The sequence below is a fragment of the Aspergillus nidulans genome, chromosome VI (genome assembly GCF_000011425.1).
Source record: "Aspergillus nidulans FGSC A4 chromosome VI".
NCBI classification, from domain to species: domain Eukaryota; kingdom Fungi; phylum Ascomycota; class Eurotiomycetes; order Eurotiales; family Aspergillaceae; genus Aspergillus; species Aspergillus nidulans.
In genome coordinates this window covers 55,753-573,245 of record NC_066262.1, presented here as the reverse complement: position 1 = coordinate 573,245, position 517,493 = coordinate 55,753, and the positions used below count along the sequence as shown (strand labels likewise).

At 50.4% G+C, this 517,493-nt stretch overlaps 189 protein-coding genes across 189 annotated transcripts, besides 3 other annotated features; 84 read left to right on the top strand and 105 right to left on the bottom strand.

Annotated features, from left to right (window-relative positions):
• Positions 1 to 351,151: a sequence feature (contig 1.169 1..351151(-1)).
• On the bottom strand, positions 3,019 to 3,692 carry ANIA_11640 (uncharacterized protein; the record flags this gene model as incomplete). The annotated part of the gene is made up of 5 exons (XM_050612436.1): positions 3,019 to 3,021; positions 3,187 to 3,197; positions 3,334 to 3,397; positions 3,495 to 3,502; positions 3,683 to 3,692. 5 exons carry the CDS (start codon positions 3,690 to 3,692, stop codon positions 3,019 to 3,021), a joined length of 96 nt encoding a protein of 31 aa, XP_050468360.1.
• Positions 4,252 to 6,022, top strand: ANIA_09057 (Clr5 domain-containing protein; the record flags this gene model as incomplete). The annotated part of the gene is made up of 2 exons (XM_677234.1): positions 4,252 to 4,367; positions 4,414 to 6,022. 2 exons carry the CDS (start codon positions 4,252 to 4,254, stop codon positions 6,020 to 6,022), a joined length of 1,725 nt encoding a protein of 574 aa, XP_682326.1.
• ANIA_11183 (DNA-directed RNA polymerase core subunit RPB10) lies at positions 6,288 to 6,896 on the bottom strand. Its single transcript, XM_050612435.1, has 4 exons — positions 6,832 to 6,896; positions 6,718 to 6,776; positions 6,578 to 6,664; positions 6,288 to 6,526 (listed from the first exon to the last, which is right to left on the bottom strand). Exons 1-4 carry the CDS (start codon positions 6,865 to 6,867, stop codon positions 6,484 to 6,486), a joined length of 225 nt encoding a protein of 74 aa, XP_050468359.1. The 5' UTR covers positions 6,868 to 6,896; the 3' UTR covers positions 6,288 to 6,483.
• Positions 7,214 to 9,881, top strand: ANIA_11162 (WD repeat protein; the record flags this gene model as incomplete). Its single annotated transcript, XM_677235.2, has 3 exons — positions 7,214 to 7,497; positions 7,549 to 8,219; positions 8,272 to 9,881. The coding sequence occupies 3 exons, from the start codon at positions 7,214 to 7,216 to the stop codon at positions 9,852 to 9,854; spliced, it is 2,538 nt and encodes an 845-aa protein (XP_682327.2). The 3' UTR covers positions 9,855 to 9,881.
• Positions 10,849 to 12,506, top strand: ANIA_11173 (uncharacterized protein; the record flags this gene model as incomplete). The annotated part of the gene is made up of 2 exons (XM_050612434.1): positions 10,849 to 10,874; positions 11,270 to 12,506. The coding sequence occupies 2 exons, from the start codon at positions 10,849 to 10,851 to the stop codon at positions 12,504 to 12,506; spliced, it is 1,263 nt and encodes a 420-aa protein (XP_050468358.1).
• On the bottom strand, positions 12,937 to 14,513 carry ANIA_09059 (uncharacterized protein; the record flags this gene model as incomplete). The annotated part of the gene is made up of 4 exons (XM_677236.1): positions 12,937 to 13,111; positions 13,159 to 14,141; positions 14,189 to 14,342; positions 14,392 to 14,513. 4 exons carry the CDS (start codon positions 14,511 to 14,513, stop codon positions 12,937 to 12,939), a joined length of 1,434 nt encoding a protein of 477 aa, XP_682328.1.
• On the top strand, positions 14,985 to 16,572 carry ANIA_09060 (putative C2H2 finger domain protein; the record flags this gene model as incomplete). Its single annotated transcript, XM_677237.1, has 2 exons — positions 14,985 to 15,100; positions 15,213 to 16,572. 2 exons carry the CDS (start codon positions 14,985 to 14,987, stop codon positions 16,570 to 16,572), a joined length of 1,476 nt encoding a protein of 491 aa, XP_682329.1.
• Positions 16,695 to 18,317, bottom strand: ANIA_09061 (putative R3H and G-patch domain protein; the record flags this gene model as incomplete). Its single annotated transcript, XM_050612433.1, has 2 exons — positions 16,695 to 17,157; positions 17,209 to 18,317. The coding sequence occupies 2 exons, from the start codon at positions 18,315 to 18,317 to the stop codon at positions 16,695 to 16,697; spliced, it is 1,572 nt and encodes a 523-aa protein (XP_050468357.1).
• ANIA_09062 (ATP synthase complex assembly protein ATP12) lies at positions 19,446 to 20,667 on the top strand. The gene is made up of 2 exons (XM_677239.2): positions 19,446 to 19,791; positions 19,843 to 20,667. The coding sequence occupies exons 1-2, from the start codon at positions 19,488 to 19,490 to the stop codon at positions 20,646 to 20,648; spliced, it is 1,110 nt and encodes a 369-aa protein (XP_682331.2). The 5' UTR covers positions 19,446 to 19,487; the 3' UTR covers positions 20,649 to 20,667.
• On the top strand, positions 21,099 to 25,251 carry ANIA_09063 (uncharacterized protein; the record flags this gene model as incomplete). Its single annotated transcript, XM_677240.1, has 5 exons — positions 21,099 to 21,118; positions 21,353 to 22,593; positions 22,663 to 24,017; positions 24,079 to 24,432; positions 24,490 to 25,251. 5 exons carry the CDS (start codon positions 21,099 to 21,101, stop codon positions 25,249 to 25,251), a joined length of 3,732 nt encoding a protein of 1,243 aa, XP_682332.1.
• Positions 25,651 to 26,891, top strand: ANIA_09064 (L-iditol 2-dehydrogenase xdhA). Its single transcript, XM_677241.2, has 3 exons — positions 25,651 to 25,681; positions 25,730 to 25,852; positions 25,901 to 26,891. Exons 1-3 carry the CDS (start codon positions 25,655 to 25,657, stop codon positions 26,828 to 26,830), a joined length of 1,080 nt encoding a protein of 359 aa, XP_682333.1. The 5' UTR covers positions 25,651 to 25,654; the 3' UTR covers positions 26,831 to 26,891.
• On the bottom strand, positions 26,907 to 28,545 carry ANIA_09065 (putative mRNA processing protein (Mss51); the record flags this gene model as incomplete). Its single annotated transcript, XM_677242.2, has 3 exons — positions 27,684 to 28,545; positions 26,981 to 27,638; positions 26,907 to 26,931 (listed from the first exon to the last, which is right to left on the bottom strand). The coding sequence occupies exons 1-3, from the start codon at positions 28,513 to 28,515 to the stop codon at positions 26,907 to 26,909; spliced, it is 1,515 nt and encodes a 504-aa protein (XP_682334.1). The 5' UTR covers positions 28,516 to 28,545.
• On the top strand, positions 28,689 to 31,263 carry ANIA_09066 (FAD-binding oxidoreductase). The gene is made up of 4 exons (XM_050612432.1): positions 28,689 to 29,029; positions 29,073 to 30,347; positions 30,391 to 30,566; positions 30,618 to 31,263. Exons 1-4 carry the CDS (start codon positions 28,768 to 28,770, stop codon positions 30,708 to 30,710), a joined length of 1,806 nt encoding a protein of 601 aa, XP_050468356.1. The 5' UTR covers positions 28,689 to 28,767; the 3' UTR covers positions 30,711 to 31,263.
• ANIA_09067 (protein tinC) lies at positions 30,795 to 33,922 on the bottom strand (the record flags this gene model as incomplete). Its single annotated transcript, XM_677244.2, has 4 exons — positions 33,551 to 33,922; positions 33,334 to 33,506; positions 31,412 to 33,287; positions 30,795 to 31,350 (listed from the first exon to the last, which is right to left on the bottom strand). Exons 1-4 carry the CDS (start codon positions 33,880 to 33,882, stop codon positions 30,795 to 30,797), a joined length of 2,937 nt encoding a protein of 978 aa, XP_682336.1. The 5' UTR covers positions 33,883 to 33,922.
• Positions 34,996 to 36,480, top strand: ANIA_09068 (uncharacterized protein; the record flags this gene model as incomplete). The annotated part of the gene is made up of 2 exons (XM_677245.2): positions 34,996 to 36,313; positions 36,463 to 36,480. The coding sequence occupies exons 1-2, from the start codon at positions 35,393 to 35,395 to the stop codon at positions 36,478 to 36,480; spliced, it is 939 nt and encodes a 312-aa protein (XP_682337.1). The 5' UTR covers positions 34,996 to 35,392.
• ANIA_09069 (glycosyltransferase family 2 protein) lies at positions 38,305 to 40,218 on the bottom strand (the record flags this gene model as incomplete). The annotated part of the gene is made up of 5 exons (XM_677246.2): positions 39,934 to 40,218; positions 39,016 to 39,885; positions 38,801 to 38,964; positions 38,673 to 38,758; positions 38,305 to 38,472 (listed from the first exon to the last, which is right to left on the bottom strand). Exons 1-5 carry the CDS (start codon positions 39,969 to 39,971, stop codon positions 38,305 to 38,307), a joined length of 1,326 nt encoding a protein of 441 aa, XP_682338.1. The 5' UTR covers positions 39,972 to 40,218.
• On the bottom strand, positions 45,798 to 47,010 carry ANIA_09070 (SSH4 family protein). Its single transcript, XM_677247.2, has one exon. It carries the CDS (start codon positions 46,928 to 46,930, stop codon positions 46,028 to 46,030), a length of 903 nt encoding a protein of 300 aa, XP_682339.1. The 5' UTR covers positions 46,931 to 47,010; the 3' UTR covers positions 45,798 to 46,027.
• ANIA_09071 (uncharacterized protein) lies at positions 47,605 to 50,009 on the top strand (the record flags this gene model as incomplete). Its single annotated transcript, XM_677248.2, has 2 exons — positions 47,605 to 47,846; positions 47,895 to 50,009. Exons 1-2 carry the CDS (start codon positions 47,745 to 47,747, stop codon positions 50,007 to 50,009), a joined length of 2,217 nt encoding a protein of 738 aa, XP_682340.1. The 5' UTR covers positions 47,605 to 47,744.
• Positions 50,512 to 51,803, top strand: ANIA_09072 (Rab family GTPase rabF; the record flags this gene model as incomplete). The annotated part of the gene is made up of 4 exons (XM_677249.1): positions 50,512 to 50,574; positions 50,641 to 50,705; positions 50,824 to 51,673; positions 51,705 to 51,803. 4 exons carry the CDS (start codon positions 50,512 to 50,514, stop codon positions 51,801 to 51,803), a joined length of 1,077 nt encoding a protein of 358 aa, XP_682341.1.
• On the bottom strand, positions 52,291 to 52,975 carry ANIA_09073 (putative extracellular serine-rich protein). Its single transcript, XM_677250.2, has one exon. It carries the CDS (start codon positions 52,797 to 52,799, stop codon positions 52,347 to 52,349), a length of 453 nt encoding a protein of 150 aa, XP_682342.1. The 5' UTR covers positions 52,800 to 52,975; the 3' UTR covers positions 52,291 to 52,346.
• ANIA_09074 (uncharacterized protein) lies at positions 53,680 to 54,718 on the bottom strand (the record flags this gene model as incomplete). Its single annotated transcript, XM_677251.1, has 2 exons — positions 53,680 to 53,685; positions 53,951 to 54,718. The coding sequence occupies 2 exons, from the start codon at positions 54,716 to 54,718 to the stop codon at positions 53,680 to 53,682; spliced, it is 774 nt and encodes a 257-aa protein (XP_682343.1).
• On the bottom strand, positions 56,036 to 57,129 carry ANIA_09075 (NADPH:quinone oxidoreductase family protein; the record flags this gene model as incomplete). The annotated part of the gene is made up of 2 exons (XM_677252.2): positions 56,036 to 57,031; positions 57,097 to 57,129. 2 exons carry the CDS (start codon positions 57,127 to 57,129, stop codon positions 56,036 to 56,038), a joined length of 1,029 nt encoding a protein of 342 aa, XP_682344.2.
• On the bottom strand, positions 57,895 to 59,003 carry ANIA_09076 (Clr5 domain-containing protein; the record flags this gene model as incomplete). Its single annotated transcript, XM_677253.1, has 2 exons — positions 57,895 to 58,819; positions 58,870 to 59,003. The coding sequence occupies 2 exons, from the start codon at positions 59,001 to 59,003 to the stop codon at positions 57,895 to 57,897; spliced, it is 1,059 nt and encodes a 352-aa protein (XP_682345.1).
• swr1 lies at positions 65,644 to 70,892 on the bottom strand (the record flags this gene model as incomplete). Its single annotated transcript, XM_050612431.1, has 1 exon — positions 65,644 to 70,892. The coding sequence occupies exon 1, from the start codon at positions 70,738 to 70,740 to the stop codon at positions 65,644 to 65,646; it is 5,097 nt and encodes a 1,698-aa protein (XP_050468355.1). The 5' UTR covers positions 70,741 to 70,892.
• ANIA_09078 (uncharacterized protein) lies at positions 71,193 to 71,724 on the top strand (the record flags this gene model as incomplete). The annotated part of the gene is made up of 2 exons (XM_677255.2): positions 71,193 to 71,332; positions 71,389 to 71,724. The coding sequence occupies exons 1-2, from the start codon at positions 71,210 to 71,212 to the stop codon at positions 71,722 to 71,724; spliced, it is 459 nt and encodes a 152-aa protein (XP_682347.1). The 5' UTR covers positions 71,193 to 71,209.
• ANIA_09079 (C2 domain protein) lies at positions 72,480 to 76,706 on the top strand (the record flags this gene model as incomplete). The annotated part of the gene is made up of 5 exons (XM_677256.1): positions 72,480 to 74,395; positions 74,446 to 74,631; positions 74,680 to 75,139; positions 75,189 to 75,773; positions 75,822 to 76,706. The coding sequence occupies 5 exons, from the start codon at positions 72,480 to 72,482 to the stop codon at positions 76,704 to 76,706; spliced, it is 4,032 nt and encodes a 1,343-aa protein (XP_682348.1).
• On the bottom strand, positions 76,941 to 77,864 carry ANIA_09080 (uncharacterized protein). Its single transcript, XM_677257.2, has 4 exons — positions 77,563 to 77,864; positions 77,464 to 77,477; positions 77,166 to 77,339; positions 76,941 to 77,099 (listed from the first exon to the last, which is right to left on the bottom strand). The coding sequence occupies exons 1-4, from the start codon at positions 77,711 to 77,713 to the stop codon at positions 76,953 to 76,955; spliced, it is 486 nt and encodes a 161-aa protein (XP_682349.2). The 5' UTR covers positions 77,714 to 77,864; the 3' UTR covers positions 76,941 to 76,952.
• On the bottom strand, positions 77,905 to 79,698 carry ANIA_09081 (uncharacterized protein; the record flags this gene model as incomplete). Its single annotated transcript, XM_677258.1, has 4 exons — positions 77,905 to 78,237; positions 78,293 to 78,525; positions 78,556 to 79,575; positions 79,632 to 79,698. The coding sequence occupies 4 exons, from the start codon at positions 79,696 to 79,698 to the stop codon at positions 77,905 to 77,907; spliced, it is 1,653 nt and encodes a 550-aa protein (XP_682350.1).
• Positions 80,096 to 81,876, bottom strand: ANIA_09082 (uncharacterized protein; the record flags this gene model as incomplete). Its single annotated transcript, XM_677259.2, has 2 exons — positions 80,096 to 81,546; positions 81,727 to 81,876. 2 exons carry the CDS (start codon positions 81,874 to 81,876, stop codon positions 80,284 to 80,286), a joined length of 1,413 nt encoding a protein of 470 aa, XP_682351.1. The 3' UTR covers positions 80,096 to 80,283.
• ANIA_09083 (adenine phosphoribosyltransferase APT1) lies at positions 84,210 to 84,907 on the top strand (the record flags this gene model as incomplete). The annotated part of the gene is made up of 2 exons (XM_677260.1): positions 84,210 to 84,699; positions 84,753 to 84,907. The coding sequence occupies 2 exons, from the start codon at positions 84,210 to 84,212 to the stop codon at positions 84,905 to 84,907; spliced, it is 645 nt and encodes a 214-aa protein (XP_682352.1).
• ANIA_11163 (uncharacterized protein) lies at positions 85,305 to 89,609 on the bottom strand (the record flags this gene model as incomplete). Its single annotated transcript, XM_050612430.1, has 5 exons — positions 85,305 to 86,048; positions 86,080 to 86,278; positions 86,413 to 88,523; positions 88,580 to 89,139; positions 89,204 to 89,609. The coding sequence occupies 5 exons, from the start codon at positions 89,607 to 89,609 to the stop codon at positions 85,305 to 85,307; spliced, it is 4,020 nt and encodes a 1,339-aa protein (XP_050468354.1).
• Positions 89,967 to 91,129, bottom strand: ANIA_11182 (uncharacterized protein; the record flags this gene model as incomplete). The annotated part of the gene is made up of 5 exons (XM_050612429.1): positions 89,967 to 90,036; positions 90,155 to 90,185; positions 90,308 to 90,470; positions 90,507 to 90,826; positions 90,877 to 91,129. 5 exons carry the CDS (start codon positions 91,127 to 91,129, stop codon positions 89,967 to 89,969), a joined length of 837 nt encoding a protein of 278 aa, XP_050468353.1.
• On the bottom strand, positions 92,112 to 93,485 carry ANIA_09085 (WD40 repeat domain-containing protein; the record flags this gene model as incomplete). Its single annotated transcript, XM_050612428.1, has 5 exons — positions 93,270 to 93,485; positions 93,162 to 93,207; positions 93,029 to 93,109; positions 92,219 to 92,974; positions 92,112 to 92,164 (listed from the first exon to the last, which is right to left on the bottom strand). Exons 1-5 carry the CDS (start codon positions 93,411 to 93,413, stop codon positions 92,112 to 92,114), a joined length of 1,080 nt encoding a protein of 359 aa, XP_050468352.1. The 5' UTR covers positions 93,414 to 93,485.
• On the top strand, positions 93,746 to 94,775 carry ANIA_09086 (TRAPP complex core subunit BET3; the record flags this gene model as incomplete). The annotated part of the gene is made up of 4 exons (XM_677263.2): positions 93,746 to 93,780; positions 93,927 to 94,146; positions 94,213 to 94,404; positions 94,469 to 94,775. 4 exons carry the CDS (start codon positions 93,746 to 93,748, stop codon positions 94,586 to 94,588), a joined length of 567 nt encoding a protein of 188 aa, XP_682355.1. The 3' UTR covers positions 94,589 to 94,775.
• On the top strand, positions 96,855 to 99,467 carry somA (protein oefA; the record flags this gene model as incomplete). The annotated part of the gene is made up of 5 exons (XM_677264.1): positions 96,855 to 97,319; positions 97,382 to 97,539; positions 97,635 to 98,922; positions 98,983 to 99,249; positions 99,300 to 99,467. 5 exons carry the CDS (start codon positions 96,855 to 96,857, stop codon positions 99,465 to 99,467), a joined length of 2,346 nt encoding a protein of 781 aa, XP_682356.1.
• Positions 100,770 to 102,035, bottom strand: ANIA_09088 (uncharacterized protein; the record flags this gene model as incomplete). The annotated part of the gene is made up of 4 exons (XM_677265.1): positions 100,770 to 100,914; positions 101,297 to 101,506; positions 101,550 to 101,830; positions 101,886 to 102,035. The coding sequence occupies 4 exons, from the start codon at positions 102,033 to 102,035 to the stop codon at positions 100,770 to 100,772; spliced, it is 786 nt and encodes a 261-aa protein (XP_682357.1).
• ANIA_09089 (uncharacterized protein) lies at positions 103,343 to 105,336 on the bottom strand (the record flags this gene model as incomplete). The annotated part of the gene is made up of 6 exons (XM_677266.1): positions 103,343 to 104,496; positions 104,548 to 104,751; positions 104,825 to 104,836; positions 104,904 to 104,964; positions 105,011 to 105,037; positions 105,097 to 105,336. 6 exons carry the CDS (start codon positions 105,334 to 105,336, stop codon positions 103,343 to 103,345), a joined length of 1,698 nt encoding a protein of 565 aa, XP_682358.1.
• ANIA_09090 (RNA-binding protein rrmA) lies at positions 106,041 to 109,569 on the bottom strand. The gene is made up of 6 exons (XM_677267.2): positions 109,260 to 109,569; positions 108,310 to 108,439; positions 107,988 to 108,237; positions 107,795 to 107,899; positions 106,869 to 107,739; positions 106,041 to 106,801 (listed from the first exon to the last, which is right to left on the bottom strand). The coding sequence occupies exons 3-6, from the start codon at positions 108,188 to 108,190 to the stop codon at positions 106,799 to 106,801; spliced, it is 1,182 nt and encodes a 393-aa protein (XP_682359.1). The 5' UTR covers positions 108,191 to 108,237; positions 108,310 to 108,439; positions 109,260 to 109,569; the 3' UTR covers positions 106,041 to 106,798.
• ANIA_09091 (general transcription factor IIH subunit TFB6 family) lies at positions 112,365 to 113,565 on the bottom strand. Its single transcript, XM_677268.2, has 2 exons — positions 113,036 to 113,565; positions 112,365 to 112,900 (listed from the first exon to the last, which is right to left on the bottom strand). Exons 1-2 carry the CDS (start codon positions 113,421 to 113,423, stop codon positions 112,449 to 112,451), a joined length of 840 nt encoding a protein of 279 aa, XP_682360.1. The 5' UTR covers positions 113,424 to 113,565; the 3' UTR covers positions 112,365 to 112,448.
• ANIA_09092 (uncharacterized protein) lies at positions 113,920 to 117,000 on the bottom strand (the record flags this gene model as incomplete). The annotated part of the gene is made up of 13 exons (XM_677269.2): positions 113,920 to 113,967; positions 114,175 to 114,309; positions 114,367 to 115,306; positions 115,462 to 115,481; positions 115,554 to 115,615; positions 115,669 to 115,831; positions 115,880 to 115,902; positions 115,952 to 116,379; positions 116,427 to 116,530; positions 116,581 to 116,676; positions 116,731 to 116,786; positions 116,833 to 116,869; positions 116,962 to 117,000. The coding sequence occupies 12 exons, from the start codon at positions 116,998 to 117,000 to the stop codon at positions 114,301 to 114,303; spliced, it is 1,977 nt and encodes a 658-aa protein (XP_682361.1). The 3' UTR covers positions 113,920 to 113,967; positions 114,175 to 114,300.
• On the bottom strand, positions 117,369 to 119,403 carry gisB (putative zinc knuckle nucleic acid binding protein). The gene is made up of 8 exons (XM_050612427.1): positions 119,309 to 119,403; positions 118,910 to 118,984; positions 118,814 to 118,849; positions 118,733 to 118,744; positions 118,635 to 118,676; positions 118,460 to 118,575; positions 118,210 to 118,401; positions 117,369 to 118,156 (listed from the first exon to the last, which is right to left on the bottom strand). The coding sequence occupies exons 2-8, from the start codon at positions 118,962 to 118,964 to the stop codon at positions 117,908 to 117,910; spliced, it is 702 nt and encodes a 233-aa protein (XP_050468351.1). The 5' UTR covers positions 118,965 to 118,984; positions 119,309 to 119,403; the 3' UTR covers positions 117,369 to 117,907.
• On the bottom strand, positions 119,790 to 121,671 carry ANIA_09094 (UDP-N-acetylglucosamine diphosphorylase). The gene is made up of 3 exons (XM_677271.2): positions 120,809 to 121,671; positions 120,010 to 120,744; positions 119,790 to 119,950 (listed from the first exon to the last, which is right to left on the bottom strand). Exons 1-3 carry the CDS (start codon positions 121,517 to 121,519, stop codon positions 119,879 to 119,881), a joined length of 1,518 nt encoding a protein of 505 aa, XP_682363.1. The 5' UTR covers positions 121,520 to 121,671; the 3' UTR covers positions 119,790 to 119,878.
• Positions 122,130 to 123,763, bottom strand: ANIA_09095 (protein cyp8; the record flags this gene model as incomplete). Its single annotated transcript, XM_677272.2, has 4 exons — positions 122,130 to 122,565; positions 122,622 to 122,818; positions 122,874 to 123,574; positions 123,684 to 123,763. 4 exons carry the CDS (start codon positions 123,761 to 123,763, stop codon positions 122,158 to 122,160), a joined length of 1,386 nt encoding a protein of 461 aa, XP_682364.1. The 3' UTR covers positions 122,130 to 122,157.
• Positions 127,023 to 128,997, top strand: ANIA_09096 (uncharacterized protein; the record flags this gene model as incomplete). The annotated part of the gene is made up of 2 exons (XM_677273.2): positions 127,023 to 127,250; positions 127,501 to 128,997. The coding sequence occupies 2 exons, from the start codon at positions 127,023 to 127,025 to the stop codon at positions 128,626 to 128,628; spliced, it is 1,356 nt and encodes a 451-aa protein (XP_682365.1). The 3' UTR covers positions 128,629 to 128,997.
• Positions 130,661 to 131,785, bottom strand: ANIA_09097 (40S ribosomal protein eS24). Its single transcript, XM_677274.2, has 3 exons — positions 131,599 to 131,785; positions 131,185 to 131,432; positions 130,661 to 131,116 (listed from the first exon to the last, which is right to left on the bottom strand). The coding sequence occupies exons 1-3, from the start codon at positions 131,673 to 131,675 to the stop codon at positions 131,040 to 131,042; spliced, it is 402 nt and encodes a 133-aa protein (XP_682366.1). The 5' UTR covers positions 131,676 to 131,785; the 3' UTR covers positions 130,661 to 131,039.
• Positions 131,957 to 133,610, top strand: ANIA_09098 (protein-lysine N-methyltransferase; the record flags this gene model as incomplete). The annotated part of the gene is made up of 5 exons (XM_677275.2): positions 131,957 to 132,231; positions 132,320 to 132,877; positions 132,925 to 133,060; positions 133,321 to 133,372; positions 133,529 to 133,610. The coding sequence occupies exons 1-5, from the start codon at positions 132,001 to 132,003 to the stop codon at positions 133,608 to 133,610; spliced, it is 1,059 nt and encodes a 352-aa protein (XP_682367.2). The 5' UTR covers positions 131,957 to 132,000.
• Positions 133,840 to 136,503, bottom strand: ANIA_11174 (uncharacterized protein; the record flags this gene model as incomplete). Its single annotated transcript, XM_050612426.1, has 2 exons — positions 136,283 to 136,503; positions 133,840 to 135,909 (listed from the first exon to the last, which is right to left on the bottom strand). The coding sequence occupies exons 1-2, from the start codon at positions 136,460 to 136,462 to the stop codon at positions 133,840 to 133,842; spliced, it is 2,250 nt and encodes a 749-aa protein (XP_050468350.1). The 5' UTR covers positions 136,463 to 136,503.
• ANIA_11164 (putative Ran-binding protein (RanBP10)) lies at positions 137,130 to 139,572 on the bottom strand (the record flags this gene model as incomplete). The annotated part of the gene is made up of 6 exons (XM_677276.2): positions 137,130 to 137,425; positions 137,475 to 137,984; positions 138,037 to 138,283; positions 138,340 to 138,470; positions 138,522 to 138,748; positions 138,797 to 139,572. 6 exons carry the CDS (start codon positions 139,570 to 139,572, stop codon positions 137,295 to 137,297), a joined length of 2,022 nt encoding a protein of 673 aa, XP_682368.2. The 3' UTR covers positions 137,130 to 137,294.
• ANIA_09100 (uncharacterized protein) lies at positions 140,808 to 142,449 on the bottom strand. The gene is made up of 2 exons (XM_677277.2): positions 141,541 to 142,449; positions 140,808 to 141,506 (listed from the first exon to the last, which is right to left on the bottom strand). The coding sequence occupies exons 1-2, from the start codon at positions 141,978 to 141,980 to the stop codon at positions 141,098 to 141,100; spliced, it is 849 nt and encodes a 282-aa protein (XP_682369.1). The 5' UTR covers positions 141,981 to 142,449; the 3' UTR covers positions 140,808 to 141,097.
• Positions 143,547 to 144,726, bottom strand: ANIA_09101 (J domain-containing protein; the record flags this gene model as incomplete). The annotated part of the gene is made up of 3 exons (XM_677278.2): positions 143,547 to 144,047; positions 144,096 to 144,614; positions 144,685 to 144,726. The coding sequence occupies 3 exons, from the start codon at positions 144,724 to 144,726 to the stop codon at positions 143,601 to 143,603; spliced, it is 1,008 nt and encodes a 335-aa protein (XP_682370.1). The 3' UTR covers positions 143,547 to 143,600.
• ANIA_09102 (DNA-directed RNA polymerase I subunit RPA43) lies at positions 144,995 to 146,242 on the top strand (the record flags this gene model as incomplete). Its single annotated transcript, XM_677279.1, has 1 exon — positions 144,995 to 146,242. The coding sequence occupies one exon, from the start codon at positions 144,995 to 144,997 to the stop codon at positions 146,240 to 146,242; it is 1,248 nt and encodes a 415-aa protein (XP_682371.1).
• On the bottom strand, positions 146,307 to 148,282 carry nfr1 (protein aifA; the record flags this gene model as incomplete). Its single annotated transcript, XM_677280.2, has 3 exons — positions 146,307 to 147,733; positions 147,789 to 147,978; positions 148,060 to 148,282. 3 exons carry the CDS (start codon positions 148,280 to 148,282, stop codon positions 146,461 to 146,463), a joined length of 1,686 nt encoding a protein of 561 aa, XP_682372.1. The 3' UTR covers positions 146,307 to 146,460.
• ANIA_09104 (uncharacterized protein) lies at positions 149,717 to 152,771 on the bottom strand (the record flags this gene model as incomplete). Its single annotated transcript, XM_677281.1, has 2 exons — positions 149,717 to 150,029; positions 150,064 to 152,771. 2 exons carry the CDS (start codon positions 152,769 to 152,771, stop codon positions 149,717 to 149,719), a joined length of 3,021 nt encoding a protein of 1,006 aa, XP_682373.1.
• Positions 153,794 to 156,076, bottom strand: ANIA_09105 (arrestin-like protein artD; the record flags this gene model as incomplete). Its single annotated transcript, XM_677282.2, has 5 exons — positions 155,669 to 156,076; positions 155,485 to 155,601; positions 155,222 to 155,434; positions 154,572 to 155,141; positions 153,794 to 154,510 (listed from the first exon to the last, which is right to left on the bottom strand). Exons 1-5 carry the CDS (start codon positions 155,879 to 155,881, stop codon positions 153,794 to 153,796), a joined length of 1,830 nt encoding a protein of 609 aa, XP_682374.1. The 5' UTR covers positions 155,882 to 156,076.
• On the bottom strand, positions 156,242 to 158,066 carry ANIA_09106 (triglyceride lipase; the record flags this gene model as incomplete). Its single annotated transcript, XM_677283.2, has 9 exons — positions 156,242 to 156,528; positions 156,675 to 156,709; positions 156,763 to 156,990; positions 157,037 to 157,166; positions 157,219 to 157,257; positions 157,305 to 157,393; positions 157,505 to 157,521; positions 157,579 to 157,805; positions 157,868 to 158,066. 9 exons carry the CDS (start codon positions 158,064 to 158,066, stop codon positions 156,308 to 156,310), a joined length of 1,185 nt encoding a protein of 394 aa, XP_682375.1. The 3' UTR covers positions 156,242 to 156,307.
• ANIA_09107 (uncharacterized protein) lies at positions 158,482 to 159,060 on the bottom strand (the record flags this gene model as incomplete). The annotated part of the gene is made up of 4 exons (XM_050612425.1): positions 158,482 to 158,655; positions 158,746 to 158,835; positions 158,968 to 159,001; positions 159,059 to 159,060. Coding segments are annotated over 4 exons (300 nt in total).
• On the top strand, positions 159,408 to 159,956 carry ANIA_11175 (protein PET117). Its single transcript, XM_050612424.1, has 3 exons — positions 159,408 to 159,548; positions 159,608 to 159,821; positions 159,874 to 159,956. The coding sequence occupies exons 1-2, from the start codon at positions 159,453 to 159,455 to the stop codon at positions 159,782 to 159,784; spliced, it is 273 nt and encodes a 90-aa protein (XP_050468348.1). The 5' UTR covers positions 159,408 to 159,452; the 3' UTR covers positions 159,785 to 159,821; positions 159,874 to 159,956.
• ANIA_09108 (indoleamine 2,3-dioxygenase family protein) lies at positions 160,909 to 162,620 on the top strand (the record flags this gene model as incomplete). The annotated part of the gene is made up of 5 exons (XM_677285.1): positions 160,909 to 161,402; positions 161,464 to 161,666; positions 161,789 to 161,997; positions 162,044 to 162,352; positions 162,417 to 162,620. 5 exons carry the CDS (start codon positions 160,909 to 160,911, stop codon positions 162,618 to 162,620), a joined length of 1,419 nt encoding a protein of 472 aa, XP_682377.1.
• ANIA_09109 (protein nup85) lies at positions 164,947 to 168,529 on the bottom strand (the record flags this gene model as incomplete). Its single annotated transcript, XM_050612423.1, has 3 exons — positions 164,947 to 165,619; positions 165,671 to 166,172; positions 166,220 to 168,529. 3 exons carry the CDS (start codon positions 168,527 to 168,529, stop codon positions 165,159 to 165,161), a joined length of 3,273 nt encoding a protein of 1,090 aa, XP_050468347.1. The 3' UTR covers positions 164,947 to 165,158.
• ANIA_11176 (uncharacterized protein) lies at positions 169,509 to 170,468 on the top strand (the record flags this gene model as incomplete). The annotated part of the gene is made up of 1 exon (XM_050612422.1): positions 169,509 to 170,468. One exon carries the CDS (start codon positions 169,509 to 169,511, stop codon positions 170,241 to 170,243), a length of 735 nt encoding a protein of 244 aa, XP_050468346.1. The 3' UTR covers positions 170,244 to 170,468.
• On the top strand, positions 170,479 to 171,849 carry ANIA_11165 (uncharacterized protein; the record flags this gene model as incomplete). The annotated part of the gene is made up of 2 exons (XM_050612421.1): positions 170,479 to 170,606; positions 170,713 to 171,849. The coding sequence occupies exons 1-2, from the start codon at positions 170,538 to 170,540 to the stop codon at positions 171,847 to 171,849; spliced, it is 1,206 nt and encodes a 401-aa protein (XP_050468345.1). The 5' UTR covers positions 170,479 to 170,537.
• ANIA_09111 (RTA1 domain-containing protein) lies at positions 171,930 to 172,864 on the bottom strand (the record flags this gene model as incomplete). Its single annotated transcript, XM_050612420.1, has 2 exons — positions 171,930 to 172,654; positions 172,702 to 172,864. The coding sequence occupies 2 exons, from the start codon at positions 172,862 to 172,864 to the stop codon at positions 171,930 to 171,932; spliced, it is 888 nt and encodes a 295-aa protein (XP_050468344.1).
• On the bottom strand, positions 173,152 to 174,246 carry ANIA_11177 (NAD(P)-dependent alcohol dehydrogenase; the record flags this gene model as incomplete). Its single annotated transcript, XM_050612419.1, has 1 exon — positions 173,152 to 174,246. One exon carries the CDS (start codon positions 174,244 to 174,246, stop codon positions 173,152 to 173,154), a length of 1,095 nt encoding a protein of 364 aa, XP_050468343.1.
• Positions 174,460 to 176,355, bottom strand: ANIA_11166 (uncharacterized protein). The gene is made up of 4 exons (XM_050612418.1): positions 176,106 to 176,355; positions 175,978 to 176,058; positions 174,727 to 175,929; positions 174,460 to 174,673 (listed from the first exon to the last, which is right to left on the bottom strand). Exons 1-4 carry the CDS (start codon positions 176,286 to 176,288, stop codon positions 174,479 to 174,481), a joined length of 1,662 nt encoding a protein of 553 aa, XP_050468342.1. The 5' UTR covers positions 176,289 to 176,355; the 3' UTR covers positions 174,460 to 174,478.
• ANIA_09113 (Leucine Rich Repeat domain protein) lies at positions 176,576 to 178,548 on the top strand (the record flags this gene model as incomplete). Its single annotated transcript, XM_677290.1, has 6 exons — positions 176,576 to 176,588; positions 176,642 to 176,724; positions 176,814 to 176,948; positions 176,993 to 177,103; positions 177,158 to 177,282; positions 177,327 to 178,548. 6 exons carry the CDS (start codon positions 176,576 to 176,578, stop codon positions 178,546 to 178,548), a joined length of 1,689 nt encoding a protein of 562 aa, XP_682382.1.
• On the bottom strand, positions 178,778 to 180,295 carry ANIA_09114 (glutathione-independent formaldehyde dehydrogenase; the record flags this gene model as incomplete). The annotated part of the gene is made up of 7 exons (XM_677291.1): positions 178,778 to 179,017; positions 179,080 to 179,152; positions 179,210 to 179,708; positions 179,755 to 179,958; positions 180,012 to 180,055; positions 180,107 to 180,132; positions 180,179 to 180,295. 7 exons carry the CDS (start codon positions 180,293 to 180,295, stop codon positions 178,778 to 178,780), a joined length of 1,203 nt encoding a protein of 400 aa, XP_682383.1.
• On the top strand, positions 180,762 to 181,984 carry ANIA_09115 (sugar phosphate isomerase/epimerase family protein; the record flags this gene model as incomplete). Its single annotated transcript, XM_677292.1, has 7 exons — positions 180,762 to 180,876; positions 180,923 to 180,993; positions 181,034 to 181,203; positions 181,268 to 181,426; positions 181,474 to 181,576; positions 181,637 to 181,809; positions 181,879 to 181,984. 7 exons carry the CDS (start codon positions 180,762 to 180,764, stop codon positions 181,982 to 181,984), a joined length of 897 nt encoding a protein of 298 aa, XP_682384.1.
• ANIA_09116 (nicotinate phosphoribosyltransferase) lies at positions 182,621 to 184,289 on the top strand (the record flags this gene model as incomplete). The annotated part of the gene is made up of 5 exons (XM_677293.1): positions 182,621 to 182,726; positions 182,776 to 182,859; positions 182,910 to 183,529; positions 183,580 to 184,015; positions 184,072 to 184,289. 5 exons carry the CDS (start codon positions 182,621 to 182,623, stop codon positions 184,287 to 184,289), a joined length of 1,464 nt encoding a protein of 487 aa, XP_682385.1.
• On the bottom strand, positions 184,599 to 187,011 carry ANIA_09117 (transcription factor domain-containing protein; the record flags this gene model as incomplete). Its single annotated transcript, XM_677294.1, has 2 exons — positions 184,599 to 186,380; positions 186,421 to 187,011. The coding sequence occupies 2 exons, from the start codon at positions 187,009 to 187,011 to the stop codon at positions 184,599 to 184,601; spliced, it is 2,373 nt and encodes a 790-aa protein (XP_682386.1).
• ANIA_09118 (putative TOM core complex subunit Tom6) lies at positions 188,137 to 188,352 on the bottom strand (the record flags this gene model as incomplete). The annotated part of the gene is made up of 2 exons (XM_677295.2): positions 188,137 to 188,190; positions 188,251 to 188,352. 2 exons carry the CDS (start codon positions 188,350 to 188,352, stop codon positions 188,137 to 188,139), a joined length of 156 nt encoding a protein of 51 aa, XP_682387.2.
• Positions 188,574 to 190,900, top strand: ANIA_09119 (beta-catenin-like protein 1). Its single transcript, XM_050612416.1, has 10 exons — positions 188,574 to 188,710; positions 188,757 to 188,811; positions 188,863 to 189,101; positions 189,160 to 189,266; positions 189,313 to 189,547; positions 189,593 to 189,686; positions 189,735 to 190,249; positions 190,297 to 190,581; positions 190,628 to 190,745; positions 190,795 to 190,900. The coding sequence occupies exons 1-10, from the start codon at positions 188,684 to 188,686 to the stop codon at positions 190,875 to 190,877; spliced, it is 1,758 nt and encodes a 585-aa protein (XP_050468341.1). The 5' UTR covers positions 188,574 to 188,683; the 3' UTR covers positions 190,878 to 190,900.
• Positions 191,293 to 195,205, top strand: ANIA_09120 (DNA-directed RNA polymerase II core subunit RPB2; the record flags this gene model as incomplete). Its single annotated transcript, XM_677297.2, has 2 exons — positions 191,293 to 194,888; positions 194,941 to 195,205. 2 exons carry the CDS (start codon positions 191,293 to 191,295, stop codon positions 195,101 to 195,103), a joined length of 3,759 nt encoding a protein of 1,252 aa, XP_682389.2. The 3' UTR covers positions 195,104 to 195,205.
• esdC (GTP-binding protein EsdC) lies at positions 196,202 to 198,036 on the top strand. Its single transcript, XM_677298.2, has 2 exons — positions 196,202 to 196,853; positions 196,913 to 198,036. Exons 1-2 carry the CDS (start codon positions 196,662 to 196,664, stop codon positions 197,519 to 197,521), a joined length of 801 nt encoding a protein of 266 aa, XP_682390.1. The 5' UTR covers positions 196,202 to 196,661; the 3' UTR covers positions 197,522 to 198,036.
• ANIA_09122 (uncharacterized protein) lies at positions 198,228 to 199,400 on the top strand (the record flags this gene model as incomplete). The annotated part of the gene is made up of 3 exons (XM_677299.1): positions 198,228 to 198,372; positions 198,438 to 198,760; positions 198,834 to 199,400. The coding sequence occupies 3 exons, from the start codon at positions 198,228 to 198,230 to the stop codon at positions 199,398 to 199,400; spliced, it is 1,035 nt and encodes a 344-aa protein (XP_682391.1).
• On the top strand, positions 200,372 to 200,851 carry ANIA_09123 (RidA family protein; the record flags this gene model as incomplete). The annotated part of the gene is made up of 2 exons (XM_677300.2): positions 200,372 to 200,486; positions 200,535 to 200,851. 2 exons carry the CDS (start codon positions 200,372 to 200,374, stop codon positions 200,849 to 200,851), a joined length of 432 nt encoding a protein of 143 aa, XP_682392.2.
• Positions 201,386 to 203,495, bottom strand: sti1 (Hsp90 cochaperone STI1). The gene is made up of 4 exons (XM_677301.2): positions 203,333 to 203,495; positions 203,084 to 203,277; positions 201,719 to 203,034; positions 201,386 to 201,668 (listed from the first exon to the last, which is right to left on the bottom strand). The coding sequence occupies exons 1-4, from the start codon at positions 203,395 to 203,397 to the stop codon at positions 201,516 to 201,518; spliced, it is 1,728 nt and encodes a 575-aa protein (XP_682393.1). The 5' UTR covers positions 203,398 to 203,495; the 3' UTR covers positions 201,386 to 201,515.
• ANIA_09125 (DNA-directed RNA polymerase III subunit C34) lies at positions 203,646 to 204,979 on the top strand. Its single transcript, XM_677302.2, has 2 exons — positions 203,646 to 204,036; positions 204,085 to 204,979. Exons 1-2 carry the CDS (start codon positions 203,780 to 203,782, stop codon positions 204,905 to 204,907), a joined length of 1,080 nt encoding a protein of 359 aa, XP_682394.1. The 5' UTR covers positions 203,646 to 203,779; the 3' UTR covers positions 204,908 to 204,979.
• On the bottom strand, positions 205,193 to 206,401 carry ANIA_09126 (putative PHD finger domain protein; the record flags this gene model as incomplete). Its single annotated transcript, XM_677303.1, has 1 exon — positions 205,193 to 206,401. The coding sequence occupies one exon, from the start codon at positions 206,399 to 206,401 to the stop codon at positions 205,193 to 205,195; it is 1,209 nt and encodes a 402-aa protein (XP_682395.1).
• Positions 207,777 to 208,730, bottom strand: ANIA_09127 (SDR family oxidoreductase; the record flags this gene model as incomplete). Its single annotated transcript, XM_677304.1, has 2 exons — positions 207,777 to 208,165; positions 208,235 to 208,730. 2 exons carry the CDS (start codon positions 208,728 to 208,730, stop codon positions 207,777 to 207,779), a joined length of 885 nt encoding a protein of 294 aa, XP_682396.1.
• Positions 209,974 to 211,126, bottom strand: ANIA_09128 (enoyl-CoA hydratase/isomerase family protein; the record flags this gene model as incomplete). Its single annotated transcript, XM_050612415.1, has 5 exons — positions 209,974 to 210,186; positions 210,270 to 210,447; positions 210,518 to 210,634; positions 210,690 to 210,719; positions 210,776 to 211,126. 5 exons carry the CDS (start codon positions 211,124 to 211,126, stop codon positions 210,047 to 210,049), a joined length of 816 nt encoding a protein of 271 aa, XP_050468340.1. The 3' UTR covers positions 209,974 to 210,046.
• On the top strand, positions 212,269 to 215,635 carry tmpL (putative NRPS-like enzyme; the record flags this gene model as incomplete). The annotated part of the gene is made up of 7 exons (XM_677306.1): positions 212,269 to 212,817; positions 212,896 to 213,030; positions 213,222 to 213,306; positions 213,380 to 213,656; positions 213,709 to 213,805; positions 213,862 to 215,185; positions 215,250 to 215,635. The coding sequence occupies 7 exons, from the start codon at positions 212,269 to 212,271 to the stop codon at positions 215,633 to 215,635; spliced, it is 2,853 nt and encodes a 950-aa protein (XP_682398.1).
• ANIA_09130 (putative cholinesterase) lies at positions 217,124 to 219,310 on the bottom strand (the record flags this gene model as incomplete). Its single annotated transcript, XM_677307.1, has 1 exon — positions 217,124 to 219,310. The coding sequence occupies one exon, from the start codon at positions 219,308 to 219,310 to the stop codon at positions 217,124 to 217,126; it is 2,187 nt and encodes a 728-aa protein (XP_682399.1).
• On the top strand, positions 220,664 to 221,940 carry ANIA_09131 (hydroxymethylglutaryl-CoA lyase; the record flags this gene model as incomplete). The annotated part of the gene is made up of 2 exons (XM_677308.1): positions 220,664 to 221,847; positions 221,898 to 221,940. 2 exons carry the CDS (start codon positions 220,664 to 220,666, stop codon positions 221,938 to 221,940), a joined length of 1,227 nt encoding a protein of 408 aa, XP_682400.1.
• On the bottom strand, positions 222,158 to 226,849 carry ANIA_09132 (uncharacterized protein; the record flags this gene model as incomplete). Its single annotated transcript, XM_677309.1, has 1 exon — positions 222,158 to 226,849. The coding sequence occupies one exon, from the start codon at positions 226,847 to 226,849 to the stop codon at positions 222,158 to 222,160; it is 4,692 nt and encodes a 1,563-aa protein (XP_682401.1).
• On the bottom strand, positions 227,876 to 229,132 carry ANIA_09133 (TDT family transporter; the record flags this gene model as incomplete). The annotated part of the gene is made up of 4 exons (XM_677310.1): positions 227,876 to 228,025; positions 228,092 to 228,377; positions 228,437 to 228,733; positions 228,780 to 229,132. The coding sequence occupies 4 exons, from the start codon at positions 229,130 to 229,132 to the stop codon at positions 227,876 to 227,878; spliced, it is 1,086 nt and encodes a 361-aa protein (XP_682402.1).
• Positions 231,209 to 232,894, top strand: rhgB (protein rhgA; the record flags this gene model as incomplete). The annotated part of the gene is made up of 3 exons (XM_677311.1): positions 231,209 to 231,832; positions 231,931 to 232,183; positions 232,218 to 232,894. The coding sequence occupies 3 exons, from the start codon at positions 231,209 to 231,211 to the stop codon at positions 232,892 to 232,894; spliced, it is 1,554 nt and encodes a 517-aa protein (XP_682403.1).
• On the top strand, positions 233,074 to 234,689 carry ANIA_11167 (putative sugar transporter; the record flags this gene model as incomplete). The annotated part of the gene is made up of 1 exon (XM_050612414.1): positions 233,074 to 234,689. The coding sequence occupies exon 1, from the start codon at positions 233,124 to 233,126 to the stop codon at positions 234,687 to 234,689; it is 1,566 nt and encodes a 521-aa protein (XP_050468339.1). The 5' UTR covers positions 233,074 to 233,123.
• Positions 235,129 to 236,848, top strand: ANIA_11178 (uncharacterized protein; the record flags this gene model as incomplete). The annotated part of the gene is made up of 2 exons (XM_677312.2): positions 235,129 to 235,272; positions 235,334 to 236,848. 2 exons carry the CDS (start codon positions 235,129 to 235,131, stop codon positions 236,846 to 236,848), a joined length of 1,659 nt encoding a protein of 552 aa, XP_682404.2.
• ANIA_09136 (uncharacterized protein) lies at positions 236,918 to 237,271 on the bottom strand (the record flags this gene model as incomplete). The annotated part of the gene is made up of 3 exons (XM_050612413.1): positions 236,918 to 236,950; positions 237,001 to 237,070; positions 237,168 to 237,271. The coding sequence occupies 3 exons, from the start codon at positions 237,269 to 237,271 to the stop codon at positions 236,918 to 236,920; spliced, it is 207 nt and encodes a 68-aa protein (XP_050468338.1).
• ANIA_11641 (uncharacterized protein) lies at positions 238,297 to 238,614 on the bottom strand (the record flags this gene model as incomplete). Its single annotated transcript, XM_050612412.1, has 2 exons — positions 238,297 to 238,319; positions 238,377 to 238,614. The coding sequence occupies 2 exons, from the start codon at positions 238,612 to 238,614 to the stop codon at positions 238,297 to 238,299; spliced, it is 261 nt and encodes an 86-aa protein (XP_050468337.1).
• On the top strand, positions 239,794 to 240,497 carry ANIA_09137 (uncharacterized protein; the record flags this gene model as incomplete). The annotated part of the gene is made up of 3 exons (XM_677314.1): positions 239,794 to 239,891; positions 239,952 to 240,032; positions 240,359 to 240,497. 3 exons carry the CDS (start codon positions 239,794 to 239,796, stop codon positions 240,495 to 240,497), a joined length of 318 nt encoding a protein of 105 aa, XP_682406.1.
• Positions 240,782 to 242,839, top strand: ANIA_09138 (putative acetamidase; the record flags this gene model as incomplete). The annotated part of the gene is made up of 4 exons (XM_677315.2): positions 240,782 to 240,822; positions 240,890 to 241,293; positions 241,334 to 241,822; positions 241,866 to 242,839. The coding sequence occupies 4 exons, from the start codon at positions 240,782 to 240,784 to the stop codon at positions 242,687 to 242,689; spliced, it is 1,758 nt and encodes a 585-aa protein (XP_682407.1). The 3' UTR covers positions 242,690 to 242,839.
• On the top strand, positions 242,980 to 244,015 carry ANIA_09139 (uncharacterized protein; the record flags this gene model as incomplete). Its single annotated transcript, XM_050612411.1, has 3 exons — positions 242,980 to 243,142; positions 243,542 to 243,795; positions 243,862 to 244,015. 3 exons carry the CDS (start codon positions 242,980 to 242,982, stop codon positions 243,910 to 243,912), a joined length of 468 nt encoding a protein of 155 aa, XP_050468336.1. The 3' UTR covers positions 243,913 to 244,015.
• On the bottom strand, positions 244,964 to 247,116 carry ANIA_09140 (putative MFS transporter Fmp42; the record flags this gene model as incomplete). Its single annotated transcript, XM_677317.1, has 2 exons — positions 244,964 to 246,639; positions 246,696 to 247,116. 2 exons carry the CDS (start codon positions 247,114 to 247,116, stop codon positions 244,964 to 244,966), a joined length of 2,097 nt encoding a protein of 698 aa, XP_682409.1.
• On the top strand, positions 249,129 to 251,182 carry ANIA_09141 (Zn(II)2Cys6 transcription factor; the record flags this gene model as incomplete). The annotated part of the gene is made up of 9 exons (XM_677318.1): positions 249,129 to 249,139; positions 249,211 to 249,239; positions 249,299 to 249,493; positions 249,552 to 249,856; positions 249,906 to 250,173; positions 250,366 to 250,677; positions 250,719 to 250,786; positions 250,899 to 250,998; positions 251,046 to 251,182. 9 exons carry the CDS (start codon positions 249,129 to 249,131, stop codon positions 251,180 to 251,182), a joined length of 1,425 nt encoding a protein of 474 aa, XP_682410.1.
• On the bottom strand, positions 252,791 to 253,777 carry ANIA_09142 (uncharacterized protein; the record flags this gene model as incomplete). Its single annotated transcript, XM_677319.2, has 3 exons — positions 253,349 to 253,777; positions 252,931 to 253,274; positions 252,791 to 252,842 (listed from the first exon to the last, which is right to left on the bottom strand). Exons 1-3 carry the CDS (start codon positions 253,505 to 253,507, stop codon positions 252,791 to 252,793), a joined length of 555 nt encoding a protein of 184 aa, XP_682411.1. The 5' UTR covers positions 253,508 to 253,777.
• Positions 254,852 to 255,127, bottom strand: ANIA_09143 (protein cnxG; the record flags this gene model as incomplete). Its single annotated transcript, XM_677320.1, has 1 exon — positions 254,852 to 255,127. The coding sequence occupies one exon, from the start codon at positions 255,125 to 255,127 to the stop codon at positions 254,852 to 254,854; it is 276 nt and encodes a 91-aa protein (XP_682412.1).
• ANIA_11168 (cystathionine gamma-synthase) lies at positions 255,351 to 256,597 on the bottom strand (the record flags this gene model as incomplete). Its single annotated transcript, XM_050612409.1, has 2 exons — positions 255,351 to 256,405; positions 256,436 to 256,597. 2 exons carry the CDS (start codon positions 256,595 to 256,597, stop codon positions 255,362 to 255,364), a joined length of 1,206 nt encoding a protein of 401 aa, XP_050468335.1. The 3' UTR covers positions 255,351 to 255,361.
• On the bottom strand, positions 256,774 to 260,268 carry ANIA_11181 (uncharacterized protein; the record flags this gene model as incomplete). Its single annotated transcript, XM_677321.2, has 4 exons — positions 256,774 to 256,847; positions 256,900 to 257,246; positions 257,290 to 257,341; positions 257,385 to 260,268. The coding sequence occupies 4 exons, from the start codon at positions 260,266 to 260,268 to the stop codon at positions 256,774 to 256,776; spliced, it is 3,357 nt and encodes a 1,118-aa protein (XP_682413.2).
• Positions 261,657 to 262,138, bottom strand: ANIA_09145 (uncharacterized protein; the record flags this gene model as incomplete). Its single annotated transcript, XM_677322.1, has 2 exons — positions 261,657 to 261,947; positions 262,037 to 262,138. 2 exons carry the CDS (start codon positions 262,136 to 262,138, stop codon positions 261,657 to 261,659), a joined length of 393 nt encoding a protein of 130 aa, XP_682414.1.
• On the top strand, positions 264,646 to 268,148 carry ANIA_09146 (uncharacterized protein; the record flags this gene model as incomplete). Its single annotated transcript, XM_677323.1, has 3 exons — positions 264,646 to 265,244; positions 265,308 to 266,685; positions 266,721 to 268,148. The coding sequence occupies 3 exons, from the start codon at positions 264,646 to 264,648 to the stop codon at positions 268,146 to 268,148; spliced, it is 3,405 nt and encodes a 1,134-aa protein (XP_682415.1).
• On the top strand, positions 271,178 to 274,614 carry ANIA_09147 (putative C6 transcription factor (War1); the record flags this gene model as incomplete). The annotated part of the gene is made up of 6 exons (XM_050612408.1): positions 271,178 to 271,396; positions 271,520 to 271,589; positions 271,672 to 272,844; positions 272,967 to 273,278; positions 273,341 to 273,837; positions 273,892 to 274,614. Exons 2-6 carry the CDS (start codon positions 271,532 to 271,534, stop codon positions 274,612 to 274,614), a joined length of 2,763 nt encoding a protein of 920 aa, XP_050468334.1. The 5' UTR covers positions 271,178 to 271,396; positions 271,520 to 271,531.
• ugp1 (UTP glucose-1-phosphate uridylyltransferase) lies at positions 275,236 to 277,738 on the bottom strand. The gene is made up of 3 exons (XM_050612407.1): positions 277,658 to 277,738; positions 277,267 to 277,400; positions 275,236 to 276,829 (listed from the first exon to the last, which is right to left on the bottom strand). Exons 2-3 carry the CDS (start codon positions 277,345 to 277,347, stop codon positions 275,366 to 275,368), a joined length of 1,545 nt encoding a protein of 514 aa, XP_050468333.1. The 5' UTR covers positions 277,348 to 277,400; positions 277,658 to 277,738; the 3' UTR covers positions 275,236 to 275,365.
• Positions 279,056 to 284,030, bottom strand: ANIA_09149 (putative membrane bound C2 domain protein (vp115); the record flags this gene model as incomplete). The annotated part of the gene is made up of 6 exons (XM_050612406.1): positions 279,056 to 280,674; positions 280,727 to 280,867; positions 280,925 to 283,333; positions 283,383 to 283,635; positions 283,694 to 283,756; positions 283,824 to 284,030. The coding sequence occupies 6 exons, from the start codon at positions 284,028 to 284,030 to the stop codon at positions 279,227 to 279,229; spliced, it is 4,521 nt and encodes a 1,506-aa protein (XP_050468332.1). The 3' UTR covers positions 279,056 to 279,226.
• ANIA_11169 (uncharacterized protein) lies at positions 287,184 to 289,484 on the top strand (the record flags this gene model as incomplete). Its single annotated transcript, XM_050612405.1, has 5 exons — positions 287,184 to 287,354; positions 287,399 to 287,995; positions 288,041 to 288,192; positions 288,241 to 288,417; positions 288,530 to 289,484. The coding sequence occupies 5 exons, from the start codon at positions 287,184 to 287,186 to the stop codon at positions 289,482 to 289,484; spliced, it is 2,052 nt and encodes a 683-aa protein (XP_050468331.1).
• On the top strand, positions 289,973 to 292,411 carry ANIA_11185 (uncharacterized protein; the record flags this gene model as incomplete). Its single annotated transcript, XM_050612404.1, has 3 exons — positions 289,973 to 290,404; positions 290,448 to 291,136; positions 291,193 to 292,411. 3 exons carry the CDS (start codon positions 289,973 to 289,975, stop codon positions 292,409 to 292,411), a joined length of 2,340 nt encoding a protein of 779 aa, XP_050468330.1.
• On the top strand, positions 294,321 to 297,586 carry ANIA_09151 (exoribonuclease II; the record flags this gene model as incomplete). The annotated part of the gene is made up of 2 exons (XM_050612403.1): positions 294,321 to 294,542; positions 294,599 to 297,586. The coding sequence occupies exons 1-2, from the start codon at positions 294,378 to 294,380 to the stop codon at positions 297,584 to 297,586; spliced, it is 3,153 nt and encodes a 1,050-aa protein (XP_050468329.1). The 5' UTR covers positions 294,321 to 294,377.
• On the top strand, positions 298,073 to 299,342 carry ANIA_09152 (uncharacterized protein; the record flags this gene model as incomplete). The annotated part of the gene is made up of 4 exons (XM_677329.2): positions 298,073 to 298,569; positions 298,620 to 298,808; positions 298,872 to 299,155; positions 299,222 to 299,342. Exons 1-4 carry the CDS (start codon positions 298,081 to 298,083, stop codon positions 299,340 to 299,342), a joined length of 1,083 nt encoding a protein of 360 aa, XP_682421.1. The 5' UTR covers positions 298,073 to 298,080.
• On the top strand, positions 300,440 to 300,770 carry ANIA_11642 (uncharacterized protein; the record flags this gene model as incomplete). Its single annotated transcript, XM_050612402.1, has 3 exons — positions 300,440 to 300,477; positions 300,542 to 300,555; positions 300,625 to 300,770. The coding sequence occupies 3 exons, from the start codon at positions 300,440 to 300,442 to the stop codon at positions 300,768 to 300,770; spliced, it is 198 nt and encodes a 65-aa protein (XP_050468328.1).
• On the bottom strand, positions 301,799 to 303,563 carry ANIA_11180 (uncharacterized protein; the record flags this gene model as incomplete). The annotated part of the gene is made up of 3 exons (XM_677330.2): positions 301,799 to 301,912; positions 301,967 to 301,987; positions 302,019 to 303,563. 3 exons carry the CDS (start codon positions 303,561 to 303,563, stop codon positions 301,799 to 301,801), a joined length of 1,680 nt encoding a protein of 559 aa, XP_682422.2.
• ANIA_11170 (DUF3659 domain-containing protein) lies at positions 304,045 to 306,559 on the bottom strand (the record flags this gene model as incomplete). Its single annotated transcript, XM_050612401.1, has 3 exons — positions 304,045 to 304,725; positions 304,776 to 306,235; positions 306,352 to 306,559. 3 exons carry the CDS (start codon positions 306,557 to 306,559, stop codon positions 304,045 to 304,047), a joined length of 2,349 nt encoding a protein of 782 aa, XP_050468327.1.
• On the top strand, positions 306,887 to 309,042 carry ANIA_09154 (uncharacterized protein; the record flags this gene model as incomplete). Its single annotated transcript, XM_677331.1, has 4 exons — positions 306,887 to 307,500; positions 307,671 to 307,793; positions 307,896 to 307,948; positions 308,309 to 309,042. The coding sequence occupies 4 exons, from the start codon at positions 306,887 to 306,889 to the stop codon at positions 309,040 to 309,042; spliced, it is 1,524 nt and encodes a 507-aa protein (XP_682423.1).
• ANIA_11186 (uncharacterized protein) lies at positions 309,867 to 310,232 on the bottom strand (the record flags this gene model as incomplete). The annotated part of the gene is made up of 2 exons (XM_050612400.1): positions 309,867 to 309,922; positions 310,022 to 310,232. 2 exons carry the CDS (start codon positions 310,230 to 310,232, stop codon positions 309,867 to 309,869), a joined length of 267 nt encoding a protein of 88 aa, XP_050468326.1.
• ANIA_11171 (uncharacterized protein) lies at positions 310,352 to 311,189 on the bottom strand (the record flags this gene model as incomplete). The annotated part of the gene is made up of 2 exons (XM_677332.2): positions 310,352 to 310,447; positions 310,800 to 311,189. 2 exons carry the CDS (start codon positions 311,187 to 311,189, stop codon positions 310,352 to 310,354), a joined length of 486 nt encoding a protein of 161 aa, XP_682424.2.
• Positions 316,359 to 316,737, bottom strand: ANIA_11643 (uncharacterized protein; the record flags this gene model as incomplete). Its single annotated transcript, XM_050612399.1, has 4 exons — positions 316,359 to 316,414; positions 316,463 to 316,501; positions 316,579 to 316,642; positions 316,732 to 316,737. The coding sequence occupies 4 exons, from the start codon at positions 316,735 to 316,737 to the stop codon at positions 316,359 to 316,361; spliced, it is 165 nt and encodes a 54-aa protein (XP_050468325.1).
• ANIA_09156 (endonuclease/exonuclease/phosphatase family protein) lies at positions 318,345 to 320,254 on the bottom strand (the record flags this gene model as incomplete). Its single annotated transcript, XM_677333.1, has 3 exons — positions 318,345 to 318,674; positions 318,739 to 319,553; positions 319,597 to 320,254. 3 exons carry the CDS (start codon positions 320,252 to 320,254, stop codon positions 318,345 to 318,347), a joined length of 1,803 nt encoding a protein of 600 aa, XP_682425.1.
• ANIA_09157 (glutamine--tRNA ligase) lies at positions 320,549 to 322,750 on the bottom strand. Its single transcript, XM_677334.2, has 5 exons — positions 322,308 to 322,750; positions 322,184 to 322,265; positions 321,846 to 322,138; positions 321,720 to 321,800; positions 320,549 to 321,675 (listed from the first exon to the last, which is right to left on the bottom strand). The coding sequence occupies exons 1-5, from the start codon at positions 322,680 to 322,682 to the stop codon at positions 320,620 to 320,622; spliced, it is 1,887 nt and encodes a 628-aa protein (XP_682426.1). The 5' UTR covers positions 322,683 to 322,750; the 3' UTR covers positions 320,549 to 320,619.
• On the top strand, positions 323,855 to 324,610 carry ANIA_09158 (putative short chain dehydrogenase; the record flags this gene model as incomplete). Its single annotated transcript, XM_677335.1, has 1 exon — positions 323,855 to 324,610. The coding sequence occupies one exon, from the start codon at positions 323,855 to 323,857 to the stop codon at positions 324,608 to 324,610; it is 756 nt and encodes a 251-aa protein (XP_682427.1).
• Positions 325,383 to 326,676, bottom strand: ANIA_09159 (uncharacterized protein; the record flags this gene model as incomplete). The annotated part of the gene is made up of 3 exons (XM_677336.2): positions 326,001 to 326,676; positions 325,725 to 325,941; positions 325,383 to 325,494 (listed from the first exon to the last, which is right to left on the bottom strand). Exons 1-3 carry the CDS (start codon positions 326,512 to 326,514, stop codon positions 325,383 to 325,385), a joined length of 843 nt encoding a protein of 280 aa, XP_682428.1. The 5' UTR covers positions 326,515 to 326,676.
• ANIA_11187 (uncharacterized protein) lies at positions 327,628 to 330,097 on the bottom strand (the record flags this gene model as incomplete). Its single annotated transcript, XM_677337.2, has 7 exons — positions 327,628 to 327,655; positions 327,920 to 328,650; positions 328,683 to 328,864; positions 328,938 to 329,165; positions 329,227 to 329,590; positions 329,688 to 329,862; positions 329,916 to 330,097. The coding sequence occupies 7 exons, from the start codon at positions 330,095 to 330,097 to the stop codon at positions 327,628 to 327,630; spliced, it is 1,890 nt and encodes a 629-aa protein (XP_682429.2).
• ANIA_11172 (SDR family oxidoreductase) lies at positions 330,433 to 331,293 on the bottom strand (the record flags this gene model as incomplete). The annotated part of the gene is made up of 3 exons (XM_050612398.1): positions 330,433 to 331,012; positions 331,063 to 331,238; positions 331,285 to 331,293. The coding sequence occupies 3 exons, from the start codon at positions 331,291 to 331,293 to the stop codon at positions 330,433 to 330,435; spliced, it is 765 nt and encodes a 254-aa protein (XP_050468324.1).
• Positions 331,482 to 333,032, top strand: ANIA_09161 (uncharacterized protein; the record flags this gene model as incomplete). Its single annotated transcript, XM_677338.1, has 3 exons — positions 331,482 to 331,535; positions 331,591 to 332,375; positions 332,591 to 333,032. 3 exons carry the CDS (start codon positions 331,482 to 331,484, stop codon positions 333,030 to 333,032), a joined length of 1,281 nt encoding a protein of 426 aa, XP_682430.1.
• On the bottom strand, positions 333,430 to 335,100 carry ANIA_09162 (acyl-CoA dehydrogenase family protein; the record flags this gene model as incomplete). Its single annotated transcript, XM_677339.2, has 7 exons — positions 333,430 to 333,648; positions 333,717 to 334,026; positions 334,070 to 334,157; positions 334,209 to 334,439; positions 334,494 to 334,577; positions 334,627 to 335,041; positions 335,072 to 335,100. 7 exons carry the CDS (start codon positions 335,098 to 335,100, stop codon positions 333,474 to 333,476), a joined length of 1,332 nt encoding a protein of 443 aa, XP_682431.1. The 3' UTR covers positions 333,430 to 333,473.
• On the top strand, positions 336,023 to 337,001 carry ANIA_09163 (uncharacterized protein). Its single transcript, XM_677340.2, has 3 exons — positions 336,023 to 336,333; positions 336,397 to 336,501; positions 336,555 to 337,001. The coding sequence occupies exons 1-3, from the start codon at positions 336,066 to 336,068 to the stop codon at positions 336,713 to 336,715; spliced, it is 534 nt and encodes a 177-aa protein (XP_682432.1). The 5' UTR covers positions 336,023 to 336,065; the 3' UTR covers positions 336,716 to 337,001.
• Positions 337,240 to 338,233, bottom strand: ANIA_09164 (uncharacterized protein; the record flags this gene model as incomplete). Its single annotated transcript, XM_677341.1, has 4 exons — positions 337,240 to 337,335; positions 337,414 to 337,440; positions 337,550 to 337,680; positions 337,960 to 338,233. 4 exons carry the CDS (start codon positions 338,231 to 338,233, stop codon positions 337,240 to 337,242), a joined length of 528 nt encoding a protein of 175 aa, XP_682433.1.
• Positions 339,793 to 341,928, bottom strand: ANIA_09165 (uncharacterized protein; the record flags this gene model as incomplete). Its single annotated transcript, XM_677342.1, has 8 exons — positions 339,793 to 339,863; positions 339,938 to 340,043; positions 340,112 to 340,463; positions 340,514 to 340,629; positions 340,713 to 341,115; positions 341,169 to 341,444; positions 341,500 to 341,582; positions 341,629 to 341,928. 8 exons carry the CDS (start codon positions 341,926 to 341,928, stop codon positions 339,793 to 339,795), a joined length of 1,707 nt encoding a protein of 568 aa, XP_682434.1.
• ANIA_09166 (cellulase family protein) lies at positions 344,443 to 345,681 on the top strand (the record flags this gene model as incomplete). The annotated part of the gene is made up of 1 exon (XM_677343.1): positions 344,443 to 345,681. The coding sequence occupies one exon, from the start codon at positions 344,443 to 344,445 to the stop codon at positions 345,679 to 345,681; it is 1,239 nt and encodes a 412-aa protein (XP_682435.1).
• On the bottom strand, positions 346,159 to 347,235 carry ANIA_09167 (uncharacterized protein; the record flags this gene model as incomplete). Its single annotated transcript, XM_677344.1, has 1 exon — positions 346,159 to 347,235. One exon carries the CDS (start codon positions 347,233 to 347,235, stop codon positions 346,159 to 346,161), a length of 1,077 nt encoding a protein of 358 aa, XP_682436.1.
• Positions 348,805 to 350,564, bottom strand: mfsA (glucose-inactivated glycerol proton symporter STL1). The gene has a single exon (XM_677345.2). It carries the CDS (start codon positions 350,510 to 350,512, stop codon positions 348,881 to 348,883), a length of 1,632 nt encoding a protein of 543 aa, XP_682437.1. The 5' UTR covers positions 350,513 to 350,564; the 3' UTR covers positions 348,805 to 348,880.
• Positions 351,152 to 357,602: a sequence feature (contig 1.206 474..6924(-1)).
• ANIA_09493 (protein ngn12) lies at positions 354,588 to 355,597 on the bottom strand (the record flags this gene model as incomplete). The annotated part of the gene is made up of 2 exons (XM_863782.1): positions 354,588 to 354,605; positions 354,947 to 355,597. The coding sequence occupies 2 exons, from the start codon at positions 355,595 to 355,597 to the stop codon at positions 354,588 to 354,590; spliced, it is 669 nt and encodes a 222-aa protein (XP_868875.1).
• On the top strand, positions 356,860 to 357,280 carry ANIA_09494 (uncharacterized protein; the record flags this gene model as incomplete). Its single annotated transcript, XM_050612396.1, has 2 exons — positions 356,860 to 356,995; positions 357,060 to 357,280. 2 exons carry the CDS (start codon positions 356,860 to 356,862, stop codon positions 357,278 to 357,280), a joined length of 357 nt encoding a protein of 118 aa, XP_050468323.1.
• ANIA_09169 (sugar porter family MFS transporter) lies at positions 356,860 to 358,646 on the top strand (the record flags this gene model as incomplete). Its single annotated transcript, XM_677346.1, has 5 exons — positions 356,860 to 356,995; positions 357,060 to 357,263; positions 357,348 to 357,492; positions 357,549 to 358,330; positions 358,381 to 358,646. 5 exons carry the CDS (start codon positions 356,860 to 356,862, stop codon positions 358,644 to 358,646), a joined length of 1,533 nt encoding a protein of 510 aa, XP_682438.1.
• Positions 357,603 to 517,493: part of a sequence feature (contig 1.170 861..216503(-1)) that runs on past the window's edge.
• On the top strand, positions 360,733 to 362,737 carry ANIA_09170 (laccase lccB; the record flags this gene model as incomplete). The annotated part of the gene is made up of 6 exons (XM_677347.1): positions 360,733 to 360,918; positions 361,002 to 361,153; positions 361,205 to 361,257; positions 361,323 to 362,248; positions 362,296 to 362,504; positions 362,551 to 362,737. 6 exons carry the CDS (start codon positions 360,733 to 360,735, stop codon positions 362,735 to 362,737), a joined length of 1,713 nt encoding a protein of 570 aa, XP_682439.1.
• Positions 362,981 to 364,290, bottom strand: ayg1 (heptaketide hydrolyase ayg1; the record flags this gene model as incomplete). Its single annotated transcript, XM_050612395.1, has 3 exons — positions 362,981 to 364,030; positions 364,078 to 364,152; positions 364,201 to 364,290. 3 exons carry the CDS (start codon positions 364,288 to 364,290, stop codon positions 363,293 to 363,295), a joined length of 903 nt encoding a protein of 300 aa, XP_050468322.1. The 3' UTR covers positions 362,981 to 363,292.
• ugd2 (putative UDP-glucose dehydrogenase Ugd1) lies at positions 365,053 to 366,857 on the top strand (the record flags this gene model as incomplete). The annotated part of the gene is made up of 3 exons (XM_050612394.1): positions 365,053 to 365,697; positions 365,759 to 365,887; positions 365,958 to 366,857. The coding sequence occupies 3 exons, from the start codon at positions 365,053 to 365,055 to the stop codon at positions 366,855 to 366,857; spliced, it is 1,674 nt and encodes a 557-aa protein (XP_050468321.1).
• On the bottom strand, positions 367,107 to 368,876 carry ANIA_09173 (uncharacterized protein; the record flags this gene model as incomplete). The annotated part of the gene is made up of 5 exons (XM_677350.2): positions 368,843 to 368,876; positions 368,474 to 368,788; positions 368,327 to 368,422; positions 367,837 to 368,267; positions 367,107 to 367,742 (listed from the first exon to the last, which is right to left on the bottom strand). Exons 1-5 carry the CDS (start codon positions 368,865 to 368,867, stop codon positions 367,107 to 367,109), a joined length of 1,503 nt encoding a protein of 500 aa, XP_682442.1. The 5' UTR covers positions 368,868 to 368,876.
• On the top strand, positions 371,899 to 373,662 carry ANIA_09174 (putative amino acid transporter; the record flags this gene model as incomplete). Its single annotated transcript, XM_677351.1, has 3 exons — positions 371,899 to 372,318; positions 372,545 to 372,946; positions 373,075 to 373,662. The coding sequence occupies 3 exons, from the start codon at positions 371,899 to 371,901 to the stop codon at positions 373,660 to 373,662; spliced, it is 1,410 nt and encodes a 469-aa protein (XP_682443.1).
• Positions 373,941 to 375,822, bottom strand: ANIA_11196 (MFS transporter; the record flags this gene model as incomplete). Its single annotated transcript, XM_677352.2, has 5 exons — positions 373,941 to 374,188; positions 374,235 to 374,522; positions 374,597 to 375,126; positions 375,178 to 375,525; positions 375,575 to 375,822. The coding sequence occupies 5 exons, from the start codon at positions 375,820 to 375,822 to the stop codon at positions 373,941 to 373,943; spliced, it is 1,662 nt and encodes a 553-aa protein (XP_682444.2).
• Positions 376,091 to 377,307, bottom strand: encD (Fe(2+)/2-oxoglutarate-dependent oxygenase encD; the record flags this gene model as incomplete). Its single annotated transcript, XM_050612393.1, has 4 exons — positions 376,091 to 376,438; positions 376,486 to 376,806; positions 376,880 to 377,037; positions 377,085 to 377,307. The coding sequence occupies 4 exons, from the start codon at positions 377,305 to 377,307 to the stop codon at positions 376,091 to 376,093; spliced, it is 1,050 nt and encodes a 349-aa protein (XP_050468320.1).
• On the top strand, positions 377,894 to 379,745 carry ANIA_11189 (uncharacterized protein; the record flags this gene model as incomplete). Its single annotated transcript, XM_050612392.1, has 7 exons — positions 377,894 to 378,005; positions 378,073 to 378,113; positions 378,171 to 378,197; positions 378,264 to 378,429; positions 378,472 to 378,568; positions 378,625 to 379,081; positions 379,158 to 379,745. 7 exons carry the CDS (start codon positions 377,894 to 377,896, stop codon positions 379,743 to 379,745), a joined length of 1,488 nt encoding a protein of 495 aa, XP_050468319.1.
• Positions 380,033 to 382,705, top strand: ANIA_11197 (uncharacterized protein; the record flags this gene model as incomplete). The annotated part of the gene is made up of 2 exons (XM_050612391.1): positions 380,033 to 380,669; positions 380,745 to 382,705. The coding sequence occupies 2 exons, from the start codon at positions 380,033 to 380,035 to the stop codon at positions 382,703 to 382,705; spliced, it is 2,598 nt and encodes an 865-aa protein (XP_050468318.1).
• Positions 382,773 to 384,074, bottom strand: ANIA_09177 (flavin oxidoreductase hxnT; the record flags this gene model as incomplete). The annotated part of the gene is made up of 3 exons (XM_677354.1): positions 382,773 to 383,389; positions 383,456 to 383,786; positions 383,856 to 384,074. 3 exons carry the CDS (start codon positions 384,072 to 384,074, stop codon positions 382,773 to 382,775), a joined length of 1,167 nt encoding a protein of 388 aa, XP_682446.1.
• Positions 384,502 to 388,860, top strand: ANIA_09178 (protein hxnS; the record flags this gene model as incomplete). The annotated part of the gene is made up of 5 exons (XM_677355.1): positions 384,502 to 384,670; positions 384,812 to 387,026; positions 387,085 to 388,261; positions 388,309 to 388,569; positions 388,630 to 388,860. The coding sequence occupies 5 exons, from the start codon at positions 384,502 to 384,504 to the stop codon at positions 388,858 to 388,860; spliced, it is 4,053 nt and encodes a 1,350-aa protein (XP_682447.1).
• On the top strand, positions 391,116 to 392,216 carry ANIA_09179 (aldo/keto reductase family protein; the record flags this gene model as incomplete). Its single annotated transcript, XM_677356.1, has 3 exons — positions 391,116 to 391,242; positions 391,307 to 391,709; positions 391,760 to 392,216. 3 exons carry the CDS (start codon positions 391,116 to 391,118, stop codon positions 392,214 to 392,216), a joined length of 987 nt encoding a protein of 328 aa, XP_682448.1.
• On the top strand, positions 392,501 to 394,438 carry ANIA_09180 (uncharacterized protein; the record flags this gene model as incomplete). Its single annotated transcript, XM_677357.2, has 1 exon — positions 392,501 to 394,438. Exon 1 carries the CDS (start codon positions 392,516 to 392,518, stop codon positions 394,436 to 394,438), a length of 1,923 nt encoding a protein of 640 aa, XP_682449.1. The 5' UTR covers positions 392,501 to 392,515.
• ANIA_09181 (aromatic alcohol reductase) lies at positions 394,701 to 395,796 on the bottom strand (the record flags this gene model as incomplete). Its single annotated transcript, XM_677358.1, has 2 exons — positions 394,701 to 395,696; positions 395,758 to 395,796. The coding sequence occupies 2 exons, from the start codon at positions 395,794 to 395,796 to the stop codon at positions 394,701 to 394,703; spliced, it is 1,035 nt and encodes a 344-aa protein (XP_682450.1).
• ANIA_11195 (Zn(II)2Cys6 transcription factor) lies at positions 396,718 to 398,126 on the top strand (the record flags this gene model as incomplete). The annotated part of the gene is made up of 2 exons (XM_677359.2): positions 396,718 to 397,497; positions 397,545 to 398,126. The coding sequence occupies 2 exons, from the start codon at positions 396,718 to 396,720 to the stop codon at positions 398,124 to 398,126; spliced, it is 1,362 nt and encodes a 453-aa protein (XP_682451.2).
• On the top strand, positions 398,305 to 400,172 carry ANIA_11190 (uncharacterized protein). Its single transcript, XM_050612389.1, has one exon. The coding sequence runs from the start codon at positions 398,325 to 398,327 to the stop codon at positions 400,161 to 400,163; it is 1,839 nt and encodes a 612-aa protein (XP_050468317.1). The 5' UTR covers positions 398,305 to 398,324; the 3' UTR covers positions 400,164 to 400,172.
• ANIA_09183 (protein bglR) lies at positions 400,424 to 402,458 on the bottom strand (the record flags this gene model as incomplete). Its single annotated transcript, XM_677360.2, has 2 exons — positions 400,424 to 402,145; positions 402,298 to 402,458. 2 exons carry the CDS (start codon positions 402,456 to 402,458, stop codon positions 400,561 to 400,563), a joined length of 1,746 nt encoding a protein of 581 aa, XP_682452.1. The 3' UTR covers positions 400,424 to 400,560.
• Positions 402,991 to 405,010, bottom strand: ANIA_09184 (sugar porter family MFS transporter). The gene is made up of 3 exons (XM_677361.2): positions 404,799 to 405,010; positions 404,331 to 404,715; positions 402,991 to 404,280 (listed from the first exon to the last, which is right to left on the bottom strand). Exons 1-3 carry the CDS (start codon positions 404,891 to 404,893, stop codon positions 403,165 to 403,167), a joined length of 1,596 nt encoding a protein of 531 aa, XP_682453.1. The 5' UTR covers positions 404,894 to 405,010; the 3' UTR covers positions 402,991 to 403,164.
• ANIA_09185 (DUF4267 domain-containing protein) lies at positions 405,952 to 406,557 on the bottom strand (the record flags this gene model as incomplete). Its single annotated transcript, XM_677362.1, has 2 exons — positions 405,952 to 406,376; positions 406,509 to 406,557. The coding sequence occupies 2 exons, from the start codon at positions 406,555 to 406,557 to the stop codon at positions 405,952 to 405,954; spliced, it is 474 nt and encodes a 157-aa protein (XP_682454.1).
• On the bottom strand, positions 407,242 to 409,159 carry ANIA_09186 (protein aphA; the record flags this gene model as incomplete). Its single annotated transcript, XM_677363.1, has 2 exons — positions 407,242 to 408,721; positions 408,789 to 409,159. 2 exons carry the CDS (start codon positions 409,157 to 409,159, stop codon positions 407,242 to 407,244), a joined length of 1,851 nt encoding a protein of 616 aa, XP_682455.1.
• On the bottom strand, positions 409,395 to 411,638 carry ANIA_09187 (uncharacterized protein; the record flags this gene model as incomplete). Its single annotated transcript, XM_677364.1, has 1 exon — positions 409,395 to 411,638. One exon carries the CDS (start codon positions 411,636 to 411,638, stop codon positions 409,395 to 409,397), a length of 2,244 nt encoding a protein of 747 aa, XP_682456.1.
• On the top strand, positions 412,300 to 413,159 carry ANIA_09188 (uncharacterized protein; the record flags this gene model as incomplete). Its single annotated transcript, XM_677365.1, has 4 exons — positions 412,300 to 412,320; positions 412,350 to 412,436; positions 412,571 to 412,658; positions 412,774 to 413,159. 4 exons carry the CDS (start codon positions 412,300 to 412,302, stop codon positions 413,157 to 413,159), a joined length of 582 nt encoding a protein of 193 aa, XP_682457.1.
• ANIA_09189 (uncharacterized protein) lies at positions 413,403 to 414,715 on the bottom strand (the record flags this gene model as incomplete). The annotated part of the gene is made up of 2 exons (XM_677366.1): positions 413,403 to 414,230; positions 414,263 to 414,715. The coding sequence occupies 2 exons, from the start codon at positions 414,713 to 414,715 to the stop codon at positions 413,403 to 413,405; spliced, it is 1,281 nt and encodes a 426-aa protein (XP_682458.1).
• Positions 416,901 to 418,296, bottom strand: ANIA_09191 (LLM class flavin-dependent oxidoreductase; the record flags this gene model as incomplete). The annotated part of the gene is made up of 1 exon (XM_677368.2): positions 416,901 to 418,296. The coding sequence occupies one exon, from the start codon at positions 418,294 to 418,296 to the stop codon at positions 417,211 to 417,213; it is 1,086 nt and encodes a 361-aa protein (XP_682460.1). The 3' UTR covers positions 416,901 to 417,210.
• On the bottom strand, positions 418,560 to 419,941 carry ANIA_09192 (IQ calmodulin-binding motif protein; the record flags this gene model as incomplete). Its single annotated transcript, XM_677369.1, has 4 exons — positions 418,560 to 418,587; positions 418,747 to 418,892; positions 418,946 to 419,803; positions 419,861 to 419,941. 4 exons carry the CDS (start codon positions 419,939 to 419,941, stop codon positions 418,560 to 418,562), a joined length of 1,113 nt encoding a protein of 370 aa, XP_682461.1.
• ANIA_09193 (protein llmJ) lies at positions 420,934 to 421,953 on the top strand (the record flags this gene model as incomplete). Its single annotated transcript, XM_677370.2, has 4 exons — positions 420,934 to 421,010; positions 421,059 to 421,166; positions 421,227 to 421,483; positions 421,538 to 421,953. The coding sequence occupies exons 1-4, from the start codon at positions 420,949 to 420,951 to the stop codon at positions 421,951 to 421,953; spliced, it is 843 nt and encodes a 280-aa protein (XP_682462.2). The 5' UTR covers positions 420,934 to 420,948.
• ANIA_09194 (protein cetL) lies at positions 423,755 to 424,984 on the top strand (the record flags this gene model as incomplete). Its single annotated transcript, XM_677371.2, has 4 exons — positions 423,755 to 424,224; positions 424,285 to 424,396; positions 424,444 to 424,619; positions 424,678 to 424,984. The coding sequence occupies 4 exons, from the start codon at positions 423,755 to 423,757 to the stop codon at positions 424,916 to 424,918; spliced, it is 999 nt and encodes a 332-aa protein (XP_682463.1). The 3' UTR covers positions 424,919 to 424,984.
• Positions 426,329 to 427,399, top strand: ANIA_09195 (asparaginase; the record flags this gene model as incomplete). Its single annotated transcript, XM_677372.1, has 1 exon — positions 426,329 to 427,399. The coding sequence occupies one exon, from the start codon at positions 426,329 to 426,331 to the stop codon at positions 427,397 to 427,399; it is 1,071 nt and encodes a 356-aa protein (XP_682464.1).
• Positions 429,115 to 430,377, top strand: ANIA_09196 (uncharacterized protein; the record flags this gene model as incomplete). Its single annotated transcript, XM_677373.1, has 2 exons — positions 429,115 to 429,632; positions 429,687 to 430,377. The coding sequence occupies 2 exons, from the start codon at positions 429,115 to 429,117 to the stop codon at positions 430,375 to 430,377; spliced, it is 1,209 nt and encodes a 402-aa protein (XP_682465.1).
• ANIA_09197 (uncharacterized protein) lies at positions 431,523 to 433,048 on the top strand (the record flags this gene model as incomplete). The annotated part of the gene is made up of 2 exons (XM_677374.2): positions 431,523 to 431,701; positions 431,759 to 433,048. The coding sequence occupies 2 exons, from the start codon at positions 431,523 to 431,525 to the stop codon at positions 432,888 to 432,890; spliced, it is 1,311 nt and encodes a 436-aa protein (XP_682466.1). The 3' UTR covers positions 432,891 to 433,048.
• Positions 433,781 to 435,706, bottom strand: ANIA_09198 (aldehyde dehydrogenase family protein; the record flags this gene model as incomplete). The annotated part of the gene is made up of 6 exons (XM_677375.1): positions 433,781 to 434,407; positions 434,461 to 434,521; positions 434,570 to 435,024; positions 435,077 to 435,346; positions 435,569 to 435,623; positions 435,663 to 435,706. 6 exons carry the CDS (start codon positions 435,704 to 435,706, stop codon positions 433,781 to 433,783), a joined length of 1,512 nt encoding a protein of 503 aa, XP_682467.1.
• Positions 435,767 to 437,875, bottom strand: ANIA_09199 (protein gprE). The gene is made up of 2 exons (XM_677376.2): positions 437,166 to 437,875; positions 435,767 to 437,092 (listed from the first exon to the last, which is right to left on the bottom strand). The coding sequence occupies exons 1-2, from the start codon at positions 437,787 to 437,789 to the stop codon at positions 436,235 to 436,237; spliced, it is 1,482 nt and encodes a 493-aa protein (XP_682468.1). The 5' UTR covers positions 437,790 to 437,875; the 3' UTR covers positions 435,767 to 436,234.
• On the top strand, positions 440,495 to 450,025 carry ANIA_09200 (uncharacterized protein; the record flags this gene model as incomplete). Its single annotated transcript, XM_677377.1, has 3 exons — positions 440,495 to 440,789; positions 440,840 to 448,654; positions 448,710 to 450,025. The coding sequence occupies 3 exons, from the start codon at positions 440,495 to 440,497 to the stop codon at positions 450,023 to 450,025; spliced, it is 9,426 nt and encodes a 3,141-aa protein (XP_682469.1).
• Positions 451,426 to 451,826, bottom strand: ANIA_09201 (uncharacterized protein; the record flags this gene model as incomplete). The annotated part of the gene is made up of 2 exons (XM_677378.1): positions 451,426 to 451,522; positions 451,582 to 451,826. The coding sequence occupies 2 exons, from the start codon at positions 451,824 to 451,826 to the stop codon at positions 451,426 to 451,428; spliced, it is 342 nt and encodes a 113-aa protein (XP_682470.1).
• Positions 453,007 to 453,663, top strand: ANIA_09202 (RNase H1/viroplasmin domain-containing protein; the record flags this gene model as incomplete). Its single annotated transcript, XM_677379.1, has 4 exons — positions 453,007 to 453,074; positions 453,124 to 453,339; positions 453,386 to 453,591; positions 453,641 to 453,663. The coding sequence occupies 4 exons, from the start codon at positions 453,007 to 453,009 to the stop codon at positions 453,661 to 453,663; spliced, it is 513 nt and encodes a 170-aa protein (XP_682471.1).
• ANIA_11644 (uncharacterized protein) lies at positions 454,535 to 454,759 on the bottom strand (the record flags this gene model as incomplete). Its single annotated transcript, XM_050612388.1, has 2 exons — positions 454,535 to 454,567; positions 454,676 to 454,759. The coding sequence occupies 2 exons, from the start codon at positions 454,757 to 454,759 to the stop codon at positions 454,535 to 454,537; spliced, it is 117 nt and encodes a 38-aa protein (XP_050468316.1).
• ANIA_09203 (uncharacterized protein) lies at positions 456,670 to 458,451 on the top strand (the record flags this gene model as incomplete). The annotated part of the gene is made up of 1 exon (XM_677380.1): positions 456,670 to 458,451. The coding sequence occupies one exon, from the start codon at positions 456,670 to 456,672 to the stop codon at positions 458,449 to 458,451; it is 1,782 nt and encodes a 593-aa protein (XP_682472.1).
• Positions 460,981 to 461,574, top strand: ANIA_09204 (protein ngn6; the record flags this gene model as incomplete). The annotated part of the gene is made up of 1 exon (XM_677381.1): positions 460,981 to 461,574. One exon carries the CDS (start codon positions 460,981 to 460,983, stop codon positions 461,572 to 461,574), a length of 594 nt encoding a protein of 197 aa, XP_682473.1.
• Positions 462,865 to 463,746, bottom strand: ANIA_09205 (uncharacterized protein; the record flags this gene model as incomplete). The annotated part of the gene is made up of 3 exons (XM_677382.1): positions 462,865 to 463,131; positions 463,187 to 463,457; positions 463,502 to 463,746. 3 exons carry the CDS (start codon positions 463,744 to 463,746, stop codon positions 462,865 to 462,867), a joined length of 783 nt encoding a protein of 260 aa, XP_682474.1.
• ANIA_09206 (DUF3632 domain-containing protein) lies at positions 464,909 to 465,837 on the bottom strand (the record flags this gene model as incomplete). Its single annotated transcript, XM_677383.1, has 2 exons — positions 464,909 to 465,390; positions 465,441 to 465,837. 2 exons carry the CDS (start codon positions 465,835 to 465,837, stop codon positions 464,909 to 464,911), a joined length of 879 nt encoding a protein of 292 aa, XP_682475.1.
• On the top strand, positions 466,517 to 467,548 carry ANIA_09207 (putative extracellular guanyl-specific ribonuclease; the record flags this gene model as incomplete). The annotated part of the gene is made up of 3 exons (XM_677384.1): positions 466,517 to 466,820; positions 466,870 to 467,385; positions 467,436 to 467,548. The coding sequence occupies 3 exons, from the start codon at positions 466,517 to 466,519 to the stop codon at positions 467,546 to 467,548; spliced, it is 933 nt and encodes a 310-aa protein (XP_682476.1).
• Positions 469,327 to 470,268, bottom strand: ANIA_09208 (sulfotransferase family protein; the record flags this gene model as incomplete). Its single annotated transcript, XM_677385.1, has 2 exons — positions 469,327 to 470,025; positions 470,080 to 470,268. The coding sequence occupies 2 exons, from the start codon at positions 470,266 to 470,268 to the stop codon at positions 469,327 to 469,329; spliced, it is 888 nt and encodes a 295-aa protein (XP_682477.1).
• ANIA_09209 (uncharacterized protein) lies at positions 471,439 to 472,276 on the bottom strand (the record flags this gene model as incomplete). Its single annotated transcript, XM_677386.1, has 2 exons — positions 471,439 to 471,946; positions 471,990 to 472,276. 2 exons carry the CDS (start codon positions 472,274 to 472,276, stop codon positions 471,439 to 471,441), a joined length of 795 nt encoding a protein of 264 aa, XP_682478.1.
• On the top strand, positions 473,069 to 474,717 carry ANIA_09210 (protein CYP662A1; the record flags this gene model as incomplete). Its single annotated transcript, XM_677387.2, has 3 exons — positions 473,069 to 473,649; positions 473,699 to 474,083; positions 474,130 to 474,717. The coding sequence occupies 3 exons, from the start codon at positions 473,069 to 473,071 to the stop codon at positions 474,715 to 474,717; spliced, it is 1,554 nt and encodes a 517-aa protein (XP_682479.2).
• Positions 476,884 to 478,092, top strand: ANIA_09211 (uncharacterized protein; the record flags this gene model as incomplete). Its single annotated transcript, XM_677388.1, has 5 exons — positions 476,884 to 477,167; positions 477,231 to 477,618; positions 477,792 to 477,823; positions 477,866 to 477,984; positions 478,022 to 478,092. The coding sequence occupies 5 exons, from the start codon at positions 476,884 to 476,886 to the stop codon at positions 478,090 to 478,092; spliced, it is 894 nt and encodes a 297-aa protein (XP_682480.1).
• On the top strand, positions 481,774 to 481,939 carry ANIA_11645 (uncharacterized protein; the record flags this gene model as incomplete). The annotated part of the gene is made up of 2 exons (XM_050612387.1): positions 481,774 to 481,776; positions 481,844 to 481,939. The coding sequence occupies 2 exons, from the start codon at positions 481,774 to 481,776 to the stop codon at positions 481,937 to 481,939; spliced, it is 99 nt and encodes a 32-aa protein (XP_050468315.1).
• On the bottom strand, positions 483,788 to 484,090 carry ANIA_09212 (uncharacterized protein; the record flags this gene model as incomplete). The annotated part of the gene is made up of 1 exon (XM_677389.1): positions 483,788 to 484,090. One exon carries the CDS (start codon positions 484,088 to 484,090, stop codon positions 483,788 to 483,790), a length of 303 nt encoding a protein of 100 aa, XP_682481.1.
• Positions 485,345 to 488,063, top strand: ANIA_09213 (uncharacterized protein; the record flags this gene model as incomplete). Its single annotated transcript, XM_677390.1, has 4 exons — positions 485,345 to 485,670; positions 485,720 to 485,931; positions 485,983 to 486,240; positions 486,316 to 488,063. The coding sequence occupies 4 exons, from the start codon at positions 485,345 to 485,347 to the stop codon at positions 488,061 to 488,063; spliced, it is 2,544 nt and encodes an 847-aa protein (XP_682482.1).
• ANIA_09214 (protein CYP550B2) lies at positions 490,214 to 492,064 on the bottom strand (the record flags this gene model as incomplete). The annotated part of the gene is made up of 2 exons (XM_677391.2): positions 491,754 to 492,064; positions 490,214 to 491,708 (listed from the first exon to the last, which is right to left on the bottom strand). Exons 1-2 carry the CDS (start codon positions 491,972 to 491,974, stop codon positions 490,214 to 490,216), a joined length of 1,716 nt encoding a protein of 571 aa, XP_682483.2. The 5' UTR covers positions 491,975 to 492,064.
• ANIA_09215 (uncharacterized protein) lies at positions 494,634 to 495,368 on the top strand (the record flags this gene model as incomplete). The annotated part of the gene is made up of 4 exons (XM_677392.1): positions 494,634 to 494,894; positions 495,047 to 495,130; positions 495,217 to 495,250; positions 495,310 to 495,368. The coding sequence occupies 4 exons, from the start codon at positions 494,634 to 494,636 to the stop codon at positions 495,366 to 495,368; spliced, it is 438 nt and encodes a 145-aa protein (XP_682484.1).
• Positions 496,875 to 498,578, top strand: ANIA_09216 (acyl--CoA ligase; the record flags this gene model as incomplete). Its single annotated transcript, XM_677393.1, has 1 exon — positions 496,875 to 498,578. The coding sequence occupies one exon, from the start codon at positions 496,875 to 496,877 to the stop codon at positions 498,576 to 498,578; it is 1,704 nt and encodes a 567-aa protein (XP_682485.1).
• On the bottom strand, positions 499,570 to 507,269 carry ANIA_11191 (type I polyketide synthase; the record flags this gene model as incomplete). Its single annotated transcript, XM_677394.2, has 6 exons — positions 499,570 to 499,751; positions 499,836 to 500,517; positions 500,577 to 506,363; positions 506,416 to 506,684; positions 506,742 to 506,886; positions 506,958 to 507,269. The coding sequence occupies 6 exons, from the start codon at positions 507,267 to 507,269 to the stop codon at positions 499,570 to 499,572; spliced, it is 7,377 nt and encodes a 2,458-aa protein (XP_682486.2).
• Positions 507,677 to 508,580, bottom strand: ANIA_11199 (uncharacterized protein; the record flags this gene model as incomplete). The annotated part of the gene is made up of 2 exons (XM_050612386.1): positions 507,677 to 508,389; positions 508,439 to 508,580. 2 exons carry the CDS (start codon positions 508,578 to 508,580, stop codon positions 507,677 to 507,679), a joined length of 855 nt encoding a protein of 284 aa, XP_050468314.1.
• Positions 508,684 to 510,089, bottom strand: ANIA_11198 (uncharacterized protein; the record flags this gene model as incomplete). The annotated part of the gene is made up of 2 exons (XM_050612385.1): positions 508,684 to 509,957; positions 510,005 to 510,089. The coding sequence occupies 2 exons, from the start codon at positions 510,087 to 510,089 to the stop codon at positions 508,684 to 508,686; spliced, it is 1,359 nt and encodes a 452-aa protein (XP_050468313.1).
• Positions 510,276 to 512,008, top strand: ANIA_09218 (protein CYP540D1; the record flags this gene model as incomplete). The annotated part of the gene is made up of 2 exons (XM_677395.1): positions 510,276 to 511,107; positions 511,179 to 512,008. 2 exons carry the CDS (start codon positions 510,276 to 510,278, stop codon positions 512,006 to 512,008), a joined length of 1,662 nt encoding a protein of 553 aa, XP_682487.1.
• Positions 512,321 to 514,061, bottom strand: ANIA_09219 (protein alnE; the record flags this gene model as incomplete). Its single annotated transcript, XM_677396.1, has 2 exons — positions 512,321 to 512,559; positions 512,639 to 514,061. The coding sequence occupies 2 exons, from the start codon at positions 514,059 to 514,061 to the stop codon at positions 512,321 to 512,323; spliced, it is 1,662 nt and encodes a 553-aa protein (XP_682488.1).
• On the top strand, positions 514,734 to 516,263 carry ANIA_09220 (putative toxin biosynthesis protein (GliH); the record flags this gene model as incomplete). Its single annotated transcript, XM_677397.1, has 4 exons — positions 514,734 to 515,233; positions 515,292 to 515,875; positions 515,924 to 516,024; positions 516,162 to 516,263. 4 exons carry the CDS (start codon positions 514,734 to 514,736, stop codon positions 516,261 to 516,263), a joined length of 1,287 nt encoding a protein of 428 aa, XP_682489.1.

Below are 517,493 nucleotides of genomic sequence, written 5' to 3'. Positions count from 1 at the left end.
TATTAGGCAGGAGAATTTATATAATAACTATATATATTATTAACTATAACCTCTAGAAAATAGCTAGGCTTATATAAAAAAGATCTTATACTACTATCTCTATATATACTACTTATATAAGACTAGTAGAAGGCTCTGACTAGACTAGAACTCTTACTTAAATAGACTATGAAGCTATCTATACTTAAATTATAGCCTTATAAAAGGAAGTTACAGTCCTCTATATAAAAAGAACTAGGACTCTAAAAAAAGCTAGTTAGAAAAAATAGTAAAGAATATTAATTAAGAATAAATATCTATACTATAATAATCCTAACTACTTTATATAAAAATATTTAATAAAATCTACTAGATATCCTAGGTAGGTAGTTATAATCTAGAAAAAATAAGATTAAATAAATAATTATAGTAAGAATAAGTTAGAAAATAAATAATATCTATATAAAGTTATATATAGACAGGTTATATAGCTAGAGAAATACTACTTAATTAGTAAGATTTTAATAATTTATATATAAATACTCTCTTATTCCTGGTAGAAGTACTAGTTAATTATATTTATAATATTTATATAATAATAAATACAGACTGCCTGACCTATAAGGTATTTAGTAATAAATTTATTAAATATATTAAATTAAATATATTAAATATTTATAATATTTATCTAAAACCTTTTAAGGGAGTTACTAGGAATATAAAAAAAATTAATAAAAATATATAAATTTAGCTAGATATTAGGGTATATAGTAAGAAAGAAGCCTACTTTTATATAATTTCTAATAATCTAGGTTATAACTTAATCTTAGAACTCTCCTAGCTAGAGTAATATAATAAAAGATTAGAGATTAAAAAAAATAAACTATACCTCTATACTATAAAAATTTATTTATAGAATACTATAAAGAGGCTCTTATTAAAGCTAGATATAATATAAATATTAGCTATAATTATAGAAGAATTTATATAAAAAAAAATATTATAGCTAAGATATCAAAATATTTATAATTTTATTAGCAGATATATAAAAAGTACTGGCTCTAAAGAAATATACTAACCTTTATATAAAGCTACTAAGATAATGCTAGAAATATCTAAGATTCTTTAAATAAAGCTGAAGAACTATTAGTATATTAGAAAAATAAGATTAATTATAAAATTAAGCTTATATAAGAAGAGAGTAGAAAAGATCTTAAAGTCTCTTAGGATCTTCTTTATAATATAATGTTAAAAAAATTAATAGTTCTCTAAAAAATACTTTCTAACTACTATAAAAAGATTTTATTTATATAAGCTATTCTCCAGCTGGAGCCCTAGTATTTTTTATATAAAAACTAAAAAAAAGATTATAGTTCTATATTAATTATTATATTTTAAATATTATTATTAAGAAGAATTAATATCTATTACCCCTAATATATAAGATACTAAACTAAATTAGATAAGCTAGATAATTTACTAAGCTAGATATATTTATTATCTTTTATAAAATTTATATAGCTAAAGGTTAGGAATAAATAACTACTTTTTATATAAGATATAGGCTCTTTAGATAGCTAGTTACCTCTTTTAGATTAGTTAATATACTAAGTATCTTCTAAAAATATATTAATTAGACCTTCTAGGAATATCTAGATAAATTTTATTTTATATATCTTAATAATATACTTATTTATACTAATAGAGACCTTTACTAGTACTAGAAATATATATAAATAGTCTTAAACTAGAAAAAGTAGGCCTATACTTAGATATTAAGAAATATAAATTTAAATATAAGGAGATAAAATATTTAGGCTTTATAATATAAGTAGGAAAGAAAATTAAAATAGACCTAGAAAAAATAAAAGTAATTAAGAAATAAAAAATTTTTATTATTATAAAAAATATCTAAAGATTCCTAGACTTTGCTAATTTTTATTAAAGATTTATTCCTAACTTTTTAGGAATTATATACCTATTAAATAACTTAATAAAGAAAGAGATATTTTTTTTATAAACTAGAAAATACTAGAATAGCTTTAACCTACTAAAAAAAAAGTTTACTATTAGATCTATTCTAGTAATCTTTAATTTTATTTATGATATAGTAGTAAAGACTAACTTCTTAGGCTATAATATAGGGGGAGTTCTATCCTAGTATAATAAAAAAAATTATATTTATATACCTACTTCTCTAAAAAGAATTCCCCAGCTAAATATAACTATAAAATTTATAATAAAAAATAATTAGTAATTATATAATATCTTAAGGCCTAGGATACTAAACTATATTTATATAGAGAATTCTAAGTTATAATAAATTATAAGAACTTAGAATACTTCTTCTTTCTAAGAAAATTAATAAAATAAAATATATAATAATTTTTATTTCTTAGCTAGTTTAATTTTAAGCTAATATATAAAAAAAGGGTCAGCTAATTAAAGAGCTAATATATTTTTATAAAAAAACTAAGATATATCTAATAATAAAAATAATAAGATCAAGTCTTATATAATATAACTTTTTATAGGAAAATACTTAGAAAAGATAATAATTATTATTTTTTAACTAGCTAATAAGCAACTATAAGAGCTGTATAAAAAAAGTAATATATAAAAAAAAATACTTAAATAAGATATAAAATATAATAAGATAGTACTATATCTAAAGAATAGAGTAAGGAAATTTTTTTTATATTTATAATTAAAAATTAAAATCTTAAGAATACTAGCTATAGGACTATATTCTTTTCTATAAAAAAAAATAAATACCTAATAATAAATAGCTCTATATAAGTATAATTTAGATTATATATAACTCTATATTAATAGAATATCCTAGCTAAGAATAAATATATATACTAATTAGTTATAAATATTTCTAGCCTAATATATTCTAGAATATTAGAAGATTTATCCAGAACTATAATATATAAAAAAACTAAGTCTTAGAAAGATAAGAAAAGAAGATTATTAAAATTTTTTTTTATACCTAATTATTCCTAATAAGAGATTTTAATAAATTTTATTATAAATTTACTAGAAAGTAAAGATTATATAAATATTATAATTATTATAGACCAACTAAAAGTATAATATTAGAAGAATATTAGAAATTAACTCTAAAAATATAACCTAGTTATATATATTATTACTCTAATAAGCAGTAATCTATATAACTAATAAAATATTATATTTAAATACTGTATTATAAACTATTTAAATAAGAAAATATAATTTAAATATAGTAATATATTTATTTAGATATCTTGGTAATCTAGCAGATTACTCTGCCAGGCTTTAGGGCAGCCAAAAATATCCAAAACCTAATAGATAATTAGAAGGTCTAACCCAACCCATTTCTTGGCAGGTTGGGTCGGGTTGGGTCGGGTTTCGTGGGTTGGGTTGAACAAGTCTAGGTTTAATTACATATAATAAGAGATTACTATAGAATCAAGGGTTATTAGTGCCCTTAATCTATCTATAATATATTAACTTAGCCATCCTCTTACAAGATTAGCTAGTATATTATATATAATATCAGGAATTATGACATTATTACGCTCTGACATATCGATAGTATTGTCAGTAACTGCCTGGTTCCGCAACCCGCGTCCGGTCCGAACCATGTGACAGATATATACCGGGCATACAGCATCCACACCAATTACAACTAATTTAATAATGTGGGCAGACTGACCAGGGATCATGGTAGCTAAGCCGCTGAATATTTATAAGTAATCTTCCCGCATGTTCCTTAGGTAATGGAACAAAGCCTTGGGATTAACGAAAATTGTTACACATCTCTCTTTTGTATCTGAGCGCTGGACACAGGCGCCATGTGGAGGACGGCAAACGAAATAGCTTATTATGAACTAACAAAGGTTCAGGGTTAGAAAGTAAGATGATTACAGAATATGATAAAGTACATGTGATTTCTATTAAGGTGTCTTTAGCGGTCAGGTCCAGCGATGTGGCAAAGTAAGCTTCCCTAGACTTCTTATCTTTTCGGTGGCCCCCTTGAGTCACGTGCAATAGATGGGGCCACCATGGCCTTGGTCACCTGAGATCTCACTCAGCTACTACGGCGTGCAGGATTCGCACTTATAGCAACTCAGCATTGCGACTACCACTACGGTGCACAGGAGCGACAACATACGCGTTGCGGGTGCTCCACACCTGCCATATCATATAAAACTTCACCCGCGGAAAGTGATCCCTGGGCTCGCCCCAGAGCGCACCTCCATCCTGGAGGGAGCGCGTCTCATCATGGTTTATGACTGGGATGGAAAGCGCGAGATATGCTATCAGATGTACATCAAAGATAGAAAAGCCTTGGAGGAGATCATGGAGTACATGAGAAACGTGTATCAATTTTCTCCAAGGTAAAGCATTTCACTACTCTTGATATATATATTGCTGACCTACTAGTAAACGCGCATTCCAGACACAATTCAAACGATGGGGCTTTCCTTCAAAGCAGAATCCAGCACATAAAAACCTGCAGCTTGTTACCCGCGTTAAGCAACTCTGGGAGACAAATACCAGCCAGCGCGACATGCTTCGGATCCTCAACGAAGAAGGCTTCCAGATAAAAGAACGCGAATTGATGAGAGTGCGGGCCAAAAACCGTTGGCTACTCCGGGTTCCCAATGGGACGAAAGCACAACAGGTGGCGCTAAGTTCTCCTCAAACTGAAGACGACAGTCTATTAGCGTTGCAAGAGTATCAACCAGATCCTCAGGACGTCGCAGACTCGTCTGAGGCTGCGCTTAAACGCAAGGAACGCCTTGATCGTCTACAAGCGGAGAGTGCCGAACGTTGGGCTGCCAGAAAGCGGCGTCGACGCACAAGGGGATGGGCTGGTTTACCAGCCGACCCCCCAGGCCCCCCACGTTTCCCGTCTGAAACCACCATTGACGAGAGCAAGAAATACCTCAAACTTGACAACGCTGGGTACCGACAAATTAGAGACCAATTTCAGAGTATTTGCGAGAAGGCAGGCTTCATCAAGAAAACCATTGCGGGGCCTGAGAAATGGCAAGAGGCAAAGAATACCTTGATCCAGAATTCCGAACATCTGCAACGTGTTTTCTGGGACGACCCCGATCAACTCGAAGCCAAATCCCTCGCTCTTGATGTTGTATGTACCGATGTTACCAAACGAATGAGGACACTGGAAAGGCGCATGACCATTGCTGAGGCGAAGAATGTGCTTGGTATCAACCCAGAGGAGAGCCGTCAAATCCGCAATGCATTTTACAATACACTGAGAAACGATCACTTCACAAGTAAGTTGGAAGCGGGCGATGAGCATTGGAAGGAGCTCAAGGAGCAGTGGGTTCAAGGTTCTGAGCTTCTTCAACGCGTTCTTGCCCCGGGATCTGCAGATCCCAAGCATGCCACAAAGTTGAGGGCGCTGGAAGTCTTGTGTCGTGATGTTATGAAGCGCCTTCGCGATGATCAAACCAAAAGAGACCCATCCCGTAGGCGACTGGCCGCTAACCCTAACATTCGCGTCGCCGAGAGAGCGAGCACTGATCTCACTGGCCCATTTGACTGTGACATTTCAAATGGCATCAGCTCGCTTGCGTCCGAGGCTCTTGCCAGTGCACCTATCACTTCCAGCGACCTTGGCGATATGCAAATTGATCCTTCGCTCTTGCAGGCTGCAAATAACACGTCATTTACCCCGACTGTTCACCATGATCCTGGAAGTGCATTTGGTTACGTTGATTCCATTTTGGATTCGACTATCATGCCCATGACAGTTTATCTTAGCATCAGCCCCGAAAGTGAATTGCATGCGGACTCTAAGCCATGGGTTGATAAGCTGTCAACTAAATCAGCAACTGAACTACGGCAGCTGGTTTCTGCCAGGTTTCCCGATTCAATCGTCGTCAAAATCGAGGCTTTCGACGGAGATACGAACGAAAACAATGCCACATATTCCATAAATGATGACGACGAACTCTACGGATACATGGCCCATCTCCAAGGGCGAAAAGCAGTGTTCGCCTTTTGGTTGAGTCGAGGATAACCTTGTCATCCCTTTTGTCCTGGCGCGGGGAATCCAGGGCCGGATTCAGCTATGTGAAATATCACATTCAGACGCTACTTGTCAGGAATAAGTGTTTTGAGTAAAATTCTGTGCTTTTCATGTTCAATCCTTCTGCTATGTATGGTAACTGAATTAATGAAACAGTACAGTACCGTGACCATTTTTTCTTGCTTTATCAACACGATTTCCCCATGCAATAAGCATAAAATGATGCTCTATCGCTTGAAACGATATTTTGGACGTCGGGGATGCCCGAGCACAAGGCATGGAAGAGACCTTGCGCCGGCTCTAGAATTGACCGCTCTTCAAGGCAGTTATTCGTAGTGCTGATACATTTGAGGGTCGGTTAAAACCGGTGACGATAAATGTGCGACCCGCGCAGGCAGAATTTAACTGCAGAAAGCGCCGCTTTTTAGTTGCTGTGGCTGATATTGAAGCAATTATACTTGGGCTTTGGCTCGATCTCTCTCAGTGGGATTATATCTAATAGTGCATGAGTTAAATTTTAGTCACCTAATAACTCGAGATGCTTACCGCAGAAGCTTTTCAATCAAGTCAACGTGTGTCATGACCATTCGGCGACAGCAATAGCGCTTGCACCCGAGTTGATCCATAGCGTCTCTAGAAGTCCGCAAGTTTAGACAGGTAATATAAGAGCCCATGGAAATACTGACCCATCGGGGATACCATCGTCAAGAAGCTGTAGGTATCGCTCCCAGAGATCGCCAACAACCTAAACATGATGGCATGTCAGTAATAAGTCCGGCACATGATGTGAGTCACAGAACCTTGCCGCATGAGAAGCACCGAACCGGAATTATCATCGTGTTGAACAAAGGAGTACAAGAACGAGAATTATCAAGCGATTTGAGTCGATGGGGCCGTGGAAATGATGCTCAGAATGCTTCTCGAAGGCGGTGTCCTGTGTACCTTTTATGCAAGGGCCCACTTGCGGAAGGCCACTAACCTAGGTCGGATTGGCGCCTACTTGTCGCCCAGTAAGAATTGAGTGCAGCAGTTAACCTCCAGACTCTTTTGACTTAAAGAGATTTTTTCTTAATACGAAGCAAAGCTAGGGCTTGAGCATATCATCAGATTCACATACCGTGCCTGGAGTGCTGGTCAAGTTCAGCTTCTCGACTTTAGGCACAGTATTGTTCACACTTCATTATGTCGACAAAAGACAATTCAAGTCCGGTGCGGCCTACGAAAAGATCACGGGCAAGTGGTGCAGGTCTTGACAACGTAAAATCCAAAGGCGATCGGGTAAAACGACGTCGAACCTCCACAGACAACGAAACAGGGAAAACCCTGAAAGATTCGAATGCCTTGGAAATTTCACAACAATTCATTGATGCAACCGAAGCTCCCTCAGAGGCTCCAACTTGGACTTTGTCCCGGCCCATCGCCGGCCATTTCACAAACACAGATCCTGTTCTTACGCCTGACGAGCAGTATGTATTCCCTCACTTCTATGACTTTACTGTTGATTAATTCTGATATAGATATCTTTTTCTCGGTGTCGAAACCTCGGTCCACGTTTATTCAGTTGCTACTTCTCGTCTCCTCCGTGTCCTAGAAGTAGGCTCCGGCGATAGCGTGGCTGGATATAGACTTTCCTCCACAAACTATGACCGTCTTCATATCATTACATTATCTGGGTCCGTGAGCGAATGGGATTGGCCTTCCAACAAACAAGTTGCTCATTGGAACACGGCACCCCGGATTATCGCAGTTGATATTGTATACGATTCTTCCTCCGGTACATTATTTTCACTACGGAAGCGCAAGGATGGAAAGAGAGAATTAGCGGTCACGCCACTGAATAATGAGAAGCCACAGAGCACTGTCATACTCGAGACCAATGCCAAAATCGACAAGTTCAGAGTAAGCGATGACTTTCTGGTGGTGTACGGTGGTGCCAGTGTTTTTTTTGGTACTTCTTGCTCCACTCAAGGTTCTGAGTCGCACAAGTTCGTGTGGAAGGAGGTCAAACTAGCTTCCACTGTTACCTGTGTTGATATATGGGGTACTGGACCGGAGTTTGACCTTGCACTTGGGGGTGCTGACGGTTCTGTTTTGATATATCATATTCAAGGTTCCACGATTAAGAACCCACCCAGGCGACTACATTGGCATCGAGACCCTGTCACAGCCGTTCGCTGGTCAAAAGATGGTTGGTCGCCTCTTACAATTCACAGAATTAAAAAAAGCTAACTGAAATAAAGGCAATTACGTCCTATCAGGCGGTCACGAGTCAGTCATGGTACTTTGGCAACTAGATACCAGCCGAAAGCAGTTCCTCCCTCATTTGTCTTCTCCAATTTGCAGCATAGTTGTTTCCGAAAGTGGTAACTCCTACGTTGTTAGGCTGGCCGATAATCGTGTTGTGGTCTTGTCGGCAAGGGAATTGCAGCCCATTTCTACAATAACTAGTCTGCAAGTCGCTCGTTTAGCAAACACATGCAAGACAGTTGCAGCTGTGCACCCGCAGCATCCAGAGCAACTTCTGCTGACTGTACCAGCTTCTCACCAACTCACACAGGAGGGCATTACTTCAGCAAGTGCTTCTGTTCTGCAGACCTATGACATTCGCTCAGGGGTCCATATATCACGTCAGGCTCTCGCCCGTACTAACGCAACGACATTGAACATCGGTCCCGATGGGTCCCATATCCTCACTCCTGACATAAAGCATCTCAGCATTTCTGAAGATGGGAAATGGATGGCTACTATCGATAGCTGGAGTCCTAATCCCGAAGATGTTGAGGCTCTCGACATAACAACGAACCAAATGCATGAGGTTTACCTGAAATTCTGGCGCTGGGATGAGCCATCCTTACTTTGGCAATTAGTCACCCGCATTGACAGTCCACATCAACCCACAGGTGAACCCGCGACTGTTCTCAATATTGCTTCACGACCAGACAGTCACGAGTTTGCGACTACTGGATCAGATGGACTGCTGCGTCTTTGGCGTCATGTTAGTCTTCCAAAAAAGCCTGCGGAGACCTGGAAGTGTCGAAATACGCTCGATTTGAAAGGTTATCTGCCTGCTGACTGTCTCTTGAGGTCTGCCTCAGTCTGCTTCTCTGAGGATGGATCAGTCCTCGCGGTGTCTCTGCGGCCAACGTCCACAAATCCTAGCCTCACTCTCCTTGTCGATGTACGAAGTTGCAGTGTCAGATGTAGCAAGGTTGGACTTTATACTGGCGACATTTGCGCGGCTGCTTTTCTGGGCTGCCATCTGATTGTTGCTACTAGTCGTTCGCTGTTCATATGGGATACAGTCAATGATGCTGTAAGGACAATAGAGTCTCCAGACATGCAACACAGTCGCCAGCTGCTAGCTGTGAATTCCAGAACGCGGACGTTCGCTACGGCTTCACGAACGCAGAAGAAGACTACTTCAAGAAAGTCTCGCAAGTCTGGGTTTATGGTACAGATATTTGACATAGACACTGTGAGACTGCTTTCCCGCCAAAAACTCGCCAAAGAGCCCGTGGCCTTGCTTTCAAACTCGCATTCAGCCAATTATATTATTGTGGATGCTGGGGCCCATGTACAACAAATTGGTTGTACAAGCAAGGCCTTGGAGGTCAATCGCATGGACAGCTTGATTGAGATCGCCGACTTTGGATGGGAGGGTTTGTTTGGGCGCCAATTATCTGGGAAACCACAGCATTCGGAGGTTAATGCGCCAAATTCAGGAAGCATTGGGCTGGCAAGTGTTTTTGGCGATACACCTCCTTTTGTTCTACCTCCTTCACGCGTCGTCTTTTGTGACCTCGTTAAAGCTCTGTCTGTATAGAACACAATCAGAGTATATCAGCTAGATATATGTGATGACATGAAGGTAGAGTGGTATTTCGCGATGTACACCCTCTGGCCTGAATGAGTAGACACTTGTTCATAACAAAATTATATCCATTTAATCCAGTCTGACAGGGTCAGAACTGGACAGCATATGCCACAGAGGGCACGGCGACAGGGAGGCACAGCTTGCGCTTGCAGCGCCGCAAGACTGCTGCTATCTTCTAAGTTCAAACCTCAAGAAATCGATCCATTAACCGTCACAAACTACGTTGCGTTTATGCGTAGGCTCAAGACACCAAAGAAACTGACTATTCTAAGGCCTGAGCCCATACTCAAGGTGGGCAGCGGTCTGATCCTAGTCACGATCAGCCGCGCGCTTTGGTGCGGGGAATGACCGCCATTGAAAGAAAGAGAATTCAGAAATATGAACCACCTCATCACTCATCTTTGTCTGTCCATCTCTTGTGAGGCATTTTTGGGGTTGACTTGCCGATGGCAGCGTCATGAAGCCATGTGCTAGTTTTTATGCTGCTGCTGCTCAGTCGATCAGACTACCTACCGTATCATTAGACTCGTTCGTATCTGATACTGCAGTGCTGTTATTCAACGGTTCTAGCTACTTTCAGAATGTAAGAGGGAATTCAGATTCTAACAAGCATCGTCTAATAATCACAGGTCAGTTGAGCAACGTCTCACCGGACCAGCCGCTGGGCCCCTTGATAACTCGCACCCATCCTCAACATTACCAGCAACAAATGGAGACTTTTATGAGCCAAACGACACTGACGAACGATATGGACCGGAGAGTTTGCTTACACCAGCAGCGCAATCAGCACCGCAAACGCTTATTTCTCAAGAGAAACTAACAGTATGTCTGCGTCTTATATGGGCTTCGCTTAGACCTCTAACTTGTTAGGTACAAACTACAAATTCAAGCCTAAGTCATTCCAGGGAGAATTCCCATGAAGGCGAACCAAAGTCTGTAATACATGCTCCAATTGGCTTCGGTGATCTCGTATTGGAGATCCAGCAATCATCTAACTCGAGTACCTCTCGAGACGATGGCGCCGCCTCTTCAGGTTCTCCTATGAGCATCAACGTCACACCAGCAGAAGAGGAACGAGTCACTAAGGTATGATGGTCCCTCTTGACGAGCAGGATATTACTGACTTCTCTAGACGATATCGCCTCCTCCATTGACCACCAGCGTCGAGCCTGTCAAAGACTGGTCTGAAAGAGCGACACCGCGCGCACAAACACGGCATGATTTTGACGAGAACGACAGGAGACCCCTCTCAAAAAATCTTGAAGGTGAGCGTCATGCTTCTAGTCAGGCTAGCCGTCAGGTTAATCAACAGCGTGATTAGACATACCGGAGGTCGGCCACTTCCCGGAAACTCCGTCACTGAGTGAGATCGCAGCACTGCAGGCCGCCCTTGTAGAGTGCTGGTCGCTTTGCAACACTCTAGCTACCTTAAGCTCAATCCACAGAGAACGAGCTAGTTTCCTTGTCGGAAACCAGGATGACGCCTGGAAATCATGCTGGCGGTTGTGTCAACAGTTATACTGTCAACTCAATGATAATGATACATCCCAAATTAACCCAACACTTGACCTCTGCCGCGACTTCTGTCAGACTCTTTTTGAGGCTAGAACTCGCGACAATGAAATTTCGGACTCTGTTCTTCGTGTCAGTTTTGAGCTCAATAATCATCTCTATAACACACACGACCGTAATCTACCAGACGCTTTTAGGGAAAGAACCCTGGACTTCTACATCACATTATGCCACCGGCTAATGAAACAGCGAAATCGCCTACCGGAGACAGACTCGCTCCTGAGCGCCTGCTGGTCATTGGCCGAAATGCTGTTCAGTATACGCCAAAGCAAAAAAGAAGGACGATCGCTGGATGAAGAACTGCTTGGCTCTGCAGTCCAGGCCTGCTGGGAGCTTTCTGATATCTTCCGAGAAGGGTGGACGCAGAGAAGCCTACGGAAGTCTGACCGTGGAACACCTCGACCAAGCCAGGCAACCTTTGTGGCAGCAGAAGCTCAACGTTCTGATACAGTTGATATTGCAACTACGAGACGCGAACCCGAGACACCGACTACAATATTCGAAGATGTCGGTACTACCTCCCCCGAAGAAGGGCCCGTTCAAAATATATTTGTTCTCGGCCAACGCCGGAATATAGCTCCATACGCTAATTGGTCATCAATCACATCAACTACCTCAGAGAGATCTCAAGGCTCGAGAACATCAACAAATACCGTTATAACGCTCTCTAACGATTTGAAAGTCAACAGCCTTAGAGCACTGATAGCCAAGGCGGCTTTGAACAACGGCTTCCAGCGCAATGGAGCACAGGGCTTTATGTCGTTTGTCAAATCAATCTCGTCTGACGCGTTTGGGTCCGCCCCTTGGCAGATATCTCTTCTGAATCATTACAAGGCGTTGGTGGCTTACGAGCCAGTTTTTCAGACCATCGGACCTTCAACCAGGGTGAGCGCAATGGATATAGCTAGGGCGGTTAAGCTAATGGCCCAAAGTGGACAGTACCTCTGGCTGTATGACCTGTATCGCCACGTATTTGGTTTCCATGTCGAAGAGGGACTGAACCGAGATTCCATTGTGTTACACACATAATTCAATCAAATTACTCTGCACTAGTACCTGGCTGTTGCTGTGGAACCTGTGTTCACGCATTTGCATGTAACGGAATCCGCTTACCGTGCGCAGGAATATGACCGTCTTCAGACGTTGTATACCAGAACTAGTCTTTCGAATTCGTGAAAGTCCAGGAGCGGGTTTAAGATAGATTGAGAAAATAGATTGAAAGGTTTTGATTGAGTTTCTTCGTCCTGGCCAATTTCGTCGTTTTCGATGTAAAGATGCCCTGCCCGGATATCTTCCCTAGAGATAGTCATGAGTAAGTTACGACCTGGCTGATTAAGAATAGCTTCACATTGCTAATAGCCATTTCTACGTTCGAGGCGGAACAGTGTTTAATAGTCAAGTACTTGTAGAGAAAACATAAGTAATATTTCCACTTTGCAAACATAGGATGAATTTCGGTCTAATCATCAGGATACTCGTCTTTGATATTACTCACGAACTCTCGCGATGAACTATCCCACCGCTTAAAATATTTCCCTGCCACGGCAACAAGCGTCGGCGACAGTTCTGAGACTGTCGGTGATATGAGTTGAATGTTTTCCTCTGCGACGTATCGGACACTCTTGTCTTCTACACTGGGGGGCTGTTAGTACCAAATAACATCACATTAAGGACGCCTTACATTACGTGGTAGAAGCTTTGATGTCTTCCGCTCTGGAGATGATCAATACCCATTCTCCTCATCCATTGCTCGCCAGCGCCGCACTCTGCATCCCAACCTGTAATTATAGCCGTATAGTTGTAACGGCGATGTCTAAATACTTGACCAATGTGATACTTCACACTCTTGTGTTCAAAAGACCGCCGCTTCACCTGTTTCGGTATCATATCGACAGCACGTATGACATGGAGGCTCTCCAGGATATGTTCAACCTCTGGTGTACCGCGGAATAAAGAGGCAATATACCTCTCGACAAGATGAATATCACAAGGGAAGTCAGTGGCTACTAGTTCCATCAACCAAAGGAGGTGATGTTGCAGCTCGGCTGGTCGAAGGTGGTTCGAGAGTAGCAGAGAGGACCAAAGTGCGGCATACCGCGCGCATACCGCGTCAATGCTAGAGGACTGATTCCTACGCTGGATTGAGTTCAAGATATTCTTGCTGCAGCGTAGGACAATCTCGGAAGTCTCAGATTCACCCATGAAAGCAACCTGTTCTATTGGCGAGGCTCCCAGAAAGTTCAGTTGAGTTCTTAAATCTGATGCAGGAGTCTCCTGATCGGAGCGAAAAGGGTCCATGTAAATGGGTTCACCTTGGGTGGTTATTGGGTTTCCGTCAATGTCAAACCCCGACGGAGGTATAACGATAACGTGGACGTGAAAAGGAAACCCACATGGGCGGGCGTCTAGTCCGAGCATCTGCGCAACATGGCAATATATCGCTGCCGATATCAGAGGCAATGAGTTGTGCGCTGGGTCATTAAGTGCGATTCCAAGAAAGTTATGTTCCAGGCAGTGATACTCCCGGCCCGGTCCAATGCCAGTCATGTTATGAGACCTTAAGTACGCCGCGATAGCGCTCGCTTTTCGGCGAGGGCTCAAATTTTGTATATCCGGAAACTCCAGAAGACAGCCGGACAATATTTGGTTTAGCCTAGCACTAATCTGCGGATCTTTTAGACAGTGATTCGGCGCCATCTGAGTCTGCGTACCTCGTCGAAGTTCCCGAATCCACTTTCTGGTATGAACAAATCAAAAGCTCCGAGTGCATTAGCAAGCGATATCTCATTTCCATCTCTCAAACTGGCCCATGCTGGGATAGCAATGGTTCGATGAAGGCTAGTAAGAAGCGCTCTGGCGTAATATCTATGGCAAAGGTTAGCCCATTCTTTGGTGAAATTTTCCAGGCGTATACCTCCTCGCCAGGTAGTCCTCTGCAGACGAATCAATTGAGATATTGCGTAGAAGGGTGTCTTTAGCATCATAGCCGAAGCTGACAATAGATCGGAATTTCTCTATTCTCCCGGTTTGGCTCATAATGATACTGTCCAGTAGCTGACTAGTGGCGCGATCAACCAAGTGTCGAGATATGTAGAGTGATTTCCAGTCCACTACAGGGGTAACGTTCAAGAGCTTTGTTGGCATATCATGGGCTTTGGCCCAGAACCTGAAATGTGTTTGGCAGTAGTGCCTCCATAATAATGGCTCGTTGGTGACGCCACGAAATCTTCGCGCGGTGCTTCCCAGAGCGACTGAATCTGGTGCATTGCAGAATAATAGTATGTTATAGAGTATCTCTTCTGGTAATTCGCTGAGAGACAGAACCATTCCGCCAGGTGAGTGTTGGCTTCAACATTTCTTCACAGATTTGCAAGGTGGGATTATGACGCGACCCCTCCAGGCTTCGGACCCAATGTTACAGCCGCACCGTCCCCGCCTTCCATAGCCTTGCAAAGGAGGCACGGCTACTTAGTAACTTGTACTCATTGACCAGACCTCTTGAAGACCATGGGCCAAGGCCACTCGACAGCTGAAGCAGGCACTGGTGTATCCAGCGAAAGGAAAGATGCAAAGAAAGATTATTATGAACTTCTCGATGTGGAACAGAATGCGTCGCCCGAAGAGTTTGTTCCCATAAACAAGTCCCGGCTAGATAACGAGCTGACCATGCATTGGCTATTTCCACAGGATCAGGAAGGCGTATAGAAAGAAAGCTCTTGAACTACATCCTGACAGAAATTTTGGAAACGTTGAAGCGGCGACAAACCTTTTCGCGGAAATCCAAATCGCCTACGAGGTGCTTTCAGACCCCCACGAGCGGTCGTGGTATGACTCGCACCGTGATGCGTTTCTAGGTGGTGACGCTGGGGGCGAGGCGGCTGACTACTCGCATAACGCCCGCATGACGAGCTCTGCCGATATTCTGAATTTGTTTTCCAAGTTCAGTCCTCGAATGGACTTTACTGATGCGCCCTGTGGATTTTATGGTGGCCTCCGCGAGACGTTCGCACAGCTTGCGCAGGAGGAGGAGATGGCATGCCGCTGGGAAGGTGTAGACAGTATTGACTATCCATCGTTTGGGACCCGTCATGACGGGTCTCAAGTTGTGCGCGATTTTTACGCTGTATGGGGCAGCTTCTCAACTAGAAAGTCCTTTGCATGGAAGGACGTCTATCGTTACTCCGAGGCTCCAGACCGCCGAGTCCGTCGTTTGATGGAAAAAGAAAACAAACGCTTGCGAGAAGCCGCTATTCGCGAGTTTAATGAGGCCGTGAGATCCCTTGTGGCTTTCGCCAAGAAGCGAGACCCGCGCTACAAGATTTATAAGGATAGCCTGTCTCAAAAACGCGAAGCTCTCCGCCAATCTGCTGCTTCTCAGGCAGCAAAATCACGAGCAGCAAATCAGGCTACGTTACGAGAGCATGTTCTACAAGATTGGGCAAGATCCGAGGAAGGTCCTGAAGAAGAGGAGGCAGATAGTGAAGAAGTTGAGACGGAGCATATTGAGTGCATTGTGTGCCGCAAAACTTTCAAAAGTCAAAATCAGTTTCATGCTCACGAGCGTAGTAAGAAGCACATCAAAGCGGTGAAGCAGCTTCGTCGAGAGATGAGGATGGAGGATGACGAACTTTGTTTGGGAAATGCGGTCGTTGATGGCAGAGAAGCGCAAACAGCTGAAGATGCTCCTGTTGCAGTCACCGACTTCTACGAAGAGGAAAACGAGGCCGTACAGCATAGCGTGTCCCCGGCGGCAAGTCTTCCTGATCAAGCCTCCCATAACAGCATGTATGGCCTCCAAAACATGATATCCCACGAGGATGAAGCCGACTACGTGCCAAGCAATGTTCTGGAGCAGAGACTCGCCCAGGAAGATCTGCAAGCACAAATATCAGAATTGTCTGAGAAGTTATTAGCCACAGATTTGGACAAAACTAACCTTTCGCTCAAAAAAATGGGTAAGGCCAAGCAAAAGCGTGCTAAGAAGGCCAAAGTGGCAACCCAAAGCTCTCAATTGCACGAGTGCACTATCTGCAACGCTTCCTTTGCATCCCGAAATAAGCTCTTCTCCCATATAAAATCGCATTCACAGCGATAACGCCATTTTCTGGTAGATACAGGCAAGACAGTCCTGCATCTACCAGAGAACGGCGTAATGATACCGGTATTATGGTTATCTCTATACTTCCCAATCGCAAAGGATGTCTTCAAAGGCTGTCGCTACACGCGATCGCCTCCCAGGCCAGCTTTTGAGTTCTTCACCACATGTGCAACCGGCAAAAGAATGCCTTTGTTGTTGGCAGCGCCAAGTGCCGTGCCCGTACTCCACCCCATTTTCTCTAGCATTGCCCTGCCTTTGTTCTCAGCGCCTATTTCCGGTGCTGAAGCGCCAACTACATCGCCGTCCATGTAGGAAACATTGCCTTTGCCGCGCTTATTTTTGCCTGATCGACCGCTTGCTTTGTCCCATGCCTTCAATGCGCGAGAACTGAACCTCTCCTTTGAGAATACCCGGTCTAACTGTGAGATTGTCTTGTTAGTATACTTTGGTGTCCGTGATGTCTTTGACAAGACAGGGAAGCGAGAAGAGCCCTTTCCCCGCGATTGGGAGGACAGATGCAAAGCATGTGCCATGTCGTGGACAAGTATTCTGCGGTGCTTTGTCATCGGGGGAAGTGATAAGCTGTACCCTATTTAGATCCAGAATCGTCCATAAGCAGGTGAGAGTACCTACCTATTCTTCGGGGACAGCAGGAACAAACGTATCTCAGATTTTAGCTCTTCAATATTTATACCATCCGCATACTTGATTTTCAGATCCGGGTCATTCCTGCGGCGACCCAGTAGTCCTTGGACACGAAGCTCTTCTCGTTCTCTTTTCTTCATTTTTTTCTTTAGCCGGTCATTGTTCCAGGTATTTATCAACCCATCTTCCAGCTCGGAGTCCAGGCCATCAAAAACAGGATGGTCGATAAAGTTCTTGTTCTTGTTCTTGTTCTTGTTCCTTTTTAAACTCGATCGACTGAAATCCATAACATCGAGCCCGTAATATGGATCCTGTTCCAACGCATCCGCGAAAGCAGTGGCCGAGGCGAATATCGTCTTCTCTGGTTTTCTGCGAGCAGACTGCGACGGATTTGCGAGAACATATATCGTATCATCCTCTAGCTCCTCTGATGACGACTCATTAGAATCAACCTCCTCTGAGTCACACGTTGAACCCTGCGAATGATTTGCTGTTGGCTCATCCTCCTCCGTAGTGCCATCATCGTCAGAGTCGTCAGCCATGTGAGCAATATAGTCGGCCAGAATCTCATCCTCATCAGATGGTTCAGGGTGAGCTTTAGCAGCAGTGCCACCAACCCGTATCCAACTTGTAAGTTCCCGTTCCTCGTAGATAGTAGACGCACTGCTACAACGCATCGTATAAGCCTCCTCCCGCTCCCCCAGAGGGATTTTCTCGTCAAGTGTGTTGAGGGGGTTGTTACAGGAATCCAAAACTGGCTTCCTCCTCCTGCCTTTAAAAACGATTTCGTCTTCACTTGAATCTCCGGTTGTACAGGGCCGTAGCAAAATAGGGGCATTTGCACTAGTCGTTTTAATGGTTTGACTGGCTGGGTTTGAGTCCAATCTATCATCATAAACTTTGCTTGTGACAGACCCGGACACCATCTCATCCGTCGATTCTTCCTTCGCTGGAATGGCTTCGACTAACGAGTCAAGCCTGGGTTCAGAGACCGGTTCAAGACTACCTGCGCTCACAAAATGAACCATTTGATGGCGAAGTTGGACATTCGAGCGCCATAGATTTCGACCTTCCGTGTTTCGTGCTTCTTGCTGCATTGAAAGCTGGCTCTGTCCTGGAATCTCGCCCAATTAGTATACTCGGTAGTGATTATTTCTGGAATAGTGAATGCAAACCTCTCGTTTGGTTTTTACTAGCCCTTCTTGCTCTTGCTTTATTCGAGCGAGCCATTGCCGCGGTTCACTAGGCAAGTCCAGCTTGAGCCCCAAGATGTCAGAATGGCGAGATAACAGTCACGGAAGAAGCTAGTCCACGGTGATCGTCAAACTGATGAATTGCTGCACCACTTCAAGTCACGGTGCAGGGGAGAAACGCTCAGTATCAGTAGCTATAGTGTTGAGACACTTATGTTATTCCTCGGTATGCGGTTTTAAGGTTGTTTATTTGAAAGCCAATGTGCACCGTCGGTTGATGCCCGGAGGTGGCAATATCTCATACTCTGTGCAAGAGGTCTCACCGCCTTACGAACCGCTTGCTATCCAAATCATGCTCTTATGTTTTGGCTTTCTCCAGAACTGACCTAATATCAAGGCAGTCGTTCACCCATAGTCATTTGTCCCTGATGTTCACATTGCTCCACTCATAACGATCTCATATACCTTACTAGGTGATACTTAAAAAAATTATTAAGAAATCACTAATCCAATATGATCTTAGTTAAACAAGAGGTTATGGAATCATGTACACCTATTTTGCAGTCACTTTGGTTCATATATATAGGATAGTGGCCAGTCAGTTACCATCACCACATATATATAATCATAGCCATTTACTCCATAGATCTTCCATGATAGATTAGCTCTGATAACCTTACATCTTCACAAATTTTCGAAAACACAGTTCCTTGCCACCACGAGGATGGTGATCATAAAGACATTGCAGGCGGTGACCTGGCTCAACAGCTTTAGTATACTCACTTTCCATAAAGCGAGCGAAACCTTTGAATTTTTTTAATTGTGGACTTATTAACTGCTTTTCATATCGTCCGCATAGCTACCTGCATGGGCGTTGTAATGCCAATCTCAGTACTTCGCGGACATGAACTATTGAAAGTGTTGGACTGGTTGTGGCGTTTGTGGCGAGTGCTTCGGCCCAGCTATCCGATAATTAGATTGAAATCAACAGCCAGGTAACAACTGACATTACCTAGTCGCGCCATTTATACTAGCCGTATTTCACAATCAGCTGTGATTGTGCCTCTCCCAGGAATGGTTAAAATGCTGGCAACAATTTTTCGAACCTCTGCCGGCCGGCCGCAGCAACTTTCGACCGCTGTGCAATACAACTTCGCTAGCCTACGCGCTTTTCAATCTTCGACTCTAAATGCAGCCATTGCGCATCCGGTCACTGCTCATGGACCTCCCCCCAAAGCGCCTTCACCGTCCCCCAGATTCGAAAAGTGTACTACGCAGCAATCGAATACAGAAAGCGAGCCACAACACCGACCACGCAAGAGACCTACAGTGTTGAAGAAGCGGTTCTGGAAGGATGTTGATGTAAAGCAAAAAGATGGTGATTTTTTTTTCTTTGCAAATAAGATTATCGCAACTGACAGTTGTGCAGGAGGCGATTACCAGGTTCTACTTGACAAACGGCCGGTTCGGACTCCCTCAAAAAGTGTCCTGTCAATACCGTCTACAAAGCAACACCTTGCGCAAGCCATTGCGTTAGAATGGGACGTCATGAATGCAGCGCAGCAAGCCTTGAAGAATCACACGATTCCCCTGACCTCTCTCACTGCACGTGCCGCGGATATTGCGCAGGAGGATGCTGCTGGTGCTGGTGCTGGTGCTGGTGTGGAGAGAGTTATACGAACTCAAATAGTAAAGACTGCGATGCGTTATCTTGAGACGGATACATTACTTTGCTGGGTACCTGAGCAAGATGACGCTGTCAAGGACGAGGAAACACAACAACAGGAAACGCTCCGGGAAGCTCAGATGAGGGTTGCAAAGGATGTCATTGCCTTTTTAAGCACCAAGGTATGGCCAGGCATCGACATAGTGCCGGTTCTGGATGGGAACAGTATCTTCCCGGCATCCCAGTCCCAGGCGACAAAAGACATCATCAGACAGTGGGTTGAAGGGCTGGAGGCCTATGACCTTGCAGGCCTTGAAAGGGGTATTCTTGCATCTAAAAGTCTCCTGGTTGCCGTTAGACTGGTAACGGAATGGAGTGAGAACTTTTGCCAGCTGCAACAGCTAAGCCGGAAGAGATTTGGAATCGAGGAGGCGGCCGAGGCTTCCAGCCTCGAAGTCAGATGGCAAACGGATATGTGGGGCGAGGTCGAGGATACCCATGATGTCGATAAGGAGGATTTAAAGAGACAGCTTGGAAGCGTTATTGTTTTGGTGGCGGGAGTTCAATAGATCATTATTTATTCTTGGGGGGGAGTTACTTCACAGGACTCTGGCCGTTGTATTATACATAAATTTCGCGTGCGTTGTCCTGTCCACATATACTGGAGTTTAGAGCATCGTATACTTGTGATGATGGTAATAAAACTAAGCGGTACTCCGGCATAGACACAAATAGCTCTTGTAAGCCTTATTCCAACGAAACCAAGCTCCTGCTGCTTAATTCTGCTTCGCTATCAGGTGATCAATGAACGTAGGATATGGAAGGCTCAACTCGAAGCCGCCAAGGCGCCACAGGCGTTAGGGAAGATCGACACTATTTTACACGTTCGTTTCTTAATCCTCAACCATCTTCTTGTGGACGGACTAGTCATTCAAAGTTATTAGAAGATATCACATATCCACCAGGGCCATCTTCGTGTTTCATCCTACCGAGGTTATGCTCACCTATGGTACCTCGTGATGTCGGAGAAGGTTGAAGGGTAAGTACCAATATGGCTTTTTGGTTACCCGGGCTAGGGTGAGCGACTCGAGATCCATCGATGCGCGAAGTAGCAATGAGATTGACAAGACATTGAATAATTCTTGTCTGGATCAGACTACCCATATCCGAGGTCGTTTGAACCAAACCGTGGTTAGAACACCACGGCTATCATCCGTCGACAGGATAAAGGGGGAACGAGTGACGACATTGCTAACCCCGCCTGCATCTTTAGGCACAAACGCTCCAAGAGTGCTTTGGCATTGGCGATTTTGCATCGTGACAAGTCAAAGGACAGTCACGAAGAGGTCGGCAGTCGTGAGAACGGCTCTCCCGACTCTGCCCCGTCGTCTCCAGTGAAAGTGAACAACAATAGCAGCCCGTCCGTCTCCGCCATCTCGACACACCGCAGCCCCAGCTTACGAAGATCGCGCCAAGAGACAAGCCCGCCCGCCATGTCTGCAGATTCATCATCAGACCCTGCTGCTCTAGGTCGTGAAGGCGACGTCATCGAAAAGCTTCCCTCCCTGACCCCGGTGGATGTGACTCTCAACCAGTCTGTCAGGACGTTTCGACTTTTTGAGATACTGCGCAGCGGTGATACGACCGCTATCTCTAAAGCTATTAAAGAGAGCAGGGATCCGGATGGTGTAAACGGCCTGTCGGGGACAACGATCCTCCATCTAGCGGTCCAATGCGCGGAACCGCAAGTGGTGGAGTATGTATTGTCAGCTGGCAACGATATTGACATTAATGCGCGCGACCGAGAGGGCAATACACCCCTTCACCTTGCTGCCCAGCTTGGCCGTGGGCCTGTTGTTCGCGAACTACTGAATCGACCTGAGATTAATGACTCAATCGTCAATTACCGTGGACAAACGGCGCTGGAAGCTTCGCGTGCACCTGAAATTTTCCAGCAGCTGCAGCTTGCTCGATCGCTTTTCATAGACAGCAAGACGCAAGAGATTCAGTCGTTGATCGCCAAAGGCGAATATGATAAACTGGAGAAGTTATTGGAGGAACCCCGTGTCGAGGGTATCCTGGATGTCAATGCTCTAGACCTTGTCACGGACCCCACTACCCTCCACTCAGGCGGCACCCTCCTCCATGAGGGCGCTAGGAAGAAAGACACAAGACTTATACAAATCCTCTTAATGCACGGAGCTGACCCTTTCCGTCGCGACAAGAAGGGAAAGCTGCCACAGGATGTGACGAAGGATGATAGGACTCGAGCCATAGTCAAGAAATCCCCTGCTGCCGTCATAGCACAGCGGGGTATACAGGAGAAGGCTATTCTCGGGACCAGTTCTGGCCAAGGCGTGTCTGGACGACCTGGAGCCGGTGAGGCCTCCTTTGCGGGCAAAGACTCCAGGGAGATGAAAGGCTACCTGAAGAAATGGACGAACTATACTAGTGGCTATAAACTGCGTTGGTTTGTCCTCGAGGACGGTGTATTGAGTTATTATAAACATCAAGGTACGCTGTTGGACTGGACACTGCTCCAAGCAACGTTTCAATTGCATGACTCAAGACTAATTAGCATAGATGACACCGGCTCCGCTTGCCGTGGTGCGATCAACATGAAAATCGCAAGACTTAACATGGACTCGCAAGACAAAACTCGGTTTGAGATATACGGCAAATCATCAGTCAAATATCATCTTAAAGCGAATCATGTTGTGGAGGCGAAGCGCTGGTTCTGGACGCTTAATAACGCCATTCAATATGCGAAAGATGAGGCCAAGGAAGAGGAAAAGCGCCAGACAAAACATGCGGAAGCACTTCGCCAGGCGAAACTTGACCAGGCTGAGGGTAGGCCAAGCGAAAACCCATCCGAATCTCCTAGTTTCAGATCTAGAGGGCCCTTATCTCTCGGTGTCCCGAGTACCAGTAACACGAAACTGAGTACTTACACATCACGCACCACTCTCGACGGTGTGCCGGCTGACGATGACGGCTCAATGTACGGCTCTCTAGAACAGGGACCCTCCCAGAGTGACATTAATAGGGTTGCCAGCCATGTTACCACCGCTCCTGATCTCGAGGGGGACGATGATGATTATGGCGATTATGCTTCGAGCCGCGAAACACCACCAACCGACAAAGATGCTATGAATATCACGGCACAGTCTGTAAAGCTTCAACTCGATATACTTGCTAGTGTTGCATCATCTTTACAGAAGACAGACCAATCCACGGCACTTTCGGACCAAGCTGTTGCTCAAGCGCTAACTGCATACGAGGAAGCTGTGAGCAGCCTTAAAGATCTAGTGCAGAATCTTCTGAAGATTTCTCGGGACCGCGACTCATATTGGCAATATCGACTGAATCGGGAAGCACATTTACGCAAGATGTGGGAAGAGAGCATGGCACGCATCGCTCAAGAGCATGAAGAGTTGCAGTCTAAAATGGGCGAGTCGGAGGAGAAGAGGCGTCGTACAAAACGAGCTCTTAAAGAAGCACTAGAGAATACACCAAACAGTATAAGTCGAACGGCGGTCAAGGCTGCTTCAGTCGAAGCGGGACTCGACGGCGAAGAAGACTTGTCGCCACAACCTCCACAGATCGTCGAGGTTGCCTCACATATCGAGGAACAGAAATCTCGACAACCACAGCTACACCGCAAGAACTCTGCCTTGTCAAACATCAGCAGCCTTTATGACTCCGAATCCGATAACGACGATGAAGACGAATTTTTTGATGCGATCGATGCTGGAGAGATCGAGGTCGTGGATCGCACTGCTCCTGAGGTTCATGAAGACGAAGAGACGATTCCCGACGAAGACAAACTTCGTGCCGTGAGAAGGTCCGAAATTGCGCCATCGTTCAAGGGATATGAAGAACCCATCAGGGAGAGGCTCAAAATGGATTACGACAATCGGCCTAAGATTTCGCTCTGGGTAAGTGTACTTCGGGATAAATGTACTCTCTACGTGAATGTCCAAGACTAACACTTAGTAGGGCATTTTGAAATCTATGATTGGAAAAGATATGACAAAAATGACTCTCCCTGTCTCTTTCAACGAGCCGACATCACTTCTCCAGCGCGTGGCCGAAGATCTGGAGTATACGGATCTTCTCGACGTTGCTGCCGATCGGACTGACTCGATGGAGCGATTGGTGTATGTCGCCGCGTATGCAGCAAGTGAATACGCTTCTACAATCGGACGTGTCGCCAAACCATTCAACCCCCTATTAGGTGAAACTTTTGAATATGTTAGGCCAGATAAGGGCTATCGGTTCTTCGTTGAGCAAGTTAGCCACCATCCACCGATTGGGGTAGCCTTGGCTGAATCGCCAAAGTGGGACTACTGGGTATGTTCCGACTGCCATATATCAGTTTAAGGATATGTCGTTAGCTAACCGTGGTAGGGGGAATCATCTCTCAAGTCCAAATTCTACGGCAAGTCTTTCGACATCAATCTCCTGGGAACGTGGTTTTTGAAGCTTCGTCCTGTATCAGGAGGCGAAGAGCTCTACACTTGGAAGAAGGTTACGTCCTCAGTTATTGGCATCATCACTGGCAATCCTACTGTTGATAATTATGGTCTGATGGAGATTAAAAACTGGACCACTGGTGAGATATGCTATTTGGATTTCAAGCCTAGAGGCTGGAAAGCGTCCTCAGCATATCAGGTGACAGGAAAGGTTGTTGATAAGGAGGGCTCGCCTAGGTGGAGTATTGGTGGCCGATGGAATGATAAGATCTATGCCCGTCATACCCCTGGGTTCGAAGCGACAGTTTCTGGACCTGAGCAGAAGGCACAATTGGTTTGGCAGGCTCATCCCCGTCCGACTGGAATTCCGTTCAATCTGACGCCATTCGTCATAACCTTAAATGCGCTTACTGACAGCCTCCGACCGCAACTGCCACCCACTGATACCCGCCTTCGTCCCGATCAACGCGCAATGGAGGAAGGCGAATACGACTTTGCCGCTACCGAAAAACATAGGGTCGAAGAAAAGCAGCGTGCTAAGCGAAGGGAAAGGGAAGCTAATGGTGAGGAGTATAAGCCCAAATGGTTCAGCAAGGCCAAGTGTCCAATCACGGGTGAAGAATACTGGGCTCACACCGGTGATTACTGGGGTTGTAGGGCTAGGCAAGATTGGAGCAAGTGCGAAGATATCTTCTGATAGTACAAGTCAGTTATATTTTTATAATACTATCAGTATATACAAGCTTTTGACTACGTCTGTGCGAGCTGCTTCTATCAGGTGTCTCTCTACCGGATAAATACCTAGACCGTGGCTTGTCGGCAAGCCGGTTAAATTCAAGCGCCTAATGAAGATTCCCTGCGCAAACCCCGCAGCCCCGCCAGTGGACAAAGCTGTGGCAGCTCCAAGCAACCTGACTGCTCGATTGACCCATTTGTCCTGTGGGCCATAGCGGGGAGTATCTGGTCCCATGACCGCCTTCTCTGAGATTATTTCCTGATGGACTTAGATAATTAACTGACAATCCACGCCATGGTATAAATTCCGGCCACTCTCTTCGCCTAAGCATGCTTTTGTCAATTATCTATACTCAATCCACACAATGAGCTCACAGACCCCAACAGCTCAGGTATGTGCTACTCTAATTGGGTTGACTTGTATAAACTAATATAAGTAGAACCTCTCCTTCGTCCTCGAAGGCATTCATCGGGTCAAATTCGAGGATCGCCCCATCCCAAAGCTCAAAAGCCCTCATGATGTCATCGTGAACGTTAAATACACAGGCATCTGCGGCAGCGATGTATGTACATGACCACAAACGACCGGGACAATCGGGCTAACACACCAGGTTCACTACTGGGATCACGGAGCTATTGGGCAATTTGTAGTCAAGGAACCCATGGTCCTCGGCCATGAATCTTCCGGAATAGTCACACAAATTGGATCAGCCGTCACTAGTCTAAAAGTGGGCGACCACGTTGCAATGGAGCCTGGTATTCCCTGCCGACGGTGCGAGCCCTGCAAAGCGGGCAAGTACAACCTCTGTGAGAAAATGGCTTTTGCCGCAACCCCGCCGTATGACGGTACTTTGGCCAAGTACTACACGCTGCCCGAAGACTTCTGTTACAAACTGCCCGAGTCGATCAGCCTGCCCGAGGGTGCACTCATGGAGCCCCTGGGAGTCGCCGTACACATAGTGAGACAAGCGAATGTTACTCCGGGTCAAACCGTTGTAGTCTTTGGAGCTGGTCCAGTGGGTCTATTGTGCTGTGCGGTAGCCAAAGCTTTCGGTGCGATCAGAATCATAGCCGTTGATATCCAAAAGCCAAGATTGGATTTTGCAAAAAAATTCGCCGCAACAGCCACATTCGAGCCGTCGAAGGCCCCCGCGACCGAAAACGCTACCCGCATGATTGCAGAGAATGACCTTGGGAGGGGTGCTGATGTCGCGATTGATGCTTCGGGTGTTGAGCCGTCAGTTCACACGGGTATCCATGTTCTCCGCCCCGGTGGCACCTATGTACAAGGTGGCATGGGTCGGAGTGAGATGAATTTCCCCATCATGGCGGCTTGCACTAAGGAACTGAATATCAAGGGAAGCTTCCGATATGGTAGTGGTGATTATAAGCTGGCAGTACAACTCGTGGCTTCTGGGCAGATCAACGTCAAGGAACTGATTACTGGCATTGTCAAATTTGAAGACGCCGAGCAAGCTTTTAAGGACGTTAAAACCGGAAAAGGCATTAAAACGCTTATTGCTGGCCCTGGCGCCGCATAAGCGCTTGATGCCGCGTACATAGTGAATCTGATATAACCATTTTCAATTTACTAATTTACACTATATGATTTACATACTAAGCTTTAAACGTCGCCTCATATCTATGAACTCATTAGCCATCAGCAACCTTGAATAGGACAAAGATCATACCTCTTCCCTCTGAACGCCCACAAACCCCAGTTGCCACAAGAAATGTCATGTGGGTCAAGGTCATTAAGATCCCACCGCAGACTACGGAATATATTCTCACCGGGCTCGAGTAGAATGTCAAATTCGCCGGCACACTTCTCACGCACCCAGTTGATATCTCTCTCCATATCCCACTGTGTATAGCCAGTGGTGATGATTGGAACCTTGGTCTCCAGCAGCAGAGGCAATGTTTCCTCCCACTCGTGGGAGCTGGCAGGGTGTCCAAGACCGGGGTGGAAGAGCACAATGCAGTCCAGGTAGGGGTCGAAAGGCTGAAAGTATTGTGCCTTATACATCGTGTGGAAATAATCCACATATGTTGTTATTTTCATCTGACCACCTAGTCTGTCTTCAACAATTCCTCCGAAAGGGTTCTCAGGCGTGCGCTCGGGCAGGGGAAACTCCTCGTCGCGGTTCGCCATGCTCTCAGGGCCGATGAAGATGAGATGGATGAGAGACCGTGGGAAAATATGGCTGAGTTGAAGCCACACATCGCGAGGTAGAGATGATTCAGCGCGCGCTCCTAGGATAAAGATCCGCACAGGAGGTGCTTTTACTCGCAGGCCCTGGATATCGACGCCCTCCCCGGTCCTAGGCGGATGTAGGGAGTATCGAAGGGCTAACAGTGATTAGCGGTGTCAAAAATTAGTACCAGAAAGCTTACCGCTCACACTCTTAAGACCCTCGGTTGTAAGTCTCTGATTTTTTCTGATGCTATAAGGGCTCAGTTCATGCAATACACTTCCGATTGTGAGCGGGTATGTCAGCATCCGCGTCACCTGCCGCATACTCCGGTCATCATTAATCGCATCAAACTCTCTTGTGTAAAGAAAAGTATCCCAGTTCGTCATGTTTATGACGAAGTTTTCATCTTGCAGGCCGGGCATTACAAACTCCGGGAAAAAACGCCCAGAGCGCAGATCATGGTCGTCCTCGTTGATCTGCCTAAGAGTCTCGCAAACTTCTAAGTGGGCTTCGAAATCATCCATCCAGTGGCCCTCAGAGCAGTAGATCGGGATACCACAATCTGGACACTCAAAATGCGAATGAGCCGGGGGGAGGCTGGCATTCGTGAGGCTTTTGCGCGATTCTGGATCGTGCGGGGATACAGGTACTCGGGTCTGCTGGTGACTGGGATGAGGACAGAAAGCGTTCTGTTTGATGAAGGCCGCACGTTGACGAATTTCAGGCGACGGAGACTGGGTGAAGTCGTGGAATAGGTTATTCGGTTTCAAGAGAGGGCGGGAATTGGGCCCGTTTGATGTCGCAGATGTCGCTTTCTGGATTATCGGTGCTGCAGTAGGTAATGAGGCTAGTTTTGGCGCCAGCAAGTATCTTGAAGACCTGCGAGACTCCAATCCACGCGTCAAGGCTGCGGACGACCCATGTACCTGTTTCGAACTAACAGCATAAGGTGCTCGTAGAGGCGATCTGGAAGAGAGAATGCCTCTTCGTAAAGCCTGCAGGCAACGGCCACAGGTGAATTCGGCCGCCATTTCGTTGGTTAAAAGTATGGCTCTGAGTTGGGAATCGTATGATGTACTGGCTGGCACATTTATTTCGCCGAAGCGCAGGAGTTGAGCTCACGTGATTGAAGCTAGCTCCGCATACTATACCCGCATAAGCCCGCAGTATACTCTGCTGCTCGCCGCACAACTAGTCGGTCGTTGAACTCTGGGATATCTCACGGAATCACGCACAATCCTAATAGTCGGCGGAGAGTCTATAAACCGCACGAGAACCCCTCCATGGTACGACTTACCTCCATGCGGCTTTTCCGGCCGATACTGCGTGTATCGCAACAACCCAGTCGAACGCACTTGCTACTTCAGCGGAGAAATATCCAGACTTCAAGGCAATACCATTATGCGGACGAGAAGCCGCAGCCGTTCAAAAATCAATTGTACGAAAGTACGCAACAGCGGTTGCGGCGTGAGCGCGCAGAGCAGGAGCGGTATGCCCAATACCAGACTCAGTCGCAGGGTGGTCGCTATGCAGCTATGGTGTTCGGTATGTCGGCACGCATATGAGAGTCGTATGCTGACTTCACTAGCACTAATATTCTTTACGACTGGAGCATACTGGCTAGGATCAATGAGACCTGCGGAGCTCCCGAAGACTTCCACAACAAAACTATATGAACTAGAACCTCCGCGGCACGATGTTTCACCGTCAAACCTGCAAGCCGCGTGGGCGGATTTTGTTGAGATTATAGGAAAGGAGAATGTCTCTACGGAGCATGCAGATCTAACCTCGCATGCAGGCTCCGACTGGTCCTCCTATAAAACCAAGGAAGGCGAGAAACCGTTCCTTGTTCTTTACCCGTCAAGTACGGAGGAAGTTTCTCGTATCATGAAGGTATGCCATCAACGCCTCATACCCGTGACACCGTACTCGGGCGGAACAAGTCTAGAGGGGCACTTTGCTCCCACGAGAGGCGGGGTGTGCATTGATTTCGGTCGTATGAATCGCATCCTGGCATTACACAAAAGTGATCTGGATGTTGTAGTGCAACCCGCACTTGGCTGGGAGGAACTGAATGAAGAGTTGGCTGGGGAGGGCCTTTTTTTCCCTCCGGATCCTGGCCCTGGCGCCATGATAGGTGGCATGGTGGGCACCGGCTGTTCGGGAACAAATGCCTATAAGTACGGAACTATGCGAGACTGGGTTCTCTCGATGACCGTTGTTCTTGCGGACGGGACGATCATCAAGACGAAGCAGCGTCCGCGAAAATCGAGCGCCGGCTACGATCTGACGCGTTTGTTCATTGGTAGCGAGGGCACGCTAGGGCTGATCACAGAAGCCACATTGAAGCTAACAGTTAAGCCCAAGAGCCAGAGTGTTGCTGTTGCAAGCTTTCCTTCAGTCCATAGCGCAGCTCTGTGTGTCACCCGAGTCGTGGAGGAAGGAATCCCCGTTGCAGGCGTCGAGATTCTGGATGATGTGCAAATGAAATGCATCAATGCCAGCGGAACCACATCCAGGCAATGGAAGGAAGCACCCACGATCTTCTTCAAGTTCGCCGGGACACCAAACGGCGTCAAAGAGCAAATCGGATTAGTTCAAAAGCTCGCATCTTCATCCCAGGCCAAAAGCTTCGAATTTGCGCGAGGTGATGAGGAGATGCGCTCTCTCTGGAGTGCTCGCAAAGAGGCTCTCTGGAGTGTCATGGCTATGAGGCGAGGTCCAGAGGACCATGTATGGACGACAGATGTGGCAGTTCCTATGAGCAGGCTTCCTGACATTATTGAAGCTACAAAGCAAGACATGACGCAGAGTGGGCTACTAGCTGGCATTTGTGGCCATGTCGGGGATGGAAATTTCCATGGTAAGTTAACCATAAAAACTCAGGGCAGTGCTGACTTGGTTAGCAATCATTTTGTGGAATGATGCGGAAAGGCAGACCGCAGAGGGTGTTGTCCACCGCATGGTAAAGCGAGCTGTTGAGATGGAAGGCACTGTGACTGGGGAACATGGTGTTGGCCTAATAAAACGAGACTACCTTCCGCATGAACTGGGGGAGTCAACGGTGGACGCTATGCGACGGGTAAGCTGCTTTCCTCTTTCGCAACCATGGCTGCTAATGTTGTTCGTACAGCTTAAACTGGCTCTGGATCCCCTTCGCCTACTGAATTGTGACAAGGTTATCCGAGTTGAGCAGCCAAAGCCCGGGCAGGTTAAGGAATGGTAGAGTTTGATAGGTTCCTAGCAGATTATTCGCTACAGCAATCCATAAGCAGCTTTCTAAATACATAAGCAGCTTCAGACTCTGCGATTAGTACCCGTAACTCCTGTCCTCATCACCACGCTGGCCGTGTTCGCCTTGCGAATATTTGCCGTAGTTCTGTCGTCTGTAACCGTCTTGCGAATGGTATTCATTCCGAGAGCCATAGTCATCGCGAGATCCATATCCACCTTGAAGTTGAGATCCTTGGCGTTCGTATCCTTGAGGTTCGTATTCACCTTTGGAAGTGTATCCATACTCATCATGACGGACGTGGCCGACAGAACCATAATCACCGCGCGAGCCATATCCATCACTTGATGCACCATATTGACCATGAGATTCTCCATACCCGCGAGAGCCATACTCATCGCGAGCGCCATGACTGCGTCCAGAACCATAACCACCGCGCGAGCCATATCCATCACCCGATGCACCATATTGATCATGAGCTTCACCATAGCCGCGAGAGCCATACTCATCGCGAGCGCCATGGTCATCACGAGCGCCGTGACTGCTTCCAGAACCATAACCACTGCGCAAGCCATATTCACTAGCCGGGCCACCATACTCTCGTTGTGAACCCACATACCCGGAAGAAAACTCCCTTGTCGTTTGTTAGCCCATTGCAACCGTACTGTTCAGTACCCGGTGGGAAGTGGACTTACTGTCTAGGCATGCTGTCCTGGAAGTGTCCGGTCCGGGTCACAGTATTATACCCAGAACTCGATTCAGTATACTCCGCTCTGTATCCGCCACGCTCGGTATATTTCTCAGAAGTTTGATGAACATACTGGCGCTGTCCATCGTCATACTGATGTTCACGTCGTGTATACTGGTATTCGTGCTCGCTTCGCTCATTCTCAGAGTCACTGCTACGTTCATTTGAACGGGAACGTTCATGGCTTCGATGCTTGCTAGAACGTCTGCGATGGTGTTTGTGCCGCTTGTGTTCATCATCGGAATGCTTTCTGTCCTTGGGTGATCCAAACTGCTCTCGGCCATGATCCTTGCGATGTTGATGCCCATCTTTCTCGTTCGAGTCCCGGCGGCGTCTAGTCGAGTAATGATGCTCTTCATTTCGTTCTTCATCTAGAGACCCATGTTTTTGGTAACTGTGTTCTTCGCCCGATTTTCCTCCAGACTCGTTGAGCAACATCGAGCTGACGCCACTTACAAGCCCGCCCACAAGGCCACCCAGAGCCCCTCCACCAGCAGCTTCTGAAGCTATTTTCTCGATGCGACCGACTTCGGGCTTCCTTCTTTGACTGGAATTCTGCGGGCCCTTGTGCAGGCTAAGTGGTTTTCCACAGCCATGTCCAGAATCGTGCACGCTCTCTTTGTGATTCCTGCCCTCCCGTACACCTTCGCGGGAAAGCTGCTCACGGAGACTGCGAATCTCGCGTTCCGATTTCCCTTCCCACCACTTTTGCACGGTCTCAAACATAATTCGACGGATTTCTCTGGCGCCATCTCTTCCACCACGTCGCGAGGCCGGGTGATGGAAGACACCGGAAACGATTCTATCCAGGGTTGGTTCTATGTCAGCCTCTTCATCATCCCATAGCTCCATCAGCTGCGGCACTGTCCATTTGACAATTTGGGAAGCGACACGACCGGCCGGTTCATTAAGAATATTTGAAAAGTGATCTTTGGAAAGCATCGAATGAGTGGGATTGCTGCAAGAATCATCGTTAAAGACCACATGTTGCTGATCCCTGCTGCTCTGGATGACTTCGGATGATCCAGTCTGCAGCTCAGCTTTCACCTGCTGAAGGATGGGCAGGACGTAGGGTGCAAGAATTGAGAAAACAGCAATGGTTATCTGTTCCTGCACTTGTTCAATTAGCTCCGGCAAGACCGGGATCTTTTCAATAGCCTCATTTATAGACTTGAGCAATTCATCGTGCCACTCCAGAACGGGATAGATCTTTTTTTGGACGTCATCGAGGTATTTAGTCCACTCTTCTGGTTGGCGAGGAGAAACATGTCTGTTTTGCTTCTTTGCGTCCTCTGACTCGGCCTTGAGCTCATCCATCCTACTCACTTTTTCGTCGCTGTTCCCAATCAACCCTTCAGGGATTTTGTCGAGTAGATTCTGAAGGAAACTATCAGACGGTGAACCGTTCTGGGATTCATTGATAGCACCCTCCAATTCTTGGATCTCGGACTGCGTTGCCTTGTCCGATATCTCACCGAGCACAGAGTGAAAAAAATCTACCCCGCCAAAGGTGCCAGTCACAATAGGATAAACCGGATCTGACACCCCTTCGATCTCGACCTTAGTATCACGGCCGACATGCGGAAATACCTCTGATTCACCAAGTTCAATGAGACTTAGCTCGACATAATTGGAGTGGGCCGCATAATCTTCCAGGCAATGCAAACCGGTTCCAAGTAGACGGAGAGCTTCATGCAGATCTTCGTCATTCCTAGACCTCGCGTATCTCCGGCCCAATTGAACGCATCGGCCGAATAGCCGTCGTACAAGGGCAGCCGAAGTTGCAATATTTATGCGCTCATTCGCTATGTAGTTTTTGAGGCCTGCAGGGTATTAGCTGAATTCAGAGAAGTAGAAAATGCAGCTCACCTGTCTTAGGATCAACAGCCAGTTCACGCTCCTCATCAACCGGGCCCCTGAGGCGCCGGTCATAGTCTCGGGCGTCTTCGCCTTCAGCGTATCCAAGAGGATTATCAATATGTTCAGTGGGCTGATAGCACCCCAAACGCTCTGTTGTGACTTCGAACTCCTTCGTACCATATCTAAATATTCAGTAAAATCCTTGGAGACATTGTGGTATTCATACCCAAAACTCAGAAAACCGAGAACCCATAAAAGGATTCGAATAGCCTCGGCGCTAACATATTTTACAGTTCCAACGTCTACGGCCTGGCTGTAATCCCGCAGCCAATTTCCGAAATAAACTCGCTGCACATCAAGTTTGTTGAATTTCCGGCCTCCAGCAGCGCGAGCCAAAAACAAGCCTAGAAGAGCATCTTCAATGTCTCCATGACGCCAGTTCTGGCCTTCTATCTTGGAGATTGACGCGATATTCCCAGCTCCGAAGGCGTGGGCTCCTCCAGACAAGGAAACTATAACGAAAAGGAGAAGGCACAGCTTCTGAAAAGAGACACCCATAACTTCTGGCTCGCAGACGGTAAGTTTCTGGCTTTACGCGGTTGATAATGAAAAAATCAGCAAGACAGACGGAAAAGTAGTATGATGGGAGAAAGTTCAGGAAGACAAGTTGACGAAGCTGAAACATGGCGGGGGATTCAGCTGCCCCGCCATCAGGTGCACAAGGCTCCGATCATAACTACAAGAGTAATGATGAGCATCCCGGCCTCGGTACTGCTTCTTGCCACTAATGTTTGCCCGCTAGAATTCGTGAGGATTACGAAGACCGCAAAACTACGTCGCGACATACATGATCAAATGCCTAAAAGCAATCGAGGATCAGGACGAAATACTTAGGTGGTGGCTGACCAGTACCTTATCGCTGCACACCAATTTTCCACAAAAATATCTCCTACCAAAATAAATTATGAAAGAAAAAAAAAAAGAATCTCCAAAATTTTGAGCTATGTCGACAGTTAGTAGGGGATACCTTCACAAGACTATTTTCCAGATTAGTGATGCGTCGAGTATAAGAATGGTGAAGCTTCTACTCAGTGGTATTCGGAGTAGATATTATTGTTGGACTGGCCATCACTGATGTTTCCGGTTTTGAGTGTTCTAAAGATCCACAAAGTCATTGTGAGACCCAGAGAATTACATAGGTACGGTGGAGTTCAGTAGTTGGTAAGGTGACTAGACTAGTACATAGTAGTAGTACATAGTCGGGCCACCACCTGAACAGCCTCCGAAGGCCCGATTTGCAGGTACAGATGCGTAACGACGTCAGGACTCGAGGAGCGACAGGTAGGTAGACAATTCTAGAACTATGCCGACTTCTTGAGCGACTAGAAGACATCTCCAAGGCTCCATGATCTAATGCAGCCATTTCTGTTGCAGCGTGCAGCGTGCATGGGTGATGGATACTTGCCCGGCTTGATTGGACAGTCTGGTTGGTCACACCGACCAATATCTCCGCATCCGTCCAGATAGCGTTCAGGAGCCAGCCCTCCAGGTCCGCTGCTGTATCTTCACCGCCGTCTCCTCCCCCAAAGTCAGCCCACCTCTCCAGCTTCTTTTTATCTATTCATCTCTAATTTCTTACATCCTCTAAATTTCTTTTGCTCCATATTCTTACGGCGGAGCGATATACGCGTCTCGGATTATAATTTAGATCGCTCGCTCCTTATCGTCGAGTTTCTGAACGCTTCCAAATTCCTAACTCATACCGCGTAACCATGCATTTGAGGGCTCATCATTAAATCATTTCGTTCCTAGTTTTACCAGGAACGACAAAGAGGAGGTGAGGGGGCGACGGGGTCACTGCTTACCGCACTCAAGTATCATCAAGCGAGTTCAACTCAAAAAGCACATCTACATGTCATCTATCTCCTCGACTGTGTGTAGGTGTTCTGTTGGCCGAGATCGCAATAGTTAAGGCCGAGTTTATTGTCGAGAACTCACTACTCGGACGACCCTGGAATACATTTTATTCCGGACACCTGTGAGCAATTCAGGCGAAGCGCAAGAAGACATGTCTGCTCAGAGAACTGATCGCAAAAACATTTCCAAAGCACAAATCAAACCTTTGCTGAAACGAGTCTCACGGGATGGTTCATCGTCTACGTCGATTGACCTCTCGCGGCACTCGTTTGAACAGGAGGGACTAGGGATTTACACAGATGACAAGGGCACAGAGTTATACACCAACTTTCCGACCAGGAGGAAACTATCCGACTTGCACCGTCGATCTACGAGCGGAACCTCTCAGCTTTCCACAGCTAGCAGCTCGAGTATGGGCAAACCAGGCTCGCAGTATGTCCATCCGATGCGCCGCGCTCCGCGCGCGTATACTCCTCCTTTATTGACACAAAGCCAAACTTCCTATTTTGAGGGTCACCCTCATCAGGAAGATTCGGAGTATGCAAATGATTCCGTGTCTTCAGGGCCCAAGCCACGCTTGTCATTGCATTTCCCGGACACAACATTTACTCCAGGGGCGTCACAGACCAATGTAACCGGCCGCGCGTCTTTCGGATATTCACGAGAAAACGCCAGCACGTTAGATACAACATCGCCCACGTCCCGTTCGTCTCTAGATTTTGTCTTTCGCTCCAGAACAAGGACGAGCATGGACCCTGTGTCTCGAGCAGCCACAATCCAAGCAGCACGCCAGGCGTTTGAAGAAAAGGAAGCGGCCAAGAATAGGAAATTCGAAGAACAGCGTATCAAAGCAGAAGAGAGGCAAACAAAACGGAAAGAGAGGCAAAGTCACCGAACGTCAATCAAGGACGATATACGGGAGAAGAGTTGGGGTCTTGATCCTGATGATAACCATGGCCCGCGTCGGACCACAGAACAATCTACCCCGGGGAGCTGGAAATCCCAGTCAAAAAGCACTTGGATGCTTTTCCTTACTTGGCTGCGAACTAGGATATTCAAGTTCAGAAGGAAGGTGCGCAGCTTGAGCTGACTATATGAGTGGGGTATCTCGTTCTATCATGTACATAAAGCGTCTTTTTATACCAACCTTGAGAGCAACTATACCAGTTCGTATTTACACTAGCTAACCTCTTCCTGAATATGTGCTATTGGATTTCCTAGCCGCACCGGAAAATCTAGACCTAGGTAGTCTAGATGCATCAGCCGTACAGTCTAGTGAACAAGATATGACTGTAGAAGGAACGATGTCTCTACTACTCGCTACTACCGGGTCAAGCTCATTGGTCGTATAATCAACCAACAAAATTTCTCTGGAGGTAACCCTAAGAGAGTATACAGGAACTTGTGGAAAGCATGCTTCCGTTACTTTTAGTTTCGGTCAAACGGACTCTGATTTTATAATAGACTTGAATATTGATACGAAAGAACACGATCAATGCAATAATGGGACAGGTCCTAGTGCTGTGGCTAGAAGGGTACCTTGGACTTAATCGAGTTTGGAACTCTGGCTGATGGTGGTGATTATTTCTCGCCTTCAGCTTTTATGAAAGCAGCGATGCAGTAGTTTATCTCTGAATAAATGACTTCTCGAGCTTTTCGTGGCAGCGAACAAAAGATTCGCATTCAGGAAACCAACTGCGCAGCCTGGATGTTGGATGTAAGAGGATTTTGTCAGCTAGATAAAAGTAGCTGAGAAATCCATCAAACTGGTTATCGCAATATGATCGTCTTGACATTTTGCCCTCGATCGAACAGGAGCTCATCAGCCCGGTTGGAATTGTTTGCGTGCGTTGCATTTCGGATTCGCAATACCCCTCCACCAGGCACGATCTTATTGCCGCTTTCTTCTCAGGTTGGGTGCCGTGCAATACATTGAGTGTCTCCCTAATTAGGTTTTCATCAACGTTAAAACTTGGCTATGTTGATAAGCGCAGAATCTGCCCCCTTGCATATCTCTTGTATATACGCATCGGACGTAACTAGGGCAAAGAGCTCTTGGTTACATAATGACAGCGTGCGAGTGCAAAACTGATATTTCTCACGCTAATCACCATGTGTGGTTTCTTGGGTATTTATCTTTTGAAACGTGTTTCATACAGCGACGCTAGACCTCGTAGTAACGTACTGAGAATGTTAGCCAAGATCATTCTTCCACTGCTCAAGACCGTACTTACCATGATGAAAAGATAAAATGAGAAATTTCCCTTATTTCCTGTTAGCATGATGTAATGACAAATTGGCAACAGGATGCACACCGCACAACAGACAGTGGACAGTGGAAGAGTTATGGATGACAGTTGTGGAGTTGGCGTGGCTATGTAAATAAGATGCAACATGTGCTAGGTATCAACTGATTGCCTGACTACTTCATCTCATATTATTCTTGCTTAATCAAGACTCTTCACTTGCCTTCAACCCCCTTGTAGAAATGCAAGTATATGTTGAGCATGGAAACTCTTTATTGAACCTGAGTTTACGGACATTTGCTTGTGCAGGATTAACGTTAGGGACACACATATGTTAAGGCATTTCTATAAAGACGCATGATTCCAGCAATGTTATAACTCAAAGAAGCTGATTAGATATTAATATCGTGGAATTAACAAGTAAAAAAAAAAAACGAACTCTCAGAAAGCCTCCCAATATTGATCTAACAAGGAAAAACGATAAAACAGCAGTTTTTAATCAAAAGGTAGGAAAATGAAGCGACGAGAACCCGCCCACGCTTTTGTAATTTACACAGAAAACATATAAATAAATTTGCGCAACAAAGAATAGGACTGCCATATGTGCAAGTCAAGCCGAGCGTGGAAAAGCTGTTCTAGCGGTTCTCACGACAGCAAGCACGAATGATACATCGGCCGGGGCGATGTTGGCTGGAGATGAGGAGTTTGGGGGAGTTCCTCGCATTGCTCTCACAAGGATCGAGTCATAAACCGTTTCTTCGTAAAGTCCAAACAATCAGCACGCCGACATGGCACCCTGTACTGTGAATATAGAAAGTCAGGAGATATCGGCCGAGGTTACACTAGGCACTAGTCGATGATGGAAATCATTCGCATTAAGTCTGAACTTATGATAGTAGGGTTTTTTGAGAGGATCGGCATCGGGTCGCCTCTTCATGCGCTCCTCATCGAAATCATCGGCACCTTCTCGGCTACCCCAAGTTGTCTGAAATTAGAGAGGGCAGTTAGCCTAGCACAGGACGTATTGCGAATGTGACTTTCATTGACACAGCAAAGGTGAAGAGAATCCAATGGATAATTGATGAGGATGCAGATGGATGCCCGCCGGGGAAGTTGTAGGGAACCCAAAGCGTAACTGGAATACGGTGCATTGTAGCTGATTGTCAAGGGGGAAAGGGTACGTACTGCACTAAGTGTCATCACAGCGTACATCTTAATCGCACCGTGGAAATAGCCGAAAAGAATCGACACAGGAAGAAAAACCCAGTCAACTGGAAATCGTATGTAATGGCCTAGGAGTTTGATAAATTTACTGACAAACATCCAGGCGGCAAGGAACGACATTGCCAGCATATGGGCATGTTCGTCCCAGGAGGCAGTAGCCTTATGACAGAGGAAAATAAGGCCTAGATCGCCGAGAAGAGCTGGGGGCGAGAGGGTCGTCATATGAACGGCATACGCGCTCCAAGGCTGACGGCTATAAGCTGTTAGCGACTGTTCACTTAGATATAATGAAAATGTTACTTACTGCCAAATATGCCCCTCATCGAACATGCTAGTGAGATTGCTCCTCCAATTACTCCGAGACCATCTGGTGCATTGCTTCAAGAAAGTAGGATTATCTTCCAAAGTGGTTTGAACCTCCGCTTCAGGATGGTATTGCATGAAAGTTTCCCAGCCGTGTGAGACCATCCATCGAGTGATAAAGTTGTCATCGTCAGCATTCAATTGGTATTTGCCAAACCACCATCCTTCGTTAGTGAAGGCGTACGTGAACGCATCATCCTGCAGAATACTGGTTTTGTACGCGACAGTGCGTCCGGACATACAGGGGAGTCCGCCGTCAATGTGGGTAGTCGCGGCGCAATCAAAGTTTCTCCGTTCCAGGTAGAGAGCTCCAAGAAATCCCCAGACTCGCTGTGACAGGGTAGGCGAAGTAGCGCGTTTGAGCCTCTGGCATGTCACCACGCCTCCATATCGGTCGTCTTTCTCGAAGGGCGCCAGCATCCAGGTGAGGACCTTTGGTGGCCAGATTACATCGTCATCCGCGAACACTGTGATCGTCGTTGTAACCTCTGGGATAGCTCTAGTCATTTGCCGGCGTTTGTTAGGGTGGGTGACAGTAAACAGGCGGATTCTCGATTTGGCGGCGGGCATGCGGCTTAGCATTTCTTCAGCCTTCTTCTTGTTTGCTTCAATTGTAACAAGAAGCAGCTCATGGGGCTTATTCGTCAGGATGGTTTCGATCGTCCTCTCCAATTCTTCACCACAGCCATCCAGCGTAGGGATTATGACCGTCACATCACTTGACGTCAATCTTGAATCCTCGGGGGGAGGGATAGGCTTGAATGTATAGAATGAAATGAGATTCACAACAAGACGTAAATACCGGTAGACACTGAAAAAATGTTAGCAAGAGACCTCATAATGGATCCGAAGCACTTACAAAAGAGCGATGAACGCTCGCATATACGTTATGTGCATTATTCTTGCCAAACTCTAGAACGATGCCGTTTATCGACTTCACTGCAAACCTTGTCCTCAGCTGTCAATCGCGTACATTGAATGCGGTGCCCAATGTGCCAAACGATCCCTGTTCTTCCAAATTTTTGTCAACCAGGCAGACAGCTACCAACCAAGTTGAGAAAAGGAAGGAAAGGAAAAGAGAAAAGAGCGGGATATGAGTCGCGATGAAACGAATGTCTTGAAGGCTTGAGGAAATTGCCTCCCAAGTCACATAAGAAAAAATATTTAGCAAGAGGCAAAGATCGAGCCTCTCTGACAGCAGCATTGGAGACTTTTATTTGCCGGCGAAAGAGGTTGAGGGTAGCTAGGGCTGGCACGTTCAACCGGTATCCAGCGCGTCCATGAGCCAATGGTCGGAGCAGAAATAAGGGCTCCAGTTCACGATTGTCGTTTTCAGAAGGCTGCATGTGTAATTTGCCTCGTGCGTCAGACGGGACCCTGATCTAGAATCCTAGATGAGTTGATGGAGGATGCTTTGCGGGTGGAGAAAGGATTGGCGGCGCACGAGCTTCAACTACTGCAGTAGCGAGTGGGGATGGTGGATGACGATTGAGCGAGTCGCTGCCCAGCCAGGTCGACTCGTTGCCATAATGATAATAATATGGGCGGGCGCCGGGCTCAGAAAAGGTATTATTATTTTTATCGACGTTGTTGCCATCGTAGACAAGGCTTCGGCTTAGAGTCATGCTAGCAGGGAGGTATGCAGCGACTCCCCGATTCGGTTTCAATCAAAACTATCATCCCATACCGTAGAGAAGTTCGTACTTTGGTGGTACTTTGATTGGAAATTGCAGCGCGACTGGGCCGAAGATGCGAGAAGGCCAGCTCAACCCCGGTAGATAATTGACTACGCTGATTAGATCCGACGCTATCGTCTGGAGACCGTCTGGATTAAGGCGTACTGAGTATCCAGACAGTCGTCGTGTGCTTTGTTCGCGACTAGAACAGCAGCGCAGGCTGCAGAGTGAGGCGTGGGCATACTGCAGAGCCAGCCTTCGGTGCTTGCTGTCAAAATGTGGGTAGTACTCTGGAATACTTCCTGCATCGAAAGTACCTCGTATGTCTGCTTAATTATCCAAAATCCATAGAATGACGAGGTCCAAAATAGAACTCTTGCATTCAAGCTGACGCTTCGGGCTCGGGGCTACTTTTACCAATGATCGGCGTAGAACACACAATCTAAATTCCATGACCCATGGTATGACTGAAGTTAAGGGGAAACTATGGAGTAGTCAGGTGTATTTTCAAAATAAGGGCTAATATATCCGTAGACGTTGATTGACAGTCATAAAACTCTATTTCGGCGTTTGAAGGAGGCTACTTTGTACTCTGTACTCTTGAGGACTCGGCGGTTCGCCTTCCCCTGGATAGGCTCGGCCTGTTATCAGACCCCCCGCTCCCGAACCACAAGTAGCAGATATCGAAACCTTGAGTGTGGGGGAGGGGGGGATGTAGGACAGGTTATAGGTTACAATGCTTACGGATCTTGTCAGATGCTAAGGTGAGGACAGCCTGCTGCTTGAAGGATATCGCAGCCAGCCCGGCAAAATGCTTGGAGCGATAGCTGGTGATCCTAGCGGCGATCGTACCAACCCCGTGAATTAACAATGCACCAGCCAGACTGAAGCAGCACGCACAGGCTAGGTAAGGACTGTCGAACGGCAAGCGCAAGCATTGCTGTCGTAGTGGTGGGGAACTGGGGAGCCGAGTGGTACGGAACGTGACAAACCACCCGTCAGCCGCGCAGCATGGACATTAACATTTATTATTATCTACAATATTTTTCATTCGCGATCATTTATTGCCGAACGTGATTTGGGGCCTCGTCAATTATTCAGCTGTCTCGGAGCCGGTGTACCAAGATCATTCGGAGTTTCCAGGTAGGAGGTGTAGTAGTGGTATTTGGAATCATTTCTGTTGCGTGCTAACTGCCGTTCCTGTCATCTACGATTCATGGCGATCCCCGGTTGCCGCCGCCTGATGGGACCATGACACTTGCACGACTCACGATTCGCAAGTGCTGTCCGATGCTCGTCTGTTTTAGCCACAGCACACGATACAAAGACTAACCGCGTCGAACGGAGCTGCTGTGGATCCTGTTCTCATAAAGGCTTTTTCCCTAGAATAACCTTTCCGCGGACGATAAGCGAGGCCAGAAATTCTCGCGCCATCTCTCCATCCGTTGCGCTCGGACTCACTGGTCCATAACGGTAACCTGTTTCTCACTTCTAACTAAGGAATGACTGCTAACTCTTTTAGCTTCCAACCGGATAAAAGCCAGCCTGGGCGAATTATGTTTTGCATAAGCTCGCTGAGGCTTCTAGTCGAATCCTGTCGCACGGCGTTCATGCCCAGACAATCAATCCAGGTCTAGTCTTGCGAGAGATGATCAAGGGCCTGCAGGTCACTCAAACGGGGTGCAACCAAGACTTTTCGAGCATCGGTACCCCAGTCGCCATCTGCACGCCCTTGCTCCTATGATGCCGGCTTGCATTTCGGTCGTCTTGCACCTGGCTCGAGGGCGGTTCGGAAAGTACTCGAGAAGTACAAGTCCAGCCTTTTCTTCTCTAGTCGACTGCGTATAATGGTACCTAGCTCCCCATAAGTAGATCATGACCAGAATCGTTGACGTAGATGCCCAGAGCGGAAGTACAATGTCGCATCACATCGGGCGAGATGCATCTCATAGGTCACCTGTTTTGCCTCGGAACCTGAACCGAAGGGGAAGATCCAAAAACGCTGACACCACGCAGATGACAGCCACAAGATAACGCCGTATACCGCCCGTCTGCGTCGTTTTCACCAGAAATAGCGACCACAGCATCATTTTGCTGGAGAATGTCGAGTTTATTTGCTCAAACACATCCGGGAGTGAAACAGACGCGTATCTCGACTGCACGGACCAGACGCTGACTGGACTCCACAGTCCACTTGACCCTCAGGTGGAACGACCCAGCGAACCTTTTGCGATAGTCAGCTGTAGCGTCGCAACGTTGCGAGAGAGCGCGCTGGTCGAATATTGGCACTGCTACATTCCCCTCTGTCGTCGAGCATGGCGGTTTTTCAAAAAACCTATTATATTCGTTGTCGCGAGAGTTTATGTGCACCTGCCTCTTTTTTTGTTTTTTCCAATACACTTGAGTATGGAAAGACGCGGGATTTGAAATATTCAATGTTCCTTAATACCACGCTACTGCTATCCTAGCCCCGGCGCTCCACTGCCGCCCTTGTTGCCCCAGAACGTTTTCTCCGGCTAACTACTAGCTACTGTACTGCACTGACCTTGGTCGCCGTCACTTGCTCGAAGTGCCGTTTCCGATCTTCCTAGGAGAATTGGCTGCGCATGTCCACGAACCCAGTAAAAGGATCGAGGGAAGTTGAAAAAGGCGCGGCCTTCACATGCTAGGGTCAGTCTATTTACCTTCCACCGTTAATCTATTATATTACTGTGCCAATCCCAGATAAGTCTCCAAGTTCGCGAGCGGTTAGTAGATGCTACCCCGACCCTTTTAGCCAGTACTGACTCTGAGCACTTCTCTCGTCCTTTGTCAACCCTATCAAAATTTACACCACTAACAGCGCGCGTCAAAGACGAAGAGAGAGACTCGTTGTCTCTAGATCACCAGCGCAATGAAGCACAACTGCAAAGTACACATGAGGAAATCCAAACGAGCTAGCTTGAGCGAGCTGTCCTCACAACACAGGTGTATTATCCTCTACTGGTGGAGTATATACGCCGAACAGTCCCGCCACTAGACTCCATACCGACCGGTGGAGCCTTTGACGGGAATGGCCGATTGCGGAAGCTGTCTTTCAGGAGCCACTGCTATCTGGTCGAATCATGATTTTTATTCATCATAAAGAAATTATATGACATTGACCACTGAGCCGTGTTGCGCTAGCTTTGCCGCGGGATGAGAAGTTAACGGAGGACCTCCTTGTTCGTCAAGGAGTGATCTACACTGGCACAGTTCAACCATGGCTTATCATTGCGAAACGGCTGGCCTAGACAGCCTGCAGAGCTCCAGCCAGGATGCCGACTTGATTTGATACTCCATCATGATGGCGGCTAGTGACAGACGCTACTGCGGCGCTAATGCACCTAATAACCGTGCAATAAAAGCGAACCATTCATTCGCTCTTGTTTTCGCTCTTTTGTTGCGCTTCAAGTCCGGGCCCCCAGAGAAGTCCTTGACCCATGAGTCGTTGCTCTCTTAGGCTTATAACTTAGACGATTATTAATTTAGGGCCTTGTGATGCGCCAATCCAACTCGGCCGCTCTAAATTCCGTGCCATATTAATGCTGGGGTCAGCCTATCAACTGCGGCGCTCCAACAACCCCCCTCTTTTGCCTTGAGTGGAAGCCTGTCATCGAGCTTGCCTCGGGCCGTTTTGGCAACCGAGATGCAGTCCGTAAACGGTGCCTCTTGATGTGCAGTACTCCTAGGAGCCAAAATGCAGGTACCATTTGCCCACCAGTACTAAGTAGTACCTGGGCAATCGGCGCCATGTCCTTCCGGAGTCTACGCAGTAATCAAGATCCCACCTCTCAACCGGCTTGAGTCATGGTAGATGATATCTGCATCAGATTTCAAGGCAGGGCGCAAGACGATAATGAAAAGCTACTATAAGGCTCTGGTCCTGTGAACTCACCTACGGGATAAGCACAGCGATGTAGAGTCAACCGGCAGACAACCTTGTCTAGAACACCGATATTGCCCAAATTTTGACACAATGACGTCAAAGCCTCAGGTACAGGGCGTAGTGGCAGCGGCTTAGGCGCTTAACAGGATGGGCTAGATGGATTTGGATGCTCCATCCAGTCTGCACGTCAGTTCCTAAGGCAGTTCTTTAGGATGCACCCGGAGATGTACCTCGTGCTTCCCCCCGAAGCACTAATGTACAGTTATTTCTACGCGGTATAGGATCGGCAGGGAATCTCATCCTGGTTGATCGTGCAGCTCGCTCTGTTTCTGGAAGCGCGCACTGCGCTCTCGCAGCAGCCCTTTTCTTCCCTGTCCCCTTGAACTTTTCCACGTCCCTTTCGAGACCAGGACACCTTACCCCACTAGGCTATACGACGTACGGACTATAGGTTGCCTGGGCCCGAATAGACGAAATCGTAAATTATTTTGGAATACGGGGGTGGTGGGCTGCTGAGTTTGGAAGGGTGGTCAGACTCGGTTTACAGGACTAGGTCTATTAAAGTGGACTTGTTAAGTCTCAGAACTTGCGCGGCAGTTTCATTAGGAGTAGGGGATTATTTTTTTATAGGCTGTTGCGACAAGTACTACATAGACTCTCATCAGGACGCCTACTTCTCTGCACAAGAAGCAGGCACACAGAAGCCCCATGAGACTTTGAGCAGGTTACCAAGTGCTATAATATTTCGTCATCAGAGAACTGGCGAATGTGCTTAACACGAGTTAGGAGTAATCCGCAGACATTTTTTCGTTGGTTGAGACCAGAGGAAAGCCATTCCAACCTTCTCATATAGAAGCTAGATAGTCACCCACGCTATCCAAAACACCTCAAAACCATTTATACTAGTTCTACAAAGATTGCTCTGAGGATGCGCAGAGGGACTCCTGATGACAAAAGGCTCATATGGCTACTATAGCCAGTCACATTCAGAACGTCGTACGTCGCTTATGGATGACCGGTGGTTAGGGCTGATGTGCAACTTAGTAGGCAACTTTGTCTAGAAGTACGTCATAGCTCGAGCCCAGAGGATATAGTTTGCTGCTGTGATACCTTCTGTAGTGGTCAGTCAAAGGCTGAAAAGTCTACGGTAATCTTCAATATTGCAAACTGCAGTAGGTACATTGCATAACCTTCTCGCCCCAGAAGCAAAGCTAGCTTCGAGGTAGGAATTCTAATTGGAAAAGCAAGGAGCGTTCATCGTGAGTTGGTATCGGTGTTTTACATTGCGCCGGTGACGGTCTATACTTGCACCGCACCCGAGGATCAATATTTGTCTTCGTTGTCAGTAATATGGCGTTCACCCGAGCTGCTCACTGCGGACGGTAGAGCCAACCCCCTGGATGATAACATATCTCAAAATCAACTCCCCCGAATAACCCAATGGCCCCGTATAAATCGACTTCACCCCCCAGGCCCTCAACGCTACCGGCTTCTTCGTCAACCTCCTCATGCAGATCCCATCCGCCCGCGTGCTGGCCATTCCGAGTAAAAAAAATGTTGACGCTCAGTTTTTGAGTAGGCTGTGAGACTGGGGTCTCCAGCTCAAAAGTCATCCCAAGACCCACGGTTTCCCCCACTCTAAAAGGATCCGTGAAGTCCTTCCCACCAAACGAATCATTTGTGAAACGGCATCCGTCGTCCGAGAAGACAGCAAGGCTGCCTCTCTCCCAGCCCGGAGATCGCCAGGTAGGGTACGGTTGCGCCGCGAATCCGATGGATAGCCCGCTAGCATCGTTCGGTGTTGGCCCTGTACGAAGACCAAGCAGTTTGACTTCATAATAGATAGTCTTTTTTCTCTCCGTCACAAACGGCGAGTCTACCAATGCAAAATAGATCGGTAGATTCGTTAGCAGGACGCAATCACTATTTCTGTTTCTGGTAGATCCCTTCCAACGGCCGTGATGGCCAGAGATGTTCCCGCGGAACTCTGCCGGCAGGACCGGTGATATATTATAGTTTTGAACAGAGTTGTATACAACAGTAGACGGTTGGACCGGTCGATACAGTGGAGTGCTGTTGCAGAAATTGTGTGCGCGCTCTGCATCATCGGCAGAGGCATTGCCAGCATTAGAGTAGTAGTTGCCTGATATTGGCGGGGGCGGATATTCCGTTGTGTCAGGAACTGCCTCCTGCCAGTTGTGATATGGAGGCGGAGGGCCCTCTGTATAGCCGGGAGGTGGTCCCGGCGGTGGCGGGTAGATTTTATCTGCCATCAGAACGTCCCTTAAATGGGTATGCGAAGTACGTATTATTACTCCTTGATCCCTAGGACCCTCCTTGCGTCCCGACGGTTTCGAGGAAATAATGCGGAGTATGTCGGCGGGGTCCGTTCGAATGACGTCCAGTTTTATGGTTGCTGAAATTGTGGCTGTGCACCTGCACTTTCCATAGGCGCAACAACGGATGATTCAAGGTATTTGTTGACGGAGAATCAGCCAGAGCCTCTCACTGTAGATCACCACATTTCTGACTCCGTCCTGGAGCTGTTACTGAACCAAGTCAACCCTCCGATCCACCCGATCTAGTTGGTTCCTGCACCACCTATTCACTGTAGTCAGCGTGATCAACAAACAGCTTCATGTTTTGCTAATTTCTCGACTGCCGGTAGATCATTAACCATCAGCCACTCTCGGTTGCTTCGTTGTCCCTACTGAGAAGTTCGCAGGGGAGCCAGGAGAGGTATTTTTAGTAAGCGTATCGGTAGTCAGATCGATGCATGCATGGCAGCACCCTTGGGCTCCGGTTGGGCAATTCGTTCTGCGCTCACACGATAGTTTCTCGAAATGTTTCACCTTCATGTGACCTGTGCGTCTTGTCCCATTCGAGCTGTACAAATCTCTGTGTTCGCTGTCATGGCAGACTTTTCATGCCCGATTTTCTAGGGTCAGCTGTGCGACTCGACTGCTTACTTATACTGTCGCGCTGAATCTGTCCTTCATTATATTCTTGACTGAGCGCTTGTAAATATGATTATCTTCCAACATTCTTTGCCAACTCTTGCGTCATCGTTGGTCTGCCCACGTCAAGATGCCAGCGCTCATTGAATCGAATAGCGAAAACAAGAGGCCTCGGAGGCCTTCCTTTACGCAGCAATTGCAGCGAATGTTTCATATAGACAAGCCCGTCGATGTGAGTTTGGTTTTGCATTAGTGTTGTTGTGGTGTTAACTATTCCAAGGCAAGGAATGACAGTTATGAACACTCCCGCTCTTCAAACCCCTCCGTGTACGAGGGAAATGGTACCTCCTTCGCCTCTGTAAACCACGGACTATCTGAGTTTAAATCTACTAGCAACAGTCGTCACTCACATTCATCCGCGAACTCAAATGCTACAGACTTGCACACTTCGCAATCGAAACACTCTTCGCTTCGGTCTTTTCATCTGGAGCCGTATCCAGACGCTCTGAACCAAGATAATCAGAGGTTTAAGTCCACGAATCACATCGTGGTTCAGAAAAAGGATAGACGAGCTACAAAAAGACTGGAAGCAGAGAGACTAGAGCTCGAAAAGCGGTTGCTCAAACTCGAAGAAGCCGAACGGACGGGGGACACATCAATACTGAGAAGAGAATCCCGGAAACTCTCAAAGAAGCAGCCCCTCAAGAGTTCAAGTAGGTCATCAAGTGTGAGCGATGATGAGTCGCGATCAAGACCCTCCTCGCGTCTTTCTTCTATCCTCTCAAGTTCAAGACGAAGATCCAGGTCCCGGTGTAGTTCCGTTGAAGGGGTTGATAACCACCCCAATGGCCATAACGAATCGAATGCCCTCCCAGTATTGTCCCCGACGTTGCCTGAGCGCTTAAGCACAGCAATATCGAAAGAGCTGGCTACGAGAAAAAATGCCTTGCTTGTGTCGCCTGAGGAGTCATCACAGTCCCTAGAGACCACAACTGAGTCTACTTCCAGCCAGCCGACTATTCGTAATGGAGAAGAACGCGCCCTCGCAGCACCAAGTGACATACAAAGTGATCTGTCTGAGACTTCGCGTAGAAAAGATTCTCACCAGCAAGCAGATCTAGACCGGGCATTGTTCACCGCGAGTCTAACACCCAAAAATGGACGCCCATTATCAGGACACGCTGTGAGAGGCCAGATTGCATATCGCCAATTGGAGCAGCCTCAAGGCGACAATGGTCAACTGCAGATGAACTCGAGATCCCGCTCGATGTCCAGAACCCCATTATCAAGATCACCCACGGACGGAATCGTACAGAGACAGCAAAAGACATTCAAATCTTCTCCTCTTGCGGAATCACAGACAATCGACGTTGACGAAGTGCCTTCAAAAAGGGCAACCACGTTGACAAGCCATGATATCCCCGATGCAGCACGGCCACAGACACTTACCGTCGCCGAAAAAGCGACTAGTCCGGAGAACCATAAGGTTTCCACATTGCAAAGCTCGAGTGGAATCTCTGAAAACATCACAATCAACCCATCGTTGATGGAGGCGAGGAAAGCTCAAAATCCTATGAGCAGAATGCCGACTTCAAAGCCTACTAGTCAGTCAGCTCCATCAGTACTGTTAGCGAAGCCGCGCTTCTATAACTCACTAAACAAAGTGACAGGCGCCGGTGGTGGCAAGCCCAAGGCCACAGTAACGATGCCACCGCCGCCTCGGGAACGCGACTCCTTCCCAACTGTGCCTCCGAAGAGCCCAAAGCGAACTAGCCGGGCAATGTCACAATCTCCGGATATGATAACCAATAACAGGCCAACTAGCAGCCTGTCTAACGATAGGTCGCAGGAATCCGAATCGGACTACAACACCGCAGACGAGATTGGCTCCACAGTATCGAAAACCTCAGACGACTGTGACCTTCAGGCGCCTGTGGGCTCCCGCGTTCTCAAGCACAAGAGTACTGGTTCTGAGGGTGCTGTTGGCATATCGAACGGCAAGGGAGATCCGAAGAAGATGACCAAAAAAAGGAATCTGGGACAACTTGTTCCGAAACTCTTTGTCATTTGTTGTCGGTGCAAGTTTTGGCATGACATGCCATCCGAAGTGTATGCAAGCCTTACTGTTTCTGACCCTTTATCAGCTGCCCTAGACCAAGAACTCGCGGCTTGGGAGCGAAATTCTTTGGTCGATCGGCTCCTGCAGGCTCATTCATCGCATGAATCATCCACTGAGCCGCCGAGCTCTGAGGCCCAGCATAGGTCGTCGCGCATACGCGTAACGACTGAGCCTCTGCCTGGCCCGGTCAAGTGCTGTTGGTGTGAGCATCAGATTAGCAAGGGCTGCTGCCAGGGATGGAGCACTCTAGTTCAACTGCGTCAGAGACACCACTGAAATGTACAATGGGTTAGAGGTACCCGCGACACCGTGTATTCTTGTGATTCAACTATTTATTCCATACCTGGCTTTCATTGAACTGCACCAGTCATGACACTGATCAACTTTTATAGCAGTATGAAGATTCATGAATGTAATCACTCAAATATATATCTTACCGTAGCACATGTGGTTTGCATTCGGCCTCGGTTCAGCCGCGCATTCACGAAATGACTTCGAATTAGCGCCCGGAGCAGAATGAGAACCTTGTCAAGGAAAACGTATTATTAGAGGAGGACATATTGTTAATAATATATCTTTCAGAAACAAAGAGCGAAGATACCGGGGCCAAACGACGGTGGAGTAGGTGATGCACTACTATCGGACTGGGCGGGGCGTCAAGTATTGAGGGAGATTCGCCAGGATAAAAGGCGAGGAACACCTCACCTGCCACCCCCTTCGTCCACTTTCCACCACCCTCCTTCCTTTTTCTGCACCCGACCGGCTTGTGCCAGACACGATGGTGCGTCACCGGGGGCATTCAAATGCTTCATCGGCTTCTACTCTGCCAGACCGGAACCAGGTACGCTAGACATGCTCACGCCATCCGCAACGCCTCCAGGCGCATCATGTTCTGATCGGTGATTAGGAACTGGAAAGCATGTACGATTATCTAGCAAAGGTCATTCTTTTGGGACCTAGTGGTGCCGGAAAGTGAGTTCGCCTTGCCCCGCAGTTCCGAGTTTTCTACTTACGGATTTGCTTCACTTCTTTCTCAGGTCCTGCGTGCTCCACCGATATGTAAAGAACGAATGTACGGTTCCGAATCCAGGCTGTCCAGAGCTGGGATAGCCAGCTCGCTAATACACCTTGCGCCTGTAGGGAGAGTGCTATCGTCGCAAACAATCGGAGTCGAGTTCTCATCTAGAATTGTGAAGCTGGGCACCGGGCCCCGACGGACAAGAATTAAATTGCAACTATGGGATACGGCAGGGACGGAGAGGTTTCGATCGGTGTCGAGGTCGTACTATCGCGGAGCTGCAGGTGCTATTCTCATTTATGATGTTGCATCCTACGCATCGTTCAACTCCCTTCCGACCTTTCTGATGGATGCGCGGGCCCTTACATCTCCCTACCTTACTGTCATTCTCGCGGGGAACAAAACAGACCTCACGCAAGACGACTACCATGAGGATGGCATGCGCCGCCCCATCACCCCCTCCAGCACTTCAAGCCCGCAATCTTCACTCCCGTATGACTCCACGGCTGGCTCGTTTCGTTCGAGCAATTTTGGTACTGCAACCAGAATGACGGCCACGTATGCCTCGCATGGTCGCGAAGTCAGTATGGAAGAAGCTTCGCAATGGGCTGCCAGGTCTAATATACCCGCCGTTGTCGAGGTCTCAGCTCTCACGGGGGACGGTGTGGAAGAGCTCTTCCAGCGATTAGCGCGCATCATCCTCACCAAGATTGAACTCGGTGAAATCGATCCCGATGACCCACAAAGCGGTATTCAGTACGGGGACGGCAGTCCCTATGGTCACGGCACGAGCGATGCTTCAAGCATCAAAAGCCAAATGACTATCGAAGACAATGCCGTACAGCTTCATAGAAGGAATACAAGACGACGAGGCGGCAGTAACTGGAGGGCAAGCATGAACGAGTGGGAAGATGTTTTCCGTGTGAGCGGATCACATAACAGGAAAAGTTCAGGCTGTTGCTGATGCCCCTGCCTACTTCAGTCTCTACAGCGATATACTGGCTGTTACTCGCCCCGCCTCTGTTTCTCGTTTCCACACACCATACTTTTGAGCTTGCGTGATTACCGGGCGCTTATTCTAGTACTTTTCATTTCTCTACTGCACTATACCCCGATTACGTTCGTTGCTGACTCCGAACCTTATATAATGATTCTTTGGCTTGATTGAAGCGCTTATTGCTTTGCTATTTGCTTTGTGATGCCCATTTTCTGAGCCGTGTTGCTAGACTTTACTTGCAGAGTCTTCTCATGTATTTCCTTGAAAGCATACATCTACATTCGCTTCGCTGACTATGCCTTTTTGGTTTGTAGAAGACCCCGCGGAGTAAAACATGGAAAATCCGAACATATCATGCATTAAGAAAAGAACCACCGTAGGCGAAAATGGGTATACCCAATAAGAAGTGTAAAAGTAGATCCGATTTATGTACATGTTCCTTCCCACCTATGTACCCAAGCGGGACGGAACAAATTCAAGAACACAAGACCCGATAAGAAAGGTATAAAGAGGACACATTTGAGGAATCAAAACGTTTATCAAATAGCCAGCCCATGACTGCGTCTCCCGCAACTCAGCCGCCGGTCAGCAAAAATGTTTAAAGCAAAAACGCCATAGCCGCCAACCCAGCGCCAACCACACCTGCTCCCGAAAACTTGGCTCCGGGAACGGCAGCACCAGTGAAGGGGGTCTGGGAGGGCGAAGCAGACACCGTAGACGATCCAGACGCGAAACCACCAGTACTGGCAGACGAGGGCGCGTAGGACGGCGCAATGGTCGACGAGTGGATCTTGGTGATGACAAAGGAGCTGCAAGGCGAGGGTGTGGGCGTGGCAGTGGATGAAGGGGTCACGATGACGGGCGTGCTGGTGGAGGTGGGCGTGTAGGTCGGGGTGGGAGTGGCAGTAGTGGAGGTTTTGACGGTGACCGTGACAGTTGTGGTGCGGGTTGAGGTGAAGGATTCGGTTTCACCGCTGCCGCCGTTCGCGACGGCTGCGAAGGCCGGGGTGAAGGCGGCGCTGAAAAGGAGGATGGTCTTGAGGAGTTGCATGTTGTCTGTTGTGTGTATCGAGGTGGGTCGATATGAAAAGCGTAGCTGATTGTATAGAGTAGAAAAGAAGGAATAGATGACGGTTGATCGTCGCGCTGGATAGTAGGTAGATAGTTGCTAGAAAGAGCGAATGGGACTCGAAAAGAGCGGCAGTCCTTGTAGAGAATGAAAGAGCGACAACAACGAAGGTGTGGTTGTAGTAGTGTGAACGGAATAAAACGAGCGATATGGAATAGATATGGATGCAATGGGAAAAGGGGGCAGTGCCGTTGTTGGCCGTGGCTGGCGGGGCGATTGGCACGCGCAAAAGTTAGTCGCTCAGACTCCTACAATCAGGCGTTACTTCTCAGGCTCGTTCCTGTCGTTCCCGCTGTTCAAGATGAACTGGGCCATGGTTCGCTGCGTGTGGCAGTAGAAGCTTTCCGTTCGGCCAGTCAATTGGTTATTTGTGCAGAATGATAGATTTAGCGTATAGCATTACGTTGCTCAATTTCCCAGGACCCATCAAGCACGATAATTACGCCCAGGATGCCTTGGAGTGGCAGATTTCGTCTCAATAAGAGAAGAATGATATGCTTTAGTCTGCATCTCTTGCTGTCACAGTTTTCACGTAGACTCTAATAATGCCGTGGCAAAAAAATAAAGTCTGACTCCACGGTTCACGAGGTGTCCTTTTAGTCTCTTGACACGCTAGTTGTCACTTGTCCCACAGTTGGTTTGATGAAGCACGGAGATCTTCATCTCGGAAAAGTGCTGAAGGATGCCCACGGCTGCAAATTTCAATCTCATATCTGGCTGGGCATAGCGGTTGCTTTTGTTATCGTCAAAAGTGGGTTGGCATTACAAGTGGCCTTGGTGATTTAGCTGCTTGAGAAATGCCCTACCACTGTTGAAGCACAAGTGCAGGCAATATTGATAACATACTAAGCGAACCCGCGCTAACTTAGGATGGCTGGGTTCTTGGGGAAAGTCTCAGGGTTCGTCATCATCGCACACGATTATAGTAGGGCACAACTGGGTATCAAGAATTCAAAACGGCCAAACAAATACAGATTTCCTCCCATAAAGTGTCCAAACACATGCGATCACAGAGTATACGCCGCGCTGAAAGCGACGGCAGCCATGACCCAGTACCCACTGGCCTGTATTACCGTCAAGGCAGCGGCCGAATCTACCGTATCCTCGTCCGCCGTAGTCCCGTTTTGCAGGGTCCCATTGATGGCAATGGTTTGCGTACCGTTGACGTCGGTAACTCTGACAATGCTGCCGTTTTTAGGTTGTGTTCCATTGAAGAGCGATTCATAGTACGTGCTATTGTTGTTGTCGTCGCATCCGCAAGTCGAGTACTCCGCGCACAAGCAGATAACCGGCATTGATTCGTTCTTGTTCGTGGTGTCGTTGATGTAATGGTAAGGGTGGCCGTAAGGATAGATGTGTGCCCCGTAGAGCCAGGGGCCAGGGAAGAAGGCCACCAGGGCAGCGAGAGGCAAGAAGAAGGGCACAATACCTAATGGTGACCGAATGCCCGATTGATAAGGAACAGTCGCACCACCACCATAGTAACCGCCACCACGTCCATACGTCGGCCGTGTTCCAGAACCACCGCGCGATGTACCTCCAGTGTTGCTGGTGGTACTTGTTGAGCCTGGACGGGTTCCTGGATGATTGCTCGAGCTAGAGCTGGATCCTCCACCACCACCACGTCCACCACTTCCGCCTCCACTGCTCCCACCTCCACTACCGCCTCTGCCGCCTCCTCCACGACGCTTTTCCAGATCTCTGCCTTCGAGATCTACGGGTTCAGAGGCGGATCTGATGAGGTTGCCATGGCGAATGGTTATATCTGACGTCGGAACCGTGAAAGAGGTGACGGTTGTGGAGAGAAGCACTGTTATAGCTGATAGGAGTGCAATCTTCATCTTATTTGAAAGGCCAATCAAGCTGAGCGAGGGAAACACAGGAAAAGAGTGGGAGAAGACGTGTTGAGAACGGAAAGGGGCTGAAATGCTGTATATAGATTTTCGAGGTCTTCTTTGTGGCAAAAATAGAAAATGACGCTGTTATGCCGTAGTTGTCCTCGAGAGGAAGAAATATTCACTGCCAGGGCTGTAGGGGCGGGCGTCGCCTTTATGCTTCTTATGATTAACAGAAAAGCTTAAACTGAAAACTGTCCAAGATCAGCCTTAATACGAACGCTGCAGAGGAAAGCAACGAGCGGTGACGATGGCCAAGAGTGATGAACTCATCAATATTAATACACTACAGAGGCAAATAGATAAGACGTCCTCTTAGAAAGAATCGAGCAAGTGCCACAGCCGTCGAGGCTCATCATGACTTCACAGGGTCCAGTTGTCTCCATGTGGGGATGCAGGGCGCTGCATCCCGTGCGGCAGTGCATCTCACTCGAGCGACATAACTGGAAATACGCTGGGTCTTTACTTGATATACAGGGTTAAATGTATATTATCAGCCCTGTCGAAATAGTTACCGTATCGAAAACGGCCCCTATTCCGCCTTAGTTCGGATTTCCTGATCAAAGCGCGAGTATCTCTAGTGCAAAAAGAGCACTCAGCCATGCATAGACGCTGAACTGTCTCTTTCCCTATCAGCTCCGCAACTTATTCCGAGTATGGTGCCATAATATCACGTGAAATAATGACTAATCATTTAGCGCAAGATACATCCACTACTTGAAGTGAAATTTTCCTGTCAATATTTCAACTCAAACAGCACCCAGAACAATGACTTGCACGAACCTATCATGTGGTTATTACATACACTTATGTAACTTACAGTGCCTGTCCCTATTCATGATGTAGTGACAGGCTGTGTAAGCCATATTTTCTCAAGTTTCTACGAAGACCAACTACATATGTGACTGCTGACCAACTTGTCGATGGTCAAGCTGCCTTCACGCAACTGAGCTATCCAACTGTCCCTGTTAGCTTGCCATGTGTCCTTGACGCGTGGCAGCAGACGCAGAAACGGACTCTTGCAGAGGACGGTCGACATGTGCCACGTCTTGTGGCTGTGCCTGAACGGAGTTGGATTGCTGGACCTTCTGGTCCCGAACTATGTTCAAGTTGCTAGACGAATTCAGGGCCTTCATAGTTCATGTTCTTCTATTCCTACGAGAGCATGACTCCTTGCGCACCTACATAGACTTGTATCAATTGAGCTGATTCAGATAACCAGCGTTATGGACAGTGTATTTACCATGGATATCATCAACGTAGTTACAACTTACTACCCTTGTCGTCGATAATTCGAACGACGACCTTTCCCCATGTCTCCCTTCCACCGAGCGCCTGCAGTGCCCTGGGCACACTCTCCAACCCAACAAAGCTTTCGTCCCTGAAAGCCGTGCCCCTGAACTTGCCCTGCGCGATCAGATCAAAGATGCCCTTCCACACGGCGCCCACCGTCTCGGTTTCAAACTTCGCATACTGGCCCCAGTGCAGTCCGACAATGCTAACATTCTTCAACAAGACCCGGTTCAGCGCAACCTTCTCTATACTTCCTGCCGCAAATCCAATAACCAGCAGCCGCGCATTCCACGCCACACACTTCAAACTCAGATCAATCATGCCGACGGGGTCGTAAACAACATCTACGCCGGCCTTACCATTCCCGCTCCGATGCTCTGCGCACAACGCCTTCACCTTCTCTGGCCAGGCCTTGTCCCGGTAATCGATCACGTAGTCTGCCCCGAAAGCTTTCGCAACCTCCCTCTTTCTCTCGGTCCCCGCCGTCGCAATCACTGTCGCTCCGCGCGCCTTGGCAATCTGCACCGCCGCAAGCCCAACACCTCCAGCAGCCGCATGAACAAGTACCCACTCCCCAGGCTGCACATTTGCCCGATGCACCAGTCCACCATACGATGTTGGCGCCGTAACGAACAGTCCTGCCGCATCCTCAAAGCTCCAACCCTGCGGTACAGGGAGCAGAGCCGACTCGGGTGCCAGGACATGCGTGGCATACGCGCCCTGCGTGGCACCGAACACCCGGTCCCCGACTTTGTATTTCCATGGCCCGCTTGTTGTTGGGACGGCGGCAATCGTGCCTGCGAACTCAGAGCCGCTGATCCATGGGAGCGGAGGCTGGTGCTGGTATTTGCCTCGGATTTGAAGCAGGTCAAAGAAGTTTGTCCCTGCCGAGTGGATTTCAATTAGGTAGGCGGACGGGGAGGGGGACGGAGTTGGAAGGGTGGAAACTGTGAGGTCGAGTGGACCCTATTCTTGATTAGCAATGTGAATCTGCGTAAGGAATGACTGGGGATATCTAGACAAGTGCCCACCTTGACGTATTCTTTAACCTGGATAGCGCGCATTTTGAGACAGAGATGGGAGTAACTAGATTACTACCCAAGTATGAAAAATGAGCTGGTTTGTATACAAGATGAGCTGAAGAAAGTTAAGGAAGAGCTTCCGCAGATTTACGGGGTATGTCCCTACTCCACGAGTCCCCGCAAGGCGAAACCAAGATGGGAAGATACCGAGGTTGTCGGTAAGGATCAGATCTACTGCTACAACCCCAGATCTGTCGCCACCACTCACAATTTGGATATGGGGTAAATTGACTCTGCCGTAATTCATCGATAAAAAGATAAACATTCTATGGACTCCGCTATGGCCTGACCGCGAAAATAGGCGGACAAAAATGTCGCATATATACAGCTCACGCTGCGAGGCGGAATTAAATCCCGAGCAAAGCACGTCAGCGCCTATGTGGACAAAATTGACCCGTATCAAAGTTCTAGAAAAATGTTATATAATGCTCTCCCTGGAATCTATGTACAATAAACGAGCCTGAATCCCATTCAATATGTCCGTAGCCATTTAATGCACACATCGCCCAGCCTACCGCACATGCACCATCCTGTAACTCCTAGTAGCCAAAAAGAGGAAAAGAAAAGAAAAGCGGCCCATGGCAGAAACCCGTGGCCCACGACCGCAGGCTCTAAAAAGCAATTCCAGGCAACCTGGCAAGACCGTATGTCCACGGAAGAAAAGGTACCAGACATAAGAAAAGGATAAAAAGATACATAACAACAGTAATAATGTAACGATAAATAGACGCTGTGACAGTCTAGGGCTCAGAGATCAATGCTCGACCGATGCACAAGAGATTCAGAACCAGAATAGGGGTAGCCCGGTGAGCATACAGAAGGGTATTGCCCATGACAGTAAGGAGATGTTGGGGTAACCATCCCACTTGGGTACTGGCTAGTGCTTATGGTTGAAGAATGCGATACTTTTCGCTCAAGAGATTTTGGTGGTTGCTGAAGCTTTGCTGAAACAAGATCTGGGTCATAGGGAGAAGACAATGTGCGTTTCCATGATTTTATGCAATCATGAAACTCCGGCGTCTGTGGGGCCATTGGGAGCATCATGGGGTCAATTGGCGGAGTCAAAGGACCCGTTGAGTAAAAGGGCATCGATGGGGCTTGAGAGCCCGTCTCCATGGGCACCAGATACCACTGTGGCATTGCCCACTGGACTGGTGGGACCGCGGTCGTTGTTGGCACGGCTGTTTGCAAGCAGGAGTCGTTCTCCAAAGCATAAGGGGAGTTTGCAAAAGTGGGAGTCATTGCCGGGGTGCTATCGAGCAAGGCACTATCTACCAAGGATGAAGTTCGTGATGGTTCGTAACTGGAAGTGGAAATAGCCATAGAGGCAAGAGAGTCCACGCGGGACTTTCCTGGCGAACTTAGAGGTGATGAATGACTCGAAGCTGGGGCCCAGACAGTGGAAATGTCTTGTTGACCAAACGGAAGGGGCATTGTAGGTAAGCTGTGCCGCCCGTCTACTCTGTTGGGCATGGTCCACTCTGACTGGGTTGCGGGGACTTCTGCTGTCGTTGGTGGCAGCCGTGAACGCGTTTGGGCGTTTGGGGAGCCGTTATTATTGGAACAACTTGTGGTCTTAGGGCTGCGGACACTCTCTTTGGTGCGTTCTCTGGTCTGACGGGAAGGTTTGGTGACACGCCACTTCTTCAACCTGCTTCGTAACTGGGTCTCACTGTGAAAGCGTTAGAAGACCGCAACGAGCGACGGACATGAGAGGCTCACCTCGGATTGAAGTTCTCGGAGCGGATCTTCTTGATGACTTGCTTTAGCGGCCATTCTTCGTCCTTGTATAGGGCAGCAATCAAGGCTTTCTTCTCCTCCCATACATCAGATGAAATGGGAACAGAGCTCTTCATGATGTAACAACGTGTAGACTAAGATAAAAGATTGCAATAGAGTACAGAAGAGGATAACCTGGAAGAAACGATCGACGATATGCACTTGGAGACCTGGGTGAGCTTCTTTCGGGTCAACAGAAATGTAGATCAGAAGAAGACGAGCATGTCAGCTATATGTATCTTGAGTCGAGTGGAGAAGGACAGAACTATTAACAACATTTGGGAGCAGGGACCGTGCAAGATCTAGAGCGACGTGATCAAAGGAACCAAACCAATGGCCCCCGCTAATGCACTAGATGCCGCTTTGCCCGAATGGGGTCTAGAATAATAAAAAGATAAAATAAAAAGGACGAACTCGTGCAGCCAAGCAGGCGACCGGCCCCGTCGGGGAACGCAGAGAAGATGGGCCTTGGGATCTGCTGCCCAAGGAATGAACGGTGATGGGACAGAAGCATGATTGGCGAGGCAGACACAGTAGTGTCGACGGACCCTTTTTGGCTGCTGCCGCCAGTACCACACTCCATTGTCTCGGGTCCTGTCATGATCTCTATCCCTGCGCTGCGATCTCATCAGGCGATCATATATTGCTGTAAGCGAAGAAATCCCGCTCAATTCGAGCTACTGATGGTTCACGTTCAACAATGATGATGCTGATAGCTGAAGTGGCGTTGAGAACCCTCAATGCAAGCAGTATACGCTCTGTGGACTCTCCAAAGCTGGACCGACGCTTGCATGTCTTTGCATGTCTTTGCTTTTTCCTGTCCTTTGCTTTCTTTGCCGGCTCCTCTTTAACCCGTCCAGAGCGATTCCCCATTGGCTTGGACGACGCTCTCCCGTCAATAGTACGATATGACCTATACTCTCTTGCCTACCCCTGTTCATGTCAAACCGATCGACCCCTCTGACTTCGCCCACGACTGGCAAGTCGGTGACAATGCGCTGACAGGTGCTTTAGGCCGATGACCGGTGTCCCGCCTTTCTGGTTTGCCTCCGTCGCCAGTCCGTCTTTCACAGGCTATGCTCATCGCAAGTGCTACTGCTGCTTCATGAATCTGATTCGCCCGCCTTCTAGCTCTTCAGGGTCAATATATCACGTCCAGTCTCGTCATCCGTTTTGCTTGTCTCGATCCGCCCAATCAGACTCGATCCTAGCTATTTTTGACGGCGGGTATAACACCAATAAGACATTGACTCTCCGTTCAACCACTCGCAATTAAACAAGAAATCATTTGTCAAAGAGAACCGAGAGAGAAACGGTCGATCTTCGGCTGTAGGCAGCTAGAGGAGGCTAGCACTAAGCAGAGATAACGTGCTGGATAGGACAACTTTCTACGACCACCTCTACTGCTAGTTGCTGGACTAGGTGGCCAAGGGTGATCCCGAGACCCCTGGTCTCCATCGTCTGGAACGAGCTAAGCCCAGTTCAGAACTTGGCGCAGATATCGAACTGCCATCTTGGGAAGCGTGAAAGAACTGCAGGAGCCCTGACTCTCAGGCAACGAGCAGGATCAAGCGGCGACGAGATGCTCGGTAGCTGCCAAATTCGCAAGGATGCAGTAAGAAGGATATCTTGTCATGGCAAAGGGCGAGGTGTTACGTACCTTGTTGACCTGCAGACTGTCAGACATTTGCATTTGACGATAGCGTAGAGATAACTCCACACTGAGTCCGTAGCCGCAGCGTCGATTTGCGGTGAATCCATTAATTAATCTGACTGTCTAATTGTCCGACTGTCAGGTCGGTACCTCAAGTAAATATCATGTTAGCCCGCGATGTTGGTGCTTGAAGAAACTATTACTGTAGAGTACAATACTATCAGTTCTTGCGCAGTGCTCCGGTGAAAGCGAATCTCGGTAGGACTGGATGAAATGCGTCCCGACGTAACTGCCTGAGGCCATTTTGATAGGTAATTCGACTTCTTAGATCAATAATGATCGCTTCCGTTATCGATGCTTGGTCTAAGCATCATTATTCCGGGAAATTCTTCCAGCACATCTGCCGTTCGCAGGCTCTAGTGGGCTGTAGAGACTCCAGAGACCTCAGCTCAGCCTCCTCCCCACTCCCATTTCTCTTTCTGGAGGGGAAGGACCGATTCGTCACTGAAACAGACAACTGCATTTTGTCGATCTTTGTCTCGGTCTTTATTAGACTGATAGACTGATAGACTGTCGTAAAGGGTTGACAAGAGAGAGAGATTAGATTCTCCGGCACCCGTGTGATCCCTAGTACTGACATGATTCGACCGCGCTTAGACCGGAAGGCTAAAACACTGCACTGACGGGACACAAGCCTGAAGAACATCTCTTTCTACGAAAGCCAGAAGGAAAAGGAAAAAGAAGAAAAAAGAAAAGAAAAGAAAAGAATCAGTGCAGAATCCAGGCTTAATATTGTTACCAGACTATGTGGACATTGGCTATCGACCTTGCCAGTGTTTCTGTGCCTGGCCACGGACCGCCGAGACGCTTACACTTCTTACGCTTTACTCTATGCTCTGTCCAGGCTGGCAATTTGCAAGTCAAACTCCAACAATAGATAATCAACTAGGGCGTTCTAGCTTCCAGCAGAGAGTTCAGCCAGAGCACGCAATCCTCTTAAAGCGTATGCAGAGTATTTCCGCGGGTCGAACCTTCTCAGCCTCGAGGCCCGGCGACAGCGACTGGCCGCATTTACCGCGTGGCGGTGGGATCGGATATACCATCAGGATCCAGGAACGAATGCACGTGTGCGACCTTTTGGAATGCGCCATTTCGGTCTATATCTGGATCTGCAGCAGTGGCTCCCAGTAGACGGGAAACCCTCGAGCCCTCGACAGTCAGACTGCAGGATGCACCTCCCGCAATGGCTAGCAACAATGGCATAATTAATAGCCCGAACATTGCAGGAGCGTAGCCGAAGACTGCGACTTGGAGACCTGAGAATGATTCATTACGACGAGCTGTCACCGTTTGGTCCCAGATGTGGTCAACAGGAACAGGCGGACAGAACTACACAATTGTCCCAAAAGATCGAGCGCCCTGCGTCGCACGATTGTTCTTTCCACTGGTCCCTCCTTCTCGCCAAACAAAAGAAGAGGTAAGGAAAGAAGGAAAATATTCTTGCGCATCCTTTGCTGTTGAGGTTGCATTCTTGTGTTTTTGATATATCACAACTCCATACATTGATTTTTTTTTTCTGCAAAAATACTTAGCCATCGGTCTGGGACGATGATTGCCACCCCACGAGCACGGTGGACATTGGACAGGAGCACGTCTTATCCTTTTGAGAGGGCCGACCCGACAGGGCCGGAAGTTAGACCCAATCTTCTCGTACAACTTGACGCATCAGATCGGCTACATTGCGCACCTCGCGTCCGCGTTCCAAACTGCATGCGCAAGCAGCAATGTGCAGAGGTCAGAGGATCCGAGCTCTTCTGTCAAACTGTCTTGCCAGTCCTGTCAGTCCTCCGTTTGCCATCGAAGTCCTCTTGCACGTGTGTGCATATGATAGTTTACCGCAGGCCAACCAAAACACACGGATCTACTGCAGCTTCTACAATGCAAATGGTGGTGGCCGAACTTTCTCGTCAGCACTTGTTCCTGCATTGAACAATTGAGCTAGTGATTCCATACATACGGAGATATCGATGTCCTGCGCATGAAGAAGAACCTGGAGTTTTCCGCCCCTTAAGGCTGGCTGGATAATGACATACTCGGCTGAAGATTTATCGTCGATGATTGATGATGGAACTGCCAGGAACCCGAGGTTGTCTGCAAGAAATAAGCATTCAAGTGCGCCATTATGCCTCCTGGTATATGCTCAGCAGACAGAATTCGACTTCTTCAATGTCACACCAGATCTCTCTGACGTAATAGGAAGGAAATTTGAGGAGACTGGAGTATGAGCTGGCTCTCTTAAATATCCGAAACGCCACAATCTGGGATTGCAATAATATACCGGGGTCCGGTTAATCCAGACATGGTTCACGCGCTGGGAAGACTTGACCGGGGCCGCTCCCGGTTGACATATGCTTGAAAAAACTCAGCAAATTGCTCCCTTTACAGTCTTGCTGCCCCTCAAAATCGACACAACGAACGAGAGAACCCAGTCCATGTCGAAGCTATTTCAATTTCCTATGTCTTCCTAGCAGCCAACCCCATAGCTTTGATTGAGCGTTTCGAACGCGTCGTTGTCCAACAATTGATGGAAGGAGCTCGCTTACACAAGTATCCCTATGGGACGAGAATTGGAAAAAACAAAATAGGAAACGCATGATGTGGTTAAACCATGTCCGTCGCTATCTGCAGTTCGCGGAGCCCCTGTCTAACTCCCAAATGAACAGTTGTTCCCATTCTGACTGTTGATTACGGTTGAGCCGTGTTCCAGTTACCTTAATGCGCTTGCGCTGAAATTCTGCCGAAAGGACTTGAGCAGAATGCTCGTGATTGCTACTGAGGAATTTCTCATCATATTCCCTTCACTAATGAGTTGAAGAAGCCGAAACCAACAACCAACGACCGAATAGGTTCAACGAGCCAAAAAGCTATAGCAGCACACCAGCGGCCTTCTCCAGCTTTCGACCAATCGGGCGCCTGAGAGATGAAGAGTGCAGCTAAAGGAAGTTCGTGGAACAAACCACTAGCATCAGCAATAGGATCAAGCAAGGCAAATACTGTTTCGCGTTCTGGTCGACTATTTGATCTCCGCTTGTTCTGAAACAGAATTAAAAACTCACCAAATGGGACGTATCCGCCTCCGCGCTGTCCCTGGCGGTGGTCTTTCTTTCCATGGACCACTTTCCGACATCCGGCTTTGTCCCCTGAGCCAGCCTGGCGCTAATTAGTGGAAAAGTGGCACTTCCCACGAAGTATCTAACATGCGGAATTTCAGAAGGGCTCGGTGTCGCCGGTGCCACCTGCACACAGTAGGCCAATCAACGATTGAGCTGTCAAGAGAGCGCCCATCATGCTATGCCTATCGCTGGAGAACGTCCGGGGTATGCGGAAACTTTGAACACGGCATATAAGAATAAATCGAGTGAAAGAAGTGGGCGGATCACTTTCAGCGACCGAGTTGCACAATCAGCTCTGCATCTGCAGCATTTTGAGTTTGATTTCCGCCTCATGTCAGCTTCAGATTCAGCTCCCAAACTGCGATTGGCTAAAGCAAAAAAAAAAAAAGCCTCGCTCATCTTTGTTTGCTCATTCGGGCAGGAGTTTGTTCGCTCCACTAGAAAGAGAGAGGGGAAAGTACGGAGTATACCCGCCCAGCTCAACGTAGCCCGAGTCAGAGTATCTGAGCACGAGTTGGATGTCTCAAGTTTAGACTTCTTGATTGCGTCGGTGGTCTCTTTCAGTCAGAGTGCCGGGCTTAGTGGTCACGGCACTATAGAGTTGCACAAAGAGTTCTAGTCCACTTATCACATCTCGAATCGCTGAGATCGCGAAGAAGCGGAAGTCCAAGCGCGCTACAGATCCTCCAGAGATACTGCACTCCACATCTGCGCCAGAACCTCAGGCCAGGCCCCTGCCCAACCTAATCAGGTTGTCATAGTTCACAGTGGAAGGCTCTCTCTATCTTCCCAAGGTAAGATCTCTCACAGCCGGGTCAACTCCGAAGCCGTACTTTGTTAGAGGTACGGTAGAAGAATGAAAAAGATACGCCAAATTGACGTCTTGCTTAGCTGCCAAGCAGCCCGGAGTGCTGGCGGTATGATTCCTCCCTTGGTAGTTCTCTATTAAGAACGGAAGAGGCCCTGATTGAATACTGTTCGGCCTATCCCTCAAGCACTCCTCATCGTGCCGGTTTATATTCCATAAGCTCCGTTAGCCGGCAGCTGTTTCCATACAAAGTCAATGGAAATGACCGGAGCAAGGCTTGGATTTGCAATATGATTGATCCCAATCCGAGAATTCTGCACTCTGGTGCTCAACTTCAACAGAAGAAGATAAAGAACCGCCTCGCTCGAGTTCGCAGAGCCGCGAACAAAAGGTCGCAGCCCGCAGGAGGATTGCTTCCCATTGAGCTAAAAACGGTGAAAACACGTTTTTGAGTGAGCGCGTCTTGACCGGTCTATTATATTCTCAAAGCTATTTTGACTAATAGGAACATCTGTGGATCCCGAAATAAAGTGTCGATGCAGGACTTCTGGGCAGATTTACCCCAGAGTCGGATGACACTGCGAAGCTACATCCAGCTGATAAAACGTACTTTGTACCGAAGTCACGAGACAACAAGACAACTATTGGCTTCTTTAGTAGAATAAGTGGCCCCAAGCCGGATATGCGTTATATGCATCCGTCCAACCCACTTGTCTGCTTGCTTCGAGAACAAACAATCCCACAGAAAGTACGCATCCAAGGAAAGGAGTATATAAGTGGAAGAAAAATTTGACATACCATCCAACCAATGTGCGCCGGAGAGCGTAAGTTTTATGTCTGTGGCGCTTCTTGACCCCATTCACTCGTCTTCTATCTTTCCCACATGTTGATAACTGTCTTCGGCTTTGCCTCTCCATGCAATATGATAAGGAGAAAAAAATAAATAATAGAAAAATGTCCCTAACTACAGCATTCATAATCAAACATGATCAAACGTCCCAGAAAGCGGTTCAGGCAAGCAAGTACATAGGGTAGAGAGTAAAAATAGTGCAAAATGGCTAAAAATACATGAGAATATAATGTCAACGTCGTCTCTTTCGAAGACGATGCTCCTTCCCCTTCTTAGACTTCTTCATGCTCTTGTCTACAGGAAGCACGAGCGGCTCGTCTTTCATATTCCATTCCATGAACCTCAGCAGGTAGTCGTCGATATGGCCAACGGACGGATCAGAGTCCGCTGTGTCTTCGGCGACCTCGGCATTGTTTGCGTTTAGGGACTGCTGCGCCTCGTCTGGTAGGGGTGTGCCTGCTTGCGTTGGAGTCTGGCCGGCGCCGGAGGCAGAAGCCGAGGCAGCGGTGACGCCGCTGGCATTAGCATTGGCACGATCATCGAAATCGCCGTCATCAGCGTGTTCGAGTTCTTTCTGCGCGTTCTTAGCGGCGTCGATATCTTCTTTGTCCTCGGCCTGCTCGAATACGCGCGAAGTGTTGGTGACTCGGTTCTCGAGGACGCGGTCCATGGCAGCACTGGCCTCGTCTTTAAGAGCCTCGTCATTGCCAATCATATCGCGCACGTCGAGCTTCGTGAAATAATCAGTTGTGAACTCGCCTTCTTGGATGACAACGTCGTCCAGCATGCGCTTTTGGTTCGCCTTGCGGAGGATGTTGGATTCGATTGTGTACTCTGAGACGAAGCGATAGATGTGCACGTCGCGGGTTTGCCCAATACGATGGCAGCGGTCCTGGCACTGTTTGTCCATAGCTGGATTCCAGTCTAAGTCATAGAATATCACCGTGTCGGCGCCTGTCAAGTTGATACCTAGACCTCCAGAACGACTGGACAGGATGAATGCCAGGATGCGATTGTCATTATTGAACCGATCCGTGAGGATCTGCCGCTGCTCAACTTTGGTCGTACCATCCAGACGAAGATAACGGTGCCCGTGGATGTTAAGGAACTGCTCTAGCACGTCTAGCATTTTAGTCATCTGAGTAAAAATCAACGCTCGGTGACCGCCGGCTTTAAGATCGCGTAGCAGCTTGTCCAGTCTCTGTAGTTTTCCACAGTCATACTGCAGAAGCCTTTTGTCTGGGAAAGCGATAGATAGGCGCATCTGAGCCTCGTGGAAGGGATCATGTGGCGGAAATCTCTCCTTGTTCGTAAGGTGTCGCGTTGAGATGGGTGTCAAAGCGGCTTCTGTAACCCCTGCAGCAACCGCTGCCGGAGTAACGCAGGCAAAGCGTTGGATATATCCATCCATCGCTTGAGATCTTTCCTCCAGAGACATCATCATCGAGGCCAATACAGAGGATTGGCTGGATAACCAATCCGCGTACGAGCGTTTCCGTAAGGGACCATGGGCAGTCGGCCGCTGTTTGCTGTCTGCCGTAAGGAACTCAATAAGGCTGCTTCCATACACGGGACGCCGACCATGGCGCTTGGACTCAAAATACAGAGATCTTTCCAGTTCGGCCATTCTCCTCTTCCTGCAGTCGTTCTCCAATGCCTCCAATGTAGACTGTACGGTTGATCCATTAAATTTCATCTCCCAGTTTGTCCGGTGGTACTGACGCTCGCGGAGTGTGTTAAAGGGAGCATAAGCCATAATCCTGGCGCTATCATCCGCCAGCCTTCGCGATATGTCCTCCCTTGAGATGGGCACCAGGTTGAGGAAATCCAAATCGAGCTTTTCCAAGGGATGTTGGTAAAGCAGACGCCGCCGAACTAGGGCTTCGCTTGTCTCAAACTCCGTTGCGACGGAACGTGGCATCGCAAATGAGGTTGAGATCGGCCGTGTCTCGAAGAGATCGGGGTGATTACAGACTTTGCGTAGCTGCATCAAGCAGTTGATGATCGACAGATAGTTCCCGGATGCAAGCGTCTCCTTGGTCTGTGCCCTAGACATGAAGCCATCGTACAAGTATCTTTGTCGCTTTGATAGTCTGCAATACACGACATGCTCGTACTTGCCGGGCATTTGTTTCTCGACGTCAGCTTTTAGACGACGCAAAATATACGGTCGCAGGACAGTATGCAACTTTGTCACTACTTGTTTCGCCTCGTCGTCCATTGTTTCCCGGCCATGCTCCAAGATCTGCTCTACGGGACGCCGAAACCATTCTGAGAAGTTCCTCAAGTCGGCAAAGCCTTCAATACCAGCCTCGTCACCATCGGTTGGCATCAAAAAGAAGAGAAGGGACCACAGCTCGGTAAGATTATTTTGAAGGGGGGTTCCAGTAAGCAAGAGTCGCGCTCTGGTGCGAAACGTGAGCAGAGCTTGCCATCTCTGGGAGCGAAAGTTCTTGATGTTGTGCGCCTCGTCAAGAATCATGTAATGCCAACTTCTTCGCTTGAGAACCTGCTGATCTTGTAGGACTAATTGGTATGATGTGATCAGAACGTTCCAACTGTTGTCATCCATCCAACCCCTGCGTTTTTGCCGGCGTTCTTCTTGGTTGCCATAGTACGTCATGATTTTGAACCCCGGGCACCATTTTTTGAACTCCATTTCCCAGTTAAGAATGACACTGGTGGGAACCACGACAAGATGCGGACCCCAAACTCCATGTTCTACTGCCAGGTGAGCAAGCAGGGCAATGGTTTGAATAGTCTTTCCCAGACCCATCTCATCCGCGAGAATGCCGTTGATATGATTCGAATAAAGACCCGCTAGCCAGTCTAAACCAAAATGCTGATACTCTCGCAGGGTCCCTCGCAGAAGATGTGGTATCGGAGTCTTTAAGCCAGGTCCAGGCGATTCGCTGGGCTGTGCGTGCTTCTCTGCTGGCGCTTCGATTGACGAGACAGATTCTGGTTCAGAAGGTTTAGTGGCCACCGTTCCAGGAGATGCTTCGCTAGAAGCAGCTCTACTATGGTAGGGCTCATGCTGTTGCCGCTCAATTTGCTTGAGGAGGTTTGTCGCAGGTGACATAACTGGAGGAACGCTGTCATTAGTAGAAGTATCCAATACATCAACGTCAACGGGCTCTGTATCAGCGAGCGCAGCGGCATCCTCAGCGACGGTTTCAATTGGGGTCTCAGTACCGATGGCGATAGGCTCTTCGGTAGATGTCTGATCTATGGAAGGGGTCATTGCCGCAGGTTCCAGCTCCGCAGAAGCTGTGACTGTAGCCGGTGTGCTCAGGTCTTTATTCGTTGGTCCAGTAGGAACAAGCGTAACTTCGTCTGGGTCTTCGGACCCGAATTCGGACTCATCAAAGGATGAATCCTCGTTGCGGTCACCATCAGCGCCTGTTTGATGAGTATCGCCCTCACCAGAGTTAGTTTGATGCAAATTACTGAGACTTAAGTCCTTTGCGGAGAAAAATCCCAGTAATCCAGGTTCACCACCGTCTTCGTCATCCGACTCAGCCTCGCTATATCCATCGTCATCGCTGTCACCCATGTCATCGTCCATATCGGTAGATTCATCACTATCATCTATGAGCACTGGGTCAACTTCGTCGAGTTCTACTTGACCCGAAGAATCTGGCGGCGGAGATCGGTTGACACCGCCAGAAGTGTCGCCAGGGGTATTGTCAGCAGCGATGTCGTCACTGTCCTCAGAGTCCTCATCGGAATATGGAGATTGGTCTGGATGGGGGTTGGTATCTGGTAAATTTGCATATTTCAATCGCAGCTCCTCTGCAGTGAGGCCCACATCATCGTCCCTGTCATCCCCGTCTTCCTCTTCGGTTTCCGTCGACATATTACTCTCACCCTCCTCGTCATCATTCTCAGACCCATTATCAGTCTCGACTTCTTCATCATCAGTTGTAGTCTCCGGGGCATCGCTCCCTGTTTCGCCCAAAATCTCCAGCCGTCGCTTTTCAAACAACATGGTGGACTGCTTAATCGCCCGATCCAAAGCTCGTTGATCTTTCGCTTTCTGCTCCTCTTCCCACCGTGCGAGTCGTACCCGGTCGATCTCTGCTCGGGCCAGCTCGAACATTTTCTTGAGGTCCTTGGCCAGCTGCTTGCGCTTCCCGCGCATTTCTTCTTGTTGTTCCCTAAGTATATCCTCCGGATCTTTATTGCGTTTTCTCCATACCTCTGCACACGCCGCGGCAAGTGATTTAGCCGCCTGGCGATGAGCACGGTGTTCCTTATCGAGAAGTTTCTTGAAGTACAAGGCATGTGCCACGAGATGATCCTGGTGCGAGAATTGCTGTGGAAGTTCTTCTTGTGGTTCTGGCAGAAAGGCAGAGCAAACTTCAGAGCTCAAAAGACCGCCAGGCTCCATAGCTTCCGTTACTTGCCGTCTTTTCTGCGCCTCCTCCAACGCATCTGTCATAGTAAGCATGCGCCCTGGCCCAGTACCTTCATTCTCGAGCCATTCTTTGAATGAGCCGTATTTCCGTGTAGGCAAGACATGGGACGGATGTTGGATGCTGAGCGCCGGTTTCTTGACCTTGATCCGTAAACGTTGTATTCGCTGTCCATGTTCGTCTTGCCCATCATTTCCTATGTCATCCGCTGTTTCCTCTCTGAAGTCTGATGATGCAAGTTGGAAGGACCTAGTTGACCTAGTCTTAGTCGAGTTCGAGCGAGGGGTGACTCCGTTAGAAGGGTGGTATGCGTCCATATTATCAGGCCTTGTACGCGTAGACGCACGCTTGGACACGGGTGAAGGCGATTCACGTCGTCTCCGGCCTATAGAGCCCTTCGCCGTGGTACTGGGTGAGCCATTTACAGCGACGCCAGCAAGAGACCTCCTATTTATTCCTGAACGGGATGGAGACATTGGTAGCGGAGACGACACAGCTGCATTCCTTTGACTAGAGACCGCTTTGCTTACATACTGCTTCTGGCTGGACCGCGTTGGTTTTGCATCGGATGGAGGTTGCTCGACAGGGCCGACGTTACTAACTCTCGTAGATCGACGTTTACCATCCACAATTTTCGACGTCGGACCGTCAGCGCCCGCTTTTTTCCAAGGGGGGGAAGCTGCCCTAGAGTGTGAACGGCGCGAGGGCGTCGAGCCCGCAACTTTTCGTCGTTTGGATGGCGGTTCTTCATTATGATCGGCTGCGACATCTTTGATCTCGGACAGAGTAGGATCAATAGTGGGAGAATTGACGGGAGAATTGTTGGGTAAAAGATCGGATGGAACGGGCTCGGCTCTTTCAGTCACTCGTTCATTCTCGGGCGGTATACCAATAGTTGTGCCGTTTTGCATGTCTTGTAGCCACGGAGACAGGGGCCCTCTTTATAGCTGACCCCAGATTTCCCGACGAGGACGCGGTTGGAAGGGGTAAAATTCGCATCAACAGGTAGCGGGAACTGAGTTGAGGTGCCACCAGAAGTCTGGCATAGTTATCGGCAACGTGGCGTGGTTGGCAAGGGAAAACGTCGATGAAATCGATGAATTGCCAGAAGAGGTGGTTTTTTTCCAGTCGTCAACGACAAGTCAATTCTCCAGGCGGCGGACGTGTAGGTAAGCTAAGCACGCGCCGTCCTTGCGGGCACTTAGTTACATAATCCGGATTCTCCGTCATCCGCAACTTCATCCCATGGTCAATTGAGCCTTTCGCTCCTCCCTTCGCTAAGCCGCATCGTTCAATTCATAGCAGCGAAAAGGTCTGGTATATGGCGACAATCCTAATTATGAAGCTCCCTGTTCTTCCTGTGCTGATTCCGGTCCACAGATGCTCGCTCAACGTCTTTTGTCGCGGCGCCTGCCCCAGGTTGCCCTTCGATCTACCGTCCCCCGCGCTTCATTCTCACAAGTTCGTGCCCTAAAGGCTGCCGAGAACGATGACCCTTTGATGGTATGACGCCCTCCAGCCTCTGAAAATATGCAATTGACGTACTTTGGTTCGCGTAGAATGGCGGCTACCAGAACCCTCCCCGAATTAAGCGCCAGTTCAGAGACCCCAATGCCGACTGGTGGGACAAGCAGGAGAGGAGGAATTTCGGCGAGCCAGTTCACGAGGAGAATGAAATTCTAGGTGTCTTCAGTCCCGAGCAATATACTCATGTGACTGCTCGCAAAGGTCTGTTGCAGCTTGGTGCTTTCGTTGTGACATTCCTCGGGCTCTGTGGCGCCGTGAGCCTCTTCTACCCTGACAAGCCTTCCGCTCCTAGGACGTTCCCCGACGGTCTTGAGAAGGAGCTCGGAGGCCCAAATGCTCTTCCGGTGGGTTACGATCCTCGTAACTAAAAGAACACAGAGAAAGAGAAAGAAGCGAACTCTAACATTACGTGACGTATAGGCCCGCAAGACCGGCGAGGAAAGTTGGTAATAACACTTGTATCAACGTGTAAATACATACAATGCGATTTGTTCGGCGTCCTTCGAATATCTGATTTTTGCAGGGGGCTTGAAGGCAAAATTACATCTCGGGCTATGCTCTAAAATGCTCGGACCGCTAAAATGAAATTACCGTCATCCGAAGGAAGAAGAAGCATGATAGAGAAAAAAGCTTAGGAGGTAATTTATATGCCGTAGTTGTGTAAAAGGATGGCTTGTTTTATGATCCGCCGGTTGAGCAAATAGGTCATGCAAACCGTTAAAGTTTTTGAATGGCTCTATTAAATTATCGTAAAAGGATTATATCTTACTTGCCAAAGTAGTGCCTTTCAGCCTTGTAGCATCTGATATCAGAGTACGGCGCCTACATCAGTCTATTTTTAAGACGGGGGTGAAGCCTGATCGTTTTGTTTCAGGCGTACGGGAGCGACCAGCAAGACAATGATCTTCCACCGCAACAACGCGCCCCCTTCTTATTGACTTCACCTGCTCCAAGTGCTCGGTTTGTCCCAACACCATAATCCATAATTTATAATCACTTCTTGCTGGCCTAACGAGCAAGAAAAGCCACGGGCTATTACAGGTACCCTGCCCAGCTGCAGCTGGTGTCCCATGGTCCCGCACCCCGTCACCCCTCGACATACTTCAGGTAGCGAACAACCCTCATGTCTACAGCGTCCACTCAATCCCGAGGCGTGAACCGACGGGTAAACAGCATTCAAAATGAAGCTCGTCACTCGCGCAACCTCTCGCTGTCTCGCCGACGTACGGTGAGCTCCTCAACAGCCTACTCCTACGCTCTCCGCACTGCGTACCTCGCACATCTTCTTCACCCGCGTGCACGGCGTGTCCAGAATGCGCCGGCTCCTCAACCGCGGCCGAAGCGGGCTTCGACCTCGTTCCAGGATCTCATGAGCGATTTCTCACTTATCCGCGATTCCAAAAGCTCCAGATTCCCTCACGGCTTCATATCAGAGCTCGAAAAGAGGTTAACGGGGGTTCTGATGGGGAAGGAGAGAAGAAAAGAATACCAAGACCCACTGGTTGTTCGAACTTTCGCAGCATTTCTCAATGCCTTGAAAGATCACACTTTCAAGAAGCGGATGGAGAAGGACCGGCGCGCAGAGGATCTCGTCCTGATCTTCTATTCCAACGCGACTAAGGAACTTAGTAAGGGCAAAGAACCAGATGATGACAGCTGGAGGTTCATGGTGGATAGACATGTCGCACTCTTCGTTCGGCTCTTCGCACTTATCTTGAAAAGTAACGACTGGGCAAAAGAACGACCGGAGCTTGCAAGTCGATTAGCAACCTTAGAGGCCAAGCTTCTTTCTCAAGATCAAGACCTCATGCAGGCTTCAGGCCCATCTGCCGTCGAAGTAGTAGCGCCCTTGAGCTATGATGTGAAGGACATGCCGCTGGTGCAGCATGTTGCGAGGGTATTCAACGTAGGCCTCTCCCAGGTTCAGGCTGATATTGACAGTCATCGGGGGGTGTGGACTGAGCAGGCAGCGCTCCGAGACCTCAAGACCTACCAGACGCACCTGAGCCTTAAAACTGGGAAATCACTCTCTGTGGATGATTTTGAAGATGAAGAAGCATACGAAGCTTGGAAGAAAAGTGAAGGCCCAGACCTTTCGCAGATGATGCTCGCCATAATGCAGTCAAATCCTGGACTCGCCAAAAATACTTCTGGGGCCTCCCTCCCTCAGTTTAATGCAGGAGCAGTTGATCAGCATGGTGAACCAGCGAGCACTGGTCGGCCCATATCGTACGTGATCGACCAGCCTGTGGATATAAGCTCACTATCACTGAACGATGACACGGAAGAATCCGACACGTACACGTACATACCGCCGGATCCGAGATCAGTATATGGCACTATTGTAGCTCAGGCCTTGAGCTATGATTTGAAAGACCACGAGCTCGAGGCTACACAAGCCACGTCGGACGTGCCATCTATGAAACTACTCTCTAAGCAATCTACGGAAATGTTGAATGAGATCTGCCTCCGATGGAGAATTCCCGCGTGCTCGAGGATTGTCCTATTTCTGGACGTTGTACGGTCAAAGTTTGTGGATAATGAGATTGACCTAGACACACTGGACTCAGCGTTCACCTTTGTCAAGGAAATGCCATCTTCTGAAGGCAAAAAGCGCAACAGCTTTGTTGCGTCAGTGCTCTATGATAGGCACAAGTGGACTGTAAATGACAGACTGATGATGCGCCAAATACTTTCCTCCCTTCACGAGGCCATTTTACGAGAGCTGTACGATGTGATGATGGATTGCTATGAGGCCAAACCTCGTCCAATCGGACCGGTTATGTTCGTCTTAGAAAACCATATCCAGCTTGACCCTGATTATTCCGAGGATGCTGGTGACATTGAACGCTTCCAATCATATGTCCGGGAAGGCCTGGCAGAAAAGGCCACGGAGAAGTACCAAAACATTCTGGGACAAGAGGTTCCCGTTGAGCCAGAGGAATGGGAGTTGGATCATGTCATCCGGCTTTGCGACGCTATCACGAAACACTCAGAAAAAATCCGCAAACGCTATCGAAAGAACCCAGAGATCATGGGGTATGTGTTTCGCTCCCAATGCAAAGGCTTCACGCTAACATACTTATCAGAGTCAATCCCTACGAGATATTACTAGCAAATACCCTTGTAATATTTGCAGAGGACATTCACCAATTGTTGGTCCGAATTATTGAATCGGAAAAGACGAGGCAGGAAGAGCTCGACATGAACGATGCTTTTCACCTTTACAAACAACTTTGTGCTGTGCGTCAGCTGTTCATGAACGCACTTCCCGAGTATGTCCCATTATAACATGACTTGAAAATCTGACTGACATTTGATAGCGCCTCATTCCCATTCCACATCGAAAATGTGCTCGAAGACTTCGTGTGGAGATGGATACGTCTTACTGACCAGAAGGTCATGGAATGGGTCGAGCAAGCACTGCGACAAGACAGCTTCACGGTTCCTGAGGGTAACTCGACATCTCCGGAGTCCAGGCATAGTGTATCTGTGATTGATATATTTCGCTCGTTCAATCAAGTCATAGAGCAGATGATACAACTCGAATGGGCCGACGAGTTCCAGTATGCGAAGTTTATGACTGCCTTATCCAAGTCCATTGGTGCAGCTGTGGCCAGATACTGTGAGGCCGTGGAAAAAATGTTTGCAAAGGAAATGGATCGGCTTTCACCAGACCAGGAGGCTGCTCTGAATCAGACAACACAGGAAAAACTGATGCAGTTTGCAAAGGAGGCGTGGAGCAACAAAGAGAAAATTGAGCCATTCCAGTTCTTTCCCGAGGTAAGCTTAGCAGGACGACCGTGTTGGCACATGGCTAATCATTCTATAGTCCTTAGTTAAGCTGAACAACATAGAATACGCCCTTACGCAACTCGACAGGCTCGAGCGCGAGGTGAACGTTGATGGCTGTGCGGAAGCAATCGCCCGACATAGCCCTCCAACACTTCAGAAAGTACGCAAGTCGACAACTTATGTCTTCACGATAAAGGTTGTGGAAGCAGAGGATCTCAAGGCTTGCGACATGAACGGAGGCAGTGACCCGTACGTCGTTTTGAACGATGAGTTTCAGAAGCGGATTGGGAAGACGCGCATCATCTACAACAACCTCAACCCCAGGTGGGATGATACAGTGGAAATTACCACCCATGGTCCTTTGAATGTCATTGCCACAATCTGGGACTGGGATGCAGTAGGCGATCATGATTATGTCGGCCGTACGTCGATCAAACTTGACCCTGTCCACTTCAGTGATTTCCTACCGAGAGAGTACTGGTTGGACTTGGATACACAAGGCAGACTCTTACTTAGGGTGAGCATGGAGGGAGAGCGTGACGATATTCAGTTCTATTTTGGTAAAGCATTCCGAACTTTAAAGCGAACGGAAAGAGATATGACGCGGAAGATCACCGAGAAGGTAAGCCGCTATCTTGACCAATTGCTGAAATTACTGACAATCATCTAGCTCACCTCATATATCAACCATTGCCTGTCTCGGCGGACTCTGAAGTCATTACTATCGCGAGGAATAGGCTCTACTGTGTCTAACTTCCTGAACCGCAGCCGCGCTCAACAATCTACTTCTGCACCGTCAAGCGCAGATGTTGAGAACGCATTAACACCTCTGTTCGATTACTTCAACGACAACTTTGCAATCATGGCTGAAACCCTTACTCCCGAGGCCATGAAAATGGTCATGGCTCGCCTATGGAAAGAGGTCCTTGCTACTATCGAGAGCTTGCTTGTGCCTCCCCTTTCAGACAAACCATCACACCAGAAACCTCTTACCATGCAAGAGGTTGAAATCGTCTCCCGTTGGCTCGTGCTTCTTCTGAATTTCTTCCACGCACCGGACGAAGAAACGGGTGAAGCGGCTGGTGTACCTATGGACATTCTCAAGTCGCCGAAATACCACGACATCCAGAGCCTGCACTTTTTCTATTTTGAACCTACGGAGAACCTCATTCGCACATCGGAGCGAATGGCCTCTGCAACGATTTCCCGGCAGCAAGCCAACAAGAATAGAGCCTCCGCCCCCCCTGGCCTGGGAAGTCATGCTAGTGTGCTTGCAGTTCCGGGTGGACGGCGTGCCAAGAGTATCATGCACTCGCGGAATCTAGGTACGATGAAAAAGGCAAAGGCGGAGAAATGGCGTGAAGCGCAGGCGGATCCAAACGACGACATGATCTTGCGAATTCTCCGGATGCGTCCTGAAGCTGCTGGATATCTTCGTGATCGCAGTCGCCAGAAAGAACGGCTTGCTGCTGCTGCGGCAGCGGATGCTATCGTCAAGCAAAGCCTCATGGCTAATGTTGGTGGGCGAATGGCTGGCACACTGGGACGTCGATGATTATCGATGATTACTTCCACAATCTGTTTTGTTCTTTCTATATTCTTGTGTGGGTATAGCATGGATATTGATGGATGATGTGCGATGTTTTTTTTATGTTGAGAATGATTTAATTTAGCGGTGGCTAATGGTGAAGTGTAGTGTGCTATCTAATGATCTCTTTACATAATACCACTTCGACCTAGATGTAGAACATTGACTTCTGTTTCTATTCTCGCATCTATATATGCCCATACTACAGCAGCTTTACGCAAGAGCGATGCACTCAATCTCAACTGGGACGCCCTTGGGCAGCTGCTTGGCAGCAATGCAAGATCGGGCGGGTTTGTGAGTGAAGAACTTCTCATACTGAGCGTTCATCTCCGCAAAGTTGGACATGTCATCGAGGAAGACCTAAAGCCATTACTACCATCAGCCAACCCAATCACACTACATGACAGTTCATACGACACGACTTACATTGACACGGATGATCTTGTCAACAGATGAGCCAGCAGCATCCAGGATAGCCTTGATGTTGTCACAGCAAGCCTGAGTCTTAGTCCTGATGTCACCTTCGACAAGGTTGCCGTTCTTGTCTGCGGGAATCTGGCCTGAGAGAAAGATCTGGCCGTTGGCCTTAACGGCTTGGGACTGTTTATTGTTTAGTGTTTGTTGCACGGGGTAGCTATGGCAGTTGCGTTTATGCGCGTGGTTGTTGCTTTCTGCGTGCGGGGTACGGACTGGAATTGGGAAAGAGGAAGTACTGGGCACGTACATAGGGGCCAACAGCTAGAGAAAGAGGTCAGCTTCTGCTATCGTAGAATGCGGTACTCAGTGCATCGTCTGAGTTCTTGAAAAAGATGAGTCAACTTACGAGGGCAAGCGTTGGGAGTAAAGATGTTAGTGAGGTCAGACATTGCGGCTGTCTGAAAAGGCAATCGAACGCGAGGTGAAATACGAGGACGGATCGAGGGCGATAGAAGAGAATGAGAGACAGTTACCAGACGAAATGAAGCTCTGAGCATGGATATATAGCTTTGAAGGGAAGACGTTGTCCGCGGGAAAGTTGTGGAGGGGGAAAGCCACTGATCCCACCCCACTTTCTTCTTCTACTCCGAGAACGGATCAAAGATTCCTCCAACATATCAAGTGGATCGAGACGGATTGGTTTTCTACAATACATCATATTTACTCTTTCTAACTAAGAACAGACACATTACAACTTGGAACCGCCAGCCTCCTTCTTCACCAGCTCACGAAGTTCGCGGCGCAAGATCTTTCCACTCGGACTCTTTGGGATGGCTGGCAGATATACCACGCCACCGCGGAGCTGCTTGTAATGTGCAAGGTGGCTTTTGACAAAGTCCTTGACCTGGTCTTCGCTGATTTTCGCTTTATCCGCAACGATATATGCGCGTGGAACTTCGTTCCCAGAGCCGTCAGGTGCTGGGACACCAATGACGGCTGCATCGTAGATGAGAGGGTGCGAGATAAGGTGGGCTTCGAGCTCGGCAGGGGCGACTTGGAGACCTTTGTATTTGATGAGTTCCTAATTGGTCAGTATAGTTTCAATGTGCAGACGTAACAAGGAAGCGCAAACGTACCTTCTTTCGATCAACGATATAGAACAGTCCGTCGCGGCGCACACCAATGTCTCCAGACTTGAACCAGCCGTCATCGGTGAAGGCTTCCTTGGTGGCTTGCGGATTCCCATAATAGCCCTTGGTAACCACGGGTCCTTTTACAAGGAATTCGCCCTCTTTACCCTCCTCGACATCCTTGCCGTCCTCGTCGACAATACGCAGACGCATGTTTGGCCATAGACGACTCACACTACCTGTAAGTTCTTCCGTGTCCCAAGGCATACCTGTGGTGCTACCTGTCGTTTCACTCAGGCCCCATGTCTGGTTTATCAGGCATCCAAGTTTCTTTTGCGCCTTGGTCTGCAGATCCGCTCCCATGGGGGCAGCGCCAGAGTACGCGCGACGCAATGACTTGAACTGGTCCGTAACGTCCGGGCTCTGAGCGATCAACAAATAGATTGGAGGCACAGAAAAAAACGATGTGATTTCCAGCTTTTTGTTGTACCCAAGGAACTTCTGAAAATCGAACTTTGGCATCCAGAAAACTGTGCCTCCAGCAACGGCAGGGTTCGCAAAGTACCCCTGGCACCCAGCAACATGGGCAGTCGGAAGGTGCGCCAGTGTGCGGTACGGGTGCTCATAGGTAGGGTCCGTCGCTCGTCTCTTCGCAATATACTCGAGGTCATAGTAGAGGGGGATCAGAGCCTCTGTGACCATGTTTGTATGCGAGATGTTAACACCCTTCGGCACACCAGTCGTGCCGGAACTGTACAGCAAACAAATAAGCGAGTCTTCCAGTTTCTTAGGGTCTGTGATGCGCTCCCAGTCAAGCACCTCGGACGGCTTCAAGCCATCTAAATAGTTTTGTCCCGTGGCAGAGTTTTCAAACACACGCTCATGGCCTGCACTTCGCAAAATAAGAACGCGGCTCTGTGGCACCCCAGCAGCCTTGGCTGCCTTTAACACCACATCCTTGCACCCTGGGCCTGTGATGAGCAAACGGCTGTTTCCCTGACGGATTTGCCTTTCCAACTCAGGAGGAGTAGCGGTTGAGGAAGCGGCACTCCACACACCACCAGCTGCTATAACTCCATAGAAGACGGACGGTAATAACACCTGGCCTTCGGAAACACCCACAATGACATCCTTCCCTGCGCCTTGGCTCCCAACACCGAAGTGGTTGCGCAAGATGTACGCAATCTGGCGGGTGAGAAGACGCGTCTGAGCTTTGGTGGTTGCGTTCGAGGGATCCGCCGCTTCAGCATGAAGTACTGTGCTCTCTGTGCTATGTGGAATGGGCGATTCTGCTGTAACGTCAGTTCAATGCGAGAGGCATGCGAGAAAATGGACCGGGTCATACCAAAAAGAAGAGTTAACAAATCGATATTAGGGAATTCATAGTCCTTCTCAGGGAGATATACCACCATGTTGTCGATGATCTGCAGAAAACTTGGACAGATAAGACTGAGCTAAAGGGCTATATCTTGCAGGTGTAGCTTGTAGAGTTTCAAACTAATGTACGAGGGATGAATGCGCGACACAGGGTTCAGCAGAATAGAGTAACAAGACAAAGCGAACAAGTAGGCAGGAACTGGAGTTATTTAAAATAAGGGACAGTCTTGCTGATTGATCAAATCCACTTTACCTGTCACTTGTTGATGCCCCCTCCTAGGCCACTATAGCGGCACCACGGCTTCCCGTTAGAATCAATCCCGAGGTTTCTCGGTTGCGGAGAACTTATGCGGGGTCATACTCGGTCCTCGACGCAGTACGGAGGCTCCTGATAAGAATCAGAGGCGAGTTAGGGCCAGAGAAGTGCAGATAAGACAGAGTGCACATATAAATGTATTATGGTGTCAACACATGTGAGACCGACTGACCTAGGACTAGTATATTTAGTACACTTGTACAATTACCCAGACTCCGCGCTGCTTTGGTACACAGATTTGGTCCTAGTAACAGCCGCGCAAGTACACAGTACACATCGATAATAACAGAAAAGGATATCAGGATCATGATTTGTTGTGGCCCCAAGTGGCCAGCTCTTGCATGAACTCCGCAGTCTGTTCTGGGGAGAACCCGAAAAATACTGGCCCATTGAACACGATGCTGGCTGTCGAAAGATTTGGAGGATTCTTAACTTCAGTCGCCTTGTCTTCGTTCGTGCTCGTGGCGTCGGGCGTCGTAATAGGCTCTTTAGGAGCCGTATCTGTTTCTATGGCTGGGTGGTTTGGAGGAGGCACGCCTCCGCCGTGACCGAACGGGCAACGACCCTTGGCGGCACTTGTTGCAACATTATCAAGCGGTTTATCCGTCGACCGTTCCATGGTTGCCGGCGCATGCGTAGTAGGTTCCATTGCTGGTGGTGGAATAGGAACGTGAATCCCCCAAGGCCTGCTCGGTGATTCTCCAACGCGGACTTCTCGTAGAGGCCGGTCGAAGTGGCCCTTTCGTTCCTCGTCGTTCTCGATGACTTCATCTCTATCAGCTGGAGGCTGCGGTTTGACCTCCTCCGCCCATTTCTCCACGCGCTCTGCTGAGGAGCTAGCGGTTTGCGAGCTGCGACGGCCAGGGAGGAAGGCTTGATGTTTCTCTGACAAACCTCGGATCATGTTGGTGAGGTCGCCATACTTTGCATCCAGCTGGCGGGAGCTATTGGAATACCGTTTGACGCATATCGCATGACTTCTGGGAATCTCATGCTTGTGCCGTTCAACATAGTCGGCAATTTCTTCCGGACTATGCTGGTCTAGGAACCTAATAGGACAGCGAGAGGCAGGGCAGCGATTCGAAGAGCGCACACTCGCAGAAGGAGCTTGACTCGACTGCCTCTCCATCTGTTCCTCTTTGATGGGATCTAACTGTTGGAAACCGCATGTATCGCCGTTCTGGGATGGCAATGCTGTTTCGATCCCGTTGACCCCATTTTCAGAGGACAAATTATGAGGTTTTGAAAAAGGGCAGCGCAGACTTCCACGCGTGCCCTTGGTGGTAAAGTCTCTTTCTAGCGAGCCAGCTCTTGTTGCAACCACGCCAGTTGATCCATCATTATCAGGGCTGAGGAACGATTTGTATATCCCCACCCCCTCTGTTATGACAGCAAGACTTGAATCTCCTACGTTTCCAGACTTTGAAAGATCTTTTACTACATCCACTGAACTTAGGCTTTGATCTGAAGGATTGTCAAGGTCAATATGGCGAGCCAGGATCTTCTCTGCGACAATCTTCGTGTGCGGATCGATTCCTTGCGGAGTTCGGCCTGCTAGCTTGAGATACTTTCCAAGAGTCAGCAGCGATCAAATAAATGATATGAAACGAAGCAGTTAATAAAGTCTCATCAGATAATACATGTTATGTCCGTCATCGTCACATGGACTCCTGATCTAGAGCTAATCAAGTTCTCTCATCACTTGAGACAGGCTGGTGGTGTGGAGAGGAAGGAAGGGAGAAAATACCTCATCATGGGCATATTCCAGCCTTTGTTGGAAGAGTTTCTGTTTGAAGCTGAGTTGTTGTGTGGTCAGCAGTAGAGCTTCGAAAGCTCGAGCCAGGATTTTCAACTGTCGGTCTGGCTGCGAATCGGCAGCGTGAGGAGCAGGAGACATTATGCAAAAGAGGCAGTAATACTACAAAGGCAGAGACTGATGCATCTGCTGAGAATAAGAGTACTTCTGCAGAAGAGCAGAAGTACAAAGAGACATGAAGCAAGCCGTCGTACGACGGTAATAGTGAGATGCGGGAGAAGCTTCAATCTTTTGGTGCCTTAAATACTCACCTTCTGTAAGCGAGGTGGTCCGTGCATTCACGTGATAGTACTCTACTTATCTCGATAATTTTTGTTTCGTCATTTCGAGAAGCTCGGCTGAACAAAAGACTACAGAATCAGATACAGGAAGTAATAGTACGGTCCTAGCACCCGCCATCTTAACCTTTTTTGGGCTTCTGCAGCAGAGTTTGTCGAACTTGTGTATCTCATGCACATACTAATGTGTACCAGGTAGGAGGTATAGAAAATGAACCTACATTGAAACGATGCGATTGAAATAGGTGGAGACTTACATAAGACATCAGTCGTTCTGTTGACGGAAGGACTAAGTTTAGTGACAGACAGGATCATAACGAAGTGACAATCCTTCAACGGCCAAGGCTCAATTTCCGTAACCTGAAAGCCGAAGTGGCTGTGCAGAGGAAGTTCTAGTTACGAAACCCTTTGGGGAAGCCTGGAAATGTAGTGGATATGCTGTTAATTGTTGTGCCTGGCTCTGTTTTTCTATAAATATTGGGCGGACAGACTCTATATCCAGGCGCCAGTCGCGGCCAACTCAGCACCTATGGCTGTCCTTATCGACGAAGTCGCCTGAGAACTTCGAGCATTTATTCATGGTAACGCATCATCTCTGTAATGGTCTAAACTGAATTTCAACTTGAATATTGAAAATGGTTAGAAAGAAAGCATGCACAAAAGGCGGTGGGCTGTAGCACGATGTGGAACATGGAAATCATGAGCTGAGCATAGGAACAGAATACATTCCATACTCCATCCATAGCAAGTGCACATGCTTGTTGTAGGTCCACGATGGTGTAAGGGAATCTTTGTACTGCAAATCTGTGTAGTAACAGTGTTTAGGTACTTGAGCTGTCTTTGGTTAAGCAAAAGAATGCCATATCATTAAGCTAGCAGATTCGTCTACCAGGTTTGAGCCTGCATACGTCGTGCATGCTTGTAGACAACGGAAGCAATGAGCCTGCATGGCTCCCGCGAGGACCCCGCAGGGCAATCGGTCAAATATTCGTTCGTGTGTCGTAAAACAGTTCCCCGGAACTTCTGTATCACAAGGAGTCAAGTCGGTGCAAACAGCACCGTAGGAACGGTCAATTTAGTGACAACATATGGAAATGCGGCGAGTCAGAATGGCAAAAGACTATCCCCGATGAGCTGGAGGCCTGGAGTGCCCTGGAAATGTTAGACTGTAACGTGACTGGTCAATACAGACGGCACAATATAGCAGCTCCCAATCCGTAGTCTTAGCACGTACTTATGTTAGCTCGGCCCGCGAGTCTCTTTCGCACGGGGAAGCGGGAGACTTTTCTAGACGAGTCGAATGCAGCTCACCGAGTGAGAAAGTGAGATGGCCTGAAACATGGCGCGAGGCTGCAGCAAAGCGTGCCTCTTAGACACTAGAACTCACTTGGACGGCAAACAACTCGAGACAAGTGGCGAGCGGCAAGAGGAGAATTATCCGCTAGTACGCTGTAGGATAAGTGATTTGCACCATTTCACCTTGCATGGACGATCAGTGGTGGTGTTAATGATCCACAGGCAGACGGTGAAGGGAGTCGTATCTGCAATCAATGTGAGCAGCTAAGGAAGTTAAATCCACCGCTACCCCTCGAGGGTTCGGCAAAGAAAGGCCAACCAGGAGGACACGACCGAGGTTGGGTTTGATTGAAATGAAGACCAAGTCTAACTACTATGGCTGGTTACTGACGGAAGCACGAGTCGGAGAGTTGACGAGGGAGAAACAGCGGCGGTGGGCTGATGATAGGATTCTAGACTCGATTGCGAAGTCTGGCGGGGCTGTATACTTCTTACAGGGACTGGTTCGTACTGCGATTCTGAAAGCAGTTGCGAGAATACCCTCATATGATGATACCAGGTTAGGAAGTGCATTCCGGAGTATTATTCTATCAAGTCAATAAGTAGATGAAACGAAGCAGAGGAAAATGAATAGTGACACCAGACGGAGATGTAATCGCGTTGTGTAATAGTCTGTAAGTATCTGTATGTATCTTGGATGCGGAATTATTCAGATCTTCTTTTCTCTTCCCCTCTGCTTATCACAAACTATTTCTACTTTCCCAATCTTCCCGCACCCTCAGCTCTATTTTCTCTCTCCTTTTCTTTTCTTCTTCTTCTTCTTCTCCCCTTCCTTTCACCATGTCCCAACATACCGCTTCCACATCCCCCGATGCCTCCTCCACCACCCAAGTCGCCGGACACCCCTCCTCCGCTACCTCCCGCGCCGCCGAACTCGCCAGTCTTAAGGTAAAGCTGCGCGGTGCGCTGCGCCAGTTTCCTGACTTCCCGTCCCCCGGCATCCTCTTCGAAGATATCCTTCCCATCTTCTCCGATCACTCCACCCACGAAGCCCTCGTTCGCTGCCTTGAGCTCCACATCCTAGAAACTCTTGCGGATGAGAAGCCCGATGTTATCGTCGGCCTAGAGGCCCGAGGATTCCTCATGGGCCCTAGCCTCGCTCTAAAACTCGGCGCCGGTTTTGTCCCTGTTCGCAAGCGGGGCAAGCTTCCGGGTCCATGCGAGACGCAGGGCTACGAGAAGGAATATGGTCAGGACTTCTTCCAGATGCAGTCCGATGCTATCAAGCCTGGCCAGAAGGTGATCGTGATTGACGATATCATCGCAACAGGTATGTCCTCTCTTATCTATCTCATCTCGACATGAACTAACCGTTACCCTCAGGCGGCTCGGCTTACGCAGCGGGAGAGCTCATTAAGAAAATGGGTGGTAATGTGCTGGGATTTGTCTTCTTGCTCGAACTGGAATTCCTTCACGGCCGGGACAAGCTGTCTGCGCCCGTTCACACCCTGCTCACTGGCCAGGAAACGAAAGCGTAAACGGTTTTTTTTTATATGATCTCTTATACGATTTGCACTTTTATATGTTTACGAAGTCCCCAGCTTCCGAAAACAAAAAGCATCGACAACGGCCCGGACTTGCTGGTTTCGCATCGCTCGCAGTTCCTGGTTGCCATACTCTAAAATCAACCGAGCGTCTGACCTGGGCGGCCAACAATTGCGAATTGGGCCGCGTCAACGGATAGACCGCATTATTTAGACAGATCACGACCCGCTGGCGGCCTGGAAGAGGACGTGATTTCAACGCTGGGGATATCAGCTTAGGGCTCCTGTTCTTAATGACGATAGACTCTGAATACCAAACATTTGTATAGCAAGTTAATAGTCTCCTTAATCAGTAATGCAATTAATGACGGCCACTCTATTAGTCTAGAATCTACTCCAACGGAATAGAAGGTCTCATAACCTCCTCCGCCCAATCCCTTGGAAACCCAAGTTGTACAGCCTCTCCAATCGCCCTATTCATTCGGGGGATATACTCCTCTTTCGGCTTTCCGACCTTCACCCGCAACTCATCAACATATACCAACACCCTGACCTTCCCGCCAACTCCCTGCAACCCTTTTCGCTCCCTATACCCCTCATCTAACCACTTCACAACTCTCGCGTCAACATACCACTTATTATAATCCCCAGCCTCCTGCTCTTTCGGCCTAATCTCCAGCGGAACCTTTTGTTCTTCCGTGGATTCCCCCGCTAAACAATGCACCCCTTCATACCTATCCAACACCGTCTCATCCTCTGCACTCATCTCGTACAAAACCCCGTAAACTCCTCCACGGGGTATAGACTTCGAGATCGACTCCGGCACGTTGTCGCCCTCAGTGATTTGTGGTCCCACGCGCAGCCCCGCGGGAGGCACAACATTCGCGTACCCCGGTTGACAAATTAGCCAGCGCCAGGAGTCTAGGGCTGCCAGGGCGACGGGGTGCCCTGAGAGCGTGGGGTTGTGAACACAGCGCATGCGCATCTGCGTGGGAGAGAGATTGGAGCCGTAGGCGAAGTAGAGGTGTTTTGGAGCGTTCTTGGGTGCTGTATCGGGAGGGGTATGCTGTGCGGATGAGGGGTTGATGGCTGTTGTTGCCGTGGTCGGGATAGTTTGGGGAATTAAACCATCCTGCTGGTTTTCTTGTTGAAGATGCATTTTCTACGTTTTTGATGTGCCAGTTGAAGCTGATCCGTGAAGAAGGGTGTGTTCCTGACGATATCGAGAGGGGAACAAATGGTCTAAAGATACTGAGGGTGGAGAACAGAGAGTGGAGTCCGACGATGGCGAACTCAAGAGTGTGATCTTTGGTTCCGATATTAATACTCCTGGGAGATGCGGAACCAGCATGGTTCGGATGAACGCTATATAGAACACATGTACAGACTGAAATTATGTAGTCTAGACGATGAATAAATTAGAAATCGGCACGCCCTGCGACCGCATCGAGTATCTTCGTCGGATGCCTACACCCCGCGCCTGACGCAGAAGCTCGTACGTCTCGTCTCCGCCTCCAACGAGCACCATGCTGAGCAGATGCCGTCGCGGGATTCCACCAGCCGTCACCTGTCTTTCGTCTAGCTGCGGGCGCACAAGGTACGGTTCTGCAAGCCTTGCTGCGTATCCCAGACCCAGGTTCTGGCCGTCAATATGTTCTTCTTCATCGTACGAGACAACGATGACGAGCTTCAGTGCATTTTTTGACGGTGGGTGCGCTGCAATATTTCGGAGTTTCTGTGAGAATGTGCACCCCCTGCGCTTGATCACGAGTACTTGATAAGTCTGCGCGACGCTTCGGAGGATGCGTTGATTGCAGAGGTCGTCGGCCATGTAGATGTCAGACCAGGGAAGTCGGACTTGCGATGTCCCACCGTTAATTGACACGAGTGGTGAGTCGTCCACATCGGGCAGAGGACCCGACCCTAACCCGGTCGACACGGCAGCGGGAATAGGAAGACGGGTCGGGCGAGGCTTTGAAACAGAGGGTGCCGGTGTGTAAATTTGGTTTACCTCATCTTGAAGCATTGACGCGACCGAGTTAACCAGCGATGATAAAACGTTCCTCATGCTCGAGGTAGATGCGTCTACCGGTGCTGCGGCTTTGTCATCGTCTACCGGTGCATTGGCATTGATGATTCGCTGGTGGGCTCCAGTTCCGGATGCAGCAGGCTCTCGACCATCATCAGAATCATTTCGGCGGCCGAGATTTTCTGGGATAATGTCAATGATCAAGTCAATCATCGCGGGATCGCGAACTCGTGTGAAGTTCGGATCCCCAGGGTCCAGGACATCAAATGTGATCTCCCACAAGAGGTATACCTTCTCATCTTTCCCTAGGGGTACGCCGTTGATCATCTGCACTCTGAATTCACTTCCTTCAGCGCTATAAGACAATGCGTCCTTGATCATACTCATCCGCAGACCGCCAATACTTTTGACAAGGATACCGTCCTGAACGCGTTCCAGCGAACCTGGCCCATGAGCCATTCCGGGTACGGCTGGAAACGATATATCTAGAGTTGGACGAATGGCCATGAGCGAGCTCGTCGCGTTGAAAGGTACCAATTCCGGCGGTAAGGTCCAAGGAAAGAACGTATAATTGGTTGGGGAAGTTAGATCTGCAATTGTAACCCCGGGACGATCCTTTGCAGGTTTTTCCAAAGGCCCTTCTGGTGGCCCCCGACTCGGCATCAAGTCGAGACGAGCCAGGTTTGCGGCGTGAAAAACGTCGGGGCGAGCAGCTGTTGACGACAACCCAAAGGCTGGAGGCAAAGGCGCGGCTTGGCAAGTAGGTGCAGCTGAATGCTTCTCTCCATGCTCCTTCTTTTTGCGCCGGCTTGAGCGCTGCGTCGAATATATACTCTTTGGGATAAGTAGTGGATGCGCTTCGGTCGTGAAAACGAACGGCTGATCCAGGTGGTTCAAGGGATGTTCCGGATAATACAGCAAAAACATGTACTTGGCTGTCTCTCCGAGAAAGAAGCTCTCCATGCGGTCACTCAATTCTCCGTTACGGACGTCCTGGAGCCCTGCCCAGCCGCATCTTGTCCAGCAGCGTCTTTTGAGGTCCCGCAACACCATTTCACCAACGTGCAGATACCAAGGGTCTTTTGTGGCTTGATAGAGGTAGTAAGTTGACTCAATGAACTCTGGCCGGCCGCCGTACCATCCAAGATTACCCTCAACGTTTCCTGTGGCCACATTCCATCTTTCAGGAAGTCCAGAGAAACGGTTCCACACAGCTGTCGTAAGCAGATGGATCCCTATAGCCTCATCCAAATCTCCTGCCAATGAAAGGAGTCCTGGGTAGAAGGCGCTCAGGCTATCAATCCAAAAGGCTCGTGTAGCGCCGGTGAAAATGTCGCCTTGAATTAAGTGCGGGTGTTGATACCCCTCCCCTCGGTAAAGATGACGCTTGATCGACGAGTGCGACTCCTCCCAAACTTGCAAAAATGCTTCCGGAGAATGCTCGTACTCGCTAAGTGGGAGGAAGTAGTCGTCCAGAGCGTGCCACGGGCTGCTGCGGTTATGCTCGGGCCGCTCCCCAGATGAAAGCAGAACATACGACTTGAACGCATATTCAAAAAAACTATCAACCCCGGCGCCAATCTGTCAAGTCACCAGTTAGCTACGGTAGCAACATCAATGGCAGGATAATGGCATACACCAGTGAAGGGTGCAACCCATTTGCCAGACTCAGCGTCGATGCCCGCGCCAATTAATCCAATATCGCTCCTCCTATACCACACAGCCCAAAAAGCTCTTTTCGCCAGTTCTTCGTACCGACCATCACCAGTGAGTCTGCTCAAGAGAGTAAATTCCAGGACAAGGCTGCCTGCGCCTGCGCTGCATGTCTCCGTGACCTCCGCTGATGACGCATCACAGACATTACCATTTTTATCATCGCAAACACGTACAGTATCCGCATTCAACGGTGAATTGGCGTAAAAAGGCTGCTGGTGCACTCCGTGACGGAGATTCACCCGCGGATAAGGTAGACCTGTATGGGTATAAAAAGCCGGTAGGATGCGATTCGCTAGGTCAACAGCAAGTCGGAGCAGTTGACCATCGTACACAAACCCATTATCCCAGGCGATTCCCCGACTATCGGCGGCAAAGGACGTCTTATCCCAGGCTTTCGCATACGCCGCCTCCTTCTCCGGGGGACTATAACGAGTAATGGGAAGATCACCGACAGCAAAGAGATGCGAACTTAGCAGCCCACCTAAAGACTAAGGTTAGACACAAGCATGGTCTCGATTCATTGAGCAGGAGGCCCAGTCGCATACCCAGTCCTCGAATGACCGTCTCAAAAACTTGGACCTTACTATCAATGTCGAAACCGCGACTACGCTCGCCTTGGCCTGTGACACTATCCGATCCATCCCCGTAGAGCCTGACAAAATCTTTTATACCGTCCTGGAAGTATTGCCATGCTTTGGGGCCATCATCAGGGCTTGATGCCAAGATTGCCAGAGTTGACAAGCTATCGATTAGGGTCAGGGAGTAATTCCCCAGGACGTCATTAAGTTCGGCGTGTCCAGGGTTCTGTCTGTCACGGACAAGAGGCTCACATGAGAGAGGCCTTAGTTCGTCTTCAGGGAAGGCATGTTCGAGGTAGTTCTCAAACCCGTGGTAAAACATCTGCTCGGTCTCGGTCCTAATTTCCAGTGAAAGGTTACCTCCACGATTCATATAATCTGGTTTAGGCGCATAAGCCTACCTTAGGTGTCTGATCTGGTCAGACCTCATGCCCTGCGCTGTAGACACCCATAGTGACAGAAGCAAGACCAAGCCCGTCATCCCCACCGAACAGACGGACATCTGCAGCCTCCAACATCCTAAGCGCATAACCGCAGAAACGAACCGGCCGCAGACGGCATGGGAGCGTGGCAGGGACTATTTCGGAAGGTAGCCGGTTGCGCCGATGGTCACAGGTGTCCTGCTCAAAAATCCTTAGGTTGCGGCTGACAATGCCAATACAATTGTTGGCTAGAGTCGAGACTGCACGTGAGCTTTCAAGGATCCAGAGACCAGATCTCCGCTCCTATCTTATCGCGACTCTCCACCACCCCAGCTTACATTATTGACATTGGCCCTATTACATCTGATTGTTGGTGCTCTACATTGTCTTGTCGTAGCGGTTTCTCAGTTTTTTAATTATGCTACTAACTGTTTAGGCTTAATAAGTACGGAAGAGCGGATGAGAGGACAGATTTTAAGTGGACGCCCAAACACACTTATTCAGCCAATGTTCTTGACCCATAGCTCCTAAAGAAAAACACCATGTAGAGGACGTGGCGGCTTCTGAATCGGTAGAGGAATTGCACCCAGGTCAGCGACCAGCTAACACCGCCGCAAATGCTCGTTGAACGATGTGGTTGGGCTTCAACCCTCGACGCTGTTGTCGGACATGTAGCTTGGGGGCCGGTGTCCTTGCGGCTCGCGATTTGGATTCTCATTCCTCCTTTCCGTGTGTTGCAGTGCAGCCGGCTGGTTCTCAAGGCACTGCCAGTGAAGTAGGCAAGGATCGAGTCTCTGGATGTAGATCAATAGCTGTGCGGTTTCAAAATACAGAGTGTCGTCACTTACCACACTGTCTCTCCATAGACCGTACGCCGGCGGTGGTGTCGTCACTTTCACAGCATGGCCAGTACTATGACTTCCGGTGGAGCGCTCCTCGTCCCCAGCTAAAGTGACACTAATAGGATGGTTTGGCCGCACATAGCTAGCAGTCTCTGTCATCTCGATAGGAAGTGTGCAATCGGCAGCATAATTCGGAAACTGATAAACTGCGGCAACTAGACGGCACAAAGCGTGACACCATACTACTCCAATCGTCAGAAGTATGAAGGTCAAGATAATGTAAATCCAGGGCCCTTGAATAGCGCGAAGAACGACGAACGTGATAACTAAGGATGTTAGTAGGACCAAAAGAGCAGACATGCAAATCAAGACATACAGATAGCAAGGTTGATAAGGAAAAGGACCGTGGAGAGAACTAAATTAAAAAGTTTCCAATGAATGGTTGGATCTCGGATTATTGAGGTACAAGCCCGCACAGAGGGTTTCCTCCCCGGTATCACACTGCGTCTACCCTCATGATGCGAGCTGCAGGCTCCAGTTGGAGCAAAAGTTTGAGAAGTTGGGAGTGTGAGGGTAGTCTGCAATGGCATCGGTGGTATCGGAATAAAGGGAAGAGACCGGATAGCCATGGATGCGTGTGGAGTCACCTCGCACACGACCCTGGTCGCATTGATCTCGGAAGACTGACATGCTGATAGAAATGAAATGGAAACTGTAATGCCAGGTGGTCGATAGTGCTCTTAGAGAAGGTGCGTCCGACTGTACGTATTAGACGCATTTCTTGCTAATCCATGGCCGGTTTATGATGTTCGGACGTTCCTCGTTCATTGAATACACAAAATGTTAAAGTAGGCACTCAAAACGCCAGTTGAAATAGCTAATTTTGCCTCAAAGCCGACCAGAATTCAAAGCCGGCCCAGGGGCTAGGTGACTTCAAGGTGCCTCTACTACCAAGTCCTTTCCATCTCCCATGTCCGAAAGTAGAGCAAATTGTAGCATAAATTCTTGAACGGGTGACATTTCCTATGAACAAACCTTCTCCCCTATACCGAATTCGAAGCTAGAAAACAGGGTACTCATTTGGGCTTTGGTCTGAGGTGATATGTTAGCCCAACTCCTCCATCATAGATGATTATGGTTAAAGTCCAGCATATGGAATATGTATGTCGAGGAATATCTGGATGCTTCATCCATGGGAAAGTACTATCAAAATCAAAGTTGCTCATGTGATGCAGTGTACATGAGGATATCCCTAGTCCAAAGCTCTGATAATAAGACATCTTCAGATGAGCGGATCCTTACCCGCTATCAAATCAATGCCCAGCTCGTGGAATAGGCCAGTTTTTAATTTCGCGATAGGATAGTCTCCCGGAAGACGTCCAGTGTAAGGCCCACCCCTTTGATTTGAAGAGGTGCGTCCAACTGTTCGTATTCCCTCTGGTAAATCCTGTGCCACAACATTGGACGACTTGATTGGCTCACAGCGCATTTATCCCACGGTAGCGGTCAGTCCGCTCAGAGTCGTGAATATCCATAGATCAATCGTCTTTTGAGAAATGGGCTTCTAGAGGCAAACCAAGGCCAAGTTGCTCTCCTTAAAATGCTCCAATTTCATTTGCCCAATTCGCCCAACATCAAATTCCGGTCAGACGATGCAGAGACAACTGGAGGTTAGAGTTAGCATAAGAAACTCGGAATTTCAGAACAGCTGGGCTTACTAATAGGCTCATTATTTGGCGTGAATCGCACATCATTGACAGTGCCCTTGTGCCCGGGAAGCTTGTACAGGATTTTCCCGGTCTTGAAGTCCCAAACAACAACACTTCTATCACCGCTTCCAGCTGCAATTTTATCGCCAGCAGGATTCCAACTGGCTCGAATGAGATTCTTTTCTAGACCGACCGGTGCACCATCATATGTCCTGATGTGACGATTCGTTGGCGCGAAAGGTCGAATATCCCATGTGCGTACTGTGGAATCAAAAGAGTTGGACAGAAGAGTTTGCGAATCTGGCGAAACCTCAAGAGATGTGATAGTATCCATGTGTCCAGCCATGGAGTAAACTATAGCCTTCTTTCGAATGTCCCATACGTGAATTGCGTTATCAATGCCTCCACTGAATACCTCATTTCCAGCTTCAGATTGTGCCACCGCGGTAATAGGAAGCTCCGTTTCCAGGTAATCGATTGCCTCTTTCTGTCGAGGGTCCCATATCCCCATCGTACCATCGTCACTAGCGCTGACCAGCATTTCTTGGCCTCTTTTGCTAATTTCGACACTGTTTATGACCTCTTCATGACCAATGTAGCGCCGGATCCTCTGGCCAGACTCTATATCCCAGCTTGCAAGAGTCATGTCAGCCGATGCGGAGAATATGGTTTTGGAGTCTCGTGACCATTGCAGGTCAAGAATAGCGCCTTTGTGACCAGATAGAATGCCGTAATTTTCGCATTGCCCATAGGTGTTCCAGAGTACTTTGTAAATGCAAGTTAGTCATTATTCGAGTTCATGTCCTAGTCTTGACTTACATATAGATCGATCCATGGAACCGGATGCGATGTGCTGAGCCGTTGGGTCAAATCGTACGGCGAAAACCTCACCAGAATGACCTGAAGTCTTGTATTAGCATAGTTATTCCAGGTAGATCGCATTCAGCCTCACCTGTGAGCTCCATGATCGGCGCGTTGAGACCACTGGTACGGGGGACCTGCAATTACCGTCAATGACGATATTTCATCGGTATTTGTGCGTCGATAGAGCTCTCCATACCGCTTGTACGAGGGTTCCATCTTGTCCTGAGCTCTTGACAACAGCTGCACTATTATCGAGTCCACCATCAGATTTCTTTCGTTTCACAACCAATTGACTTGACGAGCCAAAGGCCGCTTGAGCCGGTCGTTTCTCGCCGGACATTCTGCAAGAAAATTCGCAATTTCCAAAGACTGAAATGGGAGAGAATGTGATATGAGAAGTCTGGGGGCGGTAAACAGCCAGCCGTAGTAACTAAGCAGGTATCGCAATCAAGAAAAACGCGGCCGGTAGACCTCGGGCGGTGACCAAATCAGCGAGACGCTAGCCGCGGCAGGCGCTGGCCACGTATCTAAGCGCGTAAAGCTCCGCACTCCCCAGCCTAAGCGGGGTCTCATTCATCGGCGATTGAATCCGTGTAGTATTGCGGAGATCGATTAACTCCGTGTCCCCTCCCTGAACTTAGTCACTGAACATCCTGAACAGAGGCCGTGACCATGTCCTCAACGAAAGTGTCGAGAATTGGAGAAGAGTAAGTAATTCTGATATTGGATTAAGCAGCCTGCTAACACGTTGATCTTTCAGACTCTGGAAGTCAGTAAGCCGCCGCCATCACCTCACTCTAGCAGCCTTGGGATAGCTACCGAACAAATGCACTGATACGATCGTTGCTTGCAGAAACAAGATCGATAAAGTTAATGCGGAATTGGTGACGCTGACTTACGGGACAATTGTTGCACAACTATGTCAGGACTACGACGGAAACTACCCCGAAGTGAACAAGCAGTTGGAGAAAATGGGTTATAATATTGGAATGCGCCTCATTGAAGACTTTCTGGCAAAGTCCAATGCTCAACGATGTGCCAACTTCCGTGAGACGGCGGACATGATCTCAAAGGTACGATAGCCGTTGGTAAACTACGACGATCAGCTGGATCTACCCAGTGAAGCTAATACGGATCAGGTGGGATTTAAGATATTTCTGAATATCACCCCGACGGTGACGAATTGGGCCAGCGACAACAACCAATTTTCCTTGATCTTTGATGAGAACCCGCTAGCGGATTTTGTCGAGTTGCCAGACGATGGACGAGCGCAGGATGAATTGTGGTTCTCAAATATATTGTGCGGCATTCTTCGGGGCGCGTTAGAAATGGTAAGTCTAAAAGACTCCTCTCCAATTGACCGCATCGCTAGCGCTAACTAAGTTTTAATATAAGGTGCAAATGCAGATTGAAGCTCATTTTGTTAGCGACATTCTGCGCGGGGATGACACAACTGAGATGCGGGTTTCGCTTGTGAGATATATTGAGGACGAAGTGCCTCCAGAGTCAGATTGAATGCGGCGCGATTGTTGTGATTCATGGCGTCCGGTGTTCGGGGCTTACAACTTCGATTTAGTCATGTCACTATGTGTCTCTGGCCGTGATGAACGCGTCCAGTAATATCAACGAGCAACCCTGTAGTAGGTTGATGTGCCTATTGTTCTACCGGTAGAACAGATAAAAATGCCGTTGTGGTGCGATACATCTTGACCAGCTTGCCTTAGTGAAATACTACGTGTCGAAAGATACATCTCATAAATTTACTGATAGCTGGGTTGCACTGGGAACGGGCACAATGAGGGCACCAGTCGTCTTTTGGAGCTTGATCGGGCACCTGTATATTTCTTGGTTTTTACAATTTGGTTAGCACATACAGCTAACCCGCTAAACTTACCCCTACTATGAATCTATCCCTTGCAAAAATATATATTTCGGAGTACGAGCTGCGATCTCGGCTTATACTATTAATGATCATTCCTCACTAGTTAATACTCGATGGTGAAAACCCAGGCCTTGTTTATTAGGAGAGTCAATTTGGGACGCAGACAAGGAACTAGATGACAGCAGACTGACTCCTTAATATGGAACTAGGAGATGATCGCCTTATAGACGTCTATAACCTAACTAATATTGTTTGCGGCGCTTAGTGATCAGCCCCATTAACTCTTGGTACTCCGGGGTATGCGACTGATAATTATACTGAGCTATCTGCACGCCAATAATGGGCATCTGGCACAGAGTAATATTGTGCGGAATAATAAAGTCCTTTGGAGCATCACTCTTCCGTAAGAATGTCGTGTAATAATATGTAAATCTTCTAGCTTGTAAGGGTTGAGACGTGCCAGGAGAGCCACGTGATACGCTAAGTCTAAAAATGGACAAGATCCATTCTGTGCTGGAAATTACGCCTCTCGAGAGATCCTGGTGTAACAACTGATGCATCGACTTTGGATCAGTCCATCAATTCCGACACGGTTCTTCATCATTCTCGCGCGGCGTGATAAAAACACTGTCGGTTCTCAAAATCCATTTTTCTTTATTCTCTGGACTCATTGGATCTAGTCCTATACCTGCTTAGTGGGGGGGAGTTAACTACGCTGTCAAGCAGCTCTGCGGCGACAGAGACGGAGTCCGCCTTGCCTGATTGCGGTCTCTCCCAACCACCGTAAGCATCGAGTCCGATCTCTACTCTCTACAAACATCGCTATTTCTTGCTGTGCGCATTGCTAGCAGGTGAGTAAGCTGTTACTTCTGCTTTATTCCATATTTTGTCTTTTCCGTTCCTCCTTTTTTCGCGGTTGTATCACTTTCGCCGCTCTGGCTGCATACTCAGATCTACGCTTGGCAGCGGCATCTCCCAGCCCTCCCGCCTTGTTCCGGGCAGGTTATTCCGGCCCGAACAAGCGATTTCCGCCCAGCAGAAAGGAAGAGGGAATCAAGCAGCGCCCAAGTCTCCAAGTCCTGGAAGTCGGTCTGAGTCTCTGAGAACTTGACCTTGACTTACCACTCTTCTTCAGGCACCGCGCCTGATATCCACGCCCTCCGATTCTCCTTCTCCTCATTTGCACAACTCCTCCACTTGCCTCTCCCATTTCATTGTACTCTCGCTGCTTTTCTAAGATCCACCTATACCTGATCTTGACGGTCGCCTACTCTACCACCCACCGCCCCCCTCTTTCTCTCGCTGGCCTGATCTCCGCCAGCTGCTCCATCACTTCGCTTTCCGTACTCCATAAGAGCGCTCTAACCAGCATCGTCTTTTACTGTTGAACTATCTTTTTTTTATCATCCCCCCGCGATACAGCTGTCCACGCGCTCATCTTATTTTGACTTTTCGTGCACACTGAACGCCGATCCTTTCTGGCTGCTTCTTTCGTGTTGCTAACTGCCAGCTGCAACTCCCAGCCATCTCGCGCGGTTGATCTCTACAGCTGAGGTCCTATGACCAATGTTATAGCGACTTGCTCCTTCACCTCCAATATCTCTTTACGCCTCCTGTCAGACGAGCTTCTTATCGTGCGCTGGGAGAACACTTCCTTTCGATTTATCTACATCTGCTATTGAGCGTGCAGACGCCGAACTCTCCGGCGCACTTTGCATACTCTTTCGCCGCTCATAATATTCATCTACTCTTATCGTTTCCCACTACTACTTCTGCGTCGATTTCCGCCTTCTATAAGGCTGTTTTGCTTCCAGCCTGTGGATGTGCGTATCAGCTATCTAAATCGCTCCCGCCGAGGACAACCGAATAGGAGAAGGTGACAGTCACTGGAACGCCAAAATGAATCCTGGTGTCGGTGGTCCGGTTGGAGGTGTCCAGATGGTCAATAATGGTTCGATGGTACCCCGTAATGATGGCAGTATGAACAATTCCCCTGAAGTCATGATCGGCAACCTCAACACATATATTTATGACTACTTCCTGAAACGCGGTTACCATGACTGCGCACGAGCCCTCGTCAAGGATGAATCAATCAAGCTCAACACTGAACCTCCTATCAAGACAAGTCCGGGTCAACGCAGGGAGGGCGAAGTGAATGGTGTCGACGGCGACGCGGTGATGACAGACAGTAAAGACGGTGACAAACTGAAGATTCCCGACGACTTGCCTCGTCCCAATCTCAACAGCGAAAGTCAGTCGTCTTCGTTCCTCTTGGATTGGTTCAGCCTGTTCTGGGAGTTTTTTTGGTCCCAGCGTAAGAAAGGGAACAGCGCCGATGTGAGGCAATATCTCCAACACACTCAGGTATGAGCGCGGATCCTATTAATTTTACCCCCTTGCCGACCCTCTAACGCTCTGCGCCGCAGAATATGATGCGCATTAGAGAGCAGCAACAAAGTCAAATGTTCCGAAACCAGCAACAAATGATGCCGGGTCAGATGGGGCGGCTCAACAACATGCGTGGGAACGGAATGGTCCCTCCCAACTTACAGAAGGCCGTCCTGCAGAATAACACTGGTGGCTTGTACGTGTGCTCGCCCTCTACCCCTTTTATGCGCGGATATCTACAATTTATAGCCCTACCAGTGGTGGGCAACCGAATGCTGATATTTTTTATAGCTCCCAGCAGCAATATGCGCAACTACAACAAAAGAGTCAACAGATGCAGATGATGCAGATGCAACGCGAGCATTCTGATATGGATATGAACGGCCACCGACCGCCCTCTCCATCCTCCGCCGAGAACGCGCCATCCCCGTCGAAACGACCCCGCCTTGAAGGTGGTCCCATGAATGGGCAACAACTGGCACCCAACGGACGTGGCCAGGGTCAGGCGATGCCTGGCCAGCAGAACCCGATGTTGATCCAGAATGGACTTACGCCGCGCGCGATGAACCCTAACCAGTTTGGTGCTTTTCAGCAATCGGGTCCGGCTGCACAGCCAAAACCAATCCAGGTATATGCTCAAAACTTGGCTCTACATCACTCTCGCTCAGCAATGAATAACCAGGGCATGCCTAATGGTTTAATGAATCCCGGCGTGATGCCGAATCAGGCTGATCTGGTTCCCATGTCAGACGGCCAGGGTATGTATCAGATGAACAACGGCGAGTTTTATCCGAATGGCCAAATGGCGCAGGTTAGGCCTGGGGCTCAAACTCCTGGTGGCCAGCATGGTAACCATGCTCTCCAGGACTATCAAATGCAACTCATGCTCCTTGAGCAGCAAAACAAACGCCGACTCATGATGGCTCGCCAAGAGCAGGACAGCATGACTCGTGGCCCCGATGGTCAACCCTTGCCTGGGCAGCAGGGCCAACAGCAACCGGGTCAAATGCCTCCGGGTACTTCTCCCCAGGGCAGTAGGACTGGGGCGTCGCCAATCCCTAACGACCAAATGAAGCGCAACACTCCCAAATTGAATCAATCTGGTCTTCCGAATTCACCGAACGCTCCCGACGCAATGATGCAGGGCCGTGGTTCTCCTGCTTCAATGAACTTCACCGGGCAACTACCCCCCGAAATGGCAGGTCAATTCTACATCAAGACGATGCAGGAAGGTATGCAGGGCGCCAACGGTATGCGGCCACCGAGCTCCAACCCGGCATTTAGTGGCCCGCAAATGGGCCAACCAGTCCAGGCTGGCACGGCGAATCGAATGCCGAATGGAGGCTGGCAACAACAGCCAGGTGGTCAACCTGTTGTCCCACAACAATCTCCGATAATACAGCCCCCAACTACCGGAACACCCCAGAGTGTGAATTCAATGCCACCTCCCCAACCTCCTACAGCCAATGCCGGCCGTCAGCCTCCTCCGTCCCCCCAGACTGGAAATGCTGCTCCCCCGACTCCGCAACCCGCATCTAAGGCCGCGCCGAAGAAGAAAGAGACTAAGGATAGAGCCAAGGTTTGCTTTTCCTACCATTAATCTCAACGCGTTCTTTCAGTCAATGCTAACTGTTTAAAGCGACCAAACAAGAAGACTGCAGCTGCAGCCGCAGCGGCGGCGGCTAACAACACGACCGCTACACCATCATCAGAGGCAGAGCAGCCACCGACTCCTACACCAGCGACGCCAATCACTCCCCAGCATCATCAATCCTTTAACAAGTCTGGTGGGAATGCCACTGCGGGCGCTCCTCCTCAGCCCACATCCGCTCCCGCTCAACAGACTCTTGTGCAGCCTCCGCCGCCTGATCAAACCCAGTCATTCAACGATCTTACCATGCCCGATGTAAGTTCTACATGGGAACTAAGTGTATCATTTGCTAACATTAGAATTAGCCATCTGCATTTAGCCTCGATTTCAGCGCACTGGAGAACCCGGACATCCTCGAGAATTTTGACTTCGATACATTCCTCAACACCGATACGGATACAACAGGGTTCGGGTTCGACCCAAGCATATCATACACCGACGGTGTTGAGACTGGCACCGAGAGTGGTCTCTGAACGAAATCAATGGTTTTTAAATCAAAGCTATCTTATACCCTTGTTTTGTTTGTACATTTGTCGACCTCGTGCCAAGTTGGCTATTACCCTTTCCTCGCTTTCTTTCCATTTTCTTTTTCTCTTTTTTTTTTTTTATTTTATTTTTTTTTTCCCTGTGCCGACATGATCTTGGATATGGATATGTGCCCGTGACACTGGCGTTGGTGTAATCTTGTTCTTTGCATATCCTTCCCTTTGCGTGCGCTCCGCGGAGCGTTGCTTCTGGTTTGGAATGGTTTGCGCTTCTGCTTGTGATCAAGCTGCTCTGGTTCGAGCTTCTCTCAACTTCCCACGTCTTTTCTCCTTCTCCTTCTTTCATTCTTATATTACTACTATTACTTTCAACGTTTGGTTAATCTCAAAATTCCAAAGACCCTATCTGTTGCTCTAGCGTCACACGCTTAAGAGTACCCTATCCAAGACACTCGCCTGCCTAGAAGATTCTTTCCGTATTATTACTTATTACTATTGTCATTATCATCATTATCATCATTAAATTTCATTTCATTTTGATTTCTCGTTTTCCATTATCCTCTGCCTTCTCATCATCAATGAATCTGTCACTGCTTGTCACTGCGTATCATCTGTTATTTTGGGGGCGTTAATTTCAGTGGGCTTTTGTCAACAATTGGCTATTGTTGTCGTTGGCTTTGACCGCGTTAGGAACGATCCCATGAACCAAGTGAAAATAAACCTCATCATGCCTTGCTCTTCATTAAAGTCTACCAGCATGTTCATACCTTCCTGTTCTTGTCCTCATGCGTAAGCGCGGGAAGCTAGGTTCTCCCTTCCCTTCTAGGGTCTTACTATCTTGAAAAGTCTGATGGTCTTGTACGAGTCTGAACACGGTCTACATAAGCTTGGCAACTGCGCAAACTCACTGTCAGTTAACTATACTGACATAATCGTGTTCAGATTGTGACAACGGCTATTGGACTCTAGATTTGCTTATTTCCCGTCTACCCTGAAAACCGGCGCAAAGCCCACGGTGCTGAATGCCTCTTTAGTGATGAGATAGCTCCCCAACAAACGAGGACGCAAGCGGGAACCAATTCATATTATGCATCCAAGCGTAAATGTGTGTAATTTTTCGCAAGTTGAATCATCTTCGTTGCTCTGTCTAACCCTTTCAAATGGGGCTTGATATCCCTATAATTTTGGTTTGGCAAGCCCTAAGCGATTACATTGACAAAGCCACCGAAGATCATAGTCGGCTTCAGATCACACCGGGATCTTATGAGGTCACATATCATCAGTATAGAATCACTTCCTAGCTGTGTCACCCCACCGAGTAATTGTTTCGTGCTCTTTGGCTGCGTTGTCTTCCAGCATCATGTCCTCCTTCACCAGATCAATCAGATAATTGCAAACATTCCAAGCGCAGGCTTCATGCACTGCAGTCCTAGTACTATTGAAAGTCTAGATACGCCCAATTGCGCCGGCCCTTGTGAGGAACGGGTCACCTTTGAAATAGGCGGCCGCAGTATATTGTCCGCCGGTTTCGATCAGCCGGCCATCACTTCTCTCGATCCGTATCTCGGGATGCTCTAGCTTCAGGAGATCGCAGACTTTCTCAGACAATGAACGTCGCGACTCCCCTCGTGAGAGGAGAATCATATAGTATATGTGTTAGCCTCAGGTTCGAGGCTTGGGATATAGTGAAAGGGATCTATGTTACTTTCTAACTTTGCGACCCAAAATTTAACGTTCTGAATTTCGTGTAATATATCAGAAGGTGTGACCTTCCAACGCCGTTTTCTTGTACTATTTGAGCCTCCACTACTGCTAACCTGCAGTTTTTCAATGGCTGCAGATTAGCGTCGCCTGGGGCAGGTTTGGCCTGCGAAGAAGTTGGCGGCGACTGGTTTTTGCCGCCGTGCCCTCTCGCTCTTCCTAAATGTTTGTAGTCTTCCAATTTCCTCGCCGGAGCACGTTTGCCAATAGACGAACAAAGGTAATCCTGAGCAGATTCATCCAGGAGCGCCTCAAAAGACCTTTTCCTATTCGAAGGACACTCCGGCCCTATTCGCTCGGTAGACTTACGATGATGGTCCTGGGGAATGGCAGTCAACAGAGCCTCGTTGTGCCTCATTGGACTTTTTCAAGCTCGAGGGTCCTTCGGTATCGGCACTCCCATAATCCTCCCTCACGAGCAGGTCATAGAGAGCCACGTGTGCTGCGCTCTGCTCTGATTGCAGCTCCGCCGCATAGTATTTGAGGGGTGCAAAGTACGCACCTCCACCTACCTCAACCTCGTGGCGGTACCCTTTGTGATGAACATACTTTGTATACAATGGTTCAGGAAGACTTTGATGCACGCAGTACTATTTAATTTCTTAATTAGCATGCTGGCAGAAAATAATGAGAATGTTATCATACCCTGCAAAGTTTCACCCAATCCCAACCAGATGACACAAGTGAATCCCTAGGTCCTTCGGGCACGACCCAGTTTGGGAATTCAACTTTCAGCTTCTTCAAAGCCTCCTTGCATACGGGAACCTTCGCATTTTTTTCGAGATTAGTATACATGAGACTGGATGAATGTCATCCCGTAGATCGTTATTTTCACTCCCCAATACCTATTCTTTCGGCGTTTTGTGAATTGGAACCTAGGAAGCAGAAGCGCCTTTATTGCTAATATGCCGAAATAGTATAGTATATCAGACTCGCTGACCGAATCAACACTCAAGTAATGAAGAGTAACAGGTAATCCTCGAGAAGCATTAGCTCTCGAATTCTACCAAAATTGTCAGTTACAACAACTTCGCGAAGCTCCGAACTGAAATCATTTTAATGAATGCGGCTAACATCGCTCAGCCGTACCTGGTTCCCATTACTTTCCTCTTTAAATGCTCAGTCCGCAGCCCCAGGCCGTGGTAGCGCCTTAGAGAAGCTGTTTGCCTCCATCTGGCGTTGCTCCTCCGCTTCACACGCGGCCCAAGGGCGCGACAGCTCTGTAAGAAAGTCATTCACCTCGTGCTGGTTTTGTCCTCCCACCTTGAAGGAGATTCCGTCTCTCGGCGGCTCAACACGGTTGGTGAAGTTGAGAAGAGGATTGGGAGTTCGAAGGAACGGGCTGGACGTAGCGGGCGTGATCGTAGTTGAGAGATGCGAATCAAGAGGGTCTATGTAAGTTGACATAGTAGTAGAATAGACGGTAGCAGGCACAAGCGTAGCCGAATTGGTATACGGATAGGAGGGGTTATTGTAACTAATCCATGGGGTTATTCCTTGATATGGTGCAGGGTAAGTTGACAAATCGAGATTTTCCGTCGACTTCGATCGCAGACTATAATATGATGAAGGAGGATACGAGATAACACCGAATTCTGGCTGTTCTGTCTGCTGGCTGTTCATGATCAATTGCAGTGTTGAAACCTATGGCAGGCTTTAAAAGAGCAAGTAGATAAAAGTAGCGACACCGCTGGCAGAATGGGCAAGGGCTGGGAAGATAAAGCGATGAGCAACAGGGTATCGAAGAGAAAGGTGGAGACGAATGAGAGAGAGTGGCAAGCTGGACTTGAATGTGTTGCTTGCTGTTGTCGTAGTTGGTAACACTGCTCCTTCCCGAGTAGGCAGGGTGCTGCAAACGCTCTTCTACTGAAGCAATTAATTGCGAATGTTTAGAACAAACGATTAAAGCAAGTAGTAATGACTGATTGGATGGCTCAATAGAAAGAATAGTACAACAATGCAAAGCTGGCGCCCCTGATTTTTCACAGAATTGCAACGGTGATCCCACCTGGGAATCTGCAGTAACCAGGCAATGAAGATGGTCGGCAACATAGTCATATTGCCAAATCAATGCTTGTAAAGATAGGTGTCTCGTTGGCTTCTCACTCGACTTCGTCAACCTCCGCAGTGGGACTGACAAGTGTCGATTGGGAATCAAGAAAACGATCGAAGCCGTCTTTATGAACGCTGTCTTTAATCCTGGAGAGATCTTGAGTGGGCGAGAGAAGAGTTGGTGAGAGAAGCACTGGCTCCTTCTTGTTAATGATGAGACAGTCGTCTCGACTGGAATTGACCGAGCGCCTCTTTCTGCCATCAGTCGGGGTTTCAACGCCGCTATTGGTCAGCACGTTGAGTTTGGAAGGTGTTTGGCGTGCTTTATCACTGTCTCTACAAGCCTTTTCTGCTTCATTCTCCTTATTCTCTAGAGAAATCCCTTCTTTCCTGCTCTTAATAGGCCCACTAGGGCTGGCGTGGAGCTTGGCTGCCGCTCCCTGTTCAGCAGAAGGGTCAGGTGGCATGGTGTTCGATGCCGCGGTTGTTGAACCGGATACATCGCGGGAGTTCGAACACGACATATCCTCTAGGATGTTGGCTGAGGCACGACTATTTCCACTTTTGCGGTGGGATGCGGAGCGTGCTTCTGCTGCTGCCGAAAGCTTAGTTCCCATAGGTATGGCGGCAGTGGCGGAGGCTGTCGTCGGAGGCTGAGTACTGCATGTGGGCTGCTTCGTAGGGCTGAGAGCCTGAATCAACTGGCTGTACGCGTCATCACCGATTGGGGCAACAAGGCTTGGATGTTTGCTATGTTCGTAGCTGATTCCGGTCATGCTCGAGATTGCTCGGCTCCCGCTAGAGTTAGAGACATAATCCGGCATAGATATGTCCTCCCAAGACTGTCTCGCGCCACGATGTCGTGCAGCTGGGTCAAGCACATAAGGATCGATAAAAGGGTCGGCAAAGACGGTCTCCGGAGGTGCCCATCTAGGCTCCCTATAGTTCCCCTGCCACTGTGGTACAGGCCCTTGGTAGCTCCTATTTCTCCAGAAGTTCAGTGCAGGTGGATTACCAATTTGTCCGGTGATAGGAGCTACCGGTGGCCGGGTTTCATCGTGCCGAGCAGCCGGTGAATGGGCGTGTGAGTCTTCCGCCTCTTTGGGGTCACTCACTCCGCTTCCTGCGTTATATTTGAAAAGGCGCGGTTCCTTGCTCCACATAGATGTATTAGGCCAGGCAATACTGGAGTACTCCAAGACGTCTGGTCAAGGTGAGCCGGTACTCCTTATATTGAGCTGTTTCGAAAACTCACTTAGAGGCGCGTGTTGAAATGCGAAAGCAATGATTTCTTTCACTCGCTCGAAGGGAGGATTGCGATGCGGGCGTGCAAACCCTTCAGCAACAACTACCCTGATTCTTCCATGGAGGTCTCCTGCATCCCAGTGCCTCTGTTCAAGTATCTCCTGGTGGAATGGCGGAAAACGTAAGGTGTCCTGGTTGCCGTTCTTGTCGACGTCTGTGGAGTTCGGTGAACGTAAAGTTTAGTCTACAACACTAAAAGGTGGTTGGAATGGGGGAGAGAGACCTACGCGAGCTCAAGTCTGATATACCGCAGTATTAGTCTTCTAGTCTTCTCTTGCAGAGGTCTAGGCCTACTGGACGACTTACCAATGACATGTGGCCAGTTTGTTCGCGGGGGAAAGACGCTGCCCCTGCATGACGACGATGACTTTTTGAGTGCGACATCCACCTTGTTGATGCCAAGGGTGACTTACGCGACGCACAGTCCATCCACGAAGACTCTGACCTCAAATAGAGAGGTATCATCTGGCTGCAACAGACTCTCCATCAAACGGCTTACATGTGGTGGCTCCCAGCTGTGTATAGACACTCGGAAGGGACTGTCTGCGGGGAGACTTGGTATGAAAGTGGTGAGAACCGGCAAGTAACCAAGATTTCCTTGCGGTTGATAATAGGCCGCCGACCCAAAGAAGGCAGGGTTGTGCAGGTAAGGGGATTCTAAAAAATCCGATGTGATGTCAGTATAGATGCAATCTGGAAGCAATAATGGTACGTCCCTCGGTCCCGGGTCACAAAACATTGCGTCTTAAATTCCTGCACAGGGACCTTGGACTTTGCTGGGAATAGAAGTACGTCCCAATTTTCGTAACGCATCGTGACCGAGTTCGCGTAACGCTGCTGGTGTTTTGTTTGTAATAAGATGAGAAACGAAGAATCTGGAGCTTGGACTGGAATCAAAGTAGAAAATATCAGGGTTAACAACACGGCCACATCTGCGAGTAGGGACAAGAAGGATGGGTTCGAAGTGAGAGTGGTTGAGTTGGGTAGAGGTGGCAGGGGATAGTGAACGGTGTTTAGCGGGTGATGGAGAGCTCCTGCCACAATCGGACCTCAGTGAAGAGCAGAAAGCGCCTGCCTGACTAGTAGGTAAAGAACCAAGTGTAGGCGAAGCAGTCTCGCATTGTATTGTGGCTTGGTGTTGGACGAACCCTATCTATGAACAGAACGTGATCCCGACTGGGAAGACAGAAACAGATAAAAACCTGACCCTTGTAGAAGATCAATACGCCCAGAACAACCCGGTGCGTGACGCCATACCGGTCTCGCTATCGTGATTTTAAAACACAAATGAAGGCGCCGGCGCTAAACAACGAAGGGAGCTCTCTGCATATCGAACAGGGGAATCATCCGTAAGAAAGACACAGGCACTAAGACGGTTGCCGATATTCGAAGATGTAACAAAAAGCCTCAAGTGGACATGGAAAAAGAAGTAGCTCATATGGTCACTTTGCTCAGTAAGTGCTCGACATACGTCCAACAGCATTGACAGGTCAGCACACGGTATGCGATCAACCGGAACTCCGAAAGCAAGCACAGACAAAAATAGTGCCGTCAAACCCAGCAGTTACAGGCTAGTGAAGACCCGCAAGCATTGATCCATGTGCAATAGCGAGAGCAGGCAATCCAGACTGACCCCGAACAACATAACATAGAACAGACGATGCGAACAAGGCAGTGGTGTACAGGCAATCTAGGAACAGAAAGCATTATTCAGCATCACGAAACTGAAAGAGAAATTCGATTATTACCTTCATGCCACCCTCAGAGCAAACTTTTTTTGCAGACTGCCTTCCCATGGAGTACAGAAAAGCACAAGAACAATGCGCATCAGATTGAAGACATACGAGGAATGAAGCTAAGATTTGAATGTAACAGCAGAAAACTCGAAGAGGGAATTGGAAGGGGGTAGACACAGCTAGAAAAGATGTTGGAAGATGGCAGTACATACGGATTTGCTTTCAGGGGCAAGGAAATTGAGGTGAGAAATTCGAAAGGTTGCAGAAGCAGGTGCGATAAAAACTCAGGTAATGTTAAAGATGGAAGCACTGCACACATCACGCACATAAGAACAGGAGATTGGGGTCCATCAAGAACCATAAAGGAAAACCGTCCCAAAGCTGAAACTGTATAAATGAAAGACCCATATTTTAAAGCGAAGCGAGCTCCTGTTGCTCCATCTCACCCGAAGAGACGCTAAACTTTCACTGCAGTGAATCAGTCAGCAGATATTCAGCGAAGTCGGCGGTCACAGGTAGATCAGTAAGCACTCACCTTCATAGGGGCGAAGCCGCCGTACTGATGTTGAGGAGGGAGGTACATGGGAGGCGGGGGAGGAGCGGGCCGATAAGGACTGCCAGCAGGGCCAGAGTTGTTCTGCGAGCGGCCCCAGCTCAAACGCACACGTGAATTACCGATGGGGTAGCCCTGCATCTGATTGATGGCCATCTCTGCGGCATGACGCTGAACGAATTGGACGAAACCGCATCCCTTTCCAGGAGGAATCTTGACGTAGGTGATTTCGCCGAAACCTTGGAAGAATGAGCGGAGTTCATCCTCGGTGACGTATCCAGAGAGACCGCCAACGAAGACAGTCGTGTTGTTGGGGTCGGTAAACTGATTCATTGGCTGGGGGGCGCCATAAAAGCCCATTGGGGGAGCACCCATGGGAGGATACATGCCAGCAGGACCGGGCATGCCCATACCGCCAGGAACAACGCCGGGACCCTTGTTCTTCGGGGTAGCAGTGGAGATGCGCATTGGACGGTTGCCGCAGTAAACCCCTTGCATCTCGCTTAGCGCACGCTGCTGATCGTTCTCATCAGAGAAACGAACGAATCCATAACCGCGCGACATGCCGCTGATTGGGTCAGTCATGATTTTGGCGGACTTGCAGGACGGGAAGCGGCTCTGGAAGAGAGAAACGAGGACATATTCGTTAACCTCGGGGCCCAGGTCACCGACGAAGATGGAGTACTCAGGGCCACGGTCATCACGGCTACGGTCAGCAAGACCACCACCAGTGGCCCAGTTCAGTTTGAAGAGACGGTTAGTGTTCGGCATTGGGGTGCCGTTCAGAGACAGAGCCTTGGCTGCAGCGGCGGGGCTGGCAAAATCAACGAAACAGTAACCGGCATTGCTCCTACTACCAACATTAGGATCGTCGCTCTCAGTGTCCAAATGCGCTGTAATGTACTCACCCAGAGAACTTGTCACGGATCATCTTCACATTGACCTGCTCGCCCATCTGGAACCAAAGATTGCGGACGAAGTTCTCGTCGATCCAAGGCTCAAGCTCGCCCATCCTACATCGAATATTAGTTAGGTCATCGTACGAACAGAAAGAGATGCGCTTGAAACCAAGCATGAAAGAGCTGCTGTGTTTGCACATACCAAAGAGTGGTTTTGCCCTCGTTTCCCTGCTGAGCAACAGCAGGAGCACCCTCACCCGGGGCTGGACCCTGGAATGGGGCGGTCGAAGGGTCTGCCTGTCCAGTCATGGTAGTGTCAGCGGTAGCTGGAGCGCCCGGAGCCGTAGCGGCTGCGTCAGCCGCTGGGTGCTGGTTTTGGAAAGAATCGAAGTTCTGAAAGGACATTTTGAGTTGGTTTCGGACGTCGGTAAAAATACGATTGATAGAGCTGGCTGCAAATTCAGTGTTAGCTTAGCCTACTGTGTTATTCGCGCGTTCAGAATATGAATAGAGACCTCGCATACCTTAAGTTTTAAATGAGAAACAGAAATCCCAGGGAAACTTTTTGACGCGTAAATGGCCGGGTAATTCGTTGAGGTCGTCAAGGAGCGTGTCGTACGTTCGTTGAGCACTTGGTGAAAGAGTACTTGACTCCTGGACGCGACAACCGCAGTTAGCTAAATAAGCTCAGCTGTGAGTAGATTTGAGGACGAGAATCAAGGCACAGGCTGGACTGAAACAAAATGGGGCCGATGTGATTTGAACAACAACAACAACAGTTAGAAGTGGAAGGAATCTCCAGGGAACCGATAGCCGGAATGGAAGCCCGGCCGTGATAGCGGTCACTTCTGAGTGGAAATTTTAAATGTAAAGCGATGATAAGATTGAGCACCGGAAAAAGCGACCGTGCTAAACAGGAAGTTCTGGATTCGAAAAATAAGGTACTGTCGGGCGAACGAAAGTCTTCACCAAATCGCCGGATCCGTCAATACTTTGCCATCCCTTCAACTGCGACCGTCTTGCGAGACAGCGAGGTTGCCGCCAATTCAAGTTGCCCTTCAGTGACCTAATCGCAGGTGCTAGGAAATATGATGGAAGTTTGTAGACCAGACTGACTGAGGCTCCAAATAATAGGGCCGGTAGTTCGAGGTTTGACCAGGAACAGCGGGCAAAGGCCGGACGAAGGCCTGGAGCCGCAGGCATATAGCAACTGACACATCGACTGACGTTATTGTTCCCGATAAAAGTTTACCGGTATCATAATAGAAATCGACCAGCTGCATCGTCACGTCCCCCAGAAAGGTGTCCGGAGCGCCCGGGTACAGTTTTGCGTCGAGCGCATCAAGAGAAATGATCGCTGATCCTCAAGGCGACACCAGAAGCTTCCCGCAAAAAGAACAATGAACCGGCAAAAGATTGGAGTCCACCCCGGCGAAAGGGAAAAAAAAAAGAAAACAAATTGAAAATGACTTACCAGACAATGCAGTATCAAACGGGAGTAACCTCGAGAAATGAGTATCGCAGGACGGTCGAGGGCGAGGAGATCAATAGCGTTGCTCAGGCGCGGCACGACAAAGTTGTATGCGTGAGAACAGGGCGTAAGATAGCAGGCTATAACTCTCAGAAGGCGGAGAATATAAGAAATAGAGGAAGAGAAAAAAGGCAGACAAAAGACACAAAGCAGAGTTACAGAACTGATCCGCAAACCGACTCCGTGATTTCCGACAAGAACAAGAAACAGGGGAGGGAAGACGAGGAAAGAAAGAGGAGGGGTAGGATGAAGATAATTCTTCAGATGGGAGGGGAGAGGGAAAGGAAGAAGAAGCGAACGAGGAAAGGAAGACTGGAACGATAGACTGGAGACTGGAGACTGACTAGGGCAGACCAGAAAAAGACGGGAACGCCAGCAAAAGAGACAAGAAAGACTGAGGATCGGTAAAAAGACGGACAAACGAGATCGCAGGCTTGCAGCAAGCCCAAATTCCTCGAAAATATTATTATACACACGCACAAGCACAGAGCACTGCGCCCTGCCTGTGAGGAGACGAGGGGCGACGCTCTGGTGGGACGAAGAATTTTCCTTCGGATTTCAAGTCTCTGTCATCATTCCTTCTGTCCAGGATCTGCCTGCCCACCAGGTTTACAAGCCGGCGTTGCAATGCAATCTACAAAGTACAAAGTATCCAAGAGTACTCGTTGTACTCACTTTCCTCAGTCCATCAACATCATATTGGACGTGGAAGGTGTGCAAACAGATGGCCCTACCCTTGTCGCCGAGAATTGTGACTGAGATACATGTACGGTATGGTATATACAGACGAAATACGACCGCTTGGGGGAGCAGCCAACCGTTGCAGACCAGATGACCGCCGCAACCTGCGGGTTTGCATCCTGAGAAAATCTTAATCCATTGCACGCCGCTAATCTCAAGATACAGCATCTGGGGATTGAGAGACCTGATATACATGTCGTGCAGTGCCTGGCTAAGATCGGCCCAAGAATCTGGATCTGAACACTCTGTGCGGATACTACTAGTAGTCGCTACGGAGACGCTACTAGAAGTAAACCAGCCTCCATAACATGATCTCACATACAATCGTTATTGGCGACGATCTGTTCAAGCTTCATCGCTTCAAGGCAGGCACGCGAGGCTGTAAAACAGCGATTCTACGTATTTGCAGGAAGGATTCTGCAAGGTAAGGATTCGACTTGAGGCACATGCCATTTTTGGGGTAATGGCTATGATGTTGCAAGGACTTTTTCGAGCTCGAATCTCGCACTGTGACTCGTCGAGTGTCATCCGCGTCCCATGGGCCCTTCGTCATGGCGTCTCCGCCAGGCTCTGGACGGCAGTGAACGCTCACAGATAATTCGTAGATCGGTGCCCGCTTGCAGTTGCGCCAGCACCCTGTTCCTTGGATCGTTGAATCCACGGTCCTTCAAGGCTTGAGACGCGTTTGACTAGGAAGAGGGCTGAAACGCGAGAGCTGGAACCTGAATTCGAACGGCAAAAAAAAAGACTGGAGAGAACGTTAAAAAGGCTGAACAGTGGAAAACGCGCCCCCACTGTGAGCCCCAAAACCTTGGTTTCGTGGAGCTCATTGTGTGTGCCCTTGATTGCTCTTGTGCGTGCATACAACCGAGGCCATCTGCCCTTTGCACAGTATACCAGTCGCCAGGTCGATAATTGTCAAACCCAAACGGGCTTTGGACTGGGATATTATTACCCATGATCGTCGCAAGTACACATTATACGCAGTGAGGCGAGTTTCCTTGCTTTATAAAATCCTTGCTTAAACGTCGGTAAGCCCAGCGTATTTACGTATTGTGTACAATACCAATTTACCATACCTGGAGCGCTCAGCTAACCACCAAGAAGCAAAGCAGCAGCGGCCTAAAACTGAGGCTCCAGCTGCTGAGGTTATGGGCCAAGATCCACTCTCAGAAACACAACCAAGGCTTGATTCCTGTGCGTTAGTATGCTCTTCGTTGGGCCATCACGATACTGCTGCTTTTTGCGTTCGTGACGTGTCTGCTGAGGTTGACTTCGTATAGAGACCACTATCGAGACACATCAGGAAAAGCTTCTTGATCTTAATCTCCTGATAAACTCCGCGTCAGCCTCAGTTTTGCCTTGTCTCGTCAGATTCAGACCAACGCAGGTCCAAGCTCCAGGTTTCCACTCGACGGAGCCGGAGCCGGAGACGGAGTGCCTTACGGAACGGGACACAGAAGCCACAAACCTGGCAGCCTCAGCGCTAGTCCTGCTTGGGTTTAATCGCTCGTCGGAGGACGCGTTCGCGACGTGAGTTCCGACAATCTCCATCTAATCCAGGCTCGAGTCTCGGCTCTTGAGCAAGGGCAAGCCCCTTCAGGTTTCGTAACTTTTCAAATGTTGATAGGATAGAGCATTGGACCTGTGATCTTAAAGCAGCGCAATAGAGCGAACCTTCAATTACATATGCGTACTAGTCCAGCCACAAGTAACCATTGCGCCTGTGCGACTCAATCTGGGAAGGATCACCAGCTCTAGTTGCACGCTGAAATCACAAGCTGCATCCGCAGACCCAAACTGCGTCTTAAGGAGAACTGGAAGCTTGCAGCTGATACCCTCCAGTCTCTGCACAAACTGTCCCTCACTGGAAACCCTTGCAACTACTCCCAATTAGCTTGCCTACCCCTGTCATAACCCCAGGGGATCATGCGCGTTTCAGCAAAATTCTGGTTCATGACCTGTTTTTTTGAGGTTTCATTTGGTACGGAGTATTCTCTCGAGACTATCTCACCCGGCAGTCCACTGGTACAACCCAGTAATCTAGCATCAGCCCATGTTTAGGCTTAGCCCTCCTTCTGTGAAGGGAACTTCTTGCTCTGGTGATTTACAATCTGGAAAAAGTTCGTCCAGGGCTCAATCTATGCATGGTTCGTGGTGTTCAAGGTCCAGGGTACCCTACCCTACGAAAGTATTCGACCTGCACAGAGCTACTTGGAATACCCGACGCAGCAAAGGCCCTCCTCAGCCGTGGTATTATAGACCGAGCCATGTCTACGGTCAAGTCATACATAGCCGTGACTTTTCCGCATAACAACTTATCCTGTTAGATTGTTGTCTTTACCCCAAGTATAGAGTGACTTATATATTCTCGCCCATGAAAACACTGAATCATGGACTCGCAGACATGCTATTCTCTTCTTCACCACGCGCCATATCCTCGTCACAAAACTCGACCTCTGTACCCAATTCATCACCCAACAACTGGATTGTCTTCTCATAAACTCTCGCTGTCTCCATCTCCCACTTCTCTGGCCTGTCCGCTTCCAATCCAAAGTCCAAATCTACCTCGTCCTCGTCCTCGACATCGTCAATATCCTCAGAGTCATCATTTCCACCTGCACCCGGATCACTACTATCCCCCTTCTCAACAACAAGCACCCTCGCTGTTTCGGCAATACTCTTGATTCTCACCTTCTCCGTCATCGAAACGACATTTCGCCTACCTTCGAACCCTGAAAGCAGCTGGCCCGTCTCGGCGTCTTCACCTAGTATTAGCGACGCAAAGAACGAGTCTAGTTTGCGGAGCAGACGGAAGGTCGCTTTTTTAGAGAAGGGATAATCTGGGAGAAAGTTGTTCACGAGGCCAGAAAGGGAGATCAGGTATGGGATTTGGAGGTATGCTAGGAGTACCGCACCATGTCAATCTTGCCCTTTGGAAGATAGAGGAGGGGGGCGGAAGTAGTAAGGAAACATACGAGTCCCACTAACCCAGAGCACATCCACAACGCTCTCAATATCCTTCACGACTTCCTTGAAACTCTCGTACCCGCGTTCTTTCTCTCCTCCTACCTCTCTCTCCCTATTCGAGGCAGACTTAGTATTTGTGTCGATACCATTCAGTTGTGTCGGTTGCTGTTCCAAAACACTACTGAACTTCTTCGCGTGCCGCCGATTAATCGCCAGTATCGTCTTGTCAACATAGTTGATTACCGTAGCTTCTTTTATAGATCCCGGCCGAATTGGATGCGTTCTTTGTTTTGGAAGGACCGACGGCGTAACGGTTGACGCTGAGGGGGCTGGAGATAGAGCTGACGATTGCATAAAACCGCCGCCGGCGGGGCTTACGCCGTTGGTTGTGGTCATGGTTGGAATTGCATTAAGGTCGGGATCGAGGTTGAGGCTGGATTATTTCCTGAGACAGGTGCTCCGCAGAGTGTTATATTTTTGAGAAGTGCGACTGCTACCGCGATACGATCTGGAAATGAATTCCCGCGGCGGGGTGTAATAATATTTTGTATGTGGCTTTGTTCCTCGTGGGTTACTCGGGTATGGGTATGATTCCCAATAGAGGCAGTATTTGAACAAAAATCTCTGAAATTAGAATAGAGCAGTGAGCAACAACACAGTTATAGCTGCTTTCATAACAGTGTATGCCTTTATCCTTCTTAAGCCCGGGGTCGAAGATGTCATGCCAAGAGTTTAATATGGTCCGTGCACAGCAGCTGATCGAGATCTAAATGTATTGGACGAGAGGCGGGGGTGAATGCCTACGTAGTTTTACTAGGAGGCCGTAAAAGTATAAACATATAGATAGGGTTAAAAAGCATTGCTTAAAGTGTGTATCTCATTCTATGATATACATTGCGGAAAGGACACTGTCTATAGTCCAGTGCAGCTGATAATAAGCCTGTAATGATGGATAGTCAGCAGACGCCGCCAGGTATGCTGAGTCAACAAGGTGCATAATAACAGTTCTTCAGGAAGGTGAGAAGATTGTTATTTATGCTGGTGTTTGAAGGCAGTGCATGACATCAACATAGGAGTCTTGCTACTCTGGCCCCAGCGTATTCATCATGAAACGGATGTGGGTATCAAGGAAAATGTATAAACATACAGATTGCGATCAAGCAAGCTCACATCACAGAAATCCGTCGGCCCAGATGATCAACGCAATGAAGACCTTTTGTACCTTCCAAACGCCGTGCTAAACCATATGAAACCATCAAGTGAACGAAACCCGTCATTCAGGCTATAGCCAGTTAGTACATATACCAATTATAAACGGACATAAGAGGTAGAAACTGACCCGAATTTTCCCCTTCCGCATCTTCAACTCCTCCAGCCTCTTCTTATCCTCATCGAACTTTTTCAATAAATCGATCTGCCTTTCCTTCCTCTTTTCCCTAGACTGGAACCGGTAGAAGTCCCCAAACCCTTCCGTTTGCTTCTTCTGCTTCTCAATCAACCGCTTCGCCTCCTCCTCTCCAGCTGCGGAGGTAAGCCTTGGGCCACTTGTAACAGTAATAAAGCCATCCTCGTCGGGCTCCGCCGCACGTCGCGCAGCCTCTCGTTTTCTAGCCTCCGAAACCTCCGCAAAGACAGTCATATACTCGTTCACCGCGCGCAGCAGTTCAGCACGAGGTGGGTAGCACGCTCGCTGGTGGTAGACGTAACGCTGAAGGCCTAGCGAGGGGATTCGATCCGCAATACCTTCGCCCCAGGTAATAGTGGTAGACTTCCGTGCTGCCTTCTTTGCCGCCTTCATGCTCGCATCCATACTAGCCTTATCAACGAAAACCACTACCGCATGCGATCCGCTGCGCTGCAGCTGACGGTCCCATGTCGACGGAAGCGAAATATTATCCAACCGGTTCTCGAGTTCATCCGCCGTCACGCGCTTACGTTTCTTGCTCTTAGCAACATTCGTGCCTTGCACGAGGGCCAGTTGCGCGGCGCCATGCTTCTTCCCTGTACGTGCGGCCTCAAACTCGACGCGTTCAACGCGGCCGGCAGAAAGTTGCGTGCCAAATAAGTGGCGTATATGTGTTTCTGTCGTGTCAATGGGGATGTTGACGAGGAAGAGCGAACGGGGTGTATCAGCGTCGGGGATGCGTGGTTCATGCGGGCGGAGGTAGAGGTAGTGTGTTGCAGTTGTTGAAAAAGCGCCAGTGCTTGGGAGGTTGAGGGGCAGGGCTATATAGCCTGCAATCTCGATATTTTTCTTCATTTTGCTCTTCTTCGAATGACTATATTGTATTGAACGTAAGTGTTGTTGCGTTGAGATTAGTTTTGTCCGCAGAGGTTACTTAGCGGAAATTTTACGGAGTGGAGAATTGATTGGTTAGGGTGGTGCAGAAGTACTCCGTAAATTCGACCGCTATCATAAAGTTGTACCACTAACTCGACAACATCAACAATTAACTCCGACAATGAATAGGTATCTTAGATATTCTCAATTGCCATTCCACTACTCCATATCTTCGTTATCTATACCTTGTCGGGATCGTCAATTCCGCCATTGGTGATCAGATATGTCGCCTCACGCTCAGGACAGTCTGAAGTATATATTCAGTAGGCATCCATTACTTGCTAGGAAAAGTCAACTAACCTGGTGAGTCCTGGATTTTTGCCACGCGCTCCTCGCCGCGACCTTTCCGAAGCAGAACTCGAGTCGTTGAAGCATGAGCAAGAACATGCCCACCGACAGGCTTACGGCCATCAGCTCCAGAGAAGAGCGCACTGGCACCAGGATCACTCTGAACTTGGTTCGTCTTAACAGTGGTGTGAGCCACGTTCTAAATGCAGAGTGTCGTGCTTACCATTAAGACGCACACATTGAACTCTATTACAAAACATCAGCCGAGTTCTTTGACGATGAGTGACGGGCTCACCTTCGGCCATATGAGCGAGCTTCATCAGGAACTGATTGAGCTTCTGTTGGCGATCCGCTAGCTCTCCACGTCCACAGAAATCAACCCTGAAACAGTTCATAATGCTGTCGATGATCAGCAGCCTATACTCCCCACCAACAAACTCTTTGCTAAGAGTGTTTAGCAACTCGAGCTGATGCTCGCTATTCAAAGCACGGGCATAAGCAATGTTCTCTTTAGCAGAGTCAGGATCAACTCCAAACCGTTCTGCAATCTGCCCAATGCGCTCAGGACGGAATGTGCCTTCTGTGTCAATGTAAGCTACCTTTCCCTCTGCACCGCCCATGTCCTTGGGAAGCTGTGCGACAACGGACATGGTGTGGGAGAGTTGGGTCTTGCCGCAGCGGAACTCGCCGAATACTTCGCTGATGCTCATACTCTGGAAACCACTGCAGTTTGTCAGAAAACTAGCTTCTCACAGCTGTGAGATACACACCCTCCAAGGATCGAATCAAATTGCTTGCTGCCAGTGGAAATACGGACAACTCTCTTTCGTTGATGGCTGAGTTCCATTGCAGTTATGAAACCCGAAGCCGAAGGCTATTACGGTTAGCATAAATAGATATTGAAGACCCCTTCTCTAATCTTACCAAACACTTGTTGATAGCCTCTTTGATCTTTTCCACCTTGATCTCACTAAAACCCTTGATCTTCAATAGAGTTTTCCTCGTTGCCCCGTGGATCGACTCGATGGCAATAAGTAAGCGTCAGGACAGTAACAGGGCTGGCAGGAGAATTACAGCAATAGTGAAGAATCCATTCGCCTTCAGCTTTGTGATATCTGCAGCGCCAATTCCTGTATATGGTCAATCTTTAAAGAGAAGAGCAAGTCGGACGAGTACCATGAGCTTGAATGCAGTCAATATCAACGATGTAGTCCTATCGTACGTGATATCAGCGTTAGCGAACAGTTCTGAAGCAGACGTGATGAAAGCACATAGGAGAATAAACGAGGAAAGAGCTAGACTCACATCGTCGCCGAATTCGTCGCTGGCTTCAGATCCAGGCATGGCGAAGAGGATGAGGAGGCAGATCCAGACTTGTTATAAGAGTTGTTGTATAGATGGGGTTTTAGATTTCTATGATGATAGCGCTGCAAGGTTTAAGTAGCTACTGGAGGTCAGAAAAGAAAGAATGGAAGAGGTATGCCGACGTCTCAAGGTACTTATGTAGTTGGGAGGAATGACCTGCGGCGGCAGACTGGGCTGATATAATGAGCTCACAATGCTTGGGAATACCCTCCACATTCACCAACACCCCAAGATCCTAGCTGGATTATATGTGACGATTGTGTTATTTACGTGGTAGCTTAGGGGAAATTACTGGCTAGTGTCGTCCATTGACACCAAACAAGTGCAGGTGCTGCACTCAAACTCAAAATTGAATATTGCTTTTCTCCTTTTTTTGCTTCACTTTCGACGAGTATAAGGATATCGCACGCACAATGAGCAGGTGACCATCGCACCAGGCACCTTTCCATGCTCACTGGCGACCTTCAGCACAACTTGAACAATCCCATCCACCCTGGTCTCGAAGCCAGGCCTATTCCACTGCATACCAACACTTCGGCTCGCGCTCGATTAACCCTCCGCCTCGCCTCCTCTCCTTGCCACACCTATAGTATCAATGAGAAAGATATCCGAGGAGTACAATAGACGCCAATCATAAGACCCTGAATCGTGCAAAGGATCCAAGCAGTAAGGGAACCTAAGTCTTCGTGAAACTTTTGTCCGCCGTATACATAAGAGGAATAAGGAAAAGGACGTGTCGAGAAATGAAACATGAGGGGCGTAATATATGCACGAAAACACAAAAATGGATCCAACCTAGGCCGGTAAGTCCGATGTATAAAATGAAGAGAAATAAGGAAAAATGGCTGTATGGCCATTATGATGACTTGAGATAGCCTTTTCCCTCCTACGCGACGGCGGTGGTAGGAGCTGCAGCCGCAACAGGACCAGCATCAGTCTCGACAGCAGCAGCAGCAGCAGCTACAGGAGCAGCTACAGGAGCAGTGGCGGCGGCAGGGATAGCCGACTCAGTAGTGGCCTCATTGTTAGGGCAGTCCCGAGAGATATGACCAGCCTGGGAACACTTGTAGCAGACCTTGCCAGCTGAGCTCAAGGGACCACCGTTGGGAGCCGTGCAGTCGCGGGAGATGTGACCCTGAAAATTATGTTAGCCCTATTAAGTCTACAAAGAATGTATGTTGCACTTACAAGCTTTCCGCAGGCGTAGCACTTCATAGCCTGGGCCTGACAGTCACGGGCAAAGTGATTCGGGCCACCGCATTTGTAGCAAGTGGCAGCGCGAGGGTAGCCGCCATATCCACCGCGGAAACCGCCACCAAATCCTCCACGGGGAGCGCCAGTGCCTCGAGGAGCACCAGATGCAGGAGCCGGGCAGTTACGCTGGCAAGAAACGCAGTTAGTTTTGTTTTGACATGCAGGGATGGATTGTCAAACGTACAGCAAGGTGGCCGGGCTGGCTGCAGTTGTAGCAACGACCGTTGGCGCCGTTGAGGCGCAACGTGGGACAATCCGCTTGAACGTGGCCTAGGCCTTGGCAGTTGTAGCATTGCTTAGCTGGAAGTTATAAATATCAGTACCCCTGTGCCTTTCCTCGATTGACTTGGAACTCTTACTCTCGGTAGTACGAGGGCGCGGGCAGCTGCTGGATTCGTGTCCTGTCCGCGGATCAGATATTTGCTCCGTGCAATGTCACACACCATCTGAGACCTACCAGGCTGCTTGCCTATTGTACCCAAGCGAATCAGCGTGATGAACTAGAGGTATAGGTTCTGAATCATTATAATCCACTCACAGTTGTAGCAGAGACGCTCAGAAGAAGAGCAGACCTCTTGACAAGCCCGTTAGCACATTCCGCTTCTCACCCCGGTATTCCTTCCCCGCGACTAACCAGCGTAATGGCCAATGTTGCCACACTTGTAGCAGGCACGTCGAGAGAGCATCATGATTTTCTGTATGTAACGAGCTAAAAGACGGTAGGACAAATCTCCAGTCAGCAATGCTGAACCAACTCATGCGCTGAGAAGTGGGACTTTATGCGGATCGACAAGGCATGACTATTGGTACCAAAGAGGCGCAAACGAGAAGTACGGAGGGACAGGCGGCATAATTTAAGCGCTCGTGGCTTGTATATAGCAGTTCGTAGAGATTGACTCCCGGGGAAGGCAGAAAGGCATGCTCATTTGAAAGTGAAGCTTGAACCGCGATGAACCGGAGCGCAAAACATCGCAAAATGAAGACCGTAACGCAAAGGACAAAGTCACGAGTGGTACTCCAGCAGCTCACTCACCCTTCCTAGACCGCAAACTTCGAAAATTCTCCTTATATCGATTGCGCTGGGTTGATCGTCAGTTTGAGAATCTCAAAGTAGGAGCAATCTCCAACAGCCCACTCTCAGGACTCAAAAAAAATAAGTGGGCTGACAAAGACGAGAGCTTTGCTGCCACAGACACACACAACGATTGGGACGACTAACCTTCAGCAGACAGACACAACACGCCAACCCTCCAAGACAAAAACGGGAAGGTTATAAAAAAAATTCCTGTAACGCACGAGGATAGCAGATATTCTGAAGAAATTCCAAACTGTTACAAGCGACCAACAGCCAGCACAGAGGGAAAAGTAAAGCGGACTGAGGAAAAACTTTAGCTCCCGGGCTTTCCCGTATCGCGTAAGGTGCTTGCCCCAGATTCTTGTAATGAGCAGCGATTAGAAGCTACGAAGTATCACATGGAATGGTGCATGAAGCCCAACCTTCAGCACGCTTATATAGGCGAGGCGATGCGAAGTTGTGCCGTTAAATATGTTTTATGTTTTGATAAAAGTATGAATAGCTGAAAACAGATATAGTTTGTATAATTTACTCCTCCTTTTCAATTACGGCGGGCGCTTTGAGTTCGCGGCCTTTGAGGAACTCGAGTCCCTCTCCACCCTACAACAGACGTTTGTTAGAAACACGCGAGTTAATATTTGAAAGCCCAAGAAACTTACATAACTGATCAAAGGAGATACTTCAACACCCACGGCATCTCCCTCAGTGACAACAACCCCACCAGCACTCTCAATCCATCGCTGACCCTGGTTCATGATGTCTCGCTTGCTGGTGTCTGGGTCGTCCTCCCCAGTGCCTCGAGCGTTCTTTAGAGGTGAGAACTCGTCTTCTCGACGTACCTCAATGCTGGCAAACTTCTCAAGGGGAAGCATGGGGAAAACATCGAAGATGAACTGTTCCAGCTTGATACCATTCGGCTTCTCGGGCTTGACAACCTCGCCGCTCTCGATGTTAACACTAGGTATCTTCTTTCGAGCGATGTGGTGCGGCAGCTTGTGAACCCAGGTCTCGATGGAGTTGAAGAAGTCAAAGGAGTAGTAGTGGTTGACAATATTTGCAGCACGGAACTTAAGAAGGTCAGGGTTCTTGGAATCCTTGGCCTCTGCTGTTTCCTTGTCAATTTCGGAGTATTCGACCACGTCTGGCTTGCCATTCTTCTGAAGAATCAGGCCGACCGACTCGGTAGCGTTGCGTTTCCGCACCACCTTTGTGGCAAGATCAACCTTCTTGGAGGCGGCGAAACCGATAAAAACGGGATCCGCAACCTTGACCAAGCAATTATCGACACAATAAGCGTGGATATGCTTGATTCCACGCTTTCGCATGTCCTCCCTCACACCGGCCGCGAGCAAAGCTTGGTATATTCCTCCATTACCATCGGGAGCAACGGCCACCTAGGAAAGGCAATTATGAGATATTGTCTGGCTAAGTTGAAGACGAAAGGGTCTTCTCTCGTACCTTGGATTTGCTTTCCAGCATAATTTTACCTTCATTTGAGATGCAAGGCAAGACGCCCTGCTCGAAGATAAAGACGTTGCTCTTGTCCAACCCAAAGTAGTTGTGCTGTTGGAAAAACTCCTCCGTGGGCTTGCGTGTAGGCCCACTCGTCATCACATACCAAGGGATCACTGCGTCCTTGCCCGAAGTTTTCTTTGCAAGAAGCTGAAGTTTACCGATACGCTCGGCTTGAAGCTGGAAAAGAGACTTGTGACTTGGGAGACCAATGTCAAAACAACCCTTCGGTTGCGAGCTTCCCAGCCGAGTGCCCTGTCCACCCGCCAGCAGAACCACGGCAACCTGATTATCCGCCACGAGCTTGATACCCTCATTGTAGTAGCTCTGGATGTCTTTCGGATCGGAGTCTAGAATTGAGGCGGTAGCGACTTCCGGCAGAGGTTCGAGCGAGATTGGTCCAGTCTCGGATTTGGGGGGGTTCAAAGCCCTGTCTGCGAGTTCGTTGATGCGAGCGGGGTCAAAGGCGGACAGCTGATGGAACAGCTGGGCTTGCTCCTTCTGGCTCAGTTGATCGTAGAACGCAAACACTTGTGACTGTCCCGCTTGCTCATACTTCTGTTTCAGCTCTCGGACCTCCTCAGCCGAGGGTTGACGGAGGGCGGGTTCGGAGTGACCCTGAAACTTGTCCACAAGGCTCTTGATAGCGGCTGCCATAATGGAAAACAGGAATCGAGTATATGGGAGATGATAGGGTGTAAGATAAATACGGAAGAAGAAGACGGGAGAAAGGGGGAATGGAAGACAGAAGAGGGAGAAATTGGTACTTATTAGAGAAGCGCGGGGTGAGTGCAGTTCCCCAATTGGTATTTTAAAGCATCAAGAGTTCAGAGGCTGGCCCGGTAACCAAGCTACGGAGGGAGGTATTCTATTTATTGTTGACCGCCAGCTCCCACTTGAATCAACTTCGCCATATTTGCCTATTTTTAGGGAAACCATGCTCCAGTATTCAGGCCATTGATCTTGGCTCCTTTCCATCTAATCCATTTTCCCTTTTGGCTTGCCTGGAGAACCAATCTGCGCGAAGCTTCGACCAAAGGCGGGGCATACACCAATCCATACCGTAGACTAGAGCTCAGCTGGATGTTTCACCCAACTTATCGAGCGCCACTCACAGCGTCTCTGCAAATAGAATAATACATCCTCCCACGTTGTGCTCGCATACAACGGATGAAGCTTCTTCGCTGATCGTGGGGACAAGACAGTGCTCTAGAGATGGCAGTCGTTTTATTTACATTAACTTAAGGCTTATGGGTAGTACTCGCTGAGCTTCAGAACTCCGTCAGGGGCTTCTGCTACCGACGTCGGCGGTCTCTATATCTGTCATCGTCACGGTAGCCACGCCGTCGATCATTGTCATAGTAGTCGGTCCTGATCCTGTCACGATCTCGCAGTGGTGGACTTCGACTATTGGACCTATCACCATATCGGCTTCGGTAAGAATCTCGCCGTGGACTTCGACTATCTCTTCTATCCCGGTAGTTGTTTCTTTGGGGACTTCGACTGTATGATCGTTCACGAGGCGCAGACCGCCTGTTGTCATTTTTGTCGAACACCATGTTGTAGTTGGCGCGTTCACGAGCATTTTCGCTTGCCCTGTACTGACGCTTCTTCTCAAGGCCAGCAACACCGCCGAAACCACCTCTTTGCGCGCTCCGTTTCTTCACAGTAGCATCACGCCAGCTTTCTGACAGTTTTGATACCTATTAGGGTTGTTGTTAATATTGGATCGAAGGACGCTGCAGAGGCGGCTACTCACACTCTGAGAAAAGTCCACATGGATTCGGTGGTCATCTATCAAGACTCCCTGCATCTTGAAATATGCCTGTTCACAATCCTTCTGGCTCTCAAACTCTATAAAAGCGTACTGCAAACTGTCGCCCGTTCGCTTATCTCTGATAACTTCGCAGGATAAGATCTTTCCAAAGCGACTAAAGATAAGCTCTAAATCCTCATCTGTAACCATCTGTCAGCGTACGCTCCCCCCAAAATAGGATGTAATCTGTTGTACCTTGGGTCACAGGGTTTAGTTTGCAAACAAACAGGACATTCTCCGGCGGCTTGACCTCAGCAAAGGGGAGGTCACCGACCATCTCCAAGGTCAGAGCTTGCGCCCGTGCCTCGCGTTCCCGCCGAAGTTTTTCCATAGATGCTTCATCCATGTCATCCCCGAGATCCTCATCATCGGCGATCCTTACAGTCGCCAACTGCGCCTTTGTTGGCAGGGGGCTCTCCGGTGGTTCCACCAAGCCTGGCGGGTCGTCAAATGGATCATCGAGTATGACTGTATGACGGATGCGAATGTCTTTCAGCGGCCGGCCTCGATCATCTATGAAAGCCTCGTTGACTTTTTCAAGCACATCAAAGCCCTCCACCACCTTACCGAAGATGACTGCCTTGCCATCCAAATAATCGAGATTATCGCCCAGCGTAACAATGAACTGGCTTGTGACAAGACGAAGATCCGGATCATGTGGAGAGGGCACAGCCGCCATGCTCACGGTTCCCTTTTCGTCGTGTTTCAACTTCGGAGGGAGAGCAAGGGGAACGGCTTGTTTTGAGGGTCCTTCGAGCAAACCCCATATAGATGAACCGCCATTGCTATCTGGAGAATCGGGCCCGATCGGATCGCCGGTCTGAAAAGAGAAGTTTTTCTGGACGCTGTAGAAGGGCGAGAAATTGTAATATTTGACCTTGCAGAGCTTCAGGAAGCTAGTGTCATTGAAGACAGACAGCTTAGTTTCTCGTTCAGCCACTCAACATGGTACAATACATGAACAACAACCCCGGAAAAGACGCAGAAATATACAGGGGTACTTACTTCTCACATGCTTTAGGCGACTCGTCGACCAAGAGGTCGATGACAATGTCACCCAAAGACGTTTCGAGTAGGACGCTCATCGCATCTGCCGGCACCAGGGAGGATCGACGCCCCGTCGAACGAACAGATGTGACAAGAACCGATACGCGAGCTTGGGTAAGTGACAAAAGTCCAGAGAACTAGCTAGAAAGATGGGGTTGGCAGTAGCCTTCACAATCGGATTATTTTTTCTCTGCAAGGAGCAAAGAAAAAAGGTCCCCCGGACAAGATCCAATGCGGAGCCGCCGTCATCATTCCGCCCGCCGCCCGGGCGCGCTCGGTCTTGGTCTTGCGCGCCGATCATGAACGAGTCAACGACAGACAACAGCCACCGCAGCTGCGGCAACATCCAACAACTTCTAGCTTCCACCTTGCTCCTGTCACTGCCGGGTTGAACTGCTGCAGCTCCCGGTGCATCATCACAGTCTAATGCTGCTCATTTCGATTCAAGCCGACGTTAATGTGATTGACAAGGCTTCATTCCTCGGAGTCGGAGGCGGCTTCCGGGCGCCCCCGTGTAACAAGGGCTATCCTTGCAATATAGATTCCGGAAATGTCGTTGGACAGCCTTCAGCAGTGAGGCCTAGGCCAGGGAGGGACTTCCTCTGCAGGCCTAGTTTAGTCCCTGGATCGATGGCCAGGATCCAAATAGGAACAAGGCGAACGCAAGTCGAATGGCTAAGGAGATGATATGCTCCTTCTGAGATCGCGTCTAAACTTGCAGCGCAATCTTGAACTGGAGTTTGCATCAACGCAGCTGGCTCTTGATAGCACTAGCGTTGGATGGGAGGGAGCTTGGATGACTGCTACCTTGCGTGCAGACAGTTCAACTGTAACCCAAGGTCATTGCACCTTTACGGAGATTTTCTGTCCTTTCTGCCCAGGACTTTCAGCACCGTGCAGCGCTCTTGCAAACAAAAAGGAACGGCCTAGAGGTGCAGTTGCTCCTTTAAATCACGAATTCCTTGCAGTTCCACCACAGACGTTGGAGTAACGGCGGTATCCTGCAGCTTGTTACAACTTATAACTGAACTGTACCGTGGATTTTTATGCTTTTCAGTTCGCCGGCCCTGGCAGCCACTGGTAGCCACTTGCTGGCTTTGTCTGAATCTGGGGAATACACGTGGTGAAGATTTCTGATATTGCTTGGGCTCCCAGCGCTTTGACCAAACCTGACAAGGGACTGGCAACATGATGGCCATTCGAAGCACCACCAGTGGCCTTTACTGGTTCTTTTTACTCTGTGGCTGGACCTTTTGCGAATTGTAAATGTTGTTGGCCAATACATGGAGACACAGATGTACGGCAGGGAGGGATTTCCTGCACACGTCACTGCACTGATCTTGAAGCAATGCACTCGCCAGCCCAATCTCTACCCCTTATGCGATCGAAATCTAACAGTCATGAGGAAATATAGATATACATACTTTGAACGTCTATACGAGCGGCTTCGCGGGATAAAAGTCGACTACCACCCATAAACGTAGCAGTATAGTAGCTTCGAGCTGGCTAGGAGCACACATGCAGGCCGTCGATGTTTACCACAGTCGCCTGTACTTTCAGGCAAGATACTGTAGGTACATTTGTTCTTTCTGCAGGCTCCTCACATAGGACCCCTGAGCCCCGTGCATGTTACTAGACTAGCTCCACGTCCATGCCGAACCTGACTGACAGCACTCTAGGAGATCCAAGGCGCTGTGAGATTCGATGGAAAGCTTCATTCTTCATCCCATTATTATTGGCTTACGTCCTTCTGCCGTGCTGCTCTCTTTTTTTATTCTAACATCCCGGCTACTGTGAGGCTTGGCCTTGATCTATGTGGCCGATATGGCTTTCCCGACTCTGCCGAGTCAATAAGAATGACTCAATACTATGCCTTGCGCCAGACTGGCCCAGTCATGTCTTCCCGGTCAGCTTGCTTTCGTGCTAAGATTTCCAAATCTATCTTGGATTAGGAATCAACCGCATGTGTCACTGGCACTCTGATGTTCCAGTCAGACCTTAAAATCGCATCTATCACTCATACGCAGACATGGGCCTCCCTCTTCCGAGACATTAGTGTAATCGCTACCAAAGGGTTCGTTTGCAATGAGTTGTACACCTTGAACCGAATACACCTGAAAAGGATGCGGGCGAGTGGACCCTGGATAGCGCTAACAAATACGCTGTCGTGGATCTTATTCGAGACCACTGATGGCCTGTCAAAAGTACTGGCGGAATTTTGACCGCTTCCCCCAGAAGTGTTTGATGGTGGAGGACGTCACGGCCGGCCAACAGGCTGCCCAGCAGGACACAGCCCTTCCCAAGCATCGCGCAAACATTCGACCCCATTTCCCCTTGGGATCAGAGACAGCTATAGCGCGCTAAAAGCAACTCCGCAAACGTAATCGGCGGCTGCCCGCTCTACAACCGCCAGCAAAACAGAAGGTTGGCGATACCGAGCTTAGCTTCCCTTGACGCCAGCCGGGATAATCGCGCTTAATTGGGGAGAGGAGGGATTTGAAGATTGCGGATGCGATTGACCCAACAATTGGCCGCAACCACAGTCGGGCAATCTCTATTTCCCTCCCTAGAGGGATGATAGACCTGGTGGTAACGCATCAGGTGAATCATGACACTTGCATGGTGAAACGTGCAACCGACGTTACTTCTTGTGAAACGGAACTTCTCTCAACACCAGGATGCACTTTCTTGCTGTCTGGCCCTCAAGCAGGGAGTTTCAAATGGTTCAACCGGGAGCACTAGGCCAGCATGCGACACGGACGATTGCAGCCTGATGATCTTCCCAGTACAGCTCAGGCAAAATGGAACAAAGAGTCAGGTAAGAGAATGATCACTGACCTCTCTTGAATGGCTGGCCAATAGGGCGACAGAATCTGTCGCTGGGAATATTCGAGACGAGGTCGCATCTGGCCTAGTTGGGATCTACCAGCAGGATTGCGACAGGGACGGGGCAGCAAAAACAAAAGAGAGACGAAGAGAAGGGGGGAAACAAATTAAACAAAATGAAAACAAAAAAAAAGTAGGCAATCAAAAGGGAAAGAAAATACCTACTCCGTACAGGCACATGGGCCTTAAATCTGGACTTGTATCCACTCACACCTTCACTCTAGAGGTACCGTACCGGGCCCTTTCCCAATATGCTTCGTTGATGGGAAATGTTGAACACAAGCGGATATCCCTGACTACTGATCGCATATCGTCTATTCCTTCTGCTTAAGATTTCAAAAGTACTTCTACTCCCGTGATCCTGCCCTGCTTTTTACTACATATGTGAGTCCAACGGAAACGAAAACCGATATGTTTCCCTCATCACTGATGGATGAAGTCATGGCCCAAACATTCTACCCTGCTGATGACGAGGTCAGCTTCGATGCACACTCGAAGCGGGATGCTCTGTCAATGTCCCAACCCCTCCAAAGTGACAGTCAACAAGATATCGTGGACAGGAACTTAGGCTGTATCAACATTGGGAGCGAGATTGAGGCGAAGACGCGGGGCGCCACAAGACGACGGATACCAGTCGCAGTGGGTAATGCAAAATATGCAAGCAACTGACACGGCTAACAGTAATAGTGCATGAGATGTCGGAGACGAAAGATCAAGTGCAGTGGCGATGTTGGTGATGGCCAGGGTTGTTCTAACTGTCGGAGCGCTGGAAATATACAATGTCAATTCTTAAGGGCAAGCTAGCTTCCTCAACCCACTACAACCCTTGCACCTTTCATTACGACAGAAGAGCTAACTGGATGTAAAGGTGAACTCTTCCATTTTGCAGGCAAAGGTTCCCCCAGGACCTGGGTGGCCCTATCCTGCAAGTGATATGGCCTCACGGATATACGTGCCTTCCGCAACCCCTTCTAAAATGGGCGGATTCCCTATAAATCATTCCAATCATCGTGTCTCCTCATCATCAAGGGCTTCAGACTACGGAGTGACCCCAGACACTCAGAATCCCTACGGTCGACAGCCCTTTGGCATTGACCCTACCATCAATTATGATGAGGAGTCCTCAAGCCCGTACAATGTTCAGACATCTTCCGCCTATATTCTGCCAAACTCTCCTCAGGTATTTATGCCAGATTATTGCCAGCTGGGATGGAATTCCAAAAACTGGGCCGCAGTTTTGCCCGGGAGTCGAGCTCCCACCGAAACAATGTTCTCAGAGAATGATGCAGAGAATTCCCTAAACCATGCCTATTCTTATATGAACCCCGGACAGGGGCAAACGAATGGAGCTTCTAGCTTGGGGATCACCCACGGTTCGCTGGCATCTTCAGCCCAGGGGACAGAGCGAATGCTTCCCAACCCCACCAGCCGGAGCATGCATTCAGGGAGCAACAGTGGTCCCATCACAACCACTGACGGGCTACCGTCCGTCCATACCTATAAGTCTGGCCACCGTTGGGCTTCCAAATGCGAACCTCGCACGCCCATCACACCAGGCTTGAATATGCCCTTCAACAGCGGGACAGTGGATCGAGCAAAATTGATTCCAACAAGCGGAAACGATATGTCGTTCGGGTTTCTACCAGTCGCGCCAGGCAGTGCAACCTCACCCTTGTCACCTTCGTCCGGATCTTTTGCCGGCCTAGAAATTACACCATGCGCCACCGAGGCAGGCGATGAATTCCGTGAAAATGCGGATTCTCGATACAGAGCGTTTTCACGCGACAGTAGGCGGTTGGTGTCACACACGGACTACCGACCAGATACCTACGGGTACACCAGGCCAGCCTACAGAAACCGATCAGAGGCGGACGACCCAGGCTCTGAGAGCACACTGATTAACGGACTACCGTATACGCGGTCGACGCACTCAGTTAGTCTTCCTCAAACTGATGAGAAATCGGTTTTACACACAATCGCCGCGCATCCAAACTACGCCGGTCTCTGCTCCCAGTAATGTGGCGTTTTGATAGATCAACATTGTTGAGGCACGACGTGGGCATTGTCTGTTTACACTTGATTTAGGAAGTCGCATGACAGGTAGGACAAACAATCGGATTCGAGAAACTGCAGACAATTCGCCAAAAAGAAAAACAACAAAGGAAAAGACACAGTCCTGTCAACCTATAGTCGATGCATGATTTTCCTAATTTTCTTTCCTTTTTCCTTTTTACTTTTCGTTAGCTCTCCTATTTACCTATTCCTCGTGTTCTAAACTTCGTTTTGTCCATTGGGTAATCCGATTTTGTACGGCCGCGGCTTTCTTTCTTATAGGCGGCGGGATAATTAACTAATACCGGTGCTCAGGCCGCTTGATTTGATATACTAGTTGGCTCAGCATAAATCAGCTTGAAGGTCTTGAACGGCATCGCTATCATGAGATAACGTGTAACTTGTCCGCTTATTATGATCATCTGTTCGTTGGATTGCTCTTTGTCCTCTTATCCTGGTTCCAGGACCAGGATTTGGGCTTCTGAAATGAATTTTGTGTTGCTTAGTCCATTATCCTACTAGCACATAATCTAATATCTGGTTTACGGTCAGGACAGAGAGACATATACTAATCAAGAGCTAAGCCCGAGTTTGAAACAGTCATAGAGAACTGTGGACCCTATTGGAAGGCTGGCAGTTGTATACAACCATATTGTATATTCTAGGAAAAACTACTCTAGATTCTGCCTCTAGTTGAGAAGCCAGTAAACCCGATGGCAGCTGTCACCATGGTAGTATCTCAATATCAATTGAGCCGAATGAATGAATCAAGGAGCTCCTGGAATGGTAGCGTCTTTCCATATCAGCAAACGACCGGTCAACGCAGTCATCATCCATCTCCAAGTCTAGACTTCGGCGACAGACCTAGCAAGAAGGGACGGCTGAATTGAACGTGCATTTTACTTCTCCTCGGGAAGCCGCCCTCCTGCGTAACCACCACGGCAAACGCACGAGCGTGAAGCTAAGCCTTCCTTCATCTTTCACCGCAGCTCGGTCTCTACTCAGTATCATTTCCCTGCGCCCACAAGCAAGCCTCTGGCAAATACTAGATCAGCTGCGTGTATGTTACAACTACTCCTCAAAACGACTAAGGCATATGGAAGAACGGAAATAATCCCTCATACCTTACAGATCTCTAAAACGAGCAAACCACGCTACTCAGGGCCGGAGGTCCAAATTACTTACAGTATCAACGGCACACGTTCTCCTTGGCGCGTCCCGTCCCGTCGGAAGTCCGCACGAAGCTCCCGGGGTTGTCGAATCCGTCCTGACGCAGCGACTCGAGCAAATCAAGAGTTCGTTATTGGTTGGGGATGGCATCTGGGTGTTCCAGCCTCTAGGCTCTAGCTGCTAGTCCCCGGGTAGTAGGTGAATAGTGGGCGCCATCTACAGTGAAGATCAACTTGAGAAGGGAACAGCAGCGGAGTTCTGTCTGCAGCCACAACCTGGTTGGAGGATAAGGTTGGATGAGGGCGCTATCTCGGTGACCAAGGAATAGGCAATTTGCGTGCTGACAACTATGAAAACTGGGAGTTGATCGGATATATGAAGATGTGCAGCAGGGATACCCCGTCCATGCCCTCGGATTCGGTAGGGCACTTACTTGCAGTGGTTGATGTTGGCTAGCTAGTCTGGCTAGTCTGCAGTGCATCGCTGTCTGATCGACACGCCAACTGTGGGAAGAAAATTGGGTTGCGTTTAGGAACAAAGTACCTTGTGTAATACCTCAGAGGGTCAATGTCCGGTTGGTGGATGTGGATGCCAGATCCAATAAAGGCTACGTGAGCTGGGGTTTGGGAGCGGGCGTTCTTGCTTGCAGCTGAGGGCGATCATCACATTCACGACAGGCTCCGTGGGACCGTGGACATTCTTTTCTTTTTCTAGATCGGTCTAAAGTACCTACAGCCGGTACTTACCTGTACCTCTACTTCCCAATCTGAGATGTTGGTATGGATCAAAGCCTGGCCCTAGGATATGGACACGGCTATGGACATGTATTGAATGAAACAAAATGCATTGAACAGCCGACTATAACGATACCCGTGCAGGAATCCAGTGAAATTTTTATCCTCTTGAAACCTGTCTATCCGCTTGGTCACGACGGGGACGGACGCTCGGAGATTGGGAAAGACAATAAATAATGATATACCATGGCGAAAACCTTGGACGAGCATGCTTTTTTTGTTCTCTTTTTGTTGCTAATCACAGGGGTTGTTGGGTTCATCATTATTATCATCGTGGACACCAGCTTTGCTTGCTGCGCCCAAGTCCGAGTTGCGAATCCGAGTCCAAGTCAGAATCAGTACGCCAGTTTTCTCGCCACAATCTCCCACCAAACCCCGAGCACCAACGTAATCATTCGCGAGAAGCACACGCTTAGTCCTTGCTCTTCTTGGGGCCCTTGACCTTGGCGACACCGCGGAACTTCTTGGAGCGGTTCTTCCTTTGCTTGCCTGAACGAATGTTAGCTCCTCCACTGCCATCTCAAGAATGAGGTGTAAATGGCTCGGGATAGACGTACGCTGCTGTCTGCTGGGCTTCTCAATCTTCTCGGCAGCACCGATGCGGATAAGACGGTAGCGAGGCTCGAACTTCTTCAGAGCCTCAGTGGAGTCGTAGATGAGAGCAAAGCCAGTGCTCTTGCCACCACCGTATTGTGTGCGGAAGCCGAAGACGGAAACCTGGTCCTTGTTGGACTTGTACAGGTCGGCGAGCTTCTCACGGAGCTCATCCTTGGAGACGTTGGCGCGGTTGGGGTGCAGGACGTCCCTATCATCTCACATCAGTACCCAGTCGGACTCATTCGGTTTGTGCGCCCAAATGTAGACATTTCCAACTCTTCCTCGTTCTTTTCGCGCAGAGACCGTTGCAAATATCTCCCAAATCCAGTCTAACGTAGGCAGATGCAGTGCGGTGCAGGAGAAAGGGGTCTTACACGACCATCTGCTTGCGGGCAAGCAGAGGGTTGCGGATGAACTTGCGAGTCCGCAGGGTAACGGGAGCGTCGGCCATGGTTGTGGTTGTTGTAGGCTTGACAAGACTGAACCACCAGCAGCGAGAATGACAAGGTCAGGGGGCGGTGGTTGGATGTCGTCGTTGTCGACTGTCGATTCTGGCGGGCGTCGAGATGCGCTTCGTTCAATTTCGCTTTTCTGTGCAAAGTCGGCTGTGGGCTCGGCTAGGGCGCGCTAGCCGTTCTGAGCTAGTGCTCACGTGACTACTCCGCTGCATGCTCCGCCATACCGAACGGGACTTAGCTGTAGAACAATCAAGTCAATCATACTGTAGCAAATCTATTTCCATTCTAAGCTACAGAGAATCCAATTTACTCAGCTTCATGGACAGAATAGCGCTCCTGACAGCGCAGTACTTTCAACAAGTCGATCCTCCCTCTCTCTCTCTTCCCGATGGCCCCGCCCTCGTTTCTTCCACCATACAAACCGCCATCTATGAGAAAATGTTCAATGAGGACACAGCATGGCCTCTCCCTCCAGCTTCCTACCAAACACGCGTCTTGAAGACGATTATCGCACAAATTGAAAAATCAATTTCCAACACTGAGGAGGATGTATGAGTATGCCTAAGCTTTCACAGCTATTGCAAGATCAAAGATTATACCAAGTCCTCGCGCTTCGATATCTGACCTAAGTGGATAGGAAATTATCGACAGTCTCATGGAGAAATGGACCTCTTTACTCTCAACACCAAAACCTTCTGCTCTCCAACAAGCGCAGAAGCTCACCTACATCAAATACAGCGCTCCCGTCTCCTTAATACCTGTTTCAGAGAGCTCATCCGAATGTGATGGAACCATAGACCCAAGAACAATTATAACCTCTGAAAACCGCTCCCTTATTCTCTCCGGCGGGACCACTGGTTTCCGCACCTGGGAAGCGGCTCTACACCTAGGCACATTCCTCTCAACGACTAGGGCTGGCAAATCCCTGGTAGCAAACAAACGCGTTCTCGAACTTGGTGCCGGCACCGGGTTTCTATCCTTTCTTTGCGCGAAACATCTTGGTGCGGAGAGCGTCATTGTTACGGATCGGGAGCCCGCCCTTATCGAACAAATCGATGATTGTATTGACAAAAATGGGTTGGAGAGAACGCAAATCCAGGCGGGAATCTGGGAATGGGGAATGCCACTTCAGGTCCCTTCACTCTTAGAGAAAAATGATCGTGCAGGGTTTGATATTGCCCTCGGAGCGGACCTGGTATGACTCTTCAGCACAACGATGCGACACCTACTGATTCAGCGTAGATCTACGACTCGGATATCGTGACCCTTCTCGTCTTTACAATCAAAGATCTCTTCGACAACTACTCCCTGAAGGAGTTTATCATTGCTGCCACAGTCCGTAACGAGGATACATTTCGCACATTCTTAGATGCCTGCGGTAAGTTACTCCCCTTTTCAGCTCTCAGCTATGGTCGGAAGGACCCCGGCCCTCTCTTCTCTCCCTTTTCTTCCTTTTCTGCCTTGTAGACATCTGATTCAGTCGCCTGTAGCACGGAACGCCCTCGCCGTAGAGCAGATACCTTTCCAGTCGCCGCCGAGCGAAGAGCAGACAGGGTTCTTCCATTCGACTAGTATCCCTATCTGGACGTATCGGGTCCATAGTGTCAGAAATGATTGATTACTACGGTAAACCTTAAGAGTCGCCGCTTTGGTTGGTTAGACTCTTTGGTATTTCTAGCATATCGTGGAGGTAGGTCACCTACTTTTATAGCAGTATAGATTACTCTCAGTCAGCTCATAATGCGCAAAAGACACCTGGATGTTACAGTCTGTCGTATACTATGATCCGTAAATAGGAAAATGTTATCATTGATTAATGAAGTTATTTATAACATAATGAAATTAGGCAAGACAAGGCTCAGCGAGCAAGAATGCGACTTGACGCTTTCACGTCTAGTGGATATGGATATAACCGGGATAGGAACTAAACGAAGTGATATATGATTCGGGAAAAAGCGTTTCACGTGGGTATCATGATATATGAGATTCAAAAACAACGCCAATGGGATGTGAGTCAGGCCCAAGTCCAGAATCCCTAGTGCAACGCAACGCAATGCAAGTAACTAAACAATACAACGATATAATCAGCAAATATTGATGTAGATAAGATGTGAACAGAGAGAGAAAAGGAGAGTGGGGAAGAGGGGCCTCATAGGTCTATTCAGCTAAACTTTCCCTCAACAACCCTTCATCGATCCGCTCAGCATGTATAGAGATAGGCGGGGGAGGTGGAGGACGGAGACCCATAATCGGACCCTTTTGGTTAACACCCGGATGACGGAACCGGAGTGGCGGTCGTTTCTGTGGCTGAGGGGTTGAGGAAGGAGTTTGCTGCTCTGCGGAGTGTGTCGAGCAAGCGCAAGACTGCTCTGGACTTGCAGATGTTTCATTCGTTTCCGAGAGTAGTCTGAGGCCGCGACGGGCAGAAGATGTCGGGGCTGTACCCCAGCGGCCGCGGACCCAGCCGCCGACGCGGCTGCCGATGGAGAGAATCCGCGTTGGCGTAAGGGCGGAATCGTCCATCGATGTCTGAGCCATGTGGCTGTCGGCTTCTTGGTCATGAACTTGTTGGGAGCCAGCTACAGAAGCAAGGAGAGACTGGGGCGATTGGTGAAAGGGAGAGGCTTTGGTGGAATCCCTTCCCGCAGTGACAGTGATGGTAGAGGTTGTAGGTGGTGTAGAGGCGAGGTCAGTTGACAAGATCCGGCGCTGTACTCGTAGCGGCAGAGCACCGAGCCTGAAGTCACTCATTCGTGATGGACGACGGCTGGGTGTGTGGATGTCCATGCCTGCAACCGAGAATAAACTCTCGTGCGAAGTGGCTCGACGCACCCTTCGGTACGGCGTGGAAGTGGAAAAGATATCATCACCGGCTGCTGGGGACTCCGGTCGAGAGATGGATGTTGTGTCTTCTGTTTCCTCAGGGATCACCGATTGCAATTGAAACTCGTTAAATTCACAATCACTCATTGGTCTGTCATCGGTTCCATCCAGCGTGCGGTATGCGTCTGAGGGTCCGCCACCCTTGAACCGGCCATTCCTCAATGGCGATGTAAAGGTCGCACTGTCAGGGCTGGTAGGCTGTGACGTATCGAATCCACGGTCCACACGATCAAAGATAGACATAGATGAGCGATAAGCTGACTGAGGAGAACTGGCCATGGAATCAGGCGGCACAGGAGACTGTAAGGACCACCGATGCGACGCAGGTGGAGGGATTGAAACAGATGTCTGTGATAGAATCGTTGAAGCAGAGGATGCAGAAGGCTGGGATCGATGCTTGGCTTTGCGAGAGGGCTGCGTATCCGAACTAGAATGCATAGGCGGGTTGCCCAAGGAACGGCGCTTCTTGGAGCGACGAAAAAGCGTGCCTTTCTCCTTTTTGTGAACTGGTGGAGTGTGGTAATGGTGGTGGATGTGAAACTCTTGCGACACTCTACGCGACTCTCTGGCCTCCAGTTCCTGGCTCAACGTTGTTGTCGGTCGGTCGCCTTCAGCTGGCGGCGCGAGAGGTTGGTGCAACAAAATCTGATCACGCAGTTCCTGAACCTCCTGGTTGGAATTCTCGAGCATCTCCCGCAGCTCCACGATTCCCATTTGCAGATTTGCATTATCCTGTAGAATGTCCTTCACAAAGCGCGATACCACGCTTGATCCGCCGGCCCGAGTGAGGTTCTGAGCAGCCGCCGCTCCCTTCAGTCGACCAGCTGCCCCATCAAGCTCGCGCTCGACCATACGCCGCCTTTCCATGCGCTGAACCACCTCAGCATGCCGTTCGCGCTCCTCACTTGCTTCCTTTTCCATCCTATCAACCTGATCGTTCAGGTCTCGAATCATACACTCCGCTTTCTTCCATCGGTCCATCGCCGACTTCGAGTCTTCCTGAGCTGTCAACAGGCTGTCCTGCAACTTCGACTGCTCGGCTTCCAAGATAGCCAGCTGTGCCTCGACATCAGCAGCACGCGCAGCCGAAGCGGCCAATGTGCGTAGCTCCGCTTCGTTTCTCTCGAGTTTCAAAGCCAACGTTTTGGCGTAAGAGTCCGAGTCAGCGAGTGCCTTGTTCAGGCCCTCTAATTCATCGAGGAGGTTGCGGTTCACCTCAACAATCCGAGCATTCTCTTCTTCGACCTGGCGCTTTTCGCGCTCTAGAGTCTCAATGTTAGCAAGTAACCGGCGGCGGTCTTCTTCCGCCTCGGCCATATAAGACTCATGGCGGTGGAGTAGAGCCTGGAGAGCAAAGGTTAGCGAAGACAAGCTCATTGCAATCATTGACGGTAAAGAAAAAGTGTATAGACGGACAAGACAGCGGGATAGAATCGGGGACTGCTGGTATTCCGTGGCCATGATAGCGAGATTAGGGGACGTCCTTGATTTGCGCAAAGGGGATAGGGCCATGAGATGGACAAGAAGAATCTCCAGCCCCAGTAAGCAATGTAGATGAGGTACAAAGTATGTACAACCTATGTGCAACCAAAAATGCAGCGACAATAAACAACGACGATAGCTAAATACCAGGCATGCGATGAGTCGATGACTATGACGGCCCAACAACCACCCGAACATGCAAGTGAAGGATCTCTGAAACAAGTTAAAAACGTACCTGACCTAGCCGCGCCGCTGTCTCGAGATCCTTCTCCAATCCTTCAAGAGCGTCGTGGTTATGCTGGAGGAACACGCAGTCCTTCTGACCACAGCAGCAGTGGAGATCTGCCCGACTGGTTGCGGAGGAGTGGGTAGGAATGTACACCTCTGGGTGGCTCGTACCAGGCTTGGATTCCATTGTTTTTTGGAATTATCTACCTGCTACAGATGCAGGTAGACCAGGAAGGGAGTTGGAATGCAAGAGTTATGAGTTGGCAGTGGCACCGCCCCAGGTGGAGCAGTGAACTGGTAAGGCAGAGTCACAGACTTGCAGTCTACCAGGTCATGGGAGGCGGAGCGGTGACTGAAGAGTGGTTGAAAGGGGAAAAGAGAGGGGAAGTCAAAAGGATTCAAGAGAGAGACTGTCGCGATTACCATCCCCCCTCGTCCATAATTAGACGTACATGAAATATAGTTAGCTTAGTATCCCTGGAGGCAAAACAATGACCCCAACGGCAGCTAGGTCATCGATAAGAAAAGCGCAGAAATAGACCAAAAGGCGAAGAGACGAACTGCTGTTCGAACCTTGCGTATCATATACCACTACTGTATTATGTGGTTAATTACGCAGATTATCGGATATGTGATTGGTTATCATATGTAACAGCATGAAATAGAGTTACAGCAAAGGAAGCCTCGGCTTTCCTGAAGCTTCAGGCATCTCACAAACAATCAACTGAGTATAAAATAATCCCGTGTCGGACGAATTCACTGTAGCGCAAGTAAACAGGACATGCGATTCGTGCGTCAACTTTTACGGGACCGAGGTATCCGCGGCGTATTGGGTGAACTTATTGCAACAGTGTACTTAAATCCTAGGCTGAAGTCTGACAAGCATACGAGAGAGGAGTTCGAGCTAGATGAAAGAGGTTGAGAATAATGATATATCAAGGTGCCAGTCTCAGATGACAGTCTGCAATGCTTCAATACTCGAACCCGCCCGGCGCCGTCAAACCACGAAAGCCAGAAGCCTATTGTAAAAAGTCATTTCGTACATTGATGAACGCCCCAGCGCCTCCCTCTTCACTAATCTCATTGACCAATACTTCCGTTTGCTGGTACAGCCGCTCTAGGGCCGCTGCTGAGGACTTGCCCAGTGACACTGTCGACGTCAGCTATGTATAATCCGAAGAGGAAAGAAGCAGGCATACCTAGAATCGCCGAGTTGAGTTCCTCTGCAACGGCAACACGTCCGGCTGGGTCCAGGTAGTGGCCATGCACCGATCGCTTCGGGTCTGGATATGCCACCAGTGAGAAGATATCATCCAGCAATTTCTTATCGCCCCCGTTTTCGTCGCTAGGATAATCAATCCGAAGCTGTTGTCCATACTGCACGGCCTCAGTTAAAAGCTCGTTCGATTTAGTGGCAGTCTCTGTCTCTTCCATATCCATTCCATCAGCGTCCCATCGGTCGCGGTCTTGCATCTGCTCATCAAGCTCCATCTCTTCGTCGAATACGGCACTGTCGGAAAAACCATTGGTGGTTTTGCCTTTTTTTGCAGACGACGACAGCTCGGTACATCGCCGCATCATTTCCAGGAACTTTCGGCACCGTAGCTTGAAGTGTATGTGAGGATACTGTTGCAGCACATTAGCATAGTAGGCGTTGGTGTATTTGAGGGCTCTATCGATATCGCCCTCGAGAATAGCGGCTCGAATTTCTTGTATGGTTAGCAAAGCGTGCATCATTCGAGAGCTGCAAGGTCATCATACTTTGCCGATTGATCGCCTCGATGTCCTCCTCTACCTCGTACTTTTTAAGCTGCGCCTGACGGCCATTCTCTAGCGCTGCCGCCTCAGCGGCAACTTCCTCTGCAAACGCTCGGGCAGTCTCTACATAGCCATCATGAGCTAAGAATTGCGCAACTAATTCCTGCAGGAAGGCCGTCTCGTCCAGCGGCGGTTGTATGTTGGCTATGCTCGTCTTGCTAATTTCAGCATGGATAGTATCCTTTTGTTTCTATCAGGAGGTTAGCACCTAATGGGTCCAAAAGATAGCTTTAATCTGAAACCCACCTTGACCATCCCATCAATATCAAACATGAATGGCTGTTGGCCGAAATTGGCGGATATATGTACCGGGGGGTTCTTCTTCACTCCCACGGACGGATAGACTTTCAGATTTCGCAGTTCCTTAAAGGCATTGCCTGGATACCATGAATAACGTTGTTGCTGTTCCCGATGGGGCTAAGACATACCTAGAAAGACCCCATTTTTTGTGAAGAAAGCACATCCGGTGGAAAAGTTCACCCCGCATCCCACAGTATCATTGACTCCGAATGTTGGGCCGTATTGCCGACCTTGCCCTTGGTTTTCGCCGAAGAATGATTTGCCGTCGTCGCCATGGTATGCCCACGATTCCTGCTCCCAGCCGGGAAGCCGCTCGACGGATGCTTTGTTATTTGAAAACCCTATTCCAATCATCCTGTATTCGTTAGTAAGACGATTATGAGTTTTCAAAAATGAGACGCACCCCTCTTTAGGTTTCGAATGTATTGTGATCTCGAAATAATATATCCCGCATTGCGGTGGCATAGGGTGATCCGCTCGGACAGAGGCGGCTTCATGATCCTGCTTGTTAACCGGCCCATTGTACCGAATTTCCAAACCATCATTCAGAAGTTCTAGTCCTGGGTATTTGTCCGAGTCACTCCATCGGGATGGTAGCGGCATAATATGGTCATCGTCGTCGCCGACAGGTTCCCTGTCGATAATATCATACGTCATCCCGCGGTATGAAGGCGCTATCCGGGGCAAATTGCCCTGGCCGGACGAGACGGAGGCAGCATCTCGTTGAGATCCCGGTTTGGCGCGACGAGCAGCTTCGAGGCGAGAGATGTACCGGGAGTTGCGGAGATAAGAAGGCGTGAAGGAGGAAGGTGTCTCGGCGAAGTTACTGAGATTCTGGAAGAAGGGATCGTAAGCCGGGAAGCTCGCGAACTTCCGGGAGTATGGAGGAAGCGTGTCCTGCGGAGGTAACATCCAGGGAGAATTCGTCTGCATCTCTGCATCCACGGCGGCCGAGTGCCTCGACGGGCGGCCTTCGGGGTGGAACGGCGGGGGATAGGACGAAGTGGAGTTCAACTGCGAGAAGGGAGTGCTAGCCTGTGGCGATAGGGCGGCGGTTCCTGAAAGCACAGAGGCGTAAGAAGAGCGACGGGGGATAGAAGAGATACTCGGTGCGGAATATGTGGTGGTAAGAGGAGCTCGAGGAGCTCCACCGGAAGGGGAAAAAGGTGTATCAGTCATGCTGTTGACGTTCAGTGGAGGATCAGGCCCAAGGCGGGTACTATGTATGATGCCTCCTCACGCGCGCTGTTATCAAGGTCTCGACTGGTACCAAACCCCAGTCAACCTCCAGGCAGCGCACGTGAATTATACTCTGTCTTGTGCCCCAGTCGCTTTCTCCTGTTGTCTTTATCTTCGCAATTCTGGCCTGGTCTCGCGCCTGTATCTTATTCCCCGGCTAGGAGCTATCCGTAATTGGGGGTGGGGAGGTGGAGCAGAGGTATGCTGTCACGATCACCTTCACGATCACCGTCGCCAATCCCAAGCAACAACCACTGTAAGAGACAAAGGTGATGATAACCGGTAAGAATGGTTTTACCGAGGAGAAGCGAGACGAAGCGGAAGATCGCTCTTCAGCCTAAGAGGAACCTGAAGCGAGTCTAAAATCGGTTCCTGATGAGAATAAACATCACTATCGTGTAACGGAAAGGGAGGGAGAAAGCTTCTTAAGACAAAGAGACGACGGCCAGATACTCCAAAACAGACCGACTCTGAAGCAAAGGAGATTAAGGAGAAGGGCACAGGACAGGACAAGGATGGTTGCTGATGGCATGACCAAACTGCGGGGGAAGAGGTCAAAAGCCTTAACCCAGCATAGCCGGCTGAGGGCGACAACCAGGAGCGCGGAGATTATTGTCGCTAACGTTCAAAACACGTCGATCTTCTGCTACCTTTACAAGTTTCACATCGTCCCTCTAATACAACAGCGAGAGCACTCGTTGTATACGGTTATTCCGCATTAACGTCTGAGATATAATCTAGCCCGACTCGAAGAGCCGGTTTTATACTCCGCATCCTACGAAGAAAAGATATCGAATCTCAAAGTCTAAGCAACAAACTTGGACAACCCGGCCGTCGGAGTGCAAAAAACGGAGTTCATATTTGGAGTTTCACATGGATCTATTCGAGAGAAACCCTTGCATTGGGCTTGAGTGGCAGATGAACGTGAATGTGGTGTTGACAGGTTTAAATTGAAAGATATATTTCGTATTTGCTGGGCTTAAGTTTCAGGTTAGGCAGAAGCTCTGGGAATAACCTGGTTATTTGAGAAAGAAGATTTGGCCACAAGGCTAGTTCGGGATTGCCAGGCATCATTTTACCATATATAAGTAGACCAATGATGGTATAGATGGAAAGGCAGGATTTCGTGAAAAAGAGCATATATCGTAATAGCTGAATTGTTGTCCACTCGAAGAACGTCATCTAACCCTTCCTGATGGTACATAGTAAAGGACATAGACATAAAAGTAAAGTCGAACAGACTCATATAGGCATGTCAGGCAAAGGTGCCATGGCTCCAGGTAACAAAAGTCAATAGCCTAAAAACAAAACAAGTAGCCCGCATGACCAACCTAATAAAAGAACCAACGCCAATAGAAGCAAAACAAAATCCGCCCCTGGGCTCACCAAAGAAATAAAACAACGTAGTGGCAAAAGATATTATACAAAGAAGGTGATAATTAATTGATATAGTTGAGAAACTGGCCTACGCGGCCATAGCGATAGCAGGCGATGATGCATCGACCATGCTGGGATGAGCCGGGGTGGAATCGCCATCGCCTGAGTTGCTTTTTTCACTGGGGGCTCCGCTTGCACTTTGGTTGGCTCTGCTGTCACTGTCACCGGTTTCGAGAACGCCCTCTTTTGTCTCTCCGTTGGGTTCCTGCGTCTGGGTGCGAGGAGCTCGCCAGGAAGGGAGTTGCCATTGTACTCCGGTGAAGCTCTTAAGCTGCAATGGTTTGCGTTCCCATCTGCGGCATGGTGTTCCACTTCGGTCGAGCGCACGAAGGCCGGCGTTAATTGCACCAGTGTTGGCCTTGGGGCCAAGTCGGTGGGTGCTTAGCCTGACATTTTCAGAAGTACCATCCTCACTAATCATAGCCATGTCAGCCTTGCTTTCATTTTAAGAGATATCAGTGGGTCACATACAGCCTAGGTCTCTTCTTAGGGCCAGGTTTTCCTCTTGGCTTTAGAGAGTTGTCTGAGGTCGCGTTAAGGCTTCTTTTAGCACCAGCTTTCAGGCCAGGAAGGCTCTTTCGATTCGCATCCGCATCGGCAGCAGTGCCGGGCACCGGTGTAGAAGCAGCGTCAGAGGCGTTGTCCACCGAGGATGCAGGTGGAGGCTCTACCCCGGATGAGGTGGGCGAAGGGGAAACTTCTTCCTTCTTGGTAAGGAAGTCGGCGTTCGACTCGTTCCTCTTGTTGCTGGCAGCGGTACCGCTGCTCTTCCTTCTCTTGTCTTTGCTGTCTATGATGGGCACGAAGTCCTTCAATAGACTGGAAGGCAGTTTGAGGACGACAAGCAACTTTGGGTTGCCAGAGCCACTAGAGCGACCGTTGGCGCGGGAGGTCGAGGCAGCAGCCGGCATGGTTACGTCCGACGGGTTGAAGTAGAACTCTGTAGGTCGTGTCCGTAGGATTGTGTAATTTCTTTTTCCACCTTCCGATTTATTCCTCCGGTCGGGCGGTCGGAAGAGTTGTAATGAAGGTGAAAGATGAGCAACGGGGTGCGCCCCTAGACAGCGAGGTAGCAGTGTCGATTTAGATGTGGTGGTAAATTAAGGCGTAGACTGCAATCTTTTGGTGGGACTGAGCTGGGATTGGGCCTCCCTTTAGACGCGGAACGTGGCGTGGAGGTGAAGTCAGGGTGAGGCGAAAGTCTGGAAAGTCTTGTCAAGGCCAATGTGAAGCAGATAAGGGTGACATAGCCCGTTTGGTGAAGTGAGAGTGCGAAGGTGATGAAGTTGGGAGGTTGTATGGAAGGGAGAGGGAGAGAGAAGGTGAAGGAAGGAGGGGGGAGGGATGATGATGGAAGGGATGGGGATGTCAAGAGCGTCGTGTGGTTTCATTGTTGGGCGAGTTGTGTGTGTTTCTCAGTCTCGTCTAGGGAACAGCCAGACTTTCGGTGCGGTCAGTCCAGGAGAGAAGCCGGAGGAGGAATCTATGTCGGTGCTTATGGCCATGTACGAAACGCGTATCGGTAATTCTTACTCCGCATAAATAGCATTTATTACCGTACGAACGGCGTATTGTTCATAATTTACATCTCACCATTCATCCTCGTCAGCTGTACCTAGGACGAATGGGCAAAATTGTGTACAGTATCTAATTTAGGTACTTCGATTGAGGTCGAAATATCTTCTTACGGTCTGCAACAAGTAAATTCAGATTCCGTTCACTATTCCTCCCTTTGGGACGGTCGTTGATTCCTTAAGTGTCCGCGTCATCCGAGCTGTATTCCGGACAAAAACGCGTTGCCGCGAATAGTCCACACAGTAATCTTGCCGTTCCTGGGCATTCGCTCCTAATATCCTATCGCCAGCTATGGATCGCCCAGTCCCAGGCCCGCCGCAACCAGGTTCGGGTCGATGTGATCAAACTGAAATCTCTCCACTAGCGTCAGCATTACTTGTGTCTAGCTTTCTTCTTCTCACATTGCTGCGACCAGGAGGATTGGAGCTGGTTTAATCCTTTTCGGGGATGCTTCAAACTTGTGAGCTCCATTTTCTGGATAGATCACACTCCCACTGCCACCGTCATGTGGTTGGGCAAACTTCAGTGTGACTCCTGATGAGGGTCATCGCTCAGACTTTTCGCCTCCGAGCTCCGGAACTAATTATACGAGCCCGAATGAGGAGAATATCGACTTTCAGACTACAGAGCAGCAGGAGTTGACCCTTGGGAAGTCGGCCAATTTGCCGATGACACGAACTTTGCCAACCATATCGCCACGTTTGGCACAGCCCCTTCTCTATAAGGATGGGCGCCTAAACTAGAGTGATTTGAATGAGGCTATACGAATGTTCCAGTTTTCTCGCTCTGGACCATACCTGAAGTCGGAATCAGTAGGCTGTTTTACTGAGATAGGGCTAAAGCACCGCTTTAATTCCCTTGTTCCTGGTCGTCGCTTTCAAAATGATACTACTTGAATTAAATGAGCAAGAACAAATAATTTGCAACGATGCTCTATGGACAACAAACTCATCATCCTAGCTGGCCTTCTTTTCCTGCTCCTTGCGATCGGCCACTTCCTTCACGGCTTGCTGTACCCCGGGACTATTCCGTACACTGCTCAGTACTAACCCCTCCTTCATAGCTTTCCGCAACGTAGCAACGCTTTCTTTGTCCCCTTTAAAGGGCGCAAATCCCAGTTGAAGCAGCCGTGTCGCTTCGGTATCTGTCGCTCGACTGAGGTGCAGAAGCTGTGCCAGACGCTGAAGGGTCTGTTGACGAAGAAGACCGGGGGATCCGGCGTCTTTCGCCCCGGGAGGTGCGATTTGTGATATGAAAATATGTAGGCTGAGGGAGATGGTCTCGGCCATCTTCATAATCTGCCACGGAAGGAGAGCGAGACTGGAGGTGATGGGCACCGGACCCTGGTGGCTTATCAGAGCCAGATTCAACGTAAACAACGCAGCAAATGCAAAAAAGCGCCACTAGACGTAGTCAGCAAGTGCGAACCCGCCCAACTGCAAGGAACTCACATAGCGACCCCAATCAGACCACCAAGTATAGTTCAAAAGCAGGAGCCCCAGGAATGACATCAGATAGGTCGGCACCGTCTTCATCAGTCCAGACAGGAAATATCCATGCACCGTGTCAATGTTCCCCCATTGCAGGATCTTAGGTCCCCACATATCATACGCATACCGCTTGACCGGATTCGTGAGTGTATCCTGCGCCTGCTTTAAGTAAACAAAGAAATCGCTTGAACTGCCAACCCCCAACTTATCCGGGTGATGCTGCGCAGCTAGACGGCGGAATCGTGCTTTAATGGTTCTCTCGTCTGACAGCGGCGATACATCTAGGACGTCGTAGAAACTGCCTTCTGTCCGGATCTGCTGGTATACTTCGAAGAGGTTGTAGAGAAGGTAGATGGTTACGACGGCGACAAAGGCGCGACGGCGATCGCGTGCATAGCGTGGCGAACCCGGCTGTGGTTTTGGATCGCCAGCACGAATAGTGATGCCATAGTAGACATATAGGACTGCGTTGGTTGCATACTGTGTTCAATCAGCATTGCGCGGCGCGGTCTGGAAACAGCTGGGGTAGGCGGGTCAATGTTCGACTCACACCAGGAAGAGTGTACCAGCCGATCAGAGACAGGATGGACATAGCGACTCCACAGGATTCGCTGTTGACTCCAACATCCAATGCCCCAAGAGCGTATAGAACTGCACCCAGGGGTCAGCTATATATTGAAACATACTCCGCACGATACCGCGGTAATCAACTCCGTGTAGGAGCTGACCGCCTTTTCGACCGCCTGCCCCAAATCATTCTTCAGCCGGAGAATCAAAAAAAGGAAAAGAAAAAAAAAAGCTTCACTCGCAAGCAACCGCGCCAACCAGCGCATTCTCTATACAGCTGCCCCGCGATAACAATGGCTGTTGATGCAATGGAAATAGACTCGACGCCCGTCTCCGCAGCCCAGGCTGGCTCCGAAAAAGACCGGAAGCGTAAACACAAGCACAAAGACGAAACCTCATCTCCATCGTCAAAGAAGCGCAAGCACGAAAAAAGTGACAAGAAAGACAAAAAAGACACGAAGAAGAAGGACAAATCCTCGTCCAAAAGTAGCAGCAGCAGCAAGAAGGACAAGAGTAGCAGACCAGATACCACGACAGCTGCTACGCCTGCACCCGTCCCAGAGTCTCCGTACACTTTAACTACCGCAACGCTCTACCTGCCTCTTTCGCCCATCTCAATCTCTCCTACGCACGCTCTCGCCTCGCTACTTGCTGAACACCTATCCCCGCTGCTCCTTACCTACTACCCGCCTTTCCAGGGCATAATTCTCGCTTACTCCAATGCTTCGATATCAAGTGAACCACCCTCGCCCTCGTCTCCGACCTCCACAACCTCACCAAACCCGCAACCACTAACCCTAGCCACCACGGCCGGCGAATACGGCGTTATGTATGTCTATCTCACAGCGACCTTCCTTGTCTTCCGCCCGCAGCGCGGACAGACCCTCGAGGGCTGGGTCAACGTGCAATCAGAGGGCTTTCTGGGCGCCGTTGTCCTCAACCTCTTCTCAGTCGGAATCGAGCGCAAGCGCCTCCCTTCAACCTGGAAATGGATTCCTCCCGGTGAAGAGGATGAGAACGAGAACGGAACAACGACAAACCCTAACTCAGACGAAGACGACGATAGTACGCCCTCTACACCCTTCGATCCTGAAAAAGAACACTTCAACCCCGTCCCGCTAGCTTCAGACTCCAATCCCTTTTCCTATGACCAAGGCCAAGTCGCAGATTCCACAACTGGCGCAATTGGCCAACTCGAAGGCGAGGAGGGAACAACCGACCAAGACTCCCTCGAAGGCCACTTCCAATCCGTCTCTGGTCACCGCGTGCGCGGGACAATCAAGTTCCGCGTTGTCGATATCGACGTCATCCCTGGCACAGAGCGGGACCGCGGCTTCCTAAGCATAGAAGGGACGATGCTCTCTGAGGACGAGGAGAGCAGAGTTGTTGAGGACGAGAGAAATGGGGTTATGGCGGCTGTGCCTTCGAGCGTGCGGAAGGTTACGGTTCCGATGTCGTCGGGCGGCATTATCGTTCCGCAAAGGGAGGACGTTGAGCTTGAGGAGTCGCCGAGCAAGAAGGCGAGGAAAAGCAAAAAATAGACGATGCCTATGTGACCCTATATGCTGGCATCGTATGTAATTATGTTTGTTATGTTCGGCGTTATACGGATTAAAACTGCATTATGCGTCTATACAGCTTTGTTCTTGGTACATAAAACTTTCGTCTTTATCAATCTGTTCCGCACACACGCTCCGTTTCATCATGTTCGCATTCATCAGACATTACTAGCTAGCTAAGATGCAGGCCGAATTGATGATTAGATCCTCACACCCTTCGGCACATCAATCGACAGTACATCCACCCCGTCCTGGATCTCCTTCTTACTTGGCATGTTGTTCCTCCTCATTAATTCTGCACACTTAACCATAATAGGATCCATACCCATCGTGGCAACAGCAACAACTGTCTCTCCCTTACAGTAGTAAGCTGCAAACTTGGCATTCTCGGGCTCGCCCTTGAGCACCAGGTCGTCCCATCCCATTATCGTGTTTCCGCAATAACGCAGCTGTGAGCCGAGCGCGGACCAGAAGATTGGGATAAAGACCTTTGGTTTGACCTTTTGCAGGGAGGAGGTGGTGTTGTGGAGCATGTGCAAGATTGAGGATGCGACGCTACGGCCGGCATTTTGAGCGACATTCCAGTGTTCGATGCGTGTGTATGTGCCCTTTTTGGGATCTGTGCCGGGCCCGTGGTACGGGAACGTGGCGATATCGCCAATGGCGAAGACGTCATTGTTCAGACCAGGGACGGAGAAGTGCTCGTCAACCTTGATGGAGCCGTCCTTCTCAAGGGTGATGGCTGGGTTGCCTTGGAGGAAATCGGTTGCAGGACGGACGCCGACACCCAGGATGACGACGTCGGCGGGTAAAACGGTGCCGTCCTGCAGATGCACGGCGCCAACCTTGCGGGCTTCTTCATTGGAGGGGGTGGCCTTCGCGACGCCGGCGGAGAGCTTGAACTTCACGCCGGCCTTTTCGAGGTTGCGTTGGAAGATGTGGCCGACTTCGGTGCCCATTACGCGCTCCATGGGTGCGGATTCTTGACCAACGATGGTGACCTCATTGTCCTTGGACAGAGCGTTGCCAACCTCCATGCCGATGAAGGAGCTTCCGATAATGACAACCTTCTTGTTCTTTCCGTCGCCAATGGCATTGAGAATTCGCTGGACGTCTGTTACTGTGCGGAGTTTGAAGACGTTCTCGAGGAGCTGGAAGCCTTCCAGGGGGAGCGTGCGAGGGACGCCTCCAGTGGCTAGGACGAGTTTGGTGTAAGGGAATGTCTTGCCAGAGCGCGTAACGACAATCTTTTGGCTGAAGTCGACTGCACTAACTTCGTCTGAGACTGTCTCGATGCCAACGTCCTTGTACCACTGGGGAGAGCGCCACTGGATCTTCTCAGGGTCTGGGATGAGAGCCTTGGAGAGCTTCGTGCGGTCGATTATGAGACTAGGCTCGCGAGTAATGATGGTAATAGCGCCATTGTAACCGAGTTCTCGAATAGCAAGGATCACGCCGAGGGTACCAGAGCCTCTGAATGGCGAAACAGGTCAGCTAGCGCTCCATTCATGGGTACGGAGAATCTTACCCTCCTATAATAACCAAGCCGCCGGGGCCAGAGGAGCTGCACTTATGCTCCGAGATTCGCTGACCAGACTTGATAGCGGATTCTTCACCGCGGATGTAGACAGAGCCGTTCTCCTCAAACAATTCAAATGTATTGAGAGCAGCGGGAGCAGGGGCATCTTCAATATCTCCACTCTTGACATTGAAGCAAGCTATAGTGTGGAAGTCAGCATGTTATATACATATACATTTAATCTATATATGTTTATGCATTGGCAAAGAAAATAGCTCACCTCCATGCCACGGGCAGGTAATCCGCCCCTCTGGAGAAACGACTCCATTCTTCAAGGGAGCACCGTAATGGGTGCATTTAGGACTGATGGCGTGCACTTTGTCTTCGTATTTCACGAGCAGCACCTTTCCATCCTGCACGCCCTCCACCTCAGCCTCAACCTTATCAAAGTTATTGATGCCCGTCAAGGAGGAGATATCCTTGAGCTTATACTTCTGTGCCATGGTTGCTGGGGTTTGCGAGATAGCAGAGGGGCTTGTGCAAGAAAATGGCCTGGATTGGTATATTGACCGAGAAGGTACCGGCAGACAAGTCGACGACTTGGTAGCTCGAGATGAGCTCTGGAATCGTGAAGCGATCGACGATGATGGGTGGACGCAGCAGGAATAGGAACAGAAAGAGGAATTGCAGCTATTAAGCCAACTGCGTGGGGCTAGGGATAAGCAAGAGAGGGGAGCGGTCGAGAACAGCGCTGACTGGCGAGAACAAAGCCAACGGATGAGCTTCTGGCGGGAGGGAGAGAAGAGGGGCACCTGCATAGAGGGAATTTGGAGGTGCAACAGCAGTATACGTGGACTAAAGGTTCGATCACAACAAGCAAGAACTCAGATGAGGAGCAGAGCATTTAATATCAACAGCTTGAAGGAGGGGAAGGGGACTGGGCTGACCAGCAGCGCCATTTTCGTTTTTGGACGTTCTTCTAGTTCTCCTTGACTAGACCTTGCTGCGTCATCTCAACACAACAGCTGGGGAGCGTCGGTTGTGCTCAGTTCTCTGGATGAATGACGACATTGTGTTGGACTATCCCAGTGGGGTCATTGTGAAGCTCTGACTTCTCCGCCAATCAGCAAAATTCGATTACCATCAAGGCCTGCAGCTCAAACGTCAATTCATAGAAACAGGATAAATATATAGTGGATATACAGTAGATATACAGTGCATAAAATACATAGTGGATAGTGATACATAAATATCAGAATCTAGATCTGCGTCCCGCCTTCATCGCGGTGTGCTGCGATGGGCTGATGCTCCCTTAATCTAAGTACCCAAATGACCTGACTCGACGTAGACGATTGCAGTCTGTTTTCACGTAATGGGATCGTTTTTCTAAACCCACCATGTTCCCGCGAACCTGGTGCGTCTCTGCGATATGCTCAGCGGTGCCACCAGACGATACCGAAGGGCTAGATTGGATCAGAGCGACTATTGAATCAGATCGGGTATCTGCGAAATGGGGGAAGCCAGGTCTTTTATGGCCGGTTAAACGCAAGCTGAAATCAAGCTGGACTCCTCCACGCCCTCCACCTTTGCGAGCTCTGCGGGCTCTGCGGAACCCCCTGGGCTTCTATGGAGTCCCCTCCGCTTCTGTAGGATGCACTAATCAGTTGACCGGCCTCGCTAAATTTGGTACTCAAGTTTTGTTAACGCTCATTGCAGGCTTCATCAACTTCGTAGAACGGATGGGAACCATAGGAGAGTCACGCTCTGCTCTTTCCACTGGCTTTCGGCGATAGGTGGAGAAACCCCTTCATACTTGGGAAGACTCTATTGATACAGCTGCTGATCGTCTGCGGCTGAACGGTCAAGCCTGTCCTTTGGAGGCCGTCACCGCCGGCGTTGATAGGATAGGAAGAAGGAAGCTGGGATTATCGTTCCTTTCAGTAGTGTTCTCCGGGATTTTCGTCACGAATGTAACTCGAATTCACCGTGTCGGTTCCATTGGTAGTCTCCATTGAGTCGTCAAAACCTTCAAACCGAGGTGACCGAGCAAAACTGTCTTCTAGAGGCGCGGGATCGGGCGTGCTAACTCGTTTGCCACTAGGATATGATATTTCTCGCTGACTAGATGTATGTACAAGCTGGTTTTCGTGCCCATTGATTGCAGTTGGCGCGTCGTTCGCAGATTGGCTAGGCTCTTGTGCAGGTGGCACTTCGTCTGCAGGAAAGCTTGGACGGGTAAGCTCCAGACGACTGAGGATATGTACCAAGGGTGGCTAATTCTCACATGTTGGCGGTATCTTTCTCTCTACCATCTGTAGAAGGGGCAGCGCGGAGCACCTTGGGTCCAATAAGATCGTCAAACGGCACTTCGCGAAACCCATCGTCCACTCCCTCGTCATCTTCCATGCCAGGCATCTCAAACCCGCTGTAACTGAAGGGTCCCTCTTCAGCGTCTGCATCCCTGGGTTGTCTTCTGTACGGCTTGGCGAGTTGCATGTTGAGAATATTGTCGTCGAAGACTTCGCTAACCACAGCGACACGATAGTCTGACACTGTGGGCTGCCAGTTTGTAGCCTTTGAGACATCTAGCTGCTTGAAAGCGACCACAGTACCCGGTTTCAGGTCGTTTATTACAAGGTCAGGTAGACTACTTGGATCATCTGGGAGATCCGGGAGGTCATCCTCAGGCTCAGCAGTCGTCCTGGTTGTCATCTCATCCATTCCCTCCTTGTTCTCAGACTCAATTTCTGGTTGCTCAGAATCATCGTAGTTCAGTTGTTGGTCCTCGCCATCATAATAGTCTTCGTTACCATAAGCTCCCTCATCGTAGACCTGGAGCTGTTGTCTCCTCTTTCTTTTCTTGTTGCGGCCTCTCCGTCGCCTTATCTCATCCCCAGCTTCGTTGTCCCAACGTTGTTCGAATGGGAACGGCGGAGCACTTAGCTCAATGTCGTCGTAGACACATTCCGTAGCTCCAAGTACAAGTTTCTCGTGCCAGTCCACATGCGGCTCACCTTCATGGGTCTCGGCAAAGCCCTGCTCCTCCTGTTGACGCTCGGTTGGGTGAAGTATGCTTTCTCGAACCTTGCCCACCAATCTCTTCCGCGTGGCTTCCTCTTCCTCCTTAGAGCGAGGGTTTTTTACACCAAGGGAGCCGAAAAGAAGCCGGCGAGTGCTGGCTACATCCAGAGAACGGCGTTTCGAAAGTTCAGCGTTAGCTGGAGTTGCGTCATTGGCAGTCTCATAGTGCTCCTCCTGATCTTCAGGCAGCTCCGTCGTGTCAGGGCCAATCGAGTTCGGAGTTAGATTCTCCTTTTCAGAGACAAACGAAACGTCAACACCCCCGGACTCTAAGTCACGGAGCAGCTTACGACGTTTCGCCTCAAACTCTTCCTGTTCCTGCGCTTTTCGACTTTCTAAATCAGGCTTTGTGAAAGAAAAGTCGGAGTCTCTGTTCTTCGAGTCCCATTCTCGGAGAGCATCGAAATTTGCATTCTCATCGAGGAAACCCATTTGCTTAAGCTTAGTAAGTCGCCGCCGCATTTTAGCTCGTCGATTACACTTTCTTGTCCTCTCTGAACCTGTCCCAGGGGGTTTGGCTTCGTGGGTCGGCTTTAAGACAGGTTTCGATTTGCCAACATCTTCAGGTTCAGATTCTGACTCAGATGCCGAGCTTTCGGACGAAGAATCACTCTCTGAATCAAGAGACGAATCAGATGTAGTCGCGGACGTAGATTCAGATTCAGATTCAGACTCGGACTCAGCGTCATCGGATGATGAGTCTTCCTCGCTCGACTCAGAAGCACTGGAGCCACTCACGGAGCTATCGCTATCGCTATCGCTCGAGACAGAGTCGTCCGGTTCTTCCGAAGTCGAACCAGCCCTTGGAACCAAGCTCTGAGACTTCGCTGTCCCCAACTCTTGTTTTGATTTGTCGAAACTGACGCGCTTCGACTCTCTTCGCGAGACGTCTCCATCAGCGGGTCTGCCGAATGATCTACGTGAAAGCGAGCTTTTTCTAGGCTCTGTTTGAGAATTGCTCGGTCTCGAACGCAAAGAATAGCTGCAATGAGCCTTCACATCAGATATCCTTGATTCGGGTAACAACCCTGAAAGCTCCATATCTCTCTTGAGATCCTGTATTTCTTCGCTGAGATCTCCGATTTCAGGACTAGAGACGTCATCGTCGTCCTCGCTCTCTATGCCCTTACTCGTTTTATCCATATCATGTCGGATGACAGTCCCATCACCATCTTCGTTCGGTTCGTGATAATCTTCGTAGTCATCTTGGTAGGCGTCCTCATACTCGTCCATATCCCTGTCCGTCTTTCCAGCTTCACTCTCCGGCTTAAGCAGAGAAAGCTCTTTCCCAGTACCGGCATGCTGAGGAACCGAGGGAGCCCAGTCCGAGTCTTCCTCATCATAAGCACTGCCATTTCCCCAGAGTGCAAGAGCAGTGCGTCTTTTCTTTCTAGGCGGTATCGCTATAGCAGGCCTTGACGACGTCAATCTTTTCAAGAATGGCTTCCCAAAAGGAACCCCGTCAATAAGATGCCTTCCGTCAGCCGATATCTGGTGCCGGCCGGATATCTGCCTTGCCTTGAGGTCGAAGATCTGTAGGGCACGTATTAGGACTTCATCGCCATCCCTAAGGATTCCTTCTATTTCCATGAAATGCAAACATTCCGAGCCCCCAACTTCAACCACGTAGTCTTCCAAGCCCCACTGTCCGCTTGTTTCATCTTCAAACAGCCGCGGCTCTGTCTCCAGCGGAATGACCTCGTTAACGTCCTCCAGCAACTGTGCGATTGTGTATCCCCCGTTGCCGTATAACGCATTGGGCATACGCGACGACGTCACAGCGGAAGAGGAGGCAGGTGATATGGACGAGGGGTTGGGATGATTGTGTCCGAAGAGCGATGGCGGTGAAGTAGTCCAGAGAATGCGCGTTACAGGCAAACCGTGCCGCTGAATGGTAAGGTGGAGCCGCATGCTTGGAATGTCAAAGTTTCCTGGTTCCCAAACCAGGAAAGAAGATACCGGTTAAGAAGGCAGCTGCAGTCAAAGGCGCAACACTACCCACGGTATGGCGCGTGCAGATTGAGATTTTACTATCAGTGTCAATCGCGGCAAAGTTGCAGGATAGTCAAACTGAAGAGCACCAAGAACGCCAAAATGAATTGAAGGAAATCGCTAAGGACTTGAGGTTGTAATCATGGTGGTGGGAATGTGGTTGAGCACAAGATTTGAGTAGGAGCTGGAGAGCGCAGCTCTCACTTGTTGCTCATCTCCTCACCGCTCGCGCTGTTTTGATCGGCGCGCCTGACAAGGGCATCCCCACTACGCAACTATACTTTTTCTAGACTTCTTTGTCTTCTGTTGGGGATATTATCACCATTTCTTCTTTGTTGCTGAGGTAACTCATAAGGAAACATGGTTTATACAGAATAGTGTCACGGCCAGCGAATTTGGTGGACAGATATTATTCTTCCTACGAAGCAACCTATGTATCTCGACCGGATGGGAAATTGACATACAATAAGCAAAATACGAATGAAGAAAACTGCACACTCCACCGTCTTCCAGCTCAATGATAGAGCCAGTGAAGGGCAGATGTTATTGATATTCCACTGCAACCATGTTCACGATACCGGCAGGCAACATGCCAGCAGCACCCTGAATGTTGCGAAAGCGCCAACAGGAGGTATTCTGGGTAACCAACTAAAATTAGGACGGAATGGAACGGTATTAGCGTGTGTGGTGTCCAGGTAATGGTAAGAGTTATAACTCATATGGAAGGCATGCGACGTACATACTCCGTAAAGATAGTATTATATGTTATCTCTGAGGGGCTAAAAATAAAACTGATAGGTTTTGCGAAACGCGTGGGATAATTGATAATGCTAGAAATCCCAGACTCCTGTCATATGCATTTGAACGAATTCGAATCCCTCAAAGAATGATAATGCCCCTGCGGAGCGGAACAGGTAGTTTTCAAAGGGCAGTACAGCGGCTCAGGGTTTCGCCTGCGTATTAGCTTGCGTGTTAGCTCGGCTCGGACTTGGTACTGGTTTCCTGCTGGGTACTCCAAGGTTCATTCGTCGCGATTGTCTTTGTGAATCCTGTCCTTGGGCCGGTTGCGGGTTTTCAGCTACCAGCCGGTACTGAGGAGGGCTGTCTTCCACCGGAAGTGGCGCCTTGTGGATCTTGAGTACACTCTGCTGCCGGGCAACGGGGGGCCCCAGAGGTGACCCTGACCGAGACTCTGGAGGTGATGAAGGGAGCATATCGAATGATTCGGAAGACGAGTTCGCTCCTGGGTTGCCATAGATTCCGCCGGACGTCCTAGGGGCTCCTCCAACTGGCGACTTTGCATCAGCTCCGGGTTCAACGGTGGATCTGAAAGAAGAAGAACAAGAAGAAGCATCTGGTGGGTAATACTCGCGACGAGGGCCTTCCAAAGGACTCAGAGTTTCAGCCATCGCATCCTCGTAACTTGGAGGAGCTTCCTCCTGGAATTCGTCTGAGTTGATGGGGGCCAGAGCCGCAGTTGGCCTTGGGGGTATTGGTGGTCGCTCCGTATCTTCTGTCCACGGCGAGCTTGGTGTGAGAATGGGACGCTTAGGCTTATCTTGCGTATTTGTCGCCATTGCCTCTAGCAATGCTGCTGGCGGGGCGACTCCAGAATATACTCGAACAGGCACCCTCAGAGGGAGGATGATCAGTTGTGACTGTCGGGAAGTCAGCCGGATACTCCTATGGGGCAAGCAGACGTTGATTAGGGTCACGTACTTTCAAGTTCCCTACCGTGCCGTGAGCTAATCCAACCCGTACCTCAAGCTCGTAGCTCCTCGAGATGTTGCACGTTTGAAAGGATGGAGCAACTGAAGGAGGTAAGGGCAAGCGGTTCCATAGACTAGAGTCAACGCTCCACTCAGTGCCTGCTGGATCACCACCTCTCCCAAGAGACATCGCCATATTGCTACGACTCATGATCACCCAAGAGCCTGTCTCTGTTCGTTTGAGATCTTGCGCCTGAATATAGGTATAAGATAGCAACTCAATCTGTAGCATCTGCAAGAAGACAGTCTCAAATGATTCAGACAACTTTTTGACCAGAATACGCATTGGGATGGGCTCATTGCAGGTGAGAATCGAAGGGTTCGGTAGACGTAGTTCAGCCGAAACGCGGAGAGATGTCGCTTCAAGATCCCTTAAAGATGCTTTTGAACTCCTGTGAAACAGACTTTTTGGCGATGGTGTCGGGCCGCTAGCGAACTGATGTTGCCGTCTTGCATACGCTTCTTCCCTGGGATTACCCGTCCTTGGCGGCTCGATAGGAAGAAAAGTCAGGTTAGTGATCTATAAAGCTAAAGGTTAGCTCGTCGGTAGAGCATAGTCAAAATTAGGGCTGGAGAAGACCCCAACGTTGCTCCACTTACTGCTCGAAGGTTCTCTTTGTAGAACTGAGGACGAACAACGGTAGCTTTCACATAATACTTTATTTCGGCCATGCCCGGAAAACCTGACAGGGATGGAGGAAGAGTTCGTTTCACATGACGATTCGCCTGCTTGGCCATTTCAACCTTGAGCCCAGAAATATTGAGATTGGTGAGCATGCTGTTGTGCAGGTTGCACGAATTATTGAATGGAAACTGCGAATTATCAGTCTTTGATCAAGGCCAAAAGTATATGACCTACTCACCTTGAACTGGAAGGGATACTCATATCTACCTGGGGCGAATGTCCAGGCAGTAGTAGGAGACGATTGAGTACTGACCAGCGCTGGGTCTGGAAAGAGGTCTGTTACCTTATACAGAAGCTGGCAAAAGAGGTGAGTATTTTCCTCGCATAAGAAGAGCATAAAATATAGTAGAAAATAGACATACCTTGTGGACTTCAAGCTCTGTGCGTTTCTTGTCTGAGTGCTCATTATGCGGGTACTTGGGCCCAGCAAGTCGCGTGCGACTCTCTGCCTCTAATTTGACCTGGATACCGGCCACCGAAGTCTCAGATTGCAGAGAGAGGATAACCTTTCCAGTGAGGTAGTCGAGGTTGGTGAGATGTTTGTGCGGCCGGTCTAGGTGGATAGCAACCGACATGGCGTTGTTCGGAGTACTGGCGGAAGCGGAGGATGGTCCAGCCTCAGAGCGATTTCATTCACGCCACAAGCTCAACACGGGCAGACTATCTCTCAGAAATCCTGTGCAGTCTGCTACCAACTTCCTGTGGGGTAAAAAGATGCGGAAAGAGAAACTGTTGGCAAATCGGGACGAACTACAGAAAATATACGGAAGAAGGAATGACGTTAAAGCTGAAAGGCCGGCCGTGGGGCAGAAGGACCTAAGAAGATCTCGGCGGGTTCGGTCGTCGGGGACGATGCTAGCAACAATGATCTTTGGGAAGGGATGATTCTGGTTCGCAACTATGTCTCCCTATCGTGTAGTCATTATCTTGTTATACAATTGGCAAAATATATCCTATTTGGCTGCCTTCTAGTGACTCCAATAATCGACCTGCAATTGAAGCTAAGCCACTCCGGGTGTGCCCATGGCCATGATCCAGATGCACCGCCACCCTTGACGACCCCTGTTTGTCCAGTCAACTTGGCTGGAAACTGCTTGTTGACGAATTGTCACAACTGTGAGGCAACCTAGGAAGGGCGAATCAGAAAAGGTATGCATGTCGCTGTGCTGGCCCGCCTCCTCGCGGACATGTGCATAGCCGAGATACACTCCATAGGGCTTTTCTAGGCACCAAAATTTCATGGTCCAATATTTACACATACATATCCGAGCCCCTTTATAGACCCTCCTTGGCAAGCATATCTGGGAAACAAGTTCAGTTTAGCCTTGCTCGTGCAAATGCATATGACGCAAACAGCTTTACACGTACCAGCAATGTCCAAGTAAAACGCGACGGCATTGAAGCTAGAAGGTCCAAAATTAGCCACAAGCTATGACCAGTAGTCAGCAGCACTTACTTTGGTCTCTGGCCAGTGATCTCGCCGGCAAGCCACTTGAGTCGATTACTCCAATTGATGAGGTCCAAGTGACTGACCCCCATAAGGGTCCCCTTGTAAGCTCCCCACTTGCTGCTTGCTACGCTGACTAGCCCATCATTGTACCCTTCAAGTTGTTGTAGAAGACGGTGGGATAAGCGGAAGACCGACCAAAATCTTGGCTCCATGACTGCTCCATAGGAATAATATCTGCGATATCAGCCTTACGAAAACTGATCCCCGAACGAAGACATACCGAATATCTTCGATATTTGGGGTCTGAGGGTTGAAAGTCTTCTCCATATACTCGCACGTGAGCTGAGAGAATGCCCCTGACTCGATCCTGATCTTCTCGAGGAGGTAATAGAGCTGGGCCAACCGATCATCTAGAAACAAACCCTGTTAGCACGAGACAATGAAGGTTCCTTATGAGCGCACCGCCTATCTGCTGAAGAAGATAATCTGCTACGGCGGAGCCTGTAAGCAATTAGCAACATTTCTTGAGAGCGCAGATATCTACACACCCCTATGTGGAGTAGCAATAGTCGTCAATGACAAGACTTTGAAGTTCTCGGGCTTCAGATGCGTGATCATATATCGAGCATCAAGCCCGCTTTATTTCCCATCAATATGCGGTACGAGAAATGTGATACGGTTTGTGATTATCTCACCCCTGTGACGCTGGTCAGCGACACGCCAAATTAATGGCATCGCCGCAGCTTACCATGCTATGTCTGTGCTCTGTTAAATGACAGTCCAGTGATCAAAGAATAAATAGACGTACGCTACTATATTTACTTCTCTCCCCCGTGCAGCCGACGCAATAGTCTCGGCCAATACTTTGGCTCGCATCTCGATTGAGGCCGACGGAGGCACACTTGCGGCAATAACCTCGACGCCTTTCAGGGAGAATGCTTCCTTAATGCCCCGCCAGTAGTGAATCCCAGGGAGCAAAGGCCCGGCAAGTCGTAGCTCAGAAAACCCAAGCAAACCGTGTGCGAGTATTATGGGATGTTTTGGGGTATCTGTCGAATGGTTATTTGAGAGCTCCAATAAAGTCTTTATGGACGTAGCTTCAAAGACTGACCATAATGCTCTCGGACAAGCGCGTACTCATCTCTAATGATTTTGCCGAAATCTTCAAGACGGGGATCAGGGGAGGCGCGTCCACTCCGCGATGAGAACTGTCGTATTGTGCGGCCTAGGAGACTATATCGAAAAGAAGGACAACAGCTGATAGCGCAAGAACTCTGCAGTGCGGAGGCACTGCCACAGGAGGCTATCATTATTTTATGATTAACTTTCGAACAATATTCAAACAGCGTCCGCGATGTTAAACCGATCTAGACACGATAATACGCAGTGACGCAATTTATGCCTGAGGCCGTAACCACACGCCTACATGCCAAGGAAGTGGTCGCTGGCGATATCAAAAGCATGCATTTGGCATCCTTTAGATAGTTGAGATGCTGGAAAACACAAAGACAGAAGCTATGATTCCGTACTTGAATGCAACGGAGTTCGAAGCTAGCAGCGACGGCCTGTCAGAAAGTTCCATGCCTTAGAGGTCAGAGCCTCTGACAGAAATACAGATATATACATTGAACTCGGTACTGTAAATGATTTATAGGCTCTAAAGCAAAAAGAAGAAATGAACAATGCTCATAATCGCCGACAGTTTTCCACCTCACACTGTATTTTCTATGCCTTGGTGACGATCTTGGCGGAGGGTTCGGGCTTCACATCAACCAGCGCGTGAATGAGTTTCTCGACAACCTTCGGACCCTTCTCCTTTCCGTCCTTCTTGATTTCTTCCAGCTTGAACTCGGCTTCCTTGTTGGCATCATCTTCCGCCTTCTTGAAACCGCTCGAGTGCTATTCCATCAATCTAAATTAGCATTTCCGGCTCATATGGCGACAGCACGATTGCCATCATGATAGATAGCGGAGATAAGACAAGCTCACCTCTGCTTCAAACTTTCTGAATTCTTCCTCTTTCTGCTTCCTGTACTCCTCGATTTCCTTCTGCGCTTCCGCCTTTGCGTCCCTTATCCTCTTAGTGCGGTCTGCGGAATAATCTTAGTAAATGGTGCAGATGCTGGGAAAGGCTATGGTGCCAAACATTCTCTAGCTATACAGTGCGACACGTCAGCATATATCGAAGCTAGTAAATGAATGATAGCGCACCTTGCTGAACAATCTTTTGAGCCTCTCTCTCGGCCTAGACAGAACGAATTAATATAACGAGTTGGTGAGCGCTAGACTCAAGAGAGCTTACATCGAGGAGGGTCTGAATGCCTGCGGAGTTCTGAGCGGACTATAAGGGAGTTAGCATCTTTCAAACTTAGGATAACTTCGATCGCAAGCCCAACCATAACGACGGAAAGAATCCCTCAAGTTTAAGATTTCGGAAAGCAGCAGGGGTATGATGAGCAAATTGACAAGAATGATCCTAAGCTTAAACTTTGAGGGGTGAAGCTCGTGATGCGGCGTCAAGCTGGATCTCCGCAATGCGGATGACCCTCTAGGGCGGTCACGGATTCTGCCGCAGATCACCGCCATCACGAGCCTCGATCCATTTGGAATACTTTGTTTCAGCTGCGGTTTTCACCAATACCCTAATCACTCTTTCGTTTTCTTCCAAAGATCCTGTGCTATATAGCTCTTGCATAATGTCGCGAGCTTCGAAGTTAACCTTTGCCGGAACGAGCTTGGTCACTGCGGGAATTGTGTGGTTTGTCCACTGGTCGCAAGAACAGGAAAAAGCGGTTCGTTGAGCTCAGGCCTGATGTAGTGAGCCATTAAAGCTAATTTGTGCGCTTGATAGTCTATGCACAAAGGAGTCGAGCGAGACATGGAAAAACAACGCATCCAACTGGAGCGAAAGGCGGAGTTCGAGATGCAGAAAAAGCTGGAGGAGGAATATCTGAAGCTGCAGAAAGTCTCTCCGAGTACAGATGGGCCACTGGGTGAAGGACAGGCAAACCTGAATCCAGGATCATGACAATTGCCCGTTCACCCGTTCATCAAGAAGGATATCGGTGAGCTTAGCTCTTTGCGCAGGCTATGAGCAGCAACTGATTGAACAGCTAGTGATATTCCTGTAATATAGACACGACATGTACATTATTTACGACTTAGACTCCATATTCCAATTCAGTACTCTCAATTTAAGCGGACCAAGGATGTCCATTGACCTTCCTTTGGCAGTCAGCGATCCGCAGCACCATGGTGTTCAAGGCAGGAATTTCATAGTATTGTCACAGATGGTGAACTTGGCTTTCATACCTTGTTTACTCTTAGTTCTCAACACAAGTACTTGAGGGATGTCTGTACATTCTGCCGCTGGGTCTCGACTAGATGACTCTTCCAAGTCGATCGGACTCTCGACGTGGTGCTGCAATATTCTTGGCAATTGGATAGCTCTATGCCGTGGCTATTCTGGATCGCACCAAACAACAGGCTGTCGGGTTTGAGCTTGTCCGAGTCACACGCCAAACCGCGTACCGAGTGTTGATAACTTGGCGAAGGCCGGCTATCACCGGAGGCCGGGAATATTCCGGCCTCTACTCCAATAACGACTCGTGTGGCAATCCTGATGGAGAAGGGGGCTTTTGTTGACTCCGACACAACACCTTCTACTCGCTTTCAAATGGGTCTCAACTCTCAGTTCACGTCGCTAATTGACTGTGACTGCCTCTTTCCACCAGAGGATATAATAAAAGAGAGACCTCGCCTTGCGACGACATATCACGTGATTGCAACCAGCCCTACCAGCGCCAAGCTTTTATATAGATGGCAGTGACGACCGGAGGGGATTGGAAGGTGTAAGTGGCTCTTAGGTTGGATTATATGGCCTTTGTGTATCTGGGAACACGCCCTGAGGCAATATGCAGCCGCTTATCTTGCGTGCCTGCGTGTTATTTTCTCTTTCGTAATGGCCCCTCAGAGGCCGGAATTGATACCGGCCTCAGGTGGTTATAAGTACCAGCTGCTTTCCTGCCGAGATTTGTCCTCCCAAACCTTCCCAAGCTGAGAAGAAGTAACACTCAGTCTCTACCTTGAGTTGTCTCCTATTTCTCAAAGCAACCGTTGCGAGCCTTTGTCTTTATATCAGCCTCTTTCAGCATGTCCCCTGCTACAGTCATCTCGAGCTCCCCAACTACCCTGGAGTCTTTCCCTCATATTCACGATGACCCTTCTACCATTCCCCATTCCTTGGATCCTTTCACGATTACAACTTCTACTGGCTTCCTACCTTACCTTACATCCCCAACTACCCTCCCTGATGCCTTCAAGCCCTTGATGTCTCTGCTTGATCGTCTCCCTGTAGTCAAGCATGACGGGAGCCCAGGGCTACTGGCCACATATGAGCTGGGTCCAGCTGTCGAGCAGGAGCTCCCTGACTTGACTGATGAGGTTGATAAACTGGTTACTGCCGATGGCAAACTTGACCTCTACACCATTATGGCTGTCTTCCGGGACTACTCGTTCCTTGCCTCCTCTTACCTCCTCGAGCCATGCTGGAAAAACTGGCGTACGAATCCTGAGAACGGCTACGGCCTTGGCCGCGATGTCTTGCCCAAGGCTGTGGCCAGGCCGCTGTATCGCTGCGGACAAATGTAAGTTCTCGCTCATTCGACTTCGTGTTACAAAGCATGATGATATATACTGACTGCTTAGCTTGGATATTCCTCCGTTTATGTCCTATGCGGCATCTTATGCCCTGTTCAACTACACCCTTGATGATCCGTCCAAGGGCTTAGTCTATTCCAACCTTCGTCTAGTCCGCGCATTCGAACGTGGCCTTGACCCTCGCAGCTCAGAGGCTGGCTTCATACTTACTCACATCGACATGGTGAAAGACACACCTGGTCTCATCAGTGGTGCTCTTCATATTATCGACACCCTTGAACAAGGAGGCTCTCGGTCTGATGTTAATGATGGGTTCCGGGAGATCTTATCCTCGATGGAAAAGATTGAGGCTGGCATGGAAGGTATGTGGTAGCTTTCCTCTTCGTTATGGATGAATATGGGGCTCACAGATGGCGTTCAGACATGTGGGCCAATTCCAAGCCCTCGGATTACCTTTCTTTTCGCGTCTTTATTTTCGGCATAACCTCGCAGTCCATGTTCCCTAACGGCGTTATATACGACGGAGTTGAGGACAACAAGCCCCTTTACTTTCGTGGCGAGAGTGGTGCCAATGATAGCATAGTGCGTTTTCAATATCATGGCAAAATACAAAATAGAGTGCTAACAGATACAGATTCCGCTCCTGGACCACCTCCTGCAAATTCCCATGCCTCAGACTCCGCTCACGGAGATCCTTCATGAGTTTCGCTCCTATCGGCCCCTTCCACACAGAACATTTCTCGCCCATATCCGCAACAAGGCAGAGGAGCTAGACGTCCGTGATTTCGCAGTCGAGGATACCGAGACTGCCATACTGTTTCTGCGGACACTTAATCACGTGCGTAGCTTCCGGTGGAGGCACTGGCTGTTCGCAAGGGAGTATATCATTCGTAGGACGCCGCATCCTACTGCTACTGGAGGGAGTCCGATCGTCACCGTACGTCTCGAGTCCTAGAACCCTCATTACGAACTTCCTTGACACTAACTGCCATGATCAATAGTGGCTTCCGAATCAGCTGTCTGCGGTTATGGATCTGATGATTTCCATCTACGAGAGTGTGCTCGCGCCCTTGAAAGCTCAGGGTACACAAGGATATAATGGCTCTTGTCAAAAACTTGTCGAGCCTATGATGGAGTTGGTAAGGGATCAAAAGGAGAAGCTGACGAAGGAGGTTGAGAAATGGTGCAAAGAGAGGGGTGTTTGATAGAAATGCCAATGGTACTTTCATGCTTTATGGTCTATCTATTCCTGAACTATGGGCACTACCTTTTAATAGAAATTAGATCCTAAAGCCAGTTCATAGGACATTTCAGAAGAAAATTGAAGCGTTCAAGTGGAAAAGAGAAGACGTAGTGTATGACATTTATATAACAAGTTTTGCAGCAATAAGTCTCGTTGAAATTAGTACGTAGTATTTTGACAAAATGAGAGATCTACTCTGAGTCTATTGAGATTTCAAGCATGGCTATCATTCATTTAAACGTATAATGCCAACGACGCTCAATCACAACTATGAACACCGTCAGTTCCAGCCTTAGCAGATTAGGAATATGCAACGGACCACATTGAGCCCGAAATAGAGCCCTGATTCCGAAGGCCCGAGAGCAAGCGAAAGAAAAGGACGAAAGATGTTGACCCGCAACATTCGTCGAATCGAAACATAACAAACTGCACACCGAAAAGCAAGAGGGATATCAAGGTGCCGAAAGCAAATGGCGAATAAGCTGAGTGGAGACTTGGAAGTTGCGATTGTATTTGCGTGGATGTAGTCGAATTTATGAGTTCACCTTGTCCTCGGCCAACCTAGGAAGTAGAGGGTTGGTGGTTATCTCGAACTCCCAGACGACCCACTCCCTCTTCGCGAGTGTTGGGGACAAGCGTATCCCACGAGCACAGTCTTTTCCTGCGTCTTGTGGCCGCGCTGGCCATATGCGGTACAAGGGTCGATAGCGTGTTGGTGGTAGAGGCAGCCGCAGACAGAGTAGCGTTCGATGAGTTGGTAGCACATTCTTGGTTGTTTGAAGCGTTGCAGTGACGATAACGGCGACGGCGGAGAGGGAAGTGGTGGTGGTGGTGGTGGTGGTAGTAGTAGTAGTAGGCTTGACTGTTCGTAGCAGCGAAGAAGAAACAAGACAATGCGGCTGTCGAAGGTAGAGTGAAGGCAAGTAGAACAATGGAAGTGGTGCAAAGCAGAAGCAAAAGTAGAAGTAGAGTAATGCAGGTATTTCACAAACTCGTGGTAAGTTGGATATGCTTGATCACGTAGGACACATCGAGTCTTATACTTATTTAAAGAGAACATTCAGGTCAACTCCTTTTGTCACCATTCTCTTAGGCGCACCATTTCCAGCCCTGATGTCAAGAGACACCTACCTACTCAGACAGTGACTCCGACCCGATACTCCGCTCAGAACTCAATGCCGGAGAAGAGTACAAGGGAGAAAAAGAAGAGGAAAGGTAGAAAAAGGATAGAAAATAAAAGAAAGAGAATAAGGCCAGTGGACGCCTATCCAAGTGGCTTTCTGTATCTGCGAGTCCCCTCGTATGGGAGAGCAGGGGTAGAGGTACCAAGCATGACTGTGAGTGACAAAGACAGTTCCCAGCTCTGAACATGAAATAACCGATAGATGGAGTCCATGACAGCTGCCCATGCAGCTGCAGCTGGAGCCGCAACAACTAAACTGGACGGACGAATTGAGCAAAGGACCAGCTCAACGGCTGGAACGCATCTCTGCATGAATCCATTCCCCATCCAATCCATAGGGCAGAGCCAAGCCACGAGTCAAAGCAGGGATGTGGGAACGGCCTTGCCGACGTTAGGCCTACTGTGCATGGCAGGAAGCATGGCAGGAAACTACCTGAGCATCCCTGCTAGGCATCCTAACCTTCCAAGGCATCGGGGAGACTAGGAAGGCCTGGAAGAGCAGGGTCAAAGGCCGGCAATCAGAGGGAGCCAGGGCTGAACGTCAGTGCCCAGTCCATTGCCCAGCCCCAGTGATCACCATAGCGTACCTCCAGTAGCGTCAGGATCCACTGTCTGGGAACCACTAGACCACATTAGTGAGAATTCAGCGCTTCTGGGTCAAACACTGACGAACGAGATGCCAGGGACGGCGAGAGCACAGCGTAAAGGCCCCCAGTTCCCGCTCGAAATGCTCTAGTTTAGGGCCGGGCGTATGACGGCGCGTTTTTTCAGCTGGAATGTCATCCTCAGGAACTCATCGATGAGTCGGACGATGGCGCCGTAACGGTCGCTAGTCTTCCGTCACCTGAGGTTTGCTTCTTTTTCTGGGTATGTGTCAGTCAGTAATCGCAAGCCTAGCCAGCTGGTTCTTTGCTGAGACTCAGTGCGGCCGATTGCACACTGCGTGTCAGGCCATCGGTTTCAGAGTGCCGTTTCAGAATCTCCAGATTGACTCATGGTGGCTGAACCAATCATGTGACGCAGTCCACGCCTTACACAATCCGCTGAGGCTGAAGCAACCTTGTCAAATCATCAGCCTCATTTATACTTTTACTGCCCACCACACCTTGCTCTCCCTACTCGCAAGTATACTCGCCGAGTACGGCGTACTCTCTTTCTCGGAGAACTCTAGCGGTTTCGCCAAAAATAACGACTCTGGCGTATTACGCGATGTTACACCCTTATGACTAATTTTAAACTAAAGTACATGCTAGGCAATTATGCAACAGTAACAGACGCCGGGCCGGAAATACTTTGTAGAAGAACAACAGGAAGGGTTTAGTAAGCCCGGCCCAAAGCTTCCAGGGTCAGTCCGTTTGCCAGTCCCAACCGCAACATTCGAAGTACGTCTTCGCCCTTTGTATCTTCTGGCAATCCAGCGCGCCAATCCCATTCTCGTACCAACGGTGTCTTTTCGCAATCTCGGGGCACCAGCACTCCCGACCCTTCCGCAGACCCGGATGACGAGCGGGTGCGCGCACCCAGCATGTCGCTGCCGATTATGGAGAATGTGCTTGAAGCTGTAAGCGACGAGACGGATTTTTTGAGGAGTGCGCGCGGTGACGGAGGGAGAACGTAGGAATCACTGGCTTTGCCGGCTTGTTTGGAGTAGTACTCGAGAAGGGTCGAACGGAAACACTCCTCGCATTGGGCGTAGACGCGGGGTGTAACGGTCTCCAGATCTTCGATGGCGGAGAGGATAGCAAATTGCTGAGAGGGGTTCAGGATTGATGAAGATTCTTGTCTGTTAGTAACGCGTTTTCCTAAATTTAAAACAGTAAGGGACCTACGATGTACAAAAGGCAGTGCCTCGCCCAGAAGAGCTAGAAGTCCGTCGACTTGAATAGCTGAATCGCGATCTGGATCGTACAGTCCCCCATAGATGCTGTCAGCAGCACTGCTGATCACAGCGACCAGGGCCTGCGCTGCAGCCCTCCGCCTGGCCAGCGGTTTATAGCGGGGCTTCTGTCCTGCTGGAAGGTTGACTGCCTCATCACGTGTCTCATAGAACCGGCGCAAAGTCGCGTATCCACTGAAGTAAAACTGAAGTATTGAAGCGGCCTCCTCGTCTGCATGTGCAATCGCTGAGAGGCACGTTTTGGGTTCTCGGATCAGCGTCCGCAGCTGTTCGTCGAGGTCGCTCGAGGCAGGATACGCCCGGGATTGGACGAGGCTGTACGAGATAAGTAGGTCGACCACTGACTTGACCTTGCGTCGATTGTGCGCGCGAGCATAGCAAACGAGCGCCAGGCCGTATTCCTCCGAGTTGGAAACAGTGAGATCCCCATAGCGCTGAAAAGTCAGTACCCTGCCTGCAAGACACTCATTGGAGCACGTACCTCAGAAACACGTCTACCCTCCTTATTTAGTCCCAGCTCGGAGCACAGGAGAACGACCTTGTCCATCTGTTCGGCCGTGTCGAGCGGAAGCTTATCTAGCAGTTCCGAAACGCTCTTTTGCATCTTCTGACTGTCATCTAGCCTGCTCAGAACCTCGAGGGCTAGCTCCCATCCTTCGCGACCTTCATGCTCGTTTCCGATCGACGGTCTCTCAGACAGACCAGTAGCATATGCACTCAGGACATCGTCTCTGCTAACTCCGGCGGGGGCGTCGTTTTGGTTATAAGAGAGAACCATAAGGTCATTATCGCTTAGACCAGGCGGTTTAGCATTGCTCTTCGTCTCCAGCCAGCCACCAACCGAGGAAATCTCTGCCACAGCAGCAGCCACACAGAGAGACCAGGTCTGGAGCAGTTCTAATACACCCGCAACGTCACCTTCGAAAACAGCGGCCAGTCCAACCTCGATTCCGCTTAGTGAATTATAACGGAAGCCTTTCTCGTCCTTCTCTGTACTTGTTGCATGCTTGAAAGCCAGGCTTAGACGGCGGAGATATGGATCATTAGAAGGCGACTGTCCACGGCGTAGGAATGGAGGCGGGCTGGCTTCCTCGTCGTCTTCGCCATCCCACCAGACTGTTAGGCCAATCGTGGCTTCGACCCAGCTCTCTGCATAGTTCATGATAGCCGCCGGGTCGCCGAGTATGATTCGGTAAACCGACCGCAAATTCTGGTAGATGGTCCACGGCACCCGACTTTCGGCCATACGTGCAGATTCGGTAAACGAAGGCCCTTGGAAGGGATTTGATCCCAATCCGAAATTGATGGCCTGGAAAGTATTTCCCGTCGCCGGCGCGGGTGCTGGCTGCTCTTCTCCTTCCGCGAATTCTTCAAGATCCGAGATAGCGGTGTGTACACGTTTTCGGTACAATGACCATTCTGCGTCCCGGGCATCCCAGTTATCATTGTGGACGCTAGGGCATGCCTCCAGAACCTGGAGCGCCTTGTTGATACATCTTTGGATATTTTGCAACTGCACTCCACGGTATCCCGCTTGCGGCAACCCGTCCTCCAGTGCCGAGCGAGCGTAGTTGAAATCGGCGGAGCGCAGAATCTGAGACGCCTCCGACAGCTGACCTCGTAGAACAGCAGCAATGACAATCTCCCAGAAGCTTGGCGACGCGGTAGGGTCAGGTTCCACTTGCTTTAAAGCTGTAATCTCGTCTGACAGGGGTTTGTTCACGTTCAACCAATCTAGGAGAACTTTAGGAATTGGCGCTGACGCCGACCGTCCACCAAATGTGTAACGTGGTGCTGCAAGCCCGAAGGTGTTGGGGAAACCTGTTGATTTAGTAGCAGGTGGATGGTGGAGTTGCAGCAACAACGCCCCCAGAAAACCTGCCTTAGTGGAATTCGCGGCGTTGTCTCCAGGACCAATAACCGTACCAGACGCTTTGCTCTCAGAGCTATTATACCATACAGTGGATAGATCGGCGCAAATTTTCCCTATAGTCTCCTGCAGATACTCATTGTTGTATTGTGTCTGTCTTGTTTCCTCGTACATCCGAGAAATCTCGTCTTCCGTTCGAATGATGAAATCGAATGGTTCGTCCACAGTCGCTTTACGGGTTCGCGCGGCAAAGTTCCGCACAATCGCTGGTATTGTTGAGTTCTTTTTTGGAGATAGCTTCGCGTTGCGCAGAGGCGACTGGTTCGCCCACTTCTCGTCAAGCTTGGGCCGCTTTGCATTCCCGGGATTTGCATAGATAGGTTTGCGCTGCGCAGGTATCGATGACGGACCGGTGCTGCTCATGTGTGAGTCAAGGAAGTTCAATCCCGATCCCCTTGTCTTTCCTGTCTGCTCCGCTTCGTCCTCGTCCTCGTCCTCCTCCATCGACTTGCCATCGTCAGCGCCTAACCCGCCAGACATGTGCGGCTGAAACCCATTGGATGCCCCCCAATTCGTTGATTCGTCAAAGCTAGGACCGCGTGAAACATCGAATAAAGACTCTGACGCTGTAAATCGTTTCGCTGCCGCAGTCTGCTTTGTCCGGGATGCAAAATCGGGCGAGTCCACAGATGAGCCAAAGATGCTGTCATTCAACAGCTCGGATCTGTTGAAGATTGGGTTTGAGTTCGCCGGTGATCTGGCGCTCATCTGGGAGCCGCCGTATATGGTAGAGGGGGGCGGGCCCTGGGGAGTGAAAGAGTTGGAGGGAGACGGCGGCTCACCATTCCCGAATATATTGCGTGACTTTCCAGGCGTCGCGAGGCCGTTATTTCCGCCAAAATTGAAGGTCGGAAAGCTCATCTTGAGCTGTGGGAACTTGATGAGTGTAGATTGGTAACGAAATCGTTCGTTGGGCACCGCGGATGGGCCTCGACGCTGCTCAAAAGGCTCAAGGGTTGCTGGGTTGTAAAAAGACGTGAAAAAGCAAGTCAGTCGCTTGCCATTAAAGTTATATATCTAATTGGGCCGCTACCGCGGCAAGTCTTCTTTGTTGCGAAGCTCCAGCGCGCATCCATTATTTTCTCGCCGTGTTATGATGCTCAATGCCGCGGAGACTTGGCGGCACGTGAGTTCACGTGATCTATGCCTGATCTGTCTAGAGAATATCGACACGTGACCCTGCCCAGGTGGGCTATGTGCTGCTTAGCAGACTCTAATAAAGGAGGATCCACCGTAACTGTTGTGCGATACTTGGTATTTACGGATGGGCGTAGGGCGACCACTATGCACAAGGGGAAAGAGATAATCAAATCTCAGGCAGAATAGGCATACAGTGTTGCACATGTAGTACCTATTTCTATGGATTGTAACTGCGTACAATGCCCATTCAGAATTCATCTTGTATATCTTGCATGACCAGGCCAATTCGGGGATACAACCCTTGCGGGCCGTAAGGCTGTGCCAAGAGACCTCGGTCTGCCCGGTGTCCGGCTGGAAGTATACGCTAACCCTTTAGGATGATCGTATTCGTCGGATCTCTCTGATTGGTCAACAGAAACGGCCGGCTGGCCAGCACCGTTGAAGGCTTGAACTCGCTGGATCTTAATCGCCCGTCTTCGTCTCATAGACGATCATCCCTATGACGAATCGTCTTTGGGAAAGAATCGTCTTATCCATGGATATACAAACACCAATAATAAGATTGACGGCTCAGCCTCCATGCCAAGCTCGTATTTCCAGTTTCGGGTGATCGAGGGATGGTACCTCTAGGATGGCGAGAGAGCATATAAGGAGGGCGCAGCCTGCCTCCTGATCAAAACACAGCTTCTACAGTCAATAAATGGTGGCAAACATGACTTCTTCGGAAACCAAATCATTGGGCGGCAGCACCGTTATATCCCAAGACCCACCGTCAAGGGGCTCGGATTCCGCGGGCTGGCAGGGAGTTGATCTCGCCCACTCACGATTATATCACATCTATCATACGCCCATCCGGTATGATTACCGCGTCTCGGATGCCGATAAGAACCACCTCTACCATGTCTACAACTCGCAACTGACGCCGCACAAGGCGGATCTCACGGTCCATACCGGCGAAGACAGCAACGCGCCAGTAGCAGGTGTATGCAAGTTCCTTCACTTCTCGCGACATTGCAAAATCGGCTTGGGAGACCCGCAACAGGCCGGGACCATTGTCTGGGAGGATCTTCATTGCCAGAACCTCACCATGACCAAGTACCGGTGGCCGATGTCTGTGCCTCTGGCGGATGGTAGAACTGAGCGCCGGTGGTTTCTCTGGAAGAGAACTCACTCAGTTGGAGCCGATGGGGACTCGCCGTCTACTTTCAGCTCTCGTAACTACAAGCTCGAGGACGAGCTGACGGGGCAGATCGTGGCAGTCTTCACCAGCAGCAGCTATAAGAGCATGCGAAAGAATGGCAAGCTTCAGGTGGCAGCTGGTTATGGACCTGACTTTGACCTGATGGTTCTTATCACATCGCTGGCAATGTACGAGAAAACTCGACGCAGCCGGGGCAAGGCTGGGGGAGGAGGCGGCGGCGGCGGCGGAGGCTGAAAGAATATCAAGAACGTCTACGATTTTCCTTTGTTTCTATTCCTGCATTGGCTGTACCCTTATGGTGGTTCTATCAATGCTTTTAATCTCTAGAAATGAACTATGTTGCGCCGTTGTTTTGCATGAGATGAGTAGTTCGCTAAGAAATGATGCAGCCTAGTCTGGTCCCCAGCCTTGGCTATATTAACTCCCACTAACCCGATCCTTCGCAAAGCTCTGATCTATGAGCAAGAAAATAAAATAGGCATCGGCTAGTCCAGCTCCTGAAGCTTCGTGAGCCTGCAACAGCCTCTCATGGCTCAACGAAGGTCTCACCAGAAATCTCGCCATGGCTGCCTGGAATGCAAGCGTCGACGAGTCAAGGTACAATCCCGCCTGATCGGACCCTTCCCCGCTCCATCCCTAGTCCCTCCTGTCCCTCTCCATTACACTCCTTTGGTTCTTTTCCATCGTACTTATTCTGATTCAGTGCGACGAATCACGACCCGTCTGCGCCAACTGCGCTAGGCGTCAGACAGACTGCGAATATGATTCCTCAGGCCCTCTTCGATGGATGACGGACGAGCCATCGCGTTCGCCGCGTTCCCTTTCCGACCGACAAACAGCACCGCCATCGCCTGACTTTAGCCTGCTGCGCCAGCTTCGCAGCAACAGCACAAATTCCTACGATTCCGCCTTACCTGCGCTGAATATCTGCGACCTCGAATTAATGCTGCAGTGGATAAATGAGACTTATTGCATATTTACTCGAGGTCAACAGACCGAGGAGATCTGGCGCAAACATGTCCCTGAACAAGCCCTTTCTTATCCATTCCTCATGCATGGCATCCTCGCTCTGTCGGCTTTGCATATCGCATGCACCCGAACAATGAGAGCTCCAGGTGACGCCAAGAGCGACTACCTCCATGTTGCCATCTCGCATCAAGACCAGGCGCTCGCGCTTTTCCGCGAACAACTCGCCGACATTAACACCAGCAATGGCAAGGCTATGTTCGCTTTTGCCAGTATTACCGTCTTGTATGCCTTCGGGTTCCCGCGCACTCCTGAGCCGGGTAGTTCTGCGGTTGGCGACCTAGTTCAAGCGTTTGTGCTTACTCGTGGGGTGCAGGACATCCTGAACCAGTCGATGAACACTATTCTTGAAGACCGTACTTGGGCGCCATTACAGCACGTGAACGACTATGATCCTGTTCTTTCAGTACAGGCCCAAGCAGCTATCGAGCGGCTGCACAAAGCTAACGAAGCTTGCACACGGCAGGATCCGATCCTCCATGACTCGAGCCTTTACCAGGCAGCAATTGAACACTTAGCAGACCTTATGGCTGGCATTCAGTCAGGGCTGGGATTTGCGCTGGCGTGTCGGTGGGTGATTAAACTGCTACCGGCATTCTTAGAACGACTACGGGACCGTCGACCGCTGGCTCTAACGATTCTTGGGCATTTCTGCGCGATATTATTTAGGCTTCACGATGTGTGGTTTGGCGCCGATTGGGGCACGCGAGTCTTACGTGAGGTTTGGTTCACCCTTGACGACAACTGGAGGCCGTTGATCCACGGCTGCATGGAAGAGGTATTTGGGGAGCAGTATTATGGGACGGGGAGATGACAATCACCCATAAAGCCAACAAGTGACCGTTCAACGAAAATTAGAAGTCTTGATCTACTCTAGACGGTCTGTACGCTCGTTTACACCGCAACCTCGCTGATACTCAATCCTCCTTTGGTTATCATAACACGCCCCCGGCCCAGAAGACAATTCACCTCGCTCGGGTGGATGACCACGAAGATCACTAGCACCAACCACATCAGCAGTGCATCGAACACGTATATGAATGCTTCATTCCGCAACAGATAGCCATCCCACCCTTGGAGATACTCTACCACGCGGAAGATGGACCGAATCAAAATCAGGATGCTGGAGCCGTATAGCGCATACAAGTGCTTTAGCCATGGTGTTGTGCTGGCGTTCCCGAGCGCATTGGCGTTGCTGCTGATTCGACGCTGGAATATGAACGAGCAGGTAACAAAGAAACCGAAGAAGATTATTTGCACGAAGAGGCCGCCCACAATGATATTCTCGCCCATTTGCTGCGAGTTTGTTACGAGGATCCCCGCGCCTACAACCATTAGCTCATACAGACAACACGGATTCATTGACGCACCTGAGGACTGCATCAAGAAACTGAGGACGTCGCCCGCGACGAAGATCTTGGTCATCCAGCTGACGCGAATAAAGGAGAATTTCTCGCCCCGCACAAGCGCGATGATGCGACCCAGGTACATGTAGATACTCGCGGCGAAAAGCGCGGGTGCAACCAACAGCAGCACGCTCTGCATTATATAAGGCCCCAGCGTCCAGTCAGGTGTCTGGGCAGATGATATCGCTCGGCCGATATATCCTATAAACTCAACTGCTCCAGTTAGAGAGTGCTTGACAGAACACTGGGAGGGCGCTGACAGTATCCTCCGAGCACCATCGGTATGAAAAACCGCGTCCTCGTCCGGAAGAGGTAGTAACTATGAATTCCTGTCACGATGCCGTAGAGAACGATGAAAATGGCGGCCGCTGCCGTGGAGGGGTCATAGAGGTAGGCTTTCCAGCCCTCGAAACCGCCCGACATCTTGGACGTTTAGTATATACAGCCGGTAAAGAAAATGGCAGAATTGAAAGAACCTGACTATTGAATCGTTCCGAGATTGACTCTTTATAATTGCGTTCCACTTCGTTGCTACTCCGTCTCGTCTCCATAGTAGAACGTAACACCTCGTACTTCGTAACTTTATCCGAATTCGGTATAATTAGGTTCGTGCCAATAGCCCGATTCGGTAATCCAACACGACGGCACTGGGTTTGAGTGGAGGTTCTGGGGTTCTAGAATCGAAATACACAAGCTGTAAGCCTCTGCACCTATAGCTTCCCTGCCTTCGCCCCATTTTCCAACACAAACCGATATCTCGCTTTCCCCTCATGCATCTCCTGCAGCGCCAGATTCACCTCCTCCATAGGCCTGGTCTGCACCCACGGCCGAACGCCCTTCTCAGCCGCCAGGTTCAGCATTTGCCGAATATCTTCAGGAGAGCCAATCGACGACCCCGTCACCTTGACACCCTTCTGAATAAGTGAGAAGGCTCTGAGCGGAGGCAGCGGCTCCTCAGGCGCGCCAACCTGCACAAAGACCCCGTTCCGCTTCAGTAGCCTCAGGTACCCCGACAACGGCATATTCTCCCCAGACACAGTGCAGATGATGATATCCAGAGATCTCGCATGCGTTTTCGCCCAGTTCTTGTCTTCCCCCGTTGCAATAAATGCGTCCGCGCCTAATTTGTTCGGTAATGGCCCAATTGCATCACTCTTTTTCGACGAAGACCGCGAGATTGCAACAACGGCGTCACTCCCCAGCGCCCTCGCAAACAGTAACCCCATATGCCCTAGTCCGCCGATACCCACTATTCCTACGCGTTTCCCGGGTCCAGCGCCAAAGCGTCGTAGCGGCGCGAATACAGTAACACCACCGCAGAGCAACGGCGCGGCCTCCGCACTACTCAATTGCTCAGGGATGCGGAAAACAAAGTGGCCAGGGCCGCGCCACCGATTCGCATACCCACCATAGGCTTTGCTCCCATCGGGGAAACGGCTATTGTAGGTTCCCACCATCTTCGGGCAGTAGGATTCTTCACCGTCGGCGCAGGCTTCGCAGTCTGGACGTAGGCAGGAGGAGCATTGTGCGCCTATGCCGACGCGGTCGCCGGGTTGGATGTTTTGCTTATTATTGACGGCGCGCCCGATGCGCGTTGCTGTGCCGATTATCTCGTGCCCGACAACGCAGGGATAGTCTGCTGGGGCCCAGCCAGAGCGGATGGTGTGGATGTCACTGCCGCAGATGCCACAGTGGGTTATTTGGACTTCAATGTCGGTTTCCTCGAAAGGTTTGGGAGTGAAGGCTCCGTACGTAAGGGGGGATTTAGGGCCGTGCGCGACCCAGCCTGTGAATGTGTCTGGCATTGTCCCTAGAGAATCAGAAGGTCTAGAGCAACATTGTAGAGGAAATAACAAATGCGGAGAGGTGGAGGCGTTAAGTAGATTTGGGGTCAACCGAAGTTTACTTGTGCCGAGGTTGGCGGTTCATGCCGTGACTTCACTCATTACCACAGTACTAGTGGAGTGGGTGATCTTGACAAACTATTTCAAAATAATAAACATTGAAGAAACGAAGATGGGTATATGACGGTTGACGCTACTTCATGCCCAGTAACTCCCCCAGCTCATCGCTCGTCAGTGTGCTGCGTCGCCGATCTCCTGTCTTCTTCCGAGCAACTTTACTTCCACGACTCCTCTTTCGGCTCTCTTGCTCTTGGCGTGCTTTCTCTGCCGCGCGAGCCTCACTTTCAGCCGCCGCCAGTTTCTGAGGCACGCTCATCCGGGTAGGGGCCTTTAGATACGATGGTTAGGTAGGTTTGACATGGGGCAGCCTACGAGACTTACCGGACGTGGCCCTTTGGGCTCAACTCGTTTCCTTGATGGCCGTCGAGTTACAGCATCAGATTGATGAGCTTTAATCGGCATCGTGTCGTCCTCCTGTTGTTTTTTCGATGGAGACTTGCGGTCTTTCTCGGTAAAAGATACCTCCTTCCGCGGCGGATGCTTCGCCGACGCTGTATTATCGGTCCGCTCTTTCAGGGCTCGGCTGGAAGTCTCCTGAGGCTCATCTGGTGCGGGCTCGGCGTCATCGTTCGGCTCTGTCTCTGTCGCCTCCACTCCAAAGTATTCATCTTCTTCATCCTCTTGGTCCTCGAAAATAGGCGACGGCATAGCCACGTCATTGTCTCGGACTTGCGAATATCTTGGGTCGACATGATCATTGAGTTTCAGTCCCATGCGGAGCTCTTCTGCACGGACAGATCCTCCCCCATGTGCAATCCGCTTATGCCAACCATCCATCATGGTTACTGCCTGTCTCCAACGGCTCTCCATCTTCTCCCAGCCCTCGCGCAGTCGTTTGATCTCTTCATCGCGCACTTCAACCTCTTCAAGCGGCACGAATGATGGGTTTGTAAGCAGTGTTCGAAGATGTTCCAGTACTTGGTCCATTTCACCCGATAGCTCTTCGCAAGAAGCAGGCAGACTTGTGACGGCAGCGCCCCCGTAGGTTGACCTTTGAGCAGTACTAGCTGACCCCTGCAAGTACCCGTTGTCAACAGCCGGCTCTTCTGTTGACGATAAGCCTTGTAATTCCTTCAAAGTAAAAACAGTGTTCCGCGCAAGAGAGATAAGCGAATCATTCTCGTCGCTAAGATTCTGTAGCAACTGTGTAAGGAATTCGTTCGTTTCCTGCTTCAAGCTGTATCCTGGATCATGCACACCCTCACCCCCTGACAGGTACCTCCGCGACGATTGACTAGCAGCAGGGTTAATATTGATTGTCGTCACGCCCAGACCATCACGCTTGCCTCGTTGTCGGTCCGCAAGATGGGCCTTCAACTTCTGTAGCTCGAGATCGCGCTTTCGAATATCGTTGGCACATTGGGATCGTACTTGTTGCACAGTCGTCTTCATACGCTGGACCTGATCTTTCAGCCCCCGGATTGTCGCCTCTGCGCTTGACATGCTGGTCTTGAGAGCTCGTTCTTGCGCTTCCGCCAGCGCCAGCGATCGCGATAGTTCAGACTTTTTCGTTTGGAGTTTTTCCTACACTCTTAGACTTTGCCGTCTAGCATTTACTGTTCGCACACGTACCATTTCTACCGCCTTGTGAGATTCTTCCGCTCGCAGTGTCCGAATCGTCGTCGCTAGGTTCTCTCGATGTTCTGCTTCACGCTAGAAACAATTAGCAAAATACTCGTATAAGATATCGGCAAGCTTACGTCTCTTCTCAGAACCAAATCGTTAACCAAGTTGATGATCCTCGCCATCGTGGTTGCCACTCCGCCCTCCTCGTTCTCCGGGTTCGCAAAATCAATCGGTCGGCCGCTCTTAACCAGGCCCCGGGCCAGTAAGACATTATTAATGTAGTTTGAGGCAGCCTGCAAATCACCTTGCTGCTCCATGATGGACGTGCTTGTCCTGCAAGCAGCCTGAGATAATGTAGTTTTAAAACCGAGGTGATGTCCTCGGATGAGGTTCAGTCAAGTCAAAACTCCTAAAGGGGAAGAATGTAAACATTGTGGACTGTTGGGGAAGCGAGACAGACCAAAGACGCCGGCCCCGCCCGTTCTGTGGCGTCGCTCATGTCGGTTGCCGGGTTGACCGCACATGTTATCGGAGCCTTAACGCCTATCAAGAACAATGATCTTCATGGTGTTGATGTTGGTCAACACTAAGGTGGATGCTGATAATGGGATCAAGAGGTAATACTTCGAAGCTGAACCCGTAACCTTGGCCACTGCTAACCGCTAGGCAGGGGAAGCTGCGCTGCTCCAACGACAGGGCCAGAATCTATACGGCCAAGGCAATTGGGACGATGCAATTAGCGCCTTCACTGAGGTACAGCCCCATCTTGCTTTCTGGAATGGCGCCTTGTGATTGCGCTTCCTACCTGAAACGTATAATGGCCGTCTAACTTGGTGCCTCAGGCACTCAACTGTCCTGATGTAGACGTGCTCTCCGTTCTGGATAATCGAGCTGCAACATACACAAAGCTAGTGCGGTATGACCTTGCTTTAAAGGATGCTAGGCATATGATCAAGTGCGATAAGCAAGATGAGCGAGTAAGAATCCTGGATAATGATCCTAACGAATGCTGATCACTCAGGGGTACCTCCGATGTGCTAAAGCACTCCTGTTGGATGGGAAGCCCGAGAAGGCCCTCGAAGTCTATGCGTACGCGCTAAAATCTATACCAAAAGATAAGCCTGGGCGTCAGGTGCGTGCATATGCCGTATGTCATTTGCAGGGTACCGAGACTAATCCGATGTAGGTCGTGGAACAAATGCATACGAAACTGAAAGAGAAGTTGGTATCAAGATGCTTCGATCCGTTCAGTGTATTCCCGCTAGAAATAGCCAGGATGGTTGTGGATTATTTTGATTTTAGGCAGATTGTGTAAGTCTGCCACGGCTATACCGTTTTCACCTCTGACCGGATAGGGCTATTTTGCGAGTCTCGAAAGGATGGGACCGGTTTCTTTCCTCTATGCGTGATTTATTCATGCGCATAGATTTTACCGGAGCCCGCTGCAAGATTCACTGGTCCTCTGTTCTCGCCTATATTCGTCGTTCTAAAGCGATGCTCACTCATGCCATCTTGACAAACCTCACCAAAGCCTCTATCCATAGGAGTCTCGAGTACATCAGCCGTTGTCCCAACCTCCAGCATCTCGAGATTCTATCACCTTCATCACCAGAAGCCATTTATAACCTCTTCAAGGGCTCAAAGAATCTCAAAATTCTTCTAGTCTCTGCGCAGACAACAATCCCGCAAGCAACAATCACAAAACTATTATCTAGTCTGCCTAACCTCCAACGCATTGAAATCCACAGCGCCTCCAAGTCCCGCATCGCAGACACAAACTGGCCATCATCCCTTCCTCACCTACAGAGCATTACCCTGGGAACAACAGAATCTGGCGTCCTTGATAATCATGTCCCGGCTCTCTACATCCCTCGTCTGGTCGACCCATCCATCCCCCTTCCCATATCAAACCTTTCCGAGCTGCGCCTGCACTCAAATCCGCAGGTCTTCGTTCCTTACCCGCCCTCTTTCAATCCGGCGAATTTTGCACGTCTCAAGAAGCTGGACATCAGTGGTCTCTATATCGGCGGTGACTTCGGTCTTCCGCCTAGCCTCGAGTTTCTTCGTATTCGCGGAGGCGCAGCGCTTGAAGCTCTTCCATTTGCCACTGCAAATGCAAGCGAAGAAACTGGGCAGATTCAACATCTTGATCTTCCGAATCTGACCACGCTTATATTTAGCGATGTCCCCTGGGTAACGCACCTCACACTGCACGCCTTCGTTACAGAAGCAAAAGCGCCCCTGGACGTCTTGCACGTGGACAGCTGCTTTCGAATCACGGCAGCATCTCTCTTCCCAATTCTCCGAGCTGGCTCGCAACTGCATACGCTAAACGTCGCACACATAATGGGGATTGAAGACTCAACGGTGGCTGTTCTTGTTGAGGGGTTGCGGACGCTAAAAGTTCTCAACCTGTCTTATACCGAAATTACGGGCGTTACTATCAAAGCACTTGTGGATACGCAAACAGCGGAGGATAAGGCAAGTGTGGAGTGTGTCTATGTCAAGGGCTGTGAGAGGATCTCGTCGGACGCTATAGAGTATGGACGGTCTAAAGGTCTGGTTGTTGTTACATGAGCGGGATCCGGAATTGAATTAGTTTCAATACTCTGGGGTGCAAATAAATGCAGTTAGCTACATGATAACTTATGGTTCTTTTCCTGGAACGCTCTACTATGAGATATACGCACTGTGTGATATAGCCTCGGCAACTCACGACATCATAGGTATTCACATCATCAAGAATCATTCAGTCTATATAGCTAAAGAACTTCAACTCCAGCACCTCAAATATTTCTCACACAAACTACAACGGCGAATTCACGACCGGCGGCCTCTTGTCCTGAAATCCGCCATTCGGATGAATAATGACCTTGGTATATCCTTCAATCCTCTTATCAAACTTGTCATATGCAATTTCCGCCTCATCGAGGCTAATCTCATGCGAGACGACGAAGCTAGGCCTTGCTTTGCCAGCGATGATCAAGTCGCGCAGCTGTCGATTGTACGCTTTTACATTGCATTGGCCCGTGCCGAGGGTAAGGCCCTGAGATTGGATAGGGGGTTAGAATGTGTGAGCTGAAAGGTTATAGATGGGTCAGGAGGTACCTTCTCGAAGAGCTTCCCAAAGCTCAGACTGATCATACCCTTTGCCGTTGCAGTGTCACCAGCGCCGGGGTCACTACAAGATTACCATCAGCCACCCACACCAAACTCCAAGCAAAGAAGGACAACAGACCTAGGCACATAGAGCCCCGGAATCCCTAATCCCCCACATGCCCTCGTGACACGAATCATGTTCTCAAGAACAATATTCGGCACCTCGGTCGCATTATCCTTCGTCCCACTCACAGCCTGATATCCCACTGCATCGACACTCCGATCGACCATCTCACCCCCATTCGCTGCGATAATCTGGTCGACCGCATCGCCGGCTGTAAAATCAATTGGTACAGCGCCAATCTTCTCGGCGGCTCTTAAGCGCTCAGGCACTCGATCGACGACGTAGACTCGTGAGGCACCACGAATTTGTGCGCTGTATGCCGCCATGAGACCTACAGGCCCGGCACCGAAGACAGCGACTGAGTCGCCCGGTTGGAAACCTGAGATTTCAATCCCGTGCCAACCTGTCGGGAAGATATCCGCGAGCAGGATGAAATCTGCTTCATGTTCTGTGCCGGGGGGAAGCTTGAGGGCGTTGAAGTCTGCGTACGGGACGCGGAGGTACTGTGCTTGACCTGCTATCATTAGCCCAAATTTCAGTCTTGGATATAGCATACGTACCCCCGCGGTAAGGACCCATGGCAACGTACCCATAAGCGCCGCCCGCGAACCCTGGGTTGACGCCGGTACAGAAAGCAGTCTTTCCGTCCTCACAGTTGCGACACCGGCCATCGGCGACATTGAATGGCATGACTACCCGGTCTCCCTTCTTGAGCAGTGTCACTCCATCGCCGAGCTCTTCGACAATGCCTAGGTTCTCGTGTCCTGGGCACGAGCGTCAGTGCCGCTGAGGAAGAGGGGTGCTTTCCAGGACCTACCGAACGTAATGCCAGCCTCTGCTGCTGTTCGCCCTTCGTACATACTGCAATGGGTGAGTATGCCTCCACGTATCCAGGGTTCCTGCTAGACTCACTGGAGATCTGAACCGCAAATCGCCGCCTGGTACAGTTAGCATCGCAGGCAGAGAATAAGAGCGTGGACGTACACTGGTGATCTTGACGATGATGTCGTCTGGATGCTCTAGGCAAGGCATCTCAACCTCTTGGACTTTAACATTGAACGGCCCAACATAGTTGAGCGCTTTCATAGTTCGCGGCGCCATCATGAATAGACTGGAGGACTACTGAGAGAAATCAATTGCTCTCAGCTCAGTGTGAGGAAAATATATTGCAGTTATTATATAGATATAGACGTGCGGGGTGCGGAGTATATACAAGGAGCGCGGGGAAAATTGACGTTCCCGGTTGCTGCATTCGCGATGAGACAACTCCCCTCCATATCTGCACCGGGTTTCCTGACGACGAGAAGCGTCCAGGATCCCCACCTAACAAGAGGTAACCTATAAGCTAGCTAGGATGCACACCCAGACATCAGGCGTGGTAGTGGGGAGAGTGGGGGATGATGTGCTGCAGCGGGACAAAATACCATATCGAGACAGTCGGAAACACGAATCCGTGAAGGGTAAGTATCCCCTCAGCCCGGCTCTGTCGTTACTTATACTTCGATTTCACATTTTGAATCTGCAAGTCGCTGTCTAATTTTGCTTAAGCCGAAACTCTCAGACTAACATGGTCGTCATCTCGCGCTTTAGATCTCTCTGGGGTGTTGAGCCCGGTCCCCAGCAGTCGGAGTGGAAGCAGAAGTTCGTTGAGTGGAAAGCACATGGATACGGTACTGTCCTTTGTGGGCTTCTCAAAGAAAAGACATGAGCTGACGATAGCTAATGCAGCCGGGATTGAGATCGACTTTGCCGGCATGAGCCCCGAGGAACTCCAGCTTCTGCGCAGCATTTGCGACGAGGTCGGCTTGGAGACCAGCGTTACGTTCGGAACCACCTTAGTATTCGTCTTACGCAGCGTCTAATAGAAGCAGCTTGTTCTCGTCCTGGCCGAAATACATTGGCCGTCGTCCTCCTGGCTTAACAACAGATGATCACGCCGAGTTCTTCAGATCACAGCTTAGACTCGCCTCGATATTGAAGCCTGTGAGGGTTAATGCGCAGTCGGGGGCGTACGTTGTCCACAGCAATCCTTGAGGGATAGAATGGTAGAATGGACCTGATTGACTGCTACAGTGACCATTTCAGCTGGGACGACTCGGTGGCGTTCTACAAAAAGGCGCTCCAGGTGGAGAAGGAAGAGGGATTCGACGGCCGAGTGTGCCATGAGACTCACCGCAACCGATCCCTCTTCAATCCCTACGCTGCAGACTACATCCTGCAGAAAGTGCCCGAGTGCGTCTCGTATCCAGGCCAACTTGAGTGTTCTCTGACAGCAATAGGCTAACGATCACCGCCGACATCTCACACTGGGTCGTCGTATGCGAGCGGCTTCTCGATAGAAATGAGGAGGACCAGGATATCCTCAAGAGAGTCATTCCTCATGTGAGGTTATCTAGGGATTTTAACCCTGTTCTACATAGTCCCTAACCCCGGTCCCTGTAGGTCGGTCACATCCACACTCGCATGGGCACGACGCAAGCCTCACAGTGCCCTGAGCCCTTGAACCAGGCTTTCGCCGAGGAACGAGCATTTTTCGAGAAATTCTGGCTTGACATTGTGAAGCACAAGCAGCAGACTGATTCTAATGGCCGGCTTACTTTTGTTCCGGAATATGGGTTAGTCCTCACCCCGCCAGAGGTGCATTTCATGTACCGCAAAGAACAAACTAATCTTACATGCCCTAGGCCGTTCCCGTATCATCCTATCGGTACTGCGCAAAGCCATGGAGATCTTGCTGATAGTGAGGGGGCACGGTTGGAGAAGCTGTTTAAGAGTGCTGTTGGCCAGTGACATAGGTTGTAGTAATGGAAATATAGAACTAGATATAGAACTATGTACTTGGTGGACGAATAAATTTACCTAACACCATTAGCCATAACTCGAGGCAAGCTTGCAAGTGCCTTGCATGCTATGCTTATGCGTGCATATGGATTGTAGCATCGCTATTATAGCACCAGTACTGGCAGAAAGTACGTTCTTGCATACCTGTCTAGGGCTGTCGGCATCGGCGTTGGCCCTAGCCGGCAAGTCGCCGATGTCGCAAGGCTTTCGAACCGTTGCCAAAGCACCTTTCAACCTATAGAATACAATCTTGCCAAAAATCAGTTAAGCAAACAACGGCTGAGATGATAAGATACTGAATGAAAACCATCTGTCAATAAATCAAGATATAGCAAACAAAATGTACAATGACGTCGCTGTGATATGCGCCTCATGGGCTTATGAACTAGTGCAAACATTGCAAACATCCCTCTTCTCTCCCCCACCCCCCGCAGTGGGCTTAAATAAACTCATCCTTTGACAGACTCAATTTTCTTCGTTCCTGACTGCTTTGGATAATTCTTGCGCATGGTCTGAGCTGATCTGCGACTACTATACTTGAGACCACGCCAATTGAGCAGCCTCAGCCCTCATATAGTTTTCACCATGGGCGAGCACTCCCTGCTTCCGGACGGGGTCTTCTCTCTGCTTGATACAGATTTGTACAAGCTGACGATGCAATGCGCGATCCTCAAATACTTTCCGGACGTCCGTATGTGATAGGTATTCGCTGAACCCGCTGTTGGCTGACACTCGCGTAGAGGTTACCTATGGCTTCACGAACCGAACCCCGCATATGAAGTTGACGCGAGGTGCATACAAATGGATGCTGGCTCAAATGGATAGTACGTACAAGAAACCGACAGGTTGTCGATCGCTAACACCTTTATTCTAGAGCTCGCAAATATCCGCGTTACAGAAGACGAAATTGCGTTCCTCAAAAGGCGCTGCCCTTACTTTAACACCGCCTACCTGGACTTCCTGACGAATTTCCGCCTCAAGCCCTCCGAGCAGATTGATATAAACTTTACACCCGTAAATGATACAGGAAGCGACAGTGACTTCGGCGACATTGATTATATAGTCAAGGGTGCCTGGGTGGATACGATCCTATATGAGATCCCCTTACTGGCCCTGACTAGCCAGGCATACTTCATGTTCAGCGATAAGGACTGGAACTACGAGTGCCAGGAAGGGAAGGCATACCGGAAGGGATATGTTCTGCTAGAGAATGGCTGCACCTTTTCAGAGTTTGGGACCAGGCGGCGCCGCAGCTACCACACCCAGGACCTTGTTATGCAGGGGCTCTGTCGGGCTGCTAGGGAGGGAAAGGCCAAGGGTTTACCAGGTGTCTTTACCGGCAGTAGCAATGTCCACTTTGCGATGAAGTATGATGTTGATCCGGTCGGGACAGTAGCGCACGAGTGGTACATGACCATTGCAGCGATCACGGACGACTACGAGAATGCAAACGAGATGGCCCTGAAGTACTGGCTTGGTTGCTTTGGTGAAGGTGTACGTCAACCATTTCATATCGACGTTAGAGCATTAGCTGACAAGCGCAGGTCCTCGGGATCGCACTAACAGACACCTTTGGCACCCCTGCCTTCCTCGACGCTTTCCGCAAACCTATCCCCGATTATACCTCCGCCGGCACTGGCGCCGTCTCAACAACAGCTTCAGGGCCCAGCACGACTGCCGAATCCAATATTCAGAGCGAAGCCGAAACCAAAGCCCCCATCACAGCGCCGCTTTCCCCAGACCACCCTCCACCCGCCGTTAAAACGTATGCCCAGGTCTACGCAGGCGTACGTCAGGACTCAGGCGACCCATCTTATTTCGTAAAGATGGCCCGCGATTTCTACGACCGTGAGGGCATTACAGGGACAAAGACAGTGGTATTCTCGGACTCGTTGGACATCGAGCACTGTCTTGAGTATAAAGTTCTAGCAGAGGAGGCTGGGTTCAAGCCTGTTTTTGGCGTTGGGACATTCTTCACGAGTATGTGTTTCTCCTACCTTGAGGTGAATTCACTGAACCGAACTGATGTGGTGTAGATGACTTCATCAATACAACCACGAACGAAAAATCGCAACCGCTCAACATTGTCATAAAAATTTCCTCTGCTAATGGCCGGGCCGCTGTCAAGCTAAGCGACAATATGGGCAAGAATACGGGCGACAAGGATACAGTCCAGGCTGTCAAGAAGAGGCTGGGGTACGTCGAGCATGAATGGGAAGAAGGTGATGAGCGGAATCGGTGGGCTCGGAAGTGAATCATCTCTTCTTGAAATAGAGCGGAATATAGAGACGATGAAAGGTTTTACGAATTAGGATAGAGCAGAGTCATTGATATGTACGCAATATACCATGAAACTCCTGCAATGTTTATTTCGCGGTCAACATATACATATAATGTGCCTGAGCGCCCTTGTTGCATATTCCAGACCGCCAACGGAAACAGAGACTGAGTATCTCGGTAAAGATATGCACGACACGCCCATCAATGCAACACGCAAACGCTTATAATTAGATCTGTCCAGAAACAGGTGTCATCAGCTCGTCATACATCTTGATGGCATAATCTAAAATAACTCTTCCCCATCCCCCGTAAACCCCAAATCCCGATCTAAATCCCCCGTGATCTCGCTACTCAAATTGCCATGTCCACGGCTCCCACCGTCATTCCCAAGGCCGAGATCAGTTGGGTTATGTCCCGGCCCCGGTCCAACGGGGAACGAAAAGATATCTCTCTGGTCATTATTCGTGTTAGGGGCGGAATAGTACTCTGGATTTGCGTCTGCCCAGCGGAGGAGCTCGCTCGTCCAGTCGAGGTCTAGATCTGGGCCGGCGGCGGGATTGGGGTTGCTAGGTGTAAAGGTTGAAGTATAGGTATCGAGGTCGAAGTCAAGGAGGTCGGTAAATATGGAGGATTTTGGCGGGTTGACTGGTGGCTGGTTCTGGTTCTGCTGTGGTGTAGTTGGGGAGATGGTGACGGGATCAGGGATGTCGGTCGGGGGTGTTGGTTGGTCTTGACGCGGTGGGTTAGATTGGGCTGAGTGTTCGTGGTTTGGCTTTAACGGAGAGGACCGTTTATCCTTATTATCTGGCGAAGCGTGACCCAGTTGATGAAGGATGGGATGTGCAGTGTCTTGTTCGTCGGCAGGTGGCGTCCAGTGGTTTGGTTCGTCCAAAGGCGACGGTATACGGGCTGGATTTGAAACCAAACTGGTTCTGTGTGGAGATCCAGGCCGAGATGGGAGTGATCCGTTGAACTGCATGATTCGTAACAGGGCGCTTGTGTTGGACTGCGCTTTGACGGCGGCTTCAATGTTGGCTACCTCCATGTCGGCGGCGGGATATATCTCCTTCAAGCCCTGCAGGACCCGGATGCACCGCTGAAAGTTGGAGATGCTGTTTTCGCGGAGAGTAGGGTCGTTTGACATTGAATTAGCTAGGTGAGCTACGGCGGCAGGGAGGATAACTGTTACGCCGGACTGAGGGAGGTAGCGGGTCAGATCTAGCTGGTTGAGGCCTTGGATAATCTGCGTGATACCGATCGCGGCGTCTTGCATTTTTGTTCGTGCTGCAGCCGCCAATTCAAGCCGGGATTTTGTCTGGTCTTTCGTGGATCCGTAGGCCCATGGACGGTGGAGAGCGCTTACTGTAGCGTGGTAGAGCATCCGTATCATCGCGCCGTGAAGGAGCAATACATCCTCACCGTCGTTAAAAATCGTCTTCGACGCTGGTACGAACTGCGCGTCTCGCGGTAGTGCAGACAGCCATGACTCTAGTCTCTGGCTGCACCGAGCCAGCTCGGATTCAGAAGCATGTCTCGGAACAAGGTTGATGGTTGTTCTGTTCGTCAAGCCGAATTGACATTGCGATGGGGTATACTGAGCAAACAACACTCGGCCAATACACTGGCAGAGTTTGGCTTTCTCGATGAACATGGTAGCAAGTCGTTTCTGGTGAGAGACGTCCTCGAGCTGCCGGCACTGAAACTGCTCAATTACTGCGGGATGGAACGGCTCAAAGTCAAAGTCATCGAGCCTCAGCATGGGAAGATTGCTAGATCCTTCGTTGACTTGTGTCGGACGGCGCATCCCCATGGCGATGAGTCGATCGCGCGAAAATAGACACCACCACAACCGCGTCCTCAACCGCTTGGTGCGTATGTCTAAGTCTGAGGATGACGGGTCTCGGTTTAACCCTATCGAGTGTGCATTGGTGCTGCAGATACCAATCCAATCCCATATGTCTCTTTGCGGGTTGTTCATGTGGTCGGACCAGTAAGTCATGAGAAGTAGGGTCTGTACGATGACTAGTCGATCTTCTTCGCAGTCAAGTGAGTAAAGAAGCTGAATCTGTCAGCGTAGTCAGAGTAGAGTACCGAAGACAACGTACCCTTAGTCGTGTATAGAATGCATTGCGTGCGCTTTTTCTAGTTGTATACCCTGCTGCCTGCAAATGCTTTAAGTCCACAAAAGCTGTTGCCACAAACATAACAGCCTGGAAAAGTAAGAGGCTTATGTTCCCTTCTGGATCATTCAACGCAACGCATCGTAGAAACTCCTGCAGGTTCAACACTGGTAGGAAGCTATGAACCCATTTAATATAGCAACGTAGTAGCTCAATCCGTAGCCCGCTCTCGGGGATCGCCAGCGCTCCCCGAAAGCGCAAAAATTCCAGATCCTCCGCAGATATCCGCGACGGCAACGGTTTCAAGAAACGCGGTTCTTCGTCGAGGATGGCAATCAGTGGATCAAAGTCGGGATCAATCAAGTCTTGAACGGTCGATACCATATTAGCCAGTGGTAGAGAGGCCGCGTGGCCCCGAGTTCCTATTGACCTTCGTATAGCGGAGAATCTGGAGTCGTGACTCTCATGAAGCCACGGCGTCTGAGCGTTGTAGCCCAGGATGTTGCTACTCCTCCTCCTAGCTGGTCCGTCATCAGTAAGCCCGGCCTCTGATTGCTTCCGCTTGGCGTTCAGCATGTCGTTTATGAGGATACTCGTTGACCAAGTACATGCGCCGCACTCGCAGAATCGAAGATCCAGTGGAGCTTATCAGCTGTCGGTCTGCTAGCCAGATAGCGTCCACTCCGACCTCAGAGAGAAGGCGGTGTCGCCACTAGTAGAGTCACTAAATGCACTTTGTAGTGAGGAGAGGTGAGCGTTGTTGACCCGACCTCACCGCAGCAGAAGCCAGAAATGCTATGGACAGTGTGGAGGCGGGGGCTCCTCCGTAATTGCGGGCTTCCCCGCTTATTCCGATAATCATGCTGGGCCAATTGGCTGCGGCGGATACCACCGGTAAGGAAATCCAAAGCCGGACGCGGGCGGATGACCATGTTCAACCCGGGCAGGTGGAAGTGTGAGACCCGTTAAGTTCGATTTGCCGATATCCCTTCCGAAGTCTGCCTCAGGCATAAAGGCAGGAGCGCATGAATAGCCTAAAAATCACGTGCCCCTATAGCAACATTACGGAGTACAACAGAGTACAAAATCAGCCCCCAAGTGAACGCTGACGCTCGTTATTGATAGGAGAATGTTTGACGTCACAGTTACCTGAGAAACGAGTGGCTAAGTATAATTCTCCCGGAGTACTCGGGTGCCCTTATATTTTTGTACTGCGTCGACGTTTATGCGCAATAGAGTACCACATACCCCAAATACGTCCTAGGAAAAGATTATTATATTGACTGGAATATTGAAGAGACCTCGGTGTGTATTTGTAGAGGATAAATCTAGGTCCAGCCAAATTCTGTTCAGCCTTACGCTCTGACCACTACAGAGCGCAGTTTGAAAGATGAATTTCACTTATCAGGAAAACCGTTAGAGTGAAGTAGAACTGTTCCGTTCCGACATTAAAGCCGTTTCATTTGTTGTTCCAAGTAACTCTATCAAACGCCAGACATAGCGCACGCCCAAGAATAAACACGATATTATACATTGTTCCGCTTCGAGCGTAAAGCAAGGTCGTCAAAATAGTCCGCTACTGCCCTCGGATGATGCAAGATTTATGTCGCAGCACTCGAGGTTCTATACGACGCGATGATGGGTCGTTTAGGCACTTCAACCATCAGTAACGGCACGGCCAACAAACCAGCGACTGGAGACTTACGGAGGGAGGAGGAGCTCAGAAAGGCTGCTGTGGAGGAAGGCGACACCAGCCTTTAGAAGCGTTAGCAAGTTGTCTGAAAGCAGCAATAGATAGTTCGGTGAAAAACGTACGCCGAAGACGAGGATGCTCCTCACGATTGTCTTGTGCTCCGGAGACGTAATCTGCTCGTAGGCGGCGCTAAAAAAGCTTTTCTCGGAGTGCTTAGGAGCCATTTTGATGGTATGAATGAAGTGATTCACGAATATGTGCTTGACTGAGGTGCTGATGGCAGTTGCAAAACGGAGGTGGTGACCCAAAAGCTCTTCGAGAAATCTGTCGGTCAAGCTTGGCGACGATTTGCGTTTTGAGCTGTTCGCGGCAACCGTAGTTATCCCCGACAGCTTGCGGTTGCTGCATGATTGATGAGCAAGTACTCCCAGCGATTTATTAGTGATATATAATACTTCTTAGTCTAGTATTCACTCGAAACACGGTTTGACAAATCCACTACACCGGCCGGTATTTGGTTGTTGTGTGAGCTCGTTACGAACAGCTGGCACGACCATGACAAGTGTAGATGAGCTTTTCAAGGTGAGATTGCTTCTCCTTCAAGCTATGCCTGTCGCTTACGAAGAAGAAACCGCTGGCGGCTGCGAGTGCGAAGCGAAAATTAGACATCACGAAAGATCCTAGTACGTTCGCAACCAAGGTCAGAAAACAGCACGAGTACTAAATCGCGATAGACGAGCTCTATAAAGCTGCCAAATTGGAAGCAAATGGCGATGTTAAATCGAAAGGGAAAGCACCGATGGTAGAAGACGAGGAGGAAAATGACGATTACGCGGGCCCCGAGCTGCCGCCCGATTTTGACGCCGAAGATGTCGCGGACGACGAGGAAGGCCGCTTTTTCGGCGGGGGAATGGAACGGGAAACGGCGCAGGCTATGGACTACATCGAGGAGCAAGATAAGGGGGAGCTCACTGTATGGGGCTAGCGCAATATACTCTGGCTCAAATCTGGACGAACGCTGACCGGGATAGAATGAGAAATATGATGTCGCATGGCTAAGGCGCTTTGCCCTGAACTTCGAGAAGAAGATATCTAAGAACGCAGAGCTGCGTGGGAAATTTGAGAATGATCCTCAAAAGTACGGTGCTGTGGATTGCCAGGGTGCATGAGCTGACAAGTCACAGATTCATGGCCTCCGAAGCCGATCTAGATGCAGAGATCAAGAGTCTGTCCATTCTCTCGGAACATACCGACCTATACCCAGAATTCGCGAAGCTGGGCTGCGTGGGCTCTCTAGTATCTCTCCTTTCTCATGAGAACGCCGATATCGCTATTGATGCAATCCAAATCATTAGTGAGTTAACTGATGAAGATGTGGAAGCGGAGCAAGAGCATTGGGACAGCTTAGTTAATGCAATGGTACGTTCTGCCGGCTTAGCTTCAGCTGTATACTAACAAATTTAGTTGGATTGCGATCTCATCGAACTACTTGCCCAGAATTTGTCACGTCTAAACGAAGAAGAAGAGGCAGACAGAGCGGGAGTATACTATGTTCTCGGTGGGTGACGGTCCTCCATTGAACAGACTGTGGCTAACTCCTAGCTAGGCGTGTTTGAAAATCTTTCTTCTCAGGTGCATATCGCAGAGAAGATCGGTGAAGATTCAAACATCATGCCGTGGCTTCTTGCACGGATACAGAAGAAAGAGAGACCAGTGAGCCAGAACGAGCAATACTCTGCCGAAATCTTAGCCATTCTTTTGCAATCTAGCACCAAGACTCGAGAGCGGTTCATTAGCTTGGACGGGGTAGATGTTCTACTCCAGCTGCTAAGTCAGTACCGAAAGCGGGACCCCGAAAAGGATTCAGATGAAGAAGAATACGCGGAAAATCTGTTTGACTGCCTGGTTTGTCTTGTGGATGATGATGCTGGAAAAGAAAAATTTCTCGAAGGAGAGGGCATTGAGCTTGTACAGATCATGTTGAAGGAGGGAAAGTTCAGCAAACTCCGCGCCATTCGGACATTGGATCATGCCCTTGGTGGCCTTGAGGGTGTAGCTGCTTGCGAGCGGCTAGTTGAAGTGGCGGGCTTAAGAACCATATTCGGCATGTTCATGCGCAAGGTAGGATATTTTCCCACGACGTGCCGGTGGTCGCTAATTCGAAACAGCAAGAACACCAAATCATAGAGCACCTTCTAGGCATCTTCTGTTCCTTACTACGGCTTCTGCCAGGTGGTTCAGCACCGCGCATTCGTACGCTGGCCAAGTTTATGGAGAAAGACTACGAAAAGACAGAGAAGCTGGTCAAACTGAGGCGAGACTATGCGTCTAGGGTCTCGCCCGTCGAACAAATAATCGAGAAAGAGCGAAAGCAGTTCACGGAGGAAGAGCAGAAGGCTATGGAAGCGGAATGGCTTTCGCGGAGATTCGATGCTGGTCTTTTCTCTTTACAGGTTCGTCGTGCTAGCCGGGCTATCAACAGATACTAACCTAGTGCAGCTCATCGATGTTATTCTAGCATGGCTGGTGGCGGAAGATGATGGGGCAAAGATGAAAATTGTCTCGATTCTATCAGATCGAGATGAGGACTTGTCTCTCATCCGTAGCACGCTCCAAGGTACGTTGGCACCTAGGCTTGACTAATTCATGCTAATATCGCCACATAGAGCAAATTGAAGGGCTTTCGGAAGATGAGCCGGGGCAGAAGGACCATAAAGAAATGCTGCAAACGTTGTTGCAGTTTCTGTAAAATAGTTATAACAACGAGATAACTGTCGAGTTCAGTTTACTGTAGTCCACATTTTGCTGACAGTATGTAGAAATACTTTATGCCTAAGGTATTAATAGCATCACGTGATAGCAATTTCTCACTAATTCACCGCCTTCCCCGGCCTGCGCTAGTGGCGGCTTTGCTTGACTGTCGATTCTCGGAGAGTCCTTCATTCAGCCTGCGTTCCTCCAGCATCCTCGACCAGGCTGGGGTATTCACATTTTTTCCAGCTGAGGACTCGATATTGTCGATTCTCTTTCTTTCCGTCGATAGCTTAGCCGAGGTGCTCTGATATTGTAGCAGGCGATCGCAGCGATTTCCGCCGAGCGCGTCGCGCCCTTTGCGCTCTTCAACTTCGACTATTCACCAGAGTGTTCGACAAGTATCCGTCAAGATGGCTGACTATGGCGATGCCTACGAGGAGGAGTATTACGATGATATGGATGAGGGAATTACGTCGGAGGATTGCTGGACGGTGATTTCATCTTTTTTTGATACGAAGGGTCTCGTCTCACAGCAGCTGGATTCTTTTGACGAATTCATCTCCTCGACGTTGCAGGAATTAGTGGAGGAACAAGGCCAAGTGACACTTGATCAGACGATTCCGCCCTCCGAAGACGAAGTTGATCCCGTCGTTGTCCGCCGATATGAGCTGAAATTCGGAACCGTCATGCTTTCCCGGCCAATGGCCATGGAAGGAGATGGCGCCGCCACGATTATGCTGCCGCACGAGGCCCGTCTTCGAAATATGACCTATGCCAGTCCTTTGTATCTCGGGATAAAGAAGAAGATCATGGAAGGGCGAGAACGGATGGTGGGCGATCGTGATGACGACGATATGGGCAATGAGGATAGGAAAGCGACGGGTACCTACCTACAGTGGGAGGAAATGGCGCTGCCTCCAGATCAGGCAAAGGAGGAAACCGTTCATATTGGGAAAATGCCAATTATGCTCAAGTCCAAATACTGTCTGCTCAGGGATCTGGGCGAGCAGGCTTTATACGACTGGAACGAGTGTCCCTATGACTCGGGTGGCTATTTCATCATCAACGGGAGCGAAAAAGTCTTGATCGCCCAGGAGCGCAGTGCTGGAAATACAGTTCAGGTTTTCAAGAAGGCGCCGCCCAGTCCCACACCCTACGTCGCGGAAATCCGCAGTGCGGTGGAAAAGGGCTCAAGGCTGCTCTCCCAGTTATCTCTTAAGCTATTTGGTAAGGGTGACAGTGCCAAAGGGGGTTTTGGCCCTACTATCAGATCCACTCTGCCGTACATCAAGGCCGATATCCCGATCGTTATTGTTTTCCGTGCGCTTGGGGTCGTTTCCGACGAGGATATTCTTAACCACATCTGTTACGACCGGAACGATACACCTATGCTGGAGATGCTGAAGCCCTGTATTGAAGAGGGTTTTGTTATCCAGGACCGTGAGGTGGCGTTGGATTTCATTGCCAAGCGTGGTTCGTCTCAGTCTAGCATGAACCACGAACGTCGTGTTAGATATGCTCGAGAGATTATGCAGAAGGAGCTGCTGCCTCATATCTCCCAGAGCGAAGGCAGTGAAACTAGAAAGGCTTTCTTCCTTGGTTACATGGTGCACAGACTTCTCCAGTGCGCTCTTGGACGTCGCGATGTTGACGATCGTGATCATTTCGGAAAGAAGCGTCTCGATCTTGCTGGTCCGTTGCTAGCAAACCTTTTCCGCGTCCTCTTTACCAGAGTTACCCGCGATCTGCAGCGTTATGTGCAGAGGTGTGTGGAGTCCGACCGAGAGATTTACCTTAATGTTGGTCTCAAGGCAAGCACCGTTACTCAAGGTCTGCGCTATGCCCTCGCTACTGGTAACTGGGGAGAGCAGAAGAAGGCAGCTAGCGCCAAGGCGGGTGTGTCGCAAGTGCTCAGTCGCTACACCTACGCTTCAACATTATCTCATCTTCGGCGAACAAACACGCCTATTGGTCGTGACGGCAAGATTGCTAAACCTCGTCAGCTACACAACACGCATTGGGGTCTGGTATGTCCTGCGGAAACCCCTGAAGGCCAAGCTTGCGGTCTGGTCAAGAACTTGGCTCTTATGTGCTACATTACTGTTGGTACTCCTAGCGAACCCATCATCGATTTCATGATTCAGCGTAACATGGAAGTGCTTGAGGAGTTTGAGCCTCAGGTAACACCGAACGCCACTAAGGTCTTTGTCAATGGCGTCTGGGTTGGTGTCCACCGTCAGCCTTCTCACCTTGTTGAGACCATGCAAGCCCTTCGTCGGCGAAACATGATTTCTCACGAAGTCAGTCTTATTCGAGACATCCGTGAACGAGAATTCAAGATCTTCACCGACGCCGGTCGTGTATGCCGGCCACTCTTCGTCGTTGACAACGATCCCAAGAGTGAGAACTGCGGCAACCTAGTCCTCAACAAGGAGCACATTCGCAAGTTGGAAGAAGACAAGGAACTTCCACCGGATATGGACCCAGAAGACCGACGGGAGCGCTACTTTGGATGGGACGGTCTCGTCAAATCCGGTGTCGTTGAGTACGTAGATGCCGAAGAGGAGGAGACGATCATGATCGTTATGACGCCCGAGGACTTGGAGATTTCAAAGCAGCTGCAGGCTGGTTACGCACTTCCGGAAGAGCAAGATCCAAACAAGCGTGTGCGGTCGATTCTCAGCCAGAGGGCGCACACCTGGACACACTGCGAGATTCACCCCAGTATGATTCTTGGTGTCTGCGCCAGTATTATCCCCTTCCCAGATCACAACCAGTCTCCTCGTAACACCTACCAGTCAGCTATGGGTAAACAAGCTATGGGTGTGTTCTTGACCAACTTCGATCAGCGCATGGAGACCATGGCGAACATCCTGTACTACCCGCAGAAGCCGCTGGCGACCACGCGGTCTATGGAGTTCTTGAGATTCCGAGAACTTCCTGCTGGTCAGAATGCGATCGTCGCCATTGCTTGTTACTCAGGTTATAACCAAGAAGATTCAGTCATCATGAATCAAAGCAGTATCGATCGTGGTCTATTCCGCAGTCTTTTCTACCGTACATACTCAGACAGCGAGAAGATGGTCGGATTGACAGTGGTCGAGCGGTTTGAGAAGCCCATGCGTTCCGACACGATTGGCATGCGCAAAGGTACTTATGACAAACTTGATGAAGATGGTATCGTCAATCCTGGCGTGCGTGTTTCTGGTGAGGATATCATCATCGGCAAGACCGCTCCGCTCGCGCCGGATGCAGAAGAGTTGGGCCAACGGACCAAGAACCACACCAAGTTGGATGTGTCGACACCGCTCCGCAGCACGGAAAATGGTATCGTCGACCAGGTCTTGGTTACGACCACTCCAGACAGCTTGAGGTCGGTCAAGGTTCGGATGCGAATGACCAAGGTTCCTCAGATTGGAGACAAGTTCGCGTCTCGTCACGGTCAGAAGGGTACGATTGGTATCACCTACCGACAGGAAGACATGCCATTTACCCGCGAGGGTGTGACGCCGGATCTCATCATCAACCCGCACGCCATTCCCTCTCGTATGACCATTGCCCACTTGATCGAGTGTCAACTCAGCAAAGTGTCTGCTTTGCGTGGTTTCGAAGGTGATGCTACTCCGTTCACAGATGTCACCGTCGACTCGATCTCTCGTCTTCTCCGCGAACACGGCTACCAGTCGCGTGGATTCGAGGTCATGTACAACGGCCACACTGGACGCAAGCTTGTAGCCCAAGTCTTCCTGGGACCAACGTACTATCAGCGTCTGCGCCACATGGTGGACGACAAGATCCACGCGCGTGCGCGGGGTCCGACGCAGATTCTGACGCGGCAGCCAGTGGAAGGTCGTGCTCGCGACGGTGGTCTTCGCTTCGGAGAGATGGAGCGTGACTGTATGATTGCGCATGGAGCTAGTGCCTTCTTGAAGGAGCGATTATTCGACGTCTCGGACCCGTTCAGAGTCCACATCTGCGACGACTGCGGGCTGATGACCCCGATAGCGTAAGTCCCCCTCCGTTCCTGAATTGTTCCGTGCATTGCTAACCGAGCGCAGGAAATTGAAGAAGGGGTTGTTCGAGTGCCGGCTCTGCAACAATAAGCACCGGATTTCGCAGGTGCATATTCCGTATGCAGCCAAACTTCTGTTCCAAGAATTGGCGGCGATGAATATCTCGGCTCGGATGTTCACCAATCGGTCCGGCGTGTCCGTGCGGTAGGCTGTACAGTACACTACACTATCTTTCTCTGTCATTTTTTTCGGCTGGCGATCTCTTAATCTGTATTTTGGGGATATCAAGTAAAAACAGCCTTTGGCATTTCCTGGCGTATAGGCAAGGTCGTTATGATACATCAATACTATTCGTTTAGTGAATGGTAGGAGTCGGGTTACTGTCAGCTTTTGAGCCATGTCTGCGCTAAATATGCAAAATAGACTTTCAGCCTCGCGGCCAGTCCGTCTACTGGCTGATGGGGGATGAGTGAGTAATTGAAGGAGGGGTCAGTCTTGACGAGGAATTCTCTGCACGCCTTTGTCCCGTTGAAGTGTGCATGACAGGCAGCGTGCTGCCAGCCTCAGCCTGCAACTATTGGAGTACCATCTGCACTCCATCTGCACTCCATCTGCCCTTTCCATCTGCATTTTCCTCTGCACTCTCCATCTGCACTCTGCACTGGCACTCTCCATTCAACACTCCCATTCGCCCTGCCTTCTGTCATCTCCCATGCATGATGATCATCATCTGTAACCTTCAATGATCACGACATAATGGCAATGCGAGTGCCGAGGATCGAGATTCCTGCTCGAAGAGTCCAGACATGCAGAGATTTAGGGGACATAAGTGTTCCATACGTCTCCTTTAGTCGTATCTCGTCCAGGTCCTGGCTCGTCTGCCCGGGCTGTCTTAATCTGAAAGGGCGTATGCAGGCATGCGGTAATACTCGAGAGTTACTCCAGCACAGATTAATAAACGTCTATTGGTTGGCTGAATGCCCACTTCATCACAGGCGCTAGGTCGATGCCGATGATTGGCTTTGATTGCCCACAGGATAGCACCGCATTATCCAATGGGATTTCTCTATTTACCGCCGCACGAATCCACTATCAAGTCAAAAAAGCGGGGCAGACCGCAAAGCACTTGGATTGGCTGGGATTGCTGTTCTATTCTTGTCGGCCATCGTGAAGGTAATCCTGCGGTGTGACGAGAGGATGAGAATGAATCTTGCCTGTGCGGCCTGTTTGCTGCCCATAAGATGCGCAAGCGCCCTCCTCTCTTTCGCCCGTTTCTTTCTTTCTTCTTTCTTTCCTCAGCAAGCAAGTCTTGTCCTAGCTGCCTTAATTCGGAGTATCCTGTGCACTGGTTGCACTTGTTTTTGTTTGCTTTCCTATACTTCTATACTTCTAATCTTTACCTTATCTAACTTGCTATCAAAACAAACAGACGAGCTGTGCTCTCTGACCTTATTGTTTTTGTTATTCTGCTGCGCAGGATACTCCCAATTAATCAAACCTGACAGTCTCATCGTCGCCGGTCGACCCTGTTTCTGTCCCAGCTGCGATAACCACTTGCTCCGCCTCTCTTCGACTTAATCGTGTCAGGACTGGATCCTTCGTTGCGCTGCGACCTGTTGCTCTGCCACCCAACCCAACATCAACAGAAGTGGACGTTTACCCGGCTCTGGTAGTCGTTTTAAACCGTCCATCTACGACAGACCTGACACCTTTGTGCTTGTTTACGATTCACTTATCTACTGATATACCGCTTTAATTTAATCGCCATGTCCGCCGTCCAGCTCAAGTTCAACTTGCGCACCTCGTCCAACGTCAAGACCGTGCATCTGCTTGGTTCCTGGGACAACTACTCTCGCCAGATCCCCTTGTCTCGCGACTCGTCCAAGCCCGGCTCCTGGGTGGGCAAATTCCGCTTCCAGACCTCGATGCTGAAGCTTGGTGGTCGGTACTGGTACTACGTATGGGCTTTTCCCAGAGGGTATATCTTGAGATAAATGTATATGCTAATCGAGAACAGTACATCCTCGACGGCTACCACGTCTCGCACGACCCGGCAGCAGACTACACCGTCGAGCCAACAACCAACCGCAAGCTCAACATCCTCGATGTCCCCGGAGGCAAAGAGTCCAGCAGCTCCGCGCGCCGTCCCCGCCGTGGCTCCTCAGATATCGCGACCGGCCGCGCCCTCTCGCCCTCAAAGATCCACCACCCTAAGCCTTCCAAGCCGTACGCGTCGCGCCAGATCCGCGAGGCCGACTTTGCCCCGACCCACGCCATGGATGAGCTTTCTCGCCGCTTTGGGTCGTCCCGCCTCTCGGACGACGGTTACAGCGACCTGTCCAACTCGCCGCCTTCCTCTGTCGGTTCGTCGTTGTCTTCTCGCAGCAGCGGAAGCACCTCGCCCAGCTCGCTGTCCAGCATGTCCGATCCGCCTTCAGTTTGCCATTGTGAGCGGTACGGGATCACCCGCAAGGGAGACCGCGTCAAGCTCGATTGCGGCGGTTCCCGGTGTGGATACCTCTCTGAGACTTCGGGCGATTCCTGCTCCGAGGACAGCGACAGCGATGAGGAGTACCGCCGGGCTCGTCGGGGCGTGAGGCGCCAGGGTATCGTTGTCCGCCGGTAGATGAGAGAAACGCAGTCTTCTTGCCCCTCCCTCTCTTATCCGACCTCGTCGCGCGATCGATGACTGGCTCAGATCGGCCTTGACATGCCTCAACTCAAATCGACTTGACTTGACAGGTGCAGTGCACTTCGAGTATATCACTAGCACATCAGTCACTCTTTAATCACAGATCTGGCATTATATATAATGCCATGCCGACATATATATGCAAAATACCAAAAAAAGGCGCCCAGCCCGGCTGGCCACCGTTCTGGCGCGAACACGAGCTGTGCTCGACTCGCGTCCGGGGGATGGTTGCTAGGTTGGTGGGATATGAATGGATCAGGAAGAGACAAGACCGCTCTGTTACGTTTACGTGATGTAGCAGCCTTGCGATGATTTATGATGGATGGATATGGAGATGGAGGTGCAGATGGAGGTTCAAATGGAAGATGGGGAAGCTAAATAGTTACGGAGTAGCGACGATAGGCATGAAGTATGGAATATGATGGTGATGAATAACGACTGATATAATATAATCCGCTCACTACCGTAGATGTTGGTAGAACGGCGGAAAAGGGTAATGAGTCGGATAACCCGCTCGGAAAAGCCGAAGTGGAACGGAGTAAACAGTTAGGTAAATGCATTTATAGTCGGCTCCTAACCACCATGATCAACTCCGTATATTGATATCACCGTCAATACAATATACCATATCACCAGCAAAATGACCCCCCTCACCGTCCCATCACCACCACCGCCACTAACAACTTCCTATAAGCAAATCAACTCGTCCACGATAACAGCAGACATCTACCTCCCGCCTTCTCAACCCTCTCAGTCCAGCAATGAACCAATCCACTACCCCGTCCGTAGGTCTTTTCCCTCATTTCCACCCTAACCCAGGCGCGATACCAGATACTAATGGAAGGGACAGTTATCAATATTCACGGTGGCGCCTTCATGCTCGGCCACAGCAGGATGGTCTCCCTCGCGCAGATATCCGACTGTCTAGCTCGGAACTGGATCGTAGCTGTCCCGAACCACCGGCTTTGTCCGGGCGTTGATGTGCTCTCTGGACCGATGGCAGACATACGCGATTTCCTCGCGTGGATATATGCGGATCAAGATGGGCTGAATGCATTCTTGGAGAAGCAGGATAGAGACGGAAATGGCAATGGGAAGGGGAAGTACAGAGTTGCTAAGGATAGAGTCATGGCATTCGGGACGAGCAGCGGAGGTTTCCTGGCGCTTAGCTTGGTATGCCTACCTTTTCCCCAGGGGTTTCCCTTTGGCAGGCTTCTGGGTATATGTTAACCGTAACGGTGGATAGGGCTATGACGTTCCCCGTCCACCACGCGCGATCCTCAACTTCTACGGCGCCGTGCACTTCACACACCCCAGCTGGACTCAGCCTTTAGCACACGTCAAGTCCATGCTCCCTCCATTCGAGCCTGAATTTCTGGCAAAGGTATACGAGGAGTTTCCCATCCCAACGACAAGCGGAATTTCCCTCGAAGGCCAATCCGGTGCGAGCAACAAGCCTGACTTCAGCCGGCCGCGTGATGCATTTGCGCTGACGCAGATTGCGAATGGGAATGTGCTGCGGGTGATTTTCCCCCCAGAATGCGGGGATATCAGGAGCATTGATCCTGTTGTTAGAGTACAGAAAGGAGAAGGGTTCCCCCCGACGTTTATTGTACATGGGGATCGGGACCGTATGGTCAGCATCGAGGTTAGCAGGGAGTTGTATCAGGCTCTCAAAGAGAAGGGGATAGAGTGTGGGATCGTCGAGGTGGAGGGGGAGGACCATACGTTTGCGTTAGGAATGGAGGTTGGGAGTAGGACCTGGGAGAGGCAAAGGGAGGGGTTTAACTGGATAGAGAGGGTTATTCAGTGATTATCTCTATAGACAAAAGAGGGAAGAACCTGAACGATTGAGAAGAGCGATGGATAGGACCATGATTTCTCAGGAAAACATATATTTGAATTGAAGCGATACCAACTAGTTACGGAATTGGCTGCAGAAGATATCAGACTAGAAAGCTCTATAAAGTTCTATACAACCAGAGCCCTGCAAGGGCCTGAACTGTTTTATTTGTTCACCAATCCCTAGCGTCGAAACAGGCCAGAGCTGCTACCGAAGACTCTAGCAGGAAACCAGTCGGGAGAAGTGGAAATGCACGATTGACCGGCTCAGTGCAGTTATCTGGCGTTAGAGAAGAGGGCCCCCAGTTACCTTTACAGGTGGACGGCAGACTGCCATCTACTAGAGCTTCCTGAACCAATTGACAAAAATATAACATATTGCCGTCGAAAATCTGAGCCGTCTTATACTGTAGAGATGTCTATTCTTCCTGATATTCGGTAATGAATAGGAAACCTCGAAAAGGATAAGTCGGTTCACCGAGTCATTGGTGTCGAGAGGCCGTACGCCCAGACCTAATGCCTCAAAGACGATCTATCAGCCTGTTTGTATAAATGTTCTGCTGAATACACTAGAACCGGGGACACGGATATGGAGAGAGGAGGTGGATATGGAGATGGGTGTGGAATTTAGAATAGTTGAGTCACATACGACGCTACCCCTGCACGTCTGTCGTATCTATTGGTGTCCAAGCCACGGACGGACGGCTTCCTGAACTGTGTCAATGCCAACCTGTTACTTGCAGGTGATGTATTTGCATTTGTATTTGCAATGAGAACTCGGGGTAGCGGATATATGCAATGCTGATCTTCAGGTGGAGTTAGGGTTAGCTACAATATCTGCAGGAATGACATCATATTTTTGAGCATATAAGATGATCATCCCATCACCCGTACAGCTCATACAGTTCCAGCCCTGCAGTTGCACTAATCCCAGCTATCACCATGTCCCATCTCAGCTGGGCCAAGGTCCCTGGGAGCGCCGACAAAGCCTCGTTCAACTTCCACGCCTACAGCCAAGCCGTCCGCGTCGGAAACACCATCCACTTGTCCGGGCAAGGTACGCTCGCCTAATACTTGAAAATCAGTACTCTGCCTAACAAACTAGGAGGCTGGGATACACAAACACAGGCGATCAGCAGTTCCGTCCCTCGCCAAACCGACCAAGCCTTCGCCAACATCGACGCCATACTCCACGCCGCGGGCGGAAAGGGCTGGAGCCAAGTGTACAAGGTGCGCAGCTACCATCTGGCTTTGGACGCAGAAGCGCAGGATTCGATGGCGAGAAATTTTGACAAGTGGATACCCGAGCACAAGCCGCTCTGGACTTGTGTGCAAGTTGGACGGCTGGCAGGGGATGGGATGAAGGTTGAGATCGAGGTCGAGGCGCATGTGCCTGTTGGGGTAAGTGAGTTGGATGCTTGAGAAGAGCTGGGGTCACATTTGAATTTCGAGGGCTTTTCAGGGTAGAAGAAGGTTGCAGTGGTGAGTGCGCGATTGTAAAGCAAGAGGATGAATTCACTAGCGTTTCTGAGAGACGTCTTGGAAACCGGGAAGGTGTGCTTGGATTTGCTGGCTTCGCGTGACATTATCCATGCGCCTGGCCAGGAGATAGCTTCCTGAAGGTAGAAAGTTGCTTTTGAAATGGTTTCCCATGGTGACTTTGAATTGACTGGGATGTCATTCCCGATACTGGTGAACTGGGCAGGTGGATGCGTGCAGATGAACGGGCCTGGAGGAAGGCCTACTACGAAGAAAGATGTCGAGGCACTATCAAGACGGGTTTTGTCTAGTTTATACTCGTTCAGGCCCATCTAGAAGCTTTAGGAATACCTAACTACGTAAAAGAAATTATTCTGCATAATGGCATTCAGTTATGTATGCAGCATCAGCAGGGCTCTTCCAGAAAAAGTCAAACAGCCTAGGAAGCCCCTACATTAATAGTATAATGAAACAGGTGGATTTGTAATTTGCAACTAGAGGTGTGTCAATCATAATAGGTCATATTACTGATGTCGTTAACTACAGCATGATATGCGTCATCGAATGCACGTGAGAGATGAAAGGAAACGCGACCATCTAGGCACGATTACCGCCCAAGGCGAATAACTCCAGCGGCCATCAGTTTCTGAATCTTCAGCCGGACCTGTGCGTTCTTCATGTGCTCTTGCAGGGCAGCGGGGTCGCCCTTAGCTTGCTGAAGGATGCTCTGCATGACGGGGTCCTGAAGGATGGACATGATCTGCTCACGTTAGCCATGCACGTCATATTATTCTGTCATGGCGGGCATACCTCTGGGTCTTTTTGGATACGCTCCATCGTCTCCTGTTCAGTCTCACCGGCACGGGAACTGTACTGGGCCTCAAGGACCTTCTGTTGCTGTTGCTCGATTTCACGGGCGTGGCTGCCGTCGTCGTGCTCGGCGGCGTCGCTGCAAGCATCAATGGCACGGCTGTATTCCTTCATTGCGGCAAGAGCCTGGGACTTGCGGATATAAGCACGGAAGAACTTGGGGTCACAGCGGATGGCCTCGTCGCAGTCCTGGACAGCCTGCGGAAAAGCCATCAGCTTGATGAGAGCGGCGGCACGGTTGCTGTAGCCGCGAGGGTCGTCGGGAGCGCGTTTCGTCATCTCGGTAAAGGCATCAACAGCACCGGGCCAATCAGCCTCCTGGAACTTCTTCTGTCCAAGCTCGCGGGCCTTCTCGGCTTCCACAGGGTCGATGTAGGCCTCCTTCTTGGCCTTGTCGCGGGCCTTCTCGGCGTTGCGTAGCTTAGTAAGGGCATCAGGGGTTCGGTGTTCGGTGAGCGACTTGTTGTAGTTCTCAATGGCCTTGTCGAGGTCTCCTAGCTTCTCATAGGCAGTACCGATACGTGTGAAAGCCTTGGCAATGAGCTTAAAGTCCGCGCGGTGTTCACGTCCTTCCTCAATAGCGTTCTTGCATGTCTCAATGGCACCCTGGAGGTCGCCCTTTTCGAACTTGGCCGCACCAATGTTGTTCAAGTATGTGACGTCCTTGTTCAGCTCCCATGCCTTGGTGTAGTGCTCAATGGCCTCGTCAAACTGCTTCTTCTTGTAGAAGTCGTTACCAATCTTCTTCTCAGCATCACCGGCCTCCTGTGCCTTCTTCTTGGCGATAGTCTCCTCATCCTCAGGCTCGGGCTCAGGTTCGGGCTCCTTCTTCGGAGGGGACGGGCGGGCGTCAGGCATCGGTACGTCTTCTTCGGCTTCCGCAGCGGCGCCGGAGGGACCGCCCTGGGGAGGAGCGCCAAAGTTCATGTCAATGCCAAGCAGCACGCTCATAACCTGCAAGAAACGCGGGTCCTTGATCTCCTCACCAATGCTGTTCGGGTTCTGCTGGAGTTTCTTGAGCTTGTTCATGAAGTCGCCGTCGGCAAGGAGGGCGGAGGTCTTGGGGTTGCTGGCGAGTTTCTGGAACAGTTGAGGATCGTTGAAGATGTTGCTGAGACCGCCCATGGGATCACCGGTGACACCGTCAGCCTGGGCCTCGGCGTTGATGGCTCGCTTCACGGCATCCAGACCGCTCTGGGCTTGTGTGTTGCCTGGTTCGAGCTTGAGTGCTTCTTCGTACGCATCGTGGGCAGCCACTATATACGTCAGCACAGTATAGACAAAATGATGGGCTGGGGTACAAACATAGATCTCCAATTCCACGGTAGGCAGCTCCCTTGCGCTGGTGGCCCTTGGACCAGTCTGGCTTGATCTCGACAGCCTTCTCGGCGTCGGCGAGCGCCTTTTCGTATTCCTGTTGGGCAGCGTAGACGGCAGAGCGGTTGGAGTACAGGACGTGGTTGTTGGAGTCGAGCTCGATTGCCTGAGTGAACTTCTCACTGCTCTGATCAGCTGCTTGTCCAAGCTTGCCTCTCCAAAGCGGGGTAAACGTACACGGCAGTAGGGTAGTCCTTAGCAGCGAAGGCTTTGTTGCCCTCGGCCTTTAGAGCGTCAGCCATTGCGTGAGACGTATGATGGAATGACGATGGAAAGTGAGCTGTAATGTGTAACAAGCGAGTTGACTGACAGCGAAGCAGCTGCTGTAATATTCAGCACCGCCGAGCTTCTGGAAATTTCCGAGACATTGCCAGAGCGCCAAGCCAGCCGTGAATTGAGCTCTTCGCGCTAATCCTTTTATGGATAGACCACGCTAAGCCAGAAAGAATTTCTCCGCCAAAAAACATCTTTGGCTTCAGTCATTCATTTCGCAGCACATTTTACACAACAAACCAGCGGGATCGCTCAGTCTGAGTCTTTTTTGACGGATACGTGCCAGCTCAGCATCTAACATGCAATTTTACCAACGCCTGCGGTGACTCGACGCTCGGTTTCTAGCAGAACATGGCCTCCGCCGGGTCGTCTGGCGGCTCTGTGACAGAGCTCGCCTCCAGACTCTACGACGCATGCCTCAGTAACTTCCCCATTGACCATCTTTTCTACCAACAAGACCTTTTGGGCTTGAACATCATTCCCAAGAACGACCTCCCGCTTCTTCTACAGTGCACACAGTCCCTCGTCGACCAGAAACTGCTCCGGCTTCTGCAGGGCAAAAATGACCGGCTCGCATGGAAGCTTATTCCGAGGGAGGATGCTGAGAAGTATTAAGCCCTCGACTGCCGGCGGAGCAGATGCTAATATTATTTCAGACTTCAGAACCTTAGCCCCGACGAGAGTTTAGTCTACAATGTGATTCACTCTACCGGCCGCTCAGGCATCTGGGTGCGCGCGATCCAGAACCGCACAAATCTTCACAAATCCATCCTCGACCGTTGCCTCAAATCCCTCGAGGGTAAGAACTACATCAAATCCGTACACAATGTCAAGTTTCCCAGCCGGAAGATGTACATGCTGGCCGGGCTAGCTCCTAGCGAAGACGTCACAGGCGGCGCATGGTTCACTGACGGCGTACTTGACGAGAACTTTATTGGCGTGGTCTCCGGGTTCATCGAGTTCTCCGTTAGCAAGAAGAGCTGGTACGAGGTGCCTGCGTCAGATAAGTCGCGGCACAAGCGTTTAAAAACAGCCGATGGCAGTGCTGCAACGACCGTTAAGAAGGAAGGCTCGCAAAAGGAATACCTACCGTATCCCCCGGGATACACGGGATACCCTACGATCGCCATGCTCACAGCCGCCGTCAATCAAAGTGGTATCACGCCCGTCCGCCTTGGCGAAGAAAGCGTCACCCAGCTGCTCGAGATGCTCTGTTACGACAACAAGCTCGTCGCTCTGAACAACGGGGAGTACTATAAGTCTCTCAAAAACCCAGAGGAAGTCAAAGCGCGTCAAGCCCGCAAACCAGACGAGGAGCTCGCCGCAGCAGACGACCGGCTCGTCCGCAATGGCATGACTGAAGTTCCTTGTGGCAATTGCCCGGTTTTCAACCTGTGTGTGCCCGGGGGTGCCGTTAGTCCTGAAAACTGCGAGTACTTTGAGACTTGGATTCATGAGCTGGGACCGCTGTCTTTTTAGCTGGGCTGAACGTGTTTTTAAAATGTGTTTGTTGCATAGCGATGGCGTTGCATTGCGATTGATTAGGGATAGGTTGTTTCCACGAATTAGGTCTATCTTATCACATATACGATGGCAATGTAGGAATGAAGAGCATTACTTATAATGTATACCAACCCATGATGTTGAATACGTACTCCAAATTAATCAGCATATTCTTCCATATGAAGAGGCTAAGTCCGAAACATCAAGAACAAACGCGTGGGATATCATAACTCGTAAACATATCTGGCGCTGAAGAGGAAACTATTCACCCCCTTTCGCAGCCAAGCAATCAGGGCAATACCACTTCCCAACCGGCTCTCTCGTCAACCCGACGCACTTCCAATGGAACCACTCAAATTTACAATCATCGTTATCGCACGCCACCATGTCGCCATGGCTGACCGTCCGACATGTACAGTACACCTTCGTATCCTCGTTGCCCTCGTCCTCTTCCTCCTCGTCTATATGCATATCGCCGTTCTCAGACTCGGAGAGTTCTGCACTGCTGAGCATAGACTCGTCATCGTCGTCGTCTCCTCCCGACGGTGACTTCTTATGTGACTTCACCCGGCTCGTGCTGGACGAGCGCTTGGTGTGTTTGCCATTGAGTGATTTGAGCTTCTTAAGCTGCTGATGCGGCGCGACTTTCTTCGTCAAGGCCTTTTTAGTTACACCTGCTGAGCGTGGACCCGCGCTTCCGGCACGACTGGAGGCCGGAGTTCCTGCTTTCGGAGTTCCTGGGCCGAGGGATGATTGGCGGAGGTTGGAAGAGGCAGCAGGAAGGGAGCCGAGCGTCGCGTTTAGACGACGACGCTTGCTATCGATAGCGCCGGCAGATGATTCACGCTGACGCTGCTGGAAGTGCGCGGTTGCGGCTGGGGTCGCGGGCGCGGAGCTGCGTGCAGTCTGAGATAGAGCGGCCGCGGAATGAGGGCGGTTGAGGGAGAGGCTGAGTCGGGGTGTCGGGTTTGCGTTGCCGGAGGATGCAGCGAGAGGAGATGTGTAGGAGGCGGAGTCGTTGGAGGAGTCGGGAAAGAAGATCTTGGGCGGGTCGCGGTACTGGTCTTTATTGTTGAAGAGAGAGGGTATGGGAGGATCATTGGAAAGGACGCCGTCGTTTTGCAGGTCGCGGATCTTGATATCGAGTTTCTTGATCTGCCGGTCCAGGAGGATGCACGCCTTCTCGCTCAACTGGATCTTCTCATCCTGCAGCTGGCTTGACTTGTCGAGATTCTGGAGGACGATCTTCGAGTATTGTTCTTCTTTAGGGTTCGGGGTGAGACTGCCGTTAAGTTTGATGAACTTCTGGATGCTGGCGTCGCGCGAGTTAATAATAGCGCGGCACTCCTGAATGATTTTGTCTTTTGCTTGAATTTCTTCCATCAAGTGGTTGATCTCTAGAGGAAGGTTCGCGACATCGTGGACGAACTGCTCCAGTACGGAAGCGCAATCTTCCTGGCCGTGGGCCATTTTGTATGATCAATGTTCCAGGCCCTCTCGGCGATATAACCTCCGGTCGTCAAGCACTTCGATACGGCAGGCAGGAGAGCGGTTGAAGCGAGATGGACAGCCGACGACGGGTTTTGCCGTTGGATGGGTTGGTTAATCATCCATCTGCGTCTGGTCCAGGATATCTCGCCGCCGGAGCGGGTGCTTGATTATCCGGCCGACCACTCATTGGTCTGTATAGCTTGCACTACAATACGGTGGTACGCCACACCGGTCACACCTCCGCAATCGTCCTTACCGTGTAAACATAACGATTCAAGTGCCAGGGCATGGGCTATCCTGGATTGAAGTCTATTCTGATGACTAACGGGCTACAGGCTACTGCGGCTACTGCTGCTACAATTTCCAGGCCCGCAGTCCGTATGGCGGGCGATGATTAGCCAGGCTATCATCTCGGCCAGCAAAAGTACACAATTCTCGACTTTCACCGATCAAAGAACTACTTCTAAGCTCTTTCAAACTCTAATCTGGTTTTGTAAATGGCTGCTTTTTGTTGAATCCAGGCGACTAGGGCATATGCTTTGTATATGATTTACTGGATGAGGCTGAGAGCCCAAGAGAGGTGGCCCACATGTCCTCGAATTTTCATATTCTATACATTAACGGCTATGATATACAGTTATCTCGGGTAAAGCGGCGTATTAGCCGTACGGGATGACGCGAAAGACGTCACTCAAAGAGTGTCGCCGATATGCTGCTCGGTAGGAAGACGTATGATTATAGGAAGAGATGTCGGCGTGGGCAATTGCCAGCTCCCTGTTGTACAGGTATTGAGCCAGATATAAAAACGTGCAAGGTACCCAGCATGCGCCTGGATGGTAGCTGCTAACGAGATTGGCCACGATCAGTGTGCCTATCTTTTCACAAGGCAGAGGCCTTGACATTTTCGAATGACTTGTTTGTTTATCGAGGTATGTCCACGTAGAGGCTGGGTTGGTGATACATCAGTCTTTTGTGGCTGTCAGCTAAGAAGAGAATACAGGTCCCAGAGGTCTGATTAGTGTAGAAGTATACAAATGCGGCGCAAGGTGTATACGGGACACATAGATGTAGATGTAAAACACGTAAGTGCGACTCTCCTGGGGCTAAGGAACGGTAAGAGTCATGATCCAAGCATATCCTCAAGGTAGTTATGATCGGGGAGCGCCAGATATGTTATCAGCCACCCTGCAGGTCTTGAGGATTCGGCTAATGTACACCGGCAGACGCTCTCATATATACAACGGGTCGATCTCGCCATAACATTTACAACATACATGTCACAGTAGCATACAATCAACGCACCGTCGAGATAGCGAGAATCTGTCTTGGACAGGGTGCACGCGCCCGTGTGAAGCTACTCTTTATCAACATCCACGCTACAAGTCACCGCCCCAAACACCTCCAGAGCATGTCCAAGATAATCCTGAACTCCCTTGAACCTCGGAGCCATATCGCTCCCCAGAGGAAGGAGTTTCTCAGTCTCGCGACCATTACCAAATTCCTTGCCCACAATAACCTGGTACAAAGCATTCATTGCTCTGTCCTTGTCGCCGTTGGGCCTGATCTTCCCGCTTGCCAGCAGCCCCTGGACTTGTTCGGTGATTGTCGCACTGTAGTCGTCCGGAAGTGGAGTCTTGCCCGTCACTACCGAGCTGAGCATGTTGGTGTTGAAGGTTCCAAGAACAACGGTGAGGGTGCGGACGTTGAAAGGAGCGACTTCTTTCGCCAGGATCCTGGTTGAGGCTTTCGTATAAGATTCGATTAGCTACAGATCACAGAAAAAGTGCATTATTTGTGCCTGATTGCGCATACCATCCAAGCCAGCCTTCGCCCCTGCATACACACCCATGGTGGGAATCCCGTCCAGCGAAGCTCCGCTGCTGATGTTGACAATAACACCAGATTTTCGCCGGCGCATATACGGCAGAACGGCACGAATCAGACGCAGGGGCCCAAAGTACATGGTCTCCATCTGTGCCCTCACCTCCTCCTCAGTTGCGGTCTCGATGGGTGCGTAAATAGCGTAACCGGCGTTGTTGACCAGGACGTCGATCTGCTCGCCGCTCCTTTCGAGCTCGTCGATTACATTACCACTGTCCGGATTGTCCACGTCCAGCCGCATCCATTTTCCACCCTCGTTTTCGATTTCGTCGACTAGCTCGGGTGTTCGTGAGGGGTTACGACTGGTTGCGATGACTCTGTGGCCGGCCGCTTGGGCGACACGGGTTAGAGAGAGCCCTAAGCCGGAGGAGCAGCCGGTTATCAACCAAGTAAGCTTGGAAGTGACAGTTTCTGGGGCAGCTGTCATGATTAGCAGTTGTATGACTGTAATGGCACAGCTGGGAGTGCAAGGTAGCATTGGCATGGCGGCCTTTTCTGATTTATACATGATACACGGAGATAGCGATGTCCTAAGTCCGCGGATATAGGGCTTGGTAAACCCTGGCGGCGACAATATGACCACTTCTCGATTGTTCTTCAAGACCTAATGATCCATCCTCGCTTGAAGCAGTTAATGCCGAAGTGATTGGCTGACAGTCTACAGTCTACGCCATAGCGCCCTATCCGCAAATCGACCAGAATGGGTCGAGAGCCCTAAGCACACCGGCAAGCATAATCTAAAACATGCCACACAGCAGCTGAGACCAACATGCGCAAATGGGCAAATAGCTTCGGCAAATGCGATGACTACTATCCCAGGGCTTCTGGGCTTGCGAATAAGTTATATCTTATACTAGTGGAAAGCGCAACGTTACCCTGTTTCGAGCTTATATGTGCACTACTTTGGCGCTAATTCGTTTCTCAATTCCAGAACCCTATCATGTATTCTATTGCTGATTTTGCTTCGATCTAAAGATGAATGGAATGGAAGTGGGATTTGTAACGCATTGCAAAAGGCTATAGTGGCGGAGACAACCCCATCAGCATGATTCGCGACCTAAATGTACAATACACCAAGGCCCTGCCTGTATTTCTGCTACATCTATTGAGAAGGACAAACGCAAATCACAGAGCGCTTTGTAATGTCAAGCTTCGCAATAGTATGGACTGGATCCTCAGACGTATATGGCACCGGTATTCGTCTATAGTCTACCAGTTAAGGGCCGCTGACGCAAAAATAGATACCTAACTCGGTACCATCCTGCCAGAGTTGGCCTCAGTCTGCTTTGGACCTACTTATCTCAATCATATAGTTTCACTGTAGACCTACCAAGAAGCCTTCCTGACTTCTGGCCAATGCTCCATCGCTATCTAGCTTGGTATCTCTCTTAGGTCATACCCGGTGCAACCGAAGAGACATGCACGTTTAGTGACTCTAACTTATTTTTTTTTATCTTATTTGCTTTTTTTATTATTTTCTAACTTTTCTATATTCTCAAATATAATTTATTCTTAAGTCTTCTCATAAAGCGAACCGTTTGAGAGATCATTTGATGATGATGGTCTTGCACTCCTGCAGTGTCACAACAGCTATATACTTTTATCAGGACAACAGTTATAGCAAGATACCTAGAGGTATTTCACACTACGTACTGAGGGACCTAAAGATATGCGCGAAAAGATATTTGATTGACTGAAACTAGGGGAAGTTCATTCTGGTGGTACTGTTAGATAGATATGATCTTATTTCTCATTCGACTGCACACCCCAGATTGGAGCCCTCTTTTCCAGAAATGCCGACACCCCTTCTCTTTTATCGTGGGTGCCAAACGCCGTATAATAAAGGGCTCGCTCGAAGCGTTCATCCTGCCCTAGCTCGTCCGCTAGGATGAGAAGCCCACTGTTAGCTTCGGATATACCAGCACAAACAAGGCTATTTGGCCCAGAATCCAGTAAGAGTAACTACCTCTGCAAATAGCTTCTTTGGCCAGCATGATAGCTGACTGACTCCGTGAGCCTAGCTTCATAGCTAGACCCAGCGCACTCTGCAATGCTTGCCCCGGTTCCGTGAGCGAGCAAACTAAGCCCAAGCTGTGGGCTTCAGTTCCGGACAGAGGCTCACCCAGGACGATCAGTTTCATAGCCTTTGACAACATCAGCGCTTGAGAATAAGAATGTGGATTTGTTATGCCAGTCAGTAGAATCTTAACTGACTCGGTATTTGCCAAGCGCACTGGTCAGCCTCTGTGTTCCTCCAGCCCCGGGGATAAGTCCAATTGTCAGTTCTGGCAGACGGAACTCGGAGGCAGTTGTTGCGACGATGAAATCCGACTGCTATTGATTAGCCCTGTCATGTCAATATGCGAAGTAATACTGGCAGTGTTACCATCAGCGCCAGTTCGAATCCTCCGCCCAGCTGCGGTGCAAACTTTAGCCCTAACATCTGTGTGGTATGTACGGATGGAAACATACAGCCATCCCCTCAACAGCTACAATAACTGGCTTTCTTACTCCCCGTATTACATCGCATAGTTCCTCAAGATAGCGTATTTCCTTGGCACCTTCTGCATCGAGTTTCGAGATCTCGTTGATATCTGCACCGGCTGAGAAAACTGTGTCGGAGCCCGTTACGATAATTGCATGGATATCGTCGTCGCCTGTGGATATTTTCAGCTGCAATAGAAGCTCGTCTATGAGACCCTGTGATAGAGCGTTTTTCTTTGCCGGGCGGTTCAACGTGAGCACGCGCACTCCTGGGCAGGGTGACCAGGCGAGGATGAGATCGTTCCCTTGGAGATGTGATTGGGTTTGCGCCTGAGTCATGGTCTTTTGCTATAGAAACCGTCCCAAAGAGAGCATCCGAGAAATTAAAGGCACGCAAGGAAGCTATATCTATTTATGTACCTCCCACTTTGCAGACGGGAATGGCATATTTTGCCCCGGAAGATGCGGACGCAAGGGGGATCGCTGCCGGTGCCAGCGTCACATCACCCAGTACCCACAGAACCTGTAGGCCATCAATAATGGCGATCTCATGACCTTGGCCTCTCTTGTCATCTCAGCTTGGTTGCATTTTGTCGAATGCTGTTCATGAAACATGGATGATTATGAACTGCGAACCGCAGTTGTTGAGGGAGTCAAGCGCGACATCACAGGGGTGATAGCACCAAGGATGACAGTGACAGATTCTCACAGCACGCCGGAAACGGAACTTCATAGGCTGAAGCTAACACTGTCGACTGTCTGAACGCAGCTGTAAGACGAGTGTGAATCTGTGGCCGAGGTTGATAAATGTTCCCATGATTGGGACCCGTCCAGATGGGGAAAATCTGCGAGGCCATCCGGAGATGTGCAGGATCATATATCACTAGCCAATCTCTAAGAGCTCAGCTCGCTTCTAGCGGTGTAATTACGTACATGAAGATCAGTAACTGATATGCATTGGGCTTTTTGAGCAACGGTTGGCTTGCACCAGTTGAGGTTGAGACGGATGAGGGCAAGGCTTGTCGTTGACCACGGTTAAAAGAATGTCATTCGCCGTCCAAACCTCGATCACCGGAACAACTCACTCCTGAATGAAGGAGAGTGCAATATAGCTTTGTGATGAGCTTGCTGTCACCAAAAATCTGTCCTCCCACCTTCCTTACTGGCTGCATTTCCACTGGATACGGACCATTACACCAAAACCGAACCAACAGGCCGACCAACCACGGATACCAACCTCGTCTTTGCTTTCAGACACCTCTCACAGAAGAAGAAATGTTACATCCACATCCACCGGACCCGCTGGAGATGGCTTGCAGGGGGACAGCCAACCAAAACCAATATGAGAACACGGCACCACGGTGGTCCTCCTATATAAGGAGATCCCTGCAACGCGACGCTCTGCTTAAACCAGAATATGCCTAGTCTGATCTCGCTGGCCGCGCATATACGTCTTACCTACGAAGAACACTGTCATCGTCATGTCCACCGCCCACTCCAGGTTCTCAAGCGAAAGAAACGCAGATCTCTTCCAGCAGTTCGGGTTCGGTCCTCGTACCCAAGTCCCATTTGCTACTGTCCATGAGGCATTCATATACCATGCCCTCCGTGCGCCCATGGATGTTGCCCTGCTGGACCTCTCCGGCCACTCGTCCAGAGAAGTGACCTATGGAGAACTGCTCCGCCAGTCCCAGTTCATTGCTGCACAGCTGAAGCACGAGGGCGTGATGCCAGGGAATCGAGTCCTTCTTCTCGGGAGAAGAAGCACAGAAATGGTAGCTGGGATACTGGGGATCCTTATGGCGGGTGCACAGTATATACCAATGGACGGCGGCGTGGTCCCAGATCTTACAGTTCAACGCGCGGTTGAGCAGTCTGCTGCTACAGTTGCAGTTTGCCTTCAGCAGTACAAAGAGAGACTTGCTTCCTTGGGCGGCCTCTCACCAATCCTTCTATTGGAAGATCTTCTTTGTGGTGATATGTATACACGTTTTGTTGTTGACGAAGACCACCTCCTCCGCGAAGGGGACGTAGAGTCTGGATGCTATGTTATATACACGTCTGGCAAGTAGGTCACTTGGGTATTGAGCTGTACTAACCTATTGCAGGTACAACAGGAGACCCCAAAGGCGTGGACGTTACGCACAAGAACGTCACCAACATCCTCTGCCAAGAACCGGGGAATCTGGGGATATCGCGCGGCGAGAAAGTTGGTCATCTCCTCTCAGTTAGCTTCGATATGGGTCAGTACAGATTTTTTCCTGATTGTGACGATGCGTGCTGACAGATCCAGGCGCCTGGGAAGTGCTGGGCACTATGGCTAACGGGGGGACTTTGGTCTTGAGAAGCTCAGATTGGAATAAGGCGTTAAGAGAGGTACAACAATTGATTCCCGTTGTGCAGCTCGCTGTCTAACTGTTTATGCGGCTGGCAGATCGACATCCTGATCTGCACCCCGAGCATCCTGGCACGATATACTCCGGATGACTTTCCTAATATCAAACGCGTGGCCACTGCAGGTGAGCCATGTCCTCAACGGTAAGCTAACTGCACACTATTAAGCCAGGCATCTAAATAAAAGAAGACTGGCAGACAGATGGGCTGCGTCTGCAACATTCTACAATTGCTGCGGGCCTACCGAAACCACAATCATCAACACAATGCACGAACATACGACGGGCATGCAGCTCACCATAGGAAAACCAACACCAAACAATAATGTCTACATATTAGACGGCAACAAGAGGCCGTGCCGGATTGGGGAAGTTGGCACAATCTGGGCTGGCGGCTTGGGTGTCTCACGGGGCTATATAGGCAAGCCGGAGAAGACGACGGAGCGGTATCATTACGACGTGTTTGTTGATGATGGGTGTGCAGTGGCGCATTCTTCGTGAATACGTTACAGCGGCTGACTCTGCCAGGAGGTCTGTGATGTACAATACGGGCGACCTTGCGCGGTGGTTTCCCAATGGTAGTCTTGAAACCCTTGGACGGAACGATGACCAAGTCAAGGCCAAGGTATGCTCTCTCTACCTATAGATGACAAACATGGACATGGCTCACTCAGCAAGCAGGGGTTCAGGGTTGAGCTGGACGGGGTCAGTGCATGCCTAGCTTCCAGCCCTAATGTCCACCAAGCAACGGCCCTCCTCGTTAATGGAGAACTCACTGGCTTTTTGACGCCCCGGAATTGCGCTATCCAGGCTTTGCATCAGAGTCTCAAGGCCAAGCTACCCTACTATGCAATCCCAACCAGATGGCAGACAATGGATGAGTTTCCATTGACGCCGAATGGGAAGGTCGACAAGCGTTCACTGATCCAGCAGTTGACAGCAGGGGACAAGATATACCCAGTGTTGGCCGAAAGGGAGGGATCCTCGAGCTCGATATCCACGCCGTCTACCACCATCACCACCACCTCCTCGTCCTCCTCTCCGCAGAATGAACCGATTCCTCTGCCAGACAAAAAGCACGGCAGACAATGGCGCGGTCTCCGCTACCGCATTTTCATCGTCTACAGACGGCTGTTCTCGCTGGTCTTCATGGCAAACCTTGCCATGCTGATATGCTTCTTGACGTTCTCCATCAACCGCCGGCATATAACCACCGTTTCCTTTGTCAATCTCACAATTGCGGTCCTCGTCCGGCAAGATATGGCCATCAACATGTTATACGCCGTATGCTGCTCAGTCCCAACGTCATGGCCGCTTGCAATCCGGAAACGCTGCGCAAAGATCTACCATCTTGGAGGCATGCATTCCAGTGCCGCTGTTATGGCTGTGGCTTGGTATACGGGGGCCATCTGTTACAACATCAACTCCTTCGTCAACCAGCCAGAGGATCCTCTTAGGCCTTCCGTTCTAACAATAACGCTGTCCCTTCTGGCTTGCTCAATCTTCATCACAATGATTGGTCTCGCATACCCCACCCTCCGCAAGAAGCACCATGACCTCTTCGAGCGCGTCCATCGGTTCGGCGGGTGGGTTGCCCTCGTGATCATCTGGGTGCAGACCATCTCTTCCATTCGAGAACAGCGCGTCAGCAGCCGCTCTTTGGGACATGCCATAGAGTCAGAGCCGGCCTTCTGGATGCTGCTCGTCATTACTCTCAGCATTGCAAGCTCCTGGCTTTTCTTGCACAGCGTTCCCGTCGACGCAGAAGTTCTCTCAAACCACGCCGTTCGTTTGCACTTCACATATACCGTCCCCGTAAACGGGACGTTCATCCGACTTTCGCGGCGGCCGTTGCTGGAATGGCACTCTTTTGCGGCAGTTCCTGCACCGGAGGCTGTCGATGGGCGGGAAAGGGGTTACAGTCTTGTGGTGTCGAGGGCCGGCGACTGGACAGGAAAGCAGATTGAGAAACCACCTACCCGGATTTGGGTGCGCGGAATTCCAAGTGCGTCGTACTCTTCTCTGTCTCCCATTATTCGTAGCTGAAGACCGTACTGATGACAACACAGCCAGCGGCGTAATGCGCATCTCCCCGCTCTTCACCCGTCTCGTCCTTCTGGGAACAGGCTCAGGCATCGGCCCACTGCTTGGTCACATTCAATCCCCAGGCTTAAGACACAGGTGCCCCGTCCGTATAATCTGGTCAACCCCGTCTCCCGTCTCGACATTTGGGCAGGAAATCGTCAACGCGGTCTACGCTGCTGACGCGGGCGCTGTCGTCCACGACACGAAGGTACTAGGCCGACCGGAACTAGTAAAAATATGCTGGGATGCCGTGCAGGAGTTTAAGGCGGAGGGCATCGTTGTCATTAGTAATGAGAAGGTCACCAAGAAGGTTGTTTATGGGATGGAGAGTCGGGGCGTTGCTGCGTACGGGGCGATCTGGGACAGTTAGACGACGGCGAAGTCTTGAGGCTGCTGGTATGACAGCCAGCCTATGTTTCCAGTTAAGAATGGATAATTCGTAGCACGAGGATGGATGTTTAGTTGGACGTGGTCATGTATGTAAGTACTTACTGGCACGGAAGTCACTGAGTCCTCGAGGTGATGTTGACGCCTTTCCTTTCAACTCCAATTCGCCTTATCATCCTCTTCTTATATTCGTACATATTGTACGTACACTGTTGGCTGCAAGTATCTGGATAGACAATTTGCGATTAACTATGATGCCTGCCTTTTCTTTCCACCCTTCTTGCCTCCTCCGCTAATCTTCTCCCTGGCCGCTTATTGTTTTTTTCTTAGACCTAACTTCATCTCTGCATATATTTCTAGTTTAGACGGGGCTAGCAGTATTACTACGTACTGTTTATTGTGTCTTTCTTAGTCGAGTGGGCGAGAACAGATTCAGCAAATATTCAGGTGTGGTGATGAACTGCCTATTCTTCCTATTGACTGACGGAATTGGCAATGCCTAGACACCTCGAATGCATGGCAAAGCCTAAGATGCCAGCTGATGCGAATTGCGAGTCTCCAGGATTAACAGTCAACGATCCTGATGCCCTGAATGTACGATGAAGATACCCCAAACATAGACCCAACTAGATAAAGCCCTACCGATACCTGCAGTTGTGTGACTTGCCATGGATTTGAAAGGGTTTCTCAGTCTTATACTAGGCTACTCTAGCCGGCTCTTTCTGATTCGCACATATAAAAAGATGTCGGTACTCCCCATCTTCATATATAATTCACATATAGCTCAGAAACAGAAAATATCATAGTGAGAACTTGAAAAAAGGGCCAGATATTCGCGTATTGAGGCAGATTGCCGGCTCACTATGTCGGTGCAGTTACCAGAATACATGAGACGTGAATACCGCGCCCTCTGACGACACCAACCCGGCTCCCGAAGATTTCCCAAAACCGATTCTGAAAGAAGTTGACCCGAAATTCTTGTATAGGGGAGTGCTCAAACTTATGGGTAAAAGATATGGAGTACATGGCGTGGAATGGCAGCGAGGCCGTAGCTGCTGCCGGATGCCGACCCCGGTCTGATCCTATTTTTACTTTCATTTTACCTATTATATTTTCGAAAGGCTTAGTAACGAAATTGTCTCTGGATTCGGGTGAAGAGGCACATCTATGCACTTGTTGAGATGGCGAAGTAGGGCTGGGACCTACAAGAAAACTCCGTACTCCTCCCTATCAAGTCAGTAAAGCTACTGATAACGACCCTGACTCTCAACATGGATTCTGCTAGATTATGAACAAATATACAGAATATGGTCCTATATTCCTGCACACTTTGCACGGAGTGGTATCAATTAATCTCTTTATGCATTATTGGATATCTACTAACGCAGACCGTATATGTATATACCATGACTTCATTATATCCAGCCCCCTACGACTCTAAAACACCAAACCAACCTCCCTCTTCAGTGAATCAAGCCTCCGTAAAGACGGCGTTCTCAAAGGTATACCCATACGCCTCGAAAACGTCACACTGCTCCGTAACCCCCGGATTGGCCGTCCGGCCAGGAAGGCGTCCCAGCAAAGGCACGGTCTTTTCGGCAGGAGTATACTCATCGATCTTGTACCCGGCTCCGAATACATTGAGGGTATGTTCATACGCGCTCCCGCGCAGACGGAGCATATCAAGATCCGGATTCGGGTCATATGACCTGAAAAAGGAACCAAAGATATCATTCAAAAACTGACTGTGTTTCAGGTCAGCGAGCCCGTAGTACGGCAGTACGTCAATCGTCTTGGAATTCAGCGTTCCCCACGCCGGCAGAACATCGTTTGAGTGGCAGGTCGCATTGTAGATGGCGTTCGGCTTGCAAATATCCGGTGTCGAGCCGTTGCTCTGCGCATGCCCGTCAGTGATCTGTGCGCTGTACAGGGTCGGAAATGTGCCCGGGACGGCGACCCGGAGGAGGTGCGCGAGAGGACACGACCATTCACTGTGGGTAAGAGCGGAGGCGCCCTCGATACGGACAGAATCTGGCTGCTTTGTGTCTGTAGGGAATGCGGTTGCATTGATGAGCGCAGAGGCGAGGGGGGGCGGGTAAGCAAGACCGAGCAGGGTGTTGAGGCCGGATTGCGCCGATCCGAGTTCGGGCACCAGCCGGTTCACGTACAGGGCTGCTTCGTCCGGCGTCGTCGTGAAGAAGGTCGGGACGCGGTTGGGGAGAGTGTTTTCCGAGACCAAGCGGTGGAATTGGTTGTCGATGACGCCCGAAGCCGAGTCGGAGTCGTCGACCATGGGCATAAAGGGTTCAATCGAGGCGAGGAGCTGCGAGACATGCAGGTAGGAGTCGGCGACGTCGGTTGCGATTGCCGATGTGGCGGCTTCAAAGGCCGTCGAGTTGTCGAGGAAGGATGTCGCCGGCAGACTGCGCAAGCAGCGGAGCAGCGCAGACTCGGACTCAGTCGTCGCGTTACCGCAGCCCACAGCTTGCGCGACGTGGGGGACGACCAATTCACTGTAGACTTGCCGGGTGTACCAGGGAAGGTCGACAGGAGCGGACTGGATGAGGGCGCCGGAGAAGAGACCGCGGGCGGCGGTCGAGGAGAGCAGGGCGACGACGCTCTGGCCGCCAGCCGACTGGCCAAAGATGGTGACGTGGCTGGGGTCGCCGCCAAAAGCTGCGATATTCGCCTGCACCCAGCGGAGGGCGAGGATCTGGTCTCGGGTGCCGTAGCTGCCGGTGGTCAGGTTACCCGTGGCTAGCCAGCCGAGCGCGCCGAGACGGTAATTGACGGTGACGACGACGAGATCGTTGCGACTGGCGAAATTGCCGCCGTCGTAGTCGATGATCGACGCGGTACCGCTGGTGAAGGCGCCACCGTAGAAGTAGACCGCGACGGGCTTGCGCACTATGCCGGGCCGCTCGGGCACGATTGGCGTGAAGACGTTCAAGTACAGGCAGTCCTCGGAGATGTCGCGCGACGCGCCAAAGCCAGAGACCGACTGGATACATGAGGCGCCGAGTCTGGTGGCGTCGATGCGTTTAGGGCCAGAGTACTCCCGCGGAGGCGCAAGACGCAGCTCACCAACAGGGGGGTCGGCGAACGGGATGCCGAGGAACCGGAAGGACCGCGCATCGCGGTAGCCGGTCAGTGTGTAACCCGCGGTCGAAACGGTGACCTTGGACGAGGGCACGACAGTCCGGTCGATATCCCGAGTCGGGGGCACATTGGCAGTGCACAGCGCCGGCAGTCGGCGGTCGCAGGGGACAGACACGACCTCTCTCTGGCTGGGCGAATACGCCTGGCAGTCTCCTCCTTTTCCTCCTTTTCCTGCATCTGCGCCGGCCACCCAGACGTCTTGGTCGCGGCGCAGGTCCTGGGCATAGACCAGGTAGTCAAACTGATGCGCCAGCTCAGTGCGGTTGGCGGCGGGCGCAGACGCGAAGGGGTAGAGCGACTCCCCAATGGCAGCGCAGCGAGTCTGGGCAGCAGCGTTGCTGAGCTGGTCGTGGACCAGCACCGCCGATGTGCCGTTGTTCTGGGCGCTCAGGTAGTTGTACTTGAGCGTTTGCAGCGTGCCCAGCGATGGTGCGGGCGCTGGGCAGCTGGGCGCTGCGACAGCCAGCCCGCAGAGCAGGGCGGCGACAAGGCCGTGCATGGTCTCTGAAGGCTTGGATATCTAGAGATATCTCTAGTCAGAGGACTCGTTTGGGTAGGCAACAGGGTGGAGAGAACTGGGGGGATTGCCGATGTTTAAATAATAATAATCATAGTCATAATAATAACAACAGTCGCAGAAGCCTGCATGGCTCGTCAGCTGCAGTCCCCACAGCCAAGCAAGCGGGGAATCGGTTGGGGAGTCCAGCTTGATAACAGGCCAAGTCAGCTCAAAGCGTGCTTGGGTGCCTAGGTTTAGGGAGAAATAGATTAAGAGATTAACTCGAAAGAGAAGGCGTTCCGTCATGGTGAAGTGCGGAGTTCCGACCCTTCCGAGCACAAGACAGCACAAGACAATGCACACTCATCTAGCTCATCTAATGCAGCGACCTTGATTTGCTGTCTCCTGCATCTGCACCTGATTGACGGAATTGCTGACCTCGATTACCTCTGGAAGGGAGTGCTCAAACCTCTCTAGGACGAACCGGCTGCTGGGGAACGGGCTCCCCCGCAGCCCTAGCAAGCCCTACTTTCTCAGGGTTGCTCCAGTTTTACAGGCAACGGGCGCTCAATTGATCAATGAGCGTTTTTAGGACAATAATACAGGCCAGAGTATGTCCTTCTTCGATCCTTCTTTTTATATCTTCTGTATTGCTGTATTTATTCTCCGGCCAGCCCAACCCCAGTTGCAGCGTAGTGTAGTGCAGCCTCACTCTCACGTCAGACAAACAGATCGGGCATTTTTACGGGAGGTATGAAGATACGAAGGGTAGACACGGGAGGTACGGTAGGTACGAAAAACGGACAGACGAATACGGTCCGCATACAACCGGCGTATGGTATCCATACGATATGGATACGGTGTGGGTACAATTGTAACGGTAACAATACCGTACCGGTACAGTACCATGGCAGTGGCAGCCAATGTGGCAGCCAATCTTTAGACGACCAGCTGGGTCACTCTCACTGCCCGTCATAGCCAGGACAATCCGCGTCGACGTATGATACCGGCAGAGGTTCTTCTCCCGGCTTCTCGAACTCGCGCTTTCCATGACCCTTACACTCCATACGCTCCATACATTCCATACATGTCGTCATCGCCGTCACTGCTCAGCCTCGGCCCGATTCAGACTGACTGCGGACTATTATCCCGCGGGCTATTTTCCCTCTTATCCTCTTATCTTTGCTACTTCGATCAGATCTAATTGTACTATATTATACTGTAAGCTTACTGACTTGAGCTCTGACTTGAGCTGAGGGGCAGAGTATCCTCTGATTATCTACATATATCGTATCTAACCCTAACCCGCTCACCCGCTAACCTGGCTATCCCACTCTATTGTACGAAGTCATTATGCGCCTCTACCATGAGTCCAAGCCAGAGCCAGAGACTGGGCTTCGGAAGGAAAATGAGAATGAAAATGAGCATAAAAATGAGGATGAGATAGAAATTGAACCGCAGGTCCATATCGTCGAAGTCTCCCCGCGCGACGGCCTGCAGAACATCCCCGAGTTCATCCCCACTGAGATCAAGGTCGCCCTGATCCGCCGGCTAGCAGGCACCGGTCTACAGACGATCGAGATCGCCTCGGTCGTGTCTCCAAAGGTGGTGCCGCAGTTGGCGGATTGGAGGGCTGTGCTTGGACATCGGGTTGTCAGGCGGCTGTCACAGTCCGGGGGCGGCGGGCCAGCCTCTGCTTCTGAGTCAGACTCAGAGTCAGAGTCAGAGTCAAGCCAGCAAAGCGAGTCTAGCTTCGAGTCCGAGACTGAATTTGAACTGGAACTTGAGCCGCGAGAGGGCTTCTGCCTTCCCATCCTCCTGCCCAACCTCAAAGGGCTATCCCTCCTGCTCTCGCACTCACCCCGGCCACCCATAAGATCCATATGCGTCTTCATCTCCGCCACCGCGCCCTTCAGCCATCGCAACATCAATTGCTCTGTTGACGACGGGCTTCTTCGAGCCCGCGAGGTGACGGTCGCTGCAAAAAAAGCCGGAATCCCGCGAGTCCGCGGGTATATATCGTGTATCTTCACTGACCCAATCACGCGTGAACCAACGGATCCGTCTGCTGTGCTGCACTGTACGAGATTCTTACTTGAGTCTGGGGCTGATGAAATTGCGTTGAGTGACACAGATGGATCGGGGTCCCCGGGTCTCACTTCCTCGTTACTGAGGTATCTTCTTGAGAACGGAGTTCCCGTGGACAGGTTGGCGTGCCATTTCCACGATACGCGGGGTAGGGGACTGGAGAATGTGTGGGCGGCGTATGAAGTTGGGGTCAGGGTCTTTGACGGGAGTGTTGCTGGACTGGGAGGGTGCCCGTTTGCGCCGGGGGCGAGGGGGAATGTGGATACGGTGAGTTTGGTGAAGATGTTTGAGGAGAACGGGGTGAGAACGGGTGTTGATCTGGGCTTACTTGATGAGGTTGGCAAGTGGGTAAAGGGGCGTCTGAGGGGATATAGAGAGTGTGGTAGGAATGGCGATGGAAACGGGACCAAATTAGGGATTGGAGCTGGAAAGGATGAGAGGGAAGAAAGGTGTGAATGGTTTAGAGCGGTTGGCACTGCTACTACGACGACTAGAACAGGAGAACGTTGCAGCTGGGCCTTTTCACGGCCACTGGGTATTGAGCGTTGATTATATATGTCAATGCTAGCGCTAATTATTATGTAAATAAATAGAAATGCAAGACCTGACCTGACAACCGAACAGAGAAAATGAAGCCCAGGATTAGGCATTAACAAACAAGATCCGGCTAGAAGCAAGCAAAACAACCAAGCAACAAGGAAAAGACCGTAATCAGAGAGAGTTGCGCCATGGTATCTCAGAACACCAAACAAAGGACTGCTAGAGCTGATGTGGCATGATATACGCGCGTTTCCGGGGATCGTCGTCCAGCACCGAGGACGGCCGCTTCTGCCCGGTCTGCGGGTTGAGCGTCATCGATGGCTGCTGTTGTCTTTGCGAGAATTGTGAGTAGACAGGATGTTGCTGGTTGAGGTGGTGGAGCTGCGAGTGCATGTGCAGCTGCGGTATCTGCTCCTGGAATTGTGGTTGGTACGGGTGCGAGTGCGGGTACGATGCGGATTGGGCGGATTGGGCGGAGTGAGAGGAGTGGGTAGAGTGAGAGGAGTGGGTAGAGTGAGTGGGATACGATGAATGAGCTTGTTGAGTTGGTTGAGCGTGAGGGTGTGCCTTGCCGAGATTGTGCGTCTGCGCCTGAGCTTGCGAAGTCGGAGACCGAGTCTGGGCTTGCCCCTGGATCTGCCCCTGCTGTGCCTGCGCGTGATGCAACTGCGACTGGCCATGCCCCAAGAGGTGCGGTTGATGGGGCCGCTGCGCCGGTGTCTGCATCGGCGACGGCGCCTGTCGCTGCATCTGCAATGGCTGAGCCAGCTGCTGAACCTGAGCCTTCTGCGGCTGACCCTGGGCTGGCGCTTGTTGAACCTGGGCTTGCTGTGCCTGCTGTACCTGCTGGGTCTGCCCCTGAGTCTTGGTCGTCTGAGCGTGCACAACGGGTTTGGCCTGCATGTGGTTCTGCATCTGAGGCTGCGCTTTTTGTGGCTGGACCTGCATCTGCGGTTTGGCGTTCACCTGAGCTTGCAAGTGCGACTGAGGTCGTTGACTCGATGTCTGCACAGGAGGCCGCTGCACAGGTTGTCTCTGGCCTATCTGGTTCTGCAGCGGACTCGCCTGCATGGATTGCATCGGGCTAGCTTGCATGCTTTGCATGGGGCTCCCCCGCAACTGATTCTGCATTGGCTGCGCTTGCTGCGCGTGAGTGTGCCGAGCGTGCTGCTGGGGCTGCATTTGCTGCTGGCCTTGAGGTCTGGCAGCCTGATTTTGAGACTGAGGCTGAACGGGCGCTTGCGATGGATGGCCATGCGAAGGGTGTGCATGTCCCGGGTGAGTCCCTTGCGCATACTGATTGGTCTGTCCAGACGGTGCCTGCACAGATTGTCCAAATTGTCCTTGACCGACTTGCTCTCGCCCCGAGCCAGATTTCCCTTGACTAATCTGCCATTGGGCCTGCCCTTGTGTGGCCTGCCCTTGACTAGTTTGATGGGTGACTTGTGCGCGATTCGTTGGCGCTTGGTTGGCTTGTGCTTGGCTGACGTGGCTCTGGTTGGCCTGATTGACCTGCCACTGGTGGATTTGTCCTTGTCCTTTGCTTGGCTGTCCCTGACTAGTTTGATTGACTTTGACTTGGACGTGCCCAGCTTGCATGTGGCCATGTTGTGCTTGACTGGGTGGCGCTTGAGTGGCTGCAGGTTGGCCGGCTCCAGGCTGACTATTTTGATCCGCAGCATGAGCGGCGGCGGCGGCGGCTGCTGCTTGCTCCTCTTCTAGTTTCTTCCTTGCCAGCACGTCCACCTTCCGGGGTCGCCCACGAGGCCGCCCAGTCCCTTTCGGCCGGTTTGGATCCCGCGGTGGCCGTGGTTTACGAGGCGTCCCGTCCGCCTCAGACTTACGAGGCCGTCCACGCTTGCGCTTCTGCGGAATCGGATTACCATCCAGTCCGATTACAGGCGCCGGCGGTGCGCTGGACGCCGTAGAAGCTGGAGGAGCAGGCGGCGGATTCGGAGCTATGGAAAACGGAATACCCACCCCCGGGATGGCAGCTAGATTTGGAGGCAATGCTGCAGATAAGTCAACAGTGCCATCCGGATTTCTGGGTCTCTTCGGTTTCCGCGGCTTTGTTGCTTCGCCGGGTTGCTTCCGCGGACGGCCTCGCTTTCTGGGAGTGTGATTGGGGTCTCCAGGTTTGGTCTTCTTCTGCGTTGGGTTTTCTGTGATAAATGTACCCGAAGCCTGTCCATTCCCGTTGGTTGTAGGCTGGACTTGCTGAGACGGTTGAGATTGTTGAGACAACGATTCAACTTTCGGTTGGGTTGACGGCTGAGAAGGGATTTGCGTAGGTTGGGAGCCTTGAGCTCCCAGGGAATTTGCTTGAGGCGTGGCCTGAAAGGTGTTCATCTGGGAGGCATGCGGTTGTGAAACGGGAACTTGGAAAGAATGAGCTTGGCCATGTGATTGAGACGTGTTAGTTTGGAAAGAGTTTGTTGGGGCAGCATGTGCTTGGGAGGTAGTAGTTTGAAAAGTATTTTGCTGAGTGTGTGCTTGTGGTGCGTATGGTTGGGATGCTTGGGCGTGGAATTGATAGGCCGGCGCTTGGGAACCATAAGTCTGGGAGGCGTACGGCTGAGAGGCTGAGGACTGCGCGGTGACTTGAGAGCCCTTGGCCTGTGGCGGCGCCTGTGACGCAGCAGTTTGAGATGCCCTGGCTTGCGGTGCAGGTTGGGACGCAGTCTGAGATACAGCTTGAGACGCAGCAGGCTTCTGCTTGGCCTCCTTCTTGCTAGCTTTCTTCTTCTTTGGCTCTTTAGCGGGAGGTTTTGAAGCTAATTGATTGGTCTGTGCAGGCGGTTTCTGAGGTTGCGCTTGTGCTTGTGACCGCGGTTGCTGCTCCTGCTGCAATTGGGTTGTTGGCTGTTTCTGCATGACTGATTGCTGCGGAGACTGAGATTGAGAGGTTTGGGACTGCTGTGACTGGTACTGCTGCTGGGTTGCCTGCGAAGTCCGTAATTGTGGCGATTGCATGTACTGTTGAGCAAACTGAGGCTGGTATGTATACGGATACTGAGGATTCTGCATATGAGTCTGGTACGGTGAACGCTGAGCTTGTTGCGCATGCTGAGAATAGAATTGCTGGTAAGCCTGGTTTGGCAGGGTTTGCTGATTCTGCGCCTGCTGAGACGTCTTTTGAGATTGAGCTGGTTGCTGAGCCTGGACCTGTTGAGACGCCCGTTGAGGCTGAGGATTTGCTTGCGCTGGGTGGGCATTTGATGCAGAAGTGTGGTTAGCTTGAACCTGCACTTGCTGAGCTTGCTGCGACTGCAATGGTGAAGGCTTAGCCTGAGCCTGAGATGGTTGAGAAGGTCGAGCGGCTTTCTGATTTTGCTGCACTTGCTGCGCCTGAGGATGTAGTACATGATGGGATTTCTGCGCATGTTGCTGATACTGTTGTACATGCGGGCTCGACTGCGCTTGGGCAGATGTCTGCGCCTGCTGTGGATAGCTCTGTTGGCTCGATTGCAGTCCTTGCTGACCTGCTTGCTGATAACTTTTTTGCTGGCTTGATTGGGACACTTGAGTCGGTCCCGGCAGGTAACTCTGTTGCTGGCTCAACTGTGGTAGCTGCGCTGGTTTATTTACTTGCTGAGGATAACTCGGCTGACTAGACTGCGGTACTTGCTGAGTAGACGCTTGCTGATAACCCTTCTGTTGACTCGACTGTGGTACCTGGGCGGAACTAAGCAGAAAGCTCTGTTGGCTCGACTGTGGAAGTTGCTGAGCTGAACTTTGCGCTGTATGCTGATAGCTCTGTTGGCCTGCGTGTGACGGTTTCTGGCCCGGCTGCTGGTAACTCTGTTTCACCGGGCTCGCCTGCGGTCCTTGCGCTGACTTCTGGGCTTGTGGTGCATAACTCTGTTGACTCAGCTGTGGCGCTTGCTGGGCCGACGTCGAGTTCTGCTGATATCCCTGCTGTACCGGGCTCGTCTGCGGTGCTCGCTGAGCCGACGCTTGTTGATAGTTTTGTTGGCTTGTCTGCGGTATTTGCGTTTGCTGCGGATAGCTCTGCTGGCTCGATTGTGGTACTTGGGCCGACTTCTGCTGCTGTTGGTAGTTCTGTAGCTGCTGATATGGCGGCTGCTGTGACGAAGGATACTGAGGGTACTGCGTCTGAGGCAGGTAAGGAGAGCTCTGCGTCTGCGGCGTATACTGAGCCTGCTGCGGCTGTCGATATTGCTGCGGCTGTTGGTACTGAGTTGGTTGCGTCTTTTGGGGTTGCTGATATTGAGACACTGGCTGCTGATATTGAGCCGACTGTGTCTGATACGGCGAAGATTGCTGATACTGCGTATATTGCTGGTTCTGGGAATGCGAGAGCATCGGCGAGGCATTAGACGGAGCGGAAGTCGACTGCGTATGTGGCGATTGCCTCTGAAGCTGCTGCATCCGATCCAACGACTGCTGTGGAGATGTACTCAGCCCCTGCGCATGCGGTGACAGCGTTTGCGAGTTCAGTGAAGTATGCCGGTAATTCGTCACTGGATTCATATTCCTCTGGACTCCCTGCAAAGAGTCATACGAGCTCCTCAGCTGCCCGAGCGAGTCTGAACTCCTGGACAGCAGATTTGACGTACTAGTGGGCTGGAATTGGCCCGAGAACGAGCCATAGCTCGTTCCTGCTGGCAAGCCCAGCAGCGACTGCGACGAGGTGGTCATGTTGCGCACGCTCGGGGAAAGCCCCGTCATGTCGGCCTGCGACTGGGAGCGATACAGGGAGCTGTTGCTGGCAAATGCGTTGGCATTGGCGTTAGCGTTAGCATTGGCATTTGCCGACTGCCGCGCGGCAGCAGCACCAATGGCCGGCGACTGCACGTGGTGTTGCTGTAGATGGGCATTTTGCTGGGACTGCGGGTGAGGGTGCGGTTGCTGTTGCTGGTGGTATTGGTGGCCGCCATAATCCATCATGGTGATGGAGTCAGAATCGGCCCACAGCTAGACCAGGCATGCGATGCGAAGCAAAGCGGAGGAACAAACCACGATTAGCGGGGATGAATCCAGCTAACCGACACTCCCCCCAGCTCCACCAGCAGCAGCAGTGATAAGATCAGATTGGTATTCAAGAGTTTTAGATGGATGCGACGTCGCGGAGACGCGCATAAGAAACGCGTTCTGGACGATAGCTGCCAAAGACGAAGCTCAACTGACACACGCCTCAATGGCGAATCAGAGAGCACCGTGAGGAGTAAGGTCCCGTGACCGCGTCTGTAGCCTCAGGCAATAAGGCACCCTGGCTACGGCAATCGGAAGAGGCCAGGTGGCGCAGCGGAGAGTGACTCTGAGCGAGAAAACCTCAGCTCACCCCGACCGGCTGGCAATGGGAGCAGCAGCTGGGGAAGGTCAAGTCGCTGGGAAAGCGACGAGCAAGAAAGTCCCACGGGGCCGCTGGGATCTGGATAGCTGGGGTCGGCCGAGATGGATGATGGACTGCCGACGCTGGCGATGGGCGCCGTTGTTTTTTATTTTATTTTATTATTTTCTTTTGGGATTTCGGCTTGGGGATTTTCGCGATTTTTTGCCTGCGATTTTTTTGGTACTCTCCGCATCACGTGAGCATCTATGCCAGCCAATCATACATCGTCACGGTAGAGATGAGGAGGGTAGAATATCTGAGAGATTCTTGGGGTATAGCTGACGATTGCACGATTGATTTGACTTTAGATCGTCCTACTACTCAGGGTACGGGAGCGGGTAGCTAGCTAGTGCAGTCAAACAGGGATACCTCTGCGGCGAAGGATATAGCAGCCGACGTGTTGTTGTAATAACGTATCGAATCCTGGAATATAGTTCGGGCAATCTATAGCTGATCCCCAGACCTATGAAGAACACAAATCACAATTACCAAATGTTAACCTCGCTGATATATTCAAGCATGTACACATATTCTATAATATACTCCCTCGCTATGCTAAAACGCTTCATTAGAACATGCCATTACGCAGCTTTAACAATAGCATCCTTGTTATCCCCCTTCGGCCTCATATCGGCCAGACATGGGGCCTGGAACATCTGTCCAGAGACCACTCCTTTCAACGTCCCTACGCTGACCACAATCCACAAAGCCACCACGCAGAGAGCGATAATCTATGACCGTCGTTAGAAATACAGCCAGAAAGCCAAGCCAGCTAAGAGAATGGCTAGAAGACATACCGTCCCTAGAATCCGGAAAAATGCCGAGGGGAGCTCGATGCCGATCTGGTAGGTACACATCGCATAGGCGCCGATGGGGAAGGTGAATCCCCACCAGCCGATATTGAACGGGAACGTCTTGCACCGGACAATAGAGGCAGACGCAAAGAAAAGCCACACTAGGCCAAACGCCCACAGGATCAGCGCTACCAAGCTGCCCATTACGTAGAACGCGGAGCCAGCTAGGTCTCCGAGAGTGTGCGTCTGCGGGAAGATTGTCTGAGCGGCCTTGCCTAGCTTCATAGCTCTAGACAGATATGTGAGACTGGGACTTTACAAATGTGTGAGACAGCTGGGCTGGCTTACCCGTATCCCCCCGAGCCAAAAGGTCCTATAGGCAGAAAGACGCTGACGATCATGGCCTTTGGTGGGATCTTGTGCAGTGTCAGCCGTTGCAGGTAAATTACCATGACCATCAATGCCAGCGGCAGCCCAATGCCCCAGAGGACATAGCTGACGATGATCGTCCACAGGGCATGCTGTGGATTCGGCAGGATATCAGCCACCACAGCTCCCGAGGAGGCCGTGACCACGCAGCCGACGATAGGGACGAGCCAGACGGCAGTCATGGAGGAGAGCTGGATCTCGTCGGTCCCGGACATCCTGGAATAGATTAGCCATGCCCGCTACTTGTTGGCGTTGATCATACAGCAAGAATGGTAGCGATAATGCAGATACCACCGAGATCACAGCATCGATGATCCAGATCGTCCAGGCAAAACTGGTGGCCCATTCACCCCACGCAGGCACGCAGACAAAGCAGAACATGTTGACGATAGTCGCTAGGCCCATTGGTAGTGTGCCGATGAACATGGACTGCACTGGGTGCGAGATCATGGCCCTGAAGATTTCCGGGTAGAGGATATATCGGAGGAATGAGATGATACATGCTATGAGGAAAAGAAGAACATTCAAAGCAAATATGACGATAGAGATCCAGTACAGCCAGCGCGCATTGTACGGCAGCGTATTCAAGAGGGTAGACACCATACCGGTGCCCATGATGACAGAGAACCACCTGCCAATGTTAGCACTTCTGTCTCAGAAATATGGCATAAGTGGCGTACGAAGGCGTAAAATTCCGCACCACCATTCTCCATCCCACATCATGCGTGCCTGTGCAGAGTTCGTGGTCCTGATCCTGATCATGGTTCTCGACAGCCATACTCTCCGTTTAGCTATACTCCGTACGTTGGACGGGCTCAAGGGCAGGTTCGTTCTCGGCGCAAGCCAAGCTCATTCCCTCCAGTTCAAACACCGATCCAAATCAATGGCCGTACTGTGTCGGCTGCTCTGCCCGGCTGCTCTGCCGGGAACTGGCTCAGGATCAGGCCCGGCGTCTGCTCGGTCAAGTTCGGGTGGTCCCCGGTGAAAATTTGGTAGACGGGACTTTGGGTGGAGTCCACCGTAAGGCTCGGCGCCGCGATGCCATTTTCATTGCAAACAGAATGAAAAAGATTTAATTTTAGAGCTTTGAAGTTGATCCAACGGTATGCCGTACGTAAAAGGCGAGTTCGTGAGATCCAAATCCAGTCTCTCCCACGATGAATCCCCCGCTAGGCTAGTGGGGGGTTACTAAAGTAGACAACCCAAAAACCAACAGCGATCGGCTTTATCCAATGGCGCCAGCGGACACCGAAAGCTATGGTGCAAACCTAATGCTGACATCAGTATGCAAATTGTTTTCAACAAGGCTGTGTGAGGAACAGGAAATGATCAGCCAGGGCATGGTTCTGCAGAGTTCCAGAATACGAACCGGTAAGCCTGGGCCCTTGGACCACCTGAAGGACGACAGATGCGTGCGCATGACCATAGACAAGAGATTAGAGACGATCAGGGATCTTTAGTGTTCTCCGCCTCGCTGTCGTTCAACGGTCAGCAAAAGAGTTGGGCCTGTGTCATCTCAAAAAGAACGGTCAGTGGGGGAGATGCTTTCTTTAACTGATAGGGACTGTGCAAGCCTGAGGTCAGCAAGCCTTTGACACTTCATTCTGATAACTCGCCTCAAAAAGGCTTGGCTATAGATCATGGCCAAGCTGAAGCTGCTCGCGCATTGCTCTGAGTTCGGGTGGACTTAAGAGGCATAGAATGGACTGCCCGGCTCTACAAAGCATCCACAAGCTGTATGCATCATCACCGACCAAGCAGATCAAAATTCCAGCTGTTCGTATGCTGCAAGGTCAGCCATCGCCGCTCAGCTATCTGGAGCATCACCGGAAATCGTCTGTAAGAGGTGCGAATACGCCCTTGCTCGCAGGCCCCCGACGCTGTAGCTGTGCTTGCTGTATTGAGCTCTCCCCAACCAACCCTAAGTCGTCATCCTGGGGCTCCGCTGCCAAGATTGGAATCCTAGAGAATCCATTATACTCTGATAGAGTCTCAGAAACTGTCCAGGGCAAGGGAGAAGTAAGCACGGCCGAGAAATTGTTCAGTCGTAATCATCGTCTCATACTCGGTTTCGGCTAGAAAGTTCCAGTACGGTTAAAAGGAAGTCCTATGCGTCGCAAGCTTGCTTGAGTAAAGGATTAATCAAGTTCAATATAAGCAAAACAGAGCCAAACTTTAGCGGCTCGTGCTGCGCCTGAGTGTTTCATGCTTGGCACGTATACAGCTCCAGCTTTGTGACGGCTAAGCATGTCCTGTCCCCATAGGTAGTAGATCGTTATGTCTGTAGGGCAGTAGTATCATCACTACCCTTGATCTTTCGCTTGACCCTTGGAACTGCCCTGTTTGCTTGGCCGTTGGCCTAAAACGCGCAATCGCGTTTCTAGACCGACAGACCTAGTGGAGATCAATCCACCTCAGAACTGCGGCAGCCGACGGCTTCAAAATAGCGCCCAACAGCCAATAATATCAACGCAAGCTGGACGGATTGAGCTCCATGGAGGAGCTATTAAGCTTTAGAGAAGCTCGTCTCAACTCTTGAGGAATAACATGCCACCGACAGGCGGGCCGCTCTCAAGCTCAAACAGTCGTCCTTAGTAATTTCCCCAATCTATGGTAAGAGGAAAAGGATGCTGTATATAAGAAAGACGACATGGCCGGTGCCGACGGTCGACCCGGTATAAGCATCGCATCATGTACGTCAGTCGCCTTTTGCTCTTTCTGGCCCCTTTGCTGGTCAAGGGTCAGCTCTCTGGCAGCGTCGGTCCTCTTACATCGGTCAGCTCCAAGAGCCAAACCAAGACCTGCAATGTCCTCGATTACGGCGCCGTAGCGGACAAGTCTACGGATATTGGCCCTGCCTTGTCATCCGCCTGGGATGAATGTGCCGACGGTGGGGTTGTCTACATCCCTCCTGGCGACTACGCGATTGAGACATGGGTCAAACTGTCTGGTGGAAAGGCCTGTGCCATCCAGCTCGACGGTATCATCTACCGCACCGGCACCGACGGCGGGAACATGATTATGATCGAACACACCTCGGACTTCGAGTTCTTCAGCAGCACCTCCAAGGGCGCATTCCAGGGCTACGGATACGAGTTCCATGCCAAGGGCTCGTCGGACGGACCACGGATTCTCAGACTCTACGACGTGTCGGACTTTTCCGTGCATGATGTCGCCCTCGTTGATTCGCCGCTCTTCCACTTCTCCATGGACACCTGCTCCAACGGAGAGGTATACAACATGGCCATCCGCGGTGGCAATATGGGCGGCCTGGATGGAATTGACGTTTGGAGCACAAACGTCTGGATCCACGACGTACGTCTGATTATGTCTGATACCCGTTTGATGTCTCCATGACTAACGAAGGCAGGTCGAGGTGACAAACAAAGACGAATGCGTCACCGTTAAGGTAGGTAATTCATGCAGAACATAGTCCCTTCGACGCCCGGTCTGATCGCTTGCAGAGCCCCTCCAAGAACATCCTCGTCGAGAACATATACTGCAACTGGAGTGGAGGCTGTGCCATGGGCTCCCTAGGCACCGACACTGATATTTCTGACATTGTGTACCGGAACGTCTACACCTGGAAATCGAACCAGATGTATATGGTCAAGAGCAACGGGGGCAGCGGGACCGTGTCCAACCTTGTGCTGGAGAACTTCATCGGTAGGTTGGCTCGAATTGTAGTCTCTACGAGCAGCAAGAGCTGACAGCAAAGGTCACGGAAACGCCTACTCGCTCGACATCGATAGCGCCTGGAGCAGCATGAGCACGATTGAAGGCGACGGTGTTGAGTTGAAGAACGTGACAATTCGCAACTGGAAGGGAACCGAAGCAGACGGATCCCAGCGAGGCCCGATCAAGGTGAAGTGTGCATCCGGAGCACCTTGCACTGACGTTACGGTTGAGGACTTTGCAATGTGGACCGAGTCAGGAGATGAACAGACGTATGTCTGTGAGAACGCGTTCGGCGACGGATTCTGTCTCGCAGACGGTGACGGCACCTCGACCTTCACCACGACTCTGACCGCCTCGGCGGCGCCCTCTGGTTACTCCGCACCCAGCATGGACGCCGACCTCGAGACCGCCTTTGGTACTGATAGCGAGATCCCCATCCCCACCATTCCAACCTCCTTCTACCCAGGTGCCACCCCCTACAGCGCGCTTGCCGGAGCTTCAGTCTCTTCAAGTCAAGTACCCGCTGCATCTTCCAGTGCTGAGGCCAAATTCGTCGCCAGTCCCGCGACTAGCTCTCCCACCGCGACTTCCACGGCCATCTCTTCCGTCGATCCCGTTTCGGCGGCCACAACGACTGCGACTTCCCACGGGCATGGGAAATCTCACCACAAACATCAGTGTCGTGCCCACCGCCACTGAGCGATTGCATGGCTTGTAGGGAAAGATACAGGTAGATCCTGACCTATTTGTACTATACGCAACAATACTACATCGTTTAGCAACACTTGAATCCTGTCTAGTACTTTCTTCCACATGGCCAGTCAAGCTAATAGTGAATTCGTTCCAAGGAGATTATCTAAACAGATCGCGTCGGCCATGTTCCCTCCATGATTAGCATCAGATCACCAAGTATTGTATTTGCGTCAAAATGTCAGCCCACGACGAATTTGAGCCTTCGAGCCCCGATTTCGTGCCTGTCCATGAGACTGTTCCTCTGAACCGCAGTACAGACCTCGACGCATCAGGCGCGTACAAACTCAATGTGAATGTGTTGAACAGGGCGATTCAAGAAATTGGAATGGGTCGATACCAATGGCAGCTGTTTGGAGTGGTCGGGTTCGGATGGGCTTGCGACAATCTGTGGCCTATTGTTACCTCCCTTATACTTCTTCCAGTCACTTATGAATTCGATGTCTCACAGCCACCTATTCTGCTGTTGGCACAGAACATCGGTCTATTGCTAGGCGCGTTATTTTGGGGGTTCGGCTGCGACATTTTCGGGCGGCGGGTGGCTTTTAACATGACAATAGGGATCACGGCCGTGTTCAGCCTGGCTGCAGCGGCGGCTTCCAGCTTTGCGGCGGTATGTATATTGTCTGCGCTATGGTCGATCGGTGTCGGAGGAAACCTCCCTGTGGATTCGGCCATCTTTCTAGAGTTCCTGCCTGGGTCGCACCAATATTTACTTACTGTCCTGTCTGTCAACTGGGCTCTGGCCCAGCTGTTGGCGAACCTTGTCGCATGGCCACTTGTTGGTGGCCACACCTGCTCTTCTGCCGACGGCTGCACGAGAGCCGACAACATGGGCTGGCGCTATTTTACCGCGGCCATGGGCGGGCTAGCTCTGTTGATGAGCATTACCCGTTACTTCTTGTTTACCCTTCTCGAGTCTCCTAAGTTCCTTATGGGCAAAGGGGAGCACTATGATGCTGTAGCCGTTGTCCACGAGGTAGCAAAACGTAACGGCAAGACGTGCAATCTGACCACGGATGAGCTTCACGACTGCTCTGACAGCGGAGCAGGGTATAGAAGCGGGGAATATCACCGGCAAGGACTGAGCGCTCGCGACCAACTCAAGCTTTTCCTCGAGCCCTTCTCGATGACCCAGATCAGATCTCTATTCTCCACTAGACGGCGGGGGCTGGCGACGACCCTCATGATCATCATCTGGGGACTGATCGGCATTGGCTTCCCTTTATATAACGCCTTTTTACCATATCTCCAACACGAACGCGGTATAGAATTTGGGGATGGCTCTACATACTTAACATATCGCAACTCGCTGATCATCGCTGTGGCATCGATCCCGGGCAGTCTGGTCGGTGGTGTGATGGTGGAGATGCCGCAATTGGGGCGCAAGGGCACGCTTACCCTTGCTACAATAATGACAGGGGTCTGCCTCCTTGCGTCGACGAGCGCTAGCACCTCCTCAGCCTTGTTGGGCTGGAACAGCGCCTACGGTTTCAGCAGCAGCCTTGTCTACGCCGTGTTGTACGCCTACACGCCGGAAATATTCGAGAGCAGAAACCGTGGAACAGGCAACGCGCTCGTCAGCGCGTCGAACAGGCTGGGCGGGATTTTGGCGCCCGTGGTAGCTCTCATGACAGACCTGCAGAGCACGTTGCCGGTATACGTGAGTGGGATGTTATTTTTAGTAGCGGGAGCGTTGGTCGTGATTGTTCCGTACGAGAGCCGTGGACGGGCAAGTGTTTAGCTAGATATCATTCATTATATACCACATCCAATCGGGTTCGATAGATATAGTACGGCCAGCGCGAATACAATGAGCCAGAGGTTCTGATAACCGTGCAGTTGTATGCACCGTCCACTTCTCGAACCGGTTCATGAATGGCTACAGAGAACTGAATAGGCAAGATGCATAAGAGCGCAGCCTGGGCTCTTGTATGCTCCCAATCAAGCGACTGCCGTCTTTTCAAAGTCTTCAGCGCTTTGTTGCTGTGGCTTGAGTTGTCAGTTGGGCTCCCCCGCAGTGGAGCAACAATAGCCCCGATGGGTGCCTGACCGCCAGACAATGATGCCTGTCATGCCAGAAAACGGCCTTGTTTATTATCATCCTCAGCCTCTCGCTGAGGTGACTTGCCTGGTCATTCATCCTTTACGCGAACTACCAAGGCGACAGTCGCTGCTGTCAGATGCCTGCGCTGTATCTTGAAGCTCGTCCGACCATGGCCTTCGCCTACGATCATGACGCGGAGTTTTGGGGTGCGTTGATCAACCCCGACAAGAGTCCGTCGCCTCTGCTCGAGCAACTGTGTCTGGGAATAGCTCAATTGATGGTGAGTGTGCTGGATCGATTGCTTGCACGTGTTGGAGACGGGAAGGCTTACATTGCGACAGACTACGTTTGACAACCTCCCCATCGCCGACCTCACCCCCGCACGACTGGCGCAGTTCTATCGAAAAGTCGGCGGCAATTACGACGTCCTCTTCCTCGAAACCAAACCGTCTGCTCTCTCCTTCATCTACCAGCGTCTTGGTTGCTTTCATAGCATACAGCCCTCGTCCGATCCGTACAAACCTCCTTCGATTCCTGCGTTGCAGCCCCACGGTTTCGTGCGCTGGCAGACGATTCAACTCCTACTAGACCCCGATGAGCACGTTTCTTATCTTCAAAATGCAGTGGAGCGGTGGGATATCTTCAGCCCTAACGGCACGTTGTTCCCGAAAACGATTCCCCGCGAGGCGTTCCCGGGGGGCCCAGACCCAGAGATGATCCAGTGGCACGAGACGGTCAGCCAAAAGTTTGAGTTCGATTACTGGAAGAAGAACCTGATGGACGCATCTCCGAAGTCCGATCCGTACAATAGCAAGTGCGCTCAGAAGGAGACGCCGACGCCAAATAAGGAGGAGGAGTTTTCCCAAAATCACCACCCCCGAGCGTCCAGTCACCGCTACGCAGTACCCGCAGAGGCGCAGACAACCCGCCGCCATCAACGACGCCAAAGTGCCGACGTCCCAAAAACATCGCACAAATCGCAGACCAACCTACTTCATCGCTCAGCTGAGTTTGTAAGCGGTTACACCTCCCCACGTGCACCATCTCCGCCGGCATGGCCAAAGCATGCATCGAAAAGCCGAGGCCGCGAGCGCAAGAGCTACTCCCGCCCTGCCAGCCCTGAGTATGCCCACGGACACAGCGCTTCAGATGCGTCATCCGAGGACTCTGGCACTGCAACTCAAGAACCCATCTCGCCGCGATACGGCCACCATCGGAATCTCTCCCCGCCGCACGCGCCACATGCCCGCCGGCATTCCCACGAAGCGTACTCTCGCCGACCGCACCGAGAACTCTCCCCGGACTCTCAGCGACGGTATGCCTACCGGGAAGCGTTCAATTTCAGCTCCAACCGGCCCTACGACTCGGATAGCGGGCGCGGCCCGCGCCAACCAAGAGTCTACATCGACGAAGTGCGTCAGTCGCGAACCCCAGGGCCATCTCCTAGCTACGCGGAGCCCGTCTTCCGCGAGTCCGCTACCGTCCCGACGAGCCCTGTCTACGGCCATGCACACCCCCTTCCTATCCACCCTATCCATCCGCGCTTCGTGAACGTGGCCAGTTCCGGGCCTAACCCGGCATATATGGTGCACCAGCAGATGCCAATGCAGGTCCCGCCCGAGCTCGACGCAAACGTTATGGATGACCCGCGACGGAACGGATACCGGGGCAGCCAGACTCCGAATCCGAGCGGAAGCGGCAGTGGCGTCACGTATCGTCGGCCACGGTTCGCTTCTGTAGGCGATTTCCAGCCGCCGGGTTGGTCGAGCCATGCGGTGCACGGCAAAGGACGACCCGTTCCTCCCGGTGTCTTGGAAGCAGAATACGGCAGAAGGTCGTCGATGTATGACCGATAACTGAGCGATCCGATAGGGAATCGGCTGGGGTAGGATGATGATAAAACATAAATCTATATTACTGACATTCTAGGGATTGCGTCCGTCTCTGGTGCTGGGTTGCTGCTTCGATTCAGCAAAGACACAACGTTATGCCCTGTTTATTACCTTACCTTGGTTTCAATTCTCTGGGAGCAGGTGTCGGTTTGCCTGGTTTGCATGGTTTGGAATTTGAGTTCGGATCTGGATTTGGTGTTGACACAACAGCCCGGTTTTACTCGAAGAGCATGATGCATGATTTGAGAGTGTCCGGCGGGCGCCTCTCACCATTACGACTTACGATGACATGACATGAATACGGCTAGAGGGCGTTAGGACACCTACTGGGTTTTTTGCATAGCTACGCTTTCTTTTTCTTTCTCGATATTTCGTACTTTGGGCCATGATTTCAACTTCTCGATGTGTATCTAGCGCACTCTATTTGGTACTAGTCTTTCCAATCCTGTATCTCTCCCGTCTACATGATACGCGGTACCAATATCCCGACCACCGCGCTGCAGACTTGCTGCTACTGTCGTCCATCGACTGAAGAAGCAGAAGAACCGTCTTCGTCAAGCCTCAGTCATTTATCGGAAAACCGTTTTTTGGAAATGAACGCCCCCGAACCGATTTCCTGAGCACCTGACCTGGCCTGGCCCGTATGGACTGAAACTCTACCAACGCAAGGGACGAGAGTCAATTCAACGCCTCCCAGCCTCGCAGTCAGGGCCACCCCGCGTATTGAGAAACCGTCGCTCACTCAACTCGTCTGAATGAGTACTAGACGGATGAAGAGCCGGAAGCGAGAAGCCAGAAGAGGAAGCGAAAGCAGCAGGCGCAGAAACAGAAGCAACCTCGGCCCCGACCGGCACCAAAATCCTGGTACAGCCATTGGCTCGTGAATCCGTCTTACGAATCGCGCCATGATGAATATCAGCTCGGCCTATCTTTCTGGTTCAATCCAGGTTTCGATCCTGAGCGGGGCGCGGGAGGCTGGTTAACGGTGTCTCGACGCGGAGTCCCTGGCCTGGTCGGTCACTGACGTCAGTATGAGCGGGTACTTGGAAACGCCCGTATATCAGGGCCAGGACCAGCCCCACGATTTTGACGGTTTATCTTTTCTCGCGTCTGTGAGTGTCGTGCAGATACGAGTACGGTGCAGGTGTACACTACCCTACTTCGTACAGTGCTGTGAAGGGTGCAGGAAACCGCAAGGGACTTGAGCTGCAACCAAGTCGCAGTCCGTTTAATACACCATCGAATCAGCAAAAAAATCAGCAAATCACCAAAGTCAACAATATGGTATGTATACTCTTTTTTTTTTTTTGAATCCATGGTTTGCGACGGGCCTCCACATGTCGTTCCACGTCTGCTCTGCGAACCGTTGGACCCGCGGCTGAACCACGGTTGCTTGACCACGGTTGCTCTCCCTAGTACCCATACCCTTCAATAACTGCCCATTCAATCCAATAACTGCTTACTATGTACTAAGACCGCGACCACAGCTAACATGAGAACATCCAGGCCCCAATTCCCCTTCCGCATCCAGTCTCGCTCCCCTCGCTTATCTCCTCTCTCGTCGCCTCATCCTCATCCTCATCCACTTCACACCATCTCTCTCCGCGCCAATCGAACTCTGACACAAGCTGCAACTGTTCTGGCTCTCTCTCCGGCGGGGCCATTGCTGGAATTGTTATCGGCTCGATTGCCGGTACGCTTTTGCTAATTTGGCTGTGGCGCTCATGCATGACGACCGAGGCGGTTCATGAGGCCGAGAAGACCGGCGCGCCGCTTTATACCGCACCAGCCGGGTACCCGACTAACGAGGCGACTGTGCACCATCGACGGCGGAGACGCAGGAGCCCCGTCTATGCGGATGATCCGTATTCGCGGCGGAGTGCTAGTGGGAGTGTGAGGAGGCCGAGGAGGGTCTATGTTGCGTAGATGCAAAGCGGACTGAGTCTCTGCCTCCATTCTGTGTGCAGCAGGCTGATGGTGAAGATGAAGGGCATTTAAGTGGCGGGTGTGCTCAGTCTAAGAACTGTCTGGGTTCGCGTCGTATAAAGGATAACCTAAAGTAGGACACCGGGTTTTGTTTATGATAACGATTCATGCACGATGTTATGGCTGGTTATGGGAAGAGAGATGTGTCTACTAATGCGGTATAATGATTGATGATTTATGATGGAATTGGATAAATACTACCTTCCATATTTTTGAGTTTGGAAAGAATGACCGTATAGTGATGGTGAGCCTGCAAGAAGTCGCATCGTGGCATGCTTGGTTTCTGTGGGTGACCACCCGGCCGCCACTGGAACGGAGAGAAGTATCATATCAGGTATACCAATGGTCAAGTAAAGTCAGGTAATAAGCAACCCAAGCATTCCCAAGTCATGACTTTCTCACTTCTAGTGAGACACCGCCGAGACACACTGCAAGTGACGTGCATTGCATTGCAGGAGTGGGTAATTGTAGGAATCTGAAACTGATTCCTCGCCTCAAGGTCAGAGATACCTCTAGAATGTGCACGCCACTGTGCCCTGATATCTGGAATGTAGGGGCATCTCGGACTCTGCAGGTCTATATAATAATGCCAGGCCCCCATCGCGCGCGCGTCTTGCTCATCCGCATCTGACGGAGGCTGGGATAGACATGGGTGCGTGGTGCAGTTTGGTGACTTGCAGCTCATTATCAAGCAACTACTGAATCGTGTCGACTACACGCTCCCTTCATCTAGATTGTCTTCCTTCCCCAGACGCGACTCACCTCCATCTCTGAGCTTGGTTCTTACTCGATACGAAGCGCTTCTTGAGTCTCTCACGCAGCATCTATACAACCCGCCGGCGCACTGCGTGATCCATATCGTCCATTCAGCAAATTTGACGACACCCTGAACAAAGACGAATGACTGGCCACATACCTCCAGAATGGCTCTAGTCCGGGACCCTTTCTTCTGGCAGCGCTTCTCCCAGGCCGTCCATCTCGATGAGGAAATCCGTTCTACAACCGAGGAGAAAGAGCAATCGTACGTCAGCTAACGCAAGATTTCAGTCCAGTATCGTGACTAATGTATTCAATCATGCAGAGATAACTGGCTAGCGAGCCAACGACGGAAACGACGGAAGAGCGCGCTCTGGGGGTGTATTATCTGCCTCGCTGTTGCACTGTTTGTTGCCACTGTTGCGGTCGTTGTTTGGTGGTTTTGCAAGCATAACTGGTTGCAGGGGCCGGTATAGGATGCATCGATAGAATTAGGTGGACTCCAATCGCTCGGCAGGTCGCAGTATGATAGCTCGATTGAGGATCAATGATGCGGTGATGCTATTCAGATGTCAAGGGACAAAGGATGAATGCCTAGAATCGAGCTGGTCTCGTACCTTGAATGGCGCGACGGGTCATGAATACCTGCCATTTATGTTATATAGATAGTCAGAGTAGTAGACAGCTTCTCAAAATTAACACTTGAACATACTGCATACTTCTCCAAGGCAGCTTAAAGCGAGAGTTGGAGACACAGCTTCTGTACTCCAACCGATTATCGGGAAGTTATCCCTTCCGCGAGGACCTGCCGGATTGGGATCTGACGGTTTCCTTCGGTGTCAGAGCGTCACATGACCTGGATAGTGCTTGAAGGCCATAGTAGAGATCTTTGAGTTATACCATCTATTCTCAGTCTTTCGAGACGCTTCAGTCTTTAAAAAACTCATCTTCAATAGGAAAAATCATCGAATTCATTGGATAAACGTCAGTCCCCCGGATTTCTGTTGGTAGTGGACCCGGCCGAGGCGCTTATCTGCGGGTCTTATCGCTCCAACTGTCCGCCTCCGCGCCCCCTCCGCATCGGTATAAAAGGCACCACCGCAACATTGGCCGCCCCTCTTTCAATATCACTCTTCGTTACACCGTCGGAGAACGATGCTTCCACCATTTGATTACTTCACCTATCGGCGTGTCCGGTAAGTTACCTGGAGTCACGGGCACAAAAAGAATGTCGTTTCTTGTTTTGGTTGCTGACCCACGTAGGACCATCAAGCGCCAGGAACGAGCTGCGCGGTTCGCTTCTCTGCCTCCAGACTATCATGCGCCCTTTACATCAGCGGACAAAAGGATAGTTTCGGAGCCCATTGAAGAGCTCGTACAGACGGTCCAGGAGGGCACGCTCTCCCCTGTCGATGTCCTCCGGACGTACGGCAAGGTTGCCGTGAAAGCACAAGAGAAGACGAACTGCATTACAGAACTTCTACTTCCCGAGGCGGAAACCTGGGCTCAGACTGAGGTCAACCTCAAGGGCCCGTTGGCTGGAGTGCCCGTCTCGTTGAAAGACTCAATCCAGGTCAAAGGGTTCGACATCTCACTCGGGTACTCCCGTCTGGCGGGGAAACCGTATGCAGAGGATGGCCCGCTGGTGAAACTGTTGAAAGATGCAGGTTTGTACCCTGGCCCTGTATGTTTGGCCCTGTATGTTAGGGAGGCTGACCATTGCAGGCGCGGTACCGTATGCGAAAACAGCACTCCCTGTGACGCTTCTGTCGTTCGAATCGGCCAACGCGCTCTGGGGACCCTGCCTCAACCCTCACGTACCCCAGTATTCTCCCGGCGGATCAACAGGCGGAGAGGGTGCTTTGCTCGCTCTGGGTGGCCGCATCGGTATTGGCTCGGACGTCGCGGGTTCTGTCCGTGTTCCCGCTGCATGGAGCGGTATCTACTCTCTCCGTTGCAGTACCGGTCGCTGGCCAAAGAATGGTGTCAACACCAGCATGGCGGGGCAGGAGGGGGTGCCGAGCGTTTTCAGTCCAATGGCTCGTACGTTAAATGACTTGACGTACTTTACCCGATCAATCATCAGCATGAAGCCGTGGAAGTACGATTACACCGTTCATCCAATCACCTGGCGGAGTGAGGAAGAGAGCGAGGCAAAGAGCAAGTCTCTGAGAGTCGGATTGATGGCAACTGATGGTATGTCCCAAGTCGCCTAAGTAGTATCATACTAATTGAACAGGCGTCATTCCTCCCACTCCGGCTATTCAACGCGCTGTGACTACCACGGCGGCTGCCCTTTCTGCTGCAGGACACCAAGTCGTCGAGATCACACCCCCAGCGACTGCGGACCCGTTTACCGGCCTTCACCTTGCCTCGCAGCTCTTGAATTCAGACGGCTGCGAGACTTTCAACTCGCACTTTTACAGCTTCGAGCCGTCCGATCCGGGTGCTGCGCAACTGTCCCTGATTGCAAACCTGCCCCGTCCTCTTCGGTACCTCTACTACCTCTATGTGCGGTATATCCGCCGCGATGAGAAATGGGCAACTTTGATCCAGAGCTTCGGTTCCAAGAGCGCAGCCCAGCAATGGAAGCTCGTCGCAAAGCGCGAGGCCTTCCGGTCAACCTGGCATGCCTGGTGGGACGCTGAGTCACAGCAGTACGACTTTATCCTGTGCCCGGTCAACGCGACACCCGCGCTTCCACACAAGGCCATGAAGGACGCTGTCTCGTCTTGCGGATACACCTTTCTCTGGAACCTGCTCGACTACACCACCGGTGTGCTGCCGGTGTCGCACGTCGACCCGAAGAAGGATGCTCTGACGGCTCCGTATAAAACGGTTTTGAAGCAGCTGGGGGCCAACCATGCTCTCGCGCAGGGTGCCTGGAAGCACTACGATGCGTCTAAAATGGCAGGCCTGCCCACGGCTGTGCAGGTGGTCGGTAGGAGGTGGCAGGAAGAGAAGGTGCTCGGGTACATGGCGGCCGTTGAGAGCGCCTTAGAGAAGTTTCATGATCCAATTACTGGCGAGGGAGGCAAATACCCGTTAATCGAGCTTGATTAATTATTTATCTTATTATGAAGCATTCAATGAGAACAACTTTGGCTGATTTTGAGCATTGCGATCAAGATGTCTTGATGGATGTTGCAGTCAAACATGCAGGAACACAATATAATATCGTTCAACTACAATAAATAGATGCATTGCAGAACTCTCTGAGCTCTGAGACAAACACTGGCTTGGGTTTTATTCTGGGTCCTGGCCCTGATCTACAGTGTGCCACCTAATGGTAATATTATATAAAGCCGCATTGATCATTGTATCGAGATTCAGACCCCTCAGGCCAGTACTGTATGGTGCTACCGCTGGCCCTGGTTTTCCCAGCTCCAGCTGTTTTGTTTCTAGCCTTTACTATTATATGTAATTGCTACGCTAGATGCGCTTACCAGCCCCAGAAGGAATTGGGAAGCCGAAACGACTGTGATACCTGCAGTCCTGGGATGGACGCATTCGGCTGTGTGTTGACATGGTACGCCCCCACTGATCAGCAGCAAGAAATACGGTAATCTGACAGATTTATGCCGGTCAGCTTCTGCACATTACTGAGCAACGGCTGGTCTTGACTCCCGGCTTTCCCTCACACTCTCCTCTCTTCTCCTCACTCCGTTCTCTACTCATCTCATCTGATCTCCAACCAAACACAATGCTGTTGTCTGCACCCCAAATCCCGAGCTGATGCCTATTCTTGGTTATTCAGTTCTTCTTCGATGTGCAAGAACCTGCAATGACCCCAATCCCCGGTTCTCAAGGACACAACACAAGAACGACACCCTTCACTTCATCAACGCGCGACGGAACCGGAGACAGAGCGACTGAGCATCAAACGCATGGTACGCACTACAGATCTCAATCCAGACCAGGAACAGAGCCGCTGGTTCTGCTGTCGTTCCGGTCAACCCTCCGCTTGTCACTCCCGTGGGACCTGGACGCGGTTTTCGAGAACTTCTCCGACGAGCCTTGTCTTCCTTCCGCTAATGCCTCATCGAGTTTATCGCCCGACGGACGAGAAAAATGCGATCGATGTCATTCTAGGTCTGATGGGAGTTGCGGGCCAGGGGGAGTCTTGCTTCTCGGGGCTCAGTAGGCAGGTAGGTGTGTTTGTGGGTACGGTAGGTAGATGGGCTTGATGCTGGCGTGACCTGAAAAGGAAGAAGGAGGATGACGGGAATTCTCAGAAAACGCTTCGATCAAGAGAGGATTTGTCTTTTCCATTTAATTCTGAATAAGGCATCGTCTCCCCTGGGAAGAAGAGACTATATGGAGTACATGAAATAAAAGTGTGGCGACTGTCTTAACGTCTAAAACAACGTTTATGTTGATACATACATTGATCGGAACCAAGAAGTGAGCAAATAATGATAGGGAAGGGCCCTCTTGTGCCAAAGGTAGTTCAGACTGAGGCGAGGCTCTAGTACATTCTGTAACTCTCTATGCAGGATTTCGAGCCCGCCTTCTGTAATACATGTATAGTGATGATAACTTTGACGGTGAACTGGGTGGTTAGTGATATTTTACTTGCCCAGTTAGGGAACCTTGTCAATTTTAACATGAGCGTGAGCTATAGCACTGGAACTGTGAGCTTTATACTGTATTTAGAGACTTGGAGCTCAAGTATCCGCTAAACCAAACCATACAGAAGAACACCAGTTGGAGGCTGACGTAGGATACATTGACCCTAATCACGTACTTACTTTCTACAGTCGGCAGAGACTACATACAGTGTCCAAATGCAGATATGGGGGTATTACCTGACAGGGTAAGTGATAAGGCAGGAGTCGTAAAGGTGATTATACTTGCAATAATATGTTATCCAGGCTCGAGAAGGAGCAAAGGGATAATAAAAAAAGACTGTGCATCATGGCGATGGTCAGTTAGTTCGTAAATGTCGAAGCTGCATTTTCATAGATTGACTTCTAGATTCCTATCACCGGAGTACAGAAGTGCGGGTGTAGCATAGCCACGTGATAGGATAGCAAGGGCAAAAGGTCATAAAGCAGGGAAATTAATCGTCTAATTCATTAACAGATAGCGGTCGTTGCTCATTGTAGTTACTGATGATAACAGTGATCCGCGCCGGCCACAAGGCTGGCCGTGGTCTGAAGTATCGTGCGATCTCTCCTTTCGGCTGTTGATCAGTCAAAGGGGCCCCAAGTCTCTGCTGCGCGACCCCATCGAGGAAGCAGCATCAGGAGGTCTTTACCATGATTCGTCGTAAGAACAGAACTGACGAGAGCACAGTCAGTCCGGCTCATTGTTGCAAAACAGTACAGGGACGCGTCAAGGAGACCTCATGCTCCCATAAGACGCAGATTGTGGCTGCGGTCTAGGCACTGAACGTGGCGAAAGAAGGGGCTGCCGCTCCCGCTCCCAGTCTCGGGCCGCGACGCCGTCATAATTGTGGATTAAGGAGGCAACTTCCGGGTCCGCCCGCGTCTCAGATTCATTCGACGCAGACATAACAGCCGCTTTGCGCCCAACGAATAGCATGAGCGCGAAACCGGCCACGGCCGTGAAGCTAGTAAGTATGAGGTTGACTGGGATTGGATTGCGATTGAATACCGTAAATGTGAGGGCGTCCAGGCCAGCCTGAGCGAAGTTTCCCAGGCCCGCGACACAGATAATCAGCCCGTATACTTTACCAAATGTGTGAAAACCAAAGACTTTGGCGGCGTAGTCCGACACTGCCGTATAGTAGAATGGGCGGTAGATGACGAAGAGGATAATATTGGCGTAGGCCGCTAGGTAACTATTTGGGATGCAACCTAGCGCGCCGATTACAGTTGCCGTTGCGGCCAGGACGAAAAGGACAAACGGAGTGCTAGCGTTGTCGAGGATGGTCCCAATGAACGGAACGGCGCAAAGACCGCCAAGTGGCAGCAGGAAGTCAAATAGTTCATTAATATGCCGCGCGTCCTCAGCCGAGCCGAATAAATATTCGTACTGCTGTCTGATGGATGCAACGAAGTAATTGATCCGGAGCATTTGCAAGACGGTAAAGACCGTGATAAGAACGAACCACGGAGAGCGGATTTGCTCAACAGCAGAGTAGCCATGCATTGCACCCCAGACGCCGCCACCCATGTGCTTGTTCGGGACACTTGGTCCAGGCCTGGCTGGGGTCGTATTGGCCTCGTTGGTGTCTCTACCGTCGTTCAATGCTAAGCCAAGATCATTTATAGTAGATGCATTGGCTTCGTCGGCTAGAAGGTCCTGGATTTTGCTGACGATACTCTGTCGGTGCATCCGACGATCATTCCGCTGTCTCTCGCCTTCGTCGCGATCTAGAATTTGTTCGTCGACACGGTCCGTTACTTCGGCGATGATGTGGTCTTCCGCTTGTTGAACGAGCTCTCCAGCCGTCTTGTATGACGTCTTTGGCATGACCGACAACTGCGCAATCATTATGAATATAGGAACTACAAGGTAAACCAAGAAGAATTTTTGAGTCGAGAAGACGCCATTCGTCTTCTCGTTTATGATCCGAAAAATAAGGAATAAGGCACTCGAGGCATCAAAAGCACCAGTCAAGGCAGAAAGGATCAGCCCGGACCTGGCTGGGAAGGTGTTCGAGAGCTGAAAGGATGAAATGAAAATGAACGGCCCTCCCAAAGCTAAGAGGAGATAACCTGGAACGTAGGCGTCGAACGGGAGGCGCTTGGCAAGAGCAAGGAGGAGTGCTCCGGTGAAAAGAAGCGTGCTGCCAATAATTCCGCAGACTCGTGGGCCGTATGTGTCGAGAATGGTTCCGACCGGGAGCGCAGACACATTTGTCGCCACAGCCGCTATCGTGAACATCAGGTTGAGGCTGAGTTCCTGTCTATAGCAAATATCCTCTCCTTCAAAGCAGAAATCATGGTAGACCCCTTCACGGATGAATACCGGCTTGATCGCCGCAAATCCGAACACTATTCCGGCGGCAAGGAAACAGTATATCACGGCAAAGGACACCTGGACTTTAGAAGAAAGTCAGCGATTCAGATCAATATTGATTGGCTGTCAATTGTCCCACCAACTCGCTTTGCCTTGCTAACTTCGAAAGCACCAGTGGTCTCTAAGGGCCCCCAGGTTTCGAGCTGCGAATCCCCAGATTGTCGCACGCGTCCCGCTTCAGCCGTTCGATCGGCCTGGCCTTGCCTCGAAACAATGGAGGACGCCTTCGAGAGAACATTGGTATCATCTTCCGCCCCGACGGCCTGAGTCCATCCCAAACCACCATACGGGTTGAAATTCAGGCGATGCCGAGAAGAAGGAAGATCGGTGGTTGATGGAAACGAGGACGCTACTGAGCTGTCCGGAATGTCATGGTAGGACTCTTCGTCATCGTCACGGTGGACTGCTCGGCCAGGGCTCTGGTCGCGATCTTGATGACGACGAACTAAGGCTGGATTGTTCTCCCACGACTCCAAGTAGGAGACTCGAGGAAGTGACATCCTGCAATAATCAGCCAAGTAGGCATAGGACTAAAACGAGGGCTTAAAACCTTTTGAATAGAAATCCAGAGCTCTCGTTTGTGAGATGATCCGATGATAGTGATATAGAATGACGACTGCGAAGTTACAATTCGGAGCGGGGGCGAGGTGCGGGGAATTACTCCCAAGACAAGTTCCGTAAGCAATGCGGCTAGATATAGTATACAGGATGTTAATTTACAGCGAGGGTGACCGCACCAACGGGAAAGGCAGAGAAATGACGAGATTGACGGCGACGATGGTGACGATGAGGCGAGAAACAGGGAAGAGCTCTGGTCGAGGTGCTTGTGACGGCGTCACCTGACTGAGCTCTCCCCGCATCTCCCTCCCCAGCTATCCAAAACTCAGCCTTGGAAGTTCCCAAGGTTCCCGCTTCAGCATCTGCATTGCTTCCAAGCTTCTGCTGGCTCCCGCCCGTTCCAGTCCCCGAATTTTGTGCCAGGGACCTGCAGCTTGGTGCATCAAAATTGTGACCAATCACCCATACCTCAAACTTGCGCCTTCGTGTGAAACTCGGACCTGCAGCCTTGTGCAACTTGCTGCTGGAGATTGCATCTTCCCCAAATAGAGTGCGGTTCCGACCCAATTCTCGGTAGCAGCCTTGAAATTGTCCGCATGTCAATAATTCATTCTGGTGCCGTATCTTAACGATCCTGATTGCGCCCTCTGGACCCCTAGGATTCGGGCCGCAGGACGGCGATAGCTCCAGAAAGAGCTAGCCCCTATGATCGACAGCTTCAGCTCCTGACAGCTTTCACATCGACCCTCCGCTCGTCCTTGAGAGCGAGGACGAGCAAAGACGGGTGTCATCATACCATAGAAGGCAATAGGCCGATAGCTTCACAGACCACGAATCCTTCTAGACTCCAGAATCTGCAACCTAGCGCCAGTCTAGACTGCAGACTTACCAATTAATGTGCGTCGCGAGCAGCTGTAGCTCAGACCACGCGCCGTTCGCTTGACCGTATCCAGCTAAGCAAGATGGTCAAACTTGACGGCAGGCACTGCGCAACCGTTCGGATCCTCCCAGCCGTCGTCATTAGACCTAATGCAGCTCACAGGGGCTCTCAACGTCTCCGGAAGCTAAATGATGACTCCCTGATCCGTCACAAATGGTCAGCTTTTCATTAAATAGTCGCAGGGCTGATGCACAGGTCAAACTCAATTTGACAGCCGTCACCCCTGAATGGCCGAAAGCTGCACAGCAAAAGAAATTCCGGAATCGACATGAAGCGAGAGGCGCCGGGGCACTCCTGAATCTTGACGGGCCGAGACTGAGAGCTTCCAGAGGCTTGTGCAGGTTTCCAGCTTCTGCAGCGAGGATTGCCTTGTTCGGGCAGTGATCAGACGCCAGAGGGTCAAAGTCGCTTACAGGCCTGTGGTGCCGCCCCCTCAAGGACGATAATACGAGCGGCGATCGAGGAAGTCAAGCTCGAGACAAAGTTGGCCGTTAGGGGTGGATATGCGGCTTCATTTCCCCTGCGAACATCGTCATTATTCCTCAGAACCTGCCATGTGGGCGCAAAGTCAAATTAACAAGCATCACCCCTGAAACGGTGAGCTTGCTAGACAATTAGTAAAGGGAAGGATCTCCCTGCCTCGTCTAAAGCTTTTACTCTGCCGGGCTTGGTGCCGTTATTTTCGGCTCCTTGAGCTATCAGTGCTAATTTGACGGGGCTCCACTTTGCGTGAACGGTTGCTCCACAGTTCGGCCGTTGACATTGTTTTGCCCATCGCAATCACTGTCACATTTGCCCTGAGCTGCATCGAGTACACCATTAGCGCTCCTGATTCTTCGGATAACAGCTCTGCACTAACTCGGTTATATTACTACTGGATCCTCGACCGTGTTTCAGGAATGGTTTGCTTCTTCGAATCTCGTATATACTGGTGTCCATGGTTGCTTCATTCGGCATTGATGACTTTCTCATCTATGGCTCTTACTAGCATCAGACAGCTCTGCCGATAACGTTATGAGGGGTTGGTAAGTGGGATATTTTCTTGCTCGATCTGCAATGTTGGTTGATTACTCTAACCGTGCCTCGTATCCCTCAGTCTGACGTGCCGCCAACGCCATCTCAAATGTTAGTCCTCGACATCCTCAACTCTCATCCATATTTATCCATATTTATAACGTGAGTAGGTGATAAGACCGGAACTGAATGCCTTCGCTGCCAGAGATCGGGACGGCAGTGCATCCCTGCGCCAGCGAAGCCAGAGGAGGTTGCCTTCCGACATGGCCAGAATCCGTCTATGCGGTCCGAAGGCCCGCCTCGCTATGGTGAAAGTGACTTGTCTTTTCCGGAAGACCAAGTTTGGATAGATGTGCCGACTCAATGTGTGTCCCCCTCCTCAAGTTGAAGCCCAGTGCTTTTAATCATGTCTAACTGATACAGTATGCTTTGAGGACGAGACGGAACAGACAGCCTCTGACTATCACGTTGTCTCCGCGGAAGCGTCACCAACTGTCCCTAGAGGAATGCGCAAGGCTCGACTCAGCACTTCAACCTCGACCATACCCTCAATACCGTCTCCTACTCAGGCGTTTCTTCCTCCAGGTGGTGCACGCAGGATCTCTAACCCACGAACCTTATCGCTGGACTCCCTTATGCCACCGGATACTCCACGCGATAATCCAAAACTGGCAGATTTTAATGAAGCGTTTCTTCTACGACACTTTCAGAGGACTCTTGGTCCCTGGGTATGTTCTCCTCTTTGTCGCCAGCTTAATACTAACGCCGCTTCCTTAGCTGGATTCCTGCGACCACGAAAGACAGTTCTCAATGGACGTTGTAGAACGGGCGCCTTCCTACCCGCTTTTATTGTACGCTTGTTTGGCCACCGCAGCTCGCCACCTCTCTCGAACGACAAACCTCGTCCCTCCGAATACCGCAGACGAATATCACGAGAAATGCATCGCTATCCTACTTCCCGGTCTTGCGAATTGGGAGTCGGGCATAGGCCTCGACATTCTGCTGGCGTCCACCGTAATACTCCGCTTCTTTGAGCAAATTTCTTGTATGTCAAACCGTCGCATGAGTAGTCACGGTGCGCTAACAATACAAGCCCATGCCCCGTCGAATGACTCGCAAAGGCATCTTCTAGCCGGGTCCGTGTATATAAGCTCCCACGTCGACTGTGCTGTGTCTGGTGGCCTTGCGGAAGCCTCGTTCTGGGTCTTTGTAATGCAAGATATACAATTTGCGCTAGCTTCCCAGAACCCATTGCGCCTCGAGCTGAGCGCATTTGACGAGAGGCTACAAATGATGTGGACTCAACAAGAATCCCAGACCGATCGCGATTGGGCTCACCGTGCGGTATGGCTGTTGGCGGGTGCCATTAACTACTGCTATGGCGTGCACGACCCTCAGGGAAGTGCAGCGGAAAGGACTTTCTTGAAGCATAGAATCAATGCCTGGGAAGCGCGGAAACCTGACGGGTTCCGGCCGTTGCATTTCTCTCTCGCCGACCCAAGAATAGGGAGGCCCTACCCTGTTATCTGGTTCACCAAATCACTATATGGTAGGTTCTTAGGCGGCTACTCTGAGCTGTGCTGATTTTAGTTAGCAAGCGCCGCGCAGCATATCTGCATGGCAAAGGTTCTGATAAAGGAGTACGAGCTTCGCAATTTGTATGTGGGCTCGAATTCAGGCCAGAAAGCTCGCATTGAGGTTCGTATAATCCCTACCTTTAGTCTCGAGGCGTCCTCAACACCCAAGGAATGACCATGCTGATTAATCCAGGATGATGTGGCTAAATACCTAGGGATCCTCTTTGGCATTGCCCTCTCCAGCGACGGTGACCCGTCTGCCCGTGTTATGGCGTGCCACGCATTATGCGCATGTAAGAGACTTGATTTTACTATTTTCGAAGACACTGACAAGGCCTAGGTAGCTCCTGGGTCCGTGAACCCCTAGCACGGAGATGTCTTCTTGATTTGCTTCGAAAAACAGAGGCAGAAAACGGATGGCCGTGGGCATTTATGTCAGAAAGGTTGACCCAGGAGTGGCGCATCGCTGCAAGCTGATCCAGCATTTCCGAATTATCTTTTTAAACGCCTTAAACATCTCAGGCCCTATCCAAAGCAAGGGTACAAACGGTCCGCTAAGGCTTAAAACTCTGGCGTAACGCCCTTGTGCATCTCGATAATAAAGTCGAGTACTGGCAGCAGACGTGTTATGGTATGATCCATGCTTTTTTCGGACTCGTGATTGCTCTGGTCAGGTAAAATCCTTTTCCTGGTTATCCCTCATTTCCATCTTTGCCAGCCTCCACTGAATTGTTTGTCATATATCTTGCTCGCTGGTGGTCATTTGCAGCTGCATTCGCACAGAGCGAGTAGCCAATTTCCTTTGTCCTTCACGACTATGAACAGAAATATATGCGTCATGGCATTTGAATTATGGTTTGCGGCATTGTTGGCATGCCCACATGTTAGCCAACCACAACCTCAGCCCTACGAGGATCTCATTCCAAAGTGCAGTCAAGCCAGAGACAACAACTGCATGGCAGTTCTGCAGGCACAATACGAGCCGTACCACGAAGGTGTCCGTATCAAGAAAAAGGGACCTTCGTGGCATTACTCGCGGCCAATGCATATTGAGCATTTGTACCGATTTGCATCAACCTAATTAAATTACCTACTAAGTAGTATGCTACGTTGTAGCTGATACAGCATATGCTACGGGAGGAAGCCTATATTAGTTGGCTTTTCCTTCATTTTCTAGGCATTCCAAACACGCAGGAGTCATCCTTGTTAGCATTTCTATACAAACGGTGTAATCCAGCATGCAGGGTGTTCTGCGACTATTCATGCATAGATTAGCGCCACTTTACCTCGATTCCCAGAAAATTATGTTTGTGCACCGTACCAGGATTTTCTCAGTCACAGCACGTAAGTCTCTTGTAAATCTAAAGAATTGGTAGAGCGTTCTCTTAACCAGGTCAGTTCACATTTTGGCAGACCCTTAAAATTACCAAGTTTCCTTCAGGTGAATAATTGATAAGTAACGTATCTCTATTCGTGGCTAGGGAAGTCTTCAAGAGCTATATACAGCATCCTATACCTTACAACCGAGCTTCCTTTTCTACTGTTGTATTTGCTAGGGTTCAGTTCAGCATCGTACTCCAGTAATATTGACGTATATTCTTAGCGTAAGTCATTCTCTATGCAAGAGAGCTAGGCATGATTAAAAAGAAAATGACAGGTGCAAGGCACACTCATAGAGTTCTTACCAGTTTTATAGTATATATGTTATGCTATTATTGCCAGTGTACATGCAATGTGCGGAAGACAGGAGTATTAAGGCAAGCAAATCCAAAATAGAAAAAGCAAACGGGAAGGGGGAAAGAATTAGCCAGCGAGTAAAGAGGAGGAAGAAACGACCGAATATATGGAAGACCGAATATGTAGGATGTTCGCATGAATGTACCGTCTGGGCTTTCTTCAACTGAGCATATGCGCCTAACACCTCAGCAGCCTGCCTATAATAGCTTCGTATCATCTCCATCACCACCTCAACTTCGTCACCGTCGATCGTCTGCGCAAGCAACCTTAGCTAGATTCGCAATTGAGTACAGGGCCCTGAGACCGGAGGAAGGAGATCCTAGGCAGGAGATAAACTACTCTACCTCCTTACCACCGACCAAAGCAGCCCTTCTTTGCCTCCATAGACAAGCGCAGCACACTGCCGTGAAAAAGAACATGATACTGCAAAACAACACTCATTAGCTTCTTCGCCCGTACGCAATAACTCCACATCCCCAGAAACATACCACATAGCAATGCTCAACCCCCAGATACTCTTCGCCTCAACACAAACCCCCTTACTCGCCCCAACCCAGCTATCGTAATCCACTGAGCCGCTAAGATGGCCCAGGTATGAGCTTAGATGCGTGGCGAAGGTGTATGCTGAGGATCCGTCGTCACTGTTGCCGCCGGACAGGATGTCACCAATCTCACCGCACTCGAGGTACGAGAGCGGCTTGCCGATGATCACTGCGACGACGATGACTGCAATCAGCAGAAGTGAATCCAGGATTCCGGACGCGAGGAAAGGGAGGATATCATCGATGTAGAGGATAGACGTGATTATTGTGTAAATAGCTGAGATGGATGTCTGCAGACCACAGATTAGCATTTCAGGCTGCATTCGCACTTGGCTGGTCCGAAGCAGCGTATCAGAGGACATACAACGGTGATTGTTCCGATGAAGATTCCCGGCGGTTTCGCATCGTAGCGCACGATTTCGGCGATGAAGTTTGCGGTTAGGCCGATGATGGCGATGAGCGAACAGGTCTGGATGATTCGGGCGATGAGAAATGTTGCACCGAGGGCACCATGCGCGGGCATTTTCGCGGATATATTTGGTAGAGGTAGAAAAATCTGAGGAAAGAGTCGTTCAGTCGTGGGGAGCAAGTCACGTAGCGTCCTGTACCAGCAGGTTTGCTCTATGGATGTCGTAAGGAGGATAGCAGTGAGTGAGGAGTTGAACTTTTAAAGAGGAGATATATCTGAAGGATAGTCTGAGTCGTCAAAGGAACGTGGGATATCAAGTCAAAGAACCTAGGCAAAGGAAGCAAAGGAGAGGAACCGCTATGCTTGAGACAGTGAGTGAAGTCGTGAATGAATGCTGAAGTTTGTAACTGCTGCTTTGACGGGCATGAGCTCCTTATATACTTATGCCTGGACTCCAGAGATTCTAGACATAGTATAGACACAAATTAAGGTTCTAGGCCTTTGTCCAGATCAAGTATCCCAGGAGCGAATGGAAGAAGGCGCCCGGATGACTGACACTGGGTCGCCTGCAGGCTGATCATTAAGCGCCAGTATGGATACACGATGTCGAAAGAAGATGAGGCTGTTGGAGCTGGAGCTATGGTGGATACAACTGCTATGGATAGGTCATTGTCATAGCTGTTCCCAGACGGAAAAATGCATCCAGAGGCTGATATTCATAGTAGCAATCATAGTGGGCAGATATACCTGAATGGCTCCGCACAGCGCCTAACGACGTGCAATCCCAGCCAACGCCCCCAGTCGAGCTTAGGTCGACTAGACGCAGGGTCTGGCGCCTAATTTATTCATGATCTCCGGACCAATCATTCCCGTTGTTGTTTTTAGATGCGACAACGAAACGGTTTCGTCTGCCGCCGGCTGCATGGGCCCCGTCTGTGTGTATTGTAGATCTGGATCTATAAGATCTATAATAAGCTGCAGAGTGCAAAAGTACGTTCGCGGCCCAGGCTTGGCAGCTAATTCTCCTTTGGTACATGTACGAAGTACTTCACGAGTTATCGTAGGTATGTAAAAGGTCATCGTATTTAATTCGTCTTGGTCCATCCCCAGATGGCAAGGAAATGAAGAGTGGATATGTAAATAGGTATGACGCGACTCCTAGTCGCCTGTTTTTTGCCTCCAAGTAGACACGGATCTCGTTTCTCTTCAGACGCCTGAGTTGCTGTACGGTAGAGTAGAAAGGCCTCTCGGATGAACGTCGAATTATATAATTGGATGCACCGCTTCAAGAAAACACACCTGCGCCTGATGGTATCAGCATCAAATGACTCGAACGAACCGCTGTGCGGCTTCAAACGCACCAAATTGCTGACAGCACCGACCCACCCACCACATCAAAACAAATGTAGCTATTCAAGTACGATAGCGAGTCTCATCTCCTGTTCAGGAAAAAGAAGATCATCCCGAACTGACCGGCGGAATAATGGCAACCTCATCGCCGCCCTGGATCAGGAGCCCCTCGTTCCCACTTTTCTCCCCATCGGAAACAAGATCAACATACTCATCACCCAGACTAATGCTGCAGCTTGAGAGCACTTTCTCCTTGATGCCCGGGTACTTTGCCTCGAGCGTATCGAAGAGCGAGGAGAGTGGCAGCGGGGCAGGGAGAGACTCAGTGTTTCTGCCGGTATAAGTGGACGCGCTGGCGAAGTAGTGGATTTGGAATGTGGACATTCTGTCTTTTGCTTCTCTTTTTTTTCTCTTATCTTCCTGATTCTTTATTGAGGTGAGACAGGCAGAACTGTAGAGGTATGATGGATAGGAAGAGGTAGTGACGAGGTGTAGGAGTTGGGTAAAGTGGGGTGTGGGGATCTTCATTGGGAAATCTTATCTTAGTAGACTTTCTACCAGGTACTCTGTTTACTCAAGATCCGGTACGCGACGTAAGTCATTCATATATAGGTGTATCTAAACCAGTGCTCTAAAAGCATTCACCAGATCCCGCTTCAAATCCTCCCAGTTCTCCAACCCAATGCTAACTCGCAGCAACCGTCGGTCCACCGTCTTGTCCGACATTGTCCGCCATTCAATCAACGACTCTACGCCACCCAGACTGGTCGCGTGCTGGAACAGGGCAAGCTTGCTTGGCAAGTGGCGCGCATAGTCTTCTTCTCTCATGGTGATCGAGAAGACAGGCCCGAACCCGTTCGGCATCTGCTTCAGGAGCCAGGACTCGTCGTCCTTTTGAAGGCTGGAGTGGAAAACCTGCTCCAGCACTTTCTGCGTCGCCTCTTCATCGCTGCCGGGTGCGGGGCTTGGAGTCTGCAGCGCGTTGTGAAGCCACAAGACCAAATTCGTTGCGTTCTGGCTCAGCCGTTGCACACGAACCTCCAGAGTCCGCAAACTCCGGACGCCGAGCCAGCCCTCCAGATTGCCCATGACACCACCAAGGAAAACGCGGTCTCTGAGCAATTGCTGCGCCCAGTCCTTGTTCTGCGTGGCCAGAACTCCGCACAAGACATCGCTGTGCCCTCCAAAGTATTTGGATCCAGAGTGCAGCACCAGGTCAGCACCAAATTTGAACGGGTCTTGCAGAGGCGGCGGGGCAAAAGTTCCGTCAACTATCAGATAAGCTCCTCGAGAGTGTGCTTTCTTGGCATATTGCTCAATATTGAAAGAGGTCCCCTCAGGATTGACTGGAGTTTCCAAGTGTATGACATCCCCAGCCTCCAGCTGTTCGGCTGGGCAATCCAAATCCAGCTTCTGAAGTCCATTCAGACGGTTGAAAATGTCAATCACACCGTGGCATCCATGATATCCTTTGCCGATCGAGATCCTACGAGGGTTTAGAAGGGTGAGAGCCGCATGGAATGCCGACAGCCCCGATGAGTAACTGATGGTTTGGCCGTTGAGGAGAGACGAAAGAATGGCTTCGAATCGGGTAGTAGTTGGCGCAGTGAGACGCGAGTAGATATATGACGATTGCTCCTCGAGGGTCTGCGCGGTTAACCTCTGAAAAGGAATGATTTTCGGGATACTTACCCCATTGAGATCTGCCGCCGGCATCAACTTGGCCGGGTCATCGGAATAGCGGAAGGTGGTCGCAACATGAATAGGAGGCGCAACATCAGTGACGACATTTAGCACATCGTCTGCATGCAGTGAGCGCGTCGAGGCGCCAACGTCCTGGCCTTCTGGCAGCATTGCGTTTGACTGTGGGTTAAAGAGGGGAAGAGGGCGAGAACCGCAAGACGGTTCATAATGAGGGGATAAATACACGTGACCGGCGGGTCCAGTGGAGATTGCGTGCCCGACGAGCCACCGAGCTTCGAAGACAGCAAGCCTGCTAGCAATTCCAGCAACTGATTGATTCTAAACCTCTACCGCCGCAGGGACGCCATTCGTGAGGGCTCGCGGACGGAAGCAGGCGCTGCTGATTGGAAGTTGAATCGATCTGATCTCTGTCGTCAGTTTTAAGTCTTATGGTTCGTGCAAGCAGCACTCACCAGCCTCCGTATCAAAAGCAATGGTAATATCGTCGTGTTCGCTAGGATACTCCGGCATGTCGAGATTGAGAAAAGCAGAAGAGGGGTCATCATCGGTCTTTGGCAACGCGAACTTGGCGTCAACAATGCGGACTCCGTATTTTCCGGAGCGGTTGAAAGCTTCGAAAGTGTCGGTGCTCTTCAGGACGAAGTTCAAGCATTTGCCATGACTAAAGTCGTTGAGGAATGCTAGTAGCTGCACGACCTTGTCCTGACGAACAATCTGAATTCGAGCCATGCTCGACTCCCACTTCTTGGTGATGGGAACCACCATTCGGCGTCGAGAAATCATGAACGAAGATGCAACACTGTGACGTTAGACTAGAATACTCAACAGCATGACCAGCATACCTATCAAAGAGGACCGTGAAGCCCGTAACAGCCTTCTCGAATTCATGCAATCCTACGAAGTCAGTATAATTCCGAGTAAACAAGCAAAGACATACCCTTGACCGTCATGAAATCGAACTTTCGGATCATTGGCTTGGCCATGGCAATTTGAAGGAAATCAGCCAACTTGTCTTGCATATCGGGCGGAATGAGGTTTTCAGCAGCCGATACGGTCAAGTCCTGCTGAGCTGGCCTGTACAAACTGAGACCGGTCCGATTGTTTATGTCCAGGCTGATTTTCAGTTCACCAGGACCAAGGTTGAACCGATCTGTAACGGACCCCCACTCTGAAGCAATAAAGGCCCGCAGATGCTCGGACAACACAGTTGGGCCGTAGCCATGCTCAACATAGTCATGTTCCTGGTCGATAACACAAACGGTTCCTGCGGGAAATTGCAGGTGTTGCTTCGCTGGTTGGCCATTGAACCGGTCGGCCGGCTGTTCGATGGTATAGGCACGCAGAGGGACGTCTGCTACCTTAAGTTCTCTCTGCTTGGGTAACATGGCCAGAAGCAACGAATGAAGGTTAGTGCGCTCGCGAGTTTCCTGGAATGTCATCAACATCGACCGACTGCGGCCATCTTCATTCACTTTGAGAACAAGTGCCGGCGCGCCATCCTCACCGCGAAGAAGCCCAAACAGTATCGGCGCACCGTGACCCAAGATATGACGCACGCTGCTTAAGGTCTTTACCTTAGGCGTGGTCAATACCGTAATACGGAAACCACGGTGAGCACGTCGTGTGCCCGTCCCCTCGGTCACGGTTACCGAACGCTCAAATAACCTGACACGACACCGCTCGATAGATTCAGCTGGAAATGCCTTCGGTGTCCCAGGATCCATATACTGGAACAGCTTCAGCGTACACTCAAATATCACTGATTCACCCGCTTCTGGCTGCAGGCTAGCCTCGGTTTTTAGTGTGTAATTGACAATGTTCCAGAGCATCTTGAAATCATCTTCCTTGAACATGACATCCAACTCAAATCCGCGTGGGAGTTTGACCGTCATTGAGTGTGTCCGAACTTGCCAGTTAACGTCATCCCATGTCGGTCCCTTCTTCTTGTCGGGCTGAATCATCACATTGACCAAATCGCTCTGGCTGGTAATGGCAGCGAGGACATACCAGTCTGCGCGGTCACGGATAATAGACAAGGCGCAAGGCATAGAGAACTGCTGACTATCATCCTCACTGGAGCTCACAGATACTTCCACAAACATACTCCCGTAACTAAAGTGGCGGCTGCTATCACCTAAAGGCATCATTTGCACGAAGGTTGGGCCCTTTCCACTATTGTCCAGCAACATGGATCGCGAGGTCGCCCCAGAAAGAACTGCTGACACATCCGGCGCGAAGAACGGATATCTAACCCATACGCTTGTGTCGGATTCGGTCTCCGGAGGTATGGCGGACAAGATGTTGTTTCGTTTAATTGATACTGCCAGAGATCGCAGGTGACTCAACACAGATTGATGCACCCCCAGCAGGTCTGACAGTTGCTTATCACCTGTGGTATTGGCCACAGCAATCAATGCATCGACGCCCATTGCGCCATAGCGAGCCACTTCTTGGTGCTGAGGGACGATAGCCTCGTTAATCCACAGTGCCTTGGCGAGATCAATCACAGCCTGCTGCGCCATCTCGGGAGACGGGCGAGAATCCGGTCGTGAGCGCGAACGCGCATATGCCTCTAATCTCTTCTTTCCTCGCATAAACCACCAGACCGCAGCCCTCACCCATTCGGTAAGTGACGTTTCCATCAAAGGCTTGACGCTTTCAGCTGAAAGTTTAATCACATCCTGATACCGCCCCGCATACTCTTTAAACTCAACATAAGCCACCTCTCCAAATTGATTCGCGACGGACCGTAGCGAATATTTCGGTGGTTGCGGACTCGCGGACTTGGTACGACTCTCCCGACTGGACGGACGAAGTTCTTCACTAGCGGCGTTGCGTACCAATTCCGGCTTTGGCGGCGATAGGCTTTTCATACCCCCGCCAGGCGCTAAACTAGCTGAGGACGTGAAATCGGTAGGGTTCATGGAGCGTGTCTTCTCTGGACTCGGGGGAGTGCGAAGCGGACTTGGCGGCGACGCAGGCTCCGGTTCAGTATTCGGAGGTGTCTCATATAATGAGCTAGGGCTGTCCGGAGTTCTCTCATTTGGCGAGGTGGGATCTTCGTATTTTTGTTGCAAAGCACGACCTTCTTCGAGCTCCATTTTTGCTCGAACACGCTGAGCGAGTGAATCGGCTCCCGGCGATGCCCTGAAAGACAAGCGAGAACCACTTTCGCCGAGGTTCAAGGCCATGAGGAAATCAGCATCCTGCGTATTTTTGATGAGTAGCGGGGCCCGACCAGCTGGGCTTCCACCTTCGCGCGGTCTCAGACCATCTCTGTCTCTGAAAGAAGTGTCTAGGCGAAGTTGGGGGCCTCCAGCCTGAGGTTGGCCGACGTCATTCGGTTGATTAGAACTCTGGCTATGGCTACGGCTCCGGTTCAATGAGATTTCAATGGTGGGCTCCTCCGATTCGTCCCCGCCTTCACCAATGCACACGGGAGCGCCATCAGCAAATTTGACTCTCAATCCCTTGTTTTTCCGAATCTTTAACGGTGGTAATGTTGAAGCAGCTGAGAGCTTAGAGTCTGTTGGAGGTGATGTACTAGAAACGGGTGATACAGTCTGAGTTTCATGTGCGGACGGCCACCGCTGAGATACATCTAGGCGAGGAGGAGCGGGGATCTCTCTTTCGGTCGTGGAGACAGCGTGCCCACCGTGAGACACGGATTTCGAGCGTACAGGGGCTAAGAACGCCTCGACCTGTTGGTCGGCAGTATTCTTGGGCTTTTCCCGTGAGAACAGTTTCTCCCTCCAATGCGGTCTCTTGGGCGTCGGTTTGGGTTCGGCGTCCACGAATGAAGAAGGATCGTCGGCAGACATTGTGGTCGTTATCAGGCGTAAATTCTCAAAACTTGTCAAATCTACTATGGCGCATTGCAGGGGTATCAGGCGATGATAACGGTGAGGCTCGTTGAAGGTTCTTGGCCTTCTTGAGAACGTGCCCCGCGTAGTAACACCAGGTGGTTACGATCGCGGACGAAACTATGAGGAGCTCGGAGACAAACGAGTATCTGTGGATGACCGGAATGACGCAGTGTAACGATCACAACAAATAGGAGAGGTGGGGAAGACGACGGCGCCAGCGAAATGTACGTATCGAGATATCGACCCCTGGCGTTATCTGTGCGGTGCGGAGACCGGTTGCGAGTAGAAAAGAAGGGGGAGGTAGACTAGCTGAGAATAAACTCCGGGGCCGACGAGCGTTCTTAACTCTTCCCAAGAGGTGACGGTGCTCCTGCCACCAAGCGTGATTGCTTGCGCTGTCTGGTGTGGAGTCGGGGACGAGCGATCTACCGCGACCAATTATTCAATGACCATTCAGGAACAAGAAAGGAGACGGGAAGTGTGTAAGAAGGGGCGATTGCACAACTTCGAGGGGCGAAGAGGGGTATTAGGGAGGTACCTGGACGAGCTAAGCAGGAGTAGTTCAAGATAAACAACACTCCCCAGATTCGACGATAGTGCACAGTGTGGTGGGGATTCTCAGAATGATACTTGGGTGGAAATGCACTCAAGAACGAGGCTTGCCTGGGCTGAGCCAGCAGCCGTACCTGAATGACTGTGAAGCAGTGCTTGAAGGACGACGGATAACGGCCAAAGAAAATAGAAAAAAGAAAAGTCAAGACGAGGGAGAGAAGGTGGGAAGATGCGCAGGGAAGATGAACAAAGTGGAATGGAGACAAGCCCGTGCTGGGACTGTGCAGGTGGGAGGCAGAGGAAGCCTACCGTAGTACGAAGCCTCCCCGACCGCGGCTGCAATACTTTTTACTCCGTAGTCCACCGCCAAAGTATTAACGCCACCACGTTCCTGGGTAAGTTATCGGTAGAATGGAATAAAAACTGAGCCTGGAGTGACCCGTGAAAAGTCCCTAGGCCACGGTATTTCAATCTGTGGTCAATTCGCTGGCATCTTCCTGCAAGTCTCCATAGCTGCTTCGTCAGGGTCACGTGCGCAGAGCAAGCGTCTGAGACGACGAGCGCCTTGTATTATTAGAGCTCCTAAATATATCAACGAGTCCGATCCGTCGTCTTCATGCTACATGGTAGATGCAATTTCGTGCAATCTCGTGCAATTTCATTGAAGTCTAGTCTTCATTGCTGCTCTCTATGCTAGAGCTATGGAGATGATAATGCAATTGGACCTCGGGAGGCCGCCCATTCCCGCAGCGCTAGACCGTTTATCGCCCAACGGCGCTTCTGCCCCATACCTACGTTTCTGCGCTGTCGATATAGAGCATCGGTAGTTCCTTCGCACTCGACGCCTTCATATCATCGACAATCTGCTGGCCCGCCCAGTAGTTCTGAGAACTTCCGTAAAAAGCATTGAACTTCTTGCTGGTACTCTTCCGCTGCAGCAAGACTGAAACTGACGTGGACTCATAAGAGGCCGAACCGAAAACGAAATGAAACCCCTTCGCTGTCTTAGCGCCAAAGCAGTTATCTGAGGAACAGTTCCAATTAACCGGCCCTGGAGCCCCACTGCCGCGCGCCGTCTGTGACTATCCATTGGTGGCCACGCCCCGTCATCCTGAAACTGGTCGATGCTCCGTCTCAGACAGCATCCGTTTGACTCCCTTATCCTCTGTACCTTGACAGGAGCAATTGCAGTCGCTGTCGCCAGTGGGCCCTCATGAACCTCGTCGAACGGTCGAGTCTTCTGACTTCTGTGGATTTGCCTGAACAGAACCATATTTTCGACCTCAGGGGTAAACAAGGCTGTGCAGAAGGCCAAGTCTGGCGCTCAATGTCGATGCGCCACAAGTCGCCCTACGATAAGGAACCGCCACAAAGAGGGAATGGTATAAGCGGCACAAAGGCGCAAGACACAACATCAATCTAACGCCTATCCGTCGACGATAGTGCAACTCTGGGGAGTATCGAAACCGATTGACACAAAGGTTCGGTCTCTTGCCGACTCCCAAGATCTTTAGGCGTCCAGCGCCTAAAGTCGTGGCTCCAGCTGAGCCTTGGTTGGACCCGGGTCGTCCGCTTCAGGCAGTGTATCCTGCTGCTGCATCAGTCCCGGAGTGGCCGAGTCTTTTAAGAGATTGTCCTTTATTGCTACTATTGCTAGCTTGGCAAGTTAACATATTCGTGAGACAGTAATGAACAGGCATCTATTTCCTTATCAGGAGCAATATGGCGATTCTACTGAATTGGGCTGGGACCCAGCCCGTCACATATCTCACACGTACTTTATCAAACGAAACCATCTCACAAAAAAAAAAGCTCTGCAGGCTGTGGTTTTCGAGAACTGAGTATAATGGAGGAATGCAAGGAGTGTGTAAGCAAAGCGGGACTTCGGCTTGCCAAATCCATACATTCCGGTTAATAGATACTATGGCTGTGGCTGCGGAGTTATGCATTGGCGCCAGTTTATTTCTTTGTCTACGTTCTGCAGTAACGTTGTTGACTCTAGTCTGTTTTGCTGAGGTTTGAGGATTGTATTCGTGCACCTCAAAGCACAGGATTCAGGGACATCTTACGGTTTCCATTTTTTAAACTATGCCAGCCTATTGGTAGATTCTTTGCGTTTTAGGCAAGGAATGGTCAATCAGAACTTTGTAGACTGTGAATCATTCTAATATTTTCTTAGTGGGTTCCAACAGCAGTTCAGGATGTTCTTCAGTATGGTAGCAGTCAGATGGCGGGAACCATGCCAGTATACAGTCTTAACTCTGCTTCAATCTGGTTTTCTTAAGCTGATTTTGCTTGGACCAACTTACTGAGTGCGAGTTTCCAGGGCGGTTGTTGATACGCTAATCACTTGCAGAGTTGTGTAGTACACGATTATATATAGTTGCGGTCGCCTACTGATTCTCACAGTGGATCGTGGTGAGCAATTTTAGATATATAAACTCTGCACAATATGTTGCAATATACCAAATTTCCATGGCAGAGACAAGTGCTTAGAGGCTTGTCAATATGTCAAAATGTCTAGCGTAGTTAGCTCATTGAGTTGAACACAATCACTCATAATCATGCAGAAGTATTAGTACCTAAGAAGCTCACTACCTATTCTGTAAAGAATGATCAAAGCTCGCATTATTATATTGATCTAGCTGATGTAGGGACGAATCCACGCCCCTGAAACAAACGAGGATTTATTTATCGCAGGTGCTAGTCCTTGATCGGTAGATCAGGCTTGATTTCATATATCATGGAGTCCGACTGACCACTGTTGTAAAAAATCGGCCGTAAGCTATGGCGTCCTCTCTCGCCGTTGTTTTAGATGGTTCGTCGTCAGGATGGTTCTGAGTAACCTTGAATGCGAGATTACTGGGAAGCTGAGATCCGACAAATCCTCGGACCGTAATACGCCGGGAAGAAGGTGACAGCTCACTCGTAGGACATGATCTGAGCAGAATCGGCCTGGGATTGACTTAAAGCTCGCTTTTTGAGTGCAAGAAACTCTGTGGAGAGCTCAAGTGCTGCTAGCAAGATACCAGCTTGTGCACGTTCAGACTAAGCAACGAAACGAATTGGACGATGTAGAAGGGCGTAGAATAGTCAACGGGGCAATGGCTGGACTGTTACTGAGCGGTTCTGAGACACGAGTGGATGTTTACTGCCCACTGGCGAAGGGAAGAGGAGGAGGAGGCTTATACTACAAATTTAGGTCGAGTGTTTCCAAGTTTAGAAGACCGGCTGCCCATCCCACCGCCCCGGTCAACAGCAAAGCGAGCAAACATGCTGGCGCAGCAGTCTCCGTCCACAGTTTAGTTTTTTGCATTCCAACCTTTAATGTTTTTCTTCCTTTTCTCTTACCAATAATGTCTCTCAGGCTGCAAAAGTAGCGCTTCCAACTTCGACGTGACCTATCCTTATCCCGAGAGCGCTTGTTACCGTGTTTACCTCCCTTCGCCGATCGAGCCTGTGTCTCCCCACTGTTTCCGGAACTGCGCCTCCCCTACGCTGTCAAGCTCGGAACCTAGAGGAGTAAGCGACGTGATATCTGCAGTTGGAGTTTGAGATTGCCGGATAGGGTTTTATCGGGGATTGAATAAAACCTCTTCTACAGTTATCCGACGTCGGTTCATCGTCGTCTGAACGGTGCAGCGGATACGAGCTTATCAGGCAACCGTCATTGATAAAAAATCACGCTCCTGTGGATTTGCCAAAGACACCGTGGATTGAATTTTCGACACGGGGCTGGCCTCCCCGAGGGGGTCATCCCATTCATATAGAAAGGTCGCGATGGATTTCGATTACAACGCGAGATGGCATGAGGAACCCTGGTCTTCGACCGTCTCCCATCGGCCTCAATCAAAGCAACATTTAGGCAGACCGTCTACTAGACAACATCGAAAATGGAGAGATACCTTTCGACGACGCCCGCGGCGACGCACATCGTTTGGGTTGGGTTTATGGTGGATGATCTTGGTGATACTCTCGGTTATGTCGTCGGCCTCCGCTGCCTTGCTGGAATTCGAAAATTGTCTGGATGAGTCCATTGTCGATTCGAGTCCCCGACAATTGCAGTTTGTCCCACTCGATGTCTGGGTTACTTTGAACATGACAAACTCGCTGTACCCTCTCGACGTTATAGTTTACGGCAACGTGACTGGCACTGCTAATCGAAGTGCCGAGTATCCGGCGCCCGACGACCCCCAGTGGGATAACCCGAATTCAACATTTGGAAAGATCATCGATCTGGATGTTGATAACAACAATTATTCGACGCTTATAGCCTCCATCCAAGTCGCCAGCTTCACGCCATATTCCGAACCATCGAGGTTTTGCGATTCCGTGACCCAAGGAGATTGTCCGCTAGGGCCCGTGTTTTATGTAAACGAGTAAGCCTTTCTCCAGGCTGTTTCTCAGAGGTAGACCTCATGCTAACGTGATTTTGATAAAAGGACCGATCTTTCTACATTGCGAGCCTTCTCTGTCCACCATGACATGGTCTCGTCCTACCACTTCTCAACCCTCCACACAACGTTCACGATCATATCTGGCGATGCGGCCGCCGATAGACTTGGGTGCATATCTGTCAGCATAACCCCGGATCTAGGCTCAACCGTAAAAAATGTGCTGGCGTTTGTGCCGCTCTCCATACTGGTACTAGTGGGATTGGCCACTATTTCTGCTGCGATATACAGCCCCTGGGGAACGACAGACCCGTTCCGTTGGACCAGCAATTACGGCCGCGATGAAGATGTCCTGCGCCTCGTGACTCCCGGGTTCGGAGATTGCCTCCAGTACATACAGTTTGTTGTTCTTACAGGTGCCTTATCACTGAATTACCCCGGATATTATCAGCCAGTAATCAGTCAAGCTGCCTGGTCATCCCTCATGTTCAACCAGAGCTTCTTCGGGACTGAAAGAAACCCGGTTGTTGATGGAGTTTACGCCGTCAACGGCACCCGCGGCTTGGATAGACTGGAAAGATTCGTTGGTATGGATGGGGCGCGCGATTTATGGCCAGGGATGATGGTATGGCTCTGTTCGATTGTGGGGATAACCATACTTCTGATCCAGTTCGCTTTCGCGTTCCGCTGGCTATATCGTGAGCTTGCCAGAATTCCGGAAGAGGACCTTCGCGCCAAAAACATGCCCTTCACTGTCGGCAATGTCATCCGAATCGTCTATAATTTTTTCCTTCTACCGCTAATTTCGCTTTCTTTCTTCCAACTAATTGTCGCCAGCGAGTCTCCTGCCTATTGTGTGGCGCTAGCAGGTGTTGTCATCTTCATATTAATATGCTTTTCCATCTGGATTATCCGGTTAATCATCACTACTCGCCCGAGATCATACCTCTTTGATGACCTACCCACCGTACTCTTGTACGGCCCGTTATACAATACTTTCTCGGATGATGCGGCGGCTTATGCCGTGATCCCAATATTCATATCCTTCGCCCGTGGTGTGGCAATTGGCGCAGTTCAAGCGTCAGGAATAGCCCAGATTGTCCTTTTGGCAATCTGTGAGGTTGTTTCTGTCCTAACGATTATAGCATTCCGACCCTTCCCTTCTCCGTCTTCTATGAACCTTTACCACATTTGCATTTCTATTGTGCGGTTCTTGACGATACTACTTAGCATTGTTTTTGTTCCGTCCCTAGGTATCTCGCAAGCGGCTCGTGCTTGGATTGGTTATGTTATTCTTCTGCTTCATGGCCTGGTTCTCGTTTTCGGCTTCTTCCTGAACGCTCTTCAGACCCTTGTCGAAGTTACTGCTCGACTGCTTGGTGCAGGAGGCAACGAGGCCGGTGCCACTCGCGGAGGCCTTGTTAAGGTACGTTGATGACCGTCCTACTTCATGTCAAATAGTTAACAAAGTTCCAGGTCTTTGGTATGCGTCAATTGTCACGGCGCCTTCCGAGGCGTGACGTCGTTACGCGGCAAAGCATGGCTTCTGATGCGGCAATGCTGGCACATACGGACGATCGACTCTCGTCTCAGTTTGAAGGCTCTCGACCTAGAAGTCTTTCTGGCAGTTCTGCTTTACTATTGAACCGCGCGACTCTGAACGAGAGCAAGGGCAGTGCGATCTATGACGCTGGAGAGAGATCCCACAGCCGAACCAACAGCGCCGGCTTATATACACCTACCACCCTTGGGGGATTCCAGGGCTCTGGATACCAAACGACAGGGAGTAATTCTCCGAAGATCGGCCCGATATTTGCAATGCAGCCGCACGACCCGTATTACCGCCCACCTAGACCTCGTAAACGGACTGGGTTCTCGGAGGATTCTGGTAGAAGGCGCTCATCCACACTTCTCCGGGATGCAGACATGGACGACGATGCCATTGAGGGACCCTCAATCTCCAGAAGAGGTACACCAACTCCGGCTTATATTCCGGCACCCAAGGACGACTTGGACTACGACGAACCGCGGCGGTCGCGGAAGGACTATGCTGTTCGTGAAGTGGACTTCTACTACCGAGTTCGTGGCCCTCCGCTTTCACATACGGGCACTAGAAAATTGAAGACCGGACCGGCGGATCCTACAGGCCCTGTCTCGTCCGCGACAGGGTTCTTCCGAAACCTGTTTAGCGGAAAGACAAAGGATAAAGGGAAAGGCTTCGAAGTGGTCCGAAGTACCAGAGCGCCTCCCCCTGGTCTTATCCCGGAAAGAGAAGAAGTCCATGAGCCTTATACAGACGAGCCTGGTGAACAAGACACTGCTCATCGCGATAAATCCGCACCGGAAAATGACAGCGTGCGTCACGAATCAGACCGCAGACAAGATGATGAACATGAGTCTCCGCAGCTCAGCTTGCCGCTCATTGATGCCGGCGGAACCATAGAGCTTCCAAGCCGCATGGGTTCCCGCCGTGATACCCAGTGTCCCCCACTAGCACCGAAGACTCCTTCTGTGTCAAGCGAAAGGCGAGCGTCTCAGGGAGCGTTAGATCGCAATGAAGATGATCAGGGCGATGATTCTTCTCTCCGTCCCGTGCAACCCTCTGCGCGGCTGCCGTTCAGTGCAAACAGCTCCCCCTCTCGCGATCGAAATTACTCTCTTGCTTCTACCTCAGCGTCCATATCATCTGGCCACGAACGAACCGCCCAATCTCGCATCGAGCGGCCTTCTAGTGTAGGCTATGTTGCCCAACATCGTACCCGGGACAATATCCACCAGGGCCATGCTGAAGAACCGTCGTTTACCGAAAGCGCTGCCGAACTTGTGAATGAGACTCCCAGTGAAGGGAACCGATCGCAACCGTCTCGCGCTTCCTCACGATACACATGATAGGCTCTCGCATTTCTTCTTGATATACATGTTGGCTTAGCAGCGTATCGGATTTATGTATGTGTTGATATCCGTATGACGAATCTCCTTGTTACCTTTATTCAGAAGAAGCGATATCCCGGTCTATTTTAATCGCCTTGTTACCTTACGAAGCCATTCCTGTTTATTTGTGCGCGACTTGGCTCTATGGAAAAGAATATTATTGGAGCTGCCCTTGTGTACTGATCAAGAATATAATGTATCTAATACTCGTAAGACGCGTTTTGTAGAAATGAGGTTCTTCCATGAGGCTCTTTGGATCGGGCGCCCTATGTAGGTAATTACTCAGCAGAGCGGTACAGAGTACATACTTTCAATCGCAGGGGAGTCATGGCAAATGATCGAGTCTTCTGATCTCTGCGCCTGCAAGGCCACTTGGTACTTTTGACCATATCATTTTCCTGATTCGGGTTATATATGGCTTGCTGTTATTTCAGATGACATCTTGGCGCTGGTAGCAATTTGGTTTGTTGTCTTTTGCGAGCCCCGCGGCAATTTCTCGGGCACTGTTGTGGCGGCGGTGATAAGACCAGGCACGCCGTTCCAGGCTCAAACTCCCTGGATTCAGCCTTCCGCTCAATCCAACTCTTTGCTTGTTTTCAATCTTCTTTGTTCCTCATATTTCGCTCTGGTTCCAAATTAGCGCGGTGTTTCGCGGCCTTGCGGTCGCTGGGTGACTGTCACGAGACTATCCGCCTGCAGTTGAACTGACCTGTCTCGACTCACTACGCTCTTCAATTATTCTTATCATTCCCCATCATTCCCTTTCTCTCCTCTTCTCTCTCCAATCCTTATCCTCTGTATTTATCTCTAGATCGTCTCCCGTCCGTCAGTTGTGCGGTTACTCGTTATCGGCGCTTTCTGCATCCCCGGCCGTCCCACCCTGGAATCGTCGCGCCACCCAGTCAATGACCGCCCGCTGGGCAAACGACGGAGACTGGTCTCTCCTGGAGCTTTAGGAAATAATACGTCTCTGAACTCGCATCTCCCGACCACGTTTGTACGGTATATGTCGTCGTTGTCGAATTTCCCACCGTCTACGCCCGACCCGTCACTGTCGCTTACACCGACCCCCGGACTCGGGTTCCATGCGAGCTCGGAAAGTTTAAGAACACGCGAAGTTGGCCCTCTTTTAGATAGACGTGCGGAAAGAAGGAGACCTACGCTCACAGGCCCTGACCGGAAGAGGAGACTTGTCAACCCGGAGGTCCCTGATACGAGCTATGCGAGACCCCTCAGAGTCGGGTCGAGCAGTAGAGCCGAAATGGATAGCAGGCCTATCTTGAATACATCATCTCAGACGCAGACGGATACTCCTTTATCGGGTTCGACCTACGAAGCAGCAATTGACTTATCGTCGTCGCCTCCAGAAGCGCCTCCTCAGAGGCCCCGCGAGGGTCGCGACCGCCGGCAGAGCTCATGGTCTCGGGGTGATAATCAGTATGTGGAGTACAATCGACCGCGGTGGCAGCCAGACACGGAGGTGACAGAATGTCCTATTTGTCAGACGACCTTTAGCTTCTGGTATAGAAAGCACCATTGCCGGAAATGCGGTCGGGTCGTTTGCGCTTCATGTTCACCGCATCGGATTACAATCCCTAGGCAATATATTGTCCATCCCCCGAGTTCTGATCGGTCAAGCGCTTCTGCTCTTGCGCAACGCGCTACGCAGATTGCTAATCTAGAAAGAGACGATTCTTCATTGTCACCAGCGGCCTTGAATCCTGCCCTCGGTGGCGGTGAAGAAGTGAGACTCTGCAACCCTTGTGTTCCCGATCCGAATCCTGAGCCGCCGGCTGGGTATCCTCCTGTGCGCCCGCACGATAATATTGGATCTGGTTCAGGCTGGTCCCGACACCGGTCATATCATTCGCTATCAACTCCATCTCGCCAACACCATGGCTCGATTGTAAGTACCTACGTCTTGAAGTCATGCAGGAGACTGACATCTGTAGCCGGACACGTTCGCGTCTAGACCTTCTCGTAGAACCGTGGGATCCAGCGACTACCCAGCTTTTACTGGTTTCGGAGGCGCGTACTCCCCGTCGTTTCAAGGCCGTCCTCTGAGTTATGGCCCAGAATCAAGCTCTCAACTCCCACCGGTCAACGCATCGAGACATTCATTTCACTATCCCAGGTCCAGTTCCTTGATCGCTCCGCCTACTCAACCAGAGCAGTCCACAAGTAGGCAGCGCGGGTTGTCGAGATCATCGCGGCCCGTAGATGAGTGCGACATCTGTCCAATCTGCGAATGCGAGCTACCAGCGATTGGCCCGGATGGAGCCGAAGATGCTCGAGAGGCGCATATTCGGGACTGCATAGCGAACCACGGCCGCCCGCCGAGCGGAAGCCCTGTCTCGCAGTCCCAGCTCCCGGTGCGGATGCTCGCGTTCACCGCGACCGAGAAAGATTGCATTGGTCAGGACGGTGCAGAACAGGAATGTACGATCTGCATGGAAGAGTACGAAGTCGGGCAGTCGCTGGTCCGCCTAGAGTGTCTCTGTAAGTTCCATAAGAGGTGTATTGTGGAGTGGTTTGAACGGAAGAGAGAGTGCCCCGTACACAAAACATCCTAGCAGCCTCTCGCTGTCCATGTTTGTGCTTGTGCGGTGCATGCACGTTGACTTCACCTTGGTCTTTTGGCTACATGATCCCCTTTACGTTTCAGCAGGCGTTTTCTTTTGATTGCTTTGACAGAGCCTCTCCCTTGACAGTTTCTTTTCTGCTCTCCAAGTTGGCGTTTCAGATGGGCGTGGCATATTCGGCATTTGATTGCACTCAGTTAACGAAGAATTATCGCATTAGACACTTTCTCCTGGCCATTGTGTGTAGGGAATGTAGCATGTCTCTCGTCCCTGTTAGGTAACCGTTAATATGCGTAGGATGGCTCACAACCAGGACGCTTGATTGGCCGCCGGGCGAAGATCCATCTCAACCTCCCTCGTCCTCGTAAAGTGACTCAACCTCTTTCATGATTACCAATCTTTCTTTCTAAAAGCTCTGAGGCTTCACTTCCCTTAGATGTTTTCCTCTGTGAGCTTTTATCCTACTCGTCATCAAAGTCACCGGTCCTCGAATCATCGGAGGCTCAGAGTTTGTCTGCGGTCGGCAGTCGGGCTCCGAATTCACCGTCCGACACAAACAACGCCTCGAGCAGCCGTGACCGGGCAGGTATTAAAATAGCAAAGCTTTCACAGCCAATCTGCTAGGTATGTTTCTATTGATGACACCTCTCCCCTACACAAGCTTTTTGTGTTCCTTCTGTAGCTTGCTCGCTGCTTGGATTTTGCCACCATGCCTGACAAGCTGACAGCTGACATGCATACCCACAGTCCCCGCAGTCGATGGAGATCGATCCGCGATTACAACGAGGGGAGACCAGCCACGAGAGCGCGGATTCAGGTACGCAACAAGCAGTTTATTCTTCAAGAATTGACATCATCTGTAGCATTAGTCGCTGATGCAGCTTTTTCTTCCAAATTAGACTCCGATTACCCTGAACCCCCTTCTCGGCCCTCACAACAGCAGCTCTCTTCAACAGCCGTGAACCAGTACGCCCACAACCAGTCCGCGCACCCAGCAGACCCAGGGGATCACGAATTAGCCTACCGCGCCCACATCTCTCCTCAACATGAACTCGACCCCAATGATCCAAACGCGGAACTCAAGAAACCACGGGCCTGCGAGTCCTGCCGACAATTGAAAGTCCGATGCGAGCCCGATCCCAACCCAGACAAGCCGTGCAAGCGGTGCGCGAAAGCCGGCCGGTCATGCGTCGTGACGGTCCCGAACCGGAAGCGCCAGAAGAAGACCGATTGCAGGGTAACCGAGCTTGAACGCAAGATCGAAGTGTTGACGGCCACGCTGCGTGCCACACAGAAAATCGACTCACTCCTACCGTCGAAGAACACCGCCCAGACTTCGTCGTCTTTATCTTCGAGAGACGAGGAGAGTGGAGGGCGCCGCTGGTTGGTTCCAGGGCAGAGTGACCCGGACCGTTCGAATGCTGTTCCCGCAAGACCAGGTCCGTTGGGGACTAAGCGGCATCACAGCGGGGATGTCAAGGATCGGAATACGGTGGCTACGCAGTCGACCCCGTCGCAAGCTAGTAATCTCAGCCCGGCGACGGATAATACAGAAAGCTCGGGGAGACAATGGCCAATCCCATTGGCAAGCTGGTCTACTCCGAAATCCAGCAATAAAGAGAAAGCTCGCGTTCCTGATATTATCGACAAGGGGCTTGTGAGTTATGCCGTCGCATCAGATGCCTTTACGCGCTATGTCGATGACATGTGCCACCATGTGCCGATGGTCATTTTCCCGCCTGGTACACAGATGAGCGACGTTCGAAAGAACAAGCCAGTCCTGCTTCATGCCATTGTTGCTGTTGCGATGGGTCCATTCGAACCGAGTTCACAAGGCACGCTGCTTCGAGAACTCTACAAGACGGTGACAGAAAGCGTGTTTATAAATGGCGAGAAGTCACTTGAACTGGTCCAAGCACTCCTTATAGCAGTAAACTTTTATACTCCTCCAGAAAATTTTGAACAGATGACGTTTTTTCAGCTGTCGCAACTGGCAGTGGCTATAGGGATGGACATAGGGATGCACCGGAAACGACAACCAAGGGGGAAGCAGATCCTAACGGGGAAACCATGTAATTTGCACCGTGACTTTATGAAGCAGTCACAGTCTCCAGACCCTGATTCGCCAGAGGTACGGCGGGCGTGGCTTGGGTGCTATTTTACATCTATGGTGTAGGTATTTAACCGCATGTAGGTACCGCGCCAGTGACAGCTGACTCTGCTAGGACGTCGAGCGCCCTACGACGGCCGAACATTGTTCGATGGCTCCCGTATACGGATGAATGTGTAGAAATCCTCGAGAATTCGCCAGATGCTCTGCCTACGGACAAGAAAATGGTCCATTGGGCTAAATTGGGCAGGATTCTTGAAGAGATCAGTTCGCGGTTCTTCTCCGACGACCTGGGCAGTTTATCATTTACTGATCCGAAGTCTTTATTCACCATGAAAGCGTTCGAGAAGCAACTGGATCAATGGGGAAGAGAGGCGTCCGGTAAATTCGAATCGCGTAAGCTCAGCTCGCTGAACCACACTCCACCGGTGCTAACAGCTCAGCCATCATGATCCAAGCTCAAGCTATCGTCAATATATATCTCCATGAAAACGCCCTCGATACCATGGGCGAGCACAAACCTGCAGAGGCCGACATCACAGACCCCACCGCAGCCGCCCGCGTAACGGCCCTGAGCTCGACGCTCTCGTCCATACACGAAGCTTTAGACACTGTCACTGCCATCTCGCCAAAACAATTAATCAGCGTACCAAGCTTTACGCTGGCTCGAACGGTGTTCGCCTTCGTTGCACTGATAAAGCTGTACTCGATTGTGACCGCCCCAGACTCGTATATCGGGCAGGTGATTGATCCTAGAGCGTTGCGCGTGGAGTCCTACATGGATAAGGTCATAGCTCACTATGCTGCTGCTGGATCACTCGCTGGCGGTATCGCCGCGGGCAAATTTTCAACTGTTATGACCATGATTAGAGGGACGTTCAAGTCGCTCAAGGACCAGGATGGATCTGGCGCGCCTCAAGTCGTTAGAGGGAACACAGCACGTGCCGCGGACCAGGTATGACATTTACGCGTCCCACGATGTTCGCCGTCATTAATCGTTGCTAATTAGCAGGCTGAGACCTCCGAATCCCAAGCGCAAAACGCCCCAACTCCTCTCCGCCTCCTCAGTGAAGTGGCCACTGGCGGATCAAAACCAAATCAAAGCCAACGACATCAACAGTCTTCCCATCACAGTTCCCGCACTGCAGCCGGCGTCAATTTCTCAAATACTACCTCCCAAGTATCCTCAGAGCTCAACTCTACCATCACACCAAATGCTACGACGCAGCCACCTTTCCCCTCTTGCATAAGTCCACCGGAGCTCTCCTCCGAATCACCAGCCACAACAAGCACCGATAGTAATACCAACACAAACCCCAACTGCAACACCAGCACCGTCACTGGTCCAGGCTCCTGGGCGCGTTACGACCCTCATACTCACTCTCTCCCCCAAGACCCATTCTACCAATCCACCCAATTCGATTCAACCACTACCACAAACACAAGCCCAACCCAGCCCACGCAACCCCCTAGCACAAACACACCGTCCAGCTACGATTTCACAGATCCAAACATCGCCATGACCATGGGCATGCCTATGGACAATAACATGCCCGGCAGTATGAGTATGAGCATGAGCATGGGCACAGGCATAGGGATGGGCATGTACGCGCCTGACCTTGGTCTCGGACTCGACGACCAATTCCTTAGCTCGCTGGGCCTAGGTCTCGAGTTTGGGAATTTGGGCGGGGAAATGCCTGCTTGGATGCCGCAGGGCCAGTGGTCTCTTTGATCTGCTCTGGAATTCCTCTTCTCTCTTTCATAATTAATGCTTGCGTCTTAGGGTGATTGTCATTAGGGTGGAGTTGGGAGTCAGTTCGTTTTTATCCGCTATACGTGGAATATCTCCCCTCATATTATGGTTGAGTGGAGCATAGCTACGGTATTTGAGTTGCAGAAATAGACACAAGGTGAATTGGTGGGCTATACAGGTGTTCGATACCCCCCTCCTCTATACATGTACATATATTTTGAATAAGATAATATAACACCGCTTAGCGCTTATGATAACAGTGAGCTAAATGACAAGGTATCAAACCTGTCTTTCCGTTAGATTGATGAAAGGAAGAAATAGAGGGATTTACATAGGTAGAAGGGTATAAGTATGAGATTGAAGTTCGGGTGAAGGGAGTAGGAAAGATTCGGTTGCTCCCACTTTCTGAAGTTGGGAGGCAAACGATAAAAGGTATATTCTAGATTATTCTCCGCCTCTCTATTCTCGAAGCTGGACACAGACCTATCCATTAGGTTGCTAAAGAATCTAATTGGGTAAAACGTAGAACACTAGTAAATTGAGGGTCTCCAGAACGTAAGGTCTTTGCTACGTAGGTCAGACAGAGATGGGCAGCTGTCAAATTGTTACTAATTTAACTGATCCACATGAGCTAATCATTATGTATGCCATAGCATCACTTCGACAGGTTGAGAAGGTAATAGGTAATTGGTAATTAAAAAGCTAGATACATTTTGGCTTCAGTGGCCAATTAATGCTCGAGAATGCGAAGACTGCCCTGTACAACACAGTTTTCCAGTACAGAACCTGGGGGAATGTCGATCGTGCTGCCTTCTGTAGCTACAATGATTACCGTACCTTTCAGGGTCACGTTGCGGCCCAGATTGACGGCTCCAGTGATGGTGAGATGGTCCAGCTCCACGATACGGGGAATGCTGGGAATGCGCTTCTGGAAGTCAGAAACCTTCTTGAAGTCTGAGCCGAGCTTGATGACGGGGACACCGCCAAATCGGTTAGGGTCCATGACGAGCTGACCGTGCTCGAGGCGGTAGAGGTCGGACTTGACCAGCAGCAAGTCGGAGCAAGTCTTGACGGGAAGGAAGCGGCGACGGGGAACGTTGACACCGTGGGCGTTCTTGAAGTGACGGATGGCGGCACCAACAGCAGTCTCAAGCTGGTAGATGGCCTGGTCGGCCTCACCCTTCTTGTCTGCAGGGATGGACTTCTCGTTGGCAATAATCTCCATTTCGAGCTCGTTCTCCTCGACAACACGCTTAATGGCGCGAAGGTTCATCCAGATGTTATTAGTGTTGAAGTACTTGAACTTCTTGATGGACTTGAACTCGTTGACGTGCTCCTTGGGCACCTGGGCGATTTCAAGGAGACGGACCTTGCCCTCATAGTCGATGATAGTACCACCCTTGACATCGGCCTTGGTCTTGTCGGTCAATTCCATGATATATTCAGCCTTGGTGTCGATCATGTGCTGCAGGATGCGGGTATCAACAACAGCGCCCAGGTTGTCGGCGTTGGACAGGAAAATATATTCGACGCCGCGCTCCAAGAGCTTGTCGAGGGTGCCGGAGTTGTACAGTGATTCAAAGACGTCACCGTGACCAGGGGGGTACCAGTCCTGCAGAGGAGCATCGAAGGACTTGGGCGCAGGCAGAAGCGAGTCCTTGATGATTCTGGGGTACCGAGACTGGTTGAAGGTAATGATGTCGACGTTGTGGCCCTGGTACTTCTTGATGATGGATTGTGTGTCCTGGTCGGTGTTGAACGAGTTCATCAAGACAAAGGGGACGTTGACATTGTAAGTGCGGTTCAAGTGCTCGATCTGACGGACGGACAGATCCAGGAAGGACATGCCCTCACGGACCTCGATGACGGACTTGGGACCGACGCAACCCATGGAGGTACCGAGACCACCGTTGAGCTTGACGACAGCGAGCTTGTTAAGGAACTCGACAGACGATTCCTTGCCAATGTCGTCATAGTTGACGACCTGTGAGGGCTGGGGAGGGGCGATACGGTCCCAATTGACGACGTTACCCTTGGCCTTATCATTAAGGAATCTGCGGAAAAGAGCAAAGAAGTTGTCCATCTCGGCCTCGAATCGTTTGCGCTCGTTAGGATCGGGGACAGTCTCAGCGAGAGCGTTCAGGGCATTACGCATCTGGGAGGCGGCAACACTGGTGGAAGCATTTTCGAATGCCTAAAACGTCAGCCCAAGCCCCAAATCCAATGCTGCAGTAAATGAAGGTAGCAAAGTCAAAAAGGACAGAAATTGACAGCAAATCAACGCGTCAGACCTGTGTACCGAGAGAGCACAATTGAAGCGCAGTTTGCGACATTACGTCCTGCGAACAGATAGCGTAGCCAGAAGCGTCACTGTAAATACGAGCAGGGTCTTCATGGAACGCCCACAGCGAGACCAGCAAAAGGCCAGAAACGCCAATTATGCGGTCTATTTAGGACGGGCATCCTTCCTGGAAACCACAACCGGGGCTCGTTTGTGATTTCCCGGCCTACCGCTGGAACTGATTTTGACTGAACCGGGAGGGGCAGGACAGACGTCATAGCGGGAGGCGCCTTCCAAGCGCCACGAAAACCAGAGAAAGAGTCGACGCAAAGACAGAGAACAGAACTTACCATATGAGATTGAGTCTTGCCATGGTGCTTGCCGAACCCCGTGTTTGAGGACAGATGAGTAGGCAGATCTTTTGTAGCCATTGTGTGTGTTTTTGATGTGTTGTATGCGGAGAAGACTGAAGCAGATATTTAGTCTACTGATAAGAAACAGCAGTTAGTGTCAAAGGACAGATGAAAGTGACCGAGACCAGCAATAAATAAGACTCTGGCTGGTTCTTGAGTCGACTGAGCCGGGCAGTGGCAGGCTGCCTTGATCCACGTTGCCACAACACAGACGGTGTTATTGCTGGTGTCGATCGCGGGCAAGGAGGGATGACGGCAACAGTGCGACACAAGCACAAGCACAGGTCTCAAGCAGACAACGGGCATGAAAGAACAAGGACACACTTACGATCCAATGGCAAATGGACAGGGATGTAGAGGCGAAAGCCAAGGGGACAGAGAATTACAAGAGAAGAGAAGATGGACAGGAGCTTGGAAGATAGATGTGGAAGATGGGTGGTTTTATTGAGAGACCGGGCTATGACGAAAACATCCATCCCCCTTCCCCACTCAGCAGGAGGGGAGCTCTGTGACCGTATTTTACATAGATTACCCCTATAAATAGCCGGCCACCGTGGCCGCGCCGCCGCCCGTGACGGTACGGAACCAGCTATGTGAGCGACATGACGGCGATGATAATAAATGAAATGGGAAGGGAACCGCCACAAAAAACGCAAGAAATAAGAAACATTCCAGACGCATTCGAAAGTCTCATGACCAGCTGGCTCGTACCTGGACTGGCCTCTAGACGATTATGGAAACCAACCGAGCAGGACATTACGGAATAGTCGAGACCTAGTCTAGAGTCCTGGCTGGTCGCAGGCCAGATACAAGACAGATCGAAACAATGAAACAATGAAACAATGGAAACACTGGAAACACTCGAAAGATAGCGTTTATGCCTGCTGATGTTTTTTTGGCCTAGAATTTCCCGAAAATTTGCCATCATCGTATTCATTTACTATTGACTTATCATTTGACATTTGTCTGAAACCTCCTTTCCAGATCTAATCCAGACCGTCAACCAGTTCGAGCTGAGCCCACGCCCCTTTCCGCCAGCTCCTCCAGGGTTCAATAAAAAGCGATCTCATCAAACGTGCCCCACCGCCTCGTCATCGGAAAGTTGTCAACTGTCAAATTCGAGCAGGAGTCAATAGAAGAGTCAACGTTCATGGTTCGCCCTGCGTTTACCGTTCGTTCTTCATTCAATATTGGTCACCCAGGCGGGTCAGGATCTGATATGTGTAGCTGTAGTCTCCATGCAGCAGTCCATCCACCTTGCATACAAGGACATGCCTAGCTCGTAGTTCCGTGCTTGTCGCAGCAGAATGACACAGCGACTATCGAAACCGACCCCCAATCCACTGTCGACGGCCCTGTACAGAGATGTGAGACTGATTATTGGGACTATCACTCGGCATACTATCAATTCGTACTAATTTTAAATCCCAATTGCACCTGATCTCCCCTTTTCTTCGGCCCGACCAGACGGTAATGGCATCCCTGAGCTTCCTGCTCGGCCAGAGCGCCAGCTTGGACCCATCTTAGACTTCTGAGCACCCGTCGGCTTCAGGAAACCGTCGGCGGGTTCTGGTATCCAGGCTGAGGCTAAATATAAAAGTCATGTCTCACTCTATGCGGACACCAGCCTGTCAGGGAGCCACATTATGATACACGGTAACGGCGGTACCGACTTGGGACTTCTGGCCAGTTCATCTACGGGCGGTGTACGGAGGGGGGAGGGGTCTTCGGTAGACTAACATTCACTTCAAGCAAGGTATCTAACAGTCATTATCCAATATCCAACACATCCGCCCATTCTCGTCAAAAAAAAGCTGCATCAGGTGGAGCCCACAATATCGGATGCGCGCACAATCGCAAAATAATGAAAAGCATGCAATATCATCCCTCCAGGCCATCACGCCCCGCTGACGCTGCGCTTGCTGAGGAAGCTACGTCGAGGCTTCTTTGAGTCGGGGCTGTCAGTCACCTCAGACGCATTGTCGCCTGCATTTGAATATGCTGTCCCCGGCCGAAGACTGTCTCCGGCTGCCGAAAAGCTGCTCCGGACAACAACCGTTCCGCTGCCAACGTTCACCGTCTTCTCCTGACCAGCAACCGATCCCTGGTCCCCGACGAAAAAAGCTGCCTCGCCCAGGACGTTGTCGGATCCGAAAGTAGAGTGGTCAACTACTCTGATCTGGTACTGCGCATCGGCTGTCGTGTTGTGAACACGGCAGCTCTCGCTCGCGGAGTCGAATACGACAGGACCGCCTCCGCTCTTGATGGCCTTGGTCTTGAGCACTTCCTTGGCACCTTTCGCGCCGAGTGCGCGCACAAGTACGCGGACATTAGCGGACGGAGGATACCCGCCCGCGGACACAATCGAGATCCTGGCGGTTCCGCTTTCGCCCTTGCCACCGATGCTGAGCCGATCGCCGTAATGCGATGCTGCGACGCTGCGGGTACGTGAATGATTAAGGTCGCTCTTCGGCGTAGAGTTAGGAGGCGTTTCCCCGTCTACCAGGATGGCCGACGGAACTTCCTTCTGTTGTTCTTGCTCCTCGTCGCTGGAAGAATCGTCTCCGCGGATCTTTGACATGATCCCGCGGCCCAAAAACGAGGCTCCCTTGATCACGTTGCCACCAACAAATCCAACTCCCTTGACGGGGGCACCAACAATTTTTCCGGGCGTAGCAAATGTACCGGAGAAAGTAGATGATCCTTGGCGAGAGCGCATGACGTACGTAGGTTTGAATAACAGCTTCAACCTGATCGCGCCCGACTTTCCGTCTAGAGTTAGAGAAACCTCTTGAGCCTGGAAGGGTTCCAGCATTTCAAGGTTGATCGGCACACCGCCGAGATAATCAGCCTTGTCGCCAAAGTCCCAATCATAGACATCGCAGCGGAAATTGGCACCAATACGGGACTTGATTGGCGTCTCGAAAAACTCGTTCCAGGCAGGATGGAGGGTCTTCTTCTGCACTTTAGTCTTGAAGATTTCCTTACCGTCCAAGCGGAATTTGCAGTACGGATCACTGTAGCCGTTGCGGTCGGCAGACGGTAGATCGGCAGCGTCCAAGACATCCACACGGAGAGTTCCCATGTTGTTGATGCTTTCTGATGGATCCAGTTTCATAGTGACAGGAATGTATCGAGCACTAACTGTGACTCTGCTCACCTCTCCATCGGTGGATCGGAGGACAAGCTCTGTAGGTGTGTACAGGATGCGCTGGAGCGTACTGAACGTGTCGCCTGTGAGTTTGGCCACGATATGTTCGTCATCATCAGTGTCGGCATTGACCTTCTCCACAATCCGAAGGGTGATCTTTGAGAACTCAAGTTCACGCACAAACGCATCGCCAACTGGATAAAAAGTCAGCCAACTTCAAATTTCCAGAAAGACTAGAATACTTACTGTCCTCGATCTTAGCAGTCTTAGTGCGGATTTTGGGCGATGACCACACTGGGAACATATAATCATCCATTATGATTTCCACATGCACGTTGCTGCGCGAAAGGTTGACCTCGTGAAGTTTAAACACGATGAAGCCGGATTCTACAAGATCAGCCGGGTCAACGACAAATACAACAACAGAAGGGAACAAAGACTTACCATGGTTGGCAAGGTCGTCCACAGAGATATAAGTCTTGGGGACCTCCTTAATAGACCTAACCGACGCCGTCTCCGAGTCTTTAACAGTACCAGAGCGAGACTCAAGGCTAGGACGTCCGTTCGACTGCAAATCTGCGGTCCCATTGGTAGCACCCTTATTGTCGGAGATCTTCGAGTCCACGCTCCTGGACTTGGAGTGGTAGCTCTTGCGTCTGGAATCAGTGCTCTTCCTCGTCAACCCAGCTGCCTCAGTCTCGGCCTCGGCCTCAGCCTCAGCCTCCTCCTCTTCCTCCTCTTCGTCTTCAGGATTGACGACGGGGATTGTTGGGTAGAAAGCGACAGTATAGTTCAAAGTTCCCTTGGCACGTTGACCAAGGCGAAGGGAACTGGATACAAGTTGTTTCTCGTCATCGATTTCGTATTCACCGGCCTCATTCTCATGAACGTAGTCTGCTGCAGAGAGCTCCACCGAGCCAAGTGACCGATCACTTCCAACAGACTCCTCATCCATGACTTCCAAGGTGAGCTTCTCGCGAGCACTGTGAATCGGAACGTACACGACTTCATCCCAATCAGGGTTGAGGTTGTTCCTAAAGGTAACTGTGCGGCCCTTCATGTAGCCAGCCAGCAGCACTCGAGCATAAGGATCAGACTTGCCCATCTTCTCAAGGTTGCGCAGATCCGCTGCGTCCTTGAAGTGGATTCGCATAACTCCAATTGGATCGACGTAGCCGGCGCTTCCTGCAATGCCTCCCACCGCAACGGGCTTCCAATCCAAGACCAGTTTGGCACGTCCAGACTTAGCACCGTGGAGATGGAACCACTGGTGGCCTTTCTCCATCATTTTGAGCATGTCATTCATCTTGATCTGATAGGAACCGAGGATGGGGTCCTTGACTAGATCCCGGTCGTCCTTGATCACCAGACCAAGCCGGGCAGTCTTACGATCAGTGACCAAAAACTCTTTCGAGGCATTTTGGAAGATAGGGTTGTTCGTTCGCTTGAGTTTGTTGGTTATGTGGATTTCTTTGCCGTTGAGTAGAAGAACGCCGTATGGGTTCAGTTGCCCAACCAAGCTCCTACTTCCGTCCAGGTCCTTGGCTTGTTCGACTGTGAATCGAGCGATACCAGTGTTCAGCTCTGGAGGCGGTTCAGTCTCACCGTTCTCCAATTTTCTACCCTCCAAAACGGGGAAGAATCGAATATCTGCGTGGATAGAACCCCGGGATCGGCCGCTTGCCAAGACTTCGAGGTATACACTTTCATGCTCGGGCTCTTGCTCAAGCTTGTCCAGGGCGAAAGTTGCGGTTCCCAGCTCCTTGTCCTTCCGGAATTCGTTCCAATCGTAAGGTTGGATAGTCAAAGTGTCAGTGAAGGAGGTGATAATCACGTAGATAGTCTCGTTCCATCTTGGGCTATCCGTATCTTGTATCGTCTTAGTGCGGCCAACTTCGGTCCGGTTGTTCAGAGATACCACTGCATAAGGGTCAGGAGTACCAGCGAACTTGTCAGGGTTCTTTAGCTGGCGCGCGCCGTGAAGAGTTACGGCAACAACACCGATTGCCTGATCAACAGCGTTTCCAGCAAGCATCTTGGCAATCTCAATCGGGAAAACGTTGGGCTCATACATCATCGGACCAAGATTGGCGTGGATCTGTTCTTTGATAAAGCTCTCCAGACCAGGGATGAAGTTGATATCGAACCCGAGGGTATCGCCACCGAGAGGCTTGCAAACATAGTCAAGTTCCGGCCGTCCCAAAAAGCAGACATCAACCCGTTCAATATGTGGGAAGGGAATCTGAAGCTTCACCTTGACTCTCATAAGACCGCTGCAAGCCATGTCCTCAACAATCACATCGAGACCCTTGCTGACGACGCCTTTACCAACACGGACTTCCAAGACAACTTTGGGGTTGATCTTGTCTTTGACCTGGCGGGCGGTCAAATCCATGGTATCGTTAGGTGTGAAGCTGAATTTCCAGTCCATGATGACAGTGTCAACTTCGGTCTTAGGATAGGTCTTGACGTGCTCCAATCGAGGCGGTTTGCTGCCTAGGATAAATGTCTTCAATCGTAGGCTGTCCAGGAATGCTGGGGTTGCTGTGCTGAGCACCTGATCAACGGAATTGATGATCGTGTCGCACATCACTGGCGCATAAATGGGCCAAAACTTGACAAGGAAACTGTTGATCCACTCCAAGCTCTCGGTATCGGTTTCCAGGCGTTGCTTCGCCATCTCGCGGTTAACGTCATCGCGGAAGTTTCGCCGAACTCGCCGGATAGAGGTTCGATAATAGGTGCCACAGGCGGCCATGATAATGAAGACCCAAGCCAGTCCACCGCCTAGAACGGCGACAATCCATGATGATAAGCATGCAAAAACAATGACGCCGGCATTGTGATACCAATCTAATACACTGTTAGTTATATTGGGGTTCAATTGTCCGCAGCGACATACCGCCAAAGAACTTCTCGTCCAGTTTGGCCTCCAAGAAGGTCTGATGGTCCAACAATGTTGCTTCATCGTGCTCTTCTTGAGTTTCCTCATGAACGAACCGTGGAGCCCAGCCCGTCCGGTCGCGCGCCCAACGCTGCTCATCATCAACCTCCTCCTCTTTCTTGTCTGCTGCAGGTTCTTGGGATTTTTCATCAAGCAACGTGGTTGCGGATTTCGGTGGAGGAAGATCATACGGGGCGGGAGTGCCATCGTCCTTTAAGCAGGATATCAATAAGCAAATGTCGAGTGTACAATTGAATGTACGCGCTCACCTTGTCTGTGATCACGCCGATTGCCTTCGGTTCCCGGTCACGGTGAAATCCCGGGGGAACGCACTAGCGGAACAGAGATGAGTGTCAGTGAACATAGTCTCAAGCAGACAACCCCCAGTCAAAGACGTACAGATTCAGCTTCGGCGGCCTTTTCTTGGGGTGATGCGTCTGGGTTGAATTGGTAAGCTGGTAGACCCGCTTTCCGGGTCTCTTCAACCAGTTTTTTCTCGACTGTTTCCGGTTGGATGTGCGATTGGGGATCTTGAGAGGCAGCCTGGGCGGTCTCGATAGCTCCTTGTTGCTTCAATTCCGCAGACTCTGCATTTTGAGAAGCCATGGCTATCGCTGAGTCTCCGGCGCGCAGTCGCCCACTGCAGTTCAACTCAGCTTATAATCGACGGGCGAAGTCAGCCAAGACGCTCGTAACGTTTTCGATAAAATAGAAGCGTAAGAAACTGCACAGCTAGCAATTGGGAAACAGAATAAAAAGAAGCACAGAAATCGAAGCGCGGCGGAAGAATGGTGGGTAGATTCGGGAATAGGTGGTTGCCTTGCCGCTGAGCTCGGCAGCGGGGAGGCTGGAGTGTGGCAGGCTTGAACGGTGGAAGGATACGAGTCGAAAAACTCGAAACTGGATTAGTGAATTACTCACATGAGTTGGATGTACGATGATGATGATGTACTCAAGTCTGCTGGCGGGTGACCCTGGCCTCTGACAATCGGCGAGTGTTTAGGAGACGGAGATACGGAGCAGAGGAAGGCCAGGGGAGGAAAGAGGAAAGTGGAGAGGGTGAGGGGGGAGTGTTCAGGGCAGCCGAAGAAAAGAAAAAAAGAGGAGCCACTCTGACGACGCAAGTGTGGCTCTCAGGGCGCTCAAGCTCATAAATGGGGAAATAATATTAAGCGAAATACAGGCAGTAAGATAATGAGCTGGAGCCAAGCTGGTAGGTAGTGATAGTAGTGACGTCGGTAGAGAATCGAGGGCGTCTCCAAAAAGGAACGCTAAATGACCTCGACGGAACGAGTAACCTCAACCTTGGACCTCACCCTCGGGATCTTAGCCTGGGGGAGCTCTTCGCTCCTTTACGAGCCTGGATTTGCAGTAACTTTCAGTCGATTGGCTCAATTCGTGGACACAACTCGCATTCGAAAGACTGTGCGCGATCAACCGCAGATCGGCAGTGTTGTTCATGGTTATTACCCTTGATTAGTGTTCCCGACTCCATATAGAAGATCGCATTACGTTTTAAGCGCTGATGGATCGCCCAGATTAGTGGACGCCGGACTCGGTCTATTGACTGCACCGCCACGCCCCATGCGCCACACATGCTCCGTCCTCTTCGAGGATACCTATTGATAGCTGAGAGAGACCAACTGGCTTAGTCCGGCCGCATCTATGGCATGACATTCCCAATCATTGATGTATCGATGTACGCCGTAGATCGATGTACGAAATCCGTGCTTTTATTACCAATTCTGTTGCTGGACCAGCGAGTCTGTCTCCTGCCAAGCAGTCCAAGAGTCTGCACATTGTGGGGGTTCCAAGAGTCGTGCCTCTCAGGTTTGACTCTGGATGGTCGAAGTTCGGCCGAGGTCGGTCTCATCGAGCTTATCAACAGTTGTGGCTAAGGCCTCTCCAGCATTGCGCGATACGCCAATCTCAGCCGCCGGATTTTATCCCACAGCTCTGGAGGATCGGTTCCACCTGTGCGTCAAATTGCAGAACGCATCCGTTCTGCGAGCGTTCAACCTGGAGCCTAGAAGTCTGCTTGGAGCGGGTGAGATTACTCCGTTGACTACCCATACACGTCTCATTCCAGGCTCACACGTGGCATGCAGAACGCGTTGATCGAGTCGTTTGAGTGCACATTTCGAACGCACATTGCGAATGCACATTTGTGTCTCGACGATCCTCGCCACGCAAAGTCAATTCGATCGAGATCCCCCGTGGGTCCCTGTCGCTTAGTCTCGTCCACCATCCCACCATGACATCTCTACCAGCCTACAGTTTTTCAGTCCTCAGCTTGCCACGGCCCAGCATACCAGGTCCTTGATCGTTAGTTCGTTTACCTTCCCCAGAGCTACCGAGGAATCTTTTCCGCGGCCCCATCTTTCTCGTATTGCTACGATCTTCGACTCGTCAATACTGCCCAGCTGGCATGGATCAGATAATCGTTATTCAAGGATCCCAGAATGAGTGTGGCGTGCATTTTGCCGATGGATAGTTCATAAAGGTGTGGTTGGAAATTGTTCCGGGGGTTGGACGATCTCGAATGCAGTGCTGCGTGCGATGAGAACGCCTATTGCGTAGCGCCTAGCCGTGCCAATCCACTGAGCCACTGCGACAGACTACGAGGGCGTAAAGCTGCATCTTCTATACTACCCGGAGTCAATCCCCCGGTGTCTAACTCTCCATCCTCGCTAATGCCCAATACTTGGTCCTTCATGCCGATCGGTGAAGCCTTTTCAGCTCCAGCAAAAGTAATTGAAAGCAAATATTTCGTCTTGCTGCTGGTAGCACGCAATCAAGATTGAGTGCGCATGACCAAATAAACCAGGCCATCTGCAGAGCAAGCTCTCAGCTACCTCGACTGGCTGCCTCGCTTTCTACTCGGCATCCCTGCTCGCAATATCATCCAATCTATGCTCTTATTGCTGAGTAGGGCACTGCGTTGTGTCCATCTGCTCGGAGTAGTTTCCTACCCGTCTTCAGTTCACAGCCTTTAGCTCGCAATTTCTTCCAGAAGCCAGATAAACTCATGCCAAGAAAGAGAAAACTTCCAGGGTAATATATCCTTTAAGAACCCACTCTAGACCACCATCTAATGGGAACAGCAGGTTATCTGCCGAATCAAGAGCTTGGTCGCGCTCTATCTAAGGGACTAATTCCCTGGCATTGTGACAAAGTATTCGAGAAACAAAGTTGATAGACAGCCTGCAAGAATACCTAGGGTTGTTGGGGTAGGTGTCCGTTTGCCACAAATCACAAGATGTTTCAATATGTGCTACACCAATGAATACCGTGCCCAACCCCAGTAAAAGCCGCATCAATCCGGCCAGGGCTGATGAGCGGGGTGCTCTACTCCTCGTCTCACGGAAAGTTGGGATCCCCCGACACTAAGAAGGCCTCGACCGTTCGGAGATGGTTCGCACCACTCACCATCGCTATCACGTGAAAGTACAGAATAGGCGGACAAGTTGACCACCTTCAATCTTCGTGCCCTCAGATCCGTGGTCTCTTCTAGGATGTTGACCGGGAGATGGCTGCCAGAGCCGCCAATGGGCGAAGTTGATGGCTGAGTTGCGTTGTTGCAATTCGCGGATATCGATCCACACATACATGCTAACGCGGCGATACGTCACGAGATATGGTGAATCGACAAGCTCCTAATTTATAAGGAGGAGGAGGGCTAGGATGATCTGTGACGGAAATGGTCGCTCTCTTTGGCATAATGGTCACTTGACTCAGATCGCCGCCCTTTGAACGATTATGACCGAGTCCCCAACGCAGCATCGACAACTCGCTCCAGGCCCTTCCCCACGATGCGAAATATCCCCAGATGACTCTCCGATGGAGGAGCGCCGAGGCTCCGGTGATTCCGGCAAGAAGCAGCAGCGGGCTTCAATGGCATGCATAGCTTGTAAAAAATCGAAGCGAAAGGCAAGCATCCCGCCCAGCGAGACCAACCCGCCTAACACACCCAGTGCTCGGGTAAGCAGCCATGCGACACCTGCCGCACCTTGAATAGAGATTGTGTTTTCGACGAAACGCTTGACCAGCGCCGCCGCGTGGCGGCCAAGCGCACAGCTGAAGAATTGGACTACTACCGCGGCTTGTATAACGATCTTCTCAGGGCAATGCGTGAAGAGGACAGATCGTCTGCCATCGAACTGGTGGACATGATCCGACGAGACGCTACCAACGAAGAGTTACGCCATCGCATTGGGAGCATCCTCAAAGTTACTGGGAGAAAAGGTGATGAGACGGAAGAACCAGTCAGCAACCTAGAGGATATACAGTGTATGATCAACGAAGATTTTATGCAGTCGTGGCGGCCCCAAGTCATGGACATACACTACCTCTGTGTTGATGCTCCCTATCGAGTCCCCGCGCAACCCTGGACGAACGTTACGACCGACTCTGATCTCGTCTCTCATCTCGTCTCGCTTTATTTTACATGGGACTATCCGTTCAATACCTTTCTGGACCGCGATGTGTTTCTCAAGCACATGATTGGGGGGAATATCAACTCGGAGTTTTGCAGCCCCTTCTTGGTGAACGCGCTACTCGCGAATGCATGTGTAAGCCGCACCTTGTATGTAACAGACAGGTGTTAACACGTTTAGCATTTTTCAGACTATTCGGAGGCATACGCCAGACAGGGAGATATCATGAGCAAGGGGAATGACTTCCTGGCTGAGGCCGAGCGGCTAAGAGAAATCGAGCCTCCCAGACTATCACTCACCCACATTCAAGGAATCCTCCTGCTATGTGAAAGGTTGGTATTCAATGCTCTTTAGAGACTGTGCTATGCTGACTCCGCTAGATACTCCCTTTGCGGTAAGAATGATTGCGGGTATAAAATGCTGCATTTGGCCATTTGGACTGGAGAGGCCAAGGGACTTATTGGTGAAAGGAAGCCAGCCCTATCGAGCAACGAGTTCCCGGAGGATATGGAAGTGTCACTAAGGCGGACTGCCTGGGGCTTATTCCAGATTGATACGTGTGTCTTACCTCCAGCTCTTATGTGTCCCGAACTAACCCTGTAGGATTGTACACACCGGCTTCCTACGATCGAGTCTTATAAACAAGATCAACCTCGAACGGCCTAACAGACATGACCAGAATACTCGTTGGTTGCCATACCCCATAAGTGGAGAGCCAAAGGAGTCATACCTCAATGAGTACTTCGACATATCGTGCAATCTGAGCGAGATCGCGCGGGACATGTCCCAGTGGCTCTTTGCGAGTCACGGAAGAGTACCATCGGCTACGGAACTAATCAGGATCAAGGAGGTGTTGTTCCGGAGGCTGCGCGAATGGACGGAGGGATTGCCCGCCCACTTCAAGCGAGACGACGAGGTGCCGCCGTACGTACTTGTCATGAAAATGCGGTATCACACTCTGATCATCATCCTTCTACTGTTCCATGCCGAGGATGAGATCCTGGGTCCCCCCATGGAAGGTCTCAAAACCCCGGAAAGCCTAACGAGTCCCAGCCCACTGCTAGAGTGCAACAAGTGTGACACCATTGAGTCGGCAGCGCGAGCAATTGCGACACTTGTGCGCATCCAGCGACAGAATTACGGCACAGCTCATGCTCACCATTTCACCATGTACGCTATCAACCTGGCCCTCTTCGTGCTAGTGGAGCGACAAGGCAAATTTGACATCCTAGACAACGCCTTCCTATTTCTTGCGAGTGTTTTTGCTAGTATAGCAAGTCGGTCCCAATTAGGGCGGAATCTGTTTCATATATTCCGCCAGAGTGTCCGCGCCAAGCGCCAAGGTAGTCGAATCCGCCATTCTACCGCGGTCAATGATGAGATGAAGACTTTGTTCGACGAGGAGTCTACATTACCGTCGGTATTTGACGAGTTCGCTAATGGGTTGGAGAAATTGGACGCAGACGGGCGGTATCGCGTGCTGGGACACTGTCCCGGGGGACCCCAGGCTACCACTTCCAGCAGGGCTGACCAGCTTGTCGCAAGTGAGTGGTGCCGGCATAATCCACTCTCTGATATGCTTAACTGCTACGAGATTTTGAGCTGTGGTCGGCTTTACAGATAGACTCAGTGTAGGACCTGCAAAGCTAATTCTAGCAATGGGCGTTTTCCTCTGGGTCGTGAATCGCGCTGTGCGATCGCAAAACCTGAATGTGATTACTGCGATTTTCCGCAACATACTTCCAGACGAATGACAATTCTTCCCAAAAAGATGGTGCCACTCAGTCGTCACTGCCACGATCTTCATGGCGCCGGCTCAATGACATCATGCGTACTGTAGCCGCCTGCCCGAACCTGGAACCTTCAGCACTCAAACAGAGTACGGCACTTGTGCAGTCCATTTCCCCCTCTGTGTCTCCACGCACTGAATGTCCTCATATTTGTTGCGTTTACAACTCAATAATAACATTACGGCCCTGTACTTGCGCCATCTCAACTTCATGGGCGACTGTAATGGACGATTCCCTCCGCTCCAATCGTTCCTCCAGTTCTGCAGCCCACCCGAATGCCGGTAGCCTGAGTCCGAACCCGGCGGTCCCGGCTTCCGAATGGATGTGGAGGAATGCGATGAGCGCTTCAGCTGCACCATTAGACCCAACCGTGCCGAGCTACACGCCCTATCCGTACAGACAATATTCCGACCTGAATGCTTCGCTCCCTGTGCCGCAATCTGAGGGGGTGAAGGCTCGAAAGATCGCTATCCCGCGCGCTACAGCGGCGAGAACGACTTTCCAGCGGCGTCGGTCAGCGCGAGCCTGCGAGCCATGTCGGCAGCGAAAGGTAAAATGCGACGCGGCGCGGCCAGTATGTCAGAAATGCCGCGAGCATGGATTGGAATGTTCGTATATGGATATAAAACGGATCCGGGATCAGAAACAGTTGGGTCTACTGAATGAGAAAGTTGAGCGATACGAGAAGTTGTTGAAACAGCTAGAGACGGAGGTTGATCCAACAACTGCAAGAATAATCAGAAGGACTTTATCGGTGCGTGATCCGAGTACATTTAATGGCAAAACTAATGAAGTAGGTTTCTGGGCAGCCCTCGTCAGATGATGGAGGGGGAGAAAATGATAGTGACGCCGATTCGACCACATCGCAAGGATCTTTGGAAGATATAGACTTGGTCAAAGAGGATTTGAATCGCAGTGACAAAACGGTTGCAGTTGGATTCTTCGGGAAGAATTCCGAGATTGCGTGGATGCAGAAGCTTGAGGATGTATCAGACCAACGAGAGCACGGCCTGTCGAACGGAGAGAAGCCTACTAGCAAAGATATCCCCATCAATTCGATGAGTAACCATCTTGATGACCTCTCCATTCCATTTCCCGACACGGTCAACCCCTACGCAGTGCCGGGGAAGGAATTGGCTGATAAGTACTTCAATGCGTACATGGAGTCGGTACATCCATCATTTACCGTTGTTCGGAAGCGAACTTTCAGGGCGCAGTACGAACAGTTCTATAAGAAGAAACATTTTCGTCCGCCGCGGAAGTGGTTGGCTGTGCTGAACATGATTTTGGCGTTGGGCTGTCGGTACTGTAGGCTGACTAGCAAGGTTGTGGCAGGTGAGAGGGATACGGACGACACGGTGTTTCTGAATCGTGCTAGAATACTGTGTCTGAGCGGGAATGTGCTGTTCGAACATGACGATCTCCAGCAGATCCAAGTGATGTTGCTAGTTGCGGTCTATCTTGTTGCGTTGGGGCAGGTAAACGGGTATGACATGCGCCCACTGTTGCAAGCTTGAATAATACTGACAACATGCGCTGTAGTGGATCGAAGTTCTCGAGCATGGCCCTCCGCTCTGCTATCTCCCTCGGTATCAATCTTCGCTTCCAAGATGAGAAGACCCCTGCAGCGTCGAAAGAAGCTCGAACCCGCCTGTGGTGGTCCATTTTTCAGATCGAACATATCGTAACCTCTATAACCGGCCGCATCTCTGGCTGCAGCGAAGGGCTTAGTGCAGCCCTCCTCCCAGTCCCATTCAATGAAGAGAGCGCAGACCGTAACTCAGGTCTTAGCGAAATCTTCCGCGACCGCGACCTCCGATGCAGCCGGCTGCAGCTCACACTTTTTCAGAACCAGGAACAAGCTGTATCTGCTGCAGCGTGGTTACGCAATTGCGAGCCCTCCCCGGCACTCTTATTTCATATTATTGTTGATCTTAACATCATCGCGCAAGCCGTCATCAACAGCATCTACAGCATCCAGGGACTTCGCCAGTCCGCGGTTCAACTCGAACAGCGCCTCCACAGGCACTCCGAAAGCATGGATAATTGGTTACGCAAAATCCCTCATTACTATCGCTTCTTTATCTCCCCAGAAGACGATGCCTTTCATCTTCCCCCCGGAGCGAACAAGGCAGAATCAAACTACACCCGCGAACGCATCACCTTAGCCGTCTACTACTACAGCGCCCGCATCACCCTCTGCCGTCCCTGCCTCTCGCACAGCCACAACACAAACACCTCCCAGAAATCGAGCGACTCGAGTTCCCGCGCTAGCTTCCGCGCCATCATGACACACACATGCCTTCGCTCCTCGATATCGCTGCTATCCATGCTCCCCGAAACTCCGGACACCGCCTGGCTGATCTCCGTCACACCGTGGTGGTCAATCCTCCACTCCCTCATGCAAGCCATTACCGCCCTCCTCGTCTTCCTCGCAACCGAATCCGTTGAGAATTCATCCGAAAATATCCCACAGTCTGATAAAAGCACACCGGTTACTAAGAATACAGTGATATCACAAACAAGTAAGGCTCTGCGTTGGCTGCACCACCTTGGCTTCAGTAGCCTTGCCGCTGCTCGCGCGTTTAAGTTGTGTGAGAGCTTCGTGCGGCGAATGGATCCGAGCTTAGGTTTTGACTTGGGCGATTTAGCCTCTAGTAAGGACTTTCCTAGTCAGGGCGGAGATGTTGATATGTTTGGGGCTGGGGATTTAGAAAGCGAGGGTGTGCTGGATGGCTTGGCGATGGTTGATGATGGTTAGTTTCATATTTGCACTGCTACCTTATGAACTATCTTAGTTTATTTCCCTGGTTAAAAGGATCTAGGAGAGAGCATGTGAAAGGGTGTAGTGTTGCGTGGTGCTTCTATATCTATATCCCTGCCATTAAGCTGGCATGTCTTTTCGGCTCATATATAGAAACGGACTCAGATATATCTATTTGACAGCTTTTTTAAGTTCAAAGATGTATTGGATTAAGACTTCCATACTGCCCAAGTGAGACACCCAACAACCTGCATCAAGGCCTGGTGTAGGCGCCTCTTCTTGTGGAAATCTGGTAACAGTACACCAAATACGAAGAAAAATATGTTTGTACTAGTGGGCCGACCACAATTGTATATCACTGGTGTCTTTGATGGGTCGATGCACTGTTGCTATTAAGGCAAAGAAAGACAGCCATGTATGTAGAGCTAGAGTTAGGGATAAGCGTTGTTCGCAAAGCATGCCTCACCCTTCCACTTGTTGGAACAGCAAATAGCCGTGACCGGTATACGTAGGGCACGGAATCACATAATACCGGAGAGTCATGGCATTAGTAGAGAGCAACTGCGTACAACTGAGCATCTAGGATGCTTCCAGTGCCGTAGACATAGTGTGGCATTGTACCATTGAGCACCAAACCTCTGTGAGGATGCGCGGTGATCTCATTCACTGTGCATCATCGTTTCAACGCATTCTGGGTGCTCTAGATTTTCAGATATGCTTCCTGCTACAGAGAATAAGGCAACAAGATTCCAATACATATGGATCAAAAACTGCGGGGTGTGGGGTGGAGGGTAGATATAAACTTATTGACGTCGCATGTCGACTAAATGGTATGGTTGCTCTCAACTTTAACGTAATCAGCCCAGCCCTACTTCACCAAACCATGTTGAAAGAGACTCCACGGGCTACTTGGAATGACGAGTTAGTCGACTTGCGTACAAATGGTGCGCTGAAATTCGGCTCGTCGCCCGCAGGCAAACCTGTTTCTGGAAGACTGTCTCCGCACCATCGTACTAGGGTAGCAATGAACCCTATTGTCGAAAAATCTATGTAAAGTGGGTCTAATCATTGCCAGCGGGAAGTGTATATCCTCATCACGCCTAGAAAATAGCTCTGATTCACCGACCCTGCACTACTATGGCGGTGGAAGGGCAGTTGACGTGGCCACCAGTATATGGGTAATCACGATAGGATGCCGGTTATTGCGTTTCGTGCCTTCCATTCTTTTCAGGAACTAAGATTCCAACAAGTTGCGTAGGTGCTCAGTCGCCATGGGATGAGACGCAGAGTCAGTGACTCAAGTTTGCTTCTCTTATATATGCCTTAGAACGAAAGCAACCGAGATACTAGCCTAGACTTGGTCGAGAAGTCAGCATCCTCATATACGAGACATGGCCAAAAATGTCAGATTTGGTTCTCTCGTGGAGTTGATAATCCTGTCTGCACCCTTTGATGATGGCTCCATCACTCCTCGCCAAAGACGTGCACCAGTACACAAGAGAGCCATCGGCAGAGCTCTAGTCCAGGAGAGAAAGGTCACCCAAGTTACTGAGGCAGCGCAAGCATTGGAGAATCTCTGTTTATATTCTATATAGGTCGTGACCATGAGAACAGATGTAAAGGAGGCCCTAGGACCTGAACTGGATATCACGTCGGGCCAAGATGAAATGCGAGGTATGAAGCCAAATGTTGTGTAGTACCCGCCAGGGGAAGTATCGAGGGCCTGTGTAGAGCATACTTAGAGGTTAGACAGTAATTAGAGAGTATATCAAAAGCCATCGAATAAGGCAGGCCGGAGTTGGTTTCCCAGCCACGTGACATGAAAAGGGTCTTACCGCCCTAGCGGCGAATTAGGTACTGCCGGCAGTTTTATCTTTAGACTGGAGATCGAATAGCCTCCGTGCTTCGTCCTTCTCTATTTCTACAATAGATCGTTGTTCGGCCGTATGATGGATGATAAGTCATGCCTCTAACTGCCTACAGAGCCCGGATATCCGGCAGGGCGACAGGTCCGGGCTTTGTCAAGCTCGGCCATTCGACCTCCGTCGCCCGTTCGTGCCCAGCAGCCCTGAGCAGACTTGCCGCAAGACCAGTGATAGCTCGGCGGTACAATTCTAATGAGACTCAGGTTTGTTCAATTTGACGGAAGCAAAATTTTGCTTGCTAATTCGTTGCATCTACCAGAGTTCAGTTGGCGACTCGTTGCGAAAACCGCAGTCCATTGACGATATTCGACTTCAGACCGAGTTTGAGAAGAATAAAGACATTAGGGACTACCTGCGAAAATGGCAGGAGATCACACCAAACACTCTGGACCCAGTTCGCAATATCGAACTGTCGGAGTCGTCGCAACCATGGACGGGGAATATGTTCACGTTTGGCTCGGACCTGGATGACGCGGTTGACGATAAGCTGCGGCTGACAGACGAGGATATGTCCGGCTTTGCCCATATTGCTGATGAGGGAGAGGGTGTATACGACTACCTACAGCCTGGAGATCTTGTGGTGTTTCGGATGTATGCACCCTTCTGCAGCGCTTGGAAACCGCTAACAATTGGCAGCTCCCACGAAATATTGAGATACGGTATCTACGTTCGATCCATCAACAAACAACATCAATTCTACACCCACAGAGGGAAATGGCGGATTGCCGACACTAAAGATGTCGACTTTGTGGTGAGGGGATTCGTAAGCCCCAAGTCTGTCAGGCGTCTGCACCCGTACTTTCCAGATACCACAGCCGAGCTGTTGGGCGAGATTCAGTCGACAATTGAAGGAGGAGTACCACGCGAGGCAGGCGCGCGCCTTCTTGAGAAGTTGAATGAGTTTGACGCGCAGGTCCAGGCACTGTACCGGGCCAACTCAATTCGATTCGATAATATCTACGAGGTGGTGGCCCATCCAGAAAAGCAACTGCAAATGACCCTGGACGAGCTGGCCTGCGAAGCGCTGGAGATTGAGCCCGACCAAATCAATGATGTGATCCGTTATGTTGTCCATCGCTCATGCCGCCAGTTTCCTTTTCTGATAGACAATGATCGAAGCTCTTTGTTCACCTTTCAATATGTCATCTTTCCCACCTCCGTCGCCACCATGCTTACAAGAGTCACGACTTGGGTCCGCGAGCACCAGTCATTTCTCGTTGGTTCTGTTACTGCAAATAGCGTGAAGTCGCATCATCCAATGGTGACATTCATTCAAAAGGCGCAACGATTGATACGACAGAGCAGGGTTATCCGCTCGCCGACCGTGATGGCTTGCGTGGGCCCATCGGCACAGCGCTTCGCTCTTGAGGGTGCTGGCATCTCGCAGGTGGTTCGGAAGGTGTCAAACGAGGCCTTTACCAGCTTCAATGATAATGACAAGCTAATTATTCGATTCCTCCAGCTCTGGTGTATCCCCCCTAAGAGGATGAAGTCGGCCGCTCTGCAATCGGCTGGATCGCATATAATGCGCGCAACAGGCATGTATTCCGCAATGGAGCTGAATTCAGGATCGGCCCCTTTGTTTCTGCAGGAACTGGGGGTTTTTGCGCCATGGGAGAATCTACGCCTCCTGGATCAAGACCTGAATCTCTCCCCATACCCCCCTACCTCGGACCAAAAGTGGAGTCAGTTCCAGGGTGAAACTCAGAGTTCTCGTAGAAATTGTCTAGGTGATGCAATGGCCGCACTGCGAAAGGACTGGGGCGAATTGCCCGTGTATTGTGTCGATGCTATCGATGCGCAGGAGATCGACGATGGCATTTCGCTTGAGCGCATCCCGGGGTCGGACTCTTTCTGGATTCACGTTCATGTCGCCAACCCATCCTCATATTTAAACGTTGGCCATCGTCTTATTGAATATGCAGCAGCCCGGTTGCAAACCCTCTACGTACCTGAAAGGACATATCCTATACTGCCACCATCTTTGACACAGGAACACTTCAGTCTCGCCCCTGGTCGGCCTTGCTTGACATTCAGCGCCAAGCTGAACCTTCAGGGCCAAGTTTTGGAGTCGAATGTGACTAATGGCGTTGTTCGAAATGTCAAGTACATCACACATGACAAGTTGCGCAGTGTGTTTGGAGTCGAGGCTGATAGCTCCATGAAACCACTGACGGTTGGAGGGAAAATGCCGGAACGGTCCCGTCCGGACCTGCAAGATACATTATCGCCTGAAGACGAGAACACGTTCCACACTTTACGCCAGCTTATGCTAGGGTTTCGCGAGTACCGCCGCAAGAACGGCGCAATGGAGTGGCCCAACAACATTAACACACCTGTCTCAATGACAGTCGGAAGACGCCCGCTAGATCCGCCCTCGATAGAGGTCACCCATGGAGGCTACTACATCGGCGACCCAATCATCCAACTCTGCCCTCAGAAAATCGACCCTCATGAGGTCCTGGACTTGTCCAAACACGACCTCGTCTCCCTGCTCATGAACCTCGCCTGCTGGGTTTCAGCCAAGTGGCTCGCCGAGCGCAACATTCCAGCCGTGTACGACGGCACAAACTACCACCCGGAATACCCTCCATTGACTCGAGAGAACATGTCCGAGTACGGGGGACAGGGATTCTTCGAACTCGCCGCACCAAGAGGTGTTTCATCTTCCCGCCCAATACACCATATTCCATTGGGACTTGATGCCTACGTAAAGTCAACTAGCCCGCTCCGCCGATACAGCGATCTGCTAGCACACTACCAGATTGAAGCGGCCCTCCGCTTCGAACATGAGCACGGGCGGCGTCTCGACGCCTCCAACCCCGACGACGCGAAAGCCCTCCCGTTCTCTCATGAGGACGTCGAAGAGCACATTTCACGGTCTCGATGGAAGAAAAATCGCCTGCGCGCCATCGACCACGGTTCGAAACAGTTCTGGGCATGCATGCTCCTCTTCCGCGCGTTTTACTTTGCAGAATGTGCCCTCCCCGAGACGTTTGAGTGTCTCGTGCACAGGCCGTTCAGCCAAACGGCGATGGTGGGCACGCAGTATGATAACGGGTTCCTGGGTGCTATTACTTCGTTGGGTGTGAGGTGTGCAATTATTGTGCCGCCTGAAGTGAAGGATGTTGACGTCTTGTCTGTTGTCGAGGCCAAGATCACGAGCGTCAATCTCGCACGGTGTCTTGTCACCGTGCAGGCGACAAGGCTCGTTAAGCCGTTCAAGCGCGTGGGAGAGTGGGCGTGACGTTGTGGCTAGGGAGGCTCCCACCGGCAGTAGGTGACCCTATAGGGATCTATTACTAGAAGGGCCGACGGCGTATAGAGGATGGAAATATGCCTTGTTTGCCAATGTATATTAAACCGATCACTTATAGACGAATCTGTACAATACTCACGATATGACTTTAGAAGCTACCATCATTTCATACGCATACCTATTCATGCTCGCATATTCTTTCAATTGACGATAACTCTTGAGGCGACAACTCCTCAAGACATTGTAGGCTGTAGGCCACAGTAATTATGGAGGTAGCTTTACCTCTGGATTTCACTCACAACCCCCAGCTCTGCTATCTCCAATTTACAAATCGAGATGAATAATGCGGAAACATTCTTGATTCTGAAGTAAGCCGACCACATTCATTTGTCATCATTTACACTGACAACCATATATAACTAGACGTTGACAGGAACGTCGAAACCAACATTTCATCAGCGTCGACACCAATAATTATCATCATGTCTCATTCTCAATCCCACAACATTCTTCTGACCGGCGTCTCGGGCTACCTTGGCGGCACGCTTCTCGCCCATCTGCACACTCAAGCCAACTCCTCCCCTTATAAAAGTCTTTACGCCCTTGTGCGCTCCGAACAACAGGCATCAGCCGTGAGAGAATACGGAGCTAAACCCATCATTCTGAACTTGAACGATCCTTTGTCCATCTCAAAAACGCTGATCGAAAAGGAAATCAGCGTCGTCTTCTTCCTCATCGATGCATTCAACGTTCATGTCCAAAAGACGATGATTGAGGCCCTGGGACACGTGAGACAGAGGACAGGGAGGGATGTGCATTTCCTGCACACGACTGGTGCAAAGGCATTCAGCTCACATGTCGGTATTGACTCTGTTCTTGCCCCCGAGGGGAAATTGCTCGATACCGATCCGCGGCTGTATGAAATTCAGCAAACCACAACTGCGCCGGAGGAGTATGGCTGGTTTACTCAGGTACTCATTACTGCCTAGCCGTGCTTTTTTTCTCGTGCTAAAGATGATAGATCGCACGGACGAATACCGTAATCATAGACACTGCCGAGGCGCACGGTGTGAAGAGCTACATCTTTGTCCCCTGCATTGTCTACGGCGAGGGCAAGGGATTTGGGAATAAAATCTCAATCCAGGATGTTGCCATTGTGAAGGCTGCACGGGCAGCGGGGAGGGTCTACAAGGTTGACGACGGGAAACCGGTACGCATTTAACCCTTCCGCTTAGGGGTATAGTGATGGAACCAATGTTTACGAGTTAATCAGGTCTGGCCCGTCTCGCATATTTACGATACAACGACCCTATATTGTCAGATTCTTCAGCAGATCCTCTCGGGTCACGAGATTGGACATGGCAAGGAGGGCTTCTATCTGGCTGCGTCGGGGTGCGTAGCATGGGATGATATTTACAGCGCCTTTGCCGTTGCGTTGCATAAGCGAGGCCTCATTCAAGACGCAACGATTGAAATGGCGAATGAGGAGGCGGTGGAGAAGATGGCGAAGGGCTTGGACCCGGGTAATGGGAACGTGCGGATTCAACTGGGCGGGGAGTATGTTCTGCTTCTTTTCACTTTTCCCTTTACTATTTCTAAGGATGCTGACGGGGATGGAAACAGGTGCAACTTTACGGCTGTCCACGGTGAGAAGATTGGTTGGAAGGCTGTATATCCGCCAGAATATATCCTGGAGATTGCGGATGAGGAGGTCGACTTGATTCTAAAGACACTGGATAGTTAGGTATCTCGGCAAGGTATACTGCAAGGTTAAAAGATAAGTGAGATTGTGTAGAGCCCTGGACAGTTTTGCATACAGACCATGTCCAGTCCAAGCGTAGAGGAAATATATCATCAAGCCAGGACGTTGCGGCAGGCCAAACAGTGCAGACTTTAGATTGTCCTTCATTCTACAATGAGGAATGCTTATCTCTATAGTAGAAATGTGTGAAACTACCTGGTTTCTTTTTTAAGTCCACATCAGTTTATAGCAAGCAGTTTGCTGTCCACCCTGGAACCTGAAACTCAGAATGAACCTCCACACATAGTCACTATGAATAGATGCGCTGTGCATACATACTATTGCCTGACAGCATCTGATCGGCTGAGGCGGGTGCATTGCCGAGAACGATCTACAAGTGTTTGGGTTAATACGAGCTTTTTGCAGTCAATGTGATGCAACCCGCATCAAGAACTGTCGATCTATACTACAATATATCACAGCCCCCATCTATACGGGCCAATGCTGAACTACCGCCGGCTGGGCTAGTAGCATTCCAACCCCATAGCGGCCCGTTTCCCCAGCTGCACCACGTACCTCGTATCTCAACCGAAGTTCGAGGATACGAACGATCTGCACCACTCAAAATAGAAGACGCCATGCGCGAGCTAAATCCCAGTCAGCGAACACATGCAGCCACAATTAATCCCACCGTAATGGCGTTGATCTGTCCGGGGATGCGGTATAGGTATACGAGGGATCTGCGCAGGGGAAGCCTACCAAAAACCAGCAGCACCTTTACACGCGTGTATAGCAAAGTACAATATCATACGTTGCAGGGTATGAGATGTAACGTCTCGGCCAGAGTTCATATCTCCATAGAGTAGGCATTACGTACACGCTCTTGTGTCCTTCCTCTCTTCTTTTAGATATACGTTGCCATGGAAGGCTTCTGGACTGGGCTGGACAAGGTATAAAACCCCAAACGCTGCCCGGGCTCATCCCGGCACCATCATCAATCCTCACTGTCTCTGACTATCAAGGCTAGCCTGCAACTACCAGAATTTTTTTGTGTCTACAGCTCCAGAAAGCCACCTGCACATTCCGCTATCAACGACAATATGAAGTCTATCCTTCCTGTTATTCTTGCTGTTATTGGGTATGTCCTGTTTGCTGAAACCGTCCTACATAGTAAGGAAACGTAGCTAACAATTATCTCTTAGCTTCGCGGCTCACGGTTCGTAATTCCGCTTCCCCAAGATTTTTGTCTTCTGCTGCCCTTTTATCTAACCCTACCATGAAACAGGCTACGCCGTCTCTTGCCAGAACCAAGGCGGATCCTGCCACGATGGAGACCGTGACTGCCCCGCCGGTACTGAGAGCGTCTTCTGGGACACCGGCTGTGCGAGCGCATTCTGGCCGTGGGAGGAAGATGACAAGTGCTGTGTTTAGAACGTCCATCCTCATTCACGCGATTGTGGAAGGAGTAGAGGAACGAGTCTAAAGATAGCACGTTGAGTAAACTGATATGATATGGGGGAGGTGCTGCCCAGTTGTTCTTTGTTTCTTGACTGCAATTTGGGCATACTTATAAGCCAATCATATTGTCAATGAGCCCCGACATAGCCGTCGAATTGAAGGATATCTTTGTCTCGCATTTATCTCAGCGGAATAGGCATTTATGCGATCCACTGATTTATATCAAAGCCGATACGGCTTATGGTATATGATGCTCAGTTAATGATTAGAAACGAGAGATGCATCAAAACGACAGGAAAAATTAAGGGCTCTTATAGTACTTCTCGAAGTTGATGAATGCTACGCTCATAATATATGGGAGTTAGGATGGAGGCTCCTGGTTTTCAGAATGCTCTTGTGTGAAGCTGTCTCTGTTCCCACTCCAATTGCGTTCTATGTAATCTCGTCATAGAGTGGCAGAAATACAGCGCCTTAATATCAATTCCTGACCTTGTTTACTTTATCTGGCCCTGGGGCTTAATACTATGGTTGCGAGAAGTGTTGTATCGAGGACTAATACCGAAATTGACCTCATAATTTAACCATATATTAGAGCAATTCCCCTCTAATATCTTATTTGCTTCATGTAGTTTTCCGTTTTTGAAATATGGCCTCTATTGATCCTTTTTTATAAATCCTATGCTCAAAGACGAAGTATGCATTATAAATACTCTCTTTTGCCTTCACATATCTCTCTCGTTTCATTGTGGGGTTTAGTCTATGGTCTCTCTTTCGTGATGTAGAAAGGACACTAGGTAGGCTGGGAGCAAGCCCTGTAACTTCTATCAGGGAGGCCTTGGTAGGTCCAGGTCCCTGTGAGCTCTTTTACCATAGACCAAAGTTCCATGGAGGGAAAAGAGTTAAATTCTCTAAACAGGATGACATTGCGCTAGGACGTGGTAACTTGGCAGTCTCGAAAATGAAAGCCGTGCTATCTGGATGGAAGGAGACAAGGGGCCAGTCTAGTCTGCCCTGTAGTTTACTTTCTTAGGTCGCAATGAGGGATCTAACCCATTAGGACGAGTGCTCCCATTTACTTCGTAAAGATACAGTCGTAATACCGGTCTGTTCCCAATCTACACATTCATTTTCAATATTATGAAGACTGAAGAGGCCCATCAGGTACATACTAGGTGCTTATCACGATTAACCTGACCTTTGTGATACATTTCCATCACCCACTACCCGCCTGATGAATTCAACCAACGCGGCCCTTCCATCCCCCTTCAGCGGCGCCTCAATATGCATCGCCCCCTTGACGTTCACTCGAACAATGTCCAGTCCAAAATCTCTTCCTCTATGTTCAAGCTGGTCCGCCACCCAGGGCGGGATCACCTCATCATTTTCGGCGGAGAGGAGGAGGATGGGTGGTACTCGTTCAGACCAGTGCCGGTTTCCTGGAGAGCTTCCCTGGCCCTGATTCTGTTGATGGTTAGGCTTTTTGTGCTGAGCGAGTTGTTCGAGATTGAGTGCGACATCCCAGTGATTCCACGAGAACGGATGCAGATACCGATAGGGTAGCCATTTCTGCGGGTAGAGGGCGACAAGCATATCTTTAATACTAGAGATAGATGCTTCGAGGACTAGGCCTGCTATTTTTTCTTCTTTGGCACCGGTTAAGGGTGTTTCTGATTTTATTTCTATGTTTGTATCGGTGGCAGAGGGAGAACCCGGTGAGCTTGTAGACGCGAGACGCCTCGCGAGAGCTGAGCTCGCAACCGCCGCGCCGAGACTATGGCCCCAGAGGATGACGCGGAGATCGTCGTGCTCGTCTCGGTAGGCATCATACACCCAGTTGAGGAACGCCGCGGCGTCGGCTTCGATGCCGCGCTGTGTTGCACGTCCTGAGGATTTCCAGTACCCACGGTAGGAGAGTGCTGCTATAATATACTCGTACTCGAATCCGACTTCGTCGCGGTTAGATGCATGGAAGGATGAAGAGGAAGAGGATTCCTCTATCGACTTCATAACCAGTGAAAGCAGCGGCAGGCGCAGCGGCGTCGATCCACCGTTTCCCTGGAAATAGCAAATGACCACTCGGACCCTTTTCTTGTTATTCTCCTTTACATTTCTATCTCTTCTAAAGAGTGCTGGTAACCGCCCTTCACAAACAGCCAGCTTCGTCCCGTCCGAGCTCATGATGAAAGTTTCAGACCACTGGACCCCGCGAAACTCACGCGCGTAGTCCTCTATCTTCTCAGAGCGGGATAAGGGCGGGAGCCAAGAGAGGTAGAGTAGTTTATCCTGGAAAAGAACGATCCAGAAGCATTTCCACGTCCAAAGGGATAGAAGCAGGCCGAGGAAGATTGCCGGGGGGATGAGGATGGTGGGAATGGAAGTGGCCCAGGTGAATAAGTCCCGGCGTCTCAAGCCTGTTAGGAGATGCTGCTGCTGGCGCTCACGTAGATGTCCATTACAGGCACCGACGCGGATCCTTTTTTGGACTAGGGAGAGAGGATGGTTGCTGGCGTTGAAACCGGTGTCGCTGACACGGTGCAGTGACCTTCTGGAATGTCCCAAGATATATTTTCGCGACTCATAGCCCCAGATGCGCTGGGCCGCCAATTTCTTAGCCATAGATGGATGGCAGATAGTAGAGTTGGCGCGGAGCTGGAGTTGACGTCGAGATTTGTCCACTAGATTGTGCAGGCCGTGCCGTTTAATGACTAAGCTATGCCATTCCAGCTGTGTATGCCGTAGCCCTAACAAACTATTCAGCCAGTGCATTGTAATCCAGTCTTGGAAACAAGATAAGCTGTTACCAGTCCCATATAGTGGTTTCCAATACTTGTCCCGGCCAAATCTACTGTGTCTTCGTAAGGACAGCCACCTTTGTTAAACCATGGTCATCCGTAACAACAAGACCCTGGGGACCTAAAGAGCCACTTGACACGTATGAAGGATTCTGCGCTGTCAGGTTCATTACCACGGGCGAACTGACTGACTAGTATATACTATCCATACATTTGAATTGTTGACCAGCTGATCAAATGTACCCGATTAGCAACCTTGGATTGATGAGATATATAAATCATGCCCTCAAGCCCAAGTCGTTCGGCGCAGAGTCGGAACAATTCTAGGCAGTTCAGAGAGTGATATACAGCTTCAATAAGAAAACATCTGATACTGACATTATCAATGACTTGATCGCCCAAGTTAGATATCTGTGTACTACATACCGGGAAAGCGACTTTTGGATATAGGATACCTATCTTTCTAGCTCCAACGCCTCACTAACCATTCCCACTCTCATCCACTCCAGCACCCCATGCAGTCCAAACAGATTCAAGAACGCCTTCAGCAAGTCCCCAACATTTGCACTCATCTCTTCAAGAAGTCTGTAGACCCACGCCTCGCCATCTAACAGAGCCGCAAGCAGCCCTTCAGCACCCAGCCGGCCAAGAACGCTGTCAAGCCCAATCGCTACCAACAAGCGCCGAAGGACCTTTGCCAGCCATGGCCCATTGAGCAGACTACTAAGCATTCCAAGAACACCAGCATGCAGCAGGCCCACAGTAGCGATGATGTCGAAGAGCCGGTTTGAGAGAAGTGTCCATAGCGGATTGATCTTCCGACCGGCATAGGGCATTTCCTTCGACATTTCGGACAGCCGGTGTCGGCCAGTGGTGATGGTGTCAATCACAGTCCGGGCGAGGTCTTTGAGGAGGCTGGCGAGTCGGTACTCGCTCTTCATGGCGTCGGGGACGGTGTAGGGTTGACTGTTGGATTTCATTGTCGACACAATCTGACCCTCTGGGTTGAGAGAGCGGAGGGTATTGTTGCAATCTTGCAGGATATTCCCGGCTGTGGTTATTAGGGCTCTGATATCCTCGACGAGGCGCTCTGCTGCGAGACGATTTTTTGGTTTGAGGTTGGCTTCTTCAATGTCCTGCCGACTGCATCAGTACGCCTGCAATGTAAAGGATGAGAACGACGTACTAGAGTGATTTGCCTACACAAAGGGTCCACATCATCCTCTGTCTGCCGGACAATGGCACACATCTTGTCCACCAAATGTCCGTTATTGACGACATAGCCGTTGTCATCGACAATGATATGGGTCAGATTCTGCATATCGAACCGTGCATGTTTTGCGCGAGGGTCTGGCTCGGGCTCTGGCTCAGAATCTCTAATCTCGATGTCAAAGCTGAACCAGCCAGTCTCATCGTTCCGAGGCAGTGATAGTTCCTCAGAATCTGTCCTTCCTAGTATATCGTCTTTCTCTGTCGTTGAACCCACATTCAATGGACGAGATGCGAGCCCGTCGCGCTTGTCGCGGTCTCTGCCGGCCAACCTCTCAGCAGCCCGGCCGGAAGAATCATATACCACCCCGTCATTACCCACGAAGAAATCGTCGAGTTCTCCAGAGCCGGCACCGTGAGTGCCCGACTCTTCGTTATCTAAGATGGGTTCTGGCATCGCCTCTTCTAATACGCTGGCGTCACTCCGCACCTGACCCTGGCTGCTCGGCAATGGCCTAGCCCTGCCAATGACGATCCCCCTGCCGTCCTTGAACTGGCCTTGGTTGTCGAGGTAGAGATCATCGATACAGATTCTCATGGCATCGCCATCGATCAGTTCCCCGACGGTAATGCCATTCGAAGTGACGATCCCGCCAAGGGTGTTGCAGGTCAGGCCGTCGAGGGAGGAGATATCAGGGAGCCGGTCGTCGGCGTCTATACCTTCCTGGCCAGCTTGAATGAGGTTTTCAGTCGACGCTGGAAGGGGAAGCTCTACATCCGCCTCCATCTCTTTCTCGGACGCCTCACGGGTCTCTGCTACTATCACCGGGGTTGGATAGTGCTTCTTCATGTCTATATGTAGAGAAGCCTCCTCCCTTCCTAGGGCATAAACACTGGGATCATCGCCCCAGACTCTATAGTCTCTACCTCCCTCGCTCGCAGCACCCTCATTCAAAGGATCGACACAGCCAATAAGATCCCCATCCTCGTCCAGAATCTCCCCATAGCCGTTCACAATCTGCCCGACCAAATCGTTAGGGTCGCCCTCGACAACTTTACCGACAGCACGCCCGTCGTTATCCAGCACGTTTCCGCCTTCGCTGACGGCGAGCCCGTGCAGGCTCGATAGAGACCGGGGGAACTGCTGGGTGCTATCCCTTTGATCTGATTTCCCACCAGGCACCTTCATAAATCCGTGTTCGTTGTATTTGTAGGAGTCGTTGACGTCAATTTTATCTGCAGCTGTTTCCTTGTCCAGTTCACTGTGGAGTCCTCTGACGGTTTCCCTTGCCTTGCCCACTTCCACTGGCGTGGACGCAACAGCACCTCCACTAGCGCTCACGTTGACCTCTTCATCGAATTGCTCCAACGGGAATGTTGCTGCCCTGTCACCGCTCGGGACAGAGGCATTTATCTCTCTCGAGCTGGCGGAATGCTCTTTAAACACTTTTCGGGTGGATGGGATGTTATCTGGTTGTACGTCTCTGGTAGCGGTGGAAGGCTTCTGGAAGGCCTTTTGCGTCGCGATAGAGGCCATAGATGCTAGGTTATACTTTGAATATGAGCGTGAATCTGCTTTTGTGACTCCAAATCGATGGTTGCCTGCTTGGTAAAAATTTGTAGTGAATGCTGCTGGTGTCCTTGAGCACGAGTATGCACAGGGACTGAGAGGAGCAGAATTGCAAAGTACTTGCGTCCACAAGCCAGAAGTCCCTGTTCGATCCATTCCTCGTGTTGGTACTCGTTGGTGGGATCATCCATGGGACATAGGTGGGTTGCTGGATAAGGTTATCAACCCTAAAAAGCTTGACAGGGACCGCCCACCACGTTCTGGCATCTCTGAACCAGATACATTCCATCACATGCAGTGTTATCTAAAACCTAGATCTCGTCAAATCCTAGATCCAGCATTCCACTTCTTACAACATCGTGACCACATCACACTGGACCGACCCGATCTCGCCACGACCGAACCACCACGCGCATCTTTTATTGCACCTCGACGCCTGCCTCAATCTAGGCTATCAAAACTTCCAGGCAGTCATCTAGGCTCGAGACTGATAACCACTTACTCATACCTTCCAGTTCATGGCTCAATATTTTCACGGTCCCGATGACGTCTACACCTCAGCCGTTGACGAGGAGATCGTCCGTGAGCTCCCAGTCAACCCATACGCCTGTGAATATGAATACGAAAACGGCCCGGTATCTGCACGTGCGCGAACATGGGAAAACACGGCCACATCCACAGCTAGGCATTCGCGCAGACAGCAGGAGACGACGCGTTCAACGCACATCAAGCGCAACTGGAACCACGACCGCAGGCGTGACCACATCAGCAACAGTGACAGTGTCATGACGGAAAAGACGATGACCGGAATCAGGACAACGTCGAACGCGAGCCCGATCTGCACCATCAACCACACCCCTGCCACGCGTAATGTCGCCTATAACAGGGATCTCGACAGCGAAGACGCAGGTCCGGAGTCGCAAGCAATGCAGACATACTCAAACCGCCAGGTCTCGACGACTATGAACGGCGTCGGTGAGATCAAGTCCCATCAAGAGATCTCAACACAGCAGTTCGGACAGGACCATCTCCATGAGAACAACTCAGGGCTGAAGCTGAAGCTTGAGCTGAATCTGGATGTGGAGGTAGAGCTTAAGGCGAAGATTCACGGCGATTTGACGTTGGCCTTATTGTAAGTCTTTCGCTATTAGACGCTCACGCTATGGCGGCTAAATGGACTGACCGGTTGGTCTGTTCAGAAAGTAACCCTACCCCGTGGTTGCGTAGGTAGCGAAGTCGTTCGAGGTCACATTAGTATGCTTGTATATTTACCAAAGTTCTGCTTTTAGGTTTAGATGGTAGGCGTTTCTTTGTGCGTTCAATGATAGTGCTTTCAAGATCTACCTTGAATAAGGTGCACGAACGTAGTGGTTCCATCCCTGAGAGGCAAGAAGGGGATCCTTGGATACTGGAAATCGTGGAAAGGTGAGTTGATACTCTTGATCCACTCCACTCGGGATCACAACCCTCCAGTAAGATTGACGAAATATTATTTTCCTATTTAGTCTGCTTTTGTGGATTTGGTAGGATATGGCCTGCACTAGATGCTGTACCCTATACACTGGCTGCCTGCCCTCCATGTATGTGCGAAACCTTTAACCGGCCACCCATCTCTCGCCGCTGGAGAGAGCAGCACAGCTGGGACTCTTCTAATGGCTTTCCATAATCGAGCTCTGCAGCCGCTGACTAGCCATGTTGTCATAGGGACCTTAAACTTATTGGGTGGCTGCCGTCGTGGCTGTTGTGATCACCACGGTATATAGATGATCTCGATCATTACTTTCCATTACTTGCTGCATGCTCCAAAAGATATGACCAGATATTTCCTAAAAAGCTATAAGTCTTCTTTCGTTAATCTTCTTTATACTTCATATTCTCTCCTGCCCTATCTTATTCATAAATAACGGACATGGATGGCCCTTACACCGCAAGGACAACAGACCGCAGTCCTCATGCCGTCTCACTAGACGACGAGCGCCATCTCAGTCAACCCAGTGCTAGTCCAGATCCCTCAGCTTCAGAGGCCTGGGCCCGAAGTCGCCGGCCCCCTAAGCTCCGCCGCCGCCAGCCCCAGGACTCTGGCGAGCCTTCACTTCCCCCGGACAATGCAATGCCGCTGGCGCAGCCAGCAAGGAACAACTTATCCAAACAAAGTCCTGAAGGGAGGGACTCGCATGCCCATGTCAACGACGCCGGGCTTGACGACGAACGCGACGGACACCGGCATGAACATGGACGCAGTTCAAACTCACATTCTACCGCTCCCTCATCTGAACTTGCTCCCTCCTCCGAAGCCGAAGACACAAGCTCCCTTGGGGTTGAGCCTACACCCGCTCACCCTCGCGCCCGTAATATGCAGCAACAGATCATCTTAGACAGGTCGCAGGACGGGGAAGGCAGGGAGTCGCAGCGACTAATGCAGATAAACAACCTCGAAAACCCGGCGGGCGAGATGGTGCGTGATACGCAGACGAAAACGGTGAAGAGGGTGAATGGGGTCAAGGACGGAGTGATCGGGTCCATTACGCGCCATGACCATGAAAGAGGGTTGCAGGAACGGCCCGGGAAGACGAACGATAATGAGCAGTTGAGGCTCCGGCTGGATCTGAATCTTGATCTGGAGGTGCAGCTCAAGGCAAAGATTCGTGGGGATTTGACCTTGCAGCTTATGTAGGTTCTTCTCTCTTTCTCTCTCGAGCATCCGCCGATGCGTTCCGACACATTTGCTTACTTTGAATTACAGGAGTTAGAGGATCTGGCGGTTATGTACTCTGTTTGGAGCAAGATGCTGGAGTAGTTGACTGACTCTCTGGGCTGGTGGGGAACAGGAACAGTTCGTGTGAGTGACGTATATAAACAGATATCTTGAATGAAAAGTTATTCAAAGCCTTCTTCTTCGCCGCCAAAAGAATTGAATAAATAGAGACTCCAGACGTAAGGCTTTTGGTGTAGATCGTCAAACTTGAAACCTCCTTGAACTGCCATACCTCCTATCGCATCCTCTCTCTTGCTCACTTCGTTGCGGATCAGTGACTCTAAGAACTTTCTATGTATTGATCTTGCTGATTGTATATAGCAAAGCATCATAGAATGTTGCCCTAAACCAGGAAATGACAACGCCAGACAATGGGTATATGTGATACACCTTGAAGGCCTGGTTATCACTGCCTCTTTAGGACCTTGTTTTGAGCACAGTAAAACAAGCGTACTGGTGTCAGTCAGATTATGAGATAGAAGGCTGAGGAGTTCAAAAACGCAATACTAGTGTAGCCAATCGGGTAGCCCGACTCGACCACCTTGTTGTATTTAGTTTTTGTCGGTACTTAACTACACTATGACAACGCTCCTACTTCTGAGCTTGCTATTGTGCAGCTTGGAGGACCAAATTGTTCAAAGTGTCTTGCAATTCTCCGATTGGCGTTCAGGGCCTGATAGACTCGCTTGGTCAACTTATTGCTATATACATGCAGGAAAATCAAGCAATTCCCGATCATCAACCTATAATATGACTGGCCAGTAAAAGACTTGAACATAGGGCCATGTTGCCCACTGCCCTCCAGATACGGTAATTTTGAGCTCAGTCTATTCTTGTTACCTTATGCGTGACCGTATCCTCTGGTGCCCACCCATTATGGTCCCTGTAAGGTACTTACTGTAGTGTACTTGTAAGGGTACGATGTACCATTCGCCCGACGATGGGTCGGCAATTGCAAAAGTCACGCTGTGGATCGACGCGCTTATCAGCGGGCTACTGCTGCTTGGGACACGAAAACTGAGATTGGGCGCAGCGGTAGCCAGTCTGTTCTTCATCTCGATTGGATTGAGGATGCAGCTTACCGCGGGAAAGGATGTTGCGGGGGACATTGTGCTTGTTGCGGTTGCGGCCGGCGCAGTTTGGGGATCGTTGTAGGATGGATTGGGAGTTGATCGGTTGGAGAGGCCCCATTTACTGTGTGATCGCGATCTGGTGGTGGATTGAGAGGTTATGAATACTTGGTTGTGAGCTTAATGGTGTCGATGTTTAGATCTATATCTCTCTGCTCCCCTGAGACATGTGCATCGAACGATGCAACCATTTTCTATTTTCACTATTTTTTCCATTTTCATCTTATCTATATTTTCCTTCTTTTCCTTCTTTTCCTTCTTTTCCTTCTTTTCCCTCTGTTCGCTCTTTTTTTCTTTTTTTCTTTTTTTTTTTTTTTTTTTTTTTTTTTTTTTTTTTTTTTTTTTAACAATATCGAGGTAGCAAACTGCCCAATCGAGAGAAGGGAAAAAGGAGTTACAAATGCGGTAATCACGAATAAATACTTCATACGAATACCCAGTACATCAATCCGGCTTTGCCCTTTCGACTGCCGGGCCCTAGAGTATAAGCCCCCCAAGACTGCTCAGCACCAGAAGCGCCAGAACGCCCACGGCCTTCGCGCTCACAACAGCGCCCGCGCTAGTCTCAGTGGGATCTGCGGTCTCCCCAGTCTCACTCGCGTTGTGACTCCCATTCTCCGATGTAGACGAAGTCGTTGTCACAGTCGCAGTCCCTGTAGCTGTGGCACTCGCGTTCGTGTTGCACCAAACCTCGCCCGCCCTCGATCCTTTGATGAGACATTCGGCCAATTCTCCAACGGTTTGGTTCTGCGCGAGGCAGTAGTAGTCGCAGTTGCTGTATGAGATGACGGATGCAGTGCCGCAGCAGGAACTCATCAGGTCGGCGTAGCTGGAATTGCTGTTTGGCATTGCGCAGGCGGCGTCGTGGGTGGGAATTTCATAGAGTTTGGGGGCGCAGGTGGAGGTTGCTGACGCGGTGGTGGTGGTGGTCGCCATAGTGATGGTGTACGACGATGTACTATGGTAGATTTGCAAAGGTCTATGGTGTTTTAATGAAATGGTTGAGCTGATGATTGAGGATCTCGATGGTATTCTGTTCGAGATCATCGTACCACCTGAATGATCTTTATATGTTTCCTGAGACTAGTTAATAAGTACCTGGGACCTATTTCCTATCAATAGAATATTAAATCCATTCGTTCAGATGCAAAGGCAATCTGGAACACTCAACTGTCCAAATTTAGTTCAAAAGTAGGTACCACTCTGATCTAGTGCATCAATGTCTCAGGAGCCCGGGCTACACAATCTAAATAGGGCTAGCGAATCCTCAGTATTGCTTCGCTGAGAAATCTGGTTGGCTCGGTAAGGTGGATTTGTCCCCATCTATGGCCCTCGCCAGGTACATAAGCCTGTGCTCACAGCTTTATGATCCACCGGTCCACATCTTGTGGCTTGGGTGCTATACTTGGAAGCTCTTCGCGTCCTACGTCGCATACGGAGGATACCTCTGGAGTATCGGGTTCGGTCAGCTCAAAGATTCCAAGCTCATTGCGAACAGAGATGATAGGAACAGCTTCTTCGTTCGGCTCCAGGGAGTACACCGGTGTCAAAGCCCCAGTGAGGAACGCTCTGGAGATTATTTGCGGCATATCAAAACTCTAAACCACGAACCAAGCTTTGCTTTGAGAGTAGGGAAGTAGCTGAGGCAATGAATAGCTGAAGTGAGAGTACTGCTTTGACAGGAATTTTCTAAATTGCTGGCATCTGTCCTGATCCCTTGGCATCCAGCGGTGCTCAGATTGGTAGTGGCTATCATTTAGCGAATGATATGACCCCAAGGCCCTAGCTAGATGATCCGAGCCCTACCTCGACCTCTCATTACTTCACAGGTGATAATATGATCCACAGACCACCCATGCAGATCTAAGCCTCCTAGGCTATCCACAGCCACAGATAATCTTCCTGCGGATAAGGAATGAACCGGGTGCGCTGGCTCGCCTCTGGTGAAGTATGACGCTAGTTGAATGCCATAACACAACAAGATACTGTGAATCCCGACGTACCTATCAATTGCACCGTCACCAGTGGCTACGGTAGCAACTTTCTCATCTGACCGCGACAGTTCACAGTGCCATCTGGACGCAGAGATTGAACCAGGAATGTCTATCAGTAGCCATCGCAGCAGAAAATCTGTAACTCCGTAGGCCCCTGGGGCCCGAAGACCGCTTATTTCTGAACCGGCAACTGATGCCTCAGACTAGGACTGAGGAACGGCGCAGCTGAATCCGACTAGCCATAGAGTTCTACCTGTGGTCTCCGTGCAGAAGCCGCACCCCTGAACACATTGCCTACTCTATTTCGGGTTCTCACAGAGTTTTCAGGGGTTCTCGGGGTACCTACCTTAATGCTGAGCCAGATCATCAGCCAACTCGGCTGTGGGAACGGCAGTGGCAGTTATTGCATACATTGTGGGTGATGGGCAGTTCCCACGATCGTACATATACGTCCCGTCTCCTCTCCCCACAATGAGGGGCGCCCACACTTAACTCCATATAATGATGAAACAGGTATCCAGCAGCCAAAAACAGCTAGCCTTGACGCCGTTTTGCGCATCCTGCTAACAGTCGGTAGTCTTGAAATCATGTGTAAGTAGTCGCATGGCCAACAGGAGATCTATTGCCACCGCCCGCGCTCGTAGGCTCTTTGACGCCTACACATCATGCTGAGCTAGTGCTCATCCTTGTTCAAATCATACTCAAATTCCTTGAGAGCTATTTTTGCCTCCCTTCTTTCACTCTAAGTCTTTAAAGCCTTTGGCTGTTATGAAGATCTCCTTCCCTCCACTTTCAAGCAACTTCTATACAACATCAATCACGCATTATTTGCCTCTTACTTGATCAGTAATGTGACAGTAACTTATATTCTTATATTCCAAGCAAAATACTACGAGCTCTTGAAGACATGCACTTAATCAAGACTACTAAATTAAACTGTTGAATTATTAGTCAAAGTATTCTTATTATGAACAGTCTGGTAAGCACAGGCCTAGACAAAAGAACACACTCAATAGAATAGATCATATCAATGATCATGGTCTATAATAGGCTACTATATAATCAGACAACTCCAGCCTGAATTTGGCTCTGTCCTGAAGGAAGGACTGTTAAAAAGATCATTAACACAGCCAGACATATCCAGCAAGTCATCAGGGACAGAGAAATCATAGAAGGGGCCATCATCTGCATGGAATAGGCCTGAAAAATCATTATCAAAAAAGGGAGGTAGAATTATTTAAACTGTCAGGGATATCTGTGCCATCCAGAAATGCCAGGCAGCTCAACCCAGGAGTTTGATCCAAGAAGTAATGCATTGAGCATTGGTTATAAACTCTACAAACTAAGCTCCCTATCCTGGAGCTGCGTGGGTTTCATCATTATAATTATTGTCCTTACTTTGCTGATCTTCAGGGTTGTGCTGCGGCTGCCCTTCGGCACTGCCAGAGCTATTCTTATTTAATGGGGTTGATCTTGCATCTCTTTAGGAATAAGTATTGCCAGTATGCCTGTATCGCAGCCATCTTCTGGCTGACATTTGCTCAAGGCAAGCTCCTTTGGTGATTTTGATATAGATTTGAAGTTGTAGGCTTGTTGAGCTGTAATAGCACGCCATAATCATAGTCTGTGCTAAGGAGCACCTTCTCTTAGACTACCTCTTAATGTACAGGGTTTTGAAGTCATTTCCTTCTTTGAGAAGCCCATGATAGTAGACTTTTGCTCCATTGTCGAAAAGCACTTGAAAAAGGTTGTCTGCTTCCCAATGTTTGAAACAAGACCACTTGTCTTCAATTCTATCTGCGTCCAACCCATCCTATCTGGTGGTGATGACAGTCATATTAGACATGTAATCCTTACTGCAGAAATAGAACAGCTAATTAAGGATTTTCTCTGCTGCAGGTGTCCTACAATTATTCTCCATAGAGTCTATATACAAGATACCTTGGAATTAGACATATGGCTGTACTACAGACATGCCTGTCATGAGTCTTTTAAAAACATCCCAGTTATTGAAGTCTCTGGTATTGAATCCTGGCATGTCCATGAATAAGCAGTATCTATTTCCAATGGTCACAGGAACAAGACTAGTTGTTGTTGTGCCTGATACTAGTTAGTACCATATTTAACTCGCACAAGATAGTCGTTCTTACCAGATTTCAGGGTAGATCCGACATACACCTCTTCCCGTGTGATGTATTTGATGAAAGATGACTTTCCCGCCCCAGCATAACCAGTAACAATAAAGAGATCTGCTCTAATACTATATCTTCTATAAGGGGGCATAGGTCTAGGCTTAAGTCTGCAGGAATATTCATGTACTGCTTTTTCAAGAAGTTTTCCACCTTCTCTGATAATCTGCTGTTAAGCATCTCTGTACTTGCTTTCTATCTATTACTAAAGGGCACAAGATCCATGGCACCAAATTCAGCTTCTGGAAGCACTCAAGCTGTTGGTAGCATGAGATAGAAAAAAAAAGATGATAAGAGAGGATAAAAGACTCAAAGTATAAGGAGTTCTAAATTTGACTGATTGTAGCTTCTTTGCACATATAAAAAGTAGAATAAAAAATAGAAAAGCAAGAGAGATGCCCAGGGAGTCATAGCCTTTTTATAAATAATCTCAGCTATAGTAACTATTGAAATAGCTGTTGTCTCTGTTGGATAGATATATTATTGTTATTATATTAAGCATGAGTATAGCAACAGAACTAGATACAAACCAACAAAATCATCCTACATAAACTGGTCATTATCAATGACTGGGCCTTAAAAGGGTGTAGCGCCATCTGGAAGCGAGCAAAAGTATATAGTAGTATTATACTACTTGGCCATGCACCAATCAAAGCTCACAGAAATCAGATATAAAGGCCCTGAGCAATGAAGTGGGGAAAAGCCCTACAAAGCATGCCACATCAACAGCAACTGGTGGTTACCTGGTTTTTGCACCTAATCTATATATAAGCTTATAGTTTATTTGTCGAGTCCTCAGCAGTCCTTGTATACAATAATAAGGTGATTAGAGGGTGAAAGACTCCCCGCACCACCCTCCTATAGAATAATAGTCATAATATAAAGGCACTGCTGGAGGCATTTGAGTATATTAGCAGCCTAGTTATCTGGCACCTGCTTAGACTTTATCTTTTCTTCAATTTATCTCTCTCTATGCATGAAAGAACATTATTAAATCTGATATGGTCCTTCAACAACTGGAAGAGTACAAGCCACTATCAAGAACAGACAGAATTTCTCAATTGATTGTCTGGCACATTCAGCATTAATTTAATATAGAGCACGGCCAGATTCAACCTAATGTTCTTATTGAGATCTTTCGATTGTTCATAACCAAGAATTGGATATTTGAACAAATAAAATCTGCATACAAGCAAGGATTGTCGGGGCTTACCCTTTAATTAACATAAGAAAGAACCTCTAGAGACCTGATATTTATACTTATTATTACTACAGTATTTACCAGTAGAAAGGTCTGCTGCACAGGCAGCAAATCTTCAAGAATCTGAAGAACAAGGAAGTACTCTATATCAAGTACAAGTATAGACAAGCACCCGGAGCTTGGACCATCCTGGTATTTAGAGGTGGTATTCTTCTAGATAATATAGAGATTAAGAAGTATTACCAGGACATCTCAAAGCAGGCTATCCAGAAGACTTACTACAGTAATCCAGAACAAAGAAGAAGTTTTACACCTCTTTATCTGCCCTTCAACTTTAGCAATCTGAGCAACCCAAAGCTCTTCAGTAATTTTCAGCAGCTATTGTTCAGTACACAAGTTTATTTTAAATCCTCCTTCAACAAAGGCCTATGGGCCCCAGATTATCGGGGCTTGTATGCCAGATCTTGCACTTTCTGAGAAGAGTTAGCACGGCTGAGCAAGCTGCATAATCTTGTATCTAATTCTCTAAGATATTTAAGTAAAGGGAATAATAATTAGGGCACAACTGTGTTACAGCAAGCTTCTCTGCTCCACAGCTCTATTATTCAGTGCAGTTATTATCAACAATTCACAGATATCCTCGCAATTTTACTCCTGATTAGAAGGGCTAGGCATGAGAATAAGTATTAGTCTATAAAGGATGATTTTATTAATCAAGCAATTACTGTTCTTTCACAGAATGATCCACGCAGAAGCATGTTTGAGGCTCTAGACCATCTGGAAATAGACATTGATGGCCATCTATATATTACTTTTAATACTTACTGTTGGTCCCTGTAGATGTCCCAGATGTCAAAGACCAGGCTAGACAAGATCAGAGCCATCTACTCCTATAATCAAGCCAGCTTCCCCAGAGCCGACGCAGGAGAGTTCTATATTACATTCAAGAGGCTGACAAGGGAGCAGATGCTGAATATTCTTCAGAGAATTGACAAGGAACTCTACCTATACAGTCACAAGACATTTTCTCTATAGCACACAGTAATCAGAAGCCTCTGGAGCGAAAGCAAATTCCTTAAAATATCATATCTTACCAACATGCTATGCAGACGTTTGAACCAGCTTGAAAATAACTTTGACTATGCTTAAAACAAATAATTAAACCTTGATGCTTCACTGACTTTCTATCTCCTTGGTCAGGCCTATAAAGCACTGGGTTACTTGCACAGCGCACTGTTCTTGTTCAAGATATTAATATACTTGTAAGATCAAGTTCTTGCTGCTAGCACCCTGGATACAGCTAAAGTAGCTGCATTACAAAAGTATATATTATTGGCTTTGAGACTGGGGGAGCCAAACCGAGTAATGCATGGCAGGGAATCTATAGAGTGAATGTACTCTGTAGTTGAAGCTAGCTGATACAGAATTTCCTGGCCAGAACTAGCACATGTTAACTAATTATCTTATACTGAAGAACAGTTTATATTGGCTGTAGGAATCCCTTACCTTGATATCAATATCACCCAAAAGTAGCCAATATAACCTTATGGGAATTAAGTACGCGCTAAAAGGAAAAAAGGTACAAGGAGACTGTACTTTTGTTCCCTGGTAACTTATACTATACTATTGTAGAAATAATTTATATTTCAGGCGCTGATAAGAGTCATAAGAGTTCTAGGGCGAAGAACCATTATTCAAGTGCCCAACTAGAAATAAGGTTCGCTAGAATGATGTTTTACAAGTTCACCTGAACCTCATGCTTTTGCTAGTTTACCTTTCCCATCGTATTTATTGTCCGGTAGTGGCAGGCGGACGGTGCAATGTGGACCATTTCCAGCGCCCTGCTAATGGTGTCATCGTATACTAGTATTGGGGATGTGGGAGCAATTCAAGCCTATAGCGCAAAGTACGCCTGTATCTCCTCTTTGCCTAGGTACTGGATTTCTTGGATTTTGGTGTGTTCTGATGGTAGTGAAGGACTTTCTGTATCCTCCCAGCTGCCGCGTCTAAATAATTTAACTGTTGCTTATGCAAAGCTTTTAATATACTGTCGGATAAGATCACGAGTGTGGGAATGCAATATACCCACTATATAATGCAAATTGCCAGTTAATACTACTAAATGTAATGCCTTTCGAGTCTTCGGTGTGCCACAATCAAGCCCTAAAATGGATACCCATTGCGAGTCTCACTATTTTGCATGATGGCCATCCGTAGCAGATATCCTGACATTCGCAAGTACGTATCCAAAGCTCCCATTTAACTCAGCGACGAGCGGACACAAGGAGTATTGCTACTAATCAGCGGATACGTACTATATCATAAAAGCCTGTAGTAAACCGGGCCAGTTATTGGAGCATCTTGACCGTTATTTAGTTACCAGTTGGCAAATTGGTGAATTCTGCTTAATAATTAGGTACCTGGCAGATGAACGATGAGACGATCTAGTTGATGGGACCGGCATTATTTCGCTTGGTTATTTCACACGGTTCACAGATTTAGGTGTATATGTCTTCTCTATGTCGCACTTATATCGTTATATTACAATACTCAAAGCGTTACATGAGGTTTATACATGTCAGGATTCGGTTTATTCCTTGTTAGGGTAGAGATATATTCCAAGTCATATATACATAGCCTTCATCCAACCAATGTATTTACACTTTAAACCGGCCTCGTCTCCCATCCTATTTCAGTCCAATATGATTCATTCACAAACATTCAGGACAGCCACAGACGGATCATGATCCGACGGCGCGTCATCATAATTGACCCACGTATTAACATGGACATGTTCCATGCGCGCCCCTTCCGCCAACGCCTCAGAAACAAACATATGGTCCAGCTGCTCGTGGTTACTGTCATAGATATACGTGTAGCGTTCTAGTGGGTCTACCCCGACCACCTCGTCGAGGTCTTGGAGTCCAGAAGCCGAGACGAATGTCTTGAGCGGCGCCGCGAAGGTGAACTCGTTGAAGTCACCGGTTGTGAGGATTTTGGCCGAGGCGTCTTCTTCAAGGATGGAGGTGATGAAGGACTGTTTTATTTATGATATTAGTTGGTTTGGCTAGGGTCATCTTTTTGGACGGGGGAGGGCTTACAGCGACAACTTCGGCCTGCGCGGTGCGTTGCTCAACGCCCCCGTTTACGGGCGGACGCTCATCGCCTTGCAGGTATGAGCCGCCACCCTTGCTCGTGAAATGGACGTTGATGGTGTAGAACGTATTCTTGCCGTCAACTGTCTCCCACGCTGCGACGAGGGGCTTGCGGGATGCCTCCCACGCTTCATTGGTCGGGTCAATGAGACCGGGGTTGTATTTCAGCTCCGGGCCCGACTGGACCTCGTTTGCATCGGTGGATGTGCCTGGGTTTGGGTTGTGCAGCTGCACGATCGTTGGATCGTACAGGTATGCGACACGGATATTCCCACCCGGTTCGCCGCCGTCTTCGCCGTCGATAGGAGCGATCTCGGTGAAGTCGTAGTCTGGGCCGCCGGCGGCGGAGATGAGTTCCGCCAGCGTGGACAGCGTGACGTTTGCATCAACGACGCCATCGTCTGTTGCACCGGTGTTGTCCTGGATTTCTTGCAGGCACATGATCGCCGGCCCGTTGAGGTAGTTGGCGATGTGGTCTGCGATAGCCTCAATGTTGTCAGATGTAGGCGTCAGGTTCTCCACATTGTACGAGCCGATCGCAAGGGCCTCGCACGTTCCGTCGCCGGTTAAGGCTGAAGGAGAGGCGGTCGTGTCGTTTGACCCAGTTACTTTTAGGGCTGTCAACGGAAGGACCATGTACTGGCCGTAATTCCACTGCACGACGCCGGTAACGTCTTCAACGGTATCGCCGACCTTTGACGAGTCCGAGTTGCTCGTTCCGTCGAGGGGTGTACCGATTTTAATTGCTTCAGGGTTGGAGTCTGCATTGTTAGTCGGCCCTGGATGGTAGTTCATGGGACTCACCTTTTTCCGTCTGTGTCAAGCCACCATGCCCGTTTAGCCCAGTTACGGCCCAGTCACCGCGCACAAAGACATCGCCATACTGGTTCGGCTTGGTGATGAGAGTCACGCCAGTAAGCGAGACAAGCTCGCCACTGAGACTCTCCCAAAAGTCCATCCCGTATTTATCGGGCTGGAGAACCGGGTTATCGACAGAGATCTGACTGACGTTGTTCGGCACGGCAAGGACATCGCCAGTATCAAGGCTAGAATACTCTTCTGTCGGGGGCGAGCGGTCTTTTCCAATCACGACGGGCGTTACTTCATTCCCACTAGACTTCACGACAATACTGGACGGGGAGGTGATCTCCGTCAGGTACAGGTAGTCGTCTGAAGAGCGATACTCAGACACCTTTCCGCTGAGGGTGATGATGTCGCCCACGCTGACTTTGGAGACAGAGCTGTTTCCGTAGACATAGATGGACTCGGACGTAGCATCGTCGGAGTCAGGGTTTGTCGAGCGAAGGAAGAAACCCTCTCCGCCTATGGCTGTTACCAGGCCTTCCACGCCAGAGACACTTTCGCCGTTAAACGGAGAGAGGAATGCATTGCCATTGATCTCGCTGATGGTCACTGCCGCGGCGGGCAGGGCCAGGGACAGCACAGTCGCGAAAATCTTCATGGCGCGCCGATCTGCATCGACAGCGAATAGCCCGCTCTGGCGCTCTTACTTATAGCTTCTCCAGCCCCTGTTATCGGCGGGTGTCCCTGAGCTGGCGGCCACTTAGAAGGCGCATAGATATCACGTTGCAATGCCAAGCCAATGCCAATCTGGCGTCGGAGACCACCGACGAGTCAGTGGCCAATGTCACTTCTGGAGAAATGCTGCATAATTCGTTTATACGGTTGGAGTCTCGGTGTTCCTTGGTTGATTGGAGGTTGAATTGTACGCTAACTATTTAATATCAATATATCTTCTACCTTCCCAAGTTACCGGCATTCCACGAGATAGATGAAGTCTCGCCGGGGTTATCGCCTGATCGGTCATTACGCCTTGCCCGTATCCTGTTTCAGGGATACAATCCGGTTGAGCACAACGTGGCTGTCGGTGGAGTCCGAGTCCATGGCAAAGTAGGCCACCCGCATGCCCTGGAAGCGAACAGTCTCTGGTCGAGGAGTTCCCTCGCTCGTCTCACCCGCGGCTTCAGGCCACGGTGCCCTGCGCCGCACCTCGTCGAAACCTGACTCAATCATGGCGTCTGCGTAGATGGTCTCACTGTTCGGGTTAATGTCCGCGAGGAAGCCACCCTCGGCAGCGGCAGGCTCGTCGGACTTGAACAGTTGGTCGTGGATGCGGACTTCAAGCTTGCGCGATCCCTCAGGGACCCAGTGGATGTACGTCTTTGGCTTTCCACCATCCTTGTCCAGGACGGCACGAACTTCCGTGATTTTTCCATCGGCATCCTTAGTGAAGGTGGTCGCCTTGATCGGGTACGGGGCCTTCCACAGACCGACACTCTTGCCAGGTGCAAGACGGAAGTAACCCTTGGCATCTTCCTCTCGGAAGTCAGAACGATCGATGTAGACCGTTTTGGTGAAGCCGACCTGGTGTGAGCCCATCGCAGGGTCTTTGGGCGAGAAAGGAATATCGAGGTTGAGCTGTTCTGCACTGAGGGTATCAAAGTCTTCAATAACAACAGGGAGCGGGTCAAGAACGAGCATAAGACGGGGTACACGCGATTCGAGGTAGGTACGGATAGACTGTTCGAAACGAGCGATGTTGATGACAGAGTTAGCGGTAGTCACCCCGAGCTCGTTAACAAACGACAAGATAGCCTCCGGAGGGACACCGCGTCGACGGAGAGCAATAACAGTGTACAGACGGGGGTCGTCCCATGCTCGAACATAGCCCCCGTCGACCAGCTTCTTCAGGCCTCGCTTGCTCATGATCGTTCCACTGACGTTTAACCGGCCGTACTCGCGCTGCATGGGCTCGTAGACTCCAAGAGTCGAGTTAAGCCATTCATAACTTTCCCGTGACAAGACGAACTCAGTCGTGCACAGACTGTGGGTGATTCCTTCGAAGCTATCGCAGAGACAGTGCTACTCTCGTTAGACGAGCCGACAATGAGAAACAGGCTACATACCGCAAAATCGTATGTTGGGAAGATAACCCAGCCGGGCGCTTTGTGGTGTTCCTTCTTCAGGACTCGGTAGGCGGCAAGATCCTAGGACAGTTAGCTTGACGTGGTCAAACGGGCAGCCGTACTTACCCACATCTGAGGATTGGGGTTGTCAATGTCCTGGCGCATCCTCAAGAACGCCGTCTGGGGTTCGTATTTGCCATCCTTCATGTCCCTGAACTTTTTGAGGTTTGTCTCGACATCCTGCTCCGCGTCCTTGCATCGATAACGCGCACCGTGGTTCTCGCCGCCGCGCTGCAGCTTGATTTCTGTATCGCTGCAGTGGCATACGTAGGCTTTTCCGAGCTGGATGAGTTTCTCGGCGTGCTCATAGAGCTTCTGGAAGTGGTCGCTCGAGTGGGTTATTCTAGCAGGTTTGAATCCTGGTCGATCAGCGCCGCATGAATTTTAAGTTCCAGGTAACGTACCAAGCCACTGAATGATGTCCTCAATAGCCGTAAAATACTTCTCCTCCTCAGCTTCAGGATTTGTGTCGTCAAACCGAAGGATCTAACCCGTCAGCGCCATCACAACAACCTCGCGACCACATACCGTCTCTCCTCCATGGTACCGCGCAAAACCGAAGTTTACCGCAATAGCCTTGCAATGTCCCAAGTGTAGATATCCGTTCGGCTCGGGCGGGAATCGAGTGAGGACCGGCTTCATAGGGCGCTCGCGGAAGACATTGGCGAGGAAGCCCTGCTTGAACATGGCGTCAGGGTCCAGCGGGGTTTCCTCCGCAGGTTTCACTTCAGTTTTGGGCTTTGGCGTCGCAGGCTTCTGGGCCTGGTTTGCTTTCGCGGCGGCAGCGGCGGCCTTCTTGGCGCGTTTCTGAGTCCGCTTCTTGAGCTCGTTCTTGGAGACCATCTCGCCGGTCTCCTCGTCGAGGACCAGCTTGGCCGTAGCCTCAGCAAGAGCTTCCGTCATGTTGGTTGTCAATTTTTCCAGTATAGGCGGAGAAGACAATTGGCCGTAGAGAATGTATATACGCGTGGGGTTGAGTCAACGAGCGAACGACGGTGAGTCAAAGACAAAAATATCCCACCTTATCAGCGGGGTTCTTTGTGGAATGCGCTTGTAGCAGGCGGTGTGGCAGCGCACGTGATGATAAGACATAATGATGCCTGAGGTGTTCACATAGCCCGTCTGCTCCGTGTATGCACCGTAGTTGACACCGTCAACATACTTCACTTAACAAGGAAGCCATAAACAAGGTTTCCTTATGCATATGTTGCTTCTAAGCTCACTTTAGACGAGATTGCATGGTTAAATGGCACAAACGAAGTTCCAGATCGGCAGCGAAATGAGCTCAATTTCATCAATTTGCTTAAGGTGCAATTGTGGAGTTGATTATATATAGCCGCATCGGCAGCATCTTTCGTGGAAATAACTATGCTCTAAACCCACTACAAATGGAAAGAATGTTGAGATTGGGATAGAACTCTGCAACAATGAAGGAGTGGATGGTTGACTGTAGTTGTAGTTTGTTCTATTCTCCAGAAAGACACCGCAATCGCGGAAGAGAACGCGGAAGAGAACCGAACATTGAAAACAATACAAGTCCTTGGCTAACCGATAGCTATTCCTATCGTTGGTTGACTATACTCTCAGAAAAAGAGTGCAGATTCTATGCTAGAGAGCCCATATCTTGACCTTTCCAGTATATCAAGGGTACTGCGGATGGTCTGCAGAATGCTTACTCCCAACGTCCAATCATATCAAAGAGCAACGCAACAAAGTTTGATAAGGCTTGGCTGCATTCTTTGAGTCACTCACCGACGTTTCCTATTCGTTCAAAAACGAAGTATGACTGCCAAGTATAAATACGAGTTCAGAGGTGACACAGCTTCTATACCTACCAAACATCAAACATGAACCCGGCGGGCAGCATCAACAGGCCAAGTCGGCGCATTCAATTCGAGGTACTGATTAGAAATGCAAATAATGGACTGATTTGAAATCCAGCTTCCAGAAATCTGGAGAAAAGAGGATGCTGAAGTATAAAGGCAGCAAGAAAACGGCCAGATTTCAGTCAACAATTAATCCCATCTCAAGTCCACTCAACTCATCAATACTCGCTCAAGCCTTCACTCAGCGACATGGCCAACTACGGCAAGAACGCAGTTATCATCGGCGGCACCCACGGTATAGGGCTCGCAACCGCCCAACTCCTCGCCGGAACTGGTGCCCAAGTCCTCCTCACCGGCCGTAGCCAGCCTCCCATCGATTCCGCCAAAGACCAGCTTGGTGACAAGGCCCACGTTGTGCAATGTGACATCACCTCTTTATCCAATATCGAGAAGCTTGTTGAAGAGTCCAAGTTCGTGTTCGCCGACCAAATCGACTTCCTCTTCATCAACGCCGGGTACGCATGCCTTGAGCCCGTGGCGGCAGTCACCGAAGAGTCCTTTCACCGAACAATAAACACCAACGTCTTTGGCGCATTCTTCGTTGCTCAGAAATTCATCCCTCTTATCCGTGACGGCGGCGCAATCGTTTTCACTAGCTCAGTATCTACCAAGCACGGCTTCCCCGGTTTGGCGGCATACTCCGCGTCGAAGGCCGCTGTCTCTTCGCTCGTGCAGACGCTGGCTGCCGAGCTGGTGGACCGCCAGATTAGGGTCAATGCAGTGTGCCCTGGATTCATCAAGACGCCGACCATGGGTGTGTCTGGCGTGACGCCAGCAGACCTGGTTGCATTTGGAGAAGAGGGTGAGAAGCTCACTCCACTTGCTAGGAATGGGACTCCCGAAGAGGTGGCCAAAGCTGCTGTCTTTCTTGCATTTGATGCGACATTTACCACGGGCACTGACCTTGCAGTTGATGGGGGTTTGATTTATATGCATAAACATTAGTGGCTGTGCATGATTCCCAATAAGGAATGTAGCAGACGTGGGTCAAGCCGGTAGCAGTCAGTGCGATTGTTTGTCAGATCTGAAGCTCTATGAAGAGAATTAAGATGAAGAATGTGATGGTTTAATTCTCGCCCTATCAGTCTGTAACTCTCTATTCCTAAGTCCCAGTGAGAAACTCCTGTTGACTCTTCTTGCTTCACTGATCCTCAAACAAACCATTGACGCTCTAGGCACAGCAACTGGCCAACATACCGGCCTATTTCTCGACCTCTGTATTCCACAATCGACGGGCTCCAACAGACTGGTATCCTCTGTACCTGGCCCGGAGGCGCCACCGCGCCGGATTTTGCCCGGTATACGCCCGTGTACATTCAATACTTGGCTAATAACCATATTGCCGGTCATGGATTACTCCTGCATATTAGTGTTCGGAACGCCAGTGTAATATGGCATGGATATCTTCGGCGCGTGAGCTCATCCGCTTTAGCTCATGCATTGGCACTATCCCTCTTCAGCTACTGCACATCTTCTCGCATGGCGGCACAATGTCGCTACAACCCACTTCACAATCACGACCTTCTTCTTTTAACGCTGTACTTAGTGAGTCTTGACTGCTGTTCTGGCGATAGTTCCTTACAACGAAGATACAGTGCGTGGCGGCAACGGTGCCCTCAGCTAGCAACCAGCCTATAGCGCATTACACTAGCAGGACCTTATCTACTCCACTACCGGGCTTATTCTGACCTCACTGACCGTGATCATGGCGAGGAGTCTAGAGGATCTGAGGATGGCCCTTAATATCCCGAGTTGCTTGGGAAATGGTGAAGAGGCTGTACCTGTTCCAGTTGTGATAGACAGCGTTGTACGATTCCCGCAGGAAGTGTCTGTGGGACAATCCTATAAGTATCTTACATTGCTAGGCTGTTGAGTCGATTCGCTCAGGGAGCGGCGCAGCCAGCTGAACCTCAGCAGCTGCCCTGTTGGTGAACATAACGATTCGGGTAAATAATGGAAAAGATCCTACATATTAGGATGTGCCGCTCAGACGGGCTCGGCTGCGATAAACAGATGACCTTCTATCTTTCTAGTTAGTGTATATACCGATATCTATCACCTTGTCTTGTTGTACAGCTCTGTAACCCGTCTCGCCAGTTCTTCTGACTGGGCCTTCACCCAGGGCATCGCATGGTGGTAGTTGATCTCGTATAATGTGGCCGTGTCTTTATCAAAGTACTTCTCAAACTGCTCGCGTCCAAACGCCAGGAATTCATCTTTGAGCCCGTGTACGTGCAACGTCGGTATTCGTACAATCATGTCCGGCTCATCCAGTTCTATTCATCTCATCAGCAACCTGTATTTCCAGCCTCAGAGGAGCAGAGAGAAAACATACTATACCCAACCTCACTCTCCATCGGCCTTCCACCTCCATTACACATAACACCGAATTTCAACCTGATTCCTTCGCCCACAGTCCTTTTTCCTTTCCCCTCATTCTCAGCTCTCTCCCACCTTTGCTGATCCAACAACAACCCGCTCGCAATCCTGGTCCCTTGCGAAAACCCCAGAACTCCGACCCATTTGTCATTGCCGAACTGCTTCTCTCGCGCGCGCTGTTCCATAAGCCCCAACACTCGTTCAATACCGTCGCGACCCGAAGCATCGTATCCGCTCCCGTCCGCTTTTGGGTTATCGGACTCCGGCTCGAACCAGGACTTGAAAGGCCCGTAGTCTGCAAAGGCGGGGAGGACCCCGGGCCCTGCAGAGCGCGGGAACGGGCCGTCGAAATATTCAAGGGTGAACTGCTTCGCTAGGAGCGTTGCGAGAAAAGAACATTGAATTTCGAAAACAGCGGCGCTCGAGCCGCTGCCGTGGAAGCAGGCGATGCGGGGAAGGGGGTCGGGCATTTTGTGTGCTGTGTGGTCGCAGGCGATTGGGTTCGGTCGGTGTCGCTAGGTTCGTGATTATCTGCAAGCGGATCGCCGATACTTCAGGCAAAGCTACCCCTTAGGATGTGAGCTGCGATCAGAGCTGACGCAATTGCGAAGGTGAAGTTGTGAGGCTGAGATACCCGTCCTGATAGTTGTGGTGGGACTCGACGTCGAGGTGAGCGTTTAGTGCAGCTTATATTTAGCGCAATTATGCATGAATAGTGCACGAAGATATGTAAAAGATATGCAGCACAATTACGCCCACCACCTAGACCAGTTTCCCTCGCCTACAAACTGCACCATAACCCTAAAAGATCCATCCGCGTCAATATCATTGTCCAAATCGTAATGGTGACCTCTATACTATTTTCTAGATCAGACTAGGTACCCGCCGTGGAGTACGTGCCGGGCGAAATTCTGAACCATGGACGCCCCCCAGAATTTAGCGGGTCCCTCGAACGACGAGGAGGGATAGAAAGCGGCTCACGCTCCCACTAAAGCGCATTCGGCGTACCATCACAAGATTGAGAGGGGTGGAAGTTGCTTTGGCCCGTCAGTCTATGGTGGACATGAATAGTCTTGTTTCTCTTCTTCCTGTTTCGTTCTTCTTGCTATCATGACTCGGTCTCAATAAGCGAAGGTATTATTTGAGATGCCAAGTCTAGCCTGGGAGCTCCATAGCGGATGACAGACTGCTATCTGCTTGCAGGTGGTCCTCGATCTTGGTTACTGGTTTTGTTATGGCGAATGTGCTGGGCTTTCAGAGACGAAATAGCGGAGTGACTTAATCCTACCATTACTGACGTAGTAGGAATCAGCCCTTTGAGAACTCGTATACTTCCAGTCTTTACATGGTCAATGATTCAATTCCGTCCTTCATTGCTCTGCTTTACTCTGAAGGTGTGGACAAATCACATGAGCCAACCATAGCGTGAGCTGTGTTGGTAGCGCAAACAGATATGAAACCCGCCCAGCTACGTGGCTTGGATGATCAATGCATACAGCACTACCACCCTTTTTGAAATCATTGAGAGTATCTTCACCCTGCAAGAACCAAAATGCAACGGACCAGGACTTATTGTTCTCAGTTTATGCATTCGGCGTGCGGGGGTAATTGCTGGTAAATTATGATAGAAACCCTAGTCATTGGAAGTCTATCTAGTCTATACAGTGATGATAAGGCCTTTGCTACAATAAACTACAATAAATCCCATATTGATATGTCATTAATCCTGTTAACCTGATATAGCTGGACCTTTGATAAAGAAAGTCGCTTGGAAATGGCAGAAATCTTCACAAGAAGAATCCAAAATACTCCTCCACCCACCGTCTTGCCACCTCACCCTCACCGAGATCCCAAACCCTAAGGCCCGCAACATACCCGTCTGGCCTCACTAGCACAATCCCAGCCTGTGTTTCTGGCAGCTCCCCAACCCACTTCTCAATACACCCTTCCACATCATCCAGATACACAGTCCACCGGCTCTTCTGCAACGCAAGCGGGAGATCCGCTATCTCGAAGACCTCCCTCTTCGAGCCCGAAATGAGAGAGAGCGTTATTATCTCAGAAACAGTAGTGTACCGTTCTGGAACCTGGTAAGCGTCGGTTGCAGACCAGCCTCGCGAGCGAGAGGTGTAGGATTCTTTTGCTTTCTCGGCAGAAATTGCTAGAATGGACGTCGGGCTGCTGAGAATCTGGCAGACTACCTCAAGGAATCCTTTCTCCTTCGCTGCGCTAACATTCGGAATGAGGAAATACAGTCTGAATTGACCCAAAAGTGGGACATCAAGCTGGATATCGACCGGATTCGCATCGATGTACCGCGTCGCTTTGGCTGGGATTAAGAGCGCCCCTGGCTTCAATCTTCTGGATCCCTTCCCAGCGTCTGATACTTTGGTTTGCGTCAAAATGCTAGCGTCATACTCCGCTCCGACCCCAGAGATGAACCGGATATTCTCATCAAAGTTCCTGGCAAGGGCGGCTTCGCCTGCCTCAAATGCAGCACAGTGCTCGGCGTCAAAGGCAATGAGGTCGTTTGCGATCTTGCGCCGCTCAGTTTCGTAAGTCTCCAGCAGAGACGGAGAGGCTAGGCCACGCGCCACTAGGTTCAGCTTCCATGCCAGGTTGAAAGAGTCGTGCATACTGGTGTTTGCACCTTGGGCGGCGAGCGCAGAGTGGCAGTGACCGGCCTAAAGAACCTGTTAGACAAACTGAGAAAGAGGTCAGACGGAAGGGGACGTGCATCGCCAGCAATGAAGATCTGGTAATCAGGATCAGAGAAATGTCTCGCCACGCGCTGCCCAACGACGTAGTTTCCGAACCATTCTTTACAGTTTTTGTCAGCGTCAAGTCTCATATCTATACTGACAACCTAATTAAAGTGAGGTCGTAAGCGCACCGATCGATTTCCACTCCAGACTAAACGGCTTCATTGCCTCCTTTGCGCGCTCCATGACATATTGCGGTGTTGCCTTAGCCTTATCAATGCGTTCTCCGGCTGTCGCGCTCAACTCAACGTACAACCTCGTCATGCCTCGTTCTCGCGGAATCCACAAGAGGGAGCCGACGGTATGGGTGCGCACGGCAACTTTGCTCCATAAATCGGGAAAGTCGGTCTCAATGACGCCTAGTAACTGCTTCAGCAATGGTCGCATACGGCAGGTTAAGGGGAATGAATGCCAACAAACCGTCAAGAACTCCCCAGCTGGCATTTGTCATCTCACCCTCCAGCTGCGCATCAGGGATGAACTCCCGCACGCTCGATCGCGCGCCGTCACAACCAACGAGGTATTCTGTCTGGATCACCTTCTTTGTACCCGTGCTCTGATCTTCGTAGACGACATCTAATTTTTTAGATGGATTTCTCGAACAAGACAGAAATGAACTATTCCGCGTAACAGTGACGCCTCGCTCCGCAAGGTCATCGATCAGCACGTCCTCCAACATCCCTTGGTGCACGAGGAGAATATACGGGTCCGATGCACCGACCAGGTGATCCGGGTAATGAGTCTGGCGACCCTTCCGCCTCAAAGGGTGAGATTCTGTTGAATCCTGCACTCGCACCGTATCAGCTATCAGCGCATATAATATATCGCATATCCCTGCATGTCTAATTTGCCAACGACGGCCGTAGAAGGAGTGGGCCTACCCAGAATGAAATATCGTAGATACGCGCCCCGTCCCGCAATAGTTTATCTGCAAGTCTGAGCTGCTTCAGCGTCTCAATCGTCTTGGGCTGGATTCCATCTGCCTTTCCGGTTGACGTCTTGTCGGGCCGATCGTCGAGCAGGACGATGGGGGTACCCAAGCGGACGAGGTTCACTCTGGCAATTGTCAACACATCCGCACTTGAAGGAACGGGCGGGCGTAAACCCACGCAAGCATCAGCCCCGAAGGTCCTGCGCCGACAATTACGACAGTCGTCTCGCCGGCTGGTGCGGCATCGGTATCGATGTTTGCGAAGCCTTGGTCGTGATCTGCGCTGCGAGCCATTGTGTTGGGTAGGCGAGTCTCACTTTCGCCGGCGAGGAGACCGGCTTGAGAGGCAGTGCGCTTCATGACTTATACTTTTGGTATGATGGGCGCATGTCGGCGTTTGACCAACAGTGGGAGCTGCGTTGAGGTGAATTGGAGTGAGAGTGGGAGTGGCAGTTGGAGTTGGAGACGACTGCGGGTGGAATTCCAAACCCCCACCTCTGGCAGTGAGAGAGTATGGCGGAAGTCTGCATAATACGGAGTCTCTGTCTCACCTCGTGCAATTCTGGGCAGAGCTTGGTAAGCTGCATAGCCATCAATGAATCGCAAGTAGTTGTCAGCATTACAACCATACGATGAATTGGCCCAAGGTGTCATAGCATAATGGCTCAACACAGCCGGAATCGATTTCAAATTACCTATGAGATTCTAGTCACTCCCCCATCAACGACGATATCCTGCCCCGTCATATAACTACTGGCATCGCTCGCCAAGAACACACAAGCACCCATGATATCCTCGGGCTCCGCGATCCTCTTGTTGATCGTCTCCGCCTTCCACCCTTCCACCAAATGCGAAAACGCCGCTGTCATCTCCGTATTCACGTACCCCGGACTGATTGAGTTGACCCTGATCCCATACTCCGTCAACTCTTTGGCGATAGCAGGACACATTGCGCGCACTGCACCCTTTGTGCCACAGTACGCCGAGCAGTTCTGGTCGCGCACTGCGACGTAACTGGCCATGCTGGCGACCAGGATAATGCTGCCGTGATGCGTGCCGTTGGCTATCATCTGCTTCGCTGCATATTGAGCGGTAAAGTAGAGTCCCAACACGTTGATCGACAGCAGATCGTGGTGTTCTTCGTAGGTAAAACCAAGGAAGCAGGTATGGCGGTTTATCCCTGCGCAGGGAACGCAAATGTCCAGCTTGCCGTCGAAGTCTTGTTGGAACTGCGCAAAGCCGTCTTTCAAGGAATCCTGAGAGGAGACGTCGACCCTGCGTCGTTAGCTTCGTACAAATGGTTCCGCGGAGACGGGAGTTCTCACTTGTAATACGCCGTCCGAACATTATAGTCCTTCTCAATCGCGTGAAACTCTGGCCGTGGATCGATGATGTCGAAGACTGCCACGTCTGCACCGGCTTCAGCGAGCCCCCGCGCAAACGCAAGCCCGCATCCTCGCCCACCACCTGTAACCAGCGCCGTTCGGCCTTTCAAGGAGAACTGTCCGATCAGCACTGTACCACTGCGAGAAAAGGAAGAGTCTCACCTTGGACATGATGTGGGATGATGTCGGGGTTCCTATCCACGGTCGGCCGTCCCATTTATGTGTCTGATAACACTTCACACTTCTTCCCCCACTCTTGCACTCACGCTCCGTTGGGGTAGGATATGCATCGATAGTCATAAATAGAATAGCACATCGTGGTATGAAGTTGATCAGGTCTATCGTACGTAACAAGAACAATGCCCATCCCAGTTGCAGAGAAACAATTTCGGCACGAGTCGGGGAAGCTGAAGGTGAGCCGTCGAAGATTGAGGCGAAGGATCCCCCCCGCCTTGCTGACAACACAAGATTGTCGTGGTCGGCGCCGGCCTAGCAGGCGTCGGCGCGACGATAGCGTGTCTCCTCGCCGGTCACGACGTCCATCTGCTCGAATCCGCAAAAGAAATCGGGGAGATCGGGGCCGGTATCCAGATCCTTCCTAATTCCTCTCGCGTTCTACAGCACTGGGGTCTCGAGAAAGCGTTGATGAAACATGCGACGGTCCCAAGGTTTTGCAACTTTCTCGGCTGGAAGGGGAATCTAATCTCGTCCCTTGACTTTAAGGCGTCTGAGGCGCAGTATCCAGGGACGTGGTATCGAGACTTTCATCGCGCGGATCTACATAGATGTCTGGTAGAAAGAGCAGTCGAGCTGGACGCGGTGTTATCGTGCAACACGCGCATCATCAACGTCATCCCGAGCGAAGATGGAACCACATCGACAGCTATTGCTGCGGACGGAAGACAATTTACGGGTGATCTAGTGATTGGGTGCGATGGAGTGTTCAGCAAGCTCACCGAGTCGTTACTGCAAAGACCAGAGCCGCCACTCAAGACGGGCGATCTTGCCTATAGACTGCTGTTAGACACTGACGAGATGCTCAAGGACCCAGAGCTGAGATCGTTCGTCACGGATCCACAGGTCAACTACTGGCTTGGGCCGGATAAGCACGCGGTGAACTATGTTTTGCGAGGAGGAAAGCTTTTCAACATGGTCCTGCTCGTGCCGGACGACATTCCTGAAGATTCACTGGCGACAACGGTGGAGGGCAATGTCGAGGAGATGTGTTCTCTGTTCGAGGGCTGGGATCCCAAGTATGTCCTCACTGACGTCTCAGAGCGTTCGCTGATTCCGGGGTAGGATCCAAAAACTTCTAAAGCTTTGCCGATCCGTGCAGAAATGGCAGCTGTGTATCCGACTTGGCGAGCATGACTGGACGCATCCGTCCGGGGCGTGGGTCAACATTGGAGACGCCGTGCACGCGACGCTGCCATACTTAGCATCTGGGTATGCCCTCCACATGTCCAAGTACGATCGTTAACAGTTGCAGCGCCGGAATGGCCTTCGAAGACGGTGCGGTCCTCGGCGAAGTCCTATCCCGTCTCCCCAACGACCCCTTCATCAGCAAGACCTCGCCTGAATACCTGGCTGAGAAACGTCATGCCCTGGCCGTCTTCGAGAAATGCCGCAAAGAACGTACGCAAATGGTCGTCAAGCGGGGAAACACTCAGCAGTACTTGTATCATCTCCACGACGGGCCGGAGCAGGAGGACCGGGATCGAAAGATGCAAATGGTGCCAACGCCAGAGGGAGAGTGTTTAGCCTGGAGGGATCCGGGGCTTGCTCCGAAGCTGCTGGGGTATGATCATATTGCAGATGTGAGCGAGAAGATGATACACTGCCATGGAGAGAACATACTGACGGGTGCAGGTGAACCGCAACTGGAACGCAGTTACCCAGACAGCAGTTGAATCAGAGGAACAGGTAGCATCGCGGTTATGAAGATTCGAAACAAGCGTGAGAAACTAGTGATAAGTTGCAACTATAGCGGGAGTGTAATTGATTGAATATGATGGTTAATGAGTGGCAGCCGCCGTGTTATCTGGTCGTAGTCGAGTGGCATGCTTGCCTTCTCCCCCAACTGGTTTTAAACACTTTGGGCACTCTGTCGAACTGCCTTCTACTACCCCCTATATATTCTCTAATCTTGATTCAAAGTTGATTTGATGCGCCAGCATATCATCTGAAAAATCAGAAACCATTATGCTTGAGGTTTACAATCCATTTCATGGATAAGGCCTTACGGACCTGTTTAATTTCGCCAGTTAGTTGCAACTCATTCAGAGTCAGTTTTACCTCTGTCCATGGTTGAGAGAATCAATATATCATATTGTTGGCTTGAATCTACACGCTCACTGCTGCCCAGATTCAGCTCCAAAGCTCGCCATCCACGGCTGATAACCGTCCGCCATGATCAGCTCCTGCAACGCCCGCCTGCGCATTCCAACATTGCCGCCGTCGAAGATCGGCAAAACCAACGCTGTAGAGAGCAAGTCCGGGAAGGGAAGCCCTGAATCATACGCAGACCTATTGATGACAGTCAGCACTATTAAGGGGGAGGGGCTTGAGTCAATGGAGAGATGGAAAGAACGTACACTCCAACAGCATTGATTGCATCCAGACAAGACTGCACCGCCGCTTCGGCGCAATGGACCTTGGCCAGGAGTGCGTGTTCGCGGCGCTCGGAATGTTCTCCTGGTCCTGAAATAAGACAGTGCGCTGCCTTCCAGGTGAGAAACCGCGAGGTCTCAGTGCGCGTTTTGATGTTGATCAGCAGATCGCCAACAGACTGACGTTGGCCGATAGGGACTGTGCCCCCTCTAGTATGCCGCGAAAATGCTAGTGCCGCATCGAAGACGGCTCGCTGGATTCCTACGCCCATGGCGCCGACAAGCATGGCTGTCTCTGTTCAGACGATGCGTCAATCTTCGAGGAGAGATTAACGTACCGGATATCTCGAAGGTGTGAGTGATAATCTCGGCTCCAGTTCCAGGAGTGCAGAGGACATTCTTTGCAGGGACGCGTATATTCGTATACTATTAAAGTAAGTAAGTACCCTCCATTTCGAAATGTTCCAAATCCAGTACCTTGATATGCGGCCCAGAAACCGCCTTGTGCCCGGCGGTCTCAATATCCTTGACAACCCGAAAGCTTTCTGGCCCGCTGCGCTCAATATCATTACGAGTCACGAGCAAGACCATGATAACGTCGCGTGGAGAAAATGCCCGCTTCACGATGTCTTCATTGACACATCGACAGACAACGCAGCTCAGGTCCGGGCCCTTGTAATCCCAGCCCGCAGAGCTGGTGGCCCACATCTTCAGTACAGTCAGTCGCACACATAGCCGGATACCTTATGATCCGACGCGTACCTTCTCCCCATTTAGCACCCATTCATCTCCATCGCGATACGCAGTCGTCTGCAACCCCGGCGCCCCAGGCTCAAGCCAGTTCGCCTATGGCTCACTCAACACTGATCGGCTAATACAAAAAAGAGGGAAATACCACTCCACCGGGCTCTGAAAAGACCAATGATGCCAACGGCGCCCCAGTTCCCGAAAGAAATGGGTCCAGAAACTCTTTTATTTCTGGCCTATACGCCAGTGCCAACGGTGTCAATCCTAGTCCTGTCCCGAAGATCGTCAGAGATGCCGATGCCTCGACGGCATAGAACTCCTCGACTAGTATCGCCGCTTCAACAAGGCTCTTGCTGCCCCCACCTACGGCGGCGGGGATCTGTCCTTTTATAAGGCCAGCTCCCACTGCGGCCTCGTAGATTGGTTTAAGCGAGCGAAAACGATCCTCTTGCGTTGGAAGCGTTGCGTATGTTTCCTTCGCGGGCGCAAGATGTGCAGCTGCGAAGGCGCGCGCTGCTGAGCGAGTCCGCTGCTCTGAAAGAGATAGGTTGAAGTCAACCATTCTTGCGACTACTCAGTGATAGGTAACTTACAAAAAGTGAGGTAGAAGTGCGGAGATCATGGTAAGCTCTGTGCTCAGCTCAGCCCACTCGCCAAGTAAAGGTTACATGGATGTCGGCCGAATCCACCAATTGTTAGTAACCACTAGCACTAGTCTGATCAGGTTGCAAGGACTCAGAATGAAGAAGACATATGCTTAGAAACGCGGCGATACATGCAGTACACCAGTCGCGGGCCAGAGAGAGCTTTTACCCGCTGTGTACCATGGGCTCCAATATGAGTGCTTTAGTATCATGAAGTGTGAGGAATCTCTCAGATACTGGTGTTTACTCGGGGTACACGCTGTCGCAGGCTGGCCACACTGTTCAGAGCCCCTGAACGTCACACATGCTCCCAAACGCAGGACGAATATACACAACCTTGCGAACGATAAGAGTACAAGTCTCAAAGGTCGTCACCACTGAAATGGCGAAATAAAGTGGCTAGACATATCCCTAGTCCGCTGGGGGACAAGACACACTTTGTTCAATGGTGTTGTTGCAGCTTCGTTCACGTTCAATCCTGTCACTCCCAAGCTCGATAAGAAGTCGAGACTACGGTTGAGCTGCCTAAGTAGGGTTTCTCGACGTGGGCTATGGTGATGTGTTTTGGGGTCTGAAACGCTGAAGCAAAGGAGACAGTTGTTGTTGTCTAGAATCCAATCTGCAATCTAGATTCAATTATGGGACAGGACAGAGAGTGAGGATGTTTTCCAGTAGGTATCAACACCACCAGGCACCGCAATGTAAATCTCGATCTCTAATCCGGAGAAAATTGACCCCAGGGACGCGGACGCATCGAGAGCCCAATCAGGAAATAGGGCAACGATAGCGGGGTTAGGGCGATAATTATGCCATGACGTCACCATCTCTCAGCTTCCAAGTTTCAATTGATGTCTATTATGTTAAATCACCCCCTGCTCACAAACTATCCTAAAGTTTCTCAAAACTCAACAGTTATTATCAAAGGAGCATCCGGACTGCAGATATGTACCCCTCCGCCCGCATCCGTCGCAGCGACGATCTTGCCAAACTAGCCGACTACCATATCCAGCATGACCTCTCATCGTCGGACCGCGATGCGCTGAAGTCCGCCGCAAAGACCGTTTCCCTCTGGACAACAGTCGGATCAGCAGTTGGTATTGGCCTCGGACTTTACGCTGCGTTCCGCTTGCGCACTTCGAGGAAGGCCTTCTTTGATGTCTTTCGCGCGGCAGAGAAGCCGACCCAAGTTGTCTTTGCGGATGGACGGACCGGTATGTGTTTCTTGTCCCTTGCAATTTCTTATTCATAGTTGCAAAGAGGCTAATATGGATCAGAGGCGATTCCTGATATCACGCCGCTGCTCAAACCAAGCACGGTGGGAGACTTTGTTACCTATTTCTTCGCCTCCATGGGCGGTCTCTTTCTCGGTGGTGAACTCGGTAAGCCTTCATTCCGCTCCTGGAGTTCATAAATTACTGACATTGAGGCACAGGCTTTCTTGGTGGTGCAGCAAGCGGAAGCCGGACGCTAACAGGCGATCCTGAGAGAAAGAAGCGGATTGAGAATGCCTTCCGGAGCTTCCGTGCGGACACGCTGCGAAAGGAAGCCGATGAGCTAGAGAAGGGCAAGTCAGTCACAGACGAGATGTTCTGAGGTGTAAATCGGAGTGTTGAAAGCAGTCTTGACTTTCTGACCGATTGAGGAAATTGATTTATGTTTAGCCCCAATATTGGTGACGGCTCTGTACGATTATGATGTGGGGGACGATCTTAATCCTCAGTATATGTACTATATCTCAAAGCGCACAATTTGATAGGCCTGGATGGCCTCTGTTACGTTTCGCCATGTCTCCATGAGCGTCAGGTCACAAGCAACGTCCTTCTTTCAACCGCGCTTTGTCGACACAGTTCTATCAACTTCATCACCAGTTCCGCATCTCTAGGCTTGACTGCAAGCTCCGTCTTTCCGGAAATGGCCTCATGCACATTCTCGTAGAAATGTTGATATCCTCCCGGTATAGATCCCCAGTCCTGCGTCTCTATCTGCCCTCCGTCAATCACCTGGAGTGTACCTTTCGATTAACGTCAACTGGGGCTCTTTATATGTCTCTTTATCAACATACCCTGACTGCCCCCATCTTCCAGCCCGTAGCTTTCATGGCCAGGATAAATGCCTTTCTACAGCTGGTCCTCCTGGATATCGAGCTCGTACTTGACCCATCGGCCTTTAGTCCCAAGCACCTCAAATCTCTTCTGTCTATCGCTGACAACGTACTGCGTCGAATGCAGCTCGACTTGTACCAGTTAGAGAAGCACAACAGTACCCCGCCCGGGGCTGAGCTTAAAACCTACCTTGTAGACCTTTCTCATATCCCAACACTATTAAAAAACCATTATCTACAAATCCCTTTTCTCTAATCTCCTTGCCGTTGCCCTCGTCAAACAGCAATCACGTCACGGTCTTTGGCGTTCCAAAGAGAACAAGAACCTGGTCGATCAAGTGGCTTCCTAGATCAAATAGCATTCCTGCTCCCGGGACACCGCTAGCCAAGCGCCACTTCTTCGATTCGATCGCCGTCCGCGAGTTCGGCGCGCAGTCAAAATGGGACCGAAGCCGGACTATCGAGCCAAGTAAGTTGGTTGGGCTAGCGAGCAGAGCGCGCAGGGTCAGGAAGTCTGAGTCCCATCTTCTGTCTGCTCTTGTCAGCTGCGGATGGTACTGAATCATGATTATCAGCAGAATCCACTGTGGTAAACCGCAAGCTGGAGACCTGTTCTCTCAGCGAGACCGGCGAGCTCTATCGCCTCAGCGTAGTTTGTTGTAAACGGTTTCTCGACGATCACTGCGCCACAATCTATCAGTTACAGCTCTCGTCTCTTGTCCGAGCATGAACTGACCGTGCTTTCCGCTCTCCAATGCCGCTTTGCTTAACGGGAAATGCGTATCATTCGTCGTAGTGATGATTAGAACATCAACAGCCCCGTCTGCAATGGAATCGTAAGCGTTGTTGAAAATCCTGACATGCGGAAAATCGGCTACGGCTGAGTTTCCCTTCCGCGATGCGCGCTGGACGATCGCGTACAGATGAAATCCCGGATTATGCAGGAGGAAAGGGATGTGAAATGTTTTTGCGCTGAAGCCGTAGCCGACGACGGCCGCGCACAATGGCATTTCACTTTGATGGCCAGGACATTGTCCGAGGCCACTGGCGTTTTAAACTCCTCGTTCAGCGTCGGAATCCGGTTCCCGCACGGCGAATGCGCGTATAGACCGGGGCTAGAGATGTGTCTCTATCCATAAAGGCTTCTGGAAGCTTTAAACTCTCATTTTATTTGGCTGAATACTTGTCTTTACTTGCTAACTGCCTTTACTACCTTTAATGTTCATGGCCATGCTCATGACAAATGACACCGCTGACAAAGCCGCGACGATATCCAACCCTGATCACCTTTAGACCTACCACGATCCTGGTATTTTCAAGTGCCCTTCCATCATAGGACTAGGTTCAGGGCATTCGGTTCCATTAAGGTAGCAGACATTGTATGTGTCAAAGTAAATCGACAACGAATGCGGCTTCCAGATAAAGTACGATCGGGACGAATGGGTTAATTTTTGCATGCTGGCCTCTTTATGTATATATATACACACAATGAAGCTCCCTCATGGAAGGCCAGACTAGTAAGAGGCAGGCCAGTGTAGAAAGAGCCGCAAATCGCATGGCCGCAAGAACCCCTAACTTCTGTTTGCGTTTGTGGAAACCTTTACCGGACCGTTGGGGCTGAGAAGGCCAATTCTCATGCAGGGCATCAAGGCTACGCTGCTGGCTTGTATCCACCATATATCCTTTCCTCTTATTTCTCGAGTAACGCATTAGAGGATGATCCCTGTCCACCTATGCGGGGACAGTTTCATCAGCGGTTCTCGAGCTTGGTCAATCTCGTGTGTACTAGTCCATACAGCAAAACCACAGCGATAAGTTCGACGATTTTGCCATCGTATTTTGCACGCAGAAGACTATCTACTACTTGATTTCCTTCTTGGTTTCGACTAGGATGCCATCCCACGAGCGACAAACCAAGCTACGTCCGTCGTCACGCCTGACCGCTCCATGCCCATAAGCCAACAGAAGTCACCCTTGCTCCTCTTCTCAGAGCCTCTCTGGTTCCTTCTTTCTAGCGAGAATGATTTCAAGTGGAGGTTATGCCGATTACAGGCTTAGATACCTAGTCACGAAGATGCGGTGCGAACCAGTCGGTCCAATCGGAGGAACTTATGCAGGAGTTGTACTACAGGCGCACTGGCACCGTGGCTATCTTGAAGTAAGGATGATGTAATAGTAATTGTTGTAGCAGTAGTGGTGTTGGTGATGGTTGTGGTTATGGTGGTAGTAGAAGTTGTATTGTTCTGGGCAAGAAACCCTAGATGCCTATGCAGGGTAAGATGAGCTACAGAAACGAAGATAAGGGTAATTCATTTGTTGCAACAGACTATAACAATTTGTAGGAGGAAAACGAGTGTTAAGAATAGATCGCAGAGAGTACCCAGCAGGATCCCAGAGTCCAGTCCTGACACTTGCCTGCCGGGGCAGGAGTAAATCAGAGTGTCTGAGTAGTATAATTACCTTGAAGCCATTCCACTTTGTCTCGCCCTTATCTACATTACCAAGGCCCGATACAACATCTACTTTCCTCACCGACTAGTCCTGTGTTCGCTAGGTAATGCCTTCATGCTCATGCGATTCTCGGCTCCTTGAGGACAAACAGGAATGGAAACATAATTGCCGTAGCGACGACCGGAAATACTAGATAATTATAGAATGGTAAGTAACGCAACCAGCAAAACAACCCATGGAGCCAACACGGGGGATAGACATACGCGGTAGATACTGGAAGCTCGCAAGATAGCAATCTCTCACGAATGTTTGTAGCGATACTGGAAGACTGTTCGCGTATCGAACATCGTTCAGGATCCGATTGATGATCTTGCACATCCATAGAATCAGCATACTCCATAGTAACGGTATCGCTCTCGAAAGTATCAGCTACTTACCATCCTCTTCTCCTCGACGCCATGCAGCGCCCTCCACAGCCCTTTTTCAAAAATAGGCTGGCTAACCGCCGCCCCAGCTGCAGGTCCAATAATAATTCCCAGCTGCTGAAAGAGATAGTACGTCCCGATACAACTGTGTAGTTCCCCCTCCGGTGCGACAGAGGCCATTGCAGTGAATAATGCTGGGAACAGCATGCCTGGTGCCATACCCGTGACGAAGAGGTAGACGCCGTCCTGCATATGCTGCCAAGGAGTTTCCCCGTGACTCCGGCGCCATCGAAAGAATATGAGCGTATGCGAAAGGAGGTTTAGTGCCAGGGCGAAGAGAGTTATGGATTTGCTGCGTTTCGTGCTGTGAACACTCTATTAGCTTCTGGCAACAAGTATCCGCATGGAAGGTACCGTTTGATAACCAGTCCGCAGACGACGCCGCCGACGGCTACACCGAGGGCACTAATTACGAGTGCGAGAGATGCGACAAAGTCGCTTGTATTTTGGGTACGCTTGAGAATACGGTACTAAATTGCTGTAGAACTGGGTTGCATCCCAAAAGTTATCGTCTATACGTTGACGAACGTGAAGGGGCGAGCAGTGGACGTACGGAAAACCGACCAGCCATTAATAAAGTCTGGCAAAGAAAGTAGACGCCTATCGGTTTTGAAAAGAGGCGCATTGGAACCAGTGGGTTTGCCGCCCAGAATAGCTCGATAACGATAAAAATTGTGCAGCCGCTTATGAAGGCGAATGCAAGCAAAGATGTCTGGAAGAACATGCCTTTATTCTGGGCTCCTAGTGCGCGGAGGAGGAAGAGTAGGAGGAGAACTGTCCCGGCGAATGTGAAGAGACCTGCAAAGTCTAGATCGCGGATACCTGAGGGTCCGCTGGCAGGTGCTGGCTCTTCTGCAGACTCGCCTTTCGCCTCTGTCTCGTTGAGATAAGAAGGTAGCCGGTAAACGCAGAAGAGCGCGCAGCAAATGACGATCGGTACCTGGCCGAAGAATGACCTGCGAACTAAGTCAGAACCCTTTTCCAGGTAGAGGTTAGCTAGGGAAGGGACCATCGCCATCCAACAGTGTCAGCCAGAAACCCTCCAATGGGACCCCCAAGGCTGCGTCCGGCGATATTGACCACATTTTGATAGCCACGGTACAGCGCGACCTCGTCCACGGGAGTCATGTCTAATGCCAACTGTAAGCTTCCCAAACTCTGCAGGTAGAGCACGCAAAGTAAACTACCAGTGATAATGACCGAGGCCATGACTAGGATACCTGCGCCGCTGGTCCCAGCCAGGACCCTTGACAGGACGAGTTGCAGGATGGACAAACTCGCACCACTAGACATTTATCAATCAAGACGGTATTACAACCATGCTCTAGAAAAATACATACCAGGCAAGGCAGCTAACTGCAAAAACTAAAGAGGAGCCGACCAGAACCCGTTTGCGACCATATCGGTCTCCTAGGTTGCTGAACTGGGAAAAGTAAGCCTCCGCCCGTTTACTTCGGAGGAGTACTCACCACTGGCAGCGAGATGCAGTACCCAAAGTTATATGCGAGCAAGAGCCACGACCCTTCGGACAGACGGTGGAACTGCGATGCGATTGCGCTGTAGGTGGAGATGACGAGCAACTCATCGGCGCTTGCAATGAAGACCCCTGTGGATGGTGAACCAGCTTTCCCTAAAGAGGACTGAGTCTGATTACCTAGAAATGCGGCATAGATGACAAGGCTGTCAGATCCTTCCCTTGAATTGGAGTGCTCGCCCGTTTCTTCATCCCTTGCAGGGCCCAGCAAGGACGACTCTTCGGACACAGTCATGGTACGAATCAATCAACATATAACAGCGCGGCACGGAGAGGGTATTTCAAAGAGAAAGTTGAATCAAGACAGCAGCTGTGACTCAAGCAATGGATGACTCAAACAGGCACCCCTTGGATGATCTGGAAACCGGCGTTGTCCGGAACAAGGCGTGCTGATGGGCTTTTTCTCACAGACAATCATGCAGTATGATAGCATGTTTGCATTCTGAGAACGAATCGCTTTCTTATATGCTGCTCATCCCTTCCTCCAGCCGTCGATCATCTCCAATAGTTTGCAGCTTGTATGCACGTCAGACGAGCACCGCGAATGAGAACACGTCGGACGAAAAGGTTCAACAAGCAAGTGCAGCAAGTTTGGTAGAGAGCTTTTTCCATGAATAAAATTCCCCCCTCCTCAAGTCAAAAGATGATCTATGGTCCCTCAGCCCCATCTCAGATGCACCAATCTCTCTCCTGCCAAGGCAATGCTTCTTCAAAGTTGGCTCCTCCAGTGACCCTGCAATTGCTGGGTTAGTAACAGACGATACTCTGAGCCTTACGGCTCTGACATCCCAGGATCTTTCCTAGTGATCCAAGCATACAGGCATCTCTGTCGCCGAGCCCTAACTGAGCGCCGAGTTGAAGTCGCCAACAACGTATAATTTCTCTGCTCGTCACCAGATTATCACCGGGCTATTCCATATCAGTATGCTACTTATACTCACGTCTTTGATATTGGCATAGCGTTGAAGATAGCTTGTGGTCGACCCTCAATGTGAGTCAGAGTTAGCCACCAGCTGATAGCGCCTACGAACTGGCTACAATAGAAAGGGCCATCGTCCCTTTCTTTCTATTCCTCCAGGGTTGACTATCTCGGCAATATGCCATCAGTATGACAATTTAATCGCATCCAGCCCGGCACTACACTAGTGATTGCGCTCGACGCAGCCAGATAACACGAAGCCCTAAACGAGCAACAAAGCCCAAATCCAAATCAAGTTACCTCCATCATTTCAACATTGATACCACAGCCAATTCGAATCTCAGCACGGGGATATTTGATCTGCCCCAAGAAATCTTAATGGGATTGTTGCGCACACCTCAAGCAGCCAAAGTATGCCTGGCTTTGTCCTGCAAGCTGCTCTCCACACACTAGGGCCCTCAGCCTGGGCGAAGCACAGAAAGAATCTTCAACCTGATCGGTGATCTGCGAGTCCTCAGCCGCGACAGTTCTGAATGAGAGTATTGCCTTCCCTGCAAGATACTGCGCCCACCACTCAAACCGCCCAAGCACGCCGCAGCACGAGCCCACAAGGGAGTATTCTGGGCAGAAAGCCTCATCCACAAACACAGTTAGACAGATACAGTGTTTGCTGCACACCACGAGCAGGCAGGTTCAGTCGCGGCCAGCAGATCTTTCCTTGGATCAACCCATCGATTTGTTTGGCGGCGACTTCACGATTCCCTTAAGAATCGCTGCGTATCGGCTCACTCCGTTCCTCCGCCAGCTAGATCGATTACAGTCTTGTCCTAGGGCAGGAGTACCATCTGAGCAAATTATCCGGGTTACCTCTCAGACTGTCAATATTCACCTTCCCGTCCATGTCTGTGCCCTTCTCACCACCAGCATCTCACTTAGAGCAGGTAAAACAAAACGTTCTGTGGTTCCAGGTCAAGCGAAGAGACATAGGTGGAGGGACATAGGTGGAGGATCAGAGCATGAACCCAGGTCTATCTGGCGACGCCGCAGCTGTCCAACCAAATTCCAAGTTGAGTATCTGCTGCCAAATATGGTGTAGTCCTCATAACGATCTGGACTACTTTGGGTAGGTGTGGAAAGCGCTAGACTGGAAGTCTGCGGCGAGAAAGCCTAGCCTGGGCCCTTGAAATCGCAACAGCGAGTTGGTGTCGAAGAGCGTACTGATTTGGCTTGGAATGAGGAGCCATGACTCACCGGATCAACCTCAATCAAGTAATACATGATATAGCTTGAATATTCAGACGGGTGTTCCTCAGGACTCCTGATACGTGCCTAGCGAACCCCGCTCCCCGGCATCTACAAGACTCAACCGCTGTACTCGATGGAGAAATTGGGAATAAAAATACGCAATAAGATCTACATACAACCCCGCATTGATGTCTTATTCAATCACTTTGCCATACAGACTACGTACTTAGTCCACCTGCCCTGAATGGTAATTCTCCGCTTCTCCCGAGGTCTTACTCCACATCCAAGCCCGCGTGCCCTAGCTAGTCGGGGATATCGGATAGAAGAGCATGTCATGCGATGCATTCTGCAGAGAGATATACTAACAGATTCAGCTTTAGTAGCATCCTTGCTCATTCTGCAGGGGTGATGGGAATCAACGTCAGCGCAACAATGTTGCTGCTGCGCAATCCCCCCAGACAATCGTCCTGCTCTCAGTCCAAGTATAAATAAGTAAAGACATGCTCTTCTATTGCAGGCCCGAATTGACTGGATTGCCATACCCTACTCCTCTACCTGATCAGTGCTCCACAATCCATATTCACTATGAGACCCGGCCTCATTAGCCTCCTCGTCGGCATCCTAAATACCCCCGGCCTCATAAATGCCGCCCTCAATACCCCCCTCACCGTTTCTGGCCGCTGGATCCTCGACTCTACCGGTGCGCGCGTAACATTCGCGGGCGTAAACTGGCCCGGCGCCGGTGAGGCCATGATTCCCGAAGGACTGCAGTATGCCTCGGTTGCCTCGACAATATCAAAGATTAAGTCTATCGGGATGAATGTGATCCGCCTAACGTTCCCCATTGAACTCGTCGATGATATCTACGCCAATGATGGCGATACTACAGTCCTAGCCTCGCTTATCAAGGCTCTGGGCGTTACGAATGGAACGGATGTCTTCAACCAGATCGTAACCAACAACCCATTAATCACGAATACGACAACCAGAATGCAAGTGTACGACCTCGTTGCCGCTGAATGCGCAGCCCAAGATGTCTACGTGCACCTAGATAACCATATCTCCAAAGCAATGTGGTGCTGCTCCACCACTGATGGCAACGCCTGGTTTGGGGATACGTACTTCGATGTGGACAACTGGAAACGCGGGCTGCAGTATATGGCCTCCCATGCGGCGTCCTGGGAGACGTTCACGTCTATCGGGTTGCGAAATGAACTGCGACAGCCGGCCAGCGCAAACCCCAGTTATCCGTACAACTGGGAAACGTGGTATAGCCAAATGACTGAAGCGGCAGACCTGGTGAACGCTGCGAATCCGGACGCGTTGATCTTTCTCTCGGGCCTGAACTACGATACAACTCTTGCGCCGATCCCGACTGGGAGCGATCTGGGTGAGGGGACGAGATTCTACCTTGAAGATTTCAGTTACGCTGATAAACTGGTGCTGGAGTTGCACAACTACGATACAGGCGCATCGAGCTGTGCCAATCTCTCCGGCGCCCTCTGGAACGGGGGGTTCAAGGCGCTCGATACGAACAGTTCCGACATCGTTAACATCATGCCCGTCGTCCTGACGGAGTTCGGTTTCGCGCAGGATGAAACGACATGGCAGAGTGTCTATGCTTCGTGTATTAGGGAGTGGATTCCCCAGCAGCAGGCCGGCTGGATGGTTTGGACCATTAGTGGGAGTTACTATATTCGCTCCGGAGGCCAGGACTATGACGATACCTGGGGGATACTCGATCACACTTGGTCAGGCTGGCGGAATGAGGAGGCAATCGAGCAGGGATTGAGGGTCATGGTGGAGGCTTCGCTTGAAGCCTAGGCAGATGAACGATCTTTTCCGGCTGAGGCGACGCAGGCAGAAGGCTTGTTGGGCGGTGGTGTAGGCAATCAGCTGTGTATATAAGTGTGAAAGGCAGCGTACCTGGGGATTGTCCAGGGTGCGAATCGACGGTCTGCCGATGTGTACGTCCGCGCCGAGATTTAATAGGTAGCTGCTTCATGGAATACCAAAAATAAGGAGTCAATATCAATGTCTGTGCCCTGTAGACAACGTGTCTGCTTTTCGGTCATTCTGCATCCCTCCACTCCACTGTGCGGGTTATAAAGAAGTTATCAGTCTGCGCCAGCTTTGTATATCCCACGGCAGGCAGGTGAACCGTCTGCGATCCCCATCAGCATATGTCATAAGATAATGCACATCACATTCGTCCTACTTTTCATTCTCATACACCACGTACCAAAGACGCGATTAGGGGCCTTGTCTCCTCCAACGCGGACGCGACTGATGTTCCGTCCCCTACTCCTCCATAGCCTCCATGATCGCATTTACGGCCTGCTCAGCCGGCGTGTCCATCTCCACGCGCGCTCTTTCCATCTCTCCCCGGCTGATGCTAATTTGGCCGGTGAATGAAGGGGGCAGCTGGCGGTAACCATCCGGAACCCGTACAGTCATGTCATTCTTCTCCTCTTCGCTCGCAGAATCCGCGGCAGACGGAGGCTGCAGTTTCCACGTCGCCGTAACAACATAATAATCTAGCTCTCCAGGCCTCACTTCATCGCGAATCCACCGTTCCCCTCCAAACATCGAACTCCCAGTCCATTTTGTCGTGGCCAACTCCGCTGACTTAGCTGCGAGAGTTCGCCCGTCTTTTCGTCTGAACACCCACTTCTCAACCGCTTGCGAAACCAGAATGTCGACCTCACCTTTCCTCCGCTCCAGGCTCTCGAAGTCAACCGCGAACGCCTTCACGCTCTCCGGGAACCGAACCCTCCTTACCCACTTCCCGCCGATATACAGCGGCCGATTATGTTCCCAATACCAGAAGTCCGTGTACCGGAGCGTAAGATGGACCCGTTTTGGGAGTAGATGTTCTGTATCGAGGACGCTCTGCAGCAGCATGCCCGGTTCGAGGAGGTACAATTGAGCAAACACACGCACGTCGCCCACTTCCACTTTTCTCCCGTCATGGCCTTGGCCCTGGTCCTGACCCTCTCTATGAATATCATTCAGAACTTTCAACCATCCCTCCATCTGTTCCTTCTCCCACCGCCAGTTAGCCCGCGTACTAGGCGCTCGATCGCGGGCGACAATATAGAACGAATGCTCGGCCAGTGCAAAGGGCATGAACCAGCTTTCGGCGTAGACGAGTTTACATGTGCGCAGCAGCTCGGTGTATGTCTTATGTGGGGCGCTGTAGCCTGGTCGGGCCCAATATGTCTCTTTTGCATAGAGCTTGGTCTTGTCTTCAATTGGGCTGAGAGTATATTTAAATATCTCGGTGCGAATCTCTGGTGGGAGGGTTGAAAATAGCGGCGATTGGGATTGGTCGTGGTAGGTGGTGAAATCGGGTGGGTGAAGAGTCGGTTGGGACATTTTGCGCGAAAAAATGTATTTGTCTTTGTTTCTTTCTCAAGATCTCGTGCAAACATAGATATTGGGATATAGAGTAAGTCAATTCTCCGTAGAGTAGGTTTAGATAGACTATCGACTCCACTGGTGCCTGCCAGGCTACAGTGGAGATACCTTTTATGCCTGAATTTCCGGGCATATATGCGGTCCCTGTAATCACGTGGAGATCCGGTGGTCGGGGTCTGTCGGGGCATACTGCCCTTCAGTACCGCCTGCCCCTGAGGTTCGACCTCGATTAGTCATTATTTAGTAAGCTAGTTGTTTAGATAGGCAGGCCATTCCGGCCACCCAATGAGAGACCATCCATCTCTTCCCACAGGGTCCGCGGGACCCGGAAACCGGCCACAAGCAGGTTTCTACCTAGATATCTTGCCCTTAAGTCGCCTGAGATGATTCGTGAATTTCAAGGTCTGTAATAATGCAATACGCTATTATCATCATAAAGACGTCAAGCATCACAAGCCTGCAGAAATAAAACTTAGATAAAAGTTAGATAAAAGTTAATTAAATTGACTCTCTGAGACCCTGGGCCGCGGCCCACTGCCCAGTTTCACGTGAGCGTCCCTGTGGTCGGCTTTCACATGCGCCAGGAACAACTTTACTCTTACACTGTAAGATCGGAAACACGCGGGTGATCGAGGGAGGATATGAAACATCGTGGGCCCATCGAGCCCCTTGCTGCAGGAAAAGCTTAAAACCAATATTATTGCTTGAATAGACTATAGTCGTGACAAACCCCGAAAATTGGGAAAATAATCCAATACTACACTGAGCTATCGATTCAAAGTGCCTCTAGTTTCGCTGCTCCTTAGATTCAAGGTGTAGGGATTTAGTGGTTGAGTGGAGATATATATATTTGTGCCGGGCTGCTTTCTGCTGAAGACACGGCAAACTATTGTATGGATCGGCAATCAAAAAGAGAGTATTAGCATAGGAAGTATGAATTTTTTTTTTCTGAATATCTTCTTGCAAGGCAGACTGGTGCTAATCACTAGTCCAGCCGTAATATAGACGATCGCCAGGTTCATATTCGTGTTTTGTCTGCAATGTCTCGATCTCGATTCTGATCTTGAGTTCAGACTAACTTGTCAGATGCCTGTAAAATGAACCGGTCATGGACCAGTGGGGTCGAGTGGGATTACTCCGTTTGCTCTAAGTAGATGGTTACATTGAAGGAATACAATGGAAACTACAGGGGAGAAACTACAGGGAAGCGATGACCAGAGAAACAAATGGTATAGACATATCTATCTACCAGGGTATAATCATAACATCAAGAACATCATAGCTCACCACATGTTCCAATTCACAAATATCCCAGAGATCACGCGGCTCGCATTGCAGTGCATCGCATCGCGAGCGTGAGAATGGAAGGTCATGGCCAGCCTCACTGAACAGATGAAATGTACAAAACAGAACACACCAGGGAATCTATCTCAAGCACTCTATGCTGCGAAACAACAAGACGATTTAAATTAAATGTAGTGTTGCCGTGTCAGCAGCAGTGTTTATGTTTTTCTTTTTTTTTTTTTCCCTTATGCAGGACACGGCTCGGGTCAACCGATGGAATGGTCAGGCAAGCCTGACCGGAAAACGGCGACTGAGAAGCTTACTGCTTCTCATGCTGCTCCTGCTTCTCATTGCTGCTGTTGTCGCTGCTGAGACCAAGCTCAGCAACCTGGTGATGAGAATCGGAGTTGGTGTCGAGACCGAGCTCACGGGCCTGCTGGTTGATCTCGGCGAGAGAGAGCTTGGGCATGTCGTTGGCGACGCGGAAAGGCATGCGCTTCTCGACGTGGGCCTTGGCGTAGATGATGTCAATTTCCTCCAGCTCACGGCCAGCGGTCTCGACAAAGAAGAAGTACGCGACGGGAACACCGATGAAGTTGATGAGAGCGAAGAAGAGATACACACCCCAGGGAGAAGTGGCAGCGAAGAGAGGAGTGAACATAACGACCGCAAAGTTGGTGATCCAGTTGGTGCAAGTGGAGGCGGAGGCACCGGCGGTACGGGTACGGAGAGGGTTGATCTCGGGAGGGTAGATCCAGGGGAGCGGCAGGAGGGTGAAGGCGAAGAAGACGATGAAGAGGAAGATACCGACGATGGCACCCTTGGAGTTCTCCTCGTTATCCTTGATCAAACAGGCCATGGTGATGATGAAAGAGAGACCCTGGCCGAGGAAACCGATGAGGAAGAGCTTGCGACGGCCGACCTTCTCGATCATGAAGAACGACGGGATAGTGGCGAGGGCGTAGACGGTCGCGAAGACACCACCCATGGTAAGAGCGAGACGGTGTTCCAAGTGCAGGTTCTCCTCGAAGAGCAGGGTTGAGTAGTAGATGGCAGCATTGCAGCCGGTGAACTGCTGGAAGAACTGGCCGGCGCAGCCGAGCATGCAGCGCTGGAACTCCTGAGTCTTGCCGAAAGTGAAGAGGACCTTGAAACCGGCCTGGCTGGTCTTGGTCATCTCGACATCCGCCTTCATGAAGTTGTAGTCGGCAAGCACGGCTTCCGAGTCGGGCGAGTCGTTCTTGAGCTTCGCGAGGACCTCGATGGCCTCAGAGTCGTAGCCGCGCATGATGAACCAACGAGGGGAGTCAGGGAGGAGGATGGCACCGGTGACGACGATGAGCGCGAACAGGACCTGGAGAGCGACGGGGAACCGCCACTGCACCGACTGGTCGACGTAGGACAGACCGAAGACGACCCAGTAAGCGATCAGGGTACCGACGGCGATCATGGCACCCTCGAAGCAGACGAGAAGACCACGGTTGTGCGAGGCGGAACACTCGGACTGCCAGACAGGGATGGTCGCGGTGTTGAGACCGTTACCGATTCCGGAGACGACACGGCCGACAACGAACTGCCCCAGACCCCAGTGCGGGCCGAAGCCGGCGCACGAGATGACGGCACCGATAATGAGGATGGTCGCGCCGCTGATGATGACGCGAGTACGACCGACTCTCTCACCATAAAACATAGAAACGAGCGCGCCAAAGAAACAACCGATTTCGTAGCAAGCAGTGACTGCACCACGCAGGACGTTGATGTGTCGGTACTCGGCGTCGGTATAATCCGTAGGCATCTTGAGCGCCTCGAATTCACCGACGAACTCAGTTCCAGCGATGATACCAGACATCATACCCTGGTTGTAGCCGAAGAGCGAGAAACCCATGACGGCTGTGAAGGTGATAAACAAGTGCAGGGACTTGCCCCGAAGACCGGAAGTGTTTGTCCACATCTTGACAGTATGCGAATGCGCTACAGACAAGATGAAACCAGGGACAGACGACACGAAGAGAAATGCACAAGTAGAAAAGGAAAAAGAATGGACCCTCGAGGGGAGTAATCGACAGCCTTATATAACAGAGCAAACAAAGACCGCGACCCCGGGGGCCCCCCATTGCAGCCAATCTTAGCTGCCCCCGCGAGTAAAGACAGTGTCGGGCCCCACAGCCCGCAAGGGGCAACTCTGGCGACTTGGCTAACCCACCATGGTCTAGCGCCAAGAGGCGCTCGCTAGTGGCAACTCCCCCGAAGCCACCATTGCTACTCTACTCCGTACCCCGACACTGCTCCGTCGTCCTCTGGCTCACACGCACACACACGCACCGTCGACGACATTTCCGTTGCCGGCGCCGCTGACGACGGCCAAGCGAATCAGATCCGTTCCCCCGTATCATCCCCCCGTGCTCTCCACATAAGCATCGCACACTTTTTCCTCAGCGGTTGCGTCTCAACAGCCAAGTCTCTTGACCTGCGTCAACGTCCACCACTTACTTGTCGCTACAATCCTTCGTGCTGCTTCGCGGCAACCACTACGGCCAGAGAGGCGTCTTTGCGCCGCCGATCAATGCCGTCACGCTGGACAGTGTTGCCCCCGAGAAGGATCGGGTTCGCGCTCGCAGTCCGACGACGCCTCTGTACAGAATACCCCGTATGGCAGTGTTACAACGCCGGCTCTTCCCGACGGAGACTTAGCAGTACAACAATGGAGAGCCCCCGAGAGCCCCATAACCTGTCAGGCACTTACGTGTGGTTGGATTGCTTTTAGTTGCATTTATTTCGCATTTATTTCGCTTTTCTACGTATTCTCTGTCCCAATCAGTGATTTTAATGGGGAAAAAACGAACCGCCTAATCCGCGATGGCGCGGGCGCCTGAAATCTTATCCCCCGCCGTGACCCGTCTACGTCCCCGGCTGTTTGTCGGATGTTGAGCCCGGTTCGGGGGCCAAGTGTGCACCAGATCAGGCCATCAAGTAGGTTAGCCGAGGGTTACCGCTTTCGGCGGAGCGTGCTGGGGGCCTGAGGCTGACTCGATGAGTGCTTCCGGTGGGGCGCCGATTACTAATCGCTGTACCGTCTATTTAACCTACCCTTTCGCATGTACCCTCAGCGGCACTGTGGCGCACATGGCGCTGCACATGACCGTGGACAAAGCCTCGACGGTCGAGTCCTGTCCTGGCTGCCCCTGCTGCTGAGCGCCCTGGTCTCTGGGTTTCCTGGGGTTCACCCCGCATCCAATGACCGCGCTCAGTCCGCGTCCTAGGTTGGTTCGACGTCCGAACAAGAATCTTGGCCAACTCTTAGTAGTCGTCCCTCATAATCCTACCCACGGATCCTTCACTTTCACGCCAGTCTTTGTCCCCAATCTTGAAACCGTCGCAATGCACTCTCCGGAAACGGCAGGTGTCCCGGCACTGGCGCCAAGAGCGGCCAATCCCAACTCGGTCTGGTGGGGCTCATTTAACTAAGCGAGTGGCCATGACATCACACAGTCGTAGTTTTTTCTTTCATCTTAATAATGCTACATTCGTAGTACCTAACGGGTTCCGGAATTGCTACGCGAACGGCGCAGTCAATGACTCGATGCGATGTTCCTTGTCGAGGCAAACTTAAGGCAACTTGGAACCTGTTCCTGTCAGGCGTGGGATCATCTTCAAGCTCGACTTGTGACCTGTCAATCACGTGGCACGTGATCCGCCCGATTGCTGATCGATGCAGCACACGCATTAGATATAGGGATATACAAGAGCTGGAATTTAGGCAGAATCCGTGCCCGAGAGCTCGACTCAGGACCATTCTCTGTAAGACATTCTCTGTAAGATGGACGGTGGGTACTCCGTAGATGGATGGTGGATATGTACGGACGGCTGCCGCTGCATCAAAGTGGACCAGCGTACGGAGCAGCCGATATATCAAATGGCCAGTGAACCTCATTACTGAACGGGTTTGAAGTTTTCTTCCACTGTAGTACTCCGAACTTATTATCTGAAGGATTTCACAGATGGATATCACCGAAAGTCAGAAATTTACATGGAGAATCTGAAGAAGATGACGGCCGCCTGACCGCATCTCCGCCACTTATCACTGAGGTCGGAATATGGTACTCTACATCGCATCCGACATTGAGCCCGTTTAAGCGCTAGATATGCACGGCTCGGAAAGAATGCAGAATAGATAGAGAGTTAGGTGAAAATGGAGATGCAGATGGAGGCCTCAATATAAGATACACGATTCTAACCCAAAGCATATTCCATTCCGGCCGCCCAGATCCCGAAGAGGGCCCGAGATATATCCTAATCCTCATTTCCTATAGGGCAAGAGCACTGACGTCCTTGAAATATTAGGTAAACCACACACCCTACGGAGTAGATCCTTCATATGTATTGAAGACTCATCACTTGACTATCTTCGTATCGAAGTCAAGAGAGGAGTTCTCCTCGAGTGCTCACTGCCTAGTGCTGAATGATGATCCAACACTGAGATCGACAGGGGATATGTACGCGCACTTGTCGACCGAGTAAGGTGAAGCATGTGCAAGGCATTCAGAATCAGGTCAGGTAAGATCATCGCGGACACCTGGCACCAATTCCACAATCCACATCATTATCCCATTCCCACAATTTTCATCTCCGACCCAGCGATTGTATTGGGAATTGGGCCCCGGAATTGGGACCGACCGGCGACCCATTCTTTAGCCGCCGATCGAAATTCTCGGAACGGGAATCTCAACGACCGAGACTGAGAATCGATGAGGTGAAACCTCATTCTTGAGAGGACTTAGTAAGATGTTGTGGTTGGGTTGTTTCAGAGCTCAGTGACTTGTTAGGGCTTAGCCCGTTCCGCCCACTGTGTGCTCACTGGGTGCTCACGACGTCAGAGATTGGTCCATATCACAATCGAGGCGGTAAGGTATCGAGGCGTTGAGGAAACAGAAGATCGAGATCGACGATAATATTATTATAATTGTGCTTGTTTGCGTATGCGAAGAATCTGCTGAGGAAACAAGATTGTAGGACAGAGTACGTGCGCTTGATCTTTGTCCACTTGGTGCTGGTACAAAATCGGGTCGATCTGAGGGTTGTACATAGACCCCAGTAGATAATAGTCGTTGCCCGAACTGTTCGAGAATCGTATTCTGGCCATTCAACGACGGCCGCGAAAGGCACTTAGTGCAGATGGTCCCTTGTCTATCGCTAAACCCTAGCAGGCATTCTAGACGGTGCCGTCGTACACGAAACAGTCCCAGACATAGACTGATTACTCGCTCAAGTAGATTACAGTCTTGCTGCTTGCCATGTTCACGACACGGACCTATCCTTGTGTCACTCGAGTTTTACTCAGATGATAAAGTCTTTTCATAAGTAGTTCAACCTTTGGCAACGAAGATGATCTATGTCATAAGTGTTATAGCTGCATTTCTGGGATGTAATGACTTTTCATCTGCAGAGCAGATGGAGGACGAGTAATTATATATATCTGAAATCTTGCTATTTCAGTGACGCGCCACTTAAAGTACCGTGGATAAGATTTTACCCAACCCAAGACAATATGGCAAAGATCATCCTATTTTGGTGCTCCATAGCCATTCAGAAGATCACCGCATCTTGCAGGACGCGGGGAATCCGGTGGAGAGGAAATGCAGAATCGCCTTTCGGTAACTTCAGAGACCTGGATGACATGCATGTCAAACCCATGCGGCGGCTATTGTCCCGAAACCAATCGATTCAGATGTCAAGCCCCAGTGCCCCAGACCTAGTGATCGTCGGAATCATGCAGACTTTGCCTCTTGAAGCGGGGTGAACAGTTGCAGCGCCGATCAGAGGCTGGGGCTGCAGTGGCGTGGCCCAACGGGGCGTCCGACGTATAATGTGCCTAGTTACACTGTGTCTGGGGAAGACAAAATATTTAGCCTGCCGGCAATGGCCAAGCCATGCCAAAAGGCCTTTGAAGATCATTTATTGGCTAGAGTCAATGTCATCTACGCGGTTTTGTGGAGTCATGAGCAGTGAAATACCAAGAACATCAAGCCCTAGTGCTCGCGAGGGTACTGCAAACCCCATTCATGGTTCCTCAATCTATGTTTAAACCTGGGACAACTAGTGGAACTGTACTTGAATGTTTCCGCAAACGCTGACTTGAGAACAAAGAATTCAGTCTTACTTTCCTTGTAGGATGCAGAATCCCGAGCGCAGGAGAGCCCAAAGAAACGAACAAGGATCATAATGCATAGGGCCGGTCAAAATCACAATAGCAGCCGATCCCGCCCTCCCACCATGCTTGCTCGTTATACCGGATAAAGTATGTACTACTAGCGAAACCCCTTTGGCTGGCGAAGCATAAACTATCCATATTAGCGATTCCATGAGTGGATTGTACCACTTCACTTACGGTATACTGGTGCTTCCCTACACCTCCAAATGCACCGGCATCAAACTCCACTACCTTGATAGCCTCAAACCCGAACCGCTCATACAGTGGCCTCCCCTCCTCCGTTGCCTCAAGGTATGTTATCAAGCCCAAGCGGTCCGCTTCATTAAGACCCCACTGCAGCAGAGCACTCCCGACGCCGTTTCCCTGATATCCAGGATGCGTGAAGAGCGCATCGAGCTCGACGCGCCGCTTCAACCTCACAACCTCAGCCCGCTCATCCTCAATACCCAGTATTGCCCACTTACCGCGCGCCGCCATGGTATAAAACCCCCGAGTCGATGCTTCGTTCGTTTCGGGGACTGTACGGTGCATAATGTCGTTGCTGACGGTGTCTTCAATACTCTGGTCGACGATCTCCTCTTCCTTCGCGACAACCCACCGCGCGACCCCGATTATTTTTCCCGTCTCCGTGTCAACAGCTTTGAACATGTTCGCCCTCGGCATTGCCTCGATGTCCCGTAGCCGCGCTGCTGTGAGTTTCTCAGTTGACTCTGGCGACAGAGGGTATGTATTGTAGAGCAGGGTATTTAATGAGGCGAACGCTAGGTCGGCTACCGTGAAAGCCTCGACGTAATCGGACGGTAGAAGGGAACAGATGGTGAACGGCATTTTAGGATTGCGAAACGATAATAATAACAATACGTATTAATGATGCTGCTGGAGAGGAGGTACTTGCTAAATTGCTGGTTGCAAGGCAACATTGATCTGGGCGAGTGTACCTAGCTAGTCCACGACTGTAGGAAGGCGCGACATAGGTTATAATCAGCCTAACGACTTGTACTGGAAGCACCGTATCTCGCCTACCACGGACTAAATCAATAAAGAAGTTTGAGATAGCCTAAATGCTGTCGTATCATCTCCGAAGCCATGCCATTGCTTCTATTAATGCCGTCCATATAGAGTCAGCAGTCAACCCAGTCAATGTATGAAAGACTTGAACAAATGTCCAAACAGGTCTAATATATTTTATATCACTCTCTTTTCCGCCTTAGGTCTTAGATTATGTTGACGTGCGGATCAGGATAGAAAGTGTAGCCTGACAAGCTGTTGAAGTATGATATTATATATAGTTCAGACAACGGGGAAATCAATCAGAAAAATTTATCAGAACATAAGAGGAATGACTTTTTTTTCCATGAAATCCAGTGCTTATAACTTTTTTCTTTTTCTTTCTTTTTCTTGGATTGGCAATTCCAATATCAATATTGCATTATTCCAGACGACCTCTGTTCTACTGCACTCTTAGCACACTAGAGTTAGCAGACGTCCATCTCAGAGTCTGCGAGCCGGGAATGAGACCGTACCTCCACTAGAATGACCGCTCCAGAGTCAAGAGTCTATGCCCCATCCAGGGAACCAGATAAATATTAAATGTTATTAAATGTCATTAACAATGGTCCCGTTTGAGGTAACCGAGCACCAAAGCCGGAAGGAATCGAAGGGTTACAGCCCGCCAACATAAAGGCCTTAAAATAAGCATAGCATCGAGCCACGCCAAAGCTTAGCTTCAGCCACGCGGAAGAGTACCGGCTCTTGTTTGGCAATGCCGAAAAGTAATCCTGACAGTGATTCGGTGCGAACTCGCCTGATACGAGCCGAATTGTTCCCCACGCGGGATCCCCGCATCAGGTCCAGCTCGGGGTCGGAATAAAGGACCCCGACCCCAGCCAGCAAGCTCTCCAAGGCCACAGGATCGGCGTTCGACAAAATATATACTCTGATTCATTTGATGGTGTGAGCATGTGGGGTTTGCCCGGGGTCGGACTCGGGCGAATGCAACGCGAGTATGGGGATTAATGACCCCCTACCCCCAGGTCGGTTTCGCTTCCCGCCGTTGCCGGGCTTGCTGAATTCTAGAGTAAAAGGGCATAATGCATTTATGGAAGCACGATTTTCGAGGCAGGGTGCTGGTTGTTGCCATCGCCCTGGCGTCCTGCCAGGCATTCCTGTTGCTAGGCTTCGATCAGGGCGTCATGAGTGGGCTGGTCGGCGCGGACAACCGGTTCGGTATGTCTATGTCCTATGAATTTTTCTTTCTTTTATCTTTAGTAGCTGACTTTATCTTTTATAGGACGCGACTTTGATAACCCAGACGCAAACATGCAAGGAAATATCACCGCGTTGTACGATATCGGGTGCGTCCTCGGTTCGATAGTCTCGTATTTCGTTGGAGAACGACTGGGACGACGGACCATGTTGATAGCTGGTGGAGGAATCATGGTCATTGGGACAGTGATTCTGGCAAGCTCGGACACAGTGGCACAGTTGATCGTCGGTTCGTACAGTCCATAAGCTTCAAAGTCTCCCGGGACCCTAGGCTTGCCCCTTTCGACGGATGTCTAATAAGTTGAACTCGTAGGACGCATTGTGACCGGCGTCGGGAACGGCATGAACTCGTCAACGGCTCCAGTGTACCAGTCTGAATGCGCACCGGCTGCATACCGTGGAGCCCTCCTGACTCTACAAGGAACGGTGACAATCCTCGGGGTCGTGATCGCATACTGGTACGGGCTCAGGGCTCAGGAATGGGCTATATTTCACTGAAGCTGACAGCTCACAGGATGGATTACGGACCAAGCTTCACGGAATCCTCGTTACAATGGCGCTTCCCACTTGCATTCCAGGCCGTCTTCGCCATTTTCCTTGTTCTGCAAGTTATCGGTCTCCCTGAGACGCCGCGCTGGCTGGTCCAGCACGACCGCCACGAAGATGCCCGCGAAGTAGTCGCCGCTATCACCGACCGGGACGTGAACGACCCACAAGTGGTCCGGACAGTCCTCGATATCCAGGTCGGCCTGGAAGAAGAGCAAAAGGGCGGGCCGTTTAAATTCAAAGAGCTCTTCGCGTGGGGGGAGGAGCAAAATCTTCGGCGGCTGCTCGTCATTATCAGCGTTGAGCTGGGGCAGCAGTTCACTGGCTCGAATATGATCAATTACTACGGCCCTGTCATGTTCCAGACGACAATGAACATGGGGCGGAACCTCTCCATGATCCTCGGCGGTGCGATCCAATGTACATACCTCGTCGGCTCGGCGATCCCAGTCCTGCTAATGGACCGGTTCGGCCGACGAACGTTGCTGATAGTGTGCTCTGTTGGACTCTGCTTCTGTTTTGTCATGGTGTCTATTCTGCTTTCGCTGGGGAGCACGAATGCCGCATATGGCGCCACCGCGTTTATCTTCATCTTCCAAATCTTTTATGGCATTGGGTGGCTACCCGTCCCCTGGTTCTATCCGAGTGAGATATCAACGACCCGCACAAGGACACGGATGCAGGCTATTGCATCGGCTTGGAACTGGATGGCCGTCTTTGCGGTCGTGAAAATCACGCCGCTTGCGTTCCGTATGTGCTTCAACCCTCTCCTTCCAGAATAACCAGAGCTGACGGAATAGAAAACATTGGCTGGCGTACATTCGTCATCTTTGCCGTGCTCAACGCGGCGTTTATCCCCATGGTATACTTCTTCTATCCGGAAACGAAAGGCTTGGAATTGGAGGATATCCCGCTGCTCTTCAGCAAGGGCGGGTTCACGGGCGGGGTGTTTTCGTCCAAAGGTGGGCGGACCGTCACGCCTGGGCAGCATGCAATGCAGACGAACGTTGACCGCAAGGTTGAGCGGATGGGAATTGAGCTGGAGCAGGTTGAAACTGTTGCTTGAGCGGCTACAGTAATACATAGGTATACTGTGTGACTAGGTGGCATCCGTGAATGGGACAGTATATAAGCAAGCTTGCGCGCTCTAACCTATTCAGAGCATTTGAGTCCAATAAAAGCACCTCCAGAAGCCAATACAGCACCCTTTCAGAAAAGCCGTACTATGCATCAAATCGAAACAAAGGCCTCTCCTCCTAACCGCCCTCCACCGGTTCGTAGCCCTAAATAACTTCGTACACCCCACAACAACCCAGTTCTAGCGTCTTAAGAACGTCTCTGTAACCTCCCACCCGTCAGCACCCCACGGATCTTCCCAGATAATGCTCCCCGTTTCGCGATTCTCGGCCCTTCGGTCCGCCGACAGAATAGCGTCCCATACCCGCACATAATCCGATACAGCAGGACATCATCATAGCCACGTCCCTCACCGACCCCAGCTTCGGCGAGGATAAGATTACCACGCATCTGTGGGAACACCGGCAGGTCAAGCCGGGGGTGATGCGGGACCGTTAACTGGACTGCGGTCGGTTGCAGAGACGCGGGTAAAAGGGCAATGCCTGTCCGACGTAACGAGGGCTTTACTGGCCCAGCGGTCCCAAACTGCGACAGCGCCTCGTCATGTATCTCGGCTGCAGAGTAGCCCAGCACTTCGATGTTGGTATGTAGCGCGCGCAAAGAGTTGACGCGTGTCAAGCCAAGAAGCAGGTCTGTTCGGAGCGAGTCGGCGGCGTATTCCGCGTAGAAAAGGGACTCCAGATGGCGGAGGATGTACTTTGATTTTTCGGCCTGTGGGCCGAGAATAGATAATCTGTCGAGGACGGGGAAGAAGGTCTGGATTTGTTTGTGAGTTCGACCTTGATCTTGGCCCTGTAAGGTGTGCTTGACCACAGCGCCCTGGCTCGCTGAGTTTACGGCGAAGCCTGCGGCTGATGCCTCTTTAGTGCGTATTGCAGCATTTGTGAGGTTTCTGTTCTAACTTGTGAAGCCTTCTTTCGACGTCCTATGGTGGTTAGCTTGACCTTGAAGAGGAGGAGGAGGAGGAGGAGGAGTACTGTGAGCTCGCTGATTCAGGCGATTCTGCAGCGCTCGCCTCTTCTTTGGATCTACTGCGCCCTTTCACTCATCTAGAATTTCAACCTCATAGCATGCTAGTGTATTGGAGGAGGCAGCTGACGACATGGCCGTCTGTGGGGAGATATAGGAGAATTCTCCGAGTAGTTGGGCATTGCACGAGGATGCTTTAGATGCTGACACTCGCAGCTGTGGAGATGGGGTGAATAAGCGCTTGTTATTCTCTTAGAGAAGATCTTTCGCCATGAACTAAGCCCGATATGAGGATAGACCTATGGTCGCGGCGATTGCACGGCGTTAAGATTATGTAAGATACTGATGTGAATCAGTCACAGTAGCCTTCAGGTGAAAGTATGTGTTTACCAGTAGAGAGTCGATTGGTGAGGGTTAGGGTTTTGCCCAATTGCATTGCGTAGTGACCACATAGTTCCGTTGAATGTCCCTGTCTCGACGGCTCTTTTATCTACTGTAGAGCTTCTGGGAGCGTAAAGAAAAAAAAGAATGAATAAGATAGATTATACGCAGTGCGCAGCATCCATCGACCTGGATATTCAACGGAAAAGTCACGATCCAACCACATGGTCGATAGTTTTATTAGACTTTGTCGACACCTGGGCTTGGTTAACATAATATGATGGCGTCCAGGAATCAAACTAGTCATGGAAGATGAATCAGACTGGCTCATGGGAAACCACAGATGCGGAGCACCGAGGCCCCTGACATGGGTACCTGAATTCATCAGGTCTTCATGTGCTTGTCGAGACGATATTAGCAAGCACGGGTGACATTTCCCCTGCCGCGCTCATTAAATATGCAGCACCAGAATGCCCGTGTCAGAATACCCGAGTCAGCTATATGAGGGGTAGGCAGCAGAACTGCTGTACTCCTGATTCATCTGAGATCTGTGGACCTACAGATAGAATCAGCGTGTCATTGAATAGATAATAAATGCGGTTCCCGGGATCGACGTCCTGGATACATTCCCGTACTCACGGAGCACTCATGTGCTGCTTACAACGATGGCGCAACTTTGGGGATGGATCTCTGTATACTGCTTGCTTATTCTGTCGTTTACGGTGCGTTCACTTGGACAGGAGCAATCAGCGTTCTGTGAACACAGTTCTCTCGCGCGAGAATGCTGGGGCCAGTATAACATCTCAACTGATTACCACGCCATCACGCCTGATACGGGCGTCACCAGAGAGGTATTCTATCACTAACCGTCCAACCACCAATCAATCGAAAAGACATATATGGTTGCTCAGATGAGCTAAGTCAAGAACTGCAGTACTGGCTCGTCGCGGAGAATACAACCCTTGCACCAGACGGGTACGAGCGACAAGTCCTTGTCTTCAATGGGACTCTGCCGGGTCCCTTGATTGAAGCCAACTGGGGCGATGAGCTCGTTATTCACGTTACGAATGGGCTCGAGCATAATGGGTTAGTTTTGACCTAGACTGTCGCTCCGCGCCTGATGCTGAGACTTTGTAGAACAGCGATTCACTGGCACGGTATCTGGCAACGCGGAACGAATCAATATGACGGTACCCTTCCTCCCACCCTTATCTTCCTACCTGAGCAGGCTAATAGAAAAATAAAAATAATACAGGTGTCCCAGGCGTGACCCAATGCCCCATCTCTCCAGGCCAAACATACACCTACCGGTTCCGCGCAACGCAGTACGGGACAACCTGGTATCACAGCCACTTCAGTCTCCAACTCGCAGAGGGTCTCTTTGGACCCCTCGTTATCCATGGCCCAGCGAGTGCAGACTATGACGTTGACCTTGGTTCCGTGTTTATAAGCGACTGGTACCATAAGTCTGCATTCATACTCTGGGAGGAATCAACCCGCTATGGGGGGGTTCCCGTCAGAGCCAACGCCGTTCCGCCAACGGGACTCTTTAATGGGAGTAATGTTTTCGGCGGAGGCGGGAGGCGCTCTGAGATGATTGTCGAGAAGGGGAAGAAGTATCGCCTTCGACTAATCGACAGTTCTGTAGACGGGTGGATGAAGTTCTCTATCGACGGGCATAAACTGACCGTCATATCGGCGGACCTCGTCCCTATCGAACCGTACGAGACCGATGCGGTAATCCTCACCTCGGGACAACGGTACGATGTGGTCTTCGAGGCGAACCAGAAAATAGGGAACTACTGGACTCGCGTGATTTACCAAACAGCCTGTAACGGGCTGGATATCAAGGATCCTGATATACGTGGTATACTCCGGTACGCAGGCGCTGAAATCTCCGACCCTACAAGCTCGCAGTGGTCGTCCATCCGCAATTCCTGCGGCGATGAGCCCTATGATAAGCTCGTTCCGTATGTGAAACGGACAGTGGGAAAGGCTGCCGGCCAGGAGAACCTTAACGTGGGTTGGTACTATGACCTGCCAGAGCTGTACTTTCACTGGACGCTCAATACAAAAGCCCTGACGATCGACTGGGGAACTCCGACGAATAAACTCATCTATAATAACGAGTCTGTCTTTCCAACGGAATACAATATCTACGAGGTGCCAAATAGGGATCAAGTATGTTCCCTATCTACATCTCCAGCGCGTGGTGCTGAACTAGCTAGTGGACGTACTGGGTCATTCAAGATGTTGGACTCGTCAACGCCTATCACCCTTTCCATCTACATGGTCATGACTTTTTCATCCTTGCGCAGGGGCGGGGGCTTTATACACCTCTCGTCAAGCTGAACCGTGATAACCCGCCCCGAAGGGATACGGCCACGATGGCAGGGAACGGGTTTCTTGTCATTGCATTCGAAAGCGATAACCCGGGGTAGGTTCTCATCCACTTCAAAGAACACCGAAGACTAATGTCACAGATCCTGGTTGATGCACTGCCATATTGCCTGGCACGCAAGCCAAAGCCTCGCCCTCCAGTTTGTCGAGCGTGAGTCGGAGATTGGGCCCTTGATTGAGCCGGTTATTGGCGAGATTGAGAGTGACTGTAAAAAATGGGAGAAGTACCATGCGGAATCCGTCTACCATCAGGATGATTCTGGTATCTAAACGTGGATAGTAATAAGTATGTACAGAATGTGATTTTAACGACTAGTAAGCGGATTGGAGTATGTAATCTTAAAGAGAACGTGCTTATGAGAATATGATCAGATCATTGACTTGAAGAGCCAGTTTGCAGCAAGTCCTCCAGCCATTTGTAGGCTACATCCAGGCTTTGAGGGTATCCCATATGGGGGAGACCGGGATAGAACCTGAAACATCAGTATATAGACTAGTTAGGATACCGGGTGATCTGCTGACCTTCCCTCTTTAGGACTGCCATGGTTGAACAGCAGGAGGCAGTCCTCGATCGGAACTACGCCATCGTCGATACCCTAGAAACTTCAATGAGCTGGCATGCCGAGAATTGGGAAAATGCTCACGTTCAACAACAATAGCCGAGTGCATGGCCGGTCAAGAACCCCAGTCTCGAGAAGGGAGAACTTTTGCTGAGCGTTCTTGCAGAAGTCGGCAGGGTCATCGTAGCCGTATTTCTTCGCCCAGGCGCGTATAATTCTGGTTCGAGTGAGCAAATATCACCTAATGAGCTAAAAGCAGCCGGACTCACGGAAACGGATACTCGTGGTCCTCAACTCTGTTAAGCCACTCTTCACTTAGGAAGTAATGTGCGCCTGGACCGTGGGCAATACAACCCGCAAGACGGTTTCTGTGCGTATGCGCGGCTCGTATAGCGTAGAAACCACCTGCGCTCAGTCCCCAAAGTGCGATCCTCGACATGTCGATGTCAGTCCGTTGTCTCATATACAGGAACACGCTGTCCAACAAGCGATCCGTAGCAGAGGGGTCACTCGGATCAGCTGGGGAGTCTGCCGTTCCGGGAATCTCGCAGATCACAACTGCCCACCCACGGCTGACGATTTCATGAATGCGCTTGGTATTATCCGGCCGATAGCCATCTAGGCCTGTCATAATGAGAACGCAGGGGACGGGCTTCGAACTGTCCTCTGGAACGCAAAGGTAGATTGGGATATGTGTCCCGTCCTTTCCCTTACGATGGGTGTGCCCGATGACCGTTTCCTGCAGCTGCGGTTTCCACAACGATGCTGCCCTGAGGTATGCAATCTTCTGCCGCTCGAATGCCGTTCTCTTGAGGCCCGTTGTCGCGGGACCTACGTACGGGAACCGCGCGATCCTGTATACGACTGCTGCGCGGAGGAGTAGGCCCGATGCGGTAGCCCCATCACCCTTGCGCAGCGCTGCGGCCGCTCGCTGTTCGAGCAGCTCGGCAAAAGGTAGGAATATTTCGGTATACGCGTCGGAGTACGCATCGTTGATGTTTTCCTACAGCGTTAGACTGGCAGGTAGCAAAGGGACGGATAGGTACATACAGCAATGAGCTTCTTGAAAATCGGCTCAAAATCCTCCAACTTTCCATCATGGAAAGGATAGACTGATATCTCGCACTGCTCAAATTAGGATGGTCTTCCGTTTTGTTTGTCCGGCGAGCATACCGCTGCCTTCCATTTCGTCTCCCAGAGGGCCTCGATTGATCCTTTGTGTGGATAGACTGTGTCGAACTTCTCTCCCAGAATCCAGCCCATAGTGACCCCTCTCTGCCAATCAAAATTAAGCACTGGCTTGCAGCAACTCACTGACAACTGTTCTGATGGCTTTGCAGGGATCTTGTGCAAGGTGGAAGGGGATGTTCCGCAGATGATGATCATATATTGAATCATTCTTCACAAATCAGGGCACCCGGCATTCCAACCAGGGAACTCAATGCACGATGTTGCATTGCAATGCATTCTTCAGGAACTGGATCATTCCAGTCTGGGGCAACGTCGCTGTATAGGGATATGTGGGTACAAAGCAGTACGACCAGCAATGGGCTAGCCAATGTGGCGGACCTGCGAGGTATGGTTGGAGGGTCGCTCCTTGGTCCGGTCACGCACCTCAGGACAGAAAAACAGATATAATGACCATTATTTTTTTTTTTACGGACCAACCATATTACGGCAAGAATCAGAAGCCAAGCGTATAGAATTTGAAATAAGTCAATGTATGCCTTGGGGAATCAACTTCAACACTCAAGACCCAAGCCGCAATCCCCATCCGCAACAAGATGGCCCAATAGAACCTCGAGGCCAAAAATAGCCAAACACCTTGCTGAACGGTCTCTAAATATGTGGTTATGAGTATACCACGTCGCTAGCTAGCACAACTCCAATCGGAAAATTGCCAGTTCATCACAAACAACCCCACTTGACCGCTACTTGCCTCGACTACTTTACACCCAAGTCCGCAGTGAAGCGATCCAAAACCAGCTCCTCCAGAATCAGATTGTATCCCCATGCAGATTTACAATGATATTCTTCTTTCCTATCCTTTTCGCCCTAGCCGGCACCTGCATCACCCTCCTATTCTCGAACCGTATCCGCCAATACAGAGCCTTGGTCTCCAAAACCAGACAACCCGACCGCGACCGAGTTGTTGTAAAGGGGCATACCTACTCGGAAGCAGTTAGTGGGGACCAAAAAACAGAAGTCGAATTCCGATCCGAGGGCCTGAGTACGATATCTCAGATTGAGAATGTGCGTCAGGTCTGCATCATTGGTGCGGGAAAAGAGGGTGTCATAACGGGCATCATTCTCGCATCGCACAATCCAGAGGTCGAGTTCTGTGTCGCTGATACCGATGAAGAATTGATCAGACTATGGAAATCCGATACGCTGCCCTTCTCTGAGCCAGGGCTGGAAAATATGTTCTTTGATGACGGGGCTCTCCACGCGACTAGGTCTGAGGACGAGAAGGAGGACGGGAAGCACGCTAATATAGATCATGGTCAGGATCAAGACCAACAGAGGTTGACGGGAAAGGAGACAGCAGCTCATGTAGAGCGCCGCAAGAAACTATCTAATCTAACCTTCTCGGCCGATATTCATGCTGCGCTCGTCCCGGCGCAGCTGGTCTTCCTGTGTCTGGAGATGGATCCCAGTGCTGGCGCATCTGTCTGTACCTTCCCCTATCTTACGGCTCAAGTCTTTTCCTCTGTTGCTGACGAGAAGTTAGGACGAGTCTTCGTCACACTCCTACCTAGATTCCGCCCTCTACACGATTGCCCTCGCCTCGAGAGGGCATAAAATTATCGTGCAACGAAGTACAGCGCCCTACGGTGCTACAGCGTATATCAAGAATCGAGTCTGTCGCCCTCTCCCTATCAATCCTGCCCCCAATGCTTCGGTTAGGTGACTGACCAGAAATACTCTAGTTACAAGCAATATCTTCGCCCAAGGCTACCCACACTGTTCTGGCAAACCCCGTTCTGGCCGTCCCATTCCCAGGCTCTCTAATAGCGTCAATGATTACCCCATCGAGCGTGATAATTGGCCACATCTTCTCCTCTACGGCCTCGACACCAGCGATAACTGCTCTGAAGAGGTTGTACGCCTCATTTGTGCCTGAAGACCGCATTGTGACCATGGACGCGTACTCGGCTGAACTAGGAACCATTAGCGCCAAGGCAGTAATTGTGCAGCAGATGATGGCGTTGAACTCTGTGCACATGATATGTGGCAAGGTAGAGGCGAGTCCGGGAAATGTGGGATGGATACTGGGAGGGCTGGACATCGCAGCCGTCAGGACAGGAGTGTGGATGAGGAGGGAGGTGCGGTGCTTAGTCAATCTTGCTAAGGGGCTGGGGATGGAGGAGGTGAAGGCGTACTGGGAGGGGGTGCTGAAGCTGGAGGGGATGAAGTACCGGAGAGATGTTAGGAACTTCTTGGAAACTCTAAACCAGGGTGAAGACCGGAAGAAGGCTGCTTTGATCTTGACGGATGCAATGGGAGATCAGGAGACGGCGCTGGTTCTGCTGGACGAGTTAAAAAGAGCCGAGGTGACGATTAGGGCATGGGTCGACTGTGCGACAAAGGAGCAGAGCCACAATGTTCTTCAAACCGTTAGAGGTAGGGTCGAAGGCCTTGAGGTAGCGAATTCACTAGAAAGTGCGTGCGCAGGATCCAATGTCGTCATCCTCCATGGTTCCCTGGGGATTCGTGATGAGGCGATGCAGGCGATAGCGGACAATATGGAAAGGCCGAAGGCACTACTGAATCTAGGAGATCGGATGGACGAAATGAAGATGCGGCAGCTGGGGTTCAGGCTTGTATAAACTTTTATCAAGGCATTTGGCAACTAGTGTGGCCATGTATAGATTACTTACTAATGTTAGTATAATATTAGTGTAATGTTTCAGCTCTATCGTTATGGCATCCGCGCTGGGCAAAGCGCAGAACATCGAGTCATCGGCAAACGTTGCGTCTATACAGATTGGAAGGTATAAGTTCGTCCCTGCGACATGATATGCTTAAACCATGAAGACACCATGTACAATCTACCACGCTTACACAAACGATGACACCTAGACCTCTTCCTTATGACTCGCATCGCCGACATGCGCCTCGGCAACACTCTGCTTCCGTTGCCTCTCAACCTCCTCCTCGAACCGATCCTGAAGTTTCGCCGTCTGCCACGGTTTCACATGGGTGTCGAACATAAGATCGATCTCTTCAAGACTTCGCTGCGCTGTCTCGGGATACATGAAGAAAACATGGAAGGTCATGACCGTGCAGAAGACACCGAAGATAATGTATGTCTTCCACTGGATATTCGTGAACGCAGGTGCAACAAAGTACGCCAGCGCAAAGTTGAAGATCCAGTTGCCGGCGGCACTCAATCCGACACCCTTGGCTCGGTACTTTAGTGGGAACACTTCGGACGCGTAGATCCAGGCTGCAGGGGCCCAGGTTAGACCGTAGACGCCGACGAAGATGTACGACATGGCGATGACGGCTTTGCCGCTCGCGCCGGTGATTTCCCACTTGAGCGAGGCGTTGCCATTGATTTCATCGACCGGGTTGCCGCGTGTAGCCATCACGGCCGCAATGGCGTAGTGGATGATCATGCAGATAATGGCGCCCGAGACGAGAAGGAGACGGCGTCCGATGCGATCGATGTAGGGGAGGATGACGCCGGTTGTGGCGACGAAGATCACGTACTGAATGATGGAGGAGTAGAGGGAGGTGTCGCCGCTCTAGGTCGTGTTAGAACGGTCCCCAGCAGAGGCGGGTCGGCGTGCGTGGGCGACTTACCATTCCAGCCATCTGGAAGATCCAAACAACGTAGTACATGGCCACATTCCCGCCAAGCAACTGCTGCCAGACCTGGCAACTGACGCCACACAGGGTTCGCTTCCAGATGCGCGGGCCAAAAAGAGCAAAGAAAGAGACGTCCTTGGCTTCAGCTGCGAGACGCGCAGCCTCTTTTACTTCCTCAAACTCGACCTGGACGACTGGATCGTTGCGGTTGCCCTTTCCGTGGAGGGCGGCAAGAACATCAAGTGCTTCTTCCCAGCGTTCACGACTGGCCAGCCACCGCGGAGACTCGGGGAAGAAAAATAACGCGAGGAACAAGACGAGACCAGGGACGGCTTGGACACCCCAGGCGACTCGGAAGGCGGAGGGTCCAGCGATGCCTTTGCCGCAGCCCCACGAGATCAGGTACATTATAAGGATACCCCATTCTGGACCCATCAGTCGAGTACACGAGAAGAGAAGTAGGGGAGAAGGCTAGCAGTCTTACCGATCGCCCATTGCTGGATTCCCACAATCCGTCCGCGGATACGGGCTGGGGCCAGTTCCGCCAGGTAAACACATACTTGGGAAGAAGTCACACCGACTAATCTGCGGTTAGAGTTTTAGACGACATTCACACGAGAAACTGACGCACCAGAGAGACCGCTAATGACTCGGCCGGCCACGAGATGGGCTACATTCTGGGCGGAACATTGGATAACTGCGCCAATGATCCAGACGAGAGAGGCCACCATCAAACTCTTACGGCGGCCTACGTGGTCAGCGATGAAACCAGCTGCAATCGCACCGGCGAATGAGCCCGCCGACATAGACGCGGTGATTCCTCCCTGGAGATCCGAATTGGGATGATTGAAAAACTCGAGGTACTGATCAGTAGCGAGGAACGCGGACATAGACGAGACATCGAAACCGAAGAGAGCGCCGCCTATCGTGCCGAAGGCAGCGAGCACTGGAACAGCTCAGCCGCCCATTCAACGTTTACGGGGATGGATGGGCTGCCTACCGTAGATGTTGTTGATACGATACATCCTGACCAGCAGATTGCACTCGGCGGTTCAACCGGGAAGAGCTGGGGAACCCACCGAGACGGCCGGCCGGCCGTCCTTTATACTCGAGTCACAACCCCCTCCACCCTCCTTCCTCCACCCTCCCCCTTCCCTCCTCTGCCTGGCGGCGCGGCCGGTGCGACGCTGGTCCATGCCAATTGCCAATAACCCGCTACAAAGATGCGGGTAGTCGCGAAATGCGGGAATGCGGAGGCCCGAGATGGGGAAGAGGGTCGAGTCCAACCAGAATCCGGAGAGCGAGGCCTGGTGCGTCATGGTGGAGTCAGTGGTATTCACAAGGCCACTCGGTTGTTTCTCGGCTAAGCAGTACTACCGTGGTCAAATTAACCGATATCATGCCATCGACTGAGACCAGACAAGCAACGATTGTCGTTTCCAGAATATCTTGTCCCGGGTTCACAGCTGGACAGCTCCAGCTGTCCAGCTGCGATCCCGTTGGGGCCTCCACCGGGATGCTCGGGTACCTATAACGTCAGCACGGCTAAATCCCCGGGCGCAAGCAATAATAGATTTTGTGAGAGGTAAGAAGAGAGACTATGCCTTGACATTTCCCACCTTCCTCGGATGCGACTCGTTCATCACGGTATGCTATCTGGTTTGGTCGTTAGCGAGACCATCGTCAGTGGCTGGGCTAATGTCTGGGCGCAAGCCTCCCGTCCAGGATGGCCAGGAACTGCAGCGAATCGGCTGCGAAAGCCTCTTGCGGTGCCGGGCCATCGGCTTGTCCTGCAGAGAATTGAGAATCTCGCTGCTGGCCGGCTAATGATCGGGCCGCCTGCTGTTTTCTGCTAGAGAATCCAGAGTTCTCCTTGCTGGCAGTATACCGGGGAGATGAAACTGACTGTGCTGTTCCAGGAATTTAACCGTGCGCGATTTGCCTCGTCTCTCCGACTTCTGATGATTTCTGGCCTTTCAACCTAGCTGGCCCTTCCCGATCGGCGATTCATCGATCTGAGATTAGATGACCGAGAAGAACTTTCTTCCGCCGGATTCTCTGGCGCAGAACCACGGAGAGCTTCGACGAACACCGCGTCTCAGTGAACTCTGCGACTTCTACCCCGTGGGCAGCCGACCCCGGACTCAGCTGGGCCCACCGCCTTACCCACCGGTCGCAGCGGCCGAATATCGGCCGCTGCAGTCAGGTGAATTCTTTGTCATCAGTCATCCTTGCTCTTAACCACCACCTTACTTACAGGCAGGTTACAGGACAATCATCGACGATTGTTGTGGACGCTCAATGGGCAAAGGCAGAAGGGAACTATCAACTCAAATTTAGCCTACTAATGAGTGGTGCCAAATGACAATTGATTCTCTATCTTGATGACAATAGATATCTCTTGACCAGTCTTTCTCTTTATACAATACGTAGAGGAGTCAGATCAGGGGTCAGATGTTAGGCCGTTTAGTTCATGTGGCATAAGCCGGCATAAGCCAGGGCTCATCGTGCACATATGAAGGTCACATGATATTTCGTATAATAATGATAATAGAAGGCGAGCCCGTCATGAAGTCGTTCTTGACAGAGGCAGAAATGAGCCGCGAGCTGGGTCGCACAGTTGCCCGGGGGATGTACAAGGCTGCCGTCAAACACTTATAGTTAGACATCAGCGAAATTCTAGCGCCCAGCCAGCTCCTAGCCAGCGCATAGCACGCATATAGCACACGCACTTGGTGAGAGTATGAATGGGATGAGCGATGGCATGACGGCAGGTGTTGAGAGTTGGAATAATTGCGGTCGGAATGAAAATAGTTTACTTGCTTTTTGATTCGCCTCTGCCGGCTCATAGCATATATTGTTGAAAGTGCTCGACAACTGATAGCTTTCAGATCAGTCCTTAAGCTGTCGTGGGCACTGTACGCCCTGGAACTATCCAATTTTATTGTCTACTGTCACTGTTAACTATCTGCAGTTTCCGTCCTGGCTGTCCTGGCTACCAACGGGGCTTAGGGGTTTCTCTCTGGCTCTCTCCGACGCCACTCTCGTGGTGGGCAAGGCAAGGTGGCGGTGACAGGGTGTGTACTGGGAGAATATATCTGCATTCTGACTTACCGGGAGAGATAGGGATTGTTCTGGGCAGGTCCAGGTGGTCAAATCATCGTTATCAAAGCAACCAGGGTTGCATCGCTCCGCCACAAACCAACCTGAGTTCGCCGCTTACAGATGGGTGAGTTCTTGCGAATGGGTCCTGCCTGAGATCTACACAACACCCTCCCTTGCATTAAATGCTAATCTTACATGTAAGCACCCTGGACCTGGCACGAAGTCTACCCGCAGCTGTCAGGCCGCTCTCCCAGCCTATTAAGGGCAGGGTTGAGATCATTCCGTTCGCGCGTCGGGTTGTAGAAACTACCAGACCCAGACCGTCGGCTCGCTTTGGTGTCTTTTTTGTTTAAACACCTGAATATTGCGCGAGAGGGCGACACGATGACGAGAGTAACAGCGAATTGCTTTTTTCTTGATCGCATCACTTTCGGCGACTCGAAGTTGTGGCTCGTCGAGGTTCCATCGTACAGCATGCTGACTGCATACCAACGGCCGAGTAAAGTCCAGGCCACCACACTGCCTTCCATCAATGAGAGATAATGAAACCATGATACTTTGTGCACGAGGGACGAAGGCACGAGATACGTATAGGTACCCACCGCCTCATCTGCGGCCTGGGGGTTTATCTCTGCTCGAGCCCAGAAAGTCCTCCATATCAGCCGCTAACTTATCGATGGCGCGTAGCACCGTCGCATCAGACGACGCCAGTAATCACAGTGCTGCGCTACGTTTCTCAGGAAATATAGCAGCAGGTTCCAATGACTCGAAGTGACTGCTTATCGGGGATTTACTTCCAATCAAGTTCGCGCGCCGTCCAGTATCGCCCCCTCCCCTCCCCCTGTGTACGACATTCAGGCCAAGGCGCGCATTCATGATACACCGTATGATATATAAAGTCCTGCCTCGTGCTCAACGTCCTGGTCCTCCTCACATTCCCAACGGAAAACCATGGCGGAAGTAGCAAGGCCGAGCCCTCTGGGCGAAAGTTCCAGCCAGGACACCTCAGATAAACAGGTGCACCCAACCCTACAAGAAACCGATCATGGAGCGGAAACAGACCTCCGCCGCACCCTGTCCACCCGGCATCTGACCATGATCGCCCTTGGCTCGTCCATTGGCATGGGCCTGTGGCTTGGAAGCGGTACTTCCTTGCGCAATGGCGGCCCTGCCGCCCTCTTCATCGGGTACATCCTCGCGGGGACGATGATCTGGTCTGTGGCTCATGCTATTGGCGAGATGGCCGTTCTGTATCCGCTGCCGTCTGCCTTCGTGCAATGGAGCAGTATATTTATCAGCAAAGAGCTTGGCTTCGCCGTCGGCTGGGCTTACTGGTTCAGCGCGTTCATCACGATTGCCAACGAGCTACAGGTACGGTCGCGTGTACTTTAATCAGATGAGAAACTGACGGCAAAGGGCTGTGTTACGGTGGTGAGTTTCTGGACGGACGCAGTCCCAACCGCTGCGTGGATCAGCATCTTCTGGTTGGTTATCATCTTCATCAATGCGTGGGCCGTCAGGTTCTTTGGCGAGGTAGAAGTCGTCTCCTCGACCATTAAATTCTCGTGGATCTTTGTCGTTATCATCTCACTCATAGGTTGGCAACCCTCCATACCTGACGTTCTTTGCACATTGCCAACTCAATCCAACGCCAGTTGTCTCTGCCGGAGGGGCACCAAACCATGAAGCAGTCGGCTTTCGCTATTGGAATGCAGAGCCATTCACCAACGGCTTCAAGGGCTTTCTGAGCGTGATGCCAACCTGCATCTTTGCGATGTCCGGCTCCGAGAATAGTGCATTGGTCGCAGCCGAGACGCAGAATCCTCGTCGGTCTGTTCCCCGGGCCGTTGGCTCAATCTGGTTGCGTCTTTCTTTGTTCTACCTTCTTGGAGCGGTCGTCGTGACCATCACCGTTTCCCCAGAGGACCCTAACCTGTTCGGCGCCTCGGGAACTAATGCATCGCCCTTTGTCATTGCATACACGAATGCCGGTATACCGGTCTTAGCCCATATGATGAACGCCGTCATCTTCATCTCCGTCGTCTCCACAGGCTCCATCTCTGGGTTTGGAGGCTCGCGTCTGTTGATGGGGTTATCCCATCTCGGCCTTGCACCGAAGGTAAGCAGCACTTCCATCGCAAGGATCAGCCAAATACTGAGGAGCAGATCTTTGGCCGCGCCGACAGGAAAGGCCGTCCGGTTGCAGGACTGGTAGTCACGCTCCTCCTCGGTGGTGGATTTTCCTATCTTAATGTCAGCCAAAGCGGCGCAGACGTCTTTTCATGGTTGTCGAACCTCACCTCCCTCTTCACCCTGTTCGGCTGGGGCTCCATCTGCGCATCCCATCTGCGCATGCGGTACGCGTGGAAAAACCAGGGCCGATCTGAAGCTGATCTGCCCTGGAAGACGTGGACTTATCCCTATGCCTCATGGTGGGGACTCTCCTGGTGTATCCTGCTCATCATCGCCGAGTTTTACTTGAGTGTCTGGCCGCTTCATACGAACCCCAACGTAACAGACTTTTTTGCCAACTATGTGAGCATCATTGTTGTTCTTGTTGTGTATCTCGGTGCGAGGCTCTGGTACCAAGGTCCGTGGTGGGTGGATGCCGCGAGCATTGATCTGGATGCGCCGAGGAGGTTTTACGCCCCAGACGATGCAGAGGGAAAGAAAGTGAATGTCTTGGAGAAGTCGGTGGGGTGGATTTTTAAATAAGAGCCTTTCTCTCTCTGTCTTTCTATTACCAACTCGTTTAACAGGACTTTTTGTCCAATGGTGTACTGTGAGGTCCAAATGTATATTGTGCCTTAATGTGCCAGTTACAAGGACCTAGCCAGTACGCAATAACTTTGACCAGATGAAAATAGAATTATTAATACAAAGTCTCAGAGGACATTTCCCATCAGTAGCATTCCGCCTACTGACTGTAGCATCTTGGAAACAAGGGCGGAAGCAATTTTCCACTTATCAGCACAAACTCTCTGACACGACTCCTAGATAGCAGCATGCCCATGAGTCTCAAACGGCAATCCAAAGCATAGAACCCCGACGCCGACCCAAAGCGCCGCACTAGCATAGATAGGTGCTGTCGTGAACCCCGTCTCCGACGCAATCAAGCTCGCGACCAGCCCGCCGAATCGAAGTAGCGATGCCGCTGTCCCTGATGCTGTGCCGCGATGAGGAGCAGGAAAGGACTCCGGCGTGAAGGCATACATTATGGCGTACTCTGACAACTGATTAGCTGAAGGAAAGGAGGCCAGTGGTGTGAGGAGTGGCGGCTGGCGTACCAAAATTCGCTAACAACCCTGTGACACACGAAAACGCGAGACTCGACATTGGAGTCTTGACGCCGACGTACGCGAAGAGAAAGACACCAGTTACGATCGAGGAAATGCCCATCATCCAGCGCCGGCCGAGGAAGGTATTCACGAGGACCGCTGCAGATAACGGACCAACGACCCCGACGGCTGACTGGATGCAGTAGTTGCGGTAGGTCAGGTCGAGCGAGGAATCTTGCGTGAATCTGGTGGCAAGATAAGAAGGGAGAAAGTTGAAATACAGCGGGTATGCGATGCCTAACATATTGTTAGTCTACGGGTGTTGTTCGAAGATATTGTGCTCGGTCTGGAGGGAACAGTTAGGGGGATACCAATGATCAACCAGACAGCCCAGATCAATGCCGTATGCTGGGAAAGCTTTCGTGTCGCGAAGAGAGCTTGGTAATGTTCTCCTCGAAACTCCTGCATGTTCTCTTTGAGGATATCCTTCGTCGACAATCTTTCCTCTGCGTTTGGGGTGAAACCCAGCCGAACGTCGATAGCCTGCAACATCGACAGCGTTAGCGGCTCTGGCTTTCCGTTCTGACGGGCGACATAGTTCACTGCGTCTACCGCAGCCTGGTCATTTCCTTGCGAGAGCAGGTACCGGGGCGTTTCAGGCATCTTGAAGACGAAGATGCGGACGAAGGTGAAGGCAAGGGAAAGCCCGCCGAGGGTGATGAGGGTATATCGCCAGCCCATATTGTCGGCACGCGAACAGGTGTCTGGCGTCGCATCCGTTGGGCAGCTGAAGTTGGCGAGGAATACCCATGCAAGCAGTGACACTACAAGCTGTCCGAGATTCCACCATCCACTGAGCGCGGTCAGGAGGTACTGGTGGCTCCCGGGGATGAATTCGAGGCTGCACGATTAGTGCCTTGCGTCCTCTGTCAAGTATTTGCAACCCACTCACAGAATCATCGAGTCGCAAACCACATTACCACCTGCAGCCGTTCCTATTACTGCCCAGAGAGCACTAAAGGCGATGAAGTTCGACGTCCCCGCGGCGGCACATAGGAAAATGCCCGCGATTGCTAACGTCGAGTTGAAGGCAGGCTTGCGGCCGATCAAGTCGGAGGAAATGCCCCAGAATGAGGCACCGATGATCATTCCCACATAATACGCCACCGAGCTGTAGCTCACCTGCTTGATGCCGCTGAACTCCTGCTGGATTGGTGGCTGGACAGCCGATATCCCCTGTGAACAGAAATTATCGACGATCCAGCCAAAGCCGGCGACGGTGAACAGTTTCCACTGGAATCTGGGTTGGTTAGAATCGTATTCTGATGGGCGAGGATTTAATAACGCACCGCCCCATCCCAATGTCTGCCATGCATTGCGAAACGAGCTCTGACTTGAGACGGTAGGCATCAGTGGTAGACGAGCCGTAGAACTGCTCCATCTCGGCATCGTCGACGACCTCGATTTTCCCAATGTCATCCGGCGGGACATTGTCCGTCGGACGATTCTCACGCTTGTCGAGTTCGATTTCCATGATGATCTGGCTGGCGATATTCTTGAGACCTCCAGCATTGATGACAGGGTATGATATATCCATACTGCCTTAGGAGTGCGCTGGCAGAACACGAGTCAAGACTGCCAGCGCAAGGGGTGGGGGTGGTATCTGATTGCGTCGTCCTAATAATGATAAGTGAGGCCAGACGCTGGGCTACATAACGCCAGAGCCAGGCTTGGGGGTTTTGCTTACCGATACTTGGTGATCCATGGGAGTCCCGCGGTAGCAGTATTGAAAACAAACTTATCCATTTCATACTCATTATGCTAGCTTACATGACAACAAGTACACAACTACTTTACCCAATAGGCTACGAAACCATAGCCGTTGCAGAGGCAGCCTCTATCTTATGCGCCTTTGCTTTCTCCGCGAGCTCCTTCTTATACGCCTCAGCCCGGCCATAGCTCTGCTTATACGCGCCCCTGACCATATCCTCCACCGTGATGGGCGGGTACTTTGGCTGCTCGCCTGCCTTGCAGCAGTTTGGCAGACACTTGCACACATGGTCTGGGTTTCCACTAAAGAAAAACGGGATCGAGTACCGCTCGCGCCCGGACTTGTTGATCACGCGGTGGATGTTCGATTTGTACCGGTCGTTGGCCATGCGCATCATAAGGTCACCGAGGTTGACGACGTAAGCGCCGAGAACGGGTTGGACCTGATTTCTTTTAGAAAACGCAAGCGTAGACAGTCTAGAGAGCGTACGTCAAGCCATTGCCCACTCGGGGCGTCGAGAACCTGGAGCCCGTCGACCTCGTCCTGCAGCAGCAGCGTGATACATCCGAAGTCCGTGTGCGCGCCGATTCCGCGGTTGAGTTTCTCGTCTTCGTCTTTTGGTTGACTGGGGTAATGGAGCATGCGCATCGTGGCTACGCCGCCCTCGGTGAGAGGATCGAAGAATGACTCCTCGACATCCAGTGTAAGTGCAAGAACCGCTAGCACATCTTTCGCCAGCTCGTAAACGGCGTGGTAGTATTCCATCGATGTCTCGCGGAACTCCTGGGCGTCTGGAACAGTCGCAGGCCACTATCATATCTCGTCAGAAATACTCTTACCAAACTGTGCCAAACTGTGCGCGCGCTGACAGATTCGAACGTACCTGGTTTGGTCCCGAGTTCAGCCGCCCATTGATATAGTACGGGTGATCCGCCCCAATCTCCTCCCCAATGTAGAGGCCCTCCTTCAGTTCTGGCGCCGTCCCGACCTCGAGCATCTGCGATCGAAGCAGTTCGTAGCCGCGGTTGAACGAGTTGAGGTCTGCATTGTCAGTTTCCATGCATCTTGCTTTGGTCGGGTAGAGCAACTCTTATCAATCGCCATTTTCTCCTCCAGCGGCAGGGCGAAGAACCTCTTCGCAGCGTCCATGACCCGTACCTGCAGCTCGCGCGGGATACGATGACCCGTAATCTGAAAGAAGCCATTGTACTCGCAGGATTCGCGTACTTGCTGTACAAGCTTGGCTTTGGCGGCGCCGTCCGTGCCGTAGAAGGGGGAGAAGTCGAGAATCGGGGGAGCGGTTGGAGCCATTAGGTACGTCTTCTCTTTCAGATGCGGGGAAATGTAATAGACGTGGTTACGAAAGTAAATCTAATAAACTGGATACTCAACGATTACTGCTGTTTAGGAATAGGATGGGTGGTTGCTGCTATGGCATCGATCGAGCTAATTATCTACACAGAGCTCCTTTCCCCTCAGCCTGGAGGCTTAGCGGAGCGGATAGTTGTCCGGTTGGCAAGACAAAGACTCCTCATTACTCCATATACACAGCAATGACGGCGAGATGTACGGACAAGAGTGGGAGATGAAGGCATAGGAGGGCGTCAAGAGTGGGGGATGCTGATTAGATACGGGCCGAGCCCTGCCAGTCTCCATTCTCCGTTCTCCATTCTCCAACGATCGCCTATCTAAACCAAGACTGGGGCTATTGAGGACGGGCTGCTGGTCCTGATAGCGATAAGAGTGGATGTCTGAAATGTTGGTGAATGTTGGGGTTGCACAATGACGCAGCAAGGATTTCCAAACAGAACCGTTTATAAATCTCCACACCTCCATTCCCATCTCCACTTAATGGACTGGCCATTCTTGGACATCGGTCTTCTGTCCTGCTGTCGTCATGGGCGCCACTGCCACCGATATTGAGAAGGTTCCATCGGCCGGGACACCGGACGAGCCCAAGGCCGGCGAGACTAATGTCTATGTTGACACCGAGGCGGAGAAGAGTTTCGGTATGTTGATCGAGCGGCTCATGATCAATGAGTCGGAAGGGACGCGGGAATTGCTGACCCGTACCAGTCCGCAAGGTGGACTTCTTTGTCCTGCCTATGCTATGTTTGGTATATTGCCCTGATCCCTGTGGTAGACAGGCGGCGGGTATAGGCTAACCGCGGCAGATGTACTTCTTTGACTGCATGGATCGAGTATGTTCAGCCTCCCTCTACTCGCTTGAATAAAAAAAACAACGGCACACTAATTTTAGACTATAGAGCAACCTCGCCAACGCCAAAACGGACGGCCTGGAAGAGGACATCAATCTCAAGGGCAACGAATACTCGCTCCTCATCCTGCTCTTCTATATCCCCTTTGGCCTGTTTGATCTGCCATGGAACCTGCTGATCAAGCGGTACTCGGCACGGATTATGCTCTCGCTCAGTAGGTCTTTCATCCGCAGTGGGAAACCCTAATGGCTGATAGGACGGTACGCAGTGACCGTCGTCTGGGGTATCTGCGCGTTGTGTCAATGCGCAGCAAATAACTTCGGCGGATTACTCGCTATTCGCATTATCCTAGGGTATGTTTCGCGCGCAGAGATCCTGCCAGGATGTGACTGACAAAACCGCCGGCAAGAGTCTTTGAAGCAGGCTTCTTCGCCGGCTCGACCTTCTACTTCACGCTCTTCTACACCCGCAATGAGATGGGGTTTCGGCTCGCGGTCCTGCAGTCCTTCGCCGTGCTGGCGTCGGCATTCAGCGGCTTGATCTCGTTCGGCCTATTCCAGATAAACCATTCCGCCGTGAAGGGATGGCAGTGGCTCTTTATTGTCGAGGGGGCCATGACGCTGATTATTGGAGTGATTGGGTTCTGGTGGTTACCGGACACAGCCCAGAGCGCGTGGTTTCTCACGCAGCGAGAACGAGACGCGGCTTCTGCCAGGCTCCTGAGGGATACGTCTGCAGAGATCGAGACAAAACTGGAGCTGAAGGCTGCATTTCAAACATGGAGCGACTGGAAGTTTCCCATCTGGGCTGTTATCACCTTTTCCTACCCGGTTGCGTATGCGACGGCGATGAACTTCTTTCCCATTGTATGTCCCCGAAAGCTACATTACCCTTTTTTTTTTTTTTTACATTATTATCAGGTTATTTTTACTGACGACGCAGATCGTGGCTCGCCTCGGCTACTCCGTCGTCAAGACGAACCTCTGGACTGTAGCGCCTAATCTCGTTGGCGCGGTGGTACTGCTCGTCGTCGCTAAGTCATCTGATATCTTCCGCGAGCGGTCCTTGCATATCATCTTTAGCCTGACGGTTTCACTGGTGGGAATGTTGATCCTGGCTAGTATTGATGTCTCGCATAACAAGGGCGTCTCGTACTTCGCCTGCTTCTTACTCGCATCTGGTGCATACATTCCGACGTGTCTCGTGCACGCCTGGCACAATAACAATAACACGAACGAGAACTCCCGCGCTGCTAACACTGGCTTCTTTGTCGGGCTGGGCAATATCGCTGGTGTTCTGAGTGCCGCTACCTTCAGGACAGAGTATGCGCCCAAGTATGTGCCCACGCTGGTTGCGACGTGTGCGTGTAACGGGGTCTGCATACTCGCTACCGCCTTTATGGGCACTTGGATGAGGCTGGAGAACCGGCGCAAAGACAAGGAGCAGGGTGCTCGAATTGTTGCCGGGCAGGTCGAGACGCGGATGCTGGCAGACGGCGAGAAGAGTCCAGAGTGGCGGTATTTTCTGTAGGCACAGAGACAGCAGAATGTAGGGACTGGGTCAGTCTTAAATAGCACCACAAAAGGCTAAGAAGTAACAACCAAGGCTGGGTCTGCAGCTATCGGCTCGTATCACGGCCAGCTAATCCTGCAGTATAGACTCCTCTCTGATTTGATATGAGCGCCGGCAGGTTGCTCCTAGTCTACCCCGCACGCTTATCGTCTCCACTGCCAAAGATAATATAATCAAAGCATCTCCTAGCTCTATACGGAGTCTCCATCAAAGCAAGCTAAAAAGACCCGGTTAGTACGCTGGGAATGAAAGCGAAGATGAAGAAACACGCCTGCACATACCCCGGCTGCTCCAAAGCCTTCACGCGCGCTGAACATCTCCGCCGGCATAGTCTTAACCACGAGACGATCAGTAACAGCCAGGGCTACACATGCCAGCGGTGCATGACGCACTTTTCCCGCGCGGATCTCCTGAGCAGACATCTGGACCGGCATGCGAAGAAGGATGCAGAGGCAGGAGGGTTTGGGAAGGGTGTTCTGGAGACCAGGAAGAGGATGCGCAGGGCTGAGGACGGAAGTATCGTGCTCAGGCCGCCGAAAAGGCCGTCGAGACACCAGCAGAAGACAGGCCCGCCCGTTGGGGCCCCTTTATCGTCTTCGGGCTCTGTCTCTGCCGGGTCTGGGAGGAGTTCGCGGTCGCCAGACGTCAGCCTGCACGCTGCGCAGGCCCCCGTCTCCCCGCCGCGGTCGGCGAGCGACCCTGTCTCGGTCTCTGGGGTCTCCATCGACGACGATGGAACTGACCCGGATCCAATGCTGGCCCCAATGATGCCGGGGGGCCCTTTTGAGCCGTATGTCGAGCCAATTCCCGGTCAATTCGATGCGGCAGATGGGTCATGGGGTGGGTTTGATGCTCTAGGCGATGGAATGATGCTGGACACGGGTACGCCTCGTCACCTACTTTCTTTTCTTTATTTTTATATTTTTTTATCAGCTGTATGATGCCAATACAGTAAAGCTACCGACTTCAATCTTCCCTTCGCAGCAACGGGCAACTACAATTGGCTCTTCGACGTCTCCTCCCTCGACGACGCATTCCACCACCTCGAGCTCCCTCTTGGTCCTGATCTCGTCCCCTTTGCGAATTCCCACGGGAACTACGCGAGTGTGAATACTATGGAGCTGTCTGGGGCCGGGGCAGAGAATGTCCAGGACAGTATGTTGAATCTTGATCTGGATATCGACCTGAATGGGCTCCCCGCTGGGTTTGTGCATGACCAAGGCCCGGATGGATCGTCGGCTTCTGTTCTACTACAGGCAGCGAGTTTTGTCGAACGGGGCAATATCAACGGCAGTGACCCCAAGCGAGACTTTCCAGACCTAGACTGGATGGCCGGTGCGCCGCCCATCGAGAGCACCGTTCCGCTGCGCCCTCAACTGAGCGAAGATGCACGAAGAGGGATCTTGACCCTGATAGCGCAGAGTCCTCCAGTCGACATACACGGCCAGCCGCTAAACCTTGACTCGCCGCTCCTCTCTTTGTCGGCGCTGCAGAGCTACAGTGACCTGTTCTTCTCCCGCTTCAATACTACATACCCGCTCATCCACAGCGCGACCTTTGATCCGAACAAGACTGAGCCGGTCTTCCTGGCCTCGATTCTGTCAATGGGAGCTACGTACAGCAGCCGTGAAGCCCATCAGCTGGCCGTAGGTATTCACGATGGCCTGCGGAACCAGCTTTTCTGCCACGGCGCGTTCAGCCCGCAGCCGGACGAGCTCTGGGTGCTGCAGGCGATGCTGTTGATCGACTGCTTTGGCAAGATGCGCGCAGGCCCAAAACAAAGGGAGCGGGCACAGCTATTCCACTGTGTGCTGATCAAGCTTATCCGCCGGAGTACTTGCTGTTCGATCCGGGCAGATACCCATTCTGACCCAGGGTTGGGGGGATTAGAGCTGGAAGACGCGTGGAAGAGGGCCATGGACGCCGAGCAGCGCAAGCGCCTCGCGTTCCAGTGTTTCATGTGGGATACGGAGCATTCAGTGCTCTTCAGCCAGAGTTTGTGCATGTCTGCTTTTGAGATCCGCTCGTCGCTGCCTTGCTCGCCAGCCGCGTGGGAGGCACATACGGCGGAAGAGTGGTCCCGACATGCTTCGAGAGATACAGAACATGCATTTCTTCCCGTGCTGAAGGGATACATTACCCCTGGCTCGGTCTCCCGACCGCGCGATCTGAACAGGTTCTCCCGGATGGTCGTCTTACACGGCCTCATGTCCATCAGCGCAGACCTGAAACGGCGCGATCAGACAACATTGCGCGCAGAGACACCCGAACGAGTCGGCGCCTGGACGCCGCGAATGGGAAGGGCGTATGACCTCTGGAAAGCAGATTTCGACGCCGACTGTCTGAACATGAAACTCGGGCCGGTGCAGGTGTCAGCAGACGAGACGAGACGGTTTACGAGTCTTAAAGCCGCGGCAATGGCACTCTATCGTGCCGCCAGCCTTGCACTCCATGTAGAAGTACTGGACCTGCAGATCGCAGCGGGCGCATCGCATATCCTTGGGCGGGTTGTCAAACAGCATGATCGTGAGAGGTCCCGGGTTATGCTCTCTCGCTGGTTGTCTGGTCCATCTCCAGCCGCGACAACAGCGTCTCGCCATGCGGCGGCTCTTCTCCAGGACGCTGTGCTGAGCTTGCACGACTGGGACCAGACAGACGCATTCCACTTTCCTTGGTGTCTGTACCTGGCGACGCTGACGGTTTGGGCATTCCACGCGCGCGAGGGTTGTGTACCCAAACCGACGGACCTGTCGAGTCTTATTGTGGCCATGACAACCTCGAATGCGGCCGATTTAGAAGGGCTGGCAGGGCAGTATGATACGCGGCCACTGATACGGGCTATGGCGCAGCAGCTGGCTACGGTACGATGGGCGGTTGTGCACGATGCTATGAAGGTCTTGCTGAATCTTGGTGTTTGATTGCTATCTTTTCTGGAGTAGCTTGCATCAACTGTCTATCTGTATTCTGTGTCGTAGTATTCATGCTCTATTGAGCGAAAGGGTAGTCCGTATAGCCCTTCTCTGGGGGCGTTGCGCCATAGAACGTACTCCGGTCATACTTGGTCAACTCGATACCCTCCTTCAATCGTCGTGGCAGATCGGGATTCGAGATGAAAAGCCGGCCAAAAGCGATAGCATCCGCGCTGTCTGTTATAAGTTTCTCACCGGCGTTCTCTGGCTTGAAATTTCCTGCCGCAATGAAGCTGACACCCCCCTTCTTCAGAGAAGATCTGAGCCCGTCAAGAGATGGCTTGACGACTTCTTGCATTGTCTCAAGGGCACTGATCTTTTCAGACTCGTCGAGGATCTCGTCGAAGCGCGGCTCAATCATGTGCACGTAGGCTGGCCTGCTGGACTCGGGAAGTGAAGCGATCTGAGTGCACAGATACCCCCAGTGCTTCTGTGGGTTTGAGTCCCGTGTATCCTGGAAGTAGTTGTATGGGGAAAGACGGATCCCGACGCGCTCTGCGCCGATGGCTTCCGTGACGGCCGAGATGATTTCAAGGACGATCCGGGACCGGTTTTCAATTGAGCCTCCGTAGGCGTCGGTCCGGTTATTTACATTGTCGTGTAGAAACTGGTCGAGAAGGTAGCCATTTCCACCTGTTACAGTCAGCATCTGCTAGGGCATGCTATGACAATAGCAGGCGAGAAGGGTGGTTACAGTACCATGAATCTCCACTCCGTCAAAGCCAGCCTCAATCGCCCTCTTACTCGCCGCCGCATACTCCAAGACGACCTCTTTGATCTCGTCAACGGTCATAGGACGCGGTGGCGCATCGGCATACACATTCCCATCCAGCGCCTTGCCGGAAATGGGGATATCAGACGGGGCAAGAGGCGTCTTTCCACCGAGAAAACCGGGCGTCGTCGCCCGCCCAACGTGCCACAACTGGCAGAGGATGAGCCCGCCCTTTGTGTGAACTGCGTTGGTGACTTTTCTCCAGCCCTCAATCTGGCTCGGAGTGAAAATTCCGGGGACGCCAGGGTATCCTGCCGCCTGCATGGACAAGCTATTTAGCCACCCATGCTATAAAAATAAAAAAGAAAGAAAACACCCGGTGCATACATCACGACTGATTGGAGTTGCCTCAGAAAGCATTAGTCCCCCCTTAGATGCGCGCTGGGCGTAGTATTCCACATTCAGATCGTTGGGCACCCATATGCCGTCGGATTCCTTGGTTGAGCGCATGCGCGTGCAAGGGGCTTGGACAACACGGTGCTGCAGCGCAAAGGCGCCAATGCGAAGGGGAGTAAAGAGGGGTTCGAGGGGAGAAAGGGAGCCCATGGTTTCGACTGTCTCAGTAGACTACGTCATGAGCATAAGCGAATTGATCGACGAGCGTGTACATACGTTAGGACTGTGGCAAAGCAACCTGTCGTTGAGCGCTTCCCAGTGCTGTTCTTTTGTCTTATCCGCAGCTAACAGCAATCGAGAAGAGCCTTATATTATGACAGTGCACCACTGTTGGATTGTTTTGGATCGATATACAGCGTACAAAGGGTGGGGATGTGCGCATGAGTGGCCACAGCAAGCCCAAGGTTGGGGGTTACTACACTTGACCACCATTTCAACCCCTCAGCTATCGGAGGCTTACCCCAACTCCTCTCATCGCATCTGAATTTCGAGACGGTAGATCGATGACTATTTCTATGCGATAGCTCCCTCCCATGCGCGGGCTTTACCTCCCACTGCCGGGACTGCACCGAGAACCATGGACGCCCTCCTTCCGAGATCATCGCCACAGCTCAAGTTCTACCTAAACGGGACTCCCATCTCACTAACCAGCCCACATCCTCGCTGGACACTGCTCGACTTTATCAGATCGCAGGACGGTCTCAAGGGAACGAAGCTGGGGTGCGGTGAGGGCGGCTGCGGTGCCTGTACGGTCGTCCTTCAGACGAGACAGCATGGAAAGAAGATTCGCCACCTTGCTGTGAATGCTTGTTTATATCCATTAATAGGAGGTATTGCCTGCTCTACATGACCGAGAATCAAAGTACAGTGGATACTGATATGTACAGTATCTGGAAAGCATGTTATCACAATCGAGGGCTTGGGCACCGTTGACCACCCCCATCCGCTCCAAGAACGGATCGCCCAACTCCACGGCTCACAATGTGGTTTCTGTACCCCGGGTATAGTCATGTCATTATATGCTATGATCCGAAATGCGTACGACCCTGTGACGGGGAAGTTCCAGCTATCCGCGGATGATATCGAGAGTAAGGGGCATCTAGATGGGAACCTTTGCCGGTGCACGGGCTACAAACCCATCCTCAATGCAGCGAGGACATTTATCGAAGATGATCTGGGATCTGTGCCGAGCATTGTCGAGTCAGAGTTGGTAGGCACGGAGGAAGAGACGGAGAGTGATATGGGCGCGCACTCAGGATCTGGTGATACGGGATCAAGGTCAAGCGGCTCCTGCGGTCGTCCTGGGGGCTGCTGCAAAGATAGCCCTGGCATTTCGTCGTGTTCCTCCAGAGAAACAGACATGACCACGCCCTCACTGCCAGATTCTCCCGTCTTGAAACAGTATGACTTTATCCCATACACACCAACCACCGAACTAATTTACCCGCCCGGACTCGCCAAATTCGTACCCGAACTGCTCTGTTACGGTGACGCTGAGCAGGCCTGGGTGAAACCAAGGTCAGTGCAAGAGGCACTGGAGATTCTCTCGCAGTGCCCGTCTGCTACCCTTGTGACTGGAGCAAGCGAGGTGCAGGTTGATGTCCGGTTCAAAGACTTCAGGCCGTCTGTCTCTGTGTTTGTCGGCGATATCACTGAGATGACTGGTATATCATGGAGTGAGGATATGAAGACGCTGTATATCGGCGGCTCTGCCTCTCTATCCGATATAGAGGCTGAGTGTCTGCGGTGTATACCGCTGCTCAAGGCAGTAAATCTCGGCTCCGAATCGGTGCTTTCCGCCATCGCTAGAACTCTGCGCTACTTTGCAGGCCGGCAGATCCGCAATGCTGCCTGTCTGGCGGGAAACATTGCCACGGCGTCTCCCATTTCAGACATGAACCCGCTTCTTCTGGCTGTGGGTGCAACCGTCCATGCACGAACTTCGGCGGAAGAGACGACCATCCCAATGTCCGAGATGTTCAAGGGTTACAGAAAGACAGCCCTTCCATCCGGCTCGCTTATCACGAAGATCGCTGTCCCCATGCCATCCAAAGACCAGATCGAGATCGTCAACGCATACAAACAGGCAAAGCGAAAGGACGACGATATCGCCATTGTCACTGCCGCATTCCGCGTTCGTATCGCCCCTGGTCCAGATTATACTGTGCAGGAGGCATCGCTGGCCTTCGGCGGCATGGCGCCTACCACTGTCCTGGCACACAAGACCGCATCTGCCCTTGAAGGGAAACGCTGGGGTGACGAGGCTGTGCTCGATATCGTTCTCACCTCTCTTGGAGAAGAGTTCAACCTTCCTTATAGCGTCCCCGGGGGAATGGCGACATACCGAAGGACATTGACACTCTCCCTCTTTGTGCGGTTCTGGAACTACGTAAACCAGAAGCTGGGTCTTGAATACGACAGCGATCTCATTGAAGAAATCCACAGGGGTATTTCCACAGGGACCCGAGACGACGACAATCCGCACGCTCAGCGAGTCGTCGGACAGCAGATTCCGCACCTCAGTGGCCTGAAACATGCAACGGGCGAGGCCGAGTATGTCGATGATATGCCTCCGCTGCATAGGGAGTTGCATGGGGCACTTGTTCTATCAGAACGTGCTCATGCGAAGATCCTCAGTGTCAACTGGACCCCTGCACTTGAGCGGGGCGCTGTGGGATATGTTGATCATACTTCTCTCCCCGAAGAAAAGAACCACTGGGGTCCCGTTGTGCACGATGAGCCGGTTTTTGCTAAGGGTGAAGTTCACGCACACGGCCAACCGATTGGTCTTGTGTATGCAGATGACGCAATGACTGCACAGATTGCGGCTAAAGCTGTCATAGTTACATATGAGGATCTGCCCGCTATACTGACAATTGACGAGGCAATCGAAGCGAGGTCCTTCTTCAACTACGGGAAGGAGCTCAGACGGGGCGCGCCGCCTGAAGAGATCAGAAAAGAGTTGGATGACTGTGAATATACTCTCTCAGGCACAACGAAGATTGGAGGGCAAGAGCATTTCTATCTTGAGACGAACGCTGCCATCGCGGTACCACATACAGAGGACGGGAGTATGGATGTTTGGAGCAGTACCCAGAACACGTATGTTCCCCCGTTTATGCCTTTCCCTCTAGGGCTTGTCCTAACTCTTTGCATGCAGAATGGAGACGCAAGACTTCCTCTCTCAGGTGACAAACGTCCCACGCCATAAGATCAACGCCCGGGTCCGTCGTATGGGCGGCGCCTTTGGTGGAAAAGAGTCTCGATCGGTCCCAATAGCGTGCATCGTCGCCGTTGCGGCGAAGAAAGCACGCCGTCCCGTCCGGATAATGCTCAACCGCGACGAAGACATGATGACCTCCGGCCAACGACACCCTGTTCAGTGCCGGTGGAAGGTCGGCTTTAATCGCGAGGGAAAACTACTCGTCCTTGACGCAGATACCTACAATAACGCGGGCTACTCAGTAGATATGTCTGCCGCGGTAATGGACAGGTGCCTCACGCATATCGAGAACTGCTACTACATCCCGAATGTCTGGCTGCGCGGGTGGGTGTGTAAGACAAATACGCACTCCAACACGGCATTCCGTGGCTTTGGGGCGCCGCAGGCTATGTATATCACTGAAAGTATTATCAGTGCGGTGGCAGAGAAAGTGGGTATCGATGTCGACGAGATCCGGCGGAGGAATCTGTATCAGGTCGGGCAGCGCACCCCCTTCAACCAGGTGCTTGACGAGGATTGGCATGTTCCGTTGCTGCTTGAGCAAGTGCGCGAGGAGGCAGACTATGATGCGCGCAAGAAGGAGATCGAACGGTTTAATAGCGAACACCGCTGGCGCAAACGAGGAATAGCCCTGATTCCCACCAAATTCGGCATCTCCTTCGCGACCGCCCTCCATCTTAATCAGGCGTCCGCTGCCGTCCGTGTCTACACAGACGGATCAGTTCTGCTCAACCACGGGGGTACGGAGATGGGCCAGGGCCTCTATACGAAGATGGTGCAGGTTGCAGCGCAGGAACTGCGGGTTCCGGTCGACCAGGTCTACACGCAGGACACGTCGTCTTATCAGACAGCGAATGCGAGTCCCACAGCGGCAAGTTCGGGGAGTGATCTCAATGGGATGGCGATCAAACATGCTTGCGACCAGATCAATGAACGGCTCAGGCCGTACCGGGAGAAGTATGGGGAGGATGCAGACCTAGGTACGATTGCCAAAGCTGCCTACCGAGATAGAGTGAACCTCTCAGCCGCCGGGTACTATAAGATGCCCACTATTGGATATGAGTGGGGGAATTATTCCGAAAATGTAAAGCCTATGTATTTCTATTTTACTCAGGTATGGCAAGGCCCTCTCCTACTTCTTTCCAGGCTTCCCGCTAACAGAGACAGGGAGTGGCATGCACCGAGGTCGAGCTCGACCTGCTTACAGGCACACACACAGTCCTCCGTGCAGACCTCAAGATGGATATTGGCCGCAGCATAAACCCTGCGATTGACTACGGACAGATTGAGGGCGCATTCGTGCAAGGGCAGGGTCTGTTCACGATGGAGGAGTCCCTCTGGACGCGATCCGGACAACTGGCAACCCGCGGGCCAGGCACGTACAAGATTCCGGGGTTCGCTGATATCCCGCAAGTATTCAATGTGAGTTTCCTGCAGGACAATAAAGAAAAGACGATGTGGAAAACGCTACGGAGCATCCAGTCAAGCAAGGGAATCGGGGAGCCACCACTTTTCATGGGGAGCAGTGTGCTCTTCGCGCTGAGGGATGCGCTCAGCCACGCGCGGAGGGAGAGGGGGGTAAGCGAGCCGTTGGTGCTAGACAGCCCAGCTACGGTGGAAAGGCTGAGGCTTGCTGTTGGAGACGACTTGGTGCACAGGGCGCAGGTTCAGAGGAAGGATGGGGAGCAGGGATTTTTCGTTGCTGTTGCCTGATACCTTGTATACAGACTAACATCTACGGAAGACGCTCTGGGTCTGCTACCTGGTCTGGCCTTTTGAGTTGGCCATTATGAGGATCGAGCTATGATTTTCACTGTTTCTGAAGGGAATAATTATTTCGTTAGGGTAGCTGAGATCTTGAAACCGAGCCTTCGACGCGAGATGTGACGGCACCTTTGGCAGGTTTATATTGAATCCAATTCCAAGAACAACCGATCGTAGTATCTGTGTCAAAGGCATTATAGTAGATTTCCAGTCTTCCGAGCTTTGGGGGCATCCATGTCGTTGCAGGAGTCCAGACTTTATCAAAAGGTCTAGCAAACATTGGCCCAGATGAAGCGACCCGGCCTCTAACGTTCCATAAACGTCCCGTACGGGCTCTTTTGGTAGTTTGCAACCTATTAGTAAGTGACGCGAGGGCGCTTTCAAGCTCCTCAGAGCAAAACATCTGCTTGAGTGCGAACGGAGAATGGTATAGCTGCCGATTCCTGGACATCTCCTCTACGCGGTCTGTTAACATTACCCAAGTCATGGGCCTTAATCGTGCCGACTAATCGTTGTGAAATCCACGGTCGGTCAGAGGAATTTGGTTAGAATAGAGAGAACGAAGTGATCAATGTCTGAGAGAGCGATCTCATGGACTTAGTTACAGAACAGAAAGATGGTAGATACACGTGTCATCTTATATAGCCCCTCAATATTGGAGTATCAACTTACTCCAACTCCAAGCGCTAAGCCATATTCAAACATTAATCAATCCTTTAATGCGGGCCTAGCTGGAAAAAAAGCACTGTTCACCGTCCGAGAGTATGTGCCTAGACTAAAGATGATCGAATAGTCTAACCAGAAATCTTCGCGGCCCTCTGAAAGCCTCAAAAACCCGGTGGTTCCAGGCCTCAATTGTTGGCTATCAGAGGCATCAGCCGTCACCATAAGGTTTTGGTTCGTTAAGTGCTGGAGTGTTTGGCCTTGCCAATCCTCGGCGGTTCAGGTACGGGATAGTCAGATCGACGGCTGCAAATGGCGTTCATATCAACGTTGGCGATCAAGGTTATCTCCTTGCCATTCTTCGATCAGGTAGATTGGTTGGGAGACTGGTTAGGACTGTTGTAATGCGAGCATGTACGGCGGTGCGAGACTGAGAATTGGTGGGTCAACTTCCACCAGTAGCTTGGTCTCAGTGCCTGCGTATCAACCGCAGAGGTTGCGCCTAGCATTGGATACTATCTTCAGCACCAGATCTGCTGCGGCTATTCTACAGCATATTTAGCCTCGAAATGCTTTGGAAGAGCTATTCACGTGGTGCTGCTAGGGCTCCTTCGTGGGGCCCGAATCCTACCCTAGTTAGTGGTCTGGGTGTCTATGGTCTTACTCTTCCCGTAGCAAGCTAGCGTTTCTGGTGCCTTGCGATGCCCTTTGAATAGCGAGGGTTCAAAAACCCTGCAAAATTCAATACCAAATCAGTATGTCCCGCAAGCTGAGCAGACGGAGATGTTATTGTTCACTGAACTGCCGGCAAAGCCTAGTAAAGCCTGGTGGGATGGGGATAACTTGATGGACATGGTCACGGCACTGATATTGACCGAAATAATAGGATATCCGTCACAGACGGCACTGCTGTGACGGCACTGGAGCTGGCCCGCCGTTGAGAAAGTCTGGAGCTTCTCTTTCAGCTGATGGCTACCCATTTTCTTGTACATGGATATAGACTAGCAATGGGGCCGCACGGTTGAGAACCTCCTGGCGCAGCCACCAAATTAGCTTTACGAACGACGGTGCATCCTCTTGTTGGTTGTTACGCTGAAGCCCATCGAGTCATGGTAGCTCGATGAAGAAGAGATTCCGTGGAGCCCGAGGCCTGGCTATATCTATGCGGAATTGGGTGTACTGCGCGATTCTAGAATACAAGAACAAGATATAAAAGCTCGCCGTGGCTGGCCCTCGTACCTCCCTTGCACCCTTTAGTTTCTTCGTGCGCATCAAATCCTATCCATCCTCACGAAGGAATCTCTCTTCAGGAAGGAGGAATGTGTTTTCATGCTAGCGCTTACTATGGGGCATCTGAACTCGCCAAAATTTTTGTTATCTGTAGGGGCCATAAAATGGAGATTGGCTCTAACTCCGACCGGAGATATATCCGCGTACTCTTCTTGAACGCTTTAAAAGGCCCCTCCCCGTCTCTCGCTTCAGTAACACGACCAGCAGCCAATTGAGCCAATTGAGCTTGCACTTCACCGACTCACATCAAGATGCCTCAACTGAACGGAAAAGAAGTTGGCCCTATCGGCCTTGGCCTGATGGGCTTCACCTGGCGTCCCAACCCGTGCCCTCAGGAGCAGGCTTTTGAGACGATGCGGGCAGCGCTGCGAAATGGCTGTAGGTGGAATACTTGCTTCTGTCCAGATACGGTCGAATGTATATTGACGGAGTCTTTTGGTAGGCACCTTTTGGAACGGCGGCGAGTTCTACGGTCCGCAGTCCTACAATAGTCTTGTCCTGCTCGAGCGCTACTTCGAGAAGTACCCCGAAGACGCCGAAAAGGTCGTTCTGAACATCAAGGGCGGGTTCAACACGTCGACTTTCCAGCCCGACGGCTCCGAGTCCGGCTCGCGACGGACACTCGATGACAGTATCGCCCAGCTCAAGGGCCGCAAGAAGATTGACCAGTTTGAGTTTGCGCGGCGCGACCAAACCGTGCCTATGGAGGTGACCTTTGGCGTGATGAACGAGTACACCCAGGCAGGAAAGATCGGGGGCGTCGCCCTGAAGGAGGTCCGTGCCGAGACGATCCACGAAGCCGTCAAGCATACGAAGGTCCTTGCTGTGGAGGTCGAGCTGTCCATGTACGTCTGCCTCCGTAATGGACCGCTGGGCCCAGCTAATTAGCACATAGGTTCTCCACCGACCCCCTCGAGAACGGGGTCGCCGCCGCATGCCATCAATATGGCATCCCCCTAGTCGCATACTCGCCCCTCGGACACGGCCTGCTCACGGGCCAGATCAAGAAGCTGGAGGATCTCCCTGAAGACTCGTTTCTGCGCACGTACCCGCGGTTCCAGCCTGACACCTTCGAGATCAACATCCAGCTCGTCCACAAGGTCGAGGAACTCGCCGCCAAGAAGGGATGCACGCCCGCGCAGTTTGCCATCAACTGGGTGCGCTGTCTCTCGCGCCGACCAGGGATGCCGACCATCATCCCCATCCCAGGGGCGACCACCGTCGCGAGGGTCGAGGAGAACAGCAAGGTGATCGAGCTCACTGACAGTGACATGGACGAGATCGATGCTATCCTAACCAAATTTGAACCTGCGGGCGAGCGATACCCGGAGGGGGTGCCGACCCATACATAGAAGCCAGCGAGCCGCCAGCCAGCTAGAGCCAGATATAGAAGCAAAATAGACCGTACTAGTATTTTTCGGATGACCATCGTCCGATGCCGTCCGGTACCATAATATTGCAAATTCTGATTCGACGTGGTTCCTTGTCGTCATGATATCATAGCGCCTGTCTGTCGCAGTATGATATCATAGCAGGTCATACCCCTCTCTCCCCTCTCTTCCGCCCTAACCCCTCCGTTTATAACGGCCTGGCACGTCAAACGATCTGCTGCTGGCTCTCAGCATACCCTGACGACGTAGAATTGAACACAATGGCAGGCTACCATCTCCCAGTCGACCTCAAGCAGTTCAAGAAGCTGCAGCTGGATCCCAACAGCAAGAAGCTGTCCGACCAGCAGAAAAAAGATCTCCTACACAACATTGGCATCTTCCGCGATGCCATCGTCGCCTTCACAGCCACCGGTGCTGCCCGTGGCCAGGCAGGCCACACGGGCGGTCCCTTCGACACGGCCCCCGAAGTCTGTATCCTGCTAGGCTTTATCAATGCCAATCCGGATGCCTTCTATGATGCTATTTTCGACGAGGCGGGCCACCGCGTCGCGACGCAGTACCTGCTTGCTGCCATCGACGGTAAGATCGAGCCCGATCACCTACTCAACTACCGAGATGCCAACTCGAAGCTCCCCGGCCATCCGGAGCTGGGGCTGACCCCCGGCGTTAAGTTTAGCTCCGGTCGGCTGGGCCATATGTGGCCGCTGGTCAACGGTATTGCCATGGCCCACAAGGACAAGAAGGTCTTTATGCTGGGCTCTGACGGCTCGCAGCAGGAAGGTAACGATGCTGAGGCTGCGCGTATTGCCGTTGCCAACAACCTCAATGTCAAGCTGTTCCTCGACAACAACGACGTCACCATTGCTGGCCACCCGTCAGTGTACCAGAAGGGATACGAGCTCGAGCGGACACTCACTGGCCACGGCATGAAGGTCGTTCGTGCCCAGGGTGAGGATATTGACTCGTTGTACAACGCCATGGTCGAGGTCGTCAGTACAGACGGCCCGGCCGCTGTGGTCGTGGACCGCAAGATGGCGCCCGGCATTGAAGGAATTGAAGGACAGACTAAGGCGCACGATGTCGTGCCTGTGGATATTGCCCGCAAGTACCTCACCAAGCGTGGCTACTCGCAAGAGTCGCTCGCCTTCTACGACCAGATCAAGGCCACCTCCAACACGCACCAGTACCTGGGCTCTACTAAAGAGAAGGGCGGCAACCGCGTGATCTTTGGTGAGGCCGTCAACTCTGTCCTGGACGGGCTCAGCAAGGAAGAAGCGGCCCGCCGCGTCATGGTCATCGACTCTGACCTTGAGGGCTCTACCGGTCTCAAGGCTATTCACCAGGCCCACCCGGAGGTCTACGTATCATCAGGCGTTATGGAGCGCGGCAACTTCTCCGCAGCTGCTGGTTTCGGCTTCGGTAGTGACGGCTCGCGCCAGGGTGTCTTCTCGACCTTCTGCGCGTTCATTGAGATGCTGATCTCTGAGATCACCATGGCCAGACTGAACGGATGCAGCGTCCTCTCGCACTTCTCACATAGTGGTGTCGACGAAATCGCCGACAACACCTGCCATTTCGGCCTCAACGCCTTCTTTGCCGATAACGGTCTCATGGACGCCGAGAACACAGGCCTCTACTTCCCGGCCGACGGCGAGCAGATGAAGGCCGTGGTCAAGAAGGTCTTCTTCACCAAGGGCCTGCGCTTCATCTTCTCCACCCGATCCAAAGTGCCGTACATCCTGAAGGAGAACAGCGACGAGAAGCTCTTCGGCGGCTCATACGAGTTCCAGCCAGGCAAGGAGGAGTTTATCCGCAAGGGCAAGGCTGGGTATGTAGTTTCCTACGGCGACATGCTCTACCGTTCGCTTGATGCCGTCGAGCGTCTCCGCAAGGAAGGCCTCGACGTTGGTCTGATCAACAAGCCTACCCTAAACGTTGTCGACGAGGACGCGATCAAGGAGTATGGCTCGTCACCGTTTGTGGTCGTCGTCGAGTCTCTCGCGCAGAAAACCAGTCTTGGGTCACGGCTGGGATCCCACCTCCTGGACCGCGGCCTGACGCCTAAGTTCCGCATGATGGGTGCAGTCAAGGAGGGCTGTGGCGGCCTGTTCGAGCAGATCAACGCGCAGGGTATGGGTCCTGACGATATTGTCCGTGTGGTTAAAGAGGTTGCTCAAAAGTAGATATGCATATGAGATAAATGATATATGCTAGAAATGATCTTCAAGGCACAATACACTCGACTACGGCGGTGAAGTTACCTGTTCTAAGTATCAGTGTCGTATTCTATAACGAATATCCACCATCGCCATCTCTCTTTTTGATTCTCAAAAGGCCAAGGGGTTTCATCAGGCAGCATCAATGTGCCGTAATGTCAGTACCAATGTTCAGTACTAATGTGCGAGTAGTCCACCCTATATTCCTCAGGCAATAAATAAAATGAAGCTAATGCGAGAATGCTTCGTCTCGCAACTTCTTCACTACACCCTCGATTACCCTTTTGACCCCTTCAGTATCCAGCTCATCGACCCCAAGCAGAATATTATCCGTCGTCTCGAAATGCCCCCCAGCATCCTTACCCCAACCAGCACGATAAATGAATGGCATCATGGACTCGAAGCTGAACACGCCCTGCTTGATCAGAGCCCACGCTTTCTCGACTTCCTGATCTATATCCGTTTCATTTACGGTCCAGTCCTTGTCGCCGACGACTTCCTGTACTAGTGAGAGCAGCTGCTTGATCGTGACGTTTGCCTCGGCAATTCGCACGACTCGGTTCTTAGTCTCCTCAGGGTTGGCGAGCACACTCACGACCGCATGCCCGATCGTAGGTTGCGTGGTCGTGCTGTAGACCCTCTCACCCCCATCATACAACACCGCGGTCCTCTTCCCTACATCGATCGGAAACGCGTGTGTCAGGCCCCAGTCCAGGAAAGCACCGTTATAGATGATCGTATAGCTGATCTTGTTCTCTGCGGCTAGTCTTTTGAGAAGCTCCTGTATGTTCACCTTGCCCTTGTAGGTCGGCGCAGCCCGGTTTACTGGGTTATCGAGGTCGGAACCAAACTCAGAGGGGATGAAACGATAGACACCGGCTGCGACTGCGGCCTGGATCAGGTTCATTTGTTTGTCGGGCGCCGTGTGGGGGAGTAGCGAGACCACGGCGTGGATGGAGTGGGCGGTTAGATGGGTGGTCAGATCGTCGACAGAGTCATAATTGACTGGGAGAGTTTGAATACTGGGCTTGGGGGTTCCGGTACTATTTCCGCTGTCACTGCAATTACCGTTACTGTTGACTGGAACCTGGATGGGCGCTGAGGTTGACGAAGGAGAACGAATCCCAGCGTCGTTTTCGGCCTTGAGCCGAGTGAAGATGGTGATCTTGAAGAGCCCGGAAGTGATGAGCGCGTGAAGTACGGCTGGGCCAAGGTTACCGTTGACCTGTAGTGGTTAGCTAGAGGATATAGGTGGGAGTACGTCTAGTGGAGGGATATAGATATACCCCAGCAACGGCAACGTTCTGGATGTTCTTGGTCGCCATCTGGGCAGGCCACGTAGGAAAGTACATATATATATATATATTACTTCTTTCTTTTCACGAGTAAGACTTGACGGTTCGGCTATAGATTTAATGCGAGGGTCTCAATGGAGAATATGTAGTATAGTCGGCTCAAGAGGTATTTGGAGTTAAGTGAGTTCAAGTTGCAGGAAGACCGGCTGCCGAAACGATAGTGCTCACTTATAACATAACCCTGTGTTACAAATCGAACTGAGTCTGGGAGTGTCAGAACCGATTCGTCATCTGATGCCGCAATCAATGTTCTTTATCATCCATCTCACACCAATAGAGGAATATCCCGTTGGGGCCAAGAATTACCCTGTTTGCGAACAAACCACAATAACAAACCTTACTCGAGGCCAACTCGGGACTCGGCAATTCAGCTAGTTATAGGAAGACAACTAGCACGCTTGCAGAGAAGATGCTGGCTGGGAAGGGGTTGAAGACTTAGCCTGGGCTAAACTCGACGTGCTCTGGTGGTGTCTGTAGGCTTGTATAGGAGGCTGTGGGATTAAGGAACAAGATGTGGGCCGAACGGCTAGTTGCGGTCTGCCACTCAGGCCCACTATAGCGTGAAACCAAGACAAGTTATTGGCTGGAAATAGCTGAATTTTTGTCCAAAGTTATGCTCACGACAGAAATTTAAAATCCACGCACTCTTAGGCCTCCCACCGGCTTCCTCGCCGTTTCGGCTCCCACAATTTCTCAGTCGTTCCATCCTTTGACTCTCGATTCGATTCATCCACTCCAAGCACTCTCATCTAGACCATTGCTTATCCAGACTATTCTAAACAGACTAGAATTTTCGGGTAATCACTGTTCGTGGTTTATTGTCCAAGCCCACCGACGCGGGCTCGGAGATCTAGCTCGGAATAACGGTTTCGGACTTGGGACAAGCCAGTGATGCTTATGTGCGACCACCCCGGATGCACAGCCCAGTACAGGCGAAAAGAGCATTTGACCCGTCATGCCCGCAAGCATGCGCCGCTGGCCCAAAGGCTAACATGTGAGGTATGCAGCAAGGCCTTTGACCGGACGGACTCGCTTCGGAGGCACCGGCAGCTGCATCGGAGGGAGAAGGAGAGCGAGGGGCCGGGTTCCAGGACGGTCAAGGCCTGCGATCGGTGTCATGAATGTAAGACAAGATGTGATGGTGGGCAGCCGTGTGGCGTTTGTGCGAGGAAGGGGGCCAGGTGCACGTTTGACCGGTCGAGCAAGGCTGGACCTACGACTGGACAGAGCACAGGGAGGTTGGGCCCGGACCGGCCGCAGAAGCTGTATGGAGTATGTGAGACTGCAAAGACACTGGGCAGTCAGGCTTACAGAGGCGGCTCCGCCGCCCGGCAAACGCCTGTCTCGGGCAGCGAGATCCAGGATCTCCTGCTCCAGCACGAGAGCAACCTCCGGGAAAGGGGGCTGCTAGGGACTGCAGCCGCTGGGCCCCTGGAGCCAAGAAGCCAGAATAAAGATCTTGACATCGACCGCTACGTCGGTGTATACTTTTCCCACTTCCACTATCAGTGGCCGCTCATCCACCGCGCCGCCTTTGGACGGAGTAATGAGCCTCCAATCTTACTGTTGGCAATCGTGATGATCGGGCTTTGGCTTACGGGTGAGGCCGCTGCTCGGGACCGAGCAGAGAAGATGCATGAGAAGTTCCTGGCGCTGTTGGAAAACCGCATAGTAGGCTTCCTCTTCCTTGTGATAATACTTGCTAATGGCCTCACTAGGATGCCTGGAAGCTGGACGGCGAATTCACCGACAAGACCTGGCCAATGACGACCTACCAAACCATTGTCCTCAATGTCATCTTTGCTATAATTCGGGACGTCCCGCAGTGCCTCGTCTCCCGCTTCCGGTCCTTGCTGCATGCCGTCACAACCACCTGCCTGGCCGGCGGCCTCTTTACCTACGCCAAAATGCAGGCCTTGTTGGAACCAACGGACTCCTTGGTCTATAGCTGGACATACATGGAAGAGGTCAAACGCCTTGCCCTGGCCATATTTAAGTTGAACCACCATCTCAACACGGGCATGCTGCGTCCCTCGGACCTGCAATTTCCCCTCCCGGATAGTGGATACTTGTGGGATGCGCCGGAGACGAAGGACTTCTATTGCCGGTACCATGTCCAGCTAGAGTCGCGGACTCGTGTAGACGATGGACCGTTGATATGTGATATTGTGAGGGATGTCCAAGATGGGAAGCGGGGACTCGGGATGCTCTTCCAGGCAGATAGTTGGCTAGGGTTCGCGGTTTCGCAGGCGATACTATCCGAGAAAACGCCACCATCTGTAGACTGCATGCAAAACTGACTTTCTGGGTTCTCGTGTCTTCGGCGTGGATGGGTGAAGGCTTACTGTCGTATCCCACCGGGATAAAATTAATAATCCACGTATTCAGCAATGCGCCCAATGAGTGGGGCTCGGCAATTCCTCTTATACTCTGTCAGCGACTAGAATGTTCTGAATTGTCACTCTGTCCTGTTGGGATTCTAGAGACCGCACCATACTATGCCTGGCAGCCCAAATCGCCCCTCTGAGGCTCTGGCCAGGGCCTTGTCGCATTTGACTAAGGATACCGCTGTTGGTAGACAAGCTCATTGTCATTGCCATCACCATCACTACCAGGAGCATCAGGATCACGAATGGTTCCTGCAAATAGATACATGGGGCCAGCTCGAACTTCTCCGCCAGCTCCTGTGTCGACGGAGCCCAGAGATTGAACTCACTGAAGGGCAGCTGCAAGATATCGATATAGTCCTCTCGTACAAACACAGCCACGCACTATTTACCCCTTCAGAATCTCTCCATCCGCGACTCGTGGTCAACAAATCAAGGATATCCGTGTGGAAGGGCGATATTACCACCCTATCTAATGTGACGGCTATTGTCAATGCCGCAAACTCGGCGCTGCTCGGGTGCTTCCAGCCGTCGCACCGGTGTATTGATAATGTTATCCATTCTGCTGCTGGGCCTCGTCTAAGACAGGCATGTTTCGAGTTGATGATGGAGCAGGGCCATGATGAACCGGTGGGATGCGCAAAAGTAACACCTGGGTTCAAGTTGCAAGCTCCGTATGTCATCCATACGGTTGGGCCTGACCTTGGACACGGACAATTGCCCGATCGCAGGCACAGGGAGCAGCTGCGTGACTGCTATGTATCTTGCCTTGAGGCCATGGAAACTGTCCCTGCGCTACCAGACGGGCGCAAGGTCATCGCGTTCTGCTGCATCTCGACGGGCCTTTTCGCGTTCCCGTCTGATATAGCGGCTCAGATCGCCATTGACACTGTGTTAAGTTGGTGTTTGGAGCATCCAACGACAACCGTCACTGACATTATCTTCGACACTTTCCTTCAACGGGACTTTAATCTATACAACGACAAGATCTCTACCCTTGTTTCCAGTAGCAACGACTGCGTGCATATAGCGCCCATTCCTCCACAGCCAGCACCAGTTGCCTCCCCATCAATAAAGACGGCCCGCTCCTGGCTCGAGCAAGCAGACTACCTCATCATCAGTGCTGGTGCCGGTCTCTCCGCCGCAACAGGGCTGGACTATACTTCTACGGACTTGTTCGCCAACTATTTTCCCGCATTCCTGCCGCTCGGTCTGAGGAGATTGTACGACGTCTTCGGCTTCAGCGGGTGGAAATCCCCCGCTCAAAAATGGGGGTACTATTTTCATCATTTGAATATGGTTAAGACGTGGCCAAAGTCCCCATTATACGCTTCTTTGCTAGAGATAACATCACGGTTTGGCCCTCGGTGTTTCGTTCGGACTTCGAACGCGGATGGATTATTTCTTGCCAATGGCTTCCATCCGTCTCGCATCTCCACGCCCCAGGGGCAATATGCCTATTTGCAATGTTTTGCCAAATGTAAACGCGAAGCTGTCTTTCCGTCCGCGCCGTTCTTGACTGCGGCCCTTCCATTTTTGGATTCGCAGACGCAACTACTCACGGATGAGTCCAAGATCCCCAGGTGCAGGTACTGCAGTGGGGAGCTTACACTCTGTGTCCGCGGCGGAGATTACTTCAATGACTCTCCCTTTCAAGGTCAAGAGCGGGAGTATGCCCGCTTTTTGGAGCACGTATCCTCTGAAATAGAGCAAGGGAGGAGTGCAGTCATACTCGAATTAGGCGTTGGAATGAACACTCCCTCTGTACTACGGTGGCACAACGAAGAGCTAGTCGAAGAATCGAATGGCGGGTCAAGGCTAATTAGAGCAGGGTTTGATGCGGCAGGGTGTGTGCCTTGGAGGCTAGCGGAGGAGGGCGTTGCAGTAGGAGTTGCCGGGGAATTGAATGCCGTTGTTGACCTACTGAGAGGACCTGTTACATGCAACTGAATTCAGAATGCAGTCTTCTGACACCGGGAGCCGGATGTCAGCTGAAGGAGTTCCGACAGAAGAAGTATGAGTCACTAAACCAACTATCTTCCAACCACTCTCTGCGAAGTGCCACCGTGTGGGCTTACTCGACCTTGGTCTAAATGGTTACGTGTGGGGACTAGATGGGCTTGTACGCCTGGACCCCTTCATAGGCTTGCGCAGTACCCGCTACGATGAAGGGTTGTTTCTATTATAGAAAACGACAATGCACAGGAATAAGCAGCACCTCAATTAGGCCTAATGATACAGGCCGAAATATATTGTGCAAAACCTTGAGGCACAAGGGGGCTCCATGTTACAGAGGTTCTATCTCGTTTAAGAGACTCTCAGTCAGGCAACTACCCGTATAAGTATATCAATATCCTAAACCGTTCCGCGCCCCGACGAAATCCACCACATCGAAAAAGCTCTTCTTGTAGACCCGCTCTAAGGTAGTGCGGTTGACAACTTGGATCCCAAATTGGGATGCATAGTCCCCAAACTCCCAGTTATCGGCGAAGCTCCACGCAAAGGCACCTGCTACGTGCACGCCGTCTTCCCAGATTGCTTTGAGTGTTTCAGATAGGTAAGAGAGGTAGTATTGGCTCCGTGGAGAGTCAAAGACTTGATCTTGTAGTTCACGTTCGGATTCTGCGTACACTGGGAACCCGAATTCGCCGATCAAGACGGGAGTCCGGAAAGTATTCCAGAGGTAGTAAAGATAGGAGCGGAGATATTTCGGCGTGATGTACACGTAGCTTTGGGAACGATAGCCGATATCCCAGCCATAGATGTTTGTCGTCTCCTGCGTAACGCAGTAGGGGTAGAGACTATTGGTGCTCATGTTCTGTTTTGCGCAGGTTTCGATGCCACCAGGCGGAGCGGAGACGACTGTTGCAGTGTAGGGGTCAATACCAAAGAAGTCAGTTGTGTTGGCCATATAGTCGAGCTGGGCTTCGGTGAGCTTCTGTGCGCCGGGGAGGGTGTTGAGAAGTGTCTCTGGGTATTGCTCGCCCAAACAGAGAGGGTTGCCGAAGGCCCCAAGCTGCATCTCGTTGAAGCGGTTGGCGGCATTGATGTCGGTCTGGTTTTCTGGGTTCTTGGGGACGCCAAAGTTGTTGTTCAGTTTGAAGCCAACCTTGCCAGTGCCGCCGAGCTCTTCGTGGTAGTAGTGGTACAGTTCCGCGTGTGCCTGAACGACGTTATGGATACCGGTGAAGTTGAAGGAGTACAAAAGGGGTTCGTTAAACGTCACCCAGACCGGGACTCGGTCTGCATAGTGCGTGAAGAGGATCTTGCCATAGTTGACGAAGGATTTGACGAATTCGGGATGCCAGTACCCCCCGTTACTCGCGCCAACATCCGGGGTGGCCGATACGCTGGACCCCTCCAGGAAGTAGAGGGGCGAGTCGAAGTGGATCATGGTCACCACTGGCAGCATGCCTACCTCGAGAATGTAGTTGATCAGATCGTCGTAGTGCTGGATTGCCTGCTGGTTGACGGGACTTCCGGGCACAGCGAACGGGAGGATACGAGTCCACGGGATGGAGAAGCTGTAGTACTTGACACCCATGGCCGCCAGGCGCTGGATGTCCTGCTTGTACAGGTAGTAATTTTCGTTTGTCACATAGTTTTTAGGCCGGTCATCCTGGACGAGCTTCTCCTGGTTCGTTGGCGCCCTGCCTTCCAGCGCAATGGCGCCTTCGATCTGAGCGGCAGACCCGGCGACGCCGAACATGAAATCCTCCGGGAAATCGTAGCAGTCGGTAGGACCGAAGTAGTCACGGGGAGGGAGGACTAGTTCACTGGATGGAATTGGGGTAGGGCTCACGGTTGTCGTGTACAATCCGACGGTGGTATAGTTGATCAGGCTGGCCGCCTGCCACTGCGACGACCAAGCAGCCTGGCCATATTTGTCCTCGGTGTCAGTGGCGGAAATGACGGTCTCTCCGGGCAGCCAGCTGCCCCAAGTGGTGGTAGACAGCTCCATGCCATATATTTCCAGTGCTTCCTTATAGCCCGGCGCAAAGGTCTGCGTTGTCGTAGGAGCTGGAACAGAAGTGGCATACCTGACCCGTTAGCGAGACGCTGCACAAACAGACAGTCGGCCTACCGAATGGTTTCATTTAGTGTGTATTGAAACGGCTCAAACCGGTAGCTTGGGGTGGCCGGCGCAGCAGTGCACTCAGGTCGAGCAGAGTATCCAGTCGTGGTAATGTATAACTGCTGGCCTTGTACGCCTACAGCGAAAGCCAGTATTACTCGAGCCCTCATGGTTGTCTTGGTGCTATGCTTGTCACAATAAGGCTATCACTGGTACAATGAGTTACATCAGTCTGGGGCGGGCGTGATCTTTATACTCCAACTATTCTGCGATGAGTGGCCGTCGGTCTAGGACATACCCCGAGCAACTGGCGATCAAGTCCAAGTTGGCGCTAACCCACAGACAAACGCCGAGAAAGCTGGAGAGGGAGGTCGAGTCATCACTTAGGGCACGCCCATGCGCTGATCTGGCTCCAGCGGGTTTAGTTTTTGGAGTACGCGCTGCCATTCCCCACGGGGATGCCCAAATCCGATAATTCTCCGCAGATCGGCAGCTACAAGGCCGGTGGCTACCGGGTTTGCACGAGTCAAAAAGCAAGCTTTTGTCGTATAGCCACCCTTTTACCTGCAGTATCTGTCATGCCATACGGGACAAGTGGCTCGCGGCGGATACGACAAACAAAACTGTGCACCTGCGGCATTAAAAGACCAAGACTAGCTAAAAACTATGCCAAAGCAGGTCCCAGGCGGAAAATATATTCCAACGGTCGGGGTGGAGTCAAGAAATGACTAAACTTGGCAGTGTTTTGCTACTTTAAGAAGAGAAATAAAGCGATCCACGCAGCGGAATCTATATTCCGGCCATTACCACAGTCCATCCAGGCACGCATCTCTCTATACCAGAGCAGCTCTAGCAACTCAAGAAGTTGCGACTCAATCAAGCAGCAACCTCCCTCTCCTCCCTCTCCACCCCAACGGCGTTCTCCTTCTCGAGCATCCGAGCCCCAACACCGCCTCGCTCTACATTCTTGATATCGCGATACTGCACCCTGGTCTGCCATGGCTTGACATTCGTATGGAACATCGCATCAACATCCTCAAGGGTCTTGCCGGCCGTCTCAGGAAAGAGGAAGAAGACGTGCAGTGTCATAGCGGCGCAGAAGACACCGAATACAATGTACACTTTCCATTTAATGTTCTCGAATGCAGGAGGCACAAAGTAAGAAAGCGCAAAATTGAAGATCCAGTTTGAGGCGGTCGTCACGGCTACGGCTTTACCGCGAAGGCGCAAGGGGAACAGCTCGGGGGGATAGATCCAGCTGACAGGACCCCACGTAGGCGCGAACGATGCGACGAAGAGGTAGGTGCATGCAATGACCCCCTTGGCTGCGGACTTGGCCTCTGACATGTCCCAGGACTCTTCAGGGACGTTGTCGACTCCGCCCGGGGGCGCTGGCTTGCCGTATGAAGCCATGATGCCGGCGTTTGCGAACATGAAGGTCATCATCAGGGTGGATCCGATCAGCAGCGGGATGCGGCGACCCCAGCGGTCGATGAAGACCAGGGCAAAAATGGTCATTACCACGTTAATCACGTACTGAATCGACGAGGCAACAAGGTTGGCGTTGCCGGAAAGGCCGGCCATACCAAAGACGTACGTGATGTACAGCATCATTACGTTCATGCCCGTCAGTTGAGACCAGATCTGGGTAAACATCCCGATATGTGTGCGGTTGATCATATTGGGCTTAAACAGATCCAGGTAGCTGGCATCTGCATTGGCGCGTTCAAACTCACACATCTCGCGGATCTCGCGCAGCTCCGTCCGGACGAAAGGGTCGTTGTGATTCCCCTTGGCGTGGACGAGCGCGAGGGTCTCGTGGCACTCCTCCCACCGGTCCTTCTTGGCCAACCATCTGGGGCTCTCGGGCATGAAGAACAGAGCGAAGAAGAGGAAGACGGCGGGAATCATCTGCAGGCCCCATGGCAGTCTCCATGCGGCGGGGCCCTCCATGTAGCTGCTGCCGTAGGAGATGTAGAACATGATCATGATCTGCGAATAGTCAGCATCTTCCTTCTGTTTCAGCGGTTGATCAGACTGACCCCCCAAGTAATGGCCCACTGTTGGGCACCGACAACAGTTCCACGCTTGCTAGGCTGCGCCAGTTCGGAGACGTACACAGGCACCTGCGCGCTGCAGATGCCGACGGATACCCCGTTGATGAACCGGCCGACAACAAGCTGCCCGATACTGAACGAGGAGCAGGTAATCGCACTGCCGATGCACCAGATCACAGCGCCCACCTGGATTGCTCGTCGACGGCCAAGCCAGTCGGTGAGGATACCAGAACACAGAGCTCCGGCAAAGGATCCTCCGGGCATCGAGGCAGAGATGCCTCCCTGGTTGCTGGAGGTCGGTCCGGCACACTTCCCGTCTTCACCGATGCCGCCCTGGTTGAAGAAACATTTGTACTGTTGAGTGCCCAGACTGAGAATAGAGGTAAGCAAGTGTTGGGTCAGTTCTCACCCCACAGAGGGGACGATCGGGCGGGAGGAGGCAGAGGGACATACATGGCAGACATAGACGCAATGTCGAAACCAAACAGGGCACCACCAATGACCGCAATGGTCGTGATCACGTAGATGTTGGCAAAGACGAAGCCCATCGTGAATCTGCCTGCACTCTAGGTGCCCGCATTCCAGGTCACTACAAAGCAGCGATATGGGCCGCTGGGATACAGCTTACGGGCGACGCGAGATGGCCGCTTTTAAAGCGAACCCTGAGACATGGGAAAAAGGAAGCAGGGGAGGAAGGCTTCGCCACTGTCACGTCTGATCAGTTTCGAGCTAATCGAAGGAGGGCCAGGAAGAGGGACGGATCGAGCCAGGCGTGCGTTTAGGTCGAGCCTAATGGCCCATTGACAGCGACTAGCGAGGATTTGACGAAGTCAGGAGATGACAGGGTTGCATTATGAGGTGAAATCCGGCCAATCGAGATGCGAACGAATATCCGACTCTGCTGGGGCCGAACTGACTAGATGAGCAAAGAACTTTCCTGGATGGCCGCGTATAAACGAGTCCCCCATGATTGGTGTCAGTCCCCCGAACTGGGTGATTAGTTCTAATACTCTTGCGCGTACTTGTAAAGGACCGAAGGCGCTGGAATGTGCTGGCCAGGACCGACATTCTGGGGGGGTGGGGGGAGGGTTAGACCGTGTATCAAGTATTATCAGGAGCACCCAGAGTGAACCGCCTCGTGTTCGGCAACATGTTACAATGAGATTAATAGCATCCAATCTCAAACTCAGCCTGATTGATCCTCCTCCACAATCCAACCCTGGCAGAATCTGGGGGAGGGGGGTTGCGGGCGGGGAATTCTGGGGGTGGACTCTAGGTGGCATATCCCCTGTACTCTATCTCATGATTCCATGCGACGGTAGAATGTGCCGACTGCCGAGAAGGCTTGCAGAGCTTGAGTACGCCTCGAGTCTTGGAAAAGTCTTATTGGCTACGTCGCTCCCGCGCCATCCACGCCACTGACGTTGGAGTATGTTACTTGTCAGACCAAATTTAGCCCCCACGCTCAGCTCTGATGCTGCTGGGGTGATCTCGGTAGACTCTAGTCCGGTTTCAGATGCTCTATGCTTTGACTTAGTATATTGTGCCTTCTGGCTGGATAACCAGTCTGGATAATAACAGGGCTCACTGCGCTTTGATGCAAACCCTAACCGCCTGCCCCTTTTTTCCCACGCCCATCCGCCGTCCGAATCCACCAGGCAGCCCCCTGATAGAGCCCAAATAGCAGATGAAAGACAACCATCTGGTAATTCCTCCTTCCAAAAATAAGCACAACACCCGCATCCGCCAGACTCATAAACGCCCCGATCCATAGTAAAAGACCCAGTCCGGCTTCGTCGTGCAGCCTCTGCAGGCTGACTAGAGCAATACCGTAACCCAGCTCGCGGATCCCTTTGACGAAGATGAGTGGTGAGACGCTCTCCGCGCGACCATTTGGATTCTCGGGCACTTCTCGGGGGATGCCGAATTCAGAGTATTGACTCCGTGGTTGGATGAAGCAGCGGACGGCCCGCAAGATCAGCGCGGTTCCGATATTACCGCCGATATTGGGGCTAGAGGGGTTGATGAATCCTAGATGGCGTTGAGCTTGGCTTGAAAGCATGAACCCAGCAGTATTTATAACGTGCAGAGGAAGATGGGAATGGGGTTAGGGGCCCTAGAGACTCTGTTGTTGGGGAGGTAAGAAGGACAATATGGTCATACCTGGTAGATGTGCTCCTAACCAGGAGACAACTACCGCCGCCCATTCCATACTGGGCTGGTCGGTATCCATAGCAAGGTAAACGACCTCAGAGTGGTTCATATAGCTTATCCCGTTGAGCTCGGTAGCATAAAGAGTCAGTGTAGTTAGCAACGGCGGGTGTCGACAGTGAAGAGCCGCTGACGCCTATTTCATATTCGGTTGACGGTAGATTACCAAATAGATGATCGACCCTGATAAACCTTTATTCTGAGTTGTGCTGAGTAAAGGTGCTGATCATTAGGCTGTGCTGCGCCCAGAGCAGGGCAATAGGATCTGACATGCTGACATTCCAGATAGGCGCCCTGGTAGGAGATTCCTCGGGGAATACTCTGGTCCCAAGATTGATCTCCAAGTAACAGTGCTGCCCAAGAGTGCGTCTTCGGCATGCATGTCAATCGCGTTTCAGTTTTATGTCTTATACCCTGTAAGTCATCTGCTTATCCAAGTATAATACAGGGTGTGGCAGCCGATCGGGCGAGAGTCAAATGAGTGCCTGATACAGCTATTTTAGGCACAGCTAAATACTTTAGACTAAATTCAATGAATCCTTGATTTGTATGTAAACAGGTCATAGGGCGCAAAGGTACAGAGTACAATAGTAAGGATTCCAACAGGGTCCAATTGTATATCTCTCTACTTACTCCTATGCAGTGACTGCAATAGAGACTTTCACCACCCACATTATGCTATCCACTACACGTTAATCGTACAGGTCTCCCCTTTAACAAGCGTCAGCCAATCGCCAGTACTCCCATCATCACCCTTGACAAATTCCCAGTTGACGACGGTCTCGTTGACGACGGTCAACTTGCTGAACCCAAAGTGCGTGCGGTCCAGTTTCGCTGTGATCTCCGTCAAACCCTCGCCCTCGTCAAACCAGCTGTGGCTTTCGATGTTGCCGGCCATCCCGTTGATGATGTGCGTCATTGACTTGCCGCTGTTCGTCGTGTAGGTGTGGTTGTCGGCAATCGAGGACTCGTCGATGGTCCCGTTGGCAGTCATGGGGAACATACGCTCATACCAATGAATGTGGCCTGAGAGGTATGCGTCTACCCCGTACTGCAGCAAGAGGTTCTCAAACGCGTTTCGTACGTTCGTCTGATAGCTCGAGTACGCGGACGAGTACATGGGCCGGTGGCTCATGACAAACACCCACGGGGTCTTGGTCCGATCAACGCTAGCCAGATCGCGCTTCAGCCACTGATACTGCGCATACGCGGTATTATCATCGTACCGGTCGCCGTCAATCGTGCCAAACGGTCCGCTGTCCGTGGTCTCGGTTTCCTCGGGGCGGGGATGGGTCTCATTCCCGGTGAGATCGCGCTCGAAGGTCGAGAATGGACTGTTAGCAAAGTCGGTTTCGCCGTCCAGACTGACGAAGTGCGCAAGGCCGTAGTCGAACGAGTACCAGAAGTTGCCGACGCCCCCTGTTTCCTTGCCCGGCATATGGAAGCGGTGCTGGAAAGCCGTGAAGTTGCGCTGGGAGGGGGGGCAGCTGTAGTAAGTCAGGTTCTCGGCTGGCCATGTCCCGTTAGGGATTCCTTCGTTTAGATACGCGGTGATGGGATTGCCTGGCCCATCGAACTCAGCACACGCTGACTCGTGGTTGCCCGGCATAACCATGTGCGGGATCTTCACGGTGAGGTTGGTCATCCACTGCTGCCATAGATCCCAGTTCGACTCGTACAGCACGCTCATATCGCCACCCTGCGGGCCTCCCTGATTCGCCGTCTCGCCCTGCGGAAGGGGCTGTTTGTACTCTTCAGGAATCGGACCTCCGCCTGGCAATTGCGTACTAGTTCCATTGTAGCAGACGGGCCAGTCGTCCGCGCACGGGAGGATGCCAGAGAACCAGTCGTCCGCGTAGCTTAGATCCCCGCCGTGCCAGGCAAACGCAGCGCCTTCGTTCGCCGCTTTAAGGAGTTGGCGATGCGTGCCCTGGGCGTTCGTGTACCCCATGTCGTTGAGGACGGCCACGGTGAAGGACCGCTTGTCGCCGGGGGCGCGCGCCGTCGTGAAGCTGAGGATGTCGGATTCAGTCGTCCCGTTGGCAGCGGGAATCCGGTAATAATAGGTGGTCTCGGGCTTCAAATGGGGAAGGCTGACTTCGTGAAAGAACTGGCTGCATTGGGTCACGGCTTTGACTTGGGCGCAGGAGGGGGTGCGGTCGTAGCTTTCCAACCAACGTTAGTTCACCTGTCCAGTAAGGGCACACAGATAGACGGAGAATCGAAACATACGTATGTGACCAGCCATGGGCCACCTTGTTCAAATTCGCTGGACTGGTTCCCCAGCGAACGGACGGGGCCTCGCCCAGCCCAAAAGGCGTCTGGTAGTGGATGTGCATGCCGTCGGGGAGGTAGGAGAGCGAAATGACATTGACATTGTTTTTTGGATGCGCAGATCTCGGCTTCACGGCTGGAGCTTCTACCAGACGAGGGAATCCTTTGCCATTGCCATTGATGGTTGGATTGACCCAGTCGCCAATTGGGACATCAGGGCCGTTGTAGGGGTAGGTCGTGTCGACCGTTGGACGAGCCTCGACCGTAGCGAGGGCGAGGAGCACGGCTACGAGCTTCATCTTGGCTGCCAGCCATGCATTCATGATCATCGCGCATGCACGGTACCTGGCAGGGCGTGGAGAAGGGCTTTATGGGCCCTCGCCCCAGGGCTTATCGCCGATCGTCCCGCGAAGAGATAGTGAGGTTGTATCGGCTGCTGAACGAAGCAATGCTGATTGGCTGTGTGGTGGATCCAGGGGGAGACTGTTAAAATTGTTTATTTAGCCCGTCGAATTAGGACCTGCCTAACTCGCCTTAAAGCAGTCTATAAAGAGTCTAAGAGGGTTACGAGTCGGAGGTCTCCGTATGTACAGACACCAGTCTCTCCATCCACTCTCGCCACGCCTGATCCCGTCCAATCTCATTCTCCCCAGGCAGCTCTATGGTCTCTTGCGGGATCTCATAGAATTCATGGCTCTGGCACGCTCTGGCGGGGCCTTCTCCTTGCAAAGAACGGTCTCTACAGCTCCAGCACAGCTGCGTCCTAGCACACGCTAGGCATACAAACCAAGACCCGCCCTCGACACGATCTTGACACCCCGTACAAACCGGTTTCGCATGCTCCTCGATTTGCGTTCCCATCTCACCATCATACGCGTACAAAAGACGCGCTGCGTCTCCTTCTCCTAGGTAGACCAGTGCTCTGGCGACGATACACGAGTCAAACCCGTGGCTGTGGCCGCGGCCGTTCTTGCAGCTTTCCAGCAGCCGTCGTCCAAAGGTAGCGACCGTCTGCCGCAGCCGTATCTCGCGCTTTTTCGAGTCCGTCGAGAACCGAGGGCGCTGCATGAGCATAGCCGAGAGAGTGTCAGGATCCGCCGCGGCCCAGTCGAACGCGCTGCGGCCGTACAGATCCAGGCAATACGGGTCGGCCCTGCTCGCAAGGAGCAGGGCAACCATTTGTGCATCGCGTTGGGCAGCGGCGAGGTGCAGGACAGACGACCAAGTCCAGTGGACGTTTGGGTCGAAGCCTGCTTCTATCAGCATGACAACAATGGCCGTCCGTCCGTGCCGGACGGCCTCGGCGAGAACTGTGTCTCCGTTTAGGCATTGGGAGGAGAAGTCAATCCCTTTATGCTGGCAGTGCTCGACCAAGGTCAAGCAAGTCTCGTAGTTGCCGTGGATCGCTGCGAGGTGCAATGGGGTATGCCCGTGCAGATCGGCTGCTCGAACACAGGCTCCATGGCGAAGCAGTTGTTTGACAATATCCGTAGAGCTTGTAGCCACTGCCTCGTGCAGCGGCGTTTTCTGTCTTTCATCTGCAACAGATGGATTGGCGCCAGCCTGTAGCAAGACCTCCACCGTCGCGGCGTGGCCCTCTCTAACGGCGAGATGGAGCGCGGTGCGACCGCGCTGATCGACGACGTCGACCGGGGAAGCCGAGCAGAGCAGGGCAGTCCTCTTGACGAGTCCCAGCCGGGCTGCGGAGTGCAGGGCTGTCATACGGACAGTGCCAGCAGGTGGGCTAGGATCAGCACCTCGTTGAAGGAGGAATTCAAGCATCGATCCCGTGTCCTCCCGTGCGGTGGTGACGAAATCTACGACATTGAAACCCCTGTCGTCTCTGCGTCGGATGTCTGCTCCGGCATCCAAGAGGCATTGAACCACCAGCATATGTCCCCCGGCGGCGGCCTTACATAAGGGGGTGATGCCGCCTCTGGATGGAAGCTCTGGATCCATGCCCACAGCTAGGAAGGTCTTGACGAGTGCGAGGTGGCCGCGCGCTACGGCGACGAAAAACGCCGTCTCGCCCCTGCTATCGACGACTGTTGGGTCGATCCCGAGCGCCAGTGCCCATTGCGCCGCCTCCAGCCGGCCGTTATGGGCGAAGGTGTGCAGCAGAGTGGCAGTCCCCCCGGGGGCGTTGGCCAGCGGGTCTGCGCCGTAGCCGCAGAGCAGCTGGATGATCCCAAGGTCACCGGTTGGGCCAGCGGCCGTGTGTAGAGCCGAGTTGAGGAGATCGGGAACCTGATCTGGATACTCCCTTATGATAGAGTCCAGGACGAGCCGGCACAGCGGCTCGGATGCTGTGGCCGCCGCTTGAAGCAAGGTCTCGGTCCAGTGCCACGCGTAGCTTTCCCACGGCATAACAGTCGGGTATACACCGATGATCAACCTCGCGGCGAGTACGTATTCGCACTTGATGGCCGCGTGCAATGCCGCTTCTCTGTTAGCATTGAGGGCGAAGACGTCGGCTCCAGCCCTGAGCAGCATACGAAGGGCGTCCTCGTTTTGCGCATAGACGGCCTCGTGCAGAGCCGTCGTCCCATTCTCGTTATCAGCTGGCCATGGTTTCCCGTAAAGCAACCTTTCCATCACATTGAGACGGTTGGTCTTAACAGCCCAGATCAAGGGGGTGCCAGCGCCAGGCACACTCCGATACCGGCGGGCGAGTTTGTAGAGCACCGGGCCCAAAAGCCTGTTAAAGCGCAGGCAAGTCTGTAGCAGGAAATTGGTAGACGGGACGTCGAGATGTTTGGCGATGAGAAGGATAAGTTCTGAGGGCAGCTGCCCCAGTGTGGGAGCCATTATGCCATGGCAGCGCTGGTTATGTTGAAGACTGTAGAAAGAGTCAATGCTCGACACCCCGTTAAAACGTTTGCCAGGGGTATTCGGCCCTCCAAGAGGGCCCTGGCGGGGCCTACAGTCAGGAACTGCCCTATGAAACCCGTCCTAGTGGTTGTTTCGTGGAACAGTGGAGTTCCTACGCTCAGGACGACGTATCAGAATACTTTTGTCTAAAGTACGGTGGGCTGATTCGCGTGGCGGCAGATCCAGTCCTGGAGAACCGCACGCGTCTCTCCTCTAAAATGATCTGATCCTCTGTTCTGTATAGATCACTGACCTATACCACTACTGGGGACGAAGGGCAGTTGCCTGAAATATAATGGGATGCTACTGAACCAGCGGCTTTGAAACGGCTCCTCAGCAAGAGACGGGGGTTGCACCGTTCTTTATTATGGGTCAGGCGGGAAAATTTTAGCAGCCACACCGTGGATGACCCAAGCTTCCAGGACAAAGTGGCAAATGCGGGTTTGCGTATGGGGCCAAGTATATAGAGAGAATCGATGTCAGTATACTGTAGATATTGGGTTTGGAGGAGACCAGCGGCGGTAAGTTGTTCGTATACATACAAATTTTCAAAATAATTATATATTAAAAATAAAAATAAGTAAAAACATGGGAAATCATGGAAATTATGGATGTTACGGTAATTATACAACTTTAAAAAATTTATAGATTAACACTCCCATATATGTCCTTCTTCAAGCCGTCTCAACCGGAGTCATCCACAGAAATGACCTACACAATGCCTACAAAAGGACTGTAAGCACAGTTGGCTGTCTGCTTTTGTTACAAAAGTCAAGCCAGCTAGAGTTAGCTAGACTCTCACTCAAATTACATGGAAATGGTTGACTAGCAGAATAACTGATCTTGGATGAAAGCTCGTTCTCCCATAGGGCCCGAGCCGGATCGAAATGCAGAATAAGACTGTGACATTGCTCGGCTCTGAAGTAACACCTACTGCCACGGTCTCCACAGTCAAAAGTGAGAAGCGTGCGCTTGTTCGCGGGAGTTCCTTGTCCTACAAGACCTGGAAGACAGCACGGGCAGATATCAGAAACACAAGGGGAGAGAGAATGAACTGAACGAAACAAAACAGCCCCAGGAAAACTGCTCACTGGCAATGACTTCGATGCCATCACCAAGTCCAACATGACCCAATCGGATTGCAGACAACAGCTCAAACGGCCGGTCAACGTTGACGAGCCTATGGGCTCCAGTCCCTGCGGCGGCGAACCCTCTCGTCTCAGCCGCAAACCTCCAGCTGCTTCGGGAGGAGGCATGTTTACACTCCCTACAGCCCAAGTGCTACGAACATCATCACTAGGTTTAATGGGGTGGACATGTCTGCATGCCGATCAATATCCCGGGCTAGCGGAATATCTCTTGCACGGACTCCAGCTACCTGTGCTTTCTTGCTTCCCTTCAGGCACATCATCTCAATATTACTTAATTCACGTTCCGAAAAGAGAGCAGACTAAGTAGTTTGCCTGTAGTGGGCGCGAGAGAGACAGTAAATTTGCCTTTGAGATTAATACTCATAGTACTCGTAAGACACGCACATGTCCAGTCTGAGTAAACATCGGAAACCCATAGTACTAAATACCATCATATACAGCTCCAATCAGCCTTTTATACCGTCCCAGAGCCATCATTGGAAAGTAGTGTTTGTAGAGGGCGTAATCAATGTAGAAGTGATTAGGGAAACCCACGCCCGCATACAGCTCCTCATCCCATGTTCCTTCCAACTTCCCCTTCCGTCACCTGTCTAGACAGTAAGAACACTATTTCTTCGGTGATAGCCGGCTTGCTGGGGACCAAGCGTGTTAGCAAGCCCATAATTGCCCAGGCTGAGTAGGTTGCGCTGACAGGCCCTGTCCCAGCAAGGCTGATGTCCTTATATGTTTCAAAGCACTCCCCCCACCCGCCATGGCTTTGTTGCGCCTTCACGAGCCAGCGGACGCCGTCATCAATCATCATGTAGACAGTGTCGTTGCGCGTAACGTCGAGATTTGTCTCCCAGTAGGCCAGCCCGCAGAGCACGTTGCTCGTCCCGTACGTGTAGTTGACGCCCCATCGGCCGAACCATGCACCGAAGGATTCCTGCTCGCTCTCGAGGTATTTGATGGCCCTTGTAGCTGTCTCTCGCATGCGTGACTCAAGGGAGGCGGAGACCTCGTAGGATGCGGTCTCGGTGCCGATTTTGAGGAGCAGACCAAGCGCTTCGAGGATACGGCCGGTCACGTCGGCTGTTGAGGGACCGCACATGCTATCCATGTCCGAGAAGGGTATCTTATTGAAGAACTCCTTGTTGATCTCGTAGTCGAATGCGTCGCAACCCCCGTCTTTGTTTTGCATGCCCATGATCCATTCGATTGCGTTGGTGACGACCCATTTGTTCACACTCGAGGGAGTTTGCTTCGCGTGCGCAATAATGGCTGCCGCAGTATCGTCGAGATCGGGGTACCAGCTGTTGGCAGGAAGCAGGGCTCGTGATGGCGTACGATCGTCAACGGAACGACAGTGGAACGCGCCCACGAGAATATGTTGTAGATGCTGAAAGGAACCCACGTAGGGATCATAATTACTTCAGGGGGCAGTTCAGGGACCGCACTCCACGGATAGAGGCCAAAGATTGCCAAGTTAAAGCGGGTGAAGATGCGGACTTTCTCGATCCAGCCAGCAGAGGTGATAAATTGTTGGGCTCTACGCATGGTTGCATGCTCCGGAGACTGTCCCAGCAGCTTCAACGCAAAGTAGGCCTCCACGCTGGTCGAGATCTCGCCCGGCAAGTTGGCTGCAAGGCCCCAGCTACCGTCGTCGTGCTGATTAGCGAGCAGCCATTTGATCCACTCGTTCGGGCTGGATATGAAAATGCCCAGCGCGCCCAGTAGACTGATATGCTCGGCCGTCAGCGTGGCATTGGCCTTGAGCTCGCCACACCAGTGGCCGTCATTGCGGGCTTTTTTGGCGACCCAGGCAGTGGCTCGCTTGATGGCTTCGCGGAGGGAAGAGGACAACTTCTCGTGCTGAAGCTGCATCTTGTAGATCATAAAGCGGATGTCGGCTGTGATGAGGGGCCGGATGCGGCAGCCAGCTAATATAGTCATTCCTCTACGTCGTTTGTCCCCGTCGTTACGCGACTCGCCCCCTGCCCAGATATCCCTGCCGGAATTTTTTTTTTTTTTTTTTTTTGAAACAGCATCACGAGTACAGGGAATACATGACGCCGACAGGGCATGTCCTGAACGACAGGAGTACAGCCGGAACCCCCACAGACAACAGTGAAGGTATGTATGCGACTACAAGACTTGGTCGATCGTGTGGAGTTACTCCTGGCGCCTGAATGTGCTGGCACGTAGGCCTGCGTCTTAGCATAATGTAATAGAAGATAGACCTCCTCGGGGACCTCAGAGTCGAGGGCGAGACACCTCGCCTTAAGCTGATCTCTTTCGCCTTGGGCTTTTCGTATACCTCATTTCAGACTGGAGATAGTCCAATAATAGCTATGTAGGGATTTACACCAGAAGATTTCGCCTGTGTTCCTGGTTCTGCTGCCACAATCGACAAAGTGCCGAGGATACACCGGCTGGTTGTGGCTGTCCTCTCGCCCAAAGCCTGCCAGACATATTCATCATGCAGGACCGGGGAAGTCTGCGCCTCAGAAAAGGCTTGCTAGATCGGATGACAACAAGTACAGCTGAGTTCGTCAACCCTCATCTTGGTGATTGCATGGGCTGTGCCGAGTAGGCCGATTTGGCGACATCGAAACCCTATTTGACGGTATGATGGGCATGGTCTCAATAGTGAACCACTTCATCAAGCTCTTGCCCTTCTCAACCCGCTATCCCGTCGCTCAACCTCAACTGCTCGAAGCTAGCAGGTGGCCGGTACTGTAAAGACTTCTTCAGACTTGAGGCGGCCCAAGCGATGTGGCCTCAAAACCCAACTGGAACTGGTCACAGCTCTTCTACAATACCTAGCCGGCATATACCCGGAGAGCAGCTTTGTTCTGCCTCGCCGAACAAGAAACTGGCGCTGTCATCTCAGCCGCCTCGTTGATTCCATCTTCGTTGCGACGGCTGTCCGCAACCCATCCGCCACCCAGTGCGTTCTTCAACAACTCGACAGTCTTGTTAAGACACGTCGCATCTTGCCCCGAGCAAGACAAGCTCTCTCTTCTGCGTGCTTTCTTTTACGAGATGACCAGTTGGACGGCGGCCTTTCCTGTCTCCGTCTCATACACCAGCCGCGAAGGGTTTGAATACAACAGCTACCGCATCCCACGGGATGCCTTCACAATATCAAACCAGTGGGTGGTCACCATAGACCTAGGAATCACTATCCATTTTGAGATCTTTCGGCCTGAGTGATGGAATGGAGAACCCAGACCTCCCTAAGCCGTCGATCTTCGGGTACGGGCGAGGTGTGCGTCCAGACCAACAATTCGGTGCAAAGTCCATGTTCATGCGCCCTCGCACATGCTCTAGATCATTGACATGAGGTCTTCTCACAAGGGAGGGTAGGGTTTCACATCGCATCCTCAGTTAGGCATGATTGTTGAGAGCGATACTAACGGGGTCAAGTTTCTTCCTATGGATCGAACAGGCTGCGAGTGTTTGAGCCATGCTCCGGGAACACATGTACGAGGGGGGGCTGCTTCTAAATGATGCGAGCAGGGCTGTCAGGCTGTGGGCTGAAGTAGGGGGCAGATATGGTTGGATTAGCAGGGAACTATGGGCAGGCTGCTTCTGGAGTCAGGGTAGAACTGAGTACGACTGGTCTCATGACGTTATAAGGATCTTGAACCACGGACAAAAGCTTTCACCGCTGTCTATCCAACCACAACTCTCGAAGCCGTGTCCGAGCTGCTCACATTCTTTCCTACATGCCAGACAGACCGCGAGTGCGGATGCAGGAGGCCCAGCATCGAGTAATACCACTTGCTAAATATCATCAGCATATCCAAGGACATTTAATCGTCCGAATAGAAATTCTAGGTAAAAGAAGAGTGGTGAGATAATGCTGGCTGCAAGCGACATACTGACAAGCATGACGTGTCTTAGGGCCTGGCCCTGGTCAATCCCCGAGATTCCCGGTGCCGATGCACAAGTTATGTTCACAGGAAAAGATAGAAGGACAAAAGAGGCCTATGCGCTCAATCGTGGTCAATGTGAGTAAAGATGTATCACTCTCACTCCGACAGGTTTACCTGCGACCCGTATGTTGTGAATTCTAGTATGATATTGCAGCAACTATTGTTTGGGTTGTGGAATTATCTAGGAAGAGGGTATCCCCACCGAGGGCAGGTTGTTTAAGCCCTTCATCTAGGACGTTCTTGCAGAGTACATGGATGAAGAGGACGTGTGACACGAATGAGAACACCCTTCAAAGTGGTCTGACACCTGAAATAAATACATCTATGTCAGGGTTATCGGAACGAGGTACATGCTCTTGGCGGAGAATCATATCAACATCTCGCTAAGATACTTTGGCGCCGCGAAACATATATTACCAGACCTCGTAGTGATGGATCTCATTGCTTCCCCCTCTTCTTCAGTTCCTCTCGTACGCGCGGCAAGATGTAGCGCCCATAGTCAATTGCGTCGTTGAGGTTATCGTATCCTCGGATGGAGATCAGCTCTGCACCAAGCTCCACATAATCCAAGATAGACTCTGAAACAGTTTCCCATGAACCAACAAGAGCTGTTGACGCACCACGTGCGTTTGTCGCCGTCACAGTCGGGTACCATAACGCGCGGTCGTGCACCTCACCCCGCGAGGCGATTTCGAGCAGACGCTGCGAGCCGACGTTCTGAGGAGGAGGTGCATTAGCAGGCGCCTTACCAAGACCAGCGGCACGGTTTTTCTGTAGGGCATCAAGGGTGCGGTGTGCCTTGGCCCAGGCCAGCTCGTCCGTCTCGGCCACTATAGGACGGAAGGTCACCCAGATGCGCGGCCGGTCAGTACGGTCTGCTTTCTCCGCTTCAGCATAGATGCGGTCGATTTGCTCCTTAGTCTCCTTCAGGGGCTCTCCCCAAAGACCGAAGATGTCCGCGAGTGAGCCACCAATGCGATAGGCTTCGTCAGATGATCCACCGACTGAGACAGGAATGGTGCCGTTCACCGGACGAACCCGGTTGCTGAAATCCTTAAATGTGTAGTAGGGGCTCTCCCAGTCGAATGGGTCGGCAGACTCCCAGGCCCGGCGTAGGATTTTGATATAATCCTCCAGTCGGCCATAGCGCTGGTCTTTGGTGAGGAAGTCGCCCTCCCTGGCCTGTTCGGCATCACTGCCACCGGCGATAAAATGGACAACGGCACGGCCGGAGCTAAGCTGATCCAGAGTCGCTAGGGCTTTGGCGGCCACAGTCGGATAAAGGGTGTTGGGCCGCACCGCGATGATGATTTTGAGGTTTTTCGTGTGTGAGGCGATGGTCGCGCCGACAGTCCAAGGATCGAAATAAGAGGAATCATAAGGGACAAGGGTATAGTTGTAAGAGTAATCATCTAGATTGCGAGCATAGCGCTCCAGGAATGCCGGGTCAATGGCGGCATTGGGGATCGGGTCGATCTCCGTAGACGGGGTAGGAAAGGTGAGGCTGATGAACTCGGTAGGCATCTTGATTGTCACTGACGATGATGACTGATGACATCGATGGAGGGGTCGACATCCTTTTGTACCCTTCTCCAACACTATTTTCGGCGATGATGCGATCGGAATTGCGATGCCGTTCTGGCATGACCGGGATGGCATCAGACATACAGAAATCACGTCTTCGTCTCCAAAACAACCGTCACAAGTCCACTGTTAATGGGTCATCGCTTTTCCCCGCGCAATGTATTTTCCGCTCCAACTTCTCTCGCGTTCGAATCATATTCCGCTTAGTGCCGACATATCCTTCCATCCCGGCTAAAGTGGCATAGAGCTTAGTGATGGATACATGAGATAGGTCCGCGCCCTGATCTCGCAGCGCTTGGACAAAAGCATGGAAATTAGATGAACGGGGCCGATAGTGACCACTGCATCTGTTAGCATTCTGAAATAGAATAATACCCGACGCTGACGTACCTCAGCGGAGCCAGATCTCGCAGTTTTCCCCCCCGGATCTTGATCAGCCCAGCAGCAGCTATCCGGCCCCCGCGGAGAAACGACGAGTGCTGGAAAGAACCTCGCTGTTTGATACCGATATATAAGCGATAAGAAGGGTCGGCAACCTGGTCGAGTCAGTCACGTCCATACATTACTTTTCGGCTTGGTGGGAACGCACGAAGATCCACCAGTCGTCCTTGCCAAAGAGTTTATCTTTGATACTGTTGATAATCTGCCGCCTGCGACTCGAGAGGCCGTGAGCAGGATCAGATTCGGTATCTGAAACTTGCGTCTCCTTGTCCAGCAAGGACTCTGGTGCCGATCGGTGGCGTAATTTCAGCCTTGACCTGGCATCCGAACTACCCTTTCCCGGAGGACTCACAGCGCGAATAGGCGAGATGCCGTCTGCACCGTCCTCGTACAGACTATTGTTAGTCCATACTAACTCGTTGTTCCTGGCCCAGCGGAATCTGCCCCTCTGATCAACCTTCACCAGATAGTTCAGTCTCTCCTCGCGAGAGAGGTACCGGACTTTCTCACGCGATAACTTATCCCTGGGGCATTCAGGAAGCTCGACACCTTTCCCACCGCCGTAGTCTAGCCAGTAGAAAAAGTTCTCGTGGGTATCCATGGCTTTCCAGTACTCGTGATACTTTCGCAGGTTGCTCCCGTGACGATGACTTGGATCCATCATCTCGAGGAAGTACTGTAGATCCATGGCCTTGCTTATCGTTGCCGGAGCCGGTTTGGTGGGTTGAAGGGATGTCTCGCGCTGCCGAGCGTGACTATCACCGCGAGCCAGCTTAGCCACATGGACGGCATGGCTCCAGTTACGATGGGCTTGGGCGGCCGGTGAGCCTGCTGTGGATGCAGCTGAGCGATGGCGGGCCTGCGATTGCGTCTCCGCGACGATCTGCGCGGTCAGCTTACTGTCGAAACCACGTCCAATGCGAGGCCTTACATCGATCCAGCGATTTGTCGCGGTCAAGTGTCGTCCCTGAAGCTCTCTCCGCGTGCGGTATCCCCGATATACACGCTAATCGCGGTAAGTAATCGAGCAAGCAGTGCCCGTGGAAACATAGGAAAACTGTACCTGGATCAAGCAAACGGCAGCGACCTGGGATGCGGTGACGTCATTCTCGGCTTCTGGGTGTCCGCGGTTGGTGTCGGTCATGGCGCAGACTTGGGAGTCGCAAGCAGAAGAATGAATATGCTTCTTCTTCGTAAAGCTAGCTGTAACGGCTTCATTATTAAGGAGACATGGCCAAAAATCAGCTGCGGAGGAGAAGGAGAGAGAGCTGGAGAGTCTTGCTTCCTTCAAAATTGGCCAACGAGGTCCACGGCCGGTGGCAGAACCTGCACTAACCATTTGCGGTTAGCCTTCTTTCGGGCTAAGGCCGCAGTGACCCGATCTCCGAACGGAGCCTGGTAGGCTCTCTTAAGGGCTCCAAGTTGGTCGAGACTTTGTTGCAGTCATCATGTCAGCTTCTCCACTCAGTACTGCTAATAGTTTTCATTTCGCTTCAGTGAGAATTGCAGCCGTCTAGACACGAGTATTGTTCCGGAATGTAGCATTCGATTGGGGGTTCATTACTCCATTGGCCCGGATGTTTCTGTCCATGTATATATATCTGCGCTGCCATTCTTTCCTGCAGAGTCTCCGCTTATGGTATTTTATTGATTTTGGAAAGTCAAAGTCAGCACGGGTTTTAGTTTTGATTACCATATATGCTCTGCCAGTATGGCTACAATCCTTCTACTCTTCACTCAGTCTCAACTGTGCAAATTGCCACTGCCAACCGCTTATAAAATAGTATGCTAGCAAGTCGTCAGTGCTTTGGCTATCCTAGTGAACTGGCACTGCTTATCAGAATGCCACCAATGCGTTGTATGCGCTTCATTGGCTCCAGCTGATATCCACTGTTCGGGGTCGTGCAGAGAGCTCGCATGAGACCCTACATTTCGGCTTTCTTCAGCTAGCCACCACTCAGCATGCGCTATTGAACGAGCAGACTTTCGAACCTACAAAGACACGGAAGACGAAAAGTCTCTATTGGACGAAGTCAGACAAGGCGCTTAGCGTTAGCCTAAGGCCCCCTGCGAAAATCCATATATATTCATGGCCGTGCCGCCTGACCCCAGTCCCACCCGAACAAGCCTTCAAACCTCCTAATAAACTCCATGACCATGGCTGACGCTGCAGAGATCTATCCGCTCGGCCGCGATGAGGCCGAATCTCGCCGGTGAATGCCCCAAGGCCTCCGTATCGAACAATATACTGACAATAACAGACTTAACGAACAGCACAAGCTTCTGATAGACTTTACTGAAGGGCTGATAGATAAATCTGTACCATTGGAGAAGATTACTGCGGTTGCCGATGTCGCTACTGGGACTGGGTAAGATAGCGCCCCAATCAAGCAGGCAACGGCAACTATCTGCTAACCGCTATATGGTAGGATATGGCTATGGGATGCCCGGGAGCTGCTCGTTGACCGTGCGGGAGAGTCCCCGCGGTACTTTCACGGCTTTGACATTTCCCCAGCCCAGTTCCCACCAGCCGCCGAGGGCATCGACTTTACCGTCCATGATATCTTGAAGCCGTTCCCGGTCGAGCACCACAATCGATACGACTTGGTGAATATCAGGCTACTGGTCGGTGCCATCACGGAATCGGACTATGAAAAGGTTGTGCAGAATCTGATCACCATTCTGAGTAAGGAACTCTGGCTGTACACTCTGGATTTACGCTAACTTGATACCCGTATAGAGCCAGGGGGATACCTACAATGGGGCGACATGGACTTTTACCGAACGGCGACCGACGACCCAAGGGCTGCGACGGCGTGTGATTTGTGGCTGAAGTACTGTACGATCAACAACTTGAGCCAATGTGCTCCTAAAGCGATACAGAAGGCCTACCAGGATGCTGGGCTCTTAAACATTGTCAATCGGGCTTTCCTCCCTTCGAAGCGGGGGGATCTGCTAGAAAGGCTGCAGAATTGGCAAATGCAGTTCTACAAGAGCGTGGCACACTTGATACTGCTCAAAACCGGATATGTAGCCGATCAGGCGGCGGCAAGCCAAATGGCTCCGGAGCTTTTTCGAGGTCTGGAGCTGTTCTACGCCGAAGGGAATACAGTTGACAGCAGGTTCAATGTTGTGGTCGGGCAAAAGCCTACTTGACTCGCCGTACCAACCACTAGTTATATTCGGTGGCGCTTTATGGTGCTGTATATGAATTGAATGCTATATATTTATTATCTTCAATTGTAGGATACTGATAACTTCAGGCACTTCTTGCCTGGAATTAGAATTATATGGATCATGAATACTAATGATGGCTTGATACGTTCTAGAAGAGTTTATGTTTCCGGCGACATTTGTGATCTATGGTCTAGTCTCCTGCTGTCGTGGATGCTATAGAATCTCGATACCGGAAGCTCCGGTGAGAACATGCACTTGCCGTCATGGAGATATTACTTTGTTACTTGCCTAACGATGTAACAATGCCACAATGATGATGGTGGATATATATCGTGAGTGTGCTAATTCAACTGCTCAAGCCCGACGCGGAGAGAACCCCAGGGCCATGAGTAGTATGAGCGCCGAGTACCACCGGCTCGACGACCCAAAGGACTTCAGATCCTCTCATTGAAGTCTATAAAGAGTTTCAATCCTGCGTGTCGCATATGATCGCGGTGCGTCGGTGCCATTCCATCATTATGAACTCATGTAGGGTGCCTTCTCAGATCTAGGGTCCCCGGTACTCTGCCAATTATTGCTTTCCAGCTCACTGCAGATGATAGCGATTCTTTCGAAATGGCTGGCGCTCGTATCAAGCGTTTTGATCTGAAAAATCAATCTGATCGGTGACTGTATCCAGCTTCTGTGAATACGTTGTGCGGAGTGTCTATACTTCCCCTACGGTATCTGCTAAAGTCCAAAGGCAGTCATTATAGCCCGCAATCTTATATAGTTATATGGACCTCCGTAACCCCCTATCAGAATACGTGCTCTTATCTTCACGGAATCAACCCTCATAAGTTAGGAAACATTGTTGTGTTATTCTCTAGGCCTAGGAATGTCGTGGACTGGACGAAGTTCAGCCGCGAGCTCCGTCTGGATCGGTAGATATCTGCGACAATTCGGTTTCCTTATGCCGCTGGAAATTGGCTTGCGGTAGCATTTTGACCTACTTGAAAAGACCTATACTGCTGTGTCCTAAATGAAACCCTTCCGATCCCCCTGTCAATTCTTTCGCGACCGAACCAGACACAATGGTACATTGTACCCATTGAGCAGGGCCAGCGAAGCAAGATGATCTAATTTCGAGAAATTTTATGATCATCAAAAGACTATAATTCTTTTTAAATAACTTTTATTATTTCTTGGTAGACCAGAAACACTCAAATGGTAAGGTCCTTAAGTGGGAAGATGACCCTGTACCTGGATAGATCCCGACTCTTCATAGATTGCGAAGGAGGCTGGGAAAGTCAGATACCAGGAGGTATTGTCAGCGCTGTTCAGACTGGCTTGCGTTCTCTTGTCAATAATATACCTGACCGAAAGAGTCCTGGGTTGTCGCAATCAAGGTGAGGGGGGAGGAATACAATAAGTACACAGAGGGTGAGCAAAACCCTAAAACATCTCCAAGTCAGACATGCCACGAGGATCGACAATCTCGATTCCCGGTAGCAGATCGACCGCTATGTAGAATCCGGCAACTGCTGGTTACCAGATGACAGACTCTAGATCTTCGTAGGCCTCGCCAATTGTTGGATGTGGGGGAGGTTGTATCGGCATCATTATGATTTCTGGTGGTTGCATCATGATGACCACTGCAGGATGTCAAACGCGGCATTCCCACGGGTAAGCTCTGGATAACCATTCACCAACGAAATTATAAGTACAGGGAGAGACCACGTCCAGTACTTAAGGTCAACCACATACCTGTCGTCCAGATACATCACTCGAAAATTAAAAAATGTCTCGCTCCATCGCCATCACGGCCGTCGATGGCCATACCGGCTTTCTGATCGCCGAACTTCTCCTCACCGATGACACCTTTAAAAAGAAGATCGGGTCTGTTGCAGGCCTGAGTCTGAACCCTGACTCTGAATCGGCCCAGGAACTGTCGAGCCTCGGTGCCAAGATCGTCCCTCACAAGCCTGGCGACCTGAAGACGATGGTTTCTTCTCTCCAGGAGCTCAAGGCGGACGTGATGTGCCTGATCCCACCCGCGCACAAGAAGAAATATGACATCACAGTCGAGTTGATCGAGGCGACAAAGCAGGCGGGGATTCCTAATGTGTGTTTTTTGAGCTCTGCAGGGTGCGACCTTGCCGAGCGCGACAAGCAGCCGAACCTGCGCCAGTTCATCGACCTGGAAGCGCTCTTTATGGCCTCCAAGGGCGACGCCAGCACCTCGACGGGCCATTCGCCCGTTGTGATCCGGTATTACTCCCCCGGCTTTCCTTGACCGGAATCGAATTCGCGGCTAACCGTTGTTACCAGGCCCGGGTTCTATGCAGAGAATCTGCTGATCTACTCCAAACAGGCCCAGGAACAGGGCAAGCTTCCTCTTCCGGTCGGCAAGAACAACAAGTTCGCCCCGATCGCTTTAGGTGTAAGGTTGAGCCGAATGCAGTCGGGACCTGAGCTGACAGGACCAAGGACGTTTCGCAAGTTGTCGCCCATGTCTTGACCGGGGAAGGGAAGCACGGATTCAGCGACCAGCACAGAGGCCAATTGATGGTCTTGACGGGTCCCATGCTCACCACCGGCGATGAGCTGGCCACCGCGGCCAGTAATGCTCTCGGACAGGAGCTGAAGTTTGAGGATATTTCGGAGTGCGTTCGCCTTTTGTGATTTTACTCTCCCAGACAAATTTCGCTAACACCCGTACAGGAAAGAAGCGCTGAAAGTCCTCCAGGCGCAGTCCGACAGTGACGAGTCGGAGCTCCAGTATCTCTTGGAATATTATTCCCTCGTGCGAGAGGGAAAGACCAATTACATCTGTACGACTGCGTTCCACGACGTGACTGGAGGACACCCACAAGAACCAGTCGACTTTTTCAAGGTTTACGCGGAATCGCTACAGCCAAAGCACAAGAGCAAGCGGCGCAAGTTGAGCACGGGCAAGAAATAGACTGAGATGTACAATCGAACATAATTCTCTACTTCAGATAATATGAAATGTCATCTATACCGTTGAGAATCATAGTTGAGCCTCTGCCAGCGATTCGGCCGTTATCAGTCAACACGTTTCCTACGTACGGAGTATTTCGGTTTTCGATGCCATTTCCCGGGCAGCTACAGCTCTGAAGGCTCTGGAGCATCTCTTGTCCTCTTGATCAGATCCAGGGATCACCTTGAAGCATGTCCAGGGTATATGGGAGGCTAGGGTGATGGCTTATTCTTTCTATCCATCGTGAAAATACAGATATAGACCCCAGCCACGCCAGGTTGTCGTACCAGGTTGATTTAGTCTCAATCTGTCCAGAACCAGCAATGAAAAATAATAATAAAAAAGAATAATAATGCTCAATGCGCATTGAGGACCCTGTGCTCCCCCGAGAGTATACCCACTGGACTTTTACACTCTTGGATAGCTTTCGACATCAGGAGAGTCTTGACATTAGTTAACTTCAAAGGCGGCCCCTTCTCTATGGCTGTACCTGTTTTCCCCTCTTTTTTTTTTTTTTTTATTTTTTTTTAAAATTTTTCTTCTGTGTCCCGGGCCCCTGACGCGCAAGTCATGCTGTTCTAGGAAGCTGGATGCGAGTTTGATCAAGACAAGCATATTGGCCCTCGCATTTGCACACCAAACATTAGACTTGTTAAACCACGGGTTGGGGCGGGTTTTCAGGCCTAGCTGATCCGCCCACGCGGGTTTTGGGGTGGGTTACCTTCACAGTAAACCGCCCATGGGTTTAGCAAATAATTCTAACCCAACCTAAATAACCCAAAATAACCCAGTTATGCATATCATTACTCTAATAGACAATGATCTACATAGTTAATAAAATACTGTATTTAAATACTGTATTATAACTATCTAAGTAAGAAAATATAATCTAAATACAGTAATATACCTATTCAGATATCTTGGCAACCCAGCGGGTTGCTCCGCCGGGCTTTGGGGCAGCCAAAAATATCCAAAACCCAATAGATAATTAGAAGGTCTAACCCAACCCATTTCTTGGCGGGTCGGGGCGGGTTGGGGCGGGTTTCGTGGGTTGGGTTTAACAAGTCTACCAAACATAGACAAATTAGTCAGCATTGTAGAGTTTCTACGGGACCACGGTGCCCAGGTTACAGTGAACTAGCTGTGTGCTAACAATAGTTCTACAAGAGATTTTCTCTTTTTCTGAGAAGGCGTTCGCGAGATCTAGCTTTAGTCGCCACAAGAAAGAGATAGACGTAACCTATTTCCACAGTGAGGGGTGGAGAAAATGTCAGCTTGGAGACCTTGGATGCGAAAGACACTGCTTGAACTAAATCTTGACAGCACGAGCGAAATAGGCCAAGGATCGCCGAACCAAGGTCACAGTGCGCCATGGCAGTCTTGCCAAACAACTGCATTTTCACGGATCGAGGTGGCATTACGGAAAACATGCACTATATCCACGCTGCTGTCGTCGATGCCAGCGGGACTCTGCTCTACTTTGTTGGTAATCCCTCACGGGTTACACTAGCAAGATCTACTGCAAAACCGGCACAAGCGCTGGCCATTCTGGAAACGGGCGCGCTAGACCAGTATGGCCTTGACGATGGCGACGTTGCCCCGATGTGTGCCTCTCACAGCAGCGAGCATGTACATGTCGCGCGGGCGACAGACATGCTGCGCAAAATCGATGCCCGCGAGCAAGACCTGCAATGCGGGGGCCACGCATCTCTCTCGGAAACGGTCAATGCGGGCTGGATCAAAGCCAGCCTGGTACCCTCCGCTATACACAGCAACTGCTCTGGCAAGCACGCCGGAATGATCGGTGGCGCTAAGGCCCTGACCACGCGGAGCGACGGGTACCATCTCCCCGGACATCCGATGCAGGTCAGGGTTCAGCAGGTCTTCTCCGAGCTCTCAGGCCTAGACGCGCAAGATATCGAATGGGGCATTGACGGGTGCAATTTGCCTGCTCCGGCGCTCCCGCTAATGAATCTTGCGCGCGTCTACTGCGGTCTCGCAGCGTCCGCTGACGAGGCCGCCGTGTCCAGCGCGGCTCCAGCACCAAGGAGCCAACACTTGTCCCGCATCTTCGGCGCAATGGCTCAGAACCCGCGGCTGGTTGCCGGTCAAGGCCGGTTCTGCACAGTTCTTATGGAGGCATACAAGGGCGTTCTCGTCGGTAAGCTCGGAGCAGATGGGTGCTACGGCGTTTCTGTGCGGGTGTCAGACCAAACAATTGCGCTTGGAGCGGAGGGCGCGATTGGCATCGCAGTGAAGGTGGAGGACGGTAATATTGGGATACTATATTCGGCGGTGGTGGAGATATTGCAGCAGCTTGGTATTGGGACGACGGCAACCTGGGAGGTTCTGGAAGGGTTTCATCGCCCAAGGCTCATCAACACAGCCGGTATGGTGACCGGGTCGCTTCATTTTTCATTCAGGGTGCAGAGAGCGTCTTGAGAGGGTTGACGGGACAATGCGCTGGGTGTATCTCTCTGCAGTATCTTCATGAGTCGAAAAGTTGTTAATACCATCATGAAGATAGAAGTGACTAGTGTCGCGATGCCGAAACCCAAAGCGAAGCCTGGAAGTAGCAAGCTGAGCCGCCAGGCTTACTGGCGATTGTCGCAACCGTTCAATGAGATACCTGTCCGGGTTCATTCTTCTGCGGCATATAAACGGAAAGAAATGGCCTCTCAACTTTGGGTAGAGGTGAAATATTAACTTGACGCACTTCCCCGGATTGATAGTCAGTAATTTGGCGTCATAAAGTCGGGAAAGAAGTCATGGTTCTGTCAGTCAGGGGAGAAGAGACTGAGGTTCTAGCCAATAAATCTATATTAACGCCTCGCTCAACCCACAATACCTCGCTGGATGAAGGCGACTTGTAGGTAAGCTTAATATGGTCACAATTGACCTTACCTACACTTATTGAAGAAAGCTACAGGCGTCCGGACCATTTTCCGTCATCTTCAGCGGGTGAGCAGTGCCACTTTGACGCCGCGCGACTAGGTATTCGAGTTGTTCAGTCAATGCACTGTTCATCCGCGCATAACTAGAGTTCAGAACAAATGTAGTGCTTGATCGGTTGGCAAAGAATGACTTGTAATTCGTCATAATGCTGAGCTCATTCTCGCGGGGATGTTCTAAGAGATTTAACCAAAGCCGCCATTTGCGGCGCAGCTATACTTATCCTGTGGTTCCAAGTGTCGTTCTTTTCCGTATACAGGATATTATGGTCTCGCAATCCTGTACGGAGTAGTTTATAATATTCTTTCGATGAGTCCCAGTTCGACGTTATTCCCATCTCTGCTTAGTAGCTCATATGCCGACCAAGTCGAGGCCAGCCACCGAGTTGCCATGCGACTGTATTCCCCCAGCCAACTCTCTCGGATAAATCTGCACCACTTGCAACCCTGGTTGTCCATGCAGCCAATGCAATAGCAAACTGATCACATGGCACCATCTGTTGGCGAGAATACATGGGTTAGATTCAGCCTGCCGCATTGTGAGCTGCGAAAACTGAGGCAACCAAGCTCACGGAAGAATAGTTAGCAAGAGCCATAGCCTCGTCTCTGATCCAAGGCTCGATCATATTTCCTCTGACATTTGGCTCCCCTCGTGGCAGGCTGAGATTGGTTTCCACTCTTTTTTTGTTTTTCCTTCTTTGCTTTTCTTCTCTTCTCTGTCCTCTCCACCCACATCATCCTAGCTTCTTTTTTTGGCCTTGTTTGAAGTGGGGTGATATCATGCAAGGCCACCCCGTACTCAACTTACTTTTATTACATCTCAATAGGGTACATTATTTGTCTCTGCGCACCAGCGGCGGAGTTGTAGGATTGGCCACATAGACAGGCTGCTGTAGCTCTTCAGCCTACCTAAATCCAACCACGAAGACCTGGATTCTCAATTGGAGACTGGTACGGCACGAGGCGCCGCCTGGGAGAAACCTGTTCTTGCGGCCCTGCTGGTGCTTTAATATGAGGCTGGGCTCGTCACCATAGCCAAACTTTCTCATAGCCTATTCTCGTTCTGGGTGTTCACGCCCCCCAGCTGAAGGCTGGCTACTTGAGAGCTACTTTTACTTGACCTTCGCGCAGACTTTCTATCCATCTCATCTTCTGCCGGCCCTTAGTCCATCTTCTTTTTGGAACACTTATGCGTGACGACACATGATGGACCCTATTTCTGCGACAGGACTCGCATACCCGATCGCAAAAGATCTCTACCGCTATGCGAAGCGCCTGAAACGTGCATACCACGAGATCCAACATGCAAAAGAGAGTCTCAAGAAAGTGATCGAAAAAATAGAGATTGTAGCTGAAACTTATATGTTCTTCAAAGATACCATGGACGACGCGAAAAAGATAAAAGATATGGCTCAAACGTTCAAATTGCGCAGGAACCTCATTCGAAAGGTCAAGTCAGAAGCAAAACAGATCATCGCGGAACTTAAAGCACTCACAAATATTTTTTCGCCCTTGCTACAAAATAGCTCTAGGGATTCAGTCCAGAAGTGGATTACACAATTTCAGTGGTATAGGAAAGAGAAGAGCGCTGTAGTACCTCTTCTCATGGACATGCGGATCCTTCAAGGCTCTATGGATCTGGTTGCAACTCTGGTGACCCTGCAAATGCTGAAAAATAGCTATCAAAATGCTGAAAGTGGACGAGACTCAATCCATATGCAAATGTAAGAGCGGATATCACACGAAGGGCTGCTTTTCACTGACCATCCGCTTGGCAGAAAACACCTCAGAAGACTAACAGAGATCGGGTTGAAGAAGCTCCAGGAGGATGAAAAGGCTCAGAAAGAGATTCTCAAGAAAAGATTAACGACGGCAAAGCAGGATGACATGGCACTCAATCTTGCCCTGCAGATTATCCGGATTCTAGAGAAGGAAATACCTGGACTGTACCGCAACCAGCCCCCTGATAGTCAACCAACGCCAGTTCCTGCAACACCATCGAGCTCATCAGCGCCGCCTCAAATTACACCTCGTACTTCGCCCTCTCTGGGTTCTCGCCCAGATGTAAAAGGCCAGGTATCACCGCCGCTGTCGCATCAAACGGTTTGGGTCATTGATGAAAGCGAGCAAGAAGAAGGAATGGAAGATGCGCCTCCAGAACAGGGGCCATATGTTCGAATGCCGCCGTTTGGTCCACCAGAGGCTGGCCCACGCCCGCGACGAGGCCGAAAGTCTCTGGATCGTCCTACTCCATCTAGCAGCGGAGATGACCAGCTAGAAAAGAATAGAGCGCGGAATCATCAAAACGATTATTCAAGACACAGGAATAGAGAATTATACTCAGGGCACAAATTACGAGCCGGTAGCCGGATCTCTGTGTATGGGAGCGAGGGCGAGGTCACCCCCACTCATTTGATGGGGTCCGCTGCGCTCCCACAGGGCTGGCAAAGACGCAAGGAAGAATCGTAGCTGCAGGTTGGTTAAGGAATCTAGATCGACGTCAGGGTAATCCTGTAATGGTGTAATATATCTTTACAATTCAGGTGCTCATTTTTCGGTATCGTGCGTGCTTTCCCCTGAAACAACCCAGGTTGCAGACATATCAGAACAGGAACCCCGTCCGCGGCGAGCACCTAATCTCAAGATTGAGGCATGATGAATCTCTGATTTGGTATATCTGCCAAATCTCAGAAAAGGCGCCGGAAGGTGAGGGAAACATTCGCAGTATGTGCAAAGGAGGAATTATAAGAAATTTCGTACCTTAGGAATTCTGCAACCACAAGACTTCAAAGTCTAAAGAGATCAGATATCAGCATTGCGTGATTCGTTTCCCTATTTTCATAGAAAATGCAGCTATTCAATGCGTGAAGTGCAGCTGTCTCTCGCTCGCAAGAAGGCTTGTCGCAGAAGGTAGAGTTGATCTGCTGAGATTAGTTAAAGGCAGTCCAGCGCAAACAATGGATTCTGCCTCGTAGTAATATACCCAGGTCAAGTGTAAAAAAGCAAATTAATGCGCGGAGTCAAGTGCTTTGTTTGCCATTGTGATCTCTTTCTAATAGGCAGTCCCATCAGTCATTGTTTAGCTTGGTGAGTATAAAACTGGAACAATCACTGTATCCTGCCTGAAAAGTCCGTTATTAACTCCGTACGCACTACGTAGATATTGCAAACCTTGTTTGAACCAGGGTATACTTATCTAGAACCTCTGTTTGGAACTCTTGGAAACACGGTGTGGAGTCCGATCAGCAGATAAAACCGTTGGTGATACCCCCGCATTAGAGAATCTTTGCTTGATTAATTTGACGACTCGGCATTGTTTCCTTGGTCGTACAATACTGCTCATTGGCTGAGTAGTAAGCTGGAGCTGCGCGGCCTCGAAAGAAGCAAACATATCATACGTGTCGTGCGAGATATAGCTGATAACCCTTCTTGTCATATAGGCATGGTTCATGAGGGTTAAAAAAATACAACACATACGTGCATACCACTTTTCCAGCCCAATCAACTACAAAGAAGGAACATGATCCCCAGGACTTGGGGAAAGGAACCTAGGAGCCTACTATCCATCTCAAATCTTTTTCTTCTTCTCCATGTTACCTTTTCTCTATTGAATAATGGCAAAGAAGAAGGACAAGAGAAAGCGTCCGTCAGAGCCGGAGGCGATCAATGAAGAGCCCATGCCAACGGAGTCCATTGCTGAGTTCATTGCTGAGCCCGAACCGCCAGAGGCTGAACCAGTAGAGGCCCAACTGTCAGAGCTGCCTGGTATTGAGTACAACCAGCCCGCATCATCGTAAGCTCAAAGGCTTCTCGACCGGGTTTGATATTCCTCTAATATACTCGAGAGCAGCCCCTATGAATACCCCATCGCAATCGTCAAAATTGGGAGAAAGAGCTACGGAATACCTGCCTACTACATCCGATGTATACCCCAGATAAAGTGCGAATTCGAATGGCACCCACTAGGCAGCGTCTCACTCACCGACGTTGACGAGGATATTGGTCACACATTTGTTCACTTTCTTTACACCGGACAGTACGAGACACTCTATTCGAACTGCGACCGTGTCAGGGAATATAGGAGAAGTGTGTTCGCATACCAGGCAGCTAGGAAATACGGGCTGCCTGTGCTAGAGGCACTCGCCAAAAGATATATTGAACATTTCAGTGAATTTACGCCGCTTGAGAACATACTTGGTACGGCCGTGGACGTGTTTACGAAGCTGCCCCACGACGAGGTATGGTTCCAAAGATATCTCAGGGGGTACTTTGTTCAGTCCTACAGAGAGAACATGCACTTTTTTCACCGAGACGAGTTCACCAAATCAACAGGAATGTGTCCTCCTCTTGACAGGATTATTCTGCAACTAACTGTTGATATCCTGTCCTCTCGTATCGCGGAGCTGGAAAGTACCATTGAGCAGGCCAACGAACTCAAGCCCGAGACTGAATTTGAGTCACTACCTGAACCTGCACCGGAGCCCGAGACTGATATAGCAGCTAAATCGGCGCCCGAGCCTGAGTCGAGCGCACCAACGAGAGCCAGCGATTATGACGCAGAGTCCTCTGCGAATTATGTGGAGCCTGCCGACCTGGGATACTCAGAAGAAGCGGCCTCATTTCCCGTGCCTGAAGAGCCCGGCAAGCCTGAAACATGCGATTTGCCAGAATGCACAGCAGAGAGCTCAGTCGAAGTTGATCCGCCGGCTGCGACATTTTCCCCTGCGCAGCCGCATCTCGAGACATATGGTAACGGTGACGTTTCACCTGGGGCCCGGTCTCCTGTGGAACTAGGCCCTGTCGCAGAAAACGCCCAAGGAAAATACCCCTCCCAGGAGTACCCTGTCCCAGAGCCCGTGCCCTCTGACACTAGTGATGGCTTGTACGGCAGCACCTCGAAGATGAAAAAGAAAAAGGGAAAGAATAAGAAAAAGAACCGTCCTATGGTTCCGCCTCCCCCTGTCCCTATAATTTGGAGCTAAGTCTCCGATCACACATGGCCAAGGCATGCCAGCAGCTTTTACGTTGACTGACTTGGCGAATTGTAGTTGTTTGTGTTCAGCTTTAGTATGGATGTCAAGTACGGGAAATTGAACCAGTGCTGCTAGTCGTATCTAATGATATTTGTTCTTCTTTGTCTCAATCTGGCACAATTATGATGAATCTTACAGACATCCTTGAAGACTTGAGTACCCTAGTTTTGAGATGCCAGTTCTTGATGCCGGTCCTTCACGTGCACGAGGAGTCCAGGAAACGTGGATAATTGAGCCGTCAAACTATGCCATGCTGGAGTGGATGTTTCACTACCAGAGCTGTGACCTAGAGGTACGGTCAGCCCAAGAGGCGCGACTGTTAGATAATCTGGAGTGGCCAGCTTGAGAGGCTGCCGTGGATGTACTATGTCTCTCTGAAGAACCAAACTAAACGATGCCAAGTCCTCTCCTTATAATTTTCCTGAAGAACAAAGGTATGAACCTGACGAGAATGGGGACGGAACCACATATCATTACCATGGCTTCGTAAGAGGTTAAACTGAGACAAACTAATATCATGAAAGGCATACCATAACCTTGCTAGTAGTACTTGCATACAAGGCTATACACATAACGAGAAAACTTGATTGCCCCAATACTGAATCTAAGGCTCTTCTTACCCTCTGCTTGTTTCATGTCAGGGAAACTGTCCGGCTCTGAGAATTGTGCTGTCATGTATAATGCCGTGTTTGAACAAGCCGCTGTGAAAGCCAAACTGTATGTACAGCCCAGCTTGTACATGAGAGACTTAAAACTAATAATGACGATAGCCCATAACAAGTACCCTGTCTTCCCTCGAGAAGCTAGAACAAGCCGACTACAACTAGGAAAGGTGATGCTCAGTTCTTAAGATACAAAGTCTGCAAGTTACACCACTGCCTCAAACCCTGCAAGCCATTCTCCGTCCCAATGCCGCTCTCTTTATGTCCACCGAACGGCGCCCTGAGGTCAGCTTCAAAATGAGTGTTGACCCAAACACTCCCAGCCTGCAGCTTTGCTGCAATTCTCGCCGCTTGTTCTAGGTCCCTCGACCAGACCGATGCCCCAAGACCCATTTGTGTATTGTTTGCGCGGGCAATGACATCACTCTCATCACTCCAGGAGAACAGAGGCATAATAGGGCCGAATTGCTCCTCCGTAGCAATGTGACTGTCCTCAGCTGGTCTGTCAATGATAGTGGGCTTGATAAAGTAGCCAGCCTTGTTGTCAAAAGCCTTGCCGTCCGGGTGGGTAAGGCTGAGCTGTTCCTTTGTGAGGTCGGCAAAGAATCCCTTGACCTTTTCATACTGCATGCTGTTTTGCAGTGGACCCATGAAGACGCCTTCTTGAGTGCCAGGGCCGACCTCGATAGTTTTGGCGTACGCGACTGCAGCGTCGCGGAACTCATTGTAGATGGATTCATGGACGTAGATTCGCTTTACAGCCAGGCAGATCTGGCCAGAGTTGAAGAACCCTTTCGAGATGACCTGATGCAGTTAGTAGGTGACGTTACTTTATTGGCACTCTAGGCCAGGCTTACCCGGGGTGCGACACTTTGAACGTCAACGTCTCCGCACACGATGGCAGCGTCCTTTCCTCCCCTACTCGTTGTTAGCACCCAGGAAAAACGTATGTGCAAGACAACTTACAATTCCAGGGTGACTCTCTTCAAAGTCCTACTGGCACTCTCCATGACCTTCTTGCCAGTCGCCGACGAGCCTGTAAAGCTTATTTTCCCAATCCCAGGATGCGCCGTCAACCACGGCCCCAAGCGGTCATCACCACTCAGAGCCTGCACCACACCGGGCGGGAAGAACCGCTGCGCCAGCTCAACGAGCTTGAGCCCACAATATGGTGTGAATGGCGATGGCTTGATGATGATCACATTCCCAGTGATCAGAGCGGGCGCCAGCTTGACAACGGTGAGTAAGTGAGGGAAGTTCCAGGGAATGATTCCCGCGCCGACACCGATTGGGATATGTCGCACGACGATCTTCTTCTCCGCACTGTCTTCAATGATTTCGTCCGTGAGGCCTTCAGCAACGTCGGCCGCGGAGCGGATGACCTGGGCTGACTGGGCGACTTCGTTGGCGGCGAATTGGAGCTGTACAGTTAAGCTCTTAGAGCTGGACCCCAGGATAAATAGAATGGCTTACAGGCTTCCCCTGCTCCTGAACAAGAAGCTTTGCAAAGTCTGCTACATACTCCTCAATTGCATCAGCATAGGCCAACAGGGCCTTCCGGCGCTCATCAAAAGGAACATCAATCCAGGTTTTGAAGGCCTCCTGTGCGGCCACAACAGCCCTGTCGACATCCTCCTTGATTGCGACGGGGACGTCAGGGTTTGGCTCCCCTGTTGCAGGATTTATGCCGTGGCGTCTTTCGGTAGTCGAGGTTTTTTCTCCATTGATGATGTTTTGAAAGTTCTCAAAGATAGAGAAGGCCATCGTATCGTGTTACAGATCAGTACCGTTCCTAGCGGGGAAACAGAGAAGAGTGGAATAGAAAAGAGAAGAAAAGCAAGATAAGAAGAAGCAGTCGGGTTGGAGAGGAGGAAAGACCAGCGAGTTGCACCTTCTCTAGTGACCGCGGATGTAGGGTAAACTTACTTCATAACGATGATGCTGGAGGAAAATTCGACAGCTTACAGTTGTCGCCACGGCCAATAATGGGCGTCGAACCTTGAAGCCCGTCTGATAAATCCTGGAATTCACATAAAGCACTGCACTGTTGTACATATACCTCGCCAGACTCACAAGAACCATACTCCTCAATTCCAGGCCCATTTTTACAGAATCCTCTGGACAGGTAGGTCTTGGTTGTGATAAGCAACCGACTAAGCTGGATAGAATATTGTGTATATAGCACGCTTCTCTAAGTGGGCTTGTTACCATTTTATATCATTCCGCTTCTCAGTGATTCAATGAAAATCCTCCAAGGACCCCGGTTTAGGAGCCTGCAATATATTGACTATTGTACAAGAGGGATTCGCTGACGAACTAGGTTCAATGATCAGCAAAAGCATAAGTCCCCTAGTCCACCCTTGAGGTAGACCACCTTCAACCTCAGGAGCCCTGAGGATTGAACTGGAGGGCAGACGATGACAGATAGGGCCAAGTTCTCTGTCCAGTCGAGGTTATCCAATCCAGAGTACGGTAGAGAGACAATAGCTCGCTCTTGCATCCGACAAAGGACCTTGGATCAACGGGTACGCGGACCGACAGCTGCTTAGCTGTGGCCGGCCCAGCATACTCATCGTTATACACGCCGAAAATATGAGTGGGAGAGGGAGAGACTGGTTATTTCCTCAAGTCTCATTGACGGTACTGATAACTCCGCTGGTAGTCGCCATCAACCTCCTCATGCGTGATCTCAAACGTCGTCTCTTGATACACCCCGCTAACACCGCCCGAGACTTCACTATCCATTTCCTTCATTTCCATATTCCTATCCCTGTTAGAATCCCTGTCATTCCCACTCCTCACAATCTGCTCCATCGAACCTTCCCTCCCATCTCTCGCCGGGTCGGTCAAAGTCAGCCTTCCCCTTCGCAGAGACTTCCGTCCAGCGCATCCAATCCATCTCGTCTTTCCCCTCTCCAGATTTCGCCCCCGATTACTCTGCCCGCCATTTCCGTTCCCGCCCTGCTCCGAGGAATCCCTCCCCTTCGTACTGATATGCGTCTGAAACGTATGGTCTTGACTATACGCATAGATCCTCCCCCCTTGCCCAGGGCCTGTCCCTGTCAACACCCCGCCACTCCCTCCCTCCGTGTGCAACAGCAATTGTCTCCTTGTCAATGTATAAACGACTGTATCGAATGCCCCACTCAAGGCCATCAGACTTCCCGCGACAGCAAAATACTCGCGACTAGGAATAACATGCCTTGCAGTAGACATGCGGCCCGCAGCGAGTGGCAGCGACAGAACCACATACGACAGCGGGTAGACGAGCATGTAAATGACGACGCGGTTGAGGCGTTTCAACGCCTGCGATTCACGCGGCGACCGGTTGTAATTATGCGTTTGGATCTTTCTAGCCGCCTGCTTCATGCGGCGGCGTAGGTAGATGGTTAATGTGCTATAGAGAATGATCGTGCCGAACTCGGAGAGGAAGATCCAGATGTAGTGGCCCCAGAGACGTTCATGCTCGTGCACGGGACTTAGCCAGCACTACCAGGATGAATTAGTACTCTCTCCAAAAAACGGAAATTGAAGACGGGGAAAGATGAAAAAGGAGACTAACCCAGCCAGCCTCTGAAATGACAAACGTATTTTCCTTATACAGCCCGACCGGGATGAACCCAAGCACGAGAATAAACACCCACAGCCCAACAACACACCCTACAAACGTCCGGTACGGTAACTGTCGTCCCCTCAGCACCACTGCGCCCGTATGTATCGCAATAGCAATAACGAACAGCCCGCTGCCCGGGTCAGCCGTTTGAATCCACCATCCCTGCAACACGCACGCCGCACTCGGGTACCAGATCCGTTCTGTAACCGCCCAGTGCAAACATAACATAAACGCCGTCGCTTGCTGCATGTCGACAAGCAGGAGGTTGTAGATGAGCACGACGTATTGGTTGCGCCATAATGGCCATGCGTAGTGCCGAGAACTGAACAGGAAGCGATACGTGAGGAAGAGGAAGAGCGTTGATGTTGCCAGGAGCGAAACGAGGCCGCAGACGCCCAGCGCAATAAATCCCGCTTTGGTACCGCCGGTTACGGTATCATATGGCGGTGGTGGTGGTGGTGCGCCTGGCGGGTAGTCGACCTCGCGGGGGTGGAGATGCATCTGCGGCTCTGCTCCCCGTTCATTGTCAGAACGACTGTAAAGAAAGTAGAGCGTCCGAATCAGGGCGGCCATTTTCGGATCTTTCTTGCTCTCCTTCTTAGACCCATGAATGGGGTTGCGTTTGATAGCGTCAAGCTTCCGCAGGAGCCTAAGTGAGACGCCGTGGCTGTTGACAGAGTTTTAACCCTCAACTTTCAGGTCTGCGGCTGAAGGGGAAGATTTAAACCAGTTCCTGACAGTATTCTATGAGAAGGGTCTAATAAACCCTGAACCCGCTAAAAAGGTTAAAAAACGGGGTCGTTAGTTGTAAGGCACGGTGATTGGACGGGTTGACGCCCCCTGGCTGAGCCTGGACTCAAATAACGTATGGAGCAAACTTTGGCGAGGCGAATTAGGCTCAGTTAAAAAGATCCACCAAATAACTGTCCAATCAGGATTCACGCGCCTTCCCAATCTGACTCGGGAAGTCACACTGTGATTACTGGCTTTGCCCCCATGGCACTTGTAGCTAATTTTGATTGTAACCATATTAGCTCATCGTTCTCCGCAGCTCATTCCCTGGATTAGGCAGGTGCATTTACTTAACCCAAGGGGACGGCGCGCATGCGCTTTTAGCCAGCGATGGGCGAGTGCTCGGATAGCAGGCGTCGTACATTACTACTATAAAAGGGTAATCCAGACCGACGCCATGACGGCTGGCCAGAACTTAATCGATTCCTTTGGGGGTCCATGCTGCGCCCCTGGTTCTTGGATCGGTTGCGAATGCCGAACTGTTCGCTTTACTTTCCTGAGGGGAATATTTCAATTTCCGGGGCTACGGGAAATATACGGGAGATATATTTGGTAGAACAAATCGTGCTACTGCGGGGCATCATTTAGTATGACGCCTCGACTTGAGTTATGCTCAAAGGTCTGCGCACCCACTTCGTGACAGTCGAAGAGGTTTGGTGGTTGGCTTAACTCCATTGGCCAGTGCCGGAATTTGTAAGGAACGGATTTTAGTTCGGATTACAGCCGAGATCTGAAATCGCCGATTTAAATCCGAAATCGACTAGGGGGCACTGGTCCATGCGCCTGGACATGGTCCGGTTGAACTCTTTAAACCATGCCCAGCAAATCCGGTGACTAGGCTCGTCTTGCTGTCGCCACAACCAATCAGCTTCCGTTTCGATATCCCATGGCTTCGACCGTAGCCACTGTATGAGGACTTGGATCCAACAGCAGCAATATCCTGGAAGTATGGGCAAAGACCCCGTCTTTTGGTTAAGGTTGAACCTAGGTATATTATTCATTTTCCCGGTTCTTCGTTTCGTTTCTTTTCATTCCTTTGGCCCAGGTATACGACTACGGGGTGTCTAGAACAGGGCTCTTCTGTCATGAACCAACATCAGCGTCAGGCGTCGTCGCGCAATGGGCCATTGGTATACAATACGCCAATGTGCGATATGGGTATTGGCGTCATCCCGCTGGCTCGTCAAGACCCAGGCTTAGCCGACAATTCTTTCCTACTGGATCGCGGCCGACGGCATGATTGGAGAACCTATACCAGCAGTGCGCTGGCTATATGAAGAGCTTACTGACTGTCATTAACTAGAATCCCAGGCAATCCTCTCAGTATTAACCCAAGTCTTTCACTTCCTTTTGTATTGAGTTATTGCTTCGTTGTAGCTTAAGGACCCAAACATGTGGTGATGCTATACAACCAATCACTCATGGCATAGTTGTTTGGTTTTGCTGCAGAAATAAATAAAAGAAAAATCATCATAACCTATCCTGCTAGCTGGATGGGTGTTACTAATAATAAGAAACTACGAGGTGCTATAAGAAATCCCTTTGTGGTATAACTAGACTTAATGTATGTTTGCTACTGTCAGCATGGCTAGTCAAACCTGATTGCATATTCTTGTACAAATGCACAGTAGAACCAGAAAGAATGGCCTCGAATAGTGAATATATTCTCAGTACTTATTTGTATACATAGTCAGCAACAGTAACTAGATTGACGATCATGGACATTCACAATGGTCGCGGGTTTCCTGGAACGCGTCCGGAGTGCAGCACAAGCCACCGCAATATTAGAGAAAAGTGTCTAACATGGTGACACATGCTATAAGATTTATAATCTGCTATTTGGTGAGATGGCTGCCGTTAAATGAAGAGCAAATGACCAAACTGCCTTATACAACTGTACATTGCCAATTAGGGCAGCCCTTCAATATCCTATCTCCACAAACAAATTCCTCCAGCAAGCGAGGTGTCTGGATTTGCCCAGCGCTACGGAACCAAAAGTAGTAGCTGCGCAGTTCCAATCATGTCAGGCAAATATTTTCCTCTTGATGGCGTTTGCGGCGCAAGTGTCTAGCATTATCAACTGCCTTGCCTGCACTACCAACACCCACAACGCTGCCACCGCGGCTGCATGCAGCATTAAGGCAAACTTAAGAGACTTACAAGGTTTACACCAGTAATATCCTACTATTAGCACACTCCAACACACTCAGTCAAATAATGTGTGTTTGAAAACTCTGCCTTTGACTTGGGGTATATGAAGCCAGAGTGAATGATTATCGCTGCTGCGTAAGCATCGCTTTCTTTCAGGTACCAGCCATGTCAACTTATTTATTCTCAGCACTCCCATCTTGACATTTATTTTGATTACCTTCAACTCAGATTTCTTAGCAACACATCGCTAGTCTAAAGCATCACAGTTTAACTTAACTGCTCCACTGAGGCGATCTTTATTCACACATCTTTGGTCCAAGCATTATCATTGCAATATGCCTGCTCCCTTCATGGTGTCTACCATAGATGCGAGCTTGTATTTGTTCCATCATGTTTTCTTTCCATCCAAGCTCCCTCAGGGGGATGACTACGACACCAACTGTGAGCTTATCCTTATTGACTCTGTGATACATTCCTTGAAAGAGTTCAGGACCCTCGTGCCCAAGCATCATCGCCAGGTGGTGGACCCAGTCATCGCAATGGTCGCTCGCCTGAGAGGAATTCACGGATCCCACGGTGACATGAGCGAAGGAAGACTCAAGGAGGCTTTTCAGAAGCTGGACGATGAAGGTATAAGTCCGGCTCCGTAACATAATTTCTGGGTGACCAACCAGTTATAGGAGGCATATTGCCTATTCACGTCCGCTGCCAGAACGCCGCTATCCTGATGACCAGGGACGAGAAGGTGATATATGTGGAGGTCTTTGAGTTGTCTCCTCAGAACGAAGCGGTCTATTCAACAGCTGGTCGTTTGCAACGTCAGTTTCCTGGACCGTCTTTCATGCTGGACCGGGCCACCTTCAATGCTCCAGGTTTTCAGGATACTCTCGCGAACACACTCTACACAATGAGCCACCAGTCTGCCCCTGGAACCAAATCAAGGGTAAAAAAAGCTGGTCAGGAGCACGATGAAGAAAGGGATACAACCGATCCGAAGATGGTGACAGAGTTCTTAGTGGCCTTCCTGCGTCCCTACGCCACCATATTTGACGGTCTGCAAATCCAGAAGAATACCCGTGAAGAGGTGCTCTGGCTCGACACCAGGCTTCCCTGGCGGCGGTCCCCTTTGTGGCTCCTTGTCCGTGTGGCTCTTCAGCTGAACCTTCAAAGGCTATGCCGTCGTCATGAGATATCAGATGATATTTACAAGCACTACATGGTGTATTACATGGGTTCAGTTCTGAACGTTTGTCTTGAAGAAGCCATGTCAGACGAACAGTATTATGTCATGACAGCGAAAATCGCCCGTCGATTGTGCAAGCTTGATTTATCACACCTTCCTGCATGGTTTCCGTTCGTTCAAACTGTCCTCAAAAAGGCGAACCGTTCCATCCAAAAAAGCTGGGGCGAAATCATAGACCAGACTGGTTCTCGGCTTGGTAAAGAATATCCGGGGAAGCTGAACTTTGAAGAGGATGTTTACCACTCGCTGCCTGACCTTGATAAGTGGCTTGAAGGCCTTGAAGAGCGACGACATTGCTTAAGTTCGGCTGATTTCCAACCACGTACGGACTTATTGGAATTCGATAAGGCAAAATTACCGTTACCTCTTCGGACTGACGACACTGACTACAATCTCCTGAATCTTGCAGCCTTCGAAGACTGGGTTGAGTTCAACCTTGACAGTTGGCTTCAGGTGCACATCAGCGATGAAGACACCTGCCAGCAGTTGCACGATTTGATCAAGAATTATTATCATGTTGCATTCCCTCAGTACTCTTCCAACCCAGAAGCAGTATCAGTTATGCTGCTTACTATCCTAGAGCTGTGGATTGCTTGCGACAAATCGGCTGTTATACTTCACCCGTTACTTAGTGACTACGATACTTGCGTCCCGATGGAACTATTCGAGGTGCTTTTGTTACCATATCGATCCCAGATGGAGAGACTGGCTCGTGCAGAAGACTATATGGAGCAACGTCGACAGCGCCTTCGCTTTCCTGAATCTTCCATCTTTGAAGATTTTGGCACGCGGTCCTGCTTTTCTGTCAGATTTTTCGATAAGTCCATTGAGCACCAGGATTTACTAGCCGAGATAGAAGATCACGCTGAACGTGAGAGGACGAAGAAAAAGCTTGAGCTGCGCCAAAAGCATCAGAGGTACCAGGAACTCTACGCCCTCGCCGGTCAGAGGGAATGCACGTATTATGAAGTTATCCCTGACTCACGATTCGATCATACAGAATCGCGCCACAGTCCTAATTGCCAACGCTGTGCGTACACCAGAGAGGCAGATTCAATCCAAATTGGTATCCACGAATGGCCCTTACCTACAAATCCTCTGAAAGCAAAGACTACGGTGTTTGAGTTGAACGTTCCTCAACCTTTTGCATCATGGCGCGACACGACAGTATTCTTCCTTCTCAACGTTTTGCAGCTGGATTATTCTTCTAAGGGTAACCCGCGGGCTAGGCATCAACCTAAAGATTATAGTGGTCTGTCAGCCTTTTTCGCGTCAACCAACTATTCCCGGAGAATTGGCCTCCTCTCAGAGGTCAAGCCTCATGTCAAGACACACAGATATAAGAAGAAGATTATCGATGTAACTGAAAGTGATGTCTGCCTAGCGAACGGGTTGGTCCTTCGCTACTTCGACCACGGAACCGATTGTTTCGTCACTCAATTCATGGCCACCAACAAAACCGCATCCTCGTGCACTTACAAGTTGCCGAGACGTAGCTCAGACTTACAGATGTTTCTATTCCGGCCAGCACATAGCAGAAACGGGCCTTCACCTAACACTGTTATTGGGTCACAGGATAGTTGCCCGCTTGATATCTCGTTAGAGGAGTATAAGGCACTTTGTTCGATGCCGCTCGGCGTAGAAATACAGTGGCAAAACATCCTACGGCAGCTGGCTATGCCGTCTGTCGTATTCAAGAAGGACGAGACTTGCTTCTTCATCCTACAGATTATCCGCCAAGCTGGAACGTCAACCAAGGACTCTGTTCTGCGAGCAGGGCACGTCATCCTAGATGATGATAGGTTTACAACTGCCCTGCTGGGTGAGATCAACAATACTGCAGCTAGAATCAAAGAAAATTGGGAGTCAGCACAGGAGCTCGGCGTACTGGTGATTCTCACGCAAAGAATTCTAGCCCTTTCAGCCTCTACCGAGGTTCGAGATCTATGTCGGGCACAGCTCTCAAGTCTCCGTACCGCAAGCTTTAAGTTGATCACACTTGTCAGGGAACAAGCGGGCCATTCGGACACTGATAGGCACCGGAACGATTTGATCGCACGGGCAACTTACCTCGCACTGATCTGCGTCACCACCTTTGATGCTGAAAGTCCTGTTGTGCAGCAAATCCTAGAGGATGAGCTGAACGCCTCAGTTTGGATCCAATGCTGTATGATGATCCACGACAGAAAGGGCCTTCTCGACATGACTGCTGGTTCTTTGTCGCAGATCCTATACCATCGTTGGCAGATCGTCTCTTACCGCTGCTACCGTGACCTGGCACACAACATAGTCCATAAGAAGTGTCCAGCAATGGATCTCGCCATTAGGGAGGCATGGGCTGCCTACCATCCAGAGTTCCCTTGGTCAGTTGCTCCTGGGGGTGGTAACCACTGGTTAGTAACTGGTGACCAGAGCCTGCAGGTGCATTACAATGTGCTTACTGGCGAACTACTCATCAACGGCCAACCATTGGCACGACTACCCGCAGAGTATGAGCGCCACAGAACATACAGGACTCTATTTGGGCAATCCGCTATGGATGTAATGCCCAGTGGAATCCCAGGGATGCGTTTCTCTGGACAGAGGAAGCATATGAGGCAAACAATACATCTGGGGAAAGAATCAGCTCCTGGTTTGAATGGGTTTGACCTCTGCGTTCGGACAATCAATGAGGACGACCAGGCCCGAGAATTCGTACCGTTCAGACTTCTCGATGGCGCTCTTCCGGTTGACTTCGTTCAGAATTACGCCCACTGGTATGATGTTGATGGCGGGTACGTGGAATTCTGCCCAGTGAAGGAACCCTGGCAATCATCAAGCTCCCACTGGCGCTTGGAACGAAAACGCCCTGGACAAAACGGCTGGTGTCTTGTGAATGGCGCAATTTCTTTGGTCAATAATTGGAGTTATACGGCTAAATTTCTTTCCAGCATTTTGCAACCGATTGAGGAACCTTCGAGAGTGCATTACAAGTTCCATACCTCAACGTCCTCGCTAGAAATTGATGTTCCCCGCCTCAGGTTGAGCTTTACTCTCCAGTCAGGGGATTCAGTGATTCGATCTCGTCAATATCGGGGCATGTTTATTGATCCGGATCAGTCACTGGGTACTCTCATTGGCTTGCGGAGTAAACTTGTCCTTCTCCATGAGAACGACAACAGCCGAAAGGTTCTCATTCCTGATGGTGCTGTAAATTGGGCAAGAGATGGAAAACATGTTGCTGTGAACATTGGGTGGCAGCACGGCTCTAAACTTCATGTATATTCGGTGGATAACCAACTTGGTCGCTTGGTTGACAACGGGAGTCTGCATAGCAAACTCATGCTATGCTACCTACATGCTGTCACATCGTTCTGCCTGCCAGATGTATTGACTAAGAAGACAGGTACCGAACAGGCTCTGTCTGTCCTTCGTTCAGCATCGATGCGGTCTTTCATCCAACTGGCAGAAGACGAAATTTCACTTCTGGTTAATATTGCACGCCTGACCACTGTGAGACAGTACTATCCGGACAATGAACGCGTGATGCAAAGCATTGGATGGCAGAATCTGGGCTCTTTGGCCCACCATGATGAATTTCGTGAGCAGGTTCAGGCTATACTTGACCAGGACAGCACTATGAGGATGTTCTACCCGCACTCAAAGCGATATGGGGCCATTCTACCGTTTTCCAACCATGATCTCCTGCAACGTAATCGAATTAGATCATCGGTATTCCGTATCACTGGCTTTGGAGCGGAGGATCATACAACAGCCTTTGATGTCCAGTATACGGAACGTGGTCGGAATTATCAATCAGAGGATTTCTCCCGCGTGTTTTGTCTGTGCAAAACCATCCATGAGGGAACCTTTCATTCAGCCCTGCTAATAGACCACCAGCATCGGCTCTCAGAGATTTGGAAATTTCTCTGTCAGTCAGACGAGGTTTACGGCCCCGATGTGGTGGTCGATAAGGAAAGGCTCAAGTATGATGCAACCTGGTTATTGAACCCAGTCGACTTCGTCTCGGCTCATTGGTGCAGCATCCATGAGGTACTTCGCCAAGGGCCTGCTCAACTAAACAGATATCAGGTCATGATCTGGGTCTCAGCGATGGCATTTTCCAATAAGATTCCAATGGCTGTGCTGGAGACTTTTGCTGCCTTCTATGTTATACGGGCCATGGACTGCTGTAGGCCGCCACCCAGAAGCTCATTCCAGCCAACCAAAGGGTATGTGCTAAATGAAACCGTACTTAAGTGCCAGATGCAGTCAGTCCTGCGGGATGAAACGCCAGAGTCATCACTTGTTCCCAAAAAAAAAGAGACTTATCGCGCGTTCAGGCGACGCATCGAACAAGAGAGATTGAAGAATAGGGCACAAGCGCTCAACAGCCTAATCGCGCGCTTGCGTTCCCAATGGCCAACGGCAGCACCCGTAACTCCCAGTAGCCAGGAAGTTCCAAGTTGCGATGATTATTACCACATGCAGCAAGCTATGGCCATGGTACACAGATGCTTTTCTGAATGGTTTAACAATAGAGAACTCCGAGAGTACTTAACTATGGTCACTTCTGTGATTTCCAGTCAACATGTCCAGATCATGGCAGTGCCCTCGCCACAGTTCTCTACACCAGCCGTTCCTCTTCTGCGAAAACGCGGGTTTATCTCCATTGAAGACGTGCTCGATCAGTCTCTTGGCGCGCCACCAGTTCTGCCGACAAAGCCGCCAGGTTTAATGGACCTATTGTATGTTGATTCCACACCCATAGGGCCTGCACCGCGTCTTGTACCACTGATTACGGCATTGGGCTCACAAGCAAGGTCCGGCTATGAAAGCCGATACGTCGAACAGCTCCGGGACAGCGCCAAGTCACTCCAAGGCATCAGGCAGGCGGATCAGGTTACCTTACCGGAAGAGGAGCTAAGAAACGTCATCAATGGTTATCTCACGCGCTGTGAGGAGCATTACAAGGAGATGCATAGAGCTATATTTGCGAGGATGACATTTTCCGGTGTGGGATCTAAAGAAAACCCGGTTTATCTTGCCACTTTGAAGACAATAATCACTATCGACATGGGTCCAAGGTTCTCGACAGAGCTCTTCCTTCAACAACTGACGCGAAAGAAGTGGAATCAGATCTCCCCGCGCTGGAAAGCCTGCTTCATAGCCTACGGGATTTCCATCACGGCCTTCCAGCGAGCTAAGCGGCTGGTTAGCCTGGTCGGTCATCGAGAAGAACTGGTCCGGGAGCTCCAAACTCCGGGGCACTCTAACTGGGATCCCTACGAATTTCCAGAGTCGCTGTTACTGGAGATTGAGAATGGAATCCTGATCAGGGATGTCCAGGAGCAAATTGCCCGACAGTTAAGGAACATACAGCCCGGGCATAACGCCGTGATGCAGCTTAACATGGGCGAGGGCAAGTCATCAGTCATTGTTCCTATCGTAGTCACTGCGCTTGCAAATGGCTCATGTCTGGTCTATGTGCTCGTCCCAAAGCCACAATCTCGCCAGATGTTTCAAATGTTAGTTTCCAAGCTCGGTGGACTGCTGGGACGCCGCGTATACTGCTTGCCCGTAACACGCTCACTCAGCATAGGTGAGAAAGAAGCATCAGAGATGGAGAGTATGTGTTTGGAATGCATGGAGAATGGTGGTGTCCTACTAGTTCAGCCTGAACACATACTGTCATTGAAGCTTATGTGTCAAGAGTGCTTTCTCACTGGGAGAGACGCAGTTGGCCGTCGTCTGCAGAGAATACTTCAACTCTTTCGGAAGTCCTCGCGTGCTGTGGTAGATGAAAGTGATGAAAACTTCAGCGTCAAGTTTGAGTTGATTTATACCATGGGTTCTCAACGCGCCTTGGAGCTCAGTCCGCAGAGATGGACCCTAATCCAAAAGCTACTTGGTCTAGTACAGAGATTTGCCCCAGCTGTCAAAGCCAAGTTTCCTCTCTCGATTGAGATCCATGGTCAACAACAGGGGCGCTTCCCTCGAATACGGCTACTCCACGAAAATGCGGCAGTGGATCTGTTAAGGCAGATTGCTAATCACATATGCAACAACGGCATTGAGTCGCTGCCTATATCCAGGCAGCCAGAGGCGACGAGAAGGGCAATTCTCTCCTACATTGTCAATATCGAACTGTCAGCCGAGGAAATTGCTGCCGTTGAAGGTGACAGTGCGGCCAGCTTTTGGACCACCAGTACCAAGGAACCCCTTCTTCTGTTGAGGGGCCTCCTTGCTGGTGGCGTTCTAACTTCCTGCCTCAGTCAGAAAAGATGGAGGGTCAATTATGGTCCTGATGGCTCCAGGAAACCGCGAACAAAGCTTTCTGTTCCGTACCGTGCCAAAGACAACCCAGCGCCACGGTCTGAATTCAGTCATCCTGATGTTGTTATCGTATTGACGTGCTTGAGCTATTACTACGCTGGGCTCAGTAATGAAGATCTAGTCGCAGCCTTCCATCATTTACTCAAGTCTGACCAGGCCGACACAGAGTACCAGGCTTGGGTAGATGATGCACCTGACCTGTCGGATGCATACCGCCAGTTAGGTGGTATAAACCTCCAAGACCGACATCTGTGTGTAGAGCGGGTTTTCCCAAGATTGCGATTCTCTAAAGGGGCCATCGACTATCTACTCGCTCATCTTGTTTTTCCTAAGGAGATGAAAGAATTCCCATACAAGATATCCGCGTCGGGATGGGATATCGGCGAGATCAACTCACTTCCAACTGCAGGCTTCAGTGGAACAAACGATTCTCGGGTCACGCTTCCCTTGAGGGTAACGCAACTCGACCTCCCTGAGCAAAATCACACCAATGCTCTGGTGCTTGAATACCTCCTACGACCGGAGAACTCGGTTGTCCCTATTTCAGCGCGCAATGAAAGGGAGCCCAAATCAGACGCGGAAATTCTGCTTGACCTGGTTGTGAGTCTGAATCCACGCACACAAGTTGTTCTTGACGTGGGTGCCCAGATACTGGAGTTGACAAACCTCGAGGTGGCTAAGACCTGGTTGAAAATGGCCCCTGACGAGGAACGGGCACAAGCCGTTGTTTATGTCAGTGACGCTGACGAGCTCTGCGTTGTTGACCGCACTGGGCTCGTCGAACCGCTGCAAATCTCGCCCTTTGCAAAGCAGCTGGAGGCGTGCCTTGTGTTCCTAGATGAGGCCCATACAAGAGGTATTGATTTGAAACTGCCTCAGCACTATAGAGCTGCTGTAACTCTTGGAGCAGGTCTAACAAAAGACAAACTAGTGCAAGGTAAGACCACCAAGGTTAGCGTCAGGCAAAAACTGCTTACTGATCACTTATACAGCATGCATGAGGATGAGGAAATTGGGAAAGGGGCAGTCTGTTGTTTTCTGCGTCCCTCAGGAGATCGAAACGAAGATCCTCTCCATCGTTGAAAAACCCAGCGGGCACGACATCAATGTATCAGACGTGCTCCGATGGGCGATCTCTGAGACGTGGGCCGATATGCAGCGTACTATACCGTTATGGGCAATCCAGGGAGAACGTTTTGAGCGCCAAAGCAATCTATGGAACAGGGCCCGTCGTGATGGTGAGACTCAGATGACTCAAACCCTAGCAGAGGAATTTCTTGAACCAGAATCCCAGTCCATCGAACAGCGATATAGGCCCCATTCTGACCAAGACACGCCGCCGTTTACCCTATCCAATAATGACGACAATGACAACATCCGTCTTATCCGAGAGAGGTGCCGCGAGTTCAAAGACATAAACTTCCAATCCACACAACTACAGGAAGAACAGGAACGGCAACTGGCGCCAGAAGTTGAGCAGGAACGACAGGTCCAAAGGCCACCTGCAGCGACCCCAGAGGATCACTTTATTCACCCCGACTTGCGTTACTTTGTGGCAACTGGAATATTAAAGGAAGGATCAAACGCATTCATGCCCGCGTTTCAGGCGCTGGACGATACTTCAGCGGCGAATTACTTGAACGTGTCCGAGTTTGCCGAGCACTCGGACGTGCCTGAGCCCACCTCCGGCCTGCTTGTCACAGGGGATTTCGTCCGGACAGTTCGGGTACCCAAGTCACCGTCATCGACCATGGACGATTACCAACGTCCCGTCCAATGGGTGCTCACAGGCATCGCCCGTCCTTCCTCCGAAGGGGGTAGAAAGACTGTGAAGCACATGATAGTCATAAGCCCTTATGAAGCAAACGAACTTCACTCTGAGATTTTGAAGTCCAAGACGGTCATGATACATTTATATGCGCCGCGTCAGAACAGCAACTTCTCGGCCCTCGATAAACTCGACCTATACACTGTACCGCAGGCGGATTGTGCTGTTTTGGACATACCAGCCGCGGTTAGGATACAGCTGAATCTCTTTGCGGGTCAGCTCTATATCTCCTCTATTGGCGAATATCATGAGATATGCAACTTTCTTGGAATCGCATATTACGCTGCACCAGAGGGTCTGAGCCTGGCCCCAGACGGATTTATACTGACACCTAACAAGACTAAGTTCACCAAAAGTCCGCTTAAGTTCCTGAAGGTACTCATGTCGCAAATTAGAAAGGACGGACAAGAGATTGACAAAACACACATTGGGAAGTTGTTGGATGGGAAGTTGTTGACCCTGACTGATTTTGAAGGTTGAGAATATTTACTAGCTTTCAATGTTGGACCATCCTGCCGTGTCTGGACCGATTATTCTACATAGCCTTCTGTATCCAGATTTTTAGTCTAATTCATATGTTCTACAATGTTGCGGACCAATGATTACTTGCCGTGAACAGAGCTGCTGGCCTGCGGATAGCAAGCCGGGTTCTGGAAACAAGGCCCGAACAGAAACAGAAAGGATGTGCAATAGGGCAAATTTATCGACTCTCCATATAGCATGGGCGGAAGCAAAATATGCTTGAGCTTCATGAGAGGAACAGATATTATTGATGCGCGAACGCTCGGATCGCTAATCAGCCATTATTCGCCGTTGAAAACGCGGTATAGGATAATTGAACTATCTTCCCTATCCCAATACCGCAAAACGTCCTGCCTAACAAGAGTGCGATGCATGATAGAAAGGTACACCACATCCTTCGGAATTATGGGAGTGGCGGCTCTGATGAGTAGACATTACGGGACTCCCGCATATAAACATCTGCCGTGCAATCAGCTGACAGACTGGTATCTTCCCGCAAATGATGGAGAACTTTTTTTTTTATATCTCAGAGGTGAATACTAAGTCAAGTTGGTCATGCATGCTCAGGCTTCCTGTTGATTCTAGTTCACCAAACAATCTTATAGACGCATCCGTTACCCATCCAGCTAAGCACGACACAGGTCTAAATTTCTTATTACTTTTTCAAAAAATGCCAGCTTCAACTCCAAATCCCGTTCAAGTCCATCGCCTGTCTGAAAGTTATCTCGAAGACATTTATAAACAGCGTCCTTAAAGTGCGTGCCCGTTCGAAATCCCAGGTTAGCAATTTCGCGTCGAGTCAGCCTGGTACAAAAAACCCTGCTGGTCAAATGTCTGTCTTCCTGCTTCATTTTATCGAAGTATGAATTAATAGGTCGCCACGTTCCAATCTCGAAAAGGACCATACCAATGCTGTAAATGTCGTATAGCAGCCTGTGTCCTGGCGTATCCTGTCCTTAATAACTAGGATGCTGGTAAAGCTCAAGGTCGTCGGTGCGGGACTGTCGGCCAGATATGCCTTTTTCTTGAGGTCAAGAAAAAGCAAAGCCCATGATATGTGGGTCGCTAACAGACCAGGAAGCGCCATCCGGGAGGAAGTATACTATGTGGCTGCTAATGCTCTTGAGATGCCAGCCCAATTGGAAGAACTGAAGAAATCCGCGCGCAATTATTTGCGCGTGCTCGAATCTTTCCCCCAAAGATGGTAGGAATCGTTTGAACTGTTCCATCGAGGGGTAATCGTGCAATGATACAGGATTATGGTCGCCGCCTGAAGGGCTCAACGGCAAGCTGAAGGCGAAGCCAATGCGAGGGGGCTGAAGGTGTCTTTGATCAACAAGGCCAACACATTCAAAAAATCAGGTACTGCGTTTTGTGTTTGTGTAGTCTTTGAGTATCTGCACAAGCCTGTTCGCTTGTTCGTAACGGGCCTTGCCCATCTCTCCTGCGGCCGCGCTATTCAGAAGTACTCGCCATTCGATGAGAGTTTGCTTGCCACGTGCTCGACTAAGCACCTGTCAGAATCTGAAGCCCGAATAATATCGTCGGGCAGGGCAAATATGTTGGTAGTAGCCGGGTACGTGTTGCCAGTTACAGTCGGAGCGACAGTTTCCATATCCTCCTCCAGGCGGAGGCGGGCTAATCGTGCCGGTACAGCTATAGACTCGTAGGAGCCTAACGTGGCAGTCTCAATAGCAGTCAGTGCCTCGCGGCGATGGGGCCAGCTTGTTCCCAATATGGCGAGCTTCATTGCGGCCATTTCGCCCTTTGGTTACGCACCGACAACAGAACGAATTTCCTGCACGCCCAAATATTCACAGGCTTTATGTTTATGGGCGCAGCCATTTCCCTCTGGCTCGTAAGAGCTTGGAAGATATCAGAGTTGCAAAAGACTGGTGCGGGTAAACCTCCCCTCGAAAGGGAAGCCGTGATCAGGGACGATGATGCGTAAGGGACAGGACGTTTAGCGGAGATTTTATTGTGGCGAGCAAGGCATGAACTACTAAGGGATTGATCATGGTAAAGGTATAAACATACAAGCAACTTGATAAGTCATCCAATCTTAAGTCTTAATAAAGGCATTTCCGGAAGTGGCTAGCCAGACGCTCCGGGAAATATATAGTGGGACTTTCAAACAATAGGATTAAAAGTCAACAGATAAATTTGTTCCGGAATAAGGGACCAGAAACGGACTAGGCAATGTAGATGGTGATATTCTGATATAATAGTCAAAAGCGTCAGAGTGCAGATGTGCGGGGAAGAATCTTACGCAGCGTGTAATATATTCCTTAAATCTTACCCTAACACTACCCTCCTGCATGAGTGTAAGGCAGATTTAGAATTGTTTGCTGAAGTGGCACCACTTATTTCGGGCAATTCCAAGCCAGTACTATATTTATATATTAATAAAATAGACCTGGCTGCCTTGTTATTTAAAAGTGATACCATTCTAAGTAGTGGGTGAGTTCAGCTAAGATTTGTAACGATTAAGCAGGCCCCTATATCCGTTAAAGTCTACTTTTTCGGCAGCGCCCTCGCTTGTTACCAAATAAGGAAGTAAGTTTGTCGTGATTTTTAGATTCCTGAAGGAGTATGGCGCCGCCGCCATGTACAGGAAGCCATCAAAAGTACAGTCACATTGCGATTTCACCTACCCCGCTTGGAAGTAGTGACGTGGCTGTAGATGGCGAATATCCCTTGATTTCTGTACATAATGATGCCGCGATAGCATTTATCTCGTTGTTTTAGGTACGCCTGGAGGCTCAGAACAATAGCATCGGATTTGTTTTTGAGCTCTATTAAATCCTGGGGTGAGGATCCTCCACCTTGCAGGCGTCCTGCGAGAGCTATTCTTCTGTCAAAGGTCAAGTTTCACCGATTTAGAGTCTGACTCTCCTCGCGTTGCTGCGGACTCCGATTGTTGGTTTCTTCGATATACGATGTCACCAAAAAACTATTATGCGATCTACAAAGGCCGCGTAGACCGACCTACTATAGTGTCTTCTTGGTATGTAATACCAACCTATGAGGCAAATGTGTTAATCATGATTCCCCAGGGCTCAGGCGCACCCTAGGGTTAAGGAATATAACGGCGCGGATCATGAGGGTTTTGATACTCTTGAAGAAGCGCGCAACTCCATGCAGAAAAGGGGTTTCAGCGAGTATAGCGAGGTCATCAAAGGCAATCAAGCTAGTAAGACTGTTCCCCGGTCAACAGAAAGGTTTTATGCGGTAGCGTATGGAAAATCCACTGGGGTATTCAAGGACTACAAGTATGCACTTCGTTGACTGCGCTTGAAATCCTCTGACATGATGCAGAGATGTCAGGAAAGCTACCGATTATTTCGAGTCAGCATGCCATCAGCGGTTCAACACCCAGGATGAGGCTGAGGAGTTCATTGAGCAGTGGAGACTTGCCTGTAGTGAGGTTTGGCAGAGGGAAATAAGAGAAAAACTACAAAATGGATGGTTACTCAACGACCTGAGTTTCAATACTGAGTCGATCCTGAAGAAGGAGGATGAAGGTAATGCCGGGGAGAATTTGACCACAATGATATATGATCTGAATATCAGGTCCAGTCCTTCATAGGCGGTAGGTGGCCGCTCGATAACCAAGTGTGGTACTTCGAGATGTTCCGGCTCGCTCGTCGAGCGTACCGTATCTCCTCCCTGCAGCAATCTCAACATAGTATTTATTTCCATCACCCTTTGTCTTCAGCTGTCTATCTCCTGGTTCCTTCTTATGTTTTTCTTTTGCCCGGAACGACCGAAACAGAGGGTATAATCCAGGCCGCTCCTACAATGGCTGAACTCCATCTCAGGACCAGAGTCATCGACACTACCTTTATCTGCCTGATTTCATTTGCATGGCGCCACGACAAACCATGACGCTCTGTCCACGAAAACACAAGCGGTACAGTCGTCTGTATGTACCTGGACCAGAGCCGGGTTTTTGACCCATCCCTCAAGATGGTTTAAGTACCTTGTGCGTTTGCTGTTTCAGTAGTTTCAGCTGGTGTTAGACTGGGTGCGTGGACCATTTTTTTTTCCGTCTGTAAGTCTTCAGGCTTGTGGAATTTGCTTCCTATAGAGAAGGTTAGCTGCTTGGAATCTATGAGTGCGGAATTGCCGCCATATACGGCGGTCAACAAACCCTAATTCCGACGTGGGTCTCCCCAACGCTTGGTTCTAAGATACTAGAAAATCTCTTTCCGGAGAATGTACACGCAGAAAGGCCCGGTGGGACTTGTATAGATGTTGACGACCTGGTCCAATCGGGGACCCACTATTGCTGTGTTGGAAGAGACAATAGCTGGGTAGGGTGCAGGGAAGCTCCGGCTTGTGCCAGGAAAGGGATAACCCAGCTCAAAATCTGATTTGTCCGGCTAGTACTTCAGCCATATCCCAACGCTGTCGCTTCGCGCTGTTTACAATGAACCGCTAGATTCGCTGGAACGAAATCGCAATCTAGTAGGATGCAGCACCAACCTTGATCGCAAGCTAAACAGTAGCCTTAACATCTCGTCGAATGCCAGTCATCAATGAGAAATTGTATAACGCAACAGAACGAAAATGAGCCGCCAGTACCTTGAGTAATCTCGTACTTACTTGGGCGGCTAGATGGCAGAAGGCCGGCAGGATCATCCGCAGCTGGGTGCTATTCCGGTGCGTGGTGACGCGATGGGGATCCATGTGGGCTATATGACGTACAGGTCGATATGCATTTGTTAATTATACTCCGTATTTAATACTGCCTGGTATTTATACACTGGCTAAAGCTGTTCAAAAGGTGCAATTCGTCCGCGGCCTCTTTTTTGAGGTATGACAATGACAAGCGCGGGTTGCGCGGGCTGATTATCAAACTCTGCCGAGACAATTGGACAGTATTCATGAGCATGACGTTGCGCAGACTTTCTTATCTGGATACAGTCGGGGCCAACCTTGTCCATATCACGCCTTTTACGGCGGTTGGCACCGTACCGGTGAGGATCGTGGCCAACTTTCAACCCTTCCACATAGCAGATGACATGAAAAGGAACCTCAAGCGGGGTGCCTGGAAAGCGCAAGGATTCGAACAGCGTTGGGATGTGTGCGCCACATAGATCTATACTGCTAGCCCACAGTAGTATCATTGTACGGAGTATGTACTGTGGAATGAAGACAGGAGCAAGGGGCGCTGAATAGGGTTATCCGTAGATACGTAGTCCGTCTGGGAAGCTCTGGAGAGTCATGAGTATTTGCAAGATAAGGATATGTACGCGTACATAATACCTAGCGCACACTTGGGTGATGAGACCAGCTTTCATCAGGTGTGCTTGTCTACGTTCTGAGACAGGCTTACGTACTCTGTACCTTGCATACCCACCTACGCCTACCTTACAGGAAAATGTAAAATCCAGTAAGTAGGGGCGCGCTGATTTATCCCTTGTAGGCGTATCGTACAGTCCTTCAAGGTCCAATAAAACGGCTTCTGAGCTCCCATAGCCACTCACAGAGTATCACTTGCAACTCCAGGGCAATACATAAGCCAGAGTGCTTTACTAACAGTTGACCTTAAACAAACACTGAAGACCAGAACATCGCCAAGACTCAGAAGAGCTGCCTACTGAGTCAGAAGATCGGAAATCCGCCCACACGGGTTTCCCACACCACAATCCTCCCACACTATCCCCACAAATTAGAGGCACCGTACTGTGGCACGCCGTTCCACTTTTTCTCAAAAATTTGACTCCATTAGTGATTAGTAGATTGGTATAGTTTTACATGAGATCCGAGACTATGTCCATTGTTGTAGACTGTTGGCTAATTTCAGTTGTAGATGGATAGTTGTAGGCAAGTATAAGTTGTAGGCAAGTATACTTGCCTACCCTAGACCTCGAACTCGTCTTGGGCTCGTAATTTGGTCTAAGAATAGCTCAGGCGGGCCGACAACGGCTTGCCGAACTCGCCTTCATTAGAACGTCATCCCGAGCCCGTGATTTTGTTGCCAGTCCGACTCCATCATACAATATGCGCAACTCCTAGGCTATCCATAATGATCTTCAACACGAGGCACACTAGCGAGTTTAGAGTTATCACACTCTGTCGTGGGACCGGCCCGAATCCGGAATTACATTGTGCCCTAATTTCTTCCCTTATCAGCATTAATAAAAAAAAATTGGTACCGGCAAGCGCTCTGAATGCTCTTGGAACAGCCTGCCCCTAGACTCGGAACTGATGCGTGTAGCAAACAGGGATTGGTATTATATCTATTTTCCTGGCGAACAGCAGAACCTTTACCCACCAAGCTTGAGGAACGGATTTCGCTTGGCGGGTTCTGTCCACACGCCGCTTACGAAGTTTCAGCCACATTTGTCGTGGATGACGCGCAATTCTTAGACGGGAAATATGGCTCTGCTTCGGTGCTAGTTCCAAGGTTGAGGCGTAGTCCGTGACGAGTCCATACAGACAGCTTTAAGTATGATCATTATGGGGCCGTAGGCATTTTACGTGGTTATAAATTGAGGTCCTCTTGCTTTTCTTCGACGGCCACTTCGCTCGTTACCATCTCACCTCCAATTCATTCGTTTACGGGTATTTCGTTTGCTCTTTGATATTTCGAAATGCGCCATACGCGCAACACCATCTTCGCGATGGCCACTGTCGGTGCCGCCAGCGCAAAGTCTATGGGTGACGTCTGTACCGTCTCGCACGTCCGATCCATCCTCCCGACGAATGGCACCCTCCTCGGTATCGACTTGCTTCCCTCCCTGACCACCGCCAGCGTGTACAATGCCAGTTCGGCTTCAAGCTCCTCGGCCTCGGCTGGAGGCATGGCAATGGGCGGCTCTTCGTCTTCCTACGACTATTGTAACGTGACGGTTGCGTACACTCACACCGGCAAGAACGACAAGGTGGTTGTCAAGTATGCCTTCCCTAGTCCCAGCGAGTTCAAAAACCGGTTCTACGTCGCAGGTGGTGGCGGTTACTCGCTGTCTAGCGATGCTACCGGCGGACTTCAGTACGGTGCCGTGTCCGGCGCTACCGATGCTGGGTACGACGCATTTGACTACTCGTTCGACGAAGTTGTTCTCTACGGCAATGGGAGCATCAACTGGGACGCTACATACATGTTCTCATACCAGGCTCTTGGCGAAATGACCAAGCTTGGAAAAGCCCTGACTCGCGGTTTCTACGGCAAGTCGTCCGACGCTAAGGTGTACACTTACTACGAGGGATGCTCCGACGGTGGCCGTGAGGGTATGAGCCAAGTTCAGCGGTACGGAGACGAATATGATGGTGCTATCACCGGTGCCCCGGCTTTCCGTCACTCGCAGCAGCAAGTCAACCATCTTTTCCCAGCGGAGGTTGAGTATACCCTTGACTACTACCCACCCCCCTGTGAGCTCGCCAAGATTGTCAACGCGACCATCGAGGCTTGTGACCCGCTTGATGGACGTACTGACGGTGTAATCTCCCGTACGGATCTCTGCATGCTGAACTTCGACCTTTCCTCTGTTATCGGAGAGTCGTATTACTGCGCTGAGCAGAACTACACCTCCCTCGGCTTCGGCTTCAGCAAGCGCGCCGATGGAAGCACAACCAGCTACCAGCCTGCCCAGAATGGCACTGTTAGTAAGGAGGGTGTCGCTGTTGCGCAGGCTATCTATAACGGTTTGCACAGCACCAGCGGCGAACGTGCTTACCTCTCCTGGCAGATTGGTTCTGAGCTCTCTGACGCTGATACCACCTACAACTCTGACACCGGAAAGTGGGAGCTTACTATTCAGTCAACTGGAGGCGTCTTCGTGGCCAAGATGGTGGAGCTTCTTCAATTGGACAACCTCGAGAGCCTGGAAAACACCACCTACGACACTCTGATCCAGTGGATGGAGACCGGTATGGTCCGGTACTTGGACTCCCTGCAGACCACTCTCCCCGACCTTACCACCTTCCAGAGCAGCGGGGGTAAGCTTCTTCACTACCACGGCGAATCCGACCCCTCAGTCCCCGCTGCGAGCTCGGTCCACTACTGGCAGGCGGTGCGCAGTATCATGTACTCAGACGTTTCATACAAGAAGAGCCTTGAGGAAATGCAGGACTGGTACCAGTTTTATCTTATCCCCGGTGCTGCCCACTGCGGTTCAAACTCCTTGCAGCCCGGCCCCTACCCAGAGAATAACATGGAAATCATGATCGACTGGGTCGAGAATGGTGTCAAGCCATCTCGTCTCAATGCCACGGTCAGCTCCGGTACCTATGAAGGTGAGACTCAGATGCTCTGCCAGTGGCCCAAGCGCCCCCTGTGGAAGGATAACAGCGACGACTTCGAGTGTGTGAGCGATGCGAAGTCGATCGAGACTTGGACCTACTCTTTCCCAGCCTTCAAGGTGCCTGTTTACTAAACAGTGCTCGTAACGTATTTCACAAGCGAGCAGTGCACACAAGAAAGTGGTACACCTCCATATTCCAAATGAACTGGTGTCTTTTCACACTCGGATATCTCAACAAGTCAGTTTCGAGATGTATAAGTATATATTTAGTCTATTTAGGTAGCATCTATTTAGGCATTAGAGATTTTGTCCTGCTTTAAAATCTATCTGAGTATTATTGATTATGATATATTTCTGGTATAAAAAGACGCCATTTTATATGGAATACGGTGGTGCACCACTCGCTTGTATGCGCTGCTCGCTTGTGAAATACGTTAAGATTCGTCTGACGTCAGGAAATGCGAAAATCCGTCTCATTGTCAATATATCACGTCGAACGTGTACTTTAGTATAACAAGCTTATATCCTTATACATAAAGGATATGTATATATCTCAGTAGTCGGAATGTATTCGCAGTCTCTCTCGCACACCGTGCGGACTGCTCAACAGATCTCGTATATTCATTGCTAACGGCACTGTATTCGGAAAGCCAAATACTTTAGAAGCACGCGTGAAATAAATGAATAAATTGTCGAATATTAACCTATAGTTTGGATGCAGTGTTAATAGAGAGTTAGTGCTAGGTACATTTCTGATGATTTTAGTCCGGTAGTGGCCAGTTTATATTCATATAGCACCTTAACTGTAATACTAAGATGACAAATGCAGTCATAGTATTTCTATTACCTACAATGCTAGAGGCAACGTGTATCTACTATGAAGTCGGTTACATGCCTATCATTCTATACACAACTAGCCGGGATGAATGTTGGCAATCCTGTCTAGATCGACCACGCAAGCAGGAACTACGGAGAAATTACCTGATCCTACCCTAATTGTGGGCAGAGTACGTCTTGCCGCCCCCGATGATTTATTCTGAGTAGATTTACTCAGGATCTGATCCTGATCGCTTCCCACATCTCTCCTCAGCTAGAAACTCGGTTTTCCGGGTCTCTCTTAGTAGCTCTAATCAGCGGTAGATCATGACCTGTCCGGGCCTGTTAGAGTCAGTCTGTTCAGCCCTGGATTGTGGTGAGTATGGGAGAATGTTGATCGTTTCGTTATGGGCGAAAACGGAAAGCTATGTTTAGCGGCGGGCTTCATGAAATCGAGATATTGGGATAGCCCCGCAACAGTCCGACGAACAGGGGATCCGACTCGACTAATTGAGGATAACTAAAATCTCCAGACCAGTAGTACTCCATTCTGTTGTCAGACAGGCAATTATCACGTCTTCACAGCCTATGTTGAAGTGTATATAGACAGGGTAATAGTAGCGATCTACAGATGAGTAAACCGGAAAATGTTCGTAGCATGAAGAGCTTCCTGCCATCACTTTTGAAGAGATATCCAAACAATCCTTCAATACCAATTCAAACCCCTTCTTAGTCGATCCCCATTACTCGTCTCAGTTGGAGAATAGAGTCCAGGCATATGATGAAATCTCACAAACATTATAGCCTAATAAGACGAGTCTATGCAGAATAGGTATTGGCAGTTGACCCGTGGGTTGCCCAAGAACCCGCGCGGATTAACGGGTTGGGTATGGGTCTTGCCCTCGACATCCACGGCTTTTGTCATAGTTCCCACTCAGCCAGAAAGGGCTAACACTCTGGATAGTTACGTTCTGGCTAATATACTTGTCGTCATATATTTAGCAGTAGATCTGGAATATACAGTTACTCCCGTGTATATTTCTCTGAAGATTGATTAGAGCCTGGGGCAGATACCACGCATATTTCTACATAGTGATCGAGTTCTTTAAACCCAGCTAGTGAAATGTGAAACTTACAGCTAGAGACACTTACAAAGTCAAACTGGTAATTGAATGACAATGTTCAGGCGATGGGCGGGTAAGATTGGCCCACTCTCCCTTCACTCGGCCCAGTGGTTTGCTCAGCTTACTAGAACCAGTAATATAGTGTAACCGTTAATGAAGGCTGTACCTATGCATAGAGCTTTCGCCGGCCGAGTAGAAAGAAAATGTTAAGTAACAAGCCCAAGAAAATAGGTGTACTCGATTGGTGACAGCAAAACCAAGCCAATCACCGATCAGCAGTCAACAATCGATGCCGGGTCTGACTTCTGAGACAGCCGGCCGGGCCTAGCATCTCTTGGCCACATTGATTAATCTGTGGCTTCCTTAGTGAGAGTCCATTGCCGATTATAGTGCGTATCACTGTGACTTATCTCTACTCAAATCATAAGCCGTCCTAGGAGTGTTGGAACTATGAGCAGAGTCCCTGTTCCACAAAGGAGAAGAGAAAGGCTGTAATCCCTGATAGCATCAGCTCTATAACGGGCTGAACTGGAAGCACGCTTTTCCAGTTTGTATATTATATGCGTTGGTAAACTGAAGGATTGCCGCTATCACAAGGTTGCAGCGCTAACAGGCGGGCACCTAATCTGGACCCCGGTCGCTTACCAGGTTATATAAACCAGCGGTACGTGTTGACAGTAGTATTTTACTCAAATAATCTGAAATCCCTGCACTTATCATCATGAGCCCAGAACTCTTTCATTTCAACTCCAAACGTCTTGTCTACCGAGCTCCCGAGTTTAACGAAGCGGACAAGAGGTTCATTCACAGCCAGATCGTCAATGATCCCACCGTTCAAACAATGAGCAGCGAACGCCTGAAACGGCCCGTGCCTGAAAAAGCCGCTGAAGATTTTCTCAAGTTGATTCAAGACTCATTGTTGGGGGTGATAATCTGCCTGCCTGCTTCCGACAAGGATTCAAACCCTGTGCCTATCGGCCACTTGAACGTCTTCCGCACTTCCCCTTCTCACACCGATCATCACCGCTGCGCTTCCCTCGGGATTTCGCTTGCGCCTGAATATAGGGGTCAAGGGTACGGCGGAGAGGCCATTAATTGGGCTCTGGATTGGGCATTTCAGCACGCAGGCCTGCACCGGGTTAATCTACAGGCCTTTTCGTACAACCAAAATGCGCTGAAGCTGTACAGGAAGCTGGGATTCGTGGAGGAGGGAAGAGAGCGCGAATGTATTTATCAGTATCGAGCATGGCATGACATTGTTTCATTTTCGATGTTGGAACACGAGTGGGAGTTGCTGAGAAACTCAAATCAATGAATGCAAATTCGTCATTCTCCTCAAATGGCCATGGTTTCTTTGTTGTGAGGCTCAGCTGCACTCCTATACATCGCTCTATACAACTTAGACCGGGGCTTACAGCCTATGTTTTCTTTTTCTTTTCTTTTCTTTTTTTTTTTCAACTCAAACAACTGCTCCGTAGAAAATACAAGCTGTCGAACACATTTCATATGACATTGCCGCCTTCTAGGTCAGATAGAGGGCACCGAGATAAAGGCTCTCCTAGAATGTACTCTAGCCCTCCCTTGACACAAAGTGATCATAAGCTCCCTCGCAACTTTAAATATCCTCATCATCCAACACTGTCCCCAACTATAACCAAGGATATCTCTGCAGCAGGTAACCGCCTATCCTGAAAAGGATATAAATGTACCTTGACATTATTGTAAACATCAACCATTTTTTTTAGGGATGTATAATATATAGATTCGCATCAGTTATGGTATTAGTGCAAGAATAACCAACTCATTATTGAATCCACAGGCTAGGTTGCAGATATAAGTTATTAGTTTTGACCACTTTTTATCATTCGAGCATCAGAATTTCAGCGATTGTGCAGATGAACGTGCATGGTACATATGGGGAGGTAGACAAACTGTATGTGGCAAGCATTAGCTACTGCACTAGCTGGGATACGTCACAATTGCTGGGTCGATTATATCAGCGAAATCTGGCTAATAGACGACTATGCCTGTTTTTCTTTCTATTGTTTTCGCCCACTTGCTCTTCACAGCGTTGAGGTTTGTGCGTGCGATTTAAAGGTGTATTATAATTATATGGCTGTCTATACGAAGGAATATGACAGAGGCTTGCGTGGCTTTCTCCAGTAGATGGCTGGCGACAATCGAAGTATAGGTAGCCCCTCCAGCAAAGCAATGTGTGCAGTGCCCGAGACAGCTTTCCGAGACTTGGTTGACAGTCTTATCAACATCCAGCAGTTAATCTCCGCCAGAGACCTAGTAAACTAAGTAAACTGTGCCGCGACAAAACGAGCCTCCTACAACAATGTACTTTCTGCGCTGCAAAAATCGTTGGGTTGGTTGTTGATGAGGTTAATGAACATGTCTACGCGCTGCACTTTTAGCCAATCTCCAAGCTCCGGTTGATGCAGTATCGTGATGAGAGAAGCACCGAAGCCTAACGTTTATATGCAAAGGCATCAAATGTAAAGCAAGTGAGGATTTCGTTATCAGCCCACAGGTTTTATTACCGGGATTTAAACTTTCATCTGTGCATAACAAATATAACTACGTATGCATCCCAAGCCGGCTAGACCCAAGGTTGTGCACGCGGTTTCGGCCCTCTCGAAACTGTCTCCTTGTCGACATGAGCCAACAGCGCCGCACTCTGCGTCTTGATCCCAGCAAGAATAATCGAAAGCGTGGCAATCACCTCGGGCAAAAATCCCAGCACCACACGCACAGCTAGCGACCCTGTAGTAGGGTTAAGCGACGCCCTCTGCGTGCACAGCGCGGCCACACTGTAGAAGACTCGGATGCCGATAAAGATGAGTGAGAAGGCGACAGCCATAAGCAGCTGTTGAGATATCATTAGCAAGCATTCTAAACCTCACGCAGGAGTAATTACTCACGGCAGTACCCGCACTCATGAGCGAGGAATTCCGTCTTCGGGGAGCAATAAACGAGAGCCCGGTCCAGCCAACCAGAACACCCCACGCGACCGCCAGAATTGAGATACCTGCCTTGGTAATCTTCTCGGCTTTGTCGAGAGGTTGTTCGTGCTGCTGGAGCTTCGCAAAGCCGGCAGCTGTTAAGGCCACGCCTGCGACGACGAGAATGTGGTAGGCGAAAACAGCGGCCCATTCCAATTTCTTGTCAAGTGATTGGATACGATAGTGTCGACTGCTGAATTTAGCACGGATCTCAAATTGGGTCTGATTACTTACGCCTCGTGTAGGATGCTAGATATTGCTAGGAGGAGAGGAGAGAGGCCGACGCTGGAGATGATATTAGCGGCGATGCTGGTGTCGTGGACTGCAAGTGCGCCGCCGATGATGCGAAGGGTACAGAAGAAAAAGAGGAAGAGCCATCCTAAAAGGCCGTAGCGGCCGTGTCGGACGAGGAGGTAAACGACCGGGATGGCGAAGACCGCGTAGATGGCGCAGGTAGCAGCAGAGAGGGCGTTGGTCATTGTGTAGGCCAGTTTAGTAGGAGTGCCACTTCTCTCGTTCTATCTTGACTGAAGTTCATAGTCAAGAGACGGCGCAGGAGCTGTAATATAAGACAAACAGGCGTTGGGGTTGTCCTTGTAAACCATCCTAGTTGGGTATATCACTTTGACGATCTCTCAGCCGCTTCGCCACGTTGGCGACAGACAAGATCGACATTCGGCCAATCAGTCATATTGATGTTCAAATGTGATCGGCATATGCGACAGGCTGAAACCCCGCCCACCCACAATTCCCCATTCTAAGAATTCCTGTGAGAGGCTGGGCATGAGCTTGTCCGTTCCCTTGACCAGCTAGAGATAAAAACAACAGCAGATATGAGGTTTCGGCCCCTTGATAGTGCAGAAGCGAACTCTACTGTGGGGCGAGGATACAAGGCAGAAATAATTAGTGAAAAATGCTCAGCCCAGCTCCACAAAATCAAGACAACCTTGTCGAAGTATAATTTGCAAGGCTCAAGTCCTCAATAACCCAAAAGAAGGGTATCTGGGGCCACAATTAGCACCCTAACCGAGTAAGTCTTTTAGATGAACAGATCTGCGGGGGATTTGGGCTATTTTTGGAACCTACAAAATACCAACTAAACATATTTTCCCGGGTATTACTAAATAAAACACTCTTTGACGGCAAGATGATCGGATCGCCCATGCAACCAAGGATCCGAAACGAAGATACGAATTATATAATTACTAGCTATGGATAGGATCCGTATACACCAATAGATAATGACACCAATAAATAATGAAGGATACGCCGCTCCTTTTGTTATATGCCTAAACAATGATGCTGCGGACAGGGAGATAAAAAATGGCATCCTGTTAACACAGATCATGGTGACTCGTAACTGTTTGGAAAAGCAGCGGAAGGAACATGATATTTTAGTGTCAAATATGATAACAGGAAAGGAAGAAGGTTAATGAGCAGGAGGTGAATGATCCAGGATTGGCTATACAAATAGAGTGAATAAGATCATGTCATACAAGAAAAACCGAGGAATTAACAGAGTAAGTATTATGATAAATGTGACCGATTCTGCTAGACTTGTACTGAGAAGATGCCATTATGCCATACAACCAATCACGCGAGAATATAGATGACTGTTCACTAGCTAAATATGTCTGCCCACTACTGACCCTCCATCGCCCTTTTCAAACTCGCCAAAGCTTCATCAATCAGCATCGACATCCGCTCATTGTTACAAGCAGCCCTGGCCTCCTTCAGCGCATCCTCCCAGACCCCCCATCGCTCCCGCGCATAGCCCGTCCAGCTTTCCCCTTCATACCTCTTCCCCGGCCCAGCGTCAGCCGGCTTAGGATATGTGCGACCATTGACCACATTCGCCCACAGCCGGTCTGCGGCGTAGATGAACCACTGGCAAGCAGCCTCCATCGCTGCCGTATCTGCCAGCGACGCAGGAGGGCGCTCCTTCTCAAATGCGGTGGCTATGGTCCAGATAGCCCGTAGTGATTTGTCTAGAGGAAAATATCGCACTTCTTCATTGGCAGCAGGATAGCGAGTGTTTGCAGCCTGCGTGAGCTGCGCAAGGAAAGCATTTAGCTTGACCCAACGTTCTCGCTGCTTCGAATCCAGAGTTGCATCACATGGGTCTACATACGTTAGCATTTATGCCAGTTCGAGAATTGAGAGGATAGATTACCTTTATAGTCGCCGCCGAACTCATACCATGTCTCAAGCTCCGTATAGCCGAACGACGGCATGTCGGTCCAGAGGGTATCACCCTGGACCTTCAGCGGTTCGTTCGTTGATGGATCAACGGCCACTTGTTTCTGGAGATGAGATATAAACCCAACAAGCTTTGTGTGCTTGGATGGTTCCAGACGTTGGGCCAGCTCCATTACTGCAAGAGAGACGTTGTAGTCTGCGAGACCGATCCCGCCTTGTTTCTTGGGACCATGAATGGACAATGCAGTCATTGTCATGCTGATGATTTCTTGGACTGCATCTTGAACTGTAACTTCTTCTTTTATGACTCTATCGACTAATTTGAACTCGACAGAGTTCTCGATTTGTCGGATGAAGTTCTCTCTTCCCATGGTGAGGGGCAGTAGGTGACCGAAAATAAATAAGAAAAAAAAGATGTGAGGTGGTTTGGGTAACTTTGGAGGATGCTTGAGATGGGAAGTTACGGAAAGTAGAAACGTGACGGACTGGTTGATAAAGAAAGTAAAAGGCACACTAGGTCTGCAGAAGGGAATGAGGCTGTACAGAGCCGTCGGGCTGTGTTGAGAATGGTGGGACACCTGACACAGCCCATCTTGGGTGTGGGGGCCAAGACTTGCTTCTAAGTGCTTGTTAGTGCTTGCTTTCGGCCCCCACTCTCGGGCCCAAGGGTCGAAGCTGTATAAGCATTTTTTAGCGCCTCTACCAAGACTGGAATCGATCTGCGCCGGCTCTAGTACTGCATACACAGAAGTATATGCAGAGAAAAGAAACCTGGGGCCAAATTATGGAGTGTGTACAGCCCAGCTTTTAACATTGAATAGACCATTTCACTCAGCCTTGACGATCATGAGACATTCTATCAGCGGTTTTAGTTTACAAACACGTTAGGATAGGGAGATCAGGATGAATCTGAAGATATAAAGCCATGAAGATAACACCAGCTCTGCCATCATCAGCAGCAATAACAAGAATCAAAACAATTCATCCCAGCTCAGAAGCGTCTCTTTTCATTCTTCTTGCCAACCCTTATCTGAATCCCCAGCTCTCAAGATGCTCTTCGACATGAAATCTGTCATCCTCTATGGACTGATGGCGCTGGCCCATGCCTCCCCTCTCCCAGAGCTCAGCAAGCGCGCCAAACTCAGCGACTTTCAGTGCCCTGACGGCACCACATTGTCTGAGCACGACATCCGCGAAGCATTTCACGAGTGCCGAAGACTCGATGATGGCTCTATCGGCAAGTACCCAGCCTTCTTTGGCAACAAAGGCCAGAACGGAAAGGTGTTCAGCAATATTCCCGACGGCACCGACCTGAGGGAATTCCCCATCATTGTTGATGGCGTATACGAGGGCGGTATGTTCCTCCAGCAGTGCATACCCTGACAGAAAGCTGATGAGTTCAGGTGAACCTGGCCCGTACCGAGTGGTCACTGATTACAAGAACAACCGCGGTGATTTCCGCGGCGTGATGCAGCATACCGGTGCAACCGTCGGTGGTTCCTATACGGCCTGCACGCGGGTCACCGGCTCCAAGCGTGAGCTCAGCAAGTATGACGAAAAGGATGATAAAAAGGACGGCAAGAAAGATGACAAGAAAGATGACAAGAAAGATGACAAGGGTGAAAACGAAGAGCGCAGCATTAAGGCGACTGAGACCGACTCTAATGAATTCGACCACACAAATGACCTGACCACTCGCAGCAAGAAGAAGAAGATCGGTAGCGCTACCTGCTCTGACGGCGTCACGCTCTCAAAAGACGCTGTTGCCAGTGCGTTCAAGGAATGCAAGAAGTTGGACGACTATGGCGCCGGCGGCTACCCGCACAAATTCGGCAACACGAGCGGTAACAGCCAGGTCTTTGCGGGCGTCACCAAGGACCTACGCGAGTACCCTATCATTGAAGGTGGAACTTGGACTAGTAAGTCATCAAGAGCACGGTTATCAGATCAAAGTTGACCATTGCAACAGGCGGCGAACCCGGCAAGTACCGCGTTGTCACCGACTACAGTAACAACTTCGTTGGAGTTATGATTGAAAATGCCGGTGCCTCTTTCTCCCGCTGCACTGTCAACTCTGATTAAACTGGATGGTTGCTTTTGAGTTAATTAGGGTGTCACATATTAGGAGCTGGATGGGTTGTCTTTCTTGCATGCATGGTGTTCTATAGAGATTTTGCTTTGTTTATTGCTAGTTCAACGGACTCAAATCTGCTAAAGTTTGTCTTTTGCATAAGTGACTATGGGAGTTCTCCCAACAGTCTTGTGCAGTAGATAGAGATAGTTCTTGCTGGAAGGCTCGATTCTAGTTGTCTGTTGAATTTCCCTAAGTAGCTGGGATGTTGAGCGTTAACAACGCATTAAGGGAGGGGTTGGAACGCGAAGAGGCGGATATCGGTGTATCATTATCATTCTAGTGCTGATATAGACGCGATGTATTGGTTTATAGCCTTGCATGGGGTGTGCAAGGCAGTCATAACTAAACGTTTATTACTACTGTATTGGGTACTCTGTAAAAGAGCCTGCCATATTAGTCTGCCATATACTGGCTTTTCTGGTAAAGTTAATCTTTGCCTTTGAATCGAGTACTCGATCAAAATATATATTTGATTGTCCAGGCAATACTTAAACAATCTTGTCTTCTACTATTGGATTAGATATTGCGTATTTATATCTGCTGCTACTTTCATTCGTTCTTCTGCAAAGCCGTCCTGACAGAGGACTCGCTACCAAAGCTAGTGACTGAAATGCAACAAGGGGCATTTTAGGGACAGTGCTGACTTCTGGACTCAGCCGCATTTCACCTACCACTTGACCTAACAGCAGTTAGGGCTGACTGGTCGTCACGTATTTTGTGCGCCTACTCAGAGTACCCATGATTTACTGACCTATAACCTATTGCCATGTTTGATCAGCGTAACGGCAATACTTAGCACCTAGCTTCAGAAGTGTGCCTTTTTTTTACTGATCTTCGTATCTATTTTCGTCAGACACCACAATAGGAAAAGTGAACCAATCAAAGTGCGTACATCATCCACCTCCCTGCATGCCGTCGCCGCACATGCCGACGACAAAATTACTAGAGACCGCTTCATCCACAGTAGGTTCGCAACGACTTTGAGCTACGACGAGCGGGAAAACACCGACGCCAGACCGACATCGCGGGACTAGCACAGCCGCAACAAACTAATACGTGGGGCTTCGTGCAAGATGCCACAAAAGCGGACTGCAACATCAAGAGCCTCTTGGTTGAAGATGAGGGTCCCAAGACTCTAGCAGCATTACAGCATAAGTCCTAGCCTCAATTTGTGCAAGGAAAGAAGTTTAGGATTGTCGTCGTAGTTGTATGAGTGCGAGGTCTGGTTCCGCACTAAGTCTGTTAGTTCGCATGGTGAGCGTGGGTCTGTGGGCGGTGCTACAGCTGGGGTATTCGCCGACAGCAAAACCGTACTGGAGTTAGTCGTTACGGCGAGAACGAAAAGTCCACTGTCCTTAAGGCGGACGACGCCGCCTGGCGTTGCTGCTCATGAGTTTGTTGAGCCATTGGTTTCTGGCTGGACATATTTCGTGTACAGTTTATGCCCACTGTGTGATGGCGCATCAGCCTTCTGGAATAGCCTCACCAGAACTTTAGTATTGCCCACGAAGTGCGCGCTTAATGTAGCCTCCAATTCTGTTAGTACGAATATTTGTTCCATGCGGCAATAAATAGAAGTTATATGAAACAGATAGAACTTGACCCTGTTCAGTCTCGAAAAACCGGCTAAGCCTAAGTAAGTCTAGCATACATGCTTCCACAGAACACAGAGGTATAAGGGGCTGAAAAGCAAAAAATACAATAGAAATAGAACACAGCAACTTAGTCATGCAAAGACAGTAAGCAACGACAGGAAAGCCATAGCAAGAACAACCAACCATAGAGAAACCCCCAACACCATGGCGACCCGCTTATAATACCGCAAATAGCCCGCCTCATTGCCGTGCGGGAAGGGGTTCGGCCTCTGCCTCCCCAGAAACTCACACAGAGGCCCCCACCCATCCTGACACTTGAAAACCAGTAGCCGCTCCCGTGGCACAATACTCTTCACCCACGCACTGTGCGCATGGTACAGCTTCTCCGACGGCTCGGGCTCGACGCCGAATCGCTCAGCTGAAAGCTGCATCCACCCGCGGTAGAGATCGTTGGCCGCCACCACGCCGGGCACCCAGTATCCAACCCATCGAAAGCAGTCAGACCGCAGATCGATGCCAAAGCCACGCCATGAGCGCAGCCAGACGGCCGCAGAGGTGCGTTCTGTCAGGATGACTTTTGCGTCGGGGTACATTTCCAGGAGGTCGGGTAGGCATGCGCTCCCGGGGACCTCGAGAGTGACCTCGCAGCCTTGAAGGAGTTTAGCAAGCTTGCGCCGCCGGAGACTCGTGTCTTTTGTGTGGACGATTGCGGCGCTCTGGGACAGGTTGTCGAATTGGCAGAGGGGCTCGGCAAGGTGGAAGCATGGACCGTAGCCTAACTCTTCAAGGGCGCGTTTCATGCTGATTGTGCCTGTACGAGGGAGTCCGGCCTGAGCAATGTTAGTTATGTGTCGGGTCGTGGGTTTGTTGCTGGGTGTACATACCACGATAACCTTGATGGTCCCTCCATGGTGTACTCCTGATGTGATTTGGAGCTTTGCATCTGCTTTGGGGTTGGGTCTAGTGATCGTGATGCCAGACCGGAGGACAAGCCCCAACGTTTGGATGCTGAGCTTGTAGTAGAGCCAAGAGTTGGACTTGTGCATGTCCATTTGTAGGTCTGTGATTTTCATCGTGATATTCGTGTACGGTAGTTGAGATGAGTGTTGGGGTGAAGTGGTCGACTTTGACGCGCATTGAAGACGTATTAATAGACTTTTGGCCTTTAACAAGCTTTAGTGTACGAAGCCGCACAGTGACATTGGCCCCCATCTCAAAGCGAACAAGCAACACAGCCCAACAAGCATCGCCAAGCTATGTTGAAGATCATGACTCGTTCCAGCTAGAGACATCCTCACCACGAATCGTCCTTGGACAAGAGCCCTAGGTTAGTTAATTCTAGCCCTCTATTGCAGCTTGCGCCTCTCGAGCACTTCCCTCTTTGAAGCCCACACGAGGGTCCGCATGAAGGTATTGGCCCCAATAGTGAAACATCCCCACGTGGGCCTTCAGCTTGGGGCAGTTGTAGTTGAAAAGATGCAGTAACCAGAGGTTTACTTTCTGGGACCAACCGTGTGAGCCTTGCATGGAGTCTTCGTGACCAGGATACCGCAGGATTGAGCGGCATAACCCGACATGGGGCCAAGATTTCAGGGAGCGTGCCCCTGCTCTTCCCCACTAAAGTGCTGATGGGCATCCGAAAATAGCTGAGGCAATTCTCTTCGTATCTAGTAACGGTAAGTGTCGTTCGTGCCTATTATTAGACAGGAATACTCTGCCGCACTTTCATCATATAGGATTGTGCGACGTGTGGGACGTGTAAAAGCTCATATGTTTGTAATATTCTGGTCTTACAGTATTCACCGGGCGAAACCTTCCAGCAGTAGTTCACTTAGTTACCCTGCCCTTATCTACAACCACAGAGCTTTGCTTCACCACTGAGTCGGTATAATCGGACATGGAGAAAAAAGCGCAAGCCAAACCATCCAGTCTCTGTATTTACATATTCCTCAAATTAATCTGATGTCGTCTCATTGAACGAATTTGTATAGTAGTACTGAGATTGTTATATATCAATGCATTATCTGAACTTAAGTTGAGATATTATAAGACATAGTTCCTGGACTGTCCCTGAGCCTAAGTATGAGCTAGATTACGCCTCCGGACATATGATGTGTATCGGGTCATTGAACATCTGAAAAACCGAACAAGTGATGTTAAACAAAGTAAATCAATAAAAAAAAAAATAAGAAACAAACTGTCACCAGATACCACATCTGCCTCTAAAAGAGCAACATCATTTCTCAAGTCTCCTCATCTTTGAGGGAATCAGCCCCTTCCGCCGTCTGACCCACCACCTTCCTCGCGGTCAAGGAAATCGCCGTGGCAGAGAGAGTGACTATATACTCCATAACAATGACCATGAAGAAATGAAGCCAAATACTTGTCTCATCCTCCGACATCGGGTTCAAGACAGACCTCTCCCCCGAAATCAACGATCCAGCCGAGAAGGCCAACCGGACAGCCATAAAGGGCACACACAGCAAAGCACAAACAACAGCCGCACGCTCAGTGCGGTAGCCCTTCATCTGGACTTTGAGCATACTGGTTATGGAAAGAAGGACGGTCCCAATAAAAACGGCGATGAAAAGGGCGATGCCAGCGCGCATCAAGCGGAGGTCTTGCGCTTGATCATCCCGGCTTGTGTAGAGGTCTCGGCCGCCGTATGCGGTCATCACTGTGGCAGCTACAGTGATCATATGCAGCGGGATGAACATCCAGAGAGGGAGACCCTTGGTTACCGGGGCGTTGCTGCGGTTGTTAGACGATGTATCAAGGAGAGCAGACGACATACGCTCGAATCAAGAGTCCTATCAAAAGACACAGGACAGGTGCGAGGCCGATTGTGTCTAGGAGGGTGGCTGTCGATAGGAGATTGGATTTCGCGGGGTTCATCGCTGCTAGGCCGAGTCCTGCTGCGGCGATTCGCAAGCCGGAAAGAATTATGAGGGGGATCACGATGGGCCGCCATGTGTAAGGGTGTTTATTGCCATGGAATAGAATGATGAAGAGGATAGCAGGGATGATGGGCCCGTAGAATGCCAGTTCAATCAGGTAAACTGCATCTCGTAGAGCGAACATGGTGAATATGGAATGGATCAAGCAGATGGGCGCGACAGTGGAAGTTGAAAGATTCTGTGAGGTGTCAGACTCTAGTGTGTTATGAAAACTGAGGGACAATAGCTATTGATCCTTTAATAAATGGCATAAAGATGCTACCTACTTCCAGACACTCAACATTCTCCTATAGAATTCTCATTTTAAGAGCAACGTGGAGAAACGATGTTGCGGCCCCATGGAACCCATTTCGCAAACTTCGCAGAGGCGAAGCAAAAATAATGACCCGAAGTCTTCTGTGCAATGAGCTTGCACAGATAGAGTCCACTGAACCTTACTATTAATAAAGACATATGTTGGTACCATAACTATGGCACACGAGTGTTGTGCATTGGGGGCCAATCCCTCGACAGCCCTAATCTTATACCTGAGAGTTTAGTGAATCTCCACTCAAAAGATGATCGCCAAGCATACCAAGCAAATAAGCCTAAGCCTCGTATTTCAGCCCCGCAGGTATTATTTTCGGGTGATCTGCAGTGTGCAAGCCACTGTTAGTATACAAGAATTCGGCCCCAGCAAGACCAGAAATAGATTCAACATCGGGACATAGCCAACACAAAATACGCCTTGGGCGGTCTGGAAAAAATTATATAAGAGCTCAGTAAGGTCGCCATTAACACAACAATTCATTCAGAATCTTACACAGCAGTATGCTTGAGGTTGAATACCTGGCCTATCTTGTCGCTTCTTCACCACTCCAACTCTGCATCTACTCCACCAGCGACGATTTCTGGTCCTCAACGCTTGACGATACCCATGCTCGCTCTACTTCTCGTCCTAGTGGCTCTGACGAGCTACTTCCTCGTGAGAATGCGCCAGCAACGCGGGATGTTCAGAAATCTCCCTGGGCCGCCGCATCACGCTATCTGGGGTCACTTTTTAATCATGCGAGATATCGCAAGCTCTCTTCCCCCTGATGCAACTCCACAGCTGTTTGCGCACTTGATGCGCCAACGGTACGGTCTCGGTGATTTCTTCTACCTCGATCTGTGGCCTCTCGCACCGCCGCAGCTTGTCATTGCCCATCCAGAACTGGCTACCCAGATCGTCCACAAGATGAATCTGCCCAAGGAGTCGGCAGTCATGCAGAAATGGACCGGTCCAATCCTTGGCGAGAAATCCATGGTCTCTGCGAATGGACACGACTGGTTCATTGCCCGCAAGTCTTTCACTCCGGGCTTCCAGCCGCGGAAGCTGCAGCAGCATATACCTCATATTGTGGATGAGACGCAGGCTTTTGCTGATATTCTAAGAGAACATTTTCATATGAATGATATCTTTAAAATGGAAGATCTGGTTGCCAGGATGATATTTAATATCTCAGCTGGGGTGATCTTGTAAGCTGCAGACCGTTATTGTTGTCAAGCATCAACTGACACGGTACAGGGGAATCAAATGCAACGCACAGAGGGATGACGATGAGTTTCTCGAACTCTTCCGGAAACAGGCCGCCTTGGCGCCTCAGGACTTTTGGTCTCGGTATCTTTACGACGTCAGCCCCCGTCGATACTATAGGAAGTGGAGCAACGGACGTGCTTTAGATCGTTATGTTGGTCGTCTGGTTGATCAACGAGTCGTCAGCGGCCCTGCTGCCAATCCAGACCAGAAGACCAAATACTACGCTATCGACGATGCTATTGCAACCAGCCGCACCCTGAACAAAAATATACCACATACTTCTTCTTTGGATAAGTATACACGGGACATGCTCATCACATCCGTCAAGACCCTCATCTTCGCTGGTCACGACACCTCGGCCAGTACTCTATGCGTGAGTCCTTCGCAATCTTTTCTTGTCCACCGCTAACAATAGTCAGTATACCTTTGCGGCCATAAGCAAACACCCGCAAGTCCTCAACACCCTTCGAAAGGAACATAACGCCCTCTTCGGCACTGACCCTTCCGCCGCGGCGGATCTTCTCCGCGACGACCCCAACCTTGTGAACAACCTCCCCTACACCCTTGCGGTCATCAAAGAGGCTCTTCGTCTCTGGCCTCCAACAGGTATCAGCCTTCGCCGCGGCCAACCAGACCAAACCCTTTTTGCAGAGGGCAAAGAATGGCCCACATACCCCTTCGCGGTCCTTGTTAACAACTGTGCCACCATGCGCCGGGAAGATCTCTTCAAGGATGCAGAGAGATTTTATCCCGAGAGGCACCTCGTTAATGATCCCACTGATCCATACTTTGTCCCGCGTGACGCGTGGAGACCGTTTGAGAAGGGACCACGGATGTGTCTGGGCCAGACGTTGGCTTTGATGCAACTCAAGATTGCCCTAGTGATGACGGTGAGGACCTTTGATTTTGAGATTGTTTACGAAGAGGGGACATTCATGTATCAGGTTTTGGATGTCACGGCTAAGCCGTCACTGGGGTTGCCGACTAGGGTCAAATTAGTTGAGTAGTACATGCTTTTGGATTGGTAATTTGCATTAGTTGTAAATAGTAAAGTGGCGATATTTTTTTTTGAAGCAATTTTTATACTTATGCGAATCTAACTGCTGAGCCGTACTGTCAACCAATCTTGCGAACTTATCTAGTGAGGTCCAGCAATCCAAGTGCTTGGCTGGGGACATTGCACCATCTACATACTGTAGCAGGAATATTTAACTAAATAACCTGTCAGGAGAGTGGTTGTCCTTTTCACAGCCTATTTTTGTTCCATTCACCCCGCTATTTCATTTATTCTACTCCGTAACCGCTGGCAACTATTTGGCGAAGGTAAAACGTGCTAGCTCTCAACAGTGTATTCTGGAGGGAGCGGGGACACCTAAAAAGAAAAGATACTGAAAGTTTCAGGCGCTGAACCCGAACATTGCTCTCACTATTATACTGATACAATCAAGGAACACAGACGCAACGACTCGAGGTAGCATCTCAAGAAGCTGATGCGCTATATCCGCCACATTGCCCAACCTGCACCCGACGCTTGCTCCGGCCATGTAAGCATCGACAAAGTCTGGGGGACCGTCCAGATGTCATTGCCTGGATGACCAAGCTCAGCAGGGCGCGCCTGTATAAGCCCGCGCGTAACAAATACAAGTTAAAGCCTGGCACAAAGCTGGCTAGGAGGGATCTGGATGATTGACGCTCCTCCTCCACTGTTGAATATTACTACAGAGATTGCTCCTGCTGCGAGCTCTTATGGCGGCCGGCTTGGCTAATGGGACTTCTAAGCTGGCGAAGCACGCAGACGGAACCTTTTGGATGAAAGACATCACTTGTCGGGGATTTTACCTTGGGGAGGTAATACAGATTACAAGGTATGTCTCCAGGTCCAATCGCGATGTAGATAGGAATGCAACTCCACGGTCAATTATGTGTCACTTATGGCTGACAGAAACAGACAAGGGAAGCACCAATGACACAGCCGCCGTTCAGCAGATATTCAATGACCACGGCACCAGCAGGAAGATTATCTTTGTCAACTCGAGCACTTACATCCTGACTGAAACGGTCACAATCCCTAAAGATGTGAAGGTTCATGGTGAGGCCTGGTCACAATTTGCTGCATATGGTAATGCTTTCTCCACTACAAGGTACGCCTTCCGTCCGTCAAAGTGGATCTATGCTGATACAATCTCAGCAACCCACAAGTAGCCTTAAAGGCGAGGAGGGGATGAGGGAACAGCCGACATGCAGGACCAGCTATTGATAACAAAGAGAGACACAGCTGGGGTAGTTCTTATGAGTAAGAACAGTGTCTTCTTCACGAACATTAATACTTGCATGCAATAGATGTTTATGCTCCCATTGGAGGCGCGACTGGGACTGAGTTGGCACCGGACGAGTCCCCTGCTCTGACCAATGGAACAAACCTACCTCATTCCAGGCGCAGATCCGATACTGCACATCGCTTCTGGGGCTCCGGGATACTTTGAGAATATATGACTCTGGGTCGCTGACGACATGATAGAGTATGTGTTCTTCTATATCTTTTAAAATGGTGCTGATTGCTTGCCTGCAGTGACCCTGATTTTGAGATGACTACAATAATACGGTGCGTTTCTAATTACTTGAGGTCAATACCTGGGAATTCTTACTGACTTTAACAGTCACAAATTAGTATACATGTGGCCCGTAAATTCCTCATCGAAGTATCGTTGGAACTTGGCTCTACAGCACGTCCTCTGAGCACCCCGTCTACTATCAGTACAACTTCCAATAATCCTTCTGCGAACTACGATCCTTGAAAGGAGTGTATCCTGCGCAATGGACTCCTGTTTGCTAACAGGACAGTTCTCACTGAGGACGTAAGCATGTCGGAGTCGTGGTACAAGGAACATAGGTAAATGGCAGTAATATGGATCCAACTTGAAAAGCCATTTCAGCTTAGTTTAGGGCCCCGATAAGAAGTTTGTTAAGGATGCTAGTTGCGGTGTGGTTTGATCATTATACAAATTCCACCTATGGGAGCACTGGAAATAAATGCCTACTCCAACCCTGTAGCACAGCCTCCAAGGATAATAAAAAGTAAATAACTGGATACTGGAACAAGACTCCCACTAGTGGTCTTGTTATTTTCTGCGTTATACTGAGACAGTGGCACCCCATGCAAACCACAGCCTACCATGTCACTCACAACGCCCTTTATCCCCCCTCCAGACTGCAGTATCCAAGACCTTACGACAATCACAACAACCTCGCACTCCACCACAGAAATAGTCCCAGTCCTCATCTCCGACCCTGCAGACCCGCGCTTCACAGAATGCCAACCCTCCAACTGGGCCTCGGCCCCCTCATCCAGCCGCTTCTCCTACAGTCCATCCGTATGTCCCAGTGACTGGCTGGCATGGTCGATCGCAACAACCGAGCTCCAAGGCGAGACTGTCACTACTGCGTGGTGCTGCCATACGTGCGTCTACTATTTCTCTTGTCACCACGCTACTACTTGATGCTAATGGATACATGGATATAGCGGCTACACTCTGGAACCCTACCCAGCCTACACTTTCCCCTACATGACCCAACCCTGCATCCGCACCATCTTCCTAGACCCAACCCCATCATCGACAATAACAGCAACCCTCTCCCACGGCACTGGCCCAACTACCCCCTTCACATCCGGCATAGCCCTCCACGCGCCCTGGTACATCACCTGGAAAGAAAGCGACCGCGCGCTCCTCTTTCCGCAGCCCCCTATCCTCAGCGCCTCAGAGACAATCCGGTACTGGGTCCCCGGGGAGGCGGTCGACGATTTGAATACGAATGTGGCCGAGGACGAGGGTGGAATGGACGAGAGGACGGTTTTGAGACTCGGCTTGGGGATTGGGCTTGGTGGAGGGTTTCTTCTTGTTGCTGGGGTTGTGGGTTGTTTTTATTGGCAGAGGGGGAAGAAGAAGTATTGATTGCATTAGCAGGATGGATGGTTGCGGTGTTGTCAGGGAAATAATGGAGGATCATCTGGTGAATCGGTACGAGGTGGGCGAGTGTGGAGGATATTCACGTGTTAATTTTCGGGCGTACTGTCCTATGGCAGGCCCAGGTTGCAGCTCGGTTAGTCATTATTTAGTAAGCTAGGTGTAGATAACGTAAATCCCGGGTGATCCGTAGTTCCCGGGTGATCCGTGAAACTCCCAAAATTTCGAACGCGTCAACCAGCCTCCATCTTCAAACAACTATCATGCCACGAAAGGCGCGTAAAACGCGCCAGGAACTGAGAGAGCAAGAGGGTAGGATTGAATGTGCTATAAACAATTTAAAAAACAGAAAAATTCGCACAGTTCAGGAAGCTAGCCGCATTTATAATGTGCCTCCTTAAACCCTACGTGATCGGATGAAGGGCCACAGGCTATCTCTGCTTCAGGAGGAAGCTTTAATAGCTTGGATAGTATCCCTGGATATATGTGGTGCCGCCCCTAGGCCCTTCCAGGTATAAGAAATGGCGCAAATAATCTTGGATGCTGCAATATCAACTCCATATCTACCTATTGGAAAAAACTGGGTTACAGAGTTTACCAAGCAGCGCCCGGAGATCAAAACTAGGTTTGTATGAAAGATTAATTACCAAAGAGCACTGTATGAAGATCCTAGGATTATTAGCCAATGGTTCAATGAGCTGCAGAAAACTAAAGATGAGTAGGGTATTCAGGATAAGGATATCTACAACTTTGATGAAACTGGCTTTGCTATGGGACTTATTGCAACAATAAAGGTGGTTTTCGGGGCAGAAATGCCTGGTAAACCATGGCTTATACAGCCAGGGAATCAGGAATGGGTTACCACTATAATATACATCAATACTAGGGGGTGGCCAATACCCTCCACCATTATCTTTAAAGGAAAAGTCTATATAGAGGGATGGTTTGATGAATGCATGATCCCTGGCAGTTGGAGGATTAAAATAAGCACCAATAGATAGACTACAGATGCAATTGGCCTCTGCTGGCTTCAAAATATCTTCATTCCAGTAACAAATAAGCGTACAAGGGGGGGATATCAGCTGCTTATTCTAGATGGGCATGGAAGCCACCTAATGCCTGAGTTTGACCGTACATGCAAGGAGAATAATAATATACCTCTTTGCATGCCTGCCCATTCATCTCACCTCCTACAGCCTTTGGATGTTGGTTGTTTTGGACCTTTAAAGAAGGCATACGGCAAGTTTATTGAGGAGAAAGGGCGCCTGGGATATAACTATATTGACAAGCTAGATTTCTTGAAAGCTTACCTAGCAGCTCACCAGGAAGTCTTTACTACAGAGAATATTCAAAGCAGATTCAAAGCAACTGGGATACTTCCTTCTAATCCTAAGGCAGTGCTTGAAAAGTTAAATATCAGCCTGGGTACTCCAACCCCCCCTCTAAGCCATGGGGTTGCTTCAATCCCTTCTTCTGAGCTTGGTACGCCTTATACCATGCGCCATGTGCATCAAAAAGTCTCTTCAGTTAAAAAGCTGCTTGAGAGAAGGTCTAAAAGTCCCCCAACTCCCACCAAAAAAGTCCTAGATGAGTTGGTAAAAGGGTGTGAGTTGGCTATCTATAATGTCAACTTACTAGCAAGGGAAAACTGTGATCTCCGCTCAGCCATAGAGAATAACAGACAGAAAAAGAGTTGTTCTAAACACCAGATGACTCTTACAGAAGGTCTTTCATTTCAGGAAGCCAGGGACCTAATTTCATCAAGAAATAACCAAATAGAGGCAAGATGGGGGGGTGCTGGCGGAGGTGCGCCTCAAACTCTAGGTATACCTAAACATACTCCACCAACATGTTCAGAATGTAATATTCAGGGCCACAAGAGGACCAGCTGTCCTACTCATTATGGAATTTAGTTTATTTTAATTTGAATCACTTTTGGTTGATGTACAGTACTTCAAAGTCGAGCAAGCATAGGTTTTGGAGGGAAAATCACGGATCACCCGGGAACTACGGATCACCCGGGATTTACGTTAAACGGCCACGTTGGCCATCCAATAATGACAATTGTCCGTCCCCTTTCCACATGAGCCAATGCGGATTGGACGTGGTCCTCTATCGGGGAGGCGCCTCAGACTTCGAGTGGTTACACATATGCGTGGACTGTAGAAGACGAAAAGCATGCACAGCAGATATAAGATAATATTAATCTAATTTGTGATAATGAAGAAGAGGAGGAAGATAGCTTACTAGTTAATACAGAGCTAGTAATACGGAGCAAGCATATGTTAGAGAAGCAGTATAGGAGCTGTATTTTTGAGCCAGAACAGCAGGTAGACGTAGAGCTTTATGATAATATTAATAATAATGTTAATAGTAAACATCCCTTACCTGTAATGCCACAGTAGGAATGTGTACCAGTATAGAGCTCAGCAAAAAACCACAAGAAGTCTTAGTATGTAGATAATGGTTTTGAGTATTACTAGCTATGTAAATAGAGTAATATCATGCTGAGTGTTATTAAAGCTATATAGTATAAGGAGAATAATTTAAAATTACAAGTAAGATTATATAAGTTATGCAAGTTATGGAGGTTTCTTTTTTATTAGAGTTTGGGTTAGATGGGTACCTAATAGGTACCCATCATGGGTATCAGCTTCAGGCTACCCACCCATGGGTATCTGAAGACTACCCATTGCCCACCCATGTGTGGGTATGGGCTTACCCATCATGGGTAGCCCATGGGCCTGCCGAGGTCTAGTACCCCGTCGCTCAGCTGTCGGCTCGGCCTCAGCAGGGCAGCTTATGATACCAGGCCGTCGGTTCTTAAAGGGTCAGGTGTCTATCAAGACACGAAGCATCCCGAATACCATCAATTTGCGAGTCAAATTTGTTGCAAAAAAGCAGTAGAGCTCGACTTACAAGTTTTTGGGTTCGTTCGTCCCTGGGGTGCTGAAAGCTTAGCTTGATCGGCAACTCATCCCTGAAAGTTTGTAATGAAGAAGCTTTTATCTGCAGCCAAGATTTCGTTATTGATTGAAGATCGTTAATCATATAGAATCTAGAGGTTTTCAAGATTCTGCCATTTGATATTCTGATTCTGCTTCCAGACTATCGTGTACAGTACTTGTAGTTCTATCGATTCTGTGACAAACAACATTGATATATATTTGTATCTTAGCAAGCATACTGTAGCTTGGCAGACCATCCTACTGATAGCCTATAGCTTACTTCTCCAAGTCGTTCACACTAATTAAGTAGAATTCTGCAATGGAGGAATGATCATTCACCAGTGCTTTTGTGACTTCGTCCCTGGCACGGCAGTATTTGCTGTAGCGCCTGTACCGGCAACTGACTAGGCCCCAGCACCCTTGGGCTGTGGGATGTGTCTGGAATGAATGTAAACTTCGCAGCCAACATGCGCTTCGTGTGCTTGGGTGTGAGGCTGTATAAAGAAATTCGAATTTCTGCCTGCCTGGCAATACCCAGTTAGAACTGCTGAAGGCGGCGCGAACGAGTCGTACTAGGTAGGGCACCGAGGTATTCATCAGGCGGACTAATTCTAGCTTTAGCCCTATTGCCACTCACGTCCTCGACATCGACGGTACTCGACACAGCTCTATGTATCCTCCTAATAGGTAATATTGGTACACAGGACATTCAGCTTGTGATTGCGCGCCTGCATCTGCGAAACTTGCTGCGAGTTTGCGATTCTCTAGCATGTGCCCGCGCGTGTCCTTTTTCAGCACTATATAGATATGGCATTGGATGGCACGATAGCCCAGTGCAGACCGCCGACAGATTCTACAATGAGCTACCAGAAGAATGTTTGAGGCTAGGGCCTCGGTAGAAACTGTTCTTGTTATGAATATGGCTTAGCACTTAAGGAGTTGGAGTAAGTTGATACTCCAATATTGAGGGGCTATATAAGATGACACGTGTATCTACCATCTTTCTTTCTGTAGCTAAGTCCATGAGATCGCTCTCTCAGACAATGATCACTTAGTTCTCTCTATTCTGTGCCAACTTCCTCTGACCAACCGCGGATTTCACCGCAGTTCTCATAGTATCATCGTTTGTTACAAGAAACCCCCGCCTCTCCCCATGGTAAGAATTCTTGGCGTCAAAAATCAGCTGTGAACTCTAAACATTGTTCATATATGAATTCTCAAAGTTACATTTGAGCCGAGCACGGGGCCACTTTGCCGCGGCCGAGGCAGAGAATGTCCTCGGAATAGAATCCGAGGTGCTCAGCAGATGGGAACCTTGAACAATAATTTAGGTAAATAAAGAATAAAGAAATACAACATATGCATCTTGCTATATATGAATATAGCTTGATATTCATGTTCTACATGGGAATGGACTAGTCTTGTTTTTGTTAAAGCCCGCTAATCAGGCATTGTAACTCTTTTATCACTGCCTCTGTAGTTAATCAAATTCCGCAATAATTTATTTTGTATCTCTGCAGCTGCGAACATATTTTAGTGGTTGACAAAACGCTGTGGTCATAATAACCGGTGATTAACTCACTGGTATTGAAGACACGGAAAGGGCGGAAATAGGGGTTCCTGATCATTCAGCTGTAAGCTCTATAGTTTTGCAACTAATAGTTCGTCAACCAACTGTGGCGTCTAAGCCACCTTCACGGACTAGGCGAGATGCACTTGATAAGGCTTTAGCGTATGTGCTCAAATGACAATTCTTGGCGCACAATTTACTGTCCTATACTGTAGTGAAATCCACAGTTGGTCAGAGGAAGTTGACATAGAATAGAGAGAACTAAGTGATCATTGTCTGAGGGAGCGAGCTCATGGACTTAGTTACAGAACAGAAAGATGGGAGATACACGTGTCATCTTATAAAGCCCCTCAATATTGGAGTATCAACTACTCCAACTCCAAGCAATTACTCCAACTCCAAGCACTAAGCCATATTCATAACACTCCCCTTCATTCAATAGCATAGTAACAAGAAGCTGATTGAATGCCATATCTATCAGATACTCCCCTTGGCTCCAGACACTCTCCAAGACGAGGTATAGGCCAAACAGGCCGGCAAGGTCACAGAGACCTAAAAGAAGTCGGGCAACCTATGCCCTCTAGGAGACACCAAGTCTACCTAGGCCACCAAGACTTTCGACGAGCAACCAATGCTCTCTAGGAGATACCAAGTCTACCTAGGCCACCAAGGACTTTCAACAAGCAACCAATGCTCTCTAGGAGACACCAAGGCTACCTAGGCCACCAAGGACTTTGAGGCATTAATATGCCCGGCCATGCAGGCCTTGATATCATGCACCAGCTTGCAGGGGTGCCCAGCTTGTATCTCACTGAGGGAATCTGTACGGCTTGGCAGATCACTATCCTCTAGGATCTTGGACGCCCTTCTATCCAGCATAAATCCATTTCCAGGGCAGCTTCAGGGATCACATACCCCAGGGGACACACCCCTAAAAGCTTTCAGAATCACTATCAGAATCAGAGAGCCCAAGCTTTGTAATCTACTTTGCAATCTTGGCTTGCTCCTTCTTTAGTTTAGTAATCTTCTTAGACTGTGGTCTCTTCTCCTTGTCAGATTCCTCAGGACAATCCTTTTAAACATGACTATACTTCCTATATCTATAATACTTAATCCTTTCCTTCGCACGGTTGGCCAAGTTGGTATATGAAGGGGCTTCAGCAGCAGTGGTGGGTAGGGTTGATTCAGCTGTCTTAAGAGACTCAACAGCCTGGTTAAAGGATAGATCTTGAAGCATAAGTATTTGCCGAAAGGTCTTGTACTTTGGCAACAGCCCTTTAAGGAGGATAATAATTATTATCTCCTCAGAAGGGGGGTCTCCACCTAGTTCAGGAATTCAGCCAGCTAGGTGTCGGACCTCATTGACAGCAGCAAGGATCTTCTGATCCGGCTTTATTCTCCAGCTGAGAAATTGGTCTAGAGATTTGACCCTAAGGACTCAGTCCATTTGCTTGTATGTCTCTTTCAAATGCAACCATATATCTCCAGCAAATGTATATCTCTTGACAATATTGATATCTACTAGTAATATTCGGCCGAGGATAACTGCAATAGCTAGTTTGTTGGCCTTTTTCTATGCAGCTTTCTTCCATAGCTTTCAAATCTTTTCAACTTCGGTTGTGGCACTTGTCTCGATTGATGGTTCTGGGGTTGAGGTAGGTATGGTTCTTCGCAGGGCAGGGGACAACAAAGCTCGTGGAGGTAGGAAGAAGTCATCATCTTTATCAACATCAGGTAATGGGTCTAAGCCCTGGCGGATCAGGTAGATGTCTTGAACTGGGTACCAGATCTCCTTCCCATCAAGGACTGCTTGCATCTTGGTAAACCAAGTCTCAGCATTCTTGTACAACAGGATCTCCAGATCAGAGACCTTCAGGGATAGGAAGCTGTCAGATGCCATGGTAGAAGTAAGGCAGTATCTCTAGCTGTCAAGTATTGCTAGGTAGGGTTTGTAAGCCTAGTCTAGTGGCCCGGGCTCATAACCAATGTAGTGAAATCCACAGTTGGTCAGAGGAAGTTGACATAGAATAGAGAGAACTAAGTGATCATTGTCTGAGGGAGCAAGCTCATGGACTTAGTTACAGAACAGAAAGATGGGAGATACACGTGTCATCTTATATAGCCCCTCAATATTGGAGTATCAACTACTCCAACTCCAAGCAATTACTCCAACTCCAAGCACTAAGCCATATTCATAACATATACAAACAAAAACATACCTAATGTTAGGGCTAACTGTTCCGTATAGTTTGCAACATCGGACCAAGAAGCACGCACTTGAAAGGGAAGAACAGCAATCACACAAGTTATGTAGCCTCGGCTCAGACCCTGCTTCAGGGTTTTCCATAGCTGGCCAAGACCCCAGGGGCTCAGATAGCTCCTTTCGAACTGCCCTAGACCGTCTTGGCGCCTTGAAACGAGCTTCCCAGCGCCTAACAAGGTGCCAGGAACATGTTTTAATTTCCTTTTAGTTGAGCCTGTTGTAACTACCGGAAAGATGCCGACTAATCCACGGAGTTATCTGCCACATCACGCTGCTTCGGAATGGTTGGCCTTGCCTAGATAAGACCTATTTCTTCCCTGAAAACCCTCATTGATGCGTACACTGAATGTCGACAGGCTAAGTGATCCCAATTGCGGCACTTTCACGGCGTGACCGCCACATGGCCGCCACATGGCCGACTACTAGTAGTAATCTTCATTCTTCTCATGGACAAATTAGTGCACCTTGAGCTGAAAACATTTCGTACCTTAACAGTGGGGTTTGATCCATCGCGGCTTGGCCGATTCCAGACTGTGACCTCGGGGAACTTGGTCCAGTACACAAGCACTGCTTGCCATTCGGCCCCCAATGCGAGTTACACTATAAAGGGGGTCGAAACCAGTCGCACTGCTTGTTTGACGAAAAGACATCCCACTGCCATCGTGCGGTGACTACAGGATCGGAAGAGCACAATTGCCGCTTCGCTCTGTTTATCTTCCAAGTATCACATCATGAGGTTGAGTACTCTGCTCTGTGGCGCTTCTGCCACTTGCTAGAGCGGCTCCTGGGACAACAGATGCTGGGTATACTCACCCGGATTGGGAGGCATCCTCTGGGCCTGCGGGTGGCCGGTTGATTACCGACCCTGAGCGCCTAGCAACCCTCCATGAAATGCATGCCGAGGCTATCGAGATGCTGAACTCGCACGAAGCTATTCCAGTCGACCCATCGAACATCAGTGCTATAGAGACGCATTCCCACCAAAAGCGTATAGTACATGCCTTGGGGCTTCTGGGAGTGCAAATTCTCTCCCGGCTCGGCGCTGAAGCCCTTCAGAGTGTGATCGGTGAGCTAATAGAGTTCTTTACCACGGACGACATCATTTGGACCAGCAGAGACAACTGTCGCGCATATTTCAGCACTCAGGGCGGCGGAAATGAAGAATTCAGGACTTACGCGAAGGACCATCGCCAGGCCACAGCCGTGGATAAGAAAAAGTGAGTGTAAGATATCCCATTCAAATGCCGATGTTAACAACCAGAGCAGTGTTGGATGGATCAACCCCGAGAGCACCGCTCCACCGGTCCATTTTTTCGAGGGTGACCCTGCGATTGGTCTTTACAGCGTTCAGTTTACTGCCACAGACAAGGTGGCCTGGAGTGGTATCCCAAACACGGAGAAGTGTAAAATTGAAGGCCTATGTAATCCTCAGTACATCTTCTACCACAAGGGTTATAGGATTGTTCTCAATACATGGGGTAAGTGCGCCCAGGCAGTATCAATTGCGCTCTTGTACTAATACTCCGCAGAATCCCAGGGCCGCGTATCCGCCTGTCAGTATTCTAAAGGAGAGGACTGCAAGGGTCTCTGCGCTTCTGGTGTGAAAGACCAGTTCACATCAGGCGGTGTCAAATGGGGCGGAGATTGCGCCATCCCCTGCATTGATGACGTCCCCGAAGGCTTCAAAAAGGTCCAAAACGAGGAGGCAAGGTTCATGGTCGTCGGAGATTCGATATCGCACGGGATGGAAGACGACTGGACTTGGAGGTACAGACTCAGCCAGTGGAGTAAATTACTACCCTATTCTCCTTTCTCTCAGGATATATGCAGCACCGGGCCTAATGCGGGAACTATTTGACTAGTGGAACATAATGGGTACACGCACCATTTTGTCGGGCCATGGACAGGGACGCGTGGAATGGATCCAATCAGTATCTCTCAACCCCGAGCGCCCTTGCTACCTGACGAGGAGCCCCGGGAAGACTATACTGGCAAGAGCCTTGGGGACTATGCAAAAGGGGTCTCACAAAGTTTCCGTGATAAAGGGCATGCTTCATTCTGGGGTCGACAAGTCGCACAGTCCAAAGAACAATTTAAAGCGTGGGTCTCCGAGTATAATCCCGACTATCTTCTTATTCTGCTGGGATTCAATGACCTTGGCTGGTGGGTGAACGGGCCTGAGGCACTGGTTGGAGACATGGCAAACCTGATTAATGATGCACGAAAGGCAAAGTCGGACATCAAGCTTCTCGTGGGGAATGTCGTTGATCGCACCTTTATCCCAGGGCGCCAGGACTTGGTCGACGAGACCGCCCAATACAACAAACTCCTAAAAGAGAGCATGAAAGACTGGTATCGCGAGGGATCGCCTATCTCATACGTCGACGTCAACTCAAATTACAACTGCCGTCCCGGCGGCTGTCCGGACGGACATGACGGACTGCACCCCAATGCTCTTGGAGAATACCATATCGCGCAGTCTTTCGCTCGAGTTTTACAGAGTGATTTCGGGTATATGGGTATCGAGTTCCGCGTTCCCGAGACGGTGGATTCACGGCCAGTGAGTACGCCAGCGAATGTGCGGTCGAATTCCTACCCTGAAGGCCTATGGGCTGTTTGGGACCGTGTTGAAAATGCTCGCGGATACGAAGTCCGCTGGAGACTAAAGGGAGCGACGAGTTGGTGGTCTGAAGGCGCCGTATACCCAGTTACGAACTGCGCCTGGCAGCCGTGGGTGATCAATGGCCAAACATGGGAGTTCCAAGTTCGCACCATGGGAGACAACACCGTTAGATCGGGGTGGTCGGCCCTGCAATCTGTCACGGCCAATGTCAAAACCGCACCGGGACCATCTAATATTATTGTTGAGCCTCGCGGAAATGATCTCGTTGTGCGGTGGGACGCTGTCACAGACTACAACGTAGACCGATATGGGGTCATGCTATACGATAGGGACAAGGAAGATGAATTGATGGACGTTAAGGCCGCAAAGGGTACCAGCTTGGAAATCACGGGTCTAAACTCTGGCCACCGCTACGGAGTATGGGTTGCTAGCTATGTCGGAATGGTTGGGAGCTTATCACGGAATGGCATACAAGCTGGCGGTTTGCCTTCAGTGGCAAGAGAAGTCATTATCGGACGCGGGACGCCAGCACCACCCGCCGGACTCCGCGTGGAGAATCTCGATGCAACCACTGTTCGTCTTCAATGGGACAAGGTCTCCAGTGCTACGGGCTACAGTGTCCATGTTCGGAGTATAATAGACAACACCGCGTTCCGGGTAGACGGCACCACGACACAAACGTCATACGAGGTCGCTTGGCTATTCCCGGGCAATTGGAACTTCGAATTCTGCATTTCGGCTTACAACGGAAACTTGGAAAGTGCACCGGTCTCCTGTATCATTCCACCTGTCTGTTGCGGTTATGAGAAAAGGGACCTGGTTGCTACAGAGTACCCGAAGGCCGAAAATAACAGCGCTTTCAGCAACTCCATCAGCTCGTTCGGCGGCATGAGCGTGGGGTCTCTGTTTACAACCTTCCAGCAAAGCATTGGTCTTGCACTGGACACCGCGTCGGATCATAGTCTGGCGATACCTGGCGAGATTTAGAAATCAACCAAGATATGTGGTACGCGTGGCTAGTGACATGGCAAGTTCTATCTCACTCACTCGAACGTCTTTGTGTTCTCAAATATCGCTTGATTGCGATAAATCTTCGCAAAGTATATATACTTTCTCTTCTATTTCTTTTCTTTTCCATTTTCCATTCTATCGAGACAAGAGTTTACAGATCATTCAGATATATCATTGGAGGATTATAGAGCTCTAACTCACTTTTAATATTAAAATACATAACATGTGCTGAGTCAAAATGTGTGTTCCATCCTCCAAATTCAACTACTTCTTTGAGCAGGGGCACGACGTCAGGTCTTTTCCTGGAGTTCATCCCTGGTATCTGGATGCCCTCTTCAAATGCAGTAGTGATTAATCTATAATTTTCTCTCAATTATCAACGCTACCTTCCGTCAACTACTTCAAAACTAGACTAAGCCTTCTTGTAATAACTACAATGTCAATGTAGTCAGCTATTCAGGACGCTAGGAAAACATCGAGTGCTCTATCGGACAGTCCTTCTAATGTTTGTATGGCCATCATTTTTTTGTTTGCTACCTGAAGTAGTCCTAGATGAGATATTTAGGTGCTCATCGGCATGCCAAGCACATGTCCTTAGTCAATATCAAGTAAATGAGCCCGCCATTCTTCCTATCCTTACCCTGTAAGTGCCTTACATTCCAGGATTGCACATTTAGACCCTCGCTCTGCACTGACTGTTAGTATTATCTTGTACCTTTGATGTATAATATGGTGAGTTTGCTGTTGTAATATCCTGTGTGACATGGAAAGACTACAAATGATGCTCCCCCACGAATTTAGCCAAGTCCAACTCCCTGTACTCAGACGTTGCACTTTAGTATATAATTGAAGAGCCAAAGCATTAGCACTAAGACTGTGCACAGCCCGGAAAAGGTGTTGAGGCAATCTCTGCACCACCGATTGGACATCTCGTTCGGAGCGCGCGTTTTATAAATGTACCGCTAAGCTGGAAAACGTGTCGCAGATCACCCGAAGCTAGAGATAAACAAATTGATTAGGTGCGTCAAGGATTGGCCCTATGGCAATGTGATATATACCCGCAGAGAGAACACGCAAAGGCCCGTCATATTCAACACCTTCATTCCTATCAAGCCGCAACATATCCAAGGCAGGAACATTGCCCCAGGAGAACTTCTTGGTTCCGAAGATATTCGCCAGTCCACCGCCCATGAATGCCGGTGTCCGATGCTCGAGGATCCATGCAGATTCCCATGTTTCTTTTCGCAGAGGCGACCTGCAGGAGGGCTTATGTTGGCTCCAGTGCGATTTCTGACATTCCCGGCTACAGAGTAAAGATATCAGCGAGGACTTGCTCTGATAGTCAGGAGGTCACGTACAGTAACCAGGCGACAGTCTTTGCAGGCGTGTGTGTGTGTGTGCCAATTCTCACATAGTTGGTGTTCCCGGACGTCCAGTTCGCGCAGATAAGCTCGGAACAACCATGTTGCTTCAGCGAAAAGGATTCTAAGTCCGGTACGAGTAGGTGGTGCATTATAGCGTTTTGTACGGACATTGGTAGATGTTTGCTTGAACAACCCCGCATGCATTTTTGCCTAACATGCACTTAACTACAGCCTTGCGGGCTTTGTGGTTGACCAGCCCGGCAATAACAACTAACTATTGGAGTGGGGAGAGAAATTTTGCATATCAAAGTCCATGTGCAGCTGTTATCAGTTAGGAGTGAACAGTGCAGCCTCCCAACGTGGGCTTTGGCTCTGCCTTGGATAGCATCCCGGGTTTCACGCGCCCAATTTCCCTTCTACTACAAGAATTCTTCCATTCAGGGCCCGTAAATAATCTTACTGATGCGCCTGGAAGCTGTAATCTTTATCCGAGTGGTCAACTAGCCCGGGGTATCTTTCTTACAACCCAATCTACCTGTAACCTGCTGCATTTGTTATATTGCTGGCGAGTGCATTGTTTTTGATTACTCAGTCAGCACGACACATGACCAGAGATGGGCCTCGGGATGATGTAACTATAAAGCAGTCTTGTGAATTAGGAAGACTAATGATATGGGTGGCTTTGAATATCAACTGCGTTGTATAACTAATAGAGTCGGCGGGGGTTGTTGGAGGTAAATCCACCACAGACTCTATAAGAATCTATACTCCCAGGGGCTTCCCGTGGTTTTCACCCTTGCTCGGAGACATGTCGTTTCCTTTAACAACTATAGACTGTCGCCGTGAAATCAGCACTCGGATATCTCTTACAGGCCTCTTCACCCCCGTCCCGGGAACCATGCCGGGCAGCTTCCAGACCTGCCCATAGGCGGGCTCAATATCCCACAGAGACACAATTGACGCAGCGGCCGAGGTGAGCTCTTTTTCTGCAAATGTGCGTCCCTTGCACATTGCCGCCCCAGCACCCCACGGTCTCAGCCGGCCGTACCGCGCAACTCGTTTCCCCGACACTTGGTCAGTCTCGAGAAATCTCTCCGGGCGGAACTCGGCAGGGTTATCGAAAATTGAAGCGTTATGCTGTGTGAGTGAGTGCGCGGCTGAGACCCAGGTTCCCGTCTTTAAAGTATGTTGGAGGCTGCCATCTGTGAGGGTGACCGGTCGTTCAACGTAGCGGATTGATATTGGTTCGTTGACCAACCGGTATGTCTCGTATAGGCAAGCCTTGAGGAGTTGACAATTTGCTGATAAACCTGGGAAGTCGATCGAAGTTATTTCTGGAACCTTGGCCTGAGAAGAGGCGAAGCACGTATAGGGCGCTATTTCCGCTCGAAGTGTATCTAGCAGACCAGGAGTTGAATAGATGTAGGCTAAGAACCAGAAAAGCAAAGGGTGTGTATTTGCATTTTGGCCCCAGAAGATTGCAAAGTCGCCTGCTGCGCGCTCGGGAAAGGACCATCCCTCGCGTTTGTAGATCCGACTTCGCTCAAACAGAGCACCGCTCACGTCAGACATGTCGATTCCTGACTCCACGGGCTCGCCACACTGGGACTGGTCGATCCGACGGTATAGGGCTTCCAACTCACGTAAAATCCGTGCCCTAGCCGCGCAGCCGTCTTTGACGATCCTCAATGGAGTCCACTCGGGAACACCAATCATTAACAATGGAAACAACTCATTGTCAAATTTCCAGAAATCGTCAAGTAAGGTTGGGTTCCCATCGAGGAAATGGCGGCCATACAACAGGGGAATCGCCATGCAGGCGCCAAAATCCCGTGTCAAGCTCTGGAGGTTGGCTTCAACCTTGTGTGGACTGCCGGATTCCGCTGGCGGAATAACTCGGATACCGGCAGAGAGCTCCCAGCGTTTCATCTGAGCGGGAGAGGAGGAGAAACTAACAAATGATGCGGCTTGCTGTAAGACGCAGGCGCGGTCTAAGGCAGCTGCGGCTGAGGCATCATTGAGAAAAAGCCGCTCAATAGGCGCAAGAAGATCTTTCCATGAATTCTTGAGCTTCCTTTTGAGCTCCGGTGAGTCTACGCCGCCGAAAGTCCTTGTGAAGATTGTATACTGGACCGGCTCGGCGTTGAGCGTGTGGAGGGACCGCGCCATGAAGCGGTCCAACCCGGGGAAGTCAACAAGGATCTGGTGAGTGGAGGTGATTCCGAAAAGAGAGCCTCCATATCGTCGGATTACCGAGCTATGTCATTATTATATAGAAATAGAAGACCGTTTGGAGACTCACAAAACGCGTCGACCGATGCCATCTCCACGGAGAAGATAACTTGCGATGGCGACTTCAATTGTTGCCCAGACTGGAAACAACGCATAGTTTCTGGGTTTGTAAAGTAGCTTTCGACACAATACAGAAATGAAGACGGCTGTGATAACGCTGTAGGCAACGGGGTGCTCATATAGAGCAAGCAAGGCGCGCTGTATGACGGAGTTCTGGCTTATGCAGTCCATGCTAAACGATTTTACAGCGCAGCGGCGCTTTGTTTTGGAATTGGAGAGGCTGACACAACTGTTGTCGCTGATTATGGGGTATGGTCCGATTGATGGTTGGGAGAGAGTGGTGGGGAGAGGGGACGGACATGGTGATGTAGGCTGGCGCTTCCGATTTCAGACTAGGAATGATCATAGTGATTTGACCACCAACCATCGTGCGCGGATCATATCATTTGCAAAGGTCTGTGCGCGCTTTGCCTAAGAGGGTTAAGCAAGTCTTATGCCCTCATTTTGCTTATTCCTGAGCCTAAGGCAAGAGTATACACTATAACATTTCAGGGTGTGGAGACGAATCATTAAAATAAAAATTCAGAAATGATGGCCACATGTTTTTATTCTTTATTCTTTTGCAATTCTGTAGTATGCCTCGGGTGATGTTTTGTTCTATTCCCTGTCAAGCAACCATTGCTTTTTTATCAGGCCTGTAGAGGAGGGGGCCGAGCCCTATATCATTCGGTCAGAGGGATACAGCCTAGCATCTACATTAAACCACAGCCAATAGTAGTGACAGACGTAAGAGCTGAGTGCAAGAAGCAATATAGCATAGGTCCGGTGAGCGGCTGGCGGTGGAAGCTCTAAAGGGTGCGGCTCAGCAGAAGACATTGAAATCATCCCAGAGTCCGAAGGCATTTCCCAGGCCTCTGGACCAGTCGCGAAGAAAGCTGGAAATGATCACTTTCTCTCCTACTTTCTCCTTTTCCACAGGCATTCGTAGCGGGTTCGTGAAAGACCCTGAAATCCGGTCGACCATGGACATCGTCTGGAGCTGTACGAGCATCATCATCCTCTCGACTTGGTATGTTCTTCATCTTACCGTGCCTCCCGATCTCAAACCACAGTCCAAGCGGCAGCAATTTCGGAAACAGGTTTATCTCCTGATCCGCAAGCTTGCTTGGATGAGCATTATGCTTGCATTCGGAGTATCTCGTCGGTCTTTCCACTCTAAATCTGTTTGCTTCCTGGGTCGATAACCCCCGCTTAAAAGAGCTAGCGAGAGAAGACGGCGTGCCCTGGTCGCTCGCCCATACGGTGTTAGCTAACATAGGTGGGATAGCGGTGCGTTTCTCCGAAACAAGCGTGCAGCCCCGATCACGGAAAACAAATGCACGTTCACAAGAGCTCGAGCTTGGCCCGGTCCCAATTAGTCCTGTTTCAAACTCATTGACCCGAGTGCCGCCCATCTGTGACAGCAATTCGGTACACCCGTGCCGGAGTTCCTTATAGGGTTTCAAAAGAGCCAGGCAAGATATCTTCGGGGTTCGGGTGTTATTCCATGGAAGCCCTTCCAACCACATATAGCTCTGGCCAGTACGGCAAGAACCGACACCCATGAGGTCCTGGGGAGCAAGGAGTACTACAAGCGCAAGCATATTGCCCCGCTACACGGCAATCTCTGGGTCCTAGACTCCAAACAGCTCGCACTCGCAAGAGGCTACGGTATCATTTCCCGGCTCCCACATCCGAGGAGAACGAGATCAAGGACCGAAGCAAGAGCGGCCTTGTGCGGCTCTTTTCTCATGCAGGTCCTCTGGCTCCTCGTCCAGCTTATCGTCCGCTCGGTGGAGGGGATCCCATTCGCAGCACTGGAGGTCAGCACACTGGCCTTCTCGTCGTGTGCGATAATAATCTACCTGTCTGAGTAGACGAAACCTCAGGACGCCGGTATGCCGCTCTACAATGACACTGATGCTCTCGTCACGCCCGAAGTATTTTCTCAGATCGCTGAGGCAGCACCTATTTTGCTCCTTCAATCGAGGCACTACTATATCCCGCAAAGCGTCATCCACCAGGTTTTCGAAGATCGGTACCAAAAGAAACATGTAGACAGAATGATGATCCTCATGAGTATTCTTTTCAATCCTCTTTTTCGGAGGCCTGCACATAATCGCCTGGAACCTGCACTTTCCCAGCGCAGTGGAAAGAACTCTCTGGCGCGGCTCAGCGCTTACAGTTGCGATTGCGCCGACTGTCAGTGCCCTTCTTGTGCTTTTGGAGAGCGTTTTGGCGAGCCGGACAGGCCGCTGGTCCAAGTGGAGCCTCACAGTTCTAGGCCCACCGTACCTGTCTGCTCGAAGATGTGTCATAGTCGAGAGCTACCGGTCTCTTTACTATTTCCCAGCCGAGGCGTTCGTTTCGACGTGGGCGGCGAATGTTCCTCATGTTAGCTGAGAGAGGGATTATCTCCTCTTATATGCCGTATGTGCCACCATAAGCAGAACTACATGCTGCGGCTGAAGGACTTCTATGGAAACTGGTGTTAGCTCTATTACCAAGGCGGACCTGGTGCTGCATTTAATACGACACTGTATATCGCCTTCACCAGCGGAAAGTGGGGCTGAATACAGCTGTAGGTCCCAGAAGTAAATGTAGATAGGCAGAGGAAATGTTACTGGTCCCGCAAGGGTGAGCAGGTCAGGAAAGCTTTACTTCTTCACATCATCTAGGTAAATGAGCAAAGGCCTGAACTTCCCAGTGAAGGCTTCTGACGGGGTTCCTCCGGCCTATAAAGCCACCCCTTCCTCCCTCCCGCCTAGACTCCACCTCAGTTGCTTCTCTCTTTACCAGGTATAGGACAGTATCATCCCCGCAGCCAACTGATACCGCTATTTATGGCACCATGGCAAAGGCTCGAGCGCCTGATTCGTTCTCCATTGTGGCCAGTAACTTCTACCAGCTGTCCGGCCCTACTGATGTGGATCAGGTCTTCGAATCTTCTGTCTACGAGCTGACCTTGGCTGTCGGTACCGCCGTGCTGTGGTCTTCTTTGAATGCCGAGTCCAGCTTGGAGGTGGCTTGTGCTGCCTGGCTTGGAGCTCCTCTGTTAGAGCCCACCTCGACTGCGACAAATCTTCCAAGCTTCCCCAAGACCTTTGCAATGGTAACCAAGATTTTGCTAATATTAAGAGAATTTCTCGCTTCTGCCCCTTTTGGCAGAACTTTGCTTGCTTTTATACAAAGCACATCGGTTGCTTGACGATATAGCGCAATGGACAAATAACATACTAATACTCAAGCTTACCAAGTACAAAGGTACAAGAGTGCCTATCTTGCAACAAGGACCCTATATTGCGCTTTATCATGGAAATATCTGCACGCTCAATTCGATACGGTCAGGTAAGAAAACAAACTTCGCTTAGACATAAGGGTAACACCAAATGCAGGGTGGCAGCTTTAAAGATGGACCTCACATTCAGTATTAGCTCTACTCACTTGATCGTTTCTCGCCTGTTACACGTACGTTTCTTTTTCTTCTGTTGTCAATAGAATGCTGATATGTATTTTTATCCGAATAGGGTATCATAGTCTGATCTTCTCGTTTTCGCTTATTGTAGTTCAGAGTGTCCGCTCATGAAATCGGCCGGTCCCGTTCATATTAAGCAATTCCAACCAATGTTCGTTTTGGAGGCTACTGGTGGCTCCTTTTAATTTGCTTCAAGATTTGCGAATCTGCCCTGAAGCAAGTGGCTAAAGATATATGTACTGGCCTTTATGGGATATTTTTCGGCAACATCATAGCACTGTCACCCAGCATGCCAGGCAAGGGCAAGGGGGAAGCGATATAATGAAGTTACCAAGGTAGCAGGTATCGGCCATGAGCTAAGTGAGACGGGGTTGGCTGCATTTCAACATTGAAGAATGTTTATGTGACTTCGAGTCTGACGCCCTGGATTGGCTTTTGGAGAGAATCCGGTATACATTGTCATCACTACGTGTCCCTGGCCTAATCCATAATGACCTCGTTTAACGCGGTAGTCTCAGCGAGACAGTGCGAGTCCTGTTAGGCAGAGAGCACGCTAAGAATATTATACTGAGTCGCCGAACATTGAATGTAAGGATCTGCGGTGAGGGCTAGTTCAAGCTAGGCCCAGTAGCATTGTCGCCGAGAACCGCGGCCCAAGTTAATTGGCAGAACTGCCGATAATTCGATCCGAAGCAGAAATCCCCGCCGGGTCTATAATTGCGGAGGGTTGAGCTGACCCTCGCCCCTACCCCAGATCCACTCACATCAGCCAGGCTTTAGACATATATCGCGTTTACTCAATCGGCTATCCAGTCGGTAGCCGGTTCCCTGTATGGTGCCGTTGTAAGCCAAACTACGTAACATCCATACATGGCTGTTATTAAGACCCACTCAAGAGGTGCCTTGGTGCCTTCACAAGGACATAACAGGACGACAACAATGATCCCCGGGGCGATATGAGGACAATCTAAAACCAGCCAGGGGCAGTCAGGAACAGCCCAGCATAACACCGCAGAGCATGGATCTTAAAGAAAATAACAGACGAACAGGAAGAAGCCCATTCACACGGTAGGGACAATCACATGATGCCTGGCGCAGATCATAAAGGCGTGGAGAAATATGCATTAGTGCAAGTCAAATTCGGGTATGGTACTACGATCGTGGCACTTAGATTTCCAGAACCGGTAGGGCAGGTTAAACCGCGGGTCGGCAGGTCTTGGGGTGGATTGCTGAGAGCACGAATATCTCACTAGAACCCCAGGGGCATAATATCATTCGCATGTCCAACGAAACCCAATCCTTGGCGGGGTTCAGACAAAGCTAGAAAATGGAAAGGTATATAAGAACGCCTAACCACCGTATCGTCTTCTATCATCGCAATTAATGCATCTGTTTTTTCGAACGTTCCATCTACCCAGCAATCACGTGTTAGGATTGAACCCTACGCAATCTCATATTGCCTGCTATCTTGACCTGCGTTCTACAGGGAGCTCACTCTCAGATCGTGACCAATCTTCTCTATCTTCTAATAGTGGGAAGTGACTCTTGATATTTGGTTCAGGAAATCAAAGAAAGGAGCTTGAATACGCCAGTTCAGTGCCCCAAACAAAGAGGAACATGAGCCAGAAAATCTACCGATCACCTTTCCCCAACCTTGAGATCGAGTCGGTCGACCTGGTCTCCAAGGTCTTCTCGAACCCGTTCGATACTCCCCTTTCCCGTCCCATGTATATCGATGCCCTCAGCGGAGAACAGTACACGTACGGGGATGTCATCCAACGCACGCGGTCCCTGGCGAACGGGCTGCAACAGCTATTCGGTCTCAGGGAACACGATGTCGTCGCTCTGTTCAGCCCTAATACGATCGACTATCCCATTGCCTGCCACGCTATCATCGGGTCCCTGGCCGTTGTGGCCCCTACTAGCGCGGCACTTACGGCTCAGGAACTACACGCTCAGCTGAAGACCAGTCGGGCACGATTCATCATCGCCCACTCGTCGCTTCTTTCTACTGCAAGAGCAGCAGCAAAGGGCACCTCGATTGAGAAAGTCATCGTCCTCGACGGCCAATCATCTGCACCCGGCCACCTCACCTGCCAGCAATTAGCGAGCACCTATGCCCCCACCGCACTCCGCCAAATCCCTGCTCACGAAGCCGGGTCGCGAATCGCATTCATCTGCTTCTCCTCGGGCACATCCGGGCCAGCGAAAGGCGTGATCACCACCCACCGAAATATTACATCGAACCTTCAACAATGGCGCGCCCAACTCCTCGACTCAGGCTCCGCAGCTCAGCGGGTCGACCGCACCGCCGCGATTGCCTTCCTCCCCTTCAGTCACATTTATGGGCTGAATTTATACATGTGCCAGTGTCTAACGTGGGGCACGCCTGTGGTGATCCTCCCGCGTTTCGATCTTGACACGTACCTCTCGTGCGTTGAGAAATACAAGCCGCAGGAGCTGGCGCTCGTGCCTCCAATCGCACTCATGCTGGTCAAGGATGATCGAATCCGCAATTACAATCTGCGCAGCGTACGGCGGATTCTCTCCGCCGCCGCACCGCTGACAATCGAGCTCTCGTCGGCGCTTGAGACCCGATTTAAGGATATCTTTGGAACGGAGGTCTTCTGCACGCAGTCGTGGGGACTTACCGAGACCTCGCCAATCGCAACTGGAATCCCGAATGATCGAATGGACAAGAGAGGTGCCGGCGTAGGTTGTATTGTGCCAAATATGGAGTTTCGTTTCGTTGATCCGGAGACGATGCTCGACGCGGACGTGGGCAAGGATGGAGCCAGCCAACCCGGCGAGATCTGGTGTCGTGGACCGAATGTTACACCGGGATACTATAATAACTTGGAGGCAACGAGGGGTGCGTTCCACGTGGATGACGATGGAGTTTCGTGGTTTCGTACGGGCGATATTGGCGTTATTGACGCTGAGGGATATATTACCATACAGGATCGGATCAAGGAGATGATCAAGTACAAGGGCTTACAGGTCATCCCGAGCGAGCTGGAGGGTAAGCTTGTTGATCATCCGGATGTGGTAGACGTCGCTGTTATTGGAGTCTGGGTGGACGCAAGGGCGACAGAGTTGCCGACTGCGTTTGTTACGCTGCGGCAGGGTATTGACGAGAGGGGAGTAGGAAAGGTCATTGAAGATATTCATCTCTGGTTCAACGCTAGGGTTGCGAACCATAAGCGGTTGCGAGGAGGCATATATGTGGTAGAGAATATCCCAAAGAGTCCGAGCGGGAAAATTCTGAGGCGGGTGTTGAAGCAGCAGTTAAAGGAATCAGCGGCGAAGGCTCGGTTGTAGTGTGATATGTACTCAGAGTATGAACCGTAGACGAAAGTCACTTATAAATTTTACAGTACGCCATATGAGGCATCCCTCATCCCATTGCCTCATCTATCGTGCATAACAGGCCCAATATATTGTCCTTGGTGAATCGTGGCCCAGCACCTGCAGGCATACGGGTGCTCCCTGTATAGCTCCAAAGATACTCTGCGTATGAGTGCTTTGGCCCTAACCCAAACATAACCTGGAGGAGTTGAATGTCAGTCCTAATGAATTTCCTGTCTCTCTTCTTGAGCTATACATACTGCTGGACAAAGAGTATTGTTGGTATCGCATTGCGGTATCGTTCACTTTCCTAGGTCATACTCTTCGACTAGATACGGTGCCTGAGCTGCAGTGGCGTGGTATAAGAGCTAGAAAGTCAGTATTCTACCTTCTTTCTCCAATGGTTTGTCCAGATAAGCTCACTATTGTGTTAGAGGCTGGCGATTGAATTGCTTCTTGAGTACCGGTGATTCGACGCACGTTGAACCGGTAGTATCAAACGCCAGATAATTGGCCCATGCAGTACCCTCTATCTACTTCGCTATGGCTGTGCTTCAGGTATCGAAACAAAACACTGCAATGGCTTCCCTTCAAGCATATCAGACAAGCTCTGGTATGGAGGGATTGGCGGTACTCCGTCACAGGCAGGAGCTGCTCGCATTGTACTGTCGCCAGTCATTCTACTTTCAGGTATTTCATGCTTTCGTCGAGTTCCTATCTGCTTCTAAACGACTGTTTGGGCTATGGCTAATGATGCTAAAAACATTTGGCAACCTTGATTTCGTCCTATAGGAGGTGATGTCAATAGTCTTGTATATTCTATCTGGAAATCGGAAATTCTATATGCCGAGTTTAGAGTTATAATGTGAAGGTGACAAACAGACGACCTAAAGGCCCCAACTAGTAAGCAGATCCTATACCTGGCATCTGGTAGTATATCATGCCATGTGGTATAGCCAAAATCTTACGCCACACTGTCCGCCGCAGCTTCTGCAGCAAGCTCCGCGCCCACGAGCGTGCTCTTCGAAACAATCTTGAGAGCCAGGCGGCTTAGGGTCATCGGACTAAGAACCTCAAACACGGATACATCGGCCTGCAGCTCGCTAAAAATCCAATTACGGACTTCAATCCCTTTAAGCGAGTCAACTGTCTACATGTTAGTAACTGGGCAGGAAGCGAATGGAGCTGTGATGAGATGAGACGGAAGGATAGAGAGAGATGAATACATACTGCCAAAGGCATAGAGCGGTTTCTCAATGTCAATATCATCCGGGGAGGCAGTCATAGCCGCGGCAACATTCAAGCGTAATGCTGTCTCAACGACCTCGTGCGCCTGAGCGACTGTCGTGGATGCCTTTAATTTCTGTTGATTCGTATCCTTCTCAACCACACCGAGCCCATCTTCTAGACTGATCCTGTGGTCGAATTTGCGGTCCTGTGGCCACAAATTCAGACTGTTTCCGTCACGCCGGACGTTATCTGAGAGACCGACCAGGAGCTGGTCGGGTACGGGCTCATTCTTGTCGCCGACTGTCCTCCGCATCACGGCAGTGATGGTGTGCTGCAGCTCGCTGTCGGTGACCTGGGCGGCTATCCAGTGACTATATTTACGCAGATAGTCTTCGATTGTGGAATTCTCGTTGAAGTGGCTTGCGTCCGTGACCAGGCCGACGTTGAGGGTCGTCGCGGCGAGGCCCTGCTTACGCCTATAATGGGCAAGAGCGTCCTCATATGTATTACCGGCGCAGTAGTTAGCTTGGGCAGTATTTCCAATGATGCCAGAGAGCGAAGAGAGAATGATGAAGAAATCAACATCCTTGGGAAGCTCGGCGTGCAGGTTCCACGTTCCTTTGATCTTAGGGTTGACAGCTGTTTCCCACTTATCGAAGGTCATATTTTCGAAGATCGAGTCCTGCAAGCAATAAGGTCAGTGGGTTAGCCGGTCACGGTGAATGAAGTCCAATTACATACCCGGAGAACCATTGCCAGTTGGATGATGCCGCGAACATTCCACGATTGCTCCCGAATCTGGGTAGCCAGAGCTTGCACCTGTTCTTGGTCCGTCACGTCACACTTCACCACGTCGACCTTGCATCCGCGAGCACGGAAGCTCTCAAGCGCCTCTTGCTGTCTTTGGCTCGATGCCCCGGAGCGGCTGAGGAACACCAAGTGGCCGGCACCGTGGCTACACATATTCTCTGCAATGGTAAGCCCAAGAGCACCCAGCCCCCCAGCGAGAATATAGGTCGCATCGGGTTTAAGGTGAAGTGGTGCGGGAAGAGATGGAAGTAAAGGAACTGTGGCATCTGCGGAGAACTCCACCACCACCGGTGCTGCGACTCGCTCATGTTGCTGTTGGCCGACGGACAATAATGCTTCTGGCAGGTCAGATACCGAAAAGATATATTCTTCCTTGATCGGGGTTAAGGCCCCTGCTCGTAGCAAATCTAGTGATCTAACCATCAGGGCGCCCAGCTGCGGGTTGGTCAAAGACTCCCAATCCACCAAGGACAAAGTAACGTTCCGCTGGAACATCCTTGGGTCGAGCAACGACGGATCGAGACGCTGGGTAAGGTCTACGAATCGTCCTTTTGGTGCAATTGATTGGAAAAGGCTGCGAATTGCTGGGCTTGGCGTTGCGTTGTTGATCACAATATCTAGCTGCCCCTGTCCCATCGCGGCTTTGAGGTCTGATGCCCAGTCAGTTCGGTGTGAAAGGCTGAAAATATGATCTTCTGGTATGTTGTAGGTTTTCGTCAGAGTGTGCTTTTCGTCATCAGAGCTAACAGAGGCAAAAACATCCCCCTTCAGAAGCCGCGCCAGCTCAACAGTTAGTCGCCCGACAGTATCGCTTGCACCATTAACAAAGACAGATTGACCAGCGCGGAACGCTGCAACATCGATAAGCGAGTGCCAGGCTCGAGCCGCAGCTAGCGGAAGATGTGCAGCCTGAGCTGGAGACAGGATGTCCGGGACTGCGTGGACAGCGTCTTCGGTGACGCGCAGGTGTGTATGGAAAGGTGCGGCGTGCAAAGCAAACACTTGGTCACCAGGAATGAATCGTGAAACTTTTGCACCAGCCCTGGTCAGGGTCCCAACTGCCACGCGCCCGAGGCCAGGTGCTAGCGAAAGCTGTTTTCCATTTAGATAATTTTCGACCTTACTGTGCTCCAAGCCCACGTGAGAGACCTGGATTTCAACATCAAAATCTGCCAGCTTATCTCCGACTGTCTCGTCAGGAACCCAGCGAGCCTGAGATGGGCTTCCAGCCAGGGAAGTCTCAAGTCGTCGTGCTATTCCAGGCGCAGACAGTGGCCCCGGGATGCTGGACACTTTCTCACCCCGAAGGGCAAGCTCGTGGTCTAAGGCCGCATGCCCTCGAGCTCTTGGGATGTATAATAGCCCGTTGGACTCTGCATATTCCATTTCGAGATTCTTTTCCTTTACAGAGGGCTTGATGCTGGAGTGGAATGCAGATATCACAATTTCAACCGCGCGATCCGAGTTCAAGTCCAGGCTAGGGGAGAGATCCAAGTGAGGCAGTCGAATTTGGGGCTTTTCAACGCGGACAGTACGCAGAAGGCCGGTGGACGGCGCATAATCAAGCGATGCCCGGTCTGCGTCGAGCAAGCCCCCGCGCGTAATCCATAGGACGTATCTCGCGTTGGTCAGCTGGCGGAATTGTTCGAATTCTTCCGATGTCCATGATATGACAAATTGACAATCAATCTCTAGCAAAGAGATCACGATGTTTCCTGAAAGGCTGCTCGCGTTTGCTATGGTATTGCTCCGTACATGCGCACCGAGACTGGTTAGCTGGGCCGTAAGCCTTTTTTCAAAGTTTTTGGCAGCTGGGGAAGCATCTACATGTTGTAACAGTACAACGTCATCAAGGCTGCGAATGGCTGGATCCATTTCCAATCCCAAACCAGCAATTTGTAGGATAGAGCCGTCCTGAGACTCAAATGAGATTTCCTTCAGTAAGCCCTTTGTTGCTGCGAAGTGGCGCTCATCGGGTAAAGCATGACTCCTAATAATAGCGACTCTGCCTTCCCGATGCAGTATCTTTGTGACATCGGGAAATTGGACAATAACATTCTCCTCAGCGATGATCAAATCGAACATCCCCAATTGTTCCATAGCATGCTCAGGAGTGGCTGAAAGATCGATAGCAGCATATGAAGATTCAATTCCGTGCGGTGCGAAAGCACTCTCTGCTGCTGAAATATCATTCTCGGAAAATTCGATGATCGTGGTCCGGCCGAACCGATACCTTTCTCCATGCTTAGAGCCATATTTCTTGACGAGTTCAAAACTGCCTTTCAATTTCGAGGGACATATAACAAGGGTGCCAAGGTCTGTGCTCTTGAAACAGGAAAGTTCCAGCCAAGCGTCGAGGCGCTGCACCGCTTCAGTCACATCGCTGGCCTGGCCCCCAATACTTGGCCCTTTCTGGGCCAGCCACGACTCAGCCGTCGGCCCGACAAGTGAGTCCACATCCTCCTTCCATTCAAGCGTGGCAATGCGACCTTGGCCCCCCGGTATAAGCAAGGAGTTGAATGAGGTAGAAGCACCAGCAGAGACTTCCGTGACAGTCATCCCTTCAACAATGATCTTGGGTCCTGCTGACCAATTTTCATCCGAGACGACGATAGTCCCCAAGGTATCGCGGCTGGAGACAGGCTCCGCGCGACCGTAACCTGTATACTTGGCTCCGACACCTCGAGGCAGATCCGTGGAAATGTAAATGCGGTCTACCCGTGTTGGGATGGCAGACTCGGAGAGCGCGTTGCCCTCGCCCATGGCCACGAATATCAAGTGAAAGATGGCATCCAGCGTGGCGGGATGGATCAAGTGAGGATATTCAAACTCGTGAGGCATGACTGATTTAGTGTCTGGTATTGTGATGGTACCCACGCCGCTGTGGTAACCAGGAGCCGCAGCAGCATGTACTAAGTTGCGGAATGTCGGCCCATATTCTGTGCCGATTGACAGGAGCTGCTCGTAGAACGACTCAACATCCAGCTTCCGACATGCACGAGTGTTGATATCGTCGTATTCGCCTTTGCTGCGTTTCGCTTGCTGCACGCTGACAGCATCCTCGTAGTGGAGGCTGAACGAGCCCCAAGAGTGTTTTGTCCAGTCTCCAGTGGCGTTGATGGAGTATAAAGTGTAGTGGTACCAGTCTAACAGGCTCTCATGAGGCCGTGTGCAGAGTCGTGTCTCGACGCCATGGTCGTCCGACGGGATGACAAGCCCCTTGTCAAAGTGGACATCAGAGAACGAGACTCCCTTCAGCGGTCTATTGTCAGCAGCCAGCCGGATGGCAGCTTCAAAGGCCATAATCAGATGTCCAGCTCCCGGATACAGTACAGTGCCAGTAATGACGTGATCTTTCTGCCAAGGACATTCTGAGACGGAGAGATAGTTTTGCCAGCACCGCTCGAAAGGGTTTTGCTGCGCCACTGGCACACCCAGGAGATCGTTGCGTGGTTCTTTTCTCAATCGTGCGGATATAGAGGCCGCAGGTTCATGCCAAAAGCCCTTTTCATGGTTCCAGGGGTACGGTGGCAGGTCAGTGATCACCCTCTCACCAGTATCCCGATACTGGTTTACCTCACGTATATTGATCGGATGTCCCGACGCCCAAAGGAGGCCAGCTGCTGTCAGTGATGTCTCCACTGCACTCTTACCGCGGCTAAGGACAGACATATAAGGAATCTGGTCTGCTAATTTGGTGTTTAGGCCCGACATGATCTGACGGCATGGCCCTTTCAGTGCCTCATGGGGTCCAACCTCGATCAGAGCACTCCAGACAATACCAGCAGTGCGTCGACGGCGAGTATTTGCCTTTACACTGGGGGTGTCATTTAGTAGGGTTGCTAGTGCACCAGAGAAACGAACTGGGGATATCAGGTTCTGCATCCAGTATGAAGCAACGAGAGTCGCTGGGTCCTCAACCCGGGTTTCCGTAACCGAACTGAACATCGGGATTTCAGAAGGCTGTGGAGTGATTATGCCAACAGCGTTCAGGAACTCATCTGCAACGGTCTTCATGTGAGGAGAATGGTAGGCAACCTCCACACGAAGCTTACGCGCAAAGTGGCCGTCTGCCTGCAGGATTGCTTCGAGAGTCTTGATCGAATGATCTTCGCCAGATAAAGTGACACTGGACGGGCTGTTGATACAGGCAACGACTACACTGCCTTCTGGTACCCGGTTTAGGTACGAAGTGGCCTGAGATTCTGATAGACCGACGGCCATCATGGAACCTCGTATATTTTCTAGTCGAGCCTTCACCTGCTCACTGTAGAAGCCTCGCCAGTATCCAATTCGTACAGCCTCGTCCTGGGATATCATTTTCGCTGCATAAGCCGCCGCAACCTCTCCACTGGAATGACCAACCGTTGCTGCAGGTTGAATGCCCCATGACTGCAGAAGATCAACAAGAGCGACCTGTAAGATTGTGCAGACTGGTTGGGAAAAGGCTGGGATATGGATGCGCTGGTCCTGCGGATCTGACAAAACTTGCACCACATCCCACTCGCAGCCTTCAAGTTCGAGAACGGCTTTGCTACGCTCGATGCTGGCGCGAAAGATAGGGTTAGACAGCAGTTCTCGCCCCATCGCGGGCCATTGGGCTCCCTGGCCCGTGAACACAAACACAGGGTTGGAGCGACGAGAGGCCCTGTTCAGTCGCGGAAGGCCGTCGTTCTCAAGCTTAGCTTTCAGATCTTGTACGCTCGATGCCACAGCAAAGCTCCGGAAGTCGAAGGTCGTGCGGCGGTCAGAAAGGGTGTATGCGAGGTCATTCATCCCCATGGTCTCGTCCACGGTTTTGCTGTCTGCGAGGATATCGGCAAGGTGGCTGTTCCACGAGGCTTCTGTCCTTTTAATACCAGCGCCATCATACGCTGAGAAAAGTAACAACTTGCTCGACTGCCCTTCCCCACTGTCACTGGTTGAGGAGTCCATTTCCAGACCTGAATCCGATGAGTCCTCGCTTTCCGACAGTGTTGTATGATGGTTTGCGCTCAGCCCGTGGGATTTCAGGTAATGATAGGCATCATCAAGGATAACATGAGCATTGGCACCTCCAAAACCGAACGAGTTGACACTTGCCCGGCGAAGACCCGGCATCGGCCAAGGAGTTGCTTTGAGCGGGAGAGCCAACTTCCACTCCTCAAGTCGAAGCTTTTCATTCAGCTCCTGAAAGTCAGCCAGTGGAGGAATAATACCCGCCTCCAGAGCTAGCACTGTCTTCACAACGCCTGCCAGACCGGCAGCCCCCTCCGTATGGCCAACATTCGTCTTCACGCTTCCCACAAAAAGCGGACAGTTCTGGCTGCGATGCTCGCCGAAACTTGTCCCAATAGCGCTCAGCTCGATTGGATCACCTACAGGGGTTCCTGTGCCGTGTGCCTCGAAATACCCTGTCTGTTCGAGACCCAGCCCAGCTGTAGCGTATGTTTTGCGGATAAGTTCTGCTTGCGCCTGCGGGTTTGGAATTGTGATTCCAACGGTCTTACCGTCTTGATTTGCACCACTTCCTCGAATAACTGCTCGGATAGTGTCACCGTCAGCGAGTGCTTGATAGAGTGGTTTGACCACGACTGCAGCAAGGGCCTCGCCTCTGGCGTAGCCATTGGCACGAGAGTCGAAAGAATGGCTCTTCCCGTCTGGGCTCAGCATGTGCATCGAAGAAAGCTGGGAGATAAAATTTGGCGCTAGGATAAGATTGACTCCTGTTACGAGCGCCTGTAATCACTGTCAACGCTGGTCTTCCTTCCTAGCGAGTGAGTATGCGTACCTGGTCAGTCTCTCCTGCTTGCAGTGACTGACAAGCCAGGTGTAGCGCATATAAACTGGACGAGCAAGCCGTATCGAGCGCGAAGCTGGGACCCCGAAGATCATAGAACCAGGAAATCCGATTGGCAAGCATAGCACGGCTTGTTCCCGATGCTGCATTCTGTGGCAACTGCATTGGATCACCGGCAGTCATCAACTCATAGTCGTTCGTCATAACACCACTGTAGACGCCGGTCGCCGTACCAGGCAACTTGGTAATCGGGATGCCAGCTGTTGGTTGAGTTCAGCATTTCTGTTTTTACGGATATTTCTTATCGGACAGCCTACCATTTTCAAAAGCCTCGTAAGAAATTTCTAAAAGTTTTCTCTGCATTGGGTCCATTCCTGCAGCTTCCTTCGCCGTCATCGAGAAAAATGGTGCGTCAAAAACGGCAGGGTCCTCACGAAGGAAGAAGCCACTTCGTGGTTGGATCTAGCCATATGGCATCATTAGCACGTTGCATCAATCCATTTTTTTTGCCAATTTTGAATTCATAAACCTACAGTCCCTCTTCGTTCGTGGCTGGGATGATGCCACGCCTCCGCGTCGAAACGATTCTCTGGAACTGCGGAATGCCCAGTTCGACCCTGTACCATCATATCCCATAACTTGGATGGGTTAGTTGCTTCACCAGAGAACCGGGCTGCCATGCCAACGATGGCAATGGGCATCGTGGCATCGCCATAGTTCGGGGAATCTGAAGAAGACATCGTTGAGATTGGTAAGTTGTGTTTGGTAATGTCGAGGTCTGCAAAGCTGACCTGCGCAATGTACATATAAGTAAACCTATGATGAATTTCGCCCGGCAGATTCATCCGGCAATTTTCTTGCCGGGTTATTTCTTCCTGGAGGGTTTTGCTTGGAGGAGTGTGGCGGCTCTGCGGAGGGTTTGCGAGACAAGAACAGAGATAAGGCTAGCGGGGAAGAAAAGGAACACAATCTACACGGTCACGGTCTACTCTATGCCTATTGGAAATCAATATCTTCCCGAAAGGTTTCGTGTGGTTTAGTGCGCAGGCCCAGCTGGAGCATGTAAGATTGGCCCGAATACCTTCTTAGCCGCAATTATCATTATTTGTGGTATATCTCGAATAAATTATGTCAATATAAGAGTACTTCTATTTTATAGCCTATTTGGAGGGCATAATAAGATCATATCTCACAGAGTCGACGGCCTGTTCAACGTTGGCACTATAGACAAGCACATTTAGCGCTGGCCAACTCACCAGATATGCTGCTTCTGACTATGTTGGATAGCCCAATCCACAGCAGCCCATGCAGCACGGACATCATCCGCAGACCGGGGGACATTGTGGCCACCGGAATGAGTCAAGGATCGTATCAGACGCTGATCACATAGGCCCTGTACAAGGACAGAGAGACCCACCATCAAGCTATTGTCCTTCCGGCCGGTAATATGCACAGTCGGAATAGGAATCCGGTCCCCCAACAAGGCTGGGTGGAAGACTCGCGGCTGAGAGGGATCATCCCGCTTAGAGAACTCCGCGATTGGGGTATTAGGGGAGATAAACCCCCCGGTTTTGGCAGAGTAGAAAGTCTGCGCAGTTGTCTCGCATAGGGCTCGGGTCAGCGGATGAAGCGACGAGAGATCCGTAGCAGGATACCCATCCAACAGACGGATCTCGTGGTCCGTAAGATTGGCAAGTATGTTGCTACCAAAGGTGTCATTGGGAGCAAATGCGATCACCGTAGAGAAAAACACGGCCCACCGAAAGGGAGGGGGGTGTCCGTCGATCTGGCGTTGGAGCAGATACGAAAGGGCGACCGAGCCGCCCTGGCTAAAGCCGATTATCCCGTCGAACGGGCCGGCTGCTTGTATCATCTCGTCGATAAGGTCGCAGGACTCCTGGATGTCAGCTGGCGCGAAGCTCTCGTTGTAGCATAGGAATGGCCCCTTCACGAAGGGCCCCAGTCCTGCAATCTCGTTACTTGGATGTGACCTTGCTCTGACAAGGGTACGGACCTTGGGCCTTTTGGCATTCTATCTCTCCTTCCAGGAAGACGAACTCATAACTGGGATCAGCAGCTGCCATGAAGGGGCCCAGCTGATGCTGGAGGATCGAGGCAGATGTCCCGTATCCGTGTAAGCAAAGTATCTTGGGCATGATGGTAGAGTCGACACTTAGAAAAAGAATGTTAAAGGAGGACAGATTTGTTGAACTTTGCCTTGAAAACTATCAAGTTCTTATATAGACCGCCTAGCCTAGTCTAGAAAACGAACACATTGGCCTTCTCCTCGCCATTCGCATCAATAGCCTCAAAATGTCCCCGAATTGCCCGCACCATCCCGTCAGGTCCGCAAACCAAGAACCCAGTGCTTGAGGATGGTTCCGGCAGTAAGTCCTGAATCATCTCTCTCGTTATCCAGCCCCTAAGGCCCTTCCAGTCCGACTTTGGTTGACCCAGAACGTGGTGCACTTTAATTCTTCTGGGTGACTGAAGGACCAGTTGCTCCAGCTCCTCCCGCAAAAGGATGTCCTCCCATGTTTCATTTCCATAGAGGAGGGTAATTTCTCCAGGCCATGCCCGCATTACCTGGTATATCGGGGCAATTCCGGTACCCCCTGCAATGCATGCGATATGCTTCCACGTCGGGCTCGGGGAATATCTACCAAACGGACCGCGTATCTCCACCCGCGATTGGAGCGGGAGATTGAGAAGATAATTGCCTAGTTGGCCCTTGGGGTAGACCTTGATGATTAAATCCACTTTAGGCGAATTCCCAACGGGGGAGACTGGGGTGTAGCTTCGCTGGATTTTTCTTCCGTCTATCTCGGCCAATACTTTGAGATGCTGCCCTAGTCCAATCACCAATCCGTCGCCCTGGAGCCGCACCTTGTACACATTGGGGGCGATGCATTGGCGATCCACTAGTGTCAGAAACTGCTGGGTGTTTTCACCGCTGATACCGGGTTTCTTTGGAGGAAGCGGCAGGTAATGCTGCTTTACTCGCGGATACTCCTCCAGCTCGCGGTGTCGTAGCAAAAGAGTCTTTTTGGCTGTCAAGCCGACAAAAGTTGCGGCAGCAGTGTTTAATGTTGTGGCAGTCAGGAATCCGCCGAGAAACCCTACCCATCCGCTCGACTGAACTCGTGAAACTTGGGCTTGCGAAAGATAGCCCTGAATAGATTGCCAGGGGTGTTGCTTTAGTGTAAAGAACAACAATGCTAGCCCTCCCGCGAGCACTAGGCTAGGCAGCTGGCCATACTTTGACGTGTCATTTCCATTCCTTGCCTGTCGTTTGGTCGGAATTTTGCCTCTATCGCTTACGGCAATTGAAACGATACGTGAACTTTCTTCGGGTTGATTTTCCGGTAGGGTTTTCGATTGCAGACTACCGACGAGCAACGTCTTCAGTTTCACGTAGGCGTCATTCGAGTGGCCGGCGTCTTGAAACTCTGTCGTGGCATCCTTTCCAGCAAATTGGCGGAGAATTTCATCACCCCCGGGATGGTCCTCACGATATTCTGCTACATCATAGACTATTCCATTTCGTTAGTTGAGTCCTTCTGCGCTGAACGGTTCTTACCGTTTCCCTCTATCACAATCCAGAGGTCATTCGGACTGCTGTGCCGCGCGACTTCGGCCAAAGTAATGCTAGCCGGAGATGCCATGATATCGCGCAAAGATGCAGGTTTGTTCCTCAAGCAAGGCCAATAGAAATCCGTAAGGTATAAAATAGGAGCGTCTTACGGGAGGTTCGGGAAGTTCACAAAACTGACCGAGCACAATTGCGTTATAATGATATTTGGACGATCTTCGAGTTGATTCACAAAGCCCATGATCCGAACTCGTTCAATATGACAGTCCAGACATTCTACCTTATTGGTGAAAAGGAACGCTCGACACGCGAGCTCGATGTTGGTGATCCAAAGACAGTGAACGCGCTTCGACAGGGACTAGCAGAAGTCTTCAATATATTGAGTGCAGAAGGAATCGACTTTCATGATTGTCATGGCCCAATAAGTACTATCGAGAGTATTTTGCGAAGTGAATCAGTCGGTATAACTGTCAACGGGCATCCCGTACGCTATCCTCAGCAGCCCCAAGGGATCCCTATATTTGGAAACCACTTTGAGATCTATCCAGATCATCTAGGAAATCACGAACGCCTCTTCAACAAATATGGTTCCGTTATCCGGACTAATAATATGGGCAGAGTGACATACCTCACAAACGACCCAGACATTGCAGCACTTGCGTTCAGGGACAATGACTACTTCACCAAAGCACCATCGTCAGCGAGTCATCCGCTTTACGGAATCAGGGACCAGACAGCGCTGTTTCTATGTGATACCGAATCCCCGGCGTGGAAAGAGGCACACAAGTTTATTCCCCCCAGCATGACCCCTCGAGCCGTTCGGCACTACACTCCTCTACTTCAGCAGTCGGTAGACACCGTATTTAACGTGCTGGATAAATTCGATAACAACGGACAGGCATTCAATGTCTATCACTTAACAGCAAAACTAGCTTCCCAAGTGATCTGCCAGCTGGTGCTTGGAGTCGATCTTCATCATTTCGACGCCGTCGACAGTCCGGTACATCCTATCATTGTGCTCCTTCAACGCTACCTTACGCTCAATCGCCGCGTACAAACAAAGGGAGCATGGTATTCCTATCTACCATTCGGTATGTTCCTAGTTCCTGAACATGGGTTTCCTGGTTTGCCGTTGCTGAGACTGTATTGAATATATCAACAGGAGACCCCGTCGCCCTTAAAAACACTCGAAGGGAATTATACGGTCTCATCGAGGAGGCCGTCATAACGTGCCAAAAGAAAAACGGTGGCACAACTGGCGACCTTCCTATACAGACGGCTGCGCTACATGCAACCTGTCTCGTAGACTACCTGGCGCGGGCAACGGATGAACATGGAAACAAGCTACGCCATGAGTACATTCTCAGCAACACGCTCGCTCTAGTCGGTGCCGGCTTTGTGACTAGCTCTGCTTTCCTCTCTTGGCTCATATACTCCCTTGTCGAATACCCCGGTCAGCAAGACCGGCTCCTCCAAGAATTGGTTGATCACGGCGCCGTCTCTGATAAACGATGGACGTACGACGAGATCCAAGCCCTACCCTTTCTGGACGCCTTCGTCAAGGAAGCACAACGCATGCATAGTCCATCTTTCCAGCCTGCTCGAAACGTCAAGAAGGACATCATCCTTCCGGGCGGATGGGCTCTGCCGCAGGGTTCAATTCTCATCCCGAGTATTCCTCACCTCCACCACCACACGGCATACTGGGAGAATCCGGACCGCTTCGACCCCGACCGGTGGCGGACGGAGAAAGTCAAGAATCGGCACCGAAGCGTGTATGTGCCATTTGCAGCTGGTCCGCGCAGCTGTATCGGATTCAACGTGGCGTTGCAGGAAGTAAAGATATCCTTGGCTGAGCTTGTCTACCGCTACGAGTTTGTGAACGCCACCAACGAGGGGATAGAGTATGATCCGGACTTTATCGTGATTCGCCCGGTGAATTTCTACGTTCGGGCCATTCGGCGGACGGAATGGCCGGCTCGTTCTCCCTGAGGCTGCCTACATTTTTCTCGACTGTAAGTAGATCTACGTTGCGGCTAGGTTCTGGTCTTGATATTTTCAGCACCTCGCACAAATAAACACAATTATTACAGATTAAAATAACAGTACATTGTAGTAGCCAATATTGATCCATTGGCAATATCACCTTGAAAAGAACATTTCTTAAGGTTATCAAGGATGTAACCACAAGCTAAAAATCCACACCCAGACACCACAATATGCGTTTAAGCCGAGCTAGTTCAGTCCGCACCCATCGAAATTTTACTACAGGATTTGCAAGAATGCAGCAGACCGTTAAGGCTGCTAGGCTGCAGCGGCAGCCTCGATGAATAGACGCTCCCATTTCATTCCTAAAGTCGCGAGCAAGGTCACAGCAGCTGCAACTATGCAGAGGATATATGTCCGATCAATGGCGGTTACAATTGCACCGAGAACTTCATTTTGTGTAGCTGTTGGCAACTCCTGCACAAAAGTTGACCCGGTTCCTGAGATCGCGTCCACAATCGTCGAACGTGGTTCATGAGGGAGGATCCAGCCGATGCCTATAGTTAAAGGATATTAGCTTATAATTGCCACGACTACGGTAATGGCTGAAGGAATTCAGCAGTAGGAGATACTCACGCTTCGCTGCCTCGTTTACGAAGACACATTGCGACAGTACAAGCGCAAACGTTAGTCCGTTCAGCTGCGCCGTTGTGGTAAATGCCACGGCTGCCGGGACTTTCTCCGGCTTGACTTTGGCTTGCGCTACCGCATGGCCTAGTTGAAGGTACATGCCAGACCCCAACCCAATCAGCGAGCTGTACCCATAGGTGGCTCCAGGACCGCTGCTGGGCTTGATGGTATACATGAGAGCGGACCCTATCAGGCAGAACCCACCGCCCATGATGTACCACGGAATATAGTAACCCAGACGGCCTGCAAGATAGCCACCAGAGACGCAGCTGAAGACCAGAAGACAGACGAACGGAAGGAGTCGGACGCCGGATTGAAGCGATTCGTCGCCTTCAGTGAACTGAAAGTACAGTGGGATCACATATGTCGGAACCGTCACGCAAACACCAGTACAGCAGCCGCAGACGAAAAGCAGCGAGAGAAGAGGTTGGCGCCACGAAACAAGTTCCACAGGGAAGAGTCGGGTCTCCTCCGTCGTGAGGATGCAGTATGTCTGTTGGATTCCGAACACAATGAAGAGGACTCCGCCAAGGGTGATCGCGACTATAATACCCGGTTCGCTCCAGGGATACATTGCACCTGCGAAGTTTATGCCAATGACTCCCGCAGCAAAGGCGGCAAAGAGAATGAGCGTTCCCACTAAATCCATACGCTTCAGGCGACTGGACACGGTTGTTCCCGCGGGCTGTGGCTCTAGCGATGGGAGGAGGAATATGTAAACTGGCGCAAAGAGGCCACCAACAACGAGGTTGATGTAGAATGACCATCGCCATCCTGCTGAGCTATCGGTGAAGGCGCCGCCGATGATCGGGCCCAGTACTGTCCCTGCACCCCACGTCAAACCCATCGCACTCACGTACATGGGACGCTCTTGCATCGTCGTCAGGCGTGGGAGGAAGTTCATCACGCCGACGTACTGACCAACACCGCCGATGCCGCAGATGACACGACCTCCAATCAGCATATCCATCGACTGAGCTGCACCACAGATGGCCGAGCCTCCCATGAACACTGCAATGGAGAATATGTACATCCACTTAATGTTGAACTGATTGAAGATCTGAAGCCATGTCAGGACTGTGGCACTGGATGCCATCACAAAGGCGACACCGGACCAGGCGAGCTTCTCGATGCCATTAAGGGAAGATATGATAGCGGGTTGGATGTTGGCGACGATAGTGTTGTCAAGAGCAAACAGAAACGTGGAACTGTAGATGGCCAGAATAGTGACAACCCATAACAGGCCGTGTATGTTGCGAGGGCTCTGGGGTTCTTTCGGTTGCTCGTTATCAGACGCGCAGCTGCTGTCCTGTTTCTCGCTATCAGCAGAGCAGCTGTGCTCTTGCTTTACTGTATCATCTGATGACATGGTATCCAGAAAATGCCGAAGAGATTCGAAGAGGATTCGATGGCGTTGCCCGAAACTTGGAACTAACGACGAGAAGTCAGGAAAGAGACAGTGGTTTCAGCAACCTATACAAACCCCCTTAAGACATTCAAGGCGGGCCAACGTTGTCCCTCCCGGAGAGAATTGATTAGCAATCACGATTTGAAATCATTCATGGCGAAACTTGAGATGAGCTACATGATTCTGAAGGTTTTTCCTCCATCGGGTGGTTGCCGGGAGGTTAGGGCTGGGCACAACCCGCAACTGAAAGATCACCTGCACCATAATGTCTATCGGAGACATTGCTACAGTGATCTACATTTTTCAGAGTTCTGGAATCTAGCTTCAGTACCAATCGTTCAACTAGCTTCTAGCATGCTTTTGATTTGCTGAGCCTTCTTTTCGCACCTGAAATTGCACGAAAACCTCCCGAGCTATTGCCGATGCTGACAAACAAACCACCCGAGCTATCTCAAGGGCTTTCCCTTCCACTCCAAATACGCCTCTCTGTTTTATCCTCTAGTATATTCTATCAAAAGATCAAAATAAGGATGCCTGTGGTGCTACCAGCCTGCCTACATATGTTGTTTTTGCTGCTTCTTCAAACCGAAATCGCAGGTATACATCTCACAGCTCGCTCAGAGTTAGGGCACTATGGCAGACTATGTAATTCAGAACCTCACTAGCAATCTCCAAGCCATGCAGTATGCGTACTCATCTCGTGAGGAGATGCCTGTTTGGGCTACGAAACTTCTCACCCCTATTTTCATGGCGGTCGCTGTCCTAACCACTCTGCCTCCCCCGGGTCCTCTACGCGTCATTGTCGGGCTTACAGCTTTCACTAGTCTATGGCTTCATGTCCTGACTCATTGGGTCTCCGGACCTGCGTTCTTTATGGATGCCATATTTATGATCTCGATCACCGTGCGCTGGCTTCTCATGTTCGTGGCAGGGACACCTGAGATCGACTATCACCAGACTACCCAATCCGGCACAACGATCACTCATAAGGGCACAAAGGATAGCAGTACTCTTCGTCAAGGGTTGACTAAATTGAGGTGGAGCGTGGAGCTCTGGTCGTGCTGGCGGGGCCAGGGGTGGAATTTCGTGGACCAGCACCTTCCACGGGGCGCCGAACGAACACAGTCACGCTGGTATGAACTGTTGCTCCCCGTTTTCGTGACGGATGACGTGCTGACTCTCTACGTTCAGGGAGTTCCTTGTTTCCAATGCAGGAAGAGTCCTGTTGAACCAATACATCTCAGACCTGGTCCGAAAGTACGCATTCTGTGCACTCTGGCCCGCTCAGGTCGACGCCCATGTCGACTTCAGTTCCCTTCCTCTGCTCAACAGACACGGACTCGTGGCTCTGCAGTTAATTCGTGATAGTCTGATGCTGGACAGCGAATACCGAAAGGCTTCAATACTCTTCGTGGGACTCCATCTATCAACACCCGATCGCTGGCCCAGCCTCTTCGGCAATATGCGCGATCTCTACACAGTGCGCAATTTCTGGGGACGCGTCTGGCATCAGATTTTCCGACAGATCTTTACGAGGTGTGGCGATATTGTCGCCAATGCTCTTAATGCGCAGAAAGGGACATTACTTTATAAGTACAGCAGGCTTTATGTGGGGTTTCTGGTATCGGGAGTCCAGCACTATGCCTGCGCATTACTGATTCCATCCGCTGAATATGGCTGGGGGATGTTTTGGCAGATGCCAGCCTATGCGGCAGTCGTCACCGTCGAGGATATTCTTAAGTATTACGGCAGAGAGGCGGGTATTCAAGACGGCAGTAAGTTCACCTCGCTGTCGGTATGTTCCTGTCTAATTTCGGGCACAGACTTTGTTCGTTTTCTCGGTTATATTTGGACAGCTTATTGGATGACGCTTATCTATGCTCTGCCTGTTGGCTTTGTGTCCGACATTGGAGGGTTCACTGGCGTATGTGCTGCCTGATGGTGGAGTGGGCAAAAATATATAGTCAACTACTAGGAATATGTGCATTACCAATTGTGTTTATGCATTACGTATTCAGGGTCAGCTGGATTATCTAAGTGCAAACCTATACTGTGTAAGAGGATGGTAACTTTCAGCTGAGCGATCCTTGTGTTTCATGCAGTTCTACTAGTATACCGGTATCGGGCTTTGAGAGCATAGACCTGGAGTTCGGTCTTTGGTAGATTGACAAACAGTACAAACATGCCGTATAAATCAACTATCTAATGAATCAGCAACCTTATGCAGTGAATATAGCCTAACTAACTTGGGGATTTTATGTAATATAAGTTCTTCGCGGGTAACCACTGGTTTACCAAAAATCCCGTGCGGTTCCTGACCATCGACCCAACTCGTATTCTGACATTCGACCGTCGCGGGTTTTGTTATGGTTTACATGAACACCAGAGATGTGACAGTTGTCTTAGAGAAAAGAGCCATAGTCTGTAATTGAAAGCAAGTAGCAGTCCAGCTATAACCAATCTTGCTCGACATGACGCAGTCAAATTTTTCATCAACCGCATGTTGAATGGAATATCAAGTGTGAGCTTATGCGGAACAGGTTGATTCCGTTGGAGCTGCTATGCCCCAGCCGACCTTTAATGCTATTCTTCTTGGATTGTTATTCAGATCATGTTGCGAACGGATGTTTACTTCTACTGATACCACCATCGCCGTGCCTTCGGATATGACACGTCTCAGGTGGACCTTGACAAACCCGTGAGGACTTAATATCGCAGGCTTGTCAAGGTATACATGTCTGCTGTGCTAATTTTCATTTTCAAGTGATTTTTAAGCTTTTTGCCTCAAAACTTAAATCAGCAAGCACTATGAGCTACACCAAGTCTGGTTTGGGGTCCTTGTAACTTTCTGCTCGATTAAGTAATGGAGGTAGATCAGTGGGTCTCTATATGTGAATTTCCCTCCTTTCCGCTCGATAGTTGAGTTAGCCCGAGTTTATTGGACTATGTTTAGTGTACAGGAGAGGCAGGTCTGAATGTGGTCGATGCACGGGAACCAAGGTCACTAGAGGTAGGGGCATACCACGGGGTGGCGTCACCTGACAGCCGAACGTTTTCGACAGACACGCATCTTGACTGCTTAATGGACTGTCAGTAGAACCCTGATGGTAGATTGCTGCTGTGTAACAATCAAGCTGTGGATACCCTGGAATGACCTCGCATGGTTGCCAATCCTCCTTCATAAGGCAATACGTCTACTATGGGTGGTAACGGCCAGCAATGAGTTCAATATTAGGCCCGTTTTCTGTAGAAAAGACTGTATTGCATAATAATTAGCAAACTACCTGCTCTAAGAAAGAAAGCTAATAGGAGGCAGGTTCTATCATAAAGGGTTTTACTGGAGAGGTGCCAGATATCAAAGCGCCTTGACGATTATTGTTTGATTACCAAATA

Coding starts and splice junctions, on each gene's coding strand:
- ANIA_11183 (XM_050612435.1), bottom strand. CDS start 6,867: ATGATAATTCCGGTTCGGTGCTTCTCATGCGGCAAG. Junction 6,665..6,717: donor GACGATGGTATCCCCGATGG/GTCAGTATTTCC, acceptor GCGGACTTCTAG/AGACGCTATGGATCAACTCG. Junction 6,527..6,577: donor TTGATTGAAAAGCTTCTGCG/GTAAGCATCTCG, acceptor ATGCACTATTAG/ATATAATCCCACTGAGAGAG.
- ANIA_09062 (XM_677239.2), top strand. CDS start 19,488: ATGGTTAAAATGCTGGCAACAATTTTTCGAACCTCTGCCGGCCGGCCG. Junction 19,792..19,842: donor TGATGTAAAGCAAAAAGATG/GTGATTTTTTTT, acceptor ACAGTTGTGCAG/GAGGCGATTACCAGGTTCTA.
- ANIA_09064 (XM_677241.2), top strand. CDS start 25,655: ATGAGCTCACAGACCCCAACAGCTCAG. Junction 25,682..25,729: donor CACAGACCCCAACAGCTCAG/GTATGTGCTACT, acceptor TAATATAAGTAG/AACCTCTCCTTCGTCCTCGA. Junction 25,853..25,900: donor CAGGCATCTGCGGCAGCGAT/GTATGTACATGA, acceptor CTAACACACCAG/GTTCACTACTGGGATCACGG.
- ANIA_09066 (XM_050612432.1), top strand. CDS start 28,768: ATGGTACGACTTACCTCCATGCGGCTTTTCCGGCCGATACTGCGTGTA. Junction 29,030..29,072: donor CTATGCAGCTATGGTGTTCG/GTATGTCGGCAC, acceptor TGACTTCACTAG/CACTAATATTCTTTACGACT. Junction 30,348..30,390: donor CGGGGATGGAAATTTCCATG/GTAAGTTAACCA, acceptor TGACTTGGTTAG/CAATCATTTTGTGGAATGAT.
- ANIA_09070 (XM_677247.2), bottom strand. CDS start 46,930: ATGGCAGATAAAATCTACCCGCCACCGCCGGGACCACCTCCCGGCTAT.
- ANIA_09073 (XM_677250.2), bottom strand. CDS start 52,799: ATGCAACTCCTCAAGACCATCCTCCTTTTCAGCGCCGCCTTCACCCCG.
- ANIA_09080 (XM_677257.2), bottom strand. CDS start 77,713: ATGCTCAGAGCTTCATTTCGTCTGGTAACTGTCTCTCATTCTCTTCTA. Junction 77,100..77,165: donor ACAAGATCATCCGTGTCAAT/GTAAGTCGTGTC, acceptor TAATGGCTTTAG/GTCTTCCTCGATGACATGTC.
- ANIA_09090 (XM_677267.2), bottom strand. CDS start 108,190: ATGTCCTTTCAGAACTTCGATTCTTTCCAAAACCAGCACCCAGCGGCT. Junction 107,900..107,987: donor GAGGGCAAAACCACTCTTTG/GTATGTGCAAAC, acceptor TATTCGATGTAG/GATGGGCGAGCTTGAGCCTT. Junction 107,740..107,794: donor ATCCGTGACAAGTTCTCTGG/GTGAGTACATTA, acceptor TAATGTTGGTAG/TAGGAGCAATGCCGGTTACT.
- ANIA_09091 (XM_677268.2), bottom strand. CDS start 113,423: ATGACCACAACCAACGGCGTAAGCCCCGCCGGCGGCGGTTTTATGCAA. Junction 112,901..113,035: donor GCTCTGGGTTAGTGGGACTC/GTATGTTTCCTT, acceptor ACTTTCTCCCAG/ATTATCCCTTCTCTAAAAAA.
- gisB (XM_050612427.1), bottom strand. CDS start 118,964: ATGATGCTCTCTCGACGTGCCTGCTACAAGTGTGGCAACATTGGCCAT. Junction 118,576..118,634: donor GCGCCCTCGTACTACCGAGA/GTAAGAGTTCCA, acceptor TATAACTTCCAG/CTAAGCAATGCTACAACTGC. Junction 118,402..118,459: donor GCCAGCCCGGCCACCTTGCT/GTACGTTTGACA, acceptor GTTTCTTGCCAG/CGTAACTGCCCGGCTCCTGC.
- ANIA_09094 (XM_677271.2), bottom strand. CDS start 121,519: ATGGCAGCCGCTATCAAGAGCCTTGTGGACAAGTTTCAGGGTCACTCC. Junction 120,745..120,808: donor TGCTGGAAAGCAAATCCAAG/GTACGAGAGAAG, acceptor TGCCTTTCCTAG/GTGGCCGTTGCTCCCGATGG. Junction 119,951..120,009: donor TATCTCCTTTGATCAGTTAT/GTAAGTTTCTTG, acceptor CGTCTGTTGTAG/GGTGGAGAGGGACTCGAGTT.
- ANIA_09097 (XM_677274.2), bottom strand. CDS start 131,675: ATGGCCGACGCTCCCGTTACCCTGCGGACTCGCAAGTTCATCCGCAAC. Junction 131,433..131,598: donor GCCCGCAAGCAGATGGTCGT/GTAAGACCCCTT, acceptor GTGAGATGATAG/GGACGTCCTGCACCCCAACC. Junction 131,117..131,184: donor GAAGCCCAGCAGACAGCAGC/GTACGTCTATCC, acceptor ACATTCGTTCAG/GCAAGCAAAGGAAGAACCGC.
- ANIA_09100 (XM_677277.2), bottom strand. CDS start 141,980: ATGCCGGCTGCTGCCTCGACCTCCCGCGCCAACGGTCGCTCTAGTGGC. Junction 141,507..141,540: donor CCTAAGAAGAGACCTAGGCT/GTATGTGACCCA, acceptor TTAAAATGAAAG/CAAGGCTGACATGGCTATGA.
- ANIA_11175 (XM_050612424.1), top strand. CDS start 159,453: ATGTCGCGAGCTTCGAAGTTAACCTTTGCCGGAACGAGCTTGGTCACT. Junction 159,549..159,607: donor CGCAAGAACAGGAAAAAGCG/GTTCGTTGAGCT, acceptor TGCGCTTGATAG/TCTATGCACAAAGGAGTCGA.
- ANIA_11166 (XM_050612418.1), bottom strand. CDS start 176,288: ATGGAGCAGCAAGGTGATTTGCAGGCTGCCTCAAACTACATTAATAAT. Junction 176,059..176,105: donor ATTTGGTTCTGAGAAGAGAC/GTAAGCTTGCCG, acceptor AATTGTTTCTAG/CGTGAAGCAGAACATCGAGA. Junction 174,674..174,726: donor AGCCCAAAGGGCCACGTCCG/GTAAGTCTCGTA, acceptor TCGTATCTAAAG/GCCCCTACCCGGATGAGCGT.
- ANIA_09119 (XM_050612416.1), top strand. CDS start 188,684: ATGACAAGTGTAGATGAGCTTTTCAAG. Junction 189,548..189,592: donor ACAGCTTAGTTAATGCAATG/GTACGTTCTGCC, acceptor TAACAAATTTAG/TTGGATTGCGATCTCATCGA. Junction 189,687..189,734: donor GGGAGTATACTATGTTCTCG/GTGGGTGACGGT, acceptor ACTCCTAGCTAG/GCGTGTTTGAAAATCTTTCT.
- esdC (XM_677298.2), top strand. CDS start 196,662: ATGTCCGCCGTCCAGCTCAAGTTCAACTTGCGCACCTCGTCCAACGTC. Junction 196,854..196,912: donor GTGGTCGGTACTGGTACTAC/GTATGGGCTTTT, acceptor AATCGAGAACAG/TACATCCTCGACGGCTACCA.
- sti1 (XM_677301.2), bottom strand. CDS start 203,397: ATGGCTGACGCTCTAAAGGCCGAGGGCAACAAAGCCTTCGCTGCTAAG. Junction 203,035..203,083: donor CCGTGGAATTGGAGATCTAT/GTTTGTACCCCA, acceptor TGACGTATATAG/TGGCTGCCCACGATGCGTAC. Junction 201,669..201,718: donor GTATCCAAAAAGACCCAGAG/GTATGCCCGCCA, acceptor TAACGTGAGCAG/ATCATGTCCATCCTTCAGGA.
- ANIA_09125 (XM_677302.2), top strand. CDS start 203,780: ATGGCCTCCGCCGGGTCGTCTGGCGGCTCTGTGACAGAGCTCGCCTCC. Junction 204,037..204,084: donor CCGAGGGAGGATGCTGAGAA/GTATTAAGCCCT, acceptor ATATTATTTCAG/ACTTCAGAACCTTAGCCCCG.
- ugp1 (XM_050612407.1), bottom strand. CDS start 277,347: ATGGCTACAAAAGATCTGCCTACTCATCTGTCCTCAAACACGGGGTTC. Junction 276,830..277,266: donor GCAAGACTCAATCTCATATG/GTAAGTTCTGTT, acceptor CTGACGTTTTAG/GCATTCGAAAATGCTTCCAC.
- ANIA_09157 (XM_677334.2), bottom strand. CDS start 322,682: ATGACGGAAGCTCTTGCTGAGGCTACGGCCAAGCTGGTCCTCGACGAG. Junction 322,266..322,307: donor GGTACCATGGAGGAGAGACG/GTATGTGGTCGC, acceptor CTGACGGGTTAG/ATCCTTCGGTTTGACGACAC. Junction 321,676..321,719: donor TCCCAACATACGATTTTGCG/GTATGTAGCCTG, acceptor TAACGAGAGTAG/CACTGTCTCTGCGATAGCTT.
- ANIA_09163 (XM_677340.2), top strand. CDS start 336,066: ATGTACCCCTCCGCCCGCATCCGTCGCAGCGACGATCTTGCCAAACTA. Junction 336,334..336,396: donor CTTTGCGGATGGACGGACCG/GTATGTGTTTCT, acceptor AATATGGATCAG/AGGCGATTCCTGATATCACG. Junction 336,502..336,554: donor CTTTCTCGGTGGTGAACTCG/GTAAGCCTTCAT, acceptor ATTGAGGCACAG/GCTTTCTTGGTGGTGCAGCA.
- mfsA (XM_677345.2), bottom strand. CDS start 350,512: ATGTGGACAAACACTTCCGGTCTTCGGGGCAAGTCCCTGCACTTGTTT.
- ANIA_11190 (XM_050612389.1), top strand. CDS start 398,325: ATGCCTGGCAGCCCAAATCGCCCCTCTGAGGCTCTGGCCAGGGCCTTG.
- ANIA_09184 (XM_677361.2), bottom strand. CDS start 404,893: ATGGGCTTCGTCTTTGCCAACATCTACGTGATCACGACCATTGCGGTC. Junction 404,716..404,798: donor ATTGCGTCTATGTCTGCCAT/GTATGTCCCTCT, acceptor CTCTATTCTCAG/TCTGGGCACTCAACAGTACA. Junction 404,281..404,330: donor AGTGGGCCATTACTTGGGGG/GTCAGTCTGATC, acceptor GACTATTCGCAG/ATCATGATCATGTTCTACAT.
- ANIA_09199 (XM_677376.2), bottom strand. CDS start 437,789: ATGGCCGCCCTGATTCGGACGCTCTACTTTCTTTACAGTCGTTCTGAC. Junction 437,093..437,165: donor TCATTTCAGAGGCTGGCTGG/GTTAGTCTCCTT, acceptor TCATCCTGGTAG/TGCTGGCTAAGTCCCGTGCA.